Source organism: Archocentrus centrarchus, chromosome 7 (genome assembly GCF_007364275.1).
Source record: "Archocentrus centrarchus isolate MPI-CPG fArcCen1 chromosome 7, fArcCen1, whole genome shotgun sequence".
NCBI classification, from domain to species: domain Eukaryota; kingdom Metazoa; phylum Chordata; class Actinopteri; order Cichliformes; family Cichlidae; genus Archocentrus; species Archocentrus centrarchus.
In genome coordinates this window covers 10,978,771-11,447,829 of record NC_044352.1, presented here as the reverse complement: position 1 = coordinate 11,447,829, position 469,059 = coordinate 10,978,771, and the positions used below count along the sequence as shown (strand labels likewise).

Below are 469,059 nucleotides of genomic sequence, written 5' to 3'. Positions count from 1 at the left end.
AGGGGAGATGTAAGGGCGCTTGGACAGTTAATTTTCCTCTTCCCACCCCGAGCGTTGATCAGTGACGTTTCCAGATGCAGGCTGAATGAACCACCTGGAGCCTACAGTTTTGGGTTGTTTTGTTTTTTTCTCTGAAGTGTATAGTACACAAGTTCAGTTCTCTATGATAAAGAATTGTCTCATTTCAGCAAAAACAGGAAAAACAGTGTTCAGTTTTTGTCAAATGCAGTTGACGAGATGAAGCAGTGTAAAAATATAGTACTTATTTTTGGTTACAGGTGTCATTGGAGTTGAAAGCTGCAGTACTCTTCAAACTGTACATGCCTTATGACAGTACACTCAGTATTTCTACATGAACTAACCATATCTGAAACATGAAAATAAAGCAGTGGGTCACCCCTTTTTATTTTTTTCCTTATGTTTCATAATAATGAGGACACCACCATCTTGGCAATCCTAGTGTACAGTCCCAGAGCATGCTTATGGGAGCATCACGTGTACTGTGCTGTGTTGTCAACGTCTATGGAATGCAACATTTGTCATGGTTGTCATTCACAGTGAAGATGTCATTTTGGGGTATCCCTCTGCTAAATGAAAAAGTAATCAAACCAAACACAAATTGCCGTGCAATATCTCTGCAGTTTACATTACATTCCATATATGTCAGGACTTGGAGATTTAACAACTTTGACCTTAAACGTCTGAGATTTACTGGCTCTTATTTATCATGCACCCACTGAAGCTGAAATTGAAATTCAGGCTATAAGATTGTTCATTAAGATTCAATAAGATCGTAATCTTTTTTTTTTTTTTTTTGGTTTTATACAATGCAAAATTTAATACATTTAATTCTTAGGAGAGTAGAGAAAGATTAATGTACCTAAAAGTAAGGTATTCTGAAATACTAGATTTACAGTAGAAATCACCAAAGTCAAAGTCGCGCAAATTGGATTTTCACTCTAATTGGATGAGTTCTGCAGGTACCGACTTTTCCTAACGTTAATTCCAATAAAAATCATCACCTAAATCGGCTCATACGAGTAGGATTTTCGCCTACCTCAGATGAAAAATCTGGTCCCATTGTAATTCATTTCCAATTAAATGTGATGCCATAAGTCAGATGAGTTTAGCAAAGCACCCCTCAGCTCCAGCCACGCACAATTACAATATTTACAATCTACACAAACTCCGTGCATCTGCTCATTCATGCACAACTACACACACACTAACACCACCTGGAGATTGCTTGAGTGACTATGTGATCATTGCAAACGCAGATGAAGCAGAAAGCCATTGCTGTGAAATTCGATATTAAACCCCAAACTGTCTGATATTTTAAAGAATTTTGAAGAATCTGATTTTATCCGACTTACACATAAGATGGATTTTTACAAGTCGGATAAAATTCCATGGGCCACTTGAATCCAACTTAGGCGATTCTACTGTATTTTAAACAGGAAAAAATTGTTGTCTGTTGTCGTGCGAAACATCTTGTTAAAGGCTGACAATATATCATAAATGGGATAGCAGAAACATTCTGTAGGAATAATGTGCCCTTGCAAAATATTTATTTGCAAAATTGCTTTCCTCTTCTGGGTCTTGGAATTTGAGGATGCAGTGAATATGATAAATTACATTTTAAATAGTATTTTTTTTAAAAATACGGCTTAAGTAGCTATTCAGCTTTAATCCCAGTTTTGAAAAGGGGCAGGCTTAGTTCAGACAACTGGCCAAAGTTATGACATATTGATAATATGACATTTTGATAGGCTTAATAATTTCTATACCATATCATTCTATGACAGCTCAAATTAGCAATTGGTCCATTGTCAAATTATTATATATATATATTATATATAATGTCCACTTTCCACCTCTTACTTGGCAGCTATCTTAATTATTACTTGTTTCCAGCAAACAAACAGTGACTGATTTGGTATTTAGCAAGACCCACAGCAATTTCTATTCCACAGAAATTGCTGGAAACTCAAAGACAAAACACCATGAACATGACACCAGCAGGATACCCATGTTTGCTTGTGCTTAAAGGATGTGTAAAAAGAGCTGCTTGTTTATATGTTGATCAGTCTGTAGTTTCTCAGGTTTGGATTTCTGTTTATTTTGAAGTATTTCTGCCCCCTAGTGGTCAATCATCTCTCAGTACAGCTTTAAATCTCTACAGTTACACATCACTGCTCCATACCAATATTAATTGATTTTCCCAGTACTATTGAGAGAGAGAGAAAAAAAAAAGGAATACCTGCTTGATAAATAAGGGCCACTGCCTTCATTCTGTGCCTCATACTCATCCAGCTACTCCTGCTTTTTGTTCCATGGATCTTTCATCATGTTGTTTGTGTTCCCAGTGTTACCTTTCAGTTGTATTATGTTTAAACATTATTAAGAAAGGACTCAGTGGATAATTTTAAAATATGTAAACCATTACTGTTCCCATGCTCTAAAGTACTACTTAACAGTATTCTCTAGATTTTCGTCTCATTAAATGTTATCCTCAGCAATGCAAAAATTGTATGTTGCATGTCAAATCCCATAAGAAAATCGTGTAAACAATTTGAGAGAAAGGCATAAAGTCCAGAAAGAAAACTACTGCAGAGGATCATAAATTACAAATATTCTTTTTTTTTTTGGTCAATGATTCTCTCAGCTTCAACAAGTCTAAGGTGTTGCGCAAATGTTGTTTTCTCATTTGATAAAGTATTGTTTGTGGGATTGTTTGTGTTTGTGAATATGATATTTTCCTGCTTTTTTTTTTTTTTTTGCCACAACCCCTGCCCCAACCCCCACCTACTTTTATTTTTCTAAAACACTGTCTATGTTACAAAATAGAATATGTAATTGCTGACTGAAATTAAATGGCAAGTTAATGTACGTTATTAAAATGGATTGATCATGTCTGCTTTATGTACCAAATTATTTTAAAAAAAGAAAAAGAAAAAAAGTTACAGTGCCTGGATATTTATGAATTATATATAGAAAAAAATTAAAAAGTGTAGAGCATGTTCATTTTTTATACAAGATATTTCTAATAAAAAGACTGTTTTGTTAATGACTTTTGATGTGTCTTAATTTAATTTCTTTATCAATTTAATTTGGAATTTTATCAAACAATGTAATATCTTTAAAAATGTGATTTTAAAATCTATGAAACTTCAATTTTGACTATCTTATTATTTTGCAGATGAATTGAATGATAACAGTCACAATAGGGTAATAAAACAGGACAGCAACCACAAAAAATTTGGTTGTCTAATGATTCCATTTTTAATTATATATATATATATATATATATATATATATATATATATATATATATATATATATATATATATATATATATATATATATATATATATACATATATTGGTATTAGGCAGCTGATTGCTAGTAGTTGCAGTGACCAGCTGGTCGCCCAGAGGTTGAATGTGCAGCACCCTCAACCTGTGGTCCAGCAGTAATGGGAGGTCCGGCTCTTTTCAAAGGGTCGGCTCTTTTGGCTTGGCTTCCTTACGGGAGCTGGCTCTTACGGCTCCCAAATGGATCTTCATTTATTATCACTCAGAGACTTCTATTTTAGCCTAATTTAGCAATTATGAATGGTTTTTGTGTTGGTTAGCAATTTTTTATTCATCCATCCATCCATTCGCTTCCACTTATCCTGTTCAGGGTCGCGGGGGGGGCTGGAGCCTATCCCAGCTGTCATAGGGCGAGAGGCAGGTACACCCTGAACAGGTCGCCAGCCTGTCACAGGGCCAACACAGAAAGACGAACAACCTTTCACACTCACTTTCACACTCTCATTCACACCTATGGGCAATTTAGAATAGCCAATTAACCTAACCCCAGTAAGTGCATGTCTTTGGAATGTGGGAGGAAACCGGAGTACCGGAGGAAACACACGCAAGCACGGGGAGAACATGCAAACTCCACACAGAGAGAGGGAGAGGCCTGGGCCAAGGTGGAATCGAACCCAGGCCTTCCAGATGGTATTCTATCTGTGAGGCAGCAGGGCTTTTTTTATTTTTTATTTATTTATTTTTTTTATTCAGTGTTTTCATAAAAGCCTAATTCTTATGCATTTTTTTTTTTACAAAAAAATACACAGTTACAACTGTTTAAATTTTTAATCAACCCTTTAAATGAACAACTGAGTGTAACCGTGCTGAACATGGCCGTGTATTAATTCAGCTCGGTCCAACTAATCATAACCCAGTTCTGTGTCTTCATTCGTTGTATAGTTTGTGTCTGCGTTGTGTTTAATGATAGTCAGGAGACAGGATGAGATGAATGCGGAACTTTATCTGCATGAAACGGAACATGTACTGGTCAGAATCATGGGCTCATCATCGGGTACAGCACCTTACGAGGAATGGCATTTTCCACTAGCATCAGGCTAGCGAACTTTTCCAACTGTGTGTTATAATGTTATTAATCTCATCAAAGGTACAATATACAACTCATTAGTGTCCTGGTTGATATAAGTACATATTACAGTTAGCCAGTGATCATATACGAACATACAGCAATAATACACAACATTTTACCACAGTGCTAATATCAGCGAACCCACCTCGTGCTCTTCTCCCATACACTGGCAACGAGGTTCCTGTGTCCACTACCCTTATCGCGGCTAACCACCAAGAAATGGCGCCGTTTCACCCGCTATGCATAAACCCAAAATGAAAAATAATGACAAGTGGAATCCAATACAATATTAACTGTTACATGAGCACAGAACCACAGCAAACAAATCAATTAAACAAAGACCACTTGCATTAAAATCCGCTCCCTGTCTCTGTCTACCTGACCCACACTACTACACCCGCTGCTGTCGGAGTATCTGCTGCCCTTACTTCTTTCACATAATGGTATGATCCTTGCCTGTCTTTGCATGTGATCGGCCTCATGGTGTGCCCACCAAAATAAAGTCCCGCCCCAACGAGAGTTAGCTCTTCTCAAAGAATCGGCTCTGCAAATGGTCAGCCGCTTTCAATCACAAGGCAACTGCACAAATTGTGTGGTGGAGGACAACCTTTCTCCAAACAATCATGGTCTAACTCAGATTGACTGCAACCACTCTCAGATTGGTGAAGGTATGCGAAAACTTGCCACTTAAGTTATAAACGGCATTCTGCACAAAGCACACAGCCTAAGTCAGTCCTTTTTTTTTTTTTTTTACATTCAATTAGATTCAATTTATTGTCATTGCATATGTCACAAGTACAGTGCAACGGAATGCAACTCATCTATAATGCTGGGTATTCTGGTTAAATCCCTATATAAAATTAAGGTTTATGAATTTAAAATCTATGAGGTTCTGCCTGGATCCTTTAATGTAGATAGTAACAGATTGATGATTTTCTTTGATTTATTACAGATAATCGCTATATTATCACTAATATTGCAAATTTGACCACATTTAATTGCAAACTGACAGACTGGAAAAACAACAGAATAAGTTGTTTTGTTTTTCCAGCTTTTAATTGACAAGCACAGAGTTTTCAAAAGCCAAAAATCACATTCTGATGACATAAGGTTAGAGTACTTCATGCTGTTTATGACTTGGACTTGGAAATATCTTACACGATTATGAGAATGTCACATAGAGACTGGGGGATAATTTATTACATACAGCAACTTTCATTGGGACAGCCCTGAGCTATGACCTGTACTACCATGAAAAATATAAAATCAGGATTTTCAGTCCCGTAACTTTTCCCACTAAATCATAAAGTCAGGTGATTTGCCAGAGGAGATCTTTTCAAAAAAAAAAAAAAAAAAGATTTCAGGGTTGAGCTGCATATGTTCTGTATTTGTCTTTCACCAGTAATCAGGCAAGCCAAAACATCAGTTTAATGTTGGATCAATATGGTCAGAACCACTGCAGTCTTGACCAAATTGAGAAAATATACTACCTATAAATGTATACAGAATTATGAGCCACACTAAATAAAAAGAAGCTCTAGTAAAACAGTGAATTGATTTCAGGTTTCAAATTTTGAAATTGATGGCTGATACAACATTAATATTAAACTTATATGGTGTATATACAAAATTGTATAGTCTTTCTCTAATGAGACCAAGTAAGTGTAGACACGTCAGCTTCTCTCCTGCCTGATGCTAAGGTTTCCAAAACTGCAGCACAGCATTTCTGAGTTTAATAGAAAGTCAAGGTTCTCAAACTGAGGATGTTTGTTTTGTTCTGTGAAGGCAAATGTCTTAATTTTCTCACTCATTCGCCTTGCGAGCCAGTACGTTCTAATATGATGAGATTAAAAACAGGAACAAGGAGACTGGAAAAAGGAACTTGGTAAGAAGTGTGCCATAATTTCGTTTCCACTGAATTTGTGCTGCCTTCATTCCAGTATTAACTGCTTTTCAGTTGATCGTTAAGCATTTATTGGTCGGTAATCAGTCAGTATATAATTAGTCGAGTCACAGGTTCTAACTACTGCAAATACTCCATTTGGTCTACCTGTAGGGTGCTGCCTGAGAAGAGCATGCAGGCAGCAGGACAAATAATGAGCTTCTGCTCACTGCGAACAGCTCTGGAAGATGGATGTGTGAAAATGTTTTGCAGTATTTTACTAGACGCACACATTTTATAAATACAATTTCTATCTACAAAAAGTATGTGACTGACTTTTATTTCCTTTGGACATTATTAATAATGCCTTCATGTTATTAAGGTGTCCTAACAGGTAATCACAAGCACCTGATTCTCATTAGTAAAATGGGTGTAATTATTTTTACTAATAACACCTGTGACTTGCCAGAATGTCTGCTGAGAATGTTTTTGTGACTCTACCAAATTTAGCAAAGAGGGTAAATGTCAGCTGAATTTTCTACACCATATCCTGCCACCATTTTGTCATTTTTGTCATGGCTGATGAAGAGTTCTGCAGTAAAAAAAAAAATCCCACTAAAGGAAATTGATTTGTCAAGTAGGTGGAGAGTCACTGTGACTGCTAAAAGGTACCCTAGGGATGGTGATGCAAGACCATTTTAGAAAGAGGGAATCCATAATACAAATACTACTCTTAGCTCTTCTTCATGCTGTCTACATGCTTTCTGATAAATGCTTACCATCGGCGATGTACTGTGCATCTGGTAGAAACTGGTGTAACATCATTTGTCATCAGTCATAATAAATTAAACTAATTGCTAGACAAATGACTGGCATAACCTGATGTTTGTTAAAGGCACAGAGGATGGGTCATCCAGACAGCTCCTAAACAGAGCAGAGACATAATTATGGCATCAGTAAATGTTTAATAGCCAATTGCACTTTTTAATAAATTAGTCATTATGTTATCAAAATTTTGACTTTATTCATTATTTTTAAATTTCGTATAATTTTGTGGATTGCTATGGATATTATGAGTGACAAATCACCAGCATAGACAATATGTGATATGTAACAATCACTGTTACGTAAGAGCCAAATTAAAAAACTGCAGCTTGTTTCCAAGACTTGATGCACATAACTAGCAATGTCAGCAGTGCTTGATGTTGAGGAAAACACAAAACGCCAATCAAAATCTGCAACTTGTCATGTGGCTTGACATCAGTGATTAATATAAAACACCAGTTTACATTAAAAGCATAAGAGAATCTTGTATTAAGACAAAGTATGAAAAAAAAATTACACTACAGATTTCAGGCTTTATTAAACAGTGGCCTGTGTTTAAAACCACTGTTTTTGGTTCCATGTTATTTAAAAACAAAAAAAGGGGCGGGGGGGGGGGGGGGTCGGGTTAGTACGAACAGTATTAGAGCATAGGAATTCGTGGGGAGACTGAAAATTATCCATCTTATGCTTTAGGTGTACGGTGAAGAAAAAAAAAGCAGGGTGGTGGCATTACAAATTTACAGTAACATGCAAAAGTTTTGAGCCATCATCAAGTAGTCTTCAGGAATAGTTCTCCAGGCTTCTTGAAGGACATTCCAAAGCTGTAATTTGGAATGTCCATCTGTACATATTAGGGAAAGTTTGAACCAGAAATGTCAAATTTAGATTCACCACTCCATAAGACCTGTTGCCAGTGATTTTCTGTCCAATTCTTGTGCAATTTCTCATACTTCTCTCCTTTTCTATCAGTTTCCCTTTCTTAAGAAAGGCTTCTTGACATCCACTATGCCACTGCTACCATTTCTGATGAGGCTTCCATGAACAGTACATGGATCAATGGAATGGCGTGATGCACCTCTCAGGTCCGGTGTCAGGTATTTGCTGGATTTTTCATAATAAGGACAGGATTTTCAGATGCTGTTCACCTGCTGTAGACACTCAAAAATCTGTCGAAATGTTTTAGTGCGACTTTGGAACAAGCTGTGAGTGCAGTGCAGCAGGTGTGGAAAGCAGCCAAAGCCGCCGGAGATAAATTCAACAAGAAGTGGAAGCATTTTTCCAAAAATAGAAACCGTACGCAGTAAACTGCAGAAAACCATGATGAATTTTATTCTACATGTTCCGGCCTATTTCCATCTATGCTGGCCCGTATATTTGTGCGTAATCTGGCGATCAGCGGCCGGCGCTGTTGCCAACTTTTGCGTAGCAAAACTCGCTGTCGACTGTCTCAAAAGTTGCTAAAGGACGAATCGAGGCCCGGGGATGTGTGTGCTGTTCTCCTCAGTGCCAAAGAGAGGTCCAGGTGATACCACAGCGTATGACGGGACGCAGTAGGAGCGCTGTATGTACGCAAAACACGGTGACAGCGGAGTTTACAGGTTTCTGTCAAAGAGTCAAAAAGGGATTTCCTTTTTTTAAAAAATATTTTTCTTTGCTTATATTGGTAAATATACTGGTGCACAGGATTTATGAAGAGCTTATATATAAAATGAAGAAATGACTTGTTCTTACCCTCATTAATAAAGAATATATTGCAGCGTCTGTTAAGATGTTAAAGAAGATGGCGAGAGATTGCCAGCAAAAGTTGCCCTTTTATTAACAATTAAACGGTTGCTGCGTGCCGCAACCAAAACAAAACAGTAACAACGAGACTGACTCGGATAATGACGAGAGGGAACCCGGCATGCTTGATGCCGAAATCGCCCAACTGTTCAACTCAGACACTGAAGATGAGGAATTTGATGGATTTGTGGAAGATGAATGATTTAAAATGTGAGGGTATTTTTCTGTATTTGTTACAACTGAACAATATTCTGAGTTATTGTGAATGAGTTGAATAAAGTTCAACTTACCTGACGCTTTTGCTTCACTCTACATATGTTTTATCATGCGCCTTATGTGTGAAAATAGACCTGTTCATTGATAGTGCGCCTTATAATGCGGTGCGCCTTATGGTCCGCAAAATACGGTAAGTGGGGGGCCACTTGTGAAGGCAATCTACACTGATGAAGGCCAATGGGTGCTACTAACTACTCACCAAATGTGTCTCACAGCAATCTTCACAGGAAATCTCACTGTAAACCAAAATGATGTGCTTTGTACTTGTGTCCCAGTACTTTTACTCACATGCATAAGTGTAAAATAGTTTTTTATCTTGGGCTGGTTGGAGGGGTTGGATCACTGTGGTGAGTCCGGTTAGAACTCCAGAAAAGAGTAGAGTCGCACTCCCGTGGGTTCAGTAACGTGAATTTACTGCTTATTCTTTACGGTACAGGAACTGGATGTGTGTGGTTCTAAAACAGATAACAAATAATGTGACAACAGTGTCTAAATAATGCCCAAATAACTGAAATACTATCACAATGACACTCTTCATGACTGCAACATTAATGTTTCTCAATACACTAGGTTTACAAAGGTACAACACACGGAACTCACGTAGATAGCACTTACTAAATGTGCATGCGAACAGAGCATGATATCAATTAAGGGTGAAACATGTATATTTTGATAAATAAACTAGGTCATTTACTGTTAACATCACTTACTTGTATTTTCACGCACACAACTCAAACTGGGGTGGCTAGCAAACTCTAAACAACAAATAATTCCACCAACTTCAGACTGTAAACTCTGGTTCAGCTCCTCTCCCCTCTCTGCCATTCCTTGTCTGCATGCTGCACACTGGTGGTCTAAGCTCCGCCCCCCCCTTAAAGGGCCAGCATGACAGTTCCTTTTAGGCAGCCTTTTCCACAGCCGCCCCCGTATTCGCCTGTGAATACGAACAACCAAGAAAAGGCTGAGTAAAGGGGAGGGCGATCAATCATCCTTTGGCAAGGTGGGTAGGCTGACAAGTCGTGCCACGGGTCGCACGTAGGTTCTTCCCTTTACAGTCACTTCAGCTGATCTGATCCGGGTATCTGATCCAGAAAAAACTTGGGAGACTTTCCCCACAGGCCAAAGGGCCCGCGGGAGCTGGTTGTCCACTATCATGACAACATCTCCTATTTGTAGATTGGCTGATTCTGTCTGCCACTTCTGGCGGGCTTGGAGTCCTGGCAGGTAATGCCTCAGGAAAGTTCGCCAGAAATGGTCAGCTAGAATTTGGCTGTGTCTCCATCTTCGCCGCCCAAGAATATCTGGGCCATCATAGATGACTTGCGGCAACGAGGCATCCCGCCGCCCCATGAGGAGATAGTTGGGGGTAACAGGGTCAGGATCTGCTACCTCAGATGAAGTGTAGCCCAGGGGTTTTGAATTGAGTATCCCCTCAATTTCAATCAGAACTGTGCGAAACACCTCCTCAGTGATGGTTTGGGCTCCAATGATGACTTGAAGAGCAGTCTTTAGCGAGCGGATTTCCCGCTCCCAGCAACCTCCGAAGTGTGGGGATCCAGGAGGATTGAAGGCAAACTTGATTTGTTGGCAAGCTAGTTGCTCTTTGAGGTTAGGGTGAAGTTGTTGAAATGCCTCCTGCAGCTCACGTTCTCCTCCTCGGAAGTTTGTCCCCTGGTCACAGAGAATCTCTTTGGGTTTGCCACGCCTGGCTATAAAGCGTCTCAGAGCCATTAAAAATGCGTCTGTGTCCATACTGGGGATCAAGTCAAGGTGGACTGCCCTGGTGGTTAAGCATTTAAACAATATCCCCCACCTTTTCTCGTTACTGCGTCGGATTCTGATGGTATATGGCCCAAAGCAATCCACACCTGTGGAATAGAATGCCGGCTTGAACAGGCGCAGTCTGGCTGGAGGGAGGTCTGCCATCCTGGGTGGATTGGGGTGACCTTTCCACCTCTTGCACTCAACACAGGATCTTTGATGGCGGCGTACTGCTTCACGGCCACGTAACACCCAGTATCTTCTCCTGATCTCAGCAAACACCCTTTCTGGCCCGGGATGCTGGAGCTTCCCATCATGATCCTGTATAATGAGTTGGGTCAGTGCGTGTCGGGGGTCCAGAACAATGGGGTGGACTTCATCTACAGCCAGGTCGGGATTGCGGCGTAAACGGCCTCCTACTCTGATGAGCCCTGTTCTCTCATCAAACTCCGGTGCAAGTAGAAGAAGGCGACTGGATTTGGCAATGGGTTTGCCTGCCTTTAACTGGGTGATTTCCTCTGGGAATGACTCTCTTTGGGCGTGTTGTAGAGCTTCTAGCTCAGCAGCAGCGTAGGAATCAGCAGTAAGAGGGTGGTTGTGGTCAGTCGCCCTGTGAAGCTGATGTGCAGTGGCCTCTAAGAAGCTGTCCCAAGTCTGGTATTGGTGTGGATCCGGAACACTAGAGCTGGACACAGTTAGACAAACAACCTGTCGTTTCAGCTCACCATCAGGATCACTCTGGAGTGGGGGTGGTAGATCAGGCCAGTCACTTGGAGCCAGTTTCAGGAATTCAGGTCCATCCGTCCATCTACTGCCTTTGGTGATGTCTTGGATAGTGAGGCCGCGAGTGATGTCATCTGCTGGGTTATCTCGTGAGGGCACATATCTCCATGTAGCAGCTTCCGTTAGCTCTTGTATTTCCGCCACACGAGTGCCCACGAAGACCTTGTATCTACAGGAATCTGAACCTAACCAGGTTAGGACTGTGGCTGAGTCAGACCATAAGATACAGCTGCGTATGGAAAGGGTCAACTCGGTGCTGATAACCTTGTAGAGCTGAGCACCTGTTAGAGCAGCACACAACTCTAACCGAGGAACAGATTGTTGCTTCTTTGGGGCAACACGAGACCGGGCTGCAAGGAAGGCGACTTCAACTTCTCCCTCTGGACTCTCTGTCCTCAGATAGGCCACTGATCCATATGCCTGTTCGGAGGCATCACAGAATACATGGATATCTCTCTTACAGTTGGGTTGGTCCAGGCTGGGACTGGTGTAGCACCTAGGCAGTGTTATCTTGTGCAGCTGCGCCAACTCTGCTTCCCATGCATGCCACTTCTGCAGCAGCTCTTCAGGGAGCTGCGGGTCATCCCAATCCCTCTTTTTCTCCCACAGGTGGCGCACAATAACCTTGGCTCGGGTGGTATAAGGCACTATGTAGCCAAGAGGGTCATACTGGCTGGCTAAAACTCTGTAGATGTTCCTCATGGTTGCCACTGAGCAATCAATGTGTCTGTGTTTGTAGGTGAGGGTGTCAGACTTACAATTCCAGTGTAGTCCGAGGGCTGGCTCTTGGATGTCGGACTGACCTTGACTGAGCCACAACTCGCAGCTGGATGACCTGAGGTCTGGAGGGAGATGGTGGATGACATCTGGGTTGTTACTTGCCCACTGCCTGAGCTCAAGTCCTCCATCAGCCAGAAGGTGGCGCAGTTTGTCAACAAGTGCCCTGGCGGCTGCTGGACATGTGAGACTCTGTAAGCAGTTGTCCACATAGAAGGACTTGTTAATGGCAACATGCACATCTTCTCCTGGTTTGCTGTGGTCCATGATGTGCTTCTGCAACGCGAACGTTGCACAACAAGGGCTGCAGGTAGTTCCAAAGGGAAGTACCTGCCACTCGTAGACATCAGGGGGTTTGTCTCGTCTCATGTCCCGCCATACAAACCGCAACAGGGGGCGGTCTGCAGGTAGGAGCCTCACTTGGTGGAACATGCCACGGATGTCACTGCTGAAGGCTACGGCATGCTCCCTGAAGCGCAGCAGCACCGCCAGCAAGGCAGGGCCGAGGGTGGGACCTGGTAGAAGGAGTTGGTTCAGGTTGTAGCCTTGGTATTGGAATGAGCAGTTGTACACTATTCGGTTCTTCCCATTATGTTGAACCATATGGTGGGGTATGTACCAAGCTTCAGTGCTGGTCTTCCATTGGTGCTCCACCAGTTTCACTACATAGCCAGCTTCTACAAGCTTCTCAATCTCCTTCTGATAGGCAACCGCTTGTTGGGGTGATTTGGCTAGGCGCTTCTCTGTGCCTCTCAGGAGAGGCAACACTGCTTCTGGAGTGGTTTTCAAGAGGGGCATGTTCTTGATTCGAAGAAGGGGTGTGGCATAACGTTCAATGCCACTGACATTGACTCTCATGGTCTGTTCTTGCAGGAGCCTGATGGCGTCTTGGTCTTGCCGTGACCTAGTGGCCAACTTCTCGCTGCGGTAAGGGAGAACATCCATCTGCCATAACTTCTCCACACATGAGAACAGCTCTGTGGGTGATGGTGCAGATGTGAAGAGACAGTGACTTACATTAGTGATGGACTCAATAGCCTGAGCTGGTCCCTGTAGCGTCCATCCAAGAAGCGTTTTCACAGCTGCTGGCCCACCAGGTGGTCCTAGTCTGACTGGCTCTATGGGTGTAATGAGGTGCGTATAGTCGGCACCAATCAGTAACATGGGACGGACTCTGTTTAGAGGAGGGAGGGGCAATCCTGCGAGATGTTTATACTTCTGCTGGAGTGAGACAACTGGATGGGAATGCTCTGCTAAACTCAGTTGCTCGGCTGTAAAGGCATTCTGGATGGTGTACATCTTGTCAGGATTGGCTGTTGGAGAAATCGTGAAAGACACGGCCGCCCCGTGGAGCTGCTCCACTTCTTGTCTGACAGTACGGAGAGCTAATACCTCTTTACATCCTGTAAGGCCCAACTGTTTGGCAGCTGACTGGAGCAGTATTGTTCGTTCCGAACCATCGTCTAGGACAGCATACGTCTCGAGTGACTTGTCACCATTCCTCAGGCGTACTTTACTGATCTTCAGGAGCACCTTGCAGTTGTAGACTGGACGATTGACGTACATGACTTTGTTGGCAGTGTTAATGAGGCAACTTTCTGTTGAAGGTGGAGCTGATGCTTGTTCCTCCTCTACCCTTTCATTCACCTCGTGCAGCACTAACAGATGTCTTCTGCCACAGATCTTGCAGGGAGCTTTAAGTGTACACTTTGCAGCTTGGTGATTACGTCCACAACGCCAACACTTATTATTGGCTTTAATCCATGTCACCTTCTGTTCCTTGCTCAGGTTCTTAAAGTTGGAACAGTTGTTCAGAAAGTGCTTGTCATTATCACAATAGGGACAGTAGGCCATTACCTTCTCTGCTCTCTTAGATGTGTTGGGAGGATGCTCAGATGCAGATGGTGATGCTGCACTGCTGGATCCTAAAACCTTCTCCGTGCCCAGGAGGATAGTAGCAGTCTTACTTGGGGGCTTAGGAGTGCGCTTGGTATCAGACTTCTTGTTAAATGTCTCCTCTCTCTTGGGGGGCTTCATGCTGTCTTCCTGAACTTCTAGCTCGTATTCTAGCCAATCCGCAAAGTCTATGAGAGTGGGGATGGCCACTCTCAGGGGGTGGATGAACCTCTTAAAGCTGGTTTTGAGGTCATAGGGGAGTTTACTTAAGAGCCTTGAGACATGAGAGCCGCAGACTAACTCTACATGGCCTCTTTGTCCCAGTTGGTCTAACATGCCTACCAATGACCGCACATTGAGGGCAAACAGACGAAAGCTCTTGGTGTCACCGCTGCGTAGATTTGGACCGTCCATTAACTCTGTGATCCGTTGCACGGCAAGCTTGTGGGGCTGCCCAAACATCTTGGTGAGAGCTGTCATTGTATCTGTATAAGGTTGCCTTGAGTTGCAATAGGAGTCTGCTACAAGTGAAGCTTCTTCGCATTTGAGATGATCTGTGAGGATCTGATACTTGTATCTTTCAGTGGCATCTGCCGGTAATAGATTCTCTAAGGCAATCTTCATGCGGGCAAACTCTCTGGGGTCTGGCGCTGTAAAGGAGGGGATGGTGGGCTTTGGTCCCCGGTATGTGGTCTCTCTCTGTGGCTCATTAAAGCAGGGTGCTTGGAGAAATGAAGAATCTCTGCTTGCATGAGGAAGTGCAGTCTGCTGTGGTGTGGTTGCATAATACGGGTTATAGTGCAGATCTCTGGACGGTTGGGAAACTCTGAATTGAGAGGAATCTTGTGGCAGGCTTCCTTGGGAGCGGAGCGTTGGATATTGTTGCTGCTGGTACATTGGCGTATCAGTTGGGAGTTGGTAGTGTCCATAACCGCCACTGTAACCGCCACTGTATACACTTTGAGGTGGAAGAGGTGGAAATAGAGGCTGGTAGGCTGCTGGTGGTGACTGTAAAGCAACCATCAGGCTCTGGAACTGTTTACGGAGCTCAGCGTTTTCTTGGCGCATCTCTTCGAGAGCAGCCCTAACCCCTGGAACTTGGTCGGTCTGCTGCTCCCCGCTGGCTTGCTCCATAGATTGGCTAAGCTCCTGTTCTTGCTCCTCACCATCCCTCAAGTTCATCGGGTCAAAGCTCTGGCTAATCGGTGGTGATGGAGATCTGGTGGGTGGACGCGCTGATGCCCTATGCTCCCCTAAAACTCCCCCTGTAGCTGTAGCTGCTGTCCGGAATTTACTCTGAGCTCCCGGTCCACTTAGGTCATAATCTGACAGGTAGGAAGGCACTGACATTCGCCGTCTGGGTGGAGTGTCCATTGCTGTTGACTCTGGGTTTTGCATCCTTAAACAGCAATCCACTTATCCGGCTCGAAGGACCACTGTAAAATAGTTTTTTATCTTGGGCTGGTTGGAGGGGTTGGATCACTGTGGTGAGTCCGGTTAGAACTCCAGAAAAGAGTAGAGTCGCACTCCCGTGGGTTCAGTAACGTGAATTTACTGCTTATTCTTTACGGTACAGGAACTGGATGTGTGTGGTTCTAAAACAGATAACAAATAATGTGACAACAGTGTCTAAATAATGCCCAAATAACTGAAATACTATCACAATGACACTCTTCATGACTGCAACATTAATGTTTCTCAATACACTAGGTTTACAAAGGTACAACACACGGAACTCACGTAGATAGCACTTACTAAATGTGCATGCGAACAGAGCATGATATCAATTAAGGGTGAAACATGTATATTTTGATAAATAAACTAGGTCATTTACTGTTAACATCACTTACTTGTATTTTCACGCACACAACTCAAACTGGGGTGGCTAGCAAACTCTAAACAACAAATAATTCCACCAACTTCAGACTGTAAACTCTGGTTCAGCTCCTCTCCCCTCTCTGCCATTCCTTGTCTGCATGCTGCACACTGGTGGTCTAAGCTCCGCCCCCCCCTTAAAGGGCCAGCATGACAGTTCCTTTTAGGCAGCCTTTTCCACAATAAGTGTAGATAGGGGACCTCAAAGGTACCTAGCCTCCAAACAAGATGGCTACAAAACAAAAAACAGATTGATAACTCAGACAGACAGACAGGGCCAAAGACCTTCAGAAAGGCTGGATAACTATTGCTCAAGACCACTTAAAAAATGACAAGGAAGTCTGGCTCCTTGAAAGCTTGTTTGTTGTATGTAAGGTAATGCCTTTAAAACTGCCAGTCACTGCTGAATAACTCCTGATAGCCTTTGCTATCCACTGTTTATGCTACTCACCCAGGAAGCAATGAGATTCAGAATTTAATTTTTTTTGGTTCAATTTTTCATGCTCATTTCATCCTAATAACTAAGAAAAGCCAAGTTGTTTGAATATTTCCCCATTAACAATAATATAACCACTTCAACATTCCTATTGTTCAAATTAATAAATAGGCTACTGCTTGTGGGATCATTGGGGGAATACATGCTGAAAATAAAAAGGTTTTCCTCATTTGAAATATCACATTAATGTTACCATTCGGCTGCTCTAACCAGTAAGTGGGTATTTCATTTTGTACTCAATGGAAAAGCATTAAGTGTGGCTGAGGTGCTTGTTTCTGTCCAAATGTGGCAGAGACACAAACGTATAAGCTGTAGTAAGTGTAACCCCTGTTTCCATGAATCCAGCGCAGTGGTGGATGAATTAGGGCAAAAACTATTGTGTGTGCGTGTGTGTGTGTGTGTGTGTGTGTGTGTGTGTGTGTGTGTGTGTGTGTGTGTGTGTGTGTGTGTGTGTGTGTGTGTGTGTGTCTTTGTGGCCAGGCTGTCCAAACAACTGCACGAGGTGTTGCATTAATCTTAAATCCTTGCACATGTGTTGGACTCTGTGTGACTGATGCAGTTTCTGTCAACTAATGCTGGCACTACACTGAGGTTTACTGTGAGCAATGAAAAAGGAAGGCAGCAAGACTTAAATGACAAAGGGAATGAAACTAGGCCAGTTACTACCTGCTTGCAATATGTGTCTGCATTCTTGCATTCTTTCATGACATGAATAATATATAACACATTTTGATGCTTAAAAATTGTGTTGCAACCCAATACTTTGTATGTTGAGAAAAAATGTTTATTGTATTATTTTATGTCTTTCACTGTATTTTTTATTAAATCAGTGTAAATGTTTATGCCACATACACACACCCTTCTTCAATTTTTTTTTTTTTTTGTTTTAAAACAAACCTCTTTAAAAAAGAAAAAAATACAAAAGGCTGGAAGGGGGACTTTTTCTTGGTAGTACAATAAATCATGATGACAGCTCATACACATTTGTGACCCATTACAGCAAGCCTGTGGCAGGAATTTAATTTGGACCTCCCTTGACCTGACTCAAAGAAAGTAGCAGTAATTACTGTGAAATTATAAAATTGTTTTACTCTAGTTTCTTTGGAGGGAGTGCTGCCTGGACTCTGTGAAAGCATTGTTAGTTTTAACAAAATTTAAAACACCTTAAGTTAACAGTGATTGATATTGGATGATCTTTTAATATAAAGCTACAAGTGTCAGCTTCCTGGACAAAAGGCTAGGCTAAGTTCATAGCCAAAATTAATCTAGCATTGGCACCATTGCCACCGTTGAACACAAAGGTCTATGCTAGGCTACTAACATAGCTACCTTAGGCCTGAGTCCACCAAACCTAGAGACTGGTCAGCAACCATGTGGCAACCACTAGTCGCAATGAAAAAATGTGCATTCCCCAACTGGTTGGTGAATAGTTGCCAGAGGTTGCTGGCAGTCACTTGGTGAAAGAGGGTTCTGCACCAAAAATCTACTTACAATTACTTTGGTCACTGACAGATTGTCATATACATTGACTTGTCTGCAAACATTCTCTAACTACTAGTAAGCAGAAAACCAGTATGAGTTTAGCAATTTCACAGTGACTGCCAGCAACCTTCAGCAACCACTCAAAATTGGTCAGGGAATTCTAATTTGTTTTTAACTGACACTCAAACAAAAAGCTACAGAACACTCTCTTACATGTGCAAACCACTGATTATAGCACAATACTCATATTGTGTTCACCTTCCATGTAGGTGCTAGATTTCTGCATCCACATGATGAGCATTTTAACACCCAATTTCTTGAATTGTTTGCTCTTCCTGGCAAATTGCTCACACAAATGTCAAAGAGACGTGGTTAAACCGCAAATAAAACCAGTGCAACCACAAAAGTTAACACTGCCATCTGACAGTCATAGTGAAAGGTCATTGACAGCTGAAAAACAGTTGAAAACAGGCAAAACATGAATTAAATTTTAAATTAAATTGTGTTCTGTTTCCAGCACATTGTTTATTAAATGATGATTCATTGCTGAAACATTCTATCAACATCCAAATATATTTTCCCAATGCTTAGCGCTTGTGCGAGTTAGATCAGTATCAATAATAATTACTTTCTGTGATAACAGAAATTTATCTACTGGGGATAATAACAACAAGCAGTCGAAGTTAATTAAAATCCCACAAATAATGACATAAATTGTGTGACAGATAAGCAACTGGATCAGCAATCTCCAATTTAAAAGTACCCTGCTACAGTCATAACCATCATATAACTAGGTGAAGAAGTTGAACAATTATACAATGTATGCAACAGCGACCATAGTCTGACATGAATGCTTTTGCTCAATAGCAGTAACACCTCAATAACATTCACAGAGATTAGGGATTCAACTTGAAAAAATCCTTTTAAGGTTCATGCATGTCCCAAAAGCCTCCTGCCATGAAGAAGTGCTTGTTCAGTTTGTTTGAACATGAGCATCAGTGTGTGTCTTTATGAATGTTTAAAGGGCTTGTACATCTTAAGATGACACGTGGTATTTTAGCATGCATTATGTATATACACAACAACTTTACTGTGATTATTCCTGAGAAGTTGAGGAGTTTATGGTCATGCTCCATGGCCATAAATAATAAGCAGGTTCAAGACGTCTCGACTCTGGAATCTGATCATTGAAATTCAAACAAGCATATATCTTCTGCAAACATTTAAATCACCTGAGTAAGAAACTCATTATGCATCATAACAGCGTTTTCTTGGACCTCAAATAATCTTAAACTGCATGACAGCATAATGGAGCCCAGTTGAGGAAAGATAAATATGCCATCAGCAACACACTTGGCTTTGCCTTTAAAACTGCAGATGAACACTGTGTGCAAGTTTATGCAACCACTAAAAAGCTCCTTTGTCTGTCACTGTTGAAATTATATAAACAGTGGAACCGATAATACATATGGAATATCTGAAGTTATACATGATAATAAACATCATTTACTAGTGTAAAAATCACAAAAATAAACCTTATGAAACATTTCCCCAAAGTTTCAAGCTGACTACTAAATAAAATAGACTCCATTGGTCTCCTCACTTGACATCCCTGTTCCACATTCTTTGTAAGTGTCACGGTATCAGTGTTTCAATATCTCCTATCCACTCTAAGCCATTAGATAAAATGAAGCAACATAAAAGAGGAAAGACATCTAGATTGTTAAGTTTGCTTTTTTTAATACCGTTAACCGTTGGCAATTATTTTTGTTTGTTTTTGTTTTTTTGTTGGACTTGACGGACCTGATCGAAGCCAGAGCCCACTCATTTATCTTCAAGTATGTTTATATGATAGTGTGTGAAAGCTGCTTTTTATTGTAGCCCCACAGTTGAGTCTGCAAATGTAGTGGAGATGTTAATCAAATCTGCAGATCCACAGAGAAGAATTTACAGTAGTAATATTCTCACTGCTATTTTTAACTAGTTTCCAAACCCGTTTATTATTTCATATTCTCTTTCATATTCATCTAACTGAATATTGCACAAAGATTATAATTAGGCCAATATGAAACACATTTAACACTAGAATAAAGTGCAAGCATTACATATCCTTTTACATGCATATGTCTTCTTCAAAGTGCAACTGTGGCAACCCTTTTGTGTGAATTTGTGTATATGGTTACTGCTATTCTAGTGACACTATTACAGCTTGTGATTTAGGACTGTCAAGGCTCTATGCCATTCCTCTTCTCATACACCAGCTTCTTTACTCATTCCTCTTATTCACCTGCCCCACAGTAGGTATTTACGTGTTCAGATGGCTGTGCTGCTGAAGGGGCTAGCCCATATGTCTCTCTGAACCCCCTGAATAATTTAATGTAACAGCCATTCCTATAAAAACCCCATCTATATTAATGAGCAGTCTCCAACCATTTGGATCATTGCATGAAGGCTGTGGTCCTGCCACAACCTTTTAAAGGACACACCTTCACCAAACAATCTCATGTGAAAGATAAACTGGTCAGTCACCAAAATAAACCACTGACAGGTGAAGTGTATAACAGAGATAACTGTGTTACAATGCAATGTTCTAGTGGGAATCCTTAGGTTCTAGGATTCACGTGGAGGCAACATGTACCATCCAACTAAACATTGCTGCAGATCAAACACTTCCCCCTTATGGCAACAGCACTTTCTAATGCCAATGGACTACAACTGCAAAACAATGCATCCCACCATCAAAGCTTTGGCAGGATGAGGGGGGCCATCACAGTATTAAGCATTTAGTTTAAATGCTGTAACTGATCAGTGTAGATGCAGTGTGAAAAACTAGTCTCTTCATCACCATATTATTTTCATCAAAAAATAATATGGTGCTCTCACTTTGTGTCACAGATAACCCAACCTATTATCAGGTACACAATATCTAGACTTCCATATAAAACATTTGTGAGGTTTGAGGTTTGGAACAACCTAAATCTTGTGTTTGCCATGAAACTGGATCTTTGACCCAGAGTTTTGAGTTTTGGACTGTTAAATTCATGTTTATCTGGTACTCTGTTTGGTTCCTAGTTTATTTATTGGTGACTTTTTCTTCTTTATGTAGGTTTTTCAGTATTTTGAATCTTAATTATTAGTTCCAGTTTTTGGCCTTCAGGGTTCTCCTTATTGTTGCAATTATTCCGTGTTTAGTTTTTTTCTTGCTACCTTTGTAATCTGGTTTTCTGTTAGAGTTTAGTATTCATATTATGATCCTTTGTGTTTTAGTCTAGCCTTCCCAGAATCCTTTTCTGTCTTGTCATGTCTCCATCTTTGTTAGTGAGTCTCTGTTAGTTACTTCCTGTTTTATTTTGGTAGTCTTTTGCATCTTTTTTTTTTTAAACTTCCTTTATTGTTCCTATATTAGTTTTAGCTGTGTCTTTTTACTCTAGCGTGTCCACTCTACCTTATTAGGTCCTGTATCTATTGCTGCTTGCTGAGTCATGCAGTGTTCCAGCAACTCCTGCAATGGTCTCTTGTGTTTTTGAACTTTGTTATTTTATGCTCTGGATGTACACCAGCCACAATAAAGGCTTGCCTCTTGTTTACTTGCATCTGCCTATGAGTCTGCATTTGGGTCCTTTTGCCCACATTTCATGACAGAATGAGATTTGCTACCACAGCAAAAGTAGCAATTTCTATGGTAACTGACAAGAAAATATAAATGGAAAACGTGCCTAAAATTTATTAAAAATGCTAGTACTAGGGCTAAATGACGAGCAGGGTTATAATTCTGTCTTTATTTATTTATTTATACACATTTATTGTAACTCATTTTAATACTTATTTTAGCAATATTGGGCTTTGGAAAACAAAGTTTCTGTGACTGAATTTTGTTCAAAGCATTAGTAGAGATGGAAAAACTGAGGATAAGTGGAGATGAGAGGGTGTGGATCCAAATGAATATGACTAAACACAAATGGAAAATATGAGTGTAGGTTTTAGTTTGCAAACTCGAGGGATACATTAAGCAGGGTGTATGTAGACCCTCTATCAGCATATTGAGCATCAGACACTTGTTTCCTGCATTCTGGTGAATTTTTATGCATTTGAATTTGTAGGTGTTCTCTGAATAAATTTATGGTTGATATGTCTTTATTTATGTGAAGCAAAACACAAAAATTGGGCCCAAGGTGGCAACTCAAAGTATAATGGAATATAATGCAGTAAGCTTTTCAGCCATTGTTTGTTACTTTCAAATAGTGATTTTCTCTAATAGATTTTCTCTAATAGACTAGACTAGATAGACTTCCGCTTCCGGCGCCGCGCGAGCAGGCAGCCAGTTTCAGCAGCTCCGCACTCATTTCGTGTTTTTTCTCATTTTGTTTAGTATTAGATGTGTTTTTGAGTTTCTGTATCTTCTGCTCTTTTTCCCCATGATGGAGCAGACTTTTTTCTGGAAAACTTTGTTTTTGTTTTTTACCCTTTTTATGGTGTTTATGTTTGGAGACTGCGAGAGTGGCCATGCTCCTATTGTTTACTCTCGGGACCAGCTGATCTCCATCGGGAGCTCCGCTGTGCCTACTCCTGCAGAACGACCTGATATTCCCTGCGAACTGAGAAGGAAGAGACGCGGGAGACGTGCGGGCATAGGTCGTCGTTGCCAGAGGAGAAGGTACAGGCCCGTCATCCCGTCCATCATCATGGGAAACGTGAGATCTCTTCCCAACAAAGTGGACGAGCTGGCGGCGCTAACGCGACATCAAAGGAGCTACCGGGAGAGCAGCCTCATGTGCCTGACGGAGACGTGGCTAACCGAGCTAACCCCGGACTCACACATAAACATGGACGGCTTTCATTTGATCCGTGCCGACAGAACCAAGGAGAGTGGTAAGAAGAGGGGCGGGGGTCTGGCTGTGTTTGTGAACGATAGATGGTGCAACTCCAGACATCTAACCATCAAAGAGACGCTCTGCAGTAAGGACATTGAACTGCTCGCTGTTAGCTTGAGGCCGTACTATCTTCCTCGGGAGTTTTCACATGTTATTGTGATAACTGTGTATGTGCCGCCCTCTGCTAACGCTGCTGCAGCCTGCGATGTCCTCCATGCTACTACCAGCAGACTCCAAACACAGCACCCACAGGCCCTCTTTCTGATCTCAGGGGACTTTAACCACGTCTCCCTGTCCTCCACTCTCCCCACCTTCACCCAGTATGTCACCTGCCACACCAGGAATACCAACACACTGGATCTACTGTATGCCAACATCAAGGAGGCATACAGCTCATCACCTCTGCCTCCCCTGGGGGGCTCAGATCACAACCTGGTTCATCTCCAGCCTGTGTACAAACCCTTGGTACACAGAGAACCAGTTGTGACACACACAGTGAAGAAATGGTCTGAGGAGACTGAAGAAGCTCTGAGAGACTGCTTTAGCTCCACTGTGTGGGAAGAGCTTTGTGCCCCTCATGGGGAGGACATCAACAGCATCACGGACTGCATCACTGAGTACATAAATTTCTGCGTGGAAAACACTGTGCCCACCAGGAGGGTACGGTGTTTTTCAAACAACAAACCCTGGATCAACTCCGAAATAGAGGCTCTCCTGAAGGAGAAGAAGAGAGCCTTTAGATCAGGAAATAAGGAGGAGCTGAGAGCCGTGCAGAAGGATCTGAGAAGGAAAATCAGGGATGGAAAAAACATCTACAGGAAGAAGATGGAGGACCAGCTACAGCAGAGCAACATCAGGGGGGTTTGGAGGAGTTTGAACTCAATTTCAGGCCACAAACCAAGCCCTAGGGTTGTGGGAGACTTAGAGTGGGTTAACAACCTGAACCAGTTCTTTAACAGGTTTGACCAGCCACCCACCCCTCCCCCAGCCCAGTCCCCCCTGCTGTCAGCCCCACCATCTTTAATGACTGCCAACCTTTCTTCTTCTTGGGACCTCACACCTCTCAGCTCTCAGCCATCACCCACCCCCTTCACTTCTGAGGACTCCATCTCACAACCCCCACCCCCCACCTCCATCTTGTCCCTCTCAACTCATCATGTGAGCTCCTGAGGTGCTGCGCAGATCAGCTGTGTGGCATCATGGGATACATGTTCAACCTGAGCTTGAAGCTGGGGAAAGTACCACAACTGTGGAAGACCTCCTGTGTGGTACCGGTACCAAAGACCAAACATCCAAAGGATCTTAGCAGCTACAGGCCGGTAGCCCTGACATCGCATCTAATGAAGACCCTCGAGAGGCTGGTCCTCAACCATCTACGCCTCATGGTGTCGTCTTCGTTGGACCCGCTGCAGTTCGCCTACCGGCCTGGCATCGGGGTGGATGACGCCATCATCTACCTCCTGCACCGAGCTCTGACCCACCTGGAGAAGCCTGGAAGCACTGTGAGGATCATGTTCTTTGATTTCTCCAGTGCTTTTAACACCATCCAGCCAGGACTTCTGAGAGACAAGCTGGAACTGTCAGGAGTGGACCACCACATCTCCGAGTGGATACTGGACTACCTCACTGACCGCCCACAGTACGTGAGGACACAGGGCTGTGTCTCTGACAGGCTGGTCTGCAGTACGGGGGCCCCACAGGGAACTGTGCTGGCACCGTTCCTCTTCACCCTCTACACTGCAGACTTCTCCATCAACTCCCCACGCTGCCATCTGCAGAAGTTCTCTGACGACTCTGCCATAGTTGGCCTCATCACAGGTGAGGATGACTCAGAGTACAGACACTGGACTCAGGACTTTGTGGACTGGTGCCAGCGGAACCACCTCCTGATCAACGCCGCTAAAACCAAGGAGCTGGTGGTGGATTTCCGCAGGCGCAGACCCACCACACGGGCACCGGTGAACATCCAGGGAGTGGACATTGAGATAGTGGACTCTTATAAGTACCTGGGTGTTCACCTAAACAATAAACTGGACTGGACTCATAACACTGATGCGCTCTACAGGAAGGGTCAGAGCAGACTCTACCTGCTGAGAAGGCTGAGGTCTTTTGGAGTGCAGGGGACACTCCTGAAGACCTTCTATGACTCTGTGGTGGCATCAGCCATCTTCTATGCAGCAGTATGTTGGAGCAGCAGCTTATCTACAGCTGAGAGGAAGAGGATAGACAAGCTCATCAGGAAAGCCAGCTCTGTCCTAGGATGTCCTCTCGACTCAGTGCAGGTGGTGGGAGACAGAAGGACTCTGACCAAAATAATATCACTGATGGACAAGGTCTCCCATCCCATGCATGAAACTGTTGCTGAGCTGGAGAGCTCCTTCAGTGACAGACTGCTGCATCCTAAATGCACAAAGGAGCGTTACCGTAGATCCTTCCTCCCAGCAGCTGTAAGACTTTATAATCATCACTGCTCCCAACAAAAACCACAATAACCTACACAATGTAGGATAATATATAATATACTGTAAATAGTCTGGCCTGTTAAGGTTCAACACACAGGCACATCATGTACATTGTATATAGTGTTATTATTAGTAGTATTAAGGTTAATCTTGTTTGTCGATTTTATATATATTTATATTCTTTTCTTAATAGTGTGAATTATTATATTTTTACTTATATTTATAATAACTGCGGCTGCTGTTACACCCAAATTTCCCCTCTGTGGGACAATAAAGGCTGTTTCTTCTTCTTCTTCTTCTTAAATCAATTTGTCTCATTTAATATGGGTAGGTAGCATAAGATTAGGGTAAATGCAGATGCCAGTAAATATTAATGGGGACATACCCCCAGTGCTCACTATTTTAGTATATAAGATGCTAAAAACATAGCTTACCAGGGCTGTAAGCCCCGAACCAGATGTATGAGAGCTGCAGCACATGTCGTGACCTGTTTGCTTAGATACAAAAATCAAAATAGATAACTCAGTCTGCTGAAATGTTACCCATCTACAAATATTTGTATCCTGTCAAACATTTAAAAAAAAAAATAAATCCCTGCCCACTGAACTGTTGCATCATGGTCCAGGGAGGCAGGGAGTTAACAGCACTCAGGGATCAATTTACTTTTTTTATTTTTTTTTTATCAATTTTCACTTTGAATCATTTAGAAGACCTGGGATATCTGTTCTGTTTTGCCCACAGAGCAAAAATAAGTGTTTTATTTTTGTAACTAATGTCTAACACCATTACTTCTCCAACATTTAACAAATAGTATAAATGCAGAAATCCATAAATACAAGGCCTGATTATTTATGGGAAGGAGATGACATTTTTCATGAAGTGAGAAACTGGTGTGTAATAAACTTTTCCTCTCACCTGTCTAAATGTAAAGTTGTTTCAATGTGTAAATTTTTCTTTTCAATACCCAAACATTGGGTGGCAGGTGGTCTACCAATTGGAAGGTCGGTGGATTGATCCTCAGCTCCTCCTGTCCATGCGTCAAAGTATCCTTGGGTAAGATACTGAACCACAAGTTGCCCCCAATGCATCCATCAGAGTGTGAGTGTGTAAATGTTAGATAAAAGTAAGCTGATCAGCTACAGCAACCATATCCCTCACATTCTGCAGGCCCCCCTTGTGCCACTAAAACAGCTCTGAGCATTGGCACATGGAAATTGGCTGGTGGATCCCACAGATGCTTGATCAGATTGGGATCTGGGGAGTTCTAAAGTCCGAGTCAGTGACTTGGGCTCGTGTTTCTTTTGACATCAGAGAGGGCCATTGCCATAAGGCATTATGGTTGGTTTTCAACAATGTTTACTTGGCTGGTATTAAAGAAACATCAGCATGAATGTCAGGACACAAAGTTTCTCAGTGTAATATTACACTGTAACAAGACTATCTGTCCTGTATGTTTCACCCGTCAGTGGTTTTAATGGCGAGCTGAATTGGTGAACAGAGGTGGGGTACACCCTGGAGATGTCACTAGGCCACCATAGGGCCCTAATTATACAAATGTGTGCTACTCCTTAGAAAAACCTGTTATTGGATAGTCTCCTGTCACACCTTAGATTTCTAAGGCTTTAAAATATTATGTATGACTTAAACAGTGCTTTGGTGTGAAGTTATTGTAGGTAAAAATCATCTGTTGATTACTACTGGTTGCTGAATTGCATTGAAATGATGACTAAAGAGCACCACAGAGCAGAGTTACTTTGAAGTGCCTCATCCTTTCAGTCTATTTTGCCATTCCTCTGCAAAGCATCTGCTGCCATGGCAGGCCATTGTCTTTATGCTTAGTCATTCTCTTGCCAGTGGGAGTCTATGGTCCAAGCTATTTGCAGAAGTGCAGAGTTCATTGATAATAATTTTAATGAAAATGTGAAATGAATAAGCCAGAAATAATCAAAAAGAAAAACTCCTTATGGTCAGCCACAAAAAAAAGATCCTCTTAGAGTGCTGGTTTAGGCCACAGTGATGCTTTTGATTATTGAGCAGTCGTTCATTTTCAGCATGCAACAGCTTGCATGTAAGTTAAGTGGCCGCCATCCAGTGAAACAGTTTGCCACCTGTCCTGTCACTGCTATGCTGACAAATCTATATTAGAAGAAAATGAGTTTGCCCAGAAGAGTATTCCTCAATATATTTTGGCACCTGTATTCCATGTCAAACTGCTGCAATCACAATGCTGTGTCAAAAGACAGAATGCATTGACTAACCTTTCTTCTACTGACAAAATCTACCATGAAAAGAATCTCCTCCTTTAGGATGGAACTATTGATCCAAAATCTGAAGTCATATTTTTTCTAAATGATGTAAAGAAATGTTACTAATTGTGGATCTTCAGTTATAAATGTTAAAATCTTGTACAATAAGTCTTGTGCAGACCAGGTCTACTCAACAATTTAAAAACAGTGAAAAAAAAAACCCCACATGTACAATAATTACTAACTCTTTTAAAAGGTAATTTTTCCCCAACACCTAAATAAGCTGCATCATTACCATATGTTAAATATTTGGAAACATCCATCTTTCCATCCGTTTTCTTCCCCCTATCCTTTTTTTCAGGGTGGCAGGGGTGGCTGGAGCCTATCCCAGCTGTCATAGGGTGAGGGGCAGGGTACATCCTGGACAGATCACCAGCCTGTCATTTGGAAAAAAACAATTATGAGAAGGATTACAATTGTTAGGCCTGGTGGCTAGGACCAGTCAATGTGGTGGGGTGGTGTGTAGGGGCTGATTTAAAGACTCCATTAAAATAGCACTATCTACGTAGCAATCTTCGGACTTGGTGGCTAATGGCTGACTTTATGTAGTAAAACACAACTAGCGGCTCTTCAATTTCAATAAATGGAAATGATTTATCTTGCATCCTTCAGAATGAAATGCCAAACACAATTACAAAAAACAACAAGAGGAACTTAGTTTAAACCTTTTTCTCTGAAACCGACGTGTATGAAAATACACCTGTTCTTTAAGATAACTATGAAAACTATTTTTGGTATTTTCTAGAAAATACATTTAAAGCATAATGTACTGAAACTGCATCTACATGAAATCTGGATAACAATAAACAGCAAACAACCAATGTAGTTCTTTGTTGGGACGCTGTAGAATTACCAGGTTTAGGTCTTCAAATGTATTCTTCGAAGTCAAAGTAGTACTCTGTTTACTAACAAAGAAACCTACAGTATGTGACAATCCAGCTATTTTTAGTGCATCTCTTAGGAGGTATTTGAAAATAGTAAACCTTCTCCACAGGCTTTCCCAGCAGGAGGGAGGAAGTGACAACTGTCTGTTGCGTCTCAACATGACACAATCTGCCAAAGACTGCAGTGTGGTAACACTGTACACTGAAATTACACACGAAAAAAAAACTTGACAAACAGATGTGACTCCTTCAATTTAAAGCTGATAAGGTACACCAAATCCTTATATATCCAGTTATTAGAAAAAGGAGAAATTATTCCTCTTGGAATCATGGCATACTACGTGTGTCACGGTTAGGCTGTGTGGTAGGAAGGGGTGGACCCAGGTGCATGACGCAAAACAGAACTAAACTCTAAATAGCTTTATTGCTATTTAGAGGGTTACAAAAAACAACAACCAAAATCTCAACCAAGGTTAAATGAAAACATAAACAAGCCTGGGATAAATATGGGAACAAAACACTTAATGGGGAAACACACAGCTAAGGGGGAAACACAGACGATGACACAACAAGAAACAGAGAAAAACTGAAGGCTTAAAAACAACACTAGGTAATCAGGGCAAGTGGAAACAGCAGAGAACAACAGGTCAAACAAATGAAACTAACAACACAGAGGAAACAAAACTAAGCACAAAGTACAGGGAACACAAGACTGTCAAAATAAAACAGGAAGGGCGCCTGGGTGGCTTAGTGGTGAAGCCGGCGACCACATACATATGCCGCGTTGTGGTGCGGGTGGCCCATCGCCAGTTTGCCTGCGTGTCTTCCCCTGTATCTTTCCCCCTTTTCCTGTCTCTCTCCACTGCCCATAAAAGCCACTGTGGCCAAAAATGCAAAAAAAAAACCCCAAAAAAACAACAGGAAGTGTCCAACGATGACGCACCCGCAGACTTAACAGATCACAAAGAATAACATACATATTGGGGAACAGACAAAAGAGACACAACAACACAAGGGAGGGACACTAGGGAAAACACAGGGAGAACTAAACTCTAAGGCTATGGGAAGGGAAACCTAAACACCACACAAAGAAACAACAAGAAAGGAAACTAAATACAAAAGGGCCAAGACACAGGGACAAAACAGACACAGGAACACAAACGAAGGGAAACCAGAATAAAGTACAACTAACTAACCAAAAACAGAATACAAAACAACAACAAACTGAGAGTCTAAACTGTAAGAAAAACTAAGAAACACAACCAGAAAATACAACAAAAACAGAACTTGCACAAATGGAACTCAAAACACTGGGCCACCATCCCAGGACCATGACAACATGTACAGGAAGTGAGACCTTCAATTCTAAAATGTTCTTTGATTATTAGTATTTATAATTCAATACACCTGAACATCTCAATTAACTTAATTAAATCCTTCAAACCCTAACCTTTTTATACCAATTGTTGCAACATAACTTTTTAACTTCATATCCCAACCACATTAAAAAAAAAGACTATATTGTGTAATCCCAGCTACAAAGTTTATGTTAGTTCTGTACTGATTACATTGGTTAGTTTGGGCTCAGCATTGTTCCAGGACACACTTTAAGAAGAATCCAAACACTACAGTCAATCTTAATTAGAATACTGACTTATCTGATTAGTTGCTACCAGGGTTATTATAGTTAACGAAAACGAACGAAATAACGAAAACTGAAATTAAAAAAACATTGTCGTTAACTGAAATAAATAAAAACTAAAATTAAAAGGAAGAAACGACAACTAACTAAAACTGAATTGTGAGTTTACAAAACTAACTAAAACTAACTGAAATTATAGATATTGTTATTTTTTCAAAAGTCTTGTGGTTTGATATGAAATCATTTTTTTCCTCTCTCCGAGTTTAAGCTCGGAACGCCGTCGGGCAAATGGGTGCGCATGTGCGTGCGTGCGCACACCGCGCTGCTCCTCAGAGAGTCCCATGTGGTGTTTTTTTTTTTTTTTTACTATGATAGCACAGATAGCAGCGAGTGTCTTGTTGTGGATGATGTTGTGGATGATGTACGGAACACTTCTTAGTCAGGAAAAAAAACACCAACATCAAAGTAGACCTGAGAAGCGCACACAAGGCAGCTACGGAAACCGCTCTCATCCTACAAGGCAACCCGGCCTGCACCTCCAGAGAAACGTGACTACTCGTCGGGTCAACGCAGCCCACAACGTTGTGTTTAGTCCTTGTGCGTTTCCGGCTACTTTATCAGTCAGATAATAACAATCAGGACTAATAATCAAAGCATCAATATAAGGACTCACAAATGTCAGCAAATTCCTGGAGGGAGCTGCTGAAACTATGGGAATGGACGTGAAGAAATGAAGAAAGTGAAAAAACAGGGACAAATATGTTTGCACCCTAAAAACTGAGCACAAAGAGCGAGGACCAAAAAACCCCCAGCACACAACCACAAGGTAATTAACACACGCAATCCAGCTATACATGCATAAATGCGGACATGAGGTCGGACACTTCCGTAGGCTACATAGGCCGCAAAGACCCTGCAAGTCTAATCAGCGAGCATCTAACCAAGCTAGCTCCAAAACAGAAGCAGCATCAGGTGGAGAGAACATCAGGATGCAGCTGGATTTGAGCTTTGACTCCTTCAAGGAGTTTGTTTTTGTCAAACACCACATGTAGCTGTTGTTAATCTGCTGCACTGAGGCTGAACTTTATTGGGAGTTTATTGTAGAATTTATCGAGTTTTGGAGTTCATATTGTTTGCAGTTTCTCCCTGTTGATGTTCATGTGTGTCCTTAATATTACACACATTTAGCATGTAGTTCTGCTGTCTGTGAACAGTTGGTTGCTGAATTTATTTCTTTAAAGGGTATCTTTAAAGGGTACCTGATTAAGTATGAAAATACTAAAAGTAATACTGAAACTAACTAAAACTAAGCATAAAACCAAAAATAAAAACTAATAAAAACGAGCAAAACCACTCTGAAAACTAATTAAAACTAACTGAATTAGAGAAAAAAAGTAAAAACTAACTAAAACTAAACTATAATGTAAAATCCAAAACTATTATAACCCTGGTTGCTACATATAACTAAAGGGAAGAAGACAACTTCATTTAGTTCACTATTGACTGGTTTTGTCAGCATTTTACTGAGACTGTTCCCATTTTCTGCCATGTATTTTGCAATATCTTTGGTAAATCTGATGTACCATAATATTTTATACAATAAAATCACATTTTTAAATCTTTATATTCACTCAGCAACTATTTTGAACTCTTTCAGTTTATAAGAATAATGTTACAAATAACTTGTACCCACACAACAAATAAATTAGCACTGAGCTCTTTTAAAAGAAAAGGAAACTGAAAAAGAAATAGACAGTGGCTTACAGTCTTCTTTTTGCTGATCTCAGAGGAAAAAAAAAATGTACTGTTGTTCAAAAGGATATATAAGAGATCAGGAAGCCTTGGACTCGGTTGTGTATCTGGAGGTGGATTAGCGTGTGTTTGCAAAGCCTGTCTTGGCTCTGAACCCCAGGAAAGATGAGAAGATGAAATGTCTTACCACATGTTGCCAAATCAAATACTACCCACAATGCCACACAAGAGGATTCCTACCTGAAGCTTAAAACAGCAGAGGAACAAATGAAGACACATAAGGCACCTAAGGCATTCAGAAGCATAGAGGAGCAAAGAAATCTATAGAAAAATCAGAAGAAATTAGACATATACCTGACAAACCTTAGCTTAGAGTGATCAAAATCTTACCAAGTTTTCAATTCATGCATGCATATTTTATTGCGTGATACCTTGGTTTATTTGCATCTCTCTCTCTCTCTTATATATATATAAATATATAAGAGACACACACACACACACATGTATATATTAGGGCTGGGACTTTAACGCGTTAATTTCGATTAATTAATTATGGGTAAATTAACGCGTTAAAAATTTTAATGCATTTTAATCATACTTTGCACCGTGGAACGTTTCTCAGTGCACGAGTTCCCGGCATACAGATTATATCGACGCACAATGTCCAAATTAGGGGCCGCATCCTGCGAAGGACCCGGCCCACGTCTTTCGCAGCCCACGAACACCACAAAGGCCGGAAGTGAGCGGCTAGCCTTCATATCAGCTGCCGTCACCTCTGCGTAGCTCATGTTGCCTAGCAACCGTGAGTGCGAAACACAGCTGTGTAAAAGCAGCTGGTTAAACAGAGAACGAACTTTTTCTCCTTTTTGTGGTTTAATTTTAAGTCTTTAATTCAAAATAAGCTGTTAAAACAAGCATAACACATTTCAACATCAAGGAATACAGCTGAGCTAATGATTAATTTCCAACTATAACAAGTGAGACATTAATGTTGAATAAAACTATCCAGTTACGATGCTTAACTTTAATTTCAGGTGTTTGCTTATCACAGGAGCACTTCCACCCTTCATTGGTCTGTGTGGGTGGGAAAATGAACAAAATTTTGAAGTTTAAGCTTATGTATATTGATTTATTCATCAACTAAACTTAAATTAATATTTCTCATGTCAAATATTGAAATGCGATTAAAATGCGATTAATTTCGATTAATTAATTACAAAGCTTGTGTAACCCGTGTGGTGTTACGCGCCTTAAAATCAGCGTTGTGTTCTGGCATGAAGTGATGAAATACGAGTCAGAGCTGGATCTCGAGTTCATTTAATGATGACACACTGCAATACAAAAACAGAAAAGCCCATGAGCCGTGGGGATGGTGTGCTCAGCCAGACCTGGCTCTCCTCCAGCCATGTCAGAAGGTTCTGTGTCCACTCAATAACCCGAAATAGTAGAATATTATAACAATTAAAATGAGCAACTGGCCCTTTAAACACCAGCTCTAGGTTACAAAAAGCATAAAAGAAAATAAATACACCACTATAAATGAACTTACAAAATATAACACACAAAATAATACACAATTCGAGCATTAAATCAGGAAAACAAAAAGTCTCACTTATGATCCAAAACCTTATAACAACCAAAAGAGTTTCACCCACTACAACACAAACTTATTCTATTATGAAAAACAAATCAATACTTCCATACCTGCAATACAAAAACAGAAACACTCAGACCTCAGCGAAACTCGCATAAGACGAGCCGAACAGAAAATAAAACAGAATACAACGGCGAAGCCGTGTACATTACACAATCAGTGACTTTAGCGAGCTTCTATCGGTCAGAGTACGACGTGACAACCTACCTCCGGCCATGTCAGAAGGTTCTGTGACCGGAGCGCTCACGCGCGTGCCCATGTCATCACGTGATGCACGCATACCCATGGACTCAGGAAAAAAAACCACAGGCAGGAGAATATAACCCAAAATGAGCATTTAATAATAAAAAAAAGTGTTTTGGTGAAATTTATAAGTCTTTTTTTCTCTTTAATCTCACACAACTGTTACACTTCTAATTAACTCGATTAATTTTTTTAATCGCGTCCCACCCCTAGTATATATACATAAAAAAAAAATCCCAGCTCACGCCCTATGGGTGGTCTTTTTGTTCTCCAAGCTCGGGTCCTCTACCAGAGGCCTGGGAGCTTGAGGGTCCTGCGCAGTATCTTAGCTGTTCCCAGGATTGAGATCTCGGATGTCGTTCCAGAAGTCTGCTGGAGCCATTGTCCCAGTTTGGGGGTCACTGCCCCCACGGGGACCACTGTTACCTTCATCTTCCACATCCTCTCTGAGCTCTTGGTATTTATCAAGCTTCTCGTGGTCCTTCTTCATGTTGCCGTCATTTGGTATTGCAACGTCTATCACTACGACCTTCTTCCTTTGTTTGTCCACCACTACGATGTCCGGTTGGTTAGCCATCACAAGTTTGTCTGTCTGTATCTGGAAGTCCCACAGGATCTTAGCTTGGTCATTCTCAGTCACCCTTGGGGGCATATCCCATTTTGACCTCGAGACTTCCAGGTCATACTCAGCACAGATGTTCCTGTATACTATGCCAGCCACTTGGTTATGGCGTTCCATGTATGCCCTGCCCTTTGTACCCTGCTGTTATGTGCTGGATTGTCTCAGGGGCATCTCTGCACAGCCTGCACTTGGGGTTTTTCCTGGTGTGGTAGACCCAGCCTCTGTCGATCTTGTGCTTAGAGCTTGTTCCTGCGCTGCCACGATTAGTGCCTCTGTGCTGTTTGTCAGTCAGCTTTGTCCAGTCATTGGTAAGATTTTTCAGTATCAGCCACTTTATATATCTGCTGTTGGTACATGCCATACAGAGGCCTGTCCTTCCATGATGGTTCCGGTTCTCGCTACTTTTCTTTCTTGGGTTTCTGCTGCCTGAGGTACTCACTAAGCACATGATGCTTAGTGGCCATCTTCCTGATGTATTCATGGATCTTTGCTTTTTCATCTAGGATAGTGGTTGTGATGATCACTAGTCCTGGGCCTCCTTCCTTCTGTATAGCGTATGGTCTCAGGGTGCTGGATTTGAGGTGAAATCCTCCAAGCATGGTAAGGAGCTTTCTTGTCTTGATGTCAGTGGCTTCTAGCCCCTCCTAGCTGACAACTGGCAGGGTGTAGGTGTTGATTGTATACTCTCTGCAGGTACCTGGCGGTTACAGCTTTCCTAGCGGCCTCTTCATGGTCCCCATTTGCATTTGGGATTCCAAGATACATATAGCTGTCCTCAGTGTCTGCAATGTTACCTTCTGGTACTACATTCTCCTCAGTTCTGACTATCTTACCTCTCTTTATTACCATCTGACTACACTTCTCCAGTCTGAATGACATCCCGATGTCATTGGTGTAGATCCTAGTGATGTGGATCAGTGAATCAATGTCTCATTCATTTTCATGTATTGAGCTATATGCCTGTTCATCTTCCTGAGGCAGGTTATTGGCTGGTAGTTGGATGGGACTGGTCCCTTCTGGGGATCCTTGGGGATCAGGACTGTCCAGCCTTCGGTCAGCCATTCTGGGTGTGTTTTATCCATTAGCAGTTGGTTCATTTGTGCTGCCAGGCACTCATAGAGTGTAGTTACTGTAGCTTCTTTAGCCAGTAGGTATGAATCATATAAGGGCCTGGTGCCATGAATCTCTTTATATGTGAGACACTTTCTTGGATGTCTGCCACTGTGATAGTTACTAAATTCTGTTCAGAGAAGTCATTGTGGTCTACTCTTAGATCCACTAGCCACTAAGCATTGTTGTTGCGTGTTGCATCCCATGTCATCCATGACATGGGAGAAGATGCTCTTCCAGTATTGTTCTGTCTTTAGCCTTGGTGGCGATACTGTTCTCATAAATCCTGTTTAAGCATGATTTAGTTACACTTATGTTAACAATGGATAAGAAATGAGTAATTTAATTTGCCAAATAGCAATCCTAAAACTCTCACATTATGATTTAGCTTTTGATTAATTTTCTAAAATGTATCTGCAAGCAAACAACAAGCAGCAGACAAAAATAGGAATTATTTCACTAGATATCATAGTTACACCATAATTCCTGCAAAGCTGCCCCCGGGGCTGGGTGACCAGGCTGCTAGCTGAACAGTTCCCAGTTCTTTCACTGTGACCATGAAGTGTGTCTCCACTGTTGGTGGGAGGAGGGGTGGGTATGTGCAGAGTCATTTTATTTGCAAAAATGCATTCTATGCATGTTCAGTTGAAAATGAAATAGACCTTTAGCAGTGATATTTAATCAAATCACACTGGTATTTTTCAGAGTTGCTATGGTGTTATTCCAAAATTCACCCTTTGTGCTTCCCCTGAACCAAGTGATTCACTCATCACCTAACCCATCATCTCAAGTACTGATTTTATTATTTTTTTTATTGTTATTATATATTTATTTATTTATTTGCTGGGGAATATACAGGCAGGGCAGAGTAAATTAAATTTTCTGTTTCCATTTCCATATATGTGGTCACATCCTTTGGCCTCATAGATGCAGTGCATTCGGCTTGTTTGGAGCCAGGCTTCTTTTATAGTGAATAACGGGTTTCTGCACAGGGAAAGAATCCAACTTCTGCCAATAAAGTGGCGGAGGTATATCATAGCCCTCATTAAGCAGGGCTATTATGAACCTGCTGGTGCACAGTGCCACAAGACAGGATGAAAAACTGGCTCACTGGACTTTCACTCCTCTGGTCTCAGTGAACAATGCAGCTCTCCTCTCCCTTGATATAATTTCAGCAGCCCCAATAAACTGGCTGTATATTCATGCTGTGACATTTCTGTTTAGCTATAAACCATCTGCTCCAGGTATCCATAAATTTATCCATTTAGAAAAACACATCTGAGGACTTCCTTCAATTGATTTAATATTGAATATCACAGTTCAGTGGAAACACTTTATTTTCCAAACACAAACAGAAAAAAAAAAAAAAAATATTGCATATTACATTTGTCCTAAGTAGTGGAAGAATGCTACAGTATATATAATGCATAAAATATGCAAGAACTCACTGGATTTGAATTGATGTTGGCAGAATATATATTACAACTGAAAACAACAAATGCACAAAAATGAGGAATACAAAACAACATCCTCTGATTATTCTGAAGTAAATTTTATGCAAGGGTTATAAACTTATGAACCCTTTGAATTTATATGCGTCATGTTAATTTTGGAAACCTTTAAAATGAAATTTTATTTTCATCCTTTTCTGCCTAGCACCAATGTTCATTTTGACAACAAATTTTGATTTAGAGTCTTTTGACGAAAATGTAATTTAGTTTTAGTCATAATTTAGTCATTTGAATAGTTTTAGTTTTAGTCTAGTTTTAGTCGACAAAATTATCGTAAGAATATAGTCGACTAAATCTACAGTCGATTTAGTCGACTAAAATATAAAGGATGTAAAATATAAATGCTTTTTCTTTAGTTCCCTTGAATTAGTCATTATACACACTTACACAAAATTTAACATTTATAAAAAGTTATGCAATATTATTAATAATATTAACATTAGTGTTTCACCTGCTTCCCACACACCTGATCATTAACACCACCTTACTGAGATTATACCAGCATTTTACAGCGGGACACGCTCTGAAAGGTACAGGGCAGTGTTCAGGACTAAGATTAGGAAAGGCTAATCCACTGCGGTGTGGTGATTTTCTCTAAACACAAATGCCAAACTGGGAAAAACACTTTACTCTGCATGACATTAAAATGCTTACCGTTACATGGAGATCTGGGTGACTGGTTTGCAGATGTTGTTTAAGATTTGTCTATTTTTACCCGAGATAGTAGCCCCACATGGTTTACACATCGTTTTGTTTGTCACAACGTCAAAGGACAAATGTGTCCATACATCGGCTCTTCTCTTTCTCCCTGCTGACATTTTTTACATAACTTAGTCATATCGGAAGTAAAGACAAATCACAGGCTAGTTTGGTCTTCCCGGGTTTAGAGCATATTTGTGCATCTGTGTGTTTGATTGGATGTTTTCCTAACTTGTCCCACCCTATCACAAAATTAATTCTGTTCTGATTGGATGTTTTCCTAACTTGTCCCACCCTATCACAAAATTAAAAAGGTTCTGATTGGATGTTTTCCTAACTTGTCCCGCCCTGTCACAAAATTAAAAAGGTTCTATTTGGATGTCGTCCCCGCCAAGCATTTTCATCTTGTTTTCAGTCGTTGACGAAAGTGTCAATTAATTTTGTCATTGTTTTTATCATTTTAGGTAGTTTTAATTTAGTTATCATCTCGTTTTCGTCATGAAAAAAAAGGGTCGTTGACGAAAACTATGACGAAAATATTTCGTCAGCGAAATTAACACTGTCTAGCACCCAGACTCATTTACATGAAAACAGCTGCATATGTCCCAGAATATATGCTGTCCAAACTACTGTACTTGCACTTGTTGGGCTTAACACTGCAAAAATGTGAAGCCTGAATAAATAAACAAAATAAACTTTTAAGATGTTTTCAGGTGAGACTGTAGATGTGTAAACCTCAAATATCTGCTCAATTTATTAAAATATTGTTGAATTGCAATAGCATTTAACAGCTCACCTCACCAGCTGTCAGCTGACCAGGTGGTCAAGGTGTACTATATCCGGAGAAAACGCCTGATTCTTGGGACTCCTCGCTGGCTTTTGACACTACGTAAAAGTTAAGCACTGATATCATTCACTTAGATGGTAACTCACAGTTGATGTTTGGAGTTTAATTTGGTTGGCTGAGATTAAAGTTAAGCTTCATAACTGGATAATTTTATTTAACTTTAATGTCTTACTGAAGCACTATCAGTATATTTGGAAATTATTCATTTGCTCATCTTTATTTCTTAATCTAGAAATGTGTTATACTAGTTTTAACAGCTTATTTTCAATTAAATAAACAAACAAAAATAAAAGAGCAAAAATGTCAGGCTTCATTTTAACAGCTTCTTTTCTTTTCTTTTTTTTAATACTTTATTTATAGACTTAAGTTTACAGAACATTAACAAAACATAAACAATATAATATCACTTTCCCTTCCCGACCTACATCAAAAATAAATAAATTAAAAAAAAAAAAAAAATTCCAGGAGAGCAAAGAAATACATTGGCAACTGGGCTGACAGCTTGTGAAATGTAGCTTTTTTTTTTCTTTTTTTTTTAAAAACATGGATATGCAGAATCTAATAGAGGAACTGGCATGGTGCCCACATAAGTCAAATAAGGCTGCCAGATTTTAACAAAAGTTTTATAATCACTTCTTAGAGAGTAGGTAATCTTCTTGAGTGGAACACAGCTATTCATCTCTAAGAACCACCTGGAAATAAGGAGTCAGACCTCCATGTAATAGCTATACACTTTTTGGCAACACATGGAGCCAATTCTAGAAACTTCTGTTGACTTTTTCTTAATTGTGTACCCATATTTGTAAAGTCTCCTAATAAGCATATTTGGGGATCAGATGGAAATGAAAACCCTGTAAGTTTTGACATAATATCAGAAAAGTCCTGCCAGAATGTGCTTACTTTTATGCAATTCCATGTGCTATGCAGGAATGAACCCTCTTCAATGCTACATCTAAAACATAGATGAGGCAACTCTGGTTTGTATTTGTGTATTTTTTGTGGCGTAATATAGGTTTGATGGAGGAAGTTGTAATGGGTCAACCTATTATTGATGGTTACATTTATACATTTTTGACATAATTCAGACCATAGTTCTGGATCAACTGCTACATGTAAGTCAGTCTCCCATCTCTCGCTTGACTTGTGTAACCCTAGCTTTGAAGCAGCACGCATTAAGACAGAGTACATCTTTGAAATAAAACGAGGCAAGTTCCCTTCATGAAGCAGTTTCTCCAGGTGGCTTAAAGGAGGTAGGGCCAGATTTGGACCCAAAGAAGTTTTAAGAAAGGATCTCAGCTGGAGATAGAAGAAAAAGTTCCTACTGGATAGCTCATACTTCTTCCTCATGTCCTCAAAGGACATCAGTGACTCGTCCCCAAAGCAGTCCTCCAAATAGCGGACCCCTTTCTGATGCCACTGTTCCAGAACCCCGCTGTCCAGTGAGATAGGTATGAGTCCATTCTGCTTCAAGGGTGTGCGGGGTGAAATAATGTTCTCTAGTCCAATAGCTTTGCATGCTCTATGCCATGTATTAATCAAATGAATTGAAACAGGGTTATCTGTTTTGTTAGAGATACTTGTAGGAGTCCATTTATAGACAAAGTCCGCAGGTGAACTTTCTTTAACATCATGCAGACTCACCAATCCAGGAGGGTACATCTTCTTTCTCAAAGTAAAAGGAGACAAATCTCATTTGAGCAGCTAAGTAATATTCTTCCAGATTAGGTAATTTAAGACCACTAAATTTATAATCCCACGTAAGTTTTTCTGATGAGACCCGTGGGGGTTTACCATTCCATATGAATGTTCTTATATGTTTACTGAGATTTTTAAAGAAACTGCAAGTTACTAGAAGCAACCTGGATAGTATATTCATCTTAATACAATATATTCTGCCAATTAAAGTAATTTGTAAGTTTGTCCATTTTTGTAAGTTTTCTATCTGATTACTTAGTGCCAAATAATTGAGTTTATACAGATTTTTAATGTTCTTATGTACCATCACTCCAAGGTACCAATTCCATTTGGTGACCATTTAAATTGACTTATTTGCTGATATTTAACATAATCAAAGTTTGAGAGCAGAAGAATTTCACTCTTTTCACAGTTAACTATATCCAGAGATGAAACCAAAAGACTGTAAAATTACCTGTAACTTAGTAAGAGATTCGGATGGGTTTGATAAGTAAAGGATTATGTCATCAGCTTTGACATTTGACTTTCGCAGTTTAGATTATCTTTTGGATTGGTTTATTGTATGTTTACATTCTGAGTTCTTGGTTTACTAGTCATAAAACTGTTACATTTTTGTTTCTCTAGTGATTATTTTGTGTATGTTTTTCTGGTATTAGTTAAGTATTTAAGTTGTCAGCATTTTCTCTCTTAAGTTCTTTTTTCTGTTATAATGTTGTCCATTTCCTGATTTACTTTGATAGTTGTAGTTGTCTCTTATGTCTTGCGTTTAGTCTTACTTCTCTTTGTCTTGACTGTCATCACCTGCTTCTGGTTCCCCAGCTGTTTCCACTCACATCATTAGTCCTCATTATGTCCTTGCATACATATCCGTGTCTTTCATTTGTTGTTCTGTGTATTTGCCTGTCTGCTTCCCTGCATGTTTCCCTGTGTTTCCTTTTGTTGCTTTGTATTTATTAACAATTTATTAACCCTCCTAAAAACTGACTACCCAGGGTTGAGACCAGGAAGCAGAGTTGCAGTCTTACACGCCTCTCTGCAGCTTCTCTCCTCCTGCCATCCCCCCAAAACCCCATGCCCATAGAGTCGGTGCCTGCTCCCAGACCACCAAAAACCAAAGCTAAAATCAGCAAAAAACTATTTAAGCATAAAAATTCAAAAACAATAAATAATACAGCTTCATCAACTGCACCAAAGAATAAAACAATTAAATGTGGATTGTTAAACATTAGGTCTCTCTCTTCCAAGTCCCTATTAGTAAATGATTTAATAATTGATCAACGTATTGATTTATTCTGCCTTACAGAAACCTGGTTACAGCAGGATGAATATGTTAGTTTAAATGAATCAACACCCCCGAGTCACAGTAACTGTCAGAATGCTCGAAGCACAGGTCGAGGAGGAGGATTAGCTGCAATCTTCAATTCCAGCTTATTAATTAATCAGAGACCCAGACAAAGTTTTCATTCTTTTGAAAGCCTGACTCTTATGGGCTCGACACACGGGGAGCGACAAACGACAGCGACGAATGGGCCGCGTCGCCACTGGGGTGAAACCGAACACACGGGACGCGATAGCGACGGCAGCTTTGCGAATCGCGCTCTTACGTCACTCGTCTCCAAGAAATGTGATTGGTTATGAAACTGGAGGGATTTAGACATTTTAAAAGCAGTCCGTGTCAGACACGGCAATAAAGATGAGGAGTCTGAAGATTTTAATGGAACTGACAGAAATCTTGCTGTTAAGGCTCCGCTACAAAAGAAAAAGACAACCTCGGGTTCATCCTATATTAGCACAAAAGTCCTCTCTATCCGTCTGTTTAACGTTAATCTTGCACCAACACGTTCTCATATGGCTGCCTTTTATGTTTAACTCGATAATCACTGCGTGAAGTGTCATATAATATAGGAAAGTCAAACACAGCTAAAACGATGCTTTCCTTCCTGCTGAAAGTGGTTGCAGACTGCAGCGTGTAGCATACTCTTCGCTCATTGGTCAGTCAATGAAACTCTTGCTGATTGGTTTACTGCCACGCGACAGCGACAAAAGTAGAACATTTTCCAACTTTGTTGTGTCGCGTCGCCTGGTCGCGTGTGCACGTCTACGTGTACGAGCTCGAAATTTCACATGCACGAATGTCGCCGGTCGCTTAGCTGGAGGAGGGCAAGCGATTGTCACCTCATCGCACAAGCTCCATAGGAAATGAATGGAGAGCGAGTGACGTCGCTCCCCGTGTGTCGAGCCCCTTAGTCTTGTCCATCCTAATTGGGAAAATCAAAAAGCTGTTTTATTTGTTATTATCTATCGTCCACCTGGTCCCTACTCAGAGTTTCTGTCTGATTTCTCAGACTTTTTATCTGATTTATTGCTCAGTTCAGATAAAATAATTATAGTGGGTGATTTCAACATCCATGTAGATGCTGAGAATGACAGCCTCAACACTGCATTTAATCTATTGTTAGATTCAATTGGCTTCTCTCAAAATGTAAAGGAGCCCACCCACCACTTTAATCATACTCTGGATCTTGTCCTAACATATGGCATAGAAACTGAAGACTTAACAGTATTCCCTGAAAGCCCCCTCCTGTCTGATCATTTCTTAGTAACATTTACATTTACTTTAATGGATTACACAGCAGTGGGGAATAAGTTTAATTACAGTAGAAGTCTTTCTGAAAGTGCTGTAACTAAGTTTAAGGATCTAATTCCTTCATTGTTATGCTCTTCAGTGCCATGTGCCAACACAGTGCAGAGCAGCTACCTAAACTCTGCTCCCAGTGAGGTCGATTATCTCGTCAATAGTTTTACATCCTCACTGCGTATAACTTTGGATACTGTGGCTCCTCTGAAAAGGAAAGCTTCAAATCAGAAGTGCCTGACTCCGTGGTATAATTCACAAACGCACAGCTTAAAGCAGATAACCCGAAAGCTGGAGAGGGAATGGCGTCTCACTAAATTAGAAGATGCTCATTTAGCCTGGAAAAAGAGTTTGTTGCTCTATAAAAAAGCCCTCCATAAAGCTAGGACATCTTACTATTCATCATTAATTGAAGAAAATAAGAACAACCCCAGGTTTCTTTTCAGCACTGTAGCCCGGCTGACAAAGAGTCAGAGCTCTGTAGAGCCGAGTATTCCTTTCACGTTAACTAGTAGTGACTTCATGGATTTCTTTACAAATAAAATTTTAGACATTCGAGAAAAAATTATTCATAACCATCTCAAAGATTATTCTTCATGTTCGGCTGCTTTCAGCACTGCTGGTATTTGTTTAGACTCTTTTGCTCCAGTTGATCTTTCAGAGTTAACTTCAATAGTTACTTCCTCCAAACCAGCAACATGTTTATTAGATCCCATTCCTACTAGACTGTTCAAAGAAGTCTTTCCAATTATTGATGCTTCAATCTTAAAAATGATCAATCAGTCTTTATTAGTTGGCTATGTACCACAGACCTTCAAGGTGGCTGTAATTAAACCTCTGCTTAAAAAGCCATCACTTGACCCAGCTGTCTTAGCTAATTATAGGCCAATCTCCAACCTTCCTTTTCTCTCAAAGATTCTTGAAAGAGTAGTTGTAAAACAGCTAACTGATCATCTGCAGAGGAACGGTTTATTTGAAGAGTTTCAGTCAGGTTTCAGAATTCATCACAGTACAGAAACAGCATTAGTGAAGGTTACAAATGATCTTCTTAGAGCCTCTGACAGTGGACTCATCTCTGTTCTTGTCCTGTTGGACCTCAGTGCAGCTTTTGATACTGTTGACCATAACATTTTATTACAGAGATTAGAGCTTGCTATAGGTATTAAAGGTACTGCACTGCAGTGGTTTGAATCATATTTATCTCATAGACTCCAATTTGTTCATGTAAATGGGGAGTCTTCTTCACACACTAAGGTTAATTATGGAGTTCCACAGGGTTCTGTGCTAGGACCAATTTTATTTACATTATACATGCTTCCCTTAGGCAGTATTATTAGAAAGCACTGCATCAATTTTCATTGTTATGCAGATGATACTCAGCTTTACCTATCAATGAAGCCAGATGACACACATCAATTAGTTAAACTGCAGGAATGTCTTAAAGATATTAAGGCCTGGATGACCTCTAATTTCCTGCTTCTAAATTCAGATAAAACTGAAATTCTTGTTCTCGGCCCCACAAATCTTAGAAACATGGTGTCTAACCAGATACTTACTCTGGATGGCATTACTTTGGCCTCCAGTAACACTGTGAGAAATCTTGGAGTCATTTTTGACCAGGATATGTCCTTCAATGCACATATTAAACAAATATGAGTGAGTGCCGACGCTTCTCTGGCTGATGAACTCAACATCTTCTTTGCGCGCTTTGAGTCGGGAAGCCTACAGCCCGCTGCGCTCCCGGCCGGAGGGGCGGAGACACTCACTGTGACGGAGCGCGACGTGAGGAGGGCGTTTAGACGTGTAAACACCAGGAAAGCGGCTGGACCAGACGGTATTAGTGGACGTGTCCTTAAGACCTGCGCTGACCAGCTGGCACCTGTGTTTACACTGATATTCAACCTCTCACTGAAACTGTGTGTGATTCCCACCTGCTTTAAAAAGTCCATCATAGTCCCTGTCCCAAAGAAACCACACCCCAGCAGCCCCAATGACTTCAGGCCCATAGCACTCACCTCTGTGGTGATGAAGTGTTTTGAGAGACTCATCAAGACATTCATCACCTCCTCACTGCCCACCACCCTCGACCCACTACAGTTTGCATACCGGCCAGATAGATCCACAGATGACGCCATATCCTTCCTCCTCCACAAGACCCTTTCACACATAGACACTGGTAAGGGGAACTATGTGAGAGTGCTGTTTGTAGATTACAGCTCAGCATTCAACACCATAGTTCCCTCCAGGCTGGTCTCTAAGCTGCTGGACCTGGGCCTGGGCCCATCCCTGTGCAGGTGGGTTCACAGCTTCCTGACCAGCAGACCACAGGTGGTACGAGTGGGTCACCACACCTCATCTTCCCTCACCCTCAACACTGGATCCCCCCAAGGCTGTGTGCTCAGCCCTCTGCTGTACTCACTGTACACCCATGACTGCGAGGCCACGTCAGAGTCCAACGTCATCATCAAGTTTGCTGACGACACTGCTGTTGTGGGACTAATCTCTCACAATGAGGAGACAGCCTACAGGAGAGAGGTCTCCCGCCTGGAGAACTGGTGCCAGGAGAACCACCTCCTGCTCAACGTCAGCAAAACAAAGGAACTGATCGTGGACTTCAGCAGGAAGCAGCAGAGGGACTACCATCCACTTGTCATCAGTGGTGCTGAGGTGGAAAGAGTGGACACTTTCAAATACCTGGGAGTGACCATCTCACAGGACCTGTCCTGGACTCATCACATAAACATCACTGTGAAGAAGGCCAGACAGCGTCTCTACCTCCTCAGGCGGCTGAGAGACTTCAAGCTCCCACTCAAGGTGCTCAGGAACTTTTACACCTGCACCATCGAGAGCATCATGCGTGGGAGCATCACCACCTGGATGGGAAACTGCACCAAGCAGGACTTCATGGCCCTAAAAAGGGTGGTTCGTTCAGCTGAACGGACCATCAGAACCACCCTCCCCAACCTGCAGGACATTTACACCAAGCAGTGCAGGCTGAGGGCCATGAAGATCCTAAAACAGCCCAGCCACCCCGGACACTCTCTCTTCTCCCTGCTCCCATCAGGCCGGCGTTACCGCTGCCTGAGGGCTAAGACTGAAAGGTTGAAGAAGAGTTTTTACCCACAAGCCATCCGTCTGCTCAACTCTGAGCCCTAACTGGACCATTATTGCACAATGTAAATATTATAATTTAAAAAGTGTGTATAGTGTATAGTATATAGAGTATAGTGTATAGTGTGAATTACTTTTTTTATTTTTATTCTTCTTATTTATATGTGTGTGTATATATGGTTGCAGGTACAAAATACATTTCACTGTGCATTGTACTGTGTATAACTGTGCATGTGACAAATAAACACTATCTTATCTTATCTTATCTTATCTTATGTAGGACCGCTTTTTTGCATTTGCGCAATATTTCTAAAATTAGAAACATCCTTTCTCAGAGTGATGCTGAAAAGCTCATTCATGCATTTATTACTTCTAGGCTGGATTATTGTAATTCATTATTATCAGGCTGTCCTAAAAGCTTCCTGAAAAGCCTTCAGCTGATCCAAAATGCTGCAGCTAGAGTACTGACAGGGACTAGAAAGAGAGAGCATATTTCTCCCATATTGGCTTCTCTTCATTGGCTCCCTGTTAAATCTAGGATAGAATTTAAAATTCTTCTCCTCACATACAAGGTCTTGAATAATCAGGCCCCATCTTATCTCAAAGACCTCATAGTACCATATCATCCCAACAGAGCACTTCGCTCTCAGACTGCTGGCTTACTTGTGGTTCCTAGGATACTTAAGAGTAGAATGGGAGGCAGAGCCTTCAGCTTTCAGGCGCCTCTTCTGTGGAACCAGCTTCCAGCTTGGATTCGGGAGACAGACACCCTCTCTATTTTTAAGATTAGGCTTAAAACTTTCCTTTATGATAAAGCTTATAGTTAGGGCTGGATCAGGTGACCCTGAACCATCCCTTAGTTATGCTGCTATAGGCCTAGGCTGCTGGGGGGTTCACATAATGCACTGTTTCTCATTCACCTTATTTACTTTGTTTATACTCCACTCTGCATTTAATCATTAATTGATATTAATCTCTGGCTCTCTTCCACAGCATGTCTTTCTCTCCCCTCAGCCCAACCGGTCGCGGCAGATGACTGCCCCTCCCTGAGCCTGGTTCTGCTGGAGGTTTCTTCCTGTTAAAAGGGAGTTTTTCCTTTCCACTGTCGCCAAGTGCTTGCTCATAGGGGGTCGTTTTGACTGTTGGGTTTTCTCTGTATTATTGTAGGGTCTTTACCCACAATACAAAGCGCCTTGAGGCGACAGTTTGTTGTGATTTGGCGCTATATAAATAAAATTGAATTGAATTGAATTGAATATTTTGGACTTAGTTTTGGCCTTCGTTTTTGGATTCATGTTTTGGACTTTTATCAGCTGCAATAAAGGCTCGTTTTTTTTTTTTTCGTTCTTTGGACTTCTGCCTCAGGGTCTTGCAATTAGGTCCTAACTACTGAAAACTGTGACAATCATTGCTCTTTATTTGGCCTTCAGTATTGCTTCAGCAAGTTCATCAAGAAACCTATGCAAGGAAAAGGATTGTTGTCAAATAATGGAAAATAATTCTATAACAAATGTTGATACTATGTTAAACTAGTTTTTCAAACTAGAATAAAAAAAAAAAATAAACAATTGCATGAACTTACTGTATGCCCCAGGGTTATTATTTGAAGCTCAGTAGTTACAAGACAAGTGAACACAAATTATTTGGTTCTCACATTTGTTCCCATTGATCCCATCTAAGCAGCTGTGTTATTTTTGTACAGCACTAAATGCTGAGCACAAAGTTTCCCTGAACTTAATATTTCAGGCCATCAATGCCGCACTGTAGATGTAATGATGTACTGTAGATTTTATTAATATGAATGTTATTGGTGCATACTGTTGATTTTAAGTGAGGGGAAACACAGAAACAAATAACCTACAGTATGAGTCCATGAGAAACCATTACATAATACTTTCATGCATCAGTACCAACACAGCCTCAGATATTCAAGATCACAGAAGTTAATATGATTAAAGGATAAAAAAGATAACCGTTGCTTCTTGCAGTGACATCTAGGTCCCCTGTGACAAGAGCTTAAAAGGCTTTCCTTAATTTCTGGCCTTATTAGCTAGCCTGTAGGATTGCAGATGTTAGACAGATGGTTACTTTCTCTCAGGTATTTTTGCATTACAAGCCCCTCAAGGATTTCACAGTATAGCTGCAATTAATCACAGAATGCATCACAATAGCTACTCTCTGTGCTCCTCGCTCCTCACATTTACCTTACAGTAACGACTTGGAATTAATATGCAAAGTTAATTCTTCGTTAAACATTAAAAGAAACCACAATCAGGAGGATAGCAACCTAATTTTTTCTATTCACTAGGTAGATGGACAAAATCCTAAACTTACAGGAAGATTTCATGAACAGAGAGTAATGTTTGATCTATATTTTAAAAGTTTTTCCTTAGTATGAAAAAGACAAATGCACAAATATTCTGCTTTTCAAACAAACAGACATGGTCATAGAAATAAAGAGTTTTTTGGGTTTTTTAAAAAAATTTGTCACATGTCCTTAGAAAGAGATAAAACCGGAAAGTAAATAACAGGTTTTTGGCCATCAGCATGCTTGTTTGCTTCAAAGATAACAGCAATTGTTGACTTAAGCAAACTCATATTCAGCTGCAGTCACATAACTCCACTTGTCAGCTGGTACCAGGCATTTCTGGAGCAATTTCTTTTCATTCAGCATCTAGCTTGAAAAGACTTCCTGATGCAGCAGCTCAAATGTCCCTTTATGTTCTTTTGGCAAAAGTTAACACGTTACTGTTCTCATTTATTTTAACAAGACAAAACTGAAGAGACAACTGAGAAATTTTATTTAGGTAGCCTCATAAGGAGTCACCTTGAAGAGTTTTGCAGAGGTCATTTCCCAAAGATGAATAAAGACTTACAAGTAACAACGTCAGTGTGGATCTTCAGACAACAAAGACAGAACTTTTGTTTTCTACATTTAGGTGAAAGTTTTTGCATAACTGCCAAATATGCAGTATCTTGCCACCATAGATTCAAGAATGGACACGAATGTCCAATACATATGAATGGCTTTTTATATAATTGCACTCTGTTATCAAAAATGGCTTTCAAAATGTCCTGTGGCATTACATGTGACAGCCTGTGACACATTTCACATTTGTGAGATTTCACAGCAGGAATGGATTAAGGTATTACAACATACATATTTTGCCATTTTACAGCCCTTTTCCAGTTTTAATGTAATATATTTTAAATAGCCATTTTTTATGGCAGTATAAACCAACCAAGCTGATTACTGTCATAAGCAGTGTTTTAACTCTTGCTTACACACAATTCCATGTATAACTGAAACTTGCCCAGGCATTTTCCTTGCTTCTCTTTTCTTCAAACTCCCCTAAGAAGTGAGAATTAATCAGTCAAGTGCATCAAAATATGTAAGCTCAATTAAAAGTGAAAGTATCTGTCCAAAGAATAAAACATTGTAATGTGGCCTCTCTAACATCTATCTTTTAAGGCTACATACCACTATAGTGTGTCACTTGTCTTTAACCCAATACTTTTGGTGAGGCAATCAGAACTTTCGATCCATCCTAGAGATATAATATCTTCAGCAGCTTATTACTGATTTGTAGTGGGCACAACACCCTTTTCCATCTGAGAACTTAAGATTTAAGATTAAGATTAAGATAGTGTTTATTCGTCACATGCACAGTTATACACAGTACAATGCACAGTGAAATGTATTTTGTACCTGCAACCATATATACACACACATATAAATAAGAAGAATAAAAATAAAAAAGTAATTCACACTATACACTATACTCTATATACTATACACTATACACACTTTTACGTGGAATTATAGATTATAAATTATAATATTTACATTGTGCAATAATGGTCCAGTTAGGGCTCACAGTTGAGCAGACGGATGGCTTGTGGGTAAAAACTCTTCTTCAACCTTTCAGTCTTAGTCCTCAGGCAGCGGTAACGCCGGCCTGATGGGAGCAGGGAGAAGAGAGAGTGTCCGGGGTGGCTGGGCTGTTTTAGGATCTTCATGGCCCTCAGCCTGCACTGCTTGGTGTAAATGTCCTGCAGGTTGGGGAGGGTGGTTCTGATGGTCCGTTCAGCTGAACGAACCACCCTTTTTAGGGCCATGAAGTCCTGCTTGGTGCAGTTTCCCATCCAGGTGGTGATGCTCCCACGCATGATGCTCTCGATGGTGCAGGTGTAAAAGTTCCTGAGCACCTTGAGTGGGAGCTTGAAGTCTCTCAGCCGCCTGGGGAGGTAGAGACGCTGTCTGGCCTTCTTCACAGTGATGTTTATGTGATGAGTCCAGGACAGGTCCTATGAGATGGTCACTCCCAGATATTTGAAAGTGTCCACTCTTTCCACCTCAGCACCACTGATGACAAGTGGATGGTAGTCCCTCTGCTGCTTCCTGCTGAAGTCCACAATCAGTTCCTTCGTTTTGCTGACGTTGAGCAGGAGGTGGTTCTCCTGGCACCAGTTCTCCAGGCGGGAGACCTCTCTCCTGTAGGCTGTCTCCTCATTGTGGGAGATTAGTCCCACAACAGCAGTGTCGTCAGCAAACTTGATGATGACGTTGGACTCTGACGTGGCCTCGCAGTCATGGGTGTACAGTGAGTACAGCAGAGGGCTGAGCACACAGCCTTGGGGGGATCCAGTGTTGAGGGGGAGGGAGGATGAGGTGAGGTGACCCACTCGTACCACCTGTGGTCTGCTGGTCAGGAAGCTGTGAACCCACCTGCACAGGGATGGGCCCAGGCCCAGGTCCAGCAGCTTAGAGACCAGCCTGGAGGGAACTATGGTGTTGAATGCTGAGCTGTAATCTACAAACAGCACTCTCACATAGTTCCCCTTACCAGTGTCTATGTGTGAAAGGGTCTTGTGGAGGAGGAAGGATATGGCATCATCTGTGGATCTGTCTGGCCGGTATGCAAACTGTAGTGGGTCGAGGGTGGTGGGCAGTGAGGAGGTGATGAATGTCTTGATGAGTCTCTCAAAACACTTCATCACCACTGAGGTGAGCGCTATGGGCCTGAAGTCATTGGGGCTGCTGGGGTGTGGTTTCTTTGGGACAGGGACTATGATGGACTTTTTAAAGCAGGTGGGAATCACACACAGTTTCAGTGAGAGGTTGAATATCAGTGAACTATGGCAGTGCTAATTCTCATTCCCATGACTTCACACTTATCTGTAAACCACCCCATTGTGAGCTGCAGCTCTCAGCCTGGTGAAGCAAAAAGAACCACATCATCTGGAAAAAGCAGAGAGGTAGCTTTGAGGCCACCAAAGTGAAAATCTTCCACTAGTTGGCTATGCTTACAAATTCTGTCCATAACAGAATGAGTAACAAAGGTAGCCCAACTCCCACCAAGAATGGGTCTGACTTAACGCCAGCAATGCAAACCATGCTCTTGCCACAGTTGTATGGGGACTGAACAGCCTTTAACAAGTGACCATATACCCTATAGACCCTAAGAACCCCCCACAGGACACCATGAGGTACGGTGTCATATGTTTTCTCCAAGTCCACAAAACACATGTAGACTGGTTGGGTAACCTCTCACACTGTAACAAGAAGGATTTTTCAGTACTGTCATTACCAATGATAAACTCACACATTTATGATTTCAGCACATTTACAAGCTGGGTGACATCAAAAGAGCTAAGTCAACTTATTAATTAATTTGCTCTGGAGCAACAAGATTAACAATGTTGATGTTGACAACTGAAGTCAGAATTACTCTGTCAAGTCAGTAAATTGCATTGTCAGGACAGATTAACAAACTCTTTTTAGAAAAGCAGAGTTGGGCCCTGGTCTTATAAATGGTAGGTAGGGGATGCATCACATTTTATCACATTTGTAATTGTTTCTCCTTTTCAGTGCTGCTGTCCTTAAACTCAGGCCTACATCATTATGGCTAAACATTATATAGGCCTTCTATTTAAGAACTCTGGTCTTATCAGGGGGGGTTTTGTAGCCTGTGAATCATGTATTGGAATCACTGGACACACAAACTTACATCATCCCACTTATCTCCTGGCTGCTTCGCAAAGGAAAGTCAGTCTTTGACAGCCCAACTTATACCTCATACTTATTTATTTTACAGATTTAATATTTATACATATTAGGGTGAGGATAAATCAGAATTTGCATCTGGTTCAGGTTCCACTGTGAATGCATGCTGAATTTTCTAATAATAAGGCATCATAGTCCAAGCAAAAACTTCTTCCTTTAAACCATACAATTTTACTCAAAACAAAATTTTAAAGTTTAAACCCAAGGCTAATTTTAATCTTATTCTTCAACAAAACTATTTTATTTTTCACATGGCAAAATTTATAGAAAGTTTACAACAAGCGATAAAACATCCTAATGTTGACAATTTTTGTTCAATCATAAAACATCAAGATTGTATTGCAATTTTAAAACATTTCCCTATGTTACAGTGACGCGAAAGGAATTTGTTATGGAGAGAAAGGCCAGAGGAATCACATACCATCATCATTATAGATCTTTCACTCTATATTTTTCAGTGTAGGCTTAAAGGGGTTTCACTAATTATCAGGAAAGTCACAGGGGATGCTTTAGGTGAGGAATGTAAATTAAATACAACCCTCAAACAACAATAACTATAAACTATGAAGTGGTTTATTGTCTCAGAGTACTAATGAGTAATCTGAGAAGATTATCACAATTGCTCTTTCAATTATGTTAAATCAATTTTCATGGTACGTTATAAAGATGAACTGTCTTGAGAGCATACATGCATTGACAGTGAAGACGTTTCACATGAAAATCTTAATTTAATGTCTTTTCTATAAACAGTCATCTTTCATGATTACAGTCATATTAAAAAATAAGTACATGACTTCAAAATTCTTACCTTTTTGGCACATTATATAATATGTAATATTGAGTAAGTAAACCTGTTGCATCCTTCTGTACTCCAGCTACCCTTACAAGTATTTTGGATAGTTCATGGTCTTCAAAGATTTTTGCAATCCTCCATAACCTTCCATTTCTTATTTTTGAAACATTCCTAGTGCTAGTGTGCATGTGATCAATATGATCCTAAAAAGTCCACTTTTACTTAAACCTATACTTTCAAACAGATGGCCACATTATCATTAGGCACTCTTTGATATGATGCAGAATTCATACTTGAATCAATGTCTGCAAGCTGCCCAGACCTTGAATTTCCACCACAGTGCTTCATAGTTAGTATGGGGTGCATCTCCTGTCTGTCACGTCTACTTATTACCATATGGTTTCTAATATATTAAAGCAACAGGCCTGGACTTTTCTTTAGTCTTAATTGGCTACATGTAGTTCTGCTGTAATGTTCTCTTTAGAGAGCTAAGGGTTTTTCCTGGCATACCTCCCATGCAAATCAAATTTGTCATTAATTAAAATTCTTTCTGTTTGTAGACACATTCACTTAATTCACATATGCATGTACAGTATCTTGCTTTTGAAAGTTCTTGGGCTGAATACGCTAGGGCAGCCAGGCCAGGACAAATGAGCAGTCATTTAAAATCTATTTTATTTAAAGATTATTCAAATAATTTGGTGACCTTTTTAAACCTTTTCTCTGAAGAACTCTTTAGATCCTAACATGATAACGCAACACTCTTCAATGGCAGGGAGTTCAACAGAACCTGGATGTAAGAAGTTTAAATAAGTCCCACCTGACATTTAATCATTGAAACCCCTGATCCTAATGTTAAGAATCTGAAGATTAGATAAATGTAGGGGTCTACTTCCACTTTCTGTGTGACTGATGTTTGTTTGTTTGTTTTTTACTTTTGTTTTAGTTTATGGAAATGACTCAAGTGTTTGCTTGTTTAAATATGTTGAAATAGGGCAACAATTTCCATGGGAAGTACATATTTTTTCATGACTGTTTGCCTCCAGTATAAACTACATTAGCTTTGACAGCACAAATATGAATCAGCATCAAGCTTCAGCACAAGTAACCTAAGAAACTGATGCTACTGAAACTAGGTCTGCATTCAAACTCATCACACCAAGATGAGGAGTAAATGGGCTGTAGAGGAAGCATCCACTCCAAGTGACAGGGAGGCCACAAAACACACTCCCCTGGTGCTTCTGAAGTGCTCTCACTGACTGACAGCAGCATATAATTTCTGTCAATTTATTCTGAAGGATGTCTTCACCTGACCCACAGATGGAAGTATTTGTCTGCCGGTCAGTAGAGTGCCATCACAATTCATTTAACCTCCACTCAAAAAATCCAGTGAGGAAACTTACTTGAGAACTTTACTATGAACAACTGAGTCACACGCATCCTTTTAAGTCCTGTCACAATCCACTTACAAACTCATTCACAGTTAAACATTAGACTGTGGACCATGTCTCAAAAGGCCTTTGCTTTTTTTGCGGAAGCTCAACACTGTGCTTATGATGACTTCCATACTCTGACAACACAGACTTGTAATTAGGATCTTTCGTATATGAATTACACTGGTTTTTAAAATTGCATGCATAAAATTTAAATGGTCTATGTTGTGAATTTTAAATAATAAATTCAGCTTATTTATCCAGACATAATTTAACTTTTTCTTACATGTTTTCTCACCTTTTTTTTTTTTTTTTTACAATTATGCAAAACCCCTTGTTAGCTTTACCAAGGAGATGCCTACCATCCAGCAGCAGCTTTAGGCCTATAGAAATCATTCAAAAGACAAGACTCAAAAATATAGATATGGTTTCATGCTGAAAACAATGCTTAATGAGGTACTATTTATTTTATTCTTTACTTACAGTGCATCTGTGCCAGAATTAAGGTTTGTAACATCCAAGTGTGCAGCAGTGTTTTCCTTTTCAAAAACAAAACTATCAAATTGATTTGGGGAACTATTCATTGAAACCAAAATGATCAATGAGGGCAGGATCATAAACAATGTAAAACAATAATTTAACAGGAAACCATGTTATCCAAATTAAATCTTAAAAATTTGCAAGATCACAAGAGGATCCATCGCTCCAGGCTTCTAACTGTGCTTATAGTAAACCCAAATCACAACAACAGTCACCTCAAAGCATTAGAGCATCCTAACTACACTGCTTAAAAAATTAAAGGAACACTTTGAAAACACATTCTTAATGAAAAAGAAAATCGTGCTGCATATCTATGGTGATAGGGACTGCATAATGTGTCAGGAAAAAAACAGATGCCACATTGTTTGATGGAAATGAAAATTATCAATCTACACAGGAGTAACTTCAAAGACACCCAGAAAATCAAAATGAAAAAATTATGCAGCAGGCTAGTCTATTTTGCTGAAATTTCATTGCAGCAACTCAAAGTGGTACTCAGTAGTTTGTATGGCCCCCACATGCTTGTATGCATGCATGACAACATTGGGGCACGCTCCTAATGAGACAACGGATGGTGTGGGGATCTCCTCCCAAATTTGGACTGGGGCATCATTGAGCTCTGGACAGTTCTAGGTGCAACCTAGTGGTGTCAGATGAACCCAAATATAATGTCCCATAGATGTTCTATTGAATTTAGGTTAGGTCAGTGTAGGGGCCAGTCAATAGAATCAAATTCTTCATCCTCCAAGAACTGCCTGCATACTTTCACCACATGAGGCCAGGCATTGTCATGCACCAGGAGGAGCAATGAGTCCAAGGATTTCATCCCCATGCCTAATGGCATTCAGGGTGCTGTTGCCTAGCCTGTAGAGGCCTGTGAATTTCTCCATGGATATGACTCCCCAGTGGCCTGCTGGAGGTCATTCCATAGGGCTCTGGCAGTGCTCATCCCATTCTTCCTCGCACAAAGGAGCAGGTATCAGTTCTGTTGATAGGTTAAGGACCTTCTACAGCATTGTCTAGCTCTCCTAAAGTAATTGCCTGCCTCCTGGAATCTCCTCTATGCTCTTGAGACTGTGCTGGGAGATACAGCAAACCTTCTGGCAATGTCATGTATTGATGTGCCATCCTGGAGGAGCTTGGACTACCTGTGCAACCTTTGTAGGGTCCACGTATCACCTCATGCTACCAGTAGTGACACTGACCCTAGCCAAATACAAAACTAGTGGAAAAAACTGTCAGAAAATATGAGGAGCAAAAAAAAAAAAAAAAAAGTGAGTGGCCTCCACCTATAAAACCATTCCTCTTTTGGGGATTGCCTTATTGTTGCTCCTCTAGTGCACTTGATAATTTCATTATTACCAAAGCAGCTGAAACTGATTAACAACCCCCTCTGCTACTTAAATGACCAGATCAATATCCCAGAATTTTAAATGACTTGATGCTATACTCTGATTAAAAGATGGAGAGCCTCATCCTAGCTATAATAGACTGCTTGCAAATGTGAAAAACTGCTTTGTTTAGTCCTACAGTCAGATGTTTTCTTGATCCAACTGTCTCATTCTCTTTTTTTGTTTTGTTTCGTTTTTTACATTATTCTTGCAGTGACACCCAAGTGCCTCTTTTGCACACATTACTTGACCCCTTGACACCCCTGTCACTTGAATTTAAACATATGCAATTTCTAAGGTTGCCTGGTGTGACTGATGAGATGTTCTTTTTGGAATGACAAACTATGCCCATGAGTAATGGTAACAGTATTATTTGTGTTTGTTAAGCCCATAGTTTACTTTTTTCAAGCCTCCATTGTTTGTTGTCCTGAAACTTTTTATTTGAGTTCTGAAATACTTTCTCATGGATTACTGGACAAGTTTCAGCTATATTTGACTCCCCTTTTATCAAGATATTGAAGATCACAGTTCACTACTGAACTTCTTATTTACTTCCATATTTCTCTGCTGTTGATTCAGTTAAAAAGGTATCTCACACTGGTTGGATGAAAAACCAAAACTCCTAAGGGAACACAGCTAACAGAGCCTGGAGATATGTTGTAAATTGTTGTTCAGAGCTATCAGTAGCAGCTAGAAATATGAAAGCCAAGCATTTTCTTCAAAAAATTTTTACACATGTTGTGTGTAAATACATAAATATAACAGGCACATGGGATTTTTTAAAAAACAACCAGAATAAATCCAAGTTTGGAAGATTTTTTTTTCCTTTTTAATTTAGTTATTTCATGGGGCTAAGTCTGATCTACTTCATACAGGAGATAATCCAGTAGTATAGTCTTGGCTGTTTACAGCTTTCTCCTAAAATCCTTATTTCAGCCACTTCAACTTGGCCTCTGGAAATCAATCAGTCTTTCCATATGTCCAGAATCACATACTGTGATATGCAGTATTGGCATTACACAGTGACCCTGATCATCAAAAGGGTTACTTTAAGTTTAATATCTCAAATATTTTATAAAATGGCTTTATTACTGACATAACAATGGAATAATTATTTTGGTGATTTGCAACCCTAAAGATGTCTTAGATGTTAAAGATGACCATTGGATAGCAACATAATAACTGATCAGTATTTTGACTTAAAGACCTACGATTATTGCATTTAGATATGTCCTTTGAAATCACTATAGTTCTGTGTAGTTATAGTTTTTTTTAAAGACAATCTTTTCAGAATTTAAGTTACATATCTTTCTTGAAAAGAAAACTCAGTTTCCATGTTGTCAGGGTCATAAGCTCATATGTGAACTCTCTTTCTGGAAAAGGACCTAATATTGTGTTTCATATGTTGTTAATGACTCGTTTAATTTGTGTGGAATCGAATCTTAATCCACCATCAATGTGTTGCCCAATGTTAACTCAACAGGTTTTCCTACAAGCTATAGTCTGAAAATTGGTTAAGATGAATGGATGGATTGGATGGATGGATGGACGGACGGATGGAGGGATGAATGGATGGATGAATGGATGGATAACATTTACTTTGAGGCATCATTAATCCTAGATTCCTGATGATCTAGTATATACTGTAAAAATGGGGAGTTGAGAAAACTCAACATATATTGCCAACAAGATTCCATACTTTTTAAAGATTTTCTCATCTTTTGACTGTTGTTGTTGCATTCACTGAGATTTACATGTTTAGACAACCTGAATTTTCTTGTTCTTACAATTACAATTCTTGGTAACAATAAATTCTAACTTCTAGTATTTCTACCTTCCCTGAGGGTGGGTTGGAAATTTGTTTCCTTCCAGTTGCAAACCTGTGACTTTTCATGTGTTAGGTAAATGTGTTAGCCACTACACTATGGCAATAGTTAAAAGTTTCCCTTTACAAATTAAGGATACTTATGTGGTTATAATTATATTTGAGGAAAGCTGAATTTAAAAAAAAAAAAAAACTTTTCGTTTTTTTTGTTATTCCTTCCTTCTAAGAAGAGCTGAGGTATCAAAAAAACAAACAAACAAAAAAAAAAAAAAACATGGCCCCACAGTTGAGGTATTGACTTTTGAAGAATTCTTACACCCTTAATATCCAGTGTTTGAATCATAATGTCACAAATTTGTTTTTCAAAAGCAAAGAGGGTATTCACACTGAAAATTCACACAAGGACACGGACATGAATAATGTTGTCATCGATGGGATTGACTCTTGGGAAAATTAGTCTGCTGAAGCTACAAAGCAAAGCTTTAAAAATCTTTGTTCCTTGAAGTTTGTTGGACTGATTTTTGTTTGTTAGCATCGGCAAATCTTTCATTTTCAGCCTGAGGAAACTGAAAATTTGAACAACTGCTAGCTGTGATTTTTAATGTATACCTAAACTATACACAACGGACAGTCATAACTCAATATAGTGCAAACGTTTGAGCATGCATGATCCATTGAATTAATCTATTTTTTATTGTTGAGAAACACAATTATGTAGTTTGTGTGATATTAATACTATGGCTTTTAGTTTACCTAAATACTGAAAAATGGAAACCACAAAATATGAAAAGGGATTTTTTTTTTAATGAAAAAAAAAAAAAAACTCCAGCAAGGTAGAAGGTGACATTAAATGTAATTATGCCTGCAGGACATAAATTTCCCACAGTGGCCTACCACAAAATAAATTCTCTGATATTAATGGAGGCTCTGTTGTTTAATAAAATTAAAGCTTAAAAATGCACCTTTATGAGGGGGTTTCTTTCATCATCATTCAGGAGCAAAGGCCTATTATTATATTGGAATTATTTCTTGCCATCATTCCTCAGCATCGCCTACTTAAGGAAGGAGCTGTAAAGAAGAGCTATGGTCTCTAAAGGGGGAGATATACAGCAAGCAGAGCCTCACATGACAAATGAGGAGCTTGGCCCACGCTTATTTATGGCTACTTAAAGCTGTCAGCTGTAGATGATAAAGGGTGACCACTTGATTAGAAAGTGCTAGATCGGTCCAGTCTTTGTGACCCACAACAGGGACAGATGAGCAGAGGAAAGATGGTGATAGCACTGTTGAAACTGTTTTTTTCTTGACAGGTTCACTGGTTTTGGATTTTGGCAGATGAGAAAAGGGTGATGGAAGAGGATGAGATGACAGGTTGTCCTGAGAGGTGTGTCTATGTCGGGTCCTTTTTTTTCAGTATAACCTACATTTGTGATGACTGACACAAAAAGATCTGAAGATTTGCCATACAGTCATTGTCAAGCTATGGAAGATGGTAAAAAACATCAATTACAACATGAAACAGAAGATGGACTATAATGAGAGGGTTGATGTTTCCCTGGGTGATAGGCAAAGAAATTGATTTGGAAAAAAAAATCAATTTGCAATCACCTTCATTACTAAGTGATGACCTTTACTTGGACATTTCAAATGTAGTCTTTCAAGCATATAGTTGTAGGTTGTGGGGGGTGGTGCAGTTTCTCCATTCACTTTCTTTTTCATTAAAATGTATTATTATATTATAACCACGAAGGATAAAGCTCCCGAGTTTGTATTTCATAGCTTTGCCTCATTTTATTGCACAGAAGAATATACTTGATGGGCCAGTTAAAATAATTCTGTAAGCAATTAGAAATTGGAAAATAAATACAATACACATTGCTATACCTTTAACATCAATGAATGCCCTCTATTTGCAAAGTTTTTACATGGTCAACTTGTGACCTCAGGTTTTCAGATGGCTCTTCTGCTGTCTTCTGTATTTAGTGGGTTTTCTGCTGCAGTGCAGTTAAGAAGCAGTTCAAAGACTGATAGGCACTCACAGCCCTTTTTTTTCCTCAATTGCTGCTGCTGTGCCATCTCGTTAAGTGGATGGTTAAGTATCATGGTCTCGCTGGAGCGTGTTCTGTTGGTTGATGGACCAGGATTTGCAGAGATAGGGAACCAACGACACCAGGCAATTTCAACAGTTTGATCACAGCTCAAATTGCCACATAGTCTTTACTATGTTCAGTAAAAAATATTATACTCTGCTGTTGTTTCTTTATTTTGATGTTGGAAAACCATGGCAGTCTTCAAGTTTGAGTGAAGGTTATTTTCAAGTGAAAAAGTGATAATCCTATATCCTGCCTTTAGTTACCAATGTCTGTCTTTGCTCTCTCACCCTTGCAACCCTTGCCCTCTTTATATCAGTCCCAGTAAGAGGATGCTCACTATCTACGTGTAAATAACTTTCCTGTTGCTAAGAAATTTCTTTGTAAATAATCGGCTTTTAAAATTAGTGCATTCTATTCTGTTCTATTAAGGAGAGGGGTATACTGCAGCAATATAAATGATAAGAAAAAATGTTCTGTTAAATTTGTTTTCTTAAGAAATCCATTTTCCACTTCATTTTAAGACAGCTAACACAGGAACACAAGAAAATACTGGCGGGATGATGTTTACTCTTGAACAAAATACTGCTGTGACTGCTTTGAATAGATTTTGGTAATACTCTGGCTAGTATTAGTGTGCATATCCTTTGTGTCTACACTGGTTTGGCCACTGGAGATGGTTTATTCATTAGTCAGCACATAAAACTGCAGACCTTATAGTGTGTGCTAACATGTAATGATCCAAAAATGTTGGTGACATTCGTATAGCCTTGCTTACCTTTAGAAATGCAAAAATTTCAACATTGTTTGTTTTTTCTTTTTTCCAAGCAACCAATATAATATCTGAGTCTTTTTTACTCTGCATTAGCATTCAAAGCGAGGCTATGATTCTGACTTCTAAGAGCTGTGAATAATGGAGACGGAGCTAATTATGGTGTTATTTTTGCTCAGTTATTTTTATGGTGCATAAAATACAAATATTTTAAAGGCGTCCGTTACAATTTTTCAGACCCCAAGGTGATGTCCTTCTATGTCTTGATTTGTCTGATCAGAAGTTCAAGAATATAAAATATTTACAACCACCAAAGGCTAAAAAAAAAACCCTGAGCTTAGCAACAAGCTAATTTATGTTGCTCATCAAACTGTTTTGTACATATATACTCCATAGATATCTGCCAAATACCCAAAACCAATTTGGTGGATTGTATAATATTACAGTGCATGAAAATAAAATACTGTTTGTGCTGTTATTGTTTGTTTGCTTTTTTTCTTCTTCCTTTTTTTCTATATTTTGTTCACAAGCTGTTTATACAGCACGAATATCAACATTGAATTACATTTGCATTATGCTAACTGTCAGAGTGGGTCCAAGCTCGTGGTCATAAATGCTGTGCAGATGTTATACAACATCAGGAACAGAAGGTAGAGAGCGCTTTAAAATTAAGGGGAGCCATGCAGAGAGGCAAGCAGCCCTGCATGACTGCATACGGCAGACTCCTGGGGTTAGGACACAATGTTTCATTTAATTTTGAATTCTGAGTTGTGAGTGAGTTCTTTCAAAAAGAAATAGATAAGATGGTGATGAAGAGTAATGCTGTACTAGTTTGATGCTTTTCCAACAAGCAATATTTTGAGGGCCAGTTGTCATGGAGTATCACTGCACATTAATGTATATTTCCAAAGTTCCCCCAAAGACACAATCACAATCCCTTCCATTCATGTTTTTGATTTTTTTTTAAATTCATATATCATTAGTTATTGTAATAAAGTTAAATAAAACATAAGCAAGTGCTAATAAAATTTAGCAATAGATAATATGATTTCATTAATAAACTGCTTTTTAATATTGAATGTCAGAGGTGGACACGATTATTACTCGGCTACAGAGTCTCCCGAGAACCTTTTTCATTTATCCCACCAAGATAGCCTTGGCATATCATCATATAGTGCTTTTTTCATATCGAGCAAAATGAATCTAGTCAGTGGATGTGCAATAGCCTCAAATTCAGAGAAGAAAATTGCTAAATTACATCTTGATTTATTAAAATGTAATTTTAGTTCTTGCAGTGGTTATTCATTTCATTATCATTTTCCCCAGTGAAACAGAAAATAACTACTAATAACTAAATGCCTTACCTTGTGAAGTAAAAGGCAATAACCTAAACAGGAAAGAAAATGGTCTTTATCACAACACACTGTCAAAAAGCCAAATGTCACAAAAGCATGGAACTGGCCTAGCTTGCTTAATAATTACACAAAATGGTGAAAATAGAAAGCTTCCTCAGAAATTCTTGTTGTTAAAAAATGATTCATTTACATTCTTACACTATGCTGCGACCATAAACCAAGGAAATTTACTGCCATCTTGTGGAATCTATAGTGAAAAAGGCAAACCAAATTTGGATGGCAAGAGAGTCTAATCATCTGAATACTGGTCAAATAATTAACCTTGTGGGATATACATCATACTGAAATGATAAGAACCTGCTGGCAGGTGTTTAATTTAAGCACAAGTGACAGAACAAGATAACAACACCCTTGATTGGTATAAAAATTTAAAGCAATACTCCTCATTATATTGTGCAGCATTACTTTCGGTGTGCTCTGTCTCAGAGAGAATTCACCTTATTCTGTAGCATGAAGGCATCTCTCAGATGTGTATCATAATTACAAATCTTCCAGCACAAATTGGACATAAACATAGGTGAAACTGGTTTTATTTGGGTACTTCTAAATAAAATCTATATAGAAGCAGCGGGAGCCAATGATAAAAAAAAAAACTGCCCAGTGATACTGCAACAATCTAGGCTGAGCTGTCTGGTGAGAATACAAGCTCAATATTATGTCGGCTGTTGAATACTGTGCCATATTTATGTCAGTCCCAGGCTCTTTAATATCACTGTGGCATGGTGTTGATCCTAGGTGGATGAAGAGTAAGGCCATCTCTTAGACACATGTTTAAAAATCTTAATATTTTAGCAGAGGGAAACTGCACCGAATGCCATTCAGGCCAAGTATAAGCTCTCAGTTATAAACAGCTTTGTTGTGATTGGTCAGCTGTTAAGTGCATCGATTCAAATGTAGCTGTACTGAGGGAGTACCCAGGCAACAATCTGAAAGCTGGAGTGTGAGTGTTTAAAGTACACAGATTATTTGTCAGTGGGGAGAATTAATCAAGCTTGGAGCCTTTGGAGCTGTGAGTAATGAGGATGGAGATGGGCCACCAGGAAGATGTGATGAGGATTCAGAATGTAATTCATGACAGGGAAGCACTCTCTCAAAGAGATGAAGGTTTTTTTTCCCTCCCCTTTTTTTGCAAGCAGAGACTTTTCAGTCATATCCTGTTCCTGCCTGATTTATCTCATACATAAGATCGTGCAAGTTAAATAAATTATCTTACTACTCTTTTGAGTGTATTTTTAACACACTGCATGAAAGGATTCAAATCAAGAGAAGAATACAATTATGTATTTTGTGTTTTCATCTGCTGCACATCATAAACTTTTAGTCATTTAAATTTAATCCAGCTCTTTAGGATTTTTACAATAGTATGCTATATAATTTATATGTGCTGTATACTGGTGTATGTGACACATATGTTAACAGCGTGCATGTTTGGTTGGAAGATACTTAATAACAAAACCTCAAAACAGGCTTAAGAGAAACTCTGTAAAGGTCAGAGGGTTAAATATGGACTAAACACAAATGCATACATTATTTGTTACATAATTTCTCTAAGAAACAAATAATGTATATTCCTAGCTGAAATATGGCATCTTTTTGAAAATGAACATTATCTTAATCTGGAAGAAGAAAAGCAAATTTGTTCTCTGTGCTGTCTGAATGAGAAGAAGACCCATCACCGATGGGGATGTCCTCATGAAAATATCAAATAAATGTAGATGTCAGGATAACGTTTAAGCCCCATTTCAAAATAGAAACCCCTTCAGCAGTCATCTTATTACCTTCTGGAAAACTATTTTGCCCTAATTTGGAGGCCTTGCCCTAAACCTTTATTCAAAAGTTTTAATCAGCCCTGGGTTCGTACAAATATAATACATATTCCAGCAAAAATATGTTGTCAATATTAACAATACTCATTAAACCAAATCAATTTTAAACATTCTATAAGAGATTGATATTCTGTGATTATAATTAACATTTCTAAAAATACTTTTTGGTAACCACATCCTAGAACAAACCATGTACAACACATAATGCAACCATGTTGTTTACATTTGAGCCATGTTGCTGAGCAGTAGGTATGGCTTTAATGCTCAGTGATGAGTTGCGGTCACAGGCAATCAATCAAAAAGTCTAGAACTGATATTACTAAAAATAGACTGTTTCTTTACCTAGAAATTGGGATTCCCCAGTTTTTCACTATCCAGCTACAGCCAGCTTTAAAGGGTTAAAATCTCACTGACCAGTACCAAGACAGATGCCTGGACAAACAGACAGATGGCCATATGAATATCATGTTGCACATTTTTGAAGAATGAAGAACACATATGCCAAATTTCATGGCTCATCCCCTTTTGGTTTTTGAATGTATGGGCTGGAAAGGTAAAACCTCACAGACAGACGGACGGACGGATAGATGAACATACACTATACTGTATTCACTCGTCTGCCTTCACACACATATGAAGTTGAGTGACCTCTCTTTCTTAATCCATAGGGTTTAATATGATATCGCCCACCCTTTGCAGCTACAAGAGCTTCAACTCTTCTGGTAAGGCTTTCCACAAGGTTTAGGAGTGTGTTTATGGGAATTTCTTACCATTCTTCTAGAAGCGCATTTCTGTGCTTGCAGTCGTCACTGTAATTCATCGCAAAGGTGTTCCATTGAGTTGAGGTCAGGACTCTGTAGGCCAATTAAGTTCTTCCACACCAAACTCACTTATCCATGTCTTTATGGAGCTTGACTTGTGCACTGGTGGACAAAGCAAACATGTTTGAACATGCAGGAGCCATCCGCAACAGTTCCCACAAAGTTGGGAGCATGAAACTGTCCAAAATGTGTTGGTATGCTGAATCATTAAAAGTTCCTTTCACTGGAACTAAGGGGCTGAGCCCAACTCCTGAAAAATTTTTTTTTTAAAAATAGAAAAACCCACACCATAATCCCCGATCCACCAAACTTTACACTTGGCACATTGCAGTCAGAGAAGTACTGTTCTCCTGGCAACCACCAAACCCAGACTCGTCCATTGGATTGCCAGACAGAGAGGCGTGATTTGTCACTCCAGAGAACATGTCTCCACTGCTCTAGAGTCCAGTTGCGGCATAAATGATGCTCAGTTGGTACTAAAGGGTGTGCCACATCATTATACCACCAATACCTGAACCGCTGATACAAGGCATGATGAATTATTTGTTGTGTATGTCAAATTCTGACCCTACTTCCCAAATGTTGGAACTGAATACCAATCTTTTTTTGTTCAATTTTGGTGAGTCTGTGTGAATTGTAGCCTCAGTTTTCTAGCAGTCTGCATGCCTAGGTGTGCATGCCTAGGTGCTTGGTAATTGGAACACCTGAATTCAATGATTTGGATGGGTGAGTGAATACTTGGCAATAAAGTGTATGAAGATGGATGGTATGATGACAATATCCTCCCACTTTATTTTGCGTGGGACGATAAAAACCAGTTACTTCTTTTAGTTTCGTATTCAGCATGCGGACAGGATCTGGGTGCTGAGTGTATTGCTCTTTTAAGTAGGAGAATAAATATGTTTTCCATATGTCAGACTACTGATTTAAATAACACACGGTGAAGGAACACTGTTCTAGCATGCTGGAAATTCAGCCCAGGATGAAATTAGTGTGGCACATGAATGATGTATTATTTCTCTAAATTCTTTAGTAAGCCACACAAACACACTCTATATCTGTGTCCCAATTTCATAATTATAAGCTTATATCAAATCAAAGTTGCATTTGTTTGTTTTCTTTTCTGTCGTGGACACGGGATCGTCTTTGGTTGTTAATCTCATCAAAAATAGCTTTTCATTACTGAGCAAAGATGCCTGGGCTGCTCTGGTCTGAAGCCCAGAATTGAAGAACCCAGAATACATGGAACATTTCATCCACCTTTCTTAACACCTAAAAATGGCAATATACACTGTTGATATGGCAGCTTCTATTTTGAAGTAAGGACAATAAAACAAATGTGTCACAATCACAGAATCTTCACCATGTAATGAGTTCATTGATTTACAGCTATCAGTGGTCTATCAGCATTGCAGCGACCATGTGAATAGACCAAGGATTGATTCAATGGTAAAAACAGGATAGTGAACACAATCAAGCGTCACAGAGTTTAGAGAAATTGTGGTGAGAAAATTGTTACTAACAGTAACTAAAAACCTGATTGGCACTATTCACAGAATGACTTTTTACTTATTACACCCATTCAAGCCTTGAGCTTGCCTTAACAATAAAATGAAACATTCAGAAAGGTATTAAAACCTAAAAGCCCCCAATCAGAACTTTGGACAATGACAAAACAATGATGACAATAAAAGCACCAAGTGCAATACAGAAGACATGGGAAAAGAAATTCCACTAAAAAGTTTACTCAGAGATGAACCTTTTATGAATGTAATTAAATTTCTATAAAACTAGACCTACCTAATTGATAGATAATAATATCAGACATTGGAGAAGCCCACAATTCCTATATACCTTTATAATGTTCTTCGAGGAAAATGTGAACATCTCCTACATTACTATTGAAAAGGCCATAAATATCTAGCAAGAAAGCACTAATTTAACTAAATTCCAATATGGTTTTTTGTTTTAGTTTTATTTTTTTGCATCTAAAATTGAATAAAAGTCTGATCTGTCATATAATCATGCATTTTATAGATTATAAGAAATCCCCATTATATTTTTACCTACATAAAGCCTGGTTTATGCTGTCAGAAACTAGTCTGATAAACATGACCCCAAACCACATCACAAATCAGCTGTTTCCAAACAACCACAGGTGAAAAAGCCATCACAAATAGGAGAAACAATACAGTTTAAATATAGAGGACCCTGGGATACATGAATAATGTTCATGTTATCATGTTTTTGTTTTTTTAAATGACTTGTATTAGGACTGGAGTAAGTTAGCATGAAGACTTATAGATTATATAGAAATGCAAATTGGAGAATATGCTTACGTTCTCAGAAAATTATCAACATGTTGCTTCACCATCACGTAGATTTCATGAAAATAAATATGCTGTTTTAGAGCCAGGCTTTTTGTTTTGGCTGAGTATTCAAGTTTCGAGGAACAAGAAGACAAATTACATTCATACTACAGAACTTGCTTATGTAAGGCATTCCTAATACAAATTTAAGCACATGTCTAGTATGAATTTCTTCTCATTCTCCCTATTTATGGACGTCACATAAAAACAAGAAAGCCAAGTCTTTGAATATTCCTGAAACCATGTAAGGCATACATCTGTTTATATTTCTGTATAGCATTACATCATGTCATTATTTTGGGTATCTATGTCTTTTTGTGAAAGATCCTTTATTATGCAGATGTGAAAGTCAGGTGAAAAAGTTTTAAATGTCACTGTGATAGATATTTACACCAGTTAATGTTAGAAATAACTTCACTGCTTATTGAAAAGTGACTGACAAGACCTCAGCTGATGTACTGTTGAGGTTTCCCTCAGAAGAGCTATCTACATTACAGAGAGGCAGGCCAGGCTGTCTAGTTAGCACCTCAGCGGCAGCTTTCTGTGGTTCCCCATGACTGGAATGAAAGCTATGCAGCATGACATTTCATCAATATAAGGAGGGTGGGCTGAGGGGGTTTAATTCCTAATCCAGCTGGTTTATGTGAGCTCAGGCCAACTCAAGAACCTATTCAGATATATTAGAGTTGCTGCATGTGGAAGGACAAGCATGACATAATGCTGGCACCAACTGGACCTTGTTCTAGTAGATTCTATGGCTATTGAGAAAGAGACATCCAGTGTGTTGCAAGCTTGTTTTTCCACCTATTATTTGGTTCCTAAGTAGTTTCAGTAGTGTGCTATTTGATTAAAGCTGAGGTGATGAAACACTGATTTATGTTTAGTTCAAAATCCGAATACCATAGAAACTCGGGATGCATTTTGTCAGCAGCAACAAATTTTTTAGAGTTCAAAATGTGGTGTTCACAGAACATAATGGGGAGTTCACTTCTAGACGCAGTAGCAAAATTGTTGCACGGACTAGGTTAGTACCAGAGGTAAGCCAGCATTGTTACTGTAGCTACATCAAAAGAGTTTATCCTCTGTGCAGCATCCAGATTAGGATATATCTGGCTTAACTTCTCAAGCTCAGTTATGCATTCTCAGATGTCACTTCATCAGTCTAAGCTGAGCTTTGTCAGCCTTGACTACTGGGCATACAACCAGTATGCAAATATTTGCATGATAAACGTTGGTGTTTTGTTAGCACGGTGGAATGCTAATATTGATTCTCTACTTATGTTTTACAGGATTACGCAAAAGTTTTGAGCCACCCCTCATTTTGCTTCCAAGAAGCCAGACTTAAATCTCCATGACAAATGTAACACAGCTTGACAGGCATAAAATAGTATTTTTGCACCAAAAAACTTGGCATATGTCAGCATGATGTGGAGTGTGTACTTTAAAAATTATGTGAAAACTGGATAAGTGGAGGACAAAAGAAGTGGCAAACATTTTTAACCTTGTATGTTATATGTATGAGTATATACGTATACTATACCTTGTCAATTTACATCTTGCCCAAGGACTGCAGTTGACAATTAGCCATCTGGCTAACACTGGCACATTTATAGTAATGTTGATCAATGTGCACTGTCTCTGTAAAAAAAAAAAAAAAAAAAAAATATATATATATATATATATATATATATATATATATATATATATATATAATGTTCAGCACATGACTAGTACTTGTCCTTAAGAAATAGAAATAAATCCAGCAAATACCTGACACAGGCCCTGAGAGATGCATCTGGACCTTCAGCTGATGTCTACCTTTTGCCAAAGCCTCATCAGAAATGGTCTCAATGGAAGGGTGTCTATAAAGAAGAATTTATTAAAGAAGGGAAACATGGAGAAAAGAATGAAGTAGGCCAAACACAACAAGAACTGGACTGAAAATCAGCAGCAGGTATCATCATCAATATTTATGAAGGACGTCAAGAGAGAGGTGCAACAGTGAGTGTCTACAGTCATCTGTAAAACATGGTGGAGGCTCTGTCATGGTGTGGGGCTGCATTTCAGCCAGTGGTGTTGGGGATCTTGTTGGAATTATGAATAAAGAAAAGTACGGTCAGATTTTGATCCACTGTGCAATACCTTCTGGAAAAAGTCTGATCTGCAACAGCCTAATTTTTCATCTTGAAAATGATCCCAAAACACACTGCCAATGCAGTAAAAGCAGACTTGGATAGGAAAGAAACACACAATAGAACACTATCATTCATGGATTGGCCTTCCCAGAGCCCAGACCTCAACATTATTGGCATCCAAAGATGAGCTTTGGAATGTCCTTCAAGAACCCTGGAAAACTATTCGTGAAGACTACTTAATAAAATTCAAAGAAAGAGACTTCAGGCTATGTTAAAGAGTAAATGTGGCCATACCAAATACTGACTTTTATAAACTCTGTTTTTACCGTATATACAGTTTTTCCATTTTTGTTTGCATGTTTCAAGAAATCACTGCACTTATTTCCTGTTTTCCCAGTGAAACATAAAGAAATGAGGGGTGGCTCAAGACTTTTGCACAGCACTGTACACGTTAGCATGATCACATTAGTATGCTGTGTCAGCATTAATCTTCAAGTCCAAAAAGAATTATTTCTCTAGACAATAGTGGCAAACCAGACGAACAACAGGATGATGAACTGAATAGCATTGCCATGCTGCTCACAGGTCAAATAAACACACAGGTTTCCATGGAAAGAACATAACAGGAATTAAATATAGTTCCCTCCCATATGAAAATTAGATTAGCAACTGCAAAAACAAAGCGTGTGAAATTCAGCTATATATGTTTATCACCTGCTGCTGAGTTACATCTGTTTGAGTCAATAATTCCATGCACTGCAAGTTGTTCATATTGCACATATTAAATTACAGTTACACACAATTTGAATTTTTATGTGACAAATGTAATGGACATTCTGATGCTTGACCTTGAGTCCATTAGTGTCTTGTTCTTCATTTGATCTTCCCTTTCCAAAGTCACAACTGCTTCAAAGCCATGTTAGGATTATAAATGTCATAACCTTGATTATGTAATATATCGTAACATAAGAAGTACATTGCAGACAAGGGATAAGTACTTTGTTTGCAACATGTGGTCTTAACTAATATCCAGACAAGGGTACAGTTCAATGTGGGATTAAACTGAATGTTTCATCATACCACCTCAAAGTTTAATAAAAAATTGCCTTTGAGTCACTTTCTTTCAGTAGCTTCACACACCAAATTAATGATTGCCTTTGCCAGTTACCTGGCAGCCACCACTTAAATGACTATATTTTATACAGCTCTTAATGCAGTATGGTTGAAATCAGAGCCTGTGGTGACAGCTCAAACTGAAATCTGTTTATTAAAAAAAAAAAAAAAGCCAGTTAAATGCATTTTGAACAGTTACGCTCTACTTAACCAGAATTTTTAAAAAACTACTGAAACAAACTGCTGCCTTACACTTTCCCTGTGACAGTTACAGGTGCGTGGTATCTGTAAGAATCAGAGACTACACAAACAAATTGAACTCACCAATCATTTTCTTGTCAGCAGCTGTTCTGTGAAAGATGAGCACGCTGTCATCAGTAATTACCGCAGTGAGAGATAAACTTCACCACTAACTTGTCATTGGTAGCCCTTCCCTCTCCCTTCGGCTATTCATCCTGCCTTACTTCATCCACTGGCCCACCAGCTCTCCCACTACCTCCACCCAGCTCCCTCTTAATAATAACCCACCCGCTCTGAGCATCCATCTGCCTAATCAGAAGAAGCCTCTGTTTGACAGTCACTGCCTAGGCACAAGCTTGCAGACAGGAAAATCAAACTTTTTCCCCAAAGGATTTAATATGCAGTAAAAACGAGGAGGCAGCAAGTTTAGAAAACATCTATAAAGCAGTCTCAGTGGGAGTGATCACAGAACTGTAGACAGGTAAGCCGCTCTTCTCTCTGTTTGTTTGAGTCTGTGTGTGTGTGGCCAGAGGTACATTCTGACCACAGGTCAGCCATCACATCTTTATTATATCCAAGTGGATTACAGTTTATGAAGTGATAGAAGCTGAACAAGTAGGGTGTTTACAGGATGCCCTTGAGAGGAATATTAGGACTCTACTGAAGAAGTCTGGATCAGAGAAATGGTTTTCAATCTCAGTCTTTTTTTGTTTTTGTTTTTTGTGAATGCTGATGTGTTAGAGACATATTTTGTCTTTTTGCGTTCTGTCCTTCTCTCTCAAATCTTGATAAATCAAAGTGGTGCACTGGATGTGAATATTGTTGAACATGAACATACAAATAAATCATTGAGCTGTAGAAAAAATAAAATGAATTTATTCGTTGCATCCTTTTACCCAAACCTTCTCCATGTTTGTAATTAGGGCCCGAGCACGAACTGTGCGAAGGCCCTATTGTAATTGCTTCGTTTATTATTTTTATTAGGGCCCGAGCACGAACTGTGCGAAGGCCCTATTGTAATTGCTTCGTTTATTATTTTTTTTTTTTTATTTTTTTTTTTATTATTATTATTATTATTTTTTTTTTTATTTTTATTATTATTATTCAGGCAAATGAATTGGCTTTTTGGGGGCTTTATCATATTCAAAAACTCATGAAACTTTGCACATGCGTCACACCTGGTGAAAATTTAAGTATTTTAATGGGCTCGGGCAAGGGCGCGCCCAAATGGCTCGCTAGCGCCCCCTAAACTGGAGCCCCACCGCTGTGTTTCACGTACATGAATGAAACTTCATACACATGTATATCATGTCCAGGCGCACAAAAAATCCTCTTGGAGCCATGCCCTAAACCCAACAGGAAGTCCGCCATTTTGAATGAATTATGCAAATTTGGCGATTTGCAGCCCTCACACTTTTTCTAATAACTCAGAGGTTTTAGACGTTATCATCTTCATATTTGGTTTGTCTAACCTACACCCCCAGGGGAATCTAAATCTCGAAAATGGTGAGTTTTTGCCAAGGGGGAGGGGTCCTTATGCCCCTTTGAACTTTGATCATTCGCCATGAAATTTTGATTGCCTCTCATTCATACCTACATGATCCAATGTGCATCAAACTTCTCCAGTAGGATGAGGGTGCCCCGCTGAACACATACATATGACAATATTTAATATCAGTCGCAGCGCCACCTAGTGGGAACAGGAAATGTCATATTTTACACTTGGAGGTCCAGCTCCAAGGTGGTTTAGCAGAACCATCTCAAATTTCACCTGGAAAGCCTTAAGAAGTTGGACTTACTGTGTTTTCAAAACTGTGACTTTTTGACAAAAGGGCGTGACCCTTATGGGACGGCAAAGTTTGATGATTCGCCATGAACACAAAAATGGCTGTAACTCAAAGCCAACTTGCCCAATCTTGCTCAAACTTCAGTGGTGTGATAAGCATGCTGCCCTGAACACATTCATATGCATAAAGTCCATAAACGTTAGAGCGCCGCCTAGTGGCAGCTCGGAATATCTTAAAATAGCATGTTTTTTGAGTAGCCCCGGAGCTACGTTTTATCTACATGTATGAAAATGTACAGGCTCATGTAACATACTAAGACGTACAAAAAAGTCTCTTGGACCCATACCCCAAACCCTACAGGAAGTCGGCCATCTTCAATTGAAGGTGTCAATTTTTGCCATTTCCACGCCTGCTATTTGAACGAACTCGTCCTAGGGCATTTCACCCACTGACACCAAATTGGCTCCAGATCATCTACACAAGTAGCCCATCAAATATTGTGGAAATCTTTACAAAATATTAAACGGCCTTGTCACACCAGGCCATTAAATTTGGCCTTTGTTTTTCTCCCTCACCACCAAAATTGTTTGTGCACTTGTTCGCACATGCTTTGTCTGATCAGGCTGAAAATTTAATCACTCATGTACACACCCAGGCTGAATCCATAACTACAGATTCAAGACTGTAGGCGCAATAGCGCCCCCTACAGAAGCAAATGAAAATTTGTATGACCGTCCACAGAATTAGTTTTGCTCTGAAATACATGAAATATCTTTCACCATTCCTTACAAAATCCTCATCTATTTGATAAGCCTCCTGCCCTGAACACATTCATATGCATAAAGTCCATAAACGTTAGAGCGCCCCCTACTGGCAGCTTTAAATATCATAATATACCATGTTTTTTAGCTAGCCCCTGAGTTACATTTTATCTACAGCTCTGAAATTTTGCACACTCATGTAACATCCTAAGACATACAAAAAAGTCTCTTGGAGCCATACTCCAAACCCTACAGGAAGTCCAGCATCTTCAATTGAAAGTGTCAATTTTTGCCATTTTCAGGCCTGCTATTTGAATGAACTCCTCCTAGGGCATTTCACCCAGTGAGACCAAATTGGCTCCACATCATCTAGACAAACAGCCCATCAAAAAAGTCAATCAGACCCATGCCCTATTTTGCATGCTGGAGCCGTGACCACACCCCCAAATATTCCATTGCGTCTATGCCGAGAGCAAAAGATACCTTTTCCTATAAAAGAATTCAACTTTCTAGAGACCCATCACGATCACAAAACCTCCGAGTGCGGCACGGGTCGACGAGCGCCACAGGTCGACGCGCGCGGAGTGCGAGGGCCCGATATCACCGCTTGCGGTTTTAATTATTAGGGCCCGAGCACGAACTGTGCGAAGGCCCTATTGTAATTGCTTCGTTTATTATTATTTTTTTTTTTATTATTATTATTATTATTATTCAGGCAAATGAATTGGCTTTTTGGGGGCTTTATCATATTCAAAAACTCATGAAACTTTGCACATGCGTCACACCTGGTGAAAATTTAAGTATTTTAATGGGCTCGGGCAAGGGCGCGCCCAAATGGCTCGCTAGCGCCCCCTAAACTGGAGCCCCACCGCTGTGTTTCACGTACATGAATGAAACTTCATACACATGTATATCATGCCCAGGCGCACAAAAAATCCTCTTGGAGCCATGCCCTAAACCCAACAGGAAGTCCGCCATTTTGAATTAATTATGCAAATTTGGCGATTTGCTGCCCTCACACTTTTTCTAATAACTCAGAGGTTTTAGACGTTATCATCTTCATATTTGGTTTGTCTAACCTACACCCCCAGGGGAATCTAAATCTCGAAAATGGTGAGTTTTTGCCAAGGGGGAGGGGTCCTTATGCCCCTTTGAACTTTGATCATTCGCCATGAAATTTTGATTGCCTCTCATTCATACCTACATGATCCAATGTGCATCAAACTTCTCCAGTAGGATGAGGGTGCCCCCCTGAACACATACATATGACAATATTTAATATCAGTCGCAGCGCCACCTAGTGGGAACAGGAAATGTCATATTTTACACTTGGAGGTCCAGCTCCAAGGTGGTTTAGCAGAACCATCTCAAATTTCACCTGGAAAGCCTTAAGAAGTTGGACTTACTGTGTTTTCAAAACTGTGAGTTTTTGACAAAAGGGCGTGACCCTTATGGGACGGCAAAGTTCGATGATTCGCCATGAACACAAAAATGGCTGTAACTCCAAGCCAACTTGCCCAATCTGGCTCAAACTTCAGTGGTGTGATAAGCATGCTGCCCTGAACACACTCATATGCATAAAGTCCATAAATGTTAGAGCGCCGCCTAGTGGCAGCTCGGAATATCTTAAAATAGCAAGTTTTTTGAGTAGCCCCGGAGCTACGTTTTCTCTACATGTATGAAAATGTACAGGCTCATGTAACATCCTAAGACGTACAAAAAAGTCTCTTGGACCCATACCCCAAACCCTACAGGAAGTCGGCCATCTTCAATTGAAGGTGTCAATTTTTGCGATTTCCACGCCTGCTATTTGAACGAACTCGTCCTAGGGCATTTCACCCACTGACACCAAATTGGCTCCAGATCATCTACACAAGTAGCCCATCAAATATTGTGGAAATCTTTACAAAATATTAAACGGCCTTGTCACACCAGGCCATTAAATTTGGCCTTTGTTTTTCTCCCTCACCACCAAAATTGTTTGTGCACTTGTTCGCACATGCTTTGTCTGATCAGGCTGAAAATTTAATCACTCATGTACACACCCAGGCTGAATCCATAACTACAGATTCAAGACTGTAGGCGCAATAGCGCCCCCTACAGAAGCAAATGAAAATTTGTATGACCGTCCACAGAATTAGTTTTGCTCTGAAATACATGAAATATCTTTCACCATTCCTTACAAAATCCTCATCTATTTGATAAGCCTCCTGCCCTGAACACATTGATATGCATAAAGTCCATAAACGTTAGAGCGCCCCCTACTGGCAGCTTTAAATATCATAATATACCATGTTTTTTAGCTAGCCCCTGAGTTACATTTTATCTACAGCTCTGAAATTTTGCACACTCATGTAACATCCTAAGACATACAAAAAAGTCTCTTGGAGCCATACTCCAAACCCTACAGGAAGTCCAGCATCTTCAATTGAAAGTGTCAATTTTTGCCATTTTCAGGCCTGCTATTTGAATGAACTCCTCCTAGGGCATTTCACCCAGTGAGACCAAATTGGCTCCACATCATCTAGACAAACAGCCCATCAAAAAAGTCAATCAGACCCATGCCCTATTTTGCATGCTGGAGCCGTGACCACACCCCCAAATATTCCATTGCGTCTATGCCGAGAGCAAAAGATACCTTTTCCTATAAAAGAATTGAACTTTCTAGAGACCCATCACGATCACAAAACCTCCGAGTGCGGCACGGGTCGACGAGCGCCACGGGTCGACGCGCGCGGAGTGCGAGGGCCCGATATCACCGCTTGCGGTTTTTATTATTTTTTTTTTTTTTTTTATTATTATTATTATTCAGGCAAATGAATTGGCTTTTTGGGGGCTTTATCATATTCAAAAACTCATGAAACTTTGCACATGCGTCACACCTGGTGAAAATTTAAGTATTTTAATGGGCTCGGGCAAGGGCGCGCCCAAATGGCTCGCTAGCGCCCCCTAAACTGGAGCCCCACCGCTGTGTTTCACGTACATGAATGAAACTTCATACACATGTATATCATGTCCAGGCGCACAAAAAATCCTCTTGGAGCCATGCCCTAAACCCAACAGGAAGTCCGCCATTTTGAATTAATTATGCAAATTTGGCGATTTGCAGCCCTCACACTTTTTCTAATAACTCAGAGGTTTTAGACGTTATCATCTTCATATTTGGTTTGTCTAACCTACACCCCCAGGGGAATCTAAATCTCGAAAATGGTGAGTTTTTGCCAAGGGGGAGGGGTCCTTATGCCCCTTTGAACTTTGATCATTCGCCATGAAATTTTGATTGCCTCTCATTCATACCTACATGATCCAATGTGCATCAAACTTCTCCAGTAGGATGAGGGTGCCCCCCTGAACACATACATATGACAATATTTAATATCAGTCGCAGCGCCACCTAGTGGGAACAGGAAATGTCATATTTTACACTTGGAGGTCCAGCTCCAAGGTGGTTTAGCAGAACCATCTCAAATTTCACCTGGAAAGCCTTAAGAACTTGGACTTACTGTGTTTTTAAAACTGTGAGTTTTTGACAAAAGGGCGTGACCCTTATGGGACGGCAAAGTTCGATGATTCGCCATGAACACAAAAATGGCTGTAACTCAAAGCCAACTTGCCCAATCTGGCTCAAACTTCAGTGGTGTGATAAGCATGCTGCCCTGAACACATTCATATGCATAAAGTCCATAAACGTTAGAGCGCCGCCTAGTGGCAGCTCGGAATATCTTAAAATAGCAAGTTTTTTGAGTAGCCCCGGAGCTACGTTTTATCTACATGTATGAAAATGTACAGGCTCATGTAACATACTAAGACGTACAAAAAAGTCTCTTGGACCCATACCCCAAACCCTACAGGAAGTCGGCCATCTTCAATTGAAGGTGTCAATTTTTGCGATTTCCACGCCTGCTATTTGAACGAACTCGTCCTAGGGCATTTCACCCACTGACACCAAATTGGCTCCAGATCATCTACACAAGTAGCCCATCAAATATTGTGGAAATCTTTACAAAATATTAAACGGCCTTGTCACACCAGGCCATTACATTTGGCCTTTGTTTTTCTCCCTCACCACCAAAATTGTTTGTGCACTTGTTCGCACATGCTTTGTCTGATCAGGCTGAAAATTTAATCACTCATGTACACACCCAGGCTGAATCCATAACTACACATTCAAGACTGTACGCGCAATAGCGCCCCCTACAGAAGCAAATGAAAATTTGTATGACCGTCCACAGAATTAGTTTTGCTCTGAAATACATGAAATATCTTTCACCATTCCTTACAAAATCCTCATCTATTTGATAAGCCTCCTGCCCTGAACACATTGATATGCATAAAGTCCATAAACGTTAGAGCGCCCCCTACTGGCAGCTTTAAATATCATAATATACCATGTTTTTTAGCTAGCCCCTGAGTTACATTTTATCTACAGCTCTGAAATTTTGCACAGTCATGTAACATCCTAAGACGTACAAAAAAGTCTCTTGGAGCCATACTCCAAACCCCACAGGAAGTCCAGCATCTTCAATTGAAAGTGTCAATTTTTGCCATTTTCAGGCCTGCTATTTGAATGAACTCCTCCTAGGGCATTTCACCCAGTGAGACCAAATTGGCTCCACATCATCTAGACAAACAGCCCATCAAAAAAGTCAATCAGACCCATGCCCTATTTTGCATGCTGGAGCCGTGACCACACCCCCAAATATTCCATTGCGTCTATGCCGAGAGCAAAAGATACCTTTTCCTATAAAAGAATTCAACTTTCTAGAGACCCATCACGATCACAAAACCTCCGAGTGCGGCACGGGTCGACGAGCGCCACAGGTCGACGCGCGCGGAGTGCGAGGGCCCGATATCACCGCTTGCGGTTTTAATTAGGGCCCGAGCACGAACTGTGCGAAGGCCCTATTGTAATTGCTTCGTTTATTATTATTATTATTTTTTTTTTTTTTTTTTTTTTTTTTTTTTTATTATTCAGGCAAATGAATTGGCTTTTTGGGGGCTTTATCATATTCAAAAACTCATGAAACTTGGCACATGCGTCACACCTGGTGAAAATTTAAGTATTTTAATGGGCTCGGGCAAGGGCGCGCCCAAATGGCTCGCTAGCGCCCCCTAAACTGGAGCCCCACCGCTGTGTTTCACGTACATGAATGAAACTTCATACACATATATATCATGTCCAGGCGCACAAAAAATCCTCTTGGAGCCATGCCCTAAACCCAACAGGAAGTCCGCCATTTTGAATTAATTATGCAAATTTGGCGATTTGCAGCCCTCACACTTTTTCTAATAACTCAGAGGTTTTAGACGTTATCATCTTCATATTTGGTTTGTCTAACCTACACCCCCAGGGGAATCTAAATCTCGAAAATGGTGAGTTTTCGCCAAGGGGGAGGGGTCCTTATGCCCCTTTGAACTTTGATCATTCGCCATGAAATTTTGATTGCCTCTCATTCATACCTACATGATCCAATGTGCATCAAACTTCTCCAGTAGGATAAGGGTGCCCCCCTGAATACATACATATGACAATATTTAATATCAGTCGCAGCGCCACCTAGTGGGAACAGGAAATGTCATATTTTACACTTGGAGGTCCAGCTCCAAGGTGGTTTAGCAGAACCATCTCAAATTTCACCTGGAAAGCCTTAAGAACTTGGACTTACTGTGTTTTCAAAACTGTGAGTTTTTGACAAAAGGGCGTGACCCTTATGGGACGGCAAAGTTCGATGATTCGCCATGAACACAAAAATGGCTGTAACTCAAAGCCAACTTGCCCAATCTGGCTCAAACTTCAGTGGTGTGATAAGCATGCTGCCCTGAACACACTCATATGCATAAAGTCCATAAACGTTAGAGCGCCGCCTAGTGGCAGCTCGGAATATCTTAAAATAGCATGTTTTTTGAGTAGCCCCGGAGCTACGTTTTATCTACATGTATGAAAATGTACAGGCTCATGTAACATCCTAAGACGTACAAAAAAGTCTCTTGGACCCATACCCCAAACCCTACAGGAAGTCGGCCATCTTCAATTGAAGGTGTCAATTTTTGCGATTTCCACGCCTGCTATTTGAACGAACTCGTCCTAGGGCATTTCACCCACTGACACCAAATTGGCTCCAGATCATCTACACAAGTAGCCCATCAAATATTGTGGAAATCTTTAAAAAATATTAAACGGCCTTGTCACACCAGGCCATTAAATTTGGCCTTTGTTTTTCTCCCTCACCACCAAAATTGTTTGTGCACTTGTTCGCACATGCTTTGTCTGATCAGGCTGAAAATTTAATCACTCATGTACACACCCAGGCTGAATCCATAACTACAGATTCAAGACTGTAGGCGCAATAGCGCCCCCTACAGAAGCAAATGAAAATTTGTATGACCGTCCACAGAATTAGTTTTGCTCTGAAATACATGAAATATCTTTCACCATTCCTTACAAAATCCTCATCTATTTGATAAGCCTCCTGCCCTGAACACATTGATATGCATAAAGTCCATAAACGTTAGAGCGCCCCCTACTGGCAGCTTTAAATATCATAATATACCATGTTTTTTAGCTAGCCCCTGAGTTACATTTTATCTACAGCTCTGAAATTTTGCACACTCATGTAACATCCTAAGACATACAAAAAAGTCTCTTGCAGCCATACTCCAAACCCTACAGGAAGTCCAGCATCTTCAATTGAAAGTGTCAATTTTTGCCATTTTCAGGCCTGCTATTTGAATGAACTCCTCCTAGGGCATTTCACCCAGTGAGACCAAATTGGCTCCACATCATCTAGACAAACAGCCCATCAAAAAAGTCAATCAGACCCATGCCCTATTTTGCATGCTGGAGCCGTGACCACACCCCCAAATATTCCATTGCGTCTATGCCGAGAGCAAAAGATACCTTTTCCTATAAAAGAATTCAACTTTCTAGAGACCCATCACGATCACAAAACCTCCGAGTGCGGCACGGGTCGACGAGCGCCACAGGTCGACGCGCGCGGAGTGCGAGGGCCCGATATCACCGCTTGCGGTTTTAATTATTTTTTTTATTTTTATTATTATTCAGGCAAATGAATTGGCTTTTTGGGGGCTTTATCATATTCAAAAACTCATGAAACTTTGCACATGCGTCACACCTGGTGAAAATTTAAGTATTTTAATGGGCTCGGGCAAGGGCGCGCCCAAATGGCTCGCTAGCGCCCCCTAAACTGGAGCCCCACCGCTGTGTTTCACGTACATGAATGAAACTTCATACACATGTATATCATGTCCAGGCGCACAAAAAATCCTCTTGGAGCCATGCCCTAAACCCAACAGGAAGTCCGCCATTTTCAATGAATTATGCAAATTTGGCGATTTGCAGCCCTCACACTTTTTCTAATAACTCAGAGGTTTTAGACGTTATCATCTTCATGTTTGGTTTGTCTAACCTACACCCCCAGGGGAATCTAAATCTCGAAAATGGTGAGTTTTTGCCAAGGGGGAGGGGTCCTTATGCCCCTTTGAACTTTGATCATTCGCCATGAAATTTTGATTGCCTCTCATTCATACCTACATGATCCAATGTGCATCAAACTTCTCCAGTAGGATGAGGGTGCCCCCCTCAACACATACATATGACAATATTTAATATCAGTCGCAGCGCCACCTAGTGGGAACAGGAAATGTCATATTTTACACTTGGAGGTCCAGCTCCAAGGTGGTTTAGCAGAACCATCTCAAATTTCACCTGGAAAGCCTTAAGAAGTTGGACTTACTGTGTTTTCAAAACTGTGAGTTTTTGACAAAAGGGCGTGACCCTTATGGGACGGCAAAGTTCGATGATTCGCCATGAACACAAAAATGGCTGTAACTCAAAGCCAACTTGCCCAATCTGGCTCAAACTTCAGTGGTGTGATAAGCACGCTGCCCTGAACACACTCATATGCATAAAGTCCATAAACGTTAGAGCGCCGCCTAGTGGCAGCTCGGAATATCTTAAAATAGCAAGTTTTTTGAGTAGCCCCGGAGCTACGTTTTATCTACATGTATGAAAATGTACATGCTCATGTAACATACTAAGACGTACAAAAAAGTCTCTTGGACCCATACCCCAAACCCTACAGGAAGTCGGCCATCTTCAATTGAAGGTGTCAATTTTTGCGATTTCCACGCCTGCTATTTGAACGAACTTGTCCTAGGGCATTTCACCCACTGACACCAAATTGGCTCCAGATCATCTACACAAGTAGCCCATCAAAAGTTATTCAGGGTTTTGTAGAATATTGAACGGTGTTGCCATGGCAACCCTCTGAATTTGGACTTTTTTCAATTTCAAATTCACAGAGATTCTAAACATCAGCCCCTGGGCTGTGCTTTCTCTATGTACCTGAAAATGTGCCTGCTGATGTAAGATGCTAACATCTACAAAAAACTCTCTTGGACCGATAGCCCAAACCCAACAGGAAGTCAGCCACGTTTACTTTAAAGTGTCATTTTTGCAGCATTTTTCGCCTTTTTCAGGCCTTTTTGCCTCAACTCCTCCTAGGGCATTTGACCCAGTGAGACCAAAATGGCTCCAGATCATCCACACAAGTAGCCCATCAAAAGATATTCATGGTTTTGTAGAATATTGAACGGTGTTGCCGTAGCAACCCTCTGAATTTGGACTTTTTTTCCATTTCAGGCCCAGATAGGTTCTAAACATCAGCCCCAGGGCAGTGCTTGGTCTGTGTACCTGAAATCGTGCATGCTGAAGTAACATCCTAACACGTACAAAAAAGTCTCTTGGACCGATAGCCGAAATCCAACAGGAAGCCTGACATGTTCTAATTAAGGTGTCATTTTTGCAGCATTTTTCACATTTTTCAGGCCTGCTATTTGAATCATCTTCTACTACAGCTTTTCATCCAGTCACACCAAAATGGCTCCAGATCATCTACACAAGTAGCCCATCAAAAGATATTCATGGTTTTGTAGAATATTGAACGGTGTTGCCGTAGCAACCCTCTAAATGTGGGATTTTACTCATATACCACAGTGCACCAAATTGTTACATCTCTGACATACATTGTCCGATCTGCCTCAAACTTCACAGGCTTAATGGGAGGGTAAGGGAGACCGGACACACCCCTCTATCAGCTTTGTTTCACACTCATAACGCCACCTAGTGGCAACAGGAAATCAGTAGGACACTGATACTCATCATCCTATGGTCATTACAGTTTCATTGATGGCTGCAGGCATTACATAGAGCATTGTGACATATTAATTAGTGGGCACTCACCGACGCCACCTAGTGGAAGCGGGAGACGATCGACGCGAAGTACGGCTAGCCTGCTGAGCCGTCAGCAGCCGGGTGAGCCAGCTACTCTCTCGTCTGCGAGAACCTCCGAGCGCGGTTCGGCTGGAGCGTGCCACGGGTCGACGCGCGACTTGGCTGGAGCGCGCCAGGGGTCGACGCGCGCCGGGTGCGAGGGCCCGCTCATCGCCGCTTGCGGCTTTAATTTTATTTGTAATTGGAGTATATTAATGTATAAAGATCATCTAATTCTGAAGTTGTTGATGAGAATAGAGAGATCAGAACAGCTTTATCAGTAGCTCTGTGTAACCATACAAAACCGTTACAGGGTGAGGGCTTTAGTTTTGGAGCTGTGCACCATCAGTGTTGGTCTTTAATTAAGGATCAGGCTCTCAGTGACTAAAGCCAATGTAATAATATGCTAAACTAGATAATATGCAAAAAATATTTATTTTAAAAAAAAATCTGCTGCATCCTTTTAGACTGCTACCATCCTTGATGAGTAAATATTTTAGAAAATGCATTTCAAATAATTAATACAAACTTTAGTAACTTAAGTAACTACTTGTTTAATTTTACTGTATTCATACTCACACAAAGACTATATGCACTGCCTACAGGCAGTAATAAGCCTCAGCTCATAAAGGAAAACCTGTAACAGTTGACCTTCTGACCTTCCTCCAGATGGAAGCCTTAAAGCATAGACATGAGAGATGAAATTAGCTTGCCGGTTTTATGAGTTATTATTATATGCAAAGGCATCATTTATCTTCCCTAGCAGACAAGGTGTCATCAGTTGTATTGTAAGCAGTGCCTATATTAGTAGCTAATATTCACTGGGTATTGTCATACAGTACCTGGTAATGTGAAGTGCATACTGTAAATACTGATGATCAAACCTGGTGTGAATGACAAATCATAAAAATACTGTACCACACAGCAGCAAAAACAAGTGCACAAAGTTAATATGTCTTAATGCAAAGTAACACTCATGTATTGCCTTGTTATCTGTTGCAATAATTGTGTTCACTTTCTGTTTGTAGGTCACTCTTGCCAAAATGTGGAAAAGAGGGAAGAACACAGGGACCACTGGAAACAAACTATGTAAAGGACTACAATTCTTACTACTCTTTCATTCTGCATAACGTTTTAAGAAAAAAATCAATAGCAAACACAACATTCTCTTGTTATCATTTCTGCAATAGATAACATGTTCTACATGTAAAAGATTTATTGTATCTGAAGAATTAGATATTAATTATTTATTAGCTTAATCCTTAATGTCGGTTTTAGGCCCTTATTGAAGCCAGGAATATTCTGGCTGTTCTGTACTGTTAAAATCAAATTCTCCAGTTTAATGGGTTAAAACATATAAGAGAAAAAATATATCTTTATATCTTGAGTGAACACTGACAATAAAGGCCTTTGGGGTAAAACCATTTGGCAGCGACTATCTGTTATAAAAACCTACATTAATCTTTGACACAAGCAAACTTAATTACTGTCTCACATATAGGAAACTGTGTGAAAGTTAATTAATCACCAAAAGTGGTGGGAAATGAGCTGCCACTAATCCTGTCAAAACATAACATATTGCTACAGTCAAATAAACAATTAAGAAGGTATAAACCACCATATGGTGTGCCCAGTGATAGATTTATGGCTTTAAAACACTAACGTTTATAAGCAACACGAGTAATGCTTAGACTTTGACACAATAATAGAAAAACTGTAGGAAAACCCCTGTACAAGCCCTGCTTAGCGCCAAATAACAGACAGACACAATCAGTGAATAGGTGGTGAACACAGTGGAACATTTAGCAGCTAAAGAGCCAGATATTTCCCTCAGGAGTTGGTAGAGAACTGAAGGAAAGCCATTATTGGATTTTCAGGTGGCCAGAAACCTAAAACCTAAATAATATGTCTGTTGTGCTCACAACTTTCTTTCGCTGCTCCCAAGTGGGGGGGATGCATGAAAACGCTGATCCTAACCAAAAGATGCGCAGAAGTTTCTCCATTAACTTCTTAAATTCACTGAGAACTTTGTGGGTTGACGGGCGTTTAGCCAGCTAACTAAAGGTCCATTCTCCGAGGCTTCAGTGATAAACTGAGGATAAGAAGAAAACATCCTTGGATAAAGGTCACCTACCTGCTGCCTTTTACTGTCACTCTCTTAGAGCTTCAGCTTATTCAAGCATCTAAGAGTTTTCCACACTATGCCTTACTAGGCATTCAGCTTCAGCCTTTTCAGCTCCTTTTTACTTCATTCCATATGAATACCAACAAGCACAGACCAGCTTTCCGTTATGTATTTCAGACTAATCTAATGTCATTTCTTTTCACCCAGGTTTCTCCCTTGTTCATCAATATATTCAGCGCTTTAACGAGGTGTCTGGCAACAAGACAGGTGAAATAAGAACTGTTTTATTTTTTGCTGGACAAACAGTGTTTTTTGACATTGCAATGCACTGCAGTGCTGTATGAACACAGTACTGAGAAAAAGCCATTATGAGGAATAATGGAATAAACATTGAATAATACATTAGGTATTATTGAATACTGTGTCTGCTTGTGACCCGTTCTGTCTTTGTGTTGATAACCTGAAACCCTACCTCGTCAAAGCAGTGACACGTTTGACTGGGTGGCAGCTCTCCTATTTCTGTCCTTGTCATAATAATTATTAATCCCTGGATTAATGTTGTTCTTTACCGACTCCTGTGTGATCCTCTATCTTTGAACATTCAGAGCCTGATGAGGAAATGTTCAGCTGCCAAGCAGGAAAGCAGGGGATCACAGAGTGTAATTCATGGTTTGCTTTTTAAATGATTGAGTGAATTACTGTACAGTCTGTTCATTTAACCCTATATACAACATACAGAATGCGCACAAAAGCAGGAATTTGTTAGAACTAAGGTATACAGAAGAGCATCTCTGAACGCACAAAACATCAAACTTTGAAGCAGATGGGCTGCAGCAGCAGCAGACTACATCTGGTGCCACTCCTGTCAGCTAAGAACAAGAAACTGAGGCTAAATCACACACGCTTACCATCTTTGGTGATTCTCAATTTCTATTGTGACAATTTCTATTCAGATGATAGGGTCAGAATTTGACATAAACAGAATGAAAGTATGGATCCGTTCTGCTGTGTATGGTGCTGTGGAGGATATTTTCTTGGCACATTTTGAGCCTCTTAGTATCAGCTGAGCATTGTTTAAATGCCACAGCCTACCTGAGAATTGTTGCTGACCATGTCCATCCCACACCGTAACATCTTTTGATGGCAGCTTCCAGCAGGATAACATGCCATGTCACAAAGCTCATATCATCTCAAACTGGTTTCTTGACCATGACAATGAGTTCATTGTACTCAAATGGCCTCCACAGCCACTAGATTTCAATCCAATAGAGGATGTGGTGTAACAGGAGATTCACATTACACACGCGCAGTCGACACATCTGCAAGCAGTTGTGTGATGATATTGTGTCAATATAGACCAGATCTCTGAGGAATGTTTCCAGCACCTTGTTGAATCTACGTCACAAAGAATTAAGGCAGTTCTGAAGGCAAAAGAGGGTCCATCCTGGTACTAGTAAGATGTACCTAATAAAGTTGCTAGTGAGTGTAAAAAAGGTGGTGATATTGCAACATACATTTAATATGTATAAGAGGAACTTTATCCCATGCAATGACAGAATTGTGTTCTTTTTCAAGCAATACATGTTACTATTAACTGTCACTGAATGGCTAAATTTTGTACCACGCAAATCAAAATTTAGCAACAGGAATTGATTTTCCAGGAGCATGGTAGCATGGTGATTGGCACTGTTGCCTCACAGCCAGATGGTCCTGGATTTGAATCCACCATCTGGCTGAGACCTTTTTGTGTGGAGTTTGCATGTTCTCTCCGTGTCTGCATGGGTTCTCTCCAAGTGCTCCGGCTTCCTCCGGTTAGGTACAATGGTGATTCTAAATGACCCATAGGTGCGAATGCATCTGTGAATGGTTGTCTGTCTCTGTGGTTAGCCCTGCAACAAACTGGTGACCTGTCCAGGGTGTACCCTGCGTCTCACCCCATGGCAGCTGGGATAGGCTCCAGCCTCCGCGTGACCCTGAATTGGATAAGTGGAAGAAAATGGATAGATGAAAAGTTAAAGAGAATTGTGCCACCACAGCTAGTATAACCTAGGACCTGGAAGCAAAAGCAGTAAATAAGATTTGTGCACAGTACTTTCCTTTTGCAAAGCTTTTGCTGTCAACACACAAAGCATCACTGGGAATATGTTTGACATTCCTGACATCTGCTGGTAGCAAAGAATAAATCCATTTACTTCTACCAAAAGCAGCAAACTTTGACCAGATTAATTTATTTTCAGTTTGTGGTTTTCACTTCTCATGGTTATGTATATGTTTTGTTGTGTTATCCCCCCCCCATTTTGTTTAGCTGCCATTCGGAGGAGATCTAAGACATCTGGGGTGATGATCACGCAGTATTTAGTAAACATACCAGAGGGAAAAAGCACCCCAGATTTCCAGTGTAAACCAATGCCAGTAACCACTGAAAAAGGTGGGTGCTTGAAATTATAACTGACCACCAAAACTGATGCATTCCTGTATCTACATAGTCACAGAAAAAATAAGCATTCAAATAAATTACAGTATTGCCAAGGAAACATATTAAAGTTGACTGGTTGAGTTTCAGCAATATCTTTTCAAATGATGAAACTGAACTCAAATTATAGACGTGAGGCTTAAAAAGATTCCTTAATATGTCTTTTAGGAAAGTTAGCTGTTTTCAGGGCTGTGGTGACAGGGGATCCAACACCAGATGTGTCGTGGAGAAGAGCTAAAGGAAATCTTTCAGACAAGGAAAAATTTCAGACTAAATATGATGAATCAACTGGGGAGCATATATTAGAGGTGAGCGAATAAAGATCCTGTGAGTGGGTCGCATTTATATTATTAATTGTTGTCATAAATATATGATACATAATGTATTTTCATGTGAATTCAATCCCTTACTTGCATTTCCAGATTCACAAAGTGTCTGCTGCAGAGACAGATACATACAAATGTTTAGCTGCAAACGAATATGGAAAAGCCATCTGCACAACAACATTAACTGTGACTGAGGGTAAGACTTAACCATTAAATATTTTAAAGGTTTTTATGTATTTCTTTCTTTTACTGTGCATTTGAGGGAGTTTTTTCTATTGGTTGAGTGGTCTTGTAGACTTTATTATTTCTTGCTATTTAAGCTTACACTGAAGAAAAAAAAAAAAAAAACCCAAATAAGTCAAATAGGTGCCTAGTTCTGTTCATCTTATTTGTACAAAAATGATAAAGGGCTCGATGTGTATTTAAATGTGCATTTATCTAAAATGAATTTGCTGTTTTCAGCTTCAACAAATCCAGCAGATTTCAGAAAACTGCTGAAGAAAAGGTGAGGAGCTATTAAAATATCAAAAAAGGCATTTATGCACAGATATTCCTTTTACCACTGATCCCTTTTTTGACAGTTGAATACATTACATTTAATATTTTCTTATTATCTTCAGTAAAATAGACAGAGCAGATGGAGAAACCGACGAAAGGTTCTGGGATGCGATGTTAAAAGCTGACAGGGAGGACTACGAGCGCATCTGTTCCGAATTTGGTGTTAAAGACTTGCATTTGATTCTCAAGAAACTTGATGAAAAGAAGAAGGAGAGAGCACAAAATAAGAGTAAGGTATGAAAACCCTCAGCTCTCACACTAGATACAATATCTTACACCAATCAATCACAGAGACAACTGGTGCTGATGCATCATGAGAAGTTATATTCTTTCTGAATTTTCACTGAGCTCATACTGTTCATTGTAAAAATACATTGCTAATTCAAATGTAGATATCACATCAGCAGAAGAACTATTAACCACACTCAACAGCCACTTTATTAGGTACACCTTGCTGGCACTAGGATGGTCCTCCTTTACCTTCAGAACGACTTCAGTTCTTCATGACATAGATTCAACAAGATGCTGGAAACATTCCTTGGAGATTTTGGTCAATATACCATAGCAGCTGCTGCACATGCAGGATGCAAATCTCCCGTTCCACCGCATCTGAAAGGGACGCTGTTGGGTTGAGGTCTGGTCACTGTGGAGGCCATCTGGGGACAGTGAACTCACTGTATATACATTATATCCCCCCAATGTAGGTCAGAGATATCAGTTTGCTGATCCCTCTATATTGCATGTATTCCATATTGCGTGCCTTATTAATACACAAAGCAGTGAGTTCCATGACTCTTAATAAAAGAGTGCTTCCAGCGCAGTATATTTTCCAATTTTTACAGGAGTTGCAACAAACCGTATATTACATTGTCATTTATCATTTTTTTCTATAACTTTTCTGTCTATCTAGCAGGATGGTGTAATTCCCTATGATGAAAATGGGGCAGAGAAACATGATCTAAAGAGTGTTGGGAGGACAAAGAATGTCCCTATTAATGGCCTGATGCAAAAGGACACGGGGCTTTGTAAAGGGGATATTCAAGAGGTCAACCTACGAAACACAGGGCTGCCTCAAGTGGATCCTGAAAAGTTCATGCTCCCTGCAGAGATTAAATGTAGGTTCAAAAAACAACTGTGGGTAACACTGGGGAAAAGATAACCATATATAAAAATTTACTAACTAGCCAACAATCAGAGACTAGGCAATAGAGGAGGGTACAATGTTCTCTACATTTAAATCTCTAATTGTGTTGTCAGTGATGAACATGACTGATATTGGTGATACATGTAAAAAATGAAAAATTCACATAAATTTAATATTTAGCCTTTTTTTTCAGTTTCCAAAGTGGACTTTGTAATCAAAATTCAGGAGATTAAAGCAGAAGAAAGGGAGGACGCTTTGTTTGAGTGTGTTCTGACACACCCACTACCCAAGATCACATGGATGGGCAAAGGCAACATCCTGGAGGATGGAGAAAAATATAGTTTAACTATGTCAGAACACAAACTCATTCACAGACTGCTCATCAAGGACTGCCAGCCACTGGACAAAGGCATCTATTCAGCTGTGGTTGGCAATACATCCTGCAATGCCTGGCTGGTTGTGGAAGGTATCACCCTAAAGTACAATGTATAGCGTTATCTTAATTATTACCATTGTAATAATTCATTCAGTGATGATATTCACAAATACATGTTTTATTTATGCTGTACTATATAACCTTTAAGCTGACAGTGATCCTGCACCTGGTGATGCGAAGAAAGCCCGTAAAACTACAGTGGCTCGTGGAGCACAGATCGACGTTGAGAAAGTGGCCAAAGAGCAGCAAATAAAAATACAAGGGGAGATGGAGAAGATTTTGGCAGCAGTAAAAGCAAAACATGGAGCAGGACATATAACTGATGAACTGATTTTAGAAGAAATGACCTTAGAAGAACTGACTTTGATGTTAGCCACTGGTGGAAAACACAGCAAAGTCACTGGACCAGGTAAAAATGTGTGAGCAGTTAAAGATATCTAACACTGCAAATGCCTGTCCTGTGGAGCAAAAGCTCAAAAGGAGAGAAAAAAATATTTTCCTATCACAAGGTGATCAAAATTCATTATCTCATTAAAGTTAACTCCATATGACTGTGACAAAGTTCAGCATTTTTTTTTTTTTATTGTACCAGGAGTCAGTAAAATCCTATCGATCCCACATTCTGGCTCATCCTTCATGCCTTATCCTTCAGTGCTTGGATTAAGTATGACATAGTTGTTTACTGGTACTGGTGCAGGCAGTAATAGAGCAAAACAAACCTGATCACATTTCTTAGTACCAATGTCAACAAATATCTCTTAAACCATGAGATATATATATGTTAAAGAATTTTAGCCTTGAAAATCACAAACATTTTTTTCTAACTGCATACAGTAGGTGAAAATGAAGGTGATCATTCTGGGGAGATGAAGGACTTCACTGGACATTCAATAAAATCAAGATACATAAAGCAACATCAAGACTCAGAAGCTGGAGCAATTGGTAAGAAACATACAAAATTGAACTCATGTCCATGTCTTTGTTATAGACAGCTGAATTTAAATCTTTTATTAATTTATTTGTATTTGAGCATTGGTAGTTTTAAGGGTCAGGTCTTGTATTTATGCAGACTCCACTGACAAATTTATGGATATGGATCAGTCTCAAATGCTTACCATGCATCAACATGAACCGGGAGAATCTGATAGAAACAATAACTCAACTGGGTCTGTCAAACAACAAATGAAAAAAAAGAAAGTCCAATGGAAACAACAAACATCTGGTAAGGAGAATACATAATGACTGCATAAAGATGTACTATATTTGATTCAAGATTAGATCTATGTGTATATAGCTGTAGAGATGGATGCTTATTGGTGTATTACTGTCGATTTTGTTCAATGTTGAATTACAAAATGTGTTGTCTTCCTTCAATATTTTTTTTTCCTCCCAAATCTAAAGAGTCAATATATATTTGACATTTCTGTTTCAAACCCTTACAAGGATTCAGGCCATTTCCATTTAAATTTGAAGAGTTCAGATCCAAAATCCATCTGGGCACTTTTTGGTTAAAAGAGCTTTTTTTTTTTTTTTTTTTAATCTGGCTCTTATGTTAAAGTTCAGTCATTTCATTTCATAGGCAATGTTTAACAACTAATATTTTGTTTTGTGTCAAAACCGGCTAAATCCATAAGTTCTTTTTTTTTTGCAATAACCTCTAAATCCATTTTTTTCCACATAGGCATAGTTAAGAGTGGCTAAATCACCTCTGATTGAACTGGAAGCATTGAAACTGATGAAAGAACACAGCATGATGAGAAATTCACAATTTCTGAGGATTAAGGGGGTGGGTAGATTTATCCCACCTATGTATGCCCAGTGTTAATGAAGGCAAAATGCCCAAATACTGTTTTAGCCTATGATAAGAAGATTTATACATAGATTCACACAGTACAACAGCAATAGCACAGAATGGCAGCACATTTGTTTTAACAGTAACAGAATAGCAGATACTAACCCGCGGTGGCGACGACCAGGGACGCAAAAGGGGTGCTGTGACCAGCGCCACCCACATGTGCCTACACGCCGAACCGTCCGGTCCCGAAGGACTGTGGTTCTGCGCCTTAGCCGGCGCATACTCAGCACCCAGTAATGATCCTTCCGCATGTTCATCTACGGAAATCTCATTATGACTTTTACTACCTCTAGTTAGTCAAGTTTGATCGCCAAACACACAAAACAACGCTAGCCTCACCTACAGCTGTGTTTGCAATCTGATCACCACCATGAAAAGCCGGCTCCTGCAGCTCAGTGCTGAAAACACTTTAAGTCACATGATCTTGCATTCTGATGGTTCTTTGGGCAATGGGAAGTGGCTTTTGATAACACACGGATAATTCAGGCTAGGCAGAGATGGTATTTAGTGGGTTATGACGTGAAATGATTTGATTGGTGTATAGTGTGTGGTAAGGATTCCGTAAATATCATTATCTCATTTTTGACAGAGGTGGTATTTAGGGGCTTTTGCATCTGAACTCTTCATTTGTATATTATAGTTTAAAAGGTGAATTAGCTGGCACAGCAGCATGAGAATAGCTGTCAAAGTTCTACGTGATGCTGTAAGTATATAAGCTTTGTCTTTGATGATACAAAAATTCAGAAACATGTCCCTTAGCACTTTTTTTGGATGGATTTTTTTCTTAATCAAAGAAAACAGTTTTCAGAATTAGAAAATCCACTGCATAAAGCTGTGCATGCATTACCTAACACAGATCCGAATCAACTAGCAAGTGAAAATGAATCAAGTGGCTATGATGAGGATGAGGACTCTGTTGACCTGGTCAAGCACCCAACTTCTTCAAAGCAGGAACTTAAGCCAAAGGATGGTCTTGATGGTAAGAGAGCACACTTCATGTACTATTGCGGGGGGGGGGGGGGGGGGGGGGATATGATACAACAACTTCTGTTCCATGAGGAAATTCATATTTTTCCAAAATCAGTTCTTTTATGAGAAAAAGGTAAACTGTCACAAAAATATTAGATGTGACCTTACATTTAAAAGTACTCAAGTGTTGTGTTTGTTAAGTGACTAAATCTGATAATCCCTGCACATAATAAAAAATTACTTTAAACCATCTATGGTATGATTTTGAAAAATATTTTTACTAACTCTGAAAATTCAGATTTTAAAGGTACATGTCCTAAAGACTACATTAAGTGTGACGACAGTGGCACTGACTCTTCTACACATACGAAGCGTAAAAGACACGCCCCCCTAATCGAAGATTTGGTGGTTGGTAAGTAGGTGTCAAAACATTTATCTTTTTGCTGAACCACACCGATTTGCACTATTAGACTTCAATTAGGATAAAATCTCCACCTTCTTTTCTGTTTTGTTAACACAAACGTCAGGCATGGCATACCTGAACAATATTCTGCACTACAGGTGACAGAAACATTAAACACTGTTTATGAATAGAAGAGAAAATTGAAAATCAAATTAAACCATTATTAAGATGAAGTAAAATTATCTGGATATAGAAATGGCTCTAAGATTTGCATTTATAATTTATTTCCTCCACCTAAAATAAATCAATATTTAGAACATTTTCACCATTTTACCTGCTGTCAGACAGCTCTTTCCCACAAGGAAATGAAGCCAGTACATCCTCAGGAATCTAGTGACAAACGAGTGATTTTACCTCAAAAAATACTGGAGTCATTCAGTTACTATTGCCTTGATTGATTAGTTAGTTTGGTTATTGTGTGACTTTGGTATTGTGTTGATCCAGATCTGAATTAACATATCAAAATGCAAAAGTCACACAAGCAACTCTCATTTCCTGTGAGGCAAAAATTGCTGCTTTTGTGACAGGAAACTGGTGGCACACTTCATAATCAGCATTCTTAGTGGGACAATACTATCCCTCTTCAGAACAATTTGGCTGTCAACCTCAAGTCCTTTCCAACATAAGAGCTTGAGTCACATCCTTCAGACCCATCTGGCAATTTTACTAGTGACAGGTAGTTCATTTTTCATCTTATCTCCAAGTCTACTAGTTTATCTTCCAAAGGTTTATTCCTCATCTTCAGTGCCCACTTTAATTTGCAGACAAGAAACATCTGAGATACTTCTGTCTCAGTTTATGACACCATTTCAGTGCAATCTGATATCTCCTTCCTTATTCAGGCATCACTGTTGGCAGTATTGTGCAGCAATCCAATATGTGGCTCAATCCTGACTCAAAAAGCTACAGTCTAATCTATGAAGAACACAGTGCTTCTGTAGTTTTGCTTTTATGTTTTTATAGTTAATACTTATTACATGTCATTTTATGTTAATGATCTTATTTCTCTTTGTTCAAGATAATATGCTATTTTCCCACAGCAAGGAGCCTTCACAGGAGTAAAACTACACAGATAAATTAGATAAATTGGTTAGTCATTGTCATTTTCTATGTGGCAGGAGTGAACCTGACAGATCTGTATCTGGCTGGAGACTTGGTCAAATTTCTGTTACCACAGAACACTCATTGTACAAGATTTTTAAAAATTACATCTTAAACAATTTTGCAAAAATTGTTAGTGATAAGTTATATTTTAACTGTTCTTAGATCCAGGGGTTCATTTCATCTGTGGTTTGACTGATGTTAATGCTATCATCAATGAGACTGCTGAGTTAACATGTAAGCTTAGCAGTGAAGACTGTGAGGGAGCCTGGTTCAGAGACGGCAAGCAGGTTAGTCAGAAAATCTATACACATTCATGTATGTATTAAATCATATGGAGTCTATCTATCTATCTATCTATCTATCTATCTATCTATCTATCTATCTATCTATCTAAATTTTAAAAATGCCCAAAAGTCATTATTTAAAAAAATAAAGTTCACCATTACTTTCTCCAGGGACAGTCACTGCTGATGCCTGAAATTCACCACAGGTTTCATAGAACATCTGTTCATCTTTAATTTACTTCAAATGTTTTGCTAGTGTTCGAGTACTTTGGGCCCATGTGAGACACAAACACACACAGCTGGACATGAAGCCCTCATTACTGCTGATTTGAAAACCTTATTTTTAACAGCTTTTGCTTGATTTGTTTACTTTTATCTTTTTGGGGTTTTTTCCTATCAGATATCCTCAGATGACAATTTCTCTATAACTAAAGATGGCCCAATCCATAAACTGGTCATAATCAAGTGCGAGGAAGAGCACTCTGGAAAATACCGTTTTGAGGCAGATGGCCGTAAAACAGAAGCAATGATAAATGTCAAAGGTTTGAGAATTGCTCATGACAGCATGATATTTTGCAGAAAAACTGTAAACAGAAATATTTCCATGTTGTTCACAGGCATAACAAGAAAGAAATGTTGAATTAGATCACAGATTAACAATGTAATACTTTTCTAACTCTTACACACTTCTTTAGATCCTCCCAGGTTTGACCTCGAAGATCTCAGTGCTTTCTGTGAGCCAATGACAGTTAAAGCAGGGCACAACGCCATCTTCAAACTGCATTTTCTTGGCCACAAACCCATAAAGATTCAGTGGTACAGAGAAGGAGAAGAACTCCAAGATGACAACAACATAAGGATAGAGAAATCTGCAAGCCACAGCCGCTTGCTTCTGAGCAGATGCCAGAGGAAGGACACGGGAGAGTTCAAGATCAAGCTAAAAAATGAGCATGGCTTCACTGAGGCAGTCTCCCAGCTTATTGTGCTTGGTGAGTGAATTAAGGAAAATGCAGAAGCTGAACAGAAAATGTCCAACCTCATAATATGTTTGGCAATGCATTAAAACTTGACCAAAGTTTTTTGTTTTGTTTTTTTGTCAAAACTTACTATGATTATCAGTCTATCAGTAAATACTGTTTCTCTGCTATCAACACTGCATTAATTTCTCTCCCATATATTTAAATAGGAAATTTATTTTCATACTTTCTACACAACTTTTTTGATGTTTCAGACAAACCAACCCCACCACAGGGTCCTGCAGAGGTAATTGAGAGCTCAGCTACATGTATTGAATTTAGGTGGCGTCCTCCAAAGGATGATGGTGGCTCCCCAGTTATTAACTACTTAATGGAGCGTCAGCAGGTGGGGCGAAACACCTGGAAGAAAATAGGAGAAATAACGGGTGTGCCCAACTTCCGGGACGCAGAGGTGGATCGCGGGCGCAAATACTGTTACCGTATCCGGGCAGTGACGGCAGAAGGCATAAGTGAAGTGATGGAAACTGACGATATGCAAGCTGGCACACTTGGTAAGTCAAAATGATACTGAGACACAATGTTACCAGATCAGTTTACCTCACGCACCAATCCGAATGACACAGAAATAACAGAATACAAACTGTACATGCTGAGTTTTAACTTGGGGATCAATTTAACTTAAACACAAGTGAAAGCTTTTATTATAAAATGACAAGTCAAAAAAACATTTACATTTGTGGGCAACAAAAGGTTTTTACATCATCTGAAAGTGGCAGAAAAATCTTCACGTCAAAACTTCAGGTTACTGACATATAATTAAAATTCAACTGTGACATCTTATTTTTCCTCCCAACCAATTTAATAGAAAGTTATATACAGTATATTCAGTATGTGATGATGGCACACAAGCTGCCAAGTTAGTAGAAAAGGCACAAGTTAAAACGGTTAAAACAAACACACTCTCCCTGACAGCCCAGGGCTAACAACACAACACTAAAAAACCACTACACAAGCATAATGCAACAAAATTACTTACTGTTTTAAGATAAAAATACTCCCAAGTGTCCTTCTGGATCATCTATCTGTATATTGTCTTGACAAGTCTAATACAGTCCTCACTGTGGTCTGATTTTAGTTATTCTAACCAGTTGTTAAAAATAAGCAACATTAATTTTGGATTAAAAAAAACTATAAATGCTTTTGCCAGCTTAGCCATGACCAGAAAATCTTCAAGTCACATCAGTGTACCCGCACATATGCAAAGAAAAATTCAAGTCTTAGTAAATAATTTTCCCTTTAAAAATATTTTGCCGTTTTTTCCCCCCCATTAAACTAATTGATTAGGTAGTAAACTATTTGTCACAGTTGAACCCAAAAATAGGAACATCACTCTGATGTACTAATTACATTCTTATAGCAGTGTAATTAACTTGTAATTGTAGCTAATACTATAAACAGCACCAGCCAAAAAGCTAGCAACATATTGCTTCATGTGGGGCTAACGTTTAACAAGCAACAACAAATTACAGCAGTGAATTTCTGTGCGCCTGGGAACGAGGGTTGTTTTCCTGTCAGAGCTGCCTGGAAATGATATCAATAATGACTCTGCTCCTACACTGTAACAGTGAGCCAACAGGACCCTGAAACTGATGCTGCTAAACTAAGCAGCAAACTGTCATTATCTAAGTCTACTCTGCCTCTCACTGGCATGTCCGAATCATAGGTCAAAATGTAATCAGTGGAAGAGACAGTGTCGTTACTGCCCCCTACTGTGCATTTCAAGGTGGAGCTGTAAATAATTACTATTTTCATTATTGACTTTAACCTCCTTCCACCAAGGAGGTTATGTAATTGGCTCAGGTTGCCTGTTTCTTTGTCTCTTTGTTAGCAGTGTTGCTTAAAAAGTTATGGAGTTGGCATGAAATTTTTATCAGTCATGGGGCTTGGCACAACTTGGATTACAACCATTTGGATAACAGTCTGCATTCAGGAGTTTTTTTTTTTTTTTAACCACTGAGGGAGGATGCAATATTGGAGCTTTTGGTGTCGTATACATATAACTCTACATGACAAAACTAAGGAAAAAATGTGTTAATGTAAAATATATATCACAGCCTAATCCAGATATCCGTCTGGATATAGTGATACAATTCATGAATGGTTTGGAGAGAGATTTTAGCCTCGGAGGAGGTCTGAAGCCTGGTACTACTTTTTGCTGAATAGAAACAAAGCAAAGAAAAATTAAACTAAACTAACTAATCAGTTATCAGTTTAGAGGCTGATTGTTTCAGCACAGGTTGATATAATTAATTAAATAAAATCCATTGCACAACACTGATTCAGAGCTACTCCTTCACTTAAGTTTCAAGCAGCAAAAAAGTTGTGTTTCTCTGACTGTAGCCATTACCAGCACCATCTATTTTGCTTCTGCATTCTTCAGCTTTCCCTGCCCCTCCAGCACCTCCAAAGGTGGTCAGTGCTTTTGATGACTGTATAAATCTTTCATGGGCTCCTCCAAGTAACACGGGAGGTTCACGTATCTTGGGCTATATTTTGGAGAAACGAAAGAAGGGAAGTAATCTCTGGACTGTTGTCAATGCCAATGATGAGCTAATAAAAGGTGGGTATTTTTACCTCAGTTTAATCTGATAGACCTGATGACCACAGACCATAACAGTGCTGTTTTTACTGTTGTCTCACCCCCCCCCTCCATTTTTCTGTCTTTCTTCTAATAAAATAATTTGTAGAAAAGAAATATGCAGTGAAGGACGTTGTCGCAGGCATAGAATATGAATTCAGGGTTACCGCCATAAACCTTTCAGGAGCTGGTGAATTTAGCAACCCCTCAGAGTTTGTTTTTGCACGGGATCCTAAGAGTAAGTGCTGCAGCTGTTGTTCATAGTACATAGATTAGGCAAAAAAAATTAATGTATGATATTTGAACTGCACCAGAGCCTCCTGGTAAAGTTACAGGCCTTAAGGTGACAGAAACCTCTTACACCCATTTGGTCCTGACTTGGACCAAACCCGAGGACAAACCAGGCATACAGGATGAAGCAAGAGGATATTTTGTTGAGATTCGGCAAGCAGACTGCATTGAATGGTCCCGCTGTAATAGCACCCCCATCATTATGACTTCCTTCAGTGTGAAAGGCCTGAAATCCATGGACATGTACTGGGTAAGAGTGATTGCGATTAATGATGGAGGAGAGAGTGAGCCTGAGGAGCTGCCCAACTATGTGCTTGCAATGCCTTCACCAGGTACGTCAATAAGACTTAGAAATTTCAGATTCTATCAGGTAGTTGCTGATAGAAATTTAAAGAAAAGAAAATCTAACTTTTTTTTACAAAATCCATTCTTTCTACAACATACCTCAGATGATTTGTTTATATATTATATATAGTTTTGCTTATTCCACTTAAGATCCCCATGAAATAAAAATATGATCTAAAACCATTTTTATTTATTTTCTTGGTTCACTATGACAGTGAGGCCAAAATTCACAAACACCAAGATGAAAAGTTTCCTTGTGGTGAGGGCAGGGAACTCTGTGAGGATTACAGTCAATTTTGAGGTGAGATTCATATTTCAGCTTTGATTAGTACCATTCTGAGGCAAACCATGGTTTCACAAAACTAAACTAAATATTGAAGATATTCCTTTTTTTAAACAGGCTTCTCCACGGCCAATAATTATGTGGCTAAAGGATAATGTGCCAGTTACAAAGCGGGTCACAATCAGTAACTCTGACGGCTCCTCCCAGTTGCTGATTCCGTCCTCTGAGCGTTATGATTCAGGCATCTACTCCATTTTGGTGAAAAATCTTGCAGGACAGGAAACATTAAGTACAGAAGTCAGGGTCACAGGTAAAATAAAACTAAAACTGTATACTCATTTTCTTTTGCAACATGATTTTGAAAAATAAGCTAATGGATCTATGCAAGTAAAACTGTTCACAGATGATCCAAAACCTCCTGGACCAGTAGAACTGGAAGAAAATGTGCCTGGCACTGTGACGGTGATCTGGGAACCTTCTCCTGATGAGAAGCGTGATGACCGTCTCCACTACACTGTGTCCAAACTGGACTCTACCAAGCGTACATGGGTTACGGTGGCTGACAGACTTTTCAATAACAAGTGTACAGTCTGTAATATCATGCATGGAAGGGAATATCATTTCCGGGTCTATGCCAAAAATGACATGGGCATATCTGCACCTTCTGAGTCACCAATCTGGGGGACAGAGAAGAAGAAAGGTGTGTTTGTCATCTCAGATGATCTTAAAAGTCCAAATAGTCACCTTTTAATTTAAGAAAAAATTACAATTATCATACTGTATCTGCTCTCTCATAGAAAAGTTTGCAGTAAGTATACCAACCATAAAGGACTGTGATTTGCGATGTGCCCCGTCCTTCATTGTACCATTGAAACTGCACACTGCACCCAAAGGTTATGAATGCTATATGAGCTGTGCAGTAAAAGGAAATCCCAAACCTCGTATCACTTGGTATCGAAATCACATCAGTCTAAACACCAATATCAACTATTACACCTCCAACACCTGTGGAGTTTGCACCATGTTAATCCTCTGTGTGGGTCCCAAAGACATGGGCGAGTACACCGTCATCGCAGAGAACAGCTTAGGACGAGCCGAATGCGCCACCATCCTCAGTGTCAGAGGTGATAAGGAAACACAGGATGTGATTACATTGAGGGATAGGTGGGGGGAAAAGAGATAGCAATTGTCCTCAATGTGTTTCTCTTTCTCTCACACAGAGTGAAGAAATGGAAGACAGCAGTACTGTGTGAGCAACATTTATTTAAGAGATTGGCTGCATGACACAGGATGATTGGCTAGGGTGTGATCCTGTTTACTGTATTGCTACTGAAATTAAAATATTAATAAAAAAACATCACTGTTTAAGCATTGTACTCCTGTATATTGTGAAAGCTGACTTATTATGTTTCCAGTGATTACAAACAGAATACCAATGAATGGAAATAATGAAAATAGTTGTGGTATGATGTAATGTTTTTCCAGCTGAAGGTTTCCTGTTTGTTTTTGGCCATGGTCCTCAAGGGTCTTGTTTGAGCCCATCATCCATTAATCTGCAATAAATATTGGATCAACTTACGAAGCATCTGAACAAATATCTAAGAATAAATTGTAAAAATGGCTTTACTTTACTGCAGGGATACAGTTTAAATACTACAGCAGTAGTACAGTCAAAGCTTTACATCAAAAAACACTGCAAAACATTTTGATTTAACATTGTATTCTTTACTAAACATCTGGTCCTCCAGTAAGTAATTGAGACGTTTCCTGATGTTATATTTCATAAAAAAAAAGGGGGGGGGGGGGGGGGGGGGGGGGGGGGGGGGGGGGGCTAAAAGGTCCCGTTGTCAGTAATTCTGAATTCCTGAACATTTTTGAAAGCATATATTCTGCTGAACCATAGGTGTGTAGCTGTGCTAAGAAAAAGAAATGATTCTGAATAAATGTGGTTACAGCAACCTTGTGAAAATGAGTTGCAGAACGACACACACACACACACACACACACACACACACACACACACACACACACACACACACACACACACAAAGTAACACCATAAGGAGCAGATTTATGGCAAATATATAAGATAGAGGAAGACTAAAGAAAATAAGACGGCCAAAAATAAACTCAGAAATAAAGTATCAGCTGGTATGAAAAGAAAAAAATAATAATACAAAAATTAGGAGATTTAAAAAGACTGGGAGCTGAACCCTTAAACTGACACTGAAGACTGAAACAAAGCAGCAAAGGCCAAGAAGATGTTGACATTTTAGAAACTGAAGGTGACCTTTACTGCAAAGGGACCCTTTTCAGCGTCTGAGCGTGGCAATTCCAAAATGACATTTTATATTACGTTACATTACAAAGTCATTGTTTATATTTAATAATTATTTTTTATAGCGCTTTTATAGTCTTGTTATATACTATTGTAGGGCCTAGCCTACAGTGGAAAAGCGCAGCCCTGCCACTTGCACTTATGGCCTCTGCAGTAAAAAATAGCGCACAGCGGTCCATCGGTGGACGTGCAGTGTTTCCACAGATGACAGACATCCACCCGGTGACTCAAGGCTCAGCCACTCCCGGTGGCAGCCCGGCCCCCCGCTCCTCCTTGATCTTCCTGAATGGACAACCACGCTACCTACTGTTCACGCCTCCCTCTCTCATCTCCCTCACTACCTCTTCACCAACAGCTCGCTGCAGCTTTATTGTGGAGTGATTAAACCGGGCCGATTGATGCAGCGCGCAGCTGAAAGGATCCATCCGAAGTAAATCTCCGTTCACACCCGGCCCAAGCTTGCTTACCCACCGGGTCCTTGAATATCACCTTACTGCCTGATTAGGACATTGTGTCCTTTGTAGCGCAATGACAGCCAAACACCGGAAAGCGAAAAACAACCATAAACATGAAGATAACTTATTCAAAAATGAAGTTATGGAGACAGAAGTTCGCCCTGGAGGGAATAACTATACACTTCTGTTGGTTTTATTTCTGATTATTGTGATTGGAGGTGCCACTGGTGCGTGGTTCTGTTTCCAGCAGCACCAAACTTTAACCTACTTAACAGACAATGTCATGGGTATACAGATGAAGATAGTGAAGCTTCAGTCCTCCCACGAAGAAATGCGACAGTCAAGCAGTAAGGTAAGCCCAGAAAATAGTGAAATTCCCTGTCAGAACGTGTACAGTCGCATATACTTTCAAGCCATCAACAGTACTAGATGCGCTTATTGATGGCCAAAATCTATAATGCATATCCTACCTCATCAGTCATATTTTCACGAAATTAGAATTTAAAAAATCACTGTGCAGAAAAATAAGAGAACGTTTCCCCACACGCTGCCAGTTGCATGTAAGGAAAGTTAGCTGCAGGCCTCTATCAGATTTCCACATGCCAACAGCTTCACTGGAGTGAGTACAAAACGCTGCTATTTCTAACATCCACACAGCTGCTGACGTTTGTAATGAGGATTATTCCTGACCTACAAATGCAGACGCACTGTCTTTATCAGTGATTCAAATGTAAAATAGATCTTTTTTTAATGACTAAGTTCTGTGGAAAATTTCTGTATTGTTGTACCAGTCAGGAATATGCCCCCAAAGCTGTGCCGAGGATGCTGCCAAAATAATAATAAACAAGGCGGTAATGAGCCAAGGCTAAATTTAGTCTGTGACTTTGATACTGAACACCAGTTCAGAGGCTCTTTGCAGGCAATCTGAAAGACTGTAGAAGACTGTAGAGGAGCAGAAAGAGATTTTCTTCGGCTGTGTTTCTGAAATGGCACACTCAGTGTAAGAAGTATTTATATTTCTAGTTAAACACATTAACATGAATGAACTGAACCTGTTATGTCACTGTAAATGGATGCTTACAACTGTCATGTTCAATATTTTAGTCTTCTTGTGGAATTCATGGTATTCCGATTATTACTTATTGATTGCACTTGCATTACTTGCTTCCGTCACACATCTCTTCTGTTCAGGAAAGTCAGGGTTACAGAAACTTTGCAAGAGACCAGCTCGGCTAGCTCAGTCTTGTTCTGCAAATATTTTCTGTGTGAGTGGTAAATGGTTTAGTGACTCACAAATGTGAAATGACTGAAGATGCTGTAAGGAAGTAAGCTTACTGAAGAATTCATAAAAAAGGTTATGAAGAATTACTACAAAATTCAACTTTGAAACTGTGTTTTAATGTGACTGTAAATGGATCAATCATCTGAGGTTGGCCCCTGTGAAGTGGGATTTACAAAGTGGCTTGTACATGATCAGACCTGTTAATGTTGAGATTTTGGTGTGGCTACAGATTTCCTTCCTCCAGGCATTTGATGTATTGACAAGAGACTGGGTGTCTCTTGTCAATATTGTTTAAGCAAACAATCCCAAAAATTATTTTAAAAAATGAATAGCTACATAACAATAAAATTCTTCCATAATAAACTTAATAGTATTGTAGTTCACTGGTAATTACTGTAAGAGTCTATCAAATCCCCAAATCAGTGAGAGTAATTGTACCTTAGCCTGACTCTGCATCATTTCCGTGTCTTGTTGCAGCAGCACATTTCTGACAATGTGGAGGCCCGACTTAATGCCCTTGAGGAGTCCTATGCACTGGCCCAGAAGCAGGTGGGTATGGCCTTAGCAACAGCCGAACAGCTCAAGACATCAGACCTCCCCGCTCAGGTGCTGTCACTCCACACAGAGATGAAAGCCCGGCTGGCAGAGATGCAACAAGCCACAGTGTCTCTGGAGCAACTGAGCCAGCTGCAGACCATGTTGAAGGGAAAGAGTGAGGAGTTTGAAGGTGTTAAAATTAAGGTGGAGGATTTAGACACACTGACCGGTGAGCTATCCCAGAAGGTTGACGTCTTGACAGGCAACCTGGGAGAAGCAGAATCTAATCTGGAGGAGAACGCTGGAGAGATTGCTACACTGAGTGCCGCCCTGGATAGACAGGCTGCTGTGGTGCTCAGACTGAAGGACCAGCTAGACGCCTACCAGACTGAGCTGAGGGCCAGCATTGTGGAGATTGCTACTGTCAGGTAGGTTGTGAGGTTGGGGGGTGGGGTGCGCACATCAGTTTTTGGAGCTGTGGAGAAAATAACTTGCCTCCTCTGAACCATGACTTTATGTTGACTTTGTCAAAGCCCTTTTGGCTGCCACTGTCTGCATCGCTGTGTTACTCTAGGCCAGAGTTGGTAGGCGTCATAATCACATTCTGAGATTGTCCTGATCTGTGCAAACATTTCCTTTGTGTTGATAAGTCTTAAAGGGTTTGCTTAAAATTTCAGTTGCATGTAAAATGGGCACTCTTTGAAGTTTATGTAAACATCAAGAGAACATTCACACGCTATTGTTGTCATTTCAGCTTTGAAAAAAGTGTTGCAATCAAACTATTGATATATTTTATGAGTAAAAGTTAAAGCTACAAAATTTCATGGAGAACGTTTCTGTGCTGCCAAAAAGCTGAATTCAGTGATATGGTAACTCTTACTCTCTTACTCTGTCTTCTGTCTTTCAGAGAGTTCCTTGAACATGAACAGTCCCAGTGGCTCCATCAGGCCAGAGTACAGGAGTTTAATATGGTATGTCACAGTCTGCAGAATCAGAACTTAGCAGCATATAACATGCACTCTAAACTAGGGTCTCAGTTTGAGATAATCTGATTAAATCTACTGCAAAATGTAAACAAAGGTGTCATATCATAAATTTTGCAGTCAAGGACAAATTACTCATATTCAGTTTGTTAATTGACCAATAAACAAATCAAATGTGAATGCCCTTGTTGACACCTAAGTTGGTGATGTAATAATTTTTCTAATTATTTTTTGGAATAGATTTATTAGATTTTGGGTGTAGCTGTCCACCAAAGCTTTACTGTTCAGCACAACCCCTTTATTTATTTCAAACAATCACACAATCATCAATTTGTTTTACTCCATTTATTTAGTCTTATAATGTTTCCATGATTGTTGATGTTGATGTATATAAAGTACAGCTGTAGGCACACTGTAGTGATCACATCTGTGACATTTACATGATGTAAACATTCTTAAACCTGACCCACTCGTGATTAAGTCAACAAAAATGGACACAATATCTCTCTGAATCAATCAGCCATTATAACCAGACTATTTCTCTTCACAGAAAAAATAAATAACAACTTGAAATACAATCATATTTCTAGGACTATATGTAAGATTTTTTAGAAGTTGTTGTGTATAATTAGATTACACTTCAATGGTAGAACATGCCTGACATGCCTCAACACACATACTGTCAGCACACATGGCCTCTTTACTATTTCTGTTCACTGTGTGCCCATAGGGAACCATAATAACATTTTCATCACATTAATTTGAGGGAGCTAATTGCCTGGTATGGATTCCCCAGTGTATTTATATCAACACTTACATTCAAACAGTGTAGTTTCCTGTTGTGTATGTAATTTAATCACATCACATTCACTGAGATAAGTAAATATTTTGCTGCAGTTTGCCATCATCTGATACGACTTTCCTTATCTTAGTCCATGGGAGAAACTAAAAATGAGACCAAGCCACTGGAAACAACAGAAGAAGAAACAGCTCCCACAGCTGAAGAAGAGGCAGCAACTGGAGAGGAAGACGCAGCGGCAGCAGCTGGAGAGGAAGACGCAGCAGCTGGAGAGGAAGACGCAGCGGCAGCAGCTGGAGAGGAAGAGGGAGCTGCAGAAATTGAAGAAAAAGAGGAAGAGGTACCTGAAGAAACTGAAGAAAAAGAGGAAGAGGTACCTGAAGAAACTGAAAAAAAAGTAGAAGCCATAGGAACTGAAGAAAAAGTAGAAGCCGTAGGAACTGAAGAAAAAGTAGAAGCCATAGGAACTGAAGAAGAGACACCCGCTGCAGCTGGAGAGGAAGTAGTAGCTGCACCAACTGACTTAGAAGAAGAGGCACTCCCTACAGTTGAAGAAAAAGTTGAATCCGCTCTAGAGGAAGAAGATACAGAGGCTGATGAGCCAGGAGAACCATTTTCCCCACATGAACAGGAGGAATCTATGGTAGAAGAAACTGCTCCTACACAGCAGGCAGAAGCAGTAGAGGAAGATGATACGAAACAAGAGGAGTCTGTTGCTGTATCAGAAGAGGAGAACGGAGACACAACACAGTCAGAGGTGGGACACAATGCAGTGGAGCAGATGCCTGAAGAGGAGAACCGGAAAGGTGATGAGGCATCTGAAGGAGAGAAAGAGCCAGTCCAAGATGAGAGCCTTAAGGCAAGTGAGCAGGATGAGACAGGATCAGAGAAAGAGGAGTCAGTAGAGGAAGAAAGGGATAAGTCAGGGGAGCACATGGCATCTGAAGAAGAGGAGGAAATTTGGAAGGCAGTGCTTGAGGCAGAGCAACCAGATGTAGAGGAGGAAGTGGAGGAAAAACAGCAGGATGCAGCGGATGAAGAGGAGAATCGCAGTATAGAGGACTCACAGGAGGCAGATGAAGAAGAGGAGTCATTAGAATTTGATGCTTTGCTAGAAGACAAATGTAAGATTTCACTTTCATTTTTCCATAAATAATGGTTTAGTTATCAAATTGTTATTTTTGACTATACTGCTTTACTAAAATGTATTTACTGACACGTCCATCCTACTATCTTCTTTTTTAATGTTTTTACAGAGTACGTGCCACCAGAAAGGGATTTTTTTTTTTTCTTGTGCAATGGACATATCCATCAATAAGAACAGGAGCTTTCTCAGACTGTCCACTGTCTACACTATGACAAATACTGTTAGAAGGAATTATTGATTGCTGTTGTCTAGGTGCATTATTCATTTGTTTTCTGAAAGGCACACCTAATCAAGAATTCAGTCGACATGCAGAGCTGAAACCTGAAACCTGTACCTCAAAATCAAACATGGCTATTTTTTTTGTAAGGAAATGAGTCATTCAGGGTTTACCTGCCAATAACAGCCTCGCAAGCCTTAACCCATCAAACGGTTGTGGTCTTTCTACAGAAAAATTTCCACTGTCGCAACACTTTTTTGTACCAAACTGTACATGAAATAACAAGGAGCTGGTGCATAAGCTGCCTAGCAGTGCACTTGAAGCCATAAGTAATGCCTGCCTTTGTGACATTAAAGTGTGCTTCTTTTTGTCACTGCCTGACACAACAGTTGCAGTAATTTATTGTGTTCCTGATGTTTACACAGGAAAAACCTGCAAGAACAAAAGTAAAAAATCAATAATAAACAATAATTCCTGCATGTTTTTTAAAAGTACAGCATTGTATTTTATTAAACTTCTCTCTATCTCTTTTTTTTTTACTCTTTAAAGTACATGTTTGTTATTTAGGTGTTTAAATAACTAGAGGTTTGCTTGGTTTATAGGTTGGATCATTATCTTTTTATTTGCACTTTTTAACTGATTACAAGATTTGAGCCCTTCATCAAGAACTGTTTGGTTTCTTCATGATTACTCTACTGTTTTTTTTTATCAAAAATACGTTAATTTGTAGGTTTCTTTAAGAAATGACAGTAGACTGACTATGCAACTTTGGAAAAAGCTTAATGATGCACCTCAGGGACAAATTGCTCTCCATATGAATGGTTGAGGCTGAACTGCACCTAAGTTGCATTTGTAGAACAGCAGCAGTATTTACAAGTGGGAGATCAAGTCGCTTTCATTCAAAGCACCAATCAAACCTAAACTGTTAACACCAACCAACTGACTGTTAACATGAACTGAAGGACGAAGGGATGCTGGTATTCATAACATGTTTAGGAACAGAAATAAAGCAAGAAACGTGTTGAAATTGTTTAAAATAAGGTGAATTCTCCAATAATGTTGCTAAAGTGAGTATAGCCTTTGAATATCACAAATGTCATTAGTAGATAATGGCTTTTTTTTTTTAAGAAATTACAAATATATGTATATTCATATTTTACAAATGTGAAATGTGTTTCTGAGAAGTGATTTTTACAGTGCATTTTTACTGAAAACCTCTATTCACTGCACTGTTTTTGCTAAGGCTTTGTTTACTGTCAGTATAACACCTCTCATGTTTTTAAAATAAACTCTGGTTCTTTCACTTCTGTAGACTTGATTCTTTGCTGCTGTATCATATTCAGTATGGTCAGTCTGTGGAACCAGGAATAAGGTGCTCACTCATTTCCTCCCTGCATGGCTACTTTTAGGAGGCTGGAGGATGAACACCTGTCTTTTTTTAATCTTACACAATTAGGTTCATAGGTTTTGGGCAATAACACCTCTGTACATCACCACACAAGAGCCTCTCAAAATGGGGAATTATGTGTAAAAATGGCTGTAATTCCTAAAGAGTTAATGAATACTTTAGTTAAATCACTTGAGTTAAAGCTGAAAGTCTGCCATGCAAGCATATGTTGACTATTTGATTTAAAACCCACTGCGCTGGTGTACAGAGGCAGAATTGCAATAAATGTCTCATTGTCCAAAAACTTTTGTACCTAATTAGTGCCAAATAATTAATGAAGTGATGCTGCTATCAAATACAAGCTTTGTCTCTGAAACCTTGAATAGTGTATTCTTTTATGCCATATTCTTCCATTATTGCTTGGCTCCATTAAAAACTGCAAACAACTGTGCCACCCTGCTGTGCTGACTGACATAATAATGAGCATTGAAACTGTAGTTTATTTTGAAAAATGTCACTCATTGTGCTGCATGTTCTCTTTTCTACTGTTTGCTTAGAAGTGTAGTACTCTGCTGTAAAAATATTTATCTTTTTTCAACTTGTCACAATAATTAACAAATATTAAAGTGAGCATGTTAGGGTTACGGTTTGCAGTGCTTAGGTTTAAATGTCCATTTTATGCTACTTTATACTTTTACTCTTGTATTTTGGGGGAAATATATTTTTAACCTTATTAAATATTAGTATTACATAAAAAAAATATGTATGTGTAAAAAAATACAGTTTGTTACTGTACTTGACAAAATTTGAAGTAGCTAATTCTACAGTAAAACAATATATAATCTCATTGTGCTTTATATATATATCTGATATGGGTCAGTATGCCGTATAATAAGGTAATAAGATAATTATGTACTTAATTTTTGTATAAATTTGGATTTTTACACTGTGTTATTACAACAAAGGATTCCAATAGTTCTTGTGTCTTGCTTTTAACAAAATATTAATAATACCATCAGTTCAGCAAACAAGCTCATTAGTTTATAGAAACTAAATTTAACCTTGAATATTTGACTGTCATTATGCATTTAGTTAAGTATGCTTGGTGTAGGTGGGAGAAGGTTTGAGCCTGAAGTAAGTGGATAAATAAATGAAAGAATGAATGAATAGATCAGTTCATGCATAATTATGTTTTCTGTGAATCCAAAGAGTCAAAGAGATAAAGAAAGATAATAGTCATCAAGGACAGCTCACACCCTGGCTTTGACCTGTTTGACCTGCTGCCCTCTGGCAGGCGCTACAGGTGCATCAAAGCCAGAACAAACAGACTCAAGAACACTTTCTTCGCCAGAGCAATCACCACCCTGAACTCACACACTCACCCACCATAACTGTGCAACACCCACATCTCTGTGCAATATTATATTATTCACACTGAACAATATCTATCACTCCTATATTGTGTAATATCCAGTATTCATTCACTAGTGCAATATTCATTCACCAAGTGCAATATTCATCATCTTCATTATTATATGTATACACGCATTTACTTTCTTACAATGTACAGATGCACCAATGTAGGTATGTATGTATATATTTTTATACATTCTATTTTTTGTATATTTTACACATTGTTATTTTCTGTATATCTCTTGATCATATTGATTATACTAGATTATAATATTTTTATAATATTTTTATTTCCATTTTAGAGAGTTTGATTTTCTGTTACATGGCACTGAACAGGAGTGGCCCTCCAATCTCATTGTACATCCTGTATAATGACAATAAAGGCATTCTATTCAATTTCTATTCTAATCTTCCTATTATTTATTCAATAAATTGCTAGATGAGTTTTCTGCTCACATGTAGAGCTGAAGTGTGCATAGACTTGCTTGCATCCGACTGATAGGAAGCCTAAATTGATTGTGTATGCATCATCCAGGCAGGAAGTCCCCCATCCCCCTCCGTTTCTCTCCCTCTCTCTCTCTCTTCACCCCGGTCAGTTATAGTCCTTTTTTCTCCAGCCTCTCCCTGTCATCCCTGCTGCAGTATCTCAGTTGTTCAATCTCTGACCTTCCACAGGGACCATGCAAGCATTTGTTCCCAGGTAGGTTTCAAGGGGGGCCTTAGTCATGCCGGTCTATTCATAGATACTTATTTAGCCGTTTTCATTCTTTAGATTTTCAGACAAGCAGCCATTTTGGCAAGGCTCCAGGGCCTGATGTTTGTTATCTTAATGTAGAGTAACTATGCTCTGTGTAGGTGCTGCAGGCCTCTAAGAACTAATGTAAAATGAGCTTTGGGATTATTACATACTGTAGGGGGTTGAAAATGAGTACTTTTCTTTGATCTACTTGATTAACTTTTTTTTTTAAATGTACATTAGTAATTACTGTCTTAAGGCTGTTATTCTAAGTAACTTCTAAGCTGATTAAAAATAAATGTTTTTTTTTTTTATGTGGCATAAGAAAGGTAATTTGTTGCAGGTTTTTTGTTTTGCAAGAGTAGGTGGATAAAACCAACATGTAAAACATATAATTATACTGTTTTGTTTAGTTTTTTTTTTTTTATCTGCTACACTGGGTTTTGTTCTTGATTACTTTAACTTTATCAGTCTGTAGCCTTTTGCACATTATAGAGTCCAAATTCTGAATTTTGCATACGTTAGATTGTGCTGCTGTGCTGACCAGCCCATTGAATCTCACTCAAGATTCAGGGTGACTCCACAACTGAAAGATCAATATCAGTAAAAGCGTAGCAGACGCAGGGCTAGCAGTTCTATGGGTAAAACATGAGCTTCTCCACTGGTGCTTGTTCAGCTTTTTATTTGTGTCTCTGAAGCCAGTGGTGGATATCAGGCTTGCATCTTTTCAGAGCATGTTCTTTCCCTAATTTCATGCATTTGCTCTGAAAGTGGGATGCTGGGGTGGAGCAGAATGCCAAGAAAGACTATTAAAGAATGCATAAGTGTGTTCAGCTAACACAAAAGAGCTGTGTTAATAGCAGAACACTCTTGTCGATGTAACAATGGGTCACAATAAATACTAGTAGAATGTGCTTAACATGATTTTATCAGCATGATAGAATAATTTAAGCTGCATACAATCAGTGCTATTCATTTTAACCTGAAAATGCTTCTGCATGAGTTCATTACATATATGACTGTGACTAATTGCTTATTATATATGTATGTGTTTTTCCTGACCCAGGTCATATCTGACCCCAGTCAGGGATGAAGAAGCAGAGTCTCAGAGGAAAGCAAAATCTCGGCATGCGAGACAAACCCGCAGGTCAACACAGGTACAACTGAAATGGTTTACATAAGTTTACATTTTGATAGATTTGACGACCTGCTGACAGATGTGAAACTGCATGAATATCCTGCAGGGTGTGACTCTGACTGACCTGAAAGAGGCTCAGAAGATCAGCAGCCTAGAAGACAGAAAAAAGGAGGACAGAGGCACTTTGGAGGACAGGTCCTGTCTGAGGATGGGCTTTACAGATGACAGAAGAGTTCACTTTGGTGTGACAGAGTCCACAGAAACAGCTAATGTCAGTCTAAAATGGAGCCAAATGGACAAGGTTAGAAGACAAAATTATTCAGAAATCACTTTCTGCCTCAGATGTGGTTAATTTGTAGCTTTGGATGCAATTTATGATTTATTTATGTATTCTTCTTTATTTTACTCCAAATGTGCAGGAGGGTAACTTTGAAACCAGATTAGAAATCCTGCCTGAGCTTCCACGCCTGCTTTACTGCAACAGCTCCTTCAGCGGTAGGAAAAGCAATATATTTTCTATCTGTTTTGTTTTGGGTCCCATGGAATATACTACAACAATATCACCAATAATAATAATAATAATAATAATAATAACAAGTTGGAAAAATACAGAAATGATTCTTTTCCTGCCCCTTAAAGTAATAAAAACAAGACACTATAAATTACTTTGAATGTGGCATGGTTGCCGGTGTCAGATGGGCTGGTCTGAGCATTTCAGAAGCTGATAATCCACTGGGATTTTTCCACACAAACATCTCTAGGGTTTGCAGAGAATAGTTCAAAAAAAGAGAAAATATCCAGTGAGTGGCAGTTGTTTTGGGCCGTGTTGATGCCTGAGGTCAGAGGAGAGTGGCCAGACCACACTGAGGTGATAGGAATGCAACAGTGACTCAAATAACCACTTGTTTCAATCGAGGTATGCAGAAGAACATCTCTGAATGTACAATATGTGAAGCAGATGAGCTACAGAAGCAGAAGGCCATACCTGGTCACACAGCCTCACCAGAATTGGAGAAGGTTGCAAAAACATTGCATGGCCTAATGACTCTTGATTTCTGTTTTGCCATTCATTTAGTAGGGTCATAAAAACCTGAAAGCATGGATCCATCCTGGTTTCAACGGTTCACACTTTGGGCCCCTTGGTACCAACTGAGCATCATTTAAATGCCACAGCCTAAGTATTGTTGCTGACCATGTCCATCCCTTTATATAATCTTAAACTGGTTTCATGAACATGATATTGTGCTCAAATTGCCTCCGTAGTCACCAGATCTCAATCCAATAGAGCACCTTTGGGATGTGCAGCTGAGAAATCTGCAGTAACTGTAGTGCTATCATGTCAATATGGACCAGCATCTCTGGGGAATATTTCCAGAACCATGTTGAATGTATACCACAAAGAATTGAATTAGTCATGAAGGAAAAGGGATACATCATACTAGCAAGGTGTATCTTATAAAGTGGCTGGTGAGTGTATATTGAGTTTAGTGTATTAAAAATGATAAATAATCCCTACTAATAATAACTCTACCCCTAATCATTAGTTATTATTAATCTCTGGCTCTCTTCCACAGCATTTCTTTTGTACTGTCTCTCCCCTCAGCCCCAACCGGTCGGAGTGGATGACTGCCCCTCCCTGAGCCTGGTTCTACTCGAGGATTCTTCCTGTTAAAAGGGAGTTCTTCCTTCCCACTGTCGCCAAGTGCTTGCTTATAGGGGGTCGTTTTGCCTGTTGGGTTTTCTCTGTAATTATTGTAGGGTCTTTACGTTACAAATTAAAGCACCTTGAGGCGACTGTTTGTTGTGATTTGGCACTATATAAATAAAATTGAACTGAACTGAATTTGATTGATGGCTCAAAATCTCCAAGACCCCAATCAGAACATTAGAATTAAGTTTATTAATCATAAAGCACACTGTCACTGTCCATTATTAGCAGTGATCAAGTATAGTTAAAAAAAAAAAAAAAACTCCCTTTTTCTGTGCAGTTGATGAGAGATGGTGGAGCGATGAAAATCAGAATCCTGCAGATAACGCAGCACAGCCGACTTTTTCTGCCAAGCACCAACAAAGACGCCCCTGCTGTGACACTGAAGGCTCAGACTACATCACAGAGGTAGGTGGAAAACTTCTAGGCACTTTTACAGGTGCTGGTCATAAAATTAGAATATCATGAAAAAGTTGATTTATTTCAGTAATTCCATTCAAAAAGTGAAATTTGTACATTATATTTATTCATTCCACGCAGACTGATATATTTCAAATGTTTATTTCTTTTAATTTTGATGATTATAACTGACAACTAATGAAAACCCCAAATTCAGTATCTCAGAAAATTAGAATATTACTAAAGACCAATACAAAAAAGGATTTTTAGAAATGTTGGCCAACTGAAAAGTATGAACATGAAAAGTATGAGCATGTACAGCACTGAGTACTTAGTTGGGGCTCCTTTTGCCTGGATTACTGCAGCAATGCGGCGTGGCATCGAGTCGATCAGTCTGTGGCACTGCTCAGGTGTTACGAGAGCCCAGGTTGCTCTGATGGTGACCTTCAGGTCTTCTGAATTGTTGGGTCTGGCGTATCGCATCTTCCTCTTCATAATACCCCATAGATTTTCTATGGGGTTAAGGTCAAGCGAGTTTGCTGGTCAATTAAGAACAGGGATACCATGGTCCTTAAACCGGGTACTGGTAGCTTTGGCACTGTGTGCAGGTGCCAGGTCCTGTTGGAAAATGAAATCTGCATCTCCATAAAGTTTGTCAGCAGCAGAAAGCATGAAGTGCTCTAAAACGTCCTGTTGGACGGTTGCGTTGACCTTGGACCTCAGAAAACACAGAGGACCAACACCAGCAGATGACATGGCACCCCAAACAATCACTGACTGTGGAAACTTTACACTGGACCTCAAGCAGTGTGGATTCTGTGCCTCTCCTCTCTTCCTCCAGACTCTGGGACTTTGATTTCCAAAGGAAATGCAAAATTTACTTTCATCAGAGAACAAAACTTTGGAGCACTCAGCAGCAGTCCAGTCCTTTTTGTCTTTAGCCCAGGTGAGACGCTTCTGACACTGTCACTTATTCAAGAGTGGCTTGACACAAGGACTGCGACAGCTGAAACCCATGTCTGCATACGCCTGTGCGTGGTGGTTCTTGGAGCACTGACTCCAGCTGCAGTCCACTCTTTGTGAATCTCCCCCACATTTTTGAATGGGTTTTGTTTCACAATCCTCTCCAGGGTGCGGTTATCCCTATTGCTTGTACACTTTTTTCTACCACATCTTTTCCTTCCCTTCACCTCTCTATTGTTAATGTGCTTGGACACAGAGCTCTGTGAACAGCCAGCCTCTTTAGCAATGACCTTTTGTGTCTTGCCCTCCTTGTGCAAGGTGTCAAAGGTCGTCTTTTGGACGACTGTCAAGTCAGCAGTCTTCTCCATGATTGTGTAGTCTACAGAACTAGACTGAGAGACCATTTAAAGGCCTTTGCAGGTGTTTTGAGTTAATTAGCTGATTAGAGTGTGGCACCAGGTGTCTTCAGTATTGAACCTTTTCACAATATTCTAAATTCCTGATATACTGAATTTGGGGTTTTCATAAGTTGTCAGTTATAATCATCAAAATTAAAAGAAATAAACATTTGAAATATATCAGTCTGCGTGTAATGAATGAATACAATATACAAGTTTCACTTCTTGAATGGAATTACTGAAATAAATCAACTTTTTCATGATATTCTAATTTTATGACCAGCACCTGTAGTTTAATAACACAGACACTGAGAGGCGAAAGATGGTTTCACCTTTCTACCACTAGATGGAGTCAAAGGATAATCCAATCTCTTTTCATACCGTGTTTGTCCAAACGAGGCCAGTGTTTACAGATCTTCCGTGTGATACATACAGATTCCCTGGGAATGTTTTTAAACTTAAAAATGTGATCATGAGTTCACATGTTTCACAAAATAAAAGTGATTTTTTTTTCTGTCACTTATGAGAATGCTATAGGTATTAAAAGCATACAAGATGCCACAGTAAAATTAATTCTTCTGTATAAGCCAAAATCTGTTAGCACCATTGTTTCATGTTCATATTCTGTTCCTCCCTGACCCAAAAGCTAAATATGCTTCAAAGGCAGCTCCGCTCTGATCTCTGATGCAACATTTTAGGAAGCACTGCAATCGCAAATGTCGAGCATGTGTTCATAGACTCCTGTGACTAGAAGTGCTGGATAATATCTCACAGAAAGACAGTCTAGATGCCCCCCCCCCCCCCCCCCCCCCCCCCCCCCCACACACACACACACACACACACTCTCTTTAGGTCACTTTGCTTTTTCACATCACATGGCTGAGGTGTCTCAGCATTCCATACCATATTGGGCAAAAGTGAGACACTCTCTGCTTAGTCTTAGCCTTGGATTCAGAGGGATTGACTTTCCTTTCTCTTTCACCCTCTTAACTGTTACTGTTCTCCCTCCACCTACAAGCTGTGGATGAAACTCCCCAAAATGACGAATGCCATCCTACTGGGTAAAATCTGGCAATTCACTTAAGTTTCAATGGCAATAATCTATTCATGTGAGATATGTAAGTAGAGGGAACACATAGATGATAAGGCTGTGACTTATATAAGATTGTATCCAGATAATAGATGATTATGAATGTCCTAGGTGAAATACAGCATGAATGGAAAGTGATGTCCATGTGAGATGACTCCAGGTCAGGGATTTGGCTGTAACCCAGTGCTGGAATCTGAAACAGAGATCTGTTAGTAATATGAGAGTATCTCAGCGGGTACTATATCTGTCTGTGATAATCATACAGAGCAGTGAATGTTCATCAGAAGCAAGACAGGCTGCCCATCAATAGATTCGACCTCTGCACGACTCCATGATTATCGCAACAGATTTTCCACACTTCTTTTTTTTTTTTTCCAACAACACAGAAAAAGACAGGTGCAGAGGGAGTCAACACAGAGATTCTGCTACTTAAGGGTGACAAGCAGAGATAGCAAGAATACCTGTGCAAACAGTATCTTTTTATCCTGGAGGAGATTAAGAAATTTGATCCGAGTGGTAGTCCAACATTTACTTCCACATTTCTGCTATCGCTCAGAGGATCTCGGAGGATCTCAGAGGTAGCCACTTATTTTCTGCTTTGCTGAAATGCATGAGCATAGCATCCCATATGGAAAGTCCTGAGGCTAAGGCTCATGATCAGAATGGGGGAACTCCAGCTGGGCTAGGTTCTTAACACAGCTATCCAACACCAGTGTCAGTATAGTTTAATGTCTTTTTCTAGAGGGTCACTGAGAAAGAATGCGTAATATAAATATACTGCTATACTACTAATAACTAATTCCAATAGCAGATTCTTTTTTTTTTTTTTTTTTTTTTTTTTTAGGACTTATGGTCTGTGGAGTTTATTTTGAACCACGTGTCACAAAACTCAATCACCATATCACAAATGTTATATAGAGGAATTGAACCTATCAACAGCAAAGTGATGGTACTTGGGATGAAAAATTAAGACCTCTTTCTGAATGTGAGGTTTCTACTCTAGGTGTCTGTGCTCAGTTTCTTTCAGTCCTAACTTGCTTTCTGTCTATTTGCCCTGAGCAAGGATGAGGGAGTATAGGGAACTCTGAGGTGCTGCGTACCTCACTATAAAAGGAAGATAGCAATGAGCCAGCTTTAGCCAGCTATGAAAGCACGGGGTTATTGCAGGGTTTGTTTAAAGGAACAGTTTGACATTTTGAAAAATACCCATGTTCACTGTCTTGCCAAGAATTAGGTGAGAAGATTGATACCACCTGCATGGTCAACATGAAGTTAGTGCCAGCACCCTATTGCCTTAGCTTAGCAGGGAAAAATAGGGAACACTGGTTCTGTCCCCACTCAGTAATTAACACATTAAATTTTGTTTGTTTAACATCCATCCATCCACCCATATTCTTCCGCTTATCCAAAAGATTACCAAAAGAAGGTATAACATGTTAATTAGTGTTCTAGAGATGCTGGCAGGCATGTTTGGAATCTTTGAGCAGAGCCATTGTAGCTGCTTTTCCCTTATTCAAGTGTTTTTGCTCTGCCAAGTTAACAAGCTGCTGGCTGTAGCTTCATACAAGCCTGAGAATTCAGAAAGTCTTTTCAAATTCTGACAAGACAGCAAAAACGTGTATTTCCCAATAATGCCCAACTATTTTTTTTTTAATAAAATGTTGAAGTTTTACAAACCTGCACGTCAAAAGGCCGTCATACAGGTCTGAGCTTTAAAAATAAAATCAATACAGCTGTGGGAAAAATGAAGCATGATGTCAGTTTTAGGAAGAGATGTGTCACGAGTACTCTGTGTTAGCACTCTGTAGCACTAATACTGGCAACATCCCCTCTCCATCACACTGTAGGGTGCACTGAGTTACTTGACACTTTACAGCTGTTGATGGCTCCTCAGGTAATACTGCGTGTTGAACTCCCAGGACACAAACTGCTTCAGCCCCCTCCTGACTCTGGCTTTGTGCTCCACCTCCTCTTATCCCTGTTCACATCGGTGGACAATTTTTAGCCCTCAGTGCCGAGTCCGTCCATAGCAGAGCCTCTGGCAGGCTGCCACAGAAAGCTGCCAAAGCTGAAGAGAGCTGGGAGAAGCAGGGGGCTGGGGGGTGGGGGAAGCAGTGGGACTGTGAGGGTGACCAAACAGTGAAAGGAGCAGAAGAGAGAAAGCGAGAGAGGGAGGGAGATGGCAGAGAGTGTATAACTTTGGGGAACTCAGGAAGAGGCAGCAAAGGGAACAAACTTTTCCCTCTCTTGTCTTGTTTTGGGCTTTTCTGCGTTTCATAGAGGACTTCAGTGCTGACAGAGCGGAACACGGGATAATCATTTGTTTGTTTTCTCAGCTGAATTGTTCTGCGTTTTTAGATCTGCAGAGATTATTTTTGTTTTGTTGTTTCTGGGGGTTTTTTTTTTGCATTTTTATCTGCTTGTTGTTTAAATGCCTGAGCTTTGAAAAAGGCGTGACCACACATCTGAAATCCTTCCAAACTTAGCAGCAACTGTGTCCAGCTCCGGGAAGTTTGTAGCTGCAGTGAAACACCAAACACACGTATAAACGCACACACACCTGTTGTTGTTGAGGATTCCCCAGGGGCACGGTCATGGACATCTGTGTTACTGTTGCTTGAGGGAATCTGTGCGTCTGTGCAGCTGTTATCTGGTGGTGGCTTCAGTGAATGTTACAATAGAAGACGATCTGCCTGTCCAGGGTAGAGGAGGGAGATGTCATCCTACTATCCACGCACCAAGGACCTGACTCGCACCAGGAAGTCAGTGACAGACTCGCCACCGTCTTCTCCGTCCCCTGCAGAAAAAATTACAGAGTAAGCTTTATTCCTACAGAAGTACACCTTTTCAGGATAAACTGAACCTCACAGAATATTTTTTACTTTCTTGTGATATTAAAGCCATTTATATAATTTATTCCAGTGACTCTGAATAACATTGATATCACAACTCTTATTTTTTTTAACTTTTTTAATTGTTTGTAAAGGGTCGTTGTAGTATGACACGTCTGTAAAGTCAAAGAAAGAACTGCATTTTCTGTAGATGTTAATAACTAATCCTTAGATCAGACTAATTTGTCGACTTATTCAAGACATCTGGACACGCGGAGCAGCGTTTTAGAGCTCAGGCGGTTAGTTGAAGGATTTGTCAGTTAATTGAATAGTCCATTAATCATTGTACTAAGCATTTCCAGAGTGTACTAATTTTTTTTTATATTGAGTTGATAAGACAATTAGAAGATTAGAGCAGTATTTCTGTGTTTGGACAGGTGCTGTTGTGAGCCTATCCAAACAAAAGAAATCATTATATCATCAACGGGATAACAGATAATTTGTAATTTCTCTATAATTGGTGTGTATTTGCCTGACTACTTGGAGACTCCACTTATTTGCTGGCTTGTGAAAGAGAGGCAAGTATTTGTTCTGAAGCGCTGAGAGTCTGACCACATTTTCTGGAAAAGACTTTTGGATTGAAGCATTCCTTCTGTAATTTCCTGTTATTTTTTTCTGCCTAAGTGGCTTATTCTCACGGGTGTAGTTTGACTGTTTATGTCAGTGCATCAGACTGAGCTAAGCTCTGTGACAGGCACATTTAAAGGGAAAGAAAGGAGGGAAAAAAATGACACAATGTGATTCTGTCTGTTTAGAGGCATGTACAGTACAGTAATGTCACGCAACACCACAGACACGCTCATTATTACTGCACTGTTGCCAGCAGTGAATGCCTCTAGTGGATGTTTGGATTCTTTTGCTCACATTTCAACAAGTGTCAGCCTCTCTGTGCTGGTGAAACTCTGGCTTTAATTTTCCATGAAGTTAGCCCAATCCGAGTTGGCAGTGTGTTCCTGGGAGAGAAAATGCGGTGGAGTCAGGTCCATGCAATAATTGTACTGGTGTAATATGCGTTACAGCTGTGTGCAACAGGAAGTCAAAGTAAACAGAAACATATTTGCATTATTGGCAGACACTCAACATTTGGCAGATGTTGACAGTGGTGAAATGTAAGTAAGCACATTAAGACACACACTGTACAAAAGTAAGACTTTGAGATAGTTGCAGTTTTTGCCACATCCGCTTCACCTTCTTTAAAGGATAAAACATATGATTGAGCTTAAATATCAAAGCAAATAATTGCACCAAAACTAAAACATTTCTCCTCTAAATGTCTCAGCAGGTCCACAAACAGGACAAAAAAGCAGACTTAGTCTGAAAAAAAAGAAGCATAGAGTGACAAAACTGAGGTTTTTCTTCATTTGTTCTGCATCCCCACTAATCATTTCACAGCCTCTCACCTTTATTGCATGAAGGGCCCACAAAATTAAATAAAGTTTTTGAAAACATATGTACCAATAGACAGTTGTAATATTTATAAGTGTTGTTATTTAAGAAAACAACTTCCATTTGATGTGTGGCATTTGAGTCTGTCATTTTGAAAACAAGGAAGATGCTCTTAGTTTCCTGAAGGTCTGAGATGTTGCGTGAAGAGTTAATACTGTAGAGAGGGAGAACTGGCTTAAGTGAGGAAAGGTGATTGAATGTGGAAGAAAGATTTTTGTGTGATTGTGTGTGCGTGCGTAGTGTCAGTTGCACTGATGGGAGTGAAAAGAGTGTGAGGAGCTAAGATTTTCCTACTGCAGTCATCCAGTCAGCTCTGAAGGAGTGATGCTGTGGCAGAAAGTGGAAAGGAAGTGAAGGAAGTGAGAAGGAGGGTGAAGAGTCTGCTAATTATGATTTTGTTGGCTCTTCTAAGCTGCTGTTAGCATTATCATTTATACACTCTGGCAGTGAGCTCATGCAGGTGGCATGCATGTGTGTACCGGTGTCTATGATGTTGATCCAGGCAAGCTATAAAACTGGAAACAGCTCTGTTTACTGAGTGCCCGTAGTAAAGCCTGCACCATTTCTGAGGCTGATTCCACCAGTCTGACACCATGTTGTTCATTTCCACCCTCTTCTGCTCTGCCTTAAATAGCTTGCTAAGCTACATGTGGCATTTCTTCCTCCCTCCATTTTTCCTAACAAGGCAATCAGATTGGTACAGCTGTCATCAGAAATAGAATTCAACTATGGCTCACTTTCTGGCATTGGTTCAATATTGATGTTATGCACTTATTAGTCGTATAAGGACTCACTCGTTTCCCCTGAATCTGGCCCTGTAATCCCCACAGGGCCCACTCAAAGTTTCACTGGAATTAAGTTTAAAAAAAAAAAAAAAAGCTAATTCATTCACCAATTTCCTAATCCTTTAGTGTGAAATAGGTTTGCGTACAGGAACTAATAATCTTGAAAGAGTTTGGTTCATATCTCCACAAGCAGGCTTCATGATAATTTATTCTTACAACCAGGGGTCCAATCATCCCTGCTGCTTAATGAATGATTACAGAATCTGATTGAGGAATCTCCTTGGTATTGCACAAGAGATTGCAGTAAGTGAGAGCTCTTCTTGGCTCCATCCTTAGCCCTTTTCATCTGAGGTCAGGGAGGTCTGTTTTTTCCTGGATAGCTCTGCTGAAGCACATGACCACATAAGGACAGGCAGCAGTGGCTCAGTTATATAAACACTTGCTGAGGAATAGCTCCAGTGATGCTGTGTAAAATATTCTCCTAACTCACTAAATCTGAATGCAGGATTACCCGTTACTTTGGACATATACTGTCTTTGTAAACCATATTCTTTTAACATCTGCTTCTTGTCTCAAACAGCCCAGACTATCCCATTAAATGTTTATTGCCAAGCATTTCTAAACACAGGTGTTTAAAGAGTTCTTTGCCTACCTGGAGAGCAACTCCAAATCTATGAATTTAGGGACGTTTAATGAGACTGCAGCAGAGAGCTTCAACATTACTTGTTTCCAGTTTGGTATGACTAGTGAATAAACCTCTGCCCTTTTATTGGCTGAAGTTATTGCTTAGTTCAGTTTTGTTCATTGCAATAGCAGGTATACAGTGTGTACAGTGCACAGAGTTATACAGTGATGTGAAAAAAAAAAAAAAAGTTTTCACAGGACTCTATGCAGTCATGTCAAAATCTAAGAGCACCCTACTGCACTAGAGTCCTGTGAATTGAAAGAGTAAGTTACAGCCAGGCTCTGCTAATCAAATGCACTTTATTATCTGATCATCAGCAAGTGTGACCACCTCTATAAAAGCAGTCATTTTGGTGGCTTGCTGGTCTGTTTGCAACACAGTGTCACAGTCTGCCCAGGAGTGGATGTCCCCATGCTTTCACCAAGGTCAGACCATCCAAGCCTCAGCTGGCATGTTAAATGTTAAAGTTCATGACAGCACAATTAGAAAAATACTGAATAAGTATGGTTTTTTGAAAGGGTTGCCAGAAGAAAGCCCCTTCTCTCTAAAGGAACACGGCCTAGGTTTGCAAAAATGCATCTGAACAAATCACAAGACTTCTGGAATGATGTCAGACCAAAGTGGAAATGTCTGTCCACAATGAACAGCAACACATCTGGCAAAAACAAACACAGCATATCCGCACAAACAACTCATAGCAAGTTTCAAGCACGGTGGTGGAGGGTAATAATTTGGGCTTGTTTTACAGCCACAAGAGATGTGCACCTTGCAGTCATCGAGTCAACCATGAGCTCCTCTGTGTACCAAAGTATTGTAGTGCCAAATGGGAGGCTGTCCAACAGCTAAAGCTTAGCTCAAACTGGTTCATGCAACAGGCCAATGGATCCCAACCATCCCAACAAATCTACAACAGATTGACAGAATCAAGGTGCTGCAGTGGCCCAGTCAAAGTCCAGACCTCAACCCGACTGAAACACTGTGATGAGACCTTAAGACAGCTATGCATAGATGAATGCCTGCCAACCTCAATGAACTGAAATAATGTTGTAAAGAAGAGTGGGCCAAAACTCCTCCACAACAATGTGAGAGACTGATAAGTCATAAACAATTATTTCAGGTTACTGCTGCTAAAGTTGGTTCTACAAGCTCCTGAGTCATGAGCTGTACTTTTATTGCCCTGTTTTTCACAGGACTGCATAGATCCATGTGAAAACTTTCTTTTTCACATGACTGTATTTCATGTGAAATAATGCAGGAAGGCAGTCGATGGCCACCTTCTAGTTTTGCGCTAATTCCTTTAAAAGTGACGTCCCTGAGGTAACGTAATTTATGAAAACAGAAACCAAATGTAGCCAGAGAATAGTATGCATACGCAACTCCTGTCACACAGTGCCCAGGCTGCTTGGTGAAGTGGAAACAAACACAGAATGTGACCACAACAGGCAACTTGGCAGCGACATAGACTGGGTTAGTCATAGCAGGAACCTGCCAGGACAGTTTGATATCAGTCTGTTGTCTGAGGTCAGATGGCAACCCATCATACAAGAGATACTTGACTTCTGATGTCATTATGTCATATTTGTGCTACAGGCATGTGCACAGCAGCAGCATGTTCCAAAAGATTAACCAGGCACACCGGGGAGGTTTGACCTCTGTGAATGCTGTCAGAGGAGTGTTGTGGAGAATTAAATCCCACTTCTACATATACTTCTTCCATCTGGAACTAAAGACCCCTGAACACGCTGTGATAATTCAACTGGAAGTTTTGTTTTTGTTCTCTGCTGTCTCAAAATGGAAAATGTTTTTTCTGCCAAGTCTTTGTTTGGTCATATCAAATGAACAGGACTTGATCTAACCATGACAGAATATTTTTACAGCGTGACGTTTCCACGCTGTGGTGTTAATCAAACTAACATGGCTTATTCTTTTTTTTTTCAGCATGACAGACTGTCAAGGTAAGGGTTTAGCTTTTTTTCCCTCTCCTGTATTACAGAACCGTACCAACTGAGGGGAAAAAAATGCAAATAAACACTATAAGCAAAGCTGCATTGCGGACTGAGTATGAACCTTGTTTCCTCCAGATTTGACTCGACTGGAGAGAGTGCAACAGACAAGCCACTGGGCCGCACCAGCTCATACACACGCAGAGAGACAAGGCTGGCTGCACTGAATAAACAGGAGCAAGACTCCACTGCCAAAGACTATAAGAAGGTAGTAACTGTTTTCTCAGTTTAAAAAAGCTCATTCCCTTGTGACTGACTCAAAGCTGCAGTCCTAGATACAGTTTCACTTTAGATTTATGTACGTTGCATCTATTTTTGTAGTGAAAATGGCTTTTTTAGTTAATTGAAATGGCCAATAGTATGGTATGGATTTAAAATTATCTATGCACTGCAATTTATTTGGACATCAGCCCTCTGATAACCCTAACTCTAAGCTTATCCTAACCTTCTGTTTTCAGGAAAGGCAAAACAGACTTTTTCAGAAAAAAATGTAATACTTTTTGATGTGTGATAGAATGATTATTTACTTTGTTCACTGATTGCCAAAACTTGGGATAAGAAGTATAAAAACAAAAATTACACACTATGATTGCCTAGGGTCAGAGTTAGGTTCGCGGTTAGGGTTGTGGGAGTTAGGCCTCAGAGGGTTAATATCATATAGTCATTCACAGCTGACCTTCAAACAAGACAGACTCCACTCAGGCCTTTCAGTGTGGAGTCTGCTTCTTTGTGTGGGTTTTGCAATCCGGTTTCCTCTCACAGTCCAAGGACATGCAGTTACTGGGGTTAACTGGTGATTCTAAATTGCCCATAGGTGTGAATGTGAGTGTGAATGGTTGTCTGTCTCTCTGTGTTAGTATCTCGCCCTATGACAGCTGGGAGACGCTCCAGTCCCCCCACGACCCTGAACAGTGGATGCATGCTCTGGCTGGGATTCAAACCCCTGACCTGTTGTTCCAAAATGTTTTGTGATTTCTGTGATTCAACTTAAACTTGAACGTAACACTTCTTATCGTGTTACTCCTTTTATGCCTTGTAGCTTCATTAACATTTTGGTTATAGAAATTCAAATACCAAGAATCTATTTAATAAATCTATTCCTTTATTTTACTGTTCTTAATTTTTTAGATGTATGCAGAAGCTTTGCATGAAAATGCAAAACTCAAGTCCAGGTTGCAGGAGAGCAAACAAGAGCTAGCCAAGATACGTTCCAAACTGGAGAAAGTCACTCAGGTACTTTGACCCATGTTTTAGAAAACTGTTAGACAAAAGTCTGCCAATCTGAAAAATCCTGCTTTTTTTTTGTTCTCACCAACATCCCTTGAAGAAAGATGTGACTTTTTATTTCTTCAATGAAGTCATGATCAAAATTTAAAATAGCTTTTTCAATATTTTCTCCCAATGACATTAATACTCATTTAGAGACATGACACGATATCTGAAAGATCTTCAGTACTTGAATCAGAGAAAAGGGTAAGTGTCTTAATAACCTTCTGGCATTTTGTTTGATCATACTATTCTGGATTATGAAGATGGATGAGCATCCAAACTTCTTTGCATTCTTTTTCCTGCCAATTTTCCTGTCTGCTTCAAATTATAATCTTACAGCCTTTCATTCTTCCAGTGGACCAGAGACGTGAATTTATTTCAGTTGTTTTTTCTTTATTTACAGGAAAAACAAGCCCTTGAGAAACGGGTGTCAGATATGGAGGAGGAATTAAAGGTCAGTTGATGCAAAAACAGTGTGTGCTCACTTAAATGGCATCTACTTTGTTTCAGACACAAGTTGTGTTTCACTTATCTCACTGATGTTTTCTCCAAAAAATATTGTGATACTGACAGTCCTTGAAAGTGCTTCCAGCCAAGCCCCCTTTCACTCATGCTAGATCAAGCATGTAAAAAAAAAGTATTTTTACAGAGCAGTATACACATATAGCTCACTGCAGGGTTGTGGGTAGCCAGGTGGGTTTGGAGTCAAGGAGAGAGAAGGTTAGTGCTTCAGGCTCATTACCCACAGTGTTCTGCTGGGCCACTTCCTGCCAGGCTTAGGAGGAGTCTGTGCTGCTGTTCCCCTGCTCCACTTATCCCACCGTTGGGGTGAACATTGTGACCTAGTTCCAGCTGAATACCAAACCCTATCCAAGAGCAAAAGACCTGCTTTTGCAAGACATTCCTGTGTTGCTCTGTGTGTATTCTGCCTCACAAAGAAACACAGGGCACAACTACAAAGAAATGTCAGGCCTGAGTTAAAAGGGTCTGCAATGTGTGTGTAAGCAATTACAATGTACACGATAAGATTATAATCTGATTGTTTGAGCTGCATAAAATAAATTCATGAGAAAAAATACAACCCCAATTACAAAAAAAAAAAAAAGTTGGGACACTGTGTAAATAAAGCGTAAATTAAAAACAGAACGCAATGATTTGCAATTCTCATAAACCTATATTTTATTCACAGTATTCAGAACACATCAAATGTTTAAACTGTGACATTTTACTATTTCATGAAAAATATTAGCTTGTTTTGAATTTGATGGCAACAATATATCTAAAAAAAAATTTGGGATGGAGGCAACAAAGGGCTGGAAAAGTCAGTAGCACTAAAATGAAACAGATGGAGGAACATTTTGCAACTATCAGGTTAACTGGCAACAGGTCAGTAACATGATTGGGTATAAAAAGAACATCTTAGAGAGACAGTGTTTCCCAGAAATAAAACCGGACAGAGGTTTGACAATCTGTCAAAAACTGTCTGCAAATTGTGGAACAATTTCAGAATAATTTTCCTCAATGTAAAGACTTTGAATATTTCATCATCTTCAGTTCATGATATCATCAAAGGATTTAGAGGATCTGGAGAAATCTCTGTGTGCAAGGGACAAGGCCAAAAATAATTATATTGGATGTCTGTGATCTTCAGGCCTTCAAGCAGTACTGCATTAAAAACAGGCAATATTCTGTCATGGAAATCATTGCATGGGCTCAGAAATACTTCCAGAAATCACTGTCTGTGGCCAGAGTTCACTGTGCCATCCACAAGTGCAGGTTAAGGCTCTGTCATGGAAACAAGAAACCATATTTGAATGATCCAGAAATGTTGCCATCTTCCCCGAGTCAAAGCTAATTTAAAATGGACTGAGGCAAAGTGGGAAACTGTTCTGTGGTCAGACGAACCCAAATTTGAAATTATTTTTGGAAAACATGGACACCGCATCTTCCAGACTAAAGAGGAGAGGGACCACCTGGCTTGTTATCGGCACTCAGATCAAAAGCCTGCATCTCTGCGTGCTGTGGGGGGTGCATTAATATCTATGGCATTGGCAGGTTGGACATATGGAAAGGTACCATTAATCCTGAAAGGTATACAGTATGCAAGTTTTAGAGCAGCATATGCTCCCATGTAGACAATGTCTTTTTCAGGGAAGGGCTTGCATATTTCAGGGAGACAGTGTTTAACTACCTACTGCACCTATTACAACAGCATGGCTTCTCAGTAAAAGTGTTCAGGTGCTGAACTGGCCTGCCTGCAGTCCAGACCTTTCACCAACTAAAAACATTCGGTGCATCATGAAGCTAAAAATACCCAGGTCTGTTGAGAAGCTAGAATCCTCTATCAGACAAGAATGGGACAACATTCCTCTCCCAAACGTTCAGCAGCTGGTGTCCTCAGACTGTTGTTAAAAGAAGAAGGGGTTGCTACACAGTGGTAAACATTGCCTGGCCCAAAGACTTTTTTTATTTCTTAAAATGGTGCATTTTCTCATTTTAAACACTTATATGGTTTCTATGTTCTTTTGTGAATAAAATGTGGATCTATGAGATTTCCAAATCATTGGAATCTGTTTTTATTTGCATTTTATACAGAGTCCCAACTTTTTGGGAATTATAAAATATATGCAGAGTTCCAAGGATATTATAACCGTACAGCAGTGTGGTCTATCAGCAGTAGATGTTTGACCCCCGTATTGTCATGGTTCCCTCAGCAGGATGCCCCACTGCGGTTTCGCTGTGGGTACCAGCCCTGAGGGCAGGCTGTCTCAGGGAAGGGGGGGACGGTGAGTGGTTGCTATGATACAGAGGTGTGACTGATACCTGCCTATCACCTCACATGTTTCTGTTCTGCCAGAGACTGGGCATGTTTGCACATGTGGACTTTTTCCTCTCAAAAATACCATTGACTTTGAGTGTAAAAGCTATAGGAGCACAGGAACACAACCTTTTAGTTGCACATCATCTCAAAGAACTGGCTTGCACACCCTCACAGTCACCTGTTCACTTTTAGCAAGCATCAGATTCTCCACAAGAGAGAGCTGTTCAGTTGCTGTCATAGTACTGCCAAATTGCACCACCTATTGAAAAGGAAAAATAGCATTAGCAAGTGTCTGTGTGTCAGTAAAGATGTTTGTGCAGCTATCAAAAAAAAATCAGTAAACTGTAGCTGTGACACTCATTGACCACAAGGTCAGAATTCCTGAAGCTGTTACTCTCCTTGCACATCTTCAGCTTCACTTTGCTGTAGTTACTTTTCTTGCAGATAGGGGGTGCATTTTGGGTTTTTGGACTACCTACCCTGCAGCTCTGCGCTTGACTGGCCTCAGTTATGGGCATTTCACTGATGTCTTTGTCTTCCCTCTTAAAATACTGGGAATGTGGTAATACTGCACGTGTCAGATTACTCTGCTGAGTTTTAGATTTCAAATGGAAAAGCTGAATTATTCTTGACAGTCTCTAAAACCTAATGAATAATAACTGTGCAAAATTATCCTCAGAACCCAAGAGTGTAGTCAGATCTGATTTAATATCAAAGAGCTCAATATTAAAAGAGTGTAATAAGGGATACTGATCATTATGCATTCTTGGCTTGCTGTGTCCTTTTCTTCACTACAGCCAAGGGCACATCTCCAGAAATGGTGCTGTTTTAATCCAAGAGAACATTTAATGCATGAACTGTTAAGTGTTCAAACCAGGCAGCTTTTATAACGTGTACAAGGTGCAGCTGGGTGTTCTCTTTTATAAATCATCTTTTGCCACATTCAACTCCACTTGTGTCTGGGTAGCTGAAATGCCACAAGTGCCCTGAATGTGTGTGTGTGTGTGTGTGTGTGTGTGTGTGTGTGTGTGTGTGTGTGTGTGTGTGTGTGTGTGTGTGTGTGTGTGTGTGTGTGTGTGTGTGTGCTCCGTGGTTTACCTTCAGGAATGGCGTCAAACCACAGACAGTTATATTGAACCACATTGAGGTTTACCTCAAAAAGTCAGGCCAAGAAGAGGGAGGAAATGAAGGATTTCCATTCCTTTGACTTTTAAGTGAAGAGGGTCTTGTGCAAATGATGAAATATAGCAGATGTTCGTTCTTTTTTCTTTCTTGGCTTTCTATGAATTTTAATTGCCTTTTCTTTGCAGTCCTATGCATATAATAACATATCAGCACCTAACTACTTCCCAGTAAAGCCCAGCTTTGATGAGCACAAATAAATCACAAATAAATAAGTAGAACTGGCTTCATGACTTTGCTTGCTTGTTGCACCTTATGGTATTTTGTCTCAAAATATCTCTGTTGTGTAAATATTGTTTATATAAGTTTTTTCTGATAAGTCCCTCAGCTCTGGTTCTTTGATTTCCCCTCTCTGTGTTGGTGTGTGGGTGCATGCCTGTATGAGTGAATATGGCTGCAGTCTCTGTATGAGTGTCTCTGTGCATCACGGCCTGCCTCCCTGCATGCTCTCTCTGTCTGCCCCTCTGTGTATCTCTCTCCTCCTGTATGCAGGCTTTCCCTGCTCTGGCTCAGGTCCAGGCCTTGCGGAGGGTGAACGAGTGTCTCCTGGCTGAAAATAGAGCCATGCTTCGTGTCCTCGCCCGCCTCTCTGAGACGGCCTCCATGCCGGAGACAGAGGACCTCTGATCCTCTGAGATCATCTGCCTTCCTTCCCCCTTCCTCTCCCCTTCCTCAGCCACATAACCCACACTTCTCTTTCCTTCTGGTGCCTCTACAGCCCCTTCAGCCTCTGCTGTGTTCCTCTCAGGCAGGTCCTGCACCCTCTTTATGCTCACTCCCTCCCCACACACACTGCAATGCATTCTTCTGTGCACTTTTTTTTTTTTTTTTAAACCTAATCTCTTCTTAGGGCAGTCCTGAAGCCCTCTTCCCCTAGTTCTCACAAAGCCTTGTTTGAACTTTAGATTTAGGTAGATTTATGTGGCACGCATGAGATGCACAATGTGTTTTTAGCTGTATTTATTTATTTATTACCATACTGTATGATTGCCATCCTGCATAAACACCTAGGACTCTGCATCATGAAAAATAAAAGCATTTATAGCACCTTTAGTTTTGACAGCAGTTAAATATATTCAAGTCCAGTGCAATGTGCTGTGTAATCAATGCAAAGTTGTTTTCCAAGGTAACAGCCACTCTATTCAATCTTCCAAAGGAAATGAAATGTGTGAGATCATTAGCCTTAAAAAAGAACAAGTGCTTTGCCACTGGATGAGACACAGGCACAGACGTACAACTAATTTTGTTTCAGTGTGCAGTTTTGCTAATGAGCAGTGGATATATGAAATTAAAGGTATCATTAGACATTTTTGGAAATAAGCCCATCGGCCTTTTTTGTTTTCTGAGAGTTAGGATCGATACCACTCGAATGTCTGTATGCCAAATTTTCTGTTGGAAACAAATGGAACCATTTCACCAGCTAATCGAATCTAACCTCAAGAAACACATCTTGCAGTCTGATAATGGTTTAAAGATTTTTAGGGACAAAATCAACTTTAGTAAAGTTTCTTTATGTCAAAATGTTTGATTTATTGATCAAATGTCTAATATTTACAGAACCTGACAAATTATTTGTTTACTTACAGAAAAACAAAGTCAGACTAGACTTGCTATAAATTAGTATGGAATAATAACAAAAGACTGATTTATTACTGCAGCAGAATGTAGTTTGGCATCTAGGATGCAAGCTCATCAGTAGTTGCAAATGTGTTTCATTTAAAAATGAGGGGTGGTGATGCATGGATGGATGGATGGATGGATCTACAGGTGGAGGCTGGGGTGGTGGAGGGGTCAAAAGAAGCACTGACATGTAGGAGTGAAGAATGGGAAATTTTGCAGCGTAAACATAACACCAAATTTGGGGGGGGGGGGGGGGGGGGGGGGGTGTGATTGGTATACGAGACAAGGACAGTGAGACATGTTCGTGTGTGATGCAGCACTAGCTTGTAGGCTTTACTCTATTTATGGAAATATTTTTCATGCTGCCTTAGCAGGTGTTTAACAAGTAAATGGATACTATGAAATATTCAAAATGGTAGCACTGCAACACCTTCACTCTCCTGGAAATAACTAACTTCCAGCACACGATTCAGCTTTTGTACAGATTAAACAAACAGTTTTAAAGGTGCTAACGGGCAGATTTTGTGCCTTTTATTCAGACCAGGGGTAGGAGTTTCCTCTTCTTTCCACTCTGAATGGTAATCTAAATTAACAACTGGCTGCCTGTAGCTTCATATATGGCCTAAAGATCTGGGAATGTTATCAGTCATCTCATCTAGTGTGTTTCAAATGTATCAAACTATCCTTTAACTCTATTCACAGCATGGTATTGCCTGAGCAGAGGGGTTTTACTTTCAATTTATGGCTCAATATTCAACATACTGGGTATAAACATGTTAATGCCAGATGCCTCTGCTCATTCACCAGTTGCAGTAATGTGTCTCAGCTAGTGCAGAGGGTGATTGTTTGTCTCCAGTAGAGGGGAAATACTTTGACAAAGAGGGTGGTTATTTTTAGTCATTGGTCCCCATGAGAGACATGACCTAGATTTGGGAAATTGACCCTCCCTGTTTCTTTCTCTCTGACTTCATTCTCTGTCACTTTTCACATTCAGGACATACTGTCAATGTCACACCACACTGCATGATCAAGTACTGTAGAGCATGTCCTCATTGCCTGACTTCAAACTTTAGTGAAAGACAACTTCAGTGGTGACAAAAGATGCAGTGGATAGTCCTGGTTTCTTTGTACCACACAAAGTTTAAGTTACAAATTTATCTAAGAATCATTTAAATGGCACTGCAAAGACTGTATAGTTTTCTGATTTTCTAATATCATTTTCTCCCTCTGTTGTCCCAGGTCTTAACAGAGCTCAAGTCAGACAACCAGAGACTAAAGGATGAAAACGGTGCTCTCATTAGAGTCATCAGCAAACTGTCCAAATGATAAAGGTGTCTGACATTCCTGGTGTGTGTCTGTGGATGCTCCAGCCCTGATATAGCAATGTTATTATCCACAAGGTCCCAGGTTTTGACTCTTCTCTGAGTTACTGTATGCTGACAGGCCAGTTTGGTTGCATTTTCAGAAACATCCTAACAATTATAGTCACATTTCAGTCACATTTTACAAATTAAGTTACAACTATTTTTCCATTGTTATATAATGTTGTTTTGTTTTGGGTTTTTTTTCATATTTTTCACATGTACAAAATAGGGACCAGATGTACTGTTTGGATGACATTTCAAGTCCAAACAAATGCAGGAGACTGCATGAAGTCACTGTACCTAATAATATACAAACACATCACATGGACACTTTGGTTGCTACTTGTGCACTTCATAATAGTGTTTAATATAATTTTAATGATAAAAAAAGAGAAACCAATTTTTGACTTATGCTTTATTGAACTGTAGCTTCTGTCCTTTATTTTGACATATGATGTTAAAAAGACAAAATACAAAAACTTATCACACGTGAGTCTGACATATTTTCACTCTAGGCTAAAGATAGTGAAGCTTAATAAGGTGCATGTTTTGGGTTGTGTTTGCTTTTATTGAGAAGTTTCTCAGGTTTGTCACTCAGCTGTTTTTGCTTGCCACAATTCAGTGCCTCCCAAATGTGGATGTCTTTGGTGGATGTTTTTCTACGGTTTTCTAATGCAGCATCTGGTCTAATGCATTAGGGCACCGGGGTGTACAAATGTGATACACATGATAAACCTTTGGCAAAAAACTATCATTTCAACTGGTCCGATAAACATTTCAGTCCAATTTTTTTTTTTTTTAGCAATTTGAAATCAAAACAAATAGACATTTGTTGTTGTTTACCTAGTGTGCAAAAATGTAACATGTTTATTTGGGCTTTTATGAATAGACTGCATAATAAGCCTGAAAGGCTAAGTACTGTGTGCCTCATTAGCAGCCCTGCGACACATTCAGAAATGCACACTTTGTAGGAGAAGGTGATTTATTTTTGTCACATTTTCCTTTGTGTGTTTTCAGCTGCCATACTTTTTAAAATCCATGCTCTTCCTAGAGGATTTTTTTGTTAGGCTAGTATCTCATTTTGAAAACAAACGAATGCCTGAAGAGAGAGAGCGAGATGCTTGGAGTGCAAATGAAAATGTTGTCTATTATGTTTTGTAATAGATATATATTTATTTATTTATGGATGTATTAGTTTTAATCTTTATACTTTGCCTAGTCAGTTTTGTTTCAAAGGAATACACTGATTAGTTTTTGGTTGACCTGTTGGCCTTCTTATCGTTCAGCGAATAAAATACAAATACCAAAATCATGCACTTCATTGCTATCACTGCATTATAAATTACAATATTTGTGTGGTCTTAAACATGAGCAAAAGCCAAAGTTTTGAAATATAAACTCTTATCACTACTACAATTAAATATTTTTCAATGTTTGAAAATGCTTGGAGGACTTTGACTTTTATCAGTTTAGTTACAACAGAAACAAAACTATGGAAGAACTATTTGTAATAGTTCCTTAAGAACTAAACCCAGAGTGCAATAAAGTGCAGAGTGTCAGCTTAGCTTAAAACCCTGTTTAATGCATTATATCTAATTTATAAAGCTGTCACACCAAGTTTTACATTTCAAATTATTTTGCATTGAAACTCCTTCTGTACAGTGACAGACGCAACAGAGATTTTGGTATCTGTCTTCTCTTCACTTAATGGTTGAGTTGACCAAGGTCCTCATTGTTTCATGTAGTCCTTAAACCATGTGATGGTTTTGGAATCCAGCCATAGCACATATTGTATTACCAGTGTTATGTTTGCTCACATCCACTAACTGAACTGTAAATAAATTATTTATAGCTGATTCTGCTATTTCTACACGTGCTATAGATATACTGATTTATGGAGTGATTGTATATTGAATAGTCTAAAATGTTCTGAGTGACAGCTCAATGTGGACACAGTGGTTAATTCAACCTGCTTAATAAATGGTAAAAGGAAGAAAATGTTGTTTTTTGTGACATTAATACATGATGCATCAGACACACAGAGAGATTGCATATTAAACACAAACAAGTCATGGTAATTAAAAGGCCTTTATTTCCTATTTGTTTTTACAGAACTGTTAACACATATGATAAATTTGTAATAAGTTATTTGGTTCCCTTGATAACTTTATAAGGATCCCCAACGTTTGTCCACATAAGGGTCAAGAGGAGTTTGTGAGCAACGTTTGTGTCCAGTCAAGGGCTAAAGCATGCGATCCACAGTAGGCACAAGTACTGACATGAACACGCGCACCACGACACTAGACACGAAGAAACACGGCTAGAGGACACAACCTGACTGTCCTCTGATGCTTTAAAAGAGGATGTAGAGAAAGAGGTGAAAAAAAAAGAAAAGAAAAAGAAGAGTCTTGAGAATACAGCTGCATCAGGGATGAGGGGTGGAGGACTAAGCGCTCAAGAGGGGAGTTTGGTACACTCCTGCATGTTTGGCAGTATACAGTATGTCCATGTTGTAAACATGAAGGCCGGCATTCTTTACGCTCAGCAAAAGCAGTTTCAGTGGAGAAATCAGTGAGCCTGCTTCCTATTCAGCATCATGAAACTGATGGTACATGGTAGGTTGCACATAAACGAGACGAAGACACAATGAGAAAGCAAACGTGAAAGAGTTTGGTGGCACATCTCAACATTCTACATTAGAGGTATACATCACAAAAAAACCCAAAATGACAGAAGAAGTGATTACACATATGCACAAGAATACAAAGGAGAAGTACAGCGAGTAATAGAGGAGACAAGACATCATGTTTCAAAGTGGCGTTTTTACCTGCTGAGAGGCTCCTCGACACAATTTGACAAAGTGGAAAAAGATCTACTGAACTTTGGATGGTTTCCCTTTTTAAATCCCAGCGTTTTCAGAAAAATCAAGCAAAACAAACAAATCAAAACTGTGTGAATGGCGTGCTAAAGCTGTCTACACAGCTGAAACAGCACACAGTTTCAGATGTGGTTGTGCATCAAGACATCTACACAGCCAGTAAGAGAACAGATTCATTTCCAGATTTAAACTATAACAAAGACTGTGGTTTGGGCATTACAGTCAAACGCACAAAGATGCACATTTACGAATGAGTAATGTGTCCCATGCATGCAGACCTGTACTGTATATTGTATAATCCAGTGCTGTGGTATTGCACCATGTCTGCTCATCTATTTATCCCACATACACACAGCTCCCAGTCCCCCATAGAACTTGTCCGGTTGTCATGTGACTGTGGTGACCCGAGCAGTAAAAGGTCATAAAAAAACAAAAATACGTCTCTAAAATGTGCTATAGGTTTACCTGTAATCACTTTTGCCTCATCATCTGAAGTGTTTTGTCAGTGCTCTGCATGAACGGTTATTGTGGCTTTGCAGATTCAAACAGTGGTGATGAGTGCAGGCAACCGTAATCAGGTAGTGGCAGTATTTATAGAAATGCACTGAAATCTTGTATTTAAATTATTCTCAGTGCATCATTTGGTCACAGTCTATAGCGTTAGTGGGACAGTGAGTAAAAATAATATTGCATTAGACAATGTGCAGCATCGTGCAACACACTGAGGATTGTTGCCAGAACAGATGTGGCAGTTTGAAGGATCTGGCAGAATTGAGGTGAACTTAAAGGAATAGTTCCACACTTGGATAATTTGCTCATTCACTTTCTTGCCTAGAATTGGTTGGTTGAGACCACGCCTGAATTTTTTCTTAAATATGAAGCTCAGCACAAAAACTGGGAAAAAAAAAAAAAGGTAAAATGCTTGCCTGGCTCAAAGTGAGAAATATATAACTCATTATATATCTCTGTTTAATATGTACACTGACAGAAATGAAAAAAACAAAAAACAAACTACACACGGGGGTCTATTTTTTGTCCAGCACCAACTGACTTCCTGCAGTCTTTTCATGAATTGGCCAAACAAGACTGGTTTGAGCAGTAGAGGTGTTGGCAGGCTGGCTGTATATGCGAGCTTCATATTTAGTGTGGGTTGTTCAATCGGTTCTCTTTTCAAACTCTCTGCAAGATGGCAAGTTCTTTCCCAAAATGTAAAACTTTTTCTTTAGTTTCATTTCATGTGCATGACATAAAACATTGTGGGGGGGGTTTTCTGCCATGTGCCTGTGAAAATCATAACTCTATGCATAGTTCTATGGGAGGGATTCAGGCCTAAAACTTGGGTTCCACTGTTAAGTTTCTTGGTTTTTGCTTTAATTTTTGTTGCTTGAGCAGTTTTCTAAAACAAAACAAATGAAACAAAACAAAAACAAAGCAAGAGTGACTTGTTATTAATTGTACATGTAGTCACCAGTACATTCTAAACTCTGCTAAACTGGAAGAGAAACTAGAAGAGTGACCCAGTTTGGTTCATAAATTGCACTCGGCCCAAGAATAGAACACGCTCTCATATATATAATTTTAGCATTATTATTGATATTGTGATATCATATCTATTATTTGTACTATCAAAACAAGGCATATACATTACTAATCACAATACTGGAAAATCAGCTACCTCTATGAAACAAGGACATCAACAGCTCTGAAAGTAGAAAAAGACACACTCACTCTACTAAACTCACAACTGTTCTCAATGCTCACATATACATTAAAATGGATTTTGCCCTCTTGATGAACAAAGACCTCTGAAAGGAATGTAAAAGAGAAAGACTGGCCAAGGAAAATGAAGACATGTCAGATTTTTTTTTTTTTCTTCATAAATAAACTCTGGCTACTCAGCTGAGCTCTAAAGAGTTAGTGCTTGAGTTTTATGGCTTTAGTTTTATCTTATTCATTTATCTTGTATACACGTACACGTATTGTATAATAAACACAGTAAAAGAGACACAGCCATGAAGTATTTCAGGTCATTTAAATAGAAGAGAAAAATAAAAACTTCCAAGAAGAGAGAAAAAAAAGGGATTCCAAGTCATTTGCGTTCACTGGAATGGAACTATTCGTCTTTTGGCCCCTAGAAATTTATTTTAAAGTTACGTTCCAACAGACATCTTTCTTGGTCAGTACTGGCAGAAAACTGACTCCTACAATCCACCTACAAATTTACACAATTATTCAGTCTTTTCTAATAAGTTATTTCAGAATCACGCAGTGTCAAATCTGCTATTAGAGACTAGTTCTCTCTCAGACTTGGAGATCCCCTGTCGCAAACATTAAAAACTCTAAATACATTTCTTTTTTGTTTTAAAAATAAAAAAAAGCAATAGCAGTAAATTCAGAAATATGTCAAATATTGGCCTTCAGAAAGCTGCTGAAACAAAACAGATGGCAGATAAATGGTGTCAAAAAAAAAAATCGTGATCACAAGGAATTAGATAGCAAGCATGCGGCTACATTTTCATCCTACATGAACTCACACACATTACTGGACAACACACTTGCTTAAGAATTTCAGGCGTGGAAAGGATCTTATTAGTAATATTACTCTAATATCTGCATGACATTCTCTCCAATGACCCTCGTGGAAAATAAATACACATTTGCTTCATTTAGAAAATATACAGTGCATGTTTTTTCCCTTCATTGTGTTATTAAAATGACAAATGACACCCATTTACGTACACGAGATATTTTTGCGTCGTCTCTAAAACATGCTCTTATGTACAGTATTTTGTATAAACATGCATTATCAACGTGTATGAACTATGTATATAGGCAAAACTACACACCGATGGGTTGCTTGATTGCTTCCGTGTTGCCTTTTCTTTAGTGTTGTTTTCATTAACTGAAGAAAAAAATAATGCGAGATGAAAAACAGAAATCTGGTTTAAATGTTTTAAAGAAAAAAAATGCAATTTCCAACATTCATTAAAATCCCAAAAAGCTGTGGTAATGTCTAAAAAGCTGACTGCATTTACTTTACATTGACTTATATTGCACACAGTTAATGGGTAGCTTTTGCTGTTGATGCTCTTTTGGTGTAGTTTTTGTTTTTTTTTTTGTTTTATAAATTCATAGCTAGCTCAGCGAGGAGGCATATGGGGGGGGTCCAAACACTCAACAAATATCAGGACATTAACTTTAACTTTTGAAATTTAACAGGTAAGCCTTCACCAGTTTATTCAGGCCTGATGAATTTGGGCTTTGCAGCAAAACTAGTTCTTTCTCAGTATTTCTCTTCAACAGAATATTAATATACAAATATAGAGAGCCAAAGTGAATCCAAAACTTCTGGCTTAACAAACTGTAATACAAGATTTGGCTGTGTTTTCAGTAGCCAAAAAAAAATAAATAAATAATACAATATCCTATAATTCTTACACATTTGTGGACTTAATGTCAGGGCTGGTCAAGTTGAGGTCTGTGAGTGGCTCAGGTATGTTTCTAACTGCAGTAGAGCAGGACTGTAGAGGTTTTTAAACAGCAGGAAAAAAAATTAAGGTGAGCCCTGTATCAGTTTTTTTATACTGATGCAAAATATTTGCACTGCCACACTTTTTCAGCAGGAGGGTTTGTTTCTGTGCTTTTAAAGCAATAATTTTTTACCTTAAAAAATAAAGGTTTCAGCTACTTTTAGAAACTTCTGCAATTACTTTGCTTTGAATTGAAGACAGATAATATAAAAGAAACAAATGCAACAGAGGTGTATATTCGGCCCTCTATATTGAACCTAATACTTTCTGTTAAGGAGCAAGGGGTCAACATTGAACTGAAGTGTCTCTCTCTGTCCATTTATATGAGGAGACCTGTTTGGCATGCCACTTGTGCCACAGAAAAAATTCAATCTCACAACATTTTATCACAGAAAAACTACACAGATCAAAGAACAGTGTCTAATTACCACAGAACACAAAAATACCCAATAGTGCAATTATATTCAACAGTTTGGTAAGCTGTGTATAAAATACACATGGATCAGTGCCTTCCTCCAGACCACACTCTTGCAATCAAGTGAGAAATATAATATCGAAAAACAATTAAAACACATACGCAAAAAGTCGAGGCAAAAGAAAGCAACAAAAACAACAAAAAAAGTTAATAATGCACTGCCTTGCTGTTTTTTTTTTGTTTTTTTTTTTTTTGTTTGTTTGTTTGTTTTTTTATTACAACCAGCAGTAACTGTTAACACAAATTATTAAAGCTCTGGTTTCTCAGTGTACTTAAATGTAATATTTTGATTTAAAGTGCTTAAGGAATAAAAATGTTTGAAGTCAAATAGAAAAAAAGTAACTGGATAGATAAAAGGAAAAAGAGAAAAAAAAACACAGGGGAAAGAAAGAAATGTAGAGAACAACACCACTAACTGGAAGGCGTCCCTGGTAGTTGAAAATTGCTTATTTTGTTACTTGGAAGGCTTGTCTCCTTTATGACTGTAAGACGGTTATAGGGATTCCTTTGAAGTAAAACCCTTGTGTCAAGTCCATGACTAATGGCAGTAGCACTGAACAAGTGAGATACAGAATCAGAGGCGTTGGGAGGGGAGGTGGTAGACTGCAGGCAGTAATCGACACCTTGTAAATATCATGTCATTGCTGCTCGGGATCAGTCTTTGTTGTACCTGCTCTGATATTTCCACGCTTGTTGTTCAGATGACAGATGCAGCCTTTTTGCACGGTGGAAAAAAAAAATTACACAAATACCCTTTTTTTACTCCAAATCTATTATTCTCTCCCACTACCCTGACACATCATTTTATGGATAAACTAACACTAGTTGTGAGCCTTGGGTCACTGAAAAAGATTCTTGAATTGGATATTTTTCTCATGTAGTTGAGTATTAGAATAATAACAACCCGTTTAGAAAAAAAGGCATGGAGTTTCAGTTTCCTCTCAGTTTTCCTGAGACGATGGGTGGAAGGTTAACTAATCAAAAAGGCAGTGCGTTTGTGGGTAACTGGATATGTGTCTATCCCTACTTTGCTACCCAACTCTAGGAATGTACTTTAAACTAACAGAATCATCTAGTATGTTAACTGGCAGGTGTGGAACATGGTGCACAATACACCTAAGGAATGAACCTGCTTGTGTTATTTCTCTATCATATGGCAGTATAAAGCATTTTATTATTAAGCGCTATCCTAAGCAAACTGTGTCACTAAAGGGAAAAGGTAGGAAGTACAGTATGAGTGAATGTTATATGTTTTATCCCCTCTATAACCAGATTCCTATATAGCACTTACCCTTCTACTCTGTATTCTTATCAATGGAACCACAACCCCAATACAAAAATAGATCTAAAGGAAATCAACGGAGCATCTGTCCATCCTGTAACTTGTCTTCTTTTTTCAGTGACATGATTTTATATAACATGATGTTTTTTTTAAACTATATTTCCCATCATGTCAAATGGTATCAATGGATCTCTTGGAAGGTGGCAGTGGGAGAGGAAGGTGGAGGAGGGAGATGTGGAGAAGGGAGCAGATGTACAGTTGGGGTGTTTGTCTGGAATATACATTGGGACCTGGGGAAATGATGGGAAATGCATGGGTGGGTAGGTGTGGAGGTGGTGGAGGTGGGTTTACTTCTTGGCAGTCAGGGCTGCGAGGGCGGCATCCACCTCTTCCTCTGGCTGCAGTGGATGCCACTGGGCAATGGGGCGACGGGGGTTGGACAACATGTCGGTCCAGTGTTTCAGCCCAGCCCCTGCGGCCTTGCTTCCTACCCAGATCTTCCCAATGGCATCATTCTTGCCAATCTTGTCGTAATCCAGCACTGTGATCACAGCCTGGATTTTCTGGGAGAACAGGGTGGAAGGAAACTCAGTTTTCTGAAGTACATTCCAAAAATTTGATGTTACTAAAAAGATGTTTTAATGATGAATTCTAAACAAATACTTTGAAAATTGCAGTTAAACTGTGTTGTGTTTAGATAACATTTTGTTCACTGGTGTCAGAGGCCTGAGGGGTGTTTATGCTCGGACAGTGGTGCTGGAAACTTGCTGCAAGAAATGTGGAATGCAGAGATGTTTAATTTGTAGCATCCTGCTGACTCTTCTCATACAATGTTCTTGGTGCTAAAATACATCGCTCAAATAACTTCTATTTTATGATATACAGTCATATGACAGTTGTGTGAAAAAGAAAGATTTCACAGGACTCTATTCAGTCGTGTGAAAAAAACTAAGTGCACCTGAACAGCTCGTAGAACCACCTTTAATGGCAGTAACTAAGTAAATGTTTTCCATATGACTATCACTCTCTCACATCATTGAGGAGGAATTTTGGCAGTTTGTTTATACATTAGTTTATGCACAGCATTCACAGCATTTCAATAGGGTTGCGGTCTGGACTTTGACTAGGCCATTGTAACACTTTGATTCTTTTCTTTTTCAGCTATTCTGCTGTAGAATTGCTGGTGTGCTTGGGATCATTGGGCTGCGTCATGACCCAGCTTTGGCCAAGCTTTAGCTGTCAGACAGTATTTGTGCCGATCTACTGTGTTTGGTTTTCACCAAACGTGATTCTATGCATTATGGCCAAACATCCCCACTTTGGCCTCATCTGTCCAAAGGACACTGTTCCAGACGTCTTGTAGTTTGTTCAGATGCAACTTTGCAAACCTCCAATCTCATTGTACATTCCATATAATGACAAATAAAGGCATTCTTTTCTATTCTAAGCTGTGTTGCAATGTTCTTTTTAAAGAGAAGAGGCATTCTCCTCGTAACGCTTCCAAACAAGCCATACTTGTTCAGTCTTTTTTCTAATTGTGCTGTCATGAACTTTAGCATTTAACATACTAACTGATGCATCTCAGAGTAGGGTCTGAGATACAGCTCTTTGTATTTTTTTGCAGTTTTTCTGAGCATTTCATGGTCTGACCTTGGGGTGAATTTGCTGGGATGTCCACTTCTTGTGAAGATTGTGGCATTGTGGAGCAAACTGCCAAAGTTTCTGCTTTTGTAGAGGTTTTCACACTTGCTGATGATCATTTAATAAAGGGGATTTGATTACTAGCACCTGGCTTCTTCTTATCCTCTCTATGCAAGCAGTAAGGGTGGACTCAGTTTTTCACAGAACTGCACAGAGTCCTGTAAGCAACTTTCTTTTTTACATGATTATGTTTGCATGATTTTTGGTCATTCTGGTCGTAAGTGACAATTACTGGACAGTACTGTGGTAGTTTTGCTTTTTTGCATAAAGTTAAATGAAAGACTGAAATCACTCTTATGTCCGTATATCAAAAATAAGATAGCAAATACCCGTGAAGCTCACTAATCATTATACTGAACCAACTTATGTACTCTGCACTGAAATCACAGTGTAAACAACAACAGTGATGACATGACTTAAAGACTCTACATTAAGCTATGCTAACTGGCTACAAGTGGGAGGGTCACTTCTATCAGACAGACACAAGCCTGGTATCAATCTTCCAATATAACCTCTAAAAGCAACAACATGGTGACAGTAACAAAAGCAGAGATGGGCCATAAAGTCAACAAAATGTCTCAGAAATGTTAGCTATTCAGATATATAAAGCTTTCTAATAAATGCAGCCATAAGCTATCAGTCATACTAGGCCCAAACAAGGCTGTAGCAGCAAAACTCCAGAGGATATTTAAAGCCAGAGTGCATTTTATAGCTTGTGAAATTCTCTTTATATTTGCAAAAGAGGCCACTACACACTGATTTATGCCTAATTTCAATATAATGCTAGAGTGACATTTAAATGTTTTCTGTGATCATTACCAATAGCTGAAGACTAGGGATACTGTCATCATAAATTTCACAAAAGACCTGAAAATTAGAAAGCCTGTATACTTAGGTGGATTTACATACTCACTTAACTGGAAAATGACACATCATGTTCTCATAAAATAAAAGACAATTTGGGAAAGTGACTATTTCATGTGAATATTACTGCCACACAGTCATTCATGGAATTGAGTATGCTTGATAACACATTACTTGATAGGCCACATTTATGTTAAGCTAGTTAAACGTGTGGATATAGGATTCAGTGTTATTCTTTGCACCACTGCTAAATGTTTATAGATTTGACACTACTATTGCACAGCCTTACCTGCATTTGCTCAAGAGGAATCTCAAAGCTGAAGGACTCATTGTAATAAGGATTCAAAGTGTTCTTTTTCACCGTTGTCTTCTTCTTCTTCAGCCTCTTCCCATTCTGCAGCAGGTTAATTTTCACATATGGATCTGAAAACAAAAAGAGGGCAAACTCACGATGCAGTTTGGCAGAAGTTCCTTGCACATGCATGTTTTAGTCGCACTGCTGTAATGCACCAACAGATGGGGCCAATGCTGAACCCAGAAGACGTGAGGGTTGCTGCATGGTGAGTACTGCAGCGTCAGCACGTGAGCAGAGCAGAACCAACCTAATGGCTGTGCTCATATGCACTCTCCTTTACACGCTGCAGTTTGCTACATGTGTCTCTTTGCCCCAGAGAAATGAATAAGAAATTAAATATCTGAGTCTTATATATATAAAAGGGGCCCACCTGACAGTCCACCCACATCCATTTTCTTCAGGTTCTTAGCCTCCAGAATACAGATGGTGAGCTTGCCGGCAGTGGGGACATAACGCAGGGAGATGCAAATGTCACCCAGCTTCTCCGGCTGAGAGAAGGAGGCAGAGGGAGAGAAAGTTAAAGGAGATCTGAAGCAGAACCTTTTCTTTGCTGTAAAATGCACACATACACAAACTGTGTCATTTATACATTTTAAGTATACCTGTTCATTAGCAATAATTCCTACTGCCATTACTTTTGTAATACCATCTAGCTGATCTATTCAAAGTTATAAAATGTCAGCAAGCAATAATTCCATAATTCCAGTGCAGCACAAAGGTGAAAAAAAACCCCACCAGACCACAGGCTGCATGGGTGCAAAAGAAGCACTGTAGCATCAATATTGCTTATATTGCATATATTGCTAATGAGATACAGGAAGAAATTACAGAAAATAAATTGTAGTTATATTGTAATGTTATATTGGTTGAATGAGAACAAAATTGGACAAACTAAACTCTTAAATGACCAGCACAAGAATCCCGAGGGATTTTCAATTTACGCTTAAAAATGGACCTTTACTTAAAAGCTTGTTTAGAATTTAAACCGGCATCTGTATAGATACAGTGCAGCAGGTTCTTAAGGAGTGATATCAGCAGTGTGGTGGAGGTCATAACACTCTTCTTACCTCTTCTTGATCTGCACTGTCCAGGTCTCTCCACTCCTCAATTGGCTTTGCCAAGTCAAGGGTGTTCATGGGTATTTTAATTTCTCCAATAACATCATGCTTAGAGAAGCGATCAAAGTCATAAACGGACATTACTAGAGTCTTCCCTCCCATCTCTTGGAATGGTATCTGAAAGATAACAACCCATTTACCCATTTTACTAATTCACGTTTAATTAGTACAAATCACACATTCCTATTGGTTTATAACCAAACATATTTGATATATAAAAGATTAGATCAATCTAGATCAGACCAGTATTGGCTGTGCCTCTGGCCTGCAGTCTGGCTTCAGAACATGCCGCTTCAGCAGGGCTGCCTGTGTCTGACTTTGACAAAGTAAAGCTGAGTTGTTTTTATAGAGCTGCGTCAGCACGCAAAGTGCACCAGAGGTGGCCCTCTCCTTTAATTTGATTCTCTACCATATTCTCCTTGTCAGACACCTTCAGTGTGTCTCCTGCTTTTTTATCACTGGTGGCCTGAAGTGTTATTGTAAAAAAAATAATAAACATAGTACCTGCTAAGCTCTAGAGGACAGAAGAGGAGAAATTGACTCTTAACAGGACCTGTCTACATGTCAAATGAAATGACATTCATGTTGTTTTAATAAGTCATTAGTCAAGGGCACTTAGGTTTTGGTATTAACTTACCTTAAATGTAAACGTCTCATTGAAGACAGGATTCAGTGTTTTCTTGTGAACCTTTGTGTCAAACTTTTTCTTCTTGTCAGGGAGGACGAAGACCTTCACGTAGGGATCTGAGGTGCCACCGCTGTCCATGGAGAGAAGATCAGCTGCTTGCAGGATTCCCACAGTCAACTAGGGAATAAGAAGTTATGCAGTTAAGATCAAATAGGCTCAGCTAAAACTAAATACTCAACTTTGGTCCCCATTTTTCATTTTGGTAAATCAACTAAGAAATGCCACTCAGGAAGATGTGCCAAAAATAATGTTTAGCGTGTTATGCAGACAAAGGGTGATCTTTCCTTTTGAGTTCATTTTGACTAGAAAATGTAAAATAAACTACTCAAGCACTTGCCTTGTTCTCTTGGAAGTCATAATCAATGGAGTACTGCAACTTCCCTAGTTTTTCCTTCTCCTTCACTTCCTCTTCTTTCTCATCCCCAGTCAGTCCAGGTTCCACGTCATCTTCTTCGTCATCATCATCCTGTGGTTTCTGGAATGACAGAAGGGGGATGGGCAGCACAAAAAGGAGTGAGAGGACAGTTCAGAGGTGGCAGCTGCGCTGAACACCAAACCTTGGGTATCAGCAGTCGGGTTAGTCACAGCACCTACCTGCCACTTACCCCCGTGTTACTAGTGCAATCTGTTCATCGATGACCACGGTTGCAACCTGACTTGATTTCACTATTTCTTGGGTGACACCATTTGCTGTTTGCATTTGCTTTTTTTTTTTTTTTTTCACGAGTACTACAGATATGTTAAATCTTCTTAAATCAGAGGCAGGAAATTGTTTTTCAACTACAAACTGCTGTACAAGTGTTGTTTCAATAAAACTTTAATATATAAATATATAAATGTTATATAAATGACTGAGAAAGAGGGCCAGAGAAAGAATAAGATTAGGAAGAGAAACAACACGTAAAAACAATTTAAAAAAAAAATAGGAACAACTCACATTGCAATGCAATCTAGTCCAATAGCTCTGCAAAACCTCTGGAAGTTCTCAATTTCACTTCTTAAAGTCATTGTAAAGTCTCAAATTAATATGACTCACTTGTGCGGCTACCAGTAATAGTGATATTACAAGGAGTGGACAAAAAAACAGAAACATAACGAGGAAGAGGACTTTAACTTTGAAGGAACCGCATCACACAGGCAGCTGCACAAATCCCAAACATGACTCATTCCAAATGAGTCATATTAAGTTGTTTAAAAAGTCTGAAAAATCGTGATAGAGTATCCCACACAGAGGAAAGCTGTATCAGCAAAGAAGAGCCAATATCAAAAGCAAGCATATTAAAGGATATCATGGGATGTTTTTCAAAAACACTTGAAAAGTTAACATTTATTACAGAGCTGCTGCATTATTACATTGCAATGCTAGGTGTCCTTGCTATTTGGTCCACTCCATGTACAGTGTTTCCAACAGAAGCTGAGTGTCCTCACTTAGTGGAAGTGAAGGACAGTGCTATCAGGCATCGATGTGATTTCATCAAACCACTGATGCAGTATTTCCTGACACTTCTTGAAAAGCTCCCAAACTTGCTAAAACTGCAGTGCCTGCTGATATTGGAAGCAGTCTGGCAATCAGGTTTACTGTAAGTCAGACTGTATTAATGTCTGTCATTTATCTCCTCCTGACATCCTTAAACCCCATTAATGTGTTTACACTGGTATTGTTGATAAGACTTTGCTTCAATTATTGTACTCTGGGCTGACTGCTGTAACTGAGTGAATGATTGAAAGATTTCATAATTTATTCTAGAGTCCAGATTTTATAGCTGAAGAAAATTATTGTGCCACTTACTCACACACCAGAACAACATTCAAGCAGCTTACTGAGATTTAACTGCTCCTGAGATAATCAGGGCATGATGAAGAAGATAATTCAAATCTTCTCTTATCATGCATCTTGCTTTTACATTACACCCAGTGACTCTTCGGGGTCTCATATCTTTAGAGGCGGTCATGACTAATCAAGCAAGAGCAATTTGCTAAGATATGAATCTTAAAGTAAACTTTCATTTTGCTATAAGAAGCTGGATAATCTCTCAGTATGGCCTCCTTCCCTATGGCTCTCCTCCTGAAAAAAACACTGATGTCTTCGTAAGACTGGAGGATCCAGCTACTCACTGATGAGCTGAAAAAGGAATAGGGCATCCATACAGATAATGCATACACTACTGCACACTCACTACACAGCATACTGAATTGTACCACCCCCCACCATACACACACGCACGCACATGTTTGCTTACATGCATACAACAGCATATTAGGACCATTCTAGGTAAAAACAATTAATAAAATTACAGCGCTGGGGTAAGGGGACTGTGAGAAAAATCAAATAACTTTCTGAGAGAGTTTCTGTGATTTGCAGTACTGTGCAAAAAGTCTTGAGAAACACTCTCATTTGTTTAGATTTTGCTTCCAAGGAGCCAGGCTTTCTGAAGGTCTTTCAAAGTTTTTCTTTGGAAATTGGCTGCTTTTTCACTCATTTTTAGTCCAGTTCTTATATCTGACCATTTTCAGAGGAATGTTTGTTTGTTTGTTTGTTTGTTTGTTTGTTTGTTTGTTTGTTTGTTTGTTTGGCCATTTAACACTGACCTACAAATCATTCAAGCATAAAAAGAGCACATAAGTCAAAGGATGAAACACTGTTGTGTCCAGACATAACAGACAACTTAGCAAAGAACCTATTTTAAATTGTATCTTTAGGCACTTTGTTACAAGCAGCCTGTTGCAAAAACACATGATTTGTTCCTGATTCTTAAACGGAATCTGCAAAAACGATAACACAGTTTGACAGGCATAAAATAGCACTTTTGCATCAACAAGGTGATTCCCAAAGAGCTATTACTCAAAACCTTGGCATACTATAAGGCGTATCCTTAAAAAAATTGAGCAAACTGCACAAGTGGAGGACAAAAGAAGAAGTAGCAGACCTAAAAACTATCTCAACAGTATCTGAAAGTTATGTCCTTAAGAAATAGGAAAAAATCCTGCAAAGACCTGACACAGGACCTGAGAGATGCATCTGGCCCTTCAGTTGGTCTGTTAATTTAGTTTAGGGCTCCAATAGTGCACTATAAAACATACACAACATACACCAACAAAAACAACTCCTTTCAAAGCAAATTATATCTCACATCAGGGTAAGCACTGATAACATAACATTTACATAACATTTAATTAACCATCAATGGTGTATTTGTTAAGTACTGGACTTAACAAACACACCATTAATGGAAACCCTTAAAACTGGATTCTTTCTAATGGAATAATTAGATCCAATGATCATGATTTTTGTTTTAGACACATTCGGAATCAGTTTATTGTTCTTTACCCATTTAACTGCTGATCGTATCTCAGAATTTGAAGCCCCACGTAATAAGGCTACTATTTCTATGTACACAGATGATTCAACAATATACACAGAAGCTAATACTGAAAAGGAGTTAAGGACAAGTGGCACGTCATTTGTAAAAAGTATACAACAGTGGTCCAAGACAACTTCCTTGCGGCACTCCACAATCTACAGTCCTAATTTCTGAAAATGTTCCATTTAAAAAACAGTTTGTTTCCTATTATTCAAATAACTCCTCATCCATAATAATGCATACTGATCGAAACCATAACATTCTAATTTCTTGAACAATAAATTATGACCTATTATATTAAATGCTGCTGTAAAGTCCAGCAGTACCACACCAACCATTTTCTTCTCATCTATAGTCAATCATGTCATTTACTTTAAACCAGCAGCTGTAGAATACCCTTTTCTATAAGCATGCTGAAATTCACTTGTTAAATTATTCTCACAAAAATAACAATTAATCTGCTCATATACAATTCTTTCCATAATCTTACTCAATACAGGTAATAAACTTACTGGATGACTATCAGATCCACAAAAAAAATCATTTACTATTTTTCCACAGTGGGACTACTTTTCCATGCTTGTGGCCATATGATCTCAAAAAAACCCTCTGATTTATAATGTGGCAAACAGCAGGAGCAAATAAATTGGCAACAAATTTAAGCAATATTGTATCAGGTCAGTCAAAACCCAAAGGTTTATCTTCACAAGTTATTAACTTATTCTCTACTGTATCTACATTCACTAGGTTAAAACTAAAAAATACAATTTTTATTCTTCATAATTTGAAGAAGTTCACCAAAACCTCGTCATAATGGCAGGGTGGCTGTCAAGAAGCTATTCTTAAGGAAGAGAAACAGAGAGAAAATGTTGAGGTTTGCCAAATTACAAACAAAATAAGATGAAAATCGGTGGTCAAAAGTCTGATGAAGTGATGAATCCAAATTTGAAATTTTTGTTTCAAATTGTCATCAATATATACGGAGGAGATCAGGAGAAAGGTACAACAGTGAGTGTCTACAGCCATCTGTAAAACATGGTGAATTCTCTGTCATAGTTTGGGGCTGCATTTCAGCCAGTGGTGTTGGGGATCTTGCCAAAATTGATGGAATTATGAATGAAGAAAAGATTTTGATCCACGATATAATACCATCTGGAAAGCGTTGGATTGGCAGTGGCTTCATTTTTCAGTATGACATGATCCAAGCACATTGCCAATACAGTAAAAGCAAACCTTGATAGAAAAATATACAATGGACTTGTATTAATCAGGGATTGGCCTCCCCAGAGCCCATACCACAACATAACTGAAGCAGTGTGGGATCATCTTGACACAGAGCGGAACAAAAGACAGCCAACATCTAAAGAAGAGCTTTGAATGTCCTTTAAGAAGCCTGGAGAACTATTCCTGAAGTCTGCTTAATGAAATTCCAAGAAAGCTTGCCTAAGAGACTTCAGACTATGTTAAAGAATGAAGGCATCCATACCAGATATTAACTTTTAGAATTGCATGTTTTTGCCTAATATCCTTATTTCCATGTATTTTTGTGGATAATTTGATAAATTGCTGTGCTTGTTTCCTATTTTACTAGCAACATATTTAAAAAATAAGGGATGGCTGAAAACTTTTGCACAGTAGTGTAACAGTAAAGTTACCATTTTCTTTCACTTATCCTTTATAAATTTATCAGGAAAAAATGTTGCCACATTGCATTATTTGTAAGGCTGGAGCAACCTCATCACACCACAGATATCACTGGTAAATAGGGACTGCCACAAAAGCCATCATCTCACTAAAATCAGTAAGGCGTTTTCTTGGCAATATCCTTTCAGTATAGACATCATAATATTGTGATTCTGAGCCAAAGGTGTATGTTGGCAGGTGGAAGAATCTGTGTTGTGACGAGGGTGAGCCAACCTTGCAAACTGAAGTGACACTATATTACCAAAAGTATTGACCCACCCATCCAAATCATTGAATTCAGGTGTTCCAATCACTTCCATGGCCACATGTGCATAAAAACCAAGCACCTGTGAATGCAGACTGCTTCTACAAACATTTGTGAAAGAATGGGTCGCTCTCAGGACCTCAGTGAATTCCAGCGTGGTACCGTGATAGGATGCCACCTGTGCAACAAGTTCAGTCGTGAAATTTACTCGCTACTAAATATTTCACAGTCAACTGTTAGTGGTGTTATACCAAAGTAGAAGTGATTGGGAACCACAGCAACTCAGCCACGAAGTGGTAGGCCAAATAAAATCACAGAACTGGGTCAGTGAATGCTGAGGTGCATAGTGTGCAGAGGTCATCAACTTTAAGCAGAGCCAATCACTACAGACCTCCAAACTTCACATGGCCTTCAGATTAGCTCAAGAACAGTGCATAAAGAACTTCATGGAATGGGTTTCCATGGCTTAGCAGCTGCATCCAGGCCTTATATCACCAAGTGCAATGCAAAGCGTCAGATGCAGTGGTGTAAAGCACGCCACCACTGGACTCTAGAGCAGTGGAGACGTGTTTTTTCTGGAGTAATGAATCACACTTCTCTGTCTGGTAATCTGATGGACAAGTCTGGGTTTGGTGGTTGCCAGGAGAATGGTATTTGTATGACTGCACTGTGCCAAGTGTAAAGTTTGATGGAGGGGGGATTATGGTGTGGGGCTGTTTTTCAGGAGTTGGTCTTAGCTCCTTAGTTCCAGTGAAAGGAACTCTTAATGCTTCAGCATACCAAGACATTTTGGACAATTTCATGCTCCCAACTTTGTAGGAATAGTTTGGGGATGGCCCCTTCCTGTTCCGACATGACTGCACACCAGTGCACAAAGCAAGGTCCATAAAGACATGGATGAGTGAGTTTGGTGTGGAAGAATTTGACTGGCCTGCACAGAGTCCTGAACTCAACCTGACAGAACACCTTTGGGATGAATTGGAGCGGAGAATGCGAGGCAGGCTTTCTCGTCCAATATCAGTGTCTGACCTCACAAATGCACTTCTGGAAGAATGATCAAAATAAACACTCCCAAACCTTGTGGAAAGCCTTCCCAGAAGGGTTGAAGCAATTATAGCTACAAAGGGTGGGTCGAAATCTTATCAAACCTTATGGATTAAGAATGGGATGGCACTCAAGTTCATGTGCATGTGAAGTTTTCCAGTGACTTAAAAAAATGTTATCAATTTACAGGTTTAATCTAGAACATTTTTTCCTCACAATATCCCCCTCCATCCTCTGGCTCCATAATTTCTTATTTTACCTAGAATAACCAAAAAGTGCTGTTGTACATGCAGACTCTGATGCATGCTTAACCCCACCTCCCACCCCAATCTCTCTCTCTTGCTCTCTCTCTCTCTCACACACACACACACACACACACCTACACACACACATGCACACACACACGCACGCATGCACACAAACACACACACACACACACACACACACACAGTCTCACACGTTTCCTACATGTCATTCTCTATCTTTATTATTGTAAATGCTTTTCATTCTAGCATGCCAGGCCACACAATGCAGGATCCAAGTTTATTTCTGATGGTAAATGTAAATGGTTTATGTTATGAAATCTTAAGTGTGGTAAAGGTTGCATTTTGATGTTTTGTTTTGTTTTTTTTTTTACTTTGAGGCCCCCAAATTTTTTAAACTGTTCTGAGTGAAATGTACACATCCACAGAGGGATCATGCTGAGAATAAGCAGTTCTTCTCAAACTTTCAGTGGGGTTTCAAAGAGAAAGACATGGTACGTCTGAATGAATGCCCTTTGGTTAACTCCATGGGGGTGAAATGCGAGCTCAGTACTGAGCTTTTATTAAACACAATATGTGTTAAAACAGCTGGTTGACTGTGGCCTTAGGTTTGGATCAACTGAAATCAGGTCTCTGAATTTAATTGAAAATGTGGGCAAACATTCTGGCCCACCACTTCTCTTCAATGACACCCAAGTGCTTTGGGGACAGAGAGGGCATCAATGACTGTTGCCTAGTACGTATATCAGCAGCATGGGTCATCCAGGAAAGTTACTCTCAAGTCAAGTTGTGGCCATTCAATGGTACCTACTGCAAGGGCATATGCTGGTCTTTGTCAAAGGGTCAAAACAGCTTTATCTGCCGTGGAACTGAGAGCATGTTTGCACAAACCGGGGTACAGCATATTCATCTTATAACTGGGTTAATAAATCTTTGAAGAAGAATTGTTTGTAAGGCATCAGTATTTTTGCTTGTGAGACACAATTGAGGCCTGTAATAGTGGAAACATGCTCCAAGCTCCCAGTAAGGTAAAGTTTCAGCTAATATTTGACAAATATTCAGCTTATCCCTTGCACATGCATGTTAGTGATCTCTAGTGAGTTGCTCAGTGCACTCATCATTCAAAGGCTCAACCATAGGATGAGTATCACGTTCATTTCAAACCAAAGACAACTTAAACAGATATCTGTTCTGTTTTTTGTTTTTTTGTTGCCAAAATTGCAATCTCTAGATATTCAAGACATAGCATTTGGTGCGGCATATCAGTTCAGTGGGTTTTGCGAAGCAGCTTAATCGCTCCCATGGAGTCCTCAAGCACCCGCAGCACCTAAGCTTGCAAAAACTAAAGAAGCCATAGCACTCATTGTCATCATCACTGCAATCCAACCCCTCCAAGCCCAGCCCAACCCCACCCCCACCACCGCTCCCACCCTGCCCTGGTCTGTGCTTACACAGAGCGGCCAGAGAGGGGTGCCGCGTGCTATCAGACCTACCGTAGGCAGAGAAGTCCACCACAGTCAAGATACACGGAGCACACATAAGACACAAAGCAGGAAGGAGGAGAGCAGAGACAAAGGAAGAGATTGAACTCACAGCAGACACCAAAGAAGGGTAATCACAATAAATGTAGTCAGCTACACTGTAGGGACTGAGGAAAATGATAGACAGAGAAGCCCCCTCATTAGCACAATCAGATCTTGTGCAGCAAGGCCACTGGAGTTTTAAAATAACATTTTTAGATATGTTACTGTACCTCATCAAATTATCAGTCATGTATGTGAAAAAAATAATAATTATAGGCCCAAAACAACAGCATTGTGCTAACTACTAATTTAAATAATTACTCTTTCGGGACTAGAAGAAAAACAATGGTTGGGCTGTATTTTAAAGTCTTGTCATTTTCCACTCAAACCCAGAAGCACAAGTGAGAGAAAAGCAACAATAACGTTTATGACAAATATGTTAAATGACAAAAAAAGAACAAGAAAAAATAAATAAAAAAACATTAACCATGGTGGATAAAGAACACCTGTGGAGAAAACTGGGTTAGAAAACATCAAAACCTTAAAGAATCTCTGTTTTCATCTAACCTATAAGCTAACACAGTAAAGGTAAAAGGCAAATCATTTTTAAAGCTACTTAAGTATAATATGTAAAATGTGATAAATAACATATTTTTATTCCATTACAATGCCACACACTAAGCTCCTCAGCCGTTATCTAACAGTTTCATAAACAAGTTAAAGATATTTGTTGTCTGCGTTGTTTCATATCCAGTATAATTATAAATTCCCTCAGTCAGGAAACAGCCTCCTGAGACAGAACATACCTCTCCCCCTTTCAGGTTCTTCATTCCCATGTCACCCTTCCCCTTTTTGCCCTTCTTGTTCTTCTTCTTCTTGAAACAGCATTTCTTGACGATGCAGAAGCAGCATGTTAGAATGAGTAAAGCAGCAACCACAGCGATGGCGATGATGGCCCAAGACGGTACTGAGGAAGATAGACAGGGCAGTGTAAAAATGACACCCGGAAAGAGAAGAAAGAAGTAAATACTGTGACATTTGGCCAACCAATCATTAAGCCTCCTGTTATGTCCTGGGCCGATTATATTTAGTAAGAGGTGGTAGGTTAGCAATTAGATTGAGTGAAAATTAGATTTCTCTGCCATTAGGAAGAGCAGCCAGTGATCAATACTGAATAAAGACATTAAAGGGCTGCCAATGCCTGCAGCAAAACAAGAAAATCTAATTCCAAAATCATTGCTTAGAGTCGCATCAATGGGAGCTGGTTGATGGCTGATCGGAACAAGTTTGGGTGTTCCCTGGCACTCACATGGAATCTTGTCGATTTCATTCAGGAACTTGTTTTTGATCTCGTCAAAGGCATCGTTCTTGCTGACTGGTTCGGTGGAGTTGTCAGCCGAGACTAACGCGACCGGCGCTGGAGTCACAGTCAAGGCACTGGCTCCCGTTGGCTTAGCAGCAACCATGGGCGTTGTCTGATGCTTGAACAAGTTAAACTTCATTTAGGCTGCACGCACAGTCCCTGAAAAAAAAGCAAAGCAACAGTGTCATTAGGAGGGAGATCAGACCATTAATGGCTTTTTTATAACTTGCACAATATATTCCACTTGTGTGCCACTACACTGTCAACATACACAGGTAGGTATTAACAGTTAGATATTAAAGGGTTGAGTCCTTTGGCTAATTTTCACATTTTATAAAGACATTTGAAAAAAATAATAATACTTGAATAAATGTGATAACAGCACGGTGGCGCAGTGGTTAGCACTGCTGCCTCACAGTTAGAATACCATCTGGAAGGCCTGGGTTCGATTCCACCTTGGCCCAGGCCTCTCCCTCTCTCTGTGTGGAGTTTGCATGTTCTCCCCGTGCTTGAATGGGTTTCCTCCGGGTACTCCGGTTTCCTCCCACATTCCAAAGACATGCACTTACTGGGGTTAGGTTAATTGGCTAATCTAAATTGCCCATAGGTGTGAATGAGAGCATGAATGTGAGTGTGAAAGGTTGTTTGTCTCTCTGTGTTGGCCCTGCGACAGGCTGGCGACCTGTACAGGGTGTACCCTGCCTCTCGCCCTATGACAGCTGGGATAGGCTCCAGCCCCCCCGCGACCCTGAACAGGATAAGCGGAAGTGAATGGATGGATGGATGGATAAATGTGATAACACACAAGTCCCTTATAGCAAGGCATTAAGTTACCAAAAAACAACCAGAAAGGTTAATGTGGTATAATGCTTTGTTTAACTTAAAGGACTAAATGGATAGATAATGTCATGGAGCTGTTTCAAAAAGTGCATCTAAATCAAGCACTTAACTCTCTGTCTTATGAAAATTGTCTAAATGATACAAAGGGGACAAAGAGGGACAGCTGATATACACGATTCACACTTTATAGTTCCTTTGACTGCACATCAAAGTGTTTGGTAGCCAGACACTAAACCCCAAAAATGTGAGTTACCAAATTAAACATAGGTCATGACAGACAGGAAACAAATGATTCATTCAGAGATAATTACTGTATAGAAAAATACTTGGGCATAACACTAAATACAATTGGAGATATTTTGATGTTTGATGTTTTTATGCTTGGCAGAAGATTTCAGTCCCAAAGCTGCTGATTCTGTTGAGGAAATATACCTTAGAAAAGTGCAAAAAAAAATGCATAACCACAGCCAGACAAAGTGAAACTATTGCAAAAGGCATGTTGCTTGTTTATGTCTGTAATGTTATTACATCTTCATTTTTCTATCCACAAGATCAGTATAACTTGAAATTCTCTCTGTTGTGACTTTGGTTGTGTGTATATATATATATATATATATATATATATATATATATATATATGTTTTCATATCCATCAGCAAAAGAAGAAAATTATATATAAAAAGCGATTTTGTGACAGTGGTATAGAAGCCAGTTTTGATTTAGTATGCAACACTGACAACTGCAACATGAAACTTGAAAATTCTTGAGTGCACACAGTGAGAAAGAAGTCATCAGTGAAGTGGGAAGCATCTGGTGTCCAGAAGTTTAACTTCTGAAATGAGCAATATTTGCATGTTTATAGACTTAAGATTTTTCAACGAGGGAAATGAGAAGTTGCTTTTTGTGTGTGTGTGTGTGTGTGTGTGTGTGTGTGTGTGTGTGTGAGAGAGAAAAATATATTCGAAGCAGAATATTTTAAATATATGTTTAATAAAAGAATGTCTGGAGAGGGTCTTTAAAATCTCCCAATTTATCTATTTTTAATTTACTTTACATTTTCTTCCCGTAGTAAGATGCACAGTAGCAGAAAGCTGAGAGGATCAATAAATTGTAGCACAAGAAAATAACATAATGGGTCAAAATAAGCAAAAATTAAGCCCACATGGTGTACAACAAAGAAGAGGATGAATAGAAGTACCTCTAATATAAGTTGAGAAAGGAGATCTTTGGGTTCCCTGTGCAAAAATAAATTTTCTGGCTTTGGTTTTTTTAAATGTCCAATCTATCTTCACTAATGAGATGAACAGTATGCAATTTCAATTTTTTAAGGGGTCCATTTTTTAGACTTTCTCCTTATTAAACTTACAGTCAGCCTTGGTGCAGTCTTTCAGTTCTCCACTGTCTGAAATAAGTTGTTTTGGCATCTAATTGGCTGTCCCTCACAAATGAAATATTTGAACTGCAGGTGACAGAGGCTTTTACTACTCACTGCCTTTGTTTGCTTAATGTGACGATATTAGAAATGTGCACACTTGAATCTTAGTGTTTAGAGGAGCGTGAGCTTTTGGCTTACCAAGGACTACTTGTACATACGTTGACCTCATTATGTGAAACTTTGGTCATATGTACTACCACCACTGTAGCAGTATATATGACAGAAAATCATAAGGGGCCCATTTTAACGTATTTAAGAAGACTTCTGGGGTCACTGGACAATTGAAATCAGGCACTAACACTACTTTCTGTCTGATATTGCTTCCATATATGCACCAAGAGTGCCTTACCAGGAGAGATGTTTAACCACAGACAAAAATAAAATGAAAAACTACTAGCCATTCTCCTGTGGTGTTTCCACAGGCCAAACAAATGTTCAATCAGAGCTCTTATCGGTTCCAGAAATCACAGGGTGACAAGTGCAGCTGAAAGCAGCCTGCCGACAGAGTGATGAGTGATTGGGCAAGACCTTGATTCAAAGAGCAGAGTGAGAAGACAAGCATAACAAGAGCAGACGTCGGCTGCTGATTTCATTAAAGTCATGGTGATATGGGGAAAAAGAAGGAATTTCCTATTTCTCAAGTGCCAATTCTCTAGGATGGTGCCAAAGATTCTGCTTCTATTTATTGCTACATATAAATTATTCAAATTGAGGCTGACAGCGGGAAGGATAAGCTTATATTATTCAGGGGCCAGGACCACTTTATACATCCCAAAATATATTATCTAAAACAACTTGTGCTGTTGTTATGCAGACTGATGTTACCAGTGACGAACATCTTACGAATATATAAATAGATAGGAATTGAACCATCACACAAACATTATCAGAGTTATTGAGAAAATTACAGAGGAATGCTTTCATCCATCACGCATTTAAAAATGAGTGGGCCGCTCAATGAAACAGCAATCACAAGCCTCACTGTCTCCACTCTCCACTGTATTATGCATTACATTAGATATTGTAACAGTGTTAAAGGTATCCACTTACATCCGAGGTTTATGTGCATTTTTTCCTTTTTGTCCCTCACACGTGGCCAAGCCAAATCAATCAAATTACTATTCATGGTTATGTGCACAAGGATTTTATCTCCTCCACACTGAGGACGAACAGAGGGGACACAGACTTGTTTTATGACAGACATTAGACCTGTTTTACAGCTAGATGAGCTCTTACTATTCACTCCAGGAAAATCAGCTACATAAACCACTTTTATTTTTTTTTTTAAATGCTGTCAAACACCAAACAATGCCGTTTAACAAAACTAAGATTTGAGAAAAAATATCTGCTTGTGGAAGTTGCACATACACCAAATACATTAATAGGGAAGCAAACTTAACCCACTGAATGAAAAGCAGGTCATAAGAGTACCAAACAGACTGACCACTCAAGGTGTTTGTTCCTATAATAACTTGCACAAATGGCAATGCACAGCACCTCAATCCTGATATCTCTATCTAAAGAAAGGCAAAAATTTTAATGTGAAATTCAAGCATAACAAAAACAAGGTTAAGAGTCTACAACCATGCTAACAGCTCTTTAAGGCCGCATTGGCATGCCATCACACTCAGAATAACAGTGCTTTCATGGTGATGTCTGGCAGCTATGATGTTTGCCCTGCTCACTTTTGGTCTTTAGATTCTAGCAGGGTAACATTTGCTCGGGGCGACTGGTATCACATACAGTTTTTGCAGGTATTTAGTCATAAACCAAAAAGTTACATAGGATAAATGAGTCAGCTAAGTTGCTACGAGTCATCTTTTTCTAATAAATGTGCAAAGCCACAAATGTGAATCCCTTAGTGGCACTAGAAGTAAACCTAAGTAATTATAATACCTCATCTGGAATTATGAATGTCATGCACAATATTTTGTGTATTTTGGAGATTTCTACTAGGTAAGTGAAAACTTTCACTTACTGGTGATAAATGAAAAGTCAAAGGAACCACAAAATCATTAAAATTCTTCCATGAAGGAGGATAAACATTTGTACCAAGTCTCATAGCAATCTATCAAACAGTTGTTGAAACTGTTACGCCCCCTCTTCTTTCTGCTCTCTCTGCAGGGTTTCTTCCTGCAGCAGTCCGTAGGCTGGAAGGGTTGTTAAGATATTATGGGTATGCCTGTGTAGGCCTCTACAAGAGCTCAAATAAACCTGGCCTAACTTTTCTATCCCTCTCCCTTCTAGGATCCATGCCTCGTGTATTTTTTTATTTTTAATAAATGAACTGATAATTGGCATCCTAACCTTTCTATCCCTCATTTTCTCACTCGCTGTGAGCGACAAGATATTTCTGCCTGCTCCAAAGTAGAATACTAACCAAGAGGCTGACACTGCTGAGAGCCATGCTGAAGTGCAGCTAATAATCACAAGAACCTTAACTATAGTCATAAATCACTCCAGGGAATATACAACATAACACAACAGTTTCACACTTGTGTAGAGATTGCAAGTAAGAAAACTCAAAGTCAGACTGGGATATTCAGTCCCTGAACCAACACATTAAATGCTGAAGAAAAGTAACAGTAGCAGTAACACTGCTTACCCCTTGCTCATTATCATCACTGAAAGGCCCTTGAGCAAGACGCTTAAGCGCCATCTGCTTCAGCAGAATTGTACAGTGACCAGCAGATCCGACTGTATTTGTACTGGGTAGCTTCCAGATCTAAATGTGTATAACTGTGTGAGTGTGGAGCAGGCTGTTGCTGAAACAGCAGCAGTTCGGGCTAGGAAAACCTACCCTGGATGTTAAAAATAGGCTTTTGATCCAATATATGTTTCTAACACATATTACTGGAACTCTGTGGGAGGTTTAAGCTCCATCTCTCAATGTGCGTCTAATTTTGTTAGAGTTTGAGTCATCAGAATTAGTTAAAACAAAATGGCTCAGCTGCACGGCACAGAGCAGCACAGCTATGGGCATGAGCCCTCCCTTATCACTAAACACACTGCTCAGAGTTGGATGGAGATCAAGCATATGTAGCTTTACCGTGCAAACAAACTGGGTATATCAACCCAAGTCCTACTAGCACAGGACAGAAAATTATAAGTGGAACCTAAAGGTTAAATTTATGTTTTTTCAGTACAAACTGGAATAACAAGTGAAGGTGAAGACAGGTGGTTTCAATATAGCTAAAAATCACTGTTACAGATTTTACAATCACTGGAAATTATGAAAGGCAGTGTTTCTTTCATTAGTAAACAAATGAAAAAGATAGTTTTTTCAAATATATTCAGTTTCTCAAATGCATTAAATAAACACTTTATTCCTTTAGTGGCAGAAATGAGCATATATTATTTTTATGCATCTTTAAGTTTCCTGGAATAAGCACTGAATTTATATGACCAGATTCAAAATCAGAAAATAAAAAATTGCAAAGCAGTTTTGATGTGGCTCATCCGCTGTGCATACAGTAAACATAAAAAAATCCTCCTCTAAATGTGTTACTTCTTTCTGAAGCTTCTTCTTAATGATGCAACAAACCCTCCCCACCTAGAGTCAAATCACTGATGTTGCAGATCATGTTTGCTAACCTCTAAGCTACAGCAGTGTCCCTTCTATCATATTTGCATGAACTCCATGAGTTATGTCATAAACAAGTCATAGTGATAAATAAGATTAGTAGGTGATATTTAACAAAAATACTCAAGGCACACTAATGGTTTACCAAATCATATGCTGTCTTCATCATCATTAGAGGAAAATATGAGTCACTTAGAAAGACTCCAATATGTCTTCGGGCTTATCGTTTTTATTATCCTGCACCTGTCAAACTCTAATGATACAATCACTGTGACCTCACTATAACATTAAAAAACAAACAAACAAAACATGTGACTATGAAATTCTGTGCCCCTATCTAGGGTCATTTGTATGACACATTGACCAATGTGACATCTTCTCCAGTGATGAGAAACCCCAGGCTGCAGATAAGCCAACTCCACGTGTGGGGATTGTGTTTAGTAAGGGCTTATTAGCAAACAGGTCAGATCCACAAGAAAACAACCTAAGGAGAGTAAGCTAAAGCCACGCAGCTGTTTCACTGCACAAGAACAGGGCAACCTAAGTAGCAATTAATTAAAAATCTGCAGCCAGAGAGCCAGGTCTGTTTTCCCTCAATGCTGACACTTTCCCTCTATAGCCTTTCACACAGCTGTCCAATAGCAGCCAAAACAAATGTGTGTGTAGTAAAGTCATATATCCATCCAGACTTGAATTCAAATGCAGCACATAGCTTTAAACTCCACAAACATCATAACATCTACTTTCAAAATGGCTTCTGCAAATGGAAAGAAAACTGGTCCCAGGGTCATGTGACCGCAGCTCGGGGCAACAGTCAGGAGCAGTGGGGCGGCAAATTAAGTATTGAATACAGTAAGGCACTTTGAAAAGATTCAAAGAGAAATGACAGCAAGGGGTGCCTGGATGTCATTGGCCACCAGACAACCAGGGACCTAAAAGATACAAAGCAATCTGAATTACTGTGACCCCAATAAAATCATTCAACCCCCACTGAGGCTCCTACCATCTGTGACATTATGGCTTCTGTGTGGGTGGAATGCTTGGCCTCATACTAAACTAGCTGTGCATCCTGTGCTGCTTCATGTCCCTATAAGCCCTCCTAATGTGATTATATGAAAAATGTACAAGAGGCTACACACATGCAAAGCTTTTCATACTAGAAGGACCCTTAATCTTCGCTGAAGTGACCATCAAACAAAGTTGTATTTCTTTCACAAATTATCTCTTCGTGAGAAGTTACATGTATGTGTATGCTCTAATTTTGTATTTATGCTTTTCATGCTGAGTGATTCTTTCATCTGTATCCCAATGAGCTATTTTTGGTTTGAGCCAAGTTGCATAAGATATTGAGGATATCATTTAAAGGGTAATTGTTCAAAGGCATCATGCAAATCTTGAATGCATGATAAATGCACTTGAAGAAACTGGAAGAAGAGAATATTGGCTCAGCTAGCACTGAGTCACAGCTGACCTCTGATCTCTCTAGGCTAGATTTCAGCTGAAAATGTGTACTGGAACATTAAGAGAACAAGGGGGCATAGTACTTTATTAGATCCATCAGACAGAGCATTACTGTAGTCAGAAAGCTGAGCTGAGATGGTGGAGTTCTTTCAATTAAACATAATGTGCAGCTTTGTTCCTGAACTCTTGCTACTTTATGGTAATTCACCCCTGCTGAAATGGCCTGGGAGCTCCTGCAGTCATAATGGTCTCATTTTGGCCAAATTCTAATAGGATTACAAGGAAGATACTGATTACTGTCTTGCTTGTTATTTACCACTGAAGACACTGTGTGGACAATACCACAAAGATTTCACTCACATGTCACTTTATTAGGTATGCCTTACTAGAACTGAGTTGGAACCTTTTTTTGTCTTCATAACTGCCTTAATTCTTTGTGGCATAGATTCAACAAGCTGCTGGAAACATTCTTCAGAGATTTTGGCCCATATTGGTCCATCCTGACATATCATGCAGCTGCTACTGATTTGTCGGCTGCACATCCATGATACAAATATCCCATTCCAAAGGTTCTCGAATGTGATTGTGGAGGCCATTTGAGCACAGTGAACTCATTGTCATGTTCACGTAACTAGTTTGAGATGATTTGAGTTTTATGACATGGTGCGCTATCCTGCCGGAAGCAGCCATTAGAAGATGGGTACATTGTGGTCATAAAGAGATGGATATGGTCACCACCAATACTCACGTAGGCTGTGGCATTTAAACAATGCTCAGTTGGCCTGCTCATAGGGGGTCATTTCGACTGTTGGGTTTTCTGTTACTATTGTAGGGTCTTTACCCAATACAATATTATAGGTGATTGTTTGTTGTGATCTGGCACTATATAAATAAAACTGAATATGGATTTGTTCATTAAATAACAAATTTTCTGTCCTTATGGAAGTTTTCACCACCAAAAGACTGCACTCCTCACCCTATCTCTAAGGGAGAGGCCAGCCATCCTTCGGCGGAAGCTCATTTCCACTGCTTGGTTTTGGCCGTGACCATAGGTGAGGGTAGGGATGTAGCTCGACCAGTAAATCAACAGCTTCTCTTTCATGCTCGGCTCTCTCTTTACCATGACAGACTGGTGTAGCATCCACATCACTGCAGCCGCAGCCCCAATCCCACTGTCTGTCAATCTCCCACTCCCCTCTCCCCTCATTCGTGAACAAGACCTTAAAATAGTTAAACTCCTCCACTTAAGGCAGCAATATTTCCATTTTTTAGAACACAGAATATTTTGTTTTTCATGTTATGTTTCTGGCGTCCCAGCTGCTGAAATATTTCATTTTTTAAGGATTTTTTTTTAACAGTGCAGTGTAGTCTTCCTCTGCTGTAGCCCATCTGTTGCCACTCACTGGACATTTTCTCTTTTTTGGACCTTTCTCTGTAAATCCTAGAGATGGTTATGTGGGAAAATTCCAGTGGGTCAGTTTCTCACATACTCGGAATAACCTGTCTGCCAATCATGCCACATTCCAACTCACTTAAATCACCTTTCTTCCCATTGTGATTCTCAGTTTGTATTTCAGCTGGTTGCTTGACCATGTCTACTTGCCTAAATCCACTGAGTTACTTCCAAGTGATAGGTTTATTAGATATTTGTGTTAACAAGCAGTTGAACAACAAAGTGTCCAGTGAGAGGATATTTATTTGTATATACAGAAGAATCATTTTTACAGTGAAAATATTGTAGTTTTCTGTACTGCTCTACTGTACTTGCATTGTCATTTTGAGCAGGGTTCCGTAAGTATATCTTGTAAAGCTATGTATTTCAAGCCATTGCATCTCTGGTTCATCACAGTGAGGTACACTGATCAGATTTTACCTGGCATGCACAGTCAGATAACTGCAGATAAGTGTCTGGCAGATACAGATTTCTGCAAGGTAGCCTACTGCACTTTTAAAGCACTCTCTGTTTTGTAATCTCATGGCAGAGGGCCAACAGGCTGACAAAAGCTCTGGCAATTCCAAAAATACTGCATATAGTGCAAAATATGCACCAGAGCCAGATTCTGCAATTCATGACAAAGAGCCTTCAAGTCTCTAGCCACAATCCATCACCGAGAGTGTGCCAAGCTTTTGTCAGATGGTATATTTTATATAACAGTGATTAGAACAATAAACTCAACTAACATGGCTCAAAATTCAATGATAAGCAGTTCTCTTATATGGTGTTTATGTCCCCTTATTTATGTTAATGTGGTACACACCAGTGGAAGTGCTGTTAAAAAAGCTGCTGTTCAAAAAAGTTAATTATTTAATAAAGTAGTATTAAAATCTTACTGTATTATTAAAAAAAAAAAAAACACTTTCTAAGGTGAACACTAACATTGTAAACAGTACTCTGCACCAGCAAACAACAGACTGAATGACATTTACATAGTCACTGGTACACAGTCAGCAAAACTGCAGCCATCTAGGACAGGACATTTACAGAGGCACCAGGTCTCTGTGTACAGCCTCAGGGCTGCACGAATGCTCTGACTGCAAACATAAACAACATAAGCATCAACAGAAAAAAATATGATCATCCATCAGTGATGTCAGCAGGGCAATTACAGCTTAATATCAACAAAATGTGGGAAACCCTGGTGATGATCTGAATGCAGTGACTGAGATAAGGATGTCAAAAAGGTGCTCAGTGGATGATCTGACTAAAGAGAATTAAAGAAAAGCCTCTTTCTCATCTGTCGCATTGTGCACTGACCCAAAGGGTGGTCCAGAGGGGCTCATTTGCAAACCTGTTTGCATAGATAAAACAATGCTTATTCTCACCTGCATCTGAATGTGACTCAGCTATTATCAGGAGGGATCCTTGAAAAGGAGGGGTGGGAGGCGCCAGGGTTTGAGCGAAAAGCTGCAGGGGATCATTTACAGCCAGTTGCCATACATTCTCCCTTTCCCCCTCAGCACAGCCCCCTTCCCTGTCCCCTGATAGGTTGATTAATCATTCTGTCACAGAGACAGTGACCCTATCTGCTTGTAAGGCTGTGCAGAGGAAATGTGACAGTGCAGAGGGTTTCTGCAGTACTGCAGATAGGCCGCATCTAATAACACTTTAAAAGGGAAAATACGTAGGGAGGAAGACTGTGTTAAACTTAGGGATTCATCCACCATGACTGCACTGAAGACGTGGCTTAATGTCTTGGGAACTAAGTACCTACTGATTTCTAGCTCTTATATTAAGATTAGCGCCATAGGCTGGTTAAAAAAGGGGGTGGCGAGGGGGGTACCATAGGGCGAGAGGCAGGGTACACCCTGGGCAGGTTGTTAGCCAAAAAGAAATTTATTTAAATTAAACTGAGATACTCAACTTAAGGCCAACAGGTAACATGGGGATCACCAAGTAGCTGGGTGGAACACCCATTTTCTAATTCTGTAACTAAAATGGACTAAAGACGCCCCTGCTATGTTTAAAACACTTTCAAATGTAGCCAGAGAATTTGCAACTAAAATACAGTTGCTGATTTATCCTAACCAAGTTAACATATTAATAATTTCATGTATGCCTACTTTAAATTTAACTTTTGAATATACATATAACTTTCCAGACTGCTAATCTCAGGGTAAATTCAAGGGTAACACTGTTGGCATTGCACAAAACAAAATGATGAAACACAATGAAAACCATTTTACTCATTCTCTACAGCAAGTGTGTCTCTGCTCTGTGCTATGCTCTTTCTGACCATCACAAACTGTCTCCTCCGATATGAAACTAAAGGGCCAGAAAAAAAAAAGCTGCTGGGATTTTCAGCATGACTAGCATATTTTTCTCTCCCTGTAAAGATTAAAGAGTGGTGAAACTGCCCCGTCAGCACTGCAGGAGGCTGTGACTAGTGACAGTGTCTAACCGTTTAACACTGAATCTCTCTGCCATCGCTTGCCAACAACACACCACTACATGGGCTTGGGCCAGAACTGAAAAGGCTCAGATCTCACCTGGAGTGAAAAGCTGATGGCAGCTGAGCAATCACCGTGATAGTTGTGTTAATGTGTCAGAGAGAAAATCACTGACTCATTCTTAGAGTCCATCATGGCTGGCTTTATCATTTTAAACAAGGTTTTGCTTGTGGAATACTTTAAAATAAGCTTAGAGAGAAAAAAAATGACTAACAAAGCTGCAGGAAGTTAGAAAACAACATTAATATGGGTGAAAGAGGGCACACCCACTCTAGCACTATACTGTAGGACGGGATACAGGCTGCACAGTTAGAATAAGCCTCTTTTCTTTCTGTTCCTCTTTAAGCACTTCCAGCATTCGGGCACCAGCTGCCTTCTTGGAGGGAGCCAAGAGAAAAAAAAAGAAATAAGATTGGTGAACTTCAAAGCTTCCTCTCATTTTTCTAGTTCTGTATGAGAGACTCAGAGTATTTCTCAGTGCAAGAGCCACTGGGAGCGGCTGCCTGAGGTTTGAACTTAATGAGCCTGCCTGAATGTTTTAGAGCCTGACAAAAAAAAAAAAAAGAATCATCAGAGCATGCTCAGTATCACATAGCCTCCTGCACTCTATTTGACAAGTAAATATACAGATAGAGCACATACAAATCTGCACATATATTTAATGTCATCCTCACGTTCTCCACAATGGGCTTGTTTACTAGACTTCTGAAACCAGAGTGATCATGTGACTACTTCAAATGCAAGCCATTGATTGGCTTTGATAATAATTACACCAGATACCAGGGGGAAAATAAGCGTGGTTTAAATTCCAAGATGCTATTCAAGGAACGGCAGAAGAATAAATAATTCTCTTTGTGCACGATGTAAAAATTGCGTTGTATTTGGATTTTGTTTTCACAGCAGGCTGAAAACCCCTGGCTGTCAAAAACACTGCAAAAATAATACCCTTACTATTCATAGTCTGTTTGTTATAGTGAATTTTAATTAAATTGGATTTAATAATAACTCTGGTGTGATAATGACAGATCCAGAATTGCAAGCCTCAGCATTAGGAATTAAGAAGTACATGCAGCCCAAGATAGGTTTCGTCCTTGGTACTGTCACCTCAGTGCTGCCTATGCTATATGTCCCATGATAGACAGCAGAAAAAAGAGCATCCTGCAGCACTTTATGAAATCCCCACCCCTCTCTCTATACTCCTCAGCACAACTGTCAGGCTCTTTTTGTGTCTGACTACTCAGTCTAAAAAGATAAAAAGCATCAGGGCTTGTGTCTGTTTTGTTACTTTGTGGACAGACCTGGGTTTTTCTGTGTGTGTGTGTGTGTGTGTGTGTGTGTGTGTGTGTGTGTGTGTGTGTGTGTGTGTGTGTGTGTGTGTGTGTGTGTGTGTGTGTGTGTGTGTGTGTGTGTGTGTGTGTGTGTGTGTGGTGCTTTTTTTGGCTCCACTTGGCTGTTTCTCAGTGTTTAGGGAGGTTATGAGAGATAGTGGTGTAGCTAAAGGGGGAAGCAGAGCATCTGTCAGCAGGGCAGCCTCCTGGACACTCTCCCGGAAAGAGGTACAACACCCACCAGACAAGCGAAATGAGCCATGATCAATGAGAATAATCTCGATCCAAAGCTACACTCCCCTTCCAGACATTCACGTAACAGTCCTTGATTTGAAATCATAAATTTCATGAAGGCAAGGTCCTGTGGCTAGATCCCAGGGCAGATAAGGACCCGAGGACAGTCATTATTTCTTTCACAAGGAACTGCCTCAGAGTAAAGTTGGGAACACATGCACCAGTAACATGCACATAGCACCTGCATTATGGTAAAATCAACAAAAAAGAAATGCTGAAGTTGGATGCGTCAGGTAAAAATCCTTCAGTACAGCAGCATCCACCAGCCCATAACTCTATTCCAGATTCCACAAAGGAAGGGTTCAAGCAGAGCTGAGAAGAGACTTTAAAATACATCCTTACCTAGCACTACCGTAATTCCGTAATCCTGTTCTCCACAACAGGCAAACCCATTCACCAAACAGGCACTTAGAATTAATCTTACAGTGCCTTAATAACGTCCCTCGACTGCTTTCCCATCAGCACCAGAAACTGCAGTCCTCTTCGCACTGTTTCCACTGCAGCAATACTTGTTCTCCTATACACACACACACACGCTCACTCAGCCATTCTCACTGTGACCACCCCCACCTCTGTTTCTCTCAATCTCCTCCTCCTCTCCCTCTTTTCACTCTTTCTTTCATTGAATGGAACCCCCTCCCCTTCCTCCACTTCTCCCTTCCCCTCGCTTTCTCTCCATCTTCCGTCTCTCCCTCCGTTCCACCACTCACTGCTTGGACAGCTGATTTGTGATGCTGCTCACAAGGAGCTGCATGCAGCAATCTCTGCCCCAATGCATAAGGGCAATCCAAAAGCAGCCAGATGCTCTGCAGTTCAACTAGCATCCACATCTGCATTTCAAAACCACTGCTGCTGGTGGACTCAATTGGTTTCGGATATGTGCCTCAGCTAACAAGGCTGCGAGTGCTTGAAAAAAAAGAGGGGATGAAAATAAGCACAAAGGGAAAAAATGATTTATTATAGAAGACACCTCTAGACGATAATATGAAGACACCAAGATGCCTGCTTACCTCAGCAGTAGTTTGCTACTTTGACTCTCCTTTCATTTATCTCATGTCCTTGGACTAGCACCACTGCCACTGTCGTCATAAAAGATTTTATTCTAGATATACATACTGCACTACAGCTTATATAGATACATGTTAATGAGTCTTTGGTATAATTTAAAAAAAACATTTCCATCCTGCTTTATATTCTGTAAGCTTTGAAGTTTGATAAAGAGAATGTTTTCTCTATAATTGCCTGTATCAGTACTGCAAAAGTGTCAAAATGCCACGTGTCTCTTAGCTCAAACAACTTTTTTCCCTTACAGTGGGTGTTTTACTGGATAAATCTGCTTGTTAATGAGAAGATGTGACACACACTTTCACTTAACACCAATGGTCAGCCAGACAGTTTGGAGCCCTCTGGGCATTGCTGTGTGTCACTGGAAATTATCATCCTCCCCTAAGTGAATCATCCACCTTATTGGCTTGCAATGAGCCCTTGAACCAAAAATCAATAGAGTCTCAATCACTAAAAAGGGAAGGGGGTAGGGATAGAGAGGGAGGGGGGGTTTTGCAATTTCAAAACATACATCTGGAAGAGAGGAATGCTATTTGCTCCCTTTCTCTGACAATACAATCTTTCAGTGTCAGGCCATAATAGATACTCACTGTTTTTGAATTAGAAGTGATTTGGTCATTAAAGGGAAGGTAATGGTATTCCAATAATGCTCACATAAAGAAAAATGAGTACAACAGAGCGTTGTACATCTTTGTTCACTCCTACCTAGTACTTGCTACAGCATACAGACTTTGAGGGACAATGCTTATGATATTTTATATATTTCTTTATTCCACCAACGGATGCATCAAGGGCAACTTGGGCTTCATTATCTTGCCCAAGGATTCTTCAGTGTGCAGACTGGAGGAGTTGGGGATAAAACCAGTGACCTTCTGACTTGTGGACAATCCACTTTACTTCCTGAGCCACAGCCATCCCATTAATAGATTGTTTAATAATGGGTAGCATGATGGCGCAGTGGTTAGCACTGTCACCTCACAGCAAGAAGGTCCTGGTCCAAAGTCCTGGGTGGGCCCTTAATGTGTGGAGCTTGCGAGTTCTGCCTGTGTCTGCATGGATTCCCTAAGGGTACTCTGGCTTTCTTTCACAGTTCAAAGACTTGCATAGGTAAACTGTTGATTCTACATTGGCTGTAGGTGTCAATGGTTGCATGTCTCTCTGTGTTAGCCCTGCAACAGACTGGTGGCCTGTCCAGGGTATATCCCACCTCTTGCTCTATAACAGTTGGGATAGGCTCCAGCCCCCTGTGACTTCTGGATTGGAAAGTGGAAAATGATGGATGGATGGATGGATGGATGGATGGATGGATGGATGGATGGATGGATGGATGGATGGATGGATGGATGGATGGATCGATCTTTAATAACAGCTAGCAAATGAACAGCTTGTTTTCAGTTATTTTTTAAGGCTAATTTACTAACCAGCAGGATTCTAAAGTTTAGAGCAAACATTATTCAAAAAATGTAAATTTTTTTTGGCATCTTTGTTCAGCTGTGGACTGATACACATTTGGAATTAGTGAGTTGTTAGAGCAGCAGGATGGTAATTAAGGAATTGATTCAAAATGACCACATGCTAAATCATCAATCCAACAGTGTGACTCACGAATGTGTGTTCGTTTTTTAATACTTTCTGCAGAAAGAGAAAACTGTACAGGCTATACAAGACCTTGGCTACACAGAGTACATGCAATCATTATCTTTTCATTGTTGTTTTGGTTTTTTCTGTGACTTTGTCAACAAAAACATATGAGATATTGTCTTAAAGATCACAGAGACATGACCACACTCCTCCTTCATCTCGATGCCTCCATATAGTTTGGTGTAGGATGAAAGTAAAGTATGAAAGTAAAATAGTAGCCTTCCACTACAATGTACACTGACCAGCTCAGTAATTTAAAAAAATGTGATGATTTCCAGCCATCATCATTCATCTATGAAATCTAGTCAGGCCTCTTTTCCACATTATAAGAGATATCTTACAGCCCTGGCCTGAATCATTGTCAGAGTGGGAACAGCATAATGATCCACCCAAGATTTATAGCATGCTGGGTTTGCCCATAGTAAGCAACACTGGCACCTCTTCAATGAGATATGAAACATAGAAGGATTTTCTGTGGCAAATGACTATAAATGCTCTCATCATAATTTGTATGCTGCTGACTATTGCTACAACAGCAGATTCTCAATACAATAATAATCTAGTAATCATCTGCATAATTTCATTGAGCTTGGAAAACCCCATCCCCATAGAGACGGTGCCTGCTCCCAGACCACCAAAAAACAAACCAAAAATCAGCAAATAACTATTTAAGCATAAAAATAAAAAATAAAATAAAATAAAAAAATAATATAGCATCCTCAAGTGCACCAAAGAGTAAAACAATTAAATGTGGATTATTAAACATTAAGGCTCTCTCTTCCAAGTCCCTGTTAGTAAATGATTTAATAATTGATCAACATATTGATTTATTCTGCCTTACAGAAACCTGGTTACAGCAGGATGAATATGTTAGTTTAAATGAATCAACACCCCCGAGTCACACTAACTGTCAGAATGCTCAAAGCACAGGTTGAGGACGAGGATTAGTAGCAATTTTCCACTCCAACTTATTAATTAATCAAAGACCCAGACAATGTTTTAATTCTCTTGAAACTTTGACTCTTAGCCTTGTCCATCCTAATTGGAAAATTCAAAACCCTGTTTTATTTGCTATTATTTATCAACCACTTGGCCCTTACTCAGTGTTTCTGTCTGATTTCGGAGACTTTTTTATCTGATTTACTGCTCAGTGCAGATAAATAATTATAGTGGGTGATTTTAACATCTATGTAAATGCTGAAAATGACAGCCTCAACATTGCATTTAATCTATTATTAGATTCAGCTGGCTTCTCTCAAAATATAAGTGAGCCCACCCACCACTTTAATCATACTCTGGATCTTGTCCTGACATATTGCATAGAAATTGAAGACTTAACAGTATTGGCTGAAAGCCCCCTCCTGTCTGATCATTTTTTAATAACATTTACATTTACTGTATTTTTCGGCTTACTGGCCTTGAACCAATTTTATGTGGTACACTGCGCTCAAAAATCAGTCAAAATGTTTTAATGCGACTTTGGTAAGGAATGCTTAACAAATATCGACATTTTCCAGAGCATGCAAAGCATATGGGGGATGGGGGGGGGGGGGGGGGGGGGGGGGGGGGTAACACCCAGCATATGCTTTTCAAATAGTTAGAAAATGTCGGTCGGTCTGTGTAATTTGAGCCCTGCTGTCTGACCGCCGATGGCCGAGGCATCCACACCACTGTACCATTGCGTGGTCTGCAGCGATATGGCCTCAGGTCCGGCGGATCAGTTCAAAGGCCCCATTAAATTCTCTAAAGTAGGCCATCATCGATTCACAAAATGACTCTTTTGATGATATTAGACATTAACAAGCTGTGAGTGCTGCGCAGCAGGTGTGGAAAGCAGCCAAAGCTGCCGGAGATAAATTCAACAAGAAGTGGAAGCATTGTTCCAAAAATAGAAACCTTATGCGGTAAACCACAGAAAACAATGATGGATTTTATTCAACATGTTCCTGGCCTATTTCCATCTATGCTGGCCCGTGTATTTGTGCGTAATCTGGCGATCGGCGGCCTGTTGCCAACTTTTGTGTAGCAAAACTCGCTGTCGGCTGTCTTAAAAATTCCTAAAGGATGAATCGAGGTCTGGGAGAATGTGCACTGTCCCCCTCTGTGCCAAAGAGAAGTCCGGGCGATGCCATACCGTATGAGCTGTACGAGCGCTGCATGTACACAAAACACGATGACAGCGGAGTTTTCAGGTTTCAGGTGTTGTGTCAAAAAGGGATTTCCTTTTTTTTTTTTTTAAATGTTTTTTCTTTGCTTATATCAGTAAATATACTGGTGCACAAGATTTATGAAGGGCTTATATATAAAATGAAGAAATGACTTGTTCTTACCCTCATTAATAAAGAATAGATTGTAGCGTCTGTTAAGACGTTGAAGAAGATGGCGAGAGGTTGCCAGCAAAAGTTTCCCTTTTATTAACAATTAAATGGTTGCTGTGTGCCGCAACCAAAGCAAAACAGTGACAACAACGAGACTGACTCGGATAATGACAAGAGGGAACCCGGCATGTTTGATGCCGAAATCGCCCAACTGTTCAACTCAGACACTGAAGATGAGGAATTTGATGGATTTGTGGAAGATGAATGATTTTTCTGTATTTGTTACAAATGAACAATATTCTAAGTTATTGTTGAGTTGAATAAAGTTCGACTTACCTGATGCTTTTGTTTCGTTCTACATATGTTTTATCATGCGTCTTATAACCCGGTGCGCCTTATGTATGAAAATAGACCCGTTCATTGATAGTGCACCTTATAATGCGGTGCGCCTTATGGTCCACAAAATACGGTACTTTAATGGATTACACAGCAGTGGGAAATAAGTTTTATTACAGTAGAAGTTTTTTTGAAAGAACTGTAACAAAGTTTATGGATATAATTTCTTCATTATTATGCTCTTCAATGCCATGTGCCAACACAGTGCAGAGCAGCTACCCAAACTCTGCTCCAAGTGAGGTAGATTATCTCGTCAGTAGTTTTACATTGGCACTGCGTACGACTTTGGATACTGTGGCTCCTCTGAAAAGGAAAACCTCAAATCAGAAGTTCCTGACGCCATGGTATAATTCACAAACACGCAGATCAGACTTAAAACTTTCCTTTTTGATAAAGCTTATAGTTGGGGCTGGATCAGGTGACCCTGAACCATCCCTTAGTTATGCTGAAATAGGCCTAGCCTGCTGGGGGGGTGCCCATGATGAGTTTTTTCTTTTCACTCACCTCTTTTTACTCTGTTTATACCCCACTCTGCATTATCACTAGTTATTATTAATCTCTGGCTCTCCTTCCACAGTGTGTCTTTTATCCTGTCTCCCTCCCCTCAGCCCCAACTGGTCGTGGCAGACCATCTGCCAGAGGTTTCTTCCTGTTAAAGGGTTTTTTTTCATTCCCACTGTCGCCAAGTGCTTGCTCATATGGTGTCGTTTTGACTGTTGGGTTTTCTCTGTAATTATTGTAGGGTCTTTACTTGACAATATAAAGCACCTTGAGGCGACTGTTGTGATTTGGCGCTTTATAAATCAAATTGAATTGAACTGAACTGAACTGATCTGAATTGAATTGAAGTGAAGTGAGTAATAAGTATAAAAAATACTCCCCCAGACCTTACTCTGAACTAAACGGGCCAAGTCTCCAGAGAGATTCAGTGCAACTTAGAATCCATATTTAATAAGGACTGTGTGTTGTGGAGGCTAACTGCGTGGAGCTTATAGTCATGCATTTAAAGCTGCTCAGTCACTAACTATAGGCAGCCATTAAAATGCACTACCCAGCCTTATCTGCAAAATCACGTGTAGCACTATATGTTTTTCTGTGGATTATTAAACTCATACAGATATAATTAACAATGTGACTGCATTTTGGAGGAAATCAGAACCTTGCAGTGGCTCTAAGAGAAGCACTTCCAAGCACCAATTAAAAAAAAAAAAAGAAACATATAGAAATTGTGAAAAATGCAAAAAGAAAAATGCTACAAAAAGAACAGCACTATAACTAATAATAATTTTGTGTTACTTGTGTTTTTCTGCAGCAGCTATATCAAGCATAGCAGCTTGTATAAATTCAGCCCATCAGTACACCCTGGGCCAGATCCAGTAGCATATTCCTTTTTTATGTGAATTCCCTATCTATATGTGTATGATATTTATTGGATTTAGAGTGTGTTTCTGTGTGTGCTTTTGTGTCTTAGCCTTTTCTATAAGTACTAAAATAGAATTTCAAAAGGGAAGTGAAAAAGACAAAGTATGTTAAGGAAAAATAAACCATGAGGCTTATTTTCTGTGTGTGTGAGCACAGGAAGGAAACATTTGTACACAAAAATTATACACCAATTAAGCATAACATTATGACCACTGACAGGTGAAGTGAATAACACTATTTATCACTTCATCGTGGCACCTGATGGATGGATGGATGGATGGATGGATGGATGGATGGATGGATGGATGGATGGATGGATGGATGGATGGATGCTTTATTGAGCCCGAAGGAAATTAGGGAGCAAGTAGTTGATGTGTCAGAAGCAGGAAAAGTGGCCTGTGCCATCCAATCTAAAAGACAAACAATGGTAGCTGAAATTGCTTAAAAGGTTATTACTGGTTCTGACAGAAAGGTGTCAAAATACACAAGTGTATCGCAGTTTGTTGCGTATGAGGCTGCATAGCCGCAGACCAATCAACCATGCCAGTCCCCTGTCCACCGCTGAAAGTGCCAACAATGGAAGAAGGTGCTCTAGTCTGATGAATCATGTTTCTTTTACATCATGTGGATGGCCGGGTGCATGTACGTCGCTTACCTGGGGAACACCTGGCACCAGGATGCACCATGGGAAGAAGGCAAGCCAGCAGAGTCTGTGTGATGTTTTGGGCAATGATCCCGATGGAAAACTTGGGTCCTGACATCAATGTGGATGTTACTATGACACATACCACCTACCTAAGCATTGTTTCAGACCATGTACACCCTTTCATGGAAACAGCATTCCCTGATGGTTATGGCTTCTTTCAGCAGAATAATTTGCCCTACCACAAAGCAAAAATGGTTCAGGAATGGTTTGAGGAGCATAACAATGAGTTGGAGGTGCTGACTTGGCCTCCAAATTCCCCACATCTCAATACAATTGTGGGATGTGCAGAACAAACAAGTCCAGTCCATGGAGACTCCACCTCACAAGTAACTGGACTTAAAGGATCTGTTGCTAACATCTTGGTGCCAGATACTACAGCACACCTTCAGGGGTCTAGTGGAGTCCATGCCTCGACAGGTCAGGGCTGTTTTGGAAGCAAAAGGGGGACCAATACAATTTTAAGCAGGTGGCCATAATATTATGCTTGATCGTGTACAGCAAACATATGCAAACATGTGAAATCATCTAATACTTTTTTAATAAGCATAATCTTTAGATTTATGTCTGTGGTGGCTTGATGCAATTCAGTGCTGTTGCTGCTGCCGCATCTCCAAATTGTTTTAGTGACTGCTGCCTTGAAGTTCTTGTGGTAAATATTTCATGCTGTGGTTAGCAGTCAAGGATTTGAACTGGGGGTTCTATATCTGTGCTGGCATGTGGTGCTGCAGATGTGAGGATAGCAACAATGCAATACTTTGTGTTTCATTGTGTTGGCTCATTTTTGATCTGGCAGAGTGAGGGAAACCTCACTGCTAGAGCCACATATGTGTGCTACCACATTGTTCTTGCAGGTGCAGGGTGCAGGGGTACTGTAGGTGAAAAAAAAGCACAATTTAGGACTAAATGGCATATTTTGATGTTTGTTTTAGTAAAGGTGTCTGCACAAGTGAGTACACAAACATATTTATTATTATAATTATTTGTCAGCTTTAAGTAAATCACAATCACTATGATGAATAGTGATTGTGATTTACTGATGAGGATAATACTGTATTTATCCTCATCACTATGAAAACCACATTTTTCATCCAATTCTTTCTGTTTTTAGGGCTTACTGGTTGCTTATATTTATCTGGTGCATACAATACTATAATGAATATTAATGGCGCTCTATGCCTGCTTTCAGATTTGTCACATGAACTTGAAAATTACTTTCAGTTTACACCTAGTTTTTGTTGACAAAAAGTGGCCAAAAACAGGTGATCCACATTCAAATAATAATAATAATATTGTTTTTATTCACCTGTGGTGCCAAATTTAAACCTGATGCTGACTAATTGTGCTACACATTCAAACACCTAGTTGTGCACCAGTGGTCCTCAGGGTATGAATACTCATTCAATAGCTTTTGAGCTGATCAATATAGATAACAATGAGGCTGACACAGAGCAGTGAGGGGCTGAATAATGGCAGATGGACAGAGCCAGTATAAAAGGAGAAGCAAGTACAGTAAGCATCCTTCAAGGCGTGGCTTTTGCCTGCTGGAGTTTATTAGTGGTCTGTAGTTCCTGCAGGACTGCAGCTTCCATAACTCATGGAAATGACTGATTAATCAGTGGAGTGTTGCAGTGTGTACGGTATACTGGAGAGTGGGACACCATGGGCAAATCCTACAGTAAATCATGTTTCCTCACAGTGGGCTGCATCATCATCAGCGCCATGCCTTTCCTGCTCACTGTACACTGCAGTGAGCTCCCTCCTCCCTGGCACATGCAAAGATTTTCTACAAACAGATGGGAGAACAGGGAAAACCCGACTCATGTTTCATGCTGACATCTAGTGAAGCCCAAAACATGTGAATCAATTTGCATATTCCATAGTGTAGTGGTGATTTCATTTTCTGGACTTGTTGAGTAGCCCAAATTTTCTTCTGAAATAAATTGGTGTGAGATATAAATAATTTCTTCACAAAGAGTTATTTTCTATCTCACAAATAACTATATTCAACAGGACTCTTCTTTCAGGTCAACTAGTGTTTCACCCCAAAGCTCTTCAGAATGTTATAGTACCGGACAGTTTCAGAGAGCATCCAGCCATAGACAGCCTGCCATGTAGGTCATGCTTATAGTGGACAGCAAGCGCACAGAAGCAAGCTGGATTTCTGAAATGACCAGAAGAATGAATGATTTTTCTGAGAGGGGAGCTGCAGAGGATGGAATCATGTAACGATGTGCAGTGATCTGTTTCTGCTTAAAAAGGATGGTCACAGCAATGACTCTGGACCGCTCTGCTGAAGTGGAGAATCTTCTCCTCCTCTCCCTTCCTTCTCTCTTTATCCTTCTGTGAACTTTCCAGCTCACAGAAATCTCTCAAAGCCCCCAATTCATGTACTCAAGTACACAGCATGTCTTCAGTGTCATACTTACAGCCAAAACCTTGAATCTTGAAAGGTATCTGGAAGTAATCACGGTGTGTTTTCAGGTGTAAATCCTGTAAGAGAAAGGCATTTTTAGCCTTTGAGTCAAAGAATAATCTATGAAGAAGCGCTCTTGTTTACCCATTTAATGAAAATTCAAGATAAATTTGGCAAATTCTAGATTGATGGAAAACTTTAATCATCTCTTGATTGATTTGAAGGCAGTCAAACTGGTGTGCATAACATTTGAAGATGATGCATGACATTAAATCACACTCCATGTACATATTTTGCTATTAGCATCCCCAAATGAAACATTACAAAATCTTACTACAGCAAATAATAATGTTGTGCCAATAAACATTGAAAGCTGCCCGTCGAGTGATCCTGTTTTGATCCCCAAAACTGTAGAACGAATGAATTATCACTGACAGCTATCTGTTGCACACTAATGTTCAGCAGTTATTGAATTAATTTGTTTTCATTATCGTGATGGCATTGTAATGACCTAAACTAAAAACCCAACTTCATATTTTAGCATATTGAATCAAATTATTGTCAAAAACAAGACAGCTGCTGAAAAATGATGACCATAATTCAAAGAGTTGGATTAGACAAATGATAGATTTTAACACAAGCCAACATGTCTCACATTTTTTTAGTACATGGTTTGAAGAATTTTAAGAGATCATAATCACCTTTGGTACCATCAATAAAGAGTTCCTTCTATAACAAGTCATTAGTTTGACTGACTGCCGTCAGTGAGGAAAATAAGAAATGTCTGATATTTACTTACTTTAAAAATATTGAAAGGCTACAGATATAGCTTGATATTTTGGTAATTACACTTCCTACATTTGTTGTCAAGAATAAGATGACAAGATCAAAAACACTTTTAGGTCTTTACTCTCCCTGCACCCAGAACTGGTGAAGCAGATTAGTATAAGGTGACAAAAACTTCCCAGAAATCTTCCCTTCCTTTACGATGCAGCTCAAATATCATGTGTGTTCTTCACTGTTCTTGCAATTCAAAATTTGCTGACAAGAACATTAATGAACATCTACAATCAGTCAGATTCCACCTTTATGCTTAAACCTAAGAGGATATTTTATTTGGCGGGCAATTTTCTTCTTCTGTTTTGGCAAAACAATCAATTTCATGACTCACTGGACTTAATTGCTTTATTGTAATTGTATCATGAAAGACATCCACAGGGAGAGATAACCAACTTCATTTTGTGCACATCAGTGAAGGAGAACAATTCATACAATTTAAACTTGCCATCACCAAAACCAATTCTACTTTGTGAGTTATGGTTATTATAATTTACATATACATTACATTTGATTTTTCCAAAGTAACAGTAAAACCCTCCAGATCAATTCATCATTTGGACCTGCTGATGTTAGAAAATCTGACACAGAATACTGAAAGAGATTATTTCCTAGTGCTGGTGATTTTTTTTTTCCTTTTGTTTTGCTAACGCACCCAAAGCAACCTCAGACAACAGGATGGCTGATGAAAAATATCAGTACTACACAAAGGAATAACTTCAAGGTACATGGAGGAGTATAGACTGAGGACTTTTTTCATGTTTTAGCTCAGAAAAATACCCGCAGTCCTCATAGAAACACAGTGAAACTGTCAAAGTGAACTGTTTGCAGCTAGCTGAGGGGGCCGTAGTGACAGAAAGGAGAAAGGCAGTGCTTCAAACACTGCTTCACGCTGCAGCACTCCAAGATTACAAGCGGCAATGTTTTTAACCTTAAATAGAAAGGTCAAATGACAGAAATGTGACAGAAATGCAGAATGAAAAGCAAAAAAAATGAAAACAGAGACATTCAATCTAACCAGATTTCAACCTCAAACAAACAGAGAAGTTTTTTTTTTTTGCTGTGTGCTTATATAATGCCATAATCTTAAAGCAGAAATAAATTTGACCCTGTAAGGACAAATAGAAAGTAAAATCTCACTCTAAATCATAATTTAGCTACCTGACAAGAGAGCCAAGCTCTGATGTGCAGAATCACAGATACAATCATGTTAAAGGGAATTGCCTCGTAGTGAAAATAATTGGATCCTTCCCCACCTATTTATGCCCCAAGGGACCAAACCATGCAGAGGAAAAATAACAGAGAATTTGTTGATGGCTTCACATCAGTGAACCACACTGGCAATGGACTCTTATCAAAATAAACATGAGAAGCCAAATCAATAAAGGTCAGCTTTAGTCTTGTACAGGTACCTAAATAATTGCAATAAGTTTTCTCATCACTCTACAACTGAAAACACAGCATCAACTCATGAGCACATGAACCTGAGTTACATTTGACTTCTTGCTAGCTGGATCTTGGAATATAGACAAAATAATCTCTTCTTATGATATGAAACTATATGATTAAGATGACAAGATACATATGCAATACAATATAGAGTCTTGTCTATACATTTTGAAAATAATGCAGGTAAATCATTTTGTGATTTTCTGTGTGCAAACTTAATGTCTTCACTGGCTTTAAAAATGTATTTTCTTCAGTCAGCTTTTAACACATGTAATGGGTGGGATCACGCAGATTTCACTTTCACTTATTTAATGTCAGATATTTTCTAACTTTCTTTTTTCGCCTCTCAGTTGTTTATACTACGCAGCACTCACTTACTTCCACCATCCACCAATGAGGATTGAGCCACATCTGAATCAGAATCTAGTCCCAGACATTAACTTATGGCTCGATTACACAAGAGTAAAAATAGGATGGCAACCTCATGATGACTAGTAAAAATCAATGGTTGAGTTGTGAATACAAATAGTTGTGGGGACCAACTGTTTGCCCAGATGTTGAGTGTCCAACACCCTCAACCACTGGGAAACCACTTTCAACTGTAAGGCGACTGCATAGGTCACCTAGTAGGAGGCAACCTGTTTCGAAACAATCATGGTGCAACTCAGACTGACTACAATCACTCTCAGACCAGTTGGTGAAGATATGCAAATAATCACCATTTAATGCATAAACACAGACAGACTGCCAGCACGTTGCAGTCAGTCAGTCAGTCTGCACAGGTATTCTGGTTATATTCTCATATATAAGTAAGGTTGCCGAGCACCTATGTCATTTTGCAGTTAAACTGATGTCCTGCAGAAACGAGCTGCAGTGTCCAACCACTGTTTTCCATAGTGTGACTGTAGCATTAGCTTCATTTTTAAAATGTTGCAATCCTTAGTAAAATGCTTCAAAACATATAATACACAATTGAAGATTTCAGTGGCAGGATGACCTGATTGGCTATCACTTTACTTATGTTACTGTCTCATACAACCATCTTCAAAATATCACTAGTAGTAACATTTCTGACAAATTTCTTCCAAACTTTATTCTTAATTTTAGCAACAACAGCAAACTGTTGTTTAAAGAAACTGCTGATACTTTTAAGCATTTTTTTTTGTTATTATTATTATTCTAAAGAACTTAATTCATCTATGCTCAATGGAATTTTCTACTGATTCTGTCCATGACTGTCATTTTGTCTCCCAGATTAAACAAGTTAAAGGTAAGAGACTTGAACTAAAGCTTGTCTCAAAATTCATTAGCTGATAAAATCTTTAACTGTTTAACAAGAAGAATCCTCTGAAAATTCTTATTTCCTGACTGATCTCTGTTTGATAAGGAGTACGTGTAGTCCAAACAACTGGAAAAGTCAAACAGTACGAAACTACAGAGCCTTCCCATTCTTTAACAAGATTACTGTGCAGCTTTTCAGACAGCACTTGAATTGCTCAGCCCCCAAGGATCCCATGTTTTCTTTTTCTCTCCCAGTCTCTTACGCTCTCTCTCTCTCTCTCTGTCTCCAAGACACGTGGCTCTCCATGACTGTTGCTACAGGAGACTTTTGGGGGCTCTCAGCTGCCCTGGGTCTCTGAAGCGTAGCATATGAACACTGGAAGATGTGCATGTGTGAGCAAGGAGCTTTCCACGCAGGAGGGATCTAGCCCAAATTTAATCTCTCTATTGTGAGGATGGTGGGTAAGAGAGAGAGAGAGAGAGAGAGAAAAAAAAGGGCTGTGCCTGCTGAAATCCCACTGGCAGTGCTGCAATGCAGGGGTTTAACAGTGAGCCAGAAGGCAGGCAAACACATTAAAGAATTGGCCTTTTGCATGACACACACACACACACACACACACACACACACACACATGCATGCATGCACGCACACAAATTTATGCATAACACACAGATGAACGAATGCATGCACACCCACAAAAACCCATTTGATCTGAGATAGCTGTGCGCGTAGAGTTTGACAGGCAGGAAATAATGATATTAATATTGTAAAATGCTGTGACATAGAGTTCTTAATGCAGATTATCTCTAAGTTCAGTCATTTGAATAAATGGAAACAGAAAAGGTCAATGTCCATATTTTAAATGTTAAGAATCAGTCATGTCTAGATAACTGTAAAAACACAAAAACAAAAGAAAACAAAAAACATATACACTCACCAGCCACTTTATTAGGTATACTTTGTTAAGGCTGGGTTGAAACACATTTTGCTTTCAAAACTGCCTCAATTCTCCTTGTCCCAGATTCAGCAAGGTGTTGTAAACATTCCACTGAGATTTTAGTCCATAATGACAAGAAAACATCACGCAGTTGCTGCAGATTTGTTGGCTGCACATCTATGATGTGAATGTCATGTTCTACCACATCCCAAATGTGCTCTGTTGGACTGAGATCTGGTGATTGTGGAGGTAACACAGTGAACTCACTGTCATGTTCAAGAAACCCGTTTGGGATGATCTGATCTTTGTGACATGTTATCCTGCTAGAAGCAGCCACCAGAAGATTGGTAGACTGTAGTCATAGAGGGATGGAAGTGGTCAACAGCAATATTCAGGTAGGCTGTGGTGTTACTAAGGGGCTCAAAGTGTGCTAAGAAAATATCCCCCAGAACACTGCATCTCAGTAGATTGTAAAGAATGATTCTAAACACTGATTGGTGATATACCTTTTTCCAAGAAAACACCGTGTTCATGCATGATATATAACAGGAATAATAATTTTAGGGCCTTTAGGTTATTAATGTTTTTTCTGTGTTTAAGGTTTTCATTCATGAGCTCAGTGGGCACTGTATACCATTTGTCTGAATATAAATCAAGGGGTGGAGGCTGCCATGGGCTTCACTTTTAGCCCATACTGTTTCCCAGAGTGTGAGAGGTGAAGAGCGTGATGGGTGGCTGCTTACATGACAGATTGCTGACTGCGGGAGTCTTTTACAGTCAGCAGAAACAAGAAATTCGTGACTCTTTGGCTTCGTTATGCTCTGATACAGTGAGTAAACAGACAGAGAATGAAAACATTTTCTAACTTTAAAAAGATATTTTGATGTTGAATAAAACTGAAACTAAAAATTAGTCTTTACAGGAACTTTTCACACCTGACATTTTTTTTTTTTTGGGGGGGGGGGGGGGGGGGGGGGGGTCCCTGGGCAAAGTCTCTGATCTCTCTTGCCTGATATGTTGCGACCACTGCTGGTTTATCTATAAGCCCACCAAAGCCTTGCTGTCATTACATTACCCCTCAAGAATTTTAAGGATTACAAAACAGCTCCCACGGCTGTTCTGTCACTAACAGCTGGGTTCAGCTGGACATTTTGTTGTTAGTTGTAACTTCTAGCAGCACAGTTTAACTGACATTAACTCATCCAGCATGTAGTCAGGTCTGATTGACATCCATCTTTTTTTCTGTTTCCCTAAATGCTTTCTTAGAACATTGTCTGTACGTTGTCCTTTTATTACAGATGTTCAATTTGTATGATTTGTTTGGTACAAGGGGCAAATTAAACAAGCTAGAAACTATGCTTTTTATGCCTAATAGAAAGGCAAAGGAAAAGGAGTTAAGTACATGCTGAATTACTGTTGGGATAACTGCTGTGTAAGTGCATTGTTGCTCATTGTATGATTAGACATTTAGTTTTTGCTTTGTTTTTTTGTTTTTTTTTAGATATTTCTGAACTGAATTCCTAGATCAAGCCTAAATTATACTTAATAAATAAATAACAAACAGAATTTTGAAATACTTCAGAATATTCTTCAAATACACTTGAGATAAATTGGTATCCACATAAATCTGCATGTCAAACAAGCCAAAACGGATCACTTTAAGTGAATGTTTTTCATCCCACAAGGAAACAGTTGCTTTTAAAACACCCTAAAGCAGGGGTAGGGAACTCCAGGCCTCGAGAGCCAGTGTCCTGCAGGTTTTAGATGTGTCCCTGATCCAGCACACCTGAATCACATATAGAAGTCATTAGCAGGACTCTGGAGAACTTGACTGCAGACTGAGGAGGTAATTCAGTCATTTGAGTCAGGTGTGCTGGATCAGGGACACATCTAAAACCTGCAGGACACCGGCTCTCGAGGCCTGGAGTTCCCTACCCCTGCCCTAAAGCATTAAAACAGAGGGAAGAAAGCCCTGCACACTCACTGACCACAATTTTAGGTAAACCCAATTAACTGCTCGTTAACAAAAATATCTAATCAGCTAGTCACATAACTGCAATTCAGTGCATTTCAGCGTAGTCAAGTTGACCTGCTTATGTTCAAACCGAGCAACAAAATGAAGAAGAAAGCTAATTTAACTTTGAAAATGACTTGGTTTCTGGAGCCAGATGATCTGGTATGAATGTTTCAGACTTTCACACTGTGCCACTCGTGTCAGCTTGGAACTCACAGGATCACCACTATTGGACGAAAAGATTAGAAAAATGTCGAAAAATGTTGTGAAGAGCCTCAATTTCTGCTGCACCATTCAGATGGTAGTGTCAGAATTTGGCATAAACATCATTAAAGCAGGGATCCATCCTGCTTGTATCAATGGTTCAGACTGGTGGTGGTGTGAACATGTAGAAAATACTTAAGGGGATATAGGTGTGAATGTGAGTATGAATGGTTGTCTGTCTCTGTGTTGGCCCTGCACCAGACTGGCAACTTGTCCAGGGTGTACCCTGCCTTTCGCCCTATGGAAGCTGGGATAGGCTGCCATCCATCCATGGATCCATGGTGCTTTAATTTAGCAGATGGCAATTTTCTTGAAATGAAGCTATAGGAATTTTGCACAAAACTACTTCAATACATACATTTGTCTTGTACAATAATAAGTAAAGTTCATCAAGTGATTTTTCACAGACAAACAGTCAAAGTGCTGTACACAGTAAACAAGCAAAACAAACAAAAAAGGAAACAGGAACTAAACACCATAATAGCCAATAAAAACACTATAGAACACCAAAGAATGAACAGGTAGTTAAAAAATAAATAGTAATAGTAATTTGATAAAATTCTTAACAAAAGGACTGTTTAAACAAACAGAGTTAGAGTCAACTGAATGTAGTTGTAGTGGTAGATTGTTCTACAGGCTTGGTGCTCTATAATCAGCTGATGCGTCCTGGACAGAAACATCCGTGTTCTACTGCTAACACAACATCAGCTCTTTGCAAGCATCTGCAAAGATAGCATGCTTGCAAAGAGCCTGCAAACACTGAGCTAAAGAAGAACCGAGGGTGATGTTATAGTTGAGGCTGGGCTGGTTGGGCTGGTTTTTAACTTTGCATTTTGTTGTAGATTTTGTGTTTATACATAACAGTAAAAGAAAGATCATGCGTCCTCATTAGAACAGAAATTTGTGTCAGTGTGGGACTGTAGCCTCAGGTTTATATAGGTAACTGATAATTATGTGACAATACATTGCAGGTCATGTTACAGAGTAACGTGATATTAATGTAACGATTAGTATAACGAGTTACTTTCTCCAACATAACGTGTGTCAAACATTACTTTTAAGAAAAAAAATGCAGGACAAAGACATAATGAGGAAGACATGGTGAAAATATACATGTACAAATGTTAAATGGTCATATACAGTTTGAAAGAGCTATTTGTGATCTTTAAATTAAAACTTATAAAGTGTACTACATATGTGGTCAGTCTCTAACCACATACATAAAACACGAAAAGGCCAAACAGCAATGTCCATCTCGGCCACTGTATTGAAGATGGGGGGACAACATAGTTGTTTCCACAAACTGGCACTTATGCATTTTTAACGGATTAATTCTTAGTGTATGATAACAGGATGGTGTTAGCTCTATAAATACAATGGAAAAAAGTATTTTTCCAGATAAGATACCATCCCTCTGCAAAGGAATATTGATAACTGTGACATAAGAGTGATAGTAAAAGAGTGAATTCTATTTGGGCATTTTCTGTATATGTGACAAGGCCAGAGGTATAAGATACACAAAATTAAAAAAAATATATATCTGCTTTCTACAAAGCTGTTTTGCACTTGTCATTGTTGATCAAACACCTTCATAATTCTGTTAATTCAAGCATTAAATAACTCAAAATGAGAAATACCATCTCACTAACAAGAAGTAATAGCTTGTAAAGATAATTAAAGACAAGCAAGCCTGAAACGTGAAAAGCTTGAACACTGGTTAGAAGATAACCAGCACATATTACCTGAACCAGATTTATCCTTTTGCAGGACACCATGGCATACTCTATATTTTTCTGATTTGGAATTACAACAATATTGCTTTACAGCAATACTGTTTAACAGTTCCACAATGCGTTCTCTTGTCTTCGGCTGTTACTGAACACCCTTTGGTAGAGATCTAACTTTCATTATTTGGGACTGCCCTGCATTAAGCCTAGCCAGGATCGCATTTAATTTAGATGCACAGGTTGAAAAGAACTGCTACAGCTGCAGATCTTTTTCAGTTTCAATTTAAAATGGCTGCATCAAATCAATTTCAATGTCCTATCTGGCAGCAGTTAAAAAGTAATTGCTCCATCAACTGCACGACACAGCTTAAACATCAACAAGAATGATTTGTTTGTTTGCACCATATTTTTTCAGTTTTCAGACCTTTTAGGAAAACAATGATCTGACTTCACATATTTGAAGCAAATACGATTTTTCACAAAGCTACTGTCCATAAATCCTGTTGAAGAGTGCCTACTTTCCTCTGGCTACTGGCTCAACTCTGAGACAAGATCTGTGTTTATGTGAAGAAATAAGGCAATTCATCATCCAGTCCCAAAGCAATGGTCAACAGCAGGGACAAAATGGCACACATTTCAGATTAATTGCTTCCCTCCATGCCTGCCCAGGGAATGAAACATAACACTACAAACCACATTGGACAGAAAGAGAGGTCACATATTATTAAGAAAATTATGAAATTTATCAATTTTCTTTATGTTATTTTTGCTGGCAGATCTAACTATAAAATAATGTGATTTTCATATCTTAATGAGAATAATTGGTTGACCGTTATGAAAGAGGACAATCTGTGCAAAGACAAATGGAAAAAGGATGAACCATTCAAAAGCCCCCAGACCTCAATGTCTGAATTTCGTGCTTCCTGAGAGCAGTGTGATGACAGAAAAACAACAAACTCCTCAGGGGACCAACAAACTCTTATAAATGTCAAATAGGTTTTAGCAATGTGCTCTGCGAGCGCCGATTTCTTTTGGACAAGGTCTTTTAACTTAATAAACCATATTACCTACCAAGGCCTATGCACAGCCGGGGGAACAATCTATACTGCTACAGTTCAGTGAGTGCCACATAGCTGCTTAAAACCAACAGTTCACCATTATATTTATTATATATCCTTTATGTTTTGATTGCGTCCTGTCACTTGGAGGTCTGAGAATGAGAAGCATCCTGCTATAGACCAACATTAAGATGCAGAGATAAACTTGTCAGAGGCGGGCGGGTGTTCTTTTTTGCTCCTTGTAATGCGGTCAAAGGTATTGTAGGACAAGGGATAGACAAGCCGCAAGTGGCAAGCAAAGTGGCTGCTCATGGGGATCATTCACCTTCACAGCATCGGTGAACTCCATTACAAGTCAGAACTAAATGTTGGAAACCACTGAGCCATTAGTCAAACACAGATTGAGTTTGACAGCTAACCTCTTATGATGATCTTGTGCCACATTAAAAAAAAAAAACTGACATTTGTTGCTACATAATCCTGTTGTTGTGCTCACTGCACAGTTATAGCTCAGAGCAAAAAGCAGAAAAATATTATTGTAATAATATATTTATGTAGCAGTGACAACCAGAGCATTTGAACCATCTAATAAGCTGAACAAACCATAAAATCTTAAATTATAAAATTTAAAAAAGACATTTGTCACCTGTGACTGAAACACACAGTCAGGAACTCCTCTGTATTACACTGTGCATACAAATGAATACCAGCATGCTGAATTTAATCAGGCTCACTCTTTCTTCCCACCATGGTGATTTCTCACTTAAAGTCTTTAATGTACATGCTCTTAATTTGAAGCTCCTACATGGTTTTAAACAGTTCAATATAGTCTTGCCCTCTTGCGAGGATTTATCCACTTGTGTATTAGAGAGAAATATTACTTACTTTTCAAAACTAACGGCATTACTTTTTTCTCAAAATCGCTGTCTCCACCTGAGCGATGGAAGATTTGACCTAAGAACATTGCAATATTTAACTGAGATCATCTGTAAAGTAGACGGAGTCTTTTTCAATTAAGTGCTCATTAAAAACTAAATTAGGTAATGACCTTTGAAACATAGTTGCACAGGGAAGAGGAGAGCAAGGTAGACATGTACTTTTAAAACATCCATCACTAATTAAAATAAGAATTCTCAATGCTATGTTTCGAGGCTGTCTCTTCTTTCGCTCTATCAATAAATACAACCAGCAAGCCTTAATTAAACCACAATGTATATATAATTAGCATCATATTAGAATTCAACTGTCACCTACTGAGTTTTAACGTTTTAAAATGTGCAAGCTACATGTCCTGAGAATGCCTAAATGTCTGGTGTGCTCGTTTCAAAGATGGGTTTTAGTTTAATTATTCAGCTGAAGTAATCAGCTTATATTTTTGAACTATTCATACTTAAATTAATGCAGTTATTTATGATTTCACCCATATTTCTTAATGATACTATAAAAACTTGTGAAATTATTTTTGACTAGAAACACAGACACGATCATAGATTAAAAGGCATACATAAGGGATGTTCCTGCAGCCAGACAGTAGTGTATTATCACCTGACCTCGCATGGCCTTGTAATCTGAGAGCAGGATCAACAATCAATGGAAGGAGGGAAAGAGAAGACAAGACCAATCGATGCCTTTTAGAAACACTATGGTAATTGTGAACTTATCAGTTTGGAGCAGCTGACTGCTATGAACTTCAAGGAATTGGATGACCAACAGTTAAAAGTTCAATTTCTAATTTGCCAAGATGTTTTAACATATCACAATATTTTAGCTGATTTCTCTTGAAATTGAGTCACCCCTCATTTCTTTATATTTTGCTAGTAAAACGGGAAATGGATGTAGCAATTTACTGAAGCTTGTGAAACATTCATGAAAATACAGTATATAAAACAATTTGTTTTATATACTGTATATACAATTTAAAACAGCCTCTTCACAAACGAATGGCACAACATAGAAGAGCCCCCTCGACAGGACAAGATTCAGCAGTACATCTGCATCTGAAGGAAAAAGGGCACTCTTTTGAGGATGCCAATGTTCACATTTTGGACAGGGAAAACAGATGGTTTGAAAGAGGAGTGAAAGAAGCCATCTATGTCCACTGTGAACAACCATCATTGAACAGAGGAGGTGGATTACGTCACCAACTTTCCCCCGCTTACAGTGCTGTCCTGAGCTCCCTTCCCAGACGTCTCAACCCCCATTCACACCTTTGTTCCAGTGACCTCAATAGGCCACAGGAAACAATGGAGCGGAGTCCTAAATTGGTTTCAACTGAAACCACTGATTAAATATGACCCACGCCCCCTTCACACCTGGGCACGTGTGTTCACGCACATGATCAATAGAGGGTCATAACCACCTCCAGGGGACTACGCCCACAGGGGTTTAAATACCTGGGTCTCTCCACCATTTGGTTGAGAACTGAAGAAGCCTTTCGGATGAGAGGTGAAACGTCTTCAAGAAACAAAAAGAAGTCCAGGTGCCTTTTTCAAGCTCCAGAGAAAACAATTTGTACTATTCAAACAAGCTTGAAAGTCAATATTTGGTATCACCACCTTTATTCTTCAACACAGCCTGAACTCTCTATGCAAGCTTTCTTGTAATTTCTTGAAGCAGCCTTCAGGAGTAGTTCTCTAGTCTTCCTGTAGGACATTCAAAGCTCTTCTTTGGATGTTGGCTGCTTATCGTTCCGTTCTCTGTCAAGATGATCCCATACTACTTCTATAATATTGAGGTCCGGACTCTGGGGAGGCCAATCCATGACTGAGAGTGTTCCATTGTGTGTTTTTCTATCCAGGTATGCTTTTACTGTATTGGCAGTGTTTTGGCATCACTGTCACATTAAAAAATGAAGCTGTTACCAGTCCAGTTTTTCAGCCCAATCCGTTTCTCCCTATTTGCCTTCCTTACGACTTGCTTCTTGACTAATACCCTTCCACTGAGACCATTTTTCCAATGAGGTGTCAGTTATCAACTGAAGGGTCAGATGCAGCTCTGAGGTCCTGTGCCAAGTCATTGCTCATTGTTTCCTATTTCTTAAGGACATAACTTTCAGATACTCTTTCTCTGCTCTACATAGTTTTTTGGGCCTGCCTCTTCTTCTTTTGTCCTCCACTTGCCCAGTTTTCTCAAGGACACACTGCACACCATGCCAAAATATGCCAAGTTTTTAGCTAATAGGTCTTTGGAAATTACCTTGTTGGTACAAAAACACTTATTATTATGCCTGTAAAAGTGTATCTGGTGTTTTTGCAGATTCAACTTTGCTAAGTTGTCTATTTTATGTAAATAAAACTCTGTTTTTTACCTTGAGTTAGGTGCCCCATTTTTTATGCCTGAATGAGTCATAGGGCAGTGTTAAGTGACTTAAGAAAAAGCATTCCTCTGAAAATGGCCAGGCACAAAGACTCAACTGAAAATAAGTGAAAAAGTGTTTAAAGACCTGCACAAGGGCTGGAGAGCTACTGCTCAAGGCCACTTTTAAAAATTACAAGAAAGTCTGGCTTCTTGGAAGTAAAATACAAAGAAATAAGGGGTGGCTCGAGACTTTTGCACAGTACTGTAGTTAAGATTTTAATCACGTGATCAGCAGATGGTTCCCAAAAGTAAAATCCATTTCCTCAGTATGCAGTACAACATAAGCACATAACAGAACAAGAAAATGAAAAGATAACTATTGCAAGGTTTAATTGAATCACTATTAAGAGAGTCGGCCTCACCTTAGGAGTAATTTGCTATATGCTAAAATAGCAAGAATGTTTACTACAATCACTATTGCAATTTAGCATTTTAGAATGCTAACATTTGACAGTCACAAAATATAACAGAAACAGATGAGAATATCTTTCGGTGTGTGGGTCTTTGGTCCTAAACCATCATATTGGACCAATAAAAATTTTGATGGACCACACTTTTTGTAATTCATTAGCCAATGTTATGATAACCATTCAAAAAATGATTCGCAACATGATAGTAACTTCAAGAGGAAGGGCACGAGATTACCAGTCATTAGTCTTTAACCTGTACAAGTCTGGGGTGAATCATTCCAATATTTGTTCAGACATTTCAGTCTAGACTGGACAAACATACAAATTGACTGAGAGACTGGTGTATCACTGCCTTCTGTAGAGCTACACTGCTAAATAGCTTTTTAAAAATCCCTTTTACACTTTGGGAAATTTTTACTTAAACAGTTATACTTGTTTCTTTCACAAGGGAAAGTACCCAAATACTGTGCTGCAGTAGAACCATTACATATTTTTGGCAGTCAGAGTCACCTGGCAAAAAAATATTAGCACTTTTCAGGCTTGGCAGGTAGATGTTACCACAAGTTGCTTTACTTGTTAGCCAAAATGCATTCTGAATTCTCTAAAAAGCCAGCACTTGCTAACAGGGGTGTATTTTATGAGCCCATCAAATGATCCCAGCATGATGTTGTAATGCTAACAAGGAAGCAGAACAGTGTGGAAAGAGGATTATTAAATGTCACTTCTGGAACTGCAAACAACAACCGCAGGACCCAGTGCTGCAGTTACTCCAATTAGGAAACATTAGAGACTAAAAACAGTGCTGCAACAGATTTATTTTCTTGCCGAGATGAAAAAACTAATGTTCAAGCATGTTAATGATTATGCAATGAAATGCATCAAATCCTCCTGCAATGTCACCAGGTTCCCTTAAACAAATTAAATCTTACTGCTTAAACAATGCCAGCTTTACAGGTAGCCTTAGGATTACAACACTGCAGTCAATCCACAATAAAAAATAACCATAATTGATACCTTTTACTGCATCCCAGCAGATGTTAGCTAATGCCCCAACAATTAAAAACCACAAAGCATTAAAGACACACATAACACATACCAAATATTTCCACTTGATTGGCAATATTTTAAATCCTACACAGGCAACTGACAGCATTCCATCAATTATTCAGGTGGAGTAAAGACTCACAAAAAGTACTGCACCCCCCAGCTATGCAGCAGTAAATCACTGTATAGCACACCATCTGCTGCCTGTCAAAGCCAACAGTTGCTGTGAGCACAGGAGTGTAGTACAACACTGATCCATAAGTCCAGGTTCATTTCCAGTACAGGTAAAACAATGTTTTATCTCCAGATATTTATTAAGCTTTAAGTGAATAAGTGAGTTCACAATATACACAATATGAGCAGTTTGACCTGGGCTAAAAGCAGTACAAGCAGCATTTCAGTAAAAAGGGTATTTAAAAAAAACAAAAAAAACCTCTGTCATTAAAAATTTAGCATCCACAAGATGGGATGTAAGTACAATTCTCCCTCTCATCGTTGGTTCCTTCATATTCATTGGTATTGCAACACTTAACCTCCTCCTGAGACAAAATGTCCCATATTCCGACTTCAATAATGCAACGCCTTCGTTCTTAGGGCTGAGGGCTGGCTTGCCTGATGTCTGACTAATCGCTGACAAAGCTATGGCTTCAGTTTTCAGATCACTGGCTATTTTTGGGCACATAAACAGCAGAGTTTATCATAATATTTCACTATTTTGATATACAGTAGCACAAATTAAAACATATTCAAATAACTATCTTGAACCATTAAATGTATTATGTATTATTTAAAGTTCAGTTCAAGGACAAACTGAATCTTTCAAAGTGAGCTTGGTTTCTGTGGGTTCTTCTTTAATTAACTTACTGTCTCCATGTAGTAAAAATAGCATCACTTCCATTTGTTATCTGTCAAAGCGCAGTGACTTGGTTCAGTATTAGCTGAGCCTTTCCAAAAAACTCACTGACTGAAAGAGTGTATTGGAAAACGTATAAAATAATACAGTCTGTTGTGAAATTGTGCATTATGTCCCCAACTTAAATGCACAGAGTTAATGGAGTCCTCATTATGTTGTTGTTTATCAGTTATCCTCCATGTCAGACTCAAAATTGTGTTTTGTCATTCAACCAGTCAAAGAATGACAATCTAATTATTTGCTATGTTTACATTTCCTGATGTCTTCATGTAAGACACTGGCTGCATTTTACCCCATTCCTTCTCTGCAGTCGCTCTGCTTTAAAATGTTGATTTAAAGGATTCCCTAAGGCACGTCTGTACATAAAATTACACTGCTCTGAATAGTAATTTGTGTCTGGCATAATTTTGGTCCATAAAAAAGCCTTCAATTACCTGGTTAGAAATTCTTAATATAGTACCCATTCCTCAACTGTCTTTGAACAAACAAATCTAGAAATGTGTAAATGGCTTTTAAGAGTTTGTTTACAAGATACAAGATGACTTATGTGCATGTGTGATCCAGGTTTCTGGTTCTCACATCACACTGGTACTGGTGTGAGCTCTCTAAGCTAAAGTAGTTGAGTTGTCACAAATCTTACTCACAGGTAGATGCTTCAAGCTTATAGACACTAGGCAGACACTTTCCATTTTCAGTATAAAAACATCCAAGTGAAGGAACATTAACTAAAAGACATTTTTGTGTGAAGACACTCAGCAAGCAAAATGTCCAGTGATAAACTTTTACTGTCCAAATTTTATATCCCAATTCTGCTACATTGCCCCTTTTTAGTTAAATTAAGTAATAACGTTTTATTTTTTTTTAGTCGCTGAAACCAAGAGGACAAATTATGTCTCCCTCATTAATTCAACAATTTATTAAGCGGTGGCCCTCAAAATAGCACTGTACCTCCAAACAGCAGCACTAAATTATTAAATCCACCACATTTAACACAATGCATCACCACAAAAAGTGCCACTGTCAGAGCTTAATGTCATCCAGTGTTTTCATTAAATACTGATATCTATTAAAGATTCTGGCTTCAGAGAGTTGGAGGAGATCTAATTGTAGCAAGTATACCCTCAGTGTTTCATGCTTCTCTGATCTGTGCTTGCTAATGCCTGTATCTAAATATAATAACAATGAATTTAAAAAGCTCAGCTAACAGGGACTTTTGCTTCTTGGAAGACCAAAACAAACAAAACCTAAAAAAAAAAAAAAAAAAAACAAGAAACAGAAGCTATAAAATGCTGCATAATGCAAATGCTTCACAAATCAGCACTTCAGTTTTGCATCTACTGAAAGCTCCAACAATGTGTCCTAAAAATCCCACAAGCAGTGGCAGCTTAGCCACAAGCTTTATAAATTGTGCACAATACAAAATACACAGTTTAACTTCGATTGCAGCTTAACTTTCCAATTTGGATTCACTTCTTCATTTTGTAATATAAAAATGGTGAGGCTGCAAAAATGAAAAGAATGTTTGCAAAGAGATTCTTCAACTTTTCAGCCACATGCCGGGAACTAGATAAGGAGAAAATGCCAATTTCAGTGTATCCATGAATTACTCTTTAATTCACAGTTTCACTTTGCCTTCAGACTGAGAGCAGCACAATCAGCCAGTCACCATTCATTTCTCATAGAGCTCAGGCACAAGGGAAACCCAGCCAACATGGGGTCAGACAACAGGCTTCACAACTCAGATATAGCCAGCTGAGAAGTTAACCACTTTTTGCCAATAACAAACATATTTCCATAGTTTGATTTCATTTTATATACACTGCTCAAAAAAATTAAAGGAAAGCTTTGAAAACCCATCAGATTTCAATGGGGGAAAAAAATGCTGGATATCCACACAGATCAGGCATAACATTATGACCACCTGCCTAATATTGTATTGGTCCCCCTTTTGCTGCCAAAACAGCCCAGACCCATCAAGGCATGGACTCCACTAGAACCTGGAAGGTGTACTGTGGTATCTGGCGCCAAGAAGTCAGAAACAGATCCTGTAATTCGGGAGTTGTGGCCTTTGTGGATTGGATTTATAAGCCCAGCACATCCCCCAGATGCTCAATTAGCTTGAGATCTGGGGGATTTGGAGGCCAAATGAACACTTCAAAACGCGTTGTTGTGCTCCTAAAAGGTTCCTGAACCATTTTTGCTTTGTGACAGGCTGAAAGAGGCCACAGTCATCCAGCAATACCGTTTCCATGAACGGATGTACATGGTCTGCAACAATGCTTAAGTAGGTGGTATGTGTCAAAATAACATCCACATGGATGGAAGGACCCAAGGTTTCCCTGCAGAACATTACCCAAAACATCACACTGCCTCTGCCAACTTGCCTTCTTCCCATAGTGCAGTGGTTCTCAAATCCAGGCCTCATGGCCCAGTGTCCTGCAGGTTTTAGATGTGTCTCTGCTTCAACACACTTGAGTCAAATATAGAAGTCATTAGCAGGACTCTGGAGAACTTGACTGCATACTGAGGAGGTAAATCGGCATTTGATTCAGGTGTATTGGATCAGGGACACATCTAAAACCTGCAGGACACTGGGCCACGAGGCCTGGATTTGAGAACCACTGCCATAGTGTATCCTGATGCTAGGTGTTCCCCAGGTAAGCGACGCACATGGACCTGGATATCCATGTGATGTAAAAGAAAACGTGATTTATCAGACGAGGTCACCTTCTTCTATTCCTCTGTGGCCCATTGTTGGCACTTTCAACGGTGGACAGGGTCAGCACAGGCAACCTGACTGGTCTGTAGCTATGCAGCCCCACACCCAACAAACTGCGATGCACTGCACATTCTGATACCTATCTATCAGAACTAACATTAACTTTTTTGGGGGAATTTTAGTTACAATAACTCGTCCGCTGGATGAGACCACACGAGCTAGCCTTCGCTTCCCATGTGAATCAGTGAGGCCCTTAGCTGCCCGTGACCCTGTTGCTGATTCACCACTGTTCCTTCCTTTGGCCACTTTAAATAATTACTGACCGCTACAGACCAGGAACACCCCAGAAGAGCTGCAGTTTTGGAGAGATTTTCACCTAGTCATCTAGTCATCACAGTTTGGCCCTTGTTAAATTCAAATCCTTACTCTTGCTCACTTTTCCTGCTTCTAACACATCAACTTTGAGGACAAAATGTTCACTTGCTCCCTAATATATCCCACCCACCAACAAGTGCCATAACGAATAGATAAAGGTATGGGAGGCAGAGCCTTCAGATTTCAGGCCCCTCTTCTATGGAACCAGTTCCCAGTTTGGATTTGAAAGGCAGATTTTTAAGTCTATTTTTAAGATTAGACTTAGAACTTTACTTTTTGATCAAGCTTATAGTTAGGGTTGGATCAGGTGACCCTGAACCACCCCGCTACAATAGGCCTAGGGTGCTGGGAGGCTTCCCATGATGCAGTGAGTGTTTATCTTTGCTCACCTCTTTTCACTCTGTGAGTTTATACCCCACTGTGCATTAGTTATTATTAATCTTTGGCTCTCTTCCTGTCTCCCTCCCCTCACACCCAACCGGTCACAGCAGATGGCTGCCCCTCCCTCATCCTGGTTCTGTCTGAGGTTTTTTCCTGCTAAAAGTGAGTTTTTCCTTCACACTGTTGTCAAGTGCTTACTCATAGGGGGTTGTTTTAATTGATGGATTTTCTTTGTAATTATTGTGTGGTCTTGAATTGAATTGAATAGTGTTATTCACTTTACCTGTCAGTGGTCATATTATGCCTTATGAAAATTATCAACCTATAGAGGGCTGAATTCAAAGACACTGAAAATCAAAGTGAAAAAACTGATGCAGCAGGCTAGTCCATTTTGTCGAAATTTCATTGGAGCAACTCAAAATGGTACTTAGTAGTTTGTATGGCCCCCACATGCTTGTATACATGCCTGACGCCAGGACATGCTCCTAACGAGATGATGGACGGTGTCCTGGGGGAACTCCTCCCAGATCTGAACCAGGGCATCACTGAGCTCCTGCCTGTCATGATGATCATGACAGTAAATATCAAGGCAGCAGAAATATTTAATTTGCCTGTTCAAAGGACAGCATTAAATTCAGAGCATTTTGCAGTGCACATTTGCTCAGACAGTAAAATGAAAGTGACAAAAAAAAACCTGTCAAACAGTGTGTTCAATTTCATATTCGAATATTTAAGCTCATTTTTTTTAAGGGCTGTGTTGTGATGTTACTGTAAGAAACTTGTCTGCTTATACACAAACAAATAAAATGCATGCCAATGTTAACTAAGGTGAAATAGCATAGATTTCTAACAAATCCAAAGACAAGATTAAATTATAATAGCTGTCTGCTGCATCACAAACTTATCTCATGGGTAAAAACGAATTCATGGAGCAAAGTAATGCCCAGACAGTGATCAAAGAGCATGACAAATCAACAGAGAAAATGGAGCTGGGTAAGAGTTACGTCAATAAGAAGGGGGATGTTTTGGGGCATAACTTTTCAAGAAGCCTTCAAGTGTGATACATGTGTTGAGGAGTGCAGTGTCAGGAGATAGTCTGTCATGAAAGACAGCAACACTGGCCAGCTGAGGTGGAAAACAGCAGAACACTGCATTTGATCAGATTTCTTTCAGACGATACTAATCTACCACATGAGGCCTAAATCAGGCATGACTCTGACCCACTCAGGACATGGCTAATCTGAATACTTCATCAATCATGAATAACAACTACAATCAGTGTAAAAAGAGACAGCAATTTCTACATCCACTTCTACATTCCACCTCTATTCATCCAGGCACCAGCATAACTTATTAGAGTCACCTTTACCCTGGTCTCTGTGTGTTTTCACCACCGTTCTTATGGCAGAACAGCTAACTAAAAAACTCTCCAGTGTCAGGGCCATTTTTATAAGAAAGTCTGAGAGCGAGAGAAAAAAAAAACCCAAAATATTTGACTTTCTTTCACAGTGACTCAGATGCATTCCAATGAGGGGGCACAAACCAGCCATGTCCTAGATAAACAGTACCCGGCACTGCATTGAAAGACTCTCAATAGCAGTCAGGTTTACATAATGGCAGACAATGCACAAGGATGAACATCACTTCCAGAACTCCATATGAAAAAAAAAAAACAGGCTGAGAAATAGACTGCTTGTTATTTTTAAAAATAAAAAATATATAAATAAATAAATTAAAAAACAATGGATGACTTTCTTAACCAAAAATGGGTTTCAAGATGACTCATAACACACTGGTAATAGCCACTGTAGAATAACATGAAGGTTTTAGTTACTTGGTGAGGGAAATTATGTTGCATCTATTTCAGGGTTTCATTGTTTTTAGTTTCTGTCTCCAAGAAGGTATCAGGTATAATGCAACAAATGACAAGATCATCTAATTAATGATATGTGCTGAATAAATATTCACGATAGGAGAATGTTGGCTTAGAATTATTTACCCAACAAAATGAGCTTTTTCCACCGATGAAAAAGATGAGTGGCATGGGATGTTTGTTTCCTGTTGGTAGGTTGCTAACTGAAATATCACATCAGTCAAGTCTATAAACAGTAATAACAGCTGTTTTGGCAAACTCAATAATGGAAGGGAATGGAGTAAGAAAAAATACTCATAATTTTATAATTAATCTCAGTAAAACACAATCCAGAGAAAAATTAATACACTGCCACACCGTGATTCACTGATACTTTGAATTAGTGCATGATACCCTCCAGCATACAGCACACACAACAGCAGCAACTTGCTGTTTCTCCCCATCTTGTTTACCTATTTTTCCTCCTGGGTTGACAGATATTATACAACCACTCACATGTAACCTCTTGGCAATTAACATAGCTAAGATTCACAGAGCACTCTTGTTTAATGAAAAAAGATGCATAGTTGGTAAGACGACATGCATTGTGAATCTCTTTTAGAGCAATTATTCAGGAAAACTCTCCAGATAAGAATGGAGAGAGCAAAAATTATATTCACAAATAGCTCTCCACATAACAATGCTGTGAGAGGGTTTAGGGAACTGGACAAAAAGATGAGAGCAATAATTTTGATCAATACAGTCCAATAAATGTCATGTCCCTCGTGCAAGGCCCAACTATTACCAGCCTTATCACTGGGAAGAAATAGATTTTGCAGCCCTCCATCATGATCTTCGAGGCACCAACCAATTTGCGGTCAAGTCAATAATCTCTTTGGGAGAGATCAAATCTGCAAGATTTCCTCAACTTGGCTGAAACACACAGCCAAAATGCAAAAGTACTCAGACGTCTTCACTTCAGTCTTTGTAGGGGGAAGTTAGATTAAAGACAATTGTTTCTGCTTGTTTCTAACACCTCTCTGAAATGCAGTCTCACTTACAACATGTTAGCTGAATACAAATGAACACCAGGAATCTCTTATTCTGGGAACGACAGCACCACAATGACCTGAGTAGTGAATGAGTGAAGAGGATGGATCAACACCCAGTGGAGCACCTTCAGCTTTATAAAGCACCATAAGTGACCTGCCACTCACACAACTTCAGTGGTGCACTGAAGTCCCAGAAAACTTCAAACCTTTGTGAAGAATCTAACCGACGCAAGGACCATTTGTTAATATGGAGCTATGGTCATATAAAGTGCTGTGAAAAAATCTTGAGCCATCCCTTATTTCCATATATTTTGCTTCCAAGAAGCCAGACTTTCTTCTCATTTTTTAAAAGTGGTCTTGAACAATAGTTCTCCAGACTTTCATTAGGTCTTTCACAATTTTTCTTTGAACAGGCTTTTCTTTGCTTTTCACTTATTTCCAGTCCCGTCCTTTACCTGACCATTTTCAGAGGATTTATTATTATCTTTTTTTAAGTGACTTAACACTGACCTATGAATTATTCAAGCATAAAAAAGAAAAATGGAGACCTAAAAAAAACTATCCACAGCAGATGAACAGTATCTGAACCACAGGCTCTTGAGGTTGCAGTAATTAAATGATTACTTATAAAGCCATCACTTGACCCAGCTCTTAGCTAATTATAGGCAAAAATTCTTGAAAGAGTAGTTGTAAAACAGTTAACTGATTACCTGCGGAAGAATAGTTTCTTTGAAGAGTTTCAGTCAGGTTTCAGAATTCATCACAGCATTAGTGAAGGTTCTTCTTATGGACTCTGACAGTGGACTCATCTCTGTGCTTGTCCTGATAGAGTTCAGTACAATACTGTTGACCATAGTATTTTATTACAGAGATTAGAACATGCCATAGGTATTAAAAGTTCTATGCTGCAGTTGTTTGAATCATATTTATCTATTAGATTCTGATTTGTTCATGTAAATGGGGAGTCTTTTTCACATACTAAGGTTAATTATGGAGTTCCACAGGGTTCTGTGCCAGGACCAATTTTATTTATTTTACACATGCTTCCCTTAGACAGTGCTATTAGAAGGCATAGTATACTTTTTCATTGCTATGCAGATGATATCCAACTTTATCTATCCTTGACATCAGACACACACCAATTAGTTAAACTGCAGAAATTACTTGAAGACATAAAGGCCTGGATGACCTCTAATTTCCTGTTTCTAAATTCAGATAAAACTGAGGATATTGTATTCGGCCCCACAAACCTTTGAAACACAGTGTCTAACCAGATACTTACTCTGGATGGCATTACCTTGGCCTCCAGTAACACTGTGAGAAATCTTGTAGTAATTTTTGACCAGGATATGTCCTTCAGTGCACATATTAAACAAATATGTAGGACTGCTTTTTTGCATTTGCACAATATTTCTAAAATTAGAAACATCCTTTCTCAGAGTGATGATGAAAAGCTTTCAGTTGATTGAAAATGCAGCTAGAGTACTGACAGGGACTAGAAAGACAGAGCATATTTCTCCCATACTGACTTCTCTTTATTTGCTCCCTGTTAAATCCAGAATAGAATTTAAAATCATTTTTCTCATATACAAGGCCTTGAATAATCAGGCCCCATCTTATCTTAAAGACCCCATAGTATCATATTACCCCAATAAAGAACTTTGCTCTCAGTCTGCTGGCTTACTTGTGGTTGCTAGGATACTTAAAAGTAGAATGGAAGGCAGAACCTTCAGCTTTCAGGCCCCTCTTCTGTGGTACCAGCTCCCAGTTTGGATTCAGAAGACAGACACCCTCTCTATTTTTAAGATTAGACTTAAAACTTTACTTTTTTGATCAAGCATATAGTTAGGGTTGGATCAGGTGACCCTGAACCATCCCTTAGTTATTCTGCAATAGGCCTAGGCTGCTGGAGGGTTCCCATGATGCACTGAGTGTTTCTTCTTCCCTCACCTCTTTTCACTCTTTATATAGCACTCTGCATTAAACATTAGTTATTATTAATCTCTGGCTCTCGTCCACAGTGTGTTATGAAACACTGCATGCCAAACAGGATGAGGACCCCAGCGCAGGACTCAAGATTCAGGAGCAAACTCAAAACACAGTTTTATTGCTGGAAAACCCAGGGAAACAGAACTGGACTGGGCCAGCAGCATAAACTAGTAAACATAATCAGGGACAGAAAAACACACAGCAGAGGAACACTATGAAGGGAAATACATGAGGGCTGATGAGGGAAGCAGACACATCAGGGAAACACAGGTAAACAACATAATACTAATGATACAAGGAAGTAAAACAGAACACAACACACGGGGATTACTGTATGGTCTTTACCTTACAATATAAAGTGCCTTGAGTGACTGACTGGCACGAATCGAATCGAATTGTGCTCCTTAAGACATAGGAAGAAGTCCAGCAAAGACTTGACACAGGATCTGTGAGATGCATCTGATCCTTCAGTTAATCCATGTATTACTTGCCAAAGCCTCATCAGAAAAAAAATCTCAGTCAAATGGTGGCTGTCAAGAAGCCATTCTTAAGGAAGGGAAAGAGGGAGAAAAGCCTGGGGTATGCCAAATTACACAAGAAATGGACCAGAAATCAGTGGAAACAGGTCGTATAGTGTATTGAAACCAAACTTGAAATTTCTGGTTCAAACCATCATCAATATGTACAGAGGAGGTCAGGAGAGTTATTGCTTGGGATTGCATTTCAACCAGTGGTATTGGGGATCTTGTCAAATTTGGTTACATTATGAACACAGAAAAGATTTTGATCCAACATACAATACATAAGCCTGGAGAACTATTCCTGACGACTACATCAAGAAATTACTAAAAAGCTATCCGAAGCGAGTTCAGGCTGTGTTGAAGAATAAAAATGGTAAAACTATGAATTGTATAAACTCTGTTTCTGCCCTATAAACTGTATTTCTATGTATGTTTGCACGTTTCAGTAACATGCTGCAACTATTTCATTTTCCAAGTAAATAAAAAGAAATGAAGGGTGGGTCGAGACTTTTGTCTATCTATAATTCTTATTTTTTGATTACTCTATCATAATACACTACAGTCTGTATTTTCTTTCTTTTGATACATAGTGATCATCTATAAATTACACACCAAAGCAACAAAAGTAAAGTATGCTATACAGAAATTAAAATGCATATATTCATTTTTTTCCAGTACATAACACCTCATAATATGTTGAGTAAAACATGTTCTTCCTTTTACTTTTGAAGCTTATGTTATTCTCCGTTATCCCCTCTCCCAACCAAACAGTATGTGTACCAATATGAACATGGATTTTTTATTCTGTATTCTGTGTCCTTCGCCTGAATACCGGCCTCAAAAAGAAGGAAGCTGCTTTCATGCTGAGCACCTACTCACACAGCTAAAGTATTCTCTTTCCTTCTTTCGCTCTCTGGCTGATTACATTTCAGTATTCCTCTAATGAAAAACACAAATTCTTGTGTACCTGATTTGTAGACAAACAAGCAAAAAAAAAAAACGCACGGATCACACAAGCTTGCAGGTTACATGGAACAACAAAATCATAAAATTCTTCACAGCAGCCAGCAGTCTAAATTAATTTTAAGACATTTCACACTCAATACAATTTCAAAGCTTGGGTTTATTTTAAAGAAAAAAAAATGTTTTTTAAAGTTTTCTGTTGATGTTTGCACCGCTCCAAGCATTCTGCATGTCAGATGGGCAGATTCTCACTTGGCAACACTGAGAAATGGCAACTCAGCTCTCCCACTGCAAAACCCCGTGGGAATGGAGAGGGAAAGAAAACAGAAAATGTCTCTTCATTTCTAAGATTTCAAGGGCCAGAAAATATATTTAATGAGACTTTGTGTTGTTTCGCTGAGCAGCAAAAAACCCACTTCAGATTGTGCTGCCAAATGCCTTTTGAAATAGGCTAGGGTCAAGAAATATAGAAGAAAATGTACAGACTGCTCTTAAAACTGTATTTTAAACATACAAAGACCTTGAGACCTTGTTACTAAAGACAACTGTTAAAAAAAATTCATAAAGTCCACTGTCATTATTTGGACAGAACAAATCATGGCTCTCAAACAAAACTGTTATTGCAGCTATGTGAATAATGTACCTTTCTCTGGCTTCTATATTCAAAGTTCAATTGTATCCGACAGGCTGTACGTGCGCCAGATATGGTTGGGGTTCTGAAATGAAACTGTTGTTCGTACCAGCTTCCTAACTGTGTATAGAAAGGCTTGGAGCCCCCGGGATGCATTTCAAATGCCTCTGTGCAATCCCTTAACCCTCTTGACAAGGACAGATCTACCCAGTAGCTTTTGGCAGGCAGGCTTCAAAAAAGAGTGGCGCTATTAAGAGTAGAAAATCAAAAGGATATAAAATACAACATATGGGCAACACTGAGGACACTTTCAGATTTATTTTATAAGCTTGTAAAGATTTATTTTAAAGCAGTGAGGACATAGAGGCTGGGGATGTTTCAGCAGAATACTTGCCAAGAACTCAGAACAGCTGCAGTGATGATGAGGTTTGGTGACAAGGGTGCAAGCAGAGCACTGTGATATAGATCTGGTCGGAGCCCAGGCAATATCTTCCTGAAGAGGGAGTATCTAAACAGTTCCCTAAACTCTGGCAGCACCCAAGACTAACATGCTTATACATGTAAAAGTCTGAATCTTGGACTCCATCGAGTAGTATGCTTACTTAGCCCTTGGGGGCAACAGTCAGCTTTTCAAGGTTTCTGGTGTAGCCTGCAGATATCCAGGCCATGAGTTTTGTGTTTGCAGGTTGCTTACAAGGGGGAAAAAAGCATATGAAAGCCAAATCATTGCCAGACGATAGCCAGTGGTTATGCAATGTATTTCAGCAAAGAAAATGTATTGCAGTCCATCTTTCTGCTCCAAAAAAGTAGTAGTTGACTGATTTACCTTCATGCAACTACAACAGAACTATGGCAGAAACCAGAAAGCTTCTGGTAAAAAAAAAAAATCATGTCCATTTCTACAGATTTTATAAAGTCATATACATTAATATGCTTATAGATTTTAGAATGCATTATTGTATGTCTCCATAAACATTTATTCAGTCCATAAGTACCTGGCAAACCTTCATATTGCATGTACATAAATGTAAATGAAGGTTGCATGCATATGTGAACTGATTAAATGGTTGGACAGGCAGATGATTCTAATGCAGGGAAGCTGTGTTTAAAAATAAAACTAAGGAGAGAAGAATAGAGGATGTCAAATGAATACAAAGAGGCTAAAAACAGCAGGTTTTCTGTAAGAATGTCAACACAATCTCACCATGCAAAAAAAAAAAAAAAAAAAAAAAACCTAGAATCTGTAACGATGATGACTAAATATGGAGATAAAAGCAACTCCTCCTCCTTTCTCAATGTCCCATTCAGACAGAGCAGATGAGAGTTACACCAGATGTGTCATATAGGAAGGTGTTTTTCTACAAATTGGATGATTAACAGAGCAGTGCAGCCAGCACTGAGACATTTGGCTGTGGGACGCAGCTCAGTGAAGAATGATTGGCTTTGAGGGCCAGGGGAGCAGATGGGATGGGGGGCATAGAGCTGGGCTAAAAGACTGAGTGTGCCTACTTGGTTCTCCATCAGAATATCACTTCTATACCGGTCTGTCAGTGCCTCTTAAAACAAGAGGCACTCTTCATATACAAAAAGAGCTATTTCTGTACTGGCAGTGACTTGTTCTTCATGGGAAGTTATCTCCGCCTTTAGCTCCACCCTCTTAACATTAATTATGCAGCTCAATGCAGCACTCTAAATCCCTACTGCAGCTCACCCACACTACAATACTCTACTGCTTTCTCCCACTCTCTCTGTCTCTGTCACAAACACACCCCACAAATGAGTGTTTCTCTCTCTTTCTCTACAAGACTACATTTTCAGCACTCCCTAGTCAAAGACAGCTTTTTCCTTCATGCATTACCTTGTGAATACAGCCATGACAGAAGCAATTCTCTCTTTCTTTTTCAGATTTCATATTAAAATTGATTAAATGTGTGAAACATATGTAGGTTGATCGATGGATTTCTAAACCACTGTTTTAATCTTTTGCACCTAATGTCCTCCTGAATGAAACATGACAATCTAGCAGTACAGTAAGCCTATGATGTGAATGGAAACATTTATAATGATTATGAGTTGTATTACTATCTTTAGTTGCAGTGTGACTCACAAGCAGCTCATATTTATATTGTGACAATTCCAAAGCCTAGTGCTGATTTCAGTGCAAATCAGAAGCAAACACAATCTGATGTGCTGAGGAAACACACTTAATAGCTCAAACACCTGTCTGGCAAGGTGTAACTGATTCTACTACTCCTGAGCACAATCACATCATGTCACAGGAAGCAGAGAGAGTCCACACTACGCAATCTGAATCAGCCACATCAGCAAAGTAGAGGGAAACCAGAGAGCATACAACAGGGGAAGCTCTCACACTCCAGCCAACCACCCCCTAGGGTAGGCAGTGGGATGGAAACGCTGCAACTGTTTATGAAAGCAGAAGCAAGCTTCTCTTTTGTTTCCTAGAGCTTTTCACATGAATAAGATTCATTTTACATCTGCATGCATGTGTTTATGTGTGCACGTGCTTGTGCGTGACAGTGAGAGAGTATTACTTGGTTGGCCGAAAGCTGTATAATTAATCCAACAGAACTTAAGTGTGAGGCTACAGTTTGAGGTCTTCATGTATACTGTACACTGCCAGACATTAGACTGACTAAAGAGTGTTTTTTTTTTCTTTTTGTACGAGCCCACATCAGATGAAGGAGGTATTATTTGTGGGATCATTACTTCACATCTGCCATAAATGGCTTCATCAACAAAATGTCAAGCCAAAGGCATACAAACGGCAAATATTTAAAGGTTCATGCAGGTTGCCTCCCTATTGTTGCTGTTTCAATAAATTCAATAGTATTCACCTATGTTTGCAAAGATGCTACCTCTTTAACAAAAGCAAACAGTGAGGCAGATGTTCCTAATGAGGAAAACGTGGCCAGAGAAGGTGGGATCATTCAGCCGGTACCCAGCAAAGTGAATGTGTTATATGCTTACATAATCCAGGGAGACTGTGAATTGACTACTCCCTCTCTCTACATGACAATGCGCTGGCAGGAGTAGGTTGGCTGTTTTGTCATGTTCACCATCTTTCCATCGCTCTTTAAAAATCCCTGCATCACCAGATGTCAAGAATGAACAACGAAGGGTGAAAAACATTTTGTAAGGTTGCTGTTCTTCAGCAGGCAGCCCCTTATGCTGTGCAGCTCTGCTGCTGCAGGGGTCTTTTCAGTGCATGGAACCGGATGGTGAACAGAGAACACAGCGGGGGCTGGGCACTGCAATGTACTGCAGTGCTCGTAGCTCTGCTATGCACTCCCACTCTCTTCCATTCTTGCTCTACCTCTGACAATCTCTCAATCTCCTACTCTATCTCTCTACCCCTCTCTGGCCAACGCTCGTATCATTTGTCTTGCTTCATCTCTTCTCTTCTTCTCTTCTCATTTGTTATGTGCTTTTCTTGCCTGCCTCTCTCAACACTCTTAAGGTTGACTGTAATCAATATTTCCCTTGCTGTATCTGATATTGTTCATTTAAACTACCCTGCCCTCGGTTACTCACATGGACATAGACATGCACACCCATAAAACACATTTACACAAATATGTGAATATATACATCCAATAACATTGACCTGGAGAGTTATGTTAGCTTTCCTCTAACCACATTATTGCAGCCTTGCTTTTTACCCTAAACAGAGTAGAGTAACTACAATTTACATCCCTATATTTAAGTATAAGTACACATACACACACAGTTATACTATTATTGACCATTTGCTGTGTTTATCAAGGTGTCCTTCTAGTATCCCCAAGAGTGACTGATTACCTTAAACATCTCCAGCCACCTCTATTTTAATCTGAACAATCTAAACAAAATAGTCTGGTGAGTTTTTACAGCACCTCTTCTTATCCTGACATGGCCAGTTTTGAGATTATTGCTAAATGTACAGTGACAGCCGTTGCTGCTCCGCTATGTTGCCTCCACCATCATTTACAGGGGCACACTAAACACCCATGCTGCACAGCATGGGACACAGGATGTCACACTTGGAGGATGAGCAATGACAAGCCCAGCAGCTGGTCCCTTCCCCCAGAAACTTCACAACTGTTAGAAACAGTTACACTAATGACTTATACACAGTGTCTACAAAGTTATCAAGACAAACCTTCAAGGCAATTTATTTATGAAACAAGGCACCTCTTTCCAAGTATTTACATAAATAAATACTAGAACATGACCAGAACTGTTTCTGCTGGGATTCTACGTTTTAAAGGTATGTCTGTTTAAACCAGTTATTCTATTGAATGGGAAAAGATTAAACATTCCCCATTCTCACACTGTCCATTTACTTTAAAGATGCCATCTACTTCTTGGAATGGTGAGGGGTTTCATTTCCGTTTCCCATTAAAGAGCATAAGTTTCTAATCATTACTTCCTGAATGAGTTTTACAATCTGCCAGCAGCATCCTGCCGAGCCACTTTTCTGGTCGCTTCATGAAACAAAGCTCTGTGTCACAGCAGGTGTCAGAACCACATGAAGAAAAGTCACTGAATGTAATTTTCAGTTTTTGCAAGTGATTTGTAGAAAACATAATTAATTGCTAGCCACTATTAACAGGAACAATGTATTGTTTCTCTTTTAATAACACTGTCATTTGGATTTTGGATGATCACTCAATAAATCCATGTAAAACCGATTTGTCAAGCTTGAAATATCTTGCTGCTGCAGTAGGTTTGATGTGTCATTCTAAGTGCAATGAAAAGGAAGGCTGAACAAAACCTCAGTGCTGACACCCCCACCTGGAGCATATAGCAATAATACAGGTAGACAAGGCCAAAACAGTGTTTTTCAAAATGAAAGAGTGAAGAACTCACATTTCAGTTCCTTCACAAAAACATAGTTCTCCTTAAGATGAAGTGTGCTCTAGGAGAGGAGAGGTGCATGAATAATGAAAAGTGTTTTCTTCATGTCTGAAAATGAAAAAGCAAAGCCACGCAGCCAATGGAAATATCATATAAGGGTTTGAAAATTTAACCAGGCAGGGTATTACATCAGCTAACCACACATAGTCACAAATGCCCATTAGCCTTCACTAAACACTGGTTTGCTTGAAACTTTACAAAGCAAGACTATGTGCACTATCCATGGTGCTGAAACAGATTAGATTTTCTTCCCAACCCTTTCTGTATCCCTGCATATAACAAAGTCTTGAATGACTGAAACATAAATCCATACTTTATATGTATGTCTCACGCTTACGGCTACTATCACAGTTAAAGGTATGAGCCTCACTTCTAACTGTTATGAAAACACCAAACAATATTCATCCAGTATTTTCAGCATGCTCACACTTCACACACTAAGTCCATGATTATTCTCCCCTGCTCTGCAGCAGGCCAGTGTTCCCAGACATTTTCAGCAGAGAAAACACACAGTGCCCACTGCTGGACAACATCACATCTTCATTCACCAATGATGAAGGTCAGATTTACATAAAAGACAGGGAGATATAATGAATAAACTGCATTTGCTCTTTAAAAAAAAAAAAAAAGAAAGAGAGAGAGAGAAAAAGATAATGAATTAATAAATTTGAAAACACATAATAATGAATTACCCTTAACTGTAAATCAACTTACTTTCCTTTGTTGATTGAGCTATTTTTTACAATTGTGATAAACCATACCTTGAGTATTTTTAATAACTCACAAATATAATAACATTACTTCTATCTTTCTTTTTTCCCCCCTCTGGTACACTTTACTCAGTTCAGCCAATCAGAGAGCCTACTTTTGCTGCAGGCTTAGACTGGAGGAAGTCCCAGAGCACTGGATAAACCAAACAAAAACTAATCACCAGTCTCAAACACTATCAGAGCCAATTCAAACTGTTATCTAAGCAACCCCACTGACACCCAGAGTACACAATGAGAGCATACAGGGCAAAATTATAACAGGCTGACATAGTTCTTTTAACCACACCGAGCTTATCACAGTGCAGCTATTAACAATTTAAATGCCAAAACTTCACTTATCCCAAACAGGGATAGGAAAAGACAAGGTAAAACAGTGAGAGCAAATTTGGAAAGCTGGTAGCTGGCTTGGTTGCTTCAGCCTGGCACTGGCTGGCTGCTGAGGCAGCTCCGCACAGGGATATAATGGGATACTGCAGCACTAGAGAACCGTGTGCACAGAAACTTGCCTAGGAGCATCAGGGAGTCCCACACTAGCCTTCCCCCCCTCCCTCTCTCTCTCTGCCTCTCCTTCTGCTTTTCCATTAAACATGATGCAAAAAAAAAATGAAAATTAAAAAATGAAACAAACAGAGATCCATGTATGTATCTCTAAATGGAACGGCATGTGAAAAACTGAAGGAAAACAGAAGAGACGCTCACTAACAATGAACACAAAAAACAACTTCAGAAGTGAAATATTCAAGCATGCTTGCAGAAGGAGAATGCAGCTGCTTACCTTTTGTGCAGGTTGCTCTTTCCTGGACACCGAGGTCTTCCCCTTCTCTGCAGATTCCGAGACACTTTGAGATAGAGAGAGAAATAATCAATCTCCTCTTACTTGCTCTTATTTCCAATTTCAGAATTAGAAAGTCAGGAGTCTAACACAGCAGTGTAGACACACCTTTACTCTGTCTTGACACTGTAAACTCTGCCACATACACACACAGACCCAAATGCACCCCAAGACTTGAGTACCCAAATTGATAAAGATCTGCTCAGGGGAGGGATAACAACTACACACACTCACACACTGCAGTTTTTTTTTTCTTTCTCTCGCTCAGTCGCTCTGCTGCTTTTTTTTCCTGCTGTCTTTGCCTGCACTGCTTCCTGATTGGCTAAACTGCTCTTCAATAACATAAGCTCTCCTCTTTAATTGGAAGGGGGCCAGTTATGTGGTGCACCAGAAGCCCTCCCGTCCAGCTCATCCTTTTTTCTTTTTTTTTTCCCCCCCCTAAGTGTCTGCGGAGAAGAATGCTGAGCTCTGCAATTTCATATGCACCGAGCAAAGAAAAAAAGGAATGAGGGTGTGTGTGGGAGAGAAAAGAAGTGAGAATGAGAATAACGGTGAGCAGCAGAGGCGAGTCAATACACTGCAGCGGGATAAGCAGACGCTGCACGGGAACAGAGACAAGAGGGCTTTAAGGTGAGGTGAAAACATATTTAGTTGCACAGTCCAGCACCAGCAGCACCTTGACTGTGACAGCAGGTCAGATGAAGGGAGATTTCCCCATGCTCACTGCAGCACAGCTAGGTGGCTCTGCTGCAGTGTGGAGTCTAATTTCCAGGCAAGAAGGGGGATGGGAAGAGAGCAGGAGGAGGAGGAGAGCGGAGGCTGGGTGCAGTGATACCAAAGTCTTCCAGCCAGCCTGGATATATGGGAGGAAATGGGCAGCCAGCCGCAGTGTGCACAGCAGTTAATGCCTTTTCTTCATGAATTATTGAAAGTGCCCCAAAGGAGCATGGGAAGCTAGCAGGCAGCACACTGTTCAAGCAGTCTCGCCACTACTGGCGTTCACGATAATCACCAACACCTGAAGTGAATATCATCGCATTTTTAGATGAAGCCCCCTTTAGTTACTTCAATAAAATATCTTGAATGGGAAAATGTGTCTCATTACCTCTCTTCTTTCCACTTGAATTTCATCATGTGTTAAAAGGCTTTCCCATGCTGGAGAAAATGGATGTGCAGGATTGACTTTGTGGTGTCAGATTCCCCGCTCTCTTTCATTCACATCTGGTCCATTGTTCCTCAGCTGCATTAAAGTTCAATACCCCAGCAGATCAATAATAAATCATACAAAACCTTGACCATTTGGAGTGGTTATAATGAGCACTCCAGAAGTTATACGATGGCCACAGAGAAAGGCACTGTTTGTTCAACCAACAATGCCAATGCCTAGAGAAAGAATGGGCAGATAATGAGATACCTGATGCTTTAGGCTCAGTGCCTATAACAATACCACTACCAGTTGGATATGAATTCATGTGGTTTCAGTTGATTCTGATTTGCAAAAAAAAAGAAGCTTTATTTCCATTTAACAGAACATAGCATTTTTCCAACTTAAAAAATAATAATCACCTTGGCTTCTTACTGTGAAAGTAATATACAAAAGTGCATCAACATAACAACAATCAACATATCCATCAATCATGTGCGTCTGTTTTCCTTCATCACTGTGGTCTCTGCTTTCTCAGGAAGGCTATAGACTGTGATGGAGATGTTTGTGTGATCGAAGACCTGTTCCAGTATCTCCGACACTCTTGCCCACTCGAGTCGATCCAGACCACAGCCAATACTGTCAGAGAAATAGATAAACCATTTAATAGCTGCAGCTACTTAATAAATGCAACAGTCAGTGGATTTTAAAATTCATTTGTAAATTAAGCATCTATCACAAAATAAAAAATTATACAAACCGAGGCATCGATATTCTCGTTACTTGGTTCTTTAGACAGTGTGACTTCATGTCCTCCAGGCTCTGTCTCAGGCTGTCATAAGTGGGTTTCTGGCTTGCCTTTTTCTTTGTGATCTACAACAAAGTAATAGGAAAGCAAGACTTAAATTATGTTGACCACAACGACTTTTGAATAAATTATTTTAATTTGTCTGAAAGTGTACATCTAGTGTGTTTTAAATCAACTACTACTTCTTTACCAGATAATAGACGAAACGTCCACGTCTTTTTAGTACGGCACACTGTCCTGTCAGTTTTTCTGTTTGGATTAAAAAAAAATATGTGTATATAAAGATAATAGCCACATTAGAACAACACTTGATACAAACATGATTCATAAAGCCCTATAACCGCACTGGGAGACAAAAGCAAAAGTTAGAAACTGGATTTGTTAAGTTTACAAGCCTGAGAACCAGACAACTTTAAGAGCTCATGTGTCATTGCTGTGGCACAAAGTGTCTGGGCCCTATCTCGCTCAAACATCTTACCCAATCTAACCAGTGCCAAATCAACTGATGTAAGTCCTTGTCTGATAGAAAGTACTGTTGAGGGAACTTAAAAAAAAAAAAGGCTTCCAGTGTTGACCTTTTGAATCCACTATCATGTTATTATTAAGCATTTTTGAATTTATATAACAAAAGAAAACAGCAACACTTGTTCATGTACAGTCACTGTTACACCATCATAGCTCATCTGTGACTGTATGACTGTACATCTATCAATTTCTATTCAGAGGTACTACTGTCTCAAACTATTGTTAACAATCCATTGGAAACTAAAAATAAAGTTTCCAGACCAATGGTACACGTCCACAAGATCTATCAATGCGTCACAATGCCTTCTAGTATCTTCATGCTTCATTTAGAGACTCTGCAGGAAGTTGGCTGCTCTTCACGTGAATAACGCTGTGGTCTAGGCTTCTTTATGGAAATTAGAGGCATGCAGTGCCACACCACCTCTGAACACTCCCCAAAAACTTCAGACTAATCATTGTTGAGTTAAAGCAGAGACAAATTCATCAACTGCATGGCTTAAACTTTGCCTCAAATGTTCTCAGAAACACACGCGAGTTATTATTGAGACATAAGAGAAAGTTTCCAAGTTAGTCCTGTTTGAAATCTCTGAGCAGACACAGTTTACAAAAAGAAATTATCCAGTCAAGTGTAGCTGGGTGTTTGCACAGGTTTAAGAGGTTATACAAGAGAGAGCGCACCTGTCAATCATCCATTGTGGCACTGCCTAGTGGCACGCCCAATGGGAATTCAATTACATATATAATTCACGTTTGCACATTTGTCATATGATTTCAGATTGACTTTAAACAAGACTAAATGTGTATGGAAGAATCTGGGTTAAATTTGTACACCAAGAATATTATATTCATATTATTTGTACATCAAGAATATTATGTACATCAAGTCAGATAGAATATATATCAATGTGATCTTATCAGGCTAATTTTATATATATATATATATATATATATATATATATATATAAATAAAAGCCTGTAACAAAACTAAAGTGAACGAGGAGAAGGTTAAAGGGTTTTAACCTTAATTTTTTTTTTCTGTGCTGAGTAGAATGATCACAAGACATCTCTTCATCCCTGATGAATCTTTAATAAAAGGGTTGACTCACTTTGCTCTTTTAATTCCGTCACCCCTTGGAACTCCTGTTTGAACCTCACTGCTATACCTGCCCCCATGCGGCAGTCCTCACTGATGCAGTGAGCCAGAGACTCGTCCTTAGGACACGAGAACAGGTTCCCGGTGACATAACTCAGCCTCCACTTGTCTTCTGCAGGCTAACCAGGAGGGGGCGGCATTAGACAATGTGGTGGAGCATAACGACGCACCAACAAATTAACACGAGTCTGGAAAGAGAAACAATCCCATAAACTAAACTTTACCTTAACTGTGTCGGTGCTGCTCGACGTCTCAGCTTCAAACGACATTGACGACCGAGAGTAGAACACTTGTAGGGCGACTTGATTGGCTGTAAAGAATCTTGAACACACACTAAAACAACGCGGGATTATCGGCATTCACTTTGTACTGGAAGACTCGCTTAGTAGTTTACCGTATGTTAACACAGTCGCTCGTATAACTTACAAACTACTGACCGCAGAAAGCTGCTTTACTTACATACCTAAGACACTGCTCGGTAGGTTAGTTGGTTTGGAGCAAGCGCCTACATTATATGTCTCGTGAGAAACGGCGAGACTTTGTGGCGGTGCCACACCTTCGAAGTGACTGAGGGCTTATGGTAAATATGCAGAGCGAATAATTTACCTTTTTCATCAGAATAACTACAAAATAATAATAATAATAATATTTTATTTAAATTTTAAATTTTGGTGGTCTTCTTAATTAGTTTATGTTATAAGGAATTCATAAAATGACATTTATTGTGGTTTATTAGTATGTTTATTGAAGAACTTTTATGCTTATATTATTACACATAAGAAAATACAGCAAGGGCAGAAAACCAACACCTACATCATAACAGGCAACAATAAATAAGGTAACAACTGCAAAGCTTGTGAAAATCTGGAAGCTAAATCACAATCTCAGCACTGTTCTGGACATATATCTTAATATGATATAACAGCATTAAACAGTATCAGTGTATTATTTTTTATATACAGTACCAGTCAAAAGTTTGGGCACACAGTCTCATTCAGTGGTTTTTCATTATTTAAAAATTGCCTGCATTGTAAATGAATACTAAAGTCATCCAGACTATGAAGAAATACATATGGAATTATTAGTAAACAAAAAAGTGTTAAACCAGAATATGTTTTATATTTTAGATTCTTCAGCGTAGGCACCTCTTACTTAGATGACAGCTTTGCACATCTTGGCATTTTCTCAGCTTTCTGAAGTAGTCACCTGGAATGGCTTTCAGTTAACAGCTGTACCTTGTCAAGAGTTAATTTCTTGACCTCTTAATGTGTTTGAGACCATCAGTTGTGTTGTGAAGAGGTAGAGTTGGTATACAATGAATAGCCCTGATAATGTTCTAATCCCTATTATGGCACCCCAGGTAAGAGCCCACCTAAATGCTTCACAGAGTTCAAGTAGTACACACATCTCAATATCAACTGTTCAGAGAAGATTTTTGGTTCCAAACGCCATGTCTTTGTAAGACTCAAAAAAGTTGTGTAGTTCTCACCGTAAAGTGTGGAGGAGGAAGTGTCATGTATGGGGGTGCTTTGATGGTGACACTGGTGGCAATTTATTCAAAATCCAAGGCACACTTAACCAGCATGGCTACCACAGCATTCTGCAGCAACATGCCATCACATCTGGTGTGCGCTTAGTGGGACCATCATTTGTTTTTCAACACGACAATGACCCCAAACACACCTCAAGGCCATGTAAGGGCTATTTGAGCAAGAAAGAGGGTGATGGAGTGTTGTATCAGATGACCTGGCCTTCACCTGGTCTAAACCCAGTTGAGTTGGTTTGGGATGAGTTGGAGCACAGAGTGAAGGCAGAGCAGCCAAAAGTGCTCAGCACCTCTGGGAACTCCTTAAAGACTTTTGGTAAAGCATTTCAGTGATTATGTCATGAAGCTGATTGAGAGACTGCCAAGAGCGTGCAAAGCTGTAATCAAAGCAAAAGGTGCCGACTTTGAAGAATCTAAAATCTAAAACATGTTTTGGTTTGTTAAACACTTTTAAGTTTCCTACATGATTCCTCATGTGTTCCTTTATAGTCTGGATGACCTCAGTATTCATTTACAATGTAGGAAAAAAAAGAAGAAAATAAAAACATTGAATGAGAAGGTGTGTCCAAACTTTTGACTGGTACTGTACATACAAACTGCAGTAGTCACAAAAATCACAATATCAAAAGTCACACATGAGGATTGTGTATGACAGATTTACAGTCTGTGTTCCAGCCTAGAAGTCCGCACTGCGTCGTCGTTCACTGAGCCAGTCTCCAGGGTTGACATCCATCTGCAGCATTTTCATCACCCACTTGTCCCTCCTTGCTCCATCGATGAACTCATCCAGTGAGAGCTCCCCTACATGACAGAGGACAGTTATTCTGTGGGTTATTATTTTAGTATAAATTTCTTAATTCCTGAATTTATAATTTTGCCAGAGAGATGACCATTGTAAAGCTTGTAAACACACAACAATACACATTCAGTTTTACATGAGCGCTTTACAAGGCCATCACAGCAGCCTGACAGACGTTTTAAATGACCCATGGAACCTTAGAAGCTGTCAGAAACCATTACAAACACTCACCGTCCCCATTTTCATCAACCAGCTCAAATATCCGGTCAACCACTTGGTCTGGGGTCAGCAGATTACATTCTTCATCCAGCTCTCCATGGCAGGCTTTCTTCAGCCGATAAATAGACTGAGTAACAGGAAAGGGTGTTACATGGTTCCTTCGCTGACTACAACTCTTTACAGCTGACTGATTGAGCACGTTGTATTCTTTAAAATGTTACAGATTTACATATCAATAATGCAGTATACATGGGGACTATAAACTAGTAAGCATTACCTCCACAATTTCGAGAAGCTCTGTTTTGTCGATGCACCCGCTTCCATCTTTATCATACATTTTGAATGTCCATTTTAGTTTATGCTCCAATTTTCCCCGAAGGACTAAGTTCAAAGCTGCCACATACTCCAAGAAATCAATGGTGTTGTCCTGTGTACACAAGAAGTTCAAAGGTTATGAAGGATTATAGTGTCATTAAGCACCTAAATGTTTACATCCTTTGACAATTTAGAGTGTCTGTATTGCAGTATGCTGAGAATAGTCTAATGGCAGTCAAAAATTCATGCAAGTGCACCTAATTATTTTTCATAATTAATCAGAAAATCATTTCAGGGTGGACTTTAACCTGTCAGAGAATGGAGAAAATCCATCATTTCTAGAACCAAGCTGAAACAGTTTGCTTGTTTTACTATTCTCATTTCTGAACCTGGTACATAAACATTTTTGACATTTTGTTCCTTAGTTGTCAGCCATAAAAATTGCTACAAGTAAATTTTCTGCCCTTCAACTAATAAAATACGTGTTTGATAATGGGCAACAGCTGAAACAGTAAAAATAATCCTTCCACTAAACAAATATTTGCTAATACCTTCTCATGTTGTGTAGTCAGTTAACAACATTAAAATGAGACAGAAGTTTGTACTTACTCCATTTTTGTCAAACGCTCGAAACATGTTTTCAATATAATCTGCAGCCTCCTTGTTATGAGTAACACCAAAAAAACTCTTGAACTCATGCATGAACAGAGTTCCACTTGGGCATTCCACAACAAATTTTTTGTACCATTCCTGCAGCTCCGCCACATCAATCTCCTTGTCTTGGTCACTATCTTCGCTCAGGCGCTGACCCATGATGGTAATATTTTTATTAACTCCCCGAAAACACTGATATTAGTTCTTACATTACATGAACCCGGTTTGACCTGGTTACATTTTTTTAAGCCTCCGCCTACATTACAAAATGAAAAAGTGCTCAGTTACAGAGCCAATTTGTGCAAATCAGCAAAAACCAAAATGATCAGTATGGCATGAAAGTCCATAGAAGCTGAATTGGTTTTAGGCTCTCTATTGTGGCAAATCCTTTCTGAAAGTGAGGACGAGACACAGACTGCTATGGATCACATGATAAAGGATTAGAAATGAACACTTGTCAAATTCAATTAGTGCACAGACAGATTATGAGAGGATTGTGTTGCTGCTTGTACCTATACTAAAAGAAAAACTCTACTGTATGCAAGCTTTGTGGGGGGAAAAAAGGTTCCAAGGGCTTCTCCTTTCACTGACATGTAAAAGTGACTGATTAAAATTTAATATTATTTAATTATATTATTTCAGTTTACATTAAGGTAAAAATGCCCAAGGTAAACTAAGGACTAAGGTGTGTATAGTGTACAATAGTGTCAAATTAAGTGATTTAAGTAATTACAAAGCAGAACTGGAATTTAAATTTTGTTTTTTAAGTTATATTTTTGAGGGGGAAATCACCTGAATTGATAAAATTAACAAACTAAAGGTCAAGCATATTAAGATAAACTATTACCTGTGAACACATAGGTAATCTATTCCAGAATAGAAAGCTCCTGACCTGCATGATGATTCACTCAGCTCAGTCATTTTGTTATCCCTGGAAACCCTGACCTTCAGGTGCCAGGTAATTAACTGGCACCCTGTTTACTCTTTAAATGCCCACTCCAGTGTTACTGAAACCTATAATAAAAGTGTTGTCACTAGTGATGAACATTTAATTACACCTTTTCCAAAATACATAATAAAATAATAATTATATTTTGGAAAACAGTCAAAGATCAAGCAAGCCTTGGTTTTTTTGAGTATAAGGGAGGCCACAGGAATTTGGAAATTGATATACTTTCTCAATCAACAGCATCAGTGTTAGCTGTATCTTATCATTTGTTTATAGGTGAAAACATGGCCTGGCCCATTACCTTCCTGGCTATGATACATGCTGACAACAGGGATAATGATAATCTTAGCTTAGAGGTTTCAAGGCCACTGAGGAGTCACCAGATAATATCCTCACACGATTAAAATGGTTCACATCTCCAGTCTTACACAAGAGATATTTTAACTCTCAACACTATTTTCCCTCCATCCAGTCATTGTACAAATGCTTTTACGTGCACTCATCACCTGTTTCTGCACCGATGGCTGGCAGCTTTCACTAATGTACCATTTACAGATATGGCACTGTTACTTCTAGAATTTTAGCTCAGTAAAATAAAAGCAAGCTTTCAGAAACACGTCTTTTAAAAAGAAAGCAAGCAAGCATGTTAGAAGATACACTTACTAGCCACTGTATTACTTACACCTTACCAGTTATAAGTAATATAGTGTACCATCACCACCGCAGAAGGTGCTGTAGGGGTCGGGTGCAGTGTATGTCAGGAGGCAATGAAGGGTGGAGGCCATGGTGGTCCAATCTCTGGATACCAAAGCTGGTGACCGGGACATGGAATGTTACCTCTCTGGTGGGGAATAAGCCTGAGCTAGTGCACGAGGTTGAGATAGATATAGTCAGGCTCACCTCAACACATTATCTGGACTCTCAATGGGGAGAGGAGCTGAGCTGCCAAATGATCACTACTTGGTGGTGAGTAGGATCAGGTAGCAGGGGACAATGCTGGACAGACCCGGCACAATTAATAGTGAAGGTGCGCTGAGAACACCTGGGAGAGTCTGTGTGATTGGCAACTCCCACCTCTGCCAGAACTTCAACAGCATTCAGAGAGAGCCTGATGACAATGAATATGAATGGACCATATTCCGCATCTCCATTGCTGAGGCTGCTGCACGAAGCTGCAGCTCCAAGGTGGTTAGTGCCTGACATGGTGGTAATCCCTGAACCAGATGGTGGACACTGGAGGTGAAGGGAGGCATCGTGCTGAAGAAGGAGTTCTGGAGGCATGCGTACCAGCAAGCCAAGTGTAATGTGGCTCAGGTGGTAGCTGAAGCAAAAACTCAGGTGTGGGATGAGTTCAATAAGGCCGTGGAAAAATTCTGCAATTCTGGCAAACCAACAGGTGACTCAGGAGGGGATAGCAATGCTCTATTCACACAGTGTATAGTCCTTAATCCCACTGACACATATTCTGTAAAGGAAGCAGAGTGTGGGATGAGGGGGATGACTCACCCATCACTGGGGGTGAGGTCACTGATAGTTAAACTCCTTGGTGGCAGGGCCCCTGGGGTGGATGAGAGTTGCCCTGAGTTCTTGAAGGCTCTGGTCATTGTAAGCCTGCCTTGGTTGACACACCTCTGAAATGTTGCGTGGAGATCTGGGCAAGTGCCTCTGGATTGGCAAACTGGGATGGTGGTTCCCATCTTTAAGAAGGGGGACTGGAGGGTGTGCTCCAACTACAGGGGGATCACACTTCTCAGGCTCCCTGGGAAGGTTTATGCCAGGGTACTGGAAAGGAGAGCTGGTCCATTAGTCAAACCTCAGATTCAGAAGGAACAATGTGGTTTTCGTCCAGGTCCCTGAACACTGGACCAGCTCTTTATCCTCTCAAGGATATTTGAGTGTGCAAGGGAATTTGCTCATCCAATCTACATGTTTTGTGGACTTGGAGAAGGCAATCAACTGCATAGTCGGACTCATTTCTGGTGGGTATTGGACTAATCTCATCTCTGCTTTTTGGGGATGATGTGGTCGTGTTGGCTTCATCAGGTGCTGGCCTCCAGTTTGCACCGGAGCAGTTAGCAGCCGAATGTGAAGCAGCGTGACAGAGAATTAGCACCTCCAAGTCCGAGGCCATGGTCCTCACCCAGAAAAGGATAAAGTGCCCACTTCAGGTCAGGAAAGAGTTGCTGCCCTAAATTTTTAAGTATCTCAGGGTTCACAAGTAAGGGAAGAGGAGAGCGGGAGATTGACAGATGATTTGGGGCCATCGCTGCAGTGATACAGATGCTGCTACGGTCCTTCGTGGTGAAGAGAGCTGAGCTTAAAAGCAAAGCTGTTGATTTACATCTCCACTCTCACCTATGGTATTAAGCTTTGGGCAGTGACCAAAAAAGTGAGATTTCAGATAAAAACGGTGGAAATGAGCTTTCTCTGAAGGGTGGCCGACCCCAAGATGGGGTGGGAGTCTTCCACAAATGTAACTACAAATGCTACACATCAACAAAAATGTCACACAGACAACAACTGTTTGTGAAATTTGACATTTTCACCTGGGCTAAAATTTTGTTAGGTCAAGGAATGTTTCTATCCTGAGAGTAACATTTTATGTGCAGCTAAACAATAATTCCCATGATTCACTTGCATAGTTGTTGTGGATATATTAAAACAGAAATTGATTTTAACTCCACAACACAAACCGGGCAAAGTACACTTCAAATTTCAGCATTTATTGCTTTCCATGAATACTATAATACAAGCGCAAGCCTTCAGTTTCCAGCAATGATCAGTTTTACGAAGGCAGTGGACATTTATTACAAGTCTACAAAAACTCATTTACAGATACATACTGTAAAAATCCTAATTATCAAAAGTGACAACTGTAAACTAAGGTATGACATACATAAAGTGTAAAAGTACCTTGTGTTCTGTTTACAGAGTTTGATGGTGAAATGGGTACCCTTAAATCAAACCAATATTCTATCTAACCAAACTGGTTACTACAATACCGTTTTATACCGGCTCCATTCAATGAAAACCAAAACTGACATTTTCCAACATCCTTCAAGGGGGTCAAAGCTGACAAGTGCAAGATAATGTTAATGAGAAATATATTTATGGTATGTGCTTCATAGAAAAATCAAACAGACATATGTGAAGTGTTGCTTCACATTCTATATGGCAGGTGTTCTCATACACCTTGAGAGAGACACATTCATTAGTGAGATAGTCAAAACAACTGTGCTTAGGCTAAAACAAAATATCAAATGTATCTTTATGGAAATACATGCCAAATGAATAATGAACCTTCAGAGTACATCAGTTATTAAGGTTAAATTATTATGTTCAGATATAAAAATCAAGAAAAAAGATTAGAAAAACTTTTAGTCAACAGTGAAAAAGGCAGTCTCCATCATCTTCTTTTAAATCATTGCCTTCCAGTTTAAAGACCAGGTGATGTGTGGCCTTGAGAATTTGAAACTGAGTAGGACAAAAAAGATCCTTCTGTGAGGAATCTAGAGGTTCACATCACTCCTGGTCCTTATAGGTCCACAGTGCTACAGATATACCCTTGGTGTGGTATCATACAGTGTAAAAAAGTCCGTTGGCAGGCTAGCCTTCAAGTTAGTCATGTTCCCCAGGCTCTATTGCAGTCTCTGCACTGTTTGAAATGTCAGCATCACCCTCTGTTGACAAGTTAGGTGAATTACTGGACGAGGAGATCTCCTTGTTACTGATTAAGCCATCTCTATCACTGCAGTTTCCCTCCTCACTGTCCGGCTCAAAACTCGTCTCTGATGGAACGGGCTGCTCAGATTGGTCCACAGCACTATCACTCTTCAGACTGTGGGCAGCCTCATCCTCAGATGAGTCTCCTTCCCCCTCAGAGGGTCCTGTTTGTGTGCTGCTTGGCTCTGAGAAGCAAAGCAGAAAGCATTTTAAATCACTCTGAAGCAACAAACTTGTAGGCTCTCTGACTGAATATGTTTTCGCCACGCTGTGGCTACTTTTCAATAATTATATAATTAGAGATGCCACATCCTATAGTTATGGGAACAAGTCCATACCTACTTTAATAAACTTAAGTAGCCATATCAAACATTGCCCTTTGTCACCAATTCTGTTCATGATGTTTACAGACAGAATTTCTAGGCATAGCCAGGGAGTGGATGGTATCAGGTTTAGTGGACTCAGGATCTCATCTCTGCTTTCCCTTCAGCTTTTACTGAGACGGTTTGCAGCCGAGTGTGAAGCAGCTGGGATGAGAATAATCACCTACAAGTCTGAGGCTATGGTTCTTAGCCGAACAAAGGGCGTGCCCACTTCAGGCTGGGAGTAAATTGAAGAGATTATGTCTCTCTGCTGGCCTGGGAATACCTCAATGCAACCCAGAAGAGACAGAAGAGGTGGCTGAGGAAAAGGAGGTCTGGGCATCTCTGTTTAGATTCCTGCCCCCATGACCCAGAGCCCGACAAGAGTCAGAAAATAGATGAATTGATGGAAGTCTCATTTAAAACATTTAAACTTGTATTAGATGTGAAACTGGACATGAAAAGTGAGTGAAAATTTTGGGGATATGTAAGAGAGCTCTGTGTGCATCTCCAGCTGCATGCAGAGAAAAAGCCAATTCCATAAATGAGCTGCTTTGGACTTCTGTTTCTTCAAGGGTTAGATTACTTTGGGCAGATTGAAAGGCATGATTGTCTAGCTAATCATGGCACGAAGTACATGTGAATGGTTTTGGAAAAATTGACACAGACATCTTCATCAGAAGCTAGGACGGTATAAGGGAACAGTTTCCAAAACTATCCAAATATTTGACCATTTGAAAGGCATAGAAATCCTGCTTTAAGTTTTAGCCTAACTAGTTTTTATTCATAGTTTGTTTGTATGAACGGACAAATAACATCAGACAAGATATTTGCACTAAAAAAAGATCTATGCTGTTTGCATATGAAGGCAACACAAATTACTATAGTGTCTGAAGTTATGAAGTAACCTAAATAAGGATAAATTCAAACTTACCATGATTGTCAGATACACTAGGTGTGCCACAAGATGTTCTACTTTTGTACTCTTGATCACAGGCGTGTTCTGAAGACTCTGATGTCTCTGGTGAGCTCTCCGGCCCTTGATGACAAAACGACTCATTTTTTTCATTTACCGTTTCATTCTCCTCCTTTTCATCAAACTTCAGCCTCTTCACCTCTTGCTGATCAGCATCAGAATCCTCCTCATCTGGGTGCTTGTTCTTTAGCCCACTATTTGGTGTCATCTCACCTTCTGATAGCGAGGTTTCACTGAAACAAACAGTAAAAGCAGTTAATCAGTTTATATACTGAAATATCAAGTGATGAGTTGCTCGTCAGTTTTTTGTCTTTTTTTTTTTCTTAAGGCAGGGTCTTGACAAAACCTAATTAAAACTTAAAGCAGGATTTCTATATTATAATGTGTGTAGTACTGCGTTAGAGTATAATGCTCTCACAACAGGGCGTACTCTATGTAGCAGATTAAACAAATTACCTGATACAATGCTCCTCCATCTCCTCCGTGGTTGGGTCTGATTCTTTGCTGACTGGACAGTCAGGGAGCCCATTGGTGGAAAATGATGTTGGCAATGACAACTTTGGTCTGTTGAGTGGTTTTGGTGTGCCTGGCCCATTCACATTTCTACTGCAAAAAAGAGGAAATGATTATTTTTGACAGGCAAGATAGCATTGTCTTTACTATACTCTGGTTGTCTTGGTTATTTGGCTTTAAATCAGTTAAATTTTCCCACTGGCTAGCAGTTTATGAAGCAATTTCAAATTTGTATAAATCAATCAATAAGTATTTCACACCCACCTCTCCGAATATAGAGAAGAGTTGCCAGGAAACATCACTCCATTCATTCTGTTTACACTGGATGCCCCATTTTTCCTTTAAATAAGTAGAAAGGCACAAAACAACTGGCTGTTAAATGCCTGCTGTAAGTAAGTGTGACTGAATAATAATGAATAAAAACTCAAAGGAACTGTCACTGTCATCAGAAGCAGCTTAACAAAAATACAGCAAACAGAAGATCGAAGGGAGCAAAAACTTAACAGCCAATGAACTCACTCTGATGTGGGGTAGATACAACTCACCACCATTATATTCTGAAATACAGAAAGAGTAATATATATTTTAAAATATTTTTTTCAAGCCATGAAAAGTACATTTAAATTTTGATATACTAATATTGTTCATCTTGAGTTCAAACACTAACATAAGATTATATAGCACTTACCTTCTCCAAACCCCTGAGAAACTTGTCTGTTCCTGTGTAGTTTCGCTTGGGGTCCATAAGGAGTTCACACAAACGCTGAATGGTGAATGGGATACTGTAAAATTTGGACAAATATTTAGGATTAGGGAACCGATGCCGACTTGCAAAAGCTCGCAAGAGTTTAACAGAGACGTAGAAATAAACTTGGAAGAATCTGATTGTATCTGGTCAGCCACAGTCACAAAATGGTCACAAGTTATGACAACTGTCTGTTCTGTTGCTTCTGTCTGTAGTAATAATTTATTTCTGGTGTTGAAAAGCAATGGCAACTTCTAACATTAATGCTCAATTTTAAATGTTTTCACAAATATTTTTAAGGCTGCTGTGTAAAAAATAATACTGGTAAATATTAGGACTGTGCCATATCATATCTACCGCAAAGATATTGGTATAAATTATGCTATATCATTGCTATAGTAATGCTATGTTTACATTCCCTAGTGTGCTCAAAGAGACACGCATATTTGAGACCAAGAGTCGTGTGCCAGCCTCCGATGATGACTTAGCACCTAAAAAGGGAGCCACCTCCAACAAAGCACAATACTTTGCAAAATAAGCAAGAAAGCTGTTCCCACTAAAGTGCAAACAACAAACCTGTTAAGGCAAAAACACACCATTGAGTACACCCAGGCTACTAAGCAGGAGATACTAACAGCTTATGATGTGAGGCCCAAAAGTAAACTACCAAGCATCCACCAAGCTTCACTGAAGCACTTTCTAGTTGCGCTGCATATGTTAGGAAGATCACATGGTGGATGGAAATTACTGAGGCGTTTACATGGTGTAAAAACCAGAGCTTTAAGCAGCTGGTTAAACAGCTTGACCGAAGATACAACATCAGAGGTAGAAAATGTTTTTTCAGTTGTATTATGAGACAATATTATCACATAATACTCCTGATGAGTTACAAGGTTATGTTACTTTAGCAGTTAAGCAGTTATTTTATACTTATGCTACTTAAATTTTCCAGAGAAAACTCTACTTAGGCTACTTTGTGCTTATGTTTGACTTATGCTGCATCACTGGATATATTGCTATGTCACTACTATTGCACTATAAGGCTGGTGCTGGCGCCTTGTTTCACCCTTGATTCACACTTCAAATTAGGTAGGCAGTGTGTCACCAATGACAGTAGGAAGGAAAAAAGGAAAATGCCCTTCATTTTGTTTGCACTAATAAATGCTGCTGCCTATAAGCTGCAATCACCAATAAAACAATGTTTTTTTCTATATCATCAGAAATATCAGTATCACAAATGTTCTTAAAATGTTGTGATATCATTTTTGAAGCTATACTGTCCACCCCTAAAAGACAAACGTTAATGCATTCCAAAACTCAATGAGTGAGATTAAATTTTACTTAGAGTTTTACATTTTTATATTAGATGCATGCTTAAATATCTAGATTTCTTTGTGGTTATGCTTTGATTCAACAGATAGCATGTAAGAAAACCAATAATATTAACCACTGAGCTGCTATGGTGTTTAGGTTTGGTAAGGGGTTGTGACTGAAGATTTGTTTACATTTGAAAAGATATCAATTATAATTTTAACTCACCCGTTATATCCATCCACTATTTTTAAGATCCTCTTCTTCATTTCTTCAAAGGGAACATACTCTACATTGGGATTATGTGGTCCTCTCTGTTCTGGTGTCGCAGCATGGAAATCATCCATGACTTTTTCCAACTTAAACATGAAGTACGTTTTGAATTGTGACCATGGGATCCTGCAAAATAATGCAAGTCTGATTAAAACAAATTTGCACAAAAAAATATTGTCAGGAAACCTGATGACATTATTTCAGTTTGATAAATACTGTGGAAATTTTAATGGATGCAGCCATCTTTCTGGTCATGCAACTATGGTACTCACATTGGTTGCCCCGTCTTGGCAATATGACACAGGAATTGCTCCAATAGAGGACCTGTCTCTTTCTTCCCTTTCTTCTCAAAGTCTGCAAATGCCAACATTAAAGAACAAAAAACGTTTAATGTTAATAACTTTAAAACCAGCTAGGAAACAAATCTGACCCCAGGATAATCAAACAAATGTATGCGCCTGCATTAAACTAAACGAAAATAACCTTTAAGAAAATTGTTTGGCTTCAGGCTTCTCGAAATTAGTGTACGGTGGCATCGATTAAAACATTTCAAGGGAAAATAGACTCGTCAAGGAAGGCAAACTGTTTAGTGCAACTTCAGAAAATCCCCAAACCATTCTCAGTTAACTACATGGAAAGTTCCTATAAGTTAGCTAGCATTTTATTGTTAGCAGCATGTTGTGACGTTACCGATATTGCTGTTTACATAATCGCTAAGCGTCAATGAGGAAATAAATAGGTGTGAAGTGTGGGAAAAGACGAAATTGTTGCATGCAGAAAACAGCATTGAACTGGGTAGAACATGCAGAGACTGAAAGAGTCCCTAGACGCTTCCTCTAAACGCTAGTTGTTGTTGGTAAGCTAAGTTACGTGATAACGTAGTTAGCAAACATTGGACATTTTGCTTAGGGCATTAAACCAAATGTAAAAGAAATAATTTAAAAATCTAAGAATTAATTGCTCATTTAATAACTGAAAACATTGCCTTGAAACGCTTCCAATAAGGCGTCGATGTCCATTGCTGTGTCCAGTCACAGGCAAGAAATACTTGCAGGTTAGTAGCACGTTAGCAGGTAGCAACCCAACAAAGCTGGTGGCAGTGGCGACTGCGCATGTCTACAATTACGTATTCACATTTGCGGAAGATGCGAAGATCAACAAAGCAGAGCATTGCCCTCCCATCAAAGACAGAAGTTGCTAAAATTAAAATACTCGCTGTTGTCATTGCGCAGTTATCAATATTTTCATTTACTGCTTGCACAGGCTTACGTGACGAAAATTTCTCGATCTCTCTGGCGCGCTGTAGATTCCGCAGGCCGTCAGCGGGGCGTCACCGTTTTCTGTTGTGACGGCGCAAACCGGTGAAGCGACCAATGAGTCAGCAGCTGATCGTGGTTAGTTTTACCTAACGAACCTATATATTTACACAACGGTCGGCAACAACTTCAGCGAAAGCAAGACATCTGCTAGTTTTTATACGCGGTCATTTGGCTTTGAGTGGTATCGATGGCAGTTCCAGTAGCTGCATTACAACTGAGCTCATCATCCAGCCCGGGTCTGCTGGAGCACAACATTCATATCAACGACAGAAATTTGGAAGGAATTTCTAAGAACAATGAACATGACACTCTGCCTTTACATTCTCCGTGGACTTTCTGGCTTGACAGGTAAGAAACTGCTTAATTTCCACCCCCCTTCTCGTTATCTTAGCCAGTTGCTGTAGTTGTTTGGGTGAACTCTTTGTTGTTGACCTGTTGTGGAGAACAAAGAGGGGAAATGAAGAATTTATCAGGCCTGTAGTACAAGTCAAGCATTGCAACTTAGATAATATTACAGGTGAACTTAACAACAAAACGGGGATTGTTGTTATATTTAAAAAAAAAAAAAAATAAATCATAGAAAATTATCATTCAAATACAAAATGCTTGGTAACGGTGATGCAGCTTATCTGCCAACTGTTTCCTGTCTGACCTACATAAGCAATTCCTCTTCTTGGAAAGATCTTAAAATAAGCAAAGGGTGTAATTATGACTGGCTGAACATAATAACTCAGCTGGGTTTCAGATAAGGTCACTTTATATTCTTATGAGCACAGGTGTTATGCTATTGCTGCTCATGTGTCTCATTGTTTAGTGAGTCACGATTTCTATTTGAGTTAAATTTACATTATTACTTTATTTACTTTTATTTATAATTAATGTTCCTAGTTTGACATTAAGTAATCAAAACAGAGCTGAACATAAGCAACACTGAGTTGCACAAGTCTATCACCCACTGTGTGTACAAATCAGAGGGTGCTGTGTTCAAACGGGGTCAGTGCTGTTTACTGTTTACTGGCGGTTTTGTCATCTGATCCCCTGCACCCTACCCCAACTTGCCTGTTCAAAGGGCAGCACTCAGACATGTGTGACTAATATATCGCAGAAAAAAAAAAATGGATTTAGGTGACCTGATATATTTACAAGCTTGTACTTGTAAGCTAATGTTCTTTTTTTTTTTTTTTTTTTTCCTGACAGATCTCTACCAGGAACAACAGCAGCTGAATGTGAGTCAAACCTGAAGAAAATCTACACTGTGGAAACGGTCCAGGTATGATGAATACAAGAGCACAGCTTCAGTGTTACTTCTGCTTTATTGGGTGTTGTGTGGTGCTTCATATAAACAGGTAGTTGGTACTTAAAAGTTTTGTGATTGGCTGATATCTTTGTACTTAGAAGTGATTCATAATTTTATTGTATTGCTGGCCAAAAATGCTATGTATACATCTTACTCCAGTCAGTCTAAGGCTCTATATCATTGCACCTAGCACTGTGATTATGTCATAATCTGCTATTACTTCTGTCAATATAGAGTTTAGATAGCTCCTGACTAAGTGTTTTGTAATTGGAATGCCAGCTTATTTGTATTCATAAGTGGGTGAGTGTCAATAAGAGTTATGAGGAGATGATCCTTCTTCTTCCAATTTTATTCTGCCATCAATTAATTGATGTTTAGGGAGTTTGGTTGTGATTTTTGGTCACTGCAAAATATCACTAAGGCCAAACGTCTGCTCCCTGTGTTAGTAAACAGTTCAGTGAAATAACCCACTTCCTTTGTTCACCTTGGCTCTGAAATAGAACTTCTGGAGAGTTTACAACAACATACCTGGCGTCTCCAGCCTGCCGCTGAGATGGAGCTATCATCTGATGAGAGGAGAAAGAAAACCACTCTGGTAAGTTGAACCTCAGGAATAATATGCATTTTCATATGATAGAAGATGTTTTTATAATGTGTAATGTTCCCTCCTTGTTTGCATGCAGGGAAGAAGAAAGCAATGCTAAAGGTGGCGTGTGGAAAATGAAAGTACCCAAAGAATGCACTGTAAGTGATAAAACACTTTCATGCATTAATTTGTACATTATCTACTTTCTCCAGTCTCATTGTACATCCTGTATAATGACAGTAAAGGCAATCTTTTCTTCTTATTTACAGTCTGCTGTGTGGAAGGAGTTGCTTTTGGCTACTATTGGAGAACAGTTCAGTGACTATTGTGCTCCAGGTAAAATTCTTTTAAATGGTCTTGAGTGTGAAAATGGTCTTAAATGATTTTTTTTTTTTTTTTTTTAATGTAAAACAGCACTGCTATTATAGCTTGCAAATACTATGGGCTGGAAACAGTTGTATTTTATTTTGGTACTGTTCTTACAGAGGATGAAGTAGTTGGAGTCAGCGTTAGTGTAAGAGACAGAGAAGATGTGGTTCAGGTCTGGAACGGAAACGCTTCTTGTGTTAACGAGTCGAACGTCTTAGGAAGGATCAACGAGCTCCTTCCAGAAATCCCTTTTAAAGCAGTGTTTTATAAACGTGAGTATTTTCTTCTTTTCCGTGGCATCGTTTTATTTATTTCTTTTAATAAATGAAACTGTGACATGTGATAATCTATTCTCTTTCAGCCCATGAGGAGCACCATGCTTTTGAAGGAGGTAGATCAAGACATTAGCAACTTTGAGCACTTTTGCTTTGTTTTTCTGTTTTGTTTTTGAACACGTTTTTGGGGGTAAAATACTGGGGCAAATTTAGAAGCATTTGAGTTTTGTGTATCATCTTAATTACCTCGATGTAGTTTTAAGTATTACTCCTCAAAGGTGAGGAAATTTCACATCTTTTGAGCACTACTGTCTACATGAGAAAATGTAATTCATTTAGTCACAAGTGAAAAACTTAAATAGATTAATTATATCTAGAGCAGTGTTTGTATGTTTTTGTTTTTGTTTTTTTCTACTGCACAGTTTTACAAAATTGTAACCAAAACATTAGATTGTTTAGATGTATTCTGGCTTACTTTGTGCAGTTTACCAAGCACAGAAAAAGCTAGCTCTTTGAACAAAATCTTGTTTTTTTTGGATTTATAAGGATGCAAAGTATCACAAACCTTTATATTAACAACACATTACACAGCTTTTGTAGCCAGCTATTTTCTCTTTTTTGTAAATTACAGTCAAAATAATGTTGTCTAGTTAGGACAAGATAAATATTTAGTGTGCTGTAAGGCCAATATTTGAGCATAAATTGCACATTCTTTTTTTTATTTTCCTGTGTAGAAAATGTGGAAGGTGAGAGGAATATATTAGTGTTATAATAAAATGACCTTGGTGCACAAGACACCTTGAAGAGATGCTGAGAAATATATGCAATAATTTCTATTATGTAGAAAATTTGCTGTGTTGTAGCTGACATTTTTATTTAAGCCTCTGCTCTATATCAAGCACTTTGTACTGTGTGTGTGTGTGTGTGTGTGTGTGTGTGTGTGTGTGTGTGTGTGTGTGTGTGTGTGTGTGTGTGTGTGTGTGTGTGTGTATAAGACATCTGATAGTCCCTCTTACAGCATATGGAGTTGTGATACCTGAGACCAAATACACTCTGGTTTTGTGTCACCTTTTCTGATTAAGTGCAATGCTGTTTTTATGTATTCTTTTAAATTTGACACACATCACGTAAAAAAATATATAAAACTGGCCTCAGGAAAAATGACCAATAAATACACAACACGCAGAAATCTGCCACAAGGGCACAAAAAAAGCTGTTGCTGTTTTTGATTCAATTGAAATTTATTTATGAAGTGATGTTTTCATGGCAGCAATGCCAAAACTGCATGAGTTTATTTCTGCTTAACTAAATGTTTTAGTTTCTCTAAAATCCATAGCTTCACCGTGTTAATCCCCTGTGGTGTCATATGTGTAAAGCGATATTTGTAGAATTTAAAATCGGCCATGTTCGGGGAAATGTTAAAATTCATGTCATTTACATCTCACCAAAGGCGCCTTTTCAGCAGAGCTGTTTAAGTACTGATACTGTTGTACTAAGACAATTCATTTCATTTCTACAGAAATATAAAATATGTATTGACACCCACAGAAAGATTGCTGCTGTCATTTATCAAATGTTGAAGTATTTGTTATGCTGGCTCAGCCTGAATTCTGTGCTGAAATGAAAAGGAGTTACTTTTCTAATAAGACACTTGCCAGAATTGCTTTATTTACCCTGTATTTTTCAGTTTATGTAGTAATGTTAAAAGCACATACTGTAGGATAAGAGAATAACAATAGCGTTTTCTTGCACATGTACAGTTGACTGATCACTTCAGATCTCAGACTGTAAGTGATTGTTGATCTTGGATGGTGCCTTGTGTTCATCAGCAGTTTACAATGTTAAAGTCCTCTGTATTCAGCATGTTGAAATTGTATGTTTCTCCATTAGTTTTACACATGGTAAAGAAAAATAAAGATATGTAAACGTCCATCTGTTTTCTCTTCTGAATACCTTTATGCAGTAATTTAACTTCTCCGAGTGTTGTTTAGGAATAAAATAAAATTGTACTTTATCGCTTCCGTTTTGGGGCAACTACAAGTAAAATGTCTCCCTCTTGCGGTCATGTCAAAGCATGGGCATAAAAATAGAATGCTACACTTTCATCTCTAACTCGTCATCATACTTAATGAAGATTTGTCGTTTTTGCAGTGACCATCATTACACCTAATGGAGTTTGATCATTCTTAAGGCCCATATTAATACAAGTACAAAAGGTACTGAGCCAGATTCTCGTACGTTTAGAAGGTACGAAATAAATAATGACAAATGCCGAGAGTCTACGGTCAATAGAGCAAGAGAAGATATCTTTTGCACTGAACTGAGAAGTCTTCTTGCAAGCGGTTAAAAAGTAAATAACACATAATGTCACATACATTGAAAATAATGTCATCGTTACTGATCCAGCTGAAAACTATATTTATTAAAGAAAACAAACATTTTTCATTCTGCCACAACAGGAGTGATTTCTGTTGACTGAGATTTAAAGGCACTTATGTAGACTTCATAAAACGAGCAAGCGTTGATAAGCTTTGAATTATTAATATTATAGCTTATAGCAGTTATCTTTCAAGATAACCCGTGCAAGAGTATTAGATTGTCCATTTTATTTGGAATTTAATTGAATTATATTCCAAATTTAATTCAATGGAGGATTAATGGAGGAGGCACAGGAGAGGAAGAGGGCAAAATACCAGGAGCTGGTGGAGGACCATGTGCATGCCAGTGGAGGTGGGCTGTCGAGGGTTGCAGGCCACAGATCACTCAACAAGGCTTTTGGAACCCTGGGCATCACAGGACGAAACAGGAGGTCAGCTATTAAGACCAACGTAGAGGCAGCGGAAAAGGCTTCGAGATGGCTGTAGCTAACGAGGGGGGAGAAATGGGAGACGTAGTTAGCGACTTGGACACAGGCTGGGACTTGATCAACCCCAGTCGGGTCACCTGGCAGAGGGTGTCTGTTGTAAGACCCGAAACACCCGATGAAGCCAGAATACAACACCGATGATGTGTCCAAGGCAGAGCAGCAGAAGATGTATTCTAAACGAATTGTAATTTTCCATATATATTTATTTTACATGCTCGGTTTCTCGAAGCGTGGATATTTATTTTTATTTTCCCTTCATTAAAATGTTTAATTAAAAAAAAGCTGTACGCTTGTCCTTTGGCATAAGGACTATTTATTATCTATAAAACAAACAAAAAAAAATGTTCCTGATAAAATGCGTCAAAATTTAAGCTGCTCTCAAACAGTCCGCGTGTGAACCTGACGTCACCATTGTTTACTTTTACCTAAGCCACGCCCTCTGTTAGCAACTTGTGGCTAGCTCGGTACCGAGGAAGGCACTGCTGCGAGGGATCTGCTTCAGACACCACCCCGAGTCGAAGACTATCCTCGTGTACATAATTCTGTGAGTAAGCGTAAATTCAGTTACACGCCATCACCCATTAAATAAACACTAAATTTAACATCACATTTATTGTTATATTAGCGTGGCGGGGCGAAACGAAGAGGAGAGACAGAAGCGTTTGTTGAAAGCTAGCGTCAGGACTGCTGCTAGCTTTTGTTGTAGCAGCTACTGTTAACGAATATGCTTCCCTGCAGTGTTGACCGTTTTCTTGCCTGTTATATTATTGCTTATAGCTAAGAATAGGGTATTTGCATAGTTAACAAAGCAGACTTTATAACTGCCGTTTTCTCCGGCTGCGTGTCTTATATTAGCTTATTGCTTAAAAGTCCTTAACGGAAATCTTAGATAGCAGTGGTTGGTGTTAACGGATATCGATTTCATTCTCACTGATTATTACATTTATGTAATTAACAAAATAATGTCTGCATCACATTACGTTTATTCATCATTGTGAGCTCAGGATGTTAGGTGTTGGCTGCGTGTTGAAATGGTTGGCTGTGCACTACGCTCTGGATGTAGTTAGGCGTGACGCTGAGTTAACTTCAGACAATACCCCAGCTTGTTAAATATGGACTGAGTATATTATTCAAAAATAATTTAACAGATTACAATTGTATGTCTTACTTGCACAATCCAGCTCATTCCTTTGATTGATTGTATTTAAGGTGGGCAGTGGTGCCTCGTGGACGAAAGCAAACTAAAAGCTAGACTAAGCAACTGGTTCAGTTGGTGCATAGCAAAATGTAAAGGTTTAGATTGAGGCAACTGATAATTCATTTCAAGTAACAATACTAATGCTGGCAACATGTTTCTGGAATAATTGGATAAACATTCACATTAACCTTTCAGCAAATTTAAATTCATTCAAGTGTTCTGAGGTAACTAGATTCCTACACCTCAGCTGGGCATTACAAAATCCAAGTATGAAGATCAAAAGAAGCCATATAGGAAGTAAGAGCCACAAGTAAAGGACTACCACCCAATAGACTGTAATTCAAATGAGTGCAAAATCAAAACTCAACACTGACCTTTTTTTTGGGGGGGGGGGGGGGGGGGGGGCATGTGTCTTTTATAGATTTCTGCCTACAATGAATTCAGCATAATTCTGAGAACTTGTTTAGGATCATATGGTTTTCTCAGTATCACTTACATAAGCCAGCAGTTAAATAATGTACTGTTTAGTTATTGATTATAACTGATGCCATGCATGGAGCTAGTCAAAATATATTCTTATACAGCATTTATTTGTTTATGAAAAGCCTCCTTGAAGTGTTCTTACATTTTTTTTTAAAATAGTGGTGGTTCCCATTTCTGGAAAGTTGCATTTGAGATGAGAACAGTAAAAGTCATGTACTTGCTATTCAGTCCATCTCACAAATGCTGGCACTACAGCACAGCTGGTTAAAAATAGTTTTGCTGCATGCATAACGAAACTTGTGAGGAAATGACACTGTATTCAGCCTGGTTTTTAAAACTAAAAGCAACCCCTAACTTCTTAAAAAAAACAAGCTTTGACTGGATGGTCCTGCAGAGCAAATCCTGAAAGCAAAAGCAGACTGTGGATGTCTCATCAACAGCTGCCTTATTTTGACTAGATGTGTTTAATGTTATAAATTGTAGGAATTACCTACTTTTTAACCAGCAGGTTATAACTTGTCAGTGAATGACATGTCAAGGCTGCTAGACGTAACTTTCTATTCTGTATTCATCCTTTAGTTTTCCAAAAAAACAAAAGTGTTTTTCTTTTTTTAAGCAAACTGTTGCTACTATTTTTCTCATGACTTTATCGGAGTATATGTAATCTTATCAGATTGTCTGTCAGATGTTGCTAAAATGTTGACATTGACATTCTGTTGTGCCTAACGGATTGATCTGATTAACAGATTTAACAGACTTGAATATGTGGCTGTGGGTATTGCTGAAAATAATGGCTTTATCCTTGACGCTACGTGGTCTGTTTCATTTTGGGCTTTCTGTATAGCTTTCCATCTGCTTATAGTTGTTTGCCTACTTTATTTATCTTTGTTTATCCTGCTTAGCTTTTGACTCAAACACTCCCAAGCTGTATACATAAAAGCCTACTTGTGCATTGTACTACCTGCCACAGCCGTTTATCGCACCACCTGGTTAATGGTAAATTGTTCCAGAAGGAAGATATGTTTGCACATAAACACGAATCCAGGGCCCCTGTGTTTACTGTAGTCATGGTAGCACTCGGGTATTCAACAAATAGACCTACCGTCCTTCTCTCTCCCTTGTAGAAGAGCATGTTTGTATTGCAGGGTAGGGCTGTAACAAAGTAGTTTTTGACTTTGGTACGAGTTAAGTTCCTCTCACATGGTAATAGAGACTACTGAATACTGTTAAAGTTATCTTGAAGAATGGACCTGTTATGACCTTGTGAAGTCATAGCCTTATCAGAAGTGTCCAGACAGCAGTATTCACCTTGTCTGCCCTCTAAATTTTAACACTATAATGCTTTATCCATTTATTTTTGTTCACACCCATTTCCTTCTACAGGTCAGTGAAGTCCAGATGCATGAGTCTCGGTCAGAACCAACAATCCACACCATTCAAACAAATCAGACAGAGAACGGGAATCATACTGAGAATGAATGTCGACTGAGGAGTAGCCAAACTCCTCCTCCAGAGGCACCCAGGGTCAGTCACTCTCAGCTGCATCTGTTCAATACATCAGAGTCAGGCTATTAAAAAATACACACATGCACACAGTTTTGCCATACCAGTCAAAAGTTTGGCCAAGTCTCTTTCCATCTCATCAATGGATCAGTGTTTGTGCACTTGTGTTTGCAATGGGATTTCCAAATTAGTTTGTAACTGACAATGAAGACGCCGCTTAACTCAGGACCAGCTTCTGGTCTGCTACATGTGGTGCAGACAGTTCTGAGAGCGTTTTAAATGAAGTCAGTACTGCTGTGATGAACGTAACTGATATGATAAATATACTGTTTTTAAATTTCCCCAAGCAACTTTTTCTGAAATATGTCATAAATAAATGAATTACTTAGATAAAGAAATAAAAAGTGTCCATATCAGAACATATAGATCACCAGCAGATAATCTTGACCAAAAGATGGATCGGCCTGGCTAAATAACACTGAATTTTTGGCTGTTAATTAGACTAACAATCAGATGACACGAGGGCTTTAGAAAATCGTGATTAAAAGATAATCATTTGTTTGTTGCAGCCCCAAAGCAAGTTACGTTCTGTTCAGAAATGCTCTCATGGTTTTTCTATTCAGTGCTTATTTGTTACTCTGTTACAACACATTATTGGGGATGTCAAAATGTTTGTCCACAATGCTACAAATATGTGTTGTAACTGAAGCAGATGTGTTTTCTTCACTAAAGTGTGAATATTTGTTCTGGATCTGATTTTACGTACAATTAGTCCAGTATTCAACTATCACGCATTTATTTGCACACACCAGGTAGATGATGCCATCGAACTCAGTGGGTACGACTTATTGCTATATGACAATTTGACATACTTTGTTTTGCCTTTTTAACATGTAAACCTATCCGTGAACGTCTTGTTTTATTTGTCTCTGATTCTGCAGTCTGCAGTGTTTTATATTTATTCTGAAGGGGAGCACAGGGATGGGGGAGTTGGTGCGGTGAGGTTTAGAACAGGAAGGAGGGCGTAACTCCTATTTGGCAGAGGGATCAGTATTATATTGTTAGTTTTGTTCATGCTCACATCATGTAGGTTAGAGAGGCTGTGTTAGATTGTCAGGCAGAACATTGTTACTGAGCAGTATTTGTCTTCTTTCAGTGCCGAGATAAACATTTCAATGGAGACTATCAGGTTTGTCCAACTCTTTTTTTTTTTTTTTTATTTGTTCTGTGAAATTGTGGTGGCAGACTTTTTAATAATAGAAGGTTTGTCTCTTTGAATTATTCTACTTAGTTAAAATGTGTACGTGTCTGTCCATGTGTTATACTTTTTTTTTTTTTTTTTTTAATTAAACTCAACTTCATTTGAGTTGACTTTTTTAAGCCACATCGATTAGGACGTTTTAGTAAGCAATGCATCTCATAAGGGGTGGCATATTGTGTTTGTTTTTCAGCAACTTTTCAGCATTTCTATTTGCTGTCAGTCATCTCAGAGTTCACAAGACCAGTCTTGCGGGAACAGATCTGTGTTTACACTCAGTTGCTCACTGGTATGACTTTCAACAATAACAACAACAGAAGATGTTTGGACTTGCTGGCTACCATGGCAACAGGGATTAGGCAAAGGCTGTTGTTGTGTTGATGGTGTCCACAGAAAAATAGAGGGGCCAACTGGCTCTGTCTGTGGGATAGACCTGTTTTCATTGCTTTGATGGCCACCTCTGCAGCATTGAGTTTCATAAGAAAGGACAAACTAAGAGGCAGTCATCTGTTATTGTTAGCCCAAAGCCTCTGTGAAATTCACTGTCAGTTTGTTTACCCGATTCAAAACAGACTCTGCCTTGGAGAGAAATGTTTGTTTGTGGTTCAGACCTTAATTAAAATACGAATCTCAAGTTCTGTTTTCGTAAACAGGCTCTGTATGCTTTTTTATTCATTATTTATATCTCTGTGCAATTTTGATTACTCTGTTTATGTTTACTGTAAACATCCCTTGAGCTGTGAGGCTTGACAGTGAGGGGGAGGGTGTGGTAATTGCTGCATTCCTAGCAGAGGATGTTGTTGTTGTTGTTGTTGCTTTTGTGGTACTGGTTGTTGTTGTTTTGATGGAGTTCTAATTCCCCTAAGCCATCCAGTGCTGCTGTTGTTTTTGTTTGGCTCATTTTTAGCTGAAATGATTGTAAATCCTGTTCCCAGAGACTGACCAATAAAGTGGGAATAATACATAATACTAGTACTTTGAGTAACTATAAATATTTTTATTGAATTTGAGTAAGATGAGTACAGCTGCAGTGGTTAGTTGACAAATTGATGTGAAATTATTTAAAAGTCTTGTGAAAAGCTCAGATAGTAGAATACAGTATATAATAGAAATACAAGAAATTTGGTTACTCCAGAAATGTGGTGGTCTCTTATCGTCTCTTACCCTAAAAATAGATTTTTGCTTACATGTAAGTGCACTGATGGCCTGCACTTGCATAGAATTGTTTGTTGCACAACCAGAGAAACCCATGTCCTTGTGTTGTATTGTACTTGCCTGTCACTGCAGCAGCGTGTCCTTTCACAGATTTGACTTCCTCATTGTTTTTTTGTTTTTTTCCATGTGTAGATTTTAACCTTTCTATTTTTTCTTTGATGAAGGTTCCAGTGTCATTGTCCATGATGACCCCACCAGCAGAAGCTCCTAAGCAGCTGCAGCAGACATCACAACAGCAAGTCCTCAGTCCCCAACAGCTTCAAGCCTTGCTTCAGCAGCAGAAAGCACTCATGTTACACCAGGTAATGAGTGTTTAATGTGTTTTTTTTTTTATCTCTTCTACACTGAGCACAATTCTTTTTTTTTGTGAAGTTAACTCCAGTTGTGTCAACATGTCTGCAGCAACAAATTCAAGAGGTATTCAAGAATCAGCAAGAGCAGCTTAATATACAGCTGCTGCAGCAGAAGAATGCTGGGATTGTTAGTCAAGAGGTAACCTTTATTTGTTAAACACTGTTTTTTATCTGCTATAGAGATAATGTGTATAAATACCAATTTTAGGGAAAAGGTTTGTTCAGTTCATAGTGCTTAATTTTAAATGAAGGAAATTAACTAATACTAAATTACGATTCTTATTGCAACCAGAGCTCTTTTTTTTTTTTTTTTGCCTGGAATAACACTTTTACAAGTTCCAGCTCTGTTTGTATACTGTAAGTGATACATAAAACAGCACTGAAGCAGCAGATTGGGGTTATATTCAATGTTTTATAAGCGGTGGAAGATTTTTATGACTTCCAATTACTTTAAAGGCTGCTGTATACTGTTTCCACTGAATGCATCAGGTTTATGTGTTAAAGGTACATCACATGTTCAGCAAGTATACGTTGCTATTTCCTAGTATTTACATTTAAAAGCTTTGTGGACTTGAGTGCTCATTCTGGTACCAGCGAGTATGTTTGGTGTCTCATTTACAGTGAAAAGCCACACATTAACTTGTGTGCATGTATTTTATAACAGCATGACATCATCACTCTGTCCTAAAATCCTTCTTCCATTTCCGCTCACAATACGTACTTTCTGTTTGCTATTAACAGAAAAACATAAGATAAGTTGATATTTGTGTGAGTGCACAGGGCAGCAGGCGTGGGTGTTTGGGCAGAGAAATATTTTTGATCTGTTCTAGCTCAAATTTGTTGTATTTTGGTTTGGCCATTTCAATGAAAAATTGTCTGCAAAAAAGAGTTGGTGCTGTTTTTCATAATTTATTTTGGAGATTACAATATTATTATAAATAAGGAGTTCACTGACTGATGTCCTCTCATAGCTCACTGCCCAGCAGATTGCCATCCAGCAGCAGCTTCTTCAGGTGCAGCAGCAGCACCTCCTCAACCTGCAGAGGCAAGGTCTGCTGTCTGTGCTTCCTACCAGCCCCACTACAGCCCCAAGTATGTGTCTTGCAGTCATTTATTGCAGAACTCAAAAACTAAACAGAATATTTTTAGTTACAGTGTTTAGTTTTTTACTAGCGATTGCCAGAATGTTAGGTTTTAAATAAACACTGATGTTGTTATGTCTGCTCCAAGATCTTAGTGATTTTATTATCTTCAGGTAGCAATGCAGAGTGTCTCATGTATATGTAGTAACATCTCACTGTATTTTATAACAAGTTATCTATTGTGTACTTTTAGGCTGTGAGAATGGTAGTATTTTGTCAGCTGGTGGAGACACCAGAGAGTCTTCCAGTCAACAATCTACCACCAATGGTCATCAAACTCTTCTGAAGAAGAAAGACAGGTGCTTTTGAAATTCACAGTTTAGTCTAATCGTTAGTATTTTTTGTGTATCTAGCTTTCAGTGCACTCACTTTGTCCCAACATGTGCTTCGCAGTGGCTCACTGGATGAATTTACACAGAATAGCCATCCTCTATATGGAAATGGGATGTGTAAATGGCCTGGCTGTGAGACAGTCTTTGGAGACTTTCAGGCATTTCTCAAGTAAGTGTTGAAATCTAGCATACCTTTAAACCGGTGTTCTTTCGTATATACTGGGATGTGCTGTAGCAAAATTGATAAAGTAAAGATAATGGATAGAAATGTACATATATTTAGTATTTTGGTTAGGAGCTGTGAGCAGAGCATTGTTTTGCTCTCTCCTGTTTGTGCAGGATGTGGTTTCATGATTTTGAATTTGTTTGTAGACATTTGAACAGTGAACACACCCTGGATGACAAGAGTACAGCACAATGTCGTGTGCAGATGCAAGTGGTTCAGCAGCTCGAGCTGCAGGTACACACATGTTTTCTTTTACCCAACATTTTTATATTTTGTTGCTTTTTTTGTTGGTTGCCTCTTTTTTTGGAAAACACAAAATTGAATGAGAATGTCACCATGATTATTAGCGTTTTATCAAGTCTTTTTTTTTTTTTTTTTTTTTTAATTCTCAAAATGAAAGTGAAAATTTTTGCAGTTGTGGTGTGTTTTCACACCAGGTCTTTATATATTTACACCTCTCAGAAGGCCGGAAAATAAGTAGTTTCCACACTAAACTTCACATTGTCGTGTAACGCAGGCTGTGAATTAATCGTCCATAAACTTCTATTTTTGCCTTTCAATTAAAACGCAGCTGAAGAAGGACAAAGAGCGACTGCAAGCTATGATGGCTCATCTGAAGTCTTCTGAACCCAAAACTGCAGCACAGCCTGTAAGAACCTGCCACAGATGTTTCCTTCAATTAAAATAAATAGTGTTTTGCTTGTAGTTACGCTAACATTTTGCTGACTTAACTGCTTTGCGGGGTTTTTTTGTTTGTTTTTTTTTTTTTCCCCCAGGGGAATTTGGTGTCTAATGCATCTTTCTCCCAGTCAACATTGCCCAAAGGCCCTCCTCCTATGAGCATTTCTCAGAGTGCCACAGCACCATCCACACCCTTGACACCACTCTCTGAATCCCCCTCAGTCCTCACTCCCAATGGCATGTTCACTGGAACCCCCGTACGGAGGCGATACAGCCGCTCTGTAAGCCAAGGTAACTGTGAGATCATAAGTCACAGCTTTTTAATTAATACAGATTTTTTATGGGTGATGCATGCTGACACATGCATCTACTGAGAGTTCTGTTTTTGTTTCACATTTATTGTGTTTATGAATAAATATGTCTTGCCACAGATATAATTGATAATAAGGAGTTCTACTTGAGCACAGAAGTTAGACCTCCATTTACGTATGCCTCTCTCATAAGACAGGTAATGTGAACTTTCTGTAGCCTCATGAAGCTGATCAATACATGCTTTCTATTTTCCATTGTTTCGAGCATCTCTCACATGTTTTATCTCTTTCAGGCTATATTTGAATCACCTCGCAATCAGCTGACATTAAATGAAATCTACAACTGGTTCACAAGAAACTTTGCATATTTCAGGCGTAATGCAGCTACTTGGAAGGTATAAATATTTGTATATTAAATGTAATTTAATAGTTGAATGTGAAACATGAAAAGAAGCTAATTCATTACTTGATGTGTGGAGGTCCTAAATTTGTTATTTTCTTATATCTTCCAGAATGCAGTCAGACATAATCTCAGTCTCCATAAATGCTTTGTACGTTTGGAGAACGTGAAGGGAGCTGTGTGGACAGTAGATGAGATCGAGTTTCACAGGAGGCGGCCCCAGAAAGCTGCTGGTAATGGGTATGTACACTTTAAACATGACGCCTGAAGGCTGTGCAGTTTAAGATATTACTAGTAGTCAGACGCTTGGCATCAAAGAACTTGACCTTGTAGCTTTACCACATAAGTAAACAGTATTTACTGTCAACAGGTCTTGGATTTTCATATGCTCTGGGTATGCTATGATAATAATGGAAAAAAACTATTTATACCAAGGTTTGAATTACAGATATTAAAGGATTAAAGGCAAAAAAAAAAAAAAAAAGAAAAGAAACGAAATAAAGGAGAACATCTAGATTGTGTTAAATAAAATATAAACAAAATATTGTGTTACACTACATTTCACTCAGACCCAGCCAGTGCTGTCATTGGTTAAACTAGCTTAAGATATCATTTGTGCCACCTTTGCAAACATATGTTTTTGTGAGCAGAATTAAGTGCCGCACTTGTACTTTTACATGAATTTAATAATCATAAACTACAGTCTGTAGCTTATCAAAACTGTTATGTGGTAGTTCTGTTTCTGGTTTGTCATGTCTTCCAAAGATGACTCAAACTCTTAGCTAGTATGGGTTTTACTAAACAAAGAGACCTCGAGCCTCAGTGTATATTTTGGCAGTACTTGTAGTTCCCGCAGATTGAGGGAAATGTTCACCAAGCATTACCACCCTTAGTTACTGTTGCTATTTCTGTTAAAAAAGGGCGTTTAAGTTAAGCCTGTGTTTTTGGCGATTATTCTGTTAGACTGACTCAAGTTGGCTGGGCATGCTAAAATATGCTTAGATTTTTATTTTATTTTTTTTAATTTGCTTTTTTGTTTTTGATTTTGAAAATGTCTTAAAAAGATACTGTCCTCCAAACTCTGCCAGTACCAGATATCCGTCTTATGTCAGTTCCATGCACAAACGTATTAGAGGGAATTTAGACATGCAACAAAACGTGTCTTTAGTAAAATGCCAACCCAGAAGTATGGCTGTAGTTTTGGGCCATTTAGGTATTGATAGCAAATGAAAAATAATAATGCTTTTGTGTATATATATATTCATAGATCTCTGCTGAAGAACTCCCAGAGTCGTGCAAGCTTAGCTGGCTCTGCTCTCTCGGTAAGAGAAATGTTAATTAATGTTAAATGTTAATTTGTAATGAATTATTATATTTTGTGTATATTATATTGCATATAAAAAGATGTGTATATACACACTTAAATCACTTGTCGCACCTTGATGAATATTCATGTTGAAAATCTTACCTGACATAATTTGTGTACTTTGCTGAGAACACTAATGGTGGAGAATGGTGGTCACTGGAAACCAAAATCACCGACCTTTTGAGGGGTGGATTTAAAATCACATGAAAAATCAGCTAAAATTGCTCAAGTGTTACCTTAACTTTTTTGAGTAGTATATGTATTGAAGCAGTACTATAAATATAACCCTGACAGTATTACTTTTTTGCAGTGTCTTGGTCCAGACGGTAACAACTCTCTATACAGCCCAGCTTCTATGGGCAGCATCCCGTTTCACTCCTTGCCTCATGTTCTCCAAGAGCAGATGAACGGAGCCCTCGCTAATGGATCTGGATACCAAAGTGACAGCAGTGCGACACAGTCGCCCCCGCAGGCTTTGTAAGCGTCCCTGTTCACTGAACTCTTTAATGTATCTGAATTAGCTGCTATTTAATGTAATTCTGATCACATTTTCTTGCTGCGTGTTTACCAAACCAGCATTAAAGAAGAGCAGGAGGATGAGGAGATAAGTGAAAATTATCCATATGAATCTCCGGAGAGCACAGACGAGCATGGCCACAGCCCAGAGATGAACAGAGATGAAGACAACGGTAGCCCGGAGAGGCCCAGTCTTCATCTTGACCGTGTGCCTTCACTCTGACTTTGAGATCCATGTTCTCAATGACAAGGCTGCCTGTGTGACTTTGTATCCAAAAAAAAACCAACTTCAGCTTCATCTGCGTAACCAAACACTCTGTTCTTGGGAATCTTTTTCAGTTTTTCCTGTATTTATCAGCATCTCTTGTTTTTTGTTTTTAATCTAGCGCTCAGTTCTTTTTGTACAGTTGAGTGAGATCACAACATTTGTGAAACTGTCTGTCTGTGATTATTCTTTTTTTTTTTTTTAATATATATATATATATATCTGTACAGAAAAGGACCATAATGAGCAGAGAAGCCAAAGGAAAGGGAAAATTAATAAGCCCTTTTCAGACATGGCATAAAGAACATTGCTGGCTTAACCAGTCTGTTAAAGTGACGGCATTCTATCATTCAGACCAGGCTCACTTTTATGTTAATCTTCCTCACGGCTTCATTGAGACATACAGTAGCTGATGGCGACTTGAGCGAGCCACTGTACGTGTGCAATATTCACCATGCATTGGTGGTAGAAAGTATTAGTGAAGTGCAAACACACCTATGGAACGTTTAGTTTTCTTTGCTGTTGTCATTAAGAGCAGAGTCTGCGTACGTGCGTGTGCATGTGTGTGTGTGGAGTATTACCCTGCCCCCTTGTACACAGACTCAGAGAGAGCACTCTCTTCTGGATTGGGAATAGAAAATGTACATCACAGAGGAATGTTTTAATCTTATTTCAGATTATTAACAAAATGTAGGCATGGAAAAATGTCTATGTGTTAGGGATGGCCATGTCAAGCAAAAATACGACTCAGTTTTCACTTAGGTACTCTCAGAGTATTCTTCAGCAATCGCTCCCAGCCACAATGACGGTGCACGTTTGTGGCAGACGTGTGACATGCTAGTTTTGCCTGGTAGAGTTTGTAGTCGGCTTTGGCGTTTGCATGTTTCTCTTGTTTGTACAGTATCATCTAATCTCACCGCATCACTCACATTTTTTCTGTCTGGTAGTTAATGGTGCATTTCTTTTTTAAATTTTTATTAAGTAACAGTCTGCAGATAGTTTGGATATGTGTATTACCGCTATCTTCTAGTAATAGCACATTAAATTCTACAAGGTCTTTGTAAAAACAGTGGAAACCTATATTTTATACAAAAAAAAATGATCCATAAACTATTAATTTTTTAAACTATTCAAATATTTGAATATAATGCCCATCGCTACTATGCGTTAAGTAAGTCAAAGATGCATGAGAAACAACTTTTTTAAAAATACACTATCTTCTGCATTCAAACATTTGTATGACTGCGTGAATTCAGACTTGCACTGTGCTCAAAGTAATGTATAGATGTTACTAGGTCCAACCTAGTAAGATTGCCATGCTGACTCCAACAGAACAGTGACCAAGATGCTCACGCAAAGACAAAGCTGACATGTTAAAATGCCGTCAGGTTAATGGTGCATGTCTGAAAGGGGCTAAAGTTAGCAAGCACTTCACAATGAAAGTCCTACTCTTTATAGCTACTTAAATGCTATGCTGGGGCCACACTACCTGATTTTATTTTAGTAGTCATAGTATATAAAAATTTGTAGAGGAATTTAAAAAAAATGTTGCTTTAAAAATGAAAATGTTCACTGCCAACATGATCTGATATATTTGTATTTAAGATATAATCAAATGATCAAAAGAACACATAGCGTCTTTATACTTGTTGGTCTTTTTCACCTCTTTCATGAACATTGCTGAAATTTGCTCTAACTGAGCTTGTAAGAGTAGATACTGTAGATTTACCATTATTGTAAACCAATGCATCTCTATGAATAATAAATTCCTCATGGTATATGTGAATAACGTATGTGTCTTTGATTTAGTTTTATGATTTTTCCAGTTGGTAAGAATTTTTCATTGTTTCACATGCAAAAATTATGGTTCGGTGCATTTTTTTCAAACACTAAGCTCAACTTCTCAGTTAGCAGTAAGGACTTCTTAATGTGAGGTAATGGAAAAAAAAAAACATGCTTTGGGTGGCAAACTTTTTACTGTAGTATTGTGATATGTCAGCAAGTGTTGTTTACAAAAACCACTGTAGTGTTAGAAAGACTGGTTGAGGCAAGATAATAAACGCATAAAAGATCATTTTATGCAAGTTTTGTCTGTCTTTACTTGATAAATTAAGGGGTTAGATAAGTATATCTGTGGACCTTAGTGCCATATCCCGTCACAGATTTGGAGTTTTGCTTCTTGGTTAGCAGGTATTGATGGATGTGGAGTGTTTTCACAAGGTGTGCGCGTGCAGGGTACAAGCTCAGAGGACCTGCAGATGCAGATACTACAGATGAAACTACTGGATAACAAGAACAGCATGCTGTAGTTGTTTAACTTTGTTATAAAGCCTTTGTGCCATTATTCAAACAGTACTTTGTATTTTTGTTTTAGCAAAACGCGAACTGCTGTGAACTGTTAAATATAGAATTTGCAAAACTGAGGGGCATCTGTTTAATGGTAGATTGTTGACTTCATGTCCTGTTTGGGTCCTATTAAATACTACACACTTGCTGTAAATAACAGCTACAATAAAGTGAGGACTGATTAATGTGGTACATGCAGAGGAGTATTTTGACACACTATACAGTATATAGAATGTTCCTAATAAACCATTTAACCAAGGAAAGTAGATTCAAATTACAGTATGCAAATCAATAACTGTTCCTTGTTGGAATTTTATTGAGCAATTGTTCTCTATTATATACTCCAATTGGCACCTCCCTGGTCCTTTGAATAATTGAAACTGCTTCATAGAATAACGTCTCTAGCAGGGTGTAAAACCCATTAATGTTTTTACAATAGTAATGTTTGTACATTAAAAACCTGTCTGTCCTTTCAAGGGTAACACACTGGCGATGGGCAGTCTTTAAAGAAATAAGTTGGACAAAGTGGTCAGTGGGACATGCAGTCAGCACCATTTTGGAGTAGCGACTACAAAAGCTGGACACTGATGTTCCAGTAATCGCCTGGGTGGCAGGGAAAGGGGTGGATCCAGCTTTTCCCCATGTTCTGACAAGTTCAGCAGCAGCAGCAGCAGTCTTTTCTTTTCCCTGATGATTCATACCTGGCTGACACTAGAGTTATTGTTTGGCGCTAGAAGTAGAGCGGTTGATGTAATTAAACAGCTTGAAACTGTTGTTAATTATTAACATTATAGTTGGGGCAATGATTTGTGGTGAGATATGCCGTAAAAGCAACTTTCAAAGGGTATAATTTCATGCCTTGCAATTTACATACCTTCTTTGAATTTCTCTTGTTGTATTTTACTTTAGCATCACTAACAGGTGGCTTTAGAGCACCTCTGCTTGCCTGACTGCATTGCCATTTCCAAGAGGTAATTGTTCTGCTGCGGGTTACATGTCCAGGTGCAGTGAGCTACGATTTTACCTTATACAAATATATCATGACATCTAGAGGAGGGAACTGTGTGTGTGTGTTTTGGGGGGTGCGGGGGGGGGGGGGGGGGGGGGGGGGGGGTGCAGTTTCAAACAAAAGGACTGTAACTGCTGTGGTGCCTGAGAGGATACAGGAGCACTTAGAGATTTGGCTATGTAAATATAGGAGGGATGCTAAAATCTCCTCGCTTGCCTTGTATTTCTGACCAGCAAACATAAAAGATTTTTCAAAAAAGTGATCAGTGTCAACTGGGATAGGGAATATTATCAGATGCTAAAATGTAAGTATAGAATGGAAATTCATTATATCACTGGGGTGCATTAGAAACAGGCAAGTTAAGGTCACTTGCCAACAGTAATAAATTTAATCTGGCTGTTTTACAAACTACAAAAACGATCTCAAACCTTTTTGAAAAGAAAGATGTTCATGTCCATTGGTCATGCTGTATGTTCACTATTTACTTTGCCTACATGCTCATTAGTATTGTCCATAGGGCAGCAAAATGCCTTTCTATTTTAAGCCACAGTCACAGCAGTGGTGGAAGAAGTATTCAAATGATATTTTGTCAAGAGTACAAGAATTTAAAGATTTTTTTGTGTGTGTTTTGAGCAATATTTCTGTTTTTCTTTATTCTTGCTTTCCTGTTCTTACTGAGTTGAAGCAGATTAGTCTCATTTATAACAGGGTTATACCACTTTCAAATAAATCTGGTCAAACCAGACTTGAAGGAGGTTAGATAAACCTTTTAGGTTGTAAACGATAATAACCAATAACATAAGCAGTTACATTTTTTTTTTTTTTTTTTAAAAAGCAACTTTGATAGTTGCTTATTGAGTTAGATTTTTAGGAGTAAATGTAGCAATACTAACTTTTCAGTGTGCTGCATTACACGATAAAGGTTCTTGTTAGCACAGGTAAAAACTTAAGGATTTACAAAACAAAAGTCTTTTTAGTCCTGCATTATTCACATGTGGTACAACACCAATTCCAAAGAAGTTCATTGTTAATTTCAATAAATGTAAATAAAAACAGAATGCAATGATTTGCAAATTTCATAAACCCATATTTTATTCGCAATAGAACATATATAAAATATCAAATCTTTAAACTGAGAAAGTGTACAGTTTTAAGAAAAATATCACTTATTTTAAATTTGGTGGCAGCAACACATCTCAAAAATAGTGGGAATTGGGCAACAAAAGGCTGGAAAAGTAAGTGGTACTGAGAAGAAACAGCTGGGGCAAAATTTTGCAACTAATTAGGTTAATTGGCAACTGATCAGTAACATTTTCTGATATAAAAAGAGCATCTTAGAAAGGCAGAATTTCTCAGAAATAAAGATGGGCAGAGGTTCATCAGTCTATAAAACATAGTGTCAACAATTTTAGGATAATTTTCCTCAACCTAAAATTATGGAGATCTCATGATCTATAGTACATAATATCATCAAAAGATGCAAAGAATCTGGATAAATCTCTGTGCACAAAAGACAAAGCTAAAAAATGGACTAAGACAAAGAGGAAAACTGTTCTGTGGTCAAAATTTGAAATTCTTTTTCAAAAGCACGGACACCTCATCCTCTGGACTAAAGAGGAGAGGAACAATCCAGCTTGTTCTCAGTGCTTACTTCAAAAGCCTGCATCTATGATGGTGTGGAGGTAAATCAGTGCCTATGTAATTGGCACTGAAAGGTTTTAGAACAACACGTGCTCCTACTCAGATGATGTGTTTTTAAGGGAAGACCTTGGATATTTGGGCAAGATGATGCTGAGCCACACACTGCATCTATTTCAGCAACATGGCTTTGTAGTTAAAGAATCCAGGTGCTGAACTGACCCGCCTGTACTTTAAGGCCAGAGGAGTTGTTTGCAAGAGTCTCCCTCTGCCCACAACTGAAGAGAACAAGTGTATGGAGTTAGTGACCAAGATCCTGGAGGAATTTCATGATTTTGGTATTGACAGATGCTCTGAACCAATCAAAGCCATCGTAGGTGGAGTTTGTCTGGAAGTGATGGGTTTGGCGGCATCTCTCTATGGCTGCAGGGCCTGCTATATTCGAGTGTCGACCACTTTACTGTCCTATATTGATGCCAGTATAGGAGCAAAAACAGGAGTGGGAAAAACAAGCAGGGAAGTTACATCCCACCAGTGACAGCCTTCTTAGACTGCTCATTTTTCCTTCACATCAGATGATTGCAGAGATGTTAAAGGTGCTGGTTGTTGCATGATCACTGGTCAAGAGAATGAGATTCCTGATGGTCTTGCATGTGGCAGCCCGTTAACTCCTAAATGTATACAATTTGCATGCAGCAGGCAGTAGAATTATTTTATTGTCCAAGACTTTTAATAGGTTGTGCATACAAGATAATAACTTGTGAGAGCAAGATTCATACTATTTGCACATAAGATAATACTTGTGTACATAAGCTATCAGCCTAACCTGTATCTTTCAGAACTTCAGGGGCTTCTGGAGTATTCCAAACAGCACTTAAATGCCCAACCAGGAGAGCGTCAAAAGAAGTGCTTAGGGTGTTTACAAAAAAACCCAAGTTTAGGCTGCTACCTGTTAGAATACTCCTAATAAACTATACAACCTTACTAAGTGTTCATGCTGCTGAAACCCAGCTCCTTCTAAACCTGAAACCTCTCATAGTTTCTAGTGTCTATCACTGTGTGCTGCAAAGCATGTACAAAAATCTAAAGTCTACATCTAAAATCTAAATCTAAACGTGCAACACATCTAGGGGGTACGTATGCACATGGACCAATAATTTATTTCCACTGAAGTAGAAGTCATCAACATACAGTATTGATGATTTTTAAATACAAAGTACTTGTATAGATTCACACATTCACACATGTAGAAGATTTTGTGGAGAAAAACATGCAAGACAAGTTCCATCTTATATGTTTATTACATATTTCTACATGTATTAAAGATGTCTGGAGCAACAATGCAACCATGCAATGCATGTGATTGTTTATTATTAGATATTCCAGTTTGGAACAGAGTGTACTGTACGGCTTCTCTTTCCCCTATTGCCAACTAACAAGTGTAATTGTGCCATTACACATTAGATGGCCCTGATGAAGCACTGGGGCCTGTTTGAGCTGATGAAGGTGGAGGGGAGGAGGCCGCTGCACACCGTGCTGCAGGCTTGTGAGACCAGCCCTGAACAGGAAGACAGCACTACAGCAACCTTCCACATCACTATAGAAACCATGCTTGAGGAACTGGCTCCTAACTTGTGGGAGGATGATCTGGACAGGCTGGTGGATTCTGGCCACCACATCAGGCCAGAGTTAGAAATATTTTCCATTGTATTTATTTTTTAGAGATAAACAATAATGGAGAGTATCAATTTGCTACTCTACAAATTCTGACCTTACTTCCCAGATTTCCCAGCTGAATACTCATTAGACCAGGAAATGTTTTTCCAATCTTCTGTTGTTGGATTTTGGCGAGCCTGTGTGAATAGCAGCCTCACTTTCTTGTTTTACGGTGACAAGAGTGGCACTCAGTGTAACAACTGGTTATTTGAGCTACTTTTGCCTTCCTATCAGCTCAAAGCAGTCTGGCTATTCCCCTCTGACCACTGGCATCAACAAGGCATTTTTGCCAGAGAACTGCAGCTCACTGGATATTTCCTCATTTTCAGACCATTCTCTTTAATCCGTAGCAGATTAGCTGTTTCCTAAAATACTCAGACTATTTCTATTTTCAAAAAACCTTTCTTTCCTACTCTCATGAATGGTTTTAACTTCAGCAGGTCGCCTGCTCATTCAATCATTGGTCTACAACATGCCATAATGTAATGTAATAGCCACATGAAGCAGTTGGTGGAATCATTGAAGACAATGTAATCTTTTTTTGTATGTATTTATGTGTTTAACTACATTTATTGTGTTACATTCTCCCTTTTAAATTAAAGCGTTTCTTTGTAAATTAGTGGATTTTTATAAAATAATAGTAAAACTAAACACAAAACTAACGATGTTTGCTCACATTAGTTTCAAATTGCATCTAAAGACATAATTAAGATTCAGAGGCTTAAAGAAACACAAACTCTGCCAACTCTTCAAATAAAACTTTTAATATTTCTCACAAGATAGTTTCCACATTGAGTACCATTGAGTTTGAGCTCACTAATCTGAAACCAGTGGGTACAGTAACTATTGCTACATTCAACTCTTATAAACTGTAACAATACGAACAGTAGCAACATCAGCAGAGAACTTTGTTTGTATGATCTACAGGAATGACAATTAGAAGACGAGGCCTAAATTGAGCTAACATACCATAGTTTTTCATTAGTGGTTTATCCATAATATGCCATAATAATTTACAGCTCAGAGAGTCATTATGAGAAATGAGTTAAAGTGACAGCTTAAGTCACTGCCACCACATAGTGTAACGCTTATATCCATTCTTACAGTCACATTTCAGGGTTATTTGATTTCTCTGTTCTACATTCAGTCACAGATCTGTGTTACAGGCATATGTGTGTGTTGCACTGTTCAGACTCAGTCCCTGGGCCTGAGTCACCATAAGGGACAATCTGTAGTCCACTGAAGCTTCATCAATGACAAAAAAAAAAAAAAAAAAAAAAGCAACCAAACAAACATATTAACTTAAAGTTCACTTATCAGCTTTTTCAAGCACTTTCAACTGCATCTCATGGTAAGTGTGCTCATTGGATAGGAGCATTATATGATATTACTGAAGTCAAGCTACTAATAAATAAATCTTGAGTTATTTTCTCTATACTGTTCTTTCCACATACAAGAATGAACTCTCACCGTGTACTTATTTGAATTTTACATATAGCCTTTGGGTCATGATCCACATACTTCTTATAACAAAAGAGGAGAAAAACCACTACAGGTTATGTCTTCATAGAAATGTATTGCCTTCATTTTTGGCACACAATTTGGCAGTTATTACTGAGAACTACATTCATATTAGTCACCTAGCAACTTCAGAAACACTGCCCTCAGTGTACAATTTAATTAAAAAAAAAAAAAAAAAAAGATAAAATAAATGCAGAACTACAAAATATGGCATTCCAGAGTGTTCAATACTAAATAAATACATCAAGTTTTTAAGTAATAATCATATAAATAAATAAATCAAATATAGTAACACTATTAGGCTGCAGGACTGAGATTAGTGCCAATGTTTTGTATGTATTATTAAATGACAGGGGAAACTGTTAATAGAAAAGGCTCCAAAAGGTTTTAGCATGATAAGCATCAGGAAACGCTTGCTTATTTTCCCTGTAAAAATAATATTAATTTAAATTAGATTTACTGTATATATTACCCTGGTCATCCATGTTTCCCAGTTTGAGAATCACTGGCCCAGATAATGGGACCCCAGTAGCTCATTTGTGTTCATGTTCAAAGGCTCCATTGCAAAGGTGGCTGGCAGGAGCCCTGGTCAAAAAGGTCATCGGTGCCTGTAGTGATGGCAACCTAGGGACCTCATGGTTCTACTGAAGGCAACAAACAGGCTGAAGAAGGAGGCTTTCTGAGCTTGGTTGACCCAGGAGCCTCCCAAAGCAGCAGGGGGGGGCTGTACCTTCAGCAGTTTACTGGGGATATTGATGGATGGTGGAAATAAAACTTTGAGGAACTTCTGAACCCAGTCAACACATCCTCAGTGAAAGAGGCACAACCTCAAGACTCGGGAAACCTCACCATTTACACTGGAAGAGGTTGTTGGGGTAGTTAAGAACCTCAACAGTGTGCTCCAATTATCCAGGGATGACATTACTTAGGGTCCCCAGAAATGTATATTCCAGGATGTTGGAAAAGTGGCTCTAGCCTTGTTGCACCATAGATTCAGGAGGAGCAATGCAGATTCCATCCTGGCCATGGAACAGTGGACCAGATCTTTACACTTGTGGGATTTCCAAAGGGAATTGGGAGTTTGCCCATCTAGGCTACATGTTCTGTCAACCTTGAGAAAATTTATGACCGAGTGGATATCCTTTTTTTTGCAAGCAAAATCAGGGTGGGGCCAGGCTCAGCCTTAGCAAAAAGATGAGGACCAGGACATCTGGAGGGAGCTTGGAGCTCCTCTGTGTTGAAAGAAACCAGTTAAGATGGTTTGGGCATCTACCCAGGATGCTTCCTGGTTGCTTCCCTTTGGAGGTTTTTTGGGCAAACCAATTTGGGAAGAGACTCCTGGGCAAATCCAGGACAAGTGATTTACCTTATCAGGCCTGGAAACACCTTTGTGTCATGGAAAGCATTGTTAGGGAAAAAAGACATCAGGTATAGCCTGCTCAGCCTGCTGCCACCATGACCCAGCTTCAGATTAGTGGAATCAGTGGATGGATAAAATAAAGCCGTTTAAGCCAGTCAAAATACTAAGTAATGTCGTAATATTTAATAGTAATGATATGGCACAATAATTTATTAAATTATCTCAGGGTATAATTATTAATTATTTGTATATTTTACTGCTTTGGATTTATGATTATTTATTTTCTAATGCCTTATTTAAGGATGAACACGTTGGGGTTCCATAATAACAATACTTTCTTTTGATTTTTTGTGTTTTTTTGAGGGACTTGTAGTGTTATCTAACAAAAGGTCCTTTCTTGCAGCTCTCTAACAGACCTTGGCACTCTATGAAGTGCCACACACCAGTATAAACATCAGCAAACCATTGTTTTCGTCCTCTTACATCATCAGGGTAACAAAAACAAGTTTAAGGCACTTAAATGAAAAGAAAACTGCCTCGACACCGTTTCAGACTAATTCAGATAGATAAAACATTTCGAAGACATGATGCTGCTTTACAGGCACAACTTTAACCATTGCATAGTTTGACAAAATGGAGGCTGTGCTGTAACAGGGCTCTTAGTGTATGGCAGGTAGTTATTACAAATGCAACATGCTACAACTGTTGAAAACAAACTGTGGAAATATACAACAACCATACACCATAAAGAATCCACAGGTTTATACAATATTCTGTATGAATTTGAAAAGCCAAATACAATATTTAGTTAGTTTATGCTTGGATTAAAAAAAAAAAAAAGGCAAACAAACTAGTTTTCAATTATCAGAAGTCATTCCAGTGTTTTGACAATGTCATGCATTTCATACAAAATCCCAAAGCAGTCTCCTTATACTCCTTGGCAATATAAATGTTCACATCATGGAAAAAAAAGTCCTGAATGTGAAATGTCACTGAAGTGGTATATAAAAAAAAACAAAACAATAATTTAGGAAATCAATGGACAATTATAAAATCTGAGATCAACAGGTCTGTAGTATTACAGTACACATCTGTGCTGAAATACTCAGCACAGTTTAACCAGTTATGTCTGATCACTAAAGATAACAAAAGCCCCATAACAATAATTGATTAATGTCTCTTAGATCACAAAATAAAGATTTCTATAATTACGTAACAATAATCAGATCTGACAGCAGCTTCCTGTCAGACCTTCTATGGCCTATTTTTATTCTACTAGTTTTGAGACAAATTGGGTATTTTAGTGGTTTTGGCAGTGAGGAATGTACTGGTAATACACTGTGTCTGTTATACACTGAATCATTTGGCACCAGGTAGTTAAAGGACATGTGGTGAAAGTTGTGCTTTTTGTTATAGGATTGTTTCTCATTATGACACTGAATAAATACTAAACTTTATCCTCATCAGTGATGAGGTCATTGTATCTTAGAGGAGACATTCTAGCTTTTAGTTTCTTTTGAAATGTACTTTAATTTATTAATAATGTCTCTTTAAAGTTCTTTGTTATAAATTATCTTTAAGGGGAATGTGTACATAACATCTTGTTTACATAGATATATATATAAATAAGTTCAAATCTACAAATGATTTAATATTTGTCAAGCAAGAAATTTCAACTGGAAGACTGACAGACTCTAACAGCCAACACGTGTGCATAGCAATACAACGACGATGTATACACATCTTAATAAGGCATTGGCACATTCAAGTTCAATCTAAGACACAAAGAGTGTAAAGCACTATAGTAATAAATAGATTTTTTGTCTTTTATTATTGCTATTGATTTAAAAAGCAGTGCTCATCTCACCACAAAATATCTACAAGTCTGACCATGATTTATAATTTCCCTAGATTCTTTGGAATCAATAGAAAAAAAGGATAATCTAGCCTCTATCCAAAGATAAATGCATATTTTTTAAAATATAAAAAACTTCTATTTTTGTAACTCATTGTCATCAAAGTATTGATTAAAGCAAACACTTAAAAACCAGTCCTTGAAATCAGGGTCAAGGGCTTGAAAAGACATAGCACAAGAAACAAAAAAAAACAAAAACAAAAAACAACAAATGCACAAACACAAATGGAAAAAGATTCAATATATGTAAACACAGGTAGGGAAGAAGGAAAATAAACCAACCAAACAAACAAACAAATGACAACAAACAGAAGAAAGCCTTTCCAGCAGCTGAAAGTGTGTTAGCTACTGACTTGGAGCAGTAGATGGAGAGGCTGAAGATGCAGGTGAGGAGTGTTCCAGTAGGGGGTGCTAACAACCCTGCTCATTCTCATCCATGCTTACACTGCTCTTGCGGCTGCTGTCCTTTGAGGTGTCTGGGGAGACGGATGAGAGCAAAGGGTCCCCCCCTCTCACCGGTGATAAGGTGTCTTCCATGAGGATGTCGTTGAGTTTGGAGCCCGACTTGCTGTGAACGCCGTAGTGAGCCTCGGAGAAGTTAGAGTGGCCTTCATTTAGCTCGAGGTTGCTGGGTGTTTCAGGAGTGCAGGCCGGGTGGTGTTGGTGATGGGGGTGGAGTGTGTACAGGTCCTGGTGACAGTCGTCCAGAGCAGGCTCTTGCTTGATGGTCCGTGCTCCAATTTCAGCCGAGCAGAGTGCTGAAGATGCAATGGCCAGCCCGTGAGCCCGCGCCTGCATCTCTAATTCCTGTAAGAGACCCAAACGCACAGTTTGTGCAGTGAGCACCTTCACTGTATCACACTCACACCTTCTTCTTCACAGTATTTTCTGTATTGAAAGGGAGAGTGCATAAATGGGAAGGTTTCAGGGGAAATGGTTAGCAAAGCTGCCAAGTGCAGGTGACCTTTGTTTTAAATATCCAGCTGACTGTGACTGAGCCATTTGCCTAGATGTTTTACTCTTTTAAATGTGCAGAAGGTTTTCTTGTTTTCCCCTCTAATACACCAATGTACTCCTCCAATTAACCACAAAGCACTCAATGTCCGTTGAGCCAGACTCCTCTTGTCTTATGATCGTTTTTTCCCCCAAGATAATGGTCTAAACAGCTGGCTTCGTCATTACACACATGGCCTTTGCAGTGTGAATCTGTGCCTTTGTTCATCTTCCCTTAAGCTTTGCATATTTCATAAAAGTGCATTAATTTCTTCCAGCATTAGTAGAGGCACCTTTTATGTCTTTGTTTTTTGATTGACTTGTCTTCAAGTCTTTACCTGTATTCTCAACATCAGATGCCGGTTGGCATGCTCAAGCTTCTTCTGACGATTCTCCAGTTCCTTGGCCCTCTGTTGTTCCCGCTGCAGCTTCCTGATGTAGTCCACTGATGCCTTTAGGATGGTGCCTTTGTTCCAGCGCATGTCTCTGAAATTTAAAAGGATCCATTATTTTTACATCCAAAAGTTTAAATGTCAGCAGTCTAAACTGCATTAATAAAACTCCATTAATAAACATTAAAACTGACACCACTGGTAATATGAAAAAAGTTGATTTCTACTTATGTTCAAGAGACTTAATCTGCTAAGTTATAATATGAGAATAATATGGAGGGAAAAAGGACCAGAGCTACTGTGGAGGTCACAGAGTTCTTTACAGAAATGATTGCTACACTGGACATTTATGCCCAAGAGGTAGCCTGGATCACAAGCAGTCACAAGGAAGACCCTGGGCTCCTTGAAAAAAAAAAAAAGTATGTTGCAGCATATGTTTTACAGTAGCAAATATTGATCTTTGCTTGACTTTATAGGAAACATGCCTCCCGAGGCTCTCATTTCTCCACAGTTAAGCCGAGAGGAGTTGGTTAAGTTAGAAGTGGTCTTGATGCCTCAAAGATGATGAATAACAATTTCTAATGCTAGAAAAGAACATGCGTGCTTACTTTTTCATAATGTGTACTCGTTTAAATCAGGTCTACTGGTGAAAATCAGTCTTTGAATTTGTGATTATGGAAGTGTGTGTGGGTGATGGAACCAGCTGGATTTAATCAAAAATAACCGGGGCTGAATAGACATAACAAAAGCAATTGCTGGGATCTTCTCAGACCCACAGGCAAGGTCAAAGGGCAAGTGGGATGAGCGAAGAGTATGCTTAAAAGTGGAATTTGACTGTGTTATCATAAGCCTCATACTACATTTACACCTTATACCTTATAACCTTTAAACCTTTCTGTGACTAAACATTTGCCCAAACCAAGAGATTTGTATAACTGTATAATTTGTATAATTAAATACTGTCTATTAAGTGAATAAAGAATGGGTCCAGTTTTCTTAAGTTTATCATTTCAAGGCAAAAAATGGGGAATAAAGTCCACAAAAAAATGTTTTTTAAAGTCCAGCTGAAGCTAATATGAGGATTGAACAATAAGCAAAAAACCAAAGCAACAACAACAAAAAAAATCAAATATTTTCTGTACAAAATCTCCCTCCATTCTCAGACAATGCTACCATCCAAAAAGAAATAGTTAAACAAAGAAGGGATTTTGCACTTAACAGGTTTTGCACAGGACATTTCTTCTATTTTTTATGTGCAAGTCAAGAATCCGCCTCTTTCTTTAGGTAGCTGAAAACTCTTTCAATGTATAGGGGAGTATGACCACCTTGAAAAATGCAATTAAAATACAAATCATGTCCTTTTATTGTTTCATAATCAGCAAATCTGTCCACCACTCTTGAACACAGGGTTAATAATCTCAACTTAGATTGGCTGGACGCTTGTGGTTGCCATTACATGTATTTTTAGAAGAGTTAATATAAGAATATAGAGTGAATATAGTAAGTAACTTACGGGTCGTTTGATTTTGGAATTAAAGTGCCCAACTCCTTAATTCGATCATTGATATTAAACCGTCGTCGTCTCTCAACTGAAGAACAAAAACAGAAAGGAAAATGCATAAATGATAACAGGAATTTGCTAATGAAAATGTAATATGACAATTAACACAATGGCAACCAAAACCACATTTAAGTATTCTCACTCACTCAAATTATGGTTGTCCTTCTTCTGCCTTTCCTTTGCCATGGCTCTTACCTCAGCTTCTGAAAGGAACGTTTTGATTGATCAACAAACTCAACAGAGCACGAAGCCAAAATGTCCAGCAGCTATTTTCTATATTTTAGAGCAAAGCAATCAGACGTACCCACAGGGAACCCTTCAGGCCTTTGATAGGTGTCAAATTTGCCACAGGATCCTGACTTGTCCAGCATATGCATGATGGCCGGGGATTGTGAAACTACATGAGTGATAATGTTGTTATCAAGATGCAAAGAACTGAAATGCAATACAGTACAAAAAAAAACTGATGTAGAATCAACAGCCCCATATAGAGGAGGATTACAAAAGCTGGACTAAATATAAAATGCTACATAAGGGGCTGTGCAAAGGCCTGGAGAGCAGAACTTTGCATATACTGTCAGATAATTATTGTTGTCCATGTGATACAGAAGCTGAATAGATATGCTTAATTGACACAGCTCAAATATCAGTAAGCACTTCACAGATTTCTTTTCATGTCTATTTCTGTGACTGATGCTTACCAGAGTATTCCCTTTTGATGTTGGGCAGGTTGGCAGGGCAGGAGTTGCTGATGGGCAGACCTTGCTGGGGCATACCCTGATTGCCATACATGTCCATGAGGTTAGCAGGCACAGGGATCTAAGGGGATACAACAAAAGACACTGGAGAGTAAATATAGTGCTGATCACCACAGCAAAAAAGAATGGAGAGTTGAAACAGTGAGAAATATTAGTGTGCATTATAAATGTCAGTTACACATGAAGCTCTATTTTTCTAAAGCTCACAAGTTAACACAGTCCGTCTAAAATAGACAATGCGTCTATTTCTTGGCTTCCTTGGCTTCATGCTGGTACAGGAAGCAGCCCCCAAAATGTAAAAGTATTTCAAACCATTTTAGATTTGAGATTTTCCTAGCAGCACAACAGAGATAAATTACAAGGCCAAAGCATAACACAAAGGTTGAAACCTGGCATCATAGAATTTGCTTTTGTTTTACCCAAAGACACATCAAATGAAATGCAGCCATGCCGTAAACTGGCTGATTTGAATGTACTGGTGACTGTGAGGATAAATCACAAGCACACATACCGTGTTTGGCATCTGAAGTCCTGGGTCCATCAGGCCAAGGATATCATCAGTGTAACTGGACTCCAGACTAATAATGTCATCAATGACATCATCCATCTAAAACAAAACAACATACAAATAAGTCTTGATTAGTATTGATTAATTAAATCATTTACAAGCATTATTAATCATTTACAAATGATTAATAAAGAAAATAAAAACAACATATAAACAAACAACTGAAATGAAACCTCACCTCTTTCTCGCAGTTAGAGTTGAGGGTCAATAAGGCCATAGGGCTGTTGGGGGCACTGTTGCCTGGCCCTGGCGGCATGCCCCCGTGGTCAGAGGACTGGTTGGGGCAGGGCAAGCTCAACGCCTGAGAACCAAGCTTTCCCAGGTACCGCTTCACCTGCTGCTGCTGGGAGCGCTGGATGTGGTACTTGGTTGGGTTCTCCAAGTGAGTCTGCACCTATGTATGGAAAGCAGAGCAGGGAAAATGAGAAGAAAAATGAATATGTATGTGTGAATTAAGATATCTGAAATAAAGATTAATGGGCATGTTGATGGTTGCAGGAGGCTCCACAGAAATGCTCCAAATACTGAAAGAGAAGCTATCTAAATATGCAGCTTGGTCATAGCAGCAAATGAAATATCACCGAGAGAAGGAAGCTCATTTCTAAAAAGTGCTTTTTTTTTTCTTTTTTTTAAAAAATATGTGTTGTTTCAAAGTTGTCTTTTATTAGAATAAAGTCCAAATATAGCTCAAAGTCTTGCTTTTGCTTTGTATTTTACAGCATGGACTATAATATTAAAATAAACTTGACGCAGACTTCAAATCCTACGATGCATTATGCATTTTTCTTTTGAGACGCTGTCAGGAGTCGTTATCTCAGAGTCTCAGAAGTAAACATTTTCTACATATTTTTCTTCAATTTGACTACTTTGTGCTGTTCCATAGTCACAGTCCACATATTTTAAGTAACAAAAATTACATTCACTCTCATCTCTGCACTCCCTGCTTAAGGATAAATTTGATTTCTGTAGATCATTAATCCCCATACGGCATTAATGATCCAGAACAGCTTCTGCAGGCAAATACGCAAGCTTCAGAGGCAGCGTTTGTCTGGCAGTAACATTTTAAATTGAGCAGAGCAGCTCCGATCCTACTTTCCTTTCCAAGTTTATATTTAAACCTTCCCATCTAATGCTTACTTACATTTGATGCAATTATGAATCAATTCTGTGGTTTCCAAAATCTAGACACTATATTTTATTATTAAATGTAGATAATGCATTACAACTGTTAAAGGCACATTTGTTAAGACAGTAAATTTAAATTTATCCTCTCACGTTATCTTTCAATGGATATTAATTTTAAACATACCTCACAAGTTTGGTATCCCAGCATCTCAAGCATCATTTCCTTTTTTTTTTTAGGCGTCCAATTTAAAAACAAACAAAAAAAAAATTATTCTAAACTGACAAATGCTGTAGCTGTTTCCTTCTTGGTCGCACCAGAGAACTAAGGCTGCTAATATGACGACAGACACACCAGCCCATCTTTTAAAAGGCAAGAAACGTAATTAGTTATGCATGTCAGGGAATCTCTGTCAAATACAATGAGCCTTTATAAATGTGTGTTGTTTTATGTAAAATTTGTATTTATTACTTTATGGTGTATCAGTTGATGTCAGGATGTGATGCAAACAGTTAGAGCCTTTGTTTTGTAAGGGCACCTCTTTTACTGAATCTTGCCCGGGGTGCTTACTCTGCCCCATCCACTTTGTTAACCCATGTGGATGCCTGACGTGTGCTGTGTGTTTTCACACACAAAGAAGAAAGTCTATTTCATCCTCAGCTTGCATCTCCTCGTGTCTTTAAATGACATTTTTAATTGGCAAGAACAGGCATATCATATGCCAAAACTTTATCTTTTTTTTTTTTCTTCTTTTTTTTACAGATGGATTTGTTGAGCCTAAGCCCAAAGAACTGGGTTTGTTAACAGACCTGAGGAGGCCACAGGCTGTAAATGAACTCTGAGCTACCCCTGGCATTTTCCGCCTATGTGAAAACTCCTTCAGTTTGTACACTGCACTCAACAGTTTAAATTATATTGAAAGGTTATTAAAAAAGTAGCTGACTCCAACAGCAAATAATTTCATGAAATTTTGAGACTGACTACTATGGAGTATAGATATTATTCAGTGAAATTGATTCCAAATACAAGAGTGATATTCATTCTTGTGTGCAGGTTTGCAGTGTGTCAGATGTATATTTTTATTTAAAATGATTTGGAATTTATGTGCACTATGGTTAAATTTTGTTGTCATTCCTGTGATCTCATTTCTGCTTTATAGTGCATAACAAGTATTCTTATTAAATATGCACTCAATGAACACATACTGTTTATTTTAATCCAATACAAAATTTTGATTCCTGTAGTTTTCAGGTTTTATCTGGCACTGTCATAGAGATCATATGTAGATCATGTATATGTTTTAGTAAAACACTCATGCATGTAAATTAGAAGGAAAAATAGACATAGCTCTTAATCTAATGCAGTCCAGTGCAGTAAATTAAGTAAAGCACCTTTCAAGATAAATATCACAAAGCAGTACAATCTTACATATAACCCGATTTGCACATTTTAATCCAATAAACTCTGGAAGGTAAAACATGTCAGAGTTGTTGGACTGAATTGCATTAAATGATATTTACAGGTGTTAGGTTATCAGTCTTATTGTCTCTCTGTAATTGTTCTTATCAGAAGCACCTTCAGAGCCTTTGGGGTATACTCATGTGAGCCACATTAACATACTATACAGCATGTGGCTATTAAATATTGAGACTATAGCTAGGTTTACTTAAATGAGCTCAGTCACATTATCTAGTCACACTTCATGTATCCTGCAGCTATGACTGAAATCACCGTGGGCTGTAAATCGTCCTCACAAGGTTGTGACACCACAGAGGGGGGTCACAATTACACTGCATCAATGACTCATGAACAAGAATGACATCACACTTTGGGCAAAAGAATGAGGTTCATTAGTGCTGGTCACTAATAACATCCCATTCTTTACACTGTCCTCACTATTAGTGTATTGTTATGCAAATAATAACTGAAAATCTATAATTTTTTTCTATAATTGGTTTTAAGCCACTTACTCAAATAGATGATGAAATGACTCAACTTCAAAACCACAGAAGCATTGACTGTGATAATGGACTGAATGGATAGCAGACTATTGAGAAACTTAATCCAGTGCCATAAATGAGCAACACAATTATTTGCAATACATGCATGAATAACGTGCAAAGTGTTAATACTGATTATGTATGACATTTATCAAAGAAACTGAATTCAAGTTGGGTTCATTCTGGGTGTAGCGTAGTTTTTAGAATATCTTCTCTATTGTTCATTTTAATATTGAAATAACTTTTGTTGCCACATTTTAAAAGGTGCTTTACTTAGTTAATGATGATTTTTATTATGTAGCTGATTAACTCAAAAATTTGAAAAAGAAAAACATATTTTGAATATACATTTCACATTTGAGCATCAATTTTATTTTCATGTTTTTTTTAAAAATAATTTTGCTTTAAAACAGACTTTAATACTTAATCAATTTTAAAAACAAATGAGTAAAACAGTATAATCTGCAATATGTGCCACAATACAACCAGTGGTATTATAATTCTCTATTAAATAGTTCCTTATTTATTGATTGTAACTCTCATCTAAGCCTCTTTCAGATGCTCCCTTACTTGCAGGGGGTGGCCACAGTGGATGGGTCCACATATTTGATTTGGCACAGATTTTGATGCCCTTCCTCCCCAGGATTTGTGTCTACTCCTGGGTCTAAACAGGTGATCTTCTGCTTCTTAGGCAAATGGGTTAACCACTACACTATGGAGTCAGTAATAAGGCTTATCTAAGCACAGTGAAGAAGAGGTTCAAGTAGTAATTAGATAAACACTTGATGAGTAATTTATCTGAAAAGTTCCACATCTTAGTTATTTTTTTAAATCTCTGAACAGATTAAATATTACAAATTTTGTTGAAAGTGAAGTCAACCCCAAACAGAAAGAACAGATCTGATATTCCATATTGTATACTGCTTACTGTATAAATGAAAAGATATATAATCAATCCTAGAGGTACAACTGTTTTAATGTTTGTCAAATTTCCCAAAAGTTTAATTTTTATTAAAACAATTTATAGTTTCATCACTTGGTACCCACCATCAATGCAACAAATGTTGAGGACACAGTGATCTGGCCTTGCTTCTTTTTTTTAATAGTTATATATTCTGAGTAAAGGAGAAACCAGAAATGCTGGACTGAGCCGCTGAAGGTAAAATTTATAGCTTTAAAAAATAATGCACAACTTTTTGGTTCCTTTTTGGTTCATATAACTACCTTGAGGTTAAAATCATGACCTGCTTTTTGATAATCTGTTGAGGTATTTGCTGTTAAATTATAATATCCATCCGTCCATTTTCTTCCACTTATTCAATTCAGGGTCATGGGGGGACTGGAGTCATACTGCATGTCTTTATAATAATCATGATATTATAACTGGTCAGAAATGAATTACTTCTGACAACCCCCCACACTCTTATTAAAACACACAACACATATTGTATGTCTTCAGGCAGATGATGCAGACTTGGATAGGAATATGCTAATATATAGTTACATTTCTAATACTTAAATATTCCTTCTTATTCATTTATTTTGGTTATAGTTTGGCCCCCCAAAAATGCAGTGTATAGGTTCTGCATGTGTTTGCTTAAAATTAAGTTCGTTAACAAGATTATCTAAATATATTTGTTAAAACTTTTCACCATAGATGCAATGATGACAGACAATACATAGCTCTTCTGTCCTATTAATGACCTATTCTACCTTTTGACCCTCTGGGGAGGTCCAGACCTCCAGCTCGTAAGCCACTGCTGCAAACATAAACTTACAGAAAGACTGTTTGTTATACACACATAAAAACACGAGTTTTTGTGTGTGTATAACAAACCCCATGTACATGGGTATTTTTGGCCTTTCTAGGCTTTTCGTCCTTATGTCCACATTCAAACACAGTTTTAAGTTACTAAAATGTGATCCTTTGAAAAACCTCCATGGAAAAACTTTATAAATATCATTTGCAGTGTTGATGTTTAGACAGAAAACTCACAGTGTCAGTGCTTCTTATTTGCCAACAAGGCTTTTGGGTTGGGGTTATATCACCGTCTGTTAGGTTCGCATGCTCTTGGCAGCACTATGTTTTTGTATTTTCATGCACACAGAGATTTGTTTAAAACACAGTGATTGTGTGATTGTGATTTTTCCAAACACTACTAAAAAAATACCCATGTACGTGTTAACCAATCCTCTGTCCTTGTCTCATGCATTTTAACACATCCACAGAACTGATAGCTGGCACTGTCTAAAGATAGAAACAAAAAATCTGTATAAGGGATTACTGCAGGAGCCCCATGCCACCCTCTCTCTCTGTCTCACACACACACACACACACACACACACACACACACACACACACACACACACACACACACACACACACACACACACACACACACACACACACACACACAGTTCTAATATAGAAACAAAGAGGGCATTCAGGGCATTATGTGCACAAGACAAAGTATAAAGGTGCCCTAATTAAAACTACAAGCACAACTGCATACACCCTTTAATACAGCACATGTAACACTTGGCTTCAGGTTTCCAGCTTTACAAGTCTGGATTAATTTGTGCTAGAGTTGCACACTGCAGGGTTAAGGTTAACCAAAATGACTGGCTGATCAATGGAAGTGCTAATCATAAAAAAAAAGCCTATTCTGACAATTTAATTTTTGGGCAGTTTCTATATTCAAGTGGAGTGGAGCTCAGAGAGGGAGGACTTGCTGCTTTTCTTTGTCTATGTGATAGTAAACACGTGTATTTGAACTTCTTGTTAGTAAAAAAAAAAGCCATTTTAAGATGTGAACCTAGAATGCTGACTTTTTTTTTTTTTTTTTACTAAAATATATCCACTGAATGAATAACTGATAAATAATTATCAATTATTGGTGACTATTGGATGCGGGCCATCTGCAACAACAATATATTTAGCAGGCTGAAATCTGTTTGTTGTGTCTTTACACTGAAATGAGCATGAGGACTTTTTCTAGCTTGTTTTGTCCTCAGGGATTTTCTAAATTATCACACATAATTAGATGATCTCACTGCCGTGAATGACTTCACTGGAGCCCCTGAAGGTTTGCAGACCTCAGGCTGGAGCATCCAGGCCTTGTCAAGACATAAAGCTCCTGCTGTTAGGTTGAAATAATTTTAGGAGTGAGGAATCATTTGTTTATAAGGTGAAAAGGGATACTTTAATGGTGTGCTTATACCATTAAAGGAACATATGTGCAGTAACAAAGGTCCTGTAGACCTTTGTTACTGCATGTACGTATGTATGTGATGTCCAACAGTGATTCAGAACAGATTCAACAGATGCTGTTGCACATATCTAAAACTAATCATTCGTTTGTCAGTTTCTGTAAAAGCCCAGCAGGCAAAAAATTGATTATAGAAAAATCTTAGTGCCAGCAGCCAGCATTTGAACTTTACTTTTTACAGCTTCACTTAAAAGTCTTTCTTAAATACAGTTTGGAAATGTCACATCAACTTCTAACTCTTGGCATCTGCAGCCATGGAAAACAAGAAAGCTTGTTGTTTATCAGCTTGTTTTTAGCCACCAACAGGCCCAAGGGCATGAGCAACATAACCCCCAAAGAGTCAGAAACGCTGCAGAAACAAGCACAAAGCGTCCTGCTGTACTAAGAGAGGACCCAGGGTTATTGCAGAATGACAAACACTGATTTGTATTTTTTGACTTGCATGCTACAGGCATTCCATGATGGTCCTACCAGGATATATTAACAAGACTGCCCCCATTTGCTATGCAGACTAGAAGAATAGGCCACTTTGTCTCACAGTTAAGCTGCTAATGTGCTCTACAGAATTTGCAGACAGCAACTGTGATGCTAATGTGAGCAGTAACATGAGAGCAATTTTGGTCTTTCCTCTGTACTATTGTAATGCTGTCACACAAAACCCTAAGTTATTCCCAAATTAAAAAAAAAAAAAAACTTGTGTCTTTAAGTGACAACACTTGGGTTGGAATTAGCAGGAATTGTTAAAAAATACACTATGATCTTGTGGATTTGTTTTATAAGCACACCATCTAAAGCCATATTGGTCAGAAAGCTACTAATAACTGCCGTGATTACATTTATTAAGCAATGCTGGTCCACTGCAGACAGAAATGTGCTTACGCTGTACTTTCATGAAATAAGCACTGGAGATTTTTTCTTAAACACAAAATGCTGTTGTATGCTGCATCAATTCACAAATCCAAATTAAACTGAAATATCTCTGTGGTATTTCTGTATACTTTCTGTTGCATATTGGTCACGAGCTATTGTATAATCCACAAAAATCGTAGAGGGTTGAAGAGTACTTTGTTCTTTTTGTGGCGCCATAAATCCTTTGAAGAAAAAAAAAAATCAGAAATCTTTTTTTTAACCCTTTAAGGAAGCTATCATACATAAATTTCAAAGCAGTGCTTTTTCTCTAAAATATTCCACGGAATGAAAGGGCTGGGGGCTAATTACAAGCATTCTTCGCTGAATTAGTGTTTGGTGTGTGGTAAGGCTGTGCTCGCCTTTGTCTTGAGCCCCAAACTGATCCCCTTCTTATTCCTAGAAAGGTCAGAGGTCACTTGGTTAATTAAGGGTCCAATCAGTCTTTAGATAAACTCATCTGAGCTTAATGTTTGCACTTTTTGAGGTCCAGCAGCTCTGCCTGGTACCCCTGAGCTTTGTGTGGACTCTGCTAATCTACCAACAGACAGGGGAGCAGGTTAACCCAGCTCAACAGCACCAAGCTGGAATGGCCTTTTCATTTGGGGACTTCAGTCAATGAAGAATTTCTGTAAGCTGTAGCAGAAAAACTACTCTAACTTGATGTATTGTACACAAGGTTAGGGTTCGGGGAGGGGGTGTCCTAAGTCTCTCAAAGAGCTGCAGATTAGAGAGTAATGTTTATACAGCATGAGAAGGGTAATGTTTTCAATGGCTATACTGTTTTTGTCCTTTACTGCTAGCCCATGCCACACACATCCAGGGTGATGAAAACATGGCTGGGCAAGCAACCATGAAATCTCCAAGTGTGTTTGGGGTGGATTTAACTCAACAAAGATTATTCAGTAAATCACAGTTTATAAGCATCTTTACTACTCTGAGATTATACACTACAATTAAAAATGGAACAAATGGTTGAAATATCTAGGTAAAATTATGGCTAAAAGCTGTTTGCATAAGTACATACAGTTGAAATAGTTAACAAATGAAACTGATAGCTAAACATAATGGATAAACAGCAGAAATAGCTTAATAAAGCTGTCGGCTAACAGTGTGGGTTAATAGTTGAAATAATACAAAACCACAGCTAAACTGCTGACACAGTATAAATAAACTGATTAAACTTTTGCCTAACAGTGCGAATGTTATCAGAGCAACGTCCGATATAGTTTCTATTACTTTGATTGCAGCCATTACTAAAGAAACAGGGCTTTTTAGCTAGACTTACTTCAAATTTCTAGACAATAAGTCAAATGCACAAATATGATTGCATATTTGCACAAAGATTCCCACATAGGGGCACATGTACTTTTCAGTTGAAAAACTTGTTCCTGTTATTGCACACTTATCTAAAAATAGGAATTCAGAGAAAAAAACAGTAGCTTACTGCCCATCCCGAGATATGCAAACTGTAAAAATGTACAGACACAAAGATATCCTTATGACTAACTACACTAACTGCACAATATCTCCGAAAACATGCAAAAACATTTTTTCAAGAAAGCACCAACCAAACCAAACCAACGCACTTAGGTGCTGTGTCAGAGAAACCAACAAAATTCTCATAGTTTGCACAAAAAAACTTTCCAAATCACCACCATACAGTTCTTTATATGGGAAACCGCCGAAGTCAAGGTAATATAATAAAAAAAAAAACCCACACAAAACAGCAATAACACCAAAATCATCAGAACACTACTTTACAGTACATTAAAGTCAAATGAATTTCAAAAGATATTTCATCAAGATTACAACCTCTGAAAACACATGCTGTGGACAAACTGAGAGACTTACCGAAATGCGTTGTTAAAATGTGAACACTACGGTCTCTACTCGTACAGAAAATCTTAACAGTCTCCTGTCCCTCAGACTGCCAAGGAATCAAAGCTATGAAAAGATGTGAATGTAGCTGAGCAAATAGGATTAAAGATGGCTAAATCCAAACGGCTGGAAGCACAGCATGCATTAAAGAGGAATTCTCTCAGGAAAGATAATCCCCATATACGCATTTTAACACACTTCACTCACTCCCCTGTTTTTTTTTTTTTTTTTTTACACACAGTCATAGTAAAACCATGATTGCCTGACTGTTCACGGACGAGTCACTAAAATCTATAAATACATCTGGCCATTCAGGCTGCAACAATGACACATATAAAGTTTAATTCCAGAGGTGGAAACTTTATACAGATGTCGTATACTGTAACTGCCTTCTAATAATACACACTGCCATATTCTCTGTTGCTCCCTACCATCGGAAACTTGATCTGTGCTTTCTTACCTTTAGCACCTCCATGGGGACCTGTGCAGCGGGTGGTAAACTGGCTGGGACACTGACATTGATGGCAGGGGTTTGGGCTGCTGTAGTTTGTGTGTACTGGGAGGCCTGTTGTCTCTGCTGCTCCCGCCGCTCCTGCTCCTGAAGCTGCTCCCGCATCAGCTGTTGCCGCAGCAGGATGCGCGATGTCATGGCCGAGGAGCTCAGCGGGGGCTTGGATGAACTGTGCTGGTCTGACGGGCTGCTGCAGAAGGGAGAAAGGGATGATCAGAGAAGGAAAGAGAATGCAGCGGGTCGATGTGAAAGATGGGGTGAAGAGAGGTGAAAAGGCAGAGAGTGCTAGAGAGGGGAGAGAGAGGTCAAATGTTCAAGGAGAGGTCAAGAAAAGCAGAAAAGGCAGAAGATGGAGAGAAGGCAGATGTAATTAAAAAGCTAATGTTAGGAAGGAGAAAACTGGCAGTGAGAATGACTTCAGGTGGAGAGGTCAAAAGGACACTATTAACTTTTGTGCTGCAATAATTACTCCACTAAACGACTAGTTGATCTATATTTGATAAAACACTTTATTATCAATCAATTAAAACGTAGTTTGAAAACTATGTTGTGAATCTGATGACTTCTAGAGGGCAAAAAAAAAACTGCTGGAAAGCTGCTGGATTTTCAACGTTTTTTTTTTTTTTTTACATTTGTAGACAAAACAAAAAGAGGAACATTTTGTCTAAAAAGGCTGCTTCAGTTTTCCCACTCTTTTAAATTTAGATGGCTACTCCCCAGACAGAGTCCTGAAGTCCTAAAATAGAGAGTCTCTGCTGAAGCAGAAGTTGTCGGGACAAAGCCTTCATCGAGTGAGTGATCCTTTTGATAAAACTCAGTAAAATGTCTGGCCAATCCAGCTGTGCAGTAATCGCACTAATTAGCCAGCAGAGTCAAACACAGCCTCGGTTTGCAGCGTGTTCACTGGGTGTTGAGCCCTCAACATACCATAATCTCATTGTCTGCAGCCACACCCACTGAACCCTGCACCAGAAATTAGACAAAACAATATTTTATAACAAATACATTCAAGATATTATAAGAGCGAAACACAGACTGAAGTCAGACCGAAGTACTTCAATGGTGTAGGTGTCTAAATTCAACAGCTACATTTCTTCTTAAGTTCCTTTGTGCTTCACCCGATATATGGAATCAGGTTTAGCGTTCAAAAGAATAATTCCTTCTGCTGTGTGACTTTGGGAGATTGTGTTTCCTTTCATCCCAGAAATTTCATAACTAAAGTCACTGGATCTAAAACTCTTGATTTCCACTGCCAGTGCCGGAGGCTTTGATTCTTCTTTCTTTCTTTAATCTACTTCACCGATTAAATGATCAATGGTTTGTTCCAAGAACAAATTAGTTTCAGTTCTTTTCTTTCCATTTTACAGTATAAATGTGACATTTGAACTGATTTGGAACTACAGGCGGATTTACTGTAACATTCTTTTTGGTAAACCAGAGCTGGAAAAAAAAAAAAAAAAGAAAAGATTTGACAAAACAGTAATAATAAATGAATATTTGTCATGTTATGTGTTCAATGGCTTTGGTTTGATAAATTTTTGAATGAGTATTGGTAATGTCATTTGTCTTTTGATAGCACTGTAACATATGTACACTGAATAATTTCAGTGGTGAAAAGTACAGTAAATAAGGAACTTTAGTACCAACTAGAGGCCAGAACTTCTCAATACTGGAGGAACTTTATAGTGGCAAAGACAATAATTTATTACATTTATTTGACAGCTATATTTATGTTGGAGACGTTGTGACAAGATATTGGAGAAAATAAAATAACACAGTAGTATACAGTTTAAATTAAACCCACCATTTTCAGCATCAAAATTAAAGTTTACACATTAATGTATCAGTAATTATAATCCAATTATATATTAATATTCCAATTGTATATTAATCAGAGTTTTTGTACTTGAAATAAGCAAAGGTAATGCTTCCAAAAAATACTTGCACATGTGCACAGTATCCTGCTGAATTTCCAACCACCAGGAGTCCCACTGAGCAAAATTTCTGGGTGGATCCATAGTTTGTATGGTCTTGTTTGAATTTATGTTGTGCATAAAAGTCAGCGTTATAGTTAACTACAACGTAAAGTAAGACTAGGTGTGACACAACAATTTTGTGAACCTAAACGAAAATAAAAAGCAGGCTTTTGAAAAAAGAGAAGAAAACCAAAACTTAAACTATGTAAATATGTACAATAAATGTCTTTTGCTTTAGGTGCTCACATTTGTCAACACAACCAGCCTGAGGAGGCACTGGTGCATGCTAATTGAGACTGGGATGTTTACATAACTCTAAGTCAAATGTTTGCATTGTAATAGCCATTACAAACTTCCTAAGTCTTGCCCTTGGCAAACAGCCCACTTATTAAAATAAAGTAAAATACTGAAACAGACTAAACTATAAAAGGATTTATTTTAAAACAATTAAATTTTTTAATTCTGAAAACAATATTTTGCATTGAAGAAAAGATGATTTTTGCTTGTATATAATGTCAGTTATAGCTCTTAGAAAGAAAATCAGAATCAGCAAAAATGGGTATTGGCAGGTCACACTTAGCAAAAAAATCTAAAATCTGAACTGGCCAAGAAAATCAATGCATCTCTACCTATAACCTCTTTGCACTTTATTGATAAAGCCATTTCTTAAGAAATTATTAACAAAACCAAGGTGATAACCAAAGTGATTCTGAACAACTGAACTGGTTTTACTATTCTTACTGTCTTACAGTCTCAGTTTCTGCTGTCTAGGTTTGAGCTGAAGGAAACCTGTCGCAGGTTTAGGGTGATGTTTGGAGTTTTAGAGCACGATAACAGTGCACTACAATAAAGGAAATATGAAAACCAAGCATAAAATGAAAGCACAATTGCTAAAACGAGTGCACAAAATAACTTTCAGTTACTCTGTTTTCATAATTGTTGGAAGCCATGATTATAACTGAATTTAAATTTCGATAAACTGCACAACCCTCATTCTGAAGCATTTTAAGCTAAACATTCGATATGGAGCCCTCTATGGTTAGAGTTCCAAACTTTACCTTAAAAAGCAAAAAACATCATTTTTGAGAGTTTGTTTTCTTGTAAATGTGCAAGTCCTTGTAAATTTACCAAGAATTTATTTGTGTAAATTTGACTTTTTTCCTTATAAAATTGTAATTTTCTTTCTCGTAAAATTTGATATATTTTTTTCTTATAAACTTACAACTTTAATATAAAAAACTGCGAGTTTTCCCTTCTGATTTAAGCCCCCTCAACCAGCCCCATGATTTTTTTTAGAACCATTAGCGGCCCTAATACGCTGTTGTACACCTCATGACTTTATTATATTCTTGATTATTTCATTGACTTGTGTTGGTGCATCTGAATGACCAGAAACCTCTCTGCAAAGGAAGGCTGAACTTCTCTGTCTCTGTTTCTTTCTTTTGACTGTTTGTTGGCTCTTTGCCAAATAAACCCATGAAAGACATAAAAAGTTCTTTTGTCCTTTTAACTTTTTCATCTGTGTGTGCGCACACCTCCTCTTATGTTTGTGTGTATCTCAAAGGAAAAAAAAAACAAACAATGGTTGTACAGTCTTGAAGAGTCCCACCCACTCAACTCATGATTTCTTCTGACTCTGCTTACTATTACGCCTTCATCATACTTCACCATTAATCAGACTGTCAGAGCTGAGACTCTGAAGCAGGATTCAGTGACACACTTAAAAAACAACAAGCAAACCGGAAAATACAGCCAAATACTACATCAAGCAAGAAGCCAATCGACAATGTGGAGCGAGAAAGGTCTGAGCAGAGTCAAAACAGTGAGCTGTTGAAGGAAAATACTCTGCAATACAGATGCACTGCAACTCTAAAACTGCTGATAACTGACTGGAGATGGATTTTGCAGACCTGATGACCTCTGTGACTGAAGAAAAACTCCACTCCAAAAAAAAGACAAGTTATTAAGTTATTCTGTTATTAACTTTTTGTCACAAATCTGATATTTCTAAGCTTTTCAGGTACTCAGTTCTTCGTGATAAGTGGACAGTAACCAGCTGCAATTAACTGTAATAATCTGATAAATTTAGATTTTGATATGCAAAAAGTGTTCAGCACAAAAAGCACAAGGAGAAATCTGCTAAGACTACTTCCTACATCTAGCTCTGTGCATGGTGCCCTTCATGTGTACATAGTGCTGAACACCATATATATATATATATATTTGAAAATAAAGCCTTAATGCATTGCAGCAATATCACAGATGCTGAGGTGCCATACTCACAGACAGTCAAATGAACAGGGTCTGTACACTTGCACTCCTACAGCCTCCATATTTGTTTGTTTTTCCCTGAAGGTGCACCACCCGCCCTTGGAGAGCAGTGAAAGTCATGCTGGTGGTGCAGCACTGAAAGTGTGTCAGAGAGGGGAGGCTCCAAGGCCCGGCCTGGAATCTCCAATCGCCACACAGAGTCCCAGGCATAGGACCAGCCCCATGAAGAGCAACAGCAAAGCAGAGAGGAACGTGCAGGCGCCCGCTGGAAACACACTGTCCATCAATACGCTGCTTTAAAACCACGCAGATACTGTTTCACTTGGAGACATGTGTCAACACGTGTTGGGTAGATGGCGTGCAACCAAGCAGGGGTCGCTGTCCTGTGAAAACTTTGCATCTCAGAAATGTCATAAGCCAAAAGTGTGCTTGCTTTTGTGAAATGAAAAGGCTCTGAAATGGTTTATTTAAAGCTTAAAATATGCTGTAAAATACGTTGCTTATTGCATCCTAATTCTCATATTTGACCATCACGTTTCATAATGATAAGTTTGACATTACCAAGCTGACTTCACATTCATCTGCTGAGGCATTAACCTTAATCTGAACTGAAGATGTGTACATAGGAGCACAACTTTGTTATAGTTTTCATGTTTGATATGGAAACTTGAATCCAGTTGTTTACATATTTTCTCAGTGAAGGAGATTTTTCTTCTTTTACAAGTTTTTTAAAAAAAAGCAATCAAACACAAATTATTATCCTATGCAGCAAATCAAAGACACACTTTCAAGTGACTACAGCAAAAATGATAAAGAATACATGCAAATTAGGTGTGTTCTCAAGAAACCACATTTTCCCCCACTGGTGGCCGCTCTGTGTATTTTTCTGGCATTTAATTCAGTAGTTTCTTATTATTTGAATAAAGGGTAGTGCTTTGAAATTGCGGGAGTAGACAATGACTTTTGCAGACCAAACAGCAGATAACTATAAAGTGAGTGCAAGGTAAGAGCAATGACCTTCCTGCAAACTAAGTGGTAGTGACACTCCTGTCTCCTTTTCGTTCTCTCTGCCAAACTGCAGGAGGTGCTGCCCTTCTAGCAGACTACACAACCTCTCTGCTGGAGTACAAATCAGTGATTATGACCCTACATGACAGTGCACTGATCTCCTCGGGCTCCCGTGTTGATCAAACGTACCCAGCTTGGTGCAGCTGGCATCATTGAATTGAGTCAGTCACAAGCAGGCAAATCAGAGATAATAGAAAGCATCTGAATGCATGTCTGGACAGTCCGTTATGTGGGTTTTGTACCTAGGCAATGCAGTAAAACATTTTTTGTTTATTTGTTTAAAAAAAAGAAACAGAAAAACTGTACAAATGATTCTAATGAGGTAAACAGTTTAATCATATGAACATGCAGGTAAACATCTGGATAGAGACTATTAGTAAAGTAATTACTGTGCATAACCACTGCACAAGCACAGGAAACACCTTTGCATCAGCAAACGACAAAATAGCTTTTTATTGCAAAATAATTTATTAAGTTATACATAATCAATGTCTTTTTTTAGAGGTATGGGGGCCCTACACATTGTTAGGCACATGGTTTTAATGTTGTGGCTCATACGTGTATAATAACCTGACCTCTAGTAAAGTAGCGACTGTCATCGACTGCTGCTATAAAAGCCATTTTTCTAAAACAATGGGCTACAAAACAACCACCTTTTCATTAAAAAAAAGAAAATGTCAAATTTCACACTCAAGCATCTCCCCTGAAAATTAACACTGCTGTTAGAGTACCATCTCTTCAGACGCAAAGGCATAACAAAGCAGGGTCAGCTGTAAAATCATTCAATGAGATAATCAGGTCCTTTGCATGGCACTTCCAGGAAGCCAGGACTGGTTGGTGTAACTTCAACTTGCTGGGTCTTATTTCTGTAATTAGGTTTTGTGCTCTTTGTAATTTCGCTCGCTTGTTTTCAGCAGGATGGCCTGCTCTAGCTGCAGCTGCCTCTCTTTCCTGTGTGCTTTAACAAAGAGCAAAGTGAAGTAAAAGTAGAGTTTCCAAGGACAGTAAGGAGGGGCCTTTCATACCTTTTCCGGTAGGGTGAATGAATGCAAAACATTTTCAAGTTCATTGAAATAACAATGATGTACAAGCTTTAACAGCTTTTCATTTTGAGGCTGATTTTGTCCTCAGTTTTCCTTGAAGGTGATAACAGACAATCAACACGTTCTTTCCTTGTAAAAGAGCCATGCTAATGATTTACTGCTGTAAAATATGACTCAATGCTCATTTTTCCACACAATAACTCTATATAATAAACCTATGCAACTGTCTGCTCCTTAACCATAAGCACTTAATTTTATAAAATTTGTGCATCTGTGTAGGTTATTCCTTCAGCTGTTTAACAATGGATTGTGTGTTTTTACACACACACACACACACACACACACACACACACACACACACACACACACACACACACACACACACACACCTGAAGTAAATATTATGTTCTCTTTGTTCAAAATGATAAAGAATGTAATTACTTGTAATTACAACATTTTACTGTTGGGCAGTCATTTAAGTTATTTTTAAGCAAACATCCTAACGATCCACTGGTTCTTCTTACATTTTATTAAACAATAAATTGCGAAAGGATTCTGCATACAAATCAATTTTTTTTTAAAAATCTAGTTTCAGCCTTCAGACTACAACTAGATTACACTTTCTTAACTTGTGTTAATAAAAGGCCACACTCAAAGGCCTCTTATATTATTGCAGTTCCTGCAGGGCACCAACAGAGGCAGACAAAGATCACAAATCAGTAATAGTAAAACCACAAAAGCAAATAAATGAATAAAATAAGCTGAGTTCAGGGTTTATTATTTTTGGGAAGAAATGTTAAGCAGACATGCTTGAAAGAGCCACATAAGCGGTTAGGATGCAGAAAAATTAACCATGAATGCAGGACAAGTCATTCTGACCGCTTTTTACTCCAGCCTCGACACCTGTCCATGTCACTTAAACCCCCTCGGTCTTTCTTAGATCATGGATGAAACTCTTTGGCATCTCTGTCTGAGACACCCCACGGGAACAAGCTGCTCTGGACATGTCGTTTCATAGCTCTCAAACTCTGACTCAGCTCTCAATCACTGGCTGATTACTTTGACATCCTTAAATGCTTAGTCTATACTTCAATTCTACTGCATAAGAAGTTAAATTAATGTGTGGATGTCCCCATCACTTTATCAAATCCCATTTTCATCCACCTCATTTTTATTTATTTCCTTACCAAAATACTACTACTCATCAACAAAATGTTCATTTGATTGTCAGACACTAATAAGGGCAGAAAAAGTACTACACTTCTTCTGTATTTCTCTGTGTCCTTGGCATTTTGGGTTAAATTGTCTCGTTCAAGTACAAGATCTATCATCTTTCCAAACATGGCTGTAAGGAGTGTGCATTAGCATTATGCCTGAGGTTCTTTTCTTTTCTCAGCTATCATTATTACATAAAGTGCCATAAGGTTCATTATAATATCTTCTTAACCAAAAACATACAGACGAAAAGGAAACATACTTTAAAAAAAAAGAAAGATAAACAGTTTCACAAAGTTTAAAGTTCTGACTGAGCCGTTAGGCTCATTTTAAAGCTCTCACATCCATTCAAGACCTGGGATGATAACAAAGAAGATATTTCATCTAACATAGTGTAAAAATGTTGTTAATTCTGATTGGTAGAATTTGTAGAAAGCTTTTGTACGACTTGTATTAAAACTGATACAGCTGCATTAAAACACTCTCAGATTAAATGATTAACACTAATAAACTTGATACCAGTTGCAATTTTTGCTGGGAAACTGTATACCATTCATGTGGATGTAATTTTGATATATATCACCTGCCAAACATAGTTCCAGACCCACATCCCCCATCACAAAGAGCCTAAAGCGGAGACCTGGCCTCCAGTCTCTACAGATCTCAATCCAAACAGACATTTTCAGGATGTGCAACCTTAAGCTCAATCCACAAAAACCCAGTCCCACAACCGACATGTCCGAAAGGTCTGCTACCAGTGTCCAGGTTCACAACACCACAGAACACCCGCAGAGTTTTGGTGTCTGTGCCCCAATGGGCCACAGCTGTTTTTGTGGCTCAAAATAACCAGGTGGTTTTAATGTTGTGGCTGAAACATATATGTATGGCACGAAATATTAGAAGCGATCATTTTGGCTTATATTTAAGGCATAATGTTGTTATAGAAACACATGTTTATTGAGCAGTATACAAAGTAACCCCTAATACAAGTAACCCCTACAGACTGGGGACCTTTATGTGTAAACCATTTGAATATTTCTTCATTCATATGGATTTATTATAAGCTTAGTTCAGAACTTAGCCTGTGCATTAGAAAGCAAAACTTTGAGCCTCAGTTTGACTGAGGGTGCAAAAAAAACCAATCCCTCTACTCACAGTTTCTGATATAACACATTCACTGCTAAATTTATATAGCTTATTTACACTGCATAGAAGACTAGTTTCGCCGCCTGTCTCACATCTATATTAGGCACAAAAAGGCTGGCACATCGTCAGCAGCAGTCTGTGTGCTCTGTCAAACTGATACGCAGACAGCAAGAAAACAAATAGATCTACAAAATCTAAGATGACATTTTGTCACACGCAACAATTCAAATTTAGAAACAGCTGAAGCAGCTATTAGAAGACATCAGACAATTCAGTAATCAATCAAACTAATTATATCCATTCTGCGCAACAACGTCTTATGGCGCAGTCATCGTGACTATTATTATGCTGGGTCATCCTCATGTGATAGGAAGGGGAAGTGGGATACCTTCAATCAAAGCCACTGTTCAGACAACTTCACACATTCAGGAGAAAAATGACATTAAGAAAAACAATCTGTAGTCACCCAGAACCTGTGTCGATACTTTACGTATACTGGGAATGGCTGCTGCTGCCATGCCAGCAACAAAACAACACAGCCCAGATTCAGGCCAAGGATGTGTAACAATGTAATGACATTTCACTAATGAAAAAGCTGAAGACATTAGTTTAAAAAATGCAGAACTAGGTTAAAGGCTAGGGCTGTCCAAGATGAAAGTTCTTCTCCATTAACTGGTGTTTTGATTGAATTTAGAGAAAACAAGATAAAATACAAATCTGCAAGAAAATATCACTAAAGAGGAGAAGGGAGAAAAATAAATAAATAGCAGGAGTTGAGAAAACATCTGCAGCAAGAGCTCTGTCCGAACACAGTGGTGTACTGTCCTCTGCATGTCTCGCCCTGACAATGAGGCCATGCATTACCAACTCTAAACTACGTAGCAGAGAGAAGCAGACACAAAATACAAAAACTCTGACACCATTCTGTTAATAGATGCATAATCGTCATCACCACCCTAATCACAGAGGCCACGTGAAAGTGCTATAACTTCCGACTTATATTACAACCCAACAGTGCTTCATTATGAATTAAAATCACCCACAAATGTTGTTATGCCATTATAAATTACAACAGAACTAGTTATTTTGTTAATCAGTAACATCTCCTAAGGAATCTATGATATATTTTGTTACTTAAGTTAAATGGCATCAATTACACCAGTTGAGTTATGAGATGTTCACAGATCACCGTCAGTCAAATCAAGATGTAACCCTGTTTTTTTCTAAAGGAGATCATGAGAAAGTGTTGAGGAAAAAAAAAAAAAAACACACTTTCCCATAAAAAAGCACAGCCCACCTTCCAGATGAACTAAGTTATCCCGTAGCTTTTGCTATGTATTTCACAAAACTGGTATCAATTTTCTCTCTAACTCTCACTAGGAAAGCAAATAAGGATACTTTGCACTGTTGACAGCAAATCTGTAATTTCATTGAATTTGTAAACATCTGAATATGACATTGCATTTCCAACAGGCATATAAGACATCACACTATGCATTACTTCCAGAAAACGAGTGAAAGGTGAAATCACACCACAGAAGTCTGACTCAGCTAAATGTTGACTGTTTTAGAGGCCTCACTGTGTCAAAGCTGAAACTAACTTAGTAAAAGTCAGTATTGCAAACTGTTTTTGTTTCTGGTTGTGTCCTTACAAGGAAAATTTCTTGTCAGGATTTGGAGCACTTTGTCCAGTATTACATACACTTAAGTATTACAACTTCTTGATAGGTCAGCAACTTGCTGAAAACTGAATTTTGTCTGTCTGTTTGGTTGCTGATTTATTTTATTGGTGTAAACAACTCTAAAGTAGTTAACAGTTAGAAGTTAACTGTAAGCTTGTAAAGGAGGCTACACTCCTCCACTACAAGAAGCATCAGGTTTGATTCCTTTAACCACAGCTTACCTAACAGCTAACACTTTGTAGCACGCTTTTATTTGACACTTCAAAACTGTTATTGAACAAAATGCAGTGGTATAGTAGACTTATGGCACACACATATATATATATATGTAATTTTTAAAAACTAAACAGAAAACTCCCCATTCTGCTTTAGGAGCACCAGAATGTCAGCCATCAGCACAACAGGCTGAGCATCATCTTACTAAACTCTGACCTGTCTGCTCCTCTGTAAGCTAATATTTGAAGTTGATGTTGACAAGACAACACCCATGTGTTGCATAACTTCATGTAAGCAGGATGACCGTAAGGAACGACAGCTGAAACCCGGGACCAGCTTCAGTAACATCAGTGAAGAAGCCGCACACATTCATGGACTCTTTGTTAACACTTAAAAAAAGTCTGTAGCGTAATTATCACCTTAACACCAAAAACGCTCCAGCGTGAGAAATAACTGTCCACAGCCAAAGAACTGACCTGTTTTTCAAGGGCTGACTCTTCAATTCGTAATACGTTTTAGGCTCCTCTTGAAAATCCTCGCCAACCTCGAAGTCGGGTACTATTCCTGATTCCGACTGCATACTTGCAGATGTCAACTTTTGGAAACGTTAAACCCTTTTTTTAAAAAAACAGACGGGCGATATTTGTGCCCCGGTACTCCGCAGAGTACCAACCGTCAACGCAAGCCGCCTCTGCCCAGGACCCGGAGCTCTGTAGTCCTTCACAGCAGCGGGCAAAGTGCAGCTAACGGGCTGCAAGTGACCAATAAACCACAACTACCAAGATGCTCCGGGGCTGTAAATGTCAGCACGATTTTGATTGGCTGCCTTATCCGAGGGGATTTTTACACAACCTTTTATTTTTTTGGTCGACCAGTGAAACTGAAATGTCAGGCTTTCATTTCCCAATATTCATTCATCAGCCTGAGTATTTTAACAATTGGCTGAAAATAGTAATTTTGCTTCAGTGACCAGGGGTCTTTGCATTATTAGATTTTGCATTTAAAACCTACCTTTATTCGAAATATTAATGGAGCGCCAAATTTGCTATCTGTATTAAAATTAATTATCTTACACCCTCTGCTTTTCCCCCCAAACAAAAAGTCACCCTCTGTGACTCCGACATGCTGTTTAAGTTTGGGAAAGCACAATTAGACTGTTTGGATGACAAAACATAATCAATACATGGTAAGGTGTTCTAAAGCCCTGAGCATATAAGCCCAGAGTGACCTTGAAAACCTCCACAAGTACGAATCACACACTGACGATGTGATGTTCATAAAAAAAAAAAAAAAAAAAAAAATTATGACAGTTAAATGGACTACATCTGGAAGCAATCGCACAGAAATAGTTCAGAAAATATTAAATAACGGCACTCATTACATTGTAGATAATCCACAGCCTTGACATTTAGTCTATAAGTCTTTGATTGAGCCATGCAGGTACTCCACTCGACTTTAGACAAACCTGAAGACGACCCTCATGCCTCGGTTTTTCCCCGTTTCCTTTGCAGACAGACTGACCGCTCGTCTCCTACGCACGCGCCGCTCTCTGCACACCAAGTTTGGTCTCCTCATTTGGAGCCCTGTCTACCACTTGAGGGCAGTATAGAGCTAGGAAACAATGTCGTGAGCCCGCGGGCGGGTGTGTGTGTGTGTGTGTGTGTGTGTGCGTGTGCGTGTAGGGGGAGCGAGGGGGAGCGAGGGGGCGGGGGGATGGGGCACCCTCTATTATAAAATGGAAATTTAGAGGTAGTTCAATATTTGCATTCACCCTCATCCTGTTGAACTGGTTTAAAGTCTGTATTTTACCAATGCAAATAGAATGCAAATATGATTCTGCTGGAAAGCACAGACCTGGAGGCTAAAAATAAAGCCTTAAATAAAATGATGATAGCTGAACAGAATGAGAAACAGATTCAGAATTTTTTTCTGTATTTCTGCAATACTCTTTCTGAGACACTCTGGAAAAGAAAACTCATGCAGCCAGAACAAAAGGCATGATGCAGGAGCTACAGGGAATCAGACACACAATAGACTACAGACAGATATATTATTTTGGATGTTGCACTTGGGTGCATAGAGGTACTGATTACCCAGGCCCTACAACTGTGTGAGGCCCATAACTTGTGTAGACTACAATGGTCTTTGTAATTATGCTCAGAATAAAAAAAAAAAAGTTCCATTCCCTTTAAGACATTTCTTTTTTAAATAAATGCACTTAATGACACAATAATAGCAACAGTGAATAAGAATATCGTTCCAGAGTTCAAAATATAATATCCTCTCAAAAAGTTAGTTATGAAATCAGTTGATTTTGAAAACAATCCTAAATAGCAAGAGTGATGCATTTTGGAATTGTGTGAAATTGTCTTATCTTTGAAACATGATTTTGTAAATATTTACAAGAATGATTTTACAAATTATAACACAAGAATGAATATGCCTCAGTAAGCAAGCAATAATAAATTTGAAGACCTGAAGTTGGAGCTGCCAGGCAGGAGGAAAAGAAGACCACAGAGAAGATATGTGGATTTAGTGAAGGGGACAAGCAGAGGGTTGGTGTAGCAGATGAGGATGAAAGGAATAGGGTGAGATGGAGGCAGGTGATCCTCTGTGGTGACCCATAAAGGGAGCAGCCAGAAGAAGAAGAACACTAAAAATCACTGTGTCAAACCAGACCAAATTCTCTTGCTTTTGTAATGCAAGTGTAAAAGTCCATCCATCCATCCATCCATCCATCCATTCATCCATCCATCCATCCATCCATCCATTTTCCTGCATAAGGAGACTACAGCATGCTGGGTGACAGCACATTAGTAAATAAACTCAATGCCCTTAGATAGAAGTGTCAGTGATATATGGCTTTTTGGCAGAGATGGGATTCACTTCAGTTCAATTCAGTTTTATTTATATAGCACCAAATCACAACAAACAGTTGCCTCAACTATGTTGTGAAGACCCTACAATGTAATGCACTGAAAACCTCTGCAACCAGCTAAAATATACACTACAGATTTTACATTATGCTGCATGAACATGCATAAATAATAATGTCTATAGTTTTGCGTTTGATAGTTCAGCTTCCTTTAGTTGCTAATACTGCTTTAAAAGTTCTACTTTGCTTAAATTTGAGTTTAGGAATTGACTTGTTAATATGTGCATCATATTTGAACAGCACATGCACACAGTTTTTGAAAGTCAATAATTCATTCAAAAGGTGGTATTGGGAGAAAATAAAGAAAAGCTCAACACTACATCAAAATAACCCATTGTAAGACTGCATCATACTCGCCATGGGCCATGAGATAACTAAACTCAGTGATAACAGTTTAAAAACTAACACATCATTGTTTACTCAAGGATGTGCAGATTTAATAGGCACTGACAGCCAGTGCAAATGCTGCAGCCTAATAAAAATAACATAAACTGAAGTGAAGGTCATTGATAACTGCTCAGGTATTAACAAACACTCAGCTTTACCTTTGTTTTCAGTCAAGCATTTACTGTGAGGTTTGTCAGTCAGTCATCTGTGACTTGCAACCATTTGCCAAACAACATCCTGGAATATGAGCTAAAGGTGTCCGGTTGATCTAGTAAGGATGACTGTTAACTACTGATCAGTTTGTCTGTGGAAAATAAAAAACACCAATCCAAGAAATCAGGTCTCATTTTGGCAAATAAACTGCCATAGCAAACAAGGGATTAACTTGAATACTAAACTGAATACTATGTGCTTGCTTTTGTAGAGAAGGGCTTCATATAGACAGTTTTCTTTTTTAAATTTAAATATAATTTTGTTTATATAGCAACTTTCAAGATAAATATAACAAAGCACTTGACAACAAAAATAGTAGAAGATAGAGATGAGTTTTTAGCTTCTTTTAAAAAAAAAACTCAGTGGGAGAGAGTTCCAGAGTCTGGGGGTCATTGTTCCAAAAGCTCTGCCCCCTTTAGTTCACAGCCTTGTATGATGCACAGCTAGCAAGCCCTGATCACATGACCTTAAGGATCTGCTGGGGATGTATGGAAAAGTTCACTGATGTAGGCCGATGCTTGTCCATGCAGAATTCTAAAAGTCATAAGCAGAATCTTAATGTGGACTCTGAAGTGAACGGGAAGCCAGTACAACTGAATTGTCAATGGTCTGATATGTGAGTACTTAAATCTCGTAGTCAGAAGCCTCTGAGTGTTCTGAACAACCTGCAGACATTCCAAGGAAGCTTTGTTAAGACACGTGAACAGTAAATTGCAATAATCCAGATGTGATGAAAAAACGCGTGAAGCACAATTTCCAATTCAGAGCGTGACATAACGGAACTCAACTTGGCAATATTTCTTAAGTGATAAAAGCAGGAATGAACCAGAGACTTAACATGCGTATTCAAAGTGAAATGTGAGTCAAAACTTACCCCAAGGTTCCTGAGAGAGGATTTAACAAATGTGGCAAGGAGCCCTAGAGTTTCCATTATCGTAGGCACAAATCTGTCAGGGGCACAAACAAGGACTTCTGTTTTCTCTTCATTAAGTTGAAGAAAATTGTCAGCCATCCAACTTTAAACAGAGTTTAAGCACCTGTGCAGGATCTTAACATTTTAGGGTTTAAAAGACACATAACTGAATGTCATCTGCATAGCACTGATAAGAAATGTCCTTAAAAGTGATAAAACTGTGCTGAAAAAGGAGAAGCTTTAACAGAAACAGCAATGGCCCCAAAACAGAACCTTGTGGCACACCATGGGCATGAGAAGTGGAAGAGAACCTGAGAAGCAGGCACAGAAAGATTGTTTAGACAGAAATGAAGAGAACCACTCCAAAGTAGACCCTGATGCACCCACTCAGCATCTCAGCCTAGTATAAATAATGTGATGTCAGCAGTGTTAAAGGTAGCAGTCAGGTCCAACATCAGCGAAACAGAACATTCTGCTACATCGCTATGCATCACAATGTCACTGGAGACTTCAAGAAGGATGAAGTTTATCAAGAATCATGTATTTGCTTACTATTTTAAGCTGCTAAGCTATGACCATTTCTAAAATCTTAGAAATACTTTTAGCCTAAATAATGGTATAGTTGCAAGAAAAACCTTGTGACCCCTTATCAGTTAGTAATATTTATTGATTCTGATCTTCATCTAAATCACAGTAATAGAAAAACCATTATCTGGATAACCAAATTACATGCAAAAGTTTTACTTTTTATGTCTTTACTGAATAACCAAGTCTGATCTGTTCTGGTAAAATCAATCAGTCATTGCCTAAATAAGAGTTCTCCGTTGTTCTTTTGGCATGTAAAATTATTATTTCGAGTTGATCACCGTGTTTCTGTTGTTATGGATGGTGTCAGCACATTTGAACAAAGCCTCTGCCAACCAGCATTTGAGTGGACTGAATGGCAGCTGCACACAGTCAGTTGTGCATAAAAATACACACACACACACACACACACACACACACACACACACACACACACACACACACACACACACACACACACACACACACACACACCTGAAGTAAATATTATGTTCTCTTTGTTCAAAATGATAAAGAATGATGACATGGAGAATACTCCCTACATGCACTTTTAATAGGTACGGGCTTATTAACTGAATTGCAAAATGTTATTATAAAATGTACAGTAAATGTCAATATTCCTGGTAGTAGACCAGTTGCTGAAAAAAAAATCAAAAGGAAAAAAAAAAGCGGTCTCAATAAGTATCCTAATTCCTAGAATAAATTAAAACCACAGCTTGCCAATGATGATAAAATAATTCCTAATGAGGGTAACGAGGGTAATGAGGGTATCCCACTCTTTTGTTTATGAAGCATTTTTCCTGTAAGGAGGAGACTCACTGGGCAGATGGTTTTGGGGGATCTTAATGAGATACTTATTCATGTCTGATGTCAGAAATCCAAGAGCATGGGGGGGTGGGGGGCTGGGGGGTTTCTCACTGTGCTGGCAGGCAAAAGCATTTACAGCAGACTGCAATGACATGAGTGTTTTTATTTCTTGCTAGGGGTCTTCATGAAAAAAAAAACAAAAACATTTTGTTAATTCATGTCAATAATGTTCAATCTTAATAACAATCCCTGTGAGAAAATTAAATGTTATTTGGGACTTAAGTAAGACTTGGTGCCTGTTTCATTTGAAGAATTAACAGATGAACCAGAGTAAAGACAGTAATGAATATTTTAAGGGCACCGTCACTGTGGAACAGAAATGAATAGCACATGTGAAACACACACCAACAATCTCCCTGAACAGTCCTGTGTCTTCTGTATTGCACAGGTCCAAAACAGCATGTGTAAAATGATGTAAAAGTGTGTAACACTATATATATAGTTGTCCAGCCTACTGTGGAGCTAATGGGGGAATTCTGTTTTTGCATCCTGACAACATGTAAATTTGCTTCTGTAAATATTGCGGAAGTTAAGATCAACTTGTGCCAAATGGAGCTGATTTCAACCAGAAATAACCCTCTGAGTCCAGGCCATGTTATTCAATAATCTTTTCTTGCGCACACAGTGATAAATTCAAACATGTTTGGGCTGGCCGTTTTACCATTGCCTGTGTTTTATCAGCTTTGTCTCACAGGCTAATTACATCAACACCTCATGCTTTTCATTGCTTCATGTGGCCATTGCCACCAGTCAAGTGAAAACAAAAATCCTTTGTGCAAATGCAATCTGGCTAAAATACAGCAAAAAACAGCTAAGCACACAAGTGAGCATCATTGATATCAAACCACTGCAGTGTGAAACTGAGGTATATCAATAAGTGACACTGGAAATAGCAAATGAGTGGAGAAAATATATATCCAGTCATGTAGTCAGCAAAACACATTTGTAGTAAATACAAAAAAAATATAAAATAAAATAAAAAAAAAATGTAGCTTTAGGAACATTGAAATTGTTTATTTCCGTAACCAAACCAAAAACATAAATAAGTAAAACAGGTACTGGTGAATAGTTTGTGTCACTTTGTTATAGTATTTGGTTTTGATTTTGTTCATGCTGATTATAATATTGGTTCACTGGTTTTAGAAAAGACTTGCTCGTCATGCTGTGTATTTTTATCGACCTTTTATCGACCTTGTCAGGTGCTGACAATAACTAATGAGAGTTCGATCATTTGATTAAATAACGCCTGCCTGAACTCACCGTTGAGTATACTTCCGCTTGTGAACACTAGACATTTGGAAGATCACACTTCGAAGCTACTGATCAGATTAAAGAGGAAACCAATAATTTTCTTTAAGGGCTATCATAATAAAAATTAAACAGCTAGAACACTTTATGCTTATTAGGTTTTTTCATCTGATATAAAATTAAGCATAACTGTCTGAACCGAGTAGTTCTCGGGGATGCAGCAGAAACCCAGTCTCCCGGTTACACTTCATTGTTATGGGGATCCAGTGTGAACCAGGCCGGCCGGCATCTGCTGGATGAGAAGGAAGGGGGGGGGGGGGGGGGGGGGGGGGGGGGAGCAAGCGAGGGAGGGTGGAGATGCTGGGCTTGTTCACATAATAGCCGGCGGGTGAAGGCGTGGTGAGTGTGGCTCGATACGAGGCGTGTGTGTGTGTGCGCTACAGTATCCTAGAACCGGAGGATGAACATGGACAGCGGCTGCACGGCGGCTCCCTTCCCCGCAAAAAGCAGCCGTGAAGAAAGCTGAACGGGGCTGATCAATATGCAGTGGAAGCTTTACGTTATCAATACCAAACGCGGGATATAAGGAGTGCAAAGGTAAGGCGATGTGTGGTGTGGTGGAGCAGATTCAGCCAGCCTCAATGAGCTGTGAGGAGACAAAGTAGACTGAGTCATGCCTGGATGTGATGTGAGAAGGGCGCATCAATGAAAATTACAACGGCATGGGTTTGTCTCTCAGCCCCGACTGGTGTTTTCTTAGTAAAAGAGGGCGTAGTTTCTTTTTTCTACACATTAAGCTAATCATGGTGGAAACCACCCATGTACAGTAGCCTACAGTAGCACATTCATTGTTCTCCCTGCATAGTGGAAACTGGCCCCGGTGGGCTTGTCTCATTATTGGGTACTGTGGGCCATATAGGCTGCTGCTGATTGTAGTGGATGAGACGATGTGAAGATGTAAAATGAGATCGTTACATGTTTAAGTTTAAAAAAGTAATTTATGAGCCACGTTGGATTGAACGAATCATGCAGTATAGCAAATTGATTTAGGGAGTGTGACCTGGTGAATAAATACAAAAAAAAAAAATCCTGGATGAATCATCATTTTACACAGAAAAGCAGCAGATCATGCCTGCCCGAAGCAGTTATCATTATTTGATTTTCTCATGTATAATTATCTTTTCTCTTTAGAAGTATATGTGCTACAAGCACACAATTTAGTGTGGATTAACAAGGACAACAGACAGTTTGCTCCAGTTTTATTTCAGGTATAAGCCAAGATATCCTCCTTGACACCTCCATGTTACCTTGGAACTTTTTTCTTCTTTTGACTCAACACTGGCTGGAGGATGAGTGCTGCTAAACTTCACATTGACCTGCTGACGCTATGTCAGAGGTGAAGGAAGAGATACATGTGTGGGTGTATTTAAAGCTTCAAGCAGTGTAAACAGGAATTGTTGTTGTAATGGTTGTGTCTGTGTGACACACATGTCCAGCGTGAAGCTTTGTTGCGTTTCCTTCTTGCTGGAGAGGAAATCCTCTCTCATTTATCACCAGAGTTGGGTTTTTATGCATTTTGAACAACTATTTGAAAGGGTAAAAGGTCATTAGAGTGATGTTTCTGGTTTGAACTGTCTTATTTTTTCACATCCCCCTCAGTTGTTACTTAGTACGAGAGCCTAATGAAGATAAGATGCTCTTTTGCCTGTTTGATGTTGCTAAAAAATGTCTCAGCACTCAGTTGGCAACCTTCCATTTAAGAATCAAAGCCTCCTGAGACTTTTTGAGAAATGTGCTAAAAACAGAGTGGGAGAAATCTATTTTTGGATAGGCTATAATCATGTATTGATATACTTAACACAGATGGACCACATTTGATAGATATAATATGGTGAAAGCCTATAGAGCAGCAACATTACAGGTCAGTAGGTGAGGCTTTGGGGTTTAATTGGTCCTGTAAGTACTGATGGATTAATACATTTAAAAGAAAAAACAAGAAAAAAAACATCTTATCCTTGGCACACTGTGCCACCGAGTTAAAAATAAAAGTAACAAAATACAGCCTAATTACATCTTAGCCCACATTGCTGTTATATGGTGATCTTCAAAGGGTTGCAGATCCTCATACTTTTTATCCAAATCAAGTTGGTCATGTTCCATTTTCTCCACCCATGCATGTCTGTGCCTCAGTGCCACATTCCTGTGCTCTGCAGAAAGTCACTGCAGTACTTTGCAATAAAAAAAAAAAGCTCTGCAGTTTGAGATATTAGTGCTATCAGTGGGGACAGCTTCAACTGAAGGCAAATATAGGAAAGCTCTCAAAATCACAAATGCTCATTGCTCATAAAGTAGTCTGTGCTTTTTTCTAGGACAGTCTGTTTTGATTTGTCTTTAACTCTGACCTGAATTTCTGCATTTAGACAGTTTTTTTTAATAAATATATCTGTAACCTGAGTATTTCCATCTGTGCAAACTATGATCAGTAAAAGTGGAGTTTTTCAAACCACTTGATCAATATGTATTTAAGGACAAAAATATACAGTATATCATGCACTGAACTGGATTTGAGTGAATATACCAAATATAGAGACAAGAAAGAAAAAGAGATAATGCAGATTCATACACATCAAAAGTTTCATTGGGTGAATGAAGGAAAATGTTTGTAAACCTGCAACAAACCTAAGTATTAATATAGATGGCCATATGTTTCTGTTTTTTGATTGATTGTTCAAATGTTCCAATGCTTATTAGATGGACTGAATACATTTGGTGTAGACATTTATGCACCCATTAACATGAACTGTTCACTTTGCTGACTCTCCAGCTGTATTCTAGCGCCATCATTGGGTGAGAATTAAAATTTAAAACAATTCATTGTATGACCAAACTATCATTTTATATATTTTATATATATATATATATATATATATATATATATATGAAGATTGAAGAAATGGCTGATGTAGAGAAATCCTACCAATGGCTGGACAAAGCTGGACTGACAGACAGCACAGATCATGGCAGCACAGGAACAAGCTCTAAGCACAAGATCAGTAGAGGCTGGGGTCTACCACAGCAGGCAAGACCCCAGGTGCAGGCTGTGCAGAGATGCCCCTGAGGCAATCCAGCACATAACAGCAGGGTGCAAGATGCTAGCAGGCAGGGAATTACCTGGAATGCCATAACCAAGTGGCCCTCATAGTATACAGGAACATCTGTGCCGAGTATGACTTGGAAGTCCCGAGGTCAAAATGGGACATGCCCCCAAGGGTGGTTGAGAACAACAGAGCTAAGATCCTGTGGGACCTCCAGATACATACAGACAAACTTATGATGGCTAACCAAACGGAGATTGTAGTGGTGGACAAACAAAGGAAGAAGGTTGTAGTGATAAGATGTTGCAATACCAAGTGACGGCAACATCAAGAAGAAGGAACACGAGAAGCTCGATAAATACCAAGGGCTCAGAGAGGAGCTGGAAAGGATGTGGAATAAATAAATAATTATATATATGTGCCTATTTTGTATGGGCAGCAAATCTAAGTATGGTAAAGCTAAACTGATGCTGATGGTGTTTATTCAGCTGACTGTACTGGTTTAGTTATAGTTTACCCATGCACCATAAATTGAAATGTAAGTACTGTCTCTTTTCTAAATTATATAGCTTTCCTTCTTTTTAATACACAGTCATAATTACTCAAAATCGTGTCTTGCAACAGCAGATGAAAGTAACTTTCAAGCACTCTGAGCTCTATGGAGTTAATGACCTTAATTAAATGAAATTATCCTGTATGTGCACTATGTTAGTTACCTTTACTGCTGGAAGCGTTAACCTGCTACAGACAATAGTGGATTTGATCACTACTGTCCCAGTGGCTACTAATAAAACAATCTGGACCATGCTGCTAGTTGCAGTTGTAGGAATGCCCTCCTTCTCCTTCTGTAAACGTCCTTTATGGGTTTGAAATAGAAATTTGTGCTGCATGATGACATCATTCACATGAATCTCTCCCCTGTGATGCAGCCTGTCCTTGTTGTATCAAAGAGGTGCTGTGCTATAAAAAAAAATATTTATCTCAGGTTTTAATAGATCCATAATATGACGAGTTCCATTGTGTTCTTGAATTTCCCAGATATCACAAACAGCCAGACAGGTTCTCTTTGTGAGATGACGTACACAGATACCATTTGACCACTGACAGCATGAGTCATGGTGAGATATCAGATGAGGAGATAATCCTTTGCTGTATGCTTCAGTCCACTGCCTCTATCACCAGGACTCACTGCTCTGTGCCTTTTATTTTGGACTAATACACATACTCATTAGGAATCCTGTGAGTTTGGTTTTCTTTTGGAGAGTTCAGAGAATACCAAAACAAGTTATCCCTTATTCCAATAATTAATAAGCTATCACAACAAGAATATGTCACAGATTTATCATTATGTAGTGTTCCTGTAATCCTGTAATGCTGTCAGAAAATTTGAATTCTTCCTTCCTGTTAAAAGCTGACACCTACACAACCCAATTGCTGGTTCTGCTAAAGATTCAAGTGCGATATGCTGGCAGTGGCTAAAGGAGCCTCAAGTAGAAGCAAGAAGTGGGCTACAGATGCCTGGTCACTTCTATTAAACTCCACACTCCCAGATTCCCTTCACTTTTAGACTTGCAATCTTCAGTCCCAACAGATGCTGATTCAAGTCTCGTCAGTGGAAGACATTTATCCGACTTCACATAGCTCTCTCTGGAGCCATAAAACTCTTTTTCTTTTCGTATATGCCATAGCATTCCCCAAATCCTGTAAGTGGAGTTTATGTGTAAAACCAGTAGAGTTCCCCTTTGGTCACAAAGGTCAGCTACAGCTACAGAAAAGCGTATTATTGCTTATTGTACATTGTAATAGCATTACAGAGGAAGTGCAAGATCTCTTGAACTAAAAACATTAAAGTTAGCCTGTTTCCCTTCGCCAATAGATTGTATTGAATGTCACATCCTGTTTGTAGCCGCTTGAAATCACAAGCAGATTTCATTTTGATTTCTTTAGGCTTCATATGTTTGCCTCTGAGTGTGAACCAAGGTTATAATTACAGTTTTTTTTTTTTTTTTTAAATTTCATAAGTTTGTTTGTTTGTTTATTTCAAAATTAGGTAAAATAGTTTGGAAAATATGCATGGTATAATAAGTTCTGTGTTTTTACAATTGCACCAGGTGTCTTCATGTAAGCACAGAGACTTGTGTGTGATACCAGCCTTCATCAATAATGCATGAAAAACGGGAAACTAAGATAAGATGGGCTGCAGTCTGGACATGACATTTAACCAGTGTGATGTATTAAATACTGACAGCCAGTTTACTCAGGAGACAGAGAAATTCTCCCGTTGGCTATTGTACAGCTTTCAAGCTTGACATTTTCACTGTTAAGTAGTTAAGATGGATAGTAATAATATTTATTTCCAGTTTCGCATTACCTGAAGGAGGTACATCTCATCATTGTTAAGTCTCATTGGTCATACATGGTTAGTCTTAGTTAACAGCTGTAGCAGTACATAAGAAGGAGGCCACATCTGCACCTTCTCCAAGTCTCCGCTGGGACATTTCATTGTAGCATGCATACATCTAAAAAGCTGCCTATATACCAACCTTAGGCTCCCAGACTTAAGCAAAACCTGCAGCCTGCGGCACAGTACTCAGCCAGCGCCTGTCCAGTCTCTGGAGAGACAAACAAAAAGACTGACAGTTCTTTGATGTCTGTCTGCCATGCCTATTTTTACACGATGGTTCAATGCTTGTCTTAACACCACAGGGTTCGAGGCTGCCCTTTTATCGAGGCTGAATGGGTTGTGTTTGGTTGACCTATCAGAGCTGTCTGCTGGGTCGTAATGATGTACGGTATACATTACAGTATGAGATGTCAGAGGAAGATCTGAATGATTACTAGTGTGCATATAGTTATTTCATAACCAGTTAATTAAATCACAATCCTTGCTGTATCTGAGTTGTGTTGGATAAAGAGTCTCTCTGAGAAACTGAAGGTTTAGTGAGGGTTGCTGGGTCAGATAAAAATAACAGTTCTTGGGCTGATTACAGCTTTCAGATGATTAATGGTGTAGATTCCTAAAAATAATAGATCCTCCACCCAGTCACTTCATCTATATTCCATAAGTGTATGTCATCCCAGCTGAATGTGACTCTCGTCTGCTCATCTAATAGCTGCTCATAGAAAAATTCCTCATGATTGTTTAAGAAGCTTTTTAGTTATAAACTTCTTCACATTGAACAATGATAATTCTTGCACCATCTAGTGGTCAGTGCCTTTACTGTACATGTCAGCATGCAGTAATGTCATGCATATTACAAAGTGTGTGACTTCCCCACCCCTCACTATGATGTAGCCATAACTTAATCAAGCTTGGATCAATGTACTAATCCCCTCATGGCTGTCACAAGCCGTACACTCCAAATTAATCGTCTTTATTGAATGTGCACTTTTACTTTAGATCATGAAAGACAATTTATGAAAGTGACATTATTCAGGGGCTGCAATTGACAAAGCACTCGATAAAACAGTAATTTAATCGAGTGACTGGGTGTATGCCCCTCATTCAGAATGCAGGGCAATTATTTTTAGTGCTTTAAGAGAAAAGAATACATCGGAATTGGAACTAATAAAGTAGTTTCTGACACTTTAGGGGTATTTCTCCTGCTTCTATTGGCAAATAACATCACTCAATTGCAATGTAGAGGAGATGGATGCAGGAGAAATCTGATATCTAGTTTCAAACCCCTTCAGCAACAAAACACACTGCTGAAATAACAGCAATATAAAAGTGAATTAGTCTGACTTAGCAGACAGTATAGATGTGGTTAACCACTTATAGTTCTTGTGCGACCCATTTTGTTCGTATTAAGAACCAGCGCATACCAAACTGTGGTCAGGCATCTGACTCAGCCCCCATTAGGTCAGCTGTTGATTTCACACTCTATAAGCCACTGCCGCACACAGCAGAGGCCTGGTTTTTCAGTCAATAACCTGTGGAACAAGTTGCTGTTTAGACCTGATGATCTCCTGCTGATGCTCAATCAGAGCCAAGAATTTCATGGTCTGGATCCAAGAGACGGTGCTTATTAAAGGATGCGATCTAGTCAGGGATGTATCCACACCTGCACTCTCCCTGGAGAGGTTTACCAGGTACAGCAGCTGCGTGTTTAGAAGTGTTAGAAGTTGCAATCAGCCTCATTCTGTCAAACGAGGAGGCTGTTGGGTCTATCTAGTGTACCTTTCTCCGTTTCTGAGCAGGTTTCGTTGAAACAAAAACCTCAATCCGTCATTTTTTATTTATCTATCAAGTGTACAGTGCTTCTAGTGTTTCTTAGTAGGTCGGCATGACTTTATCCTTACAAAAAGCTTTCTTTTGAAGAGCCAGTGCTGATACTTTGCACAACCAAACAAACAAGCAATAATTATATCTTGTCAATATGAGCTCCAGTGATTAGTTTGCTGTTTGCTATGAACATATTTTTGCTGTTTGGAACTTGATTTTACTCCTTTGGTGAAGAGGTAGAAAACCAGTTCTAGTGGAAGAATAGTTTATTTATTTACTGTCAGTAATGGTAAAAGATGGTAAAAGAAAATAAAAAAGACTTCATTAGAAATCCTTAGAATTATCCAAGCATGTATCAAACCATCTTTCAAAGAAAATCCCCTCTGTGATGGTTGTTTTAATATATATTGTAACAGTTATTTCAGTGTTGTATAAGGTTGAGGTGAAGAAGTAATGCATGATATTTTATACATTTTCTGTATACAATCTTAGCCTGCAAAGTAATGAGTAACTATTGGAGTCAAATGAAGTGAAGTACAAACTATATGTGCGCTTGGTAAGTGGCATAAAGTAAAAAGAAATGAAAATACTCAGGTGTCATAAAATGATTTTCGCTGGAACGGCTGAGAGACTAAAAGCTAAATGTTCAAAATGGAAGGACTTCAAATCCCTCCTTTGGTTACTATGGCAACAAATCCTTAACACAATGGTTTTATTGTAACAAACAACGTCAGTGTCGTGTTTTTTCATTGCACTTACGTGGCTTTTTGCTCAATTTAGCTATTGTAAATACTGGCAAATACCAGATGCCATCGTGGTAAAAAAGCTACTAACACATGAATATTTTGATATAATTGTTTATGTGTTTCATGAAAAGCTTGCAATCTGTCACAGACCTTGAACTTCCTCGTTTTTTTCCCTCCACAGATGACTGAGGGCAGACTGTGCCAAGTGCACTTACTGGATGACAGGAAGCTAGAGCTGCTGGTTCAGGTACAAATGCTCCAAACTAAAATCTGCTGCAGTCAATATTTTTTGTAATAATTACAATGGTTCTGTGACATTTTTATGCATAATGTTAAAGAGGCTTTGGATTGTCATGTATGCTCACTGCAGTTCCTCTCAGCTCAGTGGAGTGCTTCATCATCTTAGTGAGTAGCTGCTGAGCACAGTGGAGCATTTAGCAGCAGAAGAGCCAGATATTATTCTGAATGAATACTGGACTTAGATTCATCAAGTGGCCAAAAAGACACATAACTGTCAACTAAAAAGCTTTAAAAAGTGATGACATATCCAAAATATGTTCACAACTTGCTTCCAAAATCTAATTTATTGCATGTTCACGGAGTAGTTAGACTCCCCAATGAGCAAAATGACCTAGGTATCTGTACAGTCAAAAAGTCCAGAGGCTAGCTGTGCCTCAGGTGGTTTGGGGTTTGACCTCCATGCATGTATGTGTCTTTGGACAAGATACTGGAGGACAAAGTGAAAATGTCTCTCCCACAGTCTTCTCAATTAATTAAATGTATCTTTTGACACACTCACGTCTTCCCTCTCAGCCGAAGCTACTGTCCTATGAACTCCTCGACTTGGTTTCCTCCCACTTCAACCTCAAAGAGAAGGAATTCTTCGGACTGGCGTTTTTTGACGACAAGTATGTAAATTGCAGTGTTTATTTTTTCACTGATATGGATGCTTTCAGCTGTGTGTATGCCTGCTGGCAGATGATTACAGAGGGCAGCTTTCTGATGTTAGAGTTTGTTTGTTTTTGCAGTGGTCAGTGTAAGTGGTTGCAGATGGACCGCAGAGTTCTTGAACATGACTTTTCCAAGAAGCCTGGGTCCATTGCCCTAAATTTCCTGGTCAGGTAAGAATTCATCTCTTCGTGCAGAACCCAGGTTCTCCAGCAGGGAGCACTACTTTGTTGGCGTGGAGTTTCATACTTTTTTCTATTGACAAAATATCCAGATTTGTTTAAACAACCCAGTTCTGATCATTTTGACAGTATAAAATCAGTGGTTGGAAAATCTTTGAGTATTTTTTCAACTTTTTTTGGTGATTGTTTTATCTTAATACATGCATGCATTTGCTTCCATCTTTCATAGGTTTTATGTGGAAAACATAACACAGCTTAAAGATATCATAACAGTGGAGCTATTTTACCTGAATGCCAAATCTGCTGTCTACAGTGTAAGTCCTTTCTCTTACTTTTACTTGGTTTTTAAACAATGAAAAAGTATCCTGCTATAGTTTTTGTTTCTGCTGGGGGTTTTTTTTTTGTTTGTTTGTTTTTTTCTTTCATCACAGCTTGTGGTGATTCATTGTGTCTGGACCCTCAGCTCAGCAGTAAATGGCTGCAGGGCACAGTTTTCTTACTCTGCTGGCTGGAATGTAAAGCAGACAGTGTAAGAAAGAAGAAAAATACATGGGTTCATTTGGAGAATAAGTAGAGGTTACATTAGGGCAACACAGAGAAGATTCTATGTTTGGATCTGGAACGCCTTCTCTCTCCACAGGCCTTAGCTTCTGCATCGCATTTATTTTTTCTTCTGTTTGTCTATTATGTCTCTCAGGGGATTATTGAAGTGGAAAGTGATAACGTCTTCAAATTAGCTGCAAATGCCTTGCAGGTTAATGCTTTTAATAGTCTGATAAACATACATTAATTGCCACATCTAAAAGCCTGCCATCTAATAAGTTGTATTTTGTTCATCGCCAGGAGGCTAAAGGAGACTACACAAGGTAAGAGCACATCATCAGCTGGTTAAGAAGTATTTAACAGCAGCAGGAGGAGTTAATAGTGGGCTCTTAGCGAAGACATTCAATAGGTCACTTGTTTCTCCAGTGCAGACAACAAAAATCAATAGCAGTGTTATGCGAGGCTCACCACATAGTGCTGAGAAGCTTGCACCAGGCAACTAATGAATCTTAGAGCGCTGATAGAAGCTAAGTACTACAGAGTAGTGACACCTTTACAATGCACATAGCAACTGTTAGCTGTGTTTAACAGTGGTGGCTTTTGATATTATACTTGGTGCTTTCCGAGGTGATACTGCATGCTGTTGTGCATGTTGGCACCTGCTTTTGGCCAGCTGATGAAGCAGGATCGTGTTGATATATTTCTTCTTTTCAGTAGATTCTTTGTCATGATTGTTGCTTAGGCCACAGCTGCCACTGAGGATACTGTGGTTATATGTTCACTATTTCCTCTGGGATTTAGGGTGGATTTAACTTTTAGGACAAATTTCATACTCATTTTAAAACCTAGATTAATTTAGAAATTTTACTTTGTTGGATTAAAAAACAAACACTGAGATACACATGTTGGAAAATAAGGTATAAAAGAAAAACCATGTGGTGGAAAAGGCATTCGGATCCTGTACTAGAACAAAAGTGACACAGTGAAAAATGTTAGGAAGATTCACTACTTGCGTCAGGATTTTTAAATGAACTTCCAAAACAATCACTTTTTTTTTTTCCGTTTTAGTGATGAAAACACTCGAGCTGATTTGAAGAAACTTCCTACTCTACCCACCAAAGTACTCAAGGAACACCCATCTCTTGCATACTGGTATGCTTACAGGAAATTATGTTTTAACATGTAGCATGTTTTAACATAAAATATTTACAGGTAATTAAAGGGGACTTATTATACTACTTCCCAGCTCTGTATTTTTCATTACTGGACCTACTAGAGTGGGTTTGCATGAACCTTATCTATCTTATACTGGGCCTATATGGACACTGGGTCATCCTTTGCCATTTTGGCTCCTCTCTGTTTAAGACCATCCTCCCTTTAAGCCAGCTTTCTTCTGATTGGCTACCTCTGTCAAACAAAAAAAACTGAACGGTAGTTGGGTGGTTTTGTTCCCAACCAGGGCTGTGTGCCTGAGACAATCATATGTCCCCTCTTACTGGCAACATACAGAGCCACAGCCAACAGTCTGAAAACTGAGCATTTAGAGCAGTCCGAGGCCTGAGCTTTTTGGCTCATAGACATTACTAGTACATATGCTAAAACTGTTAAATATGAGCATCCACCGCTTTAACAGTACATATTTGACACAATATGAAGACAAGCAAAATAGGTCTCCTTTAAATTAAATGGAATCTGTAGAGAAATGTATAATTTTACACTCATCTTTTACCACCAATCAGTTGACTAAATTAAATGAAAACAGTTTGTTTACACTTCGATTTATCTTTCACCAGCTAACTGTATTGTCTTCTCATTTATATAACATTACAGTGAGGATCGCGTTATTGAATATTATAAGCAGCTGAAAGGTGTTTCCCGAGGACAGGCCATTGTGCAGTAAGTAACGAAATTGTGTAGCTACACGAGTAGGAAGACACTGAATCTTTTAAAGCTTTAAATTCATTAATCTTACTTTCACCTCCATTAGTCCTCCCTGCATCCCTTTCCCTCTCTGACACGCCTTTTCTCATCAGCTGATAGAAATCAATAGCTCTCCTTTGGTTGCAGTGAGATCACACTGATTCACTGGACAGAGATCAAATTCCCACATTTCAGACGTTAAAAAGCAGCTGGAAGCTTGAATAAATGTTTTTTGTTCCAGGTATTTGACGTTGGTGGAATCACTGCCAACGTATGGGGTCCATTATTATGAGGTTAAGGTAGGCCTGTTCTGTGATTAATACGAAATGACAGCTGTTGCACCTGGAACTGTGTCAACCATCATCTGTTCTTGCCTTACAGGATAAACAAGGGATCCCATGGTGGCTTGGAATCAGCTACAAGGGTATTGGCCAGTATGATCTCCAAGATAAATTAAAACCTCGGAAGGTAAACACTCCCTGCAGCCCGATCTTTAAAATGGCTGCTGCTGTTTCTCTGTTTCACTAATCTGACTGTGAACACGATAGCACAAGGCATGCATAAGGACTGCTGCTGCTGCACGCAGTGTGGTAATTCACGCATCATCTGTTTCACCTGAGTAAACGGCTGAGCTTCAGCTGCAGCAGACAAGGCCAGACTTGAAAAAAGAATTGAGCAAAATGCCAGTGTAGATGAGGCTGTCACTTATCCTTAATGAGGTTAGTGAGTTTTGGATAAAGGGCTGGAGAATCATGCAGATATTATGAACTTGCTCTTCTTGTTTCATTGGTATTGTTTTAGCTTTTGGCTTGACAGGAGAAACACCCATATGAGTGATCTGTTGGCTATGTCTTCCACTCTATGGCCTCAGTGTGTGTCAGTGCAGCTGGGTGCAGTCATGCACTGAAGTGCTATTATGAGAGAAAGTGAAGGTTCAGAGAAATTCACATCAAATCACTAGCAATGCCTTCCTGTTAAAACTCTGTATCACTCAACATGATGCAACACTTCACTGCCTGATGCACTGCAAAATTGTACAAGGTGTCGGGTGCATGGTGTGTTTTGTAGAAGAGGGTGTGAGCTGGTGATGTCAAAGGAAGAAGAGGCTGGATTTGGGCGTTAACCTGCATGTTCTGAGAATACCTGCGGAGACAAGTCAGGAGTTGACAGTGCAAACTATGTGTTTGTATTGACAGCAAAACCAGGGAGGATTTAATAACTTGATTTATAAACACACGGGACGTGTGAGCATCTGTTATACTGGTAAGACTGGATACTATACTTCTTTGTCCTGTCAGCTTTGAAAGTAAGCACCGTATCTTCAAATTTTCTAAGTTAAATAGTTCATCCTATCACCCTTTGGCACTATATGTTTTAAGCAAAACTGGGTGGATGAAACTCCATGTAAGCTCAAGTTTGTCTCATTCGGATCTTGTCCAGACATACAGTGAGTCAGTAATCTAAATGCAGCGATCATATTAAGCTGTCAGTGAGCACCTGGGTGATAGGGGGATGGGAATGATGAGTGCTTATATGACGACCCCTTATGGTATTCTTCTTTCTCCAGCACCTGCGTTATTGCAGACTTGGCATGCCAGGTAGTCCAGACTTTAATGACAGTTCATGTTATGGTTTGCCGCTTTAATAACTGTGGCTGAAACAGACTTGAGAAAAACACTTGCTGAACACTTTTTCTAATAGTTTATTCGATACTCATGACGGCCATGGTTCTAGATGCTTTTAGAAAAAAAGACACTTAAGTTTAAGTCATTACTCCATGCATCATCCAGCCAGTCAAGGTGCTATATTTAAAGAACACATCACAATATGCATTTCTCTCATCAACATTTTTTTTTTCTGTGTTTTTACTACCAGCTGTACCAGTGGAAGCAGCTGGAAAACTTGTACTTTCGTGAGAAAAAGTTTGCTGTAGAAGTTAATGATCCCCACAGGTGAGCAGCAGGGGAGATCCTCTCATAGAGGTGCATGTGGTCGTTCTTAGAATGACTGTTTTTAGAAGTTGATTATTATGTTGTTTTCACATGCGCCTTGAGGCGACTGTTTGTTGTGATTTGGCGCTATATAAATAAAATTTAATTGAATTTTTGTTTAGCCTCTAACACTAATATGATCATCTCAAGAGATTATATCTGAAGAGATCATCTGTTTCACTACAACTTAGATTTTAACTGTGATTCACCCCCCCCCCCCACCCCCCCCCCACCCCCCCCCCCCCCCCAAAAAAAAAAAAAAACAGTCATATTTTCTGTGGTTTGTTCAGGAGAGCAGTAACCAAACGCACATTTGGGCAGACGGGCCTACTCATCCACACGTGGTATGCCAGCCATTCTTTAATCAAGACCATTTGGGTCATGGCTATTAGTCAGCACCAGTTCTACTTGGACAGAAAGCAAAGCAAAGTAAGTGTCAGTTATAAGTCACCGCCCATTTTTACTGGCCTTTGTTTTACATTATTTTCTTCATTCTTGTAGGCTAAACTTGGAACAACAAGGAGTTTGGAGGAAATTGCTATGGACCTCACAGAGCATGGAGGGGCGAAAATAAACAAACTGGGTGATGTGGGCCTTAAGAATAACTTCATAACAGCCAGCAATGGGAGTCTGGTATCTACAGGTTGGTTATAATTATTTTGTTTCATGAAGCAAATCTTTGTGAAAGTTTTTTGTAAGGTTTTATCGCTAAAACTGTTACTTCAGATCAGATCAGTCCTCACAAATCCGACTGGAGTATAAACATTCTTCTGTTTGATAGTGAAAAAGTAAAGGTGACACGTGAGCCAGTCAGACAGTATCATGTCATGGGTGTGATTTTTAGATAAATGGGTGAGGTAGGTTATGTTGGCAAAATCATTTAGAATTCTGTCTTTCCAGGTTCAGCGGACTCTGAAATGAGTGAAGAGCAGAAGAAGGAAAAACTCGCTGAACTGAGAAAAAAAGAGCAGGAGATCCAAGATATTTTGGCCAAGAAAACAAAAGAGCTGAAAAAGATTTGCCTGAGAGAGGCGGTGAGAAATAATTTTATACTACAGTTCTTAGCACTGGTGCAATATTTGTCTATTTTTTTTTTTCTCAACCCCACATTCAGTTTGCTGAACTCCCTTTAATAAACCGTGCTGCTCTGCCGCAGGTGGATGGATTATTTTTGTTGTTACACTCACTTCATCTAAATGTCCAGAGGATTTGTTGTTTTGTGCTTTCAGGAGCTTACTGGCAAGCTGCCAAAAGAGTATCCCCTTTCTTCGGGGGAAAGACCACCACAGGTCAGACGGCGAGTTGGCACTGCTTTCAAGTTAGATGACCTTTTCCCCTACAATGAGGTCTGTATTGAACTGCATTTTATACAGAAGCATAAATAAATTGATTTATCTTTTTTTGCAACATTGTACATCAAAGTTGTTTCACTTTTTGAGTTTAAAAGTATGCCTGGTAATAATTTATTTGATTAGATTTGTCAGAAAATTGCTAAAGTGGGTAGCACTGTTCTGGTGCTACAAATACTTCATGATATCATGTAAATTTGCAGCTAAAGCAGTCACTGTGTCACTACACTGGTGAGAGCCAGACTAGTAATACCCAGTTACACCAAGAAGAATTCCATTCAGGTCCAATTGATATGAAACCCTAATTAGATCTATTCTGTAACATGTTCAGTGAGCACATGGATCAGATGGCAGCAATATCTAATTTACTTACATGTACCTGCTGAATATCTGAATGCTTGCTCTTTATTTTAAATTTCTGCTTATGGACTACTTTTTCTGATTTATGCAGGATCCCATCCTGAGAAACCTGGAGAGCAGATTTGCCCTTCAGCAAAAGATTGTGGAGGCGGCTAAGAAGCTAACAAATGAACCAGAGCTGTGCAAAACTGTTAAGAAGAAAAGGAGGAGAAACTGTTTGGACGCTATGCAGAAATTGCAGCAGATAGAGGATGAGATGAACCAGTACAGAATCAAAATGGGGAAAAAGCCCACACAGCGGGCCTCGGTGATCATTGCAGGTATGTTAGAAGACAGATATTACTGAATTTATTACTTAGATATAGTCGCAGCAAACATGGAGCTGTTTTTTTTTTCGTCTTGCAGATGAACTTGTTCGTTCGAACTGCAGCTCTTTGTCTAGTCTCCCGCTGGATGACGGTGAGTCAGGCATTCTATAACAAAAGTGATGCTCTCTCATTATGACTATGCTAGAAAAAAAAGAGTGTCTTTTTTTTGTTGCCATGTTTCTAATCAGATGACTCAGACAGTGTCAGTCAAAGGCCACGCTCAAGGTCAGTCCAAGGTTCCCCTCAGCTGAGTCCAATGCGGTCACTGGGAGCAGAATTTGATCTGGAGAGACAGGCCTCGCCACGGGATAATCACAGCAAGAACCACAGCAGGTTGGGATTTTTTATGAATCTATTGTTTATTGTGTCCTGTTTGCAGCTTCTTTCCTTTACTCCCCATTTTTATTTTCTACCTTTTTTTAATCCCCTTCTGATACTGCACCCATTTAGATTAGCTTTTGATGGCCAGGAGGCTTCCAATTACTACCAGAATCCAAGAGAAGTCTCCTCCACCCACAGTAGTCCCTATAAAACCCTTCCCAGACCTCCTAGAGATCCTCGCAGCATGCCTCCCACCCCGGTCATGACCCGCAATGCCTACAGCAGCAGCCAGCTCAGGTGTGATCTTTGCTCCCTTGCATTGCCAACCCAATATTTGTCCTTCTTCATTTTATTTAAGCAAATCCTTGCATGTCTTAATACCCCTAACCTTCAACCATGCTCTCATATAAAATACTAACCTTCATTTTAATGTCTAAATCCAAAAATAATATCCCATAATTTATCGTAATTTTCTCAAAGACTGTTCACAATTGGTGTCATTTCCACAGGTCGGAGGGGTCTCCTCATTGCTTCAGGCATCGCAGTGGAAGTCTGGAGTCTCAGCCCCAGATGAGAAAAGACAGAGAGTCAGAGAAGCCTGTCTTTATCTTGTCACCAGCTCACCGCAGCAACAGCACAGAGGTATTAGAGGACTGTTCCTATACAAGCCAGTCCAGTCTGGACTACTGCGGGGCAGCCAACTCCCACTACAGTACACTGGACTCCCGTACCTCAACCATGCATCGTCTTCACAGGAAAGTGGAAGTGTATGGTAATACTGGGAGCATGCCAAACTTGGTCCAGCACCATTCTAATTGTAGTTATTCGTGTGAGGCCTCACCACACTATGCACCCAGTGCCTACTATGTTGCCGGCTACCCCTGCCCAGACATGGAGCCTTACGCTAATGGTGCTTATGTGTATGAGAATGATGTTGAAGGCCACTACAATGTCAACCCATCCTACCAAATGAATGGGTATCATGGACATGACAGATTCAGGCACTACAGCAGTGATGGGGCAGATAATCTTTCTCAGAATCCCTACGCAACAGTGAGGCCACCACGGACCAGAGAGGGGCCTAGAAATGAGCTCTTGGCCAAGAACATGCAGAAAGCCCTGGTGGCAGAGCACCTGAGAGGCTGGTATCACCGGAACAGAGGCCACAGGGAAGGAGGAAGGGGATTACTGGCTGGGTATGACTTTGACAGTGGCTCTCAGCTCAGCCTGGGATACCAAACCATGCCAGCAGCCTTCAGCCACTCTAGCCGAACCACCTCTTTCTCTTCAGGTACTTAGTGTCTAGGCTGCTTTCCTACCCATAGCATTTTTATTTATGTGTTTTTTATGTATTTGAGTGGAGGTTTTTCATTTACCGTATTTATCAAAAGGTTTTCTAGGCTGCCAGTTTGGGTCGAATGTATTATCACATTTATACAGTCACAAAGTAATTAGAATCACATGCCAAAGAGTATTCAATTTACATGAGAGAAATACTTGAAGGCAAAAACATCTGCCAAATAATAAAAAAATAAAACAAAAGTAAAAAAAAAAAAAATATTCACACTTACTGTTGCTGTAAACGTTTATGGACTCTTTGCAGGCAGTTCTGTTTGCACAAAAGTAGTTTTACCCATTTTCACCTACCTAAAAAAAAAAACATTTAAATAATGTTAAGAAAATTAGTACCTAAAAATACATTTTATGGATCCAATAACATGAAGTGTTATAGTTTTGATTAGGAAATTCATTCACACGCTGAAATGTAAAAACTGGCACAGTGAATAGTGAAAAGATATTTGAATTTTTGTGAATGTTTTAGAGTTGCTATTAACCCAATGTTTTCAGACCTCTACATCATCAGTGTGATTTTTTTTTTTTTCCTGAAAAACCTAATGTATACAATCAGACACATGCAGTGTTACTGTCAGCAATAAATTAAACAAAAATGACGTTTGCATGCAACGTGGCAGCAACAGGACTGTAATAAGATACTGCCATATAATGTGAGGGGTAGTTTGTTTGCAGTGGTGACATTAAGCTGAACTTAGCAGTTTTTCAAAAAACAACAATTACTACTCACTTATGCTCCAGCTTTAGTTGAGTGCTTCTGCTTTTCTCTTGTTTGCAGTTTCCTCAGCAGAGAGCACAGGGAACTGGCGCAACCAGCTGGCAGTCGGCCTGACAGACTTTGATGCACCTGACACACCTCAGTACCCTCCTCCTGGAGCTTCAGCAGCACTGTACAACCGCAGTCCCACACACAACAGGTGAGCGTGTTTCAGTTCACTGAATCTCCACTAAAACTGTGGTTGTAAGTGGAAGCCCCTAAGTGACAGTCATAATTAGTGGAATTAAACTAAAATGCTGATTGCTACCTTCATTATAAAATGGTAGCTGGGTTTCCTGCTCTATTTTCCCACTTTTTTTTTTTTTTTTTTTTGAAGAGAGGTTTTATCTTATGATTGTATCCTGCCAGTGTGATCTGAAACTATTCAGCTCATAAAAATGCATTCTCTTTCCCCTCATTACTTGACTTATGCTTTATACTCATGTGTGCAGAAATTCTCCAGACAACAAAGAGTCTGACACAGTGCCCAAAAAATGTGAGTCAGTAGATGCGGTTGGCACTGAGGCCACTAGTACAGCTGAACCGTCAGACAACCATTCTAGCACTTAAGGGTGAGACCAAATACAGCGGGCCGCTTTGTGTTGTGTTGCCAGTCGTCTCCATTTCGACATCCAGTCATCGTTCGTGTTATTTTTGTAAAACTCATTTATTCATATAATCTATCTTTTCATATTGTGGTTTGCTGTCTTTTGAGGCACCATTTTCTTTTTAAATGCATCAGTCACATTAATTATAATCATGATCATGCGCTTAACATACATCAAGACAAAGACTTAGAAAGATTATCATGCTTAGAAAGTAACAAGACTTGGACTCTGCAGCGAGTTAATGGCTCTGAGAGACTCTAGCTATAAAATGCTAATGTCTGCATCCTGCAGTGACAGTGTTAACATTCTGATGTTTACCAAGCTCACTGTGTTAGCATACTAAAACTGGCTGATTATCACTGAACACAAAGTACTGCTAAGTTTAATAGGAATAATGTTATCTCTGCGGGTATTTAGTCATGGAGAAATTCAATCTGTGCTGACAACTGATGATCAGTGAAGTAATCAAAATTCATCCAGAGAATCTGAATCCTTAATTTCATGGCAGTGCATCCAATAGTTTGTTAACATTTACAGAGAATTTCAGTCATATGGTGGCAATAGTGGAAAAGCCAGGAGATAAAAGCTTACCAAGGTTGTCAGGCCTTATCATCATGACATAGTGAACATCTGAAGTAAATACTATGGCAGTCTATCCTAATAATTGAGATATTTTGGTCTAGACAACAAACAACTAACATAGCCTTTCCTAAAATTATATCACCAGAGTGAAAAGTACAACTTTCCCATTTACTCCATAAAGCCCCGGTCATGTTGGATGTCTTCCAAAATATGGTGGACTCTTGTATTTCCATTTCCATCACTCAGTTTTATTTTTAATTTCAGCCTTTTTTCTTGTTCTCAAACAACTACTACAGTGCACCTTACCTATACTTGTGTTGTTGCCTGCACAGATTTTACCTTGATGGACGTTATATGAGCATCCACTGAAGAGGACCAAACCAAACTGTGGCACAAATAAAGCCATAGCCAGCAGCACATGAAGGGAATGAAGCAGAAACACAGGCTGTACACAGGATTTTCTGGCTGCTATAACCCTGTCTTTGAAGGTGTTTTGTCGTTTCGGTTTTGGCAGAGAGGTGTACGCTGTCCTCATGTTAAAGTAATCTCTAAACACAGTGATGACACTCTTGAATGACTTTCCCATGTGCCTTGGATTGGATGAATTGTACAGGCAGATGAGAATGTGTCGAGAAACTTTAAGATGTTGCACACTGGATTCAAACCCTACTGTGTATTAAAGATAAAAAAGCAACGTGTTTTTACTGAATCCAACATGATGTATTTTAACAGAAACTAGCTACTGCCTTATACAAAACAGTAGGTTATAGAATTAAAAAACAAAACAACAATCACCACTTTTATCTCATGATAAATGATAAAAACTAGTCTTAAATATAACATCTAGATTGAAGACAGAGCTTGAGCCTGTTCACAAGTGTGACATGGCAAGAGCTGGGTTAATCATCATTAGAGCAGGCTGTGTATTTGATGACTTTGCATTTCTTCATTTCTTTAACCTTTAAATCAGAATGTATCATGTCAATATTGTTTATAGAACCATTAGTCTTTGTTAGTGCTGTACTGTGTTTTAAAATGCATGGTGAGAAAATAGTTTTTTGATTAAAAAAAGAAAAAAAAAAACACAAACGGAAACAAAGTTCTGCCTTTTTTTTTTATATTAACAGATGACCACTGCCATAAAACATATCCATTTCTCATTGTTTTCTCACACATTTGTACAGTCAGTGTGTAGTTATATGTTGTTAGATGTTGTCATAAAGTATTTTCCACTTAAGTAAAAGGTGAATAAACATATGTGTGACATGTATATGGCTGCTGTCACTTTCTTTGTGAAGCTTGTGCAGCTCCTCGTCATTAAGTTCTCCTAAGAACACCTTAAAGAAATGGTTAAGCATTAAAAACAAGAATGATAATGAATGATATTTACTAAGAATAATGAGAAGACTTATCCCACTCTCTTATCAGGCCATCAAATAATAAGGCTAAAACCAGGCTGTAAGCTTAGCGTAACAACTGCAGGTCAGCTAGGCAAAATCTGCCTGCCAGCACTTGTAAAGCTAATTACTGTCACATTTTGCTGTATCAGGGACTAAAACCATGACATTATAATCACAAATTTTAACACTGAACAATTAATTTGTGAAATGATGGGTTTTGTCACCTTTGAAAAGAGCCATGCTAGTAATTTTCCATTAGTGCTAATCTTAAGATCTAGCAAAGCTAGTGTCTACTGGACAAACTCTCACCACACCATTCTTAGGAAGAAAGTGATTAATTTAATATAATTTTAATAATTTGTCTTAGCTTGTATTTTAAGTGCCACCCAAGGTTTGAACTGTCGGCTACATCCACTCAAAATTTTGAGTTACTAAGTCAAAATTTCAAGACTGTAACCTGAAATTCTGAAAGCAAAAATATTTTTCTTCAGTGGTGGAAACAAGCTTCTGTAATATGCTATCTGTTGTTTTGGCATGTTTCCATACCATATAACCCTGACACTATAGAAATGTTGACCAATCAAAAACCTAATGCACAGTCTGATGTCAAAAAAGCTGATAAAGGCACACATTCTACACTGCAAGATGCTTTCTCTGTCCACATGTAAATCCAGTTTCTGAAAATCTTCAGCCCGGAAGAAGTTTTTCTCAAAAGCTCCATTTTCATTGATCGAAAACGCTGTTTACGTGTGGACAAAAGGTGAAATCACATAGAAAAAGCTAAAGATACCTGTGTAGGCTATGCGTGGACAGGGCCTGAAGTGATTGTGATAGCCACTGCTTAAAGACAAACTACCTCTTGTGGCTCATGGTCTGTTGTTGTGTAACTCTTCAACACCCCACCCCCACCCCTAGCTGCCTGGGGCTGTAAAAACGTCTCACCTGTTGCTGTCAGTCTGGCATTTTCCTGTTGCCTGAAGCAACTGTCATCTCAAAAGATTCTGATGACCAGACCAGCTGGGAGAAGTGTCTGAAAAAAGAATGCTAGCATGTCTTTCCTCTGTTGGTCCCGTAAATATCTTCCATGCAGTTCACAGGGTTTATTTTAGACCATGAGGCAGGATCAAACTGTTTCTAGCTAAAGTCAAAGACAGAGGCTTCCCAGTTTGCTCTGTGTTGAGGCACAGATTGGATCAAAACTGTCTTTCGCTTTGATATCAGCAGGAAAACAAAACTTTAGTACAAATATGTCTAGCAATAGAGATCTTGAGGATCTCAATGAAGAGGACATTGATGAGGATGAAATCCTTGCAATGCTTTCACCTGAGGAGCTTAAGGAGCTCCAGAGTGAGATGGATATTATTATTGCGCCAGATGAGAGTGTACCAGTGGGACAGAGACAGAAGGACCAGACAGAGAAAGTTCCGACAGGGACATTTGACCACAGATCCCTAGTTGATTACCTCTACTGGGAGAAAGAGTCTAAACGTATGCTCGAGGAAGAAAGAGTGCCTGCTACTCTGCTGCCCAGTGAGGTAAGTGCTCAAATTCATGTACAGATCCATTTTTTGTACCTATCATGTGAAATGTTAAGACAGAATATAAGTCTTAATATCAGACTTCCAGTCCTAATGCCTTGATGTGTTGTTTAGAAAACTCTAAGGGAGGAGTCTGAAAAGAAAGAAAAAGAAGAAAACTCAGGATGTGGGAAATATGAGGTGTATGAAGTGATAGAGGAAGTCATTGAGGAAGAAGCTGCAGATTGTGCAAACGGAGAGGAAATTATAGAGGAGATTATTGAGGAAATAGTTGAAGAAGTTGATGAGATGGATGAAAAGGACAAAGTAATGGATGTGGAAAATGAAAAAGAGGTGAAGCAACTTGTTGAAGACCAACCTGAAAATACAGGTGAACATGCAGAGCCTCCGGATATCACAGAAAAAGTACCCGGAAAAAACACAAGTGACAGTCAGTGTTTTTCAGGCATGAAGGAGACTACTGAGACCTTAACCCCAAAACACAACACTGAAGAGAAAGAAATAAATACGAGTACAAACTGTTCACCTCCCCAAGAGGCTCCAGAGGAGCCAGAAACAGTTGAAACCGATGATAAGCTTCCACAGAAGGAAGAAAAAAAAATCAATAAACTGAAAATTCCAAAGCTTGCACTTAATAATATAAAAATTACTTCACGGCCTTCAGGAAATGAAACAAACTTGGAGTCGACACTTGAAAAGATTCGCAACAATAACCCCTCCATCACTGAAGTAAACCTCAACAATATAGAAAACATTCCCAAAGCGATGCTCTTGGACTATGTCAATGCCCTGAAAAAGAATAAATACGTGAAAACTTTCAGTTTAGCCAACACTGGTGTCGATGAAAACATTGCTTTCAACCTGGCCAACATGCTACGAGAGAATCGCAGCATTACGACTTTAAACATCGAGTCAAACTTTATAACTGGAAAGGGCATTGTTGCCATCATTCGCTGCCTTCAGTTCAATGAGACTCTCACGGAGCTGCGTTTTCACAACCAGAGGCACATGCTAGGTCACCACGCAGAGATGGAGATCTCTCGTTTACTCAAGGCCAACAACACCCTCCTGAAGATGGGCTACCACTTTGAACAGCCAGGGCCCAGGATGGTGGTGACCAACATTTTAACTAGGAATCTGGACCGCCAGAGGCAGCTGAGGAAGGAAGAGCAGAGGCAGCAGCAGCTAAAGCAGCAGAGGGAACTGATGCAGATGTATGAGAGCAGTCTCAATCTGCCTCCCGGTTTACTTGAGATGCTGGGGTACATACCACCCCTAGAACTACTTGAGGAGCATGGATTTGTCCCACCCTCATCAGAGCCGAATGCTGTAGTGCAAACACAACATCAGCCAGAACAACCAGAGGCACAGAAGCAGCTCAAACACAAAAGCATTCCCAAACAACCCAGTGCCGAACCAACAAACCCGTTAAAGGACATCCAGCTGAGGAGAACTCCGAAGAAACGTGATCCTTTTCTCGAGCTGGACCCAAGAGATGACAGGAGGCCAGAGAGGGCAAGTTTTCAACTGAGGAAGACTCCCAAAGTGAAGGATGCAGGCAGTGCAGAGAAGGAAGATGAAACAGCCAACCTGACTGATGTGATCAAGGCTCTAAAACCTGTACCTCGAAGACGAGTGCCTCCAAAGGTTGACCTCACACCTCGTGATCAGCTCCTAAATGATATCAAAAAGAGCAACGTGGCCTATCTCAAATCTGTGAGTACCGTAGAATCAGTACTATTTGGACCAATAGTGTTTTGGAGTTGGTCAAATCAAATTTTTTAATTACTCAAAAATGTATGTATCACAGTGTTGAAGCTCTCAAAACAGACGAACACTTGCCCTGCCTAAAGGTGTTTTAATACAACACTCATTGTTCCAGAAAGCAAAATAAACACACTATTCTTTTCCTTTCTTGCTTCTTATAGGTGCCACTCCCTAAAGCCCTGGAATCAAGCGAAACAAGTCTCCTGTAAGACGTTGCTGTTTATTCACCATTTTGTTTTAATTACACATGCTTAGTGTTAGTTACTTCACATGAACAGTACAACTTAACACTGAACTTTATTTGCCTATAAAAAAGTACTTCTTGGTTGTTCCACTCCTGTTTTATTTTAATACATGCTATGGTCTTCAAAAAGTAACAAGAAAAAATTTGATGACAACCAAACACTGTATATTAAATCTACAGTAAAGCATGCCACTCTCTTTTGAATTCAGTGCATAGTTTAAAAAAAAAAGTATTCACACAGTATTCTTTTGTAATGTCTACATATACAACTTTCTTTAAGCTTTGTGCTAAAATTGAATTAGCTGGCATGTCTGATTAAGTGTTAGATTGTAACTTTAACTTAAAGTTGTTCAAATATTTGCATTTTGCTATTAAAAAAAGAAACCTTCTACTCTTAGCCGGAGGATTTTTTAAAAATTTAACATCACTATATATTGTAGAAGTGCCATCAGTAGTAAACCAAATCCATCCTGAGGGAATCATTTTTTCCGTCCTGAAATGAGCACTTGGTGTATAAAAAAAAATTACTCATATAATCTGTCTAATAGATTCATGCCTCACAGACATTTTATTCAAATGATACATACTTGGAAGGCTTTCCCTGCACTAGCTCAGCATTCAGTAGTCTTAAAAAAAATATTTTTTTTGGTCATGAGCGATTTTACCTACAAGTTTAGCTACTTTTTTAATTTCAGTCCAGTCCTTGCACCTGACTATTTCCAGAGGATTTATTTTTTGTTAAGCCACTTAACACTGACCTAAGAATCATTCAAGCATAAAAAAGGTACCTAACTCAAAGGATGGAACAATCTTGTCGTCACACAAAACAGAAAACCTAGCAAAGAACTTGCAATATCTTAAAAAAATTGAGGAAACTGGACAAGAGGAGGACAAAAGAAGAAGTGGCAAGCCTAAAAAAATGTCTACAACAGAATAACAGTATGTGAAAGCCATGTTCCTAAGAAGCTGGAAAAAAAATCCAGGCAAGTCTTGACACAGGACCTGAAAGATTCATCTGGCCCTCCAGTTGATTCATCTACTGTCCACTGAAGCTTTATCGGGAATATTCTCAGTGGAAGGGTGTCTGTCAAGAAGCCATTTTTAAGGAAGGGAAAAAGGGAGAAAAGGGCAAATTACACAGAAACTATAATGAAAATCAGAGGCAAAAAGTCTTATGGAGTGAATCCAAATTTGAAATTTGGTTCAAATTGTTCCTAATATGTGCGGGGGTGAGGGTTGGACAGGGTACAGGACAGAAATACAACAGTGAGTGTCGACAGCCATCTGTAAAACACGGTTGAGGCTCTATTGTGGTTTGGGGCTGCATTTCAACCAGTGGTGTTGGGGATCTTGTCAAAACGGATGAAATTATGAATGTAAAAAAGTACCATCAGGTTTAGATCCACCAAGCATTGGATTGGCAACGGCTTCATTTTCAGCATGACAGTGATCCTAAACAATGCGGTAAAAGCATAACTGGATAGAAAAACACAGTGGATTACCATCAGCCATAAAGCTCTCCAGAGATTATAACTCAACATTACTGAAGCATTGTGGGATCATTTTGTCAGAGAACAGAGCAAAAAGTCGCCAACATCCAAAGAAGTGCTTTGAATGTCCTTCAAGAAGCCTGGAGAACTGTTCCTGAAGACTAGCTAATGAAAGCTTGTCTGTGTTCAGGCTGTGTTGAAGAATCAAGGTAGTCATACCAAATCTTGACTTTCAAGCTTGTTAGAATTATAGAAACGTATATACCATATTTCCATTATGTTTGCATGTTTCAATAAATTGCTGCACCCAGTAAAATATAAAGACATGAGGGATGGCTCAAGACTTTTTCACTGTGCTGTAAATCAAGGTGATTTACAACCATGTGAACAACCATGTTTTACTTCATCACTTTTCAAGAACCCAAATGTCATTTAAAACATTATATATATATATATATATATATATATATATATATATATATATATATATATATATATATATATATATATATATAAAATGTTGTATCCAAAAACAATCTTTCCTAAGTGACATTTGTGTATATAGCATGCACAAACTGCATTCAATGTGCATGTGTAAAAAGAACTGGGGAATAACTTAATAAATATGAGTATAAAAATCACAATTAATGTAGAAATCCATGAGATGTCTACAAATGAAGAGGAACGTGTGGTAAAATTTGAATGTAAATTTATTTATTTTTTGTACATTTCTGCATGCTATATTATGAAAATAATGACACATCAGAAATAACAAACATATACTCAAAACAATAAAGCTTCACTTGCCATTCATTTTTCAGTATTGCATAGCTGTGATCAGACGGGATACACTCAGGCCACCCTGTATGGTCAGAAACTGTATGCACAAATTTTTTGACAAATTGAATATCCACACTCCATTATTATTATTATTATTATTAGTCAGGACATATAACAATGTCTATACTAGAAGCAAGCTGGTTTCAGCATTCACAAAGCTCCTGCAATGACATGATTGGAGTTATTGCTGTTTAATAAGCAGTTTACTGAGTGGTGGGAGTGCATTTTGGTAATGTGGGTCTACTCCGTGAGAACCAGGATAAACATGCTCATTTTGAGGTAGCAAACTGAAAATAAATGATTTTTTAAATAACAAATGCAGCTGGTATCTAACAGCTGTTTATTCTGTTCTGACTTTCCACTTTCTTTGGATTAAATAAATACTTGACTATTGTGTAGAACAAAGTGCACTGTTAACAAGGGGGAATTACTTGTTTGTGGACATATTTTGACACAGGAATGCTCAAACCTTTGATCCCAACATCCAATCCATACAATGATTGTGCAAACTCCGTTATGATGAAATAGTCTATGTGGACACTTTAGATTAGATTGTGAACTCACACAAACATGTAAGAGCATGAATTAAACTAAAATGGAAATGGAGAAAAAAAAAATCTGTAACTTTACATTTATATGGGGGCTAAAACTGAGACTCATTGGATAATTCTACAGAAACTTTAATCCATACTGTTATGACACTGATTTCTCTTGACACACTCTTGGCTGGAGCCTTACTCCTTCAGTTTGCTTTCAATGAAATCCTGAATCTTATTAATTTTCTCCTCCTGTTGGTCCAGGAGATCCATGATGATGCCCATCGGGGTCTTCTTTAGCCCAACACCTTCAATCTTGTTCTCCAGCCTGTTCTTCATGTTGCGAAGTCTCAAAGAAGCATGGATCAGGATTACTACAGGGAAAACAAAAGCAGTGTATTTAGATGGCTTCAATAAGAAACTGAAACAATACATTTAAGTGTAGCAAGCTTGTTGTTTTCACTGAAAAACATTTTAAAAATTGTCAAAACAAAATATGATACTGCTCAAAATCAGACTGTAAAGCAGGTGTTTTATTTCCATCTCAGACAGATACTGAATGCATGACATCAGCTAGTAAATGTGGTCCTGTCCAAATCAACAACCCCTAGCAACGAGTCAACACAAGCAGCAGTGGGCACTCCTCCTGGGAAGTGATCAAACTGCTTCATCTGTCTACCACAATGTTAGCTGCTACATTTGCTCGAACCCAACCCACCAATTATCCAAACCACTCTGCTGACAGTCGGACTCTAAATATATTTAGAGAGCTGTAGCAAATCTGAAATCCTACAGTATAACTCAGCCTGCAGTTCTTTATTTTACAATCAGCAGGAAATGCACTTCAAGACTGCACATACTGTTCAAATACTTCAGTGAATGAGAATGAGAGAGTACCTGGAAAACCTTGCTCACTCTCAGTAAAACCTCAGTGTGACTCACCAGTCTCCTTAACAGTTTTCATTGCATAACATTAGCCAGATGTTGCCAATATACTATAGGGAACGGTCTCTAGTCTGTGCATGTTGTGAAGCTCCGAAATGTTCTTGATGCAACAAAGTTAGAAAAGCATCTGCTTTTAAATGTCAAGAAAATCTGACTGTACCAAAGCAAATTTGAAGCTGGAGTGTACTAGAGGGAGTCTGATATTGTAAAGATTTAATGAGGAAAACTACTTCATTAATAATAAATATTATAAAATTAGTCATTTTTTTATTATCTTTTATAAAAGACTGACAGGTAAATTATTTCCTTATTATACAGGATATACTGTGTTTTATTCACAGACAAAGTCAATGACCAAAGTATCAGAGAAGATCAGGGTAATCTTAAAAAGAAATTTACAATATCTTTAATAAAACATTTTAAGAGAGAATGCAGATTTTAATTAGATTTAGTCAGTTCTCAGTAATTGGTGAATACTCTTACATACAGTACCAGTCAAATGTTTGGACACACCTGTGTAAGCATTAGCTTTCTAACAATGTATTGCACAAACTTGTCACAAATTTACAGATAAGGGATCTCTTGATTCTGTTTATCTGTGCTGTATGGAAAACCAAAATGGTAATAATTTGGTTTTAGTGCCACAAAGTTCTACTTTCATGAACATCATCGGGCATTACATGAGCACCACTAGGGTTTTAATGACCATCTGGTTGTATTAGTGAAAGTGGATATGTTAATGTTCACACATTATAAATGGCCAGGGTTCAAGCCTTACTATGGGCAATGTAATTTGTTGTTTGGAATTTGATTAATTTAATTTTTTTTAAATGTTAAAAAAAAAGAAAAAAGATTTTGTTTAGACAATTGCTCAAACCATAGACAGTACAAAAGATGGATGTAGCCACTGTGATATCACCCATTGATTAGTCCTCTCCTGAAGCCTTGAGCTCAGCATTTTTGCCATAGCAATCTTGCTGTTTTGAAACTGGTTGTGCCGAGTGAGGTAAAACCACGCGCTCATTGATTAATGCCTTTTGATTGACAAGTCATTAGCCAATCGTGTCTATTAGAGATGATGCAGGTTTATTTGAAAGTGAATGGAAAATGTTTGTGTGATATACTTACAGAGCAAAGGAAAGGTGATTCCGAAGATGAAGACCATGACGCCACCACACATTGAAAGCAGAAAGTAGCTGGTAACCATAACACCAATGACAAAGAGAGTGGGGTTCTTCCTTTTGAAGTTCTTAATGGTGGCCTTATTTTCTCCTGCCCAAACAGAACCTGCAAAGACCAGTGTCACCACAGCTCCTCCCAGGAACATGCCGAATGGATTCATGAACCTGAATTTTGGAACATAAGAGCAAATGACATGCTGTGCATGAATTTCACTACAGGGTCAAAAGTATACATACAGGCTCAAATATATGCATACACAACGCTAACATTTAGTTACGTGTCCCTTGGCAAATAGCACCTCGACCAGATGCTTTTGGTAGACATCAACAAGCTTCTGGCATAATCAGTCTTTATCTTGTCTGACCATAAAACCTTCCCCCAGAACGCATTTGGCTCGTCCATGTGGGCAGCTGCAAATTTCAGTTGAGCTCGAAGGTGTTGATTCTGGAGCAGGGGCTTCTTTCTTGGTCAGCACTCATGGTGATATAAAACTTGCGTCACTGTGGATAGTGATGCTGATGTTCCAGCAGTTTCCAGCTCATGGCAAGGTTGGGCCTTGGTGGTTCCTGGATTGTTTGTCAATGACTGAAGGTGAATGTTTGGGTCTTTTCCAGACTTTGGCATATTGGTGATGCATCAGAATAACTCATACTAATGTAAAATTGTTTGACCTAATGATCTTGGAATCGGTAGTTGTTTAGAAATGGCTCCAAGAGACCTTCCCAGCTTATATAAATCTATAGTTCTCCTTCTTAGATCTTCATTGAGTCCCTTGAACCTTCCCATTATTCTGAGTACTAGTCAATCAAAGGGGTGCTGTCAAACAAATCCTTTTTATACTGGCAAAGATAAATTACCACTTATCAAAACATTTTAAGTGAATGTATGTATAAATTTGAGCCTGTGTAGATTAGAGAAATGCAACATAACTTAAAACTTGTGCATCCAGTTCTTGTTTTTCAAAGATGCATGCTATATAATCATTCCAGTCTGGAAAAAGAACAGTTCAAAGAAATCATTAAAATCCCCAAATTACCATGACATTCATGCCCATGATGAGTATATGTAAACTTCTGAGCCCAACTCTAAGTTTTTCTTCTTTTTCTTTCTTCTTTTTATTCTTTTAAACAGCACAACCTGCTGGTGGCGGCAACAATAACTAACTACCAGTTTGGTGCACACCAAAAGAGGTAAGGCCTGCGAAAGGATGTCGACTCATGATTTCCACTACATCATCCTGCATTCAGAGCAACAGAATGCATGTATCGTCATAAACAGGAAACAGCAGCGATGTTTGGCGCTCTGGGGTCAAATTTAGCATCACTATTTTTCATAAACACCTCGATAAATAAGGTTAATTTTAAAAGAGCCCAACAATTAGGCCATCTACAACGTTACCTCTTCTGAATGTTTTAAATGCTAGAAAGAAGGCTTGTAGGCCACAAGTGGTTAAAACGCCTATATGGCGAGTGACCATCTGACCAATCTAAGGGTAGAAAAGAGCTTCGGTGTCTTAAATATTAGTAAACATTAGCAACACAGTGTTAAATGCAACGGAAATCGCCTGTGTGGCTACAATGGGCGTGGGTAAAAGGTATGCAGGAGAATTAAGCACTGAACAACAGATGCTGGCCTGTCTACGTTATAGCTTGCTGTCATCCTGGGACTCACCCTACAATGAGGAAAACCACCAGAACCACGGCGAAGTAATTCGTCTGGTAGTACATCAGATTACTGATCACCCTGTTGTTCCACTTGGCTAAATCTCCGAACTCCGGTTTGCCGAATCGGTCCGTTCCAGGGAAGAAATCGTCCCACGGTCTGAGAGGAGCGAGCTCCATCTTGGCTGCCATGTCTTCAGCGTGTAGTTAAGCGACGCACACAAATACAAACACACCAGCACGCGCTGCGTAATATTTTGACAGGTCAGCTGATCACCGTCGGAGTCGGGGAGGAGCGGGTGGGCCAAAAAGAGAAAAACGCTCTCGCGAGACTTTGAACGAGGGTCAGCCTCCAGCAATCGTTAAAAGTTTTAGGACTTGCGTTTATAAAGCGCAGTAGAGGCATTTCTTTTTAATTTCAATAATATTATACTTTGTTAGTCATCATTAAATATTACTTTTATCTACATATTTATTCAATATATAATCTGGTGCAGAAAACTCAATTAATTAATAAATCAATGCTGTGATCATTCTGATTTATCACATGTACATCCTTGCGAATGGAAAGGCTGTACTCCCTGGTTTACCGTCTTCATGCATTACTTTGTCACATATCGTTAGCCTAATAACATAATGGCCTAAGTCATATTTTGGCATGTTTTGAGATACCTACCTAATTCTACTCTGCTAACAGCGTAGATTCATTTAGATAGATATCTCAATTTTGGCCAAAATATGACTTAGGCCATTATGCTATTAGGCTAACGATATTTAAAGATGATAAATGTCCCCTGGTTTTTAAATGTATTTTGCTTTGCTCTTTTGTGATCTTCGGTTATATTTACATAATTATTGTCTGGTTTAAATGTTTTTATGTTCTTTCATTGCTTTTTTTTTTTTTTTAAATCTGTGTTTGTCAGTGTGTAGGCACATTTTCCTCAGTTGCTGAATAAGTTCTATCCTTGGTGTGCATTTCCTATATTGTTTTATAATAACAATAATTAATAATTATTAATTATAATAATAATAATTATTATTTTAATAATTAATAAAAGAAAATTTAATTGTATTTTTGCTAGTGGAAGAGTCCTAATGTAGGCTGAAGTTCTTTAAAAAATATTTAAGATGAACCCAAAAACAAAAACGTTATTTTAAAAAGTGTATATGCTATTTGGCAAATACAGCATTTTTAAAGGAATTTATCGCAAATTGTTTGCAAATTATGGAACGCTAACGGCACTTTTTTAACGCAGAAAGATCTGAACCAGGAATGATATATATTTCCTGTGTGCGCCATGGGGCGTTGGGGCTGCAGCGCAGCTTTGACACTCGTGAACACAGCAGTCTGAATCGAGGACATGGGACCCTGAAAGTATGGCGGATGCCGAGGAGCCGTAAGTCTTAATTGATGGAAAATACTATTGTAACGTTGTTAAACATCGCCCCTTTGTCATCAACCCAACACCCCTAAAGCCGGTTTTATTTTTTTCTTCCAGGGAGAAGAAAAGAAGGCGAATAGAGGACCTAACTGAGAAGTTAGTGACGAATCTAAATAAAGGTCTCTGGCAGCAGGTTTGCGTTGCTAAGTGAGCAGCGACTGCTGGGCCAGCAGATATAATAAAATTAAACATTTTTGCCATGCAGGCCTTATTAACCCCGTTAGCTGTTTGTACTAATCATCCAATTACACCGTGAATCTATTCACAGCCTACAGTTTATCTCAAGACGAATTCAGAATGTTTATCACTGTTACAACGATGTGTGTGTTTCATATCACATACTTCTGCTTGCTGCCCCATATCTGTCGCTCACCCCCTTATCTGGGTAATCACTGTATATATGGATCTGCAATCTGAAGACACTAATCGAGTCCACTCATTAGCTGCCCAATAACAATCCTATACAGGAAATACAAGTGCTGTAATCATGACGCGTTCTCCTGTAGATTGGGACCAGCTCCTTTAACTTTATCGCCATCAGATTTATTAATATAAGAGTCCCATTCATTTGGTTGCTCTTTTTATTGAGCTTGGCATTTTAAAAAATGCATGCAATAAGATAAAAATGGCATTATTAAGGATTAAGTTGGGAGGAATATATACATAATCTGTGTTATAGTACAAGTCCAGTGTATCTTGTTGTGTTGTTTGCCCAGAATGGCTGTAGATGGCGGACACAAGGATGGTGGCTGCGATTGGGATGGTCGTTGGAATCATGTGAAGAAGTTTTTGGAGAGACCTGGCCCATTTACGCATCCTGACTTTGAGCCAAGCACTGAGGTTACATGGAAATGCTTTTTATATGCATACTGCATATACTGAATCAGCCAAGTGTGACGAGGCTGTAGCTGCACTGTGAAGTTAGAGTTTTTTTGTTTTGTTTTTTTCTTTTATATCTAAAATATCATTCTTTAAGCATAATTAATGCTTCTTTCATATCAGTCCCTACAGTTTTTGTTGGAAACATGCAAGATTCTGGTCATTGGAGCAGGAGGGCTTGGCTGTGAGCTGCTGAAAAATCTGGTAGGAAATAGCTTTAATGTATGTTTTGTTAAGGAGCAATTGTAAATTGAATAAATACAAATGCTCTTTAGTGGTCTCAATGAGTTCTCAAATAGTCTTGCTTTGTTTTAGGCCTTATCTGGGTTTCGCCTCATTCATGTGGTTGATATGGATACTATTGATCTGTCCAACCTCAACAGGCAGTTTCTTTTCAGGTAGGCTTCACCTTTTTAATCTCCCTTGTAGGTTAAGCCATAGTTTAATATCACGCAAGTACAGTATGTGTGATTTTCTTAAATTTGCATGAGATACATTGTCTGCGTTTTGATAATATTTTCTGGAATCCAGACCAAAGAGTATACAAAGTTTACCATATTATTGTTCGATAGTTTAATATCTGTGACTTAAATGAGTTTTAACAAAACCACTGTGATTAAAATTTGATCATGTACAACATTTCATAACTATGTTATATATAATTAAAGCTGATTTATGTCCCTATTTAGACCCAAAGATGTTGGACGACCAAAGGCAGATGTTGCTGCTGACTTTATTAACAGCCGTGTCCCAGGATGTAAAGTGGTGCCGTATCCTTTTATTGGCAGTTTTCTTTAAAAACAACACAGACTGTGTATACAATATATGAAATATAGTGTGTGCTGCCATAATGATACTACCTTATAAATAATTTGCAGTCACTTTAAAAAGATCCAAGACTTTGATGAGTCTTTCTACAGACGTAAGTGTGCTCTTCTTAGCTTTAGCAGAGCTTACTAAGTGAACAGCTGATAGGTTATATTGATTTTTTTAAAATACTTATCTTCCCTTTGCAGAGTTCCACATTATCGTCTGTGGACTGGACTCCATCATTGCCAGACGCTGGATGAATGGGATGCTGGTACAAAATATAAATTAGTTACAGTTTGTATTTTTCCTTCAGAGTTGTTTTACTTCTTATACCTTTTCATATCAGAAGTTTTTGAACTGCAGTGGTGCAATGTGACTCACTATATTTACTTAAGTACAAGTTTCATGTCCTTATTCTTACATAAGTCTCCTCTTTGTACTTTTTCTCTGCTGGATCCCAAAGGGAAATATTGTACTTTTAACTTCACTGTATACAAATTATGATTTTTGCTCATAAAGAATGTGAAGAACTTATATTTTGTTATAAATTAAATTACTCAATAGCTTGTACAAGTCCAACTGAAATGATTAATCATTTAGTCAGTAGTTAGCCACCACAAATTAACTGATAATAAAAATAATTGGTTGTGACTAGATGGAAAGCTCCAACAGTGAACTCCAACCCAACAGTATAATGCTCCAAGGAGCAGAAGTAGTGAAGATAGTTTAAATCCCTGGGGTCAACCATCCAAAGCGATGGACAGTGTATAAGAGAGGTGAATAAGATGGTGCAGGCAGGGTGGAGATGAAGAAATGAGTACATCAGAGGGACAGCTCAGGTTGAGCAGTTTGAAGACAAAGTTAGAGAGGCAAGGCTGAGACGGTTTGGACATGTCCAGAGGAGGGGATAGTGAATATACTTGACAAAGGGCTGAATGTGGAGCTGCCAGGCAGGAGGAAAAAAGAGGAAGTCCACAGGGAAGATTAATGGATGTAGTGAAGGAGGACATGCAGAGGATGCTAAGGATAGGATGAAATGGAGTCAGATGATCTGGTGTGGTGGCCCCTAAAGAGAGCAGTCAAAAAGAAGACATAGTAATAATATTAATTCTAATAAGTGTGCTATTTAAAGGGATTTATTTTTCTTGCATTGAGTTCTTTAATAATCGAATTAAATTTTGTGATACTACTATACTTTGTAAATGCAAGACTGTGGCATTACTTAAAGACTGTGTATATTTTCTCCAATGCTAATAAACAGATCTAATTGAGGCAATTTATGATTGATTTGACCTCTCTAGATCTCCCTCCTGAGCTATGAAGATGGAGTCCTGGATCCCAGCTCCATCATCCCGCTCATTGATGGAGGGACAGAGGGCTTTAAAGGAAATGCTCGTGTCATTCTGCCAGGCATGACTGCATGTATTGACTGCACTCTGGAGCTGTATCCGCCACAGGTACCACTCCCTTTCCAACAGGCATTGGTCTTCTAGTCACCTTAAAGATTTGTATATATTTTAATGATCTTAGTGCTTTCTGTGACAGTCTGCCAGCCTATTAACCTTTTACAAAGTTACACCTGTTATTGTGTTGAGTGTATCTGTTGGGTGTGAGAAAGCATCTGTGGTGAACAGGTGCTGCTTACTTTTCCAATTTGCAGCAACAGCTGTTTGTTTGTTTGTAAGTTAAGTAATGATTTGATGGTTAAACATTTAAAAAAAAAAAAAAAAAAAACTGATAATAGTTTTGATAATGTAGCTGCCTGTACTACTAAGCAGGATTTAGGCTTATTCAGGTAACTTCAGAGTTAACCTTGGGTTTTACTACAGAGATGGTTCTCTTCTTGCCGGGGCACATTGCCCTGGTAAATTATACTGCAGACTGGACCTTCCCCGGAGCAGGTCATGATCTAGATTAGAGATCAGCAGGAATGAAGCCAGCACCTACTGACCAATCAATTCTTTAGAAATGGTGTCCCATGGAAGATTCTTTGGGCCACAGAGCAGGAGGGCCTAAAGATTTTTTTTTAACAAGGTCTAAAGTCTTTCTTTCCCTGATGAGCATCAGTAATAAATATAGATTTCTAAATGCAGCTTTAATCCGCTATTCTTCTGTGTCTTAGTGATGGAGCATTGATACTGTTTCCACAGTCAGTATTTTTGCATACTGTCCTTCCAGTCATTAAATAAGCTGAATTTTATTAATGTAGTAAGTCTTTTCCAGTCTTAGTAACCAAAATGTTTAAAGTGCACACACATTCATCCAGTGTTTTTAATACTACAGGGTTCGTACGGGTGCTGGAAATCCTTGAAAATGCTTGAATTTTAATATTGTCCTTTCAAGGTTTGAAAAGTGCTTGAATTTTGGATATAGTGCTTGAAAGTGCTTGAAATTGTAACCGCTTTTTTTTGTAAATAAAAATATAACTATCTGGTTGAACAGTTCGCTTATGAAACGGAGAAATAAAATGAGTCATAAAGTCTAAAATGAAAATTTCTCCGCGTGGGTCTGGCCTGCCCGTCTGCATGTGATCTGTCAGTCTGTTTGTGACCACGCCCCTCCCCCGAAGACAGAGAGTGGCCGTTTTAATGAGTGTTCACTGGAAAACTGCAAACTCCAATTATGGATCAGACGAATATGGAATACTTTTAAGTCAAAAGTTACAAACATAATCCCCGCAAATAATGTCATTCCTCGCGAGTAAATTCAACAGCGTAGAACTCAGCGCATCCACGGAGGCGCTCTCGTTCACTTGTACACCACTGCGCCGTTCTGTGGTCTGCAGCGATATGGCCTCCGATCTGGCGGATCAATTCAAAGGCTTCATTGAATTTTCTAAAATAGGCCATCATCGATTCACAGAAAGACTCAATAACGATATTAGACAGGAATAAGCTGTGAGTGCGGCGCAGCAGGTGTGGAAAGCAGCCAAAACCGCCGAAGATAAATTCAACAAGGAAGTGGAAGTATTGTTCCAAAAAGCTGAATCAAAAATGTAAGCCGTACGCAGTAAACCGCAGAAAACCATGATGGATTTTATTCAGAAGGTATGTACATTAATTCTATATGTTCCTGGCGTGTTGTCATCTATGCTTATATTTGTACGCAATCTGGTGATTGGCGGCTGGCACTGCTGCCAAGTTTTGTGTAAGAAAACTCGCTGTTGGCTGTCTTAAAACTCGCCAAAGGACGAATCGAGGACCGGGGGTGGGGTTAGGTGTCCCCCTCGGCCGAAGAGAGGTCCGGGCGATGCCACAGCGTAGGAAGGGCCGCAGTATTGCTGTATGTACACAAAACACGGCGACAACGGAATTTTCATGTTTCCGGTGTTGTGCCAAAAAGTGGTTTCCGATTTTATTTTTTTACTGTATTATCTTTCTTATATCGGTAAATAGACTGTGGCGCACAGGATTTATCCATCCATCCATTCGCTTCCGCTCATCCTGTTCAGGGTCGCGGGGGGGCTGGAGCCTATCCCAGCTGTCACAGGGCGAGAGGCGGGGTACACCCTGAACAGGTCGCCAGCCTGTTGCAGGGCCAACACAGAGACAAACAACCTTTCACACACACATTCACGCTGTCATTCACACCTATGGGCAATTTAGTGTAGCCAATGAACCTAACCCCAGTAAGTGCATGTCTTTGGAATGTGGGAGGAAACCGGAGTACCCGGAGGAAACCCACGCAAGCACGGGGAGAACATGCAAACTCCACACAGAGAGAGGGAGAGGCCCGGGCCAAGGTGGAATCGAACCCAGGCCTTCCAGATGTTATTCTAACTGTGAGGCAGCAGTGCTAACCACTGCGCCACCGTGCTGCTGCACAGGATTTATGAAGGGCTTATATATAAAATGAAGAAATGACTTGTTTTGCAAATATATTTATGACTGCATTACTGTATCAGCATTATAATCAGTCCAGTCGTTTTTGGCTACCCTTTATAGAACTATAATGTTACATTTGTTGCAATTTCTGCAGCCCTCTTGGCAGATCTCTCAGGAAAAAAGACATTTTTAATGTCAATGATAATTTTTACCTTCATTAATAAAGAATATATGAAAGGCACTTTGCCAAGAAGTGATTGCAGCTTCTACCTGTGACAGGAGTGTTGTTTCTTGCTCAGAATGACATAATATCATTCACGAGAGATGTGTTTGACACAGATGTTTCACAGATGTTAGGCCAAAAATTAATCTACAGCCATTTAAATACAACCAATAATTTTTTAGGGGGAAATACTGGAAATCATTTTTTTGGAACAACACGGCATATCTCTAAAACTCTTCAAAAGTCCCCGATGACACCGGGAAAAGTCACTAAATTTGATGCTGGTCACTTTTTGGACAAAAAAAAAAAGTCACTAGGGGGGTCTGAAAAGTCCAAGTGACAAAGTCACTAAGTTGGCAACACTATCTGCCGGTGTTGCCAAAAATTGCAGCTTCTACCATGTGACAGGAGTGTTATTTATGACTCAAAATGAGTTGACATCATTCATGAGAGATAATATTCGAGATATGCTTGACAGACCATACGTCAGCAAGTAATTTACAACTATATAAATACCAGCAATCATTTTTTTGGAAAATACTGGAAATCATTTTTTGGCACAAGACCCGCTATTCAGATGATACAGTGGTATGCAGATGTTTGGCCACCCCTGATAATTGTCATGATTATCTTTATAAATCATTGGTTGTTCAGATCAGCAGTTTCAGTTAAATATATCATAAAGCAGATGAACACAGGGATATTTGAGAAGTGAAATAAAGTTTACAGGATTTACAGAAAGTCTTCAATAATTATTTAAACAAAATTAGGCAGGTGCATAATTTTGGGCACCGCAACAGAAAATTTCATCAATATTTAGTAGATCCTCCTTTTGCAGAAATAACAGCCTCTAAACTCTTCCTATAGCTTCCAATGAGAGTCTGGATTCTGGTTGAAGGTATTTTGGACCGTTCTTCTTTACAAAACATCTCCAGTTCAGTCAGGTTTGATGGTTTCTGAGCACGGACAGCCCGCTTTAAATCCCACCACAGATTTTCAATAATATTCAGGTCTGAGGACTGAGATGGCCGTTCCAGAACGTTGTACTTGTTCCTCTGCATGAACGCCTCAGTAGATTCTGAGCAGTGTTTAGGGTTGTTGTCTTGTTGAAGTATCCAGCCCCGGCACAACTTCAACTTTGTCACTGATTCTTGAACATTGTTCTCAAGAATCTGCTGATATTGACTGGGATCCATGTGACCCTCAACTTTAACAAGATTCCCAGTACCTGCACTGGCCCCACAGCCCCACAGCATGATGGAACCGCCACCAAATGTTACTGTGGGCACCAAGTGTTTGTCTTGGAGTGCTGTGTTCTTTTCCCACCATGCATACCGCCCCTTGTTATGTCCAAATAACGCAGTTTAGTTTCATGAGTCCACAGCACCTTATTCCAAAATGAAGCTGGCTTGTCCAAATATGCTTTAGCGACTCTGTTTGTGGCGTGTGTGCAGAAAAGGCTTCTTCTGCATTACTGTCCCATACAGCCTCTCCTTGTGCAAAGTGCGCTCAATAGTTGAATGATGCACAGTGACACCATCTGCAGCAACATGATGTTGTAGGTCTTTGGAGCTGCTCTGTGGGTTGACTATGACTGTTCTCACCATCCTTCTCCTCTGCCTATCTGAGGTTTTTCTTGGCCTGCCACTTCAGGCCTTAACTAGAACTGTGCCTGTGGTCTTCCATTTCCTCACTATGTTCCTCACAGTGGAAACTGACAGCTGAAATCTCTGAGAGAGCTTTTTGGATCCTTCCCCTAAACCATGTACATTTTGCGTACATGCAGTGCAATACAATGTTTTAATGGATAGGCAAGAGTATATTTACTACCAAGATATCCAGAATTTTTCAACACCGGGATGTGTTTTTAATACTTCCTATTACATTAAAATACCACCAAACCAGGAGAAATTAAATGTCATGAAAAAATATCAACATTTTCTTTGTACACTTTTGGGGAGGGGGTCTGAAAAAGAGTTAACTTTGGAAAATGTTGATAATTGTGAATGACCCCTTAATGTGCTGGAAAATCATGAAAATTGACCTTGGAAGTGCTTAAAAGGTGCTTGAATTTGATCCTGGAAAAGGTGTACGAACCCTGAATACTATGTTACTGTGCGGTGCTTTTCCTGTTAAACTTACATCGATGATTTGTCTGCAGCTACAGTTACTTTCAGTCTGTGTTATGTGTTTAACCCTTTAACACATCTTCATGTGTTTCTAATATTATAGGTTTCTCTTTGTAAAATCAGTTGCTGCCAGCAGACTAATCCATGTTTGTGACTGTCAGATGCTGCAACACTACTCCTTTCATGTGAACATGCTTGTAGTTAGCCTGGCTTAACTTATCTAGTTTATAACCATCACCATGTGACTGCTTAGCCTGATTAGCAGTGTTAGTGTTATCTTGAGCTTGCTTCATAGTAGAAGGCCCAGAAAAGGCTTATAGTGCTCCTTTAAATACTCTTCTGAATAATTTAAAATTTTATGATCCACAGATTAATTTCCCCATGTGCACCATTGCGTCAATGCCAAGGCTACCAGAGCACTGCGTTGAATATGCCAGAATCTTGCAGTGGCCCAAAGAAAAGCCATTTGGAGGTACACTAAAAATTCACATCATGTGACATACCTGTGTTAGAACGAATGCTAACAACCTGGGTTGTCTTCTCCAATAGATACAAGCTTAGATGGGGACAATCCAGAGCACATCCAGTGGGTGTTTGAAAGAGCCAAAGAAAGAGCTGCAGAGTTTAACATTACAGGAGTGACATACAGACTGACTCAAGGTGAACCTGTAAATGACAAAATCATCATTTGTTCAGCTCTAATGTGGTGCCTTTGACAGCTGTCTTTCATACTGTGTTTGTTATTAAACTTATGCGTGTTTCTTATGCCACAGGAGTTGTGAAGAGGATCATTCCTGCTGTGGCATCAACTAATGCTGTTATTGCTGGTATGAAAGTCAAACTTTTTGAGTGCTTGCTCTTCAGAGCTGCAGTTACACCCCTTGTAGTTAGTTTTTAGAAGGAAACAGCACTTTCATAGCACATAGGCACAATGATGGCATTGGCACATGGAGCACTTAAAAAACAGCTAACATTTTCTAAACAATATGTTTTTTTTTTCTTTCTTAAACATATTCAGACTTACAGCCAATATCCCTGAATTTTAATGGCTAAAATAGCTGTTAACAGCTAAATATTCTTTAATTTTTTTTCATTGCGATTACTTGCTGCTGTGCTTAGGTAGCTAGTGAGCTGGACAAATTAAATCGGATAAAATGTTAGATTCATTTACTGCTTGGGTCTTGTTTTTCTGTCTTCTCCGATAGAGCAGAAAAAAGACCGGTTTTTGGGGAGGCCAGTGGGAAAGTTGCTGCTCAGTTAAAAAAAAAAAAATTTCACTGTACAAAAATAATTCTACATTCAGCGAATTACTTTTTACTTCTTTCCTCTTTAGCTGCCTGTGCAACAGAAGTTTTTAAGATTGCTACAAGGTGGGTAGCCAAAACACAATCTGAGCCTCTTATTTCAGTTAGCTGTTGATTTGAAGATGAAGATCATTTATTGCACTTACATTTTTTTTCCAGTGCTTATATCCCTTTGAATAATTACATGGTCTTTAATGATGTGGATGGACTGTACACCTACACATTTGAAGCTGAGCGAAAGGTTTGTTTTAGCCCTAGCTGGATTCTTGTCAACCGTGTAATATCTGCTTACCGAGATTATTCAGCGTAATCTGAATTTTCCTTGATCAACAGGAAAATTGCACAGCATGCAGCCAGGTACCTCAAGATCTCCAGTTCCCTCCTTCTGCCAAATTACAGGAGGTTTTAGAGTACCTGACAGAGAATGCCTCTTTGTGAGTACTCAGGAAAGACATTCTGCATTCAGATTTGTGACACACATAAAGCTCATGTTCTCATCAAGATTTCACATTACATTTTTCCAGACAAATGAAATCCCCAGCTATCACCACAACTCTGGAAGGAAAGAATAAGACTCTGTATTTGCAGGTAATGTATTTAATCTGTGAGAATGCTGCAGTTTTCACGTGTATCTTCTTATAAACCACAAGTTAACCTAGGACTGCAATTTCATCCTAGTCTGTTAAATCCATTGAAGAACGAACCAGGCCAAACCTCTGCAAAACTTTAAAAGGTAATGAGAAGCTGTTACTCAAACGCTTCTAGTCTATTCAAAGCAAGTTGCATCTGTAACATGTGTATCATGCATGTGTAGCATTTACGTCATGCGTGGGTTTTTTCTCTTCTTATTTTCTGATGCAGAGCTGGGCTTGTCAGATGGACAGGAACTGGCTGTAGCTGATGTCACCACACCCCAGACGGTCCTCTTCAAGCTCAATTTTACTGCTTGAACCTCCATTACTACAAACGGCACTGATGCAACTGAATGCAAACTGGTTTCATGACAAGGTTACTGGGACTTTTCACACATTTGATATAATGTAAATATGATCAGCAAGTTCTCACTTGTCAGATAGTATGGATGTTATATGAATATGCTCATTTAATACCATTGTTTTTTTCTGTTAGTAATGTTTACTTCTTTGTGAATTTGTCCTGTGTTGGCCTATGCTGTAGCTATGTCCCCTTCAACTAAATAAGAATAATGATGTGCACTATACTCTAATAAAGTTTTATTATCAAGGAGAAGCTCGTGTTTCATCAGATTATTTATTTTATTTTCAAATTTAGAAATAAAGGGCATCTTCTGGGTTTTTACAAATTCTCCAGCCTTTTAAAAGCAGCTGGATTACAGCACAGCTAAGCACAGCATACCTACAGCACATATAAGCTTTTTAATCAAGAGGTACTTGGATTGACATATGTCTTGTCATTAACTCAATAACAATTAAAAATGTAATTTTAAATGCAAAAATATGTTTTAAATTTTTTTTAACATTGTGGGCCTTTTTTAAAAAAATTTTTATTTAAATTTTTTTTTTTTTTTTTTTACCACTATAAGGTACAAGGAAAACATTCAAAATGCACGTTTAGGTTTTATTTGACCTGAGTCTGTATTGAAGCTCAACATACAAGATTTGTAAGACTGATGGTGACACAGATATTTGACGATTTAAACATTCAGTGTTCTAATATATTGGTTGATATTTTCTTTCTTTCGGACACAGAACAAACAGATTTTCCTAAAATTCGTTATGTGTATTGATTGCTTAAGCTCTGTCCAACTCTGCAACTGGTGGTTGTTTTTTGTGGTGTTCCATGTGTTGCTAAAAGGGAAGTTGCAGATTCCCATCTGGTGGCCAAACTGTGCAACATCAACACTCATTAACGTCACTGACCAATGTTTGTCCCCTCTCCTCTGTAATATTTTCACTTATTGGCTGCTATAATTAAAAATAGAACTTCATTGATCCCAGAGGGAAATTCATATGTCTAACATAGCTCATCTGCTAGATCTATCTATCTATCTATCTATCTATCTATCTATCTATCTATCTATCTATCTATCTATCTATCTATCTATCTATCTATCTATCAAGGGGTTATTCGAATGGATTTTTGTGGATATTTTCCCTTCGAAGAATATTCTTGTTTTTTTGTTTTTTTTATACAGAAAAAAAAAAAAATTAAAGGTGGAAACGGAACAAAACACAGGACTTTGCCCTCTCCTCAGATGCAGTTTATCCTCTCCGTCCACTGTGTGACAGGATGTCAATACTCACTTTAAGCTTCTTATGGCGCTAATGAAAGTGGCCACATATTGCTCGGGAGACAGATGGCTTCTGTCTTGATTAAGTTTTAATTTTCCTGACGGGAAAAGCTGACAGGCTTGTCCCGCTGTGTTCACAGAGCAGCACATCTCTCACATGGCATCCTGGCTGAAAGGTACAGTGTAACTCCAGGGAGAGCAGATGATGTGTGAAAGTGCAGCTTTTCACTTAGTTGGTGTGTTGACTGTTATCTATATCAGCTGCAGGCAGGACTTTTTTTCTTCTTCTTCTTCTTCTTCTTCTCGTTTCTCGCTCTGAGCCTCTTTGGAAAGTGGAGAGTAACACTTGCAGCAAACTTTTGCAACCTCGCTGAAACGACATGATGCGCACGATTTTAACACCGACACTGATGGTGGCTTCAGCAGCGGCTCATTACTCACATCAGTAACCCGAGCACAAGTAAGTGCGTGAATTTATTTAAATCGTAAGGGGAAAAAAAAGTCAGATTCCAGAAGCAAAACTGAATATTGCTTTTAGGTTGATACAAATCATTTTGAGTCAATTTGTCGAGCAAGCAAGCTCGCTTATATTGACGATGATAGGATTTATGACGTCAACTAAATGCACTACACTGTTATTACTGGCAGTGAAAAAAGAAAAGTTTTGTTTATGAATATTTAGCTATTCATTTTTTTGTTTTTTTTGTTTTTGAGAAATGATGTATTAGAAGCCATGGTTTAAATTGTAAAAAAAATAAAAAAATAAAATAAAAATCCCACACTAAGCTAAAACTAATTGCCTATATTGTAATGTTTATTTTCCCCAAACATTTGATTTACAACCTTTTAAACTGTCTACTTGACAAATGAATTAAGAAAGTAATCCACTGTTAAATCGATGATGAAAATCCCGCTAAAACAGCTATAATTGGAGCCTTAAACTTTATATGAGGGGGTTTAGTGATGAATGAAAATGCCTCAAGCCATCTAGTGCAATGATGCATTACTTGATGCCACATTGCTCTGTATAATTTATTGCTGTAATTTGACATAAAAGTCCACGACCCAATTTTTCTGTGCTTGGTGTGGAATACAGCTTGTTCTGGAGTGTTTAGTTTTGCACTCAGAGATGTTCACAGCAGAAAAGATAATCTCAGAAATGAGTGCAAGGGCTGCCTCTCATCTGCCTCTCATCAGGCTTTTATTGGCATTTCTTTGATTTGCCTTGGCTTAGCGCGGTGATGTGAGAGTCATAATCGAGCAAATAGATTCAATGTTTTTTTGGACCACTTGTCAGAGTGAGGATATACCAAGAGCATTTAATATGGTATTTTAACTTTATGGCCTCGTAGTTGAAGGAAAGCTGTTGGCCTGATTCTCTTAATGTTTCCATGAACATATTTTTGTGCAGGCAAGATGAAGATGAACATAAGGACACAGGAATTACACTGGGGCCTCCTCCTTCTGTGTATAATGAGCCTCTGCATCCAGCTAGTGTCCAGTGGCAACCAAAGCTCCAGAGGAAAGACAGGTGAGACCCAACCAGACCACTGGCACCCCCAGAGGAACTCATTATGGCTTCTGGTCACTGGTCTGTTAGACAGTTAAAGGCCCAGTCCCCAAATTCACCCTAAGGCATAACTACTGAACCCTCACAGACTTAAATGACATCACCTGGTTATGGACTAGAGGCTGCACATGCTAGAATATGATAATGCTTCATACTATTGTGAGTGGGACTTGTTTCACATTTTACATCTTACCTTCTTCACAACGGAAACACCCTTTGGGAGTAACTGTCTGATTCGAACATCTTTCAGGCTTTTACCTTTTAGAAAGGAGAAGAGGCAGTTTTCAAATTCTTAGTTGTTTTGCTCAGCTCATATCACAGCATAATTGAGAAAAAGTTAAGAGATTAAATGCAATGGTTGACAAATAAAGCAAGTGTATGATGTGGGATGTGATTTTTCTGCTTTGTGATGTTAGGGTTTAACATCACGCTGCTTTGGACTTGAGTAATTCAGGCAAAATCTGCAGAAATGCAGACTTATGGAAAGAGTTAAATGGATCAAAATGTCTTGTAGAGAGCTCTCATGCACTTGATGACATTGGGACAGTCAAGTTATCTCATGGTCTTCTCAGGAGTCCATGAGTGTGGAGACTGTGAGTGGCCCCCGCCAAAGCAACAAGATCCCAAGACACAATTTTTATTTTATTTTTTTAAAGATGTAAATATAAAGGAGTTTTCTTGGGCGGTACTCAGATCAAAAGCAGTGATTCTGTAGAAAATGAATTATCTTTCCTGCAGGTGTTGTTGGCCATAGAACCAGCCAGACACCTCAGTTCAAAATTAGCAATATTCATACATGCTTTTTCTAGTCTTGTTTCCCCTGCTCTGTAGCACCCCTTAAACTGGAAGTTCAGCAGAATGATTCATTAGTCATAATCCCTAAAAGCAGCTTTCCTTTATGCAGATTTCTGTGCAGAGATGCAGATGTTGCTCAGAAATGTCTGCTCGTGGTCTTTATTATGCTAATTTCTGATAATGTAAAACATGAAATTAGCTTACTGAACTTACTGATAATTTCTGCTAATATGTTTGCAGCATTTGATCCCCCCCCAATTCTGCCTGGTGCATGAAAGCTGATGCACTTCCTCCACTTGGTGGTGCCGTAGCTTCAAAAACACCAAAATTAAATGTTATAAATAAGTGAACTGCTTTGCAAGTGTAACAAAAGATTAGATCTAAGATTTCATTAAGCCAATAAGTTGTTGCAATTAGCCTGCAATTCTGTCATTCTGTCACAGTAAAATCAGCCAAGTTGCCCGTACATGCGTGCAATACTCAGCATAGAACATTGGTATTATTCCCCTCAAAATTTCATCCTCAGGGTCATCACAGGAGAGGACAGGGACTTGTGAAGTGGTTGCTGCTCATCGCTGCTGCAACAAGAACAAGATTGAAGAACGCTCTCAAACTGTCAAGTGCTCCTGCTTCCCAGGACAGGTAGCAGGGACAACAAGGGCTCTGCCCTCTTGTGTTGAAGGTAATATTACTAGGACCCTCTTTCAGCTCTCTTAAATGGAAATATTTCCACATGACATGCATATATTACAGGTCAAAATAGAGCTAGTTTCACCAGAGTCCACTAATACTGAGGCATTTAAGGAGCATAAGAGTGTGACATTTGACTGAGGTGCTTTTTCCAAACAAGTAATTTTTTGAAGTCCTTTTGTCTAAAACGTGACCTTCTGTTGTGCTGTTCCTTTTTTCCCCTCCAGCCTCCATTGTGCGACAGAAATGGTGGTGTAAAATGAAGCCGTGTCTGGAAGGGGAGGAGTGCAGAGTTCTTCCTGACCTCACTGGCTGGTCATGCATCTCTGGAAATAAAGTGAAGACCACAAAGGTGAGCAGAGGGCCTGTATTAGTCTGAAGCTACATCCATGAAAATACCCTTTCATCTTAAAGCAATGTTTTCAAATTAAACAATATTCATCCAGATGAGCATTTTCGATCAGTTCCAGAAAAAAAGCTCCATTTATACTAAGATGCATGCAAACCCATATCACACTGATGATTTATATACATACTGGATATGTGTTTTACTGCTGTAAACAGGAAGCAGATGATTCATTGCGTGTATACAATACTACAGAGGAAAAACAGCAATGGCAAAAAAACTTCTTGGACTGATAATGAGGTTAAACTATTACTGAATGTGACACAAGTGTAGAAGACGGTCACAGCAATGGAAAATATAGATTAGGAGTTTTTGCATGGTGATGTATAAAAACAGTCCATCTTTAGTGGAAGCCATGTCAAAAGGAAGGCACCCACATACAAACCCATGAAAAAAAACAAACAAAAAAACAACTCAGGAAGCAAACATATTGTTTCTGCCAGTTTCTGACTATTCACAATTCTGGAATTTACAGTCAGTAGTGTCTGTGTAAGTTCTTAGTCATCCAGGTCACTGTAGTCTTGAGAGCTTGAAAAGAAGGCAGTTGGACTGATTCAGTAGTATTTCTAAAAATCTCCATTTTAGAGGTCCATAGACACTGAGGTAGTGTGGACACTAGCCCTAACAGTAGTAAAAGTTACACGTTTTAAAATCAAAATGTATTACTGTGGATTCACCCTGAGTCACAGCGGAAGCAGGCCTGCAAAAGACATCACACATAGTGACACTGGTTTCATACATGGTATTTATAGATGCTTAAATGCAGTCATACAATAAAGCTCCTCCATTTTCACTGTGTACTTTCATGCAAACAATTTCTGACAAACTTGTGAATACTCATCATAAAGATTTATTTTATTAAGCACTTCTTTGATGCTAAAAGATTCCACAATCGAGCATAATCACTGCTCCCAGTGGCCATATCAACCCTCTTGCTTGCACAATTCACAGTGGTCTCAGAAACCTTAATTCTATAATCTGCTGAATGATGGGGCCAAGAGGACAAACATGAAATAAGCTGTGAACTAATACCAAACAGTAAAAACCATGTAATTAAATCTGACATCCAAAGAGAACCCCACTGTATTTAAAAAAAAAAAAGGCACTTTCTCAGAAGTTCCCTTTTTGATCAGCTGTTTTATATAAATGATTCATGGTGTACAATATTTTATGGCGAAACAGAGAAAGTAAGCACAGGCAGCACACAGAAGGCTACAGAAGTCATGTGGTCATCAGATTATACTCTCAATAGAATAGAACAGAGTGTACTTTTGTCCTTTTCACTAACCCCTGCATTAGTAACTGTCACTGTGCTTTTCGAGCCTTTTGTTCACAGATGGCGCGACCACACTTTTAAACGTAGTAATTCCTGAAAGACTGGCTCCTTTACGTTACGCAGTAAACAAAAACACACTACTCATTTCTGGCTGAGAGCTGTGGATTTTGCTGGCAGAAATTAACAGCTGTCTCAAACAGATTTTATCAGCAGTATGTAGTGTATGCTAATGAGTTTGCTTCCTTCTTCACTCATTCACTATTCTGTATCTAATGGATACTTAATAGCTTACTCAAGAGTGAGCAGTACTGTAAATTGAAATTATCCATACTTAACATAATTTTACATCATCATTGACAGCTGTTTGCAAATTTTTGAGATACAGAGAATCTCTCTTACTGCGGCACCATGCACTTTCTTAGAATTTGGAGAAATCCAATCCCTGACAAGCCATTACAGATGCTCAGCTGTGATTGGACAGTTGCTTGGAGTAATGAGCAGAGTTTACCAAATGATGGATTGGAAATAGAACAAAATTCAGCAGTGTTTCTTTTAAGTTACACCATATCCCTCAGCTATATCTTCTGTCAAATGTATTGAAATCACTGTGATGGAGGTAAACAGAAATGTAATTTTATTTTTATTTTATATTTTGTTTTTAGGTGACACGGTAGCAAGACAGAAGCACCAGCGAATCCGTGCAAGCCCATCCTGGTCTGCTTCAGTCAACTTAAATAACACAAGACTTTGAGGATAGTGAATTCCCCGTCAGATAGAGCGCAGAACAATATAGATTTAATTAGATATGGCTCAGCTCTAAACTGCAGAAAATCATTATTTTAATTTGCTTTGTTTTGGAACAATTTTGGTTTGTGTTAATGCCATGGCCTAGAGAATCTATTAGCAATTGACCTGAGATAAAATGATGCAGCACCTTTTCCAATCCAAATGGACAGCTTCTGCAGAAGTCTGTCATTGTTTTTGTGCTTGATATTCTGGGCACATTGTGATGCACTCAATCAAAGTTTGGATGGGTCTGCTGGCAGACACTTAAAAAGAGATTTTGTGGATTTTCAGGAGGCAGAATGTGAATCCAGTCAGTGGCCTGTGACTCTATTTCAACGCAGAAGCCAACAAATACCGAGAAATTTATTATTATATAGCATTTGTAGACAACCCAGTCCCTTAACTTAGTCTGAGTTTCATAAGAGGTCAGCTCCCTTTCCACAAAGACGCACTCTCTCAAACACGCCGCACACACTCATACATGACTACGCATCCACAAAGGCTGCTTTTTGACTCCACTGGTTGGACAGGCCACCACCTGCAAGGCTGTGATGGCATGCACACAAGCATGAAGCTCTGATGCAAAACAAGGACTGTTTGAAATGCTAATCATGGGGAGAAAGGGGAGAGAAAGGAGAAGAAGAGCTTCTCGACTACTGAGAGTCTTTACATCATGGTGTTTTTTTTTGTGTGTGTTTGTGCTCCTGTGGAGGGGACTCTGTTTATAGTAATGATGGGAAACACTGACAGTTCTCTGCCTTGAAGCAAATCGTAGCCACTAACATAATACAATGTTTACCTTTATTACCACTTCATCACTTGTCCTTTTTATATGAATAATATTCCTTCTGGACCCACGTTGATTGCCTCTCTTTTATCTCCTGAGTTCAGGCAGACACTTTGCAATTTACCTTTGCAATGAGGGGACATTTTTATAAAAACATGCAGCTGCAAATCATTCCAACTTAGGCATCGGAGTTGCATGAAAAGCAAAACACAGCAAGTGGAAAGCAGCTGAATTCTAAGCATTTTTGTCAGCACAAGGCATTTATGCATGATTTATGTTTTACATATTATTGTTTTAGTAGTGACAAGATTCTTGACTCAGAAGACTGCGGCTTAAGGTTTATACATTGACTACCTTTGTAACCATTCAGGTTTAACTGTTCCTTAATGCTGGCAGTGCTGTGAATTCACTTTGCAGGATAGAATATGTAGTTCTAAGATCAAGTAATGATACAGTATTCAATTATGCTGGATATTTGAGAGGATTTGTTTTTGTACTGGCTTTGGATGACAGTAGTATCACACAGAATCTTGAGTTCAGAAGTTCATGCCCTTTGTTTTTCCTTCCTCGGAAATTGTTTTTGTAGCTCAGAAAATGTGAATGCACAGGTTAACAATGAGGATGGCAATATAGGACTTTACAGTTTTAGATGGACTACATTCCATTCATACACCTTACACACAAGTTTCATAGCAAAGCATCAGACGGCATGTTTATGTCAGTCTCATCAAAGTATATAAAGAACCCCACTTTTTTCAGTCTTTGTCAAATTGCTTTGATTCTACTGTCTGTCCTAAACTTGCACTTAAATGTGCCTGAAATGAAATCTTGAGATTCTTCTGATTTATGGTCCTGAGGTCATAACTTGGCTCATCACTTTATTTTACGCACTATATTTTAGAAAGCCCTTCCTCTAAATTAGTGATGCCATTGAATGTAATATGCTTTTGTTAGTACACATAATGGTTATTCTGAATAATGTGATTATTATAATAATTTTTATTTATTTATTTTACGAGCGCTGTCGACACCAGTGAAACTACTATGATCCAGTATTTATCTGTTTAATGTATCAGAACATATAACTCCAAACATTCTGTGGTAGTAAACACAATATCATGGGGTTTTGGAGTGTCAGTCAGACAATATATGCAATCAGAAGCTACTACCTCAGGCATTAGAACAAAAATTATCATTGCAGTCACAACAGTTTTTAATAATTTGCCACTCTTGATTCTGTTCCGTTTTGACAGCCGACGCTTCTCTCAGTGATGCAATCTCTGGGAATAAACCAACAAATATTTATTTAGTCTCAAACTCTTCAGAAATATGGATCGTGAATGCTATCTTGTTAAAGATGCTTCTCAGTGACTGATTTAACTCCTCAGGCTTGAACAGAAAATGAAGTTTATACATAGAGAGATCATTGCAAGTGAAACTCAGGAGCCGGTTGAGTCCCACGGTGGTCTTTTCACTGTTCTTGCTCATTGAACCAAATTGTACTTTTGAATTCATATTAAAACTGAATTTTTAAAGTTCCACAATTCCCCGACTGTTCTTGAAGCCTGAATATCAGGAGTATGTGGAATGATCAGGAAGATACAGCCCCCGGAAATGTTTCTTATACTCTACACTCTACTGCGCATTTAGTTTTTCAGAAAAATATGGAAAAATTGAACTGTCATGAGTTTACACTGTAACATACTGTTTTTTCACCTATTGTATGGTTTTATTTTGTGAAATAAGAGATTTAAAAAAAAAAAAAATTTCAACAGGAACTAACTTAGTGGAATAAAAGTTTGAAATAAAGCACAGCACCTTCTACCCCAGTGGGGTTTATGTCAACGATGACAGCGCACATCCTCAAATTTGTGCCTATATTCCTAAAATACCAGTAGCACTCACAGCTTTATTTCCTCTGATATATTTTCAAAGCAGCTGGAGTGACATTCATTAGGTAACTTTCAGATGTGTCTCAGATAAACTATGATTCATACGCACTCACACAGGGTCTTAAGAAATTTTAAGAAACCTGTACAGAACTGCTTGATTACCTCTTATCTGAATAAAAAGTGAATTCAGTCACTTCATGCGGCTTCACAAATTAAGCCGAGGCTCTTTCGGCACCTGCCATAAAAACAAAAATCACATCCCCAAAATAAAAATGAAAGCAGCCAAATGAGTTAATTAAGGTGGGTGTTATAGGATCTACACTCTTAGATGGAAGTAGCTGCACACAAGAAAAATGCTTTAAAGGCTGAGGCAAATAATCAGAAAATTATAACAGATGAGGGAGGATTAAAGATGCACAAGATGAGGGGAAAAAAATAACCTCAGTTTTGAGATATTATTCCAGTGGAGTAAAAGAAAGCTTGAACATTTCTTTACACTTGGTTCTCACAATTCAAACCAGACTCACAAATAACACAGTTCTGGCAGCTTATTTGATGGGAGTTTCTGGATGATATGTGACGGGGAACATTTCCTCTCTTGTGGCTGTCTGTTGGGGACAGTAGCTCATGTTCACTAATAGAAAATAAACTGTCCTGGGGCTCATGAAAAACATAATGGAAACACTGTTCTATTCCCCTTTAACAACTTTCAGCTCATCTAGAGTTGACAGTTATAATAAAAAATGTAAACACAATTCTCATTTTCTGTGTATATGCTGCATAGTGTTTGTGTTTGTGTGTGTGTGTGTGTGTGTGCGCAAACTGAATTAGCCTTCTTTAATAAGAGAGAGCTATACAGTAAAGGCGACTTAAAGCAATGGTCTGAATGTAGTTTGGTCACGGTTCAGAGTTTCCATCTATTTGCTGTGTCATTATGCAGACATACTATCTCCAAAAGAGATTATATTTGTGCTTAATTAAAACAGACAGCTGAACAATTACACTTTAATGAACAAACATTAATTGGACACTATTAATGTTATCCACTGTGTGTGATGCTTTCATAGGCCTTCATGCCTCTTTGCGGCATGCTGTTATGTACCCATAGTGGGAGTAGAGAATTACACTGGTGATACTGATGCACTGAGAATTGCTACCTCGTTGGTGGTATAAATTTCTTGTTTACAGGTTTATTTCTGAGGTGGAAGGTGGAAAAATATCTTCTGGATTTCACTTTGTCATTGCTTGAACCCAAGTGATAATAAGGTTTCATTTTACTGGCTTTTGTGTAGATTCTCTGCTATTTTTCAAAAAAGGGTGATTTCTTAATTGGAAGTTGCCAATCAAATTTTGTTTCTTAAAAAATCTATCCATTCCCATAACTGCTCATCCAGTTCAGGGTCACGGGGGGGGGGGGGGGCAACAATTCACACCTCTGAACAATTAAGGATTGCTAAATAACTTAATGTGGACCTAATATCTTTGGAGTATGCTGGAGAGAATTGACCCTTGGTGTGAATTGTTGTCTGTCTCTCTGTGTCATCCATGCAGTAGATTGGTGACCTGCCTTTTGTTCTATGACTGCTAGGATGGGTTAAAGCCCTAGCTTAAGTACTACCTGCATAAATAAATACATTTATTTTATTTTATTCAAGTAGTATTTGACATAAGCTAACTTTACCTTGATGCCTAATAAGCAAGCAAATAAGTGTACTTTCTTTCACAGTCCAGCTGATGACAATTAATGGGAGATAGAGAGGTTTAACCAAGGTTTATCGATTTATTAACCAAATAAAGAAAAAGTATAATTAACTTTATGAGGTGTGTTAGTTTGTGTTATCACAGTATCAGCAGCTGGGTGAGTGTTTCAGTGTTAGGCATATGGTGATGTGTAGAGTAAAACCTAAAACAACCAGGCTGAAGCCAACAAAACAAATAACATGGTGCAAAGTGAAGGGAGACAGTGCGAGACTGAAACAGCCAGCTCTTAAATGCTCCAAGGAGACTGACTAGGCACTCCCAGTTGCACTAATTAACTCCGCCTACCAGGAACCTGCAAGGCAGCACAGAGGGACAAACAGGGGAAAACATACAGCAACATTTCTAAAATGTCAAACTGTTCCTTTAAAAATTAAAGCGTTCTTTTGAAGACATAATTAGAATAATAAGAAAACAAAGACAGTATGTCAATATCTATGTATTTGAGAGGGTGTCAGTGACTCAGAGTGTTTTTTGGTTACATTTATGATTTAATCAGCCTGAATTTTGATAAACTAAATGTTTTCCTCAAAATAAAAATTCCTGTAAAACTCATTCTTCACTTTTCGTAAACAAGGACAAAAGTGTAGCTGCGTAATGAGAACCTTTATCCTCTCTCTGAACTGCTGATGTATGATGTGCCCATAGAAAACACACTTGAGCACGGACCATGTGTTCAGCTTTCATATTATGACAGCGTAATTTTCAAAACTATTTTTAAAGTGTTTTGTATGGGTAATTGTGATTTACTGTCAGTCTCCATTAAAGTCAAGCATAAGGGTGAGGCCAGAGTGCTGGGGAAGAAAATAACCCACAGCAAGACACCGCAGTCAGGGAGAAGGATTGGACACGAGTTGGTTGCTGCTCATTTCATGTCCGTTGTCTAAACGGATGACGCTCACGTTAGGTCACTGTCTGCTGCGAAACATCCAAACACATAAAAATCTACAGACACATAGTGATGAGCACACTATTATCCCTAACAAATATGTGTGTGTGTGTGTGTGTGTGTGTGTGTGTGTGTGTGTGTGTGCGTGTGTGTGTGTGTGTGTGTATATATATATATATATATATATATATATATATATATATATATATATATATATATATATATATATATATATATATATATATATTTTTTTTTTTTTACTGTGAATGGGCAATAGGCTCTAACTTTTAAAAACTAAACCACCAGCCCAAATCCAACATAAATAATAAGAGCACACAACACTCTTACTTACAGCCCACAGGCACTTCCAAGTCATGGTAAGTCTGTTTAGCTTCTCCACAAAGCTAAACCATTATAATAAAACCTATTTCTGCATACCTGTAGTTATTGTGTACTATATGCTGTGGTGTTCACAATAGTCTGACAAAAGGCAGGGGAAGCTCATCTTTAATTCAAGGCAGGCTTTCTCTCACAGAGATAAATCCTCTTCCCACTTATTGGGGGTGGGGTGGGGGTGGGGGTGGGGGGGCTCCAAGTATTCATCTCTCTATTCAGCAATTATTTAGCCTACCTGTATCCTGTGCAATTTCAGAGAAGGATTCTATTTTATGTTTCTGTTAGGCATTTAGCTGACGCTCTACCCAGAGTGACACTGAATTGTTAGAACTGATCCTTTTCCATAATGACAGTGTTTCAGCCTGCAACATATAGATGGCACTTGCCATGTTCATTTCCAAACAGTCATGTAGCAGGTTATGTAGCAGGTACACCCCATTCACATGTGCTGATGTGAATAGGGTGTACACCTGGAAACTGAATATTATGTTGTAGGTTGTCATTACAATGCAACGTGATTCCACTGGAAAAAAAAATAAATAAAAATTAACACCTCTGATTTAATTTATTCTCATTTGCCAGCATGAATACTTTAAAAAAGTCATCCCTGCAAAAATAAAAACTGTCAGCTGAGTGCCTTCTGCACTGAATTGATATAACTTGATATAAACTTGTGGAACAGACACTGTGCCAGTGTCATTGTAAATCTGTCTATGTTTTCTTTGTGTGATCAAGTTGTTATTCCTTTGTGAGGACCTAACGGCTTGAAAGGCCTGGTATTCTCTGCATGAATCATTTAGATGAAAGCCCGAGGAGGAGGGGGGAAGGAGCATGAGGCACCTGATGTCAACTTTAATTAGAATCCAGTTTGGTCCGCATTACCTTGACTTTGAAATCCTAGAGTCCTGCAGGGGAAGTGGAGACAGTTCCACGGTTACAGGATGTGATTAGACTGGGTAATCTTGGCGATTGCTCGATGCCACAGAAAACCACTGCAAAGACGACTTAATAACTTTCACTTTGTTAAATGCTCTTATCCACAGTATGCACTGCATGCCCTGCAGTTTCTTGTATATTATTGCAACAACAGCTGCAGAAGGTTTTATAATATTAATTAATTGGCAACCCCTACACTGATCTTCACACAATCAGATAATTATGGGGGTGTGGAGACTGTCTTGATAAGAATTATTACAATCTTAACAGCTTATCATCATACCCTGTTGCTCTAAGTTGCACCTTGATATTCATGAAAACAGAAAAAGTAGTGCAGAGAGTGGAGCATGACTAGACTGAGTGTTTTGAATGAAATGTGTCTTCAGAACAAACCCATGGGAGCTCTAAATCCCAGGATGTCCCTGGTGCGTCATAAAAAGAAGTCAGGGCACATCACCATCACTTGTGTCTTATTTTTCACTGTTCTGCTGTGTGATGTGAGACATCAGAGCCTACAGCTTTAGCCCTAAGAACCACTCCACAGGCAGAAAAAAGGAGGTTACTGACATCCTGCACACTTTATGTCCATTTAGCAATCCCATGTTGGACATGAAACATTATTTCAAATGCTAGTTAAAAGACTGGCAGCCTGGGGAGAATGAAAGGAAGACCTAAATAATATGCTCATGAATTCGTACAGCCATGTATAGCAACCACTGCTGTCCCTATTGCATGTTGTAATTTCCGTACAATAGATGATGGACAGTGTGCTGTAATTTGGCATCTGTGATCATGCTGCATGATTTTCGGTGCAGATGGAACTGAAAGACAACATGTGCAATGACAGGAAAATAGCAGAAAAATTAATACATGCCATTCAGATGGCTCTTAAATCACAATTGATCGCAAATACAGCCACACCTAGATTTACAGTAAAATGTTGCCTCTTTTAAAAAAAAAAAGAAAAGCTGAACATGTTCTTTGTTTAAAGGTCTTAACTGAATCCATGCTTTGTATGGTAATAAGCAGAAATTCTAGTATAACAAATCACAACAGGTAGCAACCATTAAGGCTGACAGTAATTGCTATGCAAATAAGCCTACCTTGTATTTCATTGAGAGTCAAACTATTGTCCCACTTCCTGGCTAGCATGCATTCAACCTGTTTTTATACTGCATTGTTGCACACTGGGCTCTTGCATAAGTCTTTTTAAAAGGCTGAAATTTAGTATTGGTTTGCAGTTTTGATTACTTAGAAAGTCAGATTATTTTTTGCCTATAACATAGGAGCAGGTTATATTTTTAGGGAGATTTACGTATCCCTGCAGGTATGTGCTGTCTTCCTGGGGTTAATAAATAAATAGACCACACTGGTCACTACTGTGGTGCATCAAAATAAACCACGTTTCAATTTTTTTGTATCTGGGCAACCCTTTTCTCTTTCTAGACAGAAAGTAGATATCTGTGAGATATTACAAAAATACCTTTGTTATTGTGACCTCCTCTATATAAAGGGCAAAATATAAAGTATTAATTTATAAAGGGCTAAGGTCACAAACAGGGAAATGAGTTTATGTAACTCACGAGAGCTATTTTTGTTCAGAGCTACATAAAATAATATTGTGTGTTTTATCTTAGTTAAAATGGCAGGGTGTGCGCACATCTCTAGAAGATAGTATGTTACGTGCTGACTATCATATTTGAGACAGTCTAATCATAGAAACCTCTATGACGCATAAACGTTGCAAGATTTTGTTTCAAAAATTGTTGAGGCAATTTGTTGTCCAAGTTGGCTGAGATTAAATTGTTCCTGAGTTTAAAAGTCAAATAAAACATCTGTGAATGTATGACACATCAATATTTTTTGTCTAATAGATGGGTGACCTAGTGCATTATAATGAGTAGACAAGTTGTGCTTTTCAAGAGAGCTGAATATCAGTGGAAAGCGGAAAATAATGAAACAAATGGAAGATCCAGGAAAGCACAATTTTTCCAGAAGATGGATGACACACTGCACAGCGACAGCAGCCACGAGTTCCTCCTGGAGTAATTCCTGAGGGACTGAGGCTGTGAAAGCAATGGCCAGTATCCCACTGAGTGCTGCATCAAAATGTTGTAAATACAGGAGAGCAATGCCTGTTTCCCATTTATTCATGTGCAATTGTCTTGCCAGTACAGAGAGCAAGAGCGACTCCAATTAATGACCTGTGTGTCAAGCTGAAAGAGGCTACTGTGAAGGGTTGAATGTGATATTTTCAGAAAAGACAATTGTGATTAAAGAAATAATTTGACATTTTGGGAAAATATACTTATCGCTTTCTTACCATAGCAATTTCTTACCATATAGCTTAAGTTTAACCAGATATTCATGGACTGTAGGAATAAGACCTGCACAGTCACAGGGGGGCCATGCTAATGCCAAACAGCAACACAGGATAGAGAGGAGCTTAGTATAAAAAGCGAAGGGACACTAACCTGTCTTGATTCAAATGTAACAAAACTTGCTAATCAGCACCTCCAAAAAACTAAACACTGCAAAGAACGTCAGTATCCCTGCAAGGTCACTGTGACAGCAAGACTCCATGAATCACTCCTCTTTTTCAAAAAACAAAGTCCTGATGCTGTGTCTTTGTGCCACTTGTGGACTAAAACTCAGAGTGATTTCTTAGTCTTTCTTAAAAAAAATTAAACTTCTTTCATGGTTTTATGTCCATATTCTAACACAATCTAACACAAACAGCAGTTTCTTTAAAGACCCAATGACATCTAGCAACAGGGCAGTATGGAAACAGATTTAAAGAAAGCAAAAACAGAATTTTTAAATCCACAATGATGACTTAAGCCAATTTGAAACAAATGCACCCCAAGACTAGTTTTTGAATTGTAAAATATAATTTGAGCTCTTTGGAGAATGTAAACAAGAAATATAATGTTGCTGTGGAGTTAGTTACACTGTGGGTTCAAAGACTGTGTATAAAAGATGGGTGTAGGCGTTGTGGCATCATCCAGTGGTTTGTGGGCTCACACTTTGAAGACTTGAGTGAAGCATTATGGCCATCACCAACTTGTTTTTTTTTTTCTCACAAGAGATTTGACTGAGAAACCGTGACTCTTTATAGGTGTCACACACATGCTAGCCACGCCCTAAATTACACCTTTCTTTACTGACTGTTCTACTCTATGTGTGAGCACAATTTACAAAATTACAACCACACTGTATTACATAAGACTAAAAACTAGTGATAAAGGGCATAAACCTATCACCTAAGTTGTTACTGAGGCCATTAATTAGGAGTGTCAAATATAAGGCCTGGGGGCCAGAACTGGCTCAGCAAAGACTCCAATCCGGGCCAGTGGATGACCTTGAAATATTTGAAGGAGGGCATAAATTTTAGACTTTTAACTACATTTTACATTTTGCATCTTTTCATACTGATAAACACTGGCTATTCATACTACACCAAATTAATAGATAAACAAGTAAATGACATAAAAATTCCTGTTTTTTCAGTCTTTTTTCAGTCTTTTTTTTTTTTTTTTTTACAATTTAAGCCCAAAGAGTCATGTTGACAGATTTCTTTTATTTATTACAGCAGCATTTCTTTCACAAACTGAGATGTACTGCTGAAATTGCGCTTCTTTTTCTTATGTTAAGATATCTCAGGGATTAAATGTGTAGTTAAACTTCTTTACACTGACAGAAAGGGGAGTTTAACTTGTTTGGCCCACTTAAGATCAAAGTGGGCTGCATGCGGCCCACAGCGTAAAATTAAGCGTGTTTTTTTCCTTTTGCAGTTGAAGGAGTTGCCCCCTGTTGGCTGTTAGAATGAATGCCATATTGGCTTCACTTTTCAGACCTGTAGACTGCATCCATCTTTTATATAAGTCAGTATGTGGGTTACAGCTGGAGCTCAATTGGCTATTAGGAGTTACATTTTGAGGTTGGCCAAAGAATGTGCACACAGCTGTAACTACATTTCTTTGATATCTCAGAAAACAAAGGGAGCAAAGTTCTGAGTGTCATTTTTTCCCCAAGAGTTCTAAGTTGAGTTGTGGATGTTTATTTGTGATACTCCAGTACAGAAATGATCATTTCCTCAGAAGGTGTGAGGTGCACTGAATCTAAAAGATTCACATTTTGGCTTTGTGTTCATGTTTTACTGAGTGGCAAAGATGCACTCACATAAGTAACAGGAACACTGACTTTAATGAAATTTCAGCACATATCAATAGATGGCTTCATATGTACAGTATTACCATTTGAATGATAAAACACAAATAAGGCATTTCAAGTTTTGAAAATGGTTTAACTGGTATCACATTTTTGGTGAATCAATGAGTTTTAGGGTAGCTGACATGTCACCAAATTGAATTGGTTAAGCAGTTTAAGAGTTCATCAAAGGCATACAAGTACCACACAAACAAATGACAAAATGTATCAAGACACACAAGCAGTATTTGTAAAACATTTCCCTCGTAACGCAACCGTTTCATCTCAGTATGCTTGAACTCATCAGACTTTGGCTCTTTTGTGGGTAGGAAGGGGGAAGATTCACCACCACCATAGATCATGTACACAAGGAAGGACAAACAGTTTATGTACAATGTTTTTCCTCTAATATTAAAAGGAGTAAAGAAAATCCTGAGGGCTGTCAGCTTCTGCACTTGCTCATCCCATGTCCTTTGATATATTCCTCTCCTGTTTGGTGCTTCGTAGTAGACATCTGTCTTACTGATGTCTGTGGAGGGACGTCAGATTCTCTCCAGATATTAATCCAAATGCACAGACAGTCTCGTTCTGTCTCAGAGTTGGAAAAAAAAAAGGGGGGGGAAATGTATTCATTACAAGGTTATGATGAAGTTTCCTGCAGGCAGCTGGGAGCATCAGTATTTTCAGGAGCCTTGAGCAGAATGTGCTTTATGTATTCTACATCTTTTTACACTTTAATTTGAGAAGTGTTTGCATTTCTTCAAGCAACAATAGGTTCATTGTCTCTTGCGTTAATTGGTCCTATGACAGTGCTGAAATGAGAAAGAAAGAAGGACACATTTAGAGTGATAGATATTAAGAGTTAACATCACAGAAGTGAGGATAAATTGTGTGTTTTGCTCTTCACTCAGCTCAGAAGTTACGACAGTTGAGAGAGATTAATTAAATTAGTGTATCAGTTTCCCAGTAAGCTGACCTCTGCACCCAAGGTGTTCTCTTGCATCCTTCCCACAAAATGTTAATACGTTGATGTTGTGTATGGCTGAGTGTTCTGACAAAAAAGAAGGAAGAAATTAAGGGGTTAGACTCTGCAGGTCAATTTGAACTGAAAAGCAATCCTATCACGTTTGCAATTTTGCTGATGCCACAGTGAGTGTCACTGCATTCTACACTTTTCTTCCATATTTCTGTTATAATATCGCGAGTCCTGCGGTCAAGAGAGGTTATCTTACCCTCGTGGTTTTGATCTTGTTCCCCGCATAACACATCCAGCCTGAGTTGTCAGGGAGCGTCTTACATTCCTCCCCCTCCAGGCAAGGCTCCATCTCACACCACCACTTCCCAATTACTATGGATGCTACAGGCAAAGAAGACAAGAGAAATAGCATTGTAGGTAAGTAAAAAGCCTGAAAGTGAAAAGCCTGAAAGCAGAGCTTGGTGGTTAGGAGTTTTTAGGTGGACTTGTCTAATTCTAATTATCAACGTGTCATGTCAAAGGTATCAGTAAGTACTTGGATGTATTTTTTTTTTTTTTTTAAATCAATATGCTTTGGACAACCCCCTTTTGGCACAAAACTGTAGCTTTACATTGCATATGTTTTAAAATGTGGTTTCTTTATCAGATGCAGTTATACATTAATACAGAGGGTGGAACTCAAGCTTTTCATTGAGTGTGCGGATTGGTAGGTGTGACTGGGACTTGACTTTAATGCACACCATATCCCTGCCATCAGAAGAGAAAATTGCCTTAAATACAGGGTAAGTAGACAGTAAATGGTTTGTAATGTGTGACAGAGGAAAAGAATGTGTCAGAGCTGACATCGAGAGAGCTCAAATATCCCTCGGTCTGCTCAGATATTGCAGTAATATTTGCAAAAGGATTTAAGATAAAAGCTGCAGGTGAGAGGTTTCCTAAAGCCAATATGTGTTTTAGTTGTGTCAGACCCTGACACCAAATTCATTTCTTACAAGGCACTGAGCTTGTGTAGGAGACATTTGTCAAAGCATGTGTAAAACCATCATGAAATATCCACAAGGTGCATATTTAATCAACGCCTATTTTGTCTGTGTCTCTTTGCTTATTCTATTTATTCTTTTTTTTTTTTTTTTCTGTACTCTTCCCTGAGGTGAGCTACATTCAGCAGATCTATTTGACTGTCTGGTGTCAGAGTAAAGCTTACCCCTGCAGATACCTTCTGCTGTCTGTCGGCAACACAATTTGTATGTGATTTTATCCCAGGTAATGTTAATCTTATTTAGGACAAGGGATTGCATGGCTGACTTCAGCCTTTTGAGAGATTTGAACAAATCTCTGTATCTTCATAAAACATATTTTATGTGTAAAATAGCACATGCTTGGTGGAATTAAAAATTTTTTAAAAAAGGGAAACATCTTTTCCTTGCAAAGCAATCATACACAGAAAGAATGCCTTTTCCTCGTGCAAACATAGGACAGAATTAGTAAAGCTGATATTGTAGATTAACCTGCTTCTTTGGTTGCAAAAATACTCACCATCAACACACGAAGGCCTGTTTCTGGTGGTTCCTGCCACCTTCCCCGGCAGACAGGAACACTTGACTGTCTGTGATCGCTCCTCAATACGATTCTTATTGCAGCATCTGTGAGCAGCAATTACTTCACATGTGCCCCCCTCTGATAAAGAAGAAAAAAAAATGAAGAAATAGACTACATTAAGTCAGCATCTTAGGAGTAATCAAGTTGAGCTACATTTGCTTTCTGAACACTTAACTCATTAGTGGACTCACTGGTGGAAAGTTACTCATTTTCTTGAGCCCGATGTTAACACTTATGAGCAATTTACACTAATTTTGTTGTTTGCTGCTTGGAAGGAAATATTTTTGCTCCCCTACAGTCAATTGATAATATTTGCTTGATTAATCAAAGAGCCAATTATCAGGTTTTTAATCAACACCTGTGTTTTTTGATGGGGGGGGGGGGGGGGGGGGGGGGCAGTTTGTCCTGTGCAAGGAGACCCATTTTAAACCTACTGATTTGACACAACAGGACTTTTGAATACAATATCTTGCTTTGTGACTGTGATAGCTTGTTCCCAAATATTATGATATTATTAATTTCTGAAAGCTTATCATCACATGTGATAAGCTTATAAATTGCTTTGGAAGCACATGTTTCTAAGCTTCCCTGCATGTGACTCTGCATTAAATAAAAACATTTCTGGTTTGGAACCCTTGTCATCTTTCAGATAACTATGACATACAAGAATAATTTGTTACTTTGTGGCTTAGTACTAACAATCAATATCATACATAAAAATATATGACTTAAATGGGTTATTTGTGTTACAGTATGAATGGTTTTAATTATATGCAAGTAAACATACAGCACTGATATTTAAAAAGGATTATTAATAACTTTTTTTTTCTAATAAGATAGTAACATTGTGGTATTGGCACTTTTAGTGAAGAAAAATATCTGAACAGGTATTCCAACAACAACTGTCATATTTATGTTTCTGCTCATAACAAAATGCTTTAAAATTTTCCCTAAAGGTGCTTTGAAATGACCCATCTTTTGTTTAATTTACAATGTCCATATTCATGAATTGTTTGTTTTATGCAGCAAGATAACAGTAAAACATCACAGGAGTTTGCTGTAAACCAGAATAATCATTCCTGTGCTTTATAATCTTTGAACAAGTAAGGCCCCTGCAGCTTGGTGAATGTGAAATGATGATGAAGAGATGTGTGAGAGCGGGCAGAAAAAAAGACATCTATTAGGAGGAGGAGAGGCCTGCTTCAGGGTTATCATAAATATGAACACTGCTTCCACCATGCAATTATCACCAAACTACTGGCTTTGCCCTAAGGGGATGTTAGAACTGGACGAAACGGACATGACCCGCCTCAACCCTTGGCCTCTCCCACCCACTGTGCTCAGAGTCTCCAACATATGAGAGCTGTGCAGCAAAGGACCATCTGACAATTACACCCGTCAACATGACACAAGATCAAGGAGGTTGCAGACAGAAAGAGCAGTGAGAGGGGAAGAGTATCTGGTATACTGCCAGCAAAGTGATTTGAAGTAATGTTTGACAATGAGCTGTGGGTTTGTGAAATGTGTCATGGCTAGATTTGCATATATTGCTTTACTATATTTGAATATTTTGGTTAGTGAGGTCTTCTTGATTCCTAGCAGTTTCTTCGAAGCCTTGCATGCTTACCAGAAAACCTGATGTAGCTGGAGTGGCAGACAGCATCAAATCGCTGCAATTAAAGTCATCATAAATTAACTAAAAAAAAAAAATATCCCCAACTGGTGATATTAGCTGTGATAGCTGATAGCTGTGAGAAGACCTGAAGACATTTTATTCATTAATAACTATCACCTTTCTTTGCAAAGTTTCCTATGACATATGACCAGTTATTAAATATTTATTATGTTTTAATTATAAAATATCATGCAGCAAATTAATCTACAACTGTTCCAGCCAACTGTTTCATTTGTTCATCAAGAGAAAATGACACTGAAGTGGTGAAGACAAACGATCTTTTTTCTTTTTAAATTTTGTAGATAATTCTTTTCTCATTAAAGAAAATGGTTCATTCTACAGTTTGACTCCCATCTGACCCTTGTTACATACCGTACACCCTTCTTTCTTCTCATTTTCCTGTCTATCAATGCCACAGTTATAAAAGGACAAAAAAAATGATCACAAGTTAAACTGAAGCATTAAAATAGTCTGAAAATACCTTATCTCTAATTTCATTATATCTATGTTTAATTACATTATAATACATATACCTAAAAATGCTAAGTCTGGGTGATATGGTGCTTATAAAGTGACACCTTTTTGGATCAATATGGATGCAGTTCTAATGAAAGAAAAATGTTGTCATTGCAGGGAGTGATGCGTCACAGTCAGTGTATGTTCAAAAGTCATTTTCAAATGGAAACCAAATTCAATCATAAGGCAGCTTAAATTACCCCCCCCCCCGCCAAAAAAAAAGGAGGGGGGGGGGGGGGGTAAGATAATACTGTGAGCCATCATATGAGTTCAGGGATTAATCAACATGGCACCAGATGACCTGCTGGGTAGAAGCAAATCACTGAGCTTCTCACTTTGATTCTCTCATTTTTCCCCATTGCATTAAGAGACACCATTATCTTTTTTAAGTGTCAAAAACTTCAGAAAGTCAGATTGGAATAAACTTAATTGAAACTGATTCGGGAATCAGTGTTTCTCCTGGGCGGATATTCAGCGTGGTTTGGAATCTGCTTGTGCAGTAGCAGAAACTAGTTCTGTTTATTAATAAACAGGACTAGCTTCCGATTAAGGGACAAAATTAATAGCAAAATTTCAATACACGGGAAGGATAAAATTAAAGAAGTTTGTCTTTTTCTTGCTTCTTGCCAAATCTGTTGAGCTTCTAGGGGTTATCATAACTCCTGGTTCTGTATTTCAAAAAACGTAAACAGCCTTTGGTTTAACTGAAAAATATCCAAATCCTGTAGCCAGTCTGGGAGAATATTGCCTGCTGTCTGATACACTCAACAAAAGGGCATGTCTGCACAGCGTTAATCGTGATGTACCAGTGGAAGCAGTGGGGCATCATTTGAAAACAACAGCCCACAGGGGTTTGTTCTTCTTAATGCATCTCCTTAATTGCATAAGACAGCCCCAGATTTCTTCTTTGATCTATTAAAAACACACTATTCAACAGAATTAACTTGCATTGCTTGTTGCTACCAAACACAGCGAAAAATAAGGATACTCTATTTTTGGAAATCATCACCTCCGAAGAATACATTAAAATCGAATAAAAATGCAAATCAGCGTGGTATTTCCAGCTGGCAGGTGTACTGCGTACCTTTAAACAAAAGCTAAGCTTACGCTGATGAGCGTTCTTCAAGTTCACCCTAGTTTCAGCCTGAAAGTACAACAAATTGCATGCTCCAAGACCCCATCACTGCAGGATAAATATTTCAGAAGGAGACGAAGGATAACATGGCTGGATATGAATGCTCTCTTCAGGTGAGGGCTGGAGTCATGCAAGGGTATAATTGTTTTCTGTATTTCCATTTCTCCCATTATTAGGGACTATGAAGAAAGTCAGTCTTCCAAATGACAAATGGCTTTTTGGCAGTGCGCGTGTGCACATGGTTATGTTCGCTCTCCAAAAACATTTTGATTGACAGGGAACAAGGGTCACACAGAAATTGTCATTCATAAGGTCAGAGGTCACAAAGAAGCAGGGTCTCAACTGGAGCTGCCCTAATTTAGCTGCTATGCTCCCTGCTCCTGCCTCTTCATTACTGTGAGCCAGGAAACCTGTATAACCTGCACTCAACAGGGCACACCTCATTTTCAGGCCTGGAAGAGCTGAAAAAAAAAATCTTCCTGTGGTAAGATTTCTGTAGTATTGTCTAAGAAGATTTGTTTCTGGTGTTGTTTGGTTGTTTTATGGTGATTTATTACATGTGCTGGCCTTGGTCTGTTATGAGAAATAAATTCTGGGAACAATAAATATCTGGTGTTTCTCTGTATTGCTTTCTATTGTCTTTGGCCTTGACTAATTTTAGAGTTAGAGATACAATGTATATGAATGACCATGGATAAGACATCAGTGCCACTAGTATTTATCAAATTAAGCACATACATACATATATATATATATATATATATATATATATATATATATATATATATATATATATATATATATATATATATATATATATATATATATATATATATATATATATATATATATGCTGCAAAACTTTGTGTGAATAAGAAGGTTATTTAAAAAAATAATAATAGTCACTTTTAATGCAGGACTTTGCTTGAACTACTTTTACAGTGCTGTTGAAAATTCCATTACTTGATATTTAAAGCACTTCTAGAGCTTCTTCTCTATGACTTTATACATTTTCACATTTGGTTTAACATCCACAACCCATGCGATATGATCAAAGAGTCCAGGAGGGCTACAAATGCATCTAATAGTGAGATCATTACCTTAAGTACTGTACAGAAATGCTGTGCTGGAAGAAATATTTATGTTTTTCCCAAAATCAGCAGACTGGTTTCCAAGGTCAAGCATGAATAACATACCCTATAGCAAATAATTATATACAGTGGGTCTGTCTGATATGTGCTTAGACTTTGCTGTCGTGCCCAACTTTAGAGCTGCAGTGTCTGAAAAATGATACCAAATAGAACAAAGGGTAAAATGGGGGGAGGCAAGAGAGGAGGAGGAGGTGTGGAAGAGAAGTGGCTCGTTTAAGATAAGTTCTGGACTCATCTCAACTCCGTGATTTGTAAAGCATCCAATGGCTCGTTTTATGTCTGCAAATCAAAATGTAACAGTGTGTTGATAGTTAATCTCGAATCAATTTCATATTGATTTTTTTGAAACCTAAAAAATCTTTCTGGCACTCGACGCAACTTCTCAACAGAGGATTCTGTGTAGAACAAGTTTACCGCATGGAAAACTGTCAAAACACTTAAATGTGATGCTATTATCTACACAAATGACAACACCTGGCATCAGCAGTGTCTCATCTGCTCAATGGACAGCAAGTGTCATTCAGTCAATGCTCTCCGGCACAATGAGTCACGCTGGAAGCCAACAACACTGCATCGAAATTCGATGAGTTATGGACAGCAAGGCTGGTTGAAGGCAAATGCTGTCAAATCATGCGTGACATGAACGCGTAGCACCAATTCTGAATTTCTGTGGATCTGCGGTTCTGCCTGCCTAATGAATGTGAGCAGGGTTCATATGGGACCAGTAAATGGTTCTTCAGACGTGATGAAACAGCTATTGCACAGAGGAAAATGGTCAGTTTATCTCAATAGAAATGTCACTACGCAATAAGTATGCAATGGCTTGCTGTCTACTGTAATGAGCCCAGACTGTGGGGTTGTCTCTGGAGACACTGATAGCAAGTATACCCTCTGAATGACAACACTTCTCTGCCATCTGTTTCAGGCATTCGGAACACTGTATACATGAAAAATGTTATATGTGTAATTCATATAGGGAGTCTGAACACCATGATTTAATGAACACTGAATATAACTCAAAGGACAGCACTGAGAGTAGTCACTGTTACACTCCATATACAAACCAAATGGAAAGCCTAAGGGACTCAATTTAGCAGATAACCAGTTTCTCTCTGGGGGGTTTGAATTCCAGTGACTGGCAGCCGGTGGCACTCTGTGTACACCCTGTTCTGAATGTGTATGCTTGTACAGTGCACAAGTGCCATGTGACAATATATCTTGATAACTATGTGACATCTGAATAACTCCAAACAAGCTCAGAGCTGAGTCCATGTCACATGTTAGTCCCTGGAAAGTCCGTAGTTCCTGTGGTTAATTATTTTTGTTGCTCAAAAGTCATTTATCAGAGACAGCAGGCCCTGATTTCCCAACCACAGAAGTCTGTGTTTTAGAGCACCATGCCTGTCACCTATTAATGGGAAATGCATCCAAGGTGACCCTTAATAGGCTTCACTTTCTCTGTGCATGCTCTCTGTAGACATCCAAGCCAGCAGGGTACAGCAGTTCTGTTGCTGACAGGAAGTGGGAGCGCCAGATTAGAGAATGTCAAATTAATGCAGATGGAAGACAGTGAGAGGCACAAAACATGTGACTGCATGGTGTCAAATTGAGTGTCTATTTTTTTCCCTGCCTTCTGCAAAAACATCTGAAATCCCTGCAGTACTGTTGTTATTCTAGACATAAATACTGGGGTGAAAGTGAGTGACATGTTGCTCGATACACTCCGAGACAGATTTGTTTTGAGTCTGGAGAAAATGCAGAGGAGTTATGCAGTAGTGTAAACGAGTTTTAAGACAACGCTCAAGTAAATTTGAGAATTGAAAATGCTTTAAGAATTAAGAGAAATTGTCAGCAGCTTTAGGTATTAACTGGCATCAATACATGTGGAAATTATTTTTATATAACAAATTAAAGATTTATTTCTTTTTGCATGATGTAAGTTTACAATTGTGTGTGTGTGTGTGTGTGCTTGACAGAGAGGGGTATCAACACTACCATTTTCTACTCTGAAAAGGCACTGTCCATGACAAATAAAAGTACAGATATTCATGAAATATGCTTGGTGGTTTTTGACAGCACGTCACACAAGAAGACCTTAAGATTGGTCTTGTGCAGTGGGCCAAACATGGGTGATACTATATTGAAATGCCAAATGACTACTCACAGAGCAGAGTGTGGTGTTGTTTTAAGATGCATGAAAAATACTTGCAACAAAGGAAGCAGTGAGTAGTGGAGAATGGGTTTCTCATTTGCATGTGAGCCTCAAAGACTGTCGTCTCATGTTGTCACATACAACACAGGACCGGGACACCGGCGACACCATTGTCCTGATCAAGGATATTACGTGCTATTTCGACTCTTCAGTGAGTGGGACCCACACATGAAAAAGACCAGTAGTTATTTGCTTTTTATGGTGTGCCATGTTGAGCATGACAGCAAAGTACAGCAATCACACAGCAGCTTTCATGTCCATTAAACACACATAAAACAAGCCACTCCATGTACATTATGCTATTGTAGCACACAATTACTCCAGAGTTTTCAGAGAAGGGGTGCACAGACAAAAATGCATTGTAAAAATATGTCTTCTGCCAGTGTGATGTCATTCATTTTTAAATGTCAAGCTGTTCCTGTCCTTCTATCTAGCCCTTTTTTTTTTTCCCCCTGACTCGCAAATGTCCAGAACTGGTATTTCATATTTTTAGATCGCTTGCTCAGATGAAAGAATTGCATTCAGTGAGAAGAAAAGGAAGGAGAGATAGAGCCAAAACAGAGAGCCTTTAGAGAAAGGCTGTTCGCCTCTGATGTGACTGCTGGCCCTCTCTCTGCCAACCAGACAAATCCACCCTGGGTGCCGATGCGCTAGCAGCATGTAAACTGTGTAACATGCGTAATGCAAAGATTAAATGACCTTTCATGACTATTCTCTCAAGAGACAGTGGCGATTATTATGTAGGAGTGCTGATAAGGGGAGAAATATAGCAGATATTTTCTTTCCTGGCAGACAGGATCAACATTTTAAACACATCTTCCCGCCATTAAGGACAATATAGGAAATTTGTTTTGTATATTGAAACATTCTGAACGTATGCATAACATGCTTTAAATTAGACATTGTGGACGTGTTCATTTTACTGACTCCCTCGTAAAGTTCTTGTTAAATTGCTTGACATTGGATCAGATTTTAATGCAGACCCATAAAAAGCACTGTCTTTTTATTGTAATTTAATTTCTTCTAGTTATGCACGACTTGAAATGTTTCATTTAGTCCCTCCATCATGTTCTTCATATTTGACAAAACATAATATCCCCACTTTGGTCTCCCATTTTCACACGTGCATTATCCAATCTCTGCAGGAAAGGTAATTGGATCTGTAGTGTAAATATGCCAGAAGACTTATGGCACACCAAGGAGATATTAGAGGCAGAAAAAAATAAAATAAAATCTGCATGAGAGCCTGATAAACTCAATATTAATTACTTTGCTTATTCCTAATACTACCCTCCCCCTTGGAACCAATTAGCAAGTTGAGATGCTTCTTTTCAGTTTAATGAGGTCTAAGTAATGATAATGAATTTCATATTCCTGCCAAGCATTTAAAATAGGCTACCACAAAGGCAATGCCATGTGAAATGATCTCTCAAGCATAATTCCCAGTCTGCAAAAAGTATTTCCTTCATTGAAAAAATCAAAAATGTGGAAATGAGGTCCCATTTTTAACACTACAAATACAGAGCATGAATTAATAGAAGTAATATTTCTTCACCATGATGCTGTTTGGGTACCACGGGGGTGTTTGTTAATAGAGATTCTGAATCTGCAGACCCAGTTTTAGCTAGATTTCTTTTTTCAGCTTGATCATAAAATCCCCAGCATCCAAATACCTCCATGACTGGCCAACAGTGAAGTGACAAAAATCACCTAAGGAGCAAGATGAGCCTGAGGTCTGCCACACCTCAAAAATCCTTTACAAAGAAAAAAAAAAAGTCAGAGAAAACACTTTGTGGCAAGCTCTACATCTCTACACGCCCACAATGTGGCTAAACTGGAAAACTAGTCAACAGGGTAGAATTTTACAGTGGCAGGGAGACTGTTTGCTGAAGCTCAGCACACAAGAGACGAGAAGGTCTGGACTTTCTGATATAATATTTACAAACGTTGGGGGCAGGAGCTATCGCTAATTCACTGGTAGTTTTTGATTCCTGGGGAAAATGTTGAATTAAAGAGAATGAGTGCTCACACATGAACACTTGTGCAACCACTGACATCAGCAATTACCGTGAAGTGCTGTGATGGTGGGATCCTTTCCAGTGTGAAGGCTTGTTTTGATTCACTGACATAGGAACAAAGGATAAAAAGGCTGAATTGATTTTTTCATGTCATTAATAATGAGAAATTTGAAGTGCTGTCACGGTGCCTGGCAAAACATTTACTGTAGTCTATTATCCTGTAACTCAGTGGGCTTAAGTGTTCACCTCTAAAAGGGGCAACATTTTTGGCTAAAAAAAACATGGAGCCCAGCTATGTGGCTGGAAAGTGGATACAGGTTCACAGCCACAAAACCACAACCAAGACATGAAAAGAGCAAGGAGAAGCTAAACAACTGAAAAGAGACACAAAGCAACCACAAAAACGAGCAAAACAACAACCAAGGAACACAAGAGGAGGCATAAGGTAAAAGCCAAGATATAAATCCAACACCAAATGAAATGTAGTTATTTTATGTCTTTTTGAGTCAGGGTGTCTTGCCTCTAGGAGTTCTGGGGGGCATGTCTGTGTCCAAGGTGCCATTGGCTCTTATCTAGTCTATGACTATGGGCTATCCAGGGTTAGAAATAGCAGGTATTTATTATTTTAATTTCATATTTGAATATCTAAGACTTTTTTAAAAAATGTACAAACAATTTAAATATTATTAATGTGAAGTTTATTATTCCCTTTAATAAATGTGTTTCTTTATCTTTATAATAAGTCACCCAGCACCACCAAACAGCTCCATTCAAATATTTCTAAAACCATGCCGTGGTCTAAAGCAGATGTACAACTCAGCATAATGAAACTTTAATACTAATTACACCTAACATCATCATCATGCATTAATTGATATGAAAGTTTAATTGTATGCATAAACTGATTTAAGAAGCGGCTCATTTATTTTCGGCCACAAATGAACTGGCTCCATAACTTTCCAGAACATTGTTTATTATTAGCAAACACGCTCATTTGCTGTTTGCACACAACACAGAGGACGGTGTCTGTAATAGCTGAGTTTTGTTTTGGACTATTTCTGGATTAAAGCAAACTGAGCACTTTTATCAGGATTTCGGGGTTTCAGAGTCAACTATCCTTGAGCTATGTCAGCTGTCACAGCAACATATTTAGAAAAACTGCTGCTAACTACAAACAAAACCAGGGTCTAACAATCTAGCTGATGACCCCAAGAGGATTCACTGCTTCTTGCACCCAGCAGAGACAAATTTGTTTGAAACAATCCAATAATAACATCATTTTCAGGCAAAATGTGTTCCACTATTCTCAGCAGTTATTAAATAGTAGGCCTTCTATGCGGTGCTAATGTCTTAGAGAAGCAACTGGCCAGAGGCCACAGTTCATGTGAGCAAAGCTCCAACATAAATGTTCTAATTTTAGGAGTACATTGTGTTTGTTCCTCGGGAGCTTCTTTGGCTTAGTGCACAAACTATTTACATGCAGGGATTCAAGTAGGAGTTTAAGCATCTGACATTCTGTTTCTTAGTGATGGATTGAAATGAACTTTTAGGTGAACTGTGTTTTAAACCCTTAAAAACAGGCTTTAGAGAAGGTTCCCAGACTGGGGTGCACTCTGAAGTTTTTTGAGGACAGATCAAGAGTGCTGAAAGATATATCATATTACTGACTCTTTTTTTTTTTACATTACAGATAGTGTATTTATAATAGCTGTATTTTATGTCATGCTTTAAGCACATAAAACTCTTTGATTCTTCTCAGCCTTCAGTTCAGTCGATCCAGATCATGAGGTACATCTCAGCTGCCTTTTTACTGTTTGGAAGAGTGACCATGATGCAGCAAGGGGACTGCCTGGAGGAGACGTGAGCAATTATTATCTTTGGTGACAGTCTAAAGATTCTCTCTTCATTGAGAATCTGTTGATATGATTGGACACTGCACCTCACTGGACTTCTCTGACTGACTCACTTGTAACGATTCTCAGTCACTATTTACATTGCATCATCTATAGGTCTGATTTTTTTTTTCCACAAAGAAATTATGTTTACCATGCCTTTTTGCATTCCCAGCTGTTTTCCCATTTTAACCTGCCATTCTCAAGCTCAGAATCTGTTGCCTTCAAATCTTTAAATCAAATTTAAAGTATAGAGTGTATTTTGGTTTCAGGGATATTTACATAATTTCCACTTTGCTTAAAACATGCACTATATGCTCCACTAGACTTTAGAGTGGCTTGAGGGTCTTGAGGTATGCAAGAGTGTATTTTCTTGTTTTGGCTCCTTCTGGGTCACTGATATTATGAATTAAAGCAGACATAAGGATGAATAAGTTTGGTTAGGTCACCTTTCTGTCACATGAAGCATGGGGTGATGGGAATGAAACACTTTTATGCTGGGGTGGAGGGCTTTAACGACAGTAAATCTAAAAATGAAGACATTGCTGCAGCCAAGGATGATGAGGATTATATTTGTTCATACCTGATGATCAATGATATATGACTTTGAGAGTGCTACCTGAGATATAATGAGGTTCACAGCAAAATAGTAGTCTGCTGCCAGCAATGTAATGACCTCAAGATGTGATGGATTTGCAATTACTATTCTGACTCATGAATAGGTGCTATTAAGCAGTTACAGTAGCCTATTTGTAATAGGATATATACATAAATATAACATATAATGGACAGTGTTAAAATGCATCAATAAGTTCTGAAAATATATGTGGCATCTAGAATGTTTGGTCAAGTCAGGTCATTATTCATTAATATCATGTTCTGAGCAGTTATATTAATTTCGTCTTCAATTTGGTACAGTTCTCTAAAGACCCAAAAAAGAAAATTTAGTTTTATGACCCGCAACATCAGGTGGATAAACTTTGTGTGTCATTAACACCTCTGTTATTAATACTTGAGAAAATTTGGTTTCGATAAGAAATAGCCGGTTAAGTCATGAGAGAGAGAGGGAGAAGCCTGGCAAATTAATTAAGCTGTGGGCCACAGAAATTCATTTCGCATATAAGCGTTGTGACCACAAAACCATAGCCCGGCACAGAATTGGCAGAAAGACTTCAATTAAACATGCTGTTTAAACAAATATCCACAAGCTTAGAGGAGCAGTCTCTTATGAATAATTCATAGCCTGAAAGAGGAAATAAATGGGAAATACTAGAATATGTAAAACCTATTTGTAGCTGTGAGCATACAGTAATAATTAGGCCACTGATTGTCCTCAGATTCATTTACTTAAGAATATATTTTTCTTTCAGGGCTAACCAAGGAAATTACATGAATACTTTCTAAAATATGATGGCTGAACAAGCATCGCCTCAGCTTTCAGCAGAGCCATTAAAGCGGGAAATCTTTTTAGTAGACGGTAGAAGAAGTTTCTGGTGTTTCACAGAGTGGCCAGTGGTCTTTCAGTGTAACAGTAACATGTGTAACAGCATCAGGATAAAGTGGGTTTGCTGAGCTCCAGATGTGGCAAAGCCTCAGGCTGAGGCTGCACGCCACTTCCCATTGGCACTGCAGCAGTGCAGCGATGGCACTAGTGAGAGTGTGGTTGAGACGAGGTCTAGGGGAGGGGTGGAGGAAGATGTATGTCAAAATAATGTGCCTCCAGGATGCCTTATATAAGGCTATTAAATTGTCAGTGTCTAAAACAGTGCATAGTGGATACAACCTTTGTTTGTGACAGCCGAAAATCCATTTTTCATGTTTGTTTCATTGTGAGCTTTGCCAGCGAGTGGTTTCTTTTGTTGAGGCACAGAAAAAAGTCCTGATCCTCTAGTCCCCACTAAAGCTGCAGAATGGGAGACATGAGGGATTTATGTGGTATTTTCACTCTAGAAAAAAAAAAAAATGAAACTATAGTTTCACTCCACATATTAGAGAAGAGATGATTTAAGCTGCTTAACATTGAAATTTCATCGATGTTTGAAGGAACTATCTTTAAGAGGCGCTCTTGAGGAGGAAGGATAACTTTACAAGAATATAACACTTAGTATTTGTGACTTAAATATGAACAGATTTTAACATGCAAGTGAGCTACTCCTGTTTGTATCCCCAGTTCTGCTGCTTTGCATATCTTCTCTGGGTATGCATGTTCACTCACAGCTAAATGTTTTGCAGTACCCACAAGATAAGAGATTATCTGCACAGTGTTGAGATTCAGTGACCTTTCAGTTATGAACAGTTTGACCCTGCCCAGCCAAATGTTGGTGGGAGTAAGTTCATGAGGGAGCAAGGCCACCTCAGGCAGCCACTATCTACTGTTTGTTGTAGTTTCTGCTAACACCTCCACATGATGCACTGCATCACCGATAGCATTATTTCTTCTCCTGAATGTAGACTGCTGCTCGATAAATTCAACACACCTTTGTTCCCTCTGAACTGAAGCATGTATTTGGGTCTTAACAAATATCACACAACAACTGAGGTGCAAAAAGTGTAAATAGCCATACCAGCACAGCATTTAAAATATATATATATATTTTTAGTGTCTAGCTTATATTTTAAAATCACTGCAAGTCAGGGAGGGTATTTTTTGTTTGTTTGTTTGTTTATCAAGTCAGTATTTTAGACAGAGAAAATTGTCCATCTGTGATTTCTGTCCTTTCCTCTGGACATGTTCAGGGGTCAGGAAATGCACAACCCCAAATAAAAAGCAACATCTCTGCCCGGCCCTTTACGGATGCAAGACAAACACAATCTGTTCTCTTTTGTGCACTGTTCACGCTCTTTGCACCAAATAAATACAGCACCTCATGAATCATACCGCAGAGACCAACACTGCCTGTACCAGGAAGGCAGAGAATAGCCCTAAGCATATCTGAGAGAGTGGCAGGCAGCAATCTGTAAGTAGAGCTGTAGGGTGGAAAGCAGGCCACCTTGTTCAATTCACTGAGCACACACAGGCACCTAGTCAAGGGTCATCTAGCTAATGGACTTCTGGACACACATTCTTTGCAATAAGGCTGCCAATATGTCAGTGAATGAACGGAACAGGCACTTCCACAATGTCAAAAGAAATTATTATTGAGAACACATCTGGAGTGTGAGACGCAGTGGTGATAATAAATCTGTAATCTTCCTCTCTCAGATGCCTTTTCACACAACAGCTTTTTTCTTTTTTTAAATTTAAAACCGATAACTTATATCGAGTTTCAATGTATTCAAGATGTATAAAGAGCAGGTCACAATTAGCTGGGAACAAAACCACTACACATGAATGATTTGATATATCTCCTTTTAGATCTAAAGTCCTATTGGCAAGGACACAACTGATCTCTCACCCTAGGTAATCTTGATTTCCTCTGGTAATACCAGTCACCGTGAACCCGTGGCATTTTGCTGCCTTTAATGATTGGCCCAGTGGTCTGTAGCCAATGGCCTTCTTGCCACCAATTCATGACCCGTCAACCCCAATCCTCCCACCAATCCAACAGCCACACAACACGGCACAGAACAAATGTCCGAGTGTCAAAATCAATCCAGACAGGCATCCCATCCTCCTCTCATAAAACTGGCATCTCATTTGTCCAGAGGTGGGGTCCATGAATAAATGGAATGACAGGATATTTACACTTGCAATAAGACAGGAACCTGAAGGATTCAAATTGTTCCTTTTCTCCAAAAAGGCCCCGAATGCGCATTTGAAATATTAATTCAATTTCCTTTTGTTGACATGAGACCACTTTTGAGGAGATATCCCATTTGCCAGTGTCTTTTCCCTTTTCTTTTATATTTTCGTTCTATTACAATTCACACGCACACACGTGAGTGATGAAATGAAGGTGTTGGAACAGGAAGTCTTCTGACTCACAATATTGAGAATATTGAAAAGACTTCTTGCTGATATGCTTAAGGTGCACCAGCGCATAGAGGAATAACAGACACTCAGGACCTGCACATTCATGCAGCTACTTCTCCCTTTGAAGTTCTGACAGCATTCAGCTTCCTCTTCTCTGTTGAATTCGGAGATCATAATTATTTACCATAACCAGGGCTCACGTCCGCCTGATGAAAACAAAAGTTCGACCGCAATGCTTCACTCATATTCTATTCAGTGTAATTTCACAGTCAACACAATCGCACAGATCAAATTGAGGGGGAGCAGTGTAGCATGAATATCAACTGTAATAGCTCAAGAAGGAAAGAGCAAAGGCATTCATTGTTTATCCGTGTGATCTTCAGTGGAGGTTCTCGAGTTATGTGGTGCAAATCTTAATGAAAGTCAGCCACTGTACACTGTGCCTGCTAAATAATTTGTTAATCACTAATATATTAATGGAATAAAGACTGAAATAAAGTGGGCTATTATTTTCTCTGAGCAATCTAATTAAGCGCTTAAGCAACCAAACCCAGCAACAGTACTCAAGAGGCAGTTTTTGGCATTTTTATGTGGTCTATGTTATGCCAGACAAGTAAGAAAGCACAAAAGGACTCACCAATCATGTGAATTGTGGTCCGCCCAGGCCTCGTCCCAGGATGCTGTTGGATGGTGTCATAGAAAGTGGCCTGACACAGCTGGATGGCAGTCACACTGACCCAGAGGCACAGGCAGAACAGCCAGGACATGACAGGACACATCTGCTAAGGACCAGTAGAACTGGAATCAACCCACAATGCATTATGTTCTCAACCTATGACCTCACCCCACCACCACCACCACCTCTGCCACATCCCCCTCTGCATGTGCACATCTGGAGTCTTGAGCATAAATGAACCCATTTCAGTTTTCTTTAAAGCTTTTCTGTTGGCAATTTGGCCTTAACGCCCCTCAGTGGAGATTTTTAGTCATCAGAATTTATCATTAGCATGATTATATAAGTATGAGTTCTTCACTATTTCATCCTAGTTTGCCCTGTCTTGTCCCTGAGCCACAACACTGCAAATGTGGAGTGATCCCTGGGGACTTTTTCCCATGCAGCAGAAATTTCCCCTGACAGGCTGACTCCCTTCAACTCCTGAGCTGTGCTCCTGCCTCAAAACCAAAATCAAACTTAAAGAAAGATAAGATTTTGCAAGCAGCTGGCTGCTGTGGCTTTTCTGTATCTGTCAGAATAATATGACAGTGACATGGTGGTAATAGGAATCAAAAGGCTTGTAATGTCTCACCACGCTGTTTAGATAAGAAAAAAAGGAAGAAAAAATAGAACTGTGAGGAATGTGTCTGGTCATATGGAGGAAATCTATGAAGAGGATGATAAAAAAAATGGTTTCTACCCTGAAATTGATTCACATCAGGATATATTTATTAGGTTTTACATTTTAATTTAACTTATATAAATTCAACATGACATTGCATTTTGAAGTGCTTTAAAACTTTGATCAAATCTTAGGGAAGAAAAACTCATGAATGTTCATGTATTTATACTGCTGGGTTGTCTTTTCTGTCTTTTCACTTATTTAGTTTGGTTTTGTAAACCTTGGGTGGGAATAAAATAGATAATTAGCTAAACAGACCATGCAAATTTAAGCATAATCCATATTAAGTGATATCATAGAATTAGTTACAATAACACTGTGTCAAAGAGAATAATTATTCTTTATGTGTGGCAATTTTACATTTTTCAATTTTTTGAAAGATTGATACAAAAATCTAAACGTCAAACAATCACAGCAATTAGAGAGGAAAAAAAGATTACCTTACCTGAGCAACCCAAAAAAGAGTGTATAAATATCTCAACAGAATGGCATAAATCCATCCATAATTCTGCTCATGCTAATCCCATCCAATAACTGTGAATTTGGCTCGAGCAGGGAACTCCACTGACTCTGTCTCCCTGTTCCACACTTTGATAGCAACAGTCCAGTGTTTCAGAAATGACCGTCAGGAAATAGATTTACAGCTCTTTCAATTCCACCTTTGAATTATACCTGCTTCCCCTTAAAGAGCTGCTCCCACTGACCCTGAATTCATTTGTCCCTTCGCTTTTATAGGCACGTGCAGAGTGCTCCTTAATTAACTGTAGTGGAATCTCTTCTTTCACCGTCTGCATCCTTCCAGTGAGAGGCAGCCTCTGAACAGCGGCGCTCGCTGAGTCCCTCCTCAGCGAACACTAAGAGACAAATGTTCACGTACAGCTTGGCTGAGTGTAAAGACTGTATCACATGTCTTAAAGCCAGACTGCCTCTGGATTAGATGGCATAGTGGGACTCCATCTAAACATATGCTTCTAACAAATGCAAATAAGGGAAACTGGTATCACTCATGTAGCTGTGACCACATGATTAGGAATTATTTACATTTAGAATCCATTTCATTTTCTCCTGAGGCAATAGTTCATTTTATTCTCTTCATTTTTAATTGAGTGTCTCAAATCACTTGTACATTAGGGAACTAAGGACATGTTTAATGTTTTTAAGTGATTAAAAATTAACCAAAAAGGAAAAACAAAAACCAACCCCCCCCCCCAGAAATTCAAGATGTTAGATTAACAAGTAATGAAAATTTCAGGAGAAGAAAAAAAACCCCTTCAGTCCTGAGCACACCTTCATTTTGTAATGGGAAGGTGCATAAAAGAAGATTAAGAACATGTTTTCACATGCTCAGAAAAAAAGGAAAATTGAAATCAGATTGTTTTGAGAAATAATAATGTCCATTCATCTGAAGGTAATCTTCACCTACAGTGGGGGAGTCCTTCAGTACACTGTTATGGAGACATAATGATGATCATGGGGGGGTGAGAGCTGTTATTTGAAGTAAATCAACACCCATCTGTATGAATGGGAAACAGCTAGATCCTCCCTGTTTCCCACCACCTTCATTACATGGTGAGCTCTACTTTTTGAATTGTGTCTAGATTTTTATTTTTTTTTATATATCACTGGCATGCAGAACATGCCCAAGGCCTGCAGCTCACACTGCCATCTCCACGGCATAAAGACATCACATTTTATTTTGATGCTTTCTCAGGAAGACAGGGTGCATTCCCAGTTCAGGAAGGAGCGAAGAATACCCAGAGTGAGAGAAACAGCAAGAAACTGCTTGAGATGTACGCACATTACAACACAGCATTAACGTCTGTGGCTTTGGCAGAGTCAACTGTGTAGGGGTTTGGGACATATAGGAGAAAGCCAGGCCGCATAAACTGCTGAGTTGTTCTGAGCAGAACAATAGTTTCCAGAGATGAGGAAGTCATTAATAGTTTATAGAGGTTTTTGCATGATAACACTGTTTTAACAAAGGGCTGAACTTCATTCAAGTCATCTGCTTCACAGGGAGATTGTTCAGAAATATGTGAAATTCTTGGAGCACAGTGGAGACGAAGTATCTCAAACACAGAACCCTGAAATCAATACTGCCCTTGATCTTTATTCCTGTGACTCACACAGACAGTTACCCAGAACCCAAAGCATGATTGGGGCATATGGTCAGAGTTAAATATTTGCAATTTATGTGAGTGATGCCGTCAAATTACTTTTGATCTGATACCAAGTAGCATCAATCACTTAAAACTGATCATTAAAAGTGACTTGTGCACTATATCAAGAAAAGGCAAAAAAACATGGACCATTGCTTCTGAACACGTGATTAATCTATCACTGAATTATCGGTTAAACATTTACTTTTCTCTGTGTCTTTTATAAAACATGCTATATTAATTCTCTAATCATTGCATGGCAATCGCTGCATTCAGCAACAATAAAAAGCCATACATGTGAAAAGACACTTATGCATCAAAAGGATATTGTAACATGACACTGAAAATGTTTTTCTGGCATTGACCCTACTGAACTTAGTGCCAGTACATCCTTGATGTCCAGCTACCATTTGTGAATAGCTAGTAATGGATCTTGAAGCATAAACTAGATTTAGAAACACATATACAAACACAGTTCATAGACACACAGACACACACACATGCAACAAAGCCACACAAAACAGGCTGTTAACAAACTGAAAGAGGTTAGAGCTTAGTAACGTGCAGTGAAGAGCTTGTTTGCAGCTTAGTCAGAAATAATAAACTTTAAACAAAAGCTATATATATATATATATATATATATATATTGGTATTTTGAATTTTGTGGCCATAAAGTAGCCACTTACAGTGCTGTAAAAAAAAAAGTCTCAAGAGGAGAGGGTGTTTTGGTGAATGAGGAAGAAGCCAGATTATCTCATAATTTTTTAAAGTGGTCTTGAGGAATAGTTCTCCAGGCTTTCTGAAGGTCTTTCAATTTTTTTTCCCTTTTTTTTTTTGAACATTGGCTGTTCGTCGCTCATTTTCAGTCCAGTCCTTATACATGACCATTTTTTTATTGTTTGCTAAGCAACTTAACACTGTCCTATGAATCATTCTAGCATAAAAAGGCATCTAACCCGTAAGATGAACCAGTGTTGTGTTTACACATAACAGACAAATTAGCAAAGAACCAGTTTTGAATTGTATCTATAGGCAGACTGCCCAGCAGACTGTTGCAAAAACATATAATTTGTTCACATTCTTTAGTTGAATGTACAAAAAGCTCAAATGATACCACACTTTGATAGGCATATAATAGTCTTTTTTGCAACAGTTTGATCATCCATCCATCCATCCATCCATCCATCCATTCTCTTCTGCTTATCGAATTCAGGGTTGCAAAGGGGCTGGCGCCTATCCCAGCTACCATAGGATGAGAGCCAGGGTAGACCCTGGACTGGTCGCTAGTCTATCGCAGGGCTCTTTATATACAGTCAGTTCAAACTAATTTACAGTGCTATTAATGGATGTGTTCAGTTCAATTGTGTGGCTCCCTAATATGTTTTTAAAAGGTTTTGGACAACAGTGAAGCTCACATCAAATAAATACTCTATCAGATATCAGATATTGTTTGCCTTGTTCTTTTCAGGAGCTTTGTTCACAATAAGCAGTATGTAAAATATCAGTAAGAAAATGACCATGTAGATAAATATGGTGCACATCAATCACATGCTCATTTAGTTTGTTAGTTTTCTGAAGCTAATATATTTATACTCTGATGAATGAGTTCCAATATTAAAACAAACATTTTTTTCTTTTTTTTTTCACTCACAGCTGAACAACCAAACAAAACAAACTTTGTTGTGAATTGAAAAAAAAAAAAAATCCCCTGAATCTATATCTATCATTTTTGCAGTGCAACAAGCCAATCAAACACACTTTTTCCTGACCGACATACCACCAGTATCTGTCTGAAGAAGGTTCATGCACTGCTGATTCAATGGACTCTTTCCTGAATGGTTCTGACGGCTGCTCTCTGAAAAGCAAGGATGATTTTTGTGAGAATGGCCACAAGAGTTGTCTTCTAAATCTGAAATGGTGGGTACAGATACATCCAGAAAGCAGACAGCCCTAAGTTCCCAAGAGCTTTTGGCCCAAATGTTACATACCAGGTGATGAGGTTCTTAGGGGCACATCCAAAGCAACATGTTTGGTCTTATATTTGCAGAATGGCATGCATAAAGTAATGTGTTTTACAAATAATGGCAATATAGATCTACTCTTAATGCCTGTCCGATTCTATTTCAAATTACCTTTCCAAATAGCAAGCCTTACAAGACAAGGTGTTGGCTGTTACTTTGTCCTGAGGGTGACTTAGCAGAGTAAAAATGTCAATAAATCATTGAGTTTTGCTCAAGGTGGGAGAGCTAGAGATGTCTCAGGAAAAACTATGGAGCAGTTTTGTACTTTGCTTCCCCTAAGCTGTGTCTACTGTTGACATAATAGGAAACATTGAAAGTTTAGCCGCCTTAAAAAATGACATTTTAAGATGATATTACTGCTGATTACAATGACACCATGCCCCTGAGGCTGATTCTTATCAGACACAGAGAACATGTCATACTGTAGTTCATGTCATGCATCAGCACACAGTGCCTTTTAAACAATAGTGTGTGTGTGTGTGTGTGTGTGTGTGTGTGTGTGTGTGTGTGTGTGTGTGTGTGTGTGTGTGTGTGTGTGTGTGTGTGTGTGTGTGTGTGTTGGAGGGGGAGTCTGTTAGATAAAAGTCATATACTTCTACAGGCATTCCTGCTATAATATCCCCCCAAAAATCCTCACATGCACCTTCCATACACACTCTGGTGGGATGACTGTGACACAAGAAAGGCAAGTGGTGTGCAAACAGTTTCAAAGATTCGGTAATAGAAGGAGATAATATCTTGGTGTTGGTTTAACAACTCAAATTTCTTTTCCCTCAGATCAATAAATCACTACCAGTAAACAGCTTACATTGAAATCGTGGGGAATGCTTTTCAAGTGATTCATTTGCATTTTCATTGAGTGTTTTTGTTTTCTGAAGCATTCTCCTGCTCCTTTCTGGAAAGGTCAATGGGAAACAGTTGGTGTCTATTTTATCTGCCTGAGCCAACTCTCAAGTTCAGCCAAGTAAGAAATAAGATTATCTTCATAGAAGGCAGTGTGAGAATCTGGCCTTTGAATCTTATTCAGTGGAGTATTAATGTCTTAGTGGGTAGAATCAGCCAAAACTGCTATTAAAATAACTGAAGTCTTGAGCCGGATGTTTTTCAATTCGCTGAGCTCCTCATGTTTAATGGAAATTGAGTGTCTCACCTTTTTCATCAGTTGATCTTAACATTTAATAGATTCTTTTAAGGATATTAATCTTTTCCATTATATCTTTGTCGTGGATAAGACTGAGGCATATTTCTCTCAGGCGAAACAACTCATTAACTTCCCAGACACAAACCTTTCTACACCTGAAGTGTGTGATATGAGAAAACGAAGGTGAAAAGCAGAATAAAAAGCTAACAGTTTGCCAGCGCGGTGCACGCTTTGCTCTGTTATTTTTTTAAGCTTTAATGCAAATGCCTTTTTTCCTCCATTATTTCCTAAGTCCGACTGACATTTACTGAGTGCTACTTGGTCTGTTATTTGATTCCACTATAAAGTCAAATGTCACTGCATGCACATTATGAAATTTTAAAATTAACAAAGAGAACTACAGTATTGCAATGTCAGGGGAAAAAAATAGAGCTAGCGCATAGACATTTCAACATAAGTAGCCATTCTTTTAGGCCAAACTGCTGATGACAGTCTCCAGAGAGAGCAGATGCTGTTGCCTTCTGGCTCTTCGCTTCACCACTCCATTCCAGCAACTACCTCCATGCCTCCTGAGATTTGCTACAATAAAAACAGATCTCTCTTGTAGCATCAGGTGAAGAAAAACATCAATAGGTGCCTTTTATTCCCATATTTAAATATGTCATCTGCAGTCAGTTTTTAATCTGGGTTAAGTGCATAGGGCTGTGTTAATAATTGACGCTAAATGTATAGTGTATGCCAACTGTCATGTGCTTTTTTTTCCCCACATTTGCTGTCTTAAAGATTGCAGACTCAGATATGACGACGTTAAACATGGAGATTACATTATCTTTGAGGCATTTTGAAAGGGAAAGAAATCTTGTGGGAAGACATTTTCTCCCCAAAGTCACATCCAATCAATTTCGTTGCCTTTATTGTGCCTGCCCCAGTTCATATGGTTGACATGGCACAATGTATTTGTGCTGGCTCCATCATATCACACGACAACCCCAAAATTGCCGTTGCTCATGTAATTGAACTTGCCAGTCCTCTTCTGATGCCTGCATTCATCTCCTGAGATGAAGCCACATTTGCCCTTCAAATGTTTAGATTAACACCTGAATGGTATGAGCATAATCATTCAGTCATGTTTCCGTAACAGTTATTTGTTGTAGGCCAGAGATGCACATACCAGATAATATTTGTGAAGGAGCTGATGCTAGAAGATGCTGGAATGCATCTTTTTTGCAAAGCTGTCTACTGCTAGTCAGAAAGCTTGCATGACACAGATGAATTTTATCCTTTCAAAACTGTCATGCATACAAGGACAGAAAATTCACGTTATTTCTTGTAGTTTCAGATGGCTGTTAAAACAAGTTAAAGATGCATAATTCAGACGGAAATCAGTGAGAGCTTTGTCACATCGCTGCTGGTCTCTTCTGCAGTCAGAAAGGGATTCTGTAAAATCTCCTTCTAACCCCCTTGACAAGGTCAGAGAATCTCATGCAACCTTTTGTGGAAAGCACTCAGCACAACAAATAGATCCTAAACTGTTTGATACCTGCTGTTTGCACTCTAAAGGCAGCCCACTAGAGTTGATTATGGATACCCACCCCAGCACTCTCCATCCCAGACTATTTTGTTCTGAGCCAGTGCTTACTGAATATGACTTGAACAACTAGAAGAACCTTACCACCACCAGTCAGAAAAAACAACCTTTTTTTTTTTGTAAAGGTAATATCATGCTACCTTGCTCAAGCAAGGTAAATCTATATATTTATCATGAGTGCTTGTTTTGACATCTATATCTATTTTGTTCAAGTTTTGATTTACCACAATTTTTGTTGTTGTTGTTGTAAAATATCACCCAGTAAAAATTTTATTTCTCACTTTCTTTAAATAAGGTCCTCAGTGTCACTTAACACAAAAACTGATGATGTTTTGGCAATTTTTTAAGATTTATACAATAACATTTTGTCTGCAATTTGACTTAGTGGTGAAGTCTTAATTTTGCAATACCACTCAATCCCAGCTGTTACTATAAAAACAAAGCGGAGGGGACACAAAGACGCTCCACTGACTTTATATTGTCTAATTGTCACTTGCGTTTGCTATAAATATGCCTGTGTGGTTCTATTCCTGCCAGAAGTCACAAACACAATAATACAAGCTGACAAGAAAATCATTTTAATTTTGTCTGCTCAGTTATTTGCCATTCCTTACACTATAGTCCTTGCACATAACAAAACTTCAAGAGCATGCATGCCGTCCAGTATCAATCTGAGAAGCCAACAGGCAACTTCTTGAGGCTTCCCATATAACAAGCACATACTGTGCCAAGATTCCTACTTCCCAGTGATCATTGTTTACAAGTCCAGAATAACTGATTGACAATAGTTTTTGGTGAATTTTGGTCCATGTGCACTTTGGTAAATTGCTTTCACACATGCTATTTACCAGCATGTATCCAAAGCCTGCTCAAACTTGACTTATCAGTCAAATTCAGACCACAAGCAGGCTACAGAATAGAAATCCCTCACCGTCATGGCGACATCTACATGTTGCTTGCTTTTTAGCTACACTTGCAAATGACTGAATTTGATTCAGAAAACTGAAATTGTGTGAGTGACAGTGAACACTTGTGCTGGTGAAACGATAATAGCTGTTTGTGAGTATCTTTAATCAAAGGGGTCAAGTCATATTTATGTACGTTATTCTACAGTTATAACTTATGTTATACTGGAATGTTTATAAATCAGAGCTATGTAGAATGTGATCATGTGACTTTGCTAATTATAGTAGCTTGTGAACACATAGTAAACATGTTTTTCAGCCATCTTGTCCTATCATTCTCGTCCGTAGCTGCACCTTGCTTCCCTCTGTATCTGGCTCCACAGACATTTTGGTTGGGTTTCATATGCTATACATAAAAGATGTACCGAGAAACATTAATGTCACACATTCCCATTGTTTTGTGGGCTGCCATTTTTAAATCCTCACATTCAACATTTTGATATATGTCTGTGTAGCTTCTCTAAATTTTTGTAAAGTTCTTAAGACCAACATTTTGATCTTATAACCAATTGTGACAACCATGGGGAATATTGGGTGTCCCTCAAGGGTCCTCTGCTTTAATCTCAGGGCTCCAAATATTAAATACTATGACTCTTATATTGAAATGGTAAATTCAGCCCACAGCTGGTTAGCTTAGTATTATTGAAGCATGTGTACACTCCTATTGAACTTGAAAGTCAATATCTGATATGACTTTATGCTTCAATACAGCCTGAACTCTCTTAGCCAAGCTTTCTTGTTCTTTAAGTAGTCATCAGGAATAGTTCTCCAGACTTCTTTGGATGTTGGCACCCTTTTGTTCCATTTTCTGTCAACATGATCCCACACTGCTTCAATAATTTTGAGATTCAGGGATCTGGGGAGGCTAATCCATGGCCCATAGTATTCCATTGTGTTTTTTTTTTTTTCTATTCAGATATGCTTTTACTCCATTGGCAGTGTGTTCAGGATCATTGCTGAGAAATGAAGCTGATGTCAATCAGATCTTTTCCTCATGGTACTGCATGATGGATGGAAATCTGATGGTACTTTTCTGGGTTAATAATTCCACTAGTTTTGAGAAGATCCCCAATACATCTGGCTGCAACCACTGCTTCCAAACCCTAATCGAACCTCCACCATGTTTTACAGATGGCTGTAGACACTCACTCCTGATCTCCACTGCATTTTTTTTTGGACAAGCTGAACCAAAATTTTCAAATTTGGATTAATTATTCCATAAGACCTGTTTCCACTGATTCCCAGTCCATTTACTATTTCTTCCTGTTTCCCTTCTTTAAGAATGGCTTCCTGACCATTTCTAATGAGGCTTCAACAAACAGTGGATGGATCAACTGAAAGGTCTGATGCATCTCTCAGGGCGGTGTCAGGTATATACTGGACTTAAGAAACAGCAACAAACTATGTTTTTGTCATCTGGCTGCTAGTAACAAGCTGCAATTTAAAAGTGGTTCTTTGTTAAGATCCAATGTTGTAGACACAGCACTGGTTCACCTCTTGAGTTAGGTGCCTTTTTTGTGCTTGAATGATTCCGTGGTCAGATACAATCAAATTCATTTTTGCAGACAAAGGAGTCACCGTCTGTTGGTCATTAGAAAGAATTAAAGCTGAAGGCACTTCCTCATTGCCTTCACTTTCCAGACCTAGAAGCTTCATCCATTTTTTATTTACAGCGTTTGGTCTGAAACAAATAGAAACTTTTACAGATTGGGTTTTGAAACTGATATCACATATTGTAAATTTGCCGGTTTGTCTTAATGACTCCCACCTCATTTTTATCTAGCAGATAGGAAAGTGATACTACTCGTATCATATAACTCAGCAAAAAAGGGAATTAGGGTTTTTCCTCTCAAAAACTTAAGATAACCTGGCAAAAGATGAGATGAACATCCTGATTTGATATCTAAGATTTTCTTGCCCAAGACAAAAACTAAGATTTTAAATAATAATAAAAGAAGCATGATGAAATACAAAATTGCTGCTGGATTCAAAGATGACTAAAGTAAAAGAATTACTAGAAATCATTTCTGAATACCTTTCCAAGCTGCTCAGCTGAACTTCATTTCACCATTGCTCACCATTTCTCCCCACCTCCACAGGCATAATAGGAAAATAGCTCATATAAAAACTGAAATTGTATTCTTTCCTCTGTAAAGAGAGATGATTGCATATCAAGTTGGCTGGTTGAAGTACCTCCTGTGTATGACTCCTGTGTGGTGGGAGAGGAAGCATTTTTCTTCCAACCAATGGAAGAGTGAGTCAGGTTTATGACTATGGGGAGCAGAGGGTGGCCTTTATTTCCCTGAGAAGAGTCATTATTATTGCCCTGCAAATTTATGGCTTGCTTCTGGAGAGAACCTACCAGCAGAGTGCCTGTCATTTCTCTCACTATCTTATGCATTATTGATAAGTCTACGGTCCTATCATCCATTGTGTGCTATTGCCATAACTCAACAGCAAAAAACAACATATACAGTATATTGTAGGTGTGTAGCACGAGTCTTTCTTTTGTTCTCTCCACTATATTTTACACCACTATTTTATGAGGAATTTCACCTGTTAACCAGAAGTTATGAGAGTATCTATAATGTCAACATAAAAACATAACAACACTGACCACACTCTTAAAGAAAATAAATATTACCACTTCTGTCTTAATAAAAATTTTGTCCAAAATTCATGACTTGGGAAGGATGAATTACACAACCACTTTCACCTGAACAAGTCTCATTTGAAAGAACAGAAAAAAAAAACAAAAAACAACAACAACAAAAAACCTCGATGACAAGTCAAATCAGACTATGTGTCATGAACCAGTTTACATGAGTTTGATGCCAGGGTTGGCGCATGGAGACGGAGATAGTGGCTTCAGAGAGAACAGATAAAGGCTTTAATGATTGTACTAATCCACTGAAGACACTCTGGCTCAGGCACAAGGGACAAGAATGGTTTCTTGTTTTCTGTAACAAAGGTGAACCTGTATTATATATCAACTGTTCAACAATAATTTAAAGAGGTACTAATTTTACATATTTAAATGTAATAAATACTGACAATTGTGTGATTACACTACTTTAGAAGAAAACAGCTGTTTTAATAGGCTATGCGACAGTAATTTGTCACATGATAACAACCAACATGACAAATGATTAATTGTGGTAGTCATCTTTTGTTAATATGTCCTGATAGATGCTTGCTATTAGCCATATACTTGGCAGTTGCAAGGGGAGGTAATTACATCATCAGGTTGTTAAGGGATAATAAGCTTCAGCCATAACAATAGATACTCTCCCTTGACCCAGTCCTTCACCTGGCCGTGATGCTATGGCTGCTCAGAGAGAAGGTGAGCATAAAGAGCATCTGTGCCCAGATGTCTTTCATTTACCTTTGTTAAAAGTGTAACTAAATGTGCCAATTTTAGATGTGGGGATTCACACAAATTGTAGCTGTTTGTATACTTCAAGCATACATACACCACAATCACTGCACAGTACTGAACAAGTTAATCAGTGATGTTTTATTTGGCACCTCCCACATATGCTACCTCTTTCTCTATCTCTTTTCTCCAAAGCTCCTCTCACTGAAGGACCCTTCAGGCCAGCAGCAATCATCCTATTTAGACAGCTGAGAGGGCTGCTTTTTGAAATATGCTATTGTATAATGCTGCCAGTGCTTGCAATCATGCTCTTCACTCTGTGATGATGAGGTTAATTTGGGGTCTTTTGTGTATATTTTGCTGATTTTTTTGTTTATATAAGCTGTTTAATTTAGCTGCAAAACTAGCACATGCTCTTAATTTTAAACTAACAGAATCTGACATGTTTTGTTATATTTTTGAAAATTAAGAATTAATTAGGCTGGTCTTATTTTTTTATTTAGGTTTCATTTTCTTTTGTTGCTAATGTGTATTGTAAGAACTGACCTTATTACACACAATACATCCACTGTTAAGATTTTTAAATTTCATCTTGATTAAATTGTAAAAATCTGTCTGAGGGACAGAGTTTAAACTGTACATATGGTGATGCACCTAGAGCTACAATGGTGGAAGATTAATACTTAACAAGTTTGTTTATTAGCTAACCACTTTAAGCTCAGCAAATCCATCACCGCTGAACGACCTTATGAATACATTACAATACATTAAAGCTGACTGTCGGCACAGGGCTCAGTTTGTGAGTTATGTTGTTTCTAATTCTGTTGCATTTGCTCCCTCAGGTGTCAGTGCATACTCATCTTCATTATAAAGAAAAAAGATCTCTAGTTTATATTAACATTATTTTTCTAGATAACTTTGATCATTCATTTGTCCTGCCATTACAGCGAAAGGAATGTATCCACCTGGTGTCATGGAATGGTGAATGATAACACAAGCCAAATTATTTGGCTTGTTATCACTGCACATTCTTTGCATAATTTCACAGCATGCGGTCTTGAGAAACAACATCATGATCCTAACTTGTACCCGAACTTTTTCATGTGTCATATAACACTGAAAAATAACACACAAGAAGCATTATGTGTGTAGACATGACAGGCAATTGGTGCTTGAGTGTCTGTTTATACATAATTCCATTATATCACATCAGATGCGTATCTCATTTGACGACAGCAGCTGAGTAATATACACCGCTCAAAAAATTAAAGGAACACTTTGAAAACACATCAGATCTCGGGGGGTAGGTGGGTGGGTGGGGTGCTGGATATCTATACTGATATGGACCGGATAATGTGTTAGGAACAAAATGATGCCACACTGTTTGATGGAAATGAAAATTATCAACCTACAGAGGGCTGAATTCAAAAACACCCCAAAAATCAAAGTGAAAAAACTGTATGGCAGGCTGACTCATTTTTGCCCAAATTTCACTGCAGCAACTCAAAATGGTACTCAGTAGTTTGCTTGGCCCCCCATGTGCTTGTAAGCATGCCTGACAACATCAGGGCATGCTTCTAATGAGATGACAGATGGTGTCCTGGGGAATTTCCTCCCAGATCTGGACTAGGGCATTGCTGAACTCTTGAACAGTCTGAGGTGCAACCTGGCGGTGTTGCATGGACTAAAAGATAACGTCCTAGAAGTGTTCCCAAAGGTCTATTTAAAGAGTTTCAGTCAGGTTTCAGAATTCCTCACAGTACAGAAGGGCACAAATGATCTTCATGTGGCTTCTGTGTTTCTCTTAGGCAGTATTATAAGAAGGCATAGCATACATTTCCCTTTTAAATTCAGGATTGAATTAAAAGTCCTTCTTCTCACATACAAGGTCTTGAATAATTAGGCTGGTCTTATCTTAAAGATCTCATAGTATCGTATCACCCCGATAGAGCACTTTGCTTTCAGATTGCTGGGTTACTTGTGGTTCCAAGGGTAATTAAAAGTTGAATGGGAGTCAGAGCCTTCAGCTTTCAGTCCCTTCTTCTGTGGAACCAGCTCCCAGTTTGGATTTGGGAGATAGACACCCTCACTACTTTTAAGATTAGGCTTAAAACTTTCATTTTTGATAACGCTTATAGTTAGGGCTCCCTTACTTACGCTGCAATAGGCCTACACTGCTGGGAGCTCGGGGAGTGTTACTTCTTAATTCACATCTTTTGACTCTATGTGTTTATACACCATTCTGCATTTAATCATTAGTTATTATTAATCCCAGGCTCTGTTCCATAGTGCAGAAGAGGGCTGTCTTCCTCCCCTCATCCCCAATCAGTTGCGGCAGATGGATGCTCCTCCCTGAGCCTGGTTCTGCCGGAAGTTTCTTCCTGTTAAAAGGGAGTTTTTCTAGATGCCATTGGGCCCTCGGGCCACCCTCATAAAGTCTGCTTCTGATTGTTTGGTCAGAGACATTCACAACAGTGGTCTGGTGGAGGTAATTTTGTAGGGCTCTGGGAGTGCTCAGTCTGTTCCTCCTTGCACAAAGGAGCAGATACCAGTCCTGCTGATGGGTCCTGCTGTCCAGCTCTCCAACAGTAACTGTCTGTCTCCTGGAATCTCCTTCATGCTCCTGAGACTGTGGTGGGAGACAGCAAACCTTCTAGCAATGGTACATATTGATGTGCCCTCCTGGAGGAGTTGAACTTTATTATTTATCTTCATGTTCGGCTGCTTTCAGCACTGCTGGCATTTGTTTAGACTCTTCACTCCAGTTGATCTTTTGGCGATAACTTCAATAGTTACTTCCTCCAAACCATCAACATGTTTATTAGATTCCATTCCTACTAGACTGTTAAAAGAAATCTTTCCAATTATTGATGCTTCAATCTTAAAAATGATCAATCTGTCTTTATTAGTTGGCTATGTACCACAGGCCTTCAAGGTGGCTGTAAACCATTACTTAAAAAAACATCACTTGACCCAGCTGTCTTAGCTAATAATAGGCCAATCATCAACCTTCCTTTTCTCTCAAAGATTCTTGAAAGAGTAGTTGTAAAACAGCTAACTGATCATCTGCAGAGGAACGGTTTATTTGAAGAGTTTCAGTCAGGTTTCAGAATTCATCACAGTACAGAAACAGCATTAGTGAAGGTTACAAATGATCTTCTTATAGCTTCTGACAGTGGACTCATCTCTGTTCTTGTCCTGTTGGACTTCAGTGCAGCTTTTGATACTGTTGACCATAGCATTTTCTTACAGAGATTAAAGCATGCCATGGGTATTAAAGGTACTGCACTGTAGTGGTTTGAATCATATTTATCTAATAGACTCCAATTTGTTCATGTAAATGGGGAGTCTTCTTCACACACTAAGGTTAATTATGGAGTTCCACAGGGTTCTGTGCTAAGACCAATTTTATTTAAATTATACATGCTTCCCTTAGGCAGTATTATTAGAAAGCATTGCATCAATTTTCATTGTTATGCAGATGATACTCAGCTTTATCTGTCCATGAAGCCAGATGGCACACACCAATTAGTTAAACCGCAGGAATGTCTTAAAGACATTAAGGCCTAGATGACCTCTAATTTCCTGCTTCTAAACTCAGATAAAACTGAAATTCTTGTTCTCGGCCCCACAAATCTTAGAAACATGGTGGAATACCAGATACTTACTCTGGATGGCATTACTTTGGCCTCCAGTAACATTGTGAGAAATCTTGGAGTCATTTTTGACCAGGATATGTCCTTCAGTGTACATATTAAACAAATATGTAGGACCACTTTTTTTGCATTTGCGCAATACTTCTAAAATTAGAAACATCCTTTCTCAGACTGATGCTGAAACGCTAATTCATGCATTTATTACTTCCAGGCTGGACTATTGTAATTCATTATTATCAGGCTGTCCTAAAAGCTCCCTGAAAAGCCTTCAGTTGATCCAAAATGCTGCAGCTAGAGTACTGACAGGGACTAGAAAGAGAGAGCAGATTTCTCCCATATTGGCTTCTCTTCATTGGCTCCCTGTTAAATCTAGAATAGAATTTAAAATCCTTCTCCTCACATACAAGGTCTTGAATAATCAGGCCCCATCTTATCTCAAAGACCTTATAGTCCCATATCACCCCAATAGAGCACTTCATTCTTAGACTGCTGGCTTACTTGTGGTTCCTAGGATCCTTAAGAGTAGAATGGGAGGCAGAGCCTTCAGCTTTCCAGCCCCTCTTCTGTGGAACCAGCTCCCAGCTTGGATTCAGGAGACAGACACTCTATTATCTATTTTTAAGATTAGGCTTAAAACTTTCCTTTATGATCAAGCTTATAGTTAGGTATAGTTATGCTGCTATATGCCTAGGCTGCTGGGGGGTTCCCATAATGCACTGTTGATTTTCATTCACCTTATTCACCTTATTTACTTTGTTTCTACTCCACTCTGCATTTAATCATTAGTTATTATTAATCTCTGGCTCTCTTCCACAGCATGTCTTTTGTCCTGTCTCTCTCCCCTCAGCCCAACCGGTCGCAGCAGATGACTGCCCCTCCCTGAGCCTGGTTCTGCTGGAGGTTTCTTCCTATTAAAAGGGAGTTTTTCCTTCCCACTGTCACCAAGCGCTTGCTCATAGGGGGTCGTTTTGCCTGTTGGGTTTTCTTTGTATTATTGTAGGGTCTTTACCCACAATACAAAGCGCCTTGAGGCGACTGTTGGTTGTGATTTGGTGCTATATAAATAAAATTGAACTGAATTGAATTGGACTACCTGTGCAACTCCTGTAGGGTCCAGGTATCACCTCATGCTACCAGATGTGACACTGACCCTAGCCAAATACAAAGCTAAAGAAAAAACAGTCAGAAAAAATGAGGAGGGAAAAAAAATGTGAGTGGCCTCCACCTGTAAAAACATTCCTGTTTTGGGGGGTCGTATGATTATTGCCCTCTAGTTTACCTGTTGTTAATTTAATTAACACCAAAGCAGCTGAAAAAAGATTAACAACTCCCTCTGCTACTGAACTGACCAGATCAATATCTCAGAAGTTTAACTGACTTGGTACTATACTCTGATTAAAGTGTTTCTTGAATTTTTTTTTTTGAGCTGTATATTTTCACATACATTTACACATACATACAAGTCTAACAAGTAAAATCACACTGAAGCTGGAACAATTGCATATCATTACTGTAATAGAAATCTTTAGAAATCCAGTCTGAATACAGACACTAAAAGTGCTACATTCCCTTAAAATGTGATATTTTGACACCAGTTGCACACTAAAAGGGAAATAACATGTCAACCAAACTACAATTATGAGGACTGATTGTAGGTAAGTGTTATCAGAAATACCAAATAAAGAAATGACATGTTAAAAAAAATATATTAACATGCATCAGTTTGTATTAGCAAACTGAGTTTTCACTGGTAATATGTCTAGCACATTGACAGTGCATTTGTGAAAGGCTTTAATGGCAACCTGCATTGAGAACCTTTAATTTTCTGTTTTTAGTTCTGATAAAAATTCAGCTGACATTGTTTCTTTTTAAAAAAAAAAAGTTGTTAATTGGCAGTTACAGTAAAATCTTTGTCTGTAAGAGCCTCTCAGATCGGCTGAACCCCGGGTTGTGTTATTTTTACTCCTCTTCAGAAATACAGCATCATTTCTGTAATTTTTTGTTTAGTTCACAAGCAATGGATTAAAGAGTACAACAAAAGGGGAACGTTTGAGGCCATCAACACAACGTAATAATGTGAAGTAATATCAGCAAGTTTTCTCATTAGGATTATGATGTATGATGGCATTTTTCAAGTGAGCTCCAGCAGTTCAAGCGTACCACCAACCTTACCTTGTAAATAATTTCCACTTTGCTTAATATAACTGTTTCTGAATACAATGAGATTTTCTCAACAGGGCTTTCTATTTTGGATTGGTACAAGTAACCTGGTAAATAAATCTTAGATGGGACATCTGCTGTTTTCTTATCGTCAACAAATTAGACTGCTTCAAATCAAACTATGGTTGAAGTATAATTGTCCAAATAGATTAACAGATCTCTTTTGCAATTGCCCAATTACATATCTCAAAATGCCAGACCATCCTTCCTGCATCCATGAACTTCAACTAAGAAGCTGCTGTTCAATGAATGCTGTATTTTTTAATGAAAATTAACAAGGGTTATTTGAACTATGATCGTAATCATCCCTTTACCACATATTTTTATCTCATACTAATATGGCATATGATTAAAACAAGGCATTTATTTTTGTACCCTTAATTTGATTGGTTATTTTGATTGGTTCTATCCCCCACTATCCTGGCCAATGACCAAATACAGGCTGCTTCTACAAACATCTGTGAAAGAATGGGTCGCTCTCAGGAGCTCCGTCAATTCCAGCATGATACCATAAAAGGATGCCATTTGTGCACGAAGTCCAGTCTGAAATTTCCTTGCTACTAAATATTCCACAGTCAACTGTTAGCGGTATTATAGCAAAGTGGAAGCGATTGAGAACAACACCAACTCAGCCATGAACTGAAAGGACACAGAGTGGGGTCAGTGGATGATGAGGGACACATTGCATAGAGGTCAACAACTTTCTGCTGAGTCAGTCGCTTCAGGCCTCCTTCATAAAGCCTTCAGATTATATATATATATATATATATATATATATATATATATATATATATATATATATATATATATATATATATATATATATATATATATATATATATTTATATATCACTAGTTCAAAACAACACTCTGCCATGGACAGTGTTAAAGACATACTGAGCGCCAATTAGCACTACTACACATTTACATACACATATTTACACTACATACCTACATACAAAAGTAGATTGGTTGGAAATGACTCAAGATAAATTACCAATACATTTAAGTCTAAGTCATCATTTTAGTGTTTAATCACACTAACACTAAAACAATAACATTTTTTTTGGATAAAAACATTTTTGACATTGTCTTATATTGGAAATTGCCAATAATAACATAATAATAATAATGAACAGCCTAAGATTAATCTTTTTTAAAGGGGTGTGATTTCCAAGAACTGATATGTATGGTTTAATGGCCTCTGAGGCTGGGGTTTCATATTGCAACCAATTTCACACACTGGTTCCCTGTGGGAGAGCCTATAGTGGCCTAAAAAAAAAGCCCTTTGAGACAGTGTTTGGTTTGGTTATTTTCTACTTTGTAATGTAATCGTAACTATGAATATCATGTTTAATTTCTGCCACTAAAACCTACACACTGGTCCTTTAATGATTTCAGATAGTTCTTCAAAATAACATAAAAAGGAAAAAGAATCGAGTCTTCAACCTGAAAACAAGAAAATTAGGTTGACTTTCCACCTGTGAAACTATTGACAGCTCCTTTAAAACTGTTGCACAACTACATGAAAGGGAAAAAAAACCCCTCTGTGTTCATACATACTTTGTGTTGCACACAAAGGCATCCTTTTTCTATTGTAATTTCCTTCTAAGAGAACCTATAAGGTCTGGTTTAAAGACATTTTATTGACTTGTCCATGTGGTTTATAGGTTTCTAAATGGCTCCACTTCTCTTTGGAAAAAGAATGGGAATTTAATCACACACCTTTGGCGGGCTTAGTGAGGCAGCTGTGACAGTCAACAACCTCATCATGTCAGGCAGAGACTCAGGAGAGACTGTCCTTGAAACACAAAGAACCTCGGAGTACATTGATTTACTTTAGCCACTGTAGCGCTCATTCACAGTTACAAAGGCCAGTGTTCACTAAACCTTTCAGCATCAAGAGGAGACAATAAAACAACATAAATCAATCTGGGTATCAAAATAAGTTAGTCATTAATGTCTCCCACATTGCCAGAGAAAGCTGCTGTCACCAGTGCTCCCTGCTCATGGACAATTTCAGTTCAGGGTAATGATACACTTAATTATTCTGGGTCCTGGCCAGGAATGTTCAAATGGCACAATTTGGTAACAGAATTCCAGTAATATTAGGTTCTTGATGTGTAATTACACAGATGTTATGAGTGAATCAGGTACTGTATATGGGCTTGCAGTTGATTTGTGCCATCATGTTTCATCCTGCTTTTCATTTTGAGGCAAGGACAAGCTGATACGCCTCAGTTGCTCTTATAATTATTTCTGCTCCTCTCCCTTTTTCCATGCCTAGTGTTTCTGTCATGCTCTCAGTATTGGCCCAGGCCTGGGTGTCAATCCCTGAGGACATGATGCTGGAATGCCTATCACAGGCGTCTGCAGATGGGTATTGGGAACTGTCTTAGATTCAATACAATTTTACAAATCAAGACTGAAGAATTAAATGAAATTTTACAGTGATATCTCTCGGGTCGAACTGGTCACTGAAGTGTGCTGCCCTGATAGACCGATAACACAACCCACTTACTTTATATCATCCCCATGTCATAGATTGCATCTGACTGCTTATGTGCACAATGTGTTAATGTTAAAGTGCTTGCGGGCAGTTTATGTCATCCTTCCATTCTTCAGTTCTTCAATCAAATTTGTTTATATAGCAGTGTAATTCAGTGTGGCATTCAGAGGATAGATTATAATCCGCAAGACAATCCTTGTATTCTCCCTGTAATATGCATACAACAGCACCACCGTCCCCAGACACACAAGCTTTAGTGGTTGGCTGCGTTCAACAGATAAAGAGGAACAATGGTTCTAATAGGCTGCAGAGAGTCTCCACAACCAGTGTTTTGGCAATGCACATTCATTCTCACAAAGGCTAAATGTATTTTGAGTGGCAGATTAAGGATATTGGTCAGAGGCTCTGCATTGTCAACTATGAAAAGTGGGGTAAATGTGTGTTTGGATGATAATTCACACATTCTTAAGCTCGACGGCGAACAAAAAAGCAGCTCTGTTCTTGGTTTTGGGAAATGTGTTTCACAGATTGTTAATTATGGGTAGCATAATCTCATTAAGTCCTTTTGCTTTGCGACTCAATTTCTTTTACAAGCATTAGTCATGATTGAGTAGTTTAGAGGTTTAAGTTCCTCTTTTGTTTGAGTTCAAAAAATGTCCGTCTTCATAAGAGCTGTTTTTTTTGGCCCATTTGTATTCCACAAGGAAACCTGATGTCCACAGCAGCAGTAGCACAGTTTGCCTGCTTGAGTATCTGTAATATTAAACTGTCGTGGCTTATAAAAAACATAAACATTCAATATTGCTATTCCACCAAAGATAAGGGAAGCTAAGATTTACTATTACCATCTGACTGTAGAATGCTTTGTAGCAGTAACCTCTTATACAACCTCTTCTCACCAGTGGTGTTTATTTCGTCACGTAACAAATGACACTGTGAAAACAATGTGACAATGTGAGAGGGTCACTTGTAGTGACAAACCTATAGAGAAGTGTCCTCTGAAACTGTAGCTTCCCTCTGCTTTATAGAATTTTATAGTGAGTTTTAACTTTTTGTTTTGCTGCCTGGACTGCAACTTTGATTTGTTCACTTTATGCATCATCATGCATCATTTTTTTTGTCCACAGAAGGTGAAGTTTTAGAAGAACACAGATGGTGGTTATCTGATTTTAAAAAAAAATGGATTCAAAAAAAACATAGTCAGATGTTTCCCTCAAGACATGATACTATATAACTCAAAAACAAGAAAAAGGAGAGTGAATGTTGAACTTATTCTGGGAGTTCCCCAAGGTTCATTTATAGGGCCACTGTCATATAAAACTTATAAACTGGACAATTAAGCACTGAGCTAAAACTGGCTTTACTGCTCCATAAAGCTACAGCACAGCAGACAATAATTTGCTGTAGATTTAGAGTTGTAATCCCTTTAACATTGTTGCAATGTGTACATTCTCATATAATACACTGGCACCAATCAGGGTTTCAAAAGACAGAGTAATGAATGATAATGGAAGAAATTGCTCTGATTTAGTATTGTTGGGTCACAGTAAAGCATTTGTTGCTGCAGAACATGGTACTATTGCCTGTGTGGCGGTGTGTGGGTATTTCTGGGTCAGCTGCTGGCTCTCCTTCTACCTCTCTCTTCAGGCATTTGTCAGTTGCTGCTTTCAATCATACTACCTCACTAAACCAAATCTTTTATTTATTTATTTATTTTAGATTGTGACACTAATTCTAGGCTGTGATGCAGGTATTATTCAATCATTAATCTTTGTTGTATGTCTGTGTAGATTCTCAGTCATTCAGGTCATGTAGTCGCAAGTGCTTAGAAAAGGTGACTGGACTTGTGATGGCGCACGAGATTAATAGTGTGTCAACGACCACAACTGAAGGGGACAACCCCCACTAGGGTTTAAATTAGGGATGCGCCGATCCGATATTCAGTATCGGTATCGGTCCGATACTGGCCTAAATTACTGGATCGGATATCGGAAAGAAATAAAAAAAATGTAATCCGATACATTAAATAAGGTTTCGCTCACATTAGCTGCATTACAGGGCTCAGTCGTCTTCTTCTTCTTGTGGGTTTGCGGTTGACCAAACCAGCTTAGAGCTGCATTACCACCACCTACTGGAATGGAGTGGGGGATCAGGAGTTAGAAAACAACCCCCTCAGATCCTCCGTCGCTGCGACGGATTCCCTTTGACACTGCAACAGCAGCAGTCAGCTGATTTACGTGCAGTCTGTCTGCACAAGCGGAAAGAGGCGGAGCCGGCGTGCTCAGATGGAGCAGACGGAAATGTTTTTCTAGTTTTCAAAAGAAGCCTTTTGTCCCTGTAACCTCCATTAAACCTTTACTTGGAAACAGCTGGAGGTCCTTCATCAACCACCTGATCAGTAAGTGAAGAAAAGAGAATTTTGTAGCTGCTCCATCCACCCTGTTTGTTTCACACAGGGAAAAACTGCAGTACGGAAGTTAAAATATGCAGATGAACTGTTAATATGAAAAAAGTATTTCTTATCCAGTTACTTGGGTAATCAATATAAATAGAATACACAATTGCTAAAATAATCGATAGTTGCAGCCCTAATGAAATTTGCAACATGCCATAAACATCACCTTCTCACACAGAAGCAACAGGATTCAGGTGATAGTTATTGTTGTAAGTAAAGTTTATTTATATAGCGTTTTTCACAGACAGAAAAGCACTGTACAATAATTAAAACACAATATCACCCCCCCCCCCCACCCCCAGAAAACACTATGTTAAAATATAACATTACCATATTAAAAGAAAAAGAATAAAAAAAAAAGTCAGAAACCAGAAAGCCTGGTTAAACAGAAAAGTTTTCAACTATTTTTTAAATGATGCCACAGAGTCAGCTAAATGGAGCTGGAGTGGTAAACAGTTCCAGAGCTTTGGTGCCACTGCCTAAAAAGCTCTGCCCGCCCTGGTCCTTAGTCTTGTATGTGGGACAACTAAAAGACTTTGATTTTGTTGTGTGAGAGACTGTTGACTTCTTCTTTTTTTTTTTTTTTATGTTTTTAAATGCCTGGATCAATTTTAAATATCGGATTTATATCGGTATCGGCCAATATCCAAATGTAAAATATCGGTATCGGTATCGGACATAAAAAAGTGGTATCGTGCCATCCCTAGTTTAAATACCTGGGACTCTTCACCTTTTGGTTTTAGAACTGAAGAAGGCTCTTGAATAAGAGGTACACGCCTTTTTTCAAGCTCTTCATACTACTCATCTCACTGATTAGATCTGAAAATAGAAGATATTTCTCTTACATGAGACTGCTATGAATTTTTGGGTGGCAGATCATTTTCTACAGCTTAATGCTGATAAAAAACTTGCATTTATTTGTACATGGTGAGCAGCATCTGCCTACAGTAGATCTCTAGTATGTCCAGATCCAGTTGTTCTTGCTCAAAACTTACAACTAACATAAACTATACTTAGATTATACTTGATTATATACTTGATTATACTAGATTATAATATTTTTATAATATTTTTATTTTCATTTTAGAGAGTTTGATTTTCTGTTACATGGCACTGAGCAGGAGTGGCCCTCCAATCTCATTGTACATCCTGTATAATGACAATAAAGGCATTCTATTCTATTCTATTCTATTCTAACTATTGCCTTCGATGGTGCTCCTTGGACACTATTAATATTTTTTATATGTATTTTTGTTTATTACTTTGTTTGGACTCTTAGTCAGATTCGGACATATCAGAGTATCACAACTTATAAGACTGGGATTGATATTTTTGCTATTTTTGTAATGAAATGTGGGGAAAAATCTAAAAAAATATTCATCAGTTTTTACCCAGTTAAAGGTTAGAAAGTAGATTGCATCTTTTGTTAATTTTCATCTATCTTCTTAAGCCTTTTAGTTGGAAAATAACTGTTGCAGCAAGATACATGTAACAGCTATTAGATATACTCAAGGACAGTACAGATACTTTGAATTTTTACCAGAGTAATGTACTTGAGCAAATGCGCTCTGTTATTTTTCCATCACTGCAAACAGCCAGCTGTTTATATGTCTGTGAACAGTCCTTTAAAGATGAACCAGTATAATCAGCTGTGAGTGCTTTGCAGAAAAGACAACTTTCATCCGATTCAGGTTGCTCTCTATGGATTTTGTGAAGGGTGAGGGAATATCTAGACTTCCACCATGTTACCCTCTTTATATTCAGATGTTGACTGCTTGTGGAGGAGAAAATCTATTTTTCAAAAAATCTGTAAACTGTGTATGATTTTGATCTACAGTACATAGACTTTATGTAAATCGGGGTGATCATGGACTGGGATATAGTTGGGTGTTTTTTTTTTTAAGCTTTTGATTTTGAGAGTAGGCTTGTCTTTGATGATCTGATATGTCTACTCTCAGTTGATATAATCCTTGGGGGCTCCTTGGACAGACTGATGTAGCAAGTGCTCTCCTGTCTGCAAGAACATCTCAACGCAGTTAGTATATCCACGTGCATCCTGATCTGGCTATCAATGTTTATTTCAGACCAGTGATGTGTCGTTAATATCTTCGTCCACAGGGCTGATGAATAAACTCTTGAGTCTCGGGTATGTACGTGACGTTGCCCTCCCTCGGAGTGTAAACATTGCGAACACAGATTAGTTCTGCTGCTGTGGGTAAAGCAGATTAGCAGAGATTATTAACAAACATGTTGAATTAAACAGACAGTATCACTCTTTTCTTTACAAACATCCCAGCTGTGCAGTTAAGGGTGCAGCAGCTTAAACCAGCATGGTAAAAACACCATGTCTCCCCATGGGAGCAGTCATCACCTTGATTGGACACAGAGCTGCCTGGATTTAATCTTCTTGGTCCCAATTACGGTCAGATTTACTGACATCAGTCACAGTTCATCACAGTGATTATGCTCAAGCTGTTCAGTGAGGAGATGATACAGAGCTTATGGGAACCACCACTAATTGGTGGTCTTCACACTCTCACTTTCTGTCTACTCATATCTATTCCATTGGGATGCATACAAATTTGTCACATCTACAGTACATAATCATATTGGGGCACAACAAGTTTTAATAATGCATTCAAGCTTTTCTTACTGTACTGGTACCTTCATTTACTCTATGGTTTGGCTGTGAATTGTATTTACTGCAGTTTTTTTTTAGATGTGCATGACTGTTAATAATATGTCTTTTCCCACTTTGAATGTCATGTTCACAGTAGTGGAAATTATTCACGTTTAGTACTTAAGAACAAATGTGTGGCTTTTAGAAATATTGTTTTCTTTATTTAGCAGAAAGATATAGTTATTCTTTACTTTATACATGATATGATGGACTGTAATGTAGTTTCAGATGTTAATTATAAAATGATTATGAGAAACTGTTCAGATAATAGATTTATGGCATGAGTCATTTTTAATGCAAAAAATTCCAGACTGCCTTGTAGTTTCAAATTCACATGCTTTTCTTGACTTTCTTTTCTTTGACTAACAGGAAACTGGACTAAAATAAGAGTAATAATTTTGGATTTGGACTATTGGTCAGGCACACCAAGGCAACTGAAGATGTCTCTTTGAGGTCTGGGTAATTGTGATGAAAATTTATTCCTGGTTATCTTCCATTTTACAAACCACAAAATGAATGTGCCGGTAAGAAAATAACTGCCAGCTAGAGATAGAATGGAAATAATCATGCTATCAATACAAAATAGACACCCCACCCCCACCCCACCCCAAAAAAAGAACCTTACAAACTAACTCTTCAACTAAGATTAAATTTCTAATTAATGCCTGAGGACTCAAAACATATGTAAACTAGAGTATAATATATTTTTCGATGTGCATGGAAACTAAAGCAATTTTGTGGTCAGCTTCAAGTGATCTTATTCTGCTCTCTAATGAGTGAGTCATCGCTTGCTATGGTATAATCAGCATAAGGCACCAACTAAAGACGAGCAAATGGAAGGGAATCGAAACAAGCTTTTGTTATATGATCATGAACACTTACTCCTGTCAAACAGCGGGACTTAGAAAGAAAAGCCTGCTACAGATGCAAGCCTGGTTCAGATATAGTGCTATTACCTTCTACAGTTGAGATAAATGGAGACCCTGTCACAGAGGAAATGCAGTATATACACACCGATCAGTCACCACTCTGCAATAAATACATGCTTTTGATACTTTGCATTTATAATGGTTATGTATGATGATTATTAATTGTACCCGTTTGGCTTATTTGTAATTCCAATGAAGGAAAGAAAAACCTCTCTCTAGGTCCTCACAATGCATAATGCAAAGAGTCCACGATTAAAACAAATACATAACACTAAAACTGAATCAAAGCAACCCGCTAGTACTAGGTAAATTCAGTTAGGCTTCCATTGTTGCTATATGTACCCAAACCGGGTCTGATCTTAATTGTATATAAAATCCACAGAGAAGTCTACTCAACCTCAAGAAAGGGATTTACACTGTTTATGATTTTCAAATAATGTTACTTTAGGTTATAAATTAAAGTATTGATTCACTCACATGAGCAATTTTTGTCCATCCAGAAAGGGAGTCAATATGTACCTTACAGGGACGCGATGAGGATGGATCATTAAAGGATCTGTAATAACAGCATAGTCCTTTTTTGAATGGCTTGCCCATTAATCTTGTATCGCATTAGTGCTTGAGGACAGGTTCTAAGGATTTGAAATCATAATGTGTGTATGCATAGAGAGGTTGACCTTTGGGGGGGATGCACTGACCTGTCTCTTGATTGTATGACACCAATATATATGCTCATTGCAGATACAAAATTTAAAAACATTCACATATCTAACGGTCTGACCAACAGCTATCGTAAATGTGTGCGTGCAATACTTTTTATGTCCGTGAGGATAGGTATTTAAGCATTTCAGTTCCTCAGCAGCACCTGCAAATCCAATCTTATTAAATGCACATAGGGTTCACCATACTTATTTAAAAGTTCATTCTCAAACATTTCCATAACTTCATACTGAATTTTTATGACTTTACTGAAGTAGTGCAGCAGTGAAACAACTTTTATAGATCCCCATGACACTGAAAATGTGTTTTACTGTAGCCTAGAACATAAAGATTTTTTTTCCTTCTCTTAGAGTGAGAAGGATTGCAGGGGAAGTTGTTTAAGACAGAAACTCTGCAGTCTTCGCAACAGACACTTAACTTTTGTTTTTATTGTTGCAAATGTTGTAAACTATTCAAAATAGCTTCATTCCCATGAGGGTGAGGGTCATGACCCAGATTATGGAATGCAATGCTGTAAAGAACTGAGCCTGGGGCATGAGGATGCCTGATGTTTAATTGAAGTTTAATGGGAAAAAAAACACGTGTGATCCCAGTTTTCATATGATAGGGTTCGGTGCCATCTAGTGGTAAAAAGTAACTGATAAACTGTGGGTGCATGGCTCAGCGTTGTGGGTTTTGACTTTTTTTTTTTTAATATCAGTCCCTCGAAAGAATTTTATTCACTGAAGAAACAAAATGAACCCTGTGAGTTTATAGACCCATAAGGATGATTGCACTGGAAAGAACAGAGGCAGTTCTGGATGATTTATTAACAAAGGCCATCAGAGTTACATATGTCTCATAGTGTAATAATAATAACATACATAAAATGAGCGTTTACAAAAAACAGAAAGGAATCTGCAAATATGCAAAGAGTAACTAACTCATCCAAGGTACAAAATACATTTACATACTGCACAAAAAGCCTGTGCAATGTCATTTTTATACATCCACTGAAATAAAGTCGTAGTCAGCAAGCAGGGTCATTCATCTGTTTCAGTCACTGTTCTGTCATCCTGGTTCATTTTTAGTTGTACTGCCTCTTCAGGACTCCCAGTCTCCGCTGCTGCAGTCAGCCTGTGCTCCTCATCCAGTTTTTTATAGTTGTAGTAATGCATAATGAAGAAAAATATGCCAGACACCAGCATAAACACACCACATGCATAGTACATGTATTTGTAATCACCAAAATAATCAACCAACGCTCCTGAAAGAGAAGACACACACAAACACACACTCTGTTAGTAACTTCATTTTAGAGATGTCTAGATTTTTTTATGGTTATAATCAAAATCACACTCCACAAAAAGAAACACACACACACACAAACCTGAAATTGGAGGTCCAAGAAGGACTGGTCCGCACTCAATAATGGTGGCAAGTCCAACTGCACTGGAGAAGCGATGAGCTCCAACAAGGTCCATCAGAACTTCAAAAAGGAGTGCAGAGAGCATCCCAAATGCCAAACCGAAGAAGACAGCATATACAGCTAGACCTGTATAGCCGGATGCCAGTGGACACATTAGGTGACATATGCCATTGTATAAAACAGCAAAACTGAAAAAATACTGTATTCTTGGCCTGATCCACTTGGTGTTGCCAATGAGGCCAGTTGCTGGTCTAATGAACATGTCCACCAGAGCAAACATAGAGAGCAAGAAAGCTGCTGAATATTCATCAATCCCTTGGTGTTTGGCATACGGAGCCAGGAAAACCACAGGAGCAAAAAAGCCAAAAAACAGAACCACATTACCAATTAGATAAATGAGGAAGCCCCTGTGTCTGAACAGTGAGACATCTGTGAATTTCTGAATAAAACCCTGACCCTTCTTCTCACTTTGATGTTCTTCAGTCTGAAGGTTATCTGAGTGGGTGCTGGTGTCTACAGCAGCAGCAAGTTCCTCAGCGGCCTCACTGTTACACTTTGATGCTTCATTATTTGTCTTGCGTTGTATGCTTTTGTTGACTGGTCTCATCAGAGCACCAGCTACACAGCAGTTCAAAACAATGGATCCCAGGATGAGGAAGCTCCCCCTCCAACCAAAAGAATCAAACAGAAACTGATTGAGAGGAGCCAGAGTGGAGAGGACAACTGGACTTCCTGTCATAGCGAGTCCATTGGCGAGTGGCCTTTTCGCCTGGAAGTAAGTCCCTATGATCGTCAGAGAGGGCTGCAAGTTAAAGGCGAGACCAAAACCTGTTAAAAATTGGGATAAAATTACACACGGTAGTTCATAAATTAATTTCCTTTAGAATATTTACACTAAAGTGAAAACTGCACACCTGTAAAGCTGCTTGCTGTTGGAATTCATGACAGATTTAGAAACACTGAGATTATTACATCTAGATAATCACTTTATCAGCAGCAGATTTAACTACTACTGATCAAGAGTCCAAAAAAAGGCTAAATGCTAATGCTGTTTTCTGTTACCAACTTATCTGTCACACTTACTTTCCTTTTCCGTGTCATTTATGATCATAAATTGAAGCTCTTTCCTCTTTTTTTTCTTTCTATTCTCCTTTTTTTGCTCTCTTTCTCTCTCCCTTTTTCTTTTCTTTATTTTCCTTTTCTCCAGCCTGTCAGCTCTGGCTGTTACATTGTATGTTAAAAATAACTCAGATAAATAAAATAAAGGGTTAAAACATCAACAAGAAGAGCCTATTGAGAACCTATAGAGCTCATCTTGAAATAGCAAATATGTTTGGCACAACAACGCATTCAGATCACAGTTCTGCTTGCAAGATCTACCAGACATGACAGGCTTTAAAAAAAAATAAAAAAAATAAATTAAATATCTTTTGATTTTGGGCTGTTGGTCAGACAGAAGAAGCAGCGTGAAGAGTTTGTCAAGATATTTAATTACTTTTTGTTATCTTTTTTAAAATTGTATTTAATTCATATAATTGATGACTTAGAAGTATAATCTGCAAAATATATAGTAATGACAAAACTGTTAGTAGTTGGATGCAGCCCTTATTTTTACCTGTGCCATTAATTTCATATCAGTGATGTATTTATTTCCAAAAAAAAAACCCAAAATCTACAACTGCTACCTCTGTGGTTGGTCCAGCTCTACTAGATTAAAGATTAGGTTTAAAGTCTGAGAGCTGTGTTTGCTCTCAGTTAGTAAAATGATCATGTGGTCTGTATATGTGCATGTGTGAATGTTCAAATTGCACCTGATTTAACAGGACATTTAGAAAAGGTTTGACCAAAGTCTAAACATTGCTTTAATGTCACAGTTTTAAGAGGGGATTATAACTTTGTTATTATACTCATTGCACTGATTGACCAACATTTACCTTTATATCGGAACATAAGCAATCCTCTTGGGCTTATCCTGATAGTAAACCACTGAATACAACACAACCACTGCTTCCTTCAGTATAGTCCAGTTACAACCAGGTATCATAAAGCAAACATTACAAAGGACAGCAGCAGCCTTACCAGAAAAAAACTGAAGTTAACATGTGCACTTTAAGAAAGTGAGTCATTTTAAAGGGCCGTTTATTTCATCGTAGGACTGGCCTGTCTAACTTTTAATGAAAAAAGAAAACATAATTTACCTCCAATTAGTCCAACACAGAGATACAGGTGTATAATATTAGTGCCAAAAGAAGCAAGAACCATGGCGGTGCAAACCAGGACCCCACCAGCTATAACCACAGGTCTGCTGCCATAGCGGTTCACTAGTACACTGCTGACAGGACCTGCACACAGGAGAGAAATATCTTACATTTTTTGGTACCGTTCTGAGGCACAAAATTTGCTTGACAAATCCAGTCATGGGATATGCTGCTTGGGAATATGCCAATTTTTTTTAATACATTTGTCAATACTTGAAGTATGACCGCCACTAACCTCCTGCATACATAGAAGCGAGCATGACTGAGGACACCCAGGCAATCTCACTGTAGGAAACTGAAAAATATTCCTGAATCTCCTTGAAATAGATGGTGAGGGACTTGGGAAAGGCATACGAGAATCCTATGGAGATGAAAGCACCGAAGACGACAGCCCAGCCCCAGCCTCCGTCTGGTGGGGTGTAGCCTAGATTGGTTACTGCTGCAGGGGGCATGTTCAATTCGCCAGCTGGAAAATGGGAACAGCTAGAATAAGTGAACAGAAAATAAACAACTGCAACGTTTCAAAGAAATAGTTATATTCACATATTTTACATCCTATGTAAATTTCACAAGACCTCACCTCTGCTCAATCCTTAAAACTGTATTGCCCAGCCTGTGAACTCTGTCCCTGTGCCAGACAGTGGCACGGGGACAGAGTTCACCCTGTTATGAAGCCTTTGATCTCATCACGTGTGCTGACATGATAAATACGAGTGACCATACAGAAGATAGCAATAACCCAGCTCCAGACACTGATCGTAATAAATGCTTCTAGGAGGTAGAAAACAGAACTGCCAAAATCTGCCTCTCTAAACATGCCGTCTTTTTATAGGTTGAAACATTGTGTGTTACTGCTGAGGCCCTTTGAACTCTGTGTAGGCAATATGTGTGCATGCATATTGGGGGTGGGGTGGTCAAAATGAATAAAATATAGTCAGTGATGTACACTGATCAGCCGTAGCATTTAACCACTGAGTGATTAAGTGAATATTGATTATTTTGCTTCTGTGCAATGTTCTGTTGGGAAACCTTTAAAGCTGGCATCTGCAGTGCCAGGAATCTGTCCCCTTCCTGATTTCTTAGAGTTTTTTTTGTTTAGTTTTTTTGCATATCTGTCCCACTTACATGTTTCAGGTCATCAAACATATTTTAATGTTAGACAAAAATAACCTGTGCAAATAGAAAATGCAGTTTTAAAATGATGATTTCATTTATGAAAGAAACCATCCAAATCTCCCTGACCCGGTGTGAAAAAAGTGATTCTAAGGCAAAAGCCACTGCTGACCAAAAAGAGCACGAAGGCTTGCCTCACATTTGCTGAAAAAAAAAGAAAAAAACATCTTGATGATTCCCAAGGCCTTTGGGAAAATATTCTGTGGTCTAACTGACAAAAGTTGAACTTTTTGAAAGGTTACGTCTGATGTAACTGGACACAGCATTTCATACCAACAGACAAACATGGTGGTGGTAGTGTGATGGTCTGGGGCTGCTTTGCTGCTTCGGGACCTGGATGGCTCGACATAATTGATGGAATCATGAATTCTGCTCTCTACCAGAAAATCCTGAAGGAGAATCTGCAGCCATCAGCAGTAGTAACTGAAAAAACAGAAACTGCTTAAAACACAGCAGGATGGATGGTGGGTCTTAATTTTATGGTCTGTCTGCATGCTTTGCTTAACTAAAAGTGAATTAACCCCAAAATGATTTTGTTTATCTAGTGAAAAACAAACAAAGCACCTGTTTACATGCTGATGCTGAAAATTGGTTGAGTCTTGGCTACATATTCGATGTCAGCAGTGTTGGGGCATATGGTTATTGAATGTGAAGGCAAAATTATGACATGTTCAAACTGATTCAGCTTTAGTTTATGAAAAGGGTTCTGTGAGAAATTACATTAGAAAATTAAAAAAAAAAGACCCACTCAAATTGCAAATAAGTGTGCATTATAGAGGTTCATGGATTTTACATTGCTAAAAGATCAAGACTAAGAAACATATTTAATTTTTCCAAAATATAAGCACTTCCTATGAGCTACAGACTATCTGTATACAAATGGGGTTCAATTTAACTGAACACTTGTTTTGAAATAATTCCTGACACTACTGTAGATCTAACAGTGTTTTATATCTACAGACCATCTTTGTATAGCAGACTAAAACTAAATGTGTATATACTTCTCAGAACTCATCTCACAAAATTAGTATTTTATTCAGAGTTCAAGCTTTCTGCACTGAAATTGGCAAATAAATCAGGGATGGGTTATTGGTGTATCTTTGGGAGATGCTGTCAGATTTTATTTTATTTTATTTTATTTATTTATTTTTTTAGCATCGCAGTAAGTTTAAGATGTCTTGACAAGCCATAATATGCTCCAATTTAGCCTAATCAGTAATCAGGTATTCAGACAGCAAACCAGATGTTTTAATAGCAATACAACAACATAAAATTCAAATGATGGGATGATGAATTACATTTTCATGGAAATTAAACCAGCCTCACCAGCCACTTTATTAGTTACACCTTGCTGGGTTGGACAACCTTTTGCCTTAAGAATTGCCTTTATTTTTAATGGCACAGGTTCAACAAGGTGCTGGAAACATTCCTCAGAGATTGACTTATAGCACCACACAGTTGCTGCAGATGTGCCAGTTGTGATATGGTGGAATCTCCCATTCCACCACATCCCAAAGGATTGAGATCTAGTAATTGTGGCGGCCACTTGAGTCCTTGTTATGTTCAAGAAACCAAATTGAGATCATTTGAGGTTTGTGACATAGCATGTTACCCTACAGGAAGCAGCCATCGGAAGATGGGTACACTGTAGTCTTAAAGGCATGGACATGGACAGCAGGAATACTCAGGTAGGCTGTGGTGTTTAAATGATGTTCAGTTGGTACTAAGGGGCCCAATGTGTGCCAAGAAAATATCCCTCACATCATTACACCACCAACACCAGCCTGAACTGTTGATATAAAGCAGGATGGATCCATGCTTTCATGTTACTTACACCAAATTCTGACGTTACCATCTGAATGTTGTACCAGAAATCAAAACTCATCAGACCAGGCAACATCTTCAACTGTTCAATTTTGGTTAACCTGTTTAAACTGCAGCCTCAGTTGCCTGTTCTTAGCTGACAGGAGTGGCACCTGGTGTAGTCTTCTGCTGCTGTGACCCGTCTGCTTCTAGGTTCGACATGGTGAGATTCACAGATGCTCTTCTGCATACCTTTGTTGTAATGAGTGGTTATTTGAATTACTGTTGTTTTCCAATCAGCTCAAAGCAGTTGGGCCATTCTCCTCTAACCTCTGGCATCAACAAGGTATTTTCACCCAGAGAATTATTATTTTCTTTCTTTCTTTCTTAAAGAGACTGGATTTGGAATATAGAAGATGGAAATGTAAACAGATACTCACAGCATTTTTGTTTGTATATGTAAATGAAAGGACATGGTGGTACTCGCACTCCAGCCCACTAGGTGGCGAAAATTAACCCAAACTGTCGATTCTCTAAAAGGGGGAAGAAAAGGTTATTTAAGAGTTACTCAAGCGCTTGTATAATATAAACGATAGCTCGGGAAAAAAATCAGGTAGTAGCTACTGCAACCGCCGTGTGGTTCGTTGCTGAGTAGTTGTCATTTTGCAACTTCAGATGATTTGGTGATGTTTCCAAAGGTGAGAACATGCTTGTCTTCGGGTTTGTCCAGATTGCCCAGTTGTGTAAATTCAAGACGGGCGTTAGGAGCGTCATCTGTCCTCTGCAAACATCAGCATCGGACCTTCAGCTCTGAGTCTGCTGGTGTCAGGGTGAGCTTCTTCCACAGGCTTTTTCTTTCTGCTAACCTGCAAGTGTATAAAACCTTTTTAGGGCTGAAGTACTGGTTAATACTTAAAACTTGCAAAGTATGATTCCGCATTACTTGATTTAACGGCAGAACTGTAAAAACATAAATAAAATATGACATACTAACACACTGTGACAACATGCCACTAAAATTTTAGTTCTTCTAGGTTATCCTGGACTAAATTCAAGTAATTCAAGAATGTTGATGTAAAGTTGGACTCCTGATCACACAGTCTCATAAAGATTAAGATGTTTTCTTGAAAAGAGTCCGTCCTCACATACTGTGTCTCAGTATGGTACAACAGAAAAGCTCTCCATCGCATCATCAAGACTGCTGAGCTCCCCAGACTAGAGGACATATACAGAACCTCTTAAGAGAGGCCAGAAGAAAAAGAATATGCAGACACCTACCAGGTGACAGGCAGACACCTACCAAGTGAACATAGACAAAATATATAATTTTTTCTTACTGACTATCCTTTTATATATTGCTCAAAAAAATGAAGGGTGTCAGTGATAACCTTTGCGTAAGGGATCCAGATTCAGTCACGTCTGTCACGTCTGTGTTCACTGTGGACCTGCACTCATCTGTGAAGAGAACTGGGTTCAGCGATGAACCTGCCAGTCCTGGTGTTCTGTGGCAAATGCCATTTGAGCTGCAAGGTGCAGGTCTGTGAGCACAAGTCTCACTAAAGGACATCATGCCGTCATACCATGCTCATGGAGTCTGATTCTGATAGTCTGATCAGAAACATGCATAAATAGGTCATTCTGTGGGGCTCTGTTCCTCCTTGCACAAAGGAGCGGTTATCGGTCCTGCTGCTGGGTTGATGTCCTTCTACAGCCCTCCAGCTCTTGTTGTGTAACAGTCCATCTCCTGGTGTCTCCTCCACACTCCTGAGACACCGTAAACTGTCTTGTGCTTCCTAAGTGGACAGAGTGATATCCCTGAAGTTTAACTGACTTTAAAAAAAATTAGGGATGAAATATCAGACACTTCCTTAGGTAAATATTAATATGTTAGTAAAGTGCATCTCAACTTCTTCCAGCTGGAAAATCTATTTTCCTCACCATTAATAATATTGCTCTTGTGACCTTAAATGAAATAGAGAATTGAGCACAGCAGTGCTGTGAACGTCTATTCTCTGCTCTGTTCCAGGTTCTGTATGATGGGCTTTGTCCCATATGTGTGACAGAGATCCAGTTCCTCCAGTTTCTGCAGAGAAACCGGCCTGAGAAAGTACATTTTATTGATATCTCTCTGCCAGACTATGATGGAATGAAGTACAAGGATATTACCTATGAGATGGCCATGAAGGAAATGCACGTGATTGATGAGAAAGACAAGGTAAACGCCCGAGCCAACCAAGACTTTAAATAATCTGTCAATATGCAGTTTATCCTAAGCATTGTAATATACAGCTCCATGCTGTGTGTTGGCAGGTTCACAGCGGAGTCCCAGCATTTGCAGTGATGTATAGCGCAGTAGGCCTCGGCTGGTTGGCTCGTTTTATGACGTGGTCACCTGTGAGGCCATTTATGGACAAATCCTATGACATCTTTGCCAGGAACCGCCTAAAGTGGACTGGACGTGGAAAGGAGTGCACCACAGGACGCTGTGAAAGGAAAATACCCTGACTCTCCTGTACAGAAAAAAGTGTGTTTAATACAGATGCAGCCACCGAAAATGGCCGGCCGATCCGTGACGCGACCTTGGCCGGTCCTTGGCCGATTCGTGGCCGAACCTTGGCCTAAACGCGATCCCCCGCTAATGACGTAGGAATTCCGGCCACTGGTGGGAACGCCCCTAAGCAGCATTTGGGGAAAATGGTGGTAATGTCTTGTTGATCCACCAGGAGGAGCAGTAATAGTGGAAGCGCATTCATTTACAGCCCGCTGTATACTGTACCAAGGATCCTCACATCATTGAACTGTAATTGTAAGCGGAACTGTCCATTAAAAACAATAGAAAGATGAGAGTAAAGCGGTCATTATAGTGGAGCAGTGAGTATTGTCTGGAGGGACGGGCTGGGCTTGAAGTTCAGCCCGGGACCTCGTACAGGCTCTGAGCGCTGCACCGCCAGCGAAACTGGGTAAAAAAATAATTAAAATAATTCTGATCACCAGCCGGTTTGGCCTGGGAATGACCTGGGAAGCCTAATCCTCTCATCAGTGTCACATTGTTCTTCCAAGTCTTCACAATGTTAAGCTTTTTGTTTGTTTATATTTTCCCTTTTATTTTATAATCAAAACTGCGACCAAAATGACTCCTTCCCAAACTAATAATACCGGCAGTCGTTATTGTATGCTGAGCTAGGGTTAGGGTTAGTAATTGCATAATAAGTGGATTAATATTTACTTCTTTGACTCTCCTCCACCTGCTTCATCAAACCTCAGCAGCAAACATATATGAAGGCAGCAGCTGACACAGTAACAGTGAGCGCAGCACACTGTGCAGTCTAAACTCTGCTCTGATTAATTATAGGAATGTACAGCGAGTCAATCAGGATTGTGAAACGTCAGCTGCAGAGCCTCCATCATCAGAGCCCTGCCCGGTTCATTTTCCATTTTATAAACAATACTTTAGAGGTTTTAGTGAAGTCACACTGTGACAGTGACGTGCATTAGTGTGTGTGTGTCATCAGTGGCTATAAAAGGCCTTTTCTTAAAGGATAAAGTGGTGTTTGAGCCACAGTTACGACGGAGCGGCGGCTCTTTGAAATGGGACGCAGCCTTCCTGCGGCAGACAGCTAGCAGCAGGAACCGGACGCGCCAGGTTAGCCTAAGAAGCTGCTGAGGCGTCCGTGACAACCACCATAGAAACAGCCTTTTAAGACCGTTTTAAAAACATCCTCAGAGTTCAAACGAGCAAAAATATATGATTTGAAACAGTTACAGCTGCAGAGCTGTGGCGGCTTCTTTAAACGTTGTTTACATAGATGATCATGAATGATACGATGTAGCTAGCAGTGTAGCTAGCAGTGAATGAGGTGACGTCATTGTGTGCGCATTTCACAGCTGTCTGTCTCAGTCTGTTGTTGATATTACTCCAATTAACATGTGTTTACTTTCTCTGGACCATCTCAGGTCCACCGTTACAATTTCAGCCTACAAAATGATTTAAATATGAACACACACTCTAACATCAGTGCGCTTTATGAAGTCCAATCCTTAAAATAAATATTATGTTTGTAAACATTCATGTCTCTGAAATAAGTACAGCTGTTCATGTTTGTCATTACCATTTTATTTGTTTAGAGAATTGTGAACTTCACATTGTGTATCTAATCAGAGTCTCAGCAACCTTCAGTCAGAGACTGAGACTGGATCACAGCTTTAACCTCTGCAGAGTCACAGACAGACACAAACCTTCCAAATCACACACAAGCAGCCCAGTCTCATTATTTTTGGATGCCTCTACGGTACACTACACTGTGATCAATATATTAAAAATTATAAATGAAAAGATAACATTCACATAAAGCTGTTTGAAAGTAAAATTAATAGGTACTTTCCAATAATATTTTTAAGGATCTCTGTCAGAGACCAGACAGAGCCATGACTCTCAAGAACCAGAGACTGAAATATGGAAAGAAAAAATCCCTATGAGAAATAAATGTGCAACAGTAAATATTTTGTCCAGTGGAAAATAAACGTTTTGAATCAAAAGCTTCGGATATCATCAAACCAGAAAAATAGAACTCATTTTTTTCTTTAATAACACACCTTAGCATGTAGTAATGTGACACATTTCCAAACAACAATACATAGATTTTATTCAATGTTTTGATTGTGGCAGTGAAAACACATGTTGCTGTGCACTGAGACCATGAAGCCCACTTCTCTGAAGCAGCTTCTTCTTCTTCTTGGCATCAAAACAGAGGTGGGAGAAATCTACCAAAAGGAGAAAGAACATCTGAGGTGAAACCAGTCAGGACAAATGATTAAATTATATATAGTAGTTCAATACAGCCTCTCAGGTAGCTTTGTGTTGATTTCAGCTCACTGCTCCTGTCTGTGGACCCGTGGTTTTTATGTTTGTAACCATTTAACTTCCATTCATCTATTTAACTCAGGGAGGAGAAATGTCAGGTTGGTGCAGGCTGGTGAGTTTAGGAGGGAGGTGCGTTTGGTTCTCTGTTGTCATTATCTGAAAGATTTGGTTCACCCTGTGGCTGGGCTGTATCTGGGGTTATGTTGGACCTGTCACACTTAGCAAGTTTCCCAGGTTGGTGTTTATGGTTTAGAACTTCTAGCTCTGGAGCAGCATCTGTGGCTGTGTAGGGTCCCGTTGGTTTTTGCTGTTTCTCCAGATCTGCGTTGGAAATTAGGTTATTGATCTCAGTGCATTCCTAAACAGGCTGAACAAGGTTATATATCGTCACCCTCCTAAAAAAATGGTCAAAGACATTTTTTAAATTTTATTTTTGTCCAAATTAAATTTTCAACATTCAGTTCAGTTTTTTGTGTTTTCTGAAAAGCCTGAAAAAAATCAAGGGAGGGTGACGACATGTTTCATGGCTAAATAACATAACTGCTGCAGTCTGATGGTGACAGCAAGATCTGAAGCAGTGGGTGACGAGGAAGAGGAGGAATACAACAATTTGAAGAGATCCCTCAGTCTACAGTCAGCACAACGGCTACATTAGTGGCTGTTTGAGTTTCCTTCCATCTGCTGTGAACCTGAAGCACGGAGAACACAAAACATCTCTTCAAAATCTGGGATCTCAATTACAAATTTGTTCTTATTAAAGGTGAAATATGTGTTGTGACCTGGCTTTTTATACACCTGGCGACCCTGGGTCATCAGTGGTAACCCATCCCCACCCCCACACCCATCCCACACACATTCCGATCTACTGGCCCCGTGTACATAACAAAAGGTGGCCTAATGAGATGTAAACTGCCATTTGGAGGCGCTTGGTAGAAAAAGGAGTAGTGTGAAAATGCTGGTAGTTCTAGTGGTCCAAGTTGTTCACCCACTCTACACTAAGTCTCAGAGTGGGCTTGGTTTGTGGCCTGAACTTGAGTTCAAGCTTCTCCAAACTCCACTGGTGTTGCTCTGCAGTAGCTGGTCCTCCATCTTCTTTCTGTAGGTGTGTTTTCCATCCCTGATTTTCCTTCTGTGATCCTTCTGCACAGCTCTCAGCTCCTCCTTATTTCCTGATCTAAAGGCTCTCTTCTTCTCCTTCAGGAGAGCCTTTGTTTCAGAGCCACAGTTATGTACAACAAGTAATACTCAAGTGAATGTTAAACATGTATTAAAAGAAAAATGATTCAGCTCAGCTCACAAGAAACTGCTGGATACTATTCTGGAAATGCCTAATGAATACAAGGCCACTGTGAGCAATGACAAACCTTTAAACATGATAACCAAAAAGTACACATTAAGTATCATTGCTCACCTTTATTTATGAGAATGTCACTTCAAAAATGATTGCATGCTGTCAGCTCTCATGGGTGAAGTTTGGCTTTGAGGGTTGGAGAAGAAGCTTTCCAGCACCTTTGGATTTCCAATTCAGTTCTGAAAGAGCAAAGACACAAACTACAATGATGTATGAAGTGGAAATGTTTGATTGTTGCTGCAGCACTAAACAGGTTTATAAACTGGTAGCTGATATAGCCTGAATATTAAAGATGAACCTCCTCTTCCACAAAAATGCCAAAAATTACTGATTCATTAATATGTAAAACATATTGTATGTAAATATGTAAACATATTGTATGTAATATGTAAAATATGTATGTATGTATATTGTATGTAGTAGTATATTGTATGTAATATGTAAAACATATTAATGAATCAGTAACAAAATTATGGTGCTGAAAGTAAGTAGCCTGATGCTTCTAGATTAGTGATTCCAAAGCAGGCTGAGTCAAAACCTGAGATGGAGACTGGGTTTGTTTAAAGCTGAGGACAGTGAATCAGTCCCTGCTCACTGACAGGATTCCCAGAGTCTGGAAGCTAATACACTGTAAGTAATACACTGTAATACACTGTAAGTTTCAGCTCATTGTCAGGTGCTGGCAGGTTTCATGGATCCTCAGGTTTGTCACAGAGGATTAAAGGCAGCCAGACTTTCAGTTTTATGTGTATAGCGCCAAATCACAACAGTCACCTCAAGGCTCTTTCCACAGAAGAGCTGAAGGCTCTGCATCCCATTCTACTCTTAAGTATCATAGGAACCACAAGTAAGCCAGCAGTCTGAAGTATAAACAGACTGCTCTTTGTTTAAATAGTGAATATAAGAAACTTGCTAATATAAGGTTTGTTTACAGTGAATATAAAGAAATCACGGGAACCTCCCCAGCAGTCTAGGCCTATAGCAGCATAACTAAGAGAGGCTTCAGGGTCACCTGATCCAGCAACTGTGTTCAGACCAGTATCATTTTATTTTACATTGTGATAAGCCTGGGTCAGTTCAATGCAGATTAAACGAAGCACTGTACTCGCAGATATTGAATATGGATGCACTGAAGCTCATCAGGATATTTATTTGGAATCTGTGGCTGAAAATAATCATTTTACTTAACTAGTAAGTCCAGAAGCTCATATTTCTGTCATAACATTGTTTAAATAGTGAACGCTTTCCTACGATATCCGCTAACATTTGCACAGAAAATTTAAGCTAGCGTCTCAAAGACGGCAAAACCCGCAATAATCTCTACAAATGCATCTCAGAGTTGGGATATCAGCGCTCTCTTACACCACATTAATCTAATTTCAAGTGCTTATTGAACTCACTGCCTTAATAATATCACTATATAAACGCTGTCCATTGAAATCCTCTTACCTGAACACTGCAGCATCCGCCGGAAGTCAGCGAGCATGGCTTCTGTAGTCCTTCTTCTGTAGTCCTTCATCCCTCTGTCAGTGATCCTCCGTTAGAACGATAACTACCTTCTCGACTGACTACGAGGTGCAGACGGCCCTTGCTGGCCCATATCTACGGGCCTGAAAACCGCTAATAAAGTCAGTAATTACCTGATAACATCCGAAGCGGGTGAACTAATGCAATTAGCTGGACAGCAACGGGAATACGCGTGACCATGGTCACGGCCGATGGGGGTCATGGGTACTGTAGTTCATTTATTTATTCATCGTTGGTTCATGGATTTAACACAGAGGAAAAACGGCTTCAGACCACGGAACTCACAGAAAAAATTGGACACCGAATATAGCACTAACCATAAACACGTAAATATAAATTTAGACCTAAAAAGCCCCACAAATGTCATCGTTACAACCATAAGCAGCACCCCACATTAAATGAAACGAGGAGAAATTCATGTCAAAAGGAAAAGTGGCGCTTAAGGATCGCAATTAAAGGCATAATTCAGCTTCTGAGCTTCCAGTTCAAAAGAAAAGGGGGGAAAAAAGGGGGACAGGGGGCAAAAAAAAAAACAAAAAAAAACTATACTGCAGCTTAGAAGTCGTGCTCAGAGGCACGAACTTTATCCCACTGCATTTCAGGCAGGTTAGAAGTCGTGCCGAGTAACACGAAAAAAGAGGGAATTCGTGTTCATGAGCACGAATCAATAGATTAAATTTCGTGACTACTGCACGAACTGCCGTGAGACCGGGTTGGCTCAGCGCAGCACCGCTTCTTTTTTAATCTACTGTATTTATTTACTTATTTAGTTAAAAGATGAAGTGAAACAAAGGAATCTTTTGGTGATTCGCAATGGAAATGTGTGAAAGGTCATACTGACAAAAATTTTAGGCATCTATTTTAGGTTTTCAAAACTTGATACTTCACCAAAACTTTTTTGAATCACAGAACTCAACGTTTTTGTTAAGAAGGCGCCACCTTTTGGTGACAGTCTACAATTGAGGGAAAGGGGTGTGTTCATGCTGGAAAGTAGATACGCCCAGGAGAAGGAGGGGGACTTCCAGCCCGACGACAGCCGGACGTCGGCCAGCTGGGAGCTGGACTTCAGCTGGCCGACGTCTGGCTGGATGCGGCAACATTAGGTGGCTGCATCTGTAAGTACTGTAAATACATGAAGAAGAACTACATAAATATGATGTCGCTAATCCTGTATAACCATTGTAAAGCTGACATGAGAAAATTAAAGGAATTTTTATTGAATAGAGTTTTTAAAGCTATTTTTGACCAATAACACCATTTCCTCATGGTGTGTGTTCACATTATCAGATTGGCATAATGTTCCTTCAAGAAAGGGGGAAAAAAAAAAGAGGTAAATAAAGAGAAACTGGATCTGGAAACAGAATAAAAAATAGAAAAATAACATGGCTGTACAGAGAAAGAACTGTGTGCTGTGTAAAGGACTGTAATGTATTCATCATATACACAGTACATAGATAAGACTGAAATCACTGAAGCAGAATATGATCAATTTCCTGTCATACACAGTGGGTCAATCAAAGCCAATTAAAAACCAAACTGTCAAGAATCTGCCACTAGATGTCTCTGTAAGTCTGCAAGAGGGAAAATGTTCATCAGGAATTGTGCTTAAGTCCAGCAGTCATTGATCAGATCATAGATAGAATAACAAATACAAGCAGAAATTTCAAGTTCAGTGGATTTGATTGGATGGAAAAAAAAAAAAAAAAACTAATGACCCTCCCTGATTATTTATTTATTTATTGTGACTTATATAATGTCTGTGTGCTGGGGAGATGACACATCAGCCTCTACGTTTTACCAACAATACACTGCAGTGTAGAACAGCACGTGCTGGTTAAAGGTCACATGAGTTCTGGCTATAGATGTTTATGTTTTTTGTGTGTCTTCATACCACAGCAATTGCAGCTACAAATTGCTGGAAAATTAGTTATGCGCAGGGTAACTAAACGTTAACTTGCTGCCTATGCAAAAGTAGAAGGAATGTGACAAAAGGTCATATAAACTCAGTAAGCTCATATTTGATTGTTTTTGCTGGGTAACACCAAACAATGGGGTAACAGTGTTGATTTAAATTATAGAAAATAAGCCTCCTTAGAATTTAGTATCTTCTTTTTCTCTCTTTTAACTAAAGGATAGTGCAATTACATGGTATATTAAATTTTAATATATATCTATATCTAAGTTGCAGTATCTTTCCTGCACTTTATTTGCAGCTCTGGTTACCTAAGTCAAAATTCCCTGGTACTATATATTTAAACCATACATCCAGGCTATAATCTGAAGCATGAGCACACTTCATAATATCCATTAACCACTGCTGACTTCCAGTTGTTCATATCACATGTACCTTCCGGTTTGGGCACAGCTTCCAAGAACTAGAGCGCTGTGCGTGGTGATGAGTCACAGCTCTGTCTGTTTTGTGTGTGAGATGTGTGGTGATGTTTAAAGCACTCAACATGAGTTCACTGAGACCTTAAGCTGTCACCCCATCCCTAATTTTAGACGCGCTTGTCAGCAGTGACAACACATGACCTTAAGCCTATGTGTCTTATTAAACATTGGCCAAGCTAGTTCACCCCCCGCCCCCGTGCACACCCCCAGCCCAGCGAATGAGATTAAAGTCCTGCGTGTAGGAAGGATTGAATCAAGTGTCAAAACACAGCAGAAAAAGTGACTCTGACAGTTTGTCAAAAGTGCTGTTCTGGATTTCTGAGAGCAGGCTTCTGGGAGAGGAATTGTGAAGACAGAAAAACTTGGTGTTATGTTTCAGGTAAATCTTTAGTGTATGCTTTCAACACATTTTCTGTCAAGGTTGCAGAACTGAAATACTGCTGTGGTTCATGACCTTTCCCACTTAAGCAGAAGACTAACCCAGGTTGCTGTTTGATTATTGATTATTTTAATTATTGCACTTCATTTTACATGGCAATAAATCACATCACCATTATTGATAAGGATATGAGATTACAGGTAAAATGCAGATATGGAAGTACAGATCCAACACAGAGCTATTTATAGGCTTGTTGTTTTTTTTGCTCTGAGGTTTCATGTTACATTTCTGTGGAGATAGCACGAGGAAAGAAAAGCACCAGGCTGTTGTGGAATATGATGTCTATAGTGTTATCATTAAGAATCAGAATTGTTTATAGCAGAGACAATGTGCCTGTCCTCTGAGCAGACAAGCTGTGCTTGGTTAGATTTTATCTAATATCCCTATTATTAATATTTCATCTTCGAGTATCATCAGGTTTGAAGTGTCCTATAATTAGCTTTACAATTAAAAATAATGAAACTAACATGAGCTGTACCTTCTGGTTATAGTTAGCAAAAATCCTGATCATGTATATCTACTGAAGAGCAACATGCCAATATTTTATTTAGCATGTAAGCATGTAGTTTCTGCGGCCACAGAGTGGCATCACTGGCTCAGGTGTTGTTCAAATGTTCTTTTCTGTGGATTTTTCTAGATTCCTGTTGAATATACTGCCGCAGCCTAACTCACTGCTGAGAGATAATTAAGCTTCAAATGATGCTGCAGACCAAGTCAAAAATGGGACGGTACCTGAGCGTGAACTTGTGTTCAAGTTCTGTAAACAGGATTTTGGAATCATACTGCAAAATTAGGTACACGGCGAATCTTCTCAGAAAGGGACATTGCCTGGCTAAAGCACCACTCTGCTTTGACCTACATAGATATTCACAGCTGTCTCCTCCTCAAACTTTCAGGCTTGCAACAAAAGCTGCTTTTAAAAAGGTAAAGCGTAGTGTTACAGGCTCTACTTCGTATCGCTTCCTTAGAGACTTTACAAAAGAAGGCAGACATCCTCAAACGGTGCGTTTTTATTCATCTTCTAATAAGGATGCCTTCAAAGCCAAAGCTCCAGTTGGGATTTTTGAGGAGGCTCAGAACAATTTTCTTTTAAGTTCGCGTGGAGGGTGTCTTGGTCAATCATTTAATCAATTGTCCAGACGCACTAACACTTATTTTAAAAGAAAGGAAGTTGTAAGTCTGTCTGGAAATGCTAGTGTTGTTGTCTCTTCTCCAGAATGTGTTTGCAGGTCACAGAGGATTAGTAAAAGTCAGTCAGCAGCCACAGAGCAAAATATACCTGAAAGTAAAGACACAACAAAGACTTTGAAATGCGAGGACAGAGAGGGGAACTCAGTAACAAGTCATTCAATCCAAGAAACATCTGGACTGCAATTATTTCACATCAGCTCTCTGGTGACAAGATTTGGTGAGAACTACAATTATGTTGCTCATCACATCAACTCAGTGTTCTCTCAGGGTTTGGCAAAAGTTAAAAAACAGGAGAATTTAGAAACTGGGTCTGCTCCCAGAGAGGCTAACAGAAGGCAGAAGAGAAGAAAAATGCAAAATGCAGGTATACAGTCTCAAGTAAAGTTGAGTAGTGAACAAGCAGCACTGGAACCCAACAGTAACTCCAGTACCTGGGAGGAAGGATACCTTCACTTTGCAAGACACATTAATAAGTACTTTGGTGCCAAAGTAACAAATGAAGCTCAGAATAGGAGTGAACACTTTCCCATAGAAAAGAATTGCTCTTACAAGAAACACCTTTTAACACAATCTACCTCACAAACTCACAGTGCTAGTTCACAACTGAAGCAAGAAGAATCTATCATCCCAGAACCTGAAGGCATTTTCCACAGCAGCTGTAATAGAACAAAAATTGGTGAGAACTATTTCCAAACATGCAGTCACATCAATCAGTATTTCAAGGGTCAAAGTGGATTGAATGAGGATATTGAATCCCAAAAGACCCCTGAGAGACTGAAGAGTTCATCTTTCACGGATTACTTCTGTAACCCCACAAGCGCCATTCCAGGCCTGCTGGGTGCTTATCGAAAACTGGGCCCCTTGTCGCAGACAAGCAACCCCAAAATCGCCATGTCTGACCCACAAGCAACATTAAACAAAAAGGTGAGTTGAGATAACATTTTCATTAATGACCAATTAATGCCTCGTTAACCAAGGAACTAAGTAAGGAGCCATGGCATATATAAAAACCTACCGTGCTACATAAGAGGCTAAAATACATAAAAAAAGAAACTGTTATGTGGCTGTAATTTCTGGTTGTATGTTGTCAGCTTGTCTTGAATAGGAAGCAAGCAGATGAAATGACACGTGTGTTAATGGGCAGTCTGAGACTGGCCTCTGCTCCAGAAACTCTTACTTCCCGCGTAGAAGCATTCAATGAACACCTGATCCACTACCCCTCGTGTAAAGCTTTAATTTGGAAGGTCTGTTGAGAATTAAACAATCACATGTTTAATGTTTAACAACTGTTTTGACCTCATTACATTTAAAGCATAATTCTGTTTCCAGGAAAAAACTGCAGTCACATTGCTGAGACAGAGGCAAAACTACAAACATGACCAGGAACTTCAGGCTGCCTTAAGAGAAACTTTGGCTCTGATTGGATATGCAGATCCAGTCAAAGGCCATGGCATTAGAGTCCTCTCAATTGATGGTGGTGGAACAAGGTAACTATATTTGTACAATGTACAAATACAAAACTCTTGTAGCACTGAAAGGCACAAAGCCAGGAACAATATTTTCAGGTTAAAGTTGGTTGTTTCATCTGAGTAATATTGCAAAACCCCCCAAAAATAAAGTTAATATTATATGAAATAGAAAAGTAGAAAAGTCTCACTTTTTACAGTCTATTGGCGAACAAATAAATTATCTGCTTTGCCTAAACCCAGAGCCTCATTTAACCCTTATATACTGTTCATATTTCATGCCTTCATAGTATGATTTGGGTCAGTTTTGACCCGGGCCAAGAATGTCCTCATAATAAGGGTCTATACAATATTTTAAACTTTGGATCAGTTTTGAATGCCTAAATAGCTTATGTGACAAATGGATGATTAATTTTTAATAAATCCTTCAGAGAACAGGTAAAGGTTTTAGGTTTTACGTCACTTGTTTTTGGAGAAAAATATCAGTTATCACAAAATATCATGCCCCGTTTTACCTCAGACAAACACTGTAATTTTAATATATTTATATATGTGTGATTTAATACACAACTGTTATAACAGTTCAACACTGTTGTTACTGCTATATCATAAAAATCAACAAAAAAATCAACTAATATTTAGAACACAACACAAATTGTTCACATTTGACCTGAAGGGTATATAAGGGTTAAGATGTTATCCAATGGTATCCCTTGGCTCTGTGTATGACTAGTTTAATAGTCTTAATTCTTTTTTTCTTTGCATTTTTAGAGGTGTTGTGCCTCTTCAGATATTAAAGCTATTGGAGGATGAAACAGGCAAAAAGATCCACCAGATGTTTGACTATATCTGTGGAGTGAGCACAGGTGACACATAGTTAATTGAGACTAACATCTTAAGTGCATGCCTGTCTGAATCCATAACTTGATTTCACTTTTCTGTCTCTGCATCTGTTTATTGAAGGTGCTGTCCTGGCCTTCATGCTGGGTTTGGCCCGTTTTTCTATAGAGGAGTGTGCTGACATGTATCGTCAATTTGGTTCTGAAGTGTTCCGGCAAAACCCACTGGTTGGCACTGTAAAGATGGGCTGGAGCCACTCTTACTATAATACTGAGACTTGGGAGTCAATACTCCGGTTTGCACAGGATAGGTGTAATGAATGTGCTTCAGTGCTTCATAGTGAATTTTTAAAAAGTTAATGAGACACTGTGTTTTCATCCTCATTAGAGAGAAGCTAGGTGAGAGAGTACTTATTAAAACAGCCAGAGATGACTTCAGTCCCAAGGTAAGAACACTGCATTTTCACATAATACCTGACCTGCTGATCTCATCCAAGGGCACTGATAATAATGACTTTAAAGCTGCTGTATTAGAGCACCCCGCTGTGGTCAGATTCCACGTTTTGATTCCAGGATAAAAAGTGAAGCTTGCACAGCTTTAACAAAGGCTTTTGTTGGTATCTGCTCAGGTGTCTGCAGTCAGCACAGTGGTAAACTGGGGTACCAGCCCCAAGGCTTTCGTCTTCCGCAACTATAACCATAAACCAGGTTCTGTCAGCCGTTATGCAGGAGGCTCAGGCTACCAGATGTGGCAGGCAGTGAGGGCATCGTCAGCCGCCCCAGGATACTTCCAGGAATTCACCTTACAAAATGACATTCACCAGGTTGTAAAGTACAGTTTTCAATGCATGAATGAAAATTCTGCTATAAAGAACCCGTTTTTGTTTTGGCTGAAATTTGAATAGGAGAAAAATGTGTTAATTGGGGATAAGGGACTGTGAAGGGATAGAAAGTTAATGGGATGAAGGCTAAACTTACATTTCATTTCCAGGAAAAAGTAACTTAAAAAAGCCCAAATAACTATTCATTTATCAGCAGTAAATTTGTACAGTAACTGTTAATCATTAATCCTTTTAAACAGCTATAACAGACTGTGAAAGGGGTCAACTGATAATGCAGTGTATGCATACTTTGTAAAAGATATAGTAGCCACCAGGACGTCAACCATTTGTTTTTAAATCCTCTTTTGAAGCCTTAAAATGTGCACTTTATATTTCCAATTCAATACAGACACCTTGGCTTAATGTATCTGCCAATACAGAGCATCAAACCAATGCCAGTTTTAAATTAATAAACTGTCCTCAGTGTGAAAAAGTAAGTGCATTAATGGAGTTGGTGACAAGACCTTATGTTACCGTAAGTGCAACGAAGCTTCCAAACAAGTGTTGTACAGTACAACAGTATAGCCAGAGAGAGAAGGCATCATTGACTTGTAGGTGCTTTTCAGTGATATCAACACACTTCAGCACAGTTTGCTGTTAAATCAAAAACTATTGCAAACCTTCTAATAAATGCTGGTGGAGTGAAATACCTCCAGGCTGCTGTTGCTTTGCTGCTAGCTTCCCTCGTGCTATGTTAGCTCTCCAGCTATCAACCAGTGCGCTGCTGCTGACGGTCGGGGTGCACACAAATGCCATTTAAAAACATAAAATAATACAATAAATCTCATTCCCTTCAGGAAAAAGGAAAAACGCAGACCCTCACTCCCCTTCCAGCCATTCTTACTTAAGGTTTTAATGTGGGTTTGATTTGTTCAAAAGGCTTATTCCTTGGACTTATAGATGTGTCTTTTTAGGATGGTGGAATTATCCTGAACAATCCCTGTGCCCTGGCTGTCCATGAAAGCCGTTTGCTGTGGCCCAACCAGGACTTTCAGTGTGTGCTGTCCCTCGGCACAGGTCGCTATGACAGTGCTAAGAAGGGACCTGCCACCTCCACGAGCCTGAGGGCCAAAATCAGCAATGTGATCTGCAGTGCCACTGACACAGAAGGGGTTCACACCCTTTTAGATGACCTGCTGGCCCCAGATGTCTACTTCCGCTTCAACCCCATGCTGAGCACTGATGTGTCTCTTGACGAGAACCGGCCGCAGGCCTTGGACCAGCTGCAGAGAGACACACAGAACTACCTGGAGAGAAATCGGCTGAAACTGGCCAGGCTTTGTTTGGTGCTTTCAGCAGAGCGCTCAGCTGTTAGGAGGACTAAGGACTGGATTAGTGAGAAGGCCTGGGAGATGAAACAGAGACTGATGTGAGAAAGTGAGATGAAAATGTAGTTTCTGGCCTTTGGCATATGTCATGAGTTTGAATTTATGTGAGGAAACTTCCAAAGGATGAAACACAACCACAGGTGCATTATCTGAGCTTTGCTAAACAGTTCGACTGTGTGTTTTGTGGTTCTGTCTGATCCTTTTGATTTATTTCCTTTTGGCTACATAACCTAGACAGAACAAATATTCATTCATGAAATAAGCACCTTGATGCACTTTCAAAAAACTGCTGAATGTATGAACAAAGTTTTTGCTGTATTTGAAAATGAATGGATATTTATTGAAGATTCTTTCATTAAATATATGAAATGTCATTCTTCAGCATTTATTTTTAAACTCAGTGAATAGATTATTGCAGTCTTTACAAGTTTAAAATTGAAAAAGAAGTCCTCCAATCACTTGAATAGGATGGGTTAAATCCCCCCCCCCCATGTGTCTGGAACCCGTGCCCTCCCTATCCACAAAGGACTGACTTTGTTCCAGACAGAAACGCTTTGTGTATGAGAGAGTGTGTATTTGTGCCAGCCAGAGTGAAGATACAAGGTCAGTGACCCACCCCACCATCTACCATCTGTCTGAAAATCAGAATCAGCATATACAAAGAAAAACAAAACATATTTGAACTCTTAAAAAGCTTAAAATTATTTTTACTTGATGCTTGCTGGATGCCCCCCAAACCTAATCTATCAGCTGGTGCATGATGTGGCACTTCTGTTTAACTTCCCACCCATCACAATGGAGATGACGTTATATTTATGTGTGGATTTCACAATGGATTTATTATAACAGGCTCTCGGGGCCTGTTTGCCAGGCGTGTGACCCAGGGTAAGGACAGACATCCCTATCAGACTCTCTTACCATGTTCTGTCACCTTTTTTAACATAATGGAATAAAAAAAATTGCACTAAACCCAGATGCTGCTGGAGAGGTAAGGCACAGCGTGGACATGCTGCTGTGAAACTGCCACAACAGAAGATGAGAGATACGTAGGAGTCTGTTTTCAGAAGAACAAGAAGTGGACAAAGAAACCAAGGATCAAAAACCACTTAAAGGTAGGACCCTTAATATTTATTTACCAACTGTAGCAAAGAGTCTGTGGAATTAAAATATATTAGGACATATCAGAGTTGGATGGAGTCTACTGTCATGTGAAGGGGTGTTTTATTCCTAGCTGTTGTCTTTCAAGACAAGCATGAATGGAAGTCAAGGTCTTAATGATGTCATAGTCTGAGTTGTGGGGCTGGTTGACAACCGCATCAGCAGATTTATGTGAGTGAGCACTATGCCGTGCAGTTCCTGCAACTGACATTTAGAAAACTGGTATGAATTAACATCATTTTTGGAGCAATGACGTTATAATAGAGGTGGATACAGATATGTATGATCTCCCAAGAACAAATCCATATGATTTTTGTGATCTTTGGCTTTTCCTCTAACACCAAAAACAGATCAAAGTTGTTAATATATCTAAATATCCCACAGTCTACAAGATTAATTCACACACATGTTTTGCACAGAAATTCATGTTTCATGCTTGATCCACTGACTTCCTACCATGAAACTGACATTTTGTTTGTAGTCATCCACAAAATTTTGTACAGTACAGTATACCTGTATGTACTATTGAGTGCAAAATAGAAGCTGGCATGGTAAACAATATACCTGCATACCTGAGCATCCTCACATTAGACAGTAAACATTTAGTTGCGTGTGTGTATATATATATATATTGAGTTGTTCCTAATAAAGTGCTCAGTAAATGTATATGTTAAGATTTTTTTTTCAAAATTTACATTTTTGGGGAAAATGTTACAGTTTACCATTACCAAACCATAAACTGAGTATTCAGCTTAGCCTGACAGTATTGTTTTGACTGCACAGAAATGATGATGTAATTTAGTGCAGTGTCCTGCTCAAGAGAAGTTTCTCTCCATCCTATTCTTGTGCGCTCCCCGATGCAGTGACGTCAAAGCACAAATGATAGGTGCTCTGGCTCTGAACAGGCAGCTTGTGTGGCTGAACACTCCCTCTCACATGCCATCTGCTCTTACCCGAGCCCTGGACGCTCGTGCCAAAGGGGACCTCGAGCATAGAGATCTTTTTGTCGTCACTGAGCTGGCCCTGTCTGCCTCTGCGCCTCTTCAGTGTGCAATCTGGTGCATGGCACTGATCACCGCTCACTTTCAGGCCTGCCTCAGTCCAATGTATGGTGGTGGTGGTGGTGGTGGGAGTGCTCATTCTGAGAGCCAAGGAGCTTAACATACCCCTTCTGCTTTTGTGTCTTATGTGAGGCAAGTCAAGATGCGTTTCTGATGTTAATGGAGGATTGTAATGGTTTACATCACAAGTGCACTGATACTCCCCCATCCGAGTTCTTTTCATTCAATGAAGAGATCTATTACAATGAGAGAGCATTATTTAATCACAACATTTACTTATAAAGACTTGGTAATACAAGTTTTGGCTACATTTTTATTTTAATCCTTAGGTTGTGGTGCCACCTCATTTTACCCCCACCTCATCACCAAGCTATTGTTCCACCCAGTCAGTGCCGGTCTGTACATGCAGCACCATGTGAATGCCTGAAAGCCTACACAGGTCAGGACTCTGTCGACAGCCGTGAGATGGCTTTTGTCTAGCACAAATACAGCTTCTCCTGCATCTTTGGCACCTTCCAGAAAAGAAAACCGCTTCCCGCCCACCCCTTAGGATTTTCTCAGATGAATGGTAATGACTTTCTCCTACTTTCCAATGTGTGTAAATGGCTGTGCGCAGAAAACTCTCTTTCACCAAAAGTTCTGGTATTTTGAAAAGCAAAGAAATCTGAGTATTATCAGCCTTTGTCGGGATGTCATGTGATATGAGATGTGCTAGATGCAGTATTCATAGAATGGAAACAAATATTGCTTTCATGCTCTGCTGCATTCAACAATAAGGCCCACATTTTGATGTCATCAAAACCAGCAAGAATGCAAACTGTACAGAATCAGGGTTGTTTTGTGCTTTCATTTGGTTCAGCCCCCCCTTTTTACAAAACTGATTTTACTCACGCTGGATGAGGCATACATTATTCAGCTGAAGAAAATACAGACACCACCAAAATATGCTCAGCCGCATAAAAAAAAAAGCCTCTCTTGGTGAACTCAATTTAAAAAAAAAAGTTATTTTATTTCTTTGAACTTCACTTTATTTATCATGCAAAAGTTGTTTTGGCAGCGCATTAATGAAGTCTTCAGCGTTATGAGAGCCTGGTCAGAAGAGTGAAGTGGGCGACGTGGAGGTGTTGTGTGGTGCTCATTCATTATTCATGAAAGGGGTGGGCAGAGTGTAAGTGGCAGTGACAGACAGAAACTCAATTACTGATATGTATGAACTCCTTTAGGGTTCTTGACCTGATATGTGAAGGACTGGAGCATTAATTTCTACACGGCACAAACAAGAATAATTTCCTGGAGAAAAATCATTGGATTATTGTTGCTGTGGGGAAGTCACAGAAATGAGGAGGAGAAAGCCCTGATTTGACATGAGAGAGGTAGGTTCTCATAACTTTTTGTTTTCACTGTACTAACGTGTGTATTAATAGCAAACTATTTTAAAGACAGACATCAAATGAAATGGTTTTTTGTTCACAGTGACAGATTAATCGTATTCGACCTTCAACATGAACTTAACCACAATTTATTCTTCTCAGGCTTTCAGGGGATTCATTTACATATGTGGGTGGCAGTCACTTGTACAGTAGACAGTTTAATAACTTGATCTTGTTTATGCGCTTTGTTTGCACAGTTTGGAAAATATTCTGTTAGCAAATCTGACGCACCAGTGGCAACTAAATAAGTGTTTCTAGGTTCAATTATATAATACATGTTCTGTAATTTTATGCCACTTCTTTCATTTCTTTATAAATCAGTGGGAAATATTTTACTTCTTGACATTATTTTTTATTATAAAAAGAAAATATTGTAAAGATAATAAATACATTTCAATAGTATATTGTTTTACAGTAAACCAGTTCTTTCTGACCTATTAGCCCAGTAGCCTTTATACTTAGACTCAGTTGTCAGATGTTTTTGATATTTAATGTTCTTCAAGTGGGTAGCGGGGGATTTCCTTCAGTTAATGTCACATTATCAAATATTTCACACACATAAGAAAAATACTTTTGTCTTCTTTCCCATGTCTATGAATCATCTTTCAATCTCACCTCAACCATCAGTAATAATAATTACAACACACAGCAACATACAGCAAGCAGAACTTAGGTATTTTTGCTCAGGTATAAATTTGAATAACTACCCTTACTTGTAATGACATGTTGTTACATTGTGATATTAATACATCTGCTTACATAAAGCATCTGAGAACCACCACTGTGCACTGCTCATTGCTGCCAGGTGATTGTGTACCCTCAGTAAAATCTAAGTTTTCTCATTCAATAGTTGTTCAGGTTGTATGACGTCTATGTTAAATTCATGTTTTGTAGATGTCTTCTGTTTCTCTTCATTCAAATTGGGAGCAGAAAAATCGGTGACCACAATCATTTCTGGACTAAATGAAATATAAAGATGGGGACACTGGTCAAACCAGCGCTGCTGCTACTTTTATGGCAGAGTGTTGGAGCTTTGAATGTCCCACTGGAAGGTGAGCCAATGCCTAAAGAGGTGTCCATTGGCTGGTTGTGAATTTATTTGTATGAACCGTCTTTTCACATTGGTTCTTAAACCTGCTTTATTTCTCTGCCTGCAGTCAGACAACCCCCTACTATCATAAAGCAGTCACTGAAAGAGCACATTGTTGATCCCAAAGGCACCATGGTAATAGAGTGTGAAGCCAAAGGAAACCCTCATCCTATGTAAGACCTAAAGCAACCCACTGAACAGATTTTTTTTTTTTTTTTTAACTTGCATTGGCAAACCACTGACCTTTTTTTCTGCCTTTTTGTCATTTACTCATTCATGAAGTTTCTCATGGAGGCGTAATGGGAAGTATTTCAATGTGGCACGTGACTCTCAGGTGTCAATGCGCAGGCGCTCAGGGACTCTGGACATCTATGCCCGGAACAATCCAGAAAAGTATGAGGCAGAGTATCAGTGCATTGCCTCCAATGAGTATGGATCTGCATACTCCCACAAGATCATACTACAACTATACAGTAAGTTTGGGAGTATTGAAGAAAAACTGTTTGTTTGTTACTTGTGTACTCAAGCCCATTTATTCTTATTGAAAATAAAACCATTTTAAGTTCATCACAAATGTATCCTTTTTTTTCAGTAACTAAAGTTACTTAAACAGGAGTAAATAACATATTTATTAAAATAACTAATGTTGCTTACAAGCAAGCAGATCAGTAAATAGGGCCAAACATCCAGTGTTTATTGTTTATGTATTTAATGAACACTGTCATCAAACAGCAGATTTGGCTTTGCAGCTCAGAGAAGAAGTTTGGGTCTATTTGTGCAGGAGCTCCTGTGTGGCCGAGAGAGATTGTGGAGCCTGTGGTGGTGAGTGCTGGCTTGCCTCTCGTCCTCTCCTGTGACCCTCCACCTGGCCCACCTAAACCTGAAACATACTGGATGTCAAGTTGTAAGTGTCTGATACGCATTGATGAGTTGAATCAAGTCTAGGGTCAGATGAGCAAAAACGGGAAGATTTTTGATCATTTTTGCCTTCAGGAAACATATTGTATCCCCCCTGGTACTGTAATTTAAAGAAAGGAATTTCTAACTTAATGCTTCATTTCAGGTTCATATGCGAGACCTTTCAACTGGCCCATTCAGACAGCTTTCCCCACCATGCAGCCTGTGCGGCAGGACCGCAGGGTTTCCATGGGAGTCAATGGAGATCTATATTTCTCTAATGTGCTGTTTAACGACTCTGCTGCTGATTACTGCTGTAATGCCCGATTCCCATTCAAGAATGTCATTCAGCAGAAGATGCCTGTAGTTGTGAAGGTGCATACAAGTGAGTATAAGTGTATTCATAATTATCAATTCCACAAGCTCAGGTCTTCTGCCAGAGGTCTTACAGTTTAAGGGTTCTGCACAATACCTTAGCTCTTCCTAGGACTCCACTTTTCCATACAAAGATCTTTGATGTTGTGTCTTGAATCAGTTTGATCCATTCTTCTAGTTTGGGGGTTAATGCTTCTAATGGTGCTATTACCACTGGGACCACTTACTGTTGTGTTGCCATGTTTAGAGCTTCTGTGTTGTCATTTAGGCCGGCCTTTTCTAGTCTCTGGTAGGATGTCTGGATGTCAGCCACTTCCTCTATCTGATAATGGTATGTCCCATGGAGGGGTTTGGTCTTCCATGATACTCCCTCCCCCTGTGTCTCATTATCCCAAGTGTCTTCAGCTGCCTGAGGCACTCTTGCGGCAACTCATCTCAGGGGGTGTCTTCCTGATGTATTCATGGATGCGGCTCGTTTCATCCTGGATCGTGGTTCTGACAATTCACAAATTCACTTATGTTGCTCCTACAGCCCCAGGGTGCTGGACTTTGGGTAGAAGCCTCTGTGCATTGTGGGGAGTTTTTATATCTTGACATCAGTTGCATTTATCTCCTCATGTGGCCAGCTTATTATTCTAGCAGAGTATCTGGTGACCACATATGAATTGATAGCTTGGATCTTATTCCTACCATTGAGCTGGCTTCTCAACACCTGTCTTAGCTTCTGAAGATATTTGGCTCTAGCTGACCTTACTGCATCTTCATCGTAGGTTCTGTTGGCCTGTGGGACATGGAGGTACTTGTTGTCCTGTATGTCTGCCATCTTGCCTTCTGGCAGCTCCACCCCTTTAACACAAAATCACTTTCCCTTCCTTCGTCACCATTTGGAGCCACGTATTCACATACTCTATAGACATGGAGTACAGGTACAGCAAACTTTTAAACATAGTAGATGAGAAAGAAGCAGATAACAAGCTGAAATGTCTGGGTCTTTGGCAGGCCAAGTGGTAAATATTTCTATCCTTACTTTGTGGTTGTTTTAAGAGACTGAAGTCACTATAACCAAGTGACAAATTAGAAGCCAGTTCTTTCAAAACCATCTCAACACTACATGCAACCTGACTGGAAACTACAGTACCAGTCAAAAGTTTGGACACTGTGTCCAAACTTTTGACTGGTACTGTATGTGCTACGGCAGAACCTTGACATGTCACAACAATAAAGCTACTTGCCACAGCAGTTAGCTCCACATGTTTGATTTGACAGTTTTATACCAAATGCCCTTTCTTACACAACCCCAAAGAGGATTTGCGTCTCCAGCTGGAATTGTTTATTTGGTGAAAACAAACTTTTCTTTGTATTTTAACAATGTACTTTTCTTTAAAATGCATGACTTTTTCTGAGTTAACTAGTATGTGTCCTAAACTTGCTGCTGTGAATGAGGTCGTTTGTGAGCAAATGTGAGTGACTGGGATCTCCTGGTTATTCTTCTCCAAAGCTCGTGCAGTGGTTGAGGCTGCTCCCACCTGGCTGTCTCCCACAGGCTCATCAAGCTCAAAGTTGGTCCTGCAGGGGGAGGAACTGCTCCTGGAGTGTATTGCTGCAGGAATGTGAGTGTCCAAGATCACACACATACAAAATGCAAATATTAAGTTTATGCCACAAAGGATTATGCAGCTGTTTATATTGTGTTCAGTGTGAGCTTTTTCACTTTGATTTCATGAAAGTCGTCCTGTGTAAAGCCTTTTTTTTTTTAAATCATCGTTGTCATCAAGGCCAACTCCTCACATTAGCTGGACCAAGGATGGAGAGGACTTGCAAGTGACATCTCGCATGAAAGTAAAGAACTTCAACAAGATGATTCAAATCCCAAAAGCATCTTTTGAAGATGCAGGTGATTACACCTGCACTGCCACCAATAAGATAGGCTATACTGAGCACACAATAACTGTCAGGGTCAAAGGTGAGTTCTTCAGAAACACACAGTGTTTTATGTTCTTCCTGATCATTATAATTCAACCAAATGTATTTTGCGTTTGACAGCGGCTCCATTCTGGTTGGAAAAACCAACCAACTTGATTTTGGCGCCAGAGGAAAATGGACGGTTGGTGTGTCGTGCTGACGGGGCTCCTCGTCCCACAATCAGCTGGTTCATTAACGGGGAACCAATTGAAAGTATGTTTTAGGGGATCTTGTCTATAAGCTGTAAAAATGAATCCCAATAATATTGCTGCTGTAATTTTTCTTTCTGGTGTGCTTTTCTTTCAGCTGCTACACCACAGCCTAACAGACAGGTGTCAGGAGAAACACTGATCTTCCGCGGTGTAACTACTGAAAACACTGCCGTCTACCAATGCAATGCTTCAAATCAGTATGGCTACTTATTGGCCAATGCATTTATTAATGTGCTACGTAAGTTACCGACCACTCTGCCATTCATAACATTAAGTAAGACAGAGTAAAACATTATTTTTCATGATATACACTCACAGACACATATTTTATATATAAATCTTAGATTTAAAAAATAAAACAAGTACCACCTTTTAAATTAGCTGATGTTGATATTTTGAGGTAATATTGGATTTGTGTGTGTATCAAATTCACAGATTTGCAGCTCAAGTAATAAAGAGGAAAAAAAATCAACCATGTAATTCTATCAACAATGGCAAATTACTTTATATTGTTCAGTTACAGCTGAGAGTTTAATGAAATATTACATTTTTGACCAGCACTCCTTCATAGAGGAGGAAATAATACCTGTTTCTCTGCCACATGTCGTTGCCATGATGTTCTGTCACCATTGTTTAGATTAAAATAGTTTGTTTTGCATCATGAGATAGCCACGTGCATATTTACTGTAGGTGAAATAATCACTTATGATGTTGCAATTGCTTCCTTTTCCCATAGATGCAACACCACGTATTCTTGGGCCAAGAAATGAATTCTTCAAAGTGACAGAGGGTAGTCGTACCTTCTTCGATTGCCAATACTTTGGCTCTCCAGTACCTGAATTGCGATGGTAAGAAGATGGTGTGTGCCACTTTGATGTAACGGATTAATTTATAAATCAACTCACGGTATGTGTGTGTCTTCATATATGTCCATGGGTCTACTCACACAGGTCCAAATATGGACAAGGAAATCTTGAAGGAAGTCGTTTTAAGACCCACAGCAATGGGACTCTGGAGATCAAAAATATACGGATTGAAGACCAAGGAACTTATCTGTGTGTGGTCTCCAACATCGCAGGCAGAGATGAGAATCAAGTACAAGTAGAGGTCAAAGGTGAAGATCAGTCATTAACACACAAAATCTTTGAACTGGCAATAAAATTTTACACAGATTTTTTTCATTGTGTAATACTGTATTTTGTCATCTTCTGCTCACAGAACCCATATTAATTGTCACAAGACCACAGAGTATGAAAGTCATGCGTGGAACTGATGTCCGCTTGGAATGTGGCATAAAAGCAGACACCACAACTCCTGTCACAACCACTTGGCTGAAAAACAAAAAGTATCTCACTCTTGGCTGGAGGTAGGATTTTATTTTTATTTTTTTAAACGTAGACCACCTACAAAACTGTTAAAGTACAGTTTTTGCAACTAAGGTTATACCATTTGTTTCTGTGTGACAAATGACCTTCTTGAGCTCACCAGTTTTATTCAATTTCTCAGAATCTCTTTGGATGAATCAAATCTGGTGATTACTAATGTAAACACAGGCGATGAGGGCAATTATACATGTGTCATCAAGAGTGAGCTTGAACAGAAATCTGCCTCAGCACACCTAATGGTGATGGGTATGAAACATTAAAACAAAAGATATTTTATCAGCCATACAACATGTTGAAATTTCCTTGTGATTATATATGCATTTTTTTTTTTTGTTTGTTTGTTTGCAGACCGTCCTAATCCTCCCTATAACTTGGAGTTATCCGATCCATATGAACGTACTGTAAGACTAAGCTGGGTTCCTGGAGACAGCAACCACAGCCCCATAACCGGTAAAAGCAACAACAACAAAAAAATTACCATTTTTGAATAATTTTTTGTTATATGCACGAGCATTTTTTCTTTTTTTTCTGCATTCTTTGCTTTCTCATAGAGTTCTTAGTGCAGTATGACGATGATGACTGGCTACCTGGAAAGTGGAGGAATCTTTCAACGTACCCTGGGAACCTCAACTCTGTCATTTTGCATCTCATACCTTTTACCTACTATGAGTTCAGAGTCATCGCTATTAATGAAATCGGAGCTAGTCGCCCTAGTCGTCCATCTAAGCGCTTTCAGACCAGCGGTGCACGTGGGTGTCATGCTAACAAATGATTTTCATTAGGGACAACAAATTCTCAGAGTAAAGACTGGGATGTATGTCATACAGTACTGTGCAAAAGTTTTGAGCCGTCACTCATTTCTTTATATTTTGCTAGGAAAACAAGAAATAGGTGCGATTTAGTGAAACTTGCAAATATACTTGGAGATACAGTAGAGTTTGTACAATTCTAACAACCTTGAAAGTCAATATTTGGTAGCACCACCTTTATTCTTCAGTTCTCCAGGCTTTGTGAAGGACATTCACAGCTCTTCTTTGAATGTTGGCTGCCTTTTGTTGCATTATCTGTAAAGATCTCAAACTGTTTCAAAAATGTTGAAGTCCAGGCACATACCATGTTGAAACATGCAAGCTTTCAGGTAATAGCCTTCTGGTAATCTATTTTATGCCTGTCTGTCTTATCTTGGAACAAAATATGTGCATTTGTGATAGGATGTTCGAAACAAGACGCCTAAAGATAGACCAGTTGTCTGTGTAGACAAAACACTGGTTCTTCCCTTGAATTAGGTGCTTTTTTATATCCTTGAGTCATATACATGTAGGTCAGTGTTAAGTGACTTAAACAAAACATTCCTCCGAAAATGTTCAGGTGCAAACACTTGACTGAAAATGACTGAAAAAGCAGCCATTGCTTTTCTTTTCAAAGAAAAACGTTCAAAGGCCCTCAGCAAGCCTGGAGAACTATTGCTCAAGACAACTTTTAAAAAATTACAAGAAAGTCTGGCTCCTTGGAAGCAAAACATAAAGAATTATGCAAGATTTTTGCACAGTAATGTATGCTCATCTTAATATAACTGAAAGACTAAAACACCTGATCTAAGCCAAGAAATAGACCAGCACTAACCTCTATAAAATATTAACTTTTACACAGTTGGGTTTTCTACTGAATAAATAAATGATACCCAACAAGTTATTTAATAAACTTTGAAAGTGCCCTTTAGCAAAACCAGGCTAGCTATTCCTTCTACTTTCAGATGTTTATGCTAAGCCAAACTTGCCTACTCTGGCTTCATGTCTGTTAGCTTGAATAAATGTTTTTCCCTAAAAAAGAAAAATCCCTGAAAAAAAAAAATCTTATTCATTTTTCTACACAGCCCCAGATATCATCCCTAAGAATTTAAAAGGTGTGGGTACTTGGAGAAATAACATGGAAATCAGCTGGGAGGTAATCAGGACACAAATGCAAGCATAACTCTTTAATATTTATCATCAATATCTTCACAATTAAATACTTTCTGTCACAATAAGGCCATTATAATTATTAAGAAACATGTTTTCAGCCTCTCACCTACAGAGAGTGGAACGGACCCCACCTGAAGTATCTGGTGTGGTGGAGAAGGAGAGATTCTCGAGAGGAGTGGAAGAATGCAACCACCAAGTGGCTAAAATATTACATCTATGATGCAGACACCTTTACTCCTTATGAGATCAAAGTCCAGGCTGTCAATGACTTTGGGCTGGGACCAGAGTCTCCTGTTGTCATTGGTTATTCTGGTGAAGGCCGTAAGTACCCAAATTAATTTTATTGTAATATAGAGAGGAGTGGGAATTTTGGAAGCAAATCAAGAAGTGTTGGTGAGCTACCAAAGAAACTTCAAAGCTAGGCTTCATACTGCTCGCTTTCCTATGTTTGGATCTGCATGATGTCACTGTGAGTATATATCTGTAATATGATAGATATCTCAGGCTCGACAGCTTTGGCTGTGGGCACAGCAGTCCCACCCACCTGCTGTTTAAATCTTTTGGTTGCAAAAGTCAGCCAATCAGAAGAAATTTGACTGAAAGGAACAGGGAAGGAAACTAAAACGTCTCGTTTTAGAAAATGAGGGGCTGCACTAATGCCCACTTAGAGATAAATAAGGATTTTTTTATAGTGTGACTCAGGCAAACCTACTCTAGCTCTCCAAAATTAATGAGAATAGAACTCCAAATTCCCCATAAATGTAACAGTGGGTTAAGATTTGGTGAATATGAGAGCCACAGAAGATGAATTGCATCATTTTATACTGTACTGCACTACGGCACAAATTGTGTAATCACTGCAGTGACACAAATATTGTGTTTTTTTACACTTTGCTGCTTCACCTATTGTTTAAATCTATGAACTATCATAAGCATTTCATTCTTGCTCTGAGTATTTCAAAGACTTTTATTAGCAAATAAATCAAAAAGTTTGTTCTTTTGGCCATGACTGTATTCAGTGAGCCCTTGTGATTTCTTTTGGAAGCAGCTTTTTATTATGTTTGCAAATATATTTAGATTTTTTTTTTCATTCTTTCTTTGTCAACCATCTGTGCGTAAGAAGCGGTTCCAATACCGTGAGTAGGTCTTTTTTTTCTGTAGGGTACTAGTTAAGTTGCTCAGCTGTGATCTGAATATTCATTCACAGAAAATCATGAACAATTTCAGAAAAATAAACCGCCCATTCTGCTCTGAATGCAACCCCTTTTCGAGCTTATTATATTTTTTAACATTTATTCGACACTCATTACATTATTCTTGTCATAGCAAAGGCAAAATACAGTGCCATCTCTGTTTTCCCCCAGGTCCAACAACAGCACCCCTGAACCTGAGAGTGTCCGACATTGAGAGCACTCAGGTGACTTTACACTGGGATCCAGTGACAAGTGACACAATTATGGGAGAACTGAAAGAATACAAGGTGAACTCAGCATAGGATAATGCACTATAAACCTATGCTACATTTATGTTTATTTTCTGTATATATACTGCTCATTCTGCCAATACTGCAAATCATCTCATTTGCACTGCTGCACAAATTGTGTAATCACTCATAATCTGCAACTGTATATACTTTAATGTCATTGTGACAGTCTGTATAAATAGTTATAACCTGAACATATCTGTAGCAATAGTCATAGTCTTAACCTGTAGATCCATTCATGTAGACACTATCATATAACCTTGCTACATAGTATATCATATGCTCTTTTTTATCGCTGCTTAAGCACTTTTGGTTAGATGCTATCTGCATTTCATTGCTTTGAACTTGTGACACATGCAATAACAATAAATCTAATCTAATCTAATCTAAACTTTATTTTAAAATATGTAACTGGTAATAGAAACGATCAAAAGACAAAGCATACTAAGTTTCATTTGATAAAATACACTCAGTTAACTTGTTAGCTGGCTGCTAATATCTAACTCCTAAGAATCTCTTAAATTCTCTTTGTCCTGGATGCCTGGACTCCTGCCATACATTTGATCATACTACCAGGGAGAACGGCTACTCTAATCAGTAACTGTAATAAAAACCATTTACTCTCAGCGGTGCTTCATGGTTTTGTCAGCTTTTCCAATCTTCAAAATAACTCATGCTCGGGTTGATAGAGTTTATAAAGTATAAAGGATAGTGAGTTTAATGATGCTATGCAGCATTAGTATGCCAATGCTTGCCAAGAGAGCAGTAGATTTAAAATATTTATTGCCTCTTATCTCTCAGGTCTACTACTGGAGGGACAGCAGCCAGTTGAGGTGGCATAGGGTTGACAGAGGGATGAAGTCCAAAGCATTTGCTATCAATGGCCCAGATCCCTCTGGAGTCCTCGATGGGCTTATTCCCTATAGCAACTACAAGATGTACATAGTCGTGACAAACAATCGATTTGAAGGGCCGCCGAGTAATAACATACATTTCTCAACACCTGAAGGAGGTAGGAGTGCTACTAATTTGCCAAAGCAACAATCATTTTACAGATTAGCCTCTATCATCACAAGCAAGTCACACATTAATCTTTTTTCCTCCCCTCGGTATATTTATCATCTGCTGCCATGTTCTCTACTGTAGTACCATCTGCTCCTAGATCCTTCAGGATCCAACAGCGACATCTGGACAGTATTTATGTTGACTGGGACCTGCCAGCAGAGCCAAATGGCATAATTACTGGGTATTCCCTCAATTACCAGACAGGTATACCAATGGACCGTTCACAAACACTCTGAAATACACTTTCAAAGAAAAGGAATCAGAATATTCCAGTAAAGCTGGCAAAGGTCCACATCCATGCAGCACCACAGCGCTCTTAAATATGCAGAATACCACTAAAAGTATGTTCTCATGAACACTTGAGTGTTCACTTTCTGAGTAGGGGAGGTAGTTAATAGCTCAGCACCAGCACCAAGAGCTCTCCTTCTGAAAGGAAATCTCCACTCTCTCCACAGTGAACGCCACCAGAGGAGAAGAGCTGCGAGTTGAAGAGCTCCCTCCTAATGTGACAAGCTTCTCAATCCGCCGATACGACCGGTACACTCGATACCGATTTTCTGTGGCAGCACGAACTCGACTAGGGATAGGAGAATGGCATACAGAGGAATCGCCTCACTACACCACGGAAAGTAATTTACTGCTTTCTCCATGCATCAACACAAAATAAAGCTACTTTTTTGCTACTCCCTTGTCATAAGGGATCACCACAGCAGGCAGCTCTGCGCATTTTTGATTTGGCAGACTTTTACACTGGATGCCCTTCCTGATACAATCCTGAAGGGATTCGTGTCACTGGCTGGAATCAAACCAGTAACCTTTCACTTACCAAGCAAATCTGTAAACCACTACACTATAGTAAATAAACACTAAATTATTATGTTCATGCTGATTGATTTAATGATGCATGTACTTGTGTGTCTCAGTTTATGCTCAGGATCAGGTGGATATCACCACTCAGGGTTGGTTCATTGGGATAATGTGCGCTGTGGCTCTCATCGTGCTCATCCTTCTCATTGTTTGCTTTATCAAGCGGAGCCGAGGAGGAAAATACCCAGGTACAGTGGTGCTGCCTGACTATAGCTGAAGGAAAAAATTTTTAAGACTTTGCATTTTAGACTGCTGGTTGGACAAAATTTTTAAACATCTTGGGTACTGCCACTTATGATGTTTTACTGTTTTTTGATGGCTTATAAACCAATCAAGCAACTAAAAAAAAAAAAACACAATTATCAAAAAAACTATTATTAAAAACTGTGAGTTATAACCATTTTCAGGCTCCATGGTGTTAACAAAGCTGCTTGGTATTATTTCAGTACGGGATAAAAAGGACATCTCACTAGAGCTGGTGGATGACAAAGATCAGGAGGGCTCATTTGATTATCGGTAAGCTTTGCATCCTTTGGAAAATGAATGAATTGGAAAAACAAACTTTATGATTTAGCAACACCTGAAATCAGTGAACATCTTATCTTATCAAGCTGCTTTGCAAAGTATTTGATGTTTCCAAGGTGGCACAGGTGGCACAGTAATAGTACTCAGCACTGAAAATGTGTTGTTATGTTTGTCATGCTGTAACACCGCACCACACTATCACTGTTGAAAACTTTAACAAAAAGTTTAAATTTTGACAAACTGAAAACTTTAATAAAAAACATCCTTGTATTTTTATGCATTTGCTCTGTATCTGTGCAGCTGCGCTGTGGAACTGCTATGCCAGTGTCCTTCATCATAAAACTTTTGTAAATCATTTTTTTGAATATTTCAGTTTGCACATTGTTATGCATTACATTTTAATTTGCTGCCACACTGCAGTGTCAAATGACCTCCACCTGTGGTTGGTCAGTGGAACAGCAGAAAACTGGACACATGAATGCGTGCACAATACAGGCAAAATAAACAATTATTAATTATTAAATACATTTATTTCTCCATAGTGTTAAGATTTATTAAAAGCTCCATAGGGTACCTTTAATTCTGATTAAATTTTAGTGCGATTTTGCACAGGTACAAATCAAATCAGATTTTTTTTTTTTTTATTTATAACTCTTTGATCATAATTACATTAACTGGTGATTTTTGTTACTCTACCTTTTCTTTCTAAACCCTTCCCCTCCAAAACTTTCAATCCTTTTCCTTTTGCAATGAATCACTGAAGGTCCCTTGAAAGGTATGAAAAGACTAAATATTGACACATTGACGTTTTACCTATGCATTTTTTAAAAGATGCTACAGATTTTAGAAGCTGCAGATAGTGTATTTCGCTCATTGTGTGTACTACTATTACCTGTTGTAAATGGATGATCAATGAAATGCATTCCTCTGATACACTGAATTGTTTTTTATATTTTAGGATAGCACGTGTGTCCACTCTGCCCTACCCTCGCAGGTATGTTCATTTATAAAAAGATAAATCATCATTTTATGTTTCATCTTTTTCCTTTTCATTTTCCTTATTTATTTTTTGTTTAATTAATTAATTTTTTTTTTTGTAGGGAGGAGGAAAGAGGGCTTCAAAGAGGACAGCCATCTATTGAGGCAATGATGAAGCGATCAGACAGTGATGATAGTCTGGTGGAATATGGAGAAGGTGGGGAGATACCATTCAATGAGGATGGCTCATTCATTGGCCAGTATACGGGAACCAGGAGAGATGTCAGGGAACTGGACTTTGGTGGAAGTCTGGAGCTCCACTCACCAATAAATACTATCTACTCTCTGGCTTAATGCTCAGATGTCAAACTGTCCTTCTGAAATCAGCTGAGCTATTTGTCATGTGGCTTCACTATCCCTGTAGCCTCCACCTTGAATTAAGAATCTACAGGAACTTTTGTTTGTCAGCAGGAGGAAACAGTCTGAGAGTTAATTGCTGTTTAAGCCCGCCTTATCCTTGCAGACAGCAAAACTTTCAGGCATTTAAGGGATAAAATGTAAAAAAGTTGGAATAATTTTTCTATAGAGATGAGATTTTAAAAAGGAAGCTTTATCTTTTTTGTAAAATACAAATATACATCATATGTTCAGTTATCCTATCGGAGGGGAAGACATTAGCTGTGGATCACAGGAGACAGGCGTGGAACAGTTTATCATGTTGATAAAAGGGGTTGCAAGATGATAACTAAATTGATTCCATCATTTTCTTTCTGCTAATTTCAAGAGTAAAATCTATTATTTTTGAATGCCCTACTTTCACCTGAAGGGGAACCATCCGTCCATCCATTCTTTCGCTTATCTTATTCAGAGTCACCTGTATACAGGCAATTTTGAATCGCCAATTAAACTAACCCCATGCATGTCTTTGGACTGTGGGAGGAAGTCGGAGTACCTGGAGAGAAACCATGCAGACATGGGGAGAACACGTAAAATCCACACAGAAAGATTCAAACCCAGGACATTCTTGCTGTGAGGCAACAGTGCTAACCAAAACAGAAGGGAGGCGAAAGGGAACCATAGATGAAGGAAAGTAAAACATCTCCAGGAACTAACAATTCATTTCTCAGTTTAAAATTTGATTCTATATGAAACAAGACATCAGACCATTTGAAGAATCAGCTGGCAGCCATAAATCAACTGTAAAATCAGAGGTCACACATGAACCGGTCTTCTAATTTCACTTACAGTGGAAATTACTAATATTTATGTAACAGCATTTTTTTGACTAATAATGCCACCTGTATATTAAGACTGTTATGTCTGATTTTAAATAAAGTGAAAGTATTTATTTCTAGCATGTTTTATGTGACTATATGTTGAATTCAACTTCTGTATCATCATTTTAAAGGGATACACAAGATTTTTCTTTGATTATGATTCTTAGAGTTAGCTTTTGATATTACTTTGGAGTTAACTGGTGCCACTCATGAACCGCAGAATGATGCAGTAATTTAATTGTATTCTTGGTGAGTGGAAAGAACATGGATAACCCACACATGAATAGATGTTGCAGTCAAATGAGCCCACTCTTCAGTTTTAAGGTTTTACATATCAGGATATAAAAATTATATGGTTCTAATTAAATGCATTTGATTGATTATCAGAAGTGTGACAACTTCTATTAAAGCAGAGGGTTTGGCAATTTGCAGACATGGGGAGAACATGTAAAATCCACACAGAAAGAATCAAACCCAGGACATTCTTGCTGTGAGGCAACAGTGATACTGTGTTTGATATGTTAACACAGTATCAAAAAGGAAAGAAATCAGCATCTTGGAGAAGCAATTGTTACTGTCCATCATTCTTGGAAAGATCATATGAACATTTCCAAACAATCTGAATTTCATCATTCTACAGCAAGAAAGACTATACACAAGTGGAAACATTCAAGACAACTGCTGATCTTCCCAGGAGTGGACATCCCAGCAAATTCACCCCAAGGTCAGATCGTGCAGTGCCCAGAGAAATTGCAAAGAACCCAAGAACTATATATATCAGACTCTACAGGCCTCAGATGACACGTTAAATGTTAAAGTTTGTGACAATACAATTAGAAAAAGACTGAACAAGTATGACTTGTTTGGAAAGGTTGTTATCTGATGCAAATACAAGACCTCTGGAGCAATGTCCTTTGTCCGGACAAGACCAAAGTGGAGATGTTTGGTCAAAGTGCAGAGCACCACATTTGACAAAAAACAAATAGAGCATATCAGCACAAACACGACCACCACTGTCAAGCGCAGTGGTGCACCTGGAGCTGGGCCCTTGCAGTCACTGAGTTAAACATAAATTCATCTATATACCAAAGTATTCTAGAGTCAAATGTGAGGCCATGTATCCAACATTAAAAGCTTGGCTGAAACTGAGTCACAGAACAGGACAATAATCTCAAGCACAGCAGTAAATCTGTAACAGAATGACTGAAAAACAAAAGAATCAAGGTGTTGCAATGGGCTGGTCAAAGTCCAGCCCTTAACCCAAATGAAATGTTGTGACAGGACCTTAAGAGAGCTGCGCAGAAATGTAAACTGAACTGAATCAATGCTGTAAAAAAAGAGTGGGCTAAAATTCCTCTACAATGATGTCAATTGTTACTTCAAGTTATTGCTGCTAAAGGTGGTTCTATAAGCATTTATTTAGTTTGTGTACTTATTATTTTATTATATTTTGCACACTGTTTCTGCATTTTGGCTTCATTTTTGTTAAATAAATAATGACATGGTATAATATGTCATGTGTTCTTGTTCACTTGAGGCAGTTTTAAGACCTGATGAGGAAAAGATTATTTTTGATTATGTCCTGATCTTTTAAATCTTTTATATATGACTGTAGGTATGAACCTACCATAACTGCCTTAGCCAGACTGTTATTAACAGCCAATTATTAACAGCTAGTTAGTTGTTGTTTGAGGCTTCATGATGTGTGCGAAATACACTGCTCAAAAAAATTAAACACTTTTTAATCACAGTATAGCATCAAGTCAATTAAACTTCTAGGATATTGATCTGGTAAGTTCAGTAGCAGAGGGGGTTGTTAATCCATTCCAGCTGCTTTGGAGTTATTGACATTAACAACAGGTGCACTAGAGAGACAACAGTGAGACAACCCCCAAAACAGGAATGGTTTTACAGGTGACATTTTTTCCTTCCTCACCTTTTCTGACTGTTTTTTCACTAGTTTTGCATGTGGCTAGGGTCAGTGTCACTACTGGTAGCATGAGGTGATAACTGGACCCTACAGAGGTTGCACAGGTAGTCCAACACCTCCAGGATGGCACATCAATATGTACCATTGCCAGAAGGTTTGCTGTGTCTCCTGGCACAGTCTCAGGAGCATGGAGGAGATTCCAGGAGACAGGCAGTTACTCAAGGAGAGCTGGACAGGGCTGCAGAAGGTTCTTAACCCATCAGCAGGACATGTATCTGCTCCTTTTTGGAAGAAGAAACAGGATGAGCACTGCCAAAGCCTTACAAAATGGTCTCTAGCAGGCCACTGGTGTGAATCTCATTGACCAAATAATCAGAAACAGACTTCATGAGGATGGCCTGAGGGCCCAGCTTCCTCTAATAGGCCATGTCCTCACTTTGCCATAGAATACCAGAATTGACACATCCATTACTGGCACCCTGTGCTTTTCACAGATGAGAGCAGGTTAACCCGGAGCACATGTGACAGACGTGAAAGGGTCTGGGGAAGCCGTGAAGAATGTTATGCTGCCTGTAACGTTGTTCAGCATGGCTGGTTTGGTGGTGGGTCAGTGTTAGTCTGGGGAGGCATAGACTTCTAGAGACCAGGCAACAGCACCCTGACTGCCCTTATGCATTGGGATAAAATCCTTGGACCCACTGTCAGACAGCAATGCCTGGCCTCATGTGGCAAGAGAATGTGGGCAATTCCAGGAAGATGAAGGATTGAAACCATTGACTGACACCAATCTCTTCAGAACTAAATCCAATAAAAACAAAACACCTCTGGGACATTATTGGGACATTTTCCCCATTGAGATTAAGTGTTCCCAAATGTTGAACTTTTCCTTCAACAAAAAGACAAAGGCATTTTCATTCTACTGAACCTTGGACAATTCACTCACATATAGTATAATCCATAATTGCATAATCATCAGGGATGGATATCTTATCCTATACTGTAGATGGCTATCTTACCTATCTTTCTAGTTTATCACCCCTCTGATATATCAGTTGAGTTATGATTGTTGCATCCTGCCAATTAAAGGAAAAAATTCCTTAAGAAGATGACCATAGAGGTCACGACTGTGAGAGCTGAGAGAAAAACAATGTTATTTAACAAGCTTCAAATTATCAAAGATGTTGCATTTGTTTCAGAAGGTTCAAAAACTAGTTAAGAGATTTTTAGTCATGTATTATATATTAACATTCACTCAGCTTATCAATGTACTTTACTTTTTAATTAAGTAAAGTGGAGATGAAAATATAAGGTCAGATTGAAGAAAAATGCAACCACTTGAGTCAAATGATAAGCTGTTTAATTGATTATTTTGTGAGAAAAAAAAAAAAATCCGTAAATATCCTGAAACTGATTTTCTTGTAGCTCCTTTGTAATATTATGATAGAAAAACAATTTTTCAATCTTTAGGCTTGGGCTGATGATCTCTAATTAAAAATAAACAAAAGTAAAAGTAAACAAACTGTTTTCATAGACTAAATGATCAAAAATGATTAAATAAGACTAAATGATCAAAATAATGTGATTATTTACAAAGGTAATTAGGTGCTGCACCTCTACCATGTTTGAAGCTTTGGACAAACAACAGCGTGTGACTAAATAAAAGACCATTTTGAAGTTTGTTGTCAGTTGTTTACCATGATATTACTATGGAAACCATTTTAAGCATGATGTTCTGTAAAACACAGTGCATCAGTTCAGAACTTTATCAGGTCCTTTTATCAGCAGAAGATTTACTGTGGCAGGTTTATAGATTTACTAGGTGATAAACGGACACATCAGCAGCCTTTTTCTGATAACTTCATGCAGTATTATATAATTAACTCCAACATTCAATGTCCTGATGCATCAATTATATGTCACTGGCACACAGCCTTTGTCCCTGCCTTATCATGCCTATATAAAAGGATTCCCTGGAGTATCAGTGGCAAACCAGCCAGCCACCTGTGAAAGATCAGCGCAAGAAGGTTTTAGTGGTCTTCATATTAGAGAGTTACAGACTTTAATATGCACAGCAGTACTTCATTCTATAGAAGAATTAGATGTAGAATGTAGAATTAGATTCAATTTATCAAAATCTGTATTTCAATCTTATACTGATTCATGAAAAAACTTTTTTTTATTAGGTTACCCTGAGAAACAGGCTGAACTGGTTCAACATGGCTCGACTTGCAATCTTGGGTGGTAAGTTACTTTATATCAGTCGTTACTTCATTCAAAAGCAGTGATCTTATGCAAAACAAATAATTAATGCATTGATTTTGTCAGGTTTGTCCCTTTTGATGTGTCTTCAAGTTGGTATGTATTAATCGTGAATATGTGTTACTGAAATGCACTTCTGAATCACATGGCTCAAGATGAGGAATAAAATTCTTTCCCTTTATTGCAAAAGTGTCTTCTACCAAACTGGTGTGCTACTTCACCAACTGGTCCCAGTACAGACCAGGCGTTGGTAAATACCTGCCTGAAAATGTAGACCCACACCTCTGCACACACCTGATCTACGCCTTCTCGATAATCAGCTCTTCAAATGAGATAACAACGTACGAGTGGAACGATGATGTTCTGTACAGATCTTTCAATGCCCTCAAGAATAGGTGAGCTGCTTCAGGATGAAACATCACTCATTACAACAATTAATAACAAAAGTGTTGTTCAGATGTTCCAGTAGAAATGGTTAAGTGGTTTTCAACTAACTGTTGACACCAAGCACTTCATTATTAATAGATTATTTTTATTTTATTACTGCAGCTAAAACGACAGGGAAAAGGGGGAAAGAGGTACATGCAAAAAAAAAGGCAAAAAAAAAACACAAAAAACTTTGATGATAATTATTGTATATCCTTTTCTATATTGTATTTTAAGAGCATTTCACTGTTATTTATGACATTATTACCATGGTTCTGATATCTTAAAAGCCTTTATAAATAGCAAGGGTTGGGAATGATATTAGTTTCTATGATGAATGTGTACTTATTCCAGGATCACTCTCTGCTTTATCAGCTATTTTACTCTAAATTGGATAGTACTTTAGCAAATAAACATTGTACTCTATCTAATAAGACTTGAAACTAGTGTTTGAAATGTTAAACTCATTACTGAGAGATGAAATCAAGTGAACAGTAGGATGGTTTTCTCAGGTCTGTGTACAACCTAATCTGCTTATACAAACAGAAGAGTCATCCCCAGCTGGCTAAAAAGAAGGCAGGTTTAGAGCAACTTCTGCCACCTCAGACCACAAAGATTTTAAGATCTCGTGCAAAATCTTTATAAGTTCATAAATATAGAACAATTGCAGGTCTGTTACTAACTGAATTTGCCACTGTTTTCTGGTTTAAATTTCAAATAAAAGCCTAGGATTTATGAGGTTAAATCTATTTTAAAAAGTGGGAGAAACCAAAAAGACTGGGATGGTTGTAAGTGACGTTTTGAAATGTAGTGTTTTTATTGGCTTAGCAATAAATCTACCTGTTTTTCAACCTCCCCATCACAGCAACCCCCAGCTGAAGACTCTTTTGGCTGTTGGTGGCTGGAACTTTGGAACTGCACAGTGAGTCTACATTTCAACAGCATCATGAAGCTGTAGGATTACATTATTTCACATCAAAGAATTGATCATCACCTCAATATAATCTATAAACTTCATATCTCTATAGGTTTACCATCATGGCTTCAACTCCTGCCAACCGCCAGACATTCATCCAGTCTTGCATCAGGTTCTTGAGACTGCATGGCTTTGATGGGCTTGACCTGGACTGGGAGTATCCTGGAGCACGGGGAAGCCCACCAGAGGACAAGCAGAGGTACACGGTGCTCTTACAGGTTAGTCTGGAAATCTACACCTCCCCCATTCAGTGGCATTGACAAGTCATACAAGATGTTTTATAATACTAATTAACAAACTATATTTCAGTATGTTATTGTTATTTTTCATGTGCATTTTACACGAGTATGTATGATTCAGCATCAAAGTGTGCAGCATATGTTTATTTTTCTTGTTGTTTTTACTGAACTGAATACACAACATCATCCTTTTGTACTTTTGCATCTAGGAAATACTTGCTGCCTTTGAAAAGGAAGCTGCTGAGACCAAACGGCCACGGCTGATGCTCACAGCTGCAGTGGCCGCTGGGAAAGGGAACATCGACAACGGTTATGAGATTGCTGATGTGTCAAAGTGAGTTTGTTTGACAGAAAGTCGCAAAGTGCCGTTCCTTTATTTTAATAAGCGCAAGTACTGTTTAATACTGAAACACTGCAGGTCCCGGATTTACAGGGGAAGCGTACATACTTACTATTCACACATTGCTTAGTGTGAAAGCCTTGAATGGCAAACCATGCCAATAACAAGTTTTGTTCCATCATATTCAATGGTGCTGTTTTTACAGGTTTCTTGACTTTATAAATGTCATGACGTATGACTTCCACGGAGCCTGGGACCCATTCACCGGTCACAACAGCCCTCTGTACCGTAGCCTTGTCGATGAGGGCGATAACATCTACTACAATGTGGTGAGTAAAATTTTCAACAGAAATCTTCAATAAATTGAACACCCAACATGTTTTTGTTTTTAATATTGGTTTTTTTTTTTTTTTTCTCTCATAGGACTTTGCTATGAAATATTGGAGGGAGCAGGGAGCTCCCAGTGAAAAGCTCTTGGCTGGCTTTCCCACGTATGGACGCACATTCACCACATCAACAGTTGCTAATGGTCTTGGAGCCCCAGCCAGAGGCCCGGCAACTGCTGGGCCCTACACCCGAGAAGCTGGGTTTTGGTCTTACTACGAGGTCAGCTAACACAAAGCAGCACGTGTGCAGTTTTATTACACCACAAACTCATACAATAAGCCCGATGGTTAATTAATGGGGCAAACTAAGGTCACAGACCTTATGATGGGTGTTTAAGTATCACATTTTTCTCTCCAGATTTGCACTTTTATCCGCGAAGCCAGCGTATACTGGATCGATGAGCAAAACGTGCCCTATGCCAGTAAGGGCAATGAGTGGGTTGGCTTTGATAACAGGCAAAGCTTTGAAATCAAGGTAACATAACATCTAACCCTCCAGATTTTTGTTTAAAGAGATGATACCAAAAGAAAAATGCATCACACTTTTCTAATTAATTGGCAGCTGTATCTTACTGCTCTTAAATTAGTACAGATACCAGGTACAGCTGATGATGATGATGACGCTGCACAGTTATAAACCATGCACATGTCATTTTTAATAACTTGTACTGAGCAGAAGATGGCAGTCTTGCTTGCAGCACTACAGCATTGCAAGCATCACTTCACATGTTGAAGCACGTACTTTTACGTCTTATGTAACATATGGATATAATATATAGTTAAAATGTGCAAAGGTGTAAGGGTTTTTCTGCCACATGTTCAAGCTTAATAAATCAGTGTGTTAGACCACAACTTGTCATGTTTAACAGAGTAAAAATGGTAAACTTTTTGAAAGAATGAACTTGATGTATTTCAAATTTATTTTTGGACATGATGATGTATTGAGACACAATTGGTATTTTTAAATTATAACTCACAGTTGATATTTCACAGGCGCAGTATGTGAAAGATCACAGATTTGGAGGAGCATTCATCTGGGCTCTGGATCTCGATGATTTTCACGGACAGTTCTGTGGACAGGGACCTTATCCTCTCATTGGCTATCTGCGCTCTCTTTTGAATTCAGGTAAACAGAGATAAGCATAAGCAGGGAACATGTTAATATTCATCAGTGTCATCATATCTTCTTAAGAAAACACTTTCAATTATTATTCCAAAATTTCTTAAATTTGTATATATTCTATATTTGCTAGATATACCACCCCCAGATGTAACCACACATCCACCACTCGTCTCTACGATCCATTCTGACCCGACAGCTGGTACCACTAATATTGCCTCTACCACAACTACTATTACCACTACTGCCAAAACGACCACAACTGCTGATTCTGGAAGTGAATTCTGTGCTCAAAAGCCTGATGGCCTGTACATAAATGACAAGGATCCCCACTCCTTTTATCAGTGTTTCCAAGGAAACACATACATCCAAACATGTCCACATAATCTTGTTTACAGTGACGCATGCAAATGCTGTGAGTGGTATTAAATAAAAGTTTTCTTGGTCAAACAAAAGTGTGTTTCATTTTCATTTTCTCATGAGAGCCAAACTGGCAAGAAAGCTAACAGAGCCATATTTTCTTATAACTTTATTACCATGAAGTAAATCTGCCTATTTACACTGCAATATACAGGTAATGCAGCTACATAGTCTGAATTAAGCATAAAAATTCAAATAACAACAAATGAGGGGAGGCAAAGGCATAGGCCAATCAGATTAGTTTCATTGAAAAGTAAACAAATCAAAAAAGAAAGATAAATATGGGATGTGAATATGTCATTATGTCCTGTGTATGCAGTGTATGAGTGATTGGACATGTATGTGGAAATCTATATGATGTCTTTATATATAACTGTATGATGTAATTATATATAACTGTATGATGTCATTATATGTGACTATATGATGTCATTATATGTAACTATATGATTTCAGTATATATAACTACATGATGTCATTATAAGTGACTATATTGTACGATCAAGGCTGGTATTCCAAGATCAAATTCAGTATATTGACAACAAAGGCAGTATTCAACCAACACATTGAGAATTCTAATGAGACAGTAAACATTTTAAATATAGTCCTGCTATAAAACTGGGATGGCCAAGCTATGCAGTTACCTGCTCAATTTTTCTTTTAAGGTTACAATCAGATAAATAACATTACGTTTTTGGTCTGGGATTAAAAATTGCACACCAAGTTAATGGGCTTGAAACTGGAGCTGGTTTAGTTAAACATTATACTTTTTTGTTTGTTTGTTTTGGTTATTTTTGCTGTTTGTCTGGCATTTTCTTTCCCTCACAACCTGCAGTGCCTGTTCCCTTGCCAGCACTGTAACAACTGGCTCAACCACCAAACATAATAGCAGATTCAACGCCAGGGTGAAAGGTTAAACCATTGTTCGAATAGACAAATTAATAAAGGAAGAGTTGCTGCTGCAGCAGGGTGGAGAGTCAGAGCTGTACAAAAAAACCAGCTGACATAGATTGAGCCGACAAGCAAGCGCGGGCGCTTTCCAACCATCTGATTACGCTGAAAACAAAAATAGGAAACGCCTAAATAAATTATGTGCCAGTTAGTATGACACTAACTGGCACTTCAAAACAATACATGGCTATGTTTTGTTTGTTTTTTGAGTTCACTGGTACTCTTTTCTTTTTCTGGTATGCCCCATAACCCCATATAGTTTGTATCAATCACTAACAATAAAAAATGATCCAAACTGAATTATAGGTTACTGCAAAGGTTACTGCAATAGCATCAGCAAACTCTTATATTGTCCACATAAAAGTCATATTTGCTCAACTGAGGGTATATTTCTCTCCTATTGATCCAAATCCCAGATTGGTGGCAGATTGGTGCAGTATTTACAATTGGATTTTAGCAATTTAATCCCAAAATATTACATAATTAATGTAGGTAAGTATGCATTTAATCACTCAAAATTAGGCAATAGCATATTATGAATTGGCCCATCCAACAGCACTTTAGTTTGATGCTCCAGAGAGCTGCCAAAACTGCCAGTGTCAGTTACTGTTTCAACAGTATTCTGTTTGCAGCTGTTACTGCCAGCTTGTATATTAGGAGGACATGTCCATGCTACAGTGTTGTTTGCTGTGTTTGTGGTGTTGGCAAATTGATATGCTTAATCACATTAAGAAAAGTTAAATAAATAAACTGAGGTGATGGATCTTGCTTTCCAGTCTAGATTGTCTTCATCTTAAGATTCACTGCCCCTATTTTTCTTTTGTGCTGCGGAATAATGAAGAAACTTTCCTTTTTCTAGGCATTGTAGTTTGACCCTCTTAGGATATCTAATAAAGCATACTGAGGCAAATTATGAAAATTTGGAAACTTTTGTGGATCTCCTGCAATGCTCAGGTGCTGCTCTGTTATATAAGTGTCAATTTAGTCTGCTGCTGCTGTTGCCAGACAATGTGATGGCATTTTACAGTTTTAGTTGCTCAACTCCTGACAGTGTGGGAGCAGTTCATAGACAAACATTTTTTTTTCTTTTTTTTTTTTTTGATGGCTCGTTTTATTTTGGCTGCATAATTTTAACTTTAAAGACCATGTGAACAGTACTTGCAAACTACATAATCAGTAACCTTAGGATTCCCTGCAAATGTTGTAGATTTTCAAAAGAATACATGGTTAGACTTTTTATTTGTGAGTTATATAGACCAGTTTGTCACGGATCAGCTGCGTGGCGGGCAGGAAGGGGACCCCAAGGCAGACGAGGTAGGTGGAAAAAACAGTCTTTATTTGGCGTAGTGCAGGATGGAACCAGGAACAAAACGAGGACAAAAAGGGAAACACAGAGGAACACAGAAGGGCCACAGCATGGGAGCAAACGACGCAGAAACATCAACGACACAACAACAAGCAAAGAAAACACAGGACTTAAATACACAGAGGGGCTGATGAGGGAAGAGGAAACAGGTGGGAACACAGGTGACACTGATTACATTACCTGGGGGAAGCAAAACTGAAGATAACAGACATGGACCAGACAACTATCAAAGTAAAACAGGAAGACAGAAGAGGGAGACAAAGACACAGACTTGACACCAGGAAAACATAACAAGATGACAAAACAGACCCAAGACCATAGACACAGGGGAGACAGGGACAAAGGGAACAAGACATCAAAACAAACTGGGGACTGAAACTCAGGAAAATAAAAACCAAACACAAAATGCTGGGCAAACGGCCCAGGACATTACACAGTTACTATTTGACTTTGCCAGATGAAGCAACAACTGAGCGTCCTTAACTTTAGGACATGCAGTTTACTCTGTGTTAATGATTATTATGGGTTGTCCTTTTTTCTCTTTTTTTTGGCAGCAAAACAGATCTCTTTAGTGCTCTGCTTTTTACATTACCAATCAACATAACCTCAACTGCCATGCGCATGCTAATTGTAATCTCAGGTAAGGGTAATTTAAATACATACAAATTTTATGTTAAACTATTTTGATGTAATAATCACAGACTAAATCTGCAATTTTTAAGGTCTCTGTCTTGCCTTAGGCAGTCTGGGTGAGTTCATACATTATGTACTAACCCTTAACATTGGACATTCATATTATTTTTTAGAGATAAAAAAATGTTCTTTCATGTTTAGTCTCATCCTCCAGACTTGTGTGTTACTTCACAAACTGGTCCCAATACAGACCTGGCAGTGGGAGGTTTTTGCCTTCAAATATTGATCCAAACCTTTGTACGCACTTAATTTATGCCTTTTCTGGTATTAATGAGGCAAATGAGTTGGTCACCATAGAATGGAATGATGAGGAACTCTATAGATCCTTTAATGGACTCAAACAAAGGTCAGTCCATTTCCCCCTTCATGCTGTCACTTACAAAATGTTGAGCAAAAATAATCTTTGCAGCTGAATCTTTGTGTTCCCACAGGAATTCTAATCTTAAAACACTGTTGGCAGTCGGAGGCTGGAACTTTGGAACACAAAAGTGCGATATTTGGCATAAAACAATCAGCAATGATTAATTTCCTATTTATACATATCTTCTTAATAGCACCTTTCTTTCACCAAACTACTTCACAGATTCACTACTATGGTGTCAACACAGGCCAACAGAAATACATTTATACAATCTTCGATCAAACTACTGAGAAAGTTTGGTTTTGATGGACTAGACCTAGACTGGGAATACCCTGCAGCAAGAGGAAGCCCTCTGGAGGACAAACAGAGATTCACAGTGTTATGCAAGGTGAGATTTAGAGTTACTGTTCTGATGTCCAACTGACGTTTGACATGAACCATGAAGTGACCTTTCAATTCTGTGATTTATAGGAGCTACTACAGGCCTATGAGGCAGAGGGCACATCAACAGGAAGGCCCAGGTTAATGATCTCTGCTGCTGTGTCTGCAGGGAAAGGAACCATTGATGCCGGTTATGAAATTGCAGAGATGTCAAAGTACGCTCATAAGTAATGCCACATTTTATACCCCGTAAAAGCTGTTTTGCTGAGCTTCATCTCTTCATGCATTTTATCAGGTATCTGGATTTTATTAATGTGATGACATATGACTTTCATGGTACCTGGGAGAAGGTCACAGGACACAACAGCCCCTTATACAAAGGATCCCAAGATACTGGGGACCATGTTTATTTAAATACTGTGAGTGCAGGAGTTCATTTTTTTTAGAATGTAATTGCTCTCCTTAACTCTCTGCCGATCCACAAAGTTCTCAATCAACTGATGATTGCTTGACATTGTTTATGTCATTCTTTTTACACCCTTCTGTAATGACTCGAGGATTTAAATCACCAATTGTTTATAAAGCCAATGAACCTCAAAATAATAACATGAATAACAATTTAACTTGTGTATATTTACATGTTTTTATTTACATTTTAGGATTTCGCTATGAGGTACTGGAGGGACAAGGGAACACCTGTACAAAAGCTAAATATGGGCTTTGCTACATATGGACGAGCATTTCAGCTTTCAACTCAATCCAGTCAGGTTGGAGCGCCTGCCAGCGGCCCTGCTGCTGCTGGCACATTTACAAGGGAGGCCGGTTTCTGGTCCTATTATGAGGTTAAACATACCCACTGCTACATTAATTTGTTCATTATAAGTCTGTTCCTATGTCTTAGTGGCAAGTCGATGTTACTGATTACTCTAAAACCTTTGAAGTCTCCACACAGAGCGTTAATACGGTGCTTTAAAATGTAAAATTGATCTGTTTTCAGATTTGCACTTTTCTTCAAGGGGCCAGTGTTCAGTTGATTGAGGACCAGAAAGTCCTGTATGCCACCAAACAAAATGAGTGGGTTGGATATGACAACAAAGAAAGTTTTATGACTAAGGTAGGCACGTCCTTCTGCATGTTGCTCTGTAATTCTTTTGCCAGAGTACAGTTGTACTAAGACCACATAAATATCACATTTAAAGCACATGTTGAAGTGATTCTATTGTTGCTGCTTCAGGTTGGTTACCTAAAAGAGAACACTTTTGGAGGAGCCTTTGTCTGGGCTCTTGATATGGATGACTTTACTGGACAGTTCTGTGGACAGGGACAATACCCCCTCATCAGCTCTCTCCGCTCTCTTTTGCTTCCAGGTAAGAAAAATCATAGATTAATATGTTATGCTGGTTGCTAGCTAGACAGCTGTTTATTTGTATGCATATTTGACTTTTTATTAGTCAATATGAAGTTTATTAATACCTTATTTTCTTTCACAACCATATTCTGCAGCTACTAAGCCATTATCATGAGTATGCTAAATTATCAAGAACTGCTAAATAAGTAAGAAAGCTTCTGCACATGAATGACAATCCTAACATGATGTCCTCTTTAGCAAAACAAGATTGGTCACCTATAATAGCACTTGAAGATGACCTATTTTATAAAATACAGTGTACACAAACAAATGTACTACAAGTACTCAAGGTATCCAAATGACTCTAGGTTAAATCTTTCGACTCAGTAAAGATTAAACTGGCGTCTCACTCACAGGAAATTCACTAGTACTTTTAGTACCCTGACACTTATTAACCTACATAGCACAAATCGATATTGTTCTCTCTTTGTGGTACACACCGAAAGCTCTGTCAGCAGAAAGAAATGGTAAGTTTAAGGAAGACATTTATTCTTAGCATAAGCATTAGAATAAAAAATGCAAATAACTTTAATTTTATCAAGGTTTACCCTATTACTTAAGGGGGCCTGTGTGGTTTAAGTGTCAAACTACTGAATTAGGGCTCACTTTAGAAAAGGGAGTAAATGGGAACATATTCTAACAGACCATCAGTTAATAGGGTAGTTTGGACATTATTAACATTTGTAGTTCATAAGAATCAACTACAGTTATTAAGTTCTATTAAGGAAAATTGACTAAAGGTCCCTACATCCGTGTATAACAGAGTAACAGCTTCCTTACTAATTAATAAGCAGTAATTAAATGGCTATTAAAGGAAAAACTCTTAGAAAATGGCCTAATTATAGAATATATTTGTGCAGAATAAGACATTATTAAGAACTTTATAATGACTAACAAAGAGCTAAGATGCCACTAATATGTATACTAACAAATATTTGTGAATATATGTGCACCCTAACATAGTATTATAGTTATTTTATATTACTTAAACTTTATCTCCCTAACTTTAATTCAGTTTAACTTACTGAACAAAATGAAAATAACTTTATAACTATTATCTCTACAGATCTTCCTCCACTTCCTACTACACAAACCACCCTGAATCAAGTGACTCCATCTACAAATAAAGATCAGCGTCACACAATGCCTCATCCCAGACCTACAATCTCTACTGCAATCACTGACAACAGCTTCTGTGCAACAAAAATTGGTGGGCTATATGCCAAACCTGATGATCCAGGTTCTTTTTACAGTTGTGCCAATGGCATCACTTGGATCCAAACCTGCCCAGCTAATTTAGTCTTTAAAGACAGCTGTAAATGCTGTGACTGGCCCTAGGGACTCTCATCATATATTTGGATTTATATATGATCCTTGCCTTTATTGTGAAAAAATTCGATTAATAACTATGCTAGAAAAAAAATGTGCAAATAACTTTTAATAAGTAGTACTGTGCTTGTACAGTAAGTCACAGGTCACAACACATGAACACCACAGGCAAGCAGAACCTCTTAAATGTGTTTGTACAAGATTGCGACACATTGATAACATATCTTAAACAGAAACCACGTTATTTACCTAACCAAGCCCTGCAAACCTCAGTCAGTCAGTTGCAGAAAGGTCATTTTTTTCTTGCTCACCTTGTTGTTATGGGCAACTCTGACCAGTTGTCTCTCATTGCCACAGTAATCTCAGTCATGGATGACCATTGCATGCTAAACACTCTAAATACACCAGCTATATACACAGAAGATGGCTGAATTGCCTGCTGCAATTTTCAAACTTTGCATCATTGGTCAACTATTGCCTCTATATTATTGACCAACAGGAAACACAGTTTTTAATATCAAGGCACCGAACTTTTAGAGGCCTTTTACATTCCGAGTCAACCCATTTCAAGCTTTTTACGTGCCAGCTAATGTTACTGTCTGCAAAGGAGCCATTATGAGTCATGGCTTAGACTGTAAAGCGTATGTTATTCAATTATAAGGTACATAGCTATGCATAGCATTCTAGACCTCTCAAGATAGCTTTTTGATTTGCATTTTGGTGCACCTACATGTGAAATGATTAATCGGGCATCCTTTCATTCACAAATGATTGAGGTAGGCCTTTTGTATTTGTGATATGATTTAATGCAAATAGGAAGTGAATGGATGGTTCAGAACATTTTAGTTTGAGCAGAACCAGATGAACTGTGTATGAAAAGGAGAATCATTTCTTCATTAGGTTGCATTTAGCAACCAGGAATGGCCTTAATACTTATTTTTTAATAAAAACAATTACTGTGTAATTTATATGACTGGTTGTAGACATAGCTCATTATTTCAACTGCACAAGGGGTTTCTTCCTCCTAGTTTAGTTACCTAAAAAAATTTTGAGGGAACCATTGTATGGACTATGGATCGAGGTGATTTCAATGGTCAAGTCTCTGCAGTATTTTCTGCTGTGGGGTCTCTTAAAACTGTTTATCATAATCAGGATGGTAAAGTCATAAAGACATGTAATGTTAGCACCTTGTGGTATTTCCTTTTATCATGTGGAGTGCAAATAGCTGGATCACACTTTATTATATGGCTAATTTCTTTTTGCAAACCTTGTGTTTAGAAGTTCCACCCATGACTATGGTTGCAGTTCCTGGAAATACTGATATTCAAACATCCCCATATCCAGGAATCCCACTGTTAGACCCCACAAACCAGCGTGACACTGAAACCTCAGCCACAACCACTACAACATCTGCTGTGAAATCTGATTCAAAATCTGTAATGGAGAGACTAACGACCTTCCCATCACGCATCTTAAGGTTTCATGTTTTGGCTACCAGCATTTGGCAGCCAAAACATTTTAATTTTGAAGGTCAATACTTTCATCTATTACAGAAAATATACAAACACAGTTGCCACTTGGATAATACTGTCACATTTCTAGAAATGCTACTTGTTCTTATTAAGAAATTTAAAAAAATTTCTTCCATTTATCCTAATTGTGTGAAAATTGTTATCTTTGGTGGGTTGTGTATTATTTCCAAATATAAAAACTGTCAAAGTCCTGTATAAGATGTGCACAAATGTAATTCACTTTTACAAATCTGTATTCAATTGAATAAGTCAGCCAGTAAAACTGAATTATTTAAACATAAAGTTCTTTATTTGATTCAAGTTCAGCATCCCCACAGATATGTATCATTCATTAGCAGTCAAAATATTTACATAAAATTTTATCACAATCATTGTACCACAAGTAATTAAAAAAAAAAACTAATTCATTCATTACATAACATCATAAATTTTAGCAACAAATATTACATCAGTCTGCCTTTACTATAAAAGATTTACCTCAAATGCAAAATTCTAGATAGCAGATTTACAGTGATTTCACTGCAGAAAGGTCAATCCTCTGTCTAGTCACATGTGATTCCAAAGAGTTAGTAGTCCACAGTAAAGGTAAAATTCACAGACCACTGCAAAATTGGAGTTTCTGATTCTAAAATGCAAAATCAAATCTTTTCCTGAAACATAACAACAAATCAGTCAGCCATGCCCTGGTCCCATTGGGTGCAATCTGAGCTTTTCAATTCAAGTATCAGTGCAGTTTGTATAATTTTCATATGTTTGTCCTATTACCAGTGATGTCAATCACTTAGAGTTCATGGACAGAGCTGTGTGGCTCAGGGAGCTTCCTAATGTCACAGTTTTGAATCAGATTGAAGTAAAAAACAACAAGCTCCTCGTAGTTCTGCATGGAAATCCTTTCATTGATGCCATGGAATCTGAGAAAGAGAGAAAAAAAGTATTTAATTCTACCTGGTATAAAGATGGTACTTTACATATTCCCTTTTTCTATTCTTGCTGCATGATCTGTATTACTAGAGTTGAGAAATAATGACTGCACATGGAATTAATCTCAGTGTATTTGTTCAATTTAAACTTGAGGTCTGCTGTTTTTGTTGAAACTGTTTTTCAGTGTCACAAATGACTAAATTCTTACCTCTCAGTGTCACCTGGTTTAAACCAGGCCGGGGCAAAGCGATAAATATTTTTGGTCAAGTCTTTGAAGTGTCGACTGTCGGTGTTGCCGACACAGATACCTGCACATTTAAATATTACATTCAATCACTTTATCAAGTCCTGATAGACGCTTTAAAATGTTTACAGCTAAATAACCCAAATTTAAACAAATCTGTATGGATTCTACCTGGAGCAACTGTAACCGATGGAAACAAGTCCAGCACTGTTTTCTTAATAATCTGGAAGCCAAAGGCACTCTCATCATCAGGACTGATGGGTAGAGGGTCAAATCCATTAATAAGTTCTACCTTCACTCGCTGGTCCCTCACTGTATCCTTGATGATGTCCAGTACCTAGACAAGACATCACACATCTTATTCATCTCAAAGTGTACGAAGTGAGATATGAGGAATCCTGAAAAAGGAGAATCAAATTTCTGTCTCTACCTCTTGTAACGACTGTGCCGAGTGAATTCGTAGATTTACATAAGCTTCAGCAAGGGAAGGAATGACATTTAACTGTAAGAAGAAGGAAAACACTGAATTTTTACAAAGGAAAGTAACACACTGGTAATTTCACTTCTCATGAACTACATTCAATTTACAATAATCACTGCACCTTAACTCCTGCATTAAACAAGGTGACTGCTGTTGTAGTCCTTACAAACGCATTAGATACTGATTTTGTTTCAAGTATCCTGCAACATAAAAAAATACCAACCAGTCTATTTCAGTGAAACCAATCTTTAAAAAAAAAACATGCTGAATGAATTTTAGTAATTACCTGCCAAGGAGTGGAGAGAAGAGCCACAAATTTGACATTATGAACTTCATTGGGAACTTGAACTTAAGACAAAGAATTAGTACTAAGGATTAGTGAAAAATGAGTACAAGACAAAGCTCCAAGTAAACAAGGATTTAGTTTGCCTTACCTTATGGGCCAGATGCTCAAAGGTGTCTCCTTCAGGGCCATAACCAAATAATCTTGGCATTGGGTTGTCCTCTAGTCTGAGGAAACATCATGACACAGTTAAATCTTTGATACTGGCTTTTTGGATAAGGGGTGGGAAAAATTTAGAAAACAGCCAAGCATATGAACAGAGGTTAACCAAAAGTCATTATAGGAAAAAACAGTTAAAAAAAAAAAAACAATGTTCCTCTCACCTTTTGACTGCTGCAGCTAAGATCCCAATGCTAGTTTCCCTGGGAGGCACTGAGGAGTGACCAGGGGGCATAGACACACTAAGCTTCACAATGGCCTGGCCTTTTTCACTTAACCCAATTCTGTAAATCATAAATCGTCCACACATACATAAGACATAAGCAAGACAAGTGCATAACATAACATATATGCAGACAGGTTCTCACAGTGCAGCAGGTCCTTCAAGACCAGGAAAGATTCCATCAATTATTGCCAGGCCCTCATCCAGGACAAACGACAGCTGGACACCACGTTGCTTCAGAATACGTACGATGTTCATCGCTCCCTTGTAGCCATGGACCTTCACAAAGAAATTTTGAAGAGCTCAGCCATTTAATGTGATATTTCCAATCCCATTTAAGTTTGCAATGCCGCAATGAAACTGTTAACATACTTCTTCATCATGACCAAGACCAATGTAAAATCCCCTGCGTGGAGCATAGCCTTTTAACAGCAAATACTCCAGCGCCTGAAGTATTCCCTAAAAGAAATAAATCAGCAGTTTAGCCTAGCCTGCACATGTACATACACAACTCAAGTCTGTTTAAAAGCAAGCTCACACAATATGTCGTGTTTTCGCACCATTAGAGAGCTTTTGTCATCTAGGGTTCCTCTACCATAGATGAAGCCATCTATCTCCTTGGCAGAGAAAGGCGGTGCTTCCCAACCATCTGACTCTGAAGCAGGTACTACGTCAATGTGGGCCAGCAGTATGTATGGCACCAGGTCAGGCTGTGAACCTTTCACCCAAAACAGGTGGCTGTAGTTGGCCACCAATTCATGATGAACCAAGCTAGAAGAGAAAACGGTAGGGAAGGCTGGCAAAGGAAGAACACAACAAGCTTAAATTTATCATCTATTGCTTTGATAAGTGATTTATTGTTTATAGTCAATATTTAACTACAGAAAAGCATCTACTGGCTCCAGATTCTTACAACTGGTGATTTTCTGTTATTTTGGATTACATGAAAGTAAAATGAGTATATTTAATTGGCATTTTTCACTTTTTGTACACAAAAGTGAAAAATTAACAAAATACTCGGTGGCTTGATAAGGAAGAATTTTTTGTAGTCCTACTTAAAAGCTCAGTTGATTCACACATTAGTCGATATTGTAGATATTTGCAGTGTCAAATCACAGCCTGTAAGCTATTTTTTTAAAAACTGGCATAAGCTGACACCTGCTGAGATTAAACTATAGATAGGTTCATTTCACAAGTGAGGCTAAAGCAACTGACCAAGGAGGCTGTGAAAATCACAGCAAACGCTTTACAGATACACTCACTTTATAATTTATTATGCATACCTGTTCAACAACAACTGATTCACACCAATATCTAGTCAGCCAATCACATGCAACCGAGTCAGTGCATTTAGGCTTGCAATTAATCAAGATGACCTGCTAAAGTTCAAAGCGAGAATCAGAATGTGGAAAAGGTGTGATTTAAGTGACTTTGAACATGGCAAGTTTGTTGGTGCTGGACAGGCTGGTCTGAGTATTTCAGAAACTGCTGAACTTTTCCCACACAACCATCTCTAGGGTTTACAGGAAATGGTTCAAAAAAGAAAAAACATTCAGTAAGCAGCAATTTTCTGGATGAAAATGGCTTGTTAATGCCAGAGGTCAATGAATAATGGCAAGACTGCTTCAAGCTGATAGGAAGGCAAGCACAACTCAAAAAACTCATTACAACCAAGGTATGCAGCAGCTAGTGATGGGCAAAGCGGGCCTTATTAAACACTGAAATGTTCCATGGGCTTGAAACAGTCTGACACCCAACTCCACAGTGGCACCTACTGGACACTTTTGCTATTGTCACATTTTGATAACGCTATTCTGTGAAACAGACAAGTGTTGCACAATTCTAAACAAGACTATTTAGTATCATTAATTATGATCAACTAATGTTTGGGAGAAATCCCCATACAAACAAGCAAGAAAAACTGAGACTGTTAAAGCCAGCAAGCTGTGGCTGTAATGTAGTGTTTCAGCAAATACCATTTTCCCCCTGTTAACATGAGATTTTTTTCAGTTGCTTAGTAACAAAACAATTTATAAAATAATTTATCCTGAAAAATGGCTGCTATTATTCTGATAATCATGGTGAATGTCGCCTACTTTGTGGAAGATGTTTCATCCACAATGATATGAAGTGTGCCTGCATCTGTTATACTTTTATTCAAAAATATTATTCTTATATTATTTTCCCCTTGTTTTTGGGCAGACTCTGCTTCTTTTTTTTTTTTGCCTTGTAAGGAATTCTTTTGTCAAGATATAAAGGTATGGATATACAACACATTGTTCCAACCAATAAAATAGTGGGTCATGTGTCCTTGGAACAAAGACATCAGTGAGATAGTTTTTACCTCAACAGTGGCATCAGTGGTTGCACTGTGGGTACTATATGTGGGTTTTGCTAACACAGCTGTCAAAAAAATTGCCCACAAACTGTCCATTGAATCCTTTGCTGCAGTTACTGGTGGTACTCCTCCTGCTGCTTCTGCTGCTGATGACAAATTTTAAGCTTTCTAGGAGTTTACCTGTCATCAGTTTTGTTCTACACACTAACAATCAAGTGTAGAAGCAGCAGGTAAAACACACCAAAATCTTAGTTAGTGGTCATCATGTGACATAGCTGTTTTGAACCACATTTCGCAGCAGTGTTTCAAAACTGCGCTTCCAAAGTTCAATAAAGTTTTGAAACATCAGTATTAAATGTAGCTGCATAGCAAAAAATTGGGTTTACAGTAAATTAAAGCACCAAAAGTAAATGAATTTGTGTTTGCCATATGCTTCCACATTTGTAAAGAAAATGCATTTATGGGCTGAGCAGCAGAGTTGAGTAAGTGGGCTGCACCCATGGAAAAATTGCCAAATCTCCTGTGACAATTCCAAACAGCTTATTCTGCTTTTGACTCGTTTGCTGTTGTTTATTGGACTGGATGATTGCTGGTTGAAGAACTGGACGCCATCCTGCTGCAGTGTGTGAGAGCAAGCTTGTAACCAGCATGAGGAGGAGGTCCCAGGCTGTTGTGGCTGTGTATGGTTCTTCCACATGCTACTGAGGCCTTGTGATGGTCAAATTAAGCTTTTGTGAAGCACTGAACCACTTGGGTCAGTTGTTTTGAAAACGGATTCATTATTCGAAGCATCGGTTACAGCGCCCTCTCCTGAATAAGTGCAAGGCTTTTAATTACAGTTGATTCACTCGGTACAACACATATAGTAAGGGATATTACTCCCCCCTGTGTCCTGGCTGAGGACACCTTTATTCATGCCTTCAAGGCACATGACACATGATGACATATGTGCGGCCCTGCCCACAAATACACTGCTCAAAAAAATTAAGGGAACACTTAAACAACACAATATAACTCCAAGTAAATCAAACTTCTGTGAAATCAAACTGTCCACTTAGGAAGCAACAGTGATTGACAATCAATTTCACATGCTGTTGTGCGAATGGAATAGACAACAGGTGGAAATTATTGGCAATTAGCAAGACACACTCAATAAAAGAGTGGTTCTGCAGGTGGGGACCACAGACCAGTTCTCAGTACCTATGCTTTCTGGCTGATGTTTTGGTCACTTTTGAATGTTGGTGCTTTCACACTCATGGTAGCATGAGACGGACTCTACAACCCACACAAGTGGCTCAGGTAGTGCAGCTCATCCAGGATGGCACATCAATGCGAGCTGTGGCAAGAAGGTTTGCTGTGTCTGTCAGCGTAGTGTCCAGAGGCTGGAGGCGCTACCAGGAGACAGGCCAGTACACCAGGAGACGTGGAGGAGGCCGTAGGAGGGCAACAACCCAGCAGCAGGACTGCTACCTCCGCCTTTGTGCAAGGAGGAATAGGAAGAGCACTGCCAGAGCCCTGCAAAATGACCTCCGGCAGGCCACAAATGTGCATGTGTCTGCACAAACAGTTAGAAACCAACTCCATGAGGATGGTATGAGGGCCCGACGTCCACAGATGGGGGTTGTGCTCACAGCCCAACACTGTGCAGGATGCCAGAGAACACCAGGATTTGCAAATTCGCCACTGGTGCCCTGTGCTCTTCACAGATGAAAGCAGGAGACGCCATGGATAGCGATCTGCTGCCTGCAACATCCTTCAGCATGACTGGTTTGGCAGTGGGTCAGTAATGGTGTGGGGTGGCATTTCTTTGGAGGGCCACACAGCCCTCCATGTGCTCGCCAGAGGTAGCATGACTGCCATTAGGTACCGAGATGAGATCCTCAGACCCCTTGTGAGACCATATGCTGGTGCAGTTGGCCCTGGGTTCCTCCTAATGCAGGACAGTGCTAGACCTCATGTGGCTGGAGTGTGTCAGCAGTTCCTGCAAGATGAAGGCATTGAAGCTATGGACTGGCCCACCCGTTCCCCAGACCTGAATCCAATTGAGCGCATCTGGGACATCATGTCTTGCTCCATCCACCAACGTCACGTTGCACCACAGACTGTCCAGGAGTTGGCGGATGCTTTAGTCCAGGTCTGGGAGGAGATCCCTCAGGAGACCATCCGCCATCTCATCAGGAGCATGCCCAGGCATTGTAGGGAGGTCATACAGGCACGTGGAGGCCACACACAATACTGAGCCTCATTTTGACTTGTTTTAAGGACATTACATCAAAGTTGGATCAGCCTGTAGTGTGTTTTTCCACTTTAATTTTGTGTGTGACTCTAAATCCAGGCCTCCATTGGTTAATAAATTTGATTTCCATTGCTGATTTTTGTGTGATTTTGTTGTCAGCACATTCAACTTTGGATGGCTTCAACAGCACTGGCACTGTGGCATCTGTGGCTGACCCTCTCTGATGTACCGGATAGGGACAGGGCTGATTATTTGGATGTACCAGCGTCTGCTGTCAGGTTATTTTGGCATTTACTCAAAGCCATTCAGGGGACATTACTTTGGATCGTGTTTACAAAAACTAGCATGGAGCATACAGAGCTGTCCCTCCCCCTCACCTTGGACTTTCAGATCATATTTCCATTCTGCTTGTCCCCACCTACAACCCCCCTCCTGAGGACAATCAAACCAACACAAAGGACAGTCACTGTGTGGCCCACTGATGCTGCCTCTGTGCTCCAGGACTGTTTTGAATGGTCCATCTTCAGAGAAGCTGCAACAAAAGGGAATGAAGTGGACCTGGAGGAGTATGCATCAGCCATCACTAGCTACATTAGTAAGTGTTTTGACATTGTCACCTCCACCAGAACATTCACTTTTCACCCCATCCAGAAGCCCTGGATGAACGCAGAGGTTAAACGCCTTCTGAGAGCATGGGATTCTGCATTCAGGTCATGTCATGTTAAGAACTGCAAAGAGAACTCTAGACGCTGGTATCAAGAGAGCCAAAGTTGCATATGCCCTAAAGATCCATTGTCACTTCAACAACAGTGACCCCTGGAGGATGTGGGCAGGTATCAGGAGCATCACAGACCACAGTAGGAAAGATGCTGTATGTTCCAGGGACCCATCCATACCTGATGCTCTTAACACCTTTTATGCTCACTTTGAAGCATCTAACAAATCTCCCTCCATCCAACTCACCTCCTCACCAGACGAGCAGCATCCCAGACTCACAACTGAAAAGGTCAGGAGGTCATTCCAGAGGGTCAATATCCACAAGGCTACAGGACAGGACAACATCCCCGGCCGTGTCCTGAAGGACTGCGCACACCAGCTCTCTGAGGTACTGACTGTGGAAGTACTATTTAGGGGCCGGATGGAAAGCTCTGGTGGGTCGGATTGCACTTTTGCAATTAAGCAATATTTTGATAAATTGAGCAGATATTTGTGGTTTGCACATCTACATTCTCACCTGAAAACATCTTAAAAGTTTCTTTTGTCACAGAAACATATTTCAAACTTTTCCTCCTCTATTTCTGCATTTCGGTTTTTCTGAGCAATGAATCATTGGGTGTGATAGGCCACGAAAGATATACCGGACCCATCCTTCAAATCCAAGGAAAAGAAGAACGCATTTGTTGGCCGCATTTGGAGGAGCCTTTGAACTTGGACAGACTTCGTCACCTCACTGTGACATAATCGACCTACAAATATGGCCTTCGAAGGATGCAGCCCCTGAATCTGGACACAGCCTATTGCACCTTGTTCTTCTCCTTCAGGAAACAGAAGTTATAGACATAACTGTTCATTCTTTGGAGTTGTAAGTTCAGGGTTTTAAGCACCTATAGAAGCTCTGGTGTCACACTGCCATCACTACTGAGGCCATGGGCCGGCCTGAGGCATAGGCAACATATTTGGCTGCATAGGGCCCCCTGAGCACCAGGGGGCCCCCAAGCTCACCCAAATTTTTCACTAAACTTTTTTTTTACATGCCAGTGTCCTAAAAGAAAGACCAAACTATTACAGCACTCCAGAATTGTACAATTGTAGCAATACTAATTTAACTGACTTCGTGTGTCTGCGTGCATTTGGGCAGTTTCGGCAGTGCTCTAGGTGACCTGATGGTCTGTCAGTTACGGTCATTTGTGGATGATGCTACAGAAAAGAAATGTCACAGAAAAGGACCTGTCCCTCTGGAGCAGAGAGGAGGAAAAAGAGAAGATTAAAGGAAGAAAAAGGCAAGAAGACAGGAGTATGTTTCCATGAGCAATTACGATACGTTTAGTTGGTATACAACTCCAAATGGTTGTGTAGTTCACTAGCTGACTTGGTATGGTCTTTATCATGTCACTAGAACTCTTATAAAAAAAAAAGCACAACCTTTTAACCTGTGTCACTGACCTCAGTGTGTTTCTAGTTAATATACATTTTGCTTGGATCTTATGGTCATGGTCCTGGGTTTATGACCCAGCATTATAGTTTTTGGACTTTCAGTTTTCTATTGTTTAAGGTTACTGTTTGATTCCTAGTTTATTATTGTTTATTATTTGCAGTTTTGAATTTTGTGCCCTATTCTGGTAATTCCTGGTTGGTTTCTTTTTTTATATCCTCAGGTTTCTTAGTTTAGTCATCTGAGTTCTGTTCTTGGCTCTTATTTACTTTGTATTGAATCCTGTGTTTCAGTTCTCATGCTTCCTGTGTTCCCGTGTCTGCTTGGTATTTATTCTCCTGTTAAGTATACTTAGTCCTGGTCTCAGTTCCTTGTGCTGTACTTTGAGTCCTCCAGCGGCGTTTCTTCCTCTTGTGTCTAGTTACCTGTTGTGTTCTTGTTCCTCTAGAGTTGTCGCTACACTTGTCTGCTTCCATGTGTTGTGTCAAGTCAGCATTTCTCTTTCCATGTCTACTTCCTGTTTTACTTTGGCAGTCCTTTGTATCATTGTATTCAGTTTTGCTTCCCTTGTCTTGTTATGCTGTGCTTCCTGTGTGTCCTATCTCCCCATTTATCACGTGTGTATATACTGTCTGTGTCCTCCTGTTCTTTGTCACATCATCTCACTTAGATGGTGAGTTTCCTGGTTCAGAGTTTCCCCGTGTATTCCTAGTTGTTTACTTATTAGCTCCAGCTGAGCTTTCCTAATTTCCTTGTACCTGATGTGCATCCAGCAATAAAGATGTGCTTTTCTGAGTTCATGCTTTCCCTCCTGGGTCCTGTGTTTGGGTCCTTGCGACACTTACAAGCCAGGGCTGTTGAATATTTACAAGGTTCAGTGGACGGGACATGCTAGCTGGGCATATCTTGGCTTTATTCATGCATGCATGTTCAGACATAACTGTGCATTTGTAAGCTGTGGTGGTTTAATCTAACTGGTTTACTCACAGTTCCTGTGGTGACAGCGTTTTGTTATTTTTACACTGTGGTCAGGTTGCATGGATAGACTAGTAGACCTCGCATTCATGCCTCATTTGTGGCCTTGGGGTGGCACCACGCCATTTGTGGTATAGCAGCATAATATATTGACGGAACTTCTCTTAGCATTGGGCCCAATTGCTGACCACTTGTATTTGATATTATTCCATTGATGCTCAGTAATTCTGTATGCTAAATAATTATTCATATACCAGAAATGGCTTATTTACTAGTCTGTAATTAGGTGTATTTGCAAAGCAGGTCAAACACCCTAAATCAGATATTTCCTAAAAAGCCTATGCCCTTTTGATTGAATATGGCATGCATTGATACTTGTCCCACCCTCCTCAATGTCATGGACATGACATAGTTTTACGATGTCTATCATACTGAAATTCAATAGGCTTATGTACATGGGGCAGAAAGAGCATTGCATCCCAAGAAATTAATATTCAACTTCAACCCTCCAGCATTATTAACAGTTAGGCTCAGGTGACAATGAAGTGCTATGAGGGGGGCCCCAAATCAAATTTTGCCTAGGGCCCCTTCAAAGTTTGGGCCGGCCCTGCTGAGGCCCTGTTTGTTAAATTAATGAATTATTAAATTGACAATATGTCTTGTTTCTTCGAACTTCAATCATTCAGTCTAATAAACGACACCAAACACGACTCAGTAGCAGAATAAGGTGTTCGGCATTGGCGGAAAATATTTCACAGGTTTTTCATGGGCACAACCCACAAATGCATTTTCCTTCCAAATGTCACACCATTTAAGGGGGAAAAAATTTCCAACATTATAAGATTTATTGCCAAGAAGCATTGTTACAACAAAGAAATAATCGATCAAAAACAAATCCTCACTTTCTGTACACTAAGTTTAGCAGCTCTGAGGTTAAAAAAAAAATGCATTACCTGTGGTAGAGTTAACTAGACCTGACCGACCAAGTCACGTGTGAGCGTCCGTAACCACTACTTGCTCGTTAAGCACAATATATAGAGAAAAGTTACTTTTCGCATCTTTTAGTGGCAGGCTTACCTTTTCGGAGAAATCTGTCAAATTCAAGCAGCGCAGTGGTGTTGATTTCCGTCTCTGAGAAGGACACGGTGGGGATCCGGATTGCCTCTGAATAAATGGAGACAGATTATGTCACCAAACAGAGGTCTCTCTCTCTCTCGCTGCATTTTATAGCCACTGTCACACGGCGAGGTTAAAAACACATCTCCGAATACCTTTAAAATGTGTTAGGAGCTGCTCTCTCTGACTGTGGTCAATGGCGAGTGATATGTTATTCGTCTTTTCCCAGTGAGCGAGTTGAAGTCCGGCGTTAACGTCCAGTGAGAAAGTCCTGATAGACGCTATCGTAAATAAAAATAAGCCTGTAATAAGCAAGCTACAAATAATTATCTTTAAAAACTTAAAAATCCTGAACTTCGAACCCGAGTCTGCCATTGTAAAACCTGCTTCGTTCCTAGCGGAACTAGTTGACTGTGACGGAGGACAGAATTTGAATAAGCGCCATCTGCTGAGAGAGAGCAGTCACACCTACTTTATGTAGCTGCCAAGTTTTGCGTAACAGATTTTATTTCCCAATTTGTTTATATTTAAAAAAAAAAAAAAAAAAAAAAAAAAAAAATCAATTCCACCATGTGGGCGTAAGGCACCAAATCTAGAATCTAATCTTCCCCATGTCAAAAAAAAAAAAAAAGGGGGGGGGGGGGGGGGGGGGGGGGCGCATTTAGATTTCAGTATCACCATGTATTCCTTTCATTTTAAGTAGTGAAATAAGTGAAAAAAAATACAAAGCAAATAACCTTTATTGAAATATAGTTTGAACATTTAGAAAACATGCATACAAGTACAGTGAAATATAACAATTACAGTTAAGAAATATTTTTAAAAAAAAAAATCAATTTTGTCTGAGTGTTTTGGAATAGCTAACAGTGACAAGATTATCATGGCATAACACATAGAAATACAAAAATGTAAAACTGAACTTTGCAGTTTGCTCCCAGAAACAATCGCAGAAGTTTTTCCATCACCAGTAGTTTCAACAGTCTTCAACATTAACATAAAGAAGGTACAGGACACATGCTACAATTAGGAAAACTAAAATCTGGATGTGGATGGGTACAAGATGGCGTTCCACCTCTTGTCTCCTCTGGGTCGTGGGACTCACAGGACTGCCTGGGTATGCATACTGGACAGGTCTCTGTGCAGCACCCTTGATGGGTCTCCGACAAGTGACACTGAAAGAAGGAGGAAAAAAAAAAAAAAAAATATGGAATGCTCAACCTTATGATCCAGCCACAACACTTCTACCATGTGAAAGATGTCTTTTATTTCATATCTTATTCAACAAGTCAGAGTTGTAACAGTGTTGATGTGGCACTTACTAGATCCCCGTTTGCTCGGTCTTATTGTCTAGAAGGATGTCCTTCAAAGTATACCTCACAGGTTCCTGAGAAACCTGGAAAAGATGGCAAAAATGACAAACTACACCAGAGATACCAGAAACAGCAGAGACAGAAGCCCTGTAATTCAAGCAGAAATGAAAGGAGGTGACTGCTGATGAAGAAAACAATGAAGAAGCTCTGCTCCAAAGATTGCTGTGGTGGGGTGTTTATTAATTAAAACAGAGTGGGCCAGGAAAGGAAAGACTACCCAGAACATTGACAGTGCATGGTATTGGCATATAATTGGCATGTAGTTACAAGGGCGCATTTGAAATGCAAAGGGTAATGATACTGAAGGGTCTGACAGAAAAAAATACTAGGGCACTGGAGTGAACACTGCTACAGAAACTCAAACAGCTTATCAATTGTATGATTAGATTTTGTGTTTCTTCTTTCTCACCAGAAGACAAATACCTGACATATATTGAAAAATTATAGCACAGCAGTTGTTCAGGTTATCCATTACATCAACACAAACATATTGTGCTCTTGTGCAAGTGCATCCCATCAAGTGATATGGATTAAAATCCAAAAATTAAAAGCCAGTAAGAAGATTTACATATACCACCAGTCATGTGGGATACCTCTCCAATACTTCAGCCAACACCAAGATTTGTGTGTCAAGTGTGACTGAACACCATGAGCTCTACTGACCCTGCTGGACTGTGACTGATTTTCTTGCACATTGCTCCCTTTGAACTCTCTCTCACTGTCTGTAATAGAAAGTGAGCTCCGATTCTCCATCTGTTTACAGCAAGAATGTAAACTGAGTACCCACTCTAGCAGAGATTATATAAAAATAAAGACAGTGAATGTGGGGTTTGAAATGTGAATCAACTTTCCTCCTCAACCATTTGAGTGATGCTGAAGGACTGTGAGGAAAATGATGAGCCATCATTGGACATAACTGACTTGGATCTAGGTAGAACCTGCAAGTATTAGTATTGTGTTAAAAGCAAAGCACAACACTATACCCATTTGAATGCTTGACAATACAAAATAGAAACAATCAAACAAACTGGTACTGTGTGAGGGACACAGAGCAAAAGTCTAAGCCAGGAATGCAGAGAATTTCAAATCCAAAAGTAGTCAAATAAGACCAGCCTACCCTTGACCCTAATCCTGTGTGGTGATCTGCAGAGGATGTTCTACTAATCTGTGAGTAGTTAGACTGACTCCACTCTGAAGACTTTAACACATTCCGTGAATTCCAGTTGGAACTAGATTCCATGTTTCTACGAGGACAAGCACGCTAAAAGAGGCCAATCCAACGAAAGAGACAGAGAAAAAAAAAAAATGTGGGTGACACCTAAGAATTTACTTTGACAGAAGGTTGTTCAAATTATATGAATATCTGCAGTATTTACCAGCTTTGATGAGGGTAAAAAACACTGTGGGTAAAAAACGTGATTCTGAAAAGTTATAGAAAACAAGGAAAAAACATCAAAGTTCACAATTAGCATGCTTTGCCAACTTCTGAATTCAGTATTAAAACTGCAACCAGTAACCATTAGATGGCACTAGAGAAGTTTTGTTTCCATTGGCCTTGTGATGAAAGTGTGATACCCCGCAGATGGTAATAGGTAGGGCCAACTCACTTCTTGAAAAAATAAATAAATAAATAAATCATTTAAAAGAAAAAAAAAATGCTTTAAAAGATCCAAAACCTCTGAATATTACCTGGCTGCTCTCCTGTTCGGTCTTGTCTGGCTGGTCACGCATTTGTTGTTCTGAACCTGCACAAGCCACAGAAAAATAACACAAAGTTATGATATGAATAAAACAAAATCTTACTGAAAAAATAAAACCCCAACCATTTCTTGTCATACGTGATTCTTCATCCTCTTCCTGATTTTCCTCCTCTTCAGAGTCAGAGTACAGAACGGCTTTCGCTGCTTCATTCAACCTTTTGTGTCTATCAGACTGCAGCAGTTTCTGGAGCTTCCTTTCATACAAGGCCCTGGTGGAGGCTGGCATATAAAAAAAAGCATGAGAGCAATTTGTACTTAAGGAGCAAACAGACCTAAAAAATAATGTGGAAACTTCTTTTAAAATAAGTATTAAAGATGGCAAAAATCCTTTTCATAAGCCTCACCAACTATAGGCCCAGCTTTAACCCCACGTTTGAGTAGCGCAGCCTTGAGGTCATCATCAGTCAAGCTACTGGGAACAGGCATCTCTGCATCGTCTGGATCCTTCTTGTCCTAACAAGACAAGATTTGCTCGATTTAAGATGTAACAAAAGCTTTACGTTAAACACCAGCAAGTCCCAGGTGTGGGAGATGGAAATAAAAGTAACTGGAGGCTGACGCTTACAGATAGGTAGATCTATAAGTATTGACATCTACCCGTGACAGGTAATGGATACATGGATTATCTAATTTGACAAGCTGGATCAAAATAAGCACCAATCCTGATCAATGAAATAGATCATCAACCATGATGCATCTAATCCACAATACAATACTACAATTTCTTTAACATTTCTTTATATATAATTTTTAAAGTGTTTTCAATTTTATTTACATTACAAAGTTAGTTTTCTGTGCCCAATCAATCCCAAGCAGAGAGGCTTGACACTTGATGGGGGAAAAAAAGAGAAAAAAAAAAAAAAAAAAAAAGGAGGGATATCAGATTAGTACTCTACATTAAGCCATTTGTTCTGATATGTAATATAAAATACCAAATACAGAAAAACCATTTGGTACATTTGGTACATAAAATGACAGAAGTTAGTAGTTTAGTTAAATTCATAATTCATCATAATTCAAAAAAAGAAAAAATGAATATCAAATATTTCAGTTTAAAACGACTATCCAGTTCATATTGCACCAGTTTCTAAATCTAAAACTGATATTATACAGTCTTTAGTTTTGACTTTAGTCTACCCAAAACAGCAAGTCTTTCTACTTCCAAGCAAGCGCCAGCGTTCCCCTTCATTGCAGAGATATACGAGCGTGACAGGTGTGCACGCGACTGTAATGACAGCCTCCATTATAGAAACAGCTCGTGTAACTTATACCAACTGTACAGCTGGTACAGTAGTTTAAGGTCCTCAAGTGTGCAACAGCAAGAGGGCTGTTGGGAACCAATGACCCAGCGCTCCCCTCCACACTTCCCCAGCACACGGCTGCGAACTTTGCGCTGCTTCGGTGTGAATGAATTCAAACCAGTTATTAGCAATGTCTAGCATTTTATATATGAAATTGTCGCAACTGATATTAGAGGGCCTTTTCGCAGACCAAATACTTCGTCACTGCCCCCCATTAAGTTCATTTTTACTCTGCATAAGTTCATCATAGAAAATACCGAGGCCACCAAGAATGAACTCACTGGAACTTCTTCTACACAGTCGTCCTCGTCACTGGAGAAATTCGCAGCGTTTTTCTGATGGATGTGTTTGAGGTGCAGCTCCACATAGACCTCCTTTTTGCTCGCCGCGGGTGGCAGCGCGACGTTATGAGCAACTAAATCTGACTTTAGTCGAGTTTTAGAGAGATGAGCAGCATCCTCCACAAACGGCATTTCACAAGGACCAGGCGGAATTTAAGGAAAACAAAACTTCAGATTTGTGCCTCTGTTAGACGTCCTCGGTGGAGCTGCGAAGAAAACCTTCTGCTTTTGCTCAGACAATCAGTCTGGATTGAGAACAGCTGCAACCGAAGACTTGATTGACAGCAAGCAACCTAGCTTTACATGCAACAGGCCAACAAACTAACAGCGTTCTCGGTTCGTTTTGAATTGAAATACGTTCAAATTCATTTTAAGGCCTGTTTAAAGCCCATGTGTAAAAGTTAGAATTATTGAAGACTTTTGAAATGCTATAGAAGGAAAAACACTGGCCTTGCCTATTTTGAGTGCCCTAATGTGGTTCCATTAAGGTATAGCTAGGTATGCAGTGTTATTATTATTTTTTTTTTTTTTTCTCAATGGGAGAAGTTGTTAGGAACCTCGTATTTGAAAGACAGATTATCACAGTTAAATTTAAGGAGGTAAAAATGCATCCAAGCAATCTCAGTGAAATTATGACATACCTTTGACGTGCAGGTGTGACCCAGGCTTTGGTTGCTGTGGGCACTGCGTTTCTGATGCATGCTGCTGCTGAGGCAACATTTTGACAGGAGTGATGCATTCGCCCCGTACAACTGGTGAGTACTTCCTTTCTAACACCTGTGAACAGATGAAGAATAAAAGGAAAGACATTTGTTCAGGTGAGTATCTTCTAAGCAGGGTGCCTAATATGTTCCGCTGAGGACTCCCGCGCGCCCACCCCTACTGTTTAAACCCCTACAGGAGGCATCCCTCTCAACAAACGTGACTTTTGTCAAACTTAAATCCCTTTTTTTTTTTTTAGAACTGTTTTAATAGCAAACTGTGCTTTTCATGTTTTGCTTTAAGTGTTGCAAAAAGTTAAAACGGAAAATTAAATGAAATTCCATAAGTATGTTATTAGCTTAGCTCCAGTTTAGCGTGGTTAAAAAAACTCATTTTAGTCAAAGTCACATGAACCCTATTACTGTGTCCTCTGAAGCTGTTTTCAAATGCCTGAGGTTACATCAGGGATTGCTGGCATACTGAAACAGCTTAGATCATTTTTATTAATTTGTCCCACTTCAGTTGTTTTCACTTACTTTTAAGTTACTTTTGTAACATTTACTATCTCACATATTCCAGAATTCATTTTTGACTCTAAGTTACTGGTAATCTAACAAATCTAACAGTTGCTGCGCTCCCACATGTCCACTGTCTGCAGAAATGTAAACTAATGTAATTCATAGAAAGAATTAATCATATTTATGTGATTAGACCTGTTCCCACCAGTTTAACTAATAATAATAGTATATATTTGTGATATTTGCAATACTACACTGTTGTTTCCCTTTGTGAAATCTTTGAGGATTTTCTACATCATGCAATTTGCATCAAGTCATGAGATCACTGTCAAAGATGATAATCTCAATAATTGAGTTCACTTCAGTGATTAATTTGTATTTGCTGTTGTATTTCCATATTCTCGGGATATAACAACACAAAAACTTCACCAGTGGAAACATTGTAGAGCATAATGTAAATCTCCAGTAACAGAAGATAGAAGCATTATAACAATGATGATTCCTCTGCCCTTGTGCATCCTGGTCAGCAGATAGAAATTCCTATTCCACACCACACATTTATACTATTAAGCTACAGCTTAGGTGCAGTTCAGCTCACCATGTGCTGATTTTTGATGTAAGAATCAGGTCTTGTTTAGCATGCAACTATGTTTTAAACCCCTGTGACTTCTGATTTCGCTGGACTGGTTCTAAATACAGCTAAGCTGGCCAGAAGCTCAAGCTCAAACTGTCCTCTCAGACAGGATTAGTCTCTGTGTCCAGAGTTCCTTGTCTTGCCTTCAGGCTCACACTATAAACCACTGAAGATTAGTAACCTGCAGAGTAATAAAAGAGATCATTCCAAAGTCATTAAGTCACTCATTTGTTCCATTTACAATCAATGTTAAACAGTAACTCTGTAAGGTTTGAACCCTTCCTCTTGTTTAGATTCATAAGATGCATATATACACTCATTTAATTTGGTACACCTTGCAGGTACTGGGTTGAACCTGTTTTTGCCTTCAAATTGTCTGGAAGCATTCCTCAGAGATTTTGGTCCATACTGACATGACAGCACCACACAGTTGCAGATTTGATGGCTGTACATCCATGATGCCAAAGATGCAAAGGTGCTCTACTGGATTGAGCTCTGGTGACTGTGGAGGTCATTTGAGTATGGTGAACTGATTGTCATGTTTAAGAAACCAATTTGAGATCATTTGACCTTTGTGGCATGGCATCCTGTTGGAAGCAACCATCAGAAGATGGCTAAACTGTGGTCATTAAGGGATGGACATGGTCAGCAACAACACTTAGGTAGGCTGTGGCATTTAAACAATGCTAAATTGGTGCTAAGGGACCCAAGGTGTGCCAAGAAACTATCCTCCACACATTACACCACCTCTAGCCTGAACCATTGATACAAGGCTTGAAGGATCCATGCTTTTGTGTTGTTAATGCCAAATTCTGATCTTACCCTCTGAATATCGCAGCAGAAATCAAGGCTCATCAGACCAGGCAATTTTTGTATTTCTATTACCCATTTCAGTGAGCCCGTGTAAACTGTAGACTGTTCTTAGCTGGCAGCAGTAACACGTGGCATGGTCTTCTGCTACTGTAGCCCATCTGCTTCAAGGTTTGATGTGTTCTGCATTCAGAGGTGCTCTTCTGCATACCTTGGTTGTATCAGGTGGTTATTTGAGTTACTGTTTCCTTCCTATGAGCTCAAAGCAGTCTGGCCATTGTTGAAAAGCATTTCATCCAGACAACTGCCACTCACTGGATATTTTCTCTTTTTCAGACCATTCTCTGTAAATCCTAGAGATGGTTGTGTGGGAAAATTCCAGCAGATCAGAAACTGAAAGGGTGAAATACTCAGACTAGCCTGTCTTGCACCAACAACCATGCCACCCTCAGTCATTTAAATCACCTTTCTTCTCCATTCTGATGCTCTCTTTGAATTTCAGCAGGTTGACCTGACCATATCTACATGCCTAAATGCATTGAGTTGGTTAAATATTTGTCTTAACAAGCAGTTGAGCAGGTATACCTAATGAAGTGGCTGGTGAGTGTATTTAGGTAATTATATACTCAGAAGTTCCATTGTTCTAGTTGGTATCGTCAAATACAGTGACACACAGATAAACGTGGTAGCCATGTTTATCTGTTTGGCTGATATGCTGGCATCATATCTAAAAGTCTGACCTGATATGAACTGTGTGACAGAGCAACAAGATGTATTATGACTAGAATGCCACCGACCACCTGGGTTATTTTATTCATCTTTCCTCAAACATATGTAACTAGATAGCACATATGTAATGACAATAGAGTGGGTCACATTTGAGTTTCACTTAAACAGACGTGATCACCTGCTGAGCTGTCGCTTACTGTTATTAATTTGCACCATTTTTAGATCAGCTCAGTGGAAGTTGTGAACAAATATGCTGTTTTATATTGATCCACAGTGCTGCACTTGTGCAGTAGCTTTTGTGGCATATTTAGAGCAAACAGTCAAGGCCATTGTGTTAAAATTGATAAAATATTATTACAACAATGCTCTGTTTGTCTTCAGAAATCATCAAATTTTGTGGTTTTAAATATCAAAGACAAAAAGATGAAATAGTAGTTGTTGGGGTCAAGAGGCTAAATGGATTTTGAATCCTTTTGAAAAATCTGCTTAAGAGGAACAGCAGGCAAACCACAGCAATCCACATGTGAAGCACTTCATAAAAGTGCTATGATTGCTCAGTTAGTTCAAGTGCAAGCTACTTACTCGTGACATTACAGTTTTGAATTGATCAGTGTTAGCTCCTCTACATTCAAAATTAAAAAAAAAAAAAAAAAAGAGGGATCATATTAAAGCAATCAGCCCCAGCACTAAATCAAACCAAAGGCACTAAAATATTCAAGATTTGCAAATGTGAGTTTTTGTATCAATAAATGCGTCAT

At 39.0% G+C, this 469,059-nt stretch overlaps 24 protein-coding genes, 1 long non-coding RNA gene and 1 pseudogene across 41 annotated transcripts; 16 read left to right on the top strand and 10 right to left on the bottom strand.

Moving 5' to 3' along the window:
• Positions 1-84,035: 84,035 nt before the first annotated feature.
• On the top strand, positions 84,036-100,507 carry LOC115783370 (immunoglobulin-like and fibronectin type III domain-containing protein 1). Its single transcript, XM_030734173.1, has 24 exons — positions 84,036-84,081; positions 85,325-85,384; positions 87,423-87,545; positions 87,759-87,898; positions 88,013-88,112; positions 88,379-88,421; positions 88,537-88,708; positions 89,385-89,589; positions 89,812-90,084; positions 90,203-90,463; positions 92,766-92,888; positions 93,186-93,290; positions 94,608-94,732; positions 95,130-95,271; positions 95,425-95,718; positions 95,961-96,257; positions 98,147-98,326; positions 98,454-98,582; positions 98,659-98,967; positions 99,196-99,281; positions 99,381-99,573; positions 99,667-99,963; positions 100,061-100,387; positions 100,484-100,507. The coding sequence occupies exons 1-24, from the start codon at positions 84,036-84,038 to the stop codon at positions 100,486-100,488; spliced, it is 4,035 nt and encodes a 1,344-aa protein (XP_030590033.1). The 3' UTR covers positions 100,489-100,507.
• A 1,448-nt stretch (positions 100,508-101,955) lies between these two features.
• On the top strand, positions 101,956-108,799 carry LOC115783369 (FK506-binding protein 5). Its single transcript, XM_030734172.1, has 5 exons — positions 101,956-102,408; positions 103,816-104,303; positions 104,783-104,846; positions 105,791-106,781; positions 106,914-108,799. Coding segments are annotated over exons 1-5 (1,824 nt in total). The 5' UTR covers positions 101,956-102,129; the 3' UTR covers positions 106,916-108,799.
• A 1,610-nt stretch (positions 108,800-110,409) lies between these two features.
• On the top strand, positions 110,410-130,057 carry LOC115783368 (protein phosphatase 1 regulatory subunit 12B-like). The gene is made up of 11 exons (XM_030734171.1): positions 110,410-110,521; positions 111,624-111,714; positions 111,802-111,996; positions 112,115-112,190; positions 113,684-113,811; positions 123,999-124,015; positions 124,142-124,271; positions 125,192-125,296; positions 125,486-125,536; positions 125,736-125,786; positions 129,828-130,057. Exons 1-11 carry the CDS (start codon positions 110,502-110,504, stop codon positions 129,960-129,962), a joined length of 999 nt encoding a protein of 332 aa, XP_030590031.1. The 5' UTR covers positions 110,410-110,501; the 3' UTR covers positions 129,963-130,057.
• Positions 130,054-134,312, top strand: LOC115783787 (uncharacterized). The gene is made up of 2 exons (XR_004020238.1): positions 130,054-130,087; positions 132,195-134,312. It is a non-coding gene; the product is annotated as an uncharacterized LOC115783787 (long non-coding RNA).
• Positions 134,313-140,466: 6,154 nt separating this feature from the next.
• On the bottom strand, positions 140,467-210,100 carry LOC115782643 (synaptotagmin-2-like). 4 transcript variants are annotated; one of them, XM_030732940.1, is made up of 11 exons: positions 209,966-210,100; positions 209,801-209,864; positions 177,577-177,640; positions 154,660-154,872; positions 154,157-154,317; positions 145,548-145,685; positions 145,160-145,327; positions 144,472-144,639; positions 143,775-143,892; positions 143,339-143,472; positions 140,467-141,047 (listed from the first exon to the last, which is right to left on the bottom strand). In XM_030732940.1, the coding sequence occupies exons 4-11, from the start codon at positions 154,850-154,852 to the stop codon at positions 140,832-140,834; spliced, it is 1,296 nt and encodes a 431-aa protein (XP_030588800.1). In that variant the 5' UTR covers positions 154,853-154,872; positions 177,577-177,640; positions 209,801-209,864; positions 209,966-210,100; the 3' UTR covers positions 140,467-140,831. The 4 variants fall into 4 exon arrangements, with proteins under 4 accessions (XP_030588800.1, XP_030588804.1, XP_030588802.1 ...); XM_030732944.1 differs by having other exon boundaries at positions 145,548-145,676; XM_030732942.1 differs by lacking the exon at positions 177,577-177,640.
• A 1,243-nt stretch (positions 210,101-211,343) lies between these two features.
• On the bottom strand, positions 211,344-214,035 carry oard1 (O-acyl-ADP-ribose deacylase 1). 2 transcript variants are annotated; one of them, XM_030733690.1, is made up of 6 exons: positions 213,951-214,035; positions 213,712-213,820; positions 213,441-213,606; positions 212,000-212,058; positions 211,762-211,874; positions 211,344-211,640 (listed from the first exon to the last, which is right to left on the bottom strand). In XM_030733690.1, the coding sequence occupies exons 2-6, from the start codon at positions 213,754-213,756 to the stop codon at positions 211,493-211,495; spliced, it is 531 nt and encodes a 176-aa protein (XP_030589550.1). In that variant the 5' UTR covers positions 213,757-213,820; positions 213,951-214,035; the 3' UTR covers positions 211,344-211,492. The 2 variants fall into 2 exon arrangements, with proteins under 2 accessions (XP_030589550.1, XP_030589548.1); XM_030733688.1 differs by having other exon boundaries at positions 213,712-214,028.
• Positions 214,036-215,113: 1,078 nt separating this feature from the next.
• Positions 215,114-217,437, bottom strand: guca1b (guanylate cyclase activator 1B). The gene is made up of 4 exons (XM_030733376.1): positions 216,976-217,437; positions 216,329-216,478; positions 216,064-216,178; positions 215,114-215,834 (listed from the first exon to the last, which is right to left on the bottom strand). The coding sequence occupies exons 1-4, from the start codon at positions 217,177-217,179 to the stop codon at positions 215,710-215,712; spliced, it is 594 nt and encodes a 197-aa protein (XP_030589236.1). The 5' UTR covers positions 217,180-217,437; the 3' UTR covers positions 215,114-215,709.
• Positions 217,438-220,676: 3,239 nt separating this feature from the next.
• On the bottom strand, positions 220,677-227,217 carry LOC115782734 (serine/threonine-protein phosphatase 4 regulatory subunit 2-A-like). Of its 4 annotated transcripts, none has more exons than XM_030733119.1 (9): positions 227,142-227,217; positions 226,145-226,226; positions 225,828-225,998; positions 224,232-224,325; positions 224,063-224,100; positions 223,808-223,882; positions 223,487-223,636; positions 222,989-223,263; positions 220,677-221,877 (listed from the first exon to the last, which is right to left on the bottom strand). In XM_030733119.1, coding segments are annotated over exons 2-9 (1,095 nt in total). In that variant the 5' UTR covers positions 226,147-226,226; positions 227,142-227,217; the 3' UTR covers positions 220,677-221,587. The 4 variants fall into 4 exon arrangements, with proteins under 4 accessions (XP_030588979.1, XP_030588977.1, XP_030588978.1 ...); XM_030733117.1 differs by lacking the exon at positions 227,142-227,217 and adding an exon at positions 226,858-227,026; XM_030733118.1 differs by lacking the exon at positions 227,142-227,217 and adding an exon at positions 226,858-227,026 and having other exon boundaries at positions 223,487-223,633.
• A 123-nt stretch (positions 227,218-227,340) lies between these two features.
• On the top strand, positions 227,341-231,648 carry LOC115782735 (eukaryotic translation initiation factor 4E type 3-like). Its single transcript, XM_030733121.1, has 7 exons — positions 227,341-227,539; positions 228,389-228,461; positions 228,989-229,083; positions 229,172-229,232; positions 229,344-229,410; positions 229,560-229,715; positions 229,805-231,648. The coding sequence occupies exons 1-7, from the start codon at positions 227,379-227,381 to the stop codon at positions 229,849-229,851; spliced, it is 660 nt and encodes a 219-aa protein (XP_030588981.1). The 5' UTR covers positions 227,341-227,378; the 3' UTR covers positions 229,852-231,648.
• A 1,367-nt stretch (positions 231,649-233,015) lies between these two features.
• Positions 233,016-243,944, top strand: LOC115783330 (forkhead box protein P1-B-like). 2 transcript variants are annotated; one of them, XM_030734112.1, is made up of 17 exons: positions 233,016-233,128; positions 235,649-235,789; positions 236,925-236,957; positions 238,406-238,543; positions 238,644-238,733; positions 239,566-239,686; positions 239,930-240,035; positions 240,130-240,237; positions 240,441-240,528; positions 240,866-240,943; positions 241,071-241,266; positions 241,407-241,483; positions 241,580-241,681; positions 241,799-241,926; positions 242,954-243,008; positions 243,363-243,529; positions 243,629-243,944. In XM_030734112.1, exons 2-17 carry the CDS (start codon positions 235,664-235,666, stop codon positions 243,789-243,791), a joined length of 1,776 nt encoding a protein of 591 aa, XP_030589972.1. In that variant the 5' UTR covers positions 233,016-233,128; positions 235,649-235,663; the 3' UTR covers positions 243,792-243,944. The 2 variants fall into 2 exon arrangements, with proteins under 2 accessions (XP_030589972.1, XP_030589973.1); XM_030734113.1 differs by lacking the exon at positions 236,925-236,957.
• Positions 243,945-244,635: 691 nt separating this feature from the next.
• Positions 244,636-250,548, top strand: LOC115783364 (2-epi-5-epi-valiolone synthase-like; annotated as a pseudogene).
• A 1,281-nt stretch (positions 250,549-251,829) lies between these two features.
• Positions 251,830-280,647, bottom strand: mitfb (melanocyte inducing transcription factor b). 2 transcript variants are annotated; one of them, XM_030733422.1, is made up of 10 exons: positions 280,394-280,647; positions 269,250-269,490; positions 259,789-260,004; positions 259,554-259,649; positions 258,986-259,103; positions 258,589-258,681; positions 258,431-258,487; positions 258,237-258,312; positions 256,670-256,817; positions 251,830-256,145 (listed from the first exon to the last, which is right to left on the bottom strand). In XM_030733422.1, the coding sequence occupies exons 1-10, from the start codon at positions 280,495-280,497 to the stop codon at positions 255,750-255,752; spliced, it is 1,545 nt and encodes a 514-aa protein (XP_030589282.1). In that variant the 5' UTR covers positions 280,498-280,647; the 3' UTR covers positions 251,830-255,749. The 2 variants fall into 2 exon arrangements, with proteins under 2 accessions (XP_030589282.1, XP_030589283.1); XM_030733423.1 differs by having other exon boundaries at positions 258,431-258,484.
• Positions 280,648-287,518: 6,871 nt separating this feature from the next.
• On the top strand, positions 287,519-307,681 carry frmd4bb (FERM domain containing 4Bb). 4 transcript variants are annotated; one of them, XM_030732587.1, is made up of 23 exons: positions 287,519-287,662; positions 295,313-295,378; positions 295,945-296,039; positions 296,160-296,252; positions 296,491-296,575; positions 296,959-297,015; positions 297,105-297,127; positions 297,873-297,956; positions 298,635-298,700; positions 298,966-299,023; positions 299,106-299,192; positions 300,600-300,676; positions 301,006-301,144; positions 301,217-301,358; positions 301,616-301,749; positions 301,945-302,061; positions 302,516-302,744; positions 302,830-302,883; positions 302,981-303,125; positions 303,243-303,410; positions 303,623-304,404; positions 305,245-305,383; positions 305,676-305,793. In XM_030732587.1, exons 2-23 carry the CDS (start codon positions 295,313-295,315, stop codon positions 305,791-305,793), a joined length of 2,958 nt encoding a protein of 985 aa, XP_030588447.1. In that variant the 5' UTR covers positions 287,519-287,662. The 4 variants fall into 4 exon arrangements, with proteins under 4 accessions (XP_030588447.1, XP_030588446.1, XP_030588449.1 ...); XM_030732586.1 differs by lacking the exon at positions 287,519-287,662 and adding an exon at positions 306,746-307,681 and having other exon boundaries at positions 305,676-305,795; XM_030732589.1 differs by lacking the exons at positions 287,519-287,662; positions 303,243-303,410 and adding an exon at positions 306,746-307,681 and having other exon boundaries at positions 305,676-305,795.
• Positions 307,682-308,979: 1,298 nt separating this feature from the next.
• Positions 308,980-311,661, top strand: lmod3 (leiomodin 3 (fetal)). Its single transcript, XM_030733696.1, has 3 exons — positions 308,980-309,348; positions 309,466-311,067; positions 311,280-311,661. Exons 1-3 carry the CDS (start codon positions 309,061-309,063, stop codon positions 311,325-311,327), a joined length of 1,938 nt encoding a protein of 645 aa, XP_030589556.1. The 5' UTR covers positions 308,980-309,060; the 3' UTR covers positions 311,328-311,661.
• A 1,883-nt stretch (positions 311,662-313,544) lies between these two features.
• Positions 313,545-318,318, bottom strand: LOC115783061 (PRA1 family protein 3). Its single transcript, XM_030733697.1, has 3 exons — positions 318,027-318,318; positions 316,302-316,519; positions 313,545-314,602 (listed from the first exon to the last, which is right to left on the bottom strand). The coding sequence occupies exons 1-3, from the start codon at positions 318,206-318,208 to the stop codon at positions 314,427-314,429; spliced, it is 576 nt and encodes a 191-aa protein (XP_030589557.1). The 5' UTR covers positions 318,209-318,318; the 3' UTR covers positions 313,545-314,426.
• A 999-nt stretch (positions 318,319-319,317) lies between these two features.
• On the top strand, positions 319,318-329,867 carry LOC115783451 (NEDD8-activating enzyme E1 catalytic subunit). The gene is made up of 18 exons (XM_030734277.1): positions 319,318-319,413; positions 319,516-319,554; positions 320,175-320,298; positions 320,461-320,541; positions 320,653-320,735; positions 321,027-321,107; positions 321,216-321,259; positions 321,354-321,418; positions 322,449-322,604; positions 327,693-327,795; positions 327,873-327,983; positions 328,097-328,150; positions 328,657-328,693; positions 328,787-328,868; positions 328,961-329,061; positions 329,152-329,215; positions 329,306-329,360; positions 329,489-329,867. The coding sequence occupies exons 1-18, from the start codon at positions 319,394-319,396 to the stop codon at positions 329,575-329,577; spliced, it is 1,389 nt and encodes a 462-aa protein (XP_030590137.1). The 5' UTR covers positions 319,318-319,393; the 3' UTR covers positions 329,578-329,867.
• Positions 329,868-331,024: 1,157 nt separating this feature from the next.
• On the top strand, positions 331,025-339,103 carry LOC115783053 (chemokine-like protein TAFA-4). Its single transcript, XM_030733683.1, has 5 exons — positions 331,025-331,356; positions 332,308-332,427; positions 333,788-333,943; positions 334,179-334,303; positions 336,296-339,103. Exons 2-5 carry the CDS (start codon positions 332,313-332,315, stop codon positions 336,305-336,307), a joined length of 408 nt encoding a protein of 135 aa, XP_030589543.1. The 5' UTR covers positions 331,025-331,356; positions 332,308-332,312; the 3' UTR covers positions 336,308-339,103.
• Positions 339,104-347,264: 8,161 nt separating this feature from the next.
• Positions 347,265-366,611, bottom strand: LOC115783138 (chemokine-like protein TAFA-1). The gene is made up of 6 exons (XM_030733809.1): positions 366,216-366,611; positions 365,011-365,152; positions 349,799-349,939; positions 348,519-348,643; positions 348,263-348,337; positions 347,265-348,098 (listed from the first exon to the last, which is right to left on the bottom strand). The coding sequence occupies exons 2-5, from the start codon at positions 365,150-365,152 to the stop codon at positions 348,305-348,307; spliced, it is 441 nt and encodes a 146-aa protein (XP_030589669.1). The 5' UTR covers positions 366,216-366,611; the 3' UTR covers positions 347,265-348,098; positions 348,263-348,304.
• Positions 366,612-393,053: 26,442 nt separating this feature from the next.
• LOC115783220 (monocarboxylate transporter 2-like) lies at positions 393,054-396,488 on the bottom strand. 2 transcript variants are annotated; one of them, XM_030733944.1, is made up of 5 exons: positions 396,436-396,488; positions 396,091-396,321; positions 395,796-395,939; positions 393,559-394,425; positions 393,054-393,435 (listed from the first exon to the last, which is right to left on the bottom strand). In XM_030733944.1, exons 2-5 carry the CDS (start codon positions 396,305-396,307, stop codon positions 393,212-393,214), a joined length of 1,452 nt encoding a protein of 483 aa, XP_030589804.1. In that variant the 5' UTR covers positions 396,308-396,321; positions 396,436-396,488; the 3' UTR covers positions 393,054-393,211. The 2 variants fall into 2 exon arrangements, with proteins under 2 accessions (XP_030589804.1, XP_030589805.1); XM_030733945.1 differs by having other exon boundaries at positions 396,091-396,338; positions 396,436-396,483.
• A 2,888-nt stretch (positions 396,489-399,376) lies between these two features.
• On the top strand, positions 399,377-407,819 carry LOC115783673 (uncharacterized protein At5g50100, chloroplastic-like). The gene is made up of 4 exons (XM_030734610.1): positions 399,377-399,661; positions 400,858-401,046; positions 401,142-401,365; positions 407,687-407,819. The coding sequence occupies exons 1-3, from the start codon at positions 399,518-399,520 to the stop codon at positions 401,334-401,336; spliced, it is 528 nt and encodes a 175-aa protein (XP_030590470.1). The 5' UTR covers positions 399,377-399,517; the 3' UTR covers positions 401,337-401,365; positions 407,687-407,819.
• A 1,388-nt stretch (positions 407,820-409,207) lies between these two features.
• Positions 409,208-415,402, top strand: LOC115782731 (calcium-independent phospholipase A2-gamma-like). Of its 3 annotated transcripts, XM_030733112.1 has the most exons (10): positions 409,208-409,340; positions 410,038-410,194; positions 411,182-411,515; positions 411,683-411,835; positions 411,921-412,078; positions 412,829-412,923; positions 413,021-413,192; positions 413,285-413,342; positions 413,526-413,720; positions 414,692-415,402. In XM_030733112.1, the coding sequence occupies exons 2-10, from the start codon at positions 410,097-410,099 to the stop codon at positions 415,148-415,150; spliced, it is 1,722 nt and encodes a 573-aa protein (XP_030588972.1). In that variant the 5' UTR covers positions 409,208-409,340; positions 410,038-410,096; the 3' UTR covers positions 415,151-415,402. The 3 variants fall into 3 exon arrangements, with proteins under 3 accessions (XP_030588972.1, XP_030588971.1, XP_030588974.1); XM_030733111.1 differs by having other exon boundaries at positions 410,038-411,515; XM_030733114.1 differs by lacking the exons at positions 409,208-409,340; positions 410,038-410,194 and adding an exon at positions 410,561-410,808.
• A 681-nt stretch (positions 415,403-416,083) lies between these two features.
• On the top strand, positions 416,084-432,889 carry nfascb (neurofascin homolog (chicken) b). Its single transcript, XM_030733110.1, has 28 exons — positions 416,084-416,217; positions 418,548-418,697; positions 419,649-419,806; positions 419,912-420,017; positions 420,127-420,317; positions 420,626-420,748; positions 420,908-421,126; positions 422,615-422,726; positions 422,892-423,079; positions 423,160-423,291; positions 423,385-423,528; positions 424,027-424,138; positions 424,241-424,404; positions 424,509-424,656; positions 424,797-424,921; positions 425,024-425,125; positions 425,227-425,424; positions 426,549-426,619; positions 426,735-426,957; positions 428,001-428,116; positions 428,921-429,131; positions 429,266-429,388; positions 429,640-429,813; positions 430,108-430,239; positions 430,498-430,567; positions 431,340-431,351; positions 431,535-431,570; positions 431,677-432,889. The coding sequence occupies exons 3-28, from the start codon at positions 419,731-419,733 to the stop codon at positions 431,906-431,908; spliced, it is 3,540 nt and encodes a 1,179-aa protein (XP_030588970.1). The 5' UTR covers positions 416,084-416,217; positions 418,548-418,697; positions 419,649-419,730; the 3' UTR covers positions 431,909-432,889.
• A 3,783-nt stretch (positions 432,890-436,672) lies between these two features.
• Positions 436,673-440,936, top strand: LOC115783360 (acidic mammalian chitinase-like). The gene is made up of 12 exons (XM_030734157.1): positions 436,673-436,785; positions 436,945-437,002; positions 437,087-437,116; positions 437,211-437,415; positions 438,312-438,368; positions 438,475-438,640; positions 438,871-438,995; positions 439,207-439,330; positions 439,425-439,607; positions 439,746-439,862; positions 440,381-440,513; positions 440,641-440,936. Exons 2-12 carry the CDS (start codon positions 436,978-436,980, stop codon positions 440,934-440,936), a joined length of 1,461 nt encoding a protein of 486 aa, XP_030590017.1. The 5' UTR covers positions 436,673-436,785; positions 436,945-436,977.
• A 2,846-nt stretch (positions 440,937-443,782) lies between these two features.
• Positions 443,783-448,380, top strand: LOC115782847 (acidic mammalian chitinase-like). Its single transcript, XM_030733315.1, has 11 exons — positions 443,783-443,884; positions 443,967-443,993; positions 444,079-444,283; positions 444,369-444,425; positions 444,521-444,686; positions 444,770-444,894; positions 444,975-445,098; positions 445,339-445,521; positions 445,677-445,793; positions 445,914-446,046; positions 447,154-448,380. Exons 1-11 carry the CDS (start codon positions 443,860-443,862, stop codon positions 447,423-447,425), a joined length of 1,434 nt encoding a protein of 477 aa, XP_030589175.1. The 5' UTR covers positions 443,783-443,859; the 3' UTR covers positions 447,426-448,380.
• Positions 448,381-449,239: 859 nt separating this feature from the next.
• Positions 449,240-460,567, bottom strand: pm20d1.2 (peptidase M20 domain containing 1, tandem duplicate 2). The gene is made up of 13 exons (XM_030733314.1): positions 460,292-460,567; positions 460,098-460,184; positions 451,880-452,115; positions 451,692-451,778; positions 451,465-451,598; positions 451,261-451,380; positions 451,029-451,104; positions 450,881-450,942; positions 450,716-450,794; positions 450,544-450,615; positions 450,285-450,450; positions 450,078-450,177; positions 449,240-449,859 (listed from the first exon to the last, which is right to left on the bottom strand). The coding sequence occupies exons 1-13, from the start codon at positions 460,509-460,511 to the stop codon at positions 449,730-449,732; spliced, it is 1,569 nt and encodes a 522-aa protein (XP_030589174.1). The 5' UTR covers positions 460,512-460,567; the 3' UTR covers positions 449,240-449,729.
• A 394-nt stretch (positions 460,568-460,961) lies between these two features.
• Positions 460,962-465,129, bottom strand: lemd1 (LEM domain containing 1). 2 transcript variants are annotated; one of them, XM_030734267.1, is made up of 10 exons: positions 464,849-465,129; positions 463,611-463,719; positions 463,345-463,485; positions 463,196-463,251; positions 462,883-462,927; positions 462,624-462,767; positions 462,358-462,444; positions 462,170-462,259; positions 461,456-461,529; positions 460,962-461,308 (listed from the first exon to the last, which is right to left on the bottom strand). In XM_030734267.1, the coding sequence occupies exons 1-10, from the start codon at positions 465,038-465,040 to the stop codon at positions 461,110-461,112; spliced, it is 1,137 nt and encodes a 378-aa protein (XP_030590127.1). In that variant the 5' UTR covers positions 465,041-465,129; the 3' UTR covers positions 460,962-461,109. The 2 variants fall into 2 exon arrangements, with proteins under 2 accessions (XP_030590127.1, XP_030590126.1); XM_030734266.1 differs by lacking the exons at positions 462,170-462,259; positions 462,358-462,444.
• Between the last annotated feature and the right edge of the window lie 3,930 nt (positions 465,130-469,059).

What these genes read in the sequence shown, in the direction of transcription:
- LOC115782643 (XM_030732940.1), bottom strand. Translation starts at nt 154,852, where the DNA reads ATGAAGTTTAACTTGTTCAAGCATCAGACAACGCCCATGGTTGCTGCT. An exon ending in ACAGTGCAGATCAAGAAGAG is followed by an intron (nt 143,893 to 144,471) that starts GTAAGAAGAGTG and finishes TCCTTCTCTCAG; the next exon opens with CCGGAGAAGCTGGGTGACAT. An exon ending in TTCCTCTTGAGCAAATGCAG is followed by an intron (nt 141,048 to 143,338) that starts GTAAGGCTGTGC and finishes CTGTTCTCCCAG; the next exon opens with AAAATCCAGGCTGTGATCAC.
- LOC115783360 (XM_030734157.1), top strand. Translation starts at nt 436,978, where the DNA reads ATGGCTCGACTTGCAATCTTGGGTG. An exon ending in GGCAAAGCTTTGAAATCAAG is followed by an intron (nt 439,863 to 440,380) that starts GTAACATAACAT and finishes GATATTTCACAG; the next exon opens with GCGCAGTATGTGAAAGATCA. An exon ending in GCGCTCTCTTTTGAATTCAG is followed by an intron (nt 440,514 to 440,640) that starts GTAAACAGAGAT and finishes TATATTTGCTAG; the next exon opens with ATATACCACCCCCAGATGTA.
- LOC115783220 (XM_030733944.1), bottom strand. Translation starts at nt 396,307, where the DNA reads ATGCCCCCTGCAGCAGTAACCAATCTAGGCTACACCCCACCAGACGGA. An exon ending in CGCTTCTATGTATGCAGGAG is followed by an intron (nt 395,940 to 396,090) that starts GTTAGTGGCGGT and finishes TCCTGTGTGCAG; the next exon opens with GTCCTGTCAGCAGTGTACTA. An exon ending in TCTTGGACCTCCAATTTCAG is followed by an intron (nt 393,436 to 393,558) that starts GTTTGTGTGTGT and finishes CTTCTCTTTCAG; the next exon opens with GAGCGTTGGTTGATTATTTT.
- lemd1 (XM_030734267.1), bottom strand. Translation starts at nt 465,040, where the DNA reads ATGCCGTTTGTGGAGGATGCTGCTCATCTCTCTAAAACTCGACTAAAG. An exon ending in TAAAGCTGGGCCTATAGTTG is followed by an intron (nt 463,486 to 463,610) that starts GTGAGGCTTATG and finishes TTTATATGCCAG; the next exon opens with CCTCCACCAGGGCCTTGTAT. An exon ending in CCGAACAGGAGAGCAGCCAG is followed by an intron (nt 462,928 to 463,195) that starts GTAATATTCAGA and finishes ATAACTTTTCAG; the next exon opens with AATCACGTTTTTTACCCACA.
- LOC115782735 (XM_030733121.1), top strand. Translation starts at nt 227,379, where the DNA reads ATGGCAGTTCCAGTAGCTGCATTACAACTGAGCTCATCATCCAGCCCG. An exon ending in GGAGAAAGAAAACCACTCTG is followed by an intron (nt 229,084 to 229,171) that starts GTAAGTTGAACC and finishes GTTTGCATGCAG; the next exon opens with GGAAGAAGAAAGCAATGCTA. An exon ending in AAGTACCCAAAGAATGCACT is followed by an intron (nt 229,233 to 229,343) that starts GTAAGTGATAAA and finishes TCTTATTTACAG; the next exon opens with TCTGCTGTGTGGAAGGAGTT.
- frmd4bb (XM_030732586.1), top strand. Translation starts at nt 295,313, where the DNA reads ATGACTGAGGGCAGACTGTGCCAAGTGCACTTACTGGATGACAGGAAG. An exon ending in CCAAATCTGCTGTCTACAGT is followed by an intron (nt 296,576 to 296,958) that starts GTAAGTCCTTTC and finishes TATGTCTCTCAG; the next exon opens with GGGATTATTGAAGTGGAAAG. An exon ending in AACCACCTCTTTCTCTTCAG is followed by an intron (nt 304,405 to 305,244) that starts GTACTTAGTGTC and finishes TCTTGTTTGCAG; the next exon opens with TTTCCTCAGCAGAGAGCACA.
- LOC115783061 (XM_030733697.1), bottom strand. Translation starts at nt 318,208, where the DNA reads ATGGCAGCCAAGATGGAGCTCGCTCCTCTCAGACCGTGGGACGATTTC. An exon ending in GTGGTTTTCCTCATTGTAGG is followed by an intron (nt 316,520 to 318,026) that starts GTGAGTCCCAGG and finishes TCCAAAATTCAG; the next exon opens with GTTCATGAATCCATTCGGCA. An exon ending in AATCACCTTTCCTTTGCTCT is followed by an intron (nt 314,603 to 316,301) that starts GTAAGTATATCA and finishes TTTTCCCTGTAG; the next exon opens with TAATCCTGATCCATGCTTCT.
- LOC115782731 (XM_030733111.1), top strand. Translation starts at nt 410,097, where the DNA reads ATGATGCTGCAGACCAAGTCAAAAATGGGACGGTACCTGAGCGTGAAC. An exon ending in ACTTGGGAGTCAATACTCCG is followed by an intron (nt 413,193 to 413,284) that starts GTTTGCACAGGA and finishes CATCCTCATTAG; the next exon opens with AGAGAAGCTAGGTGAGAGAG. An exon ending in TACAAAATGACATTCACCAG is followed by an intron (nt 413,721 to 414,691) that starts GTTGTAAAGTAC and finishes GTGTCTTTTTAG; the next exon opens with GATGGTGGAATTATCCTGAA.
- LOC115783369 (XM_030734172.1), top strand. Translation starts at nt 102,130, where the DNA reads ATGACAGCCAAACACCGGAAAGCGAAAAACAACCATAAACATGAAGAT. An exon ending in TGCGACAGTCAAGCAGTAAG is followed by an intron (nt 102,409 to 103,815) that starts GTAAGCCCAGAA and finishes GTCTTGTTGCAG; the next exon opens with CAGCACATTTCTGACAATGT. An exon ending in GAGTACAGGAGTTTAATATG is followed by an intron (nt 104,847 to 105,790) that starts GTATGTCACAGT and finishes TCCTTATCTTAG; the next exon opens with TCCATGGGAGAAACTAAAAA.
- LOC115783330 (XM_030734112.1), top strand. Translation starts at nt 235,664, where the DNA reads ATGCATGAGTCTCGGTCAGAACCAACAATCCACACCATTCAAACAAAT. An exon ending in CTCCTCCAGAGGCACCCAGG is followed by an intron (nt 235,790 to 236,924) that starts GTCAGTCACTCT and finishes GTCTTCTTTCAG; the next exon opens with TGCCGAGATAAACATTTCAA. An exon ending in ATGCCTCTCTCATAAGACAG is followed by an intron (nt 241,484 to 241,579) that starts GTAATGTGAACT and finishes TATCTCTTTCAG; the next exon opens with GCTATATTTGAATCACCTCG.
- lmod3 (XM_030733696.1), top strand. Translation starts at nt 309,061, where the DNA reads ATGTCTAGCAATAGAGATCTTGAGGATCTCAATGAAGAGGACATTGAT. An exon ending in CTACTCTGCTGCCCAGTGAG is followed by an intron (nt 309,349 to 309,465) that starts GTAAGTGCTCAA and finishes TGTGTTGTTTAG; the next exon opens with AAAACTCTAAGGGAGGAGTC. An exon ending in ACGTGGCCTATCTCAAATCT is followed by an intron (nt 311,068 to 311,279) that starts GTGAGTACCGTA and finishes TGCTTCTTATAG; the next exon opens with GTGCCACTCCCTAAAGCCCT.
- LOC115783370 (XM_030734173.1), top strand. Translation starts at nt 84,036, where the DNA reads ATGTGGAAAAGAGGGAAGAACACAGGGACCACTGGAAACAAACTAT. An exon ending in GACCACTGGAAACAAACTAT is followed by an intron (nt 84,082 to 85,324) that starts GTAAAGGACTAC and finishes CTTTTCACCCAG; the next exon opens with GTTTCTCCCTTGTTCATCAA. An exon ending in CAGCAAAGTCACTGGACCAG is followed by an intron (nt 90,464 to 92,765) that starts GTAAAAATGTGT and finishes TACCTAACACAG; the next exon opens with ATCCGAATCAACTAGCAAGT.
- LOC115782734 (XM_030733117.1), bottom strand. Translation starts at nt 226,891, where the DNA reads ATGGACATCGACGCCTTATTGGAAGCGTTTCAAG. An exon ending in TTCTCAGGGGTTTGGAGAAG is followed by an intron (nt 224,101 to 224,231) that starts GTAAGTGCTATA and finishes TCTGTATTTCAG; the next exon opens with AATATAATGGTGGTGAGTTG. An exon ending in TGTATCTACCCCACATCAGA is followed by an intron (nt 223,883 to 224,062) that starts GTGAGTTCATTG and finishes ACTTATTTAAAG; the next exon opens with GAAAAATGGGGCATCCAGTG.
- LOC115783138 (XM_030733809.1), bottom strand. Translation starts at nt 365,152, where the DNA reads ATGTGTCCTGTCATGTCCTGGCTGTTCTGCCTGTGCCTCTGGGTCAGT. An exon ending in CAGGCCTTCGTGTGTTGATG is followed by an intron (nt 348,644 to 349,798) that starts GTGAGTATTTTT and finishes CTTTGCCTGTAG; the next exon opens with CATCCATAGTAATTGGGAAG. An exon ending in ACAAGATCAAAACCACGAGG is followed by an intron (nt 348,338 to 348,518) that starts GTAAGATAACCT and finishes CTTTTTTGTCAG; the next exon opens with AACACTCAGCCATACACAAC.
- LOC115782847 (XM_030733315.1), top strand. Translation starts at nt 443,860, where the DNA reads ATGCGCATGCTAATTGTAATCTCAG. An exon ending in GTTTCTGGTCCTATTATGAG is followed by an intron (nt 445,522 to 445,676) that starts GTTAAACATACC and finishes ATCTGTTTTCAG; the next exon opens with ATTTGCACTTTTCTTCAAGG. An exon ending in AAGAAAGTTTTATGACTAAG is followed by an intron (nt 445,794 to 445,913) that starts GTAGGCACGTCC and finishes TTGCTGCTTCAG; the next exon opens with GTTGGTTACCTAAAAGAGAA.
- guca1b (XM_030733376.1), bottom strand. Translation starts at nt 217,179, where the DNA reads ATGGGTCAGCGCCTGAGCGAAGATAGTGACCAAGACAAGGAGATTGAT. An exon ending in AGCTTCTCGAAATTGTGGAG is followed by an intron (nt 216,179 to 216,328) that starts GTAATGCTTACT and finishes CCTGTTACTCAG; the next exon opens with TCTATTTATCGGCTGAAGAA. An exon ending in GGTTGATGAAAATGGGGACG is followed by an intron (nt 215,835 to 216,063) that starts GTGAGTGTTTGT and finishes TCTGTCATGTAG; the next exon opens with GGGAGCTCTCACTGGATGAG.
- pm20d1.2 (XM_030733314.1), bottom strand. Translation starts at nt 460,511, where the DNA reads ATGGCAGACTCGGGTTCGAAGTTCAGGATTTTTAAGTTTTTAAAGATA. An exon ending in TTGAGCATCTGGCCCATAAG is followed by an intron (nt 450,943 to 451,028) that starts GTAAGGCAAACT and finishes CTTTGTCTTAAG; the next exon opens with TTCAAGTTCCCAATGAAGTT. An exon ending in AAACCAGGTGACACTGAGAG is followed by an intron (nt 449,860 to 450,077) that starts GTAAGAATTTAG and finishes TCTCTTTCTCAG; the next exon opens with ATTCCATGGCATCAATGAAA.
- LOC115783053 (XM_030733683.1), top strand. Translation starts at nt 332,313, where the DNA reads ATGAAGATGAACATAAGGACACAGGAATTACACTGGGGCCTCCTCCTT. An exon ending in AAGCTCCAGAGGAAAGACAG is followed by an intron (nt 332,428 to 333,787) that starts GTGAGACCCAAC and finishes TTTCATCCTCAG; the next exon opens with GGTCATCACAGGAGAGGACA. An exon ending in TCTGCCCTCTTGTGTTGAAG is followed by an intron (nt 333,944 to 334,178) that starts GTAATATTACTA and finishes TTTCCCCTCCAG; the next exon opens with CCTCCATTGTGCGACAGAAA.
- LOC115783368 (XM_030734171.1), top strand. Translation starts at nt 110,502, where the DNA reads ATGCAAGCATTTGTTCCCAG. An exon ending in TACTTGAATCAGAGAAAAGG is followed by an intron (nt 125,537 to 125,735) that starts GTAAGTGTCTTA and finishes CTTTATTTACAG; the next exon opens with GAAAAACAAGCCCTTGAGAA. An exon ending in ATATGGAGGAGGAATTAAAG is followed by an intron (nt 125,787 to 129,827) that starts GTCAGTTGATGC and finishes TCCTGTATGCAG; the next exon opens with GCTTTCCCTGCTCTGGCTCA.
- nfascb (XM_030733110.1), top strand. Translation starts at nt 419,731, where the DNA reads ATGGGGACACTGGTCAAACCAGCGCTGCTGCTACTTTTATGGCAGAGT. An exon ending in TAACGGGGAACCAATTGAAA is followed by an intron (nt 423,292 to 423,384) that starts GTATGTTTTAGG and finishes CTTTTCTTTCAG; the next exon opens with CTGCTACACCACAGCCTAAC. An exon ending in TGCATTTATTAATGTGCTAC is followed by an intron (nt 423,529 to 424,026) that starts GTAAGTTACCGA and finishes CTTTTCCCATAG; the next exon opens with ATGCAACACCACGTATTCTT.
- mitfb (XM_030733422.1), bottom strand. Translation starts at nt 280,497, where the DNA reads ATGCAGTCGGAATCAGGAATAGTACCCGACTTCGAGGTTGGCGAGGAT. An exon ending in GACTTCAGATGCCAAACACG is followed by an intron (nt 259,104 to 259,553) that starts GTATGTGTGCTT and finishes GTATCCCCTTAG; the next exon opens with ATCCCTGTGCCTGCTAACCT. An exon ending in CATCAAAAGGGAATACTCTG is followed by an intron (nt 258,682 to 258,985) that starts GTAAGCATCAGT and finishes TCACTCATGTAG; the next exon opens with TTTCACAATCCCCGGCCATC.
- LOC115783673 (XM_030734610.1), top strand. Translation starts at nt 399,518, where the DNA reads ATGTTTCCAAAGGTGAGAACATGCTTGTCTTCGGGTTTGTCCAGATTG. An exon ending in CTGAGTCTGCTGGTGTCAGG is followed by an intron (nt 399,662 to 400,857) that starts GTGAGCTTCTTC and finishes GCTCTGTTCCAG; the next exon opens with GTTCTGTATGATGGGCTTTG. An exon ending in TGATTGATGAGAAAGACAAG is followed by an intron (nt 401,047 to 401,141) that starts GTAAACGCCCGA and finishes GTGTGTTGGCAG; the next exon opens with GTTCACAGCGGAGTCCCAGC.
- LOC115783451 (XM_030734277.1), top strand. Translation starts at nt 319,394, where the DNA reads ATGGCGGATGCCGAGGAGCC. An exon ending in GACATACAGACTGACTCAAG is followed by an intron (nt 327,984 to 328,096) that starts GTGAACCTGTAA and finishes CTTATGCCACAG; the next exon opens with GAGTTGTGAAGAGGATCATT. An exon ending in AACTAATGCTGTTATTGCTG is followed by an intron (nt 328,151 to 328,656) that starts GTATGAAAGTCA and finishes TTTCCTCTTTAG; the next exon opens with CTGCCTGTGCAACAGAAGTT.
- oard1 (XM_030733688.1), bottom strand. Translation starts at nt 213,846, where the DNA reads ATGCCGATAATCCCGCGTTGTTTTAGTGTGTGTTCAAGATTCTTTACA. An exon ending in GACGGAATTAAAAGAGCAAA is followed by an intron (nt 212,059 to 213,440) that starts GTGAGTCAACCC and finishes TAATCCAAACAG; the next exon opens with AAAAACTGACAGGACAGTGT. An exon ending in ACGAGAATATCGATGCCTCG is followed by an intron (nt 211,641 to 211,761) that starts GTTTGTATAATT and finishes TTTCTCTGACAG; the next exon opens with TATTGGCTGTGGTCTGGATC.